The sequence below is a fragment of the Anopheles stephensi genome, chromosome 3, assembly GCF_013141755.1.
Source record: "Anopheles stephensi strain Indian chromosome 3, UCI_ANSTEP_V1.0, whole genome shotgun sequence".
Classification (NCBI taxonomy): Eukaryota; Metazoa; Arthropoda; class Insecta; order Diptera; family Culicidae; genus Anopheles; species Anopheles stephensi.
In genome coordinates, this window is record NC_050203.1 from 68,453,310 (window position 1) to 69,013,577 (window position 560,268).

General features: G+C 44.1%; 51 protein-coding genes, 3 long non-coding RNA genes and 8 other non-coding genes across 117 annotated transcripts in view; 30 read left to right on the plus strand and 32 right to left on the minus strand.

The window, feature by feature from the left end:
• Window positions 1-23,585: 23,585 nt before the first annotated feature.
• Window positions 23,586-48,360, plus strand: LOC118512974 (protein amalgam). Of its 5 annotated transcripts, none has more exons than XM_036058203.1 (10): window positions 23,586-23,766; window positions 33,482-34,465; window positions 34,734-34,852; window positions 37,520-37,705; window positions 38,010-38,208; window positions 38,703-38,834; window positions 40,445-40,564; window positions 40,650-40,820; window positions 40,932-41,135; window positions 43,859-48,360. In XM_036058203.1, the coding sequence occupies exons 2-10, from the start codon at window positions 34,396-34,398 to the stop codon at window positions 44,122-44,124; spliced, it is 1,467 nt and encodes a 488-aa protein (XP_035914096.1). In that variant the 5' UTR covers window positions 23,586-23,766; window positions 33,482-34,395; the 3' UTR covers window positions 44,125-48,360. The 5 variants fall into 5 exon arrangements, with proteins under 5 accessions (XP_035914096.1, XP_035914095.1, XP_035914097.1 ...); XM_036058202.1 differs by having other exon boundaries at window positions 33,552-34,465; XM_036058204.1 differs by having other exon boundaries at window positions 23,586-23,755; window positions 33,552-34,465.
• A 5,229-nt stretch (window positions 48,361-53,589) lies between these two features.
• Window positions 53,590-58,577, plus strand: LOC118511229 (CD109 antigen-like). Of its 2 annotated transcripts, XR_004906123.1 has the most exons (9): window positions 53,590-53,750; window positions 53,815-55,339; window positions 55,407-55,559; window positions 55,625-55,764; window positions 55,834-56,129; window positions 56,190-57,778; window positions 57,845-57,998; window positions 58,066-58,180; window positions 58,234-58,577. XR_004906123.1 is itself a non-coding variant. In XM_036054064.1 (8 exons), the coding sequence occupies exons 1-8, from the start codon at window positions 53,686-53,688 to the stop codon at window positions 58,101-58,103; spliced, it is 3,960 nt and encodes a 1,319-aa protein (XP_035909957.1). In that variant the 5' UTR covers window positions 53,590-53,685; the 3' UTR covers window positions 58,104-58,574. The 2 variants fall into 2 exon arrangements, 1 of the variants encoding a protein (XP_035909957.1); XM_036054064.1 differs by having other exon boundaries at window positions 58,066-58,574.
• Window positions 58,578-58,584: 7 nt separating this feature from the next.
• LOC118511234 (probable NADH dehydrogenase [ubiquinone] 1 alpha subcomplex subunit 12) lies at window positions 58,585-59,718 on the minus strand. Its single transcript, XM_036054071.1, has 4 exons — window positions 59,525-59,718; window positions 59,242-59,419; window positions 58,848-58,932; window positions 58,585-58,777 (listed from the first exon to the last, which is right to left on the minus strand). Exons 1-4 carry the CDS (start codon window positions 59,617-59,619, stop codon window positions 58,704-58,706), a joined length of 432 nt encoding a protein of 143 aa, XP_035909964.1. The 5' UTR covers window positions 59,620-59,718; the 3' UTR covers window positions 58,585-58,703.
• A 52-nt stretch (window positions 59,719-59,770) lies between these two features.
• LOC118511232 (serine/threonine-protein phosphatase 2A activator-like) lies at window positions 59,771-61,244 on the minus strand. The gene is made up of 3 exons (XM_036054069.1): window positions 61,087-61,244; window positions 60,510-61,018; window positions 59,771-60,446 (listed from the first exon to the last, which is right to left on the minus strand). Exons 1-3 carry the CDS (start codon window positions 61,097-61,099, stop codon window positions 59,931-59,933), a joined length of 1,038 nt encoding a protein of 345 aa, XP_035909962.1. The 5' UTR covers window positions 61,100-61,244; the 3' UTR covers window positions 59,771-59,930.
• Window positions 61,245-61,297: 53 nt separating this feature from the next.
• LOC118511230 (cryptochrome-1) lies at window positions 61,298-63,542 on the plus strand. The gene is made up of 2 exons (XM_036054065.1): window positions 61,298-61,650; window positions 61,716-63,542. Exons 1-2 carry the CDS (start codon window positions 61,412-61,414, stop codon window positions 63,136-63,138), a joined length of 1,662 nt encoding a protein of 553 aa, XP_035909958.1. The 5' UTR covers window positions 61,298-61,411; the 3' UTR covers window positions 63,139-63,542.
• Window positions 63,543-64,609: 1,067 nt separating this feature from the next.
• On the minus strand, window positions 64,610-84,743 carry LOC118511231 (synaptotagmin-5). Of its 3 annotated transcripts, none has more exons than XM_036054066.1 (6): window positions 84,167-84,743; window positions 67,356-67,589; window positions 67,038-67,219; window positions 66,557-66,912; window positions 66,352-66,472; window positions 64,610-66,185 (listed from the first exon to the last, which is right to left on the minus strand). In XM_036054066.1, the coding sequence occupies exons 2-6, from the start codon at window positions 67,559-67,561 to the stop codon at window positions 65,521-65,523; spliced, it is 1,530 nt and encodes a 509-aa protein (XP_035909959.1). In that variant the 5' UTR covers window positions 67,562-67,589; window positions 84,167-84,743; the 3' UTR covers window positions 64,610-65,520. The 3 variants fall into 3 exon arrangements, with proteins under 3 accessions (XP_035909959.1, XP_035909961.1, XP_035909960.1); XM_036054068.1 differs by lacking the exon at window positions 84,167-84,743 and adding an exon at window positions 73,228-73,881; XM_036054067.1 differs by lacking the exon at window positions 84,167-84,743 and adding an exon at window positions 73,224-73,881.
• On the plus strand, window positions 72,113-72,186 carry Trnan-guu. The gene has a single exon. It is a non-coding gene; the product is annotated as a tRNA-Asn (tRNA).
• Window positions 74,664-76,905, minus strand: LOC118511233 (trypsin-1-like). The gene is made up of 2 exons (XM_036054070.1): window positions 76,462-76,905; window positions 74,664-76,388 (listed from the first exon to the last, which is right to left on the minus strand). Exons 1-2 carry the CDS (start codon window positions 76,616-76,618, stop codon window positions 75,625-75,627), a joined length of 921 nt encoding a protein of 306 aa, XP_035909963.1. The 5' UTR covers window positions 76,619-76,905; the 3' UTR covers window positions 74,664-75,624.
• On the plus strand, window positions 78,332-88,074 carry LOC118510030 (uncharacterized protein DDB_G0271670-like; the record flags this gene model as incomplete). Its single annotated transcript, XM_036051418.1, has 3 exons — window positions 78,332-78,375; window positions 87,014-87,349; window positions 87,801-88,074. Coding segments are annotated over exons 1-3 (654 nt in total), but the record flags the coding sequence as incomplete, so codon positions are not given.
• A 1,277-nt stretch (window positions 88,075-89,351) lies between these two features.
• LOC118510105 (dual 3',5'-cyclic-AMP and -GMP phosphodiesterase 11) lies at window positions 89,352-168,919 on the plus strand. 10 transcript variants are annotated; one of them, XM_036051567.1, is made up of 18 exons: window positions 89,352-89,500; window positions 91,034-91,315; window positions 96,686-96,873; window positions 119,656-119,736; window positions 148,150-148,741; window positions 151,297-151,528; window positions 151,621-151,763; window positions 154,792-154,942; window positions 160,580-160,735; window positions 164,686-164,886; window positions 164,957-165,118; window positions 165,193-165,351; window positions 165,445-165,621; window positions 165,697-166,061; window positions 166,135-166,323; window positions 166,397-166,619; window positions 166,690-166,773; window positions 166,851-168,813. In XM_036051567.1, the coding sequence occupies exons 5-18, from the start codon at window positions 148,188-148,190 to the stop codon at window positions 167,376-167,378; spliced, it is 3,324 nt and encodes a 1,107-aa protein (XP_035907460.1). In that variant the 5' UTR covers window positions 89,352-89,500; window positions 91,034-91,315; window positions 96,686-96,873; window positions 119,656-119,736; window positions 148,150-148,187; the 3' UTR covers window positions 167,379-168,813. The 10 variants fall into 10 exon arrangements, with proteins under 10 accessions (XP_035907460.1, XP_035907453.1, XP_035907463.1 ...); XM_036051570.1 differs by lacking the exons at window positions 89,352-89,500; window positions 91,034-91,315; window positions 96,686-96,873 and adding exons at window positions 104,754-104,939; window positions 130,036-130,110 and having other exon boundaries at window positions 166,851-167,058; window positions 167,123-168,813; XM_036051561.1 differs by lacking the exons at window positions 89,352-89,500; window positions 91,034-91,315; window positions 96,686-96,873 and adding exons at window positions 104,754-104,939; window positions 130,036-130,110 and having other exon boundaries at window positions 166,851-167,058; window positions 167,128-167,915.
• LOC118510109 lies at window positions 97,538-98,080 on the minus strand. The gene is made up of 2 exons (XR_004905967.1): window positions 97,990-98,080; window positions 97,538-97,902 (listed from the first exon to the last, which is right to left on the minus strand). It is a non-coding gene; the product is annotated as an uncharacterized LOC118510109 (long non-coding RNA).
• LOC118510108 lies at window positions 113,603-114,984 on the minus strand. The gene is made up of 2 exons (XR_004905966.1): window positions 114,512-114,984; window positions 113,603-114,405 (listed from the first exon to the last, which is right to left on the minus strand). It is a non-coding gene; the product is annotated as an uncharacterized LOC118510108 (long non-coding RNA).
• LOC118510107 lies at window positions 120,350-121,261 on the minus strand. Its single transcript, XM_036051573.1, has 3 exons — window positions 121,105-121,261; window positions 120,832-121,029; window positions 120,350-120,768 (listed from the first exon to the last, which is right to left on the minus strand). Exons 1-3 carry the CDS (start codon window positions 121,187-121,189, stop codon window positions 120,419-120,421), a joined length of 633 nt encoding a protein of 210 aa, XP_035907466.1. The 5' UTR covers window positions 121,190-121,261; the 3' UTR covers window positions 120,350-120,418.
• LOC118510106 (CD63 antigen-like) lies at window positions 156,546-158,174 on the minus strand. Its single transcript, XM_036051572.1, has 4 exons — window positions 157,883-158,174; window positions 157,417-157,605; window positions 157,169-157,339; window positions 156,546-157,097 (listed from the first exon to the last, which is right to left on the minus strand). The coding sequence occupies exons 1-4, from the start codon at window positions 157,961-157,963 to the stop codon at window positions 156,681-156,683; spliced, it is 858 nt and encodes a 285-aa protein (XP_035907465.1). The 5' UTR covers window positions 157,964-158,174; the 3' UTR covers window positions 156,546-156,680.
• A 2,156-nt stretch (window positions 168,920-171,075) lies between the features above and the next one.
• LOC118511266 (probable G-protein coupled receptor CG31760) lies at window positions 171,076-233,024 on the plus strand. 6 transcript variants are annotated; one of them, XM_036054138.1, is made up of 18 exons: window positions 171,076-171,218; window positions 171,749-172,100; window positions 186,808-187,554; window positions 207,142-207,432; window positions 212,233-212,419; window positions 213,190-213,388; window positions 213,463-213,627; window positions 213,706-214,308; window positions 214,479-214,887; window positions 216,213-216,421; window positions 216,662-216,911; window positions 217,235-217,518; window positions 218,967-219,740; window positions 219,840-220,692; window positions 224,121-224,519; window positions 228,683-228,792; window positions 228,878-229,077; window positions 229,167-233,024. In XM_036054138.1, the coding sequence occupies exons 4-13, from the start codon at window positions 207,160-207,162 to the stop codon at window positions 219,028-219,030; spliced, it is 2,643 nt and encodes an 880-aa protein (XP_035910031.1). In that variant the 5' UTR covers window positions 171,076-171,218; window positions 171,749-172,100; window positions 186,808-187,554; window positions 207,142-207,159; the 3' UTR covers window positions 219,031-219,740; window positions 219,840-220,692; window positions 224,121-224,519; window positions 228,683-228,792; window positions 228,878-229,077; window positions 229,167-233,024. The 6 variants fall into 6 exon arrangements, with proteins under 6 accessions (XP_035910031.1, XP_035910029.1, XP_035910033.1 ...); XM_036054136.1 differs by having other exon boundaries at window positions 218,967-220,692; XM_036054137.1 differs by having other exon boundaries at window positions 171,084-171,218; window positions 171,720-172,100; window positions 218,967-220,692.
• LOC118511267 lies at window positions 200,313-200,977 on the minus strand. The gene is made up of 3 exons (XM_036054143.1): window positions 200,804-200,977; window positions 200,623-200,712; window positions 200,313-200,534 (listed from the first exon to the last, which is right to left on the minus strand). Exons 1-3 carry the CDS (start codon window positions 200,876-200,878, stop codon window positions 200,454-200,456), a joined length of 246 nt encoding a protein of 81 aa, XP_035910036.1. The 5' UTR covers window positions 200,879-200,977; the 3' UTR covers window positions 200,313-200,453.
• Window positions 233,025-234,183: 1,159 nt separating the features above from the next.
• LOC118514607 lies at window positions 234,184-235,142 on the plus strand. Its single transcript, XM_036061603.1, has 3 exons — window positions 234,184-234,350; window positions 234,480-234,662; window positions 234,728-235,142. Exons 1-3 carry the CDS (start codon window positions 234,302-234,304, stop codon window positions 234,943-234,945), a joined length of 450 nt encoding a protein of 149 aa, XP_035917496.1. The 5' UTR covers window positions 234,184-234,301; the 3' UTR covers window positions 234,946-235,142.
• Window positions 235,143-235,153: 11 nt separating this feature from the next.
• Window positions 235,154-236,215, minus strand: LOC118514608. Its single transcript, XM_036061604.1, has 2 exons — window positions 235,939-236,215; window positions 235,154-235,789 (listed from the first exon to the last, which is right to left on the minus strand). Exons 1-2 carry the CDS (start codon window positions 236,009-236,011, stop codon window positions 235,386-235,388), a joined length of 477 nt encoding a protein of 158 aa, XP_035917497.1. The 5' UTR covers window positions 236,012-236,215; the 3' UTR covers window positions 235,154-235,385.
• A 1,143-nt stretch (window positions 236,216-237,358) lies between these two features.
• LOC118512447 lies at window positions 237,359-260,296 on the minus strand. The gene is made up of 3 exons (XM_036056911.1): window positions 259,773-260,296; window positions 248,338-248,538; window positions 237,359-238,478 (listed from the first exon to the last, which is right to left on the minus strand). Exons 1-3 carry the CDS (start codon window positions 259,840-259,842, stop codon window positions 238,267-238,269), a joined length of 483 nt encoding a protein of 160 aa, XP_035912804.1. The 5' UTR covers window positions 259,843-260,296; the 3' UTR covers window positions 237,359-238,266.
• Window positions 260,297-264,500: 4,204 nt separating this feature from the next.
• LOC118512444 (dyslexia-associated protein KIAA0319-like protein) lies at window positions 264,501-272,857 on the minus strand. Its single transcript, XM_036056908.1, has 7 exons — window positions 272,280-272,857; window positions 270,316-272,201; window positions 269,951-270,250; window positions 269,587-269,892; window positions 269,279-269,513; window positions 269,025-269,192; window positions 264,501-265,739 (listed from the first exon to the last, which is right to left on the minus strand). The coding sequence occupies exons 1-7, from the start codon at window positions 272,485-272,487 to the stop codon at window positions 265,546-265,548; spliced, it is 3,297 nt and encodes a 1,098-aa protein (XP_035912801.1). The 5' UTR covers window positions 272,488-272,857; the 3' UTR covers window positions 264,501-265,545.
• LOC118514932 lies at window positions 265,961-266,082 on the minus strand. Its single transcript, XR_004906907.1, has one exon. It is a non-coding gene; the product is annotated as a U5 spliceosomal RNA (small nuclear RNA).
• On the minus strand, window positions 268,290-268,411 carry LOC118514930. Its single transcript, XR_004906905.1, has one exon. It is a non-coding gene; the product is annotated as a U5 spliceosomal RNA (small nuclear RNA).
• A 1,540-nt stretch (window positions 272,858-274,397) lies between the features above and the next one.
• LOC118512445 (SUMO-activating enzyme subunit 2) lies at window positions 274,398-277,949 on the minus strand. Of its 2 annotated transcripts, none has more exons than XM_036056909.1 (6): window positions 277,795-277,949; window positions 277,520-277,683; window positions 277,243-277,397; window positions 276,884-277,171; window positions 276,282-276,814; window positions 274,398-276,223 (listed from the first exon to the last, which is right to left on the minus strand). In XM_036056909.1, exons 2-6 carry the CDS (start codon window positions 277,661-277,663, stop codon window positions 275,352-275,354), a joined length of 1,992 nt encoding a protein of 663 aa, XP_035912802.1. In that variant the 5' UTR covers window positions 277,664-277,683; window positions 277,795-277,949; the 3' UTR covers window positions 274,398-275,351. The 2 variants fall into 2 exon arrangements, with proteins under 2 accessions (XP_035912802.1, XP_035912803.1); XM_036056910.1 differs by having other exon boundaries at window positions 277,802-277,899.
• Window positions 277,950-278,172: 223 nt separating this feature from the next.
• LOC118512443 (protein pigeon) lies at window positions 278,173-284,191 on the plus strand. Of its 3 annotated transcripts, XM_036056906.1 has the most exons (5): window positions 278,173-278,967; window positions 279,044-280,482; window positions 281,099-282,344; window positions 282,542-283,181; window positions 283,383-284,191. In XM_036056906.1, exons 1-5 carry the CDS (start codon window positions 278,904-278,906, stop codon window positions 283,462-283,464), a joined length of 3,471 nt encoding a protein of 1,156 aa, XP_035912799.1. In that variant the 5' UTR covers window positions 278,173-278,903; the 3' UTR covers window positions 283,465-284,191. The 3 variants fall into 3 exon arrangements, 2 of the variants coding, with proteins under 2 accessions (XP_035912799.1, XP_035912800.1); XR_004906302.1 differs by lacking the exon at window positions 283,383-284,191 and having other exon boundaries at window positions 278,177-278,967; window positions 281,099-282,465; window positions 282,542-282,675; XM_036056907.1 differs by lacking the exon at window positions 282,542-283,181 and having other exon boundaries at window positions 278,182-278,967.
• Window positions 284,192-285,534: 1,343 nt separating this feature from the next.
• Window positions 285,535-287,973, minus strand: LOC118512453. Its single transcript, XM_036056919.1, has one exon. It carries the CDS (start codon window positions 287,828-287,830, stop codon window positions 286,046-286,048), a length of 1,785 nt encoding a protein of 594 aa, XP_035912812.1. The 5' UTR covers window positions 287,831-287,973; the 3' UTR covers window positions 285,535-286,045.
• Window positions 287,974-288,300: 327 nt separating this feature from the next.
• LOC118512451 (protein SDA1 homolog) lies at window positions 288,301-290,844 on the minus strand. Its single transcript, XM_036056916.1, has 2 exons — window positions 289,721-290,844; window positions 288,301-289,636 (listed from the first exon to the last, which is right to left on the minus strand). Exons 1-2 carry the CDS (start codon window positions 290,743-290,745, stop codon window positions 288,340-288,342), a joined length of 2,322 nt encoding a protein of 773 aa, XP_035912809.1. The 5' UTR covers window positions 290,746-290,844; the 3' UTR covers window positions 288,301-288,339.
• A 188-nt stretch (window positions 290,845-291,032) lies between these two features.
• LOC118512455 (zinc finger CCCH domain-containing protein 15 homolog) lies at window positions 291,033-293,016 on the plus strand. The gene is made up of 4 exons (XM_036056921.1): window positions 291,033-291,235; window positions 291,375-291,818; window positions 291,897-292,388; window positions 292,476-293,016. The coding sequence occupies exons 1-4, from the start codon at window positions 291,167-291,169 to the stop codon at window positions 292,749-292,751; spliced, it is 1,281 nt and encodes a 426-aa protein (XP_035912814.1). The 5' UTR covers window positions 291,033-291,166; the 3' UTR covers window positions 292,752-293,016.
• Window positions 293,017-293,189: 173 nt separating this feature from the next.
• LOC118512452 (homocysteine-responsive endoplasmic reticulum-resident ubiquitin-like domain member 1 protein) lies at window positions 293,190-301,561 on the minus strand. 2 transcript variants are annotated; one of them, XM_036056917.1, is made up of 4 exons: window positions 299,902-301,561; window positions 297,160-297,656; window positions 296,187-296,843; window positions 293,190-296,115 (listed from the first exon to the last, which is right to left on the minus strand). In XM_036056917.1, exons 1-4 carry the CDS (start codon window positions 300,025-300,027, stop codon window positions 295,578-295,580), a joined length of 1,818 nt encoding a protein of 605 aa, XP_035912810.1. In that variant the 5' UTR covers window positions 300,028-301,561; the 3' UTR covers window positions 293,190-295,577. The 2 variants fall into 2 exon arrangements, with proteins under 2 accessions (XP_035912810.1, XP_035912811.1); XM_036056918.1 differs by lacking the exon at window positions 299,902-301,561 and adding an exon at window positions 297,740-297,967.
• Window positions 301,562-303,036: 1,475 nt separating this feature from the next.
• On the plus strand, window positions 303,037-308,016 carry LOC118512449 (alpha-aminoadipic semialdehyde synthase, mitochondrial). Its single transcript, XM_036056913.1, has 6 exons — window positions 303,037-303,234; window positions 303,388-303,534; window positions 305,009-305,338; window positions 305,412-307,362; window positions 307,438-307,623; window positions 307,705-308,016. Exons 1-6 carry the CDS (start codon window positions 303,172-303,174, stop codon window positions 307,818-307,820), a joined length of 2,793 nt encoding a protein of 930 aa, XP_035912806.1. The 5' UTR covers window positions 303,037-303,171; the 3' UTR covers window positions 307,821-308,016.
• On the minus strand, window positions 307,902-309,021 carry LOC118512464. Its single transcript, XR_004906304.1, has 2 exons — window positions 308,883-309,021; window positions 307,902-308,451 (listed from the first exon to the last, which is right to left on the minus strand). It is a non-coding gene; the product is annotated as an uncharacterized LOC118512464 (long non-coding RNA).
• Window positions 309,022-309,023: 2 nt separating this feature from the next.
• On the plus strand, window positions 309,024-316,327 carry LOC118512456 (ethanolaminephosphotransferase 1). 5 transcript variants are annotated; one of them, XM_036056925.1, is made up of 7 exons: window positions 309,065-309,179; window positions 309,741-310,463; window positions 313,538-313,790; window positions 313,854-314,110; window positions 314,178-314,332; window positions 314,403-314,583; window positions 314,651-316,327. In XM_036056925.1, the coding sequence occupies exons 2-7, from the start codon at window positions 310,407-310,409 to the stop codon at window positions 315,011-315,013; spliced, it is 1,266 nt and encodes a 421-aa protein (XP_035912818.1). In that variant the 5' UTR covers window positions 309,065-309,179; window positions 309,741-310,406; the 3' UTR covers window positions 315,014-316,327. The 5 variants fall into 5 exon arrangements, with proteins under 5 accessions (XP_035912816.1, XP_035912818.1, XP_035912819.1 ...); XM_036056926.1 differs by having other exon boundaries at window positions 309,091-310,463; window positions 314,651-314,899; window positions 316,007-316,327; XM_036056924.1 differs by having other exon boundaries at window positions 309,101-309,214.
• A 145-nt stretch (window positions 316,328-316,472) lies between these two features.
• LOC118512457 lies at window positions 316,473-319,674 on the plus strand. Its single transcript, XM_036056928.1, has 3 exons — window positions 316,473-317,507; window positions 318,559-318,855; window positions 318,938-319,674. The coding sequence occupies exons 1-3, from the start codon at window positions 317,358-317,360 to the stop codon at window positions 319,589-319,591; spliced, it is 1,101 nt and encodes a 366-aa protein (XP_035912821.1). The 5' UTR covers window positions 316,473-317,357; the 3' UTR covers window positions 319,592-319,674.
• A 131-nt stretch (window positions 319,675-319,805) lies between these two features.
• On the plus strand, window positions 319,806-321,722 carry LOC118512461. Its single transcript, XM_036056931.1, has 2 exons — window positions 319,806-320,780; window positions 320,853-321,722. The coding sequence occupies exons 1-2, from the start codon at window positions 320,574-320,576 to the stop codon at window positions 321,498-321,500; spliced, it is 855 nt and encodes a 284-aa protein (XP_035912824.1). The 5' UTR covers window positions 319,806-320,573; the 3' UTR covers window positions 321,501-321,722.
• Window positions 321,708-322,810, plus strand: LOC118512458. Its single transcript, XM_036056929.1, has 2 exons — window positions 321,708-322,040; window positions 322,124-322,810. The coding sequence occupies exons 1-2, from the start codon at window positions 321,825-321,827 to the stop codon at window positions 322,775-322,777; spliced, it is 870 nt and encodes a 289-aa protein (XP_035912822.1). The 5' UTR covers window positions 321,708-321,824; the 3' UTR covers window positions 322,778-322,810.
• Window positions 322,804-336,629, minus strand: LOC118510031. Its single transcript, XM_036051419.1, has 9 exons — window positions 336,359-336,629; window positions 327,423-327,631; window positions 326,932-327,356; window positions 326,744-326,866; window positions 325,151-325,279; window positions 324,712-324,919; window positions 323,614-323,835; window positions 323,140-323,549; window positions 322,804-323,072 (listed from the first exon to the last, which is right to left on the minus strand). Exons 1-9 carry the CDS (start codon window positions 336,426-336,428, stop codon window positions 322,844-322,846), a joined length of 2,025 nt encoding a protein of 674 aa, XP_035907312.1. The 5' UTR covers window positions 336,429-336,629; the 3' UTR covers window positions 322,804-322,843.
• On the minus strand, window positions 324,633-325,181 carry LOC118512463. Its single transcript, XM_036056933.1, has 2 exons — window positions 324,982-325,181; window positions 324,633-324,919 (listed from the first exon to the last, which is right to left on the minus strand). The coding sequence occupies exons 1-2, from the start codon at window positions 325,092-325,094 to the stop codon at window positions 324,691-324,693; spliced, it is 342 nt and encodes a 113-aa protein (XP_035912826.1). The 5' UTR covers window positions 325,095-325,181; the 3' UTR covers window positions 324,633-324,690.
• LOC118512459 lies at window positions 329,284-336,740 on the minus strand. The gene is made up of 3 exons (XM_036056930.1): window positions 336,623-336,740; window positions 330,164-330,381; window positions 329,284-330,106 (listed from the first exon to the last, which is right to left on the minus strand). Exons 2-3 carry the CDS (start codon window positions 330,371-330,373, stop codon window positions 329,456-329,458), a joined length of 861 nt encoding a protein of 286 aa, XP_035912823.1. The 5' UTR covers window positions 330,374-330,381; window positions 336,623-336,740; the 3' UTR covers window positions 329,284-329,455.
• Window positions 336,741-336,777: 37 nt separating this feature from the next.
• On the plus strand, window positions 336,778-340,526 carry LOC118512462 (androgen-induced gene 1 protein-like). 2 transcript variants are annotated; one of them, XR_004906303.1, is made up of 4 exons: window positions 336,778-337,341; window positions 337,446-337,666; window positions 337,766-338,480; window positions 338,643-340,526. XR_004906303.1 is itself a non-coding variant. In XM_036056932.1 (4 exons), the coding sequence occupies exons 1-4, from the start codon at window positions 337,144-337,146 to the stop codon at window positions 338,702-338,704; spliced, it is 816 nt and encodes a 271-aa protein (XP_035912825.1). In that variant the 5' UTR covers window positions 336,778-337,143; the 3' UTR covers window positions 338,705-340,526. The 2 variants fall into 2 exon arrangements, 1 of the variants encoding a protein (XP_035912825.1); XM_036056932.1 differs by having other exon boundaries at window positions 337,766-338,100.
• A 219-nt stretch (window positions 340,527-340,745) lies between these two features.
• Window positions 340,746-346,965, minus strand: LOC118512448 (protein smoothened). Its single transcript, XM_036056912.1, has 5 exons — window positions 346,898-346,965; window positions 345,546-346,816; window positions 344,785-345,470; window positions 344,423-344,636; window positions 340,746-344,309 (listed from the first exon to the last, which is right to left on the minus strand). The coding sequence occupies exons 3-5, from the start codon at window positions 345,455-345,457 to the stop codon at window positions 341,771-341,773; spliced, it is 3,426 nt and encodes a 1,141-aa protein (XP_035912805.1). The 5' UTR covers window positions 345,458-345,470; window positions 345,546-346,816; window positions 346,898-346,965; the 3' UTR covers window positions 340,746-341,770.
• A 68-nt stretch (window positions 346,966-347,033) lies between these two features.
• Window positions 347,034-350,564, plus strand: LOC118512450. Its single transcript, XM_036056915.1, has 8 exons — window positions 347,034-347,182; window positions 347,259-347,432; window positions 347,525-348,192; window positions 348,263-349,040; window positions 349,116-349,614; window positions 349,729-349,988; window positions 350,061-350,275; window positions 350,348-350,564. The coding sequence occupies exons 1-8, from the start codon at window positions 347,132-347,134 to the stop codon at window positions 350,454-350,456; spliced, it is 2,754 nt and encodes a 917-aa protein (XP_035912808.1). The 5' UTR covers window positions 347,034-347,131; the 3' UTR covers window positions 350,457-350,564.
• Window positions 350,565-350,757: 193 nt separating this feature from the next.
• LOC118512454 (tubulin beta chain-like) lies at window positions 350,758-352,453 on the plus strand. The gene is made up of 2 exons (XM_036056920.1): window positions 350,758-350,934; window positions 351,008-352,453. Exon 2 carries the CDS (start codon window positions 351,016-351,018, stop codon window positions 352,354-352,356), a length of 1,341 nt encoding a protein of 446 aa, XP_035912813.1. The 5' UTR covers window positions 350,758-350,934; window positions 351,008-351,015; the 3' UTR covers window positions 352,357-352,453.
• Window positions 352,454-355,198: 2,745 nt separating this feature from the next.
• On the minus strand, window positions 355,199-357,097 carry LOC118512470 (UDP-galactose transporter senju). Its single transcript, XM_036056956.1, has 4 exons — window positions 356,769-357,097; window positions 356,576-356,693; window positions 356,311-356,497; window positions 355,199-356,228 (listed from the first exon to the last, which is right to left on the minus strand). Exons 1-4 carry the CDS (start codon window positions 356,860-356,862, stop codon window positions 355,392-355,394), a joined length of 1,236 nt encoding a protein of 411 aa, XP_035912849.1. The 5' UTR covers window positions 356,863-357,097; the 3' UTR covers window positions 355,199-355,391.
• A 281-nt stretch (window positions 357,098-357,378) lies between these two features.
• LOC118512466 (phospholipase A-2-activating protein) lies at window positions 357,379-360,543 on the plus strand. 2 transcript variants are annotated; one of them, XR_004906305.1, is made up of 4 exons: window positions 357,379-357,747; window positions 357,812-359,383; window positions 359,456-360,279; window positions 360,350-360,543. XR_004906305.1 is itself a non-coding variant. In XM_036056942.1 (3 exons), exons 1-3 carry the CDS (start codon window positions 357,611-357,613, stop codon window positions 360,192-360,194), a joined length of 2,448 nt encoding a protein of 815 aa, XP_035912835.1. In that variant the 5' UTR covers window positions 357,401-357,610; the 3' UTR covers window positions 360,195-360,319. The 2 variants fall into 2 exon arrangements, 1 of the variants encoding a protein (XP_035912835.1); XM_036056942.1 differs by lacking the exon at window positions 360,350-360,543 and having other exon boundaries at window positions 357,401-357,747; window positions 359,456-360,319.
• On the minus strand, window positions 360,510-361,991 carry LOC118512472 (nucleoporin Nup35). The gene has a single exon (XM_036056960.1). It carries the CDS (start codon window positions 361,797-361,799, stop codon window positions 360,672-360,674), a length of 1,128 nt encoding a protein of 375 aa, XP_035912853.1. The 5' UTR covers window positions 361,800-361,991; the 3' UTR covers window positions 360,510-360,671.
• Window positions 361,992-366,788: 4,797 nt separating this feature from the next.
• LOC118512473 (26S proteasome non-ATPase regulatory subunit 14) lies at window positions 366,789-368,230 on the minus strand. Its single transcript, XM_036056961.1, has 3 exons — window positions 367,833-368,230; window positions 367,164-367,759; window positions 366,789-367,082 (listed from the first exon to the last, which is right to left on the minus strand). Exons 1-3 carry the CDS (start codon window positions 368,008-368,010, stop codon window positions 366,921-366,923), a joined length of 936 nt encoding a protein of 311 aa, XP_035912854.1. The 5' UTR covers window positions 368,011-368,230; the 3' UTR covers window positions 366,789-366,920.
• Window positions 368,231-368,279: 49 nt separating this feature from the next.
• Window positions 368,280-369,784, plus strand: LOC118512471 (zinc finger protein with KRAB and SCAN domains 7-like). 2 transcript variants are annotated; one of them, XM_036056958.1, is made up of 3 exons: window positions 368,280-368,440; window positions 368,510-369,212; window positions 369,281-369,784. In XM_036056958.1, the coding sequence occupies exons 1-3, from the start codon at window positions 368,289-368,291 to the stop codon at window positions 369,551-369,553; spliced, it is 1,128 nt and encodes a 375-aa protein (XP_035912851.1). In that variant the 5' UTR covers window positions 368,280-368,288; the 3' UTR covers window positions 369,554-369,784. The 2 variants fall into 2 exon arrangements, with proteins under 2 accessions (XP_035912851.1, XP_035912852.1); XM_036056959.1 differs by having other exon boundaries at window positions 368,300-368,440; window positions 368,513-369,212.
• Window positions 369,785-370,112: 328 nt separating this feature from the next.
• Window positions 370,113-371,256, plus strand: LOC118512475 (protein seele). Its single transcript, XM_036056963.1, has one exon. It carries the CDS (start codon window positions 370,330-370,332, stop codon window positions 370,954-370,956), a length of 627 nt encoding a protein of 208 aa, XP_035912856.1. The 5' UTR covers window positions 370,113-370,329; the 3' UTR covers window positions 370,957-371,256.
• Window positions 371,257-373,244: 1,988 nt separating this feature from the next.
• LOC118512468 lies at window positions 373,245-401,831 on the plus strand. Of its 7 annotated transcripts, none has more exons than XM_036056943.1 (6): window positions 373,245-373,927; window positions 390,767-391,651; window positions 396,380-397,375; window positions 397,444-397,683; window positions 399,417-399,506; window positions 400,344-401,831. In XM_036056943.1, the coding sequence occupies exons 2-6, from the start codon at window positions 391,049-391,051 to the stop codon at window positions 400,545-400,547; spliced, it is 2,133 nt and encodes a 710-aa protein (XP_035912836.1). In that variant the 5' UTR covers window positions 373,245-373,927; window positions 390,767-391,048; the 3' UTR covers window positions 400,548-401,831. The 7 variants fall into 7 exon arrangements, with proteins under 7 accessions (XP_035912836.1, XP_035912841.1, XP_035912837.1 ...); XM_036056944.1 differs by lacking the exon at window positions 373,245-373,927 and adding an exon at window positions 379,400-380,172; XM_036056946.1 differs by lacking the exon at window positions 373,245-373,927 and adding an exon at window positions 379,462-379,481.
• Window positions 401,832-402,493: 662 nt separating this feature from the next.
• Window positions 402,494-478,147, plus strand: LOC118512469 (polypeptide N-acetylgalactosaminyltransferase 5). 6 transcript variants are annotated; one of them, XR_004906306.1, is made up of 12 exons: window positions 402,494-402,635; window positions 434,244-434,803; window positions 459,380-459,641; window positions 462,997-463,126; window positions 466,591-466,879; window positions 467,097-467,293; window positions 467,377-467,554; window positions 467,799-467,979; window positions 473,397-473,536; window positions 473,601-473,834; window positions 473,934-475,534; window positions 475,623-478,147. XR_004906306.1 is itself a non-coding variant. In XM_036056951.1 (11 exons), exons 2-11 carry the CDS (start codon window positions 434,612-434,614, stop codon window positions 474,105-474,107), a joined length of 1,977 nt encoding a protein of 658 aa, XP_035912844.1. In that variant the 5' UTR covers window positions 402,494-402,635; window positions 434,244-434,611; the 3' UTR covers window positions 474,108-478,147. The 6 variants fall into 6 exon arrangements, 5 of the variants coding, with proteins under 5 accessions (XP_035912844.1, XP_035912848.1, XP_035912845.1 ...); XM_036056951.1 differs by having other exon boundaries at window positions 473,934-478,147; XM_036056955.1 differs by lacking the exon at window positions 467,799-467,979 and adding an exon at window positions 469,351-469,531 and having other exon boundaries at window positions 473,934-478,147.
• LOC118512474 lies at window positions 444,254-445,362 on the plus strand. Its single transcript, XM_036056962.1, has 2 exons — window positions 444,254-445,040; window positions 445,115-445,362. Exons 1-2 carry the CDS (start codon window positions 444,360-444,362, stop codon window positions 445,280-445,282), a joined length of 849 nt encoding a protein of 282 aa, XP_035912855.1. The 5' UTR covers window positions 444,254-444,359; the 3' UTR covers window positions 445,283-445,362.
• Window positions 478,148-480,829: 2,682 nt separating the features above from the next.
• On the plus strand, window positions 480,830-481,688 carry LOC118512476 (transcription initiation factor TFIID subunit 10-like). The gene is made up of 3 exons (XM_036056964.1): window positions 480,830-481,062; window positions 481,167-481,231; window positions 481,323-481,688. The coding sequence occupies exons 1-3, from the start codon at window positions 480,940-480,942 to the stop codon at window positions 481,552-481,554; spliced, it is 420 nt and encodes a 139-aa protein (XP_035912857.1). The 5' UTR covers window positions 480,830-480,939; the 3' UTR covers window positions 481,555-481,688.
• Window positions 481,689-481,754: 66 nt separating this feature from the next.
• On the minus strand, window positions 481,755-515,352 carry LOC118512465. 7 transcript variants are annotated; one of them, XM_036056937.1, is made up of 8 exons: window positions 515,113-515,352; window positions 514,219-514,443; window positions 513,580-514,109; window positions 494,462-496,716; window positions 492,303-492,588; window positions 492,088-492,228; window positions 491,761-491,983; window positions 481,755-487,018 (listed from the first exon to the last, which is right to left on the minus strand). In XM_036056937.1, the coding sequence occupies exons 4-8, from the start codon at window positions 496,600-496,602 to the stop codon at window positions 484,815-484,817; spliced, it is 4,995 nt and encodes a 1,664-aa protein (XP_035912830.1). In that variant the 5' UTR covers window positions 496,603-496,716; window positions 513,580-514,109; window positions 514,219-514,443; window positions 515,113-515,352; the 3' UTR covers window positions 481,755-484,814. The 7 variants fall into 7 exon arrangements, with proteins under 7 accessions (XP_035912830.1, XP_035912831.1, XP_035912832.1 ...); XM_036056938.1 differs by having other exon boundaries at window positions 514,197-514,443; XM_036056939.1 differs by having other exon boundaries at window positions 515,109-515,352.
• Window positions 515,353-518,559: 3,207 nt separating this feature from the next.
• Trnaq-cug lies at window positions 518,560-518,631 on the plus strand. The gene has a single exon. It is a non-coding gene; the product is annotated as a tRNA-Gln (tRNA).
• A 569-nt stretch (window positions 518,632-519,200) lies between these two features.
• Trnac-gca lies at window positions 519,201-519,272 on the plus strand. Its single transcript has one exon. It is a non-coding gene; the product is annotated as a tRNA-Cys (tRNA).
• A 1,528-nt stretch (window positions 519,273-520,800) lies between these two features.
• Window positions 520,801-542,611, plus strand: LOC118512479 (forkhead box protein D5-like). Of its 6 annotated transcripts, none has more exons than XM_036056970.1 (10): window positions 520,801-521,598; window positions 523,734-523,810; window positions 538,007-538,067; window positions 538,961-539,459; window positions 539,526-539,631; window positions 540,921-541,294; window positions 541,378-541,456; window positions 541,534-541,594; window positions 541,667-541,747; window positions 541,845-542,611. In XM_036056970.1, coding segments are annotated over exons 1-10 (1,437 nt in total). In that variant the 5' UTR covers window positions 520,801-521,597; the 3' UTR covers window positions 541,943-542,611. The 6 variants fall into 6 exon arrangements, with proteins under 6 accessions (XP_035912863.1, XP_035912864.1, XP_035912866.1 ...); XM_036056971.1 differs by having other exon boundaries at window positions 539,547-539,631; window positions 541,519-541,594; XM_036056973.1 differs by having other exon boundaries at window positions 539,547-539,631.
• Trnad-guc lies at window positions 528,355-528,426 on the minus strand. Its single transcript has one exon. It is a non-coding gene; the product is annotated as a tRNA-Asp (tRNA).
• Window positions 542,612-544,509: 1,898 nt separating the features above from the next.
• Trnal-uag lies at window positions 544,510-544,589 on the minus strand. The gene has a single exon. It is a non-coding gene; the product is annotated as a tRNA-Leu (tRNA).
• Window positions 544,590-551,648: 7,059 nt separating this feature from the next.
• On the plus strand, window positions 551,649-554,637 carry LOC118512477 (glycine--tRNA ligase). 2 transcript variants are annotated; one of them, XM_036056967.1, is made up of 5 exons: window positions 551,649-551,796; window positions 551,875-552,214; window positions 552,296-553,976; window positions 554,050-554,237; window positions 554,317-554,637. In XM_036056967.1, exons 2-5 carry the CDS (start codon window positions 552,155-552,157, stop codon window positions 554,425-554,427), a joined length of 2,040 nt encoding a protein of 679 aa, XP_035912860.1. In that variant the 5' UTR covers window positions 551,649-551,796; window positions 551,875-552,154; the 3' UTR covers window positions 554,428-554,637. The 2 variants fall into 2 exon arrangements, with proteins under 2 accessions (XP_035912860.1, XP_035912859.1); XM_036056966.1 differs by having other exon boundaries at window positions 551,660-552,214.
• A 129-nt stretch (window positions 554,638-554,766) lies between these two features.
• Window positions 554,767-554,838, minus strand: Trnae-cuc. The gene has a single exon. It is a non-coding gene; the product is annotated as a tRNA-Glu (tRNA).
• Window positions 554,839-554,998: 160 nt separating this feature from the next.
• Window positions 554,999-556,911, minus strand: LOC118512481 (short-chain specific acyl-CoA dehydrogenase, mitochondrial-like). Its single transcript, XM_036056976.1, has 2 exons — window positions 556,468-556,911; window positions 554,999-556,399 (listed from the first exon to the last, which is right to left on the minus strand). The coding sequence occupies exons 1-2, from the start codon at window positions 556,487-556,489 to the stop codon at window positions 555,207-555,209; spliced, it is 1,215 nt and encodes a 404-aa protein (XP_035912869.1). The 5' UTR covers window positions 556,490-556,911; the 3' UTR covers window positions 554,999-555,206.
• Window positions 556,912-557,547: 636 nt separating this feature from the next.
• LOC118512478 (probable ATP-dependent RNA helicase pitchoune) lies at window positions 557,548-559,887 on the plus strand. The gene is made up of 5 exons (XM_036056968.1): window positions 557,548-557,738; window positions 557,828-557,953; window positions 558,025-558,735; window positions 558,797-559,098; window positions 559,166-559,887. The coding sequence occupies exons 1-5, from the start codon at window positions 557,675-557,677 to the stop codon at window positions 559,814-559,816; spliced, it is 1,854 nt and encodes a 617-aa protein (XP_035912861.1). The 5' UTR covers window positions 557,548-557,674; the 3' UTR covers window positions 559,817-559,887.
• LOC118512483 (BLOC-1-related complex subunit 8 homolog) overlaps window positions 559,824-560,268 on the minus strand; it is a 1,093-nt gene continuing 648 nt past the window's right edge. Inside the window, exon 3 of the mRNA XM_036056978.1 lies at window positions 559,824-560,268. This exon is cut by the window's right edge and continues 99 nt beyond it. Within this exon, the coding sequence (XP_035912871.1) occupies window positions 560,022-560,268 (247 nt within the window). The 3' untranslated portion in view covers window positions 559,824-560,021.

The following is a 560,268-nucleotide window of genomic DNA, read 5'->3' on the forward strand; positions in this document are numbered from 1 at the left end:
GTTGGAAAACCGTCCCGTGCGTCTCAGAATATTTTTGCGAGACCATTAAAAGTCGCGTCCCTGCATCGTTTCCGGTCGGGAGTTTTAGAGTTCCTTTTTTCTGGTTCGGCTACGGTTCTTTTTTCTTTCTTTCCTTTCTGCACTGTGAAAGTTTAAGTAGCGGGTATTTGGCAGTTCTTACGTCAAATTTTAAATTATCGCAAGTTTTGCGACTGAAAAAGTTTTTTTTTTCTACTTGCTCCTGTCAACATGCAAATCTCTCATAATCACCTTGACTTTTTGCTTTATTTTAGGGAATTTTTTATCGTACCTTTACGTGTGAACTGCTCAAGCTAGAAAGCGTTAATCACCAAAACAACTCATTGCACAGGGAAAGAGTCTCGAAGGTCACCAGCGTCGCACGGAAAATTCCTCTTAATGGGCTTTCCACAACATTTCTGCAAATACCAAGCAGGCAATGCCTTTCTTTTTGTTCACAAATTAAATGTACGCCACGGTTCTTAACGTACACCATCTTGCTGTATAATCTTGCACCTAAAGTTCAACAACTTTCTCCTCTTTGCTTGCACGTGCCAAAAACGAGTCTTTCCCCCGAAAAAAGCCAAACCCACTCGGAAGCACCCTCAGAAGTAGTTGGAGTTTAAATTTTAAAGCGTTTATTATCTGTAAACGTTCACGTGACACCACAGTTTCGCAACGGGGTTTTGCAACGATTATGTGCAGTTATGCATTCCTTGCACCAGCTTGCACCAACATTGCCAAGCGACCGATGCATGGGCACCAGTAGATGAGCTGGCACATACAACGCAAACTCATCGGACAACCGGTGAACACGTGTAAGAATGGTATTGTTATCCGGTAAAGGGATGAAAATTAGTTACCGGAAACTTGCTCGATTCCCGGCACGGAAAACAATGAACCGTTCCGTACAAGGGTGTGTGTATGTGTGTTCCGGTTAAGAAGTTGCTCCAGGAAAGCTGCTCCTTCAAATCGGGCCCAATGGGTGCATCTTACTGTGCGCGGCATTATGGCATCGGCATCGGCAGTGGTTTACGGCTTACAATTAATAAATCATGGCTCAAACTTTATCCTGCCATGGATGGCATACATTCTTTGCAATCTGTGGTCGCTGTAGGATCTCGGGAGGCGTTGGGAGCTGTGCAAACAATAACCACCATGAAGTCATTGGTGTGAATCATAAGAGATCACAGGGTACACTTGATTTCCCTTGTCACATTGGAACAATGTGAAGGGGATGACTATTGCCAATGGGTAGCGACGCCAAGAACTGTAAGGATTAATTAATCGTAAAACATTTTACGTCTTACTGAAGTGTCGTAATGGATTGTAAATCTTCAGATAGAATTCGGTATGTTCTTGTGGAGACTTGTTGGGAATTGAGATAATTAAATAAATTCTAATTTTCTGGAAGTCTAAGTTCTAGAAAACCGCTTAATAATTGCCTCACTTTCTCAATTGGGTTTAAAGTTTGAACATTAGTCATGGTTATGGTCCAAGAAGGCCTCACTGACCAGCTAGTACTTCTTCCTGGTTTCTTCATTATAGCGTATGGACGTCCACAACAATTTTGCATAAAACCTTCTGCTGACAATTCTTTTCCTCTGCTACAATTAGTTAAAAGCTCTTCAATCAATCCTCAGTTAATATCTCATTCTAAGCGAATGCCACACAGATGACTTCGTCTTGCAAATAGAAGGCTGGCTTTGTATAGCAATTTTACTCTTTGAAAGCATAAGGTTTGCAATTGGAACGGTTGCTCTGATCCCTCTGGACAATTCAAAAGCCTAAAGACTAAAATATCACAAATTTTCTTACCAGTTCCTCGTGGATTTTTTCAACACTTCTGATCAGGTTAAAGCTCATAGCGCCCTATGAAGGTTCGCCCTACCCTACCAAGCTTTCAATGGAAGGTTCCTCAGTCGCTTTGACCATAGATGACTGCCATTTCTAGCTTACTAGACTTAACGACACCACGCAGTTGGATAGTCACAGTTAGTTTTCACTACGGGGGAATGGTCCGGATGAGATTTGATGATGGTCCCCGCCGTATGAAGACCGGAACCGTTGTCGCCTCTACCACCGAGCCGCCCCGTGTGTTAGAGCGACACGTGTGATGGCAATCGCTTTTAACACAAAACTCGGCAAACTCGCAATAACTTACCTCACCACCACTGATAATGGAATAAAAATCATTTAGTTCTTGGTTTGGGAGTTAATTTCAGCAATACAACCAACAAAAAGAAACACATCACCCACAACCACCAAAACCCCAAACAATGTTTTATGCTTTAATTACCAGCAACATATTTCCATACGGATTTCATTTAATTTCTTTCCCCAATTTCTCTTTAGAGCTGCAGTGCACATCCATTTGCATGCGATCATTTCTGAAGGGCAATAAAAGTGAAGGGATGCTCGGTGAAATGCCAAACCAAACGCATCGTGAATGCTGTCGGTAATAGTTCCACCGAAAACCAGAACCTACTGTATGAACCGACCAGACGCGAAAACACATTTGGCCAAATGATTTTTGATCATTCTTAATGGACACCAGACCGATGCAGTATCGTGTCGATGCAGACGATGGTTTTGCGGATGGATGCGACAGCATCAAACAAAGAACAATAAACTCATGACAATAGTGGGCCTAGGAGGGGTGGCGCCTTTATTAATTTCCATAACTCTTAGATGATGTGAGTAATTACCTTTTTTAGTATCCTTTCCAACTTTCCTTCATTAAAGTGTTTATGATAATATCTTAGATTACTTTATTTTTATAATTTTAAGCAATCGATTTCACAGGTTTTCCAAAAACTTTAATTCAATCATCCCAAAACCACTGCGCAAACATCGGCCCACCGGGGTAATGAATCAAACATAGGCTCACTTCACCTTTGGCTGCAAGTGACGGGCACAATTGCACAGCCCGAAATCGTCCAAAATCGAGTGAACCGCATCGCATCGGCAGATTGAATGCACAACCAGAAAAATAAAAAAACCCTCCCAGGGTGCCACAGCATAAAACTGTAATGCAGCGAGGAACAAAAAGAGCACCGAAGAAGCAGCAGCAGCAGCAGCATGGTTGACCATGCCGGACAATCAGACATCAACCTGCCGATGCTATCGGAATTGAATTGTCAAACGCGTGAACGGTTGAACGGTGTAAATGCCATTCAGCCAGCATAACAATGGACTCAATGGACACCACTGCGCGTCTACCTTACAAAAAAAGCAGAGACCAAACAAAAAAAGGGCGCGAGCTATGTCCTGGATGCCTGAGTGATTAATACAATAGGCATTTCCACTTCACACGCAGCAGTCATGGGGCTACCATGTCTGCTACCGTAGTGCATTGTAAAACTAGATGCAGGCGTTTGAAAACGAGCGAAAACTCATACGCCAGTTTATCTGACGCCCTCGGTAAGGAATGATGGTTTGATTGTTTTCACTGTTTGCGTAGGGTTGGGTCTGTTTGCGTCAAACTGCTATCGCTGACCTGATCGCGTTTTATCACGGTTACGCACCTGCACACCTGGATGCTTTAAACGTGTGGCGCTTCCGAATACAATTTGACAGCTTTATGGACGGGATTTGTCAGAGGCTGGACAGGTTGTGCGTTTGTTCGGGTGTTGTTTTGCCCTTTTTATTTGTTATTTGATATTCGACGGTGCGAAAATGAAAATTTAATCTGTTAGGTAGATTTTTTTCCTCAATTTAGAGGAGCTACTCGTTCAAATTGAATTTTATTTGATAATAAAAAATACACAAGCTGAAGCCCATCATTTGCTCTATTTCATGTTTAAAACAATAGTTGCCGGTTTTCCATGAGGGCGAGAATATTTTTTTTTAAATTTTATTCCATGCTTATTAAATTGAGATTAATGTTATTATTTTCCTCTGATCTCTTAAAACTGTCTACAACATCTTGTTCCAAATACTTTTGAGGAGATTTGCACTAGGTGCTTTAGATAGGATTCAAACGCAACATCTTTTTATTGACTTCACGACGGCATACAATATCCTCGAATACGATCAAGCTATGGAACATCTCACAGAGGCACGCATCGGCTGCGAAGCTAGTGTTGAAATCGTTCGAATCCTCTAGGGGACTTCAGTAAAAAACTCTAATGTTTGACGTTCAAAATTAGCTTAGACATCCATGAGCCAAAGCCTTCAACTTCGCAGATGATATTCACATCATTGGAAGGACATTTGCGGCGTCAAGTAAGCCGTTTACGCCAGGCCCTAATTGCTTGGATTGATGATCAACACAACGTTGACACAGTACCTGCTTGAAGGAGACTCAAGCTATGATAAAAGATCCTAAGAAGATAGAACAAAGTTCCAGTTAACAGTGAAAATTTCGAGATCTCGATTCAGCAGCTAAATCAAGCTTCTGTAATCCATAATAGTCCTCTGGCATATCTGCTGGACTTTTCCGGCCACAAGACCCTGAACGTTCCTGACGAAGGACGCCGGTGCACTCCTCACTGGGTGATACAGACCAACATTGGAGATGTATTCCACCAAGGAGAATAAACCACAAGCTAGTTGAGATGTTTTTGAAACGGATTGGAACATTGGCCATGGCTAAACAGCCTAAGGAAGTCATTCTGTGGCTCAGCTATCTGAAACTTGAGTTTCCATAGACGAATAGTACTACGCATTGGGTGCACTACTATGTTAATTGTTGGAACTAGCTTAAATGTGCTAGCCACTCTATACAGCACGACCTTACTTACTTACTTATCAGGCGCTACAACCGCTTTACGGTCTTGGCCTGCTGCAACAATCCTCGATACCGCTCACGGTTCAGCGCCGTCGTCTGCCAATCCGTTATCCCAGCCGTTCTGGCGGACGCATCAACGCCATCACTCCATCTCAATTTCTGCCTACCACGCCTCCTCTATCCGTGTGGACAGCCTAAAAGAACTTTACGGGCTGGGTCGTCCGGTGTCATTCTCATGACGTGACCAGCCCACCGGAGCCTGGCGAGTCTAATGCGCTGTACGATAGTGAGATCATCGTACAGCTCGTAGAGCTCGTCGTTGTAGCGGCTCCTTCATTGTCCTTCCACAAAAACGGGGCCAAAAATCCTTCTGAGCATCTTCCATACAGCACGACCAACTCTTCTATTTATTAACATACTCTCAATGACTATATACGGAGTAAAATCATTCAAACAGCTCAACAGTGATAGCACACCCAACAATCAACCATCCACACTCCAAAACGCCCTGTGATTGTACACAAATTAACCCGGAAGAGCTCTCACTGAATAACAGATAATGAAAAATTCATTCGACCCTCGCTAAAAACTCGCGCGATATGTCTGGATGCATCAGTGTTCCATCAATCCGTATCATTAATGCCCCATTTGACTTCCGCCGTAGGAGGCACGTTTGTTTGAGGCACGTTCGTTTGCTTCATTTTTTCCACCCGCTTTTGGAAAAACGAACCACCTCGACTGGATGTGTAGAAAACATGTTGCCTGCAATGGTGGTTACCTAACGCTTTGCCGCAACCCACCACCGAATAGACGTAATTGTGTGATTTTTATTTTATCCTACCCGTAACATTCGTCTCCGTCTATTTCCACACTACATTTTCGACACTTTTTGCAACATTCTCTTATTTGAGGATGCAACAAAAAAAAAACAACGCCACAAGACGTCATCATGAGTGTGGCAGAGCATGGCAACTTCCTCCCGTGTTTGGTGTGTCGTTTTTTCCTTCCAAATTCCAAAATCGCTTCAAAAGTACGTCGAAATTGAATTAAAACTGCGCATCACACTGCCAAATACGGAGCGCTGGAAGGATGAGGAAACAAAAGACTATTTCATGGGTGGTGGCTCACTTCCGGCGTGTTTTTTTGTTGCTCCGTTTCAAACCTTCCAACTTCCAACAAGCAGCCGGGAATGTGCGTTTTTCCTTTATTTGTCTCTCTCTCTCTCTCTCACACTCTCGCATGGTCTTTGCCTACTTCCCTCGGCCAACTTTTAAACCCTCATCCGGCCAATGGGAAAGGCGTGCACGGTTGCTCGAGAATGTTTGCTTAATTTTCCTGATCCAATTTCACATCCGTCAATTTCTCGCTTTCCTTTACCATTTTTGCTGGAGCTTCCTTCGCTCACAAACAATCCCCCGGTTTCTACGTGCCATGCAAAGTTTTTGCTGTGCTTTGTTTCAACTCCTCATGAGAGCATCCAAACGGAACTCGGGCTCACAACTAGGCAAGAAAAAAAATCTGGCCACGATTGGCACAATTGCTGCACCACAGACAACGCAGACGACGGCTAGCGAAGAATTCCTACAGGTTTTCCACGCTTCCACGGGAAAGCCCGTGCGGAGAAAGCGTTATCCCTAGCGGCATGCACAACCGTTTCCATTTCGCTTCCGTAGCGCGGAAAAGTGGAAACAAAAAAAGGCCTTACCGAGGCCAAACCTCACCGAACGCTCGCTCAGCCCGCTCGGCCACGGGAAATGAGGCCTTACCGCAGGCATTTTTAGTGCGCGGCCCTTTAATTTCCTTCTGCTAATGAGACGAGTGCGTTAATCAACCGCAAAAGGGCGCACGGGGTGCTTGTGTGGGGCGAGGGTGCACGAGGCTTCACTGATTGCTCGGGGAATGATAATATGTGTGTTTAGTGAAAATTTTAAATCTCATAAACCTTCCCGCTGCGGCACTTGATGTAGGGGGGGGGGGAGGATGGTGGTGGGTGATGGTGTGAAAAGCGTTCATTCTGCGCATTAGAGAGGTGCTTCGGTTAGTTAGATTTTAATTAAACACAGCTTAACCGACAGTCAGTGTACGGAGCTCAATTGTGCTTGATGGAGTGAGCATAATATTTGTAATCATTATGGTTGGCTTTTAGTAGGATTTTTCATGGGAAAAGTAAGCCAAAGTAAATTTTCATAAAGCTTAGTCGCATTTTGATAGTTTATTAAACAAAATAAATATGGAACTTAACCACAAAAATTCAAGTACCGCTCCAAATGCCATGAAATATGAATTTATAGTTTATACTTCATCGAAAATGGAATAGTTAGAAATAAGGCCAGGCCAGCTTTGATGAAAATAAAAATGAGAAGCCATTATCGGTTATAATAAAATTCTGGTTGGCTCGTTAAAAACTAATTTATGAATAACCGAAGCTAATATATGTCTGAGACTTTAATTAAATTACTAGACAGAGCTCACCCAAGGTAAGGTGTCTTTTCACGGTTTGCTCTAAACCTTTGTGGATTGTATTCTTCTCTGTACCCTTATTTTAAGAAATATATTCATGTTCTTCTTCTTACTTGGCACTACAGCTTTGAAAGGTCTTGGTCTGTCATTTCTGGCTTTATGTGACTTGATTTTACTCGTAGCAAAGTAGTCAAGCTCTGCGTACGGGTAGGCTGTCTGGATGGGATTTGAATCCCGAGCCTGGCGTGTGAAGACCGTAGCCGCTGTTGCCTCGGCCAACGGACCGAAAAATGTTCAAGTTGAATGAAAACAAAAAGACATTTCAATGCAATATATAGTTTATCCTTCGCATTCATCCATTGAACTCTTAGAGATGTGCATGGATTCGATTGTACCAGGTGCGTTCGCAGTGGTTGTCATCGGTGTTTATTTGTGTTCATTTGGCGTGCTCTATTTTAATAGTTGTTTATCGATAAAATTGAGGTTCTGCTCTTATAATTTCGGTTAAAAAATGAGAAAAAAAAGTTAAACGAAGATTTTGTAGTTCCTTAAACCTTTGAATTTTTTTGACATAACGATAATGCCATGGGGAAGGAATTTAAGGTATCAACTGATTTTTAAAAGTTATTCAATAGTGAGTTTAATTTAGTATATTTTTTTTATTCCTGAGTAGCCGATGAACTTAAAACTAAGTTACAAGTAGACAAAACAAAACGGAGTAAAATTCACATCGGTTTGAAGCCTTTTCTCTCTCCAAAACCGTGAAAGGGAAACCCGAGTAAACTCAGTCGAATTTGAAAATTTTCATTCTTTTAAAATGTACGACAATATTATAAAAGGAAAATACTCTTCTAAAATCTTCTTTATTGAATAAATACGAAGAGGATATACACAAGCTTAATTAAGTTTTAGAAATTGAATAATGCAGCAATAAATTTTACTATTTTACGTCAAATTTGAGATACATATCATGAGTCGTTATTCTAAGGCCTACCCCAAACTCGTTCCGAAATCAACGTTAATTAAAAATTAAAAGCTATCTATTCCCTTTGGATCTAATCCTTTGGATGCTAGACAAAGCTTAGCTTTAGCGTTAGCATCAAACGTTAGCGAAACGATCGTATTCAAACATTGCATTGCTATTTTCAAATCTTATGGTATGCGTGTTGCCTAGCTGTTAGGCGCAAGACATGCGAGTGACATTTAATACATTTTTATTATCCTGTATTACAAGTTTATTCACTGACATTTAATTTTGTTTTAGAGGCATGGCACCTTTTAAAAACCTTTTTTTATTCGTAAAGAACCGTATTACTTTAAAAACACATTAACAATTAAATAATTCTAGAATCTTGTTTAACTAGGAATGATACACACATTGCAATGAACTGTTTCTAAAGCAAAGTTGCATGTACTCAACTCTTGGAAAAAAACCCTTCCTAAAATATGACAGCCAACCAATCAAACAACAAACCCACCAGATACAGCTTAATGAAAAGCCATTCCCTCGAATGCGACCGAGCTCACAAGCGCGCCCGGAAGAATATCAAACAAAATGCTTTATGAAACATTTCGAGAAAAAAAAGAACTATTGCTCTTCCCAGACTTTCCCATTAGAATGCATCGCGCTATGCTGCTGCTTCAGTTGTGGTCGGTTTCCTCTGCCGAGTGATACGCAACACTCAGCAGCAGCAGCAGCAGTGCTATTTCTTAGCATCCGAAACTTCCGAGCTGGCTGAATGCAAATCATTTCTTGGTTTATTGTTATGCAGCCAGCGTTAGTCACGGTGCCCGATCATTTCGCCGTTGGAAGCGGTTTTGGCTCCCTCCCCTCCAGTTCCAGTTGCCGGCCGGGACGAAATATTGCACCATCAAAATTACGAGACCACCGTATGGAACAGCTGCAGCTCCACGTTCGTCCCACTCCAGTGGAATAAAACAGTAAAAAAAACCGACCCAGTAGAAGCGGCATCGAATACGAACTCAAATCCAAAGTTGAACTAGTCCCAAAAGTTGGTGGAGTAGCAAAAACGAGCACTCCGCCAGAAAACAACTCAACACCGAAGCGCTTTCCGATGCCAAGGACTATGTGACACCATTCATAGACCTTTTTTTGTTGTTGTACGAATTGGAAGAGCTTTGGGTAGCGTTTGAATGGTCGGAGTCCTTTTTTTGTGTCGCGTCCTGCCCAGGAAATGTGCACGTTTGGCTTGTAATGCATTTTCATTTTTCACGACCGATTGACACGTGGTGCATGGTGTGCATAAACAGCGCTCTTGTTTAATGCTCGATAGTGTGCATCGCGCCTTGGAGTGGTATTTCGAAAGGTATGTGTCGTGAGTACACTTTACCCTCGTGCCCGAGAATCACGTGCTCAATCCTATCATATAAAACTATGATGCGAAACAGCAATCGTAAGCAGATGCTTATGTTGGGTGGTAACGGTGGAAAGACAGAGCGTTATTTATTGCTCAATCGAGGTGGATTTGTTGTTCGGAGTTGACATCTTGTAGCTAATACTTAACAATACATCAGCAGCTCTTTTTTCGTTGAAAGTTGGAAATTGGTACATAAGTTTACTATAAAATAGGAAAATTATGGAAGCATAAATTATACCAACCCAATACATCTGGACCTCTATCTGAATAAAAAAATTAAACCACTTTGGTTGAGAGCTTATTGCTGTCTATCATAAAAAGAAATGAACGAGGTTTAACCTCTTACTAGACCTAAATGATCTTTAGTCATAGCAATGAAATGGCTGGATGAAATCTTCCGATAGAGGATCACCTAGAAAACTTTATTCATCGTTGCTTAGATCAGTTGGCATCAAGTTATCTTGAACAAAGAACTGCAGGTCAAACTCCCATTCTGAGTGATTGTCACATAGACGACTATGTCTTGGAAACAGACGCCGGGTGTCACAAATCATGGTCATTATGGTCATTTGTTCCAAGATACACCTCAACTTTTAAAAGGGTTTCCTGATCCCTAATTCAAATTTTGCAACCAGCAAGCGATCCACCGCCCATACCTTCTCCATTTGACGTCGTACAACAAGGCTTTTTCTATCTTCTTGGGCTAACGACCTATTAGGTCACGCTTGCCATGTCGTGACGCCGCTATCGCATCTACCACCGGACATGTACAACAAAGTTTGAAAGTGAACAAGGCGATAGCGGAGCCGATCTTCACTTGACAAAACCGGGGATCAAATCCTATCCACACCTTCACCCCGTATCAATCATATGAAGAACTGACTATACAGGTTCAAATAAAATCAGGACAAGGAAAGCCAAAAATGGCAGGCCATGACCACTCGCGAATGTAATTCCAAAGAAGAAGAAGAATTTGTTCGCTATTAGGTATTTTAATACCTCTTGGGTATTCGAAATAACTTTTTTAGCTTAACTTCAGTATATGCAGGATTAATTTCTTCAGTCAGAGGCGTAGGATCATAGGAATTTGCTTTCTTGTTCAATAACAGTTGGTTAAACACAAGACCCAGAATATTTAAAACCCACAACCACAGGGGCCAATGTTTTCGCACGCAAATTCCAATAATATTGTGCGCACCAACATACATATGTCCACCGATAGCACAATCATTTACGTTACTCATTGCTTCACGCACACAGAGTCTCGGCACGAACGGTTCCCAGCACTGGAGCACTTGGAAACTCATTTTAAGTGCAGATGGAACCACATCAATTAGTTTAATGGAGATTTGATAAAATCTGCACGACCACCACCGGGCAGACGTGCCCGACACCATGCATGGTTTATTCAAATTTACTTTTCCCGCCGGGGCAAAGGCGATATACACCGCCCGGTGGGTTCGCGTACCGTCAAGCGCCACGGTTGTCATCGAATGTTTAGCCAATTCAAATTACCACTCAATCATGCAATGGCGCTGGTGGCAAAACCACCCCAACACACACACACACGCGAGCGCACGTCCCATCGGGACAGAGCATTGCCCCGGGTTTGCCGTTTGCCACCTTTTGCGCTAGGGGCGAGACTTGGAGACACTAACACGGTTAATAGTTGCGGTCAACGCTTCGGACCAACGGCGACCCGGGTCCATTATGCACCGATTGAAATGTGGATTTCCTAATCATTAGCACTAATTAATTGTGTGCGTCGCAAACGTTCACGGGAAGCTTCATCATCGGCACTGGCCCAAGCAGTAGTCGGGGAGAGCATTGGAGCCGTCCAACAGCCGGTGCGTAGACTCATTGATAGCTCGGATCGGCTAAAATGGTTGCCGGCAGCTGAGACCGTATGGTGTAGAATTATTCCACAATCCATCCAGGAGCATTCCACGGTGCATTATGTTTGCTCCCAAGTTCCAATTTTGCAATAAGTGGAGGAAAAAGCTGCACGCACTTGATCCCCACCGTTTGACTCAAATTTGGAGTGGAAAAATGGAAATATGGTTTGGGACAGGAGAAATGAAAATCTAACGTTTGCAATTAATTCTGCAGCACAACCTTTCACCTGGGTGTGTATTTACAAATTATTAATTTTCAATTACGGTCCACGCAAGGACACAACAATCAATAACGATGTGGTTTGAACGATCCAGTAGCGAAGATTTATACCAGGAAGGCTCAAATTGTATAAAATAAAACATTTTATGAGTTTCGTTCAAAATTTTTTTTCGTGTAAACCTAAAATAATTTTCAGGTTGTATAAATTTTACTAATTGGCTTTTCTAAATATGTTGTATCATATATAAAATTTATATAATTTAATATAAAAATCAAAGCAACCTTAAAGTAATAAAAATATCGTACTCCTATTTATTCAATAAAGTGTCAATCTAACTTTCATTAAAATTGCGTTAAATATCCACACGACGCTTTTAAACGATAAAATGCTAACACTAATAACGAATAGGATGTCATCCTCTTAAATTACCCTTGGATGTTAAAAAAAAACTATACTTAATAAAATAACACAATCTGATGGCAAAAACTAGCAAATCTTTATGGCCCCTCGTAAAAAAGCTCCCTAAAGTGTAAAATAAACAACTTCCCTACTTTCCACTGCTTTTGGCATTTTTTTTTCGCCTAAATCGCTCAATGTTATTTAATTCAATTATCGATACTCATGCCTTTTTTATCCACCGGCGAAAGACGCACTACTCGGCGCCCCAATGCCTTAAAACAATAGAGGACGGAGGGAAAACATAAAAAAAGTGTATCGAACGCTACTTCCACCTCCTCCGGAACAGGCGAATTTTCCACCATCGAATCAACACAACAACATCCATCGCTTAATTTGGCGCTACCCTCTGTACGGGCGCGAAACTGATCTCAAGAAAATTGAAAAAAGTTTAAGGGTGTGAAATTTACGGCCTAATGATCCGTTTTTTTTTTCTCTCTCTTTCCCGCAATCCTCCCATGAGTCAGTATTTTTCCTCGATGACTTTGAATATTGGCGCCCACGGCTTCATTAGCGATCGCACTCGACCGAAACGGGCGCCGATAGAGTGTTTTTCCGAGGTAGTATACCGGACAGGAGAGTGGGATGAAAAACTACCGCGCAACTTCGTGGAAATGCTGGAGGCACTATGAATGGAGTGAAGAAGTTTATAAAGGCACACGCAGCTGGCCGGGCACATCTGCGCGATCTCACACACACATATCAATAAAAGGGCAATCGGGTTGATTGAAGCTGGAGTGTGATGCTAATGCTTATGGTGTGGATTTTTTTAAGGATAAATCTGGGCTTAATTGAAGGATTTTAAAATAGAAAACGTTTGCTTGCCTATCGAGTAGTGACGAACTCGAACAGTTTCAGTTCTCTTGTTTAAAAATGCAGTAAACTATCATTGTTTTATATTTTGTTTAGCTTCAAACTTCATACGGAATTCTTCTTGAAGTTATCTACTTCTACATGTACGAAAGTGTTCAAATTCGAACCTCCACTTCTTCACACATTTTTATTCTCAATCATGTTCTTAAATCATACTTCTTCTCAGAAAACCCGTTTGCGTTGCTTTCATTCCTTCAAGAAAGGTTGACGTGATTCCTTTTAGTGCCTGCTCACTAGTTTGTTCCGAACTCGCTATTATCCGGATTTTCGAGGACCACTCATGTGCGAAGTATGTGACTCGAATAGCAACACACTGCGTCAGACAGGGGTAAAGCATGGATTTTTGTTCCTTCCTCTTTTCGAGTTGATGTACTATGTGCAATAAAGTGTCAAAAACAGGAAAATATGAAGCTGAACGTTGGAGCTTGCAAAGATTTCGAAAAAAAGCAACATAACGCTATAAAATATAGGAGAAGATGAACACAGATGAAGGGATAATGTGAGACAGCGGAAGGGCGATTAAGCGTCGGGAAGCGAATTAAAAAACTGAGATATAGAATCGATTCGTGGAAGGATAACGCTTTGATGGACAAAAGCTGTTACTAATGCGTTATAATCTGTTTGGAGAATTCATGTTGAAACTGAGAAGTTTCCACAGCCACACAAGTATTACATTAAATCTTTCTTTCGAAAATCATAACTTGATTTGCTTCCCTGCACAATTGTTATCCTCTTCTGCTATTTCAATCATTACACCAATGTTTTATCATCAATCAGCAACTGTTGGCTAAACCGCTGTCCCACGATGTACACGCACAACTTTTCCCAAAGAAAAGCTCGTGGGAATTAATTCGAACTCAATACTTGCTCAACACTGATCACTTCGGTGCCACGTGACTTCTCGCCCATCTTCCATCAGCGTTCAAGCTTTTCCTTCAAGCGAAAAAAAAAGCGCCCGTCATTGTACTCAAATCTCCCGTCTCCAATCCAATCAGGCGGATGTTTGATTTCATTCAATTAGGAACCAGCTACGGAACAAGGGGGGGAAGAGCAAACGAAGCGGAAGCCTGCCCGAAATTTGGGCTTTGGGATTCAATTTGGGGCCGGCAGAATGGAAACGCATTGAACGGAATTTGTTTCATTTGCTCTTCAAATCGTGACGCTTTCGCAGCGGTGATCGCGTGTAAATAATCTGTGCCGGCGTCTTGCGATTTCTAATTCATTATTCCGGTTGATTGTGGTGGATTTCGCGTGTGCATTTCGGTTACATTTTTTTGTTTGCTGCCGGTTTAGTGGAAAATGGCTGGGAATTTTTCCACTGCGATACGCGAGATGAAACTCGGCTGGGAAAATGTCTTCATTTCTTCGTTCGACTGAATGCCATTGTGCAGTTTTGATTGGAATGCCTTTGAAGTGAGCGTAATTGAACGTGGATTTCAGTTCGAAGAATATTCATTTCATATCAGCTTTATCTACGCTCAACACAAGCTATCTGGCGATTTGAATAGGAAACTTTACATAAATCCAATAAATGGCACATTGAACAGTGGGAGAAAGTTTGCATAAGACCTACTTACAATCAGCACTTATTCAAAGTTTCTAGGGACGTGTTAATGTTTCTCTCAAGTTATTTTTATTTATTTTCAATTATGACGGTTTGACGCCGTATGGTCAGCACCGCATGTGCTGACGAAGTACAAAATCCAAAGACAAAAAAAATTACCAAGGCATTTCCTCCCTGATATTTCGCCTTATCCCGGGCGTGCTGGGTATTTCTCTCAAGTTCTTATCCTTCTTTTATATCTAGATAGGATATGTCCTCCAAAAGTCCTCCTAGTTTCGATTTTATGTATGTGCCCGAGATTATCTAGATTGAAGGCGACCCTAAAAGAGCTTCAATTCTAGATTTCTCAACAACTCGGATAATCTGTCAAACTTTTCGTGTTGTAAGATTGCTATGCAACTTCTTTGAAATCCTTAAATCTAATAATTTTAACGCTTTTTCCACTAAAACACTTATAGTGGAAGCAACGTAATTCTGGTTGCTGAAACTTCACCAAGAGCATCAGGGTCATACAACGACGTCGTTCTTCATACGGCATGGCCAGGGAACAAATCCTAACTGAACCGTTCCCCCGTAATTCGACGCAGTAGACTGACTATCCAACTACCTCAGAGGTCGTTAGGTCAAAGTAGAAGAACAAGAAGAAGATCATGTAGCATATTTTGGAGAAACATCGACTTTAATAACAGTCATCTGCACAAAAAGCTTGCCTGAGTCTTCTGTCAAAATCTCTGTATATTGTCTATTGGAGGATGTAATACTGCATACAAGTTCATTTCATAATGCATGTATGGAAACTGCTACTGGATACAGTCAATCCATTTTTACCAAACGTTAGATTACATTTTAAAGTCTTACAGCATCCTGTCCTTTGTGCAAAACATCGTCTTCTTCCTTGGCACTAGGCGGTCTTGATGGGATTTATTCGCAGTCCTACCGTGTGAATATCGGCGCCACTATCCCGTCGGCCTCCGGACCACCCCAACATGCTGTGCATCAAAGTAAGAACCTTCATATCTCTGTTCGATTGGGTTCTTGACTTGTTTCAATGTTGTTTTAAGTTTGTTTTCTATGAGTGCAGTGTTTTTAAGTCATCGTTCCCTAATTTTTGTTTCTGAATAACAGTAAAATTTAAGAAAAATTTAGTTTTGTATCATTGGTCTTATTTTCTTCATTCTTTTATCAAACTATTCAACATCAAATTTCAAGGACGTCCATCAATGTCTTCCTTTACCGAAATAATAAAACACATGACAAATACTCATAATGCTCACCTCATAAACACCACATCATGCGTACTGTCTCCCTATTTGCTGTCTCAGTATAATTTCTCTTCCTTCAATATGCAACTGACAGCTAACATTCACCACTAAAACAATATTTTTCATTGAGCAAAAACAAAAAGACATGCTAAGAAGAAAAAAACACGCACACACACCCTACTAACACAAATGTGTTTCTTGCACCGTTGTCGAAGGATTGTGGGCAAAAGAACACGACACGACAGTCATGGCACACATGTTGATCTTGTCGGCTGTCAACCGACCGACCGAGCCCAGAACCGGTGCGAATGTCGATGCAGAAGATTTCCCACCCATCCTTCCATCCGCCCAGCCAGCTTCCATTACACACACACTCATACACATCGCAGTAGTTTTAGATTATCTGGGCCGTATCCGTACCGGTGCCCGAATCCGGCGGATGCGTTTGATTATCGAAAGAAACGAACCGGATAATTTATCTATTTTGTATCGTCAGTTGTCAGAGCGACCATTAATCTTTTCGGGGCTGCCCATTGGAATTTCACTTTCCCGCTTACACACCAACAACAGCATCACGGTGACGTGTTACCGGTGGTGCAGCTACTCCCGCCATTCTGCATGTCACCCGACACACATATGGGACGTGCGTGTGTGTGTGTGTTTTTGGCGGGGGGGAGCCTACGTGCCATGTTCAAGCCAACGGCCAGGACAGCTGGCAGACGATACCCGATGCCGGTGGTGTAGTGGATAATTTTTCAACATTCTCCCCGCTTCAAAGAGCCTACACACGGTTGGTGGTGGTGGTGGTTGGTTGCTTGTTGCTTCTGTCGTTGTTGCGGTGAAGGTTTTGTGTGTACCGAAAAGGCACGGGTTTGTGAGGAGTCACCGAGTGCCTAAGGTGACGGGTTTATTTGTCCAACGGCTTGAGATGAAGAGAAGCCCTAACCTCGAAGTGGAAGGTTAGTTGGGTGGTGTGTGGTGTGTGGTTTTCGAGGATCTTTCGAGGACGAGTTTGACAGTCTCTTTCCGATTCGCTTTGGTCGCTTTGGACGATGATGGCGGTGGTGGTGTCGGTGTACACAATGGACCACAATTACCGCCAGCAACCGACGCATTACGCGTTCTGCCGGGATGCGATAATTCCATCCTTCCCCGGTCGATCCTTCCCGTCGTGCACAAACACGCACCCCGTCCAGGAAGACAGCTACGACCGAAACGACGACGGCCATGTTTAATCTGTCAAGCGAAATGGCAATTGAAAACAATTCACCACGGATAATGCTCTCTTGGCAGCTGGCTCGGTGTCAGCCCGGTGTTTCCCTATTGCACGAAGCCGCACGGTCCTTACCTTTTGGCTGCCAAACACCGTGACTCCTGCGGCGTCCCTCCACCCAGAAGGACGACACTGCATTTATGGACAAAAATCCATCCCAACAACCGTCGAAAACAATATGTCGAGTGATTTCGAGTGCGTCTGGATCCGGTCTTTCGACGCTCGACACCCACCGAGCGGCGAGCTATAATCCGGTAGCGGAGAACATCCGCCGTTGGATGGGGCTCTTTCCTCCCTTCCTGTGCTACGCACCGATAAAGCCATTGTTCTTCTTGCCCAAGTACCGAGCGCTGAGTGAGGTATCATACGACGATACATAATTACACAATAGTCGACCAGGCGATCTATGGAGGGATACAGCGTAAATAAGGTCACACAATGCTTCGGGAGCTCACAAAAACAATGTAAAACTGTGTCTTTGTCAAGGCCGATAGCTGCAATCTTCAAAAGAATTGGAAGAATCGCTCATGAGAATAGTTGGGCTATTTTTGAACCTTTTTCGGAGAAAATTACATTTTTAAAATGGAATAAGTTACTTATTTTGAAATATCGAGATTTTGGAGCAGTATCATAAGCGAGTCTTTATCCCTGTTATTATCATCTAATGATATCATCCTGAGCTCTGTAAGTCGATGTAAAAGTATTTTATAATATTGCCACACCTCTTAAGGATATTCTTTCCGACAAAAGTTTGAATTAGATTCCTTCCATCCCAAGGTTCGTTTCAGTTATCAAGCGACCACCGTATCAAACGAAGGGATAGCTCAGATTGCTTCCGAAATTATCTCGCACAGACCGATATAGTTTCGCCGAAGGATTCCCCTACGCTTCAATAGGAGCATGGATTTTCTTTACGAAAACTTCCCTACACGTCCACTCGTCACAGTGTAACACATTCCCCAAAACTGTGTTAGAAAATGGAAAATTTTGTTGGAAAATTCAATTATTCTAATGCAGTTTCACCAACACCATTCTCAATGGTACGGAGGGTGCGTGGCGAATGTTCGCATTTTTGGACGCGGCTGCACAACAACACCAGAGAAAATAAAATCCGAATTCCGACACTGTCCGGCAACAACGGCAAGCACCGTCCGGAACCAGCTGGCGATCTGGTCAAACGAAGCACACACACACTGATATATGGCACTCCATTTGGGGATAAAAGCGATGCACCCGGGGAAGGATTCTGCATCTTCCAGGCTGGGCATCGCTCGGTTAGCCGGCTTGGTTCTTCAGAAAATTGCTATCATTTGCGAGATCCATTAGCCACCCGGACACACAGTCACAAAAAGATTCCAGAACGAGCGCCTCAACTTGGTACGGCGTTGGTTTGCAACGTTCGCCGATTATGCTTCAGAAGAAGTGGAGACAGCTCTCAGCTCAGATGGACAACCTCAAACGACCCACAGTGGCAAGTGTGTGTGTGTGTGTTTGCTGGGAAGGTGTCGATTTCAGCAGCGGTGCAGGATGGCGCTGCAGCAGCAGTGTAATGGATTTCGTTGGTTTTGCTTTGACATCTTCGATTGTCAATCCTCATAATGCTGGGAAAGGCTCTGCGCCGAGCTTCGATAGTGCTCTCTTTGTGTTTTGTTCAATCAAGGATTTGGAGGGATACTGCTGTCCGTCTTTTGTGAAAATCCTTCCATCTAGAGACTGTCTTGGTCAATTTTAAACGCCATCCACTTGCAGTTAGACTGAACATTTTTGAAAAACAAGTATGGATGATCTATTATAAAGTATAACCTCAACAATTCTTTTATTAGTCAATTTTACCCCGAAGCTTCAAATGCTTTTCGTCATCAAAAAAAGTATGTTCTCATACCATCATCACCACCACGCCACCGATACTAGGAAGCAGGAACGTCAAACTTCGACCCGATCCGATTACACATCCACTGGTCGCAAATCTGATTACCCCCTCGCTGGATGCGGCGTTACTCGAGGGAATAGCGATGGCCAGTTTTGTGGCCATCTTTTTCGAGGTTAGTTTCAACCGCACCGAACTTTCCGGACACGGAACAGAAGTAAGCGACAGTAAGCGGCACGAGCAAAGAAGGACGCCATCCATTGATAGTTTATTACGGCTCACCATTGTTGTACGAACGGCGCCGGAACGGAAGTTCCCGAACGAAATCATCCGGACACATCCGGAAGTTGTTAACTGAGAGAGATAGAGAGAGAGCACAGAAGAATTTAATCAAAAGTTCTATTGTGTCACTTGGCTGCATGTCTAGGTGTCGATGAAGCCTAAAGCAAGAGGAAGAGTGTCTGTAGGGATGTTTGTGTTCTAGGGTTTGTGCGATTCTGGAAAAGGATCAAGGATAAACAATCTGGGAAACATCAAAATCAGATTCGAATTCATCGGACATCAATTCACTTTCACAACACGTCCGAGATGGAATGAAAGCAGGAACCAGATCTTGGTGTGTTAGTGTTTCCTGGATCAGTTATCAAGACGGCAGTGCTATGGATACTTTTGAGAAGATTACAACGGATATCAGGCACTAAACACTCTTTACATGATACTGCTGTCCTTCAATAAAAATATGATTTGGAATATCGTTCGCGCTATGCAAATGCAGATCGCTTCGTCTCATAGTCAAATCGCTGCCCAATATTCAATATCTCACGACTTCAGCTTCAGACAACCTTCCATCATCACCCCATTTGCCATTTTTTGCCCCCAAAACTTTATCTGTTTACACCCTCTGTCTGTTAGAGTTGTAATGTCTGCCAACATGCTGCCACCGGTCGGTTTCCACAAATATGTTCATGTTAGTGGAATGCTCACCACCTCGCCGCCATCCTCTAGCTCTGCTTATGCTAAGGCGGTTTACAAAAGTGAGCAGAGCTGTGCTTGTACTACATCGCTGCAATGTCACAGCGGTACCGAAAGGTCCTGGCATTTTCCAGTTTCGAACGCTTCGATTGTGGTCCGTTTGCTAACTGGCACCGGCGGAATGCAATATTAGCAAGTGTTCCGGAGGAATGTTACACAATCGCAGCGATTGCGTTATTGAATCGCTAATAAAACATCATCCCGTCCAGGCAGGACGCGTCGCAGTGTCGAAGAAATTGACCCTCAGAGGCCACAAGCACACCCCACACTCAATAACCACACTTTTGCACGGTTGAAGATGTAACCGACATCGTCGCTTCGTTGTCGCTCATCAAAGGAGTTTATTAACATTTCGGAACCGAAACTATCAAGCGCATCAGCAAAAATGAAACGGGGCCAAATTAGTGCAGGCAGATGCCGGATGGTTGGTAGGAATAGTTTGGGTCCGCACAGCATCGTACCGAAGGGTTCTCCACGAACCCACCTACCCACACCAAATGCCAACAATTTCAAAGGCTTATCCAGCATATTCCAACTGAAAACCAAACCGGTGGATGCGTTATGGAAAGCTGGTTTCGCTTGGAAGAACAATTTCTCTTCGAGCGAAATACCTTGTACCCGGTTGTACGCGCCCTCTCACGAATTCCTCACGGTAACGCGTTCGCCGGCGCGGGATGTGCGAACTCCCGAGTGCTCGTTGTTTCCATCGCAGCACTCGGCATTCTGCGGCCAGTTTTCCGAGCTGCTGCAGGGGCTATTGCACAAAATAAGCTCAAATATCTCCGTGAAATACGGCGTGTGCGATCCGACAAGCGATGGTGCAATGTGTTGAAAGTGCCATAATAAGCGTTCGATCCACCTAACATGGGGGAGCTCTCTCGGGGAAGTATGATTTTCAATTCTACGTTGGACGATGGAGGCACCATAATTAAGCACCGTTTGGTGGACATAGGGGTTTTCACGATGAATTTAATATTTCGGGTTTTTCTTTTACCAGACTCAAATTCAAACTCAAATGTCCGTATTTTGCACGGCAAAAGCATATGACACTCGCGCGAACGACTCCAGGCTCCAACCACAACAGCACTCGCGGCTCATCCCCATCGTCTGCTGGAATGCTTGGAAGACAATGGCAAGACATTGTTTGTCGCATACTTGTGCGCCTGAGACATCATCGCTCGCTAGCTGCAGGCCACAAACCACGTGGCAAAATCCTTCGAGCGTACGGTACGAATTTTGCCGAAAAGCAGCGACTTTGACGCAGCGCAGCGACTTTGCGCGAAGCCCGGTGTTGGCGGCGCAGCATACCGGCGAGCAGCGAAAATATGACAAACTAAAATATCTCGTTAAAAACTGCCGCGGGGAATGCAGCACTTTCCGTTGGTGACGGCCGGATGTGGACCACCACGCTACCCCGGGGAACGCGAAGTATGCGTTACAAATAGTTTTCCACCGTGCCGGAGATAAAAACCCGTTACGCTGCGATGGAATTGTAATATTGTTCGGTTTTTCTGGGGGTTTTTTTTTTGTTCGCTTCACATCTGTTTCCGTAAATGAAATAAACAGAAATATGCTCATGATTACATTTAACCAATAAAAACAGATTACAACGCAAAATTATGTATGAAAAGCAATGACGTGCTGAACTTCTAGTGTAGAAAGCGCCTAAACCATATGAAGTTTTTATGATCTAATGCATGGAATGGAATGTAATATAATTAAAATAGGGTAAAACAATTGAAACTACGTGTTAAAATATAGGATAGAATCATCTTATTATAAAGGACTTTTAAGGTCTGAAGGTAGTACGACAGTATAATCCTGAGACAGAATAATGACAGATTGTTTACTTACTTAGGAACTCATCAGAAGCTACAAGGGCTCCGCAGTTCTGTCCTGCCACTGAAGTCCTCGATATAGTCCGGGCTTTCTGGCGGAAGCATCAACGCCATCACTCAATTTCAGTTTGGGCCATCACGTGTACGAGTCTTTAAAAGATTCAACGTTCGGTGCCATTCTCATGACATGACCAGCTCACCGAAGCTAGGCCGAATACTATTTGCGGCATGGTGGTGAGATTTTCGCACACCTTGTAGAGCTTGTTGTTGACGCAGCTCTTTCATTTGTCATATGTGTCACCACACATACGAGGTCACAAATCCTTCATATTTTCGACTGTTTGTAGTGAACAGTTTAGTGTTGTACAGGCTGCATAACCCTCTCGATATTATAAATTGCATGAAAGTTTTTTGGACGTTGCATATGACCATACAGCAGCAAACAATCCACTTAAATCAAGACGGGAAGCAACACAAAGCTTTGCCTTGAGGAACTCAAGCATTCCGCCGTCGACCACACTACACTGGCTGAGGTAAGAAGTCGACCCATGCAGGTTAGTTGATCTAGGGGGCTAGAGGTGACATACAATCATACTAAAACACCATCATACTAAAACCATCGCCGGGCAATCGATGGTACAATTAAATAGACCAACGATGAAGGCAAGCCTGGTATGCTGCACGCGGTGACAGACCATTTTCACACAAAATATTATTCTTTATTTTTATGTCATTGTTTATTATGCTTCTGTTCTAGAACTAGATATTCTGACACTTTTCTTCTCTTTATTTCACTTCTGTTCTGCACTGCATCCCTTTTATGCCTTTGATTATTGCTAAATTTATTGTATTTTTTCTTCTTTTTTTCGTCTTATTTTACTTAGTTCACTTAGTTTTGTGACGTTATTCACAATTTGCAAGTTAATTATCCTTTAATTTGCCTTCTCTACTATTAAATCTTCTTTTTATATTATTTTCAGTTATTTCAATAGAATTCATTCTTAATTGTAAGGCTTTATAGCGATATCCCATGTTATATTTTTTCTACAAACAACGTAAATATTTCTAATTTATGTTTCGAAGACGTTTTGATGTTAAATCTTAAAAATTAAAAATTAAAAATTCTAACAATTTAAATTCAACAAAAAAAAGAAACCACTATTATATGGAGGATGCCAAAACTTTCAATGAAACATCAAAAATATTAAAATCAATTTTGAAAACCCCTTTCAATTACGTACATCACTTAATTATTGGTATATCTATAATCATCGCCAGTTAAACTTCATATCATGCTCCATTCCTGCTGCTTGCAGACGCCTTAAATCAATCTTTTGTTTAAGATCAAACTTTCACTCGATCTTCTCCGAACGTAGGAAGAAACGAGATAAGTGTATCTGTTCGTACGACGCATAAACGATTTCTTCCAGCACTTCTACTTCGCTCCATCACGCAACACGAAAGCTCCGAAAGGACTCGTTTTTTCCCGCTGTAACATTAGGGGAAAACTCGCGATTCACTGCAACGAGTTTCGCTATCGGAAAAGCTCGTCGGGAAAAAAACAGAAAGACCTTCTCCTCGGTTCGGTCGGCCCAAGCACCACTCGGCAGCTGTACAAAGCGTTCGGTTGCATGTCCTGCCGAGCGAAACACACGCCCGAAGTTGCCTTCGTGCACCGTACCGTACCGGCAGGCGGGCCGATTTCGTACCAGTTTATCCTGACGTTGCATAGCGCGCGGATGCATCGTGGACGTCGTCCTGTACTACCCTGGTTCTGGTACATCCGTTTCGATCCGCCGTGCGGCAAAATCACGTGCTCGATTCCGTAGTACCTGCCCCCTGTACGAACCGGGGGGCTTTCGAAGTGATTCCGGTTTTACGACCCAGTAAGGAAGCAGTGAGTTTCGAATACTTTCCGGTGTCACGGTGCCAGAATTTATGTGCCAGGATCAACTATCATCTCGGTCGTTCCTCGTTTTACTGTAGAATGAACAACGGTGGTGTAGCGTGAGGTGTTTGTAAGGGGGGGGGGACGAATTGAACGGGGGAGGGAAAGAACATGATAAAAAGGGTGGCTGGAATCGAAAGGTCAATCATGGGTGCCTTCTTATCGGCGAGTGCGTAACGATGGGAAGCGTTACATTGTGTGTGTCATTTTTTTCTCTTCCTTTCGCCTTTTTTTTATGTGTGAGTGCAAGTGTTTGTGTTCGTCGCTATCTCGCTCTCTCTCTCTCTCTCTCTGTCCATGTTTCCGGTGTGGCGGAAGATCGTCGACCGATAGTGGGAGGCGAGCCGGGTGATTGTTGTACTAAGCAACATGTTATTGAAAGAGGTGGCGCGTGCCGTTGCTCATCTCGTACCTATCTATGCGAACCGCCTGTGAACCGTGATTGAAGCTCCCGGCAGTGGCAGCACAAAATTAGCACAACATAGTGCTCCATATCGGGTGCCTCGTTTCATTGTGCCGTGGTGGAAATGAACGGAACAACCCGGTGTGCCCGGGACCAGAAGCGCACCGGTGCAATAATGAAAGCATGAAATCGGTACAAATAATCAGCAATGAGGTGGGCCTAGAATAGGAAAGAATCCGTCCCCCGGTACAACCGAGTGACCTCGATTGCTGTGCAAAAGTTTTGTGCACAAGAACAAGAATGCCATGTGCAACGGTGTGACTGTGTGGCATGACAGGCTGTCGTGGCGAAATGAAACGGGCAACCGGTGGAGACTGCCCAAGATATTGCATTGTAAGTGAAACCGTGTTCCTCACGCAGCAGACACTTTGCTGCTAGTTTGCTTGAAGTTTTGTCATCCAAATGCTCCACATTCTGACACTTGATTAAAGCTGAAAAGAAGGACGCGCTAGCAAATGGGGCGTGAAAACCAAGAATCCTTCCATCGTCGATGCGCTGGTGAGGTCCACAATTACCAACACCGTCAGTTGCTGCCGATTATTAATACAACATCCCAAAAATAAATGGAAACTAATGACGCCCTTTTAAATGCTACACAAAGCAACAATAATGAAACGTAGAACACAAGCATTGAATGGACGTTAAATACTGGACGTGACTTTAATCATGCTTTCTCTATTCACGCGACCTCCCATTATCCACATTATTAGCAGTATCAACCGGCGTCACCAACGTTTGATAATTAATCGTCCAGCGAGTAATAAACATTGCGGCGCTACCGACCTGGACCCCCGTAACAGTGCAGTGTGTCGCTCGGAATGCCCTTTTTATGTTGAACCGATTGTCTATTTAAGACCCATTGATGCCGTGACCTCACAGTGCGCGTCAAATAGATAGTGTAAAGCTTTCATTGAGCACGATAATCATGATCATGCCAATCATGTGATGCTTGTGCGCGGGTCAAGATGATTGAGTGCCGGCCCGATTATTCGTTGATGCTTTGAGGTTTTTGTTTGTGCTGCCTTTATCGAATGAAATGGTTCTTTTTTTTTGGTTTGGTTTAGTTTTGTTGGTTCTGATTATGGCTATTATTATCGGTGTGCAGGAAATATTAATTTATTGATTTTTCGCAGACTAATTAAAGCACTGTACGGGAATCCTCTCAGCATTGATTGGCTTTTATCGTTGGCGATTGATTTTAGTGAGCATCATTAGTGGAAGAACCAAAAAACGCAAACACACACAAACAAATGAAGCATTAAATTAGTTTTCACGCTAAGCATGTGGTTGCGTCTACTTTTCAGTATTTTAATGGCCTGCTTTTTTCACTCCAACTAATAGTTAATTAGTTGCAAAGATCCTGGTATAATAGGACGGAAAGCTGTTCAAGCACGATGATTGAGTAATACAGTATAAGTTAGAATACAAATTTAATAGTTCACTAAAATTATTATGTTTATAAATATTAAAAAGAGTCAACACTCGTTCCATTGATACTCTGATTGAGCTAAGTGCTACAGCAACTTTGTGCTCTTACTCGGCTGGAAGAGTTTTCCGAAAACTGAGGTTAATTTAGGTCCATTACGACTTCCCTTTCTTATACTACCCAAACAATTGAATTAATTATGAAGTGCTTTGAATTGAAGGCATACAATCAAGTTATTCCCCAATAAAGATTCTCTGACGATACAGGCTTTTTATTCCCTGAAAATCATCATTGAGAGAGTGAGTGAGTGCTTAGTCTTTGAATATTCTCAACATTTTATATGGATTCAACTGTGTTCATGGTCAAAGTCGTTTTTGAGGGAAGATTAGCTTTAGGTTATATCATCAGAATCATCTGTTGACCAGTTGACTACCAGCACTAGTGACTGTTGCAAGTACGTCCTAATCAAGTTTTCAATTTAGATTCTATCAGATATATTCAGAGATCTTTGACCAGTTGGTTTCCAGCACCAAAGAAGTCCATCAAGAAAGTCCATATCAAAATTTAAAAGTTCCAGATTCCATAAGATATTCTCAGAGTTATTCAATTCAGAAATTTTGTACATTTTACAGTGACGGTCCCAAACGTTCAACTAGTTCCTCAAAAAGAAAACTTGTGATCGTGAAGACAATAGCATATTGCTAAATCACTGCAAAGCTTATCGAATTGAAAATTGTTCTTAAAAAAATAAATCTTCACTACAAAGGAACTACGAACTTTCATTTCTGCAAATTATACTTCCGCAAGTTATAGTTTGTTAGTCTACACAAGAAGCTCCAATATATCGAACATAGACATACTTCTTCTTTTTTGTCCTAACGACCTCTCTTAGGTCATGCCTGCCATTTCTGGCTCACTAGGCTTAATGATACCACGTAGTTGGATAGTCAGTATGAGTGAACGGTCTGGATGGGATTTGAATCCGTTCCTGCCGTATGAAGATTGACGCCGTTGTCGCATTTCCCATCGGGCCGCCCCTAAACATCATTGAACATAATTATGGACTAGTTATGAAACGTTATTAATATTTTTGTAACCTTCTACTATATGTTTGTGGATTTTAATAACTACTTTTTTTAGTAAGCATCACAAAAATGAGCGAATACAATTAAAAGTCCGAAGGAATCTAAATTGTTCCTCACTTCCAAAGTCGGAGTCAATAAATAACCTTATGCCAATGACAGGGTTTAAGTTATTTTACTGTACTGTACATTTTTACAGATAGTAATAAACTAAGTATAAAAATCAAGAAACTAAAAGCTAATTTAAAAAAATAAACTTTTTAGTTCATGATTAGTTTCGTAAATTCTTAGATGTTAGCTCTCCTTCACAAAGTGGAGAAGGAAGTTATAAGTCTCACAAAGCAAATCTTTCCTCATGAAATTTTTCCTCCTCCTAAAGGATCTCTTCTTTGGAATTCGATTCAAATTATAAATAAACAAATGACAGGACAGCGACTGCTTCAGGCCGTCTAAATTCTTAGAACGTATACATCTTCCCAATGATATTCATCATAAAACGAGCTTTTCAAGGATAATCGTAACAATTCCCCAGAAAGCTAATAGAACAATCCCTCCTTCCGAAATAGTTATAATTCACATTTATTGCTTCCATTCTGCAATACTTTCACATTCTGTCCCATCCCGCTTCGATGCTAATCTTCTTAATGCGGATGGACCTTGCAGCTTCTTTTCACACCTTCGCCATCTATCTATGGTATATGTATGTCCCGCGCCATCAATTCGTCATAACGGTACCAATTTTCTCAGTTGAACACGTTGAATAATGTTCCTCACCATAACAACCCCCATTATCGTTCGAGAACGAATGGGACGACGAACAACAAAAAAAAACAATGTTGCCAATATCGGCTGTGGAGGAGAGAAAAAAAAAGTCATACTAGACCCCACAACACAGGTTTCAGGGCAGTGAGTGCGGTAGGGCCAACCCATAAAGCGAGCGAGGGCCGAAAAAAAATGACCAAAAAGTACTTTTACACTCGATCAGACAACAAAGCGGAGAGCGTGTGCAGACACGCGAAGCAAGGCAGGGCTTCGACGAAACCGGGGGGGAAAAGGTTGTACTTTCCGGGACAAATTTCCCGTTCCCGATGGCTTGTCAAGCGTATCGAAGATGTTTATGTTGTTGCCCTCGCCATGGCTACTTTTACCATAATCGAATCTAAATCCACCACCATTCAGCCAAGCATAATGACGATATACGGGGAAATGTAATAAACTCCGGGAAATGTCCTTCCGTCTTTTTTGTCTTGTTCTTCTGCTTGCTGTTCCTCGCCCTGGCCTTCTTCGGTCGAGCGAGTGAGTGAGTGAGTGTGGCCTGGCCGGTGATGATGATCGGTGATAAAATTTTACAACGTGCCGCCGAGAAAGCGTTCATATAATAGACTCGGTTAGTTTGAATCTATTTCATACGCGACGTGACCGGGGTGACGCTCTACATGCTTTTTTGAATTTAGAGCACGTTTAACATGTGGGTAACATTAACGATTGCGTCCCAAATATTGGGATGTTGTGAAGTGCAAAGTGCTTCGCTTTTATTGGTTCTTTCAATAAGTGGTTCAATTAAATGGCGTCGTTTTCGGGGAAATAAATTATACGATTTTTTTTTAAATATAATTATGTTGGTGCAAAGAATTTTGTGTATTTTTTTTTAATGGAAACGTAACAACAGAATCTGGTTCTTGAGTCTAGGAGAAAATAGACCAGATAGCAGTGTGTGTCGTCTTTTTTGTCATGTCTGAAGTACACGGACAAACTATTACAGAGGAATCATTTAATTTGGATCAGCTATGCCCCTTGGAGCAGCTATTTTCGTAACTATGGAGTTCTGGCCTAATGGCTGAGCAGCTATTATCGAAAAATGGAGCGAACCGGTGGCCGAGGCGATAACGACGCTGGTCTTCACAAAGCAGGACCGGTGTTCAAATCCCTTCCGAGTCCCCTACACGTACGCAGCACAGACTACTCGTAGCTGGAGAGAAAATCAAGTCACAGGGATCCAGAAATGGCAGGCTAAGACCTTTTCGAGGCTGTGAAGTGCCAATGAAGAAGAAGATAATCGAGGAACTGTAATTAAAGATTTCTTCGTAAAGAAAAACATTTGGAAAAAGAGAGGCAGATCCCAACGATCAATTATGTGCGCTTTGAATTTTACATAATCTTTCCACTGTTGATTTAACTCTGACAAGTCTGATTGGGGACAGATTTCGATCACCCAATAGTTTATTTCCAGCAAATTGAAGAGGAACCCGATTTTATATTGACTGTAAAACTTAAATCCAGAAGACAGAGATCAGTCTAAGAATTGACGAGCGTGCTGGACAAACTAGTCATACAAAACTGGCGGTCGATTTCTAAGACGAAGTCATCCATGTGATCTATCCCTTAAAATTAGTCTCTGAAAGAGTGTCTGACGATCGAGGAGAGTCTCTACTGAATTTTGACTTGAGCTTTTACTCACTAATTCTGAAGTCAAGGCGTAGAATTAGCTGATCTATCGAGAACGTGCCTGAAAAATTCGATGATTTATTTTTAATGGCAGCCCTGACCAAGTTAACTGTTAACATGTACAATGTACCAGCATCCATATTTCAAATGTGAGCTATATTCCTGACCGACAGAGAGTTAACATTAAACAACGCATTGCAGATGCAAATAGAGATGCAAAAATGCTACAATTTAATTTTATGCAATAAACCATCCGTAGCTCACAGCTTAGTCGTACACATATTTGATGTACAAACAACTAATGGCATGTGCCGAATGGCATGTTCCTCCTGTACACCGCTTTCTGAATGTTGCTGAATGTGAGCAAATTGATTTGCGTCAAAATAAACACAAATCCAGTTTCATAAGACTTGACAGAGTAGGCTGGATCATTGATCAATAAGTTAAGTCAACAGAAATCTATCGGAACTGGTATTTAAACATTTTTTTCCGGCCCGCACACGTTTTACAATATGCAACAATTCTAGTTTGCACAAGCTGATCAAACACATGATACAATACTGCACGCTTTTCTGCACACAGTAATATGCTTCCGTGGATGGACTAGATACAACTGTTTGCCTGCATCTAGGCGCATGTTTAATGAAAAAATAGATCAGATAGCATCAATCATCAGTGCACTGATTACTGATTTATATGAAATTTAAAAAAAGACACACAATAATCTCGTACATATAGAATCATTAAATATCCCATTTAAAAATATTTGGTAACAATACACCGGTTGATTATAATTGAAAATACTTATAGTCAAAATTATTCAATAAAACCCTCCCAAAACAGGATTGCATCGCCATCCAGAGGGAAAACACCAGCAAACCATGCAAAGAATTGTGAACATTAACATTCTTCCCGAAAGGAATGCCAACTGCAGCGTACGTGCGTGTGAAAGTGTAGTGGCCAAAAACTGAAAACTGTCGCTACACACTTTGACCTCATCCACCTGCGATAAAATATTTCCCAAACGATAGTGTCAAACGGAACGCGTTGCCTTCACTCGCCTCGGACAGATGCAATGCAATCGGCAATAATCCGGCTAGCGATTTAATTTATCTGCCCCAATCGCATACCTTTCCCGATCGATGGCGATGAATTATGTGGAAGGATTTTATTTAATACTGTGCGATAATCCAATCTTTTTTTTTTTTTTTTTGTTTTGCTCAGCAGTGATCCCAATTGGAAACGGATTTTATACGGTTGGTTTTCTGTCGCCAGAAGCTTGTTTTTCAAGCGATTGATCTATAATTTTATACTTTTCGGTATCGGTTACGTTTCCCAAAGGGAGCTCAACTACACCTATCAATCGCAAACTATCGCGTTGTGTGCTTAAATTTTGCGTTGTTAAAGTGACACGGATGGGCCGGGAAACTAGTGTCCCACAAAAAAAAAGGCGCAAGGAAAACATTCCAAACGCGCACATCGCTTTCATCGCAAACGCGGGCACCGTATGTGGCACGATCAAATGGTAATCAATTGAATGGTCTAATTAAAATCAAGTTGACAGCTGCGACGTTACGTTCATAATAAGGCACTCAACATTCGGTACATCCTGCCGGCTATTAAAACCGACGTACCGGGTGCTGGGCGCCGTTTTAAACCACCCCCCCACCCAGGACGAAACCGCGTCGCCCGAACCGCGGGCCGGAAATAGAATTCCGTATTCATATTCGGGGCACGGGTCACGAATATGCGAAAATCGTGTTGCTTCGTCGAAAGGAAGCTGACTTCCAGGGGGTGGGGCGAACAGCGAACCCGACCGTACGTGAGGCTGCTGTAGTTGTAATATTCAAATATTATTCGGCCACTTCGGTGGTGTCGGTGGTGGTGCTTTGTGGCGCTCTCCAAATGCTGGCTCAACGGTGACAAACAGCTTCGTTACAGCTCACAGTACGCCGGACGGTTTGTTAGCTTTTCATGGTGGTTTGTAATGAATAATCTTCCGAATCTTAGTTCAAACTACTTTGCATTTACATTTACTTTGAAAGCTTATAGCAAGGAAATTGGTTTGGTTGATCTACATAGTTAAGTAAAAGATAAAGGACTTATTTTTATTTTTTAATCAAATACATTACAAGATGAATTTTATGATTCAAGAGTAAAAAAGTTACAGCAAGGTTAATCATGAATCTGGATTTAACAGTTGGTACAATTCAGTTCTACAAAGTCCTAGTTATAAGCTGATGGTTTGATTTACTGTTGGAAAATATAATCAAAGCCACAAAATATAATTTGTGTTGAATGGTTACACAGTTTTCATTTCATCTATTAGGTCAAGCAGGACATAAAGTCTAAGAGTTATTTATAGCACGTAGACGGGTAGGCAGTCCTTGCTTCGGGGAAACGATGGGAATTAAAACCCGGTCCTGCTGGGTAAAGATCGACTCCGCTATTGCCTCGGCCACCGAAAATATTGCGGTAGATTATTGACCCAAATAGGACATTACCTCGAATTCTATTGACTCTTCTTCAAAATCAGAAAACGTTATCGAAGAAGAACCGCTGTAAGAGAAGAATCTATTGATTTTTGTTTTTTGTAACTCCTTACCAGGATTGTAAAAATGATTTTATTAGTGTCACATGTCAGCTATGCCGTCCCGAATCCTAACAAACAATTATGTGGCCGACACACAAGAGTTGATAAAAAAATAAATTCTCCTGTACATAGACCACTGTATTTGAGTTCCAAAAAGAGACTGCTTGTTCTAGCTTATTTTTCCCTAATCGAGGCCTAACTCAAGGGAACGCTACGAACGATAAAACGATTATTCCCTTACACTCCCTCTTGTAAAATCTGCATGGTCGTCTTCTCCGCAATCGTGATCGCGTTTGGTGTTGCGGAAGCAGCGATGACACTTCCGGTTGCTGTTGGATGGGGGACACGTTGTGAATCTTCTTGTTGGAAGACCACGCAGTGTACGCGGTATGAGGAGTGGCAAACCCTTTTTCAACTTGGGGTTCGTCCGGGCGGATGTTTTGAAGATCAAACTTCAGACTACTGCTAGTGCTGCGTCGGTACGTGTAATGTAACGATATGCTAACAATTGAAGGCATCATACTTATCAATACATCGAACATTAATTTGTGTTCGATTCATCTGATAAGCTAGAGCTTTCAATCCAGCACATAAACACCGATTGACGAAATGATCACGGAGGGTTAGCTCATCGAGCCTTTTGATTGATCGTTTTAAGAACGAGTTTAAAAACTTTCTCTGGTCGGAAATCAGCACTAAAATCAATTTTGATTTTAAAATATCTATATGAGAAAATATCTATACCCATCATATTACAGCCAAAAAATTTTTGAAATTGGAACTGTGTCAAGCATGCCTCATCCTGGGTAATAATATATGAACGCTCTCCTAGGTGGATGATTTTTTCTTAGTCACATTTAACTACTTTAGAAGGATTGCCCTGATGGGGTTTAAAATTTTTCATTTTATACGCCACCATAACTACTTATTCTTAAAGCTTTGAGATGATCTGCGGCATTTACGGCTTATCAGGTTCTGTTGGATTGGTCCATTAAGTTCAACTCATTAAGTGACTTTGAGCTATAGGCGTCGTATTTGCCATAACAGTCCTCCAAACATATTAAACCGTCAGAGCTTGTAAGAAGAGCACTTTTTGAGCCTTTTATCTAGTTTCTAGATGTGTTTGTGAGTTAAATCGTATTTTTGAGCTATAGGAAAAGAACCGTAATGAATTTATAGCGCCGTCGTCCATTTTTTTTCTAATTCAAACTTCAATACACTTTTAATTCACGAAATCGTTAAAATCTTCACTGAATATGATTCTCAAATTTTATTGAAAAATTCTACTGTTTTATACCCTCTTATTGTCATTTTTTTGCAATGAAATATACAGCCATGCTTCTAGAAATTGATACGTCCAGACCTAGACTACCACTTACCTAGAAATTGATACGTCCAGATACCATAGACACGTACTCCCGATTGAACACCTTTTTTGTCATGATGTAGCTACCACTCTACCAAACATCCTGCACCACGAACCCCGTTACATAGACCAGCCGGGCACGGGCAAACCATCCGTTCCGGCAAAGGCAATCACTTAAAGCGTATGTGCAGCTGCACATATTTTCAAATTAACAACCTTTCACCAGCACCAAACCGCCATATTTCAAACGCTCGCTCGGCTGCGTCCCATTTGTCGCCCCATTTTTCAGTGAAATATTACAATAACAAAGAACAGCAAAAAAAACCTCCAACAAAGAAGTGTACTTAAATGTTCCACAGCTTCACAGCTTACATCTTTAAATATTCACACCCGCCAAAGCGTCCATACCCGTCGTATGTGCAAATAATGTAGAATACAGTGTGTACTAGTGTGTGTGTGAGCATAGTGGGAAAGCAAAGAAAAGGCAGAGAAAGTGTATTTCCCGTTTTGCAATCAACATTTTAATGTCCACTCCAAAAAACCAATGCACCCGCGCGGGCGAAATGTGGGCTGAGTTGAGGGCATGCATTTGTTTCGGTGCATTACGCGGATGAATAAAACGCTGCTCGCCACAGTTCACGCATCAGCGAGCCGACCGGGTGGCCGGGTTGAGTGTTAAAGGGGTTTTGATGGGTGGATGGTGAGAACGATTTTCCTACGATGGCTGGCCGGTGGTGCAGATGCAGCTGAGGCCCGTTTGCTGAGGCGTCCCCCGCGCGCACTACCTTCACGATTCGCGAACGACAATGCAACGGCGAACGGCGATTCGTAAGGACACGCGAGTGAAGTGGTTTTCGCCCCGCACAATGGACGCGTCGCGGTGCATTTTGCAATAAGTGCAGCGAGTGGTGCGATGGTGCTGCAGCCAACCAAAGTGGTAGTGACTCATCCCTTGCTGGCTTTGTGCGCAGTGTGAGTGAAGTTTTTCGAGGGTGCGAAATAAAGCGAAGAAGGCGATACAAATACACACAAAAAAAGTACAGGGATTAAGGACCGATTTTACCGTGGCGCATTAGCGGGTGAATTGTGCTCAAGAAGGCGATACGGACGGCATTCCAGTGCAAGTCCACCGAACGAACGCAACCAGGCAAACGCTCGCCACCGGAACCGAATGCACCACGGCAAGCAGTGAGGGCCGCAGCGATGGGATACATAAATCTGCTCGAGCTAAAGCTTTTGTTAAATATATCATTAGTCGTGCTGCTGGTAAACGGTAAGTTTTGCGATTCGAAAATTTAATTTCTCGAATTAGTATGATTTATGCGCGACGGTAAATAATCATAATGGATGTACATAGAGCGCGCGGTTGCCTTTGCCGCTTTCCGTTATTGCGAGCCGTTTTTATTTCCGTTGATGCTTTCTTTCCGTCCTCAAACAAACGGTACGACGATTCACCGAAAAAAAAGAAACGAGGCGATGAAAATCGTTTCGGGATTTCACTATTGTTTATTTGTTTTTGTTTGCTCGTCGCGTCGCGGCAGGACATGGCACTCAGACGGAGGCACAGCCGGAGTTTTTGGCACCGCTGGACAATCTTACGGTGACGCAGGGCCGTGACGTATCGTTCACTTGCGTCGTTAACAATCTTGGACAATACAGGGTAGGTGGTAATGAGAATATTATTTACTTTAACTATAAAACTCTTAAACTCATAGCCTGGCATAATTTGATTGAGTTAATTACAAAAACTCCACTAAAATAAGCAATCATTAGACGGTGCCTAATAAGCTCTTAAATGTACTTAAAATGTACTTGCTTTTGATCCATCTACAGTGACTGGTATGATGGTTTTTTTTTCTTCTGTCGTACAAAAAACAAAGAGCTACACAGACACAAATGCTAATATGCTTAAGTAGAATTATAAATTGCTCTGCGTGCTAGAAGGTATCGTGTTTCGTGCAGAAGTGACCCAAGGATGACTTCCAAATATTATGTTGCTCCTCCAACTTTTTTTTCTCTGGCACCAAAAACACTGTTTGCGCCATGTTTTGCGCTGCTGGGCCAGCGGCAAGACAGCCACCCAAGCCCCATTTAATGCCAGCTTCGCAGCCTGAGTTATTGATGATCTCATTTGGGGAAATTTATTGAAAACAAAGACCAACTTTTATTGACACGCAGCACCATCGTGCGGCTGTGTTTAACAACGTTCTGGATCGAACCGCCCGAGAAATTGGAAAATCACTGCCTAATGAAAAGCGTGCATAAAAGTTTGAGGGGGCGGAAAACAAAATCAATTTTTCCGGGGTTATTTTTTGTTGTTGCCTTTTTTGATAAAGCTTTTTCCAATGCACAACTGTTCGGATGCAAAAAAGTTGAAATATTTTTACTGTGAAAATGACCAGCAGCAGGTATTTTGGTTGTGAAAAATATTTTATCATAGAAAAGATGAAATAAAATAGAACCAACCAAGGCTAAATTTAGAGCTCATCGATCATAATTTCTTGCTCCCTTGATACATGGGTTTTGTGGTTTAGAATCTAAACTACTCTTTCCCCATGTGCCAATCGATCTTGTTTTTTTATGTGTATTTGTCGTTGGACTTCTTTCTTTTTCTATGCGATTGTTCGTTACCATATTGTCTATTAGTTATTGTTCTGTCAAACTTTGTTTTTCCTTTGGCGTTTTCCAAGCTCACTGCTTCTACAGCTGTTGGATCATTGAGATAGTGCTTCTTATAATGTTTTTAAGCTAGTTTGTTATATTAAACTTACTACCACACAGAGCTTTCACGATGAGTTTGGCTACGAAAAGGTTACTTTAATAGCTGACGAATCAGTTTCCTCAATTATAAGGATAAAGAGACAATTAAGGAACTGCTAGTATGCTCCGTTACGGCAGGACGGCAGGACCGAGTCACAGAAAGCCAGAAATGGCAGGCCGAGACCTCTCGAGAAGAGTATGCTCCGTTGATGAATTTGAAATGTCTCCAACACTGTACGTTGCGACTAACAATGTAATCGGTCTAATATTGAAAAGCAGCTTATTTATATGATTTTAGAGAAGTTCTAGAAAACATTGAGGTCTATATAGATCTTTAACAAAAAAAAAACCTGTGACTGAGATCTTGCATCACTTTCATTACTCTGGCCAATATCTTCAGTAGAGAACCATCAAAGGTAAGAGAGGGTTAGCAGAGAACAAAGCTTAGGTAACTTAAAAAAAACACATAATCAGATCTACACATAAACAGTTAGGGAAACTTTTTCATTTTTATTGTTCCCAATTTAATGTCCTAAGCTTATATTTCTTATTAATTTGTATCATCTATAGCCTGAATTCAAAGGCACATAAACATCTGTTGTTCTGTGTCGGTAATAACACATAGCTAATTAAATAGCTGTAACAGATAAGGAGTGGTCCGGTGGCCGAGGCTATAACGGCACCGTTCTTCACACGGCAGTACCGGTGTTCAAAGCCCATCTAGACCGCCTCCCCGTACGCAGGGCTTTACTACCTTGCTACGGGTAAAATGCAGTCACAGAAAGCCAGAAATGGCAGGCGGAGACCTCTCGAGGTTGTAGTAGTGCCAAGGAAGAATTAAATAGCTACAGATAAGGAGTGCTCCGGTGTCAGAGGCTATAACGGCGCCGGTCTTCACACGGCAGGGCCGGAGTTCAAAGCCCATCTAGACCGCCTCCCCGTACGCAGGGTTGACTGTCTTGCTACGGGTAAAATCAAGTCACAGTAAGCTGAAAAGGACAGGCCGAGGTTGTGAAGTGCCAAGGAAGAAGACAAGGAAAATTCTGTTAAAATAACAAAATTAAATTGATTGACAAAAAATATAGTATTGAGAGAAGAAATTCGAAAAAGTTGATTGGTTGTTAGGTTAGTTTGTTCAAACCTTGAGTCATTAGAATTCACTCGTCTTACAGGAAAGATTGTTTGAAGATCATTAAGGGCTAGAGATTTATAAAAAATAAAAATTAAATTATAAATAAAAATGAGAGAGAGAGAGAGAGAGAGAAAAACATTATGTTCAAGAAAGGCATCGAACACAGTCTTCTTTAGATTTAAGGTGATAGATTGATACTCACCTACATAAATATTTAACATTTGTACTTCCTCCTGAAGAGCTCAATTCTGCCTGAATTGTTAATTGTGTCACAGTATGGCAATTTGAATGTGATGCTTGAATGATTCCAAGTCTCTTCAGCCTGCGTAACACATCTGCATACAGACCTCCCTTTTTCCAATCGATTCAAATCGGTAGAAGCTATCAGTTCTAAAACCCCGCGGTACTAACAGCCTCCCATTCCGACACACACAGGTTGCGTGGATAAAGTCCGACTCGAAAGCGATTCTCGCCATCCATACCCACATGGTTGCCCTAAACCCACGGCTCTCCGTCACCCACAACGGGCACAACACGTGGAAGCTGCACATATCGCACGTGCAGCTGAACGACTCCGGCAGCTACATGTGCCAGGTGAACACGGACCCGATGCGGCATCAGGTAAGCATAGACAGCGGTAACGAAGGACGTAACAGAACGTAAGCCGTTTCTGTTTAGCTTGTGATTTTAAAGCAAAGGACTCGTTAAATTGTGTACAAAAAGCTAAAGTGCCCCAAACAAGAAGGAGACCATCGCTCCGGTAGCTGATGATCCCTCGTTGGGTCATGCAGAGAAATGAGTCATCTTTTTTTGTTTCATTCCCATCGACCAAATGGATCAACACAGCATGTACTTACTGCCCCCAACGGCAGTCTCCGCTTGAACCATTGCATTGTAAACTAACCAAGAAAAACCATAATTACAGTCGGGCAACCTGGACGTCGTCGTGCCGCCGGACATACTGAACGAAAACGAACCCAACACGCTCGAGGGCGGGGTGGCCAACGAGGGTGGCAACGTGCAGCTGGTGTGCCAGGCGACGGGCGTACCCGAGCCGGCCGTACAGTGGCGGCGCGAGAATGGCAAGGATATTGTCGTGCGGACCGAGGGCCGAGAAAAGCAAGGTAACTCTCAGGAGAAAATAGTACACATACAAGCAAGGGCACAAAAACAGCGCACAACTTTCATCTGAATGTCGCTTCCCGCCATTTTCTCCCGTCCGTCTCTTTGCGTTCCCCTTGTTCTACCATAGTTTCTGACATGGCGTTTGATTTACTAACTACTTCCCCAGCTGACCTCCCGGAAAGCCGGTAAAGGTTAGATCCAACGCCAGTTAATTACCGAACAATGCGGAAAGATTCCTTTACATTGGCTCCGGGAGTTTTATTTTTTCCCTAGCGGAGCCCATTCTGTACTTTAAAGTTTTCCTACTAGCTGCAACGGCAAACAAAAAAAACAGACCGGGGCATAGTAAATGGCAAGAGTGGAAAAGTGTTACGTTGAACGTTTTATCTTCGGTTCTTCTTCCTGTGCCCACCGCCGTACACTTCTTTAAGTTTAAATCGATTTTAAACCTTTTTTTATTTCAACCTTTTCTCCCTTTGCTTTACCATCGCAGTCGTAAAGTTTGTCGAGGGCGAACGACTCGTCCTGAATCAGGTGCAACGGACCGACATGGGAGGATATCTCTGCATAGCATCGAACGGTGTGCCGCCCTCCGTCAGCAAACGGTTCGATGTGCAAGTAAACTGTAAGTATTTCACTTCGTTTGCCCTTCTCATTATCTTCCCGGCCAGCCCGCAGCGGGCAAATAGTTTAATTCGTTTTTGTTACCTTTTTATTTTGCACTTGTCGCACTTTGCTTTCGATTGTGGATGAAGTGAAATTTCTCGCATTGGTTTAACGGGGTCAGGATTTTTTTAAACTGGGTTAACTTTTGTTCACTTAAGGGATAAAGGTGTTGTTAGTTTGAGTTTTTTTATCGTATATTTATCACTATTTGTTAAAAATCAATTATTTATTTATTTTGTTTTATTCATAAAGAACGGCCTGGCCGTATTGCTAATTATTTATTTAAAATTATAAAAAATATTAACACAACATCATAAAAATGCTTCAAAATGATACATCTAATACAGTCCGTAACACAATTATACACACACCTATATAAGCAATAAAAAAGAACTAGAAGAGTGAGCTAACATTGATCTTGAAATAAGTTGTGGAGACTTCCCTCCACACTAACACGTCACTGGAAAGATTATTAAAAATATTTAAGGCCATGAAAGAATTTATTGATTTTTTTGACATGCGATATAAAAAATTATAGAATTCAAAATTTGGAAATATCGTGTCTTGTCCGTCATAGCTGTATGACATTGAGCCAAAAACGTTTACAGCAAACACATAATTACGGTTTTGAACGATTTTTAAAGCCATTACAATAGCGGAGAAAAAAAATTCCTGGGAGTGTTCATATAGTTATGTTATATGAAAATATTTCGCAAGTGCCAAAATCAATTGTCAAAATGAGTGTTAAATTAGTTCTTCTTTTATTCTTAAACACAGGGGTTCGCATAGTTGTGTCAAGGACTGTAGTACTTTTCGCAATACACTTACACGTATCAGCTCTTATTTAAAGTTTTCTTCATGCTCATGTTGTGATTCTGTTTTGATCTGTTTTTTTTTTTTGTTTTGTTTGCTTCATGTTGTTGATTTTAATATCAACTTAGCATTTATTATCAATTATATGAACCTTATAATTTATTTAATTCGAGTTTTTGCCATTCTGTTTTTGTTATTATTCCTTTTTATTTATTTATTTATTCATTTTCGATTATGACGTCTTGAAGCCGTATGGCCAGCACCGCATGTGCTGACGAAGTACAAAATCGAAAGACACAAAAAATTACCAAGGCATTATATTCCTTTTATTTTAAATTATTTTTTTCATTATCTTCTCAGGTTCAAATTACTTTTCTTAGTTTATAACATCTTTTATGTTAAGTTTGTTATTTATTGCTCCTTTAGCGTTTGTACCTTTCATTCTAAATGATTGGATTTTGCATTATTACATGTTTTTTACTCTCCTTCCTATTTTATTGCAAAACAAAAAAGGGTTTGCAATACGGCCAGGCCGTTCCTTATGAATAAAAAAAATAAAAAAAATAAAAATGGATTGATTCTAAACAATCTTTGAGGACAAACAAGTCCTAATAAATATGTTAATGCCATAAATATGCCATATGTTGTGTCATTAAAGACTGATAATTTAGCTTCAATATAATTCTTACGTATTTAACCCACCTCTACAAGGACAGTGAAAACAAACCTTCCCTTTCCATTACCCTCTTTTTCCAGTTGCACCGAACGTGAAAGCGGGAAATCAGCTAGTGGCAGCACCGGTGGAAAGCCATGTAATGTTACAGTGCATCGTGGAAGCTTTCCCTACCCCATTGAACGGTTGGCATAAGCACGAGGGTAAGAGCATCTTCTATCAATATCAATCAATAACAACACCTCACACCCAAACAAACTACAAACTGGCCACTTCGCTCAATCGCAGGTATGAAGCTGTACGAGGGCGAAAAGTACACGATCAGCGAGGAAAAGCTGAACGCGTACACCTGGCAGCTGAACTTGACCGTAAAAAATCTGCACAAGGGTGACTTTGGACCGTACATCTGCTCAAGCATCAACGCGCTGGGGAAATCGGACGCTAGGATACGTTTGCAAGGTAAGGCAGACGACGGCAATTCTTCGTTTCAGAATTATAATTCTTTATAACGGCTGTACTCTTGCTCACTAACCGTTCCGATGCGCGATTTTTTTGCAACTCACCTTGCAGAACTTCACCTGCCACCGAAACCCACCACAACACCAACGCCTTACGTACCGTCGACAGTGAAGCAACCGCGTCGAAAGCAACACTACTCGACGCACGGTAAGGGCCACGATGCGAGCAAGGGAGCGAACACCTTCAACCGGGACACCTACATCATCAACCACATACAGGAGAACGACTATCTGGGAAGTCTGATAGTGCACGAAGGTAGGTCCTTTGGGAGGTTAATTTTTTATTGGATGGATGCAGTTGCATTTGGGCTTATCATGATCCGGTTTGAACTAACTAACTAACTAGACTCTAATCTAAACCTATGTCCACTCTATATTTTTAAATTTGCCCCATGTTAATGCTAATCAAATAGCACGCCCGGAACAACATAGATATTCCCACGCCCTGTTAAAAATAGATTATTCAAACAAGGCAAAACAATTATTTCTCAATAAATCCTTCCCAAATCTATTCGTGTCAAACAAAAAACGATGCAACAGCACTTAATGAGTATCGCCTAGCCAATCTGCAGCGCGTACGATTAGCGCGGTCGCTAATGAACTGATTCGATGCGACAGAATGGATTTAAAATACGGAGAAAAAAACAATCCCACAACTCAAAGCACATTAGTACAGCAGCAGGGAGGAACAAAACCTGCCGTACAATAATCACCTAACCTATTTTGCTCATGTTTTTACGAAGCTTAACAACAACACCCCCGGCCGGGTTCTGATTTGTTTCTCGCTCCCGTGTTTAATCTTTTCGCGTGTTTAATCTCTGCTGTTTTTCCTTCCATCGTTTTGTTTTCCTCGCTTTGGTTTTATTTTTTTTTTTTTTGTCAGCAGGCCTTTTACTCCTTTCACGGCAATTTTTGTATCGATTGGCTGGTTGAGGGAAACAACAACAAAAAAACCCCCGACGACCCCAACCGGCCCTGGGGGATGTACTGGTTATGATGCGGAGGCTCAATTAATTTTTATTGCATCACAATGAAACACCCCATAACAATAAATTAATTGATGTGATTATCAGCTCTTGGCGCATTTTATGCTGCTTCGGTGTTTGCGTGTTGCATTGCCCGGTACTGCGTCCCGTTTTTGTGCCCACCACCCACCCAGCGTGCACTTTAATGCTGTACGGTAGATGATCTTTTTATTTTATTTTTAAACAAAGCAAAACCCCTCGATTATCAATCGCTGTCGGTGATCGACGCTGTGCACGCAAAACAGTTCGGTGCAAATCAAGTCCTTCGCCACGATCAACGCATGCATTTATTTATTTTTAATGACACGAACACGATGATAAGGTTAAGAGGTACGCGTTATCCAACCGGAAAAAAACGAGATGGGAAAAACGGGAACGTTATGTTCGTCAGTAGCTGGGCATCCCCTGGATGCTCCCGCTGCAACCATCTGGCCCCTGGAAGTGGATATCGGTTATTAATTATTTGAGTGCAGCTTTCAATCTCCCTCAACCGTAGCGCGTGGTGATAATGTTGCTTAAGCCGCCGGTCGCTGTGGCAAAAATTAAATAATACAACTACGGGGTCGTGACATTCCGATGCTTGCACCGGGAACATATTTTGTGCGAGTGGTACTTTCCAGAAATATGTGAAGCGAAAACAGCTACGGTGAATGTGCTGCATGTAGGGTAGGAAGAACAGCCTCGGGGTTTTGGTTTTAATTATAAATAATTTTTGAACCTACGCGAATTTGCTTGTCAGGTACACCGATTTTGTCTCATAACACAGGCATATTGTTTATCAAACAAGGGTTTTTGTAGCTATTTTGTTAATTCACTAAGTGATCACTCTGAACCCGGTCTCTGGATGGTAGAAGCGACAGCGGACCCGGTCTTTACACGGTAGGACCGAATTTCAAATCTCATCTGGGCTGTTCGCCCCATAGTCCATATCCTACTAATGCGATAACAAGAAGTCTAGTAAGCCAGCAATGGCAGGCATGACCTAAGAGGTCGTTATGCCAAGAAGAAGATTGGGGTCAGAAGTTTTAAATAAGGTCCTTCTAGACAATTGGTCTACTGAAAAAACTTAGTTCACCGTTGTTTTCGGTTTCATGCCAAACATGGCGTCTCGGCCATCTTCTTTTGTGCAAAAATGTCCATCATGATCATCTGAATAAAACTCCTCCAAGTTGCACAACCCATCTAACGATATGCCTCAACAGCTTCTGCTAGCATTTGAAGAGTCATACGACACTATAGGTTGGGCGGAATCTGTGCCCAATTTAGCGACTCCAAAGCCATGATCAAGAATGGATTCGGTCATCAGGAAGATTCTTAACTTAAAAAAAAACAATTGATGTTAAAAGAACCTGATCACCAAAACCTGAGAATGCGTGTTGCTTGCGATTTCAAAGATCCTAAAATACCTCTAGAAGCACCTCAGTGATCTCTAATGACTCCCGCTCACGATTCAGATCTGCCGTTTCGAGAGTGTGCAGAGGTCTGTTAGCAGGATTGTCAGCCCACGATATATGTGGTGCTAGCTCTTCTCCACTAATGATGCTGTTAATCAATTGTCTACTGAACTCGGCTGATTCCCAACTCCGGATGGATCCGGACGGATGGAGTCGAATCTAGAACAACTCCCAAATTCGGATCAGATTGCTTCGAACCTCTAGATTACTCGGAAGCATCCAGAGACACAAAGCATAGTATATTTTGAGCTGTTCCCCTTTAAACTTTCAACTTATTGTTTCATGTTGCAAAATAGTTTCGTTTTCAGGTCCTGTGTTTCCAAAATCGACATTCACTACTTCAACGCGCTAAATCGTTGTCCAAAAATTCGGATATCCTCTTAATGCTATAAATACACGACCCCAGTTCACGGCCATAAAACTATGCAATTATATGCACACCATTCCGTAAACCATTCGCATCACACCATTTTCTGCTTTTCTCGTCATCCATCACGCAGGTAATGGCGGACATGGGCTGGTCGGCATGAACGGTGCAACCATGGGCACCGGCAACGGGCTGGGCGGTCCGGGCGGTACCAACGGTGGGTTGGAGAAGCCACGCAACACACAGATGCCGGTACCGATCCCATCGCGCCAACCGAACGGTTTTCCGCGCGACAAATCCCACGCGATGGACATCTTCAGCCACAGGCGCACGGTGGCGTTCGTTAGTTGTTGTTTGCTAATGATTTATAGTCTGTTGATGCTGCTGACGTTTACATGAAGCCTGCGTTTTGTGGAAGCACCATCCAGCCGGTCAGTGCGCGGCCCAAAAATGGCCGCCCTCGCGTATGTGCGTATGTGTGTGTAAATTGCCGATAAGTATGGACGAAATTAGCCACAAGCATCGTACGCTCGAGTAGAGCCCTCCCTATGATCAATCCCATTATGGGATGCACGTGTCCCGGGCATGCGAGGCCAGGCGAATCAACCTAAAAACAATAACACGCACACACACACACACGGACTTGAAGTGACAACCGAAGGAGCGACACCGATGCGATGCAGATTTTGAAGCATTTCGATCGTTTTCTGTGCGGCGCAGTGTGATGTGGGTTGTGCGATTAGCGCTAATTAAAACAGCTGTTAAATAAAACTACTTACAATCATTTACACACAGCCAGTGACAGCAGCGTCGAGGGGAGTAGTCGCAGAGTTCATCCCATCAGGTACGTGCGTACATATTTGAGTGTGTGTGCGTGTTTGAAAAACAGAGAAGAGGCAGCTGAATGTGGAAAAAAAAACAAGTTTGTTACAATTATAAGTGCACTTTGTAATAAATGAAAACATAATTAAAAATTAATAAAAAAACAAAGAAAAAAAACAAAAGCAAAAAAGACAAAACAAAACAAGATGAAAGATGAGCCTAACTAAGATGGACAGAGTGGCGAGAGCAGTGCATTGATCGCGTAGCAAAATGTGTCGTTTAGCCGGTGGTGTCATAGAACTTTATAACGTGTCAAAGTGAATAGTTTAATCATGCATGAAAGAGCTTGTACAAAACAAAATGGCGGGAAGGAAGTAAGGAACACTTAAGCATCCAAACCGTGTTAGTTACTGTGTACATAATGTTACAAATGGAAGAGATTGATTTTCGGTATCATTCAGCTGTTTTTATTAACTTCTTTGATTTTCTTCTCTATTTTGTTGACATTATTTTTTGTTTTCTCATATTACTATGATACAGAATTCTATTTTTTACTTATTTAAAATGTATTATTAATGCTTCTTGCTAAATGTTTTCAATGTGTTTGATGAACGCTTATTAATACATTGGAGGTCCTTCAATTCCTTTTTTTCTCAAGGACACATCTTTAAATTCTGAACCCCTAAAATAACGTACCAATACTCTCCCATTGCCCATAATTTATATTCGAAAGTCAATATATTCCACCTCACCCCCGGCATATTCCTCAACACAGGAGGCCTGCTACGGGCGCTAGGCTTTACCAGCCTTCGTGTAACACGAGCATAAAAGTCGGCGTAGTCGACGGGTAACGAGAACCCAAAACCGCACAACCGTTACTACCGGGGTTCGATAATGAAGATGAGCCTTTTGACGTGTTCATATACAGACACGCACCCGCAAGGATGTTGCAACGCACCGGAATGATGATGGGCGCGCTATGTAATCCAAGGACTCTCTCATCCCACGGCGACCAACACACTGTGGCGGATGAGGTTGAGATCTTAATATTCTCGCCTGTCGCGCCATGGTTTACGATATAATTTTAATTAATGTTTATGCATCAGCTTTCGCCCATTGATCCTAGGGAGCAGGTGGAGCATGTGAGCCGATGGAATATGCGTGATTGTCGTTGGTTAAAAGTGACACACCAAGCGGTTAATAAGTGAGCTGTTGCAAGGTTTTGTATTCGTTCAGGTGCGAGCAAATGGTTGAGATAAAATTAGGATAATGCTACAAACCTTAATGCTATCCCCTTTCAAGAGTTAATAATATAGAATGTTCTCGTGAGCATTCTTCCACACACACACACGCAAAACCGTTCCTTGTAGGCTGGTGCTTTTCCATCTTCCACAAAAACCCTTCGTCATGCCAACGGACGCCGTCAGGTTGTCAAATAATTTTGGGTGAAGTTATTTTAGAACTTATTAAAACTCAATTAATTCCTTGACAGGGTTCACCTGCTCACCGGGCGAGTTCGGTGAGTTCTACGTGGCTCACAGCATCTTTGCACGCTCATTTGCCGTAAAACTCTTGCCCAAGAATCCTTTTTCCCCGTGTGCCGGGTTCGTAAAAACCCTTTCAAACCATCATCACATGTGCCGCCCATTTTCCCATTAAAAGCACATTAAGTTAAACCTGTCGGTCGGTGGAGAAACGAGACGAACCGGTGGTAGTAAATTTATTTCACGCATCATAAATATCCCCGTACCCTTTAACATGTTTTTAACTTCGATCTACTAGGAGCTCTTTTTTTTTGTTCCTGGGATGGAAAATTTAAGAACTTTTTTGTTAATTAAGTTGATAATTTCAATTAAGTTATCCAACTGCTCGTTTGAACATCTCCTAGTAATGGTACCTCAACCAATCTCTTCCAAACTATATTAAAGCTGATCGTGGACACCTTATCCCGGTTTATGTAAACCAACTGAAGAAAAAAAAACAGGAAAACAAAGCAGATAATTAGAAGTAAATTATTATTACCAATAAAACAAACCCACTTATTCAACATTCAGCTAAGCTCAGGCTAAGTGGCGAAGTGAATAAGATATACAGAAGATCATACAAAACTGTTGATGTCTTCCGCGAACAAAAAAAGAAAAGTAAAGAAAAGAATCATCTTGAAACTGAACAGCAAAAGTTTAAACAACAAACATATAAAAATAGTACATATAAAAACACACACACAGACCGCCGCCGTAAACTGATGTAGCTAAAGTTTGTTAAAAAAAAACATCCCAGTTTAATCCCCAGCGGACATAACGGAGAGGTATGTGGAGTTTGATGCTGTTTTTTTTCAGCCACATATATCTAGAGTCATTGTTCCAACAGTTTAGTTTTTGTTTTGTGAGAGTAAGAACACAATAAAAAGGAACGACTGCATACCAAGTTAAAACTAAACTTGAATAAAATTCAGTACTGGTAAAGAGCAATGCGAAGGCGAGCCAAGCACGACGAAACACTTTAAGGGAAAATCGTTGCAAAACACTACAGAAAACAAAAAACTAACTAAAAATTGTAACTTTATCATAGTTTAACTGTACATATAGATGCAACGCGCATACACTGGTTAAAGGTTAGCATGAAGGAGACGATTGCCCATGTAAAGGTGTGGCACTCTCGCTCACGGAAAAGATATGTATTACAAGACGGTGAGCCATGTTTTACACAAAAATGTTTTTTATATATGCCGCGCCAGTACGTCAATGTTGCAAACAATAGCTACCATTTGTTGGTTTTCTTTATTTATCTATTGTATTGTATTGTTTTCCTATTGTACAGTTCAATTTGGCATAGCTAGAGTAGAGGGGAAAGGTGAGCAGGACGTACACAAAATGCAACAATCATCAATACGCTTAACCAGCATAAGCAACAGAAAACATCAATTGTCGTGTACTCAAAAGCACAAACACATACACACACGCAAAACCTTGCTTTTTATTTGATTTTGTTAACAAATGTTAACCTGTAATCATCTTATCCACTTTAAACTCGCGCTAAGAGCTAACTAACCGATAAAAAAAAACACATAAAGTTTGCTATAATGAAATGAATGTATCGGGCAGTGAAAATCCAGCAAAGCGTCATGTGGTATGATTTAAATTTCCTAAAAAACTAGGAAAAAAAAGGAGCGTGGAACGAGAATCTTAAACTAACGCAGATGAGACACGATATCAAGTAAAAATCAAAGCATATGTTAAAATCTTATCTAAACAACAATTTACGATCCTTCTCACGTAAAAAAAAGGACAGTGGAAGAGCAGTGTGGAGCGGAGCGAAGAAAAAACATATGAACACACACACGCATACACAAATCTACAAAATACTACATACCAACAAATACAAATACAAACATAAGGAGGGGGGATGAAACATAGCACAAAAGCAAATCAAAACAAAACTGAAGTAAGTTCAACGGTACGGAACGATACGGGAACGAAACGCGCACACACACACACACAAACACATTCATACATAGTAAATCTATCTACCATCTCCATTGAGTAATAAAATAACAAGACAATAAATAATTTAAAGCTAGCATTAGCCAGGTACCGAGCGAACGGGGAAGGAACGGCAAAATGGCAACCAGCCATGGCTCGTTGCCGCGAAATGAGCCAACGGATGGGAAGGGTGATGGTGGCGTGACAGTGCAAAGCGCAAAACAGAGATAGTTAAATGAAAGTACTTACTAAACGATCTATATATATACAAGCATATATATATAGCCTACCGATGAAATAAAAACAAATATTCATAAGAAAATGTAAACTATATGCACCGGGGTTGTAGTCTTTTTTGTGTTGGCAAACATTCGATGGTAAGTTGTTAAAAGTTGCTTATAAATTTTAATATTTAGAGAGTAAAATCTTATTTACTTACAGGATCAAACCTATATTATTCCTAAATGAATTCTACCTATCGTTGCTACTTCAACATGCTCTAAGCTGCTTCCAGTTTTCTGGCAAGGGAGTTTGTTCGTTTGTGTCATGGCGCGTATTCCGTGCCTACCGGTTATGCAAGTCTTCTCTGCCGAAGAAATATCTATACTCCATTGTTTGGAAGTTTCACATGTAAAAATCAGTTCAGCAGTACCCAGAAACTGAGATCAAATTACATCGCCATGGTGTCACAATCTTCCATAAAGTCATGACATTGGAAGTGACAAACATCTTCTTTATCTTACTTTGGCTATACAACCTCAAGATAGCGGTTGAGGCGACAACGGTGATGGTCATCATACGGCAGGACCCGAGGTTCAAATCCCATCCGGACCTTTCCCCCGTAGTGAGGACCGACTACCCAACTACGTGGTATCATTCATAAGTAAGACAGGTAAGGTAAAGTAAGTAAGCCAGGAAATGGTTAGGCCAGAAAGAGAGATAACCTCAAGATGCTTCCTGGGGCATGCTTTTATGCGTAGCTAGATAGACAGTCCAGGTGGTGTATCTTGTGGTGTAAAGATCGGCGAAGCATTGGCTTCTTTCATAGAACCGCCCCACTTGATAGAAAATTTTAAAATACAATTTTTTTTTTGTATTTATTGTAAGCTGCTAGACTCCACGGTCGAATCGACAATAACTCCAAATTAATGATAGATTCATTGGCTAATTCAATCTCTTCTAGGATGCGTGACATGTCACGATTTCCATACCATCTGATTTTCAAGCTTAACTTTAACTAGAAATTAAGATAAAATTGTCACCCAACAGCATTAACGTCCGATCAATCTACAGCGCCAAAATTTCGCATAATGCCTAGGAATCGGAGATAAGCAATGGCATGGACATTGCAAAAATTTTGCAGTTAAAAATCAGCACCCTTAACAACATTGATGTTGAGTCACGCGCAAGGGTTTTGGCTACTTCTCTACCCTAAATACCTGTCGCGACGGACGAAGTTGAGAGTGTATAAGAACATTTGTAGTCCCATTTATACTCACATATGCCTCTGAGACATGGACTCTGTCCGAAATTTATGAAAACTCTCTAAGGCGCTTTGGAGAGGAAGATGCTCAAAAAGATTTTTGCTCCCCTCATCGTCGTGCAGCGAATTAGACTCGCCAAGCGGACGACCCAGCTCATGCAGTCCTTTTAGGCCGTTTACATATGGAAAGAGGAGTTGTGAGATTTCGATAGGCCCAAAGTGAGATGGAGTGATGGCGTTAATGCGTCCGCCAGAACGGACCGGATAATCGATTGGCAGTCTATGACGCAGAACCGTGAGCAGTATCCAGAATTGTTGCAGCAGGCCAAGACCACAAAGCAGTTTTAATAAGTAAGGGTAAGTAACGGTCTTCACACGACAAGACCGGGATTCAAATCCCATCATTACTGACTATCCAGCTATGGGTAAAAGCAAGCCACAGAGAGCCAGCAGTTGCAGTCCATGAGCTCTCGAGGTTTGTAGTCTCAAGGAAGAAGGATTTGAGTATAGCACCATTTTGAGCCTTAGTCTGGTATACTATAGCTTACGTAGTATTCCTTTTCTAGATAAGAATTAACTGTGCCAACCTAGGTAAACAGCCTATAAAGTGCTTGTGTGGCTGACACAGTGGTGAATCAACCTAGGGGCGTAAGGGACCTCGTCGTCAAATGTAATCCTGTTGCTTCCCTCTAAAATCGCAATTTGAGGGACCACAACTGCCATTTTCCTCGGGCCTCCAAATATGAGCCGTGTGAAGACCGGCGCCGCTGTCGCCTCGGCTACCAGACCGCCCCTTCATGAACCTCAATACCTCGGAATTTCTGGAAAATTGCTTTGATGGTTCGTATTTCTTGGACTGCCAGGATGTGCTAAAACGACCGTGCCGAGTTTCTTAACAATAAGTCAAATAAGCGCAAAACCTTGTATTGCCACACAAATGTCTGTATAATCAAGCCCTGTAACGATTGCTTACATGAATTCAACACAATATATCATTACTTACTTATTCACAAAAGCCGCACCGTACGAAAGTATCAACCATTACGACCGTCGCTGCTGTTGTTACCCATTATCATCTCCTGTTTTAACAAGGCTATCATGACGCTTCATTCGCACACATTTTCCCCGAATGCACTTATGGCGCTCGGTGTAATTAAAACACTCAAACCACAATTATCAGCGTATGTGTGCGTTGCTTAATCACGCTTTTAATGGAAGATTATGCCATTTCTTTCCACGGTACATAATTTGAAGCATCAGCATTGGCATACTTGTATTGACATTTGCAGGCAATATTTCACCAACTAATTTACTTTTTTTATTTAAAAAATTAATGACAAAATAAGAGCCACAATAAATACCCCATAAATACTCGTTTTTTGTCCTATATCGCTCAAATTTGCAACATTGAATAATTAATTCGACTGTCCTCCGGTCAGAGAGCTTTTTTTCCTCTCCACAGGAATCCTATCGGTTACCAAAGCAAATGAGATAAAAGTTAGTGTTTTTTTTTTCGTTATAGTTTTGATTACTTTAATTTACATTTCTCATTGTCCGAGTTTGGTGGTGTCAGCTCTTAATTTATGCAGTTAAATTGCATTTTTACTATTTTTTTATTATTGCAGATCACAATTCTCCTTAACGGGAAATCAATACTCTGGGTATTTTTTTTTCTAGGATACAACTGGACTGCCTCTTGACGATTCGAACAGTAAAAAGAATAATTAATTTATGGATAAAAACAAATGTTGCTGAATCGAGGTATCAGAAGCGAACGGATTTAAATTGCTAAATGCTGCAAGAATTTGAACGGTAATTAAAAAAGGTCAAATTGATTAAGAAATTGCGAAGGGTTGGGCAACAGCAAGGCATTGTGTGCTCAGCAATTATTTTTTACACAAATTTTGATTTTTATTTGAATTAGATTACAGTTACTAATTTATTTTGTTTTACTTCCATAACTGCCTGATAGCTGGAGATAGGCGAACAGTTTCGCAATATTTCTCGATTCCCTAAGACATATACAACTCTTCCCCGTTCAATACCTTCATATCAGTTTTCCAATCAATAATTTTCAAAACAAATCCCGAATCCGATTGTTCAATCGAAATGATGCACTGCACTTGAATTTAAAATCCCACCCGACTACGATACTACAAAACGGGGGCTCATTGGAGCCAATTCTTCCTTCAGGTGCTCCACCAAAAATCGATTCCACGCTCCGAAAGCAGACTTCTTCGGCTAACAATGGGATTCAAGGTTTCTTCCACATAATAAACATCCGCTTACAATGGCACTGGTGTGGAGCACGGGCACGTTCATTCATGCGCTCATTCGTAACGGATTCTCACAAAAGATATGTTGCCGAAAATTTCCCAACGCTCCGTACGCATTGCGTAGCACATTGTACGGTGCATCAGCGTGTAAATGCGCTCTTTGTTAGGAGGCGAGCGAGCTTTAATGGTAGATTTTGAACAAGCATCAATGTAAGGACACCTATGGTCGATCACGTCCATTTCTAGTGAATCGTTACTAAACGAATCAGTAAAGCTGAGATAATCTAAAGAAGCGTTGATATTTTAATAAATCTCTCAACAACAAAATTGAAATCTTCCCACAAAGCCACACTGAAGCAGAAACCCATCTCTCCGATTAGTACGACATAGCATCCCCCGTGCCAGTTGCTTGTTTAATTTTCACTCGATAATAGAAGCTTTAATCCTTCCCCAACTCCCGCCAAGACCGATTCCCGGTGGTTGTGGTCGTTGTGTTCAAATAATCTCGAACCACTCTGTCGGCTGCAATCATCAGCTCGCGGAGTAGGCTTGTTGTAGAACCGGTTAGCGTACTGGGCCGTCCGTAGTACACTTGCAACCCAAAATCGCGCAATAAACAACAACTGCAACTGCCGGAAACTCCAGTCGCCCAAAGTTCGCATTGTTTTTCACACGTGGGCCCAGCCTCCACGGGAGCGGGAAAACACATATAGCACACGGCCCGTGTGCTTGTGCTGCCGAAAAACGCACCACTTCACAAGCCACGGGCCACAATTTCGTTCGACAAATCGGCAGAAAGTCCAAACGGTGCACAGATGCAGTTCCACGGCACCAGCTCATAAGCCGCGATGATGTGTTTAACTTTGGCGATGGAGTTAGAAAACGCCGTCTTGTTTGGTTTTGGCGTGCAAACCTTCTGTTTGACGCGGCACGGTTTTGTGGTGGAGTAAATGGAGTTTGCGGTATTCCTCATGCGGTATTCCTATCACAAGTTTAGAAAATCTCATGCTATAGACTTAGTAATTTTGAAATTATTGGAGAAAAAATCGAAGAACAAGTAAAGGAAAAAGCTACAAAAGACCATATTTACCTAACCAATTACCAGTTTTTTCGCTGCAAACAAGGCAAGACATGTCGAATCACTGAGACTACTCCTCTTTGTACTGCAAACATCTTAAGACGAGCAAATATTTGCTGTTTGCTGTTACAATTCTCTCGGAGCATTATGCCAACTGACCAAACGTAACCGTAGCCTTGTTTGGGCTACAATTCTTCGTCCATTCTTCGCACAGGAGAAGACTCCCTTGCGATTCTTGCGTTTGACCAGCGGCAGCTTAATGGTGGCTAGTTTCCTTTTTTCCTGAACAAAACTCCACCCGGCTATTGACGAGGGTGTCCGCGTGCGTGATTTATTGTTTGAGAGGCTAATGGGAGCTGTCAATAAATAAGACATGTGCTTGTGGGTATTTTCAGCTAAAGTTTCCCTAAGATTGCTTGCCTGCTTGATGAGTCAGAGCAGATGAGTGAACCTTAAAGAGGACTCCAAGACTTGACTATTCCCTATCAAAGATTATTCACAATTCAGCATTTAGGAGGAGCATCTCTCCAATGGAGACTTCAACGAAAGCTGGGGGTTACCTAACTTTTTTTTCAAACATCAACAAACCGCATTACATCCATCGTAGTCGAGGAACACTGTGGAGGGCTTCCTTGATTCTGTATGTACATCAAATGCCTTACGGAACCGGTAATTGCTACTGGATGTAGCGATAACCTCTCCAGTGACACCGGGGAATCCCGCCTCGGCGATGATGTAGCCAGCCGACCAGCCTATCAGCTCGAACCATTCAAGACATTCAGTCTTCAGCCTTTAGCCGTAAAGGCGAGAGTGTGCAAAATGTTCTCCCGGGTGGCGATTTGTTGTGTAGTGTTGTGTACATTCGCCGTATTAGCCGATGAAGGGTACGAGATACATTTTGCCCAAATTTACAATATCAATAACAAGCGTTTGTACGGCCTTTTCCAGCGATTACATCTCCATCCTCACAACCTGGACATCTGCTGGAAGCGATAATGTGAGCATCATACTGGCAAACATGGACACCACTGCCAGCACTTTCGAGATAGAAAATATCGGGCTGGAGGAGGGTGATGTGATCGTGACCACCACCGTTAATCCCAGGCACGTTCAGCTCTACCTCATTCCACCCGAATGGAGTTACGCCGCTAGTGATCGTGAAGCGATTCAGCTAGATATCGTTACCTCCTCGAAAACTCCCGACGAAGCACGTCTGACGGGACAAATTAAACTAGCCCAGCAGCCTAAAGTGTTAATACAACTCAGTGACACCTTACATACCCCGGGAGACTTTCTAAAGTTTCGCATCATACTAACGGACGAAGTGAACAAGCCTTTCCCCAGGAGTGAGCATCCGTTCGACCTGACGATCGCGCTGCACCACGAATCACAGCACACGGTGGCATCCTGGGACAGTCGGCTCGCTCCGGGCGATATCTACAGTGGGCAGCATCTGTTTGCCGATGATCGAGATATTGGCGATTGGAACTTAACGGTGACGATCGGAGAGCAGACCACATCGAAGCGGTTTCAAGTGATGCTACATTCAGCTCCGATTCACAAAATAGCGATCAAAACTGACGAACTAATCACACGCCAAGATACGCATATTGCGATTGCCGTTGAAGCTAGCTACACGTTCGGGAAGCCTCTCCGTGGAACACTAACCCTGACCGTATCGGGAGATGATGATCAGCGGGTGGAGCGATCGTCCCCCATTGCTGGTAACAAGATCGTAATGATTCCGATGGATGAAATAATGTCCAGCCGGGACACATCTGCCGAGAGGATTATTCACATTAACGCTTCAGTGTCCTCGACGAATGGATTAACTCAGCGTGTTTACAGTCAAGCCAGATCGATTCCAGTTTACCCATCATCGTACAAGTTGGAGGTGCTGAGGATGGTTGACTTTACACCCGGACAGAATGCAACCCTGTTCATCAGAGTGACTAAAGCAAATGGGAAACCACTAAAAGAATTGAGCAACAGCAAAAGGAGCGTATCGGTTAGTGTGAAGTTCCACAACGAGGATTCAATCATTAGCCGTAACTTCGTACAATCGTTGGATAGGGATGGTACGGCGATCCTGTCACTCGCTACCGATAGCATTACGGAGCTTCTAACAGTGGAGATGCGATACGAGGATGTGTCCGCTTCCATAACGCTCGAGCCAGCCTATAGTCCCCAGATTCATGTGCTGGTTGTGAGTTCTAGCCAGTACGAACAGAAGGAAGGGTTCACGCTCACGCTCGTATCGTCCCATCCGATGGACGGAGTGCTGGCGGTGATCCGTAAGCACAATGGTGAAAACATTCCAATCTTGATTTACTGCGAGCTGCAAAACTATCACGAGCATTTCGTACCGTTGGTGCGACCCGGTGATGTGAAGCGGGTCTACGTTTTTGGGAGATTCGAAGGAACGTTAGTGCAAGCGTCGACGCCTTACCAGGAACCTGCTCCGTCTAGTCGGGTAATATTCGTTTTTATTAAATTAGGACAAACATGGTAAAGGTCTCATATCTACTGTGCTTTGTCAGGTGAATCTCTATATGAATGGTACGGATATAAGGGTATTCGCGAAAGGAGATTCATCTCGCGTCGGTATGGCAGTTTACGAGGGCTTGCTAGTTGAAGACCAGTTGGAGAGCATCTATGCGCGGTCCATGTTCAACGGATCGGTCTATCCAGAGGTACCAGAGACACTTAATGGGAATAGCTAGAACTGTTTTCTAACGAATCGTTCGCTTCTTTAAAGTCTGAAGACGTTTTCCCGCTGTCCATCAACGACTTGATAGTGATGGCGCCGCTCCAACTGCTTGAGGCAGGCAGCCAACAAGACACCATCGGAACAACGCCATTAAATCGTTTACTTCATTGGGAGGAAGGCACTACAAGGTATGTGTGGTCAACGCTTCGCAATGAGCACAATGAAGTTCTTGCTTAATAAGGACACTTTCTTCTTAGCAATCAAAAGGCATCGTTTCAATTCCAACCTCCACCACACATCAACCAGCTGACGGTAAGTGCATTCGTGTTTAGCCCTACCCGAGGACTCGGTATCGCCGAACCGATCCACTGGCAACGTCAGCAGGACCTGGAGATCTACCTGCACATCCCATACTCGGCGAAAAAGTTGGAACCAGTCACGGTCGACGTTTATATCGTAAACAATCGCCTCGAAACGGTGCAGTTTCTGCTGGTGGAGCTGTTGAACCGAGCCAACGAGTTCCAGTTCCTCAACAACTCCGGACGTACTGATGGTGAGCATGTTTCAATCAGCATTAGTAACCATTTCTAACACCTACTCCAAACCCATCTAGCTACTCACAAAATCTTGTACGGTCGACTGATGCCGAACGAGGTACAGCGTGCAGAGTTCCTGATACGTCCCAGGAAGCTAGGCTCGATTACGCTTAAAGCAAACGCTTACACCGAAGGCAACGTAATCGCTAGGGCGGAAACGATCCTTCGCACCATACCGGAGAGTGTACAACAAATGGGTAGTATCGTGCGTTTGTTCAGCGTCGACAATTCGACTGAAAGTTTGGACGAAGTTAAGATCCCGATTCCGCGCACGGTTGATTGCGGATCGGAGAAGATCACCCTGTCGCTGCATCGCGAACAGCTTCAGATTGCTTCACTGCCGGTAAGCTTACTGCTCGACAAGCTGGTCCCAGCAGATCCCTGTACGGAGAGCATGAAGGCATCCCTGACGCTGGACGTACTGGAGCTAGCTAAGCTGGAGTGGACCGAGCGGAAGACTCTCGCTGAAAGCATGGCCAACGAATCGACCACTAAGATATTGGAGTATAGCAACACGAATGGCTACTTTACCATTCCCGATCAGCATACGCCCTCGTCCAAGTGTTGGGACACGGTCATTGCAGTACAAGCGCTAATCGCCTCCAACAGACATCTCCACCGTACAGATGTCGAGGGTGCCATTGCAGCTGCTCTTGATTGGTTAAAGACACAGCAGGCAAGCGATGGCCGCTTCTGTACCGAGGAAGATGAGCAAGATGGGGTGAAAGCAGTCGAAAAGACTGCCCACGTGTTGCTGGCGTTTCTCGAAGCGAGGAAACACATCTGGCGCTTCGTTTCCGTTATCGATAAAGCAAGAAACTATTTGCTTTCTGGCACGGTGAACCTTCGTGAACCTCACCATCTTGCGCTGGTTGGACACGTGTTGCAATTTTCTTTAGCACGCCCAACTGGGAAGGAAAATCGTGCCCTGATCGACGAACAAGTATCGCACATTCTGAGTGAACTGTTGGACCGCAAAGTGCAAAGTGCTTCCGGGCTGAAGATGTGGTGGAATGGTGGAACTGCTTCGGATCTGGAAGCAACCGCATACGCGTTGCTGCTCATGACCTCCAGGAAGTACCTGTTTAACGCAGCACCGATAGTGAACTGGATCAAAGGACAACCGTACCGTCGTGCGACACCGGCCATTACGCCCAACTCTCATATCGCGCTCCGTGCACTGATAGAATATGCGAAGCACACCACGTTTCTGGAGAAGCGGTACAATGCGACGATCATTGCAGGTGGCAAGTCTGGTGTGCTAGCTCGTCAGGAACTGCGCCACGATAGCGGCAACCACGTGTTGACGCTACCGCCTGCAACCCGATCGGTAAGCTTCACGATCAGTGGCACCATTTCGGGTGCGATGGAAATTAACTACAGCTACATGGAGAGTGTAACGCTGCGAACGGCAAAGTTCGACATCGAGCTGCATCGGTACGACACCTCCAACGAGGACTATACCGATTGGCGCGTTTGCATTCGCTTCCTGCCGAAAGGGTTCTACGAGAAGACGCGTATGGTCACGTGCGAAATTTCGTTCCCAACCGGGTACATCGCACTGGACGACAGTGTGGATGAGTTGAGTCAACGCGATGATGTGGTGGTAAGTGTTGAAAAATTGAAAGATACGACGATAGATTTGCTGTACATTAACGGTTCCACCCGCTAGACTACCGTGCTGAGAAACGATGAAACACAACTGTCGATTACGTTCGAAGAGATTGGCGTACAGCAGAGATGCTTCAATGTGACCGGCTTTCGGCGGAACGTGGAAACTCGGCAGCTGCCGGGAACTATTAAGGTGTTTGATGTTACTGATGCGTGTAAGTATTCTGAGCCGTCTGAGGCGTTATAACTTTAACTTTAATTGACTATTCTCTACTATTACAGCCAATGTTGCATTCAAGCAGATGGGTACTCAAGCCTGACAAGGAACATAGGACTTATATTTGATAGTTGTAATGAAACAACAGAATAAAAACAACAAAAAATGGGGGAAAGAAATATTTTCCATATTTAAATCGTTAGTTATAACAGTAAAGTATAACAGTAAATTCGATTAGAACCGGAGCCTCAAGAGGTCTTAACTTGCCATTGCCTTGCCATTTCTTGATTTAGCTAGATACTTAGTCTTGCGAACGGGAGGACGGCCGATTACTTATTTGAAATTATAACTAACAAATTTGAATAAGTAGTGAAGTCTACTCGCAGGTTGAAGAACTCATTTTTCGTCATTTTCGCCAAATTGGAGGGATTTACATTGTTTATCGCTAAGAATTAGTCAAACTCAAACTAACGTGCGCGGAATCGGGATCTCGTTCAAATTATACAACTTGAGGGAAGCTTTGTAGAAGTGATATGTAATAAACCACCAAAAGAATAGCAGAAAACATTTTTCACAACACGATCTCTTGCTAGCATTAGTTTCGGACAGCTGTATTAACCATCGATAGTGTCTTCAGAAGCCACTTATGTACAACCTTCTACAAGCTTTTATATTGATTTAACGCACACGTTTCACACACGACTTATTTCGGTAGCGACTTTTTCGGATCCCATGCTTCAACCTTCGGGCGGGTCGTTGAGTACGGCATGTAGGCATCTGTAATAAGGAACGAAAGATATTGCTTTAGCTGCTTCCGAGTTGTTGATTAGGTCCAAATTTTCCTTACCTTTAGTACCGGACACATTTTCACTATGATCGATCATCCACGAATAGTGAGGGCGGTTTCCATCCCGATTCGGTGGCAGATCAGTCTGGAATAGGAAGGTGATATTAGTGATTTGAATGCTTGTTCAATCGAGAGGTTGGTTTGGAGGTTCGGAACATGCGGCACAGCAAGACCGGGCATAGAATCTTATCTGGTCCGTCTCTCCGGTACACAGGACGCACTATAACAGCTACGGAGATTTAGTACGGCCCGTATGTTCGGATCAACCCATGGAACCGGGTCTGCCCGTGGGTGCAATGAGTTCTGGACTCGATTCCTATACTCCGGGTCGCTCCGTGAAAAGAGTCGTATGACCTATCACTAGTTTTCACCCCACAAACCACCCAACCCTTACCTTGTAGTGCATCCAACCGAACCATTCCGCCGGAATTTGAGAACCATCGTACTCCAGGTTCCAGTGCGCTGCGTACTCTACCCAACGGTTACGGCCGTAAAACTGGGACGGATCCTCGTAGTACTTGTTACCGTACTTGTCCTCACCGACCAGACGGCCCGATTTCATCTCATCCATTCTGAAAACGATCGCAAAAGATGGTTTGTTTTGATGGTTCGTGTTGGTGTTGGCAGTGCCGCACGCTGGCTCTGTTACATAAGTTGATTTTCGGCCGTTAACTCACCTGTACAGCTTGTACAAACTGGCCCGGATGCCGCCATTGTCACGGACATAGTTGAACAGTTTGCCCAGCTTATCCAAACCTACGAAACGAGCCATTTTGTGCCGAGGAAACACAGAAAGTGGTCGGCGAAAAGATAACAAATTTTCTTTCCGATGCTCCTTCACCCGAGAACGATATTTTGATCGAGGAACTGTCAAAATGACATTTTGATTCGGAAACGTCAACACACACTTCAAGGGTGCATTCTACCGTGGCTTGATGCAAACGTTTGTTATTTTAATTTTTATTTCTTTTTCACAAATTTACGTATTGTTTCACAATCGATTAATGCCAACGCAACCAAGGGCCGTCATTTTCAATATGTTATCATTCTTCGAACAATCACAAACTAATACACAGTTGTTTATCACATTCCATCGCCAGCGGGAAACTTGGGAGGTGCCGGCACTGCCGGTGCATGTTGCCGTGGAACCATGCCCAGCCTCGGATTGGGCAGCGTGGTGCCCAGTTTAATCGTTTTAAGCGTCAGTATCGAGCCAAAGTATACGTGCTGAATGACGGGAAACTTGGACAGCACCTCCTTTTGGTACATCTTAATCAGTCCCGTACAGATCTTGGACCACTGCGGAACGGCGCTGATGCTCCACAGCTGATTCGAGTGCTCGTAAAAGTTGCCCGTCTTCACCTGCTGTATGTAGTCGATGCAACCCACGAACATAAGCTCATCTTTGTACTTGGCGATATATTTCTCCTCCACAAACTGTGAGGTGTCGATGGGACTGTTGACGGACAGCTGCGCACTACCCCAGATGAAGGGCACGAACTGAAAATCGTCCAAACTCCACACACCGTGACTGCCGGCCGGCTCCATGCGGTACGTCACCTGTAGCTTTCTCGCCAGGATGATGTACTTCATGAACAGCTGTGAAAGGTAAAGAACGTTCTGTTAGTAACTGCATTCCTCCAAGCCGTGCTGCTGTGTTACCTTCAAGCCAACAGCTACTTCATCTTTACGCTCGAAAGCACCGATCTTGAACAAGCACATCAGAAACATGATGAAAGCCAACTCGTGCCCGGTACCGTAATCGATACGCGTCGGATTGCCGAAACAGTCAACAAAGTACACACAAACCTCCTTGCTTGCGTGTTTCAGCGGATCCGGCAGTACATCGGTAATGAGCTGCATGCTTTCCGATTGCATCTTTTGATGCCAGCTCTTGAACGCAACGTTTCCGAACCGGGCCGGCTGATCAACCGGCGGAGTTTCAATTGCCAGCTGCTCCAATCGATCTAGAACCTTCATCAGTTTTTCAACCACCGGTGGCATCACCAGCTGCTGGTTGTTGCGAGTACCTTGCAACGCTTCGCACATGCTGCTAATGAATCCCAACAGATCGTAATAGCATTCGGACATTCTCCACATCTCCATATCCGCGTTCGATTTGACCAGCTTTTGAGGCACCACAAACTCTTGCTTTGGTTCGCCATCAGCACCTGCACAATACACGATACACAAACATCACTTAATTCTTCTCCCGCTGGAGCGTTTCGAACCTACTTACCACTCTCAGACATTTCGGTTTACTGGTTTTAATCGCTACTTTCGGTCTAGAAAATACTTTTCAACGCTGTGGCTGAAGTTGGATGTTTTATTTTTGTTTGTGCGCCGTCAAGGTCGTCCAGCCTGTCAAAACTTCAAAAGGTGGAGCGCGTTCGCAGAGTGGTGCTGTGAACTTTGACAACCGACAACAAAAACCTGCTCAGTGAACGTGCTCTAGATTGTTATGATCTCGCCTGACATGTGGTTTTTGTGTATTTCGTCATATTTTTAAACCGTTTTAAATTCCGCCACAAGTGAATCTTCGCGCTGCACTTCGGCATTCCGTGATGGCCAAACGCGAAACCATCGTGCACTGGTTCCGAAAAGGACTTCGCATCCATGATAATCCCGCGCTGACGGTAGCCGTGGACAAGGTGCGAGAAAATCCCGCCAAATACTGCTTGCGGCCAATATTTATGCTAGATCCGGGCATACGCAAGTGGCTGCGCGTTGGTTCCAATCGGTGGCGATTTTTGCAGCAAACGCTGGTAGATTTGGATAAAAATTTACGCTCCATTAACTCGAGGTAAGAAGCTGTACAAGCCTGAAAATTGCGTTTCATTATACTCTCTCATGAATACCGTCCGCCAGGCTTTACGTGGTACGTGGTAATCCGGTGGAAGTATTCCCAAAGCTGTTCACCGAATGGAACGTATCGTTGCTTACTTACGAGCACGACATCGAACCGTACGCAGTGAAGCGAGACAAAACTGTCGAAGACCAGGCAAAGAAGCACCGTGTGGAAATTCACGTGGAAAAATCTCACACCATATTCGACCCCGAAGCTATCGTGAAGAAAAACGCTGGCAAGCCACCACTCACCTATCAACGGTATGCAACACTGGCGTCGGCCTGCAAAATACCTCCGGTGCTACCGGCACCATCGAAACTTCCCGCTAAATGCGCTGCACCCGAATCGGATAAGGAGGAACGCAAAAATCCCGCCTGCTACGATCCTCCAACGATGAAGGAACTGGGTGTGGATGAAGGTACGATGAGCGAATGCAAATTTCCCGGCGGTGAAACGGAATCCTTGCGCCGGATGGAAGAAGTGCTCGGTCGTAAGGCATGGGTGTGCAATTTCGAAAAGCCGAACACGTCCCCAAATTCACTCGAACCATCGACCACGGTTCTGAGTCCGTACCTGAAGTTCGGTTGCCTAAGCGTGCGACTCTTCTACAGCCGGATATCGGACACTATCAAAGGACAGAAACATTCGCAGCCACCGGTATCGCTGATCGGGCAGATAATGTGGCGCGAGTTTTACTACTGCGTGGCAGCGGTAACTCCCAACTTCGACAAGATGGTCGGCAACGGTGTCTGCATGCAGATCGACTGGGACACTAACAAGGACCACCTGGAAGCGTGGACCCATGGGCGGACGGGTTATCCGTTCATCGATGCGATCATGCGCCAACTACGCCAGGAAGGATGGATACATCATCTTGCCCGTCACGCCGTCGCATGTTTCCTAACGCGTGGCGACCTGTGGATTTCGTGGGAAGAAGGGCAGCGTGTTTTCGAGGAACTGCTGCTGGATGCCGATTGGGCGCTAAACGCGGGCAACTGGATGTGGCTGTCGGCATCCGCGTTCTTTCACCAATTCTTCCGCGTCTACAGTCCGGTAGCTTTTGGCAAGAAGACTGATCCGGAGGGCAAGTTTATCCGCAAGTACGTCCCGGAACTGGCACGCTTCCCGGCCGGAATCATCTACGAACCGTGGAAGGCAAATCTCGAAACGCAAAAAAAGCTCGGTTGCATCATAGGGAAGGATTATCCGAAGCGGATCGTTGTGCACGAGGACATTTCGAAGGTGAACATTCAACGCATGTCTGCCGCTTACAAACGTAACAAAGCACAGAAAGAGACCGACCTGGACGGGGACAGTGCACCGGATGCCAGCACGCCGGGAAAAAAGCGTCCAGCGAGTTCATCATCGTCGGCAAAGAGCAGTGCCGCTCCGAAGAAACGAAAGCTGGAAGCCACCATTGAAAAGTTCTTGAAAAAGAAGTAAAACAACGCAAGCGAAGCTCACATAATTATTAATACAAACTGCCAGTAATACTCAGGATAATCTCTTAGGTGAGTGTTAAGTATTTCGTCACAAAGTAATTGTGTGTACTACCTAAACGGTTTAAGACCTTAATAAGCGAGGGCTGACGTCTAAAAATGATAATTTACTTACAAACACGTATTACGCCCAAGCAACTCCTCCAAGGACTCGAAGTCTCTCTTAGCCTCTCAGCTGCATGAGAGAGAAGAAAAACGGTTTCAACACCAACAATTGTTCAAAAGTATTAAATTACTGTTGGTATAATTATCCGGGCATTTTCCTTCATTTTCCTCCAATTTGGGAAAGTTACTTATTTTCTATTTAAGGAAAAAACACACTAAAACAAAATAAACTACGAAACCATGCTTTGTTTCTTTGGAATTTGAGAAATAATCAATTAATTTAAAAAAGCACCAGAATGTTTGAAAGAGCCATTAAATAGTTTACAATGAAGACAACCATGGAAGAAAACTATATGTTTGTCCATATTAGGAACCATGTCCATATTAGGAGGAAATATTAGGAACGAATGAGACAAGAAAATTAGCTTTAAATTTATCCAGCAAGAAGGTTAGTTATGAATGTTCCATCTTCATAAATCTCTGGAGTCTAGAAAATTTCTCTAGAAGTCTAGAAGAAATTGTTGAAATGGAGAGTTCAGTTGGACTCAGCTGGACATGGAAGAAGACTTTAAGGGTTAGGTCGTCCGATCCGTTCTGACCAGTAATTACCAGACCTTTTCCAGTCTAATGAGCTGGACTATATTGAGATCATCATACCTCGAATATGAGGCCAATAATACCTTTGAGGATTTTCCTCTCGTCCGTGGCTTACTACAATCCGTCAGTTTAAGGCGAAGTCCATGTTCTAGAGTGAGTACTGGGACTTTAAATTTTTCTTCAAAGTTCCAGCCCTGACCTTCGCGACGGATGATTTGAGAGAAGTAGACTGCTTAGGCTCTAGAATGATCACGATAGGCAGTCTACGATCTATAACTTTTGATCTAACACACGTGCAGTTAATATCCTATTCGATTAATTGGTAATTTAATAATAGCCGATGTGATCGGCGTATGTCAGAATCTGGATTGATTTGTAGGAGTTCGTCCTCGAAGATGGCACCTTCGAGTCTCGCATGACATTTTGATCTGATGTTGTAGATGTTGGTCTTTGGATCATTCTTGCGCATCTGGTAAGCTAAGCGTGTACTCCAAAAGAGACGTTGAATCATGTTGTACAGTGTTATCCAGGGAATCTTCAGGGAAAGTCTTAGTGATTTTCTGTTTCGGAATGCTCTTTGATAGCTTACCTACTATCCCTACGACCGATGGAATAAGTCCATCCCATATCAGTATCGTCATCAAGGCATCTCTACAGTATTCCCTTACCTTAGTAAAAGTTTGATAAATTCTTTCAAGTATACATCCACCGGATTAGATACACAATAGTTTTATTTGTTAATTTTTTGGTTGTTTCACATCTACTAAATACATCTCTCCCTATCTCTGTTTTTGGTTGTTGTATAAATATGTTTCATTATATTCTCTCCTTCTATATATGGTTCCTGCCATACAATTCCGACTTCCGACGCTTTAGTGTAGGTATCCCGTTTTGTTTTTGATTCGCACTTGATTGTTTGATAGTCCTCCGTTTCCGACAAAAAAAAAAAACATTGGTGGTACTTTGAAACGTTTACTCTGTACTTATTGATATATTTTATTTTGTTGCCTTTCTTTCTGCTGTCCCGGCCATATTTCATTTTACGTTCGCTTTCCCACTTTCCCACCCAGCTTCTGTCTGATATTTGTATACGGATACATGTATATTTTGTTGTAAATATTTAACGTGTGTGTGTGCGTTTGTAAAATGGAGAGGTGCATTTTGGGTTGGGGGTGCGCCATAGGAACAAACGTGATTTATGACGCCCCTGTGAATAAGTGCTTCCAGGAAGGCGTGAAACATGGTGCGGGGAATCGTGAATAAATTATATCAGTAAATGAAGTTCTCGCTCTCTCTCTCTCTATCTCTCTCTCTCTGTTGTACTTCCAACTTCAAAAACCTTTAAAGGATCGTTTAAACTGCAGACTTTTCGTTACAGGAAAACCCAACGCTGGACACCAGAAAGAAATATGAACAGAGCTTTTTGTAGACTTCGGAGACTTCGGAGATCAATTCTTGATAAAACAGTTCCATAAATTACTTTGTTGCTTGCTCAAACAAATAAACAATTTCATGATTTTATCATTAAACGTAACTGGATGACTTCCGAAAATCGGTGCAGTAAGTTTAGCTTAGCTAAAATGTGTGTGTCATGTGCTTCCCCTAGAATCCCGCTTGAGCTCGTTCACTTTTTCTTCGCCACCACGTCCGACTTTAGCTTCAGCTCGCACAACGATATCCACTGGGCAGTGGCCGCACGCGTACGGAACAGCTCGTCGAAGAACTTCCGGTTTTCCTGCCGGAACTCGGGCCCACTGCCGACCGTCGCCCGGCCCAACGTTTCATTCCTCCCCAGCAGGCTGTCATGCAGCACCTGAAACTCGATCGAGCAGTCGCGCAACATTTCACGACTTATGTCGAAGGTCAGGGCCTCGTTGTAGACGGGTGCGGTCGTATTGCGTGCCACCGTCGTTTTGCGCTTCTTGATCCGCCGACCGTCCGCATTGTACAGGCACACCTTCACGTACGGGTCAGACGAATTTCGCGTACCGTCGATGACGCGCAGATTGCGTGCCTTGATGATGACGACCGTCAGCTTTTCGGCTGCGGGCAGATATGACAGCGAAACCATTAGATCGCCCAGATCCTGCTTGTTGTCCTGCTCGGTGTACGGTAGCAGCGGGCGCCAGATGTCTATCCGTTCGGCGAGGCAAACCTGGGCGAGCGGGAACTGTACCCCACCGATGCACACGTGGCGTGAGTACGCGTCAAAGTCGAACAGAAGTATCTCGAGCGTTCGCCGACCGATCGTAGCCGACCGGACCTCAAACACAAAGTCCTCGTCAAACACTGGAAGTAGGGAAGAGGATTTTCATCTCCATCAGTGCTTTAAGAATACTGGAAGGTCTAGCGTTGTTCAAGCTTCAAACGGCGTTGTTTCTCAGAATGCGTTTAAATATCCTTTAAACTGGAAAGTATCGTCTGTCACAGTAACTCCACACCGTCCACTACCTACCCGGGTTGAGCGTTTTCTTGTGAATCCTCGTCTGCCACATGTTGTTCCGGTCGGGCAGCAGCCTTATCTTCGCATACGGATCCGCCGTCCCACTAAAGTCCTGGGGCTGCAGGTCCTGTGCCTATTGTGTGTGTGTTTAAACGAAAAAAGCCCCAGTTACTTGCTTGAAAGAGACGAGCCCCTCGACCACCACCGTACGCATTACCTCGACAAGCTTCACGTTCAAGATGCCCGCCGCAGGATCGTAGCTCAGTGTCAGATGTATCGCACCGCGGGCGTCCTCACCGCCGAGCTCGTCCCGGCTCACCGTGCTGCACGTGCTGACCGAGTCTAGCATATCGATCTTGCCCTGGTTGTCAACCTTGGCTGTCCCTGGTGTCCCCAGGCCGCCAGCAGTTGTTGCCGTAGACACCATTGATGTGGTAGGTTTGGCCGGGCTTGACGTAACGAGCACCACATGTTTGCCCGTGCTGGCGATGGCCACCGCACCGCTGGGTGCCGCTATAACTGACCTACTACTGCTGCAGGCTGAATCACCGCTGTCCTCGCCGGTAGTTTCTTCTGCAAACAACAAAAGATGGCTTAGAGCAAAGTGAACCAAGCCCCCATCTGTCCTGGGGTAGGAGCTCGAAATGTGTCCCCATATCCCTGCCGAGTTTCATAAGCAGAGGAGAAAGCGCACTCACCATCCGATGTGTCAATCAACTGCCCCCGGCTGTCACTCTTCCGGTAAAGACCCTGCGACGCCCAGAACGGTGGATGGTCGGCCCTCGTCTGCGGGCTACCATTGGCCCGATTTAGATAGCGTGACGTCCCGGCAACGGCATCCACGTTGTACGCAATTGGGCAGGTTATGTGTCCCTCGTGACTAACCCAAAAAAACGAACCAGAAGGGAAAAGCGATCGATAGCGAACAAGGGACAAACGCCTCATCACCCCGCTCATCAAACAGGTGACTCGTTTGGCACGTGTATGATTGATTGGCGGTTCCGGTGCATTCTTACCTGCTTCGCTGGGCAGCTTCACGCTCCTTGGCCGATTCGAGCAGATTCTTTTCGTACCAGTTGAGCCGGTACCGCCTCGAGCAGGTAATGTAGATCAGCAACCCTAGCAGGGATACGACCAGGAACGATACCGAACCGTAGATGGCTATCTGGGTGGGATTTACGCCACCGGACTGGCTGAACCAGCTTACGATGGGGGTCTTCATGATGCGGGCGGTCTTTCTATCTAGTTATCTACCCAGTTGGTGAAGGGAAAACGGTCCAGAAAGGATACAAAATCGAAATACATAAAAATAATTCATTCTACGGGGGTTCAGTGTGATCGCTGGGGGACAATGTCTTGGCGGGGTTCTATTTTTTAGCCTGAAAGCTTGAGCAAACACACACACACACACACTGTAGTCTCCGTTGCTCTCGTAATGAAGGTAAATAGAAATTTGATAAACTTTCTCACGCGATGAAAGTGCAATGCATTCAGTTCCAAGTTTTCTGAACCTCTGAATGCTGGTTGGAACCTCCGATAAGCGCCATTTTTTTGTTGTTGCTTCATTTCCAAAGTACAACGATGAAGAAAATTTCATTTTGCTCCCCCTTTTTATTTGCGAAGCATATTTTAATCTTCCCATTGAAGAGGAGTGCAAAGTTCACATCACCGGATATGCATGCAGGCGTGCAGTGTCGGTGCTCTTAGACTCTCCAAACTTCCCCATCCCCAATCTGGCTGGCTATGGGCTTTACAAGCAATGGCAAAAGCTGCCCGGTGAAACTTAATAAAGAACTGTCGTCAGCTAGTAAGATTAATCCTGCTTAACAGATCTGTTCAGGATTATCTACTGATGCCCCGGAGCGGATACTATCGACCATTTTAATTATTAATTCAACGCTTCTTATTTGGTGTCACGCTAGGGAGGGCGGCGCGTTACGATCCAGATTAGATTGTAGCTGACACCTGTTGGAGTGTTAACAAGAGCTGGGGCAAATGCTTTATCCAACACCTATCGTCCGCAGTACAGATACAGTGAAAAAGAAGCATAATGGCAGCACATCTGCTGCGAGCAAAAACTCATGAATTTCTTCGAACATCATCTTAAATCAGCTTTGGTTGTAGCAGTACCTCACAGACTCTGGAGCGCTTTGGAAAAAAGAAGACAACACTTTAATTAAATTCATCTCCATCTCCAAATTCATCATCGATTTTGCTCGCTCTTTTTTTCTCCCCCTAACCACATTTACACTGTGCTCTACTATTCTGTACCGTTTGCATGCCATCTTGTGGCAAGACACGTGCCCATCGTCCATCTTTCATGCTTCACCAAACTAATCCTGACGTCATCGTTCAATATTTCACCCGTAATTGAATCAAAAAGCATATTTCTGACGTGATCGGCATCGCTAATGATGCCACCACTGGATCCCATAGCTTCAGGAATGCTTTAATGTGATCCTACGCTCTGTGTCAGCCCGAACCAACGCACGCATCCTGGCAGGGCGTCCTGGCAAACCCCAAGGAATGTTCCCACCCGATCATTATCACACTCCTTCCCGTTCCGGACACTTTCCCAGGGGAAGATGGCATCGGGTTGGTTGTGGAATTTACGCTTTTTTTTCGTCTTCCGGTTTCTCTAGCTCTTTTACCCCATGTTCCTGGGACGTCCTTTCGAGGGGTTTGTATAGTTTTATTCTTCTTTCTTTTCCTGTTTCTGCATTGCGTGCACGTTGATCTTAAAACGGCACGACAACAACTGCGACAGCCATGCCATGATATGACGACAGTGGCAGGCCGTGGCTGCCCGTGAGTCGAGTCTCCCAATTAGTGAAACTCACTGTGACGGGTGTTACAAATGGACCGTGGGTACACATTCATCTCCAGCTTTGTGTTCGTCAGGCTTGTTTTATGTTGCATCAAAACAATACGTCACCTACAATGACCGCTCACATTTCATCTTAAATGGAAATTTACCTTCAAAAGCCTTATGATGAAAATTAAGTAATTTAATGCTTCATTAGTAAACGGACAATCCTCTCTATAGCCTAGCAGATGATTCAATGTGAACTCCCGCATGAGGACACTTGAACTTTTATGACTCGATGTCAGTGCTTCAAAATTTCCCTCCCAAACGTAATTACCATTTGCCACCCAGCCTACAGGACGGCATCTGGTTTTTCTTTATTTACCTTTCTCAATTACTATTAAACTCCACTTAGCCTAAAGTACACAAACAGAACATACACATACGGAACAATTCCTTCAAAAGCTTAAACTATGTTCGCGTGCAGAGAGTGGTGCAGAAAATTTACTCAGCACAAGGTTCGATTAAAACGAATGACTGGTCAACATTTTCACTGCTTGCAGGGAAGTCCGGCATCGGACGTTCGAGCGTATAATGATACGCTTGTTAACTTTTATTAGGGATCAGTTTACTTTCCGTTGCGCCATTGGCTGCTCAATAAAATTGCTACCAGAATGGTGATTACATCGAACCGTTCCGCGAATCGAAACGTTTAATTACTGAAATGGACTTTACGTTTAGGTGGTAGAAAGTATATAAATGGTCACTAAAAAGCTTCACTTTTTCATTTTTCCACATTTGCTTTCATCTTATGACCCGTATTGCTAACATTTTATGCCTCTTAATGCACAATGCACGAAAGATATTCAGGATAAACCCTAGAACGGTCCTTCCATTCTAAAAAGGTTGTTCGATCTATTTTTACCCTCGAGCCATCCGCTGGTAACCTTCAGCACATACGCAAAAAAAAAACGTTACTATCCTTCCCACATCAACTTATCTTCCAGTTTGGGGATGATTTATGGTTTGATTTATTTTGCTTTTTACTCAGAGCAGGAAATAACGATCGCAACCTGAGGTCTCGCACCGTATCTCCCAGCAGGAGAAGGATAACAAGGAAAGTAGAATGTAGAGAAATGAAAAGAAAAATGTGGAGCGAAAAAAACAACAACCCCTACAACAAAAATATTATATTATATTTCATGATGTAAATCCTTCCTTGCTTTGCTGCGATAAAATATCTTGACCACAGCCGCCTGCCGATCCCGGCAGGTGATCCCGGCTGGTGGGCCCAGCTAATGTACGGGGAAATGTTTTCCATCCCAAAGCGGTGGGATGGAATGTTCCTCCGATGCTAGAAACAGCAGCACGGTACGTGACGCAAAATGGTTTCGGTTGGGCAAGGTTACTTGAGACTTGTGACAGCATCGCAAAATGTCCACCCCATTCCAATGCAACCCTCACCAGCCGGTTCGCTTGGCGAAAAGAATCGCTTCAAGTGTTGCCATGTGTTGCGAATGGTACGTCGCCTTGCGGTAGGAAAACATCCTTCACACCACTGGTTCCGCAAACAGACGACGGCCGGGGTCGTGGTGCGAGAGATTTTGAAGCGATCGTACGCGCTAAACGAGCGGAGGAGTCTGTGCAATAGTGCAATGTGCAGACAATGTAATGTGTGTGAGTGTCTGCTGCATGGCTTTGGATAATGGTTACAATAGAAAGTAACAGCCAGCACAAAATCTCGTAAGCAAAAGGGAGAAAAATTGTTGCACCATTGCTCCACAACAGCCGGCGTTTTGTGAGACATGGGTGTTACGGGGTACGGGGAGAAGGATTTAGCCTTTAACAATTTCTTAGAAACGTCTCATTTCCTCACCCGAAGTAAGGAAAAGCTTCGGAACCGGCTCGAAGAAAATTTACATGAGATGGATGTAATCACTCAGTTCCATATGATTAAATGTTTTACTTTTATCTTATTTTTATGCTGTTATATCATGAAATCACAGCTACTGGAACAAGGGGTAAAACAATGCATAAAATGGGACATACTATTAATTTATAATAAGCATACAGAAAATAATATCATCAATGTAAGATAATTTAACACAATAAAATAAATTAAGTTGCATTCAAAACATATATAAAATTTAAAGAATAGTTTAATAGAAAATACAACTAAGAAAAAATAATTCAAAAAGCAAAAAACCTTCAACATTGGAATAAAATGAACTTTCCCTTCAAAATAAATGAGAAAATGTATTAGTAAAGTGCAAAGCTCTTTTCCAAAAGAAAATAAACTTAAAAATGACCAAAAACATAAGGTACAATCATAACCTCATAAAAAATCCTCGAATATATAATAAAAATGTTAAAAAAATCGATGAAAATCAAACATATAAAAACGATAGGTAATACCAAATTACAAAGATAGTAGACTTTGATAATTATTCAACTACATTTTTAAAGTTTAATAAAATATAAAAAAAACTCTAAACAATTAGCAGTCAAAAAGCAAAAACAACATAAACATGAACAAGCAATCATTACCATCAAAATGAAGATAATGAGTGAATGTTAACAAAAAACTAGTAAAAGAATGGGAAAACCATATAAAAAGCAATAAAAACAGTTTTTCATTTTTAAATCAAATAAAACCAAGAATAAAAATATTAAAAAAGAAATAAAATTTAGAAGAAAATTAAACAAAAGGTTGTAGTAGTAGTAAATCAATTACAAAGAATTTTTATAACGATTTCCACACTGTTCTATGCATCATCAAACTTGCTTTAAATTAAGTTTTCCTTTTTTTGTAATATCAATATTATTCGTCCTTAAGCAATACAACCGTCTCTTTTAAACGAAAAAAAAATCCATTATGAACACTAAGTCAATTAAGTTGTTGCTTTCATAGTAAAAAGTTTGGATTGACCTTTTTTTCTGTATCTGTAATGTCGCCATTTTCCAAGTGCCTTCGTGGCGCAATCGGTTAGCGCGTTCGGCTGTTAACCGAAAGGTTGGTGGTTCGAGTCCACCCGGGGGCGCGAGACACTTTTTACTCAACAACGGTAACTTTTTTCTAGCAATAAAATCATCATTCTAGAAAAAAAATCAAAGGAACGATAGGGTACATTTTATTTAGAGTGATGCTGTTCACAAATGTTCCTCAAAGTGTTTTCATAATTTGAACTTTGTCCTATTTTATGCTATAAGAGGTTTATTGTTTGTAGATTGAGCTTTCAGGGTTTCAATCACTCGATTTACATGATTAAAAACCGATAATGCTTAGCAAGCAGTTTATTGTTCGGAATAAGATTAGGACAGATTAAAATCGAATCACAATCGAATTTAAATACAGCATGAAATTGCTATTAGTGGACATGTTTGAAATTTTTTGTTCACGCTCATTTGCGCAAAATTATGTGGTGTCGATTTATTTTTTTTTTTTTATCTTCAGAAGCGTAGTGGGCGCAATTCATGCTCATAATCGCTGAAATATATATGACACCAGTTTTCACACCATAAAACCCGCACCGGATGTTCATCATATTTTGTGACGTTTATGACGTTTTATGTCTTCTTTGATGGATTGCCCATGACAAGAGGGGACCTCCTGGGTAATGTATCCCAGAATAGCAAATTAAGATTTCAGATAAATAATAACAGCCCTTTTATATGACCTACTTTAGGCCGGATTTTAGTTTCAGCGTAATGTACCACTCCACTCTACTGTTTCCAGGAACCTTGTACCAATCACATCAGTGAAATAGAAATAGTGGCCCTACCATGCTGATTGCTGGTATTATCAAATCACACGAACCATGTAACTATTTGCAATATATCCAGCTAACACCATCATTCAAAATGTTTCTGTTTAATCACAATCCAAGCACAACGACATGGCTGTAGTGTGCGTGTGTGTATTAGCAATTATCCTGGGCGCCAAACTCCTCTTTCAATGCTTCATCGAACCATGGCATCGCAACGGCAATAAATATTTAATCCATTTGCCCATCACCAACATCCCCCTGGCACGCGGTCACATGCGGTTGTAGCGTTTCACGTGGAAGCGGATGCCTACCTACCGGTCCGGAGGTGTCCGGTGTCGCCGCCGTCGATTGATGCGACCAAATGATCAATTACTTCGATGAATAGGAACGATAAGGCGAAACCCGTTAAAACGCTCGCCCGATCGTCACCGGGGCGCACCGAGCACATTGCACATTCGAGTTGGTCATGTTGGCTGGCCGGCTGTAGCTTATCCTTATCCACACGCTTACCGATATGCACTTCACTATAAATTCGCTCTCTTGACTGGCGCCTTCCGTTGTGGCAAACAATATGTTTGAAATGATGTCGCCCAATTTGTCCCGCAACCCCGTTTTAATACACTTTTACGATAGCAGCAAGGTACCGTTGGCCACTATGTTGTGCCTGCATGTATCACCGCCGGGACTTTTGCGATCCTTCTTATCGGAGTGCGGGATGGAAATCGATTTACCACTTGTAGGTCACCAGCTAATCAAGCTTCGAACTCATCAGCAATGGACGCTTGTCCAACTTTTACGATCAAACTGAAGTCACGATATCCAAAGGTCTGGCGAAGCAAGCGGACGCTCCTGATTCGCCATTAGCCTTTCCAGCTTCCGAACCTGAGAGCTTTTCCCACGGAAGTTCGAAGGAATGCCCGACGGCAGCACTACTGGCAGCAACACCGCACTGCTACTCTACTGAAACCAGAATGGCTTCGCACCTTCTAACCGACCGCCGTGAAGCGTGTTTCTTCCAAGCCGAGTTCCACTCACGACACTCGCCGAGTACTTCCAGCCGGGAGCATGCGCATCCCTTGCAGCATCCAAACTTTTGCACCAACCGAACGGAACGTGTTGCCGTTCCGGTACGGTTGTGCCTGCCGACCTGGCTTCAGTGAAACGCGACTACCCAAACAACAACAAAGCACCAACGGCGGCCCACCGTTCCAGTTCACGGGTACCGAAAAGAGAAAAGATTAAAGTTCCTGCCACCTCCAACAGGGAGGCGTACTCCCTCAATGCTCCCTGGAGGATGGGTTGGCGAAAAATTAGAGACTTCCACCTTATTCCCCACACGTGCGTACACGCGAACGGGCCGGATGGAACGTCAACGGTGTACAGCAATACAAAAGCGAGCGCCAGGCTTTCGCGGCAATGTCTTTCGATCAAAATGCGTGTGTTCAGCCGTTTCGTAATTCGCTGTTAAGCTTTTATTTCATAAATGGCACTCGATCGTAGCTTGTTTGCGAGTGTACCGGTCCCCTGTTTACTTGCGGATGGATAATGGCTTAAATCGTGTGCCGGTTCACGATGGGATGGGACCTTTTAGGATGAGGATGAAGATTTTCTCGTGACGGAAGCTTTGAGACGAGGTTGGAAATCTCTTTTCAATTAGCTTTTTTGGTGACTTGCTTGGTGGTCTTGCTGTGACGTCTATGAAACATAGACGGTTAAATCGTCTATGAAACATTACTATGAAACGGTAACGGTTGGTTTATAAAATCTAGTAAGTTCCAAGGCATATATAGCAATGGACACTCAATTTCCAAGGAAATACTGATAAAACTTTAAAGTTGAACGCATTTAAAGCTACGAAAGTTTATCCTTCCGTGGGTCCTTTATTTGAAAAGGCGCTTCTTCATTTGGAATTCTTCGCTTCCAGACATTAACGATACTTCTTTCAAAACCTCCCAAGACAACCGAGCGTGTGATTCATTCACAATCCTTTTGAATAATTCATCTTAGATTTATGATTCATGCTGATTGATGGTGATAGTCATCTTCAGCTTCAAAACGCTACCTCTTAAGCTTGTGAAGCCAACAGAGCGAAAGTTGTCCGATTGTTTTAGACAAAACCATACCAGCCAGACAGTTGCTTTGCGTGCCGATCTTCCGAGTAATTGCATGCCAATAAAACTTACGCTACCAGGTATTTCTAACAAAGCGCGTCCTACGCAACAACAATTCCAATCAATCAAATGAAACCAATCGGGCAAAGGATCCATTTAAAATGTTCATTCTTCTTAAACTCTGTGATTGACGGCTTTCCGACATCCTTACTGTCCAATCATGTCTGGATCGTTTCGGCTATCGGTCTGCTTCTTGGGACTTGGGTGCTTAAGGAATTCTTAAGAAGAGAATTTGTTTCCAAAAAAAAGAAGAATTTTCCATTGAACTGTCTTTCTCGAGGATTGGGTGAATGATACGCTTGGATAAAATTTTCCTGAAGAATACGCTCTTTTATTAGATAATCTGTCTCCGGCAGATTCGAGAAGCTACAGCCGTTTGCACCCCTTAAAAATTCATCATGTAATCCATTTTTCTGCTCCCCAGACATCCCTACGCCTTCACCTCACATTCGAACACTTGCCGCTCCATTCAATCCAGCAGCTCTCCGGGAAAATGAACTGCTCACTGTCACCTGCACAAACCGTATCCGTAGGAGTCCTTCTACCCCGTGCACCAGCAAGCACCACGGCTGTGGCTACGAATCCAGCTCACGAACCGGGTCACTCTTGCGTACACTCCAGGATAATTCCGCTGGGCGCATTCGTTGCCCCAGGACACAACGCCCACAATCTGTTGCTGGCCACTGTCACCCGTGGCCAGTTGCAGTGGGCCTCCACTGTCACCCTGGCACGAATCACGCCCACCCTCCAGATACCCGGCGCACAACATTTTGGCCGTAATCTGGAAGCGAAAGTAACCCGACTTCCGGCACTGTTGATTGGTCAGGATGGGTACGGTTAGCTGCTGCAGCTCTTCGGACAGTTCGCCACTGTCCGTCGTACCCCAACCGGTAACGATCGCTTCCTTCCCATCGATGTTTGCCCCATCGACCGGGAGACAGATCGGGACGAGTCCGTCCTCTGCCAGGATTGGCTCCTTCAACAGTAACAGTGCTACATCGTTGTTATTTCTAAGCTCCTGGTAGCGATTCATTATGATCCGTGTCACTCGCCGATGGATGGCGTCCACGTTCAGGACGGCGATGTTGGGACGTCGAAGGTACACTTCGAAATCGGCCGCATTTAGCCGGGCAACACAGTGGGCCGCTGTTAGGATGTAGCGATCGTTAATCAAACTTCCACCGCAGGTAAATCGTTCCCGGTAGTAGAGGGCTGCCATCCAGGGGAACTGGTCGATGTCGGAAGCGTTGCCACCGATCACACGCAACGTGTTTCGGTAGGTGGGATCGGAATCCTTACCGCAAACTTCACCGGGAGAGAGGATTAAAAGCACTCTTAATATCCGCATTGCAGCTACAGTACCGTAGACAATACGAACCACAAGCTGGACATCCGACACTGGTCTGAGTGTTGACCAGCCAGCAGAAGGACACTAGCGCGAGCCTCCAGTAGTGGAGCGACGTACAATGGCTAAGCGCGTGCATTTTATTGGTTTGCTTGAGGGTGCGATTTCCGTTGCGACGATTCGTATGCATCACTAGCACTGGCGGTGTGCAGTTGCGCCCGCAATAAGCGAAGAATGCGTTCACGAGACGCCAGTGGATAGTGTGGTTAGGTTCGACGATGCAGTGGGAAAAATTTGATATTGCGGAAAACTCGACATTCAAACCTCGGAGGAGCTATGAAGTTGAGTAATTGAAGTGCAAGTTGCAAAGAGTCCGACCAATCTATTAAAACAACACTTCGGAGAAGGTGTAACCGAAATAACGACTTTGAAAAGTTTAAAGAAAATAAATTTTAAAATAATTATTGAAATATGTATTTTAACAACATTTTAATAAATGATTGAACAATAAAACATGGTGAAATGTCTTGATAGTCAAATAATAAAATAAAGTTACTCAACAACAGCCACGAAACCCACGCGAACCGTTATCGATGTAAAACCAACCAGCATTCTGTCATTTCGAGTCAGTCGAGTAACCAGCTACAACACTCTCCATATTGGCAAACAATTCCCCACAGCATGACAATCTCAAGACAAACAAGATTGACCTTTACCCAATGCCACCGCACAACAACACAAGTCGCACAAGATTAAACCGTCTTCATCTCCCGAGTCCATCGCCCGCTTCTGCGTACATCATCTTCTCGGAAGAGCTCGCACTACGAAACTTTTAATCCGTGTGTACTTCCATAGTTCGTTTGGAACCAGTTTTTGCCCAGTTGGTTAATATTAAGCATGACACCGAACAGGGGGAGCCGTACAAGCTGCAAAACAAGGGAACCCCGGGAGAAAGCACCACGATTGCACTTTTGCACCCGTTTGTGGAACGAATCTCTTAGCGCCTTTCACCGGCTCGGGATCGAATGTGCAAGCGTTCTTTTACGTTTTCTGGACAGAAACACGCTTGAACAACGAACAGAAAATAGCTTCCCTGCTTGCTGAAACTTTGCAACCCATCGATGGAACAGGCGACAGGAGTGCTTCCTCTTTTCCTGCGCAAAGCGATATTGTGTGCGGACAGTTAGATCGGTGCTAACCTTTTACACGCTTCTTCGTGGTGTGTACAATACTGCTTCAGGGAGAGAAACTTTGTCGCAACGCTTGGACACATTAACTCGTGCATTCGTGATGGTGGTGTTGGCGGCAAATAGTTGGGTGGGTACTTTGTGCGGAACTTTGGTACGGTGGTAAGGTGTTTGATTATGGTGAATTTGAGTGTCGGGGAGGGTTAATGCTTCCAATGGGAATAGTTGTAGCTAGTTTCAGGTATTTTTTACAGCTTTAATGGGTTGAACATTGTTTTTTCTACACATTTAGCGATAGAACGAACTTTAAATTAAAACACCCTTGTTAGTATGGCGATAAAAAGGGGGTGGCATTGCAGGACTTCACACGGCAGAACTCCTAACAGCTACTTGGTGACTAACAAGGCTGGCCGGCTTGATCTCCAGGGATACAAACAAAAAGAGAGTCAGTAGCCTTAACGTTGATAAAATAATCAAAATATATGATAAATAAATGTAAACAAATTGTGCAATTATTAATTGTATGCTAAAGGAAGAAGATCTTGGATAACCCCGTGATTTTTTTACTTGGATAACCTACTGAGGGCTGTTTATATATGCAGCGACAAAGACAAGTCGGGCTGCAATATTGCGCAGCAATTCAAACTAGGTTAAATCGGTAGGTCTGTGGGCTAATCATGTAATGAGAAAGACACCGAACGGTTTAGTACATAAACATGATGGAGTCTGCGAATACGATCCTTCAAGAAGCCCTTGATAGGTAAGTTGATAAAGGCGATGTTGATGAAGGGGTTTATGATTATTTTAATGCATGAAATGAATTTTTGTTTGAGTTCGAGTTCAAATTTCCAAACTGAAGATGCCACACCTTCAAGCAAAACTTCACGTATCAGGAGTAAAAAGTCAGCACCGATAACAACATTGATGTTGAGTTACGCGCAAGGGTGCGTGCTGCCAATCGGTCATACTAAAGCCTGAGGAAACTTTTCCACGCAAAATACCTGTTGCGACGGAAGAATCTGGGACTTTATAACAACATTTATAGCCTTAGTACTCATTTTTGGCCCGTATTGGGCTCTTAGGATTTTCGTCCGGTATGTGTGGAAAGACAATGGAGGAGCCGCTCTACGAGCTGTATGAAGATCTCACCATTGTGCAACGAATTAGAATCGCCAGGCTCCGGTCCGCCAGATTGGTAGGGATAATGGATTAGCAGGCGACGGCGCTAAAGTCACACTACATATCCTTGTGGCCATAGCTTATTATACCAATAGTTGAAATCCTTTAGCGAAATTCGCTCTTAATCGTTTCCACAAGCACTTTCCAGCTTACCATAACCCTTAATCCTTCTTGACAATCCTTAATCCTTCTTGACGACTTTCACCGATGGGTTATCCCTAACCCGTAAATTTAACTTTAAACCCCGTTTCATTTCAAATTATAACCCCCAGGCATTATACTACTTCTCAGAACACAGCACAACACGGTGTTGCGCCTTTGCATAGCTACACCCGGGGTATCTCAATTAACAAAAGCTCGCTAACTAATTGGCAAAGTTCGGTTGGCTACCGATGCTGGCCGTGAATTTTAATGCGCGTCCTGTGACCGCAAGCCACACGCAATGCTGCAAACACAAAGCGTCGTGGACGCTTTTCGCGGATTACTAATGTCAAGCAATTCATCAAACGACCAGCATCATTAGTTGTTGCTCGGTCTCGAGGAAAACACGGTCCAGTGATAAAAATAAAGCGCGCGACCATGAAAAGCTCGCCCAAAACCCCTTTCCTGCAAGGTTTGTCTTCGACTCGCATTTCGCAGGTAATTCGTCCGCGGGGTTTTCATCTCGCCGGAAAACTTTACCCGCGCAACGGAACGATAGCACAAAATGGGAGGGGGGCCACCACGGGTGGGCTCGTGAAACCATAATGTCTTTCGACGCTACACAGATAAATCATTGGCAAACAGCTGGCTGCTGCAAACCGCGGATGGCTTGATGACTTGGAGGCATTGCTACTGGAAGCTGTGGCCTTCGGGTTGGGAAATAAATTAAATTTTACCTGTCTGGGGAAGCGTGGCATCTGGTTGCTTAATTTATTGCCCTTCTTTTTCGCTCTCCATCGCTCTCCAAGGTGTAACTGCAATCAATATCAATATCATTTTTGGCTTTTCCAGCCGTCCACGTGGACGATATCCTGCGGGCTTGCCTGCGTGCGGCCGGGAAGAAGCGAGCGTTGTAATAATAAGCAAGCTGTTTATTGCTTCTTTGTTTTCTCTGCTTCGATAAATCACGTTTAATTACCAAAGGACTTAATATCTTGATTGAAATTAATTTATTTTGTACAATAAGGATCGCCTCGCTTAAATTCGGCACATGTGAAGTAAATGAAAAGTTCAAAATTACCTAAAACATTGTCAAAAAAACTTCATCTCTTATTTTCAGATAAAATGGAATCCCAACACTAATTCCAATACAAATAAAAACAGGTACATATTTTAGCTTTTGAACAGCAACATAAACGCTTTAACAACTGTCACAAAGTTTGTCCCGCTTGCTGTCGAGCGGGCTTTTAGGGATGTGTTTCAAAACGAGCTACGGAAGAAAAACTTTTGCGTCTGCCGGGAAAGTACATAAACAAGTCGCTCGAATGAAATTGGAGCTAGTATATATATTGCTTTCCCCACCCCAGGACTCCTCCAAAATCCTTGTCGAGCTCGTATCCTCAACCGTTTTTATTTTGTGGTGTGCTCTGTGCTCTGCTTCGAACGAGGTTGAAAAAATCTGATCAACTGCTAACTCCACCCCCGGAAAGGAAATCGGAAGGCGGATGCTGCATGCGATGAATCTTAATGCCATTTCACGGAGCAAAAGTAATGCTGGAGCCACGGAGTATGTATGCGGTGGTTCACATAAAAAACCAAAAATGGCCCAACAGGGACATGCCATCCGATCCGTTTAAGGTCGATCCTGGCGAGGTGGTTCAAGCGAGGGTAAAAGGATTCCAACTGTTTGCCGCAACCGGACAAAAGAACGGGTTTCCTTTACTCGCTTCACATCTGCGGGATTTGTTTGAAGAGGAGCAAGCAAAATTGGAGGAACATCATCATTGTTCACGGGCAAACGTTTCGAAAAAGGTTAAGGGTTGTTGACGAAACGGTGCTCAAAGTATTGAAGTAAATGTTTTAATGATGAGATGAGGGAAGATATGCAAAGAAACAGTAGATGGGTCAGCCAAGATACGATAATTGTGGAAAGATGTTTTAGAAGAAAAGGTGTACAAGGCTTGGGAGGGATGACTTTTTAAAGGCCAAACACAGATTTTAGGAAGAGCGAAAAATAATTGCTCCCTGTGTCCTGTCTGGAAGCTTTAGGTATCGCATATTGTCTGGAAAAAAGCCTCATATGAAGTTTTGTTAACTTGTTACGGCCATATCAATTACGAGCATAGGCATGGTTTCTTCTTACAAGACGAATCACCACAACGTAAGGTTCATACGGAGAACCCAACATCAGCCACACTACTGCCTTGATAAGGATTTACGGTTGAAGTATCATATTCGCCTGGAAAGGGAAATTTTTCAGATGAAAAAATCCTCCATTTTGCAAAATGACTGCCAGTTTTTTTATTTATAAGGACAGTCTGGCTGTAATGCTTAAAATTAGATTACAAAACGGACACATGTCACGTTAGTTTGAAGACATTTCCTGCTCCTAACCGTGCAAGGGCACCTAATCCCCTGTGAGCTCGGCGAAATGTCTTCTAGATAAAATATATAAAATACAGATCTTCAAAAACACTTTCAGCTTAACCGTTTCGAACGTCAGCTTATCTAAGGGAGTAAGCATTATTCACAGTTTTCATGTCTAAGTTTAGCAACAACAGGAAAGCTTGAAGAACTACGTTTTAAGTTGTAGTGCTGAGCATCTTGCTTAAAGGCTCTACAAAATATATTCTAAATCTGAATCTGTAGGAGACCGAAGCGATAGCGACGCTGGTCTTCACACGGCAGAACTGGGGTTCAAATGCCATCCAGACAGATCATCTTCCCGTACACAGGGCTGACTATCCAGCTACGGGTAAAATGAAGCAACAGAAAGCCAAAAATGGCAGGCCGCGAGACCTCTCGAGGTTGTAGTGCCAAGGAAGAAGCGCAAGAATATGTAGCTTTTAGTCTTCACGTTTTTAGGCGATAGCGGCGCCCTGTCTTCACGCAGCAGGACCGGGGCTCATATCCCTTCCAGACCATTCCCCCGCTAGTGAGAGTAGACTATCCAACACTACGTTGTATCACTGAGGCATTATATTGCCGGCTTTATCCCGCAGGTCGTTAAGCCAAGAGGACGAAGTCTACACGTGCTACTGGAGTATCATCATTTACCCTAGACTCTCTCTCTGGCGGATACTTGTGGATGACATTTTGCAGATGTGTCGTCAGATGTCAGTCTCATCGCATGGCTATCATTCTTAGAAGTCGCATGCCCTGCTACATATGACGGCGGTTAAGAAACTTTCCATCCTTCTAACACTCGTTCTTTCACACACAAACACATGAACCCAACGATATCTTGCTCATCCGGATTATGAGGTAGCGATAAAACCTACCACCAAGCAATTGAGACATCCGACCGAAAGCTTATTAGACCAAATTGGCGTTTTTTTTCCTTCTCCCTACTGTGTCATACAATATCTGTACGATACACACCCCCTCACGCACATCGCGTTCGTTATCGCAAGCTTTCCGTACGAATAATCCGCCCCATCAAAAGAGTTTACCAATTTGCTTATCATCGTTACATGGTTGCTTCCCGTTTTTTGCTCCCAACTGCTGTCATACACACTCAAAATTGCGGTTTCCCATTTTTTTTCTCGGTGGTTGTGTACATGCATCAAACAACAACGAATATGTAGCTGGGGAAAAAATGGCTAGCAACCAACATTTTCTTATTCGGTTTCACTACCAAACATGTTCACAATAGCCATCAACGTCCTTATGGCGAAAGCATGCCCAGCGTAGGGCAAAAAAACCCCAGGATGCAAATGAAATGCAAATATTTTCCGCTTGTACGTGTTACGTGCTTCCCCATACTGCTGATAACGGTTTCGCCATTGTAAGGCGTTTGCCTGAACGTTAAACCAGCACATTGTAACGATGCGGGGGGAGGGCAAGCAAATGAAGTCAAAAGGTCAATATTATGTTGCTGTGTTTCTTCGAGCGTCCGAGCGCTGTACGATTGCTTGCAGCGGATTATCGATGTAAAAGGAATAATATGTATATATGTTGTGAACTGAAAACCGTACAGCCAGCAGGATTGAAGTTTATTTCCACGCGCTGGCCTGATGTCGAACGCCAAGAAAATGGCTTTAATGCATGGGCCCCGAGTAAGAAGCGGGGTGAAAATTGAGGCAACTTTTCGAAACATTTAAATTAAACACAGGGTAGAAACTTTGGTGCAGTGGCGATGTACGGTCGGTGCAGCACGCCACAGGTCTTGGAATGCTAAGACGTTGTAACGTGGAAATTTGTGCCCTCGCTTGCACTCGCTCTGCCGAGTACGTATACTTAATTTTGATTAAAGGTGTTTCCGAGCTGAACTAGGAATGTTCTAGTCGTTTCTGGGACTTTGTTTCCGTTAAAGTGAACTATTTAAAGATAAAACCTATTCCTTCTTAGGTTTCAACAGTAAAAAAGTTGAAATATTTCTGTCTAGTTTTACCTGTGGATGGTATAAGTCATCTTGAGCAGAGTGGAGGAAGTGCGTGAAAGTCCAACGGACATCAAGTTCGCCTCTACCTGAGAATTGTTCACTACATCTTGAACACTGTCCAGAAGTTGCAGGAACCAAATAACCTTACAATTACTCTTAAGTATCAATTTTAAGTAATACTTTAACACTCTAAAGAGATTCTAATGAGATGAAACTGTATGTGCCTGCCATGGGAAAATTTGGTTTACATTCACTTATCGTAAATGAAATAATGTCTGATCTATCCATAAATGAATCCATAAAACTGATGCTAAATTTTTCTTCTAATTTAAAATATGACTTAGATTACGCTTTTTCGCCTCAAGGGCATTTGCAACTTTTTTAACACAATTATGGTACCGAACGAAAAAACTACTTCAAACCTTAAATTTTCCCCATCGCTCGTACAAGGTCATTTGACATTACTTTACCGCTTACGCGCTCCGAAAAGTAACTTTTCTCATTAGACGAGCTTCAATTTCAATATCGCAAATCACAATGGATGGCCAGATATGCGAAGTGTCTCGTAGCAACAATCGCCAGCAATCTTTCATTAGGACTAACAACCTTCACACACTCTAATTGGACCCGTCCAACAACTTTTCCCCCTGGAGCAGTGGTTGGGAAAACAGCTAGCCCGGACCAACGGACGCGTGCCGATGAATATTCCCAACCCGGGCACCCATGCCCTAAAGCACACTGTCATCGTACTGGGTCTTTTTTTTCTTCTCTTTTTTTTGCTTGCCCTTCAACAAGTGGCCTGCACTCTAGCCAAGTGGTTGTGCCTGGAAGCCCGGGAAGTTCTTACCTTGACGGTGCGCGTCCGGTGATGGTAATACGGCGTGACACTAATGCTATCGTATGATTCACACATCACTCACATGCTCGACGGCGCTTGAATGATTTCAACTGGTATTAACACTCTATTCGCACCACTTGCACCGATCACTTCCAGCTGCTTTATCTGCTGGATCTGGTTCTTATTAGCTTGGATGGGAGAAAGAACACACGCGCGCGCCCTTGTCACACCGTGCGCACACTTTGTTTCACTTCACAAGGGAAGTAAAGTAGCAATGCGTTACCATTTCCGGAATTAGCCCTACCCCGGTTAGCACACCCCTCGGTGCCACAACTACCCGGACCATTTGTTATCGTTTTTCACTGCCGAAAAACAGTAAGGGCTGCCTTCAACCAATGAACTCTAGCCCGTCCGTAGCCCCTCTCAGCGTTTTCCGTTTCACAGGGTGAGCAAAAATCGATATTAGCTTGCTCCAGTAGTAGTTCGCAGTGCACACCTTTTTTTCTGCCGACTACAGGTGGCGGCAGCGACGACCTGTCGCAAATGTGGCCACCTCGGCGAGAAGATCAGCACGCTACTGATAGCGCTGTTGGTTTGTCCGAACGTGCCTATCGTATTCGTATCACTCGTTTCGGCGATAATATCCCTAACCGATACCGTGTGGCCACACTCACACTTCCAGTAGCGTGAAGCGTGAGTGTCCCTGGAATGTCACTCAGTTCTACAAAGACTAGGCGTCTCCATCTATTACGCTGAGTAACCCAGTGCCCAGTAGCTCACGGACTGAAAAGCTAGGCGCCTCCATCGTGCCGTGCTAGCGTTTATTTTTATTTTTCAAAAATAAAAAAGCTCTCCCCCTAGAACTGGGACCCTACCGACGGTGCCGACGATCGCGCTAGCGATTGCCTTGATCAATAATTTATTTCCGTGCCCTTTTACGAGTCCCAGCGGAATTTAGGGTGGTAGTACAGATGCGTACTCTCGTGCACCGGCGAGCGTGAGCACACTAGAGCAAATAATGTCGCGGTCCCGGTGTTTACACACGTCCTGGCAGGAAATGAATTAATGTTTCGGGCCCCTACCTATCACTCACCACAATGCACAGTGGCTCCACGAACGGACTGACGGCGAAGCGTTTATAGATGGTTTAGCTTGGGGGAAAGTGCTGGCCAATCGCTTATCAGTGGCGGAAGACGCTAGATGATGGATGCTGTCTTAGGTGTGTGAATGGATGGTTCGTCCCGGGAAACGGGAAGAGTAATAGCTTTTAAGATTCGTGTAAAGTTCACCGTTTTGGGTGATAAAGCTAATAGCGAATCGGTAGCATATGCAAAACTTGCCCGATGCATGGCGATGCTGACCATTGAATGTCTGGCTGAATGAAGTATCATTTGATAAGTCAAACTTTTTCGTTTTGGTTGAATAATGTTTGTTGAAGATAAGATAGCGCAGCTTGAAAAAATAAAACTGTTGCATCCAATTTTCTTGCAAAGCTCTTATAAAGGACTTAAGGTATGATAAGGATTTAAAAAAATATTTTGAGTAATGAAGAACATTTCAAATCAGAGAAAAAATTTAAAAAATTTACCTTGTTTAAACTTATTCTGGAGCTCTTAAAAGGTTTCGGATATATATTAATTTTATTTGCGACAAATGTATGTAAAAAATAATTACCTAACCAACTACATTCGATCCACGTATTTTTAAATAACTTAATTGTAATTTAAGATTACATGCATCACCACTTCATAGTTTAATTACAATTCCTACAATCATATATTTCAACGTCTGGTTACATTTTTGTCCGTTTAATTCAAACTCCTGTAACTAAAATTGCTAAAGCTTTACAACAAAAGCTTTATGCGCAAGCTTCACACATGAGCCATAAAGCTCTCTCACTCTCGTCTCTTTTCTGTGATGCAACAGGTATCTTGTACACGCAACAGTGGCATCCCTCGTTTCTCGCGGTTGTGCTACTTTCCAAGCGCTTTGAATTTATCCTCAAAGTTTTTCACTCTATCGCTTATTAAAATTGTTACATCAAATACTTTTAATTTGTTATTTTAATATGAAGACAAAATTAAATTTTGAACAACTTGTTCCTCCATATACAAATTTAAACTCAAGTAAGGTTATATTCTGCACTCCCTCTTAGCATTTTACATTGTCCGTCAGTGGGAGGGTACTTGACGAGCGTTCTTAAAAAAGATTCTAAAGCATGCACTTTCCTTTCAATGTATGTGAGCGTGCGCTCGAAAACCACTCGAACGGTGCCGTCTCGTAACATTCACTTTTAAGAACAGCCTCTTCTGATTTTCTAAGTGCCAACGATTTAACACAATCCACGCCGGTGCACGCTGCTGCCATATCCGTACAAGAGAGTGTTAGTAACGAAGTGTGATTTCGAGTGTTGCTTTTGAGATGCTAGCGTGTAGTGTTATGGCCTTTATATGCCTGCGGAACATTAGCTTTCGCATAGAACATTTAACTAAATTGCAGCGAATAAACACGTTTTGAATAAATGTCTCTAAGGTAGAAATGATTGCTTGCGCATTTTGCAGAAAGGGTGAACAAAACGATTGAGTGAATATTCTGATAGTTTAGATAAAATTAAAAGGAAACAGTACAAAATTTTGACGTAAATCATTGAACCAGCTGATGACGTCAATAAGTATGTTCCATGCGGTAATTACGACAGGATTTCTAGTTCACACGCCTAAATTTTACTCCATTTACCATGCCCAAATACGAATCCGAAAACGCCATCTGAAACTCTAGATAAAAAGAAGGAATAAAAAAATTAAAAAATACATGCATGTAATTCAGAATATTTTAACAGAAAAAGCAATAAAAAAGCATCACAGAAACAGAAACACAGAAACCTTCTTCCTCCCCACCATCACCATCATCATCATCATCATCATCATCATCATCATCATCATCATCATCATCATCATCATCATCATCATCATCATCATCATCATCATCATCATCATCATCATCATCATCATCATCATCATCATCATCATCATCATCATCATCATCATCATCATCATCATCATCATCATCATCATCATCATCATCATCATCATCATCATCATCATCATCATCATCATCATCATCATCATCATCATCATCATCATCATCATCATCATCATCATCATCATCATCATCATCATCATCATCATCATCATTTCTCATCATTTTTCTTCTGCTTCATAATAATCTTCTGCTTCATAACAATCTTCTTCAACCGAGCTCACCCAGGATAAGGTGCCCTTTCTCGGTTTGGAGAAGGAAATGTTTCCAAACCATCGTGAATTGTACTTATATTTGTAATATAGCTTTAAGCAATAGGGCCAGGCCGTTCTTTATGAATAAAAAAAAAATAATCTTCTTCTTCATCTTTTTCTTCTTCTTCATAATATTCTTCTTCTTCCTCTTATTATTATTCTTCTTCTTCCTTCACTTCTCCTTCCTCTTCTTCTTCTTCTTCTTCTTATTCTTCTTATTCTTCTTCTACATCTTGTTTTTCTTCTTCTTGTTTTTCTTCTTCTGCTTCTTCTTCTTATTCTTTTTCTTCTTCTAATTATTCTTCTTCTTCTTGTTTTTATTCTTCATATTATCCTTCTTCTTCATTTTATTCTTCCCCCTCTTCTGCTTCTTCTTCTTCCTCTTCTTCTTCTTCCTCTTCTTATTCTTCTTCTTCTTCTTCTGTTTCTTCTTCTTATTCTTCTTTTTCTTATTCTTTTTCTTATTCTTTTTCTTCTTCTTTTTCAACTGCGTCTTCTTCTTCTCATTTTTCTTCTTCCTATTCTTCTTCTTCTCATTTTTCTTCTTCCTATTCTTCTTCTTCTCATTTTTCTTCTTCCTATTCTTCTTCTTCTCATTATTATTCTTCTTCTTCTTCTTCCTCTTCTTCTTCATATTATCCTTTTTCTTTTTTATTCTTCTTCTTATTCATATTATTATTCTTCTTCTTCTTCTTCCTCTTCTTCTTCATATTATCCTTTTTCTTTTTTATTCTTCTTCTTTCTATTCTTCTTCTTATTCATATTATTATTCTTCTTCCTCTTCTTCGTCATCTTAGTCTTCTTTTTTATCTTCTTCTTCTTATCCTTATTTTTCATTTTCTTCTTAATTTTCCTCTTCTTCCTTCTTCTTCTTCCTCCTTCTTCTTTTTCTTCTTCTTCTTTTTATTCTTCTTCTTATTATTATTCTTCTTCCTTTTCTTCTTCTTCTTCCTCGTCTTCTTATTTTTCATTTTCTTCTTATTTTTCTTCTTCTTCCTTCTTCTTCCTTTTTCTTCTTCTTATTTCTTCTTCTTCTTCCTCTTCTTCTTCCTCCCCTTCTTCTTCACCATCATCATTCATTTCTTCTTTTTCTTCTTTTTCGTCTTTTTCTACTTTCTTTTTTTCTTCTTCTTTTTTTCTTCTTCTTATTCTTCTTTCTTCTTTCTTCTTTCTTCTTTCTTCTTTCTTCTTTCTTCTTTCTTCTTTCTTCTTTCTTCTTTCTTCTTTCTTCTTTCTTCTTTCTTCTTTCTTCTTTCTTCTTTCTTCTTTCTTCTTTCTTATTTCTTATTTCTTCTTTCTTCTTTCTTCTTTCTTCTTTCTTCTTTCTTCTTTCTTCTTTCTTCTTTCTTCTTTCTTCTTTCTTCTTTCTTCTTTCTTCTTTCTTCTTTCTTCTTTCTCTTCCTCTTCTTTTCTCTTTCTTCTACTTCTTATGCAACATTTTTTTCTAAGTTTTTTCTATTACCACGTCATTTCTCGAGCTGCCCGAAAGATGTACAGTCAACCTTGCGCACGAGAGAATGATCCGAATGGGATTCGATCCGAGTTCCTTCGTTCTAAAAACCAGTACCGCGATAATCAAAACACTTTCTATGGTAGTAGAATTAGAAACAATTACTGCAATTATTTATTCATTTACTTATTGAAAAAAACTCTGAATACTGAAGTGCGAATAAAAAATTACGGATAATAAGATAACAGAGTGTTATCGATAACTATAAGGACCAAACAAGACGTATCTAAAGAAGAGAAAGTGAAACATTATAAGACAATAATATATTATTATTATATATTATAAGACAATAATATCTCAAACCACTGGACCAGATTGCTCACCACTGAACCGCTCTGAACTCGGAAACCGTTCCACCGTTCGGTTCGGTGCATTCGACCGCTTCGCAGTGGCACCGGAACCGCCAGAAATCTCGCGACAGTGAGCACGAACGGACGTGATATAGACGCGCGCGTGTATCGGGAAATCGCTGGTCCCAAAGTAGCATCGGTAGCACCAAGCCGTAACGCGGACGCGAACGACCACCGCAAAACGAAAACGGTAAAAACCCACCCCCAATCAGCCCCGGGTTTTCGGTTGTTGCCAGCGATTGTGGACCCAGTGCGGTGGCGGCAGCTGCTTGTTGCATCCCCGTTGGTGTTATCTGTGTGCGTGTGTGTGTGTGTGTTTGCACGTTTCTGACCATTTGAAATCACGTCTGATAGGGAAGAGTTCAGTGGTATCGGTGGTGTGGTGTGATTGCGCGAGAAAGGAAAGGACACGCGGGAAGCGGTCCCGGGAGGGATATTGTTATTATTTTGATTGCGTTGGTGCCGATCAAAAGAAAAACGATAGAGCGAGGGAGAGAGAGAGAGATAGAGAGAGGGGGGGAGAGAGTGGGAGGAGGAGTGCGGGGTGCGCACGTGCGATCGCGTCGCGGTGCACAAATTACATTGCACAAATGCATTGCGAAGATCTTGCCGTTCGCCGACAACGCTTTTTGGATCGCCACATTTTTACCACAGCCGGGAGCGTGTGAGCGTTTGGGAATTTGGGTGGGATGCTCTTTTCTTTCTTTATTTTGTTTTGAGAGATGGTCCATTTCCTGCAAAGTAGATGTCCACCGGGTGTTGTTTCGAATCCAAACCATCCCCAATGTACCAGCGGTGAATTCGAAATGGTGCCAAAGGTGAACGCAAGCGAGCGATTGTTTCCGCGCGAAGACAAATGTAACGTTAACCGAATAGGCTTTGGGTGGAGAGTAGCCGTAAGGTGAACGGTGGCCTCCTCTTTGTGTATCTGATGATGGTCTTTCTCTCCCCCGGTTTTTTTTTTTTTTTGTTTGTACCCCTCTCTTTATCTTGGCTAAAAAATAACACAAAAAACAATCCTCTACGCCATTATGAACTATGGCATGGTTGGAGAGGCATTAAACAGCTCCGAATCAGCCAGTTTCAGCCTTCCGCGGGTCGGTTCCTGCAAAGTGTATGTGTGAGAGGCCTTTATCTTAATTTGAATCTGTCTGTGGTGCCGAGTCTCCGTACCGAAATGTGTCAAAAACGGAAGCCATCCACAGTGACACGTTTTTGACGTCGCCAACAAGTGTGCGGAGTGTGCGAGTGTCCACAGTGTCATCCCCATCCCCCCCGTTCACTAGCCCCCAAACAACCCCTATTTTGTGCGAGAAAGGTTGTTAACACAGCAGGCACCAGTTTTGTGTGCAAGGTGCGCAAGTATTGGTGTGACACCGGGTCCACCAAACAAACAGTTGTGTGTAGTTGCTGCAAGCCGAATGTAAACAGTGTCCTAGGAGTTTGAACAAAAGTTTGAAACATTCCGTTGCCTAGGTGAAACCAGTGAAGCGGTAGAACTTTGTTTTTTCGGATTTCTAGCAGTTGGTTGCGCGTTCCTCGTCACCTCTTTTTCATCTCGCGGTCGCGTATTAATCATCATCACACTCTTTGCCGTAATCATTATCGACGCCTTTTTTGCGGTGCTGTGCAGCAAGCAGGCGTGACTCAGTTAGTGATGTCCTAGGCCATTATCGACAGCGTCATCGGGCCGAAGTAACAGTTTCGCACTTCTTTTTCCCAGCGACTTTCGCGACCCAGTGCTATGTAAAGGTGAAATGACATTCTACTAGTCTTCTTAACGGTGTCGGGTAGTGTGAACCTGAACAACGATTCAGTAGAGCACCTCACCTTAACCGCAGTTTAGTGAGCTCAGTGTAGCGAGTGCTTTCCGCGCGAGTGTATTATTGCGTCCCATAAATGATAACTTACCACATCTACCGGTGCTGCCGAGTAGCGGAAGGCGTCATATAAAGAAAAACTAACCCAACCCCAGCGAGTCACCCAATTCCGGAGACGGACAAAGGTAAGTCACTGGTAATGGACTGACGGATTGTATTATGTACCGCTTGGAAAGTCACCGAACGTGACAGCGGAAATTTGGGTGCTGCCGAGCGGAACCACGCACACCGTTAGTATTGGTGTGCGCCCATGTTGTTGCAAATGTTTAACCATTTTGTACGTTTTTGGCGTAAAATGGCGATGTCGCTACTTTTTCGGGCCGGCTGCCTGGCTGACCGTGACGAGTTGAGAGCTGCTCGGTAGGAAGCAGCTGGCGTTACACCACGTCACTCGTCACGTTGAGGGGGAAGTGTAAATTTGCTGCAGCTCAAGATCCGCTGTGACACAATGGTGGCGTTAGTGCGGCTGAATGCATTTTGCGGTACTTTGCAAAGGCAAACAGCCGTTTGGAGGTTTTGTAGGATGATCTTAAACTAGGTACGCGACGAGGGTTGATCTATAAAGATCTTCACAATGTTTTCTACCGCGAGTGGACATAAAGTTAAGCTTCGTGCTAGGGAACCGTGGACCTTGCAATTGCTACTAGTGAAGCACAGCGCTGATTCCCTGCTGCCGCTTCATCAAGATTGTGAATGTGGTTTATATGACATTTGATAAGCGAGTAAGTTTATTGTTGTTGATAAAGCTCACGTGCAGCTGTGGTTGTGTGCTTGTGCCTGCGTACACAATCATCTAATCTGCGTTCGGTAGCGTCCGGGAATGATGCTTCTGACATCGCCCGCACTGCAGCACTGACGGATGACGTCTCGGTTAGAATGTCGCTTAGTAGTTTGCTTCCCACTTCATCCCGAGTTCAAGATGCGTTTTAATGACCCAGCCACAGCCTGATGAGCCACCTCCAACCCCGGAACAGTTCCCGGTGCTGCTCTCAACGCTCAAGTCAGTTTTCTAAATATAACCTTTCGAGGTCAGCACCGTTAGCAAACGGGTCAGTAGTTTCTTGCGATGGTTCGATTATGTAAATCCTATATCCATCCACTCGGAACCGTATCGCACGCGGGCACTAACCCGCCAACTGTTCGTACTGCGCAACATTTTTGACACATCCCACTACCCCCCCCCCCCCCCCCCCCCCCCCCCCTAAAACAGGTCATTGCAGTACATCTCTGCGGTGGTAACCTGGCGCGTTTGTAATGTCGAAGCTCCAAAAGCGCCGTCAAGTAATGAGCGTCGATATCATTTGTTGCGCCGGGTCGAAGCTATTGCGTCGGAGATGGAAACCACTTTTTTACGCTTTAGCTTTTGTCGGATGGCTTTTGAGGGTCGTTTGCTGCCGCACTACAGCCTTGGTGGTTGTGACTCCGCCGGCAAAAATCTCGGCATTTTGTTTACTGCTGCAAGGCCCGACATCTTACTGCTACGGCACTAATCCATCCATCGGCAATGGACCAACTTTCACCCAAAAAAAAGCAGATCTTGACCTTCGGCGTAATTAGACTGCACATGCGCGTTACGTTCGCTTCCCGTGCCCTTTTTTACAGCGATCACCTGGAACACCTGCCCATCGCCAGCGAGACCCTAATACACACGGCAATGACCTTACCGAGATCACCACTCACCACCACCCTTAATCTCGTTAAAAACCCTTATCGCACCCTCAGCAGGGAACCGTCCTGCCTTCCTACGTCAGGGTCGCCCTAAAGACACAGTTCCTGGCCCGGCTCGCCCCTCGTCGGTAGCCGAGCAACGGCGCAAAATTCCAGTTTCGACTAGGGGCGTAGCGAAACAGGTTTGCCGTCCATGCGCGCGCGTCCATTTTTGGGTGATTGTTCGAAGTTTCGAAGACAATTTTTATTTTCCCTCCCATCCCACCACTGGCCCGCTGCCGCACATCCTTGGGTGCCCGTGATTTCAAGGATAAAGGCATAAATAAAGCCATGCGCCGAGGACTCTCACCGGGCTCGGCTCCCGGTGAGTTGGCGATACGTGCCGCAGTTCTCCCATGCCGCGAAGAAACTACGCTGAGCCGACTGGCATTGAGGTTGATTTTTGTGTTAAACATATTAGTTCTTTTTTTCGTTTTTTCCTCTCCGCGCTCTTTCGTTGGCCAGTAGCGGCAAGAGAACGTGGTGACAAGTTTCAGCTGCACGTATGTCACATGTTTCGTCTGCTTGTTCTCCAACGCGCGATGATCGGTTATGAATGCTATTGTGTTTTTATGCAAATCTTGTAAACCGAGCGTGGTGTGACGATGCCCTGGAACGCTGCTGGCCAGTAAGCCGGCCACCGATTGACGCCGCTTTGCGAATCGCTTCTGTTTTCGGTATCGTCCACATCACTTCTTCCCGTTTTGCTGTGCCCAAGATAAAGGTCAGAGCAGCACCGGTAGTTGTAGGAAGCGCGATTTATGAAACGTCTCGCTTACCTGGCGGCTGGAAGGAATTTAGTGTTTAAATCGGATTATTAGGTAGGATTGCCTTTTTTGGGGATTGAGGTATTTAAGCCCCGAAGTCTTTCAATTGCTTGTCTAGCAAGGCATGGGCAAGAAAATAAAATCTCCCAAGCCATGAGGACATCGAAGACGGTATGTTGTTAGCACCTAAAGACCGTCTAGACTTGGAGACTTGAAGACGTCTAGATTATCCAAGGGAGCGATTTTAAAGCTTGTCATTGAATATTCTTCGTTAAGAGATTTTTGATTAAATCCCCTAACTTTAATAACTAAAAAGATGACTTTTTTACGATGAGGTCTCTAACTTCAATATCTAAGACTTCATTGAAGTTAAAATGTTTCAAAACTTCTTATACAACATTTCTGTGACGTACAGCGATGTCATCATCACTGGACAATAATTTTTACAGTACGTAAACACACCATCACTCCCAGATAAATAGCCCGCAACTACGTCATCAAACCCAGCAACAATACGATAACGATCGTTTTGTGGGTTAACCACTAAACAAACACATTCCACCTTCCGTTCAAACCGTGCCCGCCGAACCCTCAGGCACTTCGATTCGACTTTGACCGATTGTTCCGATACAGGCCATCTGTTTAACGTCTTAGTTGATTCCACCATTCCCAGCGACACACGCACACCTTCTCACCCACGGCATCAGCTGTGGGAGCCCCTGAGCGTGTTTCCTGTGCGGATCGTTCTTTATGTAACTTTATTAGACAGGTTTAGCGTACACTTGCTAATTGTGCCAATCACAGCCGTCCGCGAAGTGACGATTTCTGCATCGCAAGGCGTAAAATGTCAGATAAGGTAATCGAGCCGGAGGTCCAGTTACGTTCTGAGCCGGTTACAGTTCGTCCGGTCGCTCATCGAAATCTGAATGGATAAGTTAACAATTCTTAGTTCGACTTCGAATCAGGCCTGCCTTCCCATCGAAGATTTTAGAGCAATGATATTTTTGTAAAATAAACACAAAAAAAGCTATTCATGCTGATGCAGTTAATCTTACCCTTGTGTTTTGCTTCGTACGGCAAGGGATGTAATTACTGCTTCCATTAGAGCGAATGAACATGTTGTTGATGGACGCGCCGACATTTTAATTGTCAATGGAGGAGGAATAGAAAAAAAATGATACAACAGCCTGGTATTGCGTAGTAGTGTTGTTACACCGTGCTGTAATGTACTGTAAACCAACAAAACACAACATCTATTATTTAATATTATATTCTGAATATCACATCAAAGACAAACAAACCGTTATAATTCGGCATACGGGGAAAACCCACCCGTAAAGCACGGCTTTAAATAATGAAACTTTGAATTCGGTCAAAAGCGTCCCACGTGCGTACGATTATGATTCAACGTTTAGCGACCTTTTTAACGAGAGCCGGCAGTCGACCCTTGATCCTTGGCAGTCTGTTTCATAAGGTAAAACGCCCCAGGACGGTTTGGAAGCATAGGGAAACAAAGGCACCGTAAGCATTTCGATGCAAATTGGATAGAGCATGTTTTTAATCTCTTTCCTTCATTAGTCCGCTGGCTAGAAGCATCATTGACTTTGTTGCTATCGCAGATTTAACGATATTTAAATTGCTTAACGTGGATGTTCTTTAGAATGCAAACTGGAGTACGTTTAGACGGGGGAGAAAAGGGATTCTTCTTTGGCAGTACAAGCTCGAGAGGTCTCGGTCTGCCATTTCTGGCCTGTCTTACGCGTCTTACGGAGAGCTCGTCTCGATAGGTTTAGAACCCCTGTCCTGCCGTGTTATGACCGACGCCGCTCCCGTATAAGCCATCAGACCGCTCCAGGATTGATATTAATCATTAAAATGGACTATATTAACCGTTTTCGAGGATGTATCTTAATGGAAAATTTAAATAATGAATAAATAATGAGGTCCTGTTACTGGTCATCAGGGAAACGATGTCAAACACGGCAGGCCACGTTCTCTCGAGGTTTGAGTCGAATTCAGCCACAAAATGGTTCGATAGATTTCTTTATAGCACATAGAAAGATGCGATCAATCTTTTGCTCTGGCCAGACGGTTCCAATAGAATTCAAAATGCGACAGTTGATACATAAAGAACGAACACCTTTTGGATCATCCAAAAAAAAAAACAAACTTTCAATCAGCAAAGTCTCGTGAAAGCAGCATTCGGAAAGATGGAAATTGGTTTTTGTTTCTCGTAGCCAGTGGTGGGTTGAGATAGTTGGAGGCCCGAAGCGGAATGGCAGTTAAGGCCTCTCTAATAGTGGGAAAGAACAGGATTTCCCTCGTCGACGAAGCTCCATAACCGACGAGACCGTGAGCGGCTGCTCCTTCCACTCCTAGGTTGATCCCCCACTGCTCGTAGCTAATATTGAAGTGGCCTGGAGCCTCATTGCTTAAGTAGTTTTGTCTTCTTAAGAACCCTGTCTGTCTGAGTTGTCTGAGGGTACGCGCAAGGGACCTCGTCTACTAAGCGATCTGTTCTTCGAAGAAGCCTCATAATTCAAGATACCTCTCCATGTAAGGGATCGTGATGTGCAAGGAACTTAAACAGCTGTCATTTTCAGAGTCAATCCCTCCGACTTTCTAAAGTTGGGATTCGCCATCGGCCGACCATTTCTCTCTCTTTCTATTATCTTGTTCTAACGTCCTCTTAGGTCATATGCCTGCCATTTCTGGCTTTCTGTAACTTGATTGTACCCAAGTAGTCAGTCCATACTACGTGGGAACGGTCCGAATGGGATTTAAACCCCGTTCCTGCCGTATGAAGACTGGCGCTGTTGTTACCTCCACCACCGGACCACTCCTTGCATGAGGTAATTTAAACTTATATAGTCAGGTTAAGTGTATGGGCATTCCGAGTTTCGATTGTAGCTATAGCAGGGTTAACTATCGATATTACCGACCTATGTGTGAATACATATTAAGATACAGTGAGCTTCAAAACTATTGTTTAATCAACCCTTATCTTACCTTTCTTTACAGAACGCATCACAATAAAGCCAACGCACTGTCGCAACAAAACTTCACATCATAAGCGAAACCAAAGGCAGCTTCACTCCGTTTACATCGCCGGAAGCACACCCTTGGCAGTTGCCGGTTTGCGGTTCATCGGTGGCAGCTTTATCGCGCTACGAGTAGTGCGTTCGTCGGTTGATTGATTTATTTGCGAGGTAATAATGATTGTTTACTGACGCGGCCACGCAGCCCAGTCTGCACCGGGGTCACATTTCTTCCTTTTGTCCAGCTGAGCCAACTGGAACCTTCATCTTCACGAGCTCGGTGTGGGTGGGTTGGTTGGGAATTTCGAGGCGAACCATCATAGCCCATTGCTTCATTAATTTAATTGAATGGAAAGACACATCGACTCCCACCACCGACCGAACCATGTGTCTTTCGTGTGCGAAAGCAATGATAGAACAAGTGCTAATTGTTCTTCCATCGTGCTGCTCTTAAAGCACATCTCGCTATCAACGAGATTACCCTTGCCTTCGAGGTTCACCGACTGCTCGAGTCCCTTCGCTTCGATTACAGAAGTAAAAAGGCATTTAATTTACACGTGCACCATCAACGTTCATCATTGAAAACATGGTCGTGTTGGGTTGTCAGGAGCAGCTCCCGGGCCCCGGGGATCTGGGCCAGTCCCCTTTGGTGTTTTATTGTTTGTAGCCATCATCCCCAACGGACGTAATGGGCGAAACACTCTCATCCCGATGGGACCCAATCCACCCCAAAACCGTCCTGACCTAGTGGATAGTCCTTCTCAGTAAGTCATCGTAGTCCGTTCTTCCTGTCGTTGGCTAGAAACTGGTGTTGGAATTGCTCTGCCAAACGGGGAATGGTGTTAGGACTTTATTGCTACGTTTTGTTGACACCTCGGACAATTTCCAAGCCAACCATTTTGGTCCAGTTTCCTCATTTCTCATCCACAAGGCAGTGGGAATGAAATGCGCATCGCAGCACGAAACGGTTTTGATGAGTCGTAATAGTCGCGAACTAGTTGGTTTTTTTTTTCCAGTCCATGAAGACGCGGTCTATGCGCCCCACGATGGAAGATGTCTGATTGACGTCACTCGTGCGTCTTCCGTGTGCTGAGCTAGGGAGGTTTTTTGGAGAACGTATGGGGTGAAGAGTGGTGGCGGGCCAGTTAAATCGCAGTACACTGTACAGATTCGCGGCATTTCTTCCAGCTACGTCCGGAGCTGAAATGATAGGTCAATACCAATTATTTTCCGATACACATGCAGCCACTACCAGGCAGGCACCAGCTGAGCAATATTTATATTTACTTCTTGCGTCGATCGGAAGATGATTCAATTACTCGATGGGTTTTTGGATGGTTGGGGTTGTAGTGGAAGCGAATGTAATCGAGAGCCTGGCACTCACACAATGGCACCGAGCGGAACGGGAATGCCGTCTGCGACACCGAAACCGCAACATCATTTTTCCCTAGAATAAAGCCCCTAATGGTCCCCGAAGATAATAAGGACCGAATAACGATGCGTATATTGCTCATCAAATTCTCCAATTTCTTTGTGTTTGAATGCGTGATCTTTCATCCACCACCGAAATGGTGTTTTCATCGTGGAGCAGTATTTATAGACACGTGCACCATTCGCTCATTAGATGAGTTCACTGTTATCTAGCCAAGTATTGCGTTTCATAGTGAAAGTCGATCGTTATTATTCGTGGCTTTTCTCTCCATCTCTCTTCGAGGCAGCTGCTTTTTGGCACATTTTCCGCTGCTTTGTTTGTCTTTCTTTTCCGGGCATTTAAACAGCGCTCCAGCACACGGAGCATTCGTGCGGAGACATTGAGTGACCCTGGATTTCTCATAACACTAATTCCGGACACATCAAATCGGTCAATGTCGAGCAAATAATGGTTGGCACATAAAATTCATTAACTCCATCCCGTTTGCGAATGGTGTGCGGCGCCGGTGCGACCAAATATTAATCCCACATCTCTTGCCCTGGCGGCCAGTCGTTGCGGTTTCCGGACGAATCGAACGGGTGGAACGCCAGGACAAACGATTGCTTATTGCTTTCGACAATAGTCGGAAAATTCCTCCGCCTTTCTTAATGTCGTCCGTCGATGTGTCCTTGGAGAGTGAGAGACGAGCTCCGTCCAGCCACACCACGGTCACATACTTTCTTGTGCGCCGGATCAAGAAACTGAACCCCGGGTCCAGAAAGCATCTGCTGCTAGCACAATCCTTCCGACACGCTGACACCAGCCAAGCGCAACCCAAGCCGATGACGCTTTCTTTGCCGTCAAAGATGCGTTTAATGTCCCCGTGGACCCCATTTAGTCTGTGTTCCGGTGGAACCGGAGGGATAAGGTGGGACATTATTTTTAGCCCGCTGGGGACATCATCCTTCTTCATAGCCCACGCGCATACACAATCACGGCGACGTTTGATTGATACTTCGATGCGCTCGGCAAGGCAGGATAATTCCATTCGCTTTTGCCTGTGCCGATGCCTGCCAGCGTCAGGCAGGATGTGTGTGTGTGCGTGTCGGACAAAAAAGAAGAAGAAGGATTTATGTTTGTTTTTCCAAGGCGGCAACTTTGGCACATCGTTGTTATCCGTAAACGTGCAGTGGCCATGCAGAGCCAAGTGTGTGTGTGGAGATGAGAGAAAAAAGAGAGAGAGAGGGAGAGAGAGAGAGAGCAAACGAGAGTGGATTTGATGCATTTATTGAGTGGTCGATAAGTGATGGTACTTGCGGTAAGGACATTTTGTCTGACAGGACATAATTGGAGTTTGCTAAACATGGATGGATAATGTGAAGTGTGTTGAAGAGCGTTGAATGCGTTGAAACAATGCAACGTGCCTCTGGTTCGATCAGCACGACATGTTGTCTTATTATGATGACTGACAGCTTACTATACAGTGTTTTACTTAGTTAAACATAGGTTCTATGGCTATATTTGATCTCTTTTCATTTGATGGAATAATCATGCTCTCTCTCTCTCTCTCTCTCTCTTGTAACAGTTATCTGCACGAGGAGTCTGATGAATTGTTTGAAATGGCCCAGCAATTTTGAATTCTTTGAGTTTAGCTTTAACACAATAATCACTAACATTTTTTTTATTTACAAAAAATGTCTTTCGTCGAATTTATCACGTTTTCAATACATTTGAAATATTAAACAATTTTTCCATATTTCTTACGTAGCGTCGTCTTCTTTTTCTTGTTTGGCCTAACAGCCTCTTAGGTCTCATGCCTGCCATTTTGGCTTACTAGACTTAATGATATCACGTAGTTGGATAGTCAGTCTACACTAAGGGAAAACGATCCGGATGGGATTTGATCCCCGGTCCTGCCGTTGTCGGCTCTGCCTTCGGGCCGCCTCTGAGCAGAGTCTAGAGATCGGATTTCAATAGAAACTCACTCGTTTAACATAATTATATGGTTAAGTATGTGATTCGTTATAGCCCATTAACTCCTTTCAAAAGTTTGTATAATAATGTTACGTACTGTAGGACGGGCACTTTTGGTGTCATTAAAAGGCAAAATCTAAGCCGCATGGTGCTTCATAAATGATCCATTTTCTGATGTTTTTGAACCGGCATCTATTCGAATTTGAGCCATTCCCTTGAACACTAGCTACATCCAGGACATCCAGGACTGGTTAAGAAGCGTAGGAAACAAAAAATGGTAGCCCCAACCCCTCTTGAAGAGTTGAAGTCCCCCGAAGGAAAAAAAAACAGTACCAATACAATTCCCATCAAATGTGATAACATCTTCAAATAAATTCCTGATGCATTTTATTGTCATTCCTCAAAGCTTCAATGGTACACAAAAGGCCATTCGAGGCGTCCTTGGATCGATTTGAATCTTAATTCGATCCTCAATCATTTCAATTCAGAAAACCAAAATACGTTTTCAACCCTCTCCGAGCCCTCCCTTTTCCACCCCCCCATTTCTCCATTAGCAGGCCACAATCGCAGTCCGCATAAAGTTTTGCCAATTTAATTGCTCAAAAACCACAAACAAGCAAAAAAACCCAATTCAATACTACCGTGAAGCTTTAAATCAAAATTATAAAACCTCACGTCCATGTGGTACGGCGCACGACTGCTGAAGATCGCGTTGAACGCACTGTCGCCATTTTACCTTCAGTCCGCCTTGCAAAGCCGGCGGGGTGTCGGAATGTCATTGTCTGGGACCGGAGGGTTTTGGGGCGGTGGTTGAATGAACCATTTTTTAAACGCCACTCACGTCCAGCCGAGCTCTCCCTTTCAGAGGGTGCATCAAGCACACACACACACACACCCCGGGCCCGGGACCTTCGGCTGCGAGTGTTTGGCTGAATTATACATGAATGTCCGCCAGTACCTAACGTCGGCGATGCGTGTGCGGCGGAGGTCAACTTTTTGGCAAACGATATGAAAAGTCATTCTTTCTTATCACTGGTTCAGGGTTGCCTTCATCGAATGGTAGTTAGATGGTCTCCTATTTCCCTTCTTTGGCGCTCGTCGAGGACCAAGGAGGCGACAGCGGTGCAATCAATTGGAAAAAAAGGTATCTTTCAGCTTCTAGGTTTGTAGTTTTTCGGTTCAATGTCAGTGGGGTAAGGTGGTCGCCAGAAGCATGACAACCTCGCGAATGGTGTTAGAGGACGCGCAACTGTGGGCAGGATACCTGTACCGTATCTAAATTGCTTCATTTGATGTGCTTCAAATAGCATTTAAATTTTAACGGTGTGGCAACGCGTGGACCATTAGGCTATGTTGGGAGTTGTGGAACAAAGCTTTGCATACACACTCGTGAAACATAAAGAGAAGGAAATAATTACTTTCATTTAAAAAATGTTGATAGTACATTTAATGTAAGTTAAAAATGGTGCAATAAAAATTTTAATGGCGCTTTATCGCTTAAAACGGAATCAAGCGCTACCAACGCAAGGCACGTGCACAATATTTTCCAATTTTCCTTTTAAAAAAAGCAAGCGCATATAGCAGCTAAATCGAATGAAAGTTCCTCTACAACTTTTCCCCATTGACGTTGAAAAAACGGCTAAGGGCAGCTATTTTCAGCCCTACCGAGTTGCTGCTGCAAACACTTGCCCCACACTTGCACACACCCACAATGGTGGGCCACATCCGCGTCGGTATGTCTTCTTCTGCACTGATGTTTGATTTCTGCGTAAAACTATCCACCTACCACGGATTGCCTCGGCACCTTTCCGAGCGATCCGAACAATGAGCTTTTCCGGCATCCGGTGCACCGTAATAGCAACAACCTTGAGCGTTGGTTAAAATCGAAGCCCCTACTCCGAACGGGACGGAACGGTTGGAGCGGGCACAGCGCAAGGGAAGAAATAGATAACAAAACGGCGACTGTCAGGACCAACGCTGGGATCAAGGATTAGGGTTCGTGTTTCAATTTCACCACCGCCACTGAGCTCCGAGTGGCAAGCAATCCGAGACTCAGCTGCAGAGCTAATGGAAGCATTCAGCCCCCACTCACGCATACATAGAGGAAGCAGCAACAAGAAAAGAAAAAAAAAGAAGCCAACACCCTGTCCAACAGTCCAACCAAAGGTTGTAATCTAACCGGAAGCGACGTCCTCTTCTACAATACACTCACGTCTCGACGTGTTCCCCACTGGGTGTTACTTTTTTTTGTCCCTTCCGGTTGACCGCACACACCGCGTCCAGCCGTGTGTCCTGGCGTCCACTCGTAATCGTTTTGTCCTCCTCCACGGTACGTGTGCAACCTTAGCCAAATCCCTCGACGTATCCGTGTTGCATTGCTAGCGCTGTGGGGATAGGCATGCAATATAGGGTGCACCACTATCAGTATTCAAATGAATGTGATCAAATGCGCACACCCAGGCTCGGCTATCGCAAGGCAGAAGGGCGCAATCCAACGTCTCACTGGATTATAAAAGCACTTGCAGACTTTATTAAACAAATTGCATGCTTCCATCGTTTGATTTTTGTAACTTCACAGGACAATGCAGAAGCATCATTGGTTGCATTGTAGATTCCACCGAGATGCAGGGACTTTTCTAGGGCTTTAATCGTAAAGGCGCCCTCGCCTAAAACGTTTTGGAAAACGTAAAGGATGAAAGGACTTTCTGTTAATGAAAATGGCTCGAAACGATTACGAACTGAGCACCTGCGGTTTGGTACACAATATTATTGCCCACATTCCTTTCGGTCACCGTCATATTCTTTCGGGGCCGAGCAACATGGTTTCACCCACCAAACACCAAACGGGACGGAATTTAAAAAAAAAATTCGTTCGCCCTTTAATGCCAAGGACACGCCCAAGGCGACAGTATCGTTTCATTTCCTGCGCCATCCTGTCGGCCGGCAATCTTTCCTAATGTCCTTTTAATTGCTTTTGGTTTTGCTTTCGCTATCCTACGATTTTCCACCCGCTCGGCGTAGGAGTATGTATGGCAAACGGATGAGCAAATCCTTCCGCTAAATCGTGCTTTAATGTCTATCACGCTCACGTTCCATTTCGCCACTCACGGCGGTAAGTGTATCGTTTTCCGTTTAGTATACTCCGCGGCAAGAGCAGGTGGAATTCGCATTTAGCAAGTGTTAGCAAAAAGCTTTACCCGGGACACAATAGAACGTGCCGGGTGGATGGCGCAATTTGCGGACGCTTTTATAGCACTAAAAGCACCGCCATGTGTTTGGGGCGAGCGAACGTGCGCGCGCGCGCTCTCGCGTGTTGACAGGTGCTGACATCTTGGTGCAAACTTGCGAAACAGGCGCCGGTCCGTTGCATTGCGCAATAGCGATTCCAGTGGAATGTAAAGTTTCTAGGGCTCTTCTATAGGTGATGATAATAAATTATATATTGAAATATTGTTTTTAGGCTTAAGGCTCAAATAAGATCGTGGGTGGATTCACGGGCAATCATTTTGGGGACTGAGTTACGTAAAAGGGTATCTTTTTCAAACTTTTTAAGTATAATTAATTCTTTATTTACTGTTTTTAATTATTACAAATAATTATTTCAACAAGTTTTCACATTTATGCCAATTTTTTACCTAAACTTCTAAAAAGGGGGGCATCTATTCAGACTTTAGCCACTTAAGGTATCTCAGTAGCGAAAAGTGAGTGCCGTGAGTGGGAACCAGATGATTCGCTGTGAGAAAAAAAGACTGCAGATATGCATTTACGAGTCCTGGAAAAACTGTAATCAAAATGTAAAAAAGAGCTTTTAAAATATCGAGTCATTGATTGCGTGTTGAAAACCATAATCAGCTCTAGACGGCTCATCTACTATTGGTTGTAATCTTATCTAGACCGTGCCCCTTTATGGGCCGTGATAAACATACCGTTAGCGAATGTATAAAGCTGTCAAAAGACAACACACAATAGTTAGACGGAGCAATTATTGACATATTTTAGTTTAAATTTAATGAACTTTTTCAACTACTCTCTTAGAAATTTTAAAGTGCCTATCCACATAGTAATGGGACCAACTATAATGGAGATCACCTTCCTTGGTCTAGTGCCGGTATGATCCACTGGTCAGATTATTGTCCCCAGGGGAACTTCAGTTGCATGTCGTTGCTTCCATTTGTCACAAATGATTACTTTTGAACGATCATCACTAATCTCACCACACTAATCAGTGTGTTAGAGCTGGTCAAGAATGTACTTATCAATTTACGGTGTCATGGCCGGTAGAATCTAAGAATTTGCTCACTTCTACTTCTTATCACCCAAGTCAAAAGCAATATTTGTGGTCTGGTAAAACAAAGTGTCGTTGGAAAAGCTGCGCATGCGAATTTAGACACGCTTCCCAACGCTCCACGACATTTTTCCTCGTCTTATCGAGCCGCTAACCTGACCGGCCATGTTGCGAAGAAGACAGGCGGAACCCATTTGTGATCGAAATCGATTTCTTATCGTGGCCCTGCGCACCAACCCTACGCCCTGCAATGTTCGGCGGAGGAACTCCGCCACCATACGACACACGGCAGAGACCGTGTATGCGTGTGACCACGACGTCTGTGAAAACGGCGTAGATAAGCGGACATAAGCACCCTTCGAAAAAAAAAATAGGCAGACATACACACACGCGCGGTGTAAATTGTATCTAATTTGCGAACGTTGATGGGGCACTAGTGAGCCGGCCGTGTACAATTGCGCGTGTCGAATCGGGTGTGCTGTGTTGTAGGAGGGTTTCGGGTTGTTCTGTTTATCGGCGCCACGGTTTGGAATAAATGTATGTGCCTCGGAAAACCACAATTTAAAGGTGTGCAGTGTGCGGTGTGTGTTTATCTAAATGAAGCTGTTAGACAGCAGATTTTTAATCCGCGAAATATTCCACCTCCACCAGGCTTGAGGCAGATCAGACCGTACAGATTGTGTCTACCTACACATGCTTACTTGCGGTGATTTAATTGTGCCGTTCCAACATATAAAACAGGGACGTCGGAGTGAAATGTGTCGCCGGCATAAAATGTTAGGCTGGAGAAATACTTTGAAGAAATTTAGCAATTCAGTGTGCTTATGAAAAATGTTCAATAAATAACACTAAACCTTTCACACAAAACACATCAAGCTTCACAAAATTTGCTTGCTTGTTATGCTATGGAACCATGTTGCAAAAAACATGATCGCGAGCGCACGTTTGACAACCCTGATCTTGCGAGTAAAGTGTGTGCGTGCGCGATGCATTTTAAATAAATTCTTGCCTGCGTGCCTGTGTGTGGGTGCGTACGCGCTAATCGATGTGCAGCTGACCGCGGAATTCCTCTTCAGCAGGCGCCTGCGCGTATCGTTTACCGCAAAGTTAACCAAAAATAATACCAATTTGCTACTAAAACAGTTAGTGTAATTTTACGAAATAGATCACGCCATAAACGCGCAAATACACGCAGACCGTAAATTAACACACATTTTCAACGGCATTCGAATGACTACTGTGCTGGCGAAAAACAAAAACAACACAAGCGGCTACACAATCTCTTTTTGACAGCCCGCGCAAGAGTGTGTGTGCGTGAACTCGGTAGGCCGCGTTCAAGGTATATAGATTTAGGAGGTAGAATTATATAGAGCAATTTGACATTTCGCGACTTGACGTTTTTGTTCCGTGGTGAGGTGGAGAAGAAATGGTTGTGGAATGGTAGAAGGTATTGGTGGAGGTATTGTTTACAAATATTTACCCTCATAGCTTCTTGTACTTTCGGTTTGCTCGGTTGTGGATTGCGTGTTTTTGGTGGCTTTGAAGTGATATCATAAGGAAGTGTGTTTTTTGAAGGTTAATTTTTTGTTATAGTTATTTTTTATAATCATTTAATAAAAATTATAGTTTGTATTAAGTGATTTTGACTATAACTTGGATAGATGTGTAGATTCTAAATTAAGATCCACATCTACAGTTCTTTGAAATCGTTAGTTAAGTTTCATTTACGATAATTTTCTTATAAAATAGTGTTTAGTTAGGTTAGTTAGTTAGCTCTATGGTAAGATAGTTACGTTAGTATAGGTATTAGTTTGATATTTTGTTGTTTGTTTTCAAGTAGCATTAGTTAAATTTTGTTTCTTTCATTACCATAACGAATTTCATAAGAACTTTTCTAAAACTTTTAAACATGCCTGCTCCCTGTGCTGTTTCACTGTGTCGCAATAAACGATGCGATGCAAAAAAACATTCGGTGGAGATTTCCTTCCACATTTTCCCAAAATCTGAACCCCTTCGTAAATCTTGGGTTCAATTTTGTAACCGGGAGGAAAATTGGGAACCTTCAATAAATGACGTGATATGTTCAACACATTTCCTAGAAAATGATTATCTAATGCCAATTAATAATTTGGTTGGTGCTAAAGTGTCTCGAAGACTTCTTCTTCCTAATGGTGAGTTGTTTTGAATTGCATCTTAATCTTTGTGTGACTAATTCATTATATTTGTTTCAGCTATTCCAACAATTAAAACTGCATTGCATACTGCAATGAGTAATCAACAGGAGGAAGATTTGGAAAACTTTCCTCCCTTAACATCTATTCCTGTTACGGCAAGCAATGATGCATCCGTAAGCACAACGCAATCCACGAACACAAACAATTCTCAGGAAATACAGAAACTTAGAGAAGCTAATTTGCGATTAAAAGCAACCTTAAACTACGTTACTTCTGAAAATTTTAAACTAAAACAAAAAGTTTTAAATTTAGAAAAGGAACTTAACTTTTTGAAGAATTCTTGCATCCATCCGAACGATCTGATTGACAAAATGAAAAACCTTTTACAAGGCACACTATCATCAAATCAGATTGCTTTGATTACGGAAGAAAAGAAACGCGTCAGATGGACGAAGAAAGAAATTAGCAGTGCTCTTACGCTCCGATATTTTGGGAAAAGGGCATATGACTATATGGTACGGGATATGAAATACCCCCTACCATCAATTTCGACCTTACAAAAATATGCAAGGACTATTAATTTAAGCGAAGGCATTTTGGAGGATGTTTTAATATTTATCGGTAACTTTATTAGTACATTGAACAGTAGAGATGCGGAATGCATATTAAGTTTCGATGAGATGAAGGTGCAACATACAATGGAATATGATCCTTCAACTGATGAAGTTGTTGGTCCTCATAATTACCTACAAGTAGTTATGGCTAGAGGTTTGTTTAAGAATTGGAAGCAGCCGATTTATATTGGTTTTGACAAAAAAATGACCAAAGAAATCATTATTATTATTATAAAGAAACTATTTGAAAAGGGTATAAACGTTGCTGGGATCGTAAGCGACAATTGTTCGACTAATATAAGTTGTTGGAAAGAGCTAGGTGCACAAGATTATAAAAAACCGTATTTTGAGCATCCCATAACTAAGAAAAATGTATATGTATTTCCAGACGCACCACATTTACTAAAATTATTGAGAAATTGGCTCGTTGATCATGGATTTAATTATAAAGATCAAGTCATTTCTGCAAAACCATTACTTGATCTAGTAGAAGGTAGATTAGGAGCTGAAATGACTCCTTTATTCAAGCTTACTAAGGGGCACTTGATTTTGTCAAGTCAAGAACGACAAAATGTGCGTAGAGCAGCAGAGCTACTATCTCGTACTACAGCCATTTCATTGCGGCGATATTTGCCAAATGAAAAAGAATTGGCAAATATTATAGAAATGGTAGACTTGTGGTTTAGCATTTCTAGCTCATATAGCCCGAATGCAAAACTACATTATAAAAGATCATTCATGGGAAGTGAAGAGCAAATTGAAGCTTTAGATAATATGTATACTTTCATTTCGAACATGCTAGTGGTAGGAAAAAACAATATACAAGTTTTTCAGAAAAGTATTTTGATGCAGATAACATCCGTGAAAATGCTGTTTGCAGACATGAAGGAAAAGCACAACATTATTTACTTATCTACGCATAAGGTAAAACACATTAAAAATATTTACTTTTCGTTTATTAGAACTAATCATATCATGTTTATTTTATTTCAGCTTAATCAAGATCTACTGGAAAATTTTTTCTCTCAGTTGCGACAAAAAGGAGGTACGTATGATCACCCATCCCGTTTGAATTGCATGTACAGAATTCGTTTAATGATTCTTGGCAAATCGCCCAGCATTATTAATTCTATTACAAGTACATCAGACAGCAAAAATCATATTGCCTCGGATGTATACATAACATCAACAGATTGTGTTGAGTATGAACATGTAACTCATCAGGAGAAATTTATATCAGCTTCCATTTTTGAAGAAGCTGATATAGTACCTGATGTAGTAGAAGTAGTTACAGATAATGAACTTCCAATTCATAATTTGAATGAACAGGAACAAGATGGATTGGAATATATAATTGGATACATCGCACGTAAATTTAGAGATAAATATCCCCAATTACAGTTAGGAGATTATACTTGCAACAGCAGAGAAGATCATAATTATTCACAACCACAATCATTTGTTGATCATGTATCTGCTGGCGGTTTATACAAACCATCTAATGGATTCCTTGAAGCAGGCCACAAAATGGAACAAATTTTTCTTAATTTCCACAAAGATGGAAAACTTAAACAAACCACCCGGATCGTGGAAACCCTCGCTCGCCATTTACAAATTAATTTTCCTGAATATCCAAACGATATTATTAGAACCTTTGCAAAGCAAAGAATATTAGTGAGAATGAGATATTTAAATATGAAACGAATTGAAGCTCAAAGAACATACCTCAAGCGAAATAACCCATGCCAAAGAAAATACGCCAAGAAACTTAAGAAAACTATTAGTTAATTTGAGTAAGTTTGATAATTTTACGCTGGGAGCAAATGTTTTTTTTTATGTTGATGCAATTTTGTTGTTATATTTCATATTTGTTAATTAGCTTATAATCTACAAATATTTTGTGATATTTTTTTAATTATTTATAGAAACTTTTGGTCTGTGATACAATATTCGCCTCTTTTCTTTACATGCGGGAGGCGAACAATTATTGCGAGAGTTAAAGAAATGTATATGTTTGAATTATATTTAATTTACAATTGTACGTGGAAGGGTAGGTTAAGGGAATAGAGTGTGGGATGGAAGGAATGGATGATAGGAATGCAACTTAGCAATTCGGTTGCTAAGTTCTTCGTCGCTGCTGGTGCTGGTTCGGTGCGGTTGATGTGTTGTGACTATTGTCCAGGTAGGTGTGGTGTATTCCGGATTATTTAGTTTTGTACCGATTTGTATAAAATTTTTGGCTAACCTTTACTTACATATGGCAATAGGCTTTTGATTACTTTGCAGGCCGCTAGGTAATCTGGATGGCCACTGAAAATCGAGAAATCGTATATTTTTTCAAAAAAGCTAAGTAGCAATGCTCAAATCAAGCAAACACAAATGTTCGCATTCACGATGGCAAAACGTAATGTCAATAGTGTAGTGATCAAATGAATACCTAAAATTAAATTTCCATTAAGTTGAAATGTGATTTGATTAAGCTCATACATTCAATAGCTAAAGTATCTGAAAACTACGATATGAAATCGTAATTTTACTTGTTTCTTTTGAACACTCTCCACAAGTACATTTTTTTAAATATCGGGGTAAGAGGAGGGAATCATCATCATCTTTTGATTAAAGACGGATTTTCAGAACATTTTGGGTATGGGATTGTCTAACACCGTTAGTGCAATTATAAGCAAATTAATTCTGAGCAAAAAAAAATGAATTAAGAATAGTCACATTTATAATTGTTTTAAGCAATTTACAATTGTTTGCTTATTTTTCATAATAAAAATCAGGGTCACAAATGTAAGTTATAACGGATTTTTTATCTTAATTTCACTTTTATTACGTTACGTTACGAGGATTACGTTTTTCACTTTTATTTACTAAACGACTAGCTTAAGAGGCACGGTTACAGGGGTACGCACGGATGCGCAAGCGGTTACAAGGCTACGCACGGATTACAGAATGAGCAAGCGGTTACGGGGGTGCATATAAAAGGGGTGGAATGGATCGGAGGTCCAAGATGCATCCATGGTCAAGGAAGGATGAAGGGTGGAAGATGAATGAAAGTTGTAGATGGAAGAAACTTAAGAGGCCCGGGCACAGGGCTACGCACGGAAACTCCGGGGTGCATAGAAACTCCAGGATGTACATAAATACAATATGACCATCTATCTAAATACGAATGAGGTGTCACACGGTGAATTTGGGGGGGTGGGGGGGGGGGGGATTCGGAATGCCAAAAACGGTTTTTTGGATGGTGCGCCCCTTGCTGGTCGGAATGATCCGATCTTTGACCGGATCTAGATGTATCTCGATGAGATGCGCAAGATTGCCGAACATCGCGAACGCGTAGCTCCGCTCTAAACCCGGAAAAACACGGAAAAACAGTTTTCCGGCCCTGGTTGCCGGATGGTGGGTGTGATCCGGCCAAACGGTACACCAAACTATCGGTCCCGTTGGTCCGCATCGATCGATGCGTTATTTGTCCGGATCGGTTGAGAATTCGCTGTTTGGAGACGAAAAAACCGGTCCGCGAAAATCTCCCACAGTTTTCCGAATTTTCAGGAAAAACTTGGCACACGGCCGGAGGGTCAACATCGGGGACCGGACACGTGAAACCGACCCGAACGGATGATTTTCCAGCGAACTCCCCTTATACCCTGGGTTTGGTACTACTTCTCGGTGGATGGGTGTATGGGGGGTGGGAACAGGTGAGGGGGAAAATTTATTTTGCGAATTCCTCTCTGCGCCGATCGAGGTGCCTTACGATGTATTTGGGAAGCAAAATTTGGAATGTCCAAAACGGTTTTCCAGTTGTTTTACTAAATTTTAATATAGATGTCTTGAAAGACTCATTCAATCTTAGTCATTCCTAATATGTGATTTTAATCGACATTATTGAAAGATAGATTATCTTTAGGTGTTAAATGGAAATGTAATTACAGTAAGCTTGAAGATATATTGACATGCCTTATTTTATTATTATTGTCAGAAATTAGTGTTTCACATGTTCAGAATTTCAATTTTCGATGATATTAATTGATTTTTAATTGGATTGTGCTGTAATCAGCTAACAGGTGCCGAAAATTTCGGTTATATTTGGGATGATTCGTTTTCATTTCATACCAAGTTTTTTGGGCTATTTGAAACCGAGGCCCGGTGTTTTCCCCAAGACTTATTTTATTTAGGACTACTTCATTTTATATTTTGTTATAAAGCAACTTGGTCTACATGGTTTCAATAGCAAATTCCAAATGCTGATCATCACATAAAGTGACGAAAATATAATAAGATTACCTGGTATCAAACAAACTTGTGATGTCAATAATCTTTAAATCGTTCGTGTCGTATGGCACATAATTATAAATTACCTCTTTAAATGTGAGAATTCCGGAAAAATGAATTTTTTTTATTTTTTTTTAGATTAGTATTTAATAATTCTTTGGTATTTTTTGCAGTTTTTAAGCTCGTTTTTCTCAAGTTAAAATATCTCATTCCTGCAATTACACGAGGTTTTGCAAAGAATTATATAAGAATCGAAGGATGATTCAGGTGGTTAGTTCTGAATGTGTTAAGCAGGAGCCACAATTCCACTTTTTTTAAGTAAGGTTTCATCGGGATATAGATAAAATCTGTTTCATTCTCAATCCCTTTTTTAAAAATCCATTTAAGGACTCAAATAAACCTCCTACCGGTAAATGTCCGACAAGGGTTTGAGGTTGACAATATGTATGACCTGCAGTTGATCGTACGAGATCCTTACTGATGTAGGGAATTTGAAACTAAAATATTTACAATGTAACCTTAAAAGAATTTCCATCCATCTTTTTCTTGTTTTTTTTTCTGCGTGTGGCTACTGCTACTCAAGGTATTAATACAGTCGCTTGGATTGACACCTCCAGTGGAACATGGTTATACTCAAACATCTGTCTTACATCTGACTGAGAGTGTCTGATGTCTGTAGAAGAAAAAATAATAGCTGATGAACTCTGAGAGTCAAACAAACTCGTTGAATGCAGATTCAGATGATTGGTCAGAAACACCCCTTATTTTGCAATGGCTGTGAGAAAAAAATATCTCCAAGATATCATGGTTATACTGTAATTCAATAATGCGTAGTACAGCTAAAACAATGAGTAGCCAATCTTTACTGGGCTCCCCTAGTTTGTCGACATGTAATCAAAGCCATGTTTGTTTTTCCTTCATTCGCAAAGCGCTCACAGTTATGATATGTGCATAAGAATTAATTTCTTAAATATTTGCATAGCTTTTTCTGCATTACTTACATGTTCACCACTGACACGTACATTTCAATCGAGGCAATTTTTGATTTTCATTTCTTGGGAATGATTTATAATGATCTATATGTTTAAAAAGAAATACTAAACCAAATATCCACCCGTTTTGAAAATGTTTCTAATTCTTCAAGGTACTAGTGCTTGTAGATAATAGCTGAGCAGCTTTTCAGTTTTTCGTTCTTTCTTGTGGCGTAATCTATTTTTTGTACGTTTGAATAATGGTGTTATATCGGTCTTAATACAATTTATAAATAGAAAGTAAATCCATTTTAGATTTTTTTTTATTATGCAACCAACATCGACCATATAAAGCCAGTTTCGAAGTACTATGTAATATTGTACACGTCGGAACATAACATTTTTCCATGTTATCGTAGGATTCACAAAACAAGGATTTGTAGTTATGTGCTACTATTTTTCCAGTAACGACATTGATGCTTTTTATGATACAGACGACTTACAATTTGCAATAATATATCTTCCCTCACTACTGGTCAAACCCAAAGAATATTTGTTGTTTTCTGATTTTTAAAAGCCCAAGAAAGCTAACAACTTGTACAATCGAGTGATCTCACAATTTCGTTAAATGTTGAATCGTACTCCATATATTTTTTTCACTTTCATTTTATCAAACTTAAAAAACCACTCATGTTAACATGAGGAAAAGCATTAGTAATGTGATAATAAAACACAGTTTTGTTGCTTTTTATTTCGTTCTTTGAAATGAAAAATGTTTTAATAATCGATCTCTTAATTTTTTGTCATTCTATTCAAAACGGTTGATTAAATTATTTTATTACTGGTTACAGGGGAAAGCACGGGACACATAACGTATTAAAACATCGATAAACTAATTTGCTGAGCTGTTTGATGGTGTAGATATCCTGAGACCGAAAGCCGAAAGGATGGTTAATGAACATGAAGCAGATGCCGGACTCATGCCCCACCTTCAAGGTTCGTCCGCGACTCGGTTGGCACAAGGCGTAGAAGAGTATAGCGAACTCGTTAACTGTATCAGGCGGAGTCGAACTCGGAAGCCGCCACGGTTCGAAGATTGCAGCGGTTTACTGAGTTTCTTTCTTTCGGCTACGTGTCCATTTCGGATAAACTTGTTCGAAAGAGTGGGCAAGTAGTAGAAACTAGTAGTAAGATACAATGTGCAGTAACAAGAGTAATGAACACAATGTGATCAACTTTAATGAAGCCAAATTATAAATATTAACATAAGTTTACAAACAAGTTTTCCTATATACTAAAGCAGAGAGCAATAAGAGCCGGTCTCTACATATCTCAATCAACTAGTTCATTCGTAACTTCTAAGCTATGTTTAGTCCGCAAATGAAATAACGATGGTTTTGTAGAAGTAGTTTTAATCACTAGATACATTAACAATATCCTTACTTATTTTTGCTGAGCACTTTGACTCCCTGGACATCGAAGTGAAAGTTCTTTCTTTTCAATCACCTTCAAAAAATGTCTTAAGTATGTGATGATTCTGTTAATGGCAAATTTTACCGTCCTGGCTACAACGTCGACGTTGTTCGTTTATCGCTGTCCATATAACACTGAATGAAATGTGTATTCATATATATTCGTCGTTTTGAAAGAAAGCGTTTAAACGCTGAGTAAAGTTGTTCCGTTTCATTGAATCGTTAAATAAAAATAATGAACAGCAAATACAGCTTTAAAATAGACTTATTGTAAACGGTTGGCACCTGCACACGTTGGGTTGTGTTGTTCACGAATAAAAATTACAAATTTTCCCTCTTGCCTTAAATATTGAATGCCCCGTAAACAGTTTACAGTATCATTCAATATAAACGTTCTTACACCGATGATCGATGGAGTCCTTACCTGGATCCAGTGGAGGCAGCACATCATGATACTGATACTTTACGGTCCACGCACTGGTGGTGCTGGTGCTTTCAAATCATAGTGAAACTTTCCGAACAATCTGATGGCAGAGAATCGAATTAGTCGTTCGTTGAAACCACAGATGAATGAAGAATAGAGGAAGCATCCATACAATCTACTGGACAACGAATGCATAAAATACTTACCTACGCATAATTGCTAATGCTATCCAGTGAAGCATTATACGCCTGACGGGTACGAAAGATAAGGGTTTCGAGGTGGATGCGGCACAATTCTATCCTATTCCTTGTAATTTATGGTACTTAGCACGAGAATCGAACAGCTTCACTTAATCTACCAGTGTAATTTTATCGAGTGGTATGCCGTAATTCGATACGTCCGATAGGCCTTTGGTAGCTGTATGAAGAAAACAACGTCACGCAAATTTCTTTTTAGAGCTGGTAAAGGAACTGTTTATCTTCAGTGCTATGTGCAACGACGATGATAAATGTAGAAACTTGGTTTACTGAACCGAAAAACGATGCTTTATGTTTGTTTATTTTGGTAGTCCCAAACCATATGATTAAGTAAACAAACTTTGAAGTTTCTCGACCGGCCAAAATCCAAAATGTCTACCTGCCAAATCGACAAAAATTCACCTTCTAAATATATACACCTTGGCCGCGTTGGATCCACTTTGACAGTTCGCCTGTACATACCGTTGTGTGTTTGTTGATCGTTTGCTAGTGGTGGTTCTAGGCTCTCGCTGGTTGATATTGTTTTTGCTTTTCCCTTTTTTTGTGTGTGCTGTGGGGTGGCTCACGCAGTTGTGCACGCTCTTGGAAGGGATCTTTTCTTCACGAACAACGCACGATCGACGTGCGTGCGATCAATTCTCGTCAGCTAGTGCCGTTCATTAGGTGTGTTTTGGTTCGTATCGAGTGTCGCAAGTGTTAAGATAAAGCTTTTACACAACACTGCACAACACAGCTCGAAAATGACAGTCCGGAAGTGGTTGTGTTTTTAGTGACCGATCGCGATGGAAATGGAATGAACAAAAAGGTGGCATTCGATTGGAACATGCGTGCGTAATGCGCTGCGGTGAAAAGTGTGGAAACCAGCTAAGAATATACACCGTGCAGCAGGGAGAGGACCGTGCGAGATGTGTCGAGCTATAAACAAATAATCTTCCTCTATGCTTCGTAGCAAAGTAGGCTATGGGAGGAAGGTGCGCGTACGTGCGTGTCTGGTGCTGAAACCGTGTCGATCGTGTTGGGTGCTGCTGGCGCAGGAAAAGAATTTCCCCACTCGGTGCCGATCCTTCCTTGCACAATAGCAGCGAAAAAAAGAATAATAAACCAAACCCTTCCGTCAGCACGCAGTCTCCCATGCGTAAGGGGCATTGAGTATCTCTGTAGATTGCGCTTACCGTCGAACAAGACATCGATCGATTGAATTCCTCCACCTTTCTTGGCCCGGTGCTTACGCGAATGAAGAAAGTGAAAATGTCATTTTAGTGCCTAAAACAAGCCGCTTAAAGTACGCCGAAGTTGATCCGCAGTGTTTCGGGATAGTCTTGCAGAAACAATAGCTTTTTTCTTAACATACCCCTTTTCTTTGACCATTTCTTACGAACAGTGACGCAAAGTGTGACGACGTTAAGCGTTTTTGTGTATCTTTTTAATCTCATTTGTTGTGTTGCGAGTGTCTGTTTGGGTTTCCGGTTATCTAATTTCTTTCGAAAAACACCACCAGCAACAGCAGCAGCGCATGTAACATGTAAGTTTGGCGTGCCGTTTGTTTTTTGTGTGCCTTGCTTTTTAATGTTTAATTATTTATTTTAGCCGCTATTGCAATTTGCTTACCGTCCATCCTTTACCTGAAGATCAGCAACTTCCACTTGCTGCTTATGTAATTCTATTGATGCTACACTACCGCTCTTAATCGGTGAAGCTGAAAAGCAGTCGCTCTTAACGTAGGCCACAGCAATGCGAGGCTGAATTTCGTTCAATTGGGGCGAGAGCATCAATTGTTTTATCTGGACACGTTTATTGAACGCTCGCCACCGATTGAACCGTGTACCGACGACGTGGGTTTTGCAGACGCAATACCATCGGCAAACCCAATTCGGGGGCAGCACATTCGAACGATCGAATTGGCACTAATTTGGCCCCCTCCGAAAAGAACCCCAGCGGGAAGAAGAAGCGGAAGAAGACGCAAATAGCAATAGAATCTTTGAACGGGCGGTAGACCGACCCGACCCGATCGATCGACTTATATTGCCAGCCATTTCGTCGGCACATTGCCTGTTGTCGCGCCTTTCGGGTGTCGCGGTTAACGCGAGCTTCGGTTTTGTTATTCAGGTCACTCCGCCGCTATTCAATCGGTGGTCTCGCGCTTTATTGCCGATCGGTTTTTTGGACCGCGATGGGTTATTGTGCCTTTGCAAAAAGAAACATTCGCGTACGACGCGTGTGTTGCGATCCTATCGTGCCGGACTCCCGGTGCGAAGATTCCGCCTCGCTGGAAGGACGGTCCATCGTCATTTCAATTGGATCGCCATCGGCGTCATTTCGACGAGGGACGCCATTCGATGATCGACCGATCGGCCGACATAGGGCGGGCGCACACTGTTGTTGATTATCATTGTTCATGGTAGGAATTTCAAATCGCATCTTGAGATCATTTGACGGGTGTTGGCGGCCAAGACCTCCCAGGCTAGGCTTGCTGGTAATCGCTGATCGATGTTACCGCGAACGACTTAGGTGGTCGCGCAAGGCCGCTTGCGAACTAGATTTTAATATTAATCCGATCGGGGGGTTTTTTTGACTCCTGTTATATATTGTTTACGTCGTCTCAGATTAAAATTGTGCATCATTCCATCACAATGCATTTTCTCAACATTTGAATTGTTGTTTAATTTTTTTTTATTCTTAAAATTTTAACGCATTCATTTTAATATTTAATATTTAATATTTAATATTTTTTTAAACATTTTAACATTTTAATATATTTTTTTAATTTTAACGCATTCATTCAATACGTTAAAAAAACTCCAAAATAATTTAATTAAAAAAATAAATTGAGCAAATTTTATGTGAAGTGAAATATGTTTTTACTTAAGTTGCTTGGATTTTTTTTATTCAGTGACCTTAACTTTTTTGTTAAAACAAATCAATTAGTTTGAATAGCCACGATGAAGAATAGCCTGTAAGTAACCCAAAGTGTCTAAAGATCATACATTCTTATTCCATCCTCTCGCTATTCAAATCACATATATGCACATATCATTATAAAACCTAACTCTTCTTCTAAATCTTCTAAAATAGCTAAGAAATTGATAGGTTTCGCCAAAGCTCGTTCGTTTAGTGAACACCTTTTCAAAAAGCTATTAGTTATCATATATTCTTCCTCCGACACCTGGGCGGTTTTGGGTTTTCCCGGGCCGTTTCGCAGACCGGTTGCTATAATCACGGACCCATACGGGGAAAAAATACCTTGATAGAACCCCTTTTGAAATATTTGATTCGTGAAGCTTTCACAACGTTTAAATGGTCCTCTTAATATTCATATCGCGTTATGAATTATTATGTTCCTTCCATGTTGGCTGCGCGTGTCTTATATAACAGGGGAATGGTTGTACCAAAGCTTCCTTTGTCTGCCGGGAGCCAGTTTTGCGTTCCCCCCATGATCGATCGTCCTTCAAGGATGGAGGAATATTTTAAAACAATGTTATGCATACTGCTTGAAAGTTTGAGGAGAGCTTAAGGTTTTGCAGGTACTACGTCTATATTTTTATATGATAGCCATTTTTAAATTATCGCGATTTCGACAGTGGTGCGCAGAAATCGATCATAAAACTGTTGAAGGTCGTTGTTAACAATCGTAACGGCATTGCCGCCAGCGCTCAATTCGATCGGTGAAAGCGAGGCGTGCCAATCGAACAGGCGCTTAGCTGTGTTTCCTAAACCGTGGATGTCATCCCTTGACCTACTTGATTTGGTTCCATTCCTTCCACGCCGATAGTGACTTACCTGCCTTCGAAGAGCAAACAAATGTACCTTCGACGAAAGTGAGTGTGTGTGTGTGGTTGATTACTCATGGCCAGGCCTATGATACATGGATGTTGTATGTTTCACTAATGAACGAATTCCTTTTCAACGATTGTATTGCTTTTTTTTGCATGTTGATAAGTGCGAACGAGGTGGCTTCAACGATTCTTGATAGCAAAACGGAAAAACCTTGGAGTCATAGTGTCGAAGCTCTAGGGGATCAGTTTGGTTGCAACAGTTTGTGAAAATAGTTATTTGAGACCTAGACCGTTCGGAGATCGTGTAGTGTCCTATAATTCGCACAGTTGTGACACTATGCTAAAGTTCTTTCCCTAAAAACGTGTTAATCTCAAACCAGTTTTTTGTTTATGCTTCGTTCTCCAGAACATCTCGATTCGTTCGTCACTTCGCGAACTCATAAATAAAAGAAATCGCACTCGCCGCTCAATTAAATCCCGTCCGAGGTCACACCACGATCACGTGTTCACGTGTGTTGTCTGAATTTGAATACTAGCTTGCTGTGCATTAGACATCACTCGTATGTAGTTCTGGAATTGCCCGCAATCTCCACGATCTATATCCCACTGTAACAGCTTAGTCTCAACCTCCATTGAAAAGTAAGATAAAATTACCATCCGTAAACGGGTGCACCGAGAGGCCTACTCAACTCCACTGCACCAATATGGGATGAGACTGTTGTAAAGCGAAACCGAGTAATTGTCGGCGACGCCACCGGGCATACAAATCTTTCGCGCGGGAAAGAAAACCCGTTCCCCCGGATCGGTACGGAAAATCTGACTCGGAATCTCCCCCCCCAGCCGACCAAGTAGGTGGCGGGCGGCCAACTTGTCAATTAGCTACGACGGCATGGCGCTAGGCGATTAATCGACTTCCAGTGTGACGTACGGCGCCTCGTCCGATCAATCAAAGCTGGGCCGAGAATGTGAACCCACCACTATATTGTCACCGCACACCGAAGGGAACAGGTTTGCGCTCGGCTGAGCGCGTGAGATCGTGTACGCGTGAATGATGAATGATTGGACGATTGGGCTACCGGAGTCGGTCGTCGTTCATCGTGACAAATTCCGCTAGTTTCTAATTGGACGTATCATGCGGCAGTCCTACGTCCATATTAGTCGTCTATTAATCATATAAGGGGGGGAAACCTGCCAGGTTTCCCGAGCAGGGAATCGGATGCTGTTTTTTTCCTATGTCGCACACGGGATTTTAACACCTTTCCGATGTATGTTTGATGTATTTTTCATGCGTTCTTTTACTTCTTCTGTGTTTTTTTGCAGGAATTTTCTACAAGATAGTCACACTGGCCACCCCGGGTGATACGGTGCCGCCCGTCTTGTGGCGTTCGCGACGAAAAGCCGGTAAGTACGCGGCGTTATTTATAAACTATGAATCATATAATCAAATGCTTGGGTTTTCTACTATCTCTGGTAACTGTTATTATTGACATAGTCTGGTCTGGGGCGGTCCGGTGGCAGAGGCAATAACGGCGCCGGTCTTCACACGGCAGGGCCGGGGTTCAAATCTCATCTCGACCGCCTCCCTGTACGCAGGGCTGACTACTTTGCTACGGGTAAAATCAAGTCACAGAAAGCCAGAAATGGCAGGCCGAGACCTCTCGAGGTTGTGCCAAAGTAGAAGAAGAAGCCTACCATTTCTGGATTCCTCGACTACGTTGCCTATTTGACCCGGTTGTTTGATAGTCAGTCCTGTATCCAGATGAGATACAATATCCGGTTCTAACATCTGAAGAATGGCCTTAAAAAATGAAGACATAGGACTTACTTTTGAGTTTTATAAGAACAAATTTTGATGTAAATCTCCTGAAGTTCGAAGTTTTGAGAGCTATAATATTACCCCCTGAAAGTGGTACGGCGACAAGTGACTTAGTTTGCGATCGTTTGCTGAGGAGTATATTGAATATTGCCATTTTTGAAGCATAAATTGCAAGTTGTCAAGAAATAAACTGTAAAATGTTGTTCAATTCAAAAGCTTCAATTTGCAATTTTATTTTCGTACCGATAAAGCGTATCACTGTTCCATTTATGATCCCACGACCGTACCATTGGATGGTAGCGACTTATGATGTCTGTTAACTTCCAACAGCGGACAGTCGTAGAACGCGATCACATCACTTCCGTAGCGTGTAAAGGTCATGTAGTTTACCGGAATCAGTTCACTGTCCGTGAACGACAGGAACGGTTCCTTCTGCCCGTCCTTAGTGACCTGTACCATTCCATTTTTGAACACTTCCAGCACAACCACTGTCGGGTGGTTGCGCGAAACAATGTTTGGTGTTTGTGCATCGCCTAGCAAAGTGTTCTTATGCTCGTTCGAAGCCGCTCGAAACTGCCGTCTTCCTGCGCTCCACGTATTACCAAGACCGCCGATCACTGAAGTGAAGAAAGCGTAGTGAAAATCCTACCCCCCCTGCTCGCACACTATCGCACACTCACCAATCTCGATCACGTTCTTGTCGTAGGGATACAATGTTTCACCGAACCGTGTGTGTGCACCATTTGCACCAACGAACGCGAGTCGAAAGTACTGGGAGTTTTTCGTGACGCCAACGTTGCTTAGCCCAGCTATCGGAAAGTATGTATGGGACTCGTTGTAACCCACCATATTTTCGAACTGTTTGCATCCTCTCACGGCTGGTGGATGTGGACGATGGGAGAACATCTCAGTTAATGATTATTTCGAGCTTCCTTTTTGCTTGTTGCACTTACCATCGAAAGAGTTTTCGAAAAATGTATCACCTCCAAGGACACTTTGTACAAACGCAAGAAACAGTACAATCTTCCATGATTCCATGGTGAATCTGATATGCCACGTTAGGCGCTTCAAAGACCACTGATGCTACGGACATGGAAAGCTTCATTATATTGTGAAAGCTGCAGAGGGTTTACCATCTTCAGTGGGACACTAAATTTCCGCGAACTACTCGAGAAATAAGCAGCGTGCAGCAGGTGATAGTGATAAGTTGGTGTTGAGATTAGAATTGAAGCCAGGCGCTTATTTGGTATATAACGTCAAGCAGCACTTTCACGGATCGAAACAAGCAAACATTTACCGAGATCATCGCCATGGTTTCTAAGAATTGACATTGTACAGTATGTAGCAGAAGCTTTACAATTTAATATCAAGTTTAACTAGTAAATGTCACTGTCACTCACGGGCACTCACTTTTCGTTATCCAACGTTCGTTATTAGGCATGCCATACTACAAAACTATCCGCTGATCATTTCATAGTCATTTTAGAATATTTCACTTCGCACTTTTATTAGGATAATTTAAAATTGTTTATGGAATAACTTGACTACCAGTAGCTCATTTGCCATGGATATTATTGCTTTAGAAACGTAAGTGCAATGCAATCAGCTACTTGAAATCTACTTTTGGGGCACTTATAATCCTTAAATGATCATCGACGAGTCGTTACATTGCTTGATGCTGAAAGGGTCATCGGCAATTTAACTTTTACGGCAACGCGATGTAAGCCCATGTTACGCGATGTCGTGGAAGATGAGGTGAACGAGCATAAGTATGATATGACTCACGGATGCCTTCTGACCCCGACTAGACGACACAACATGCCATATATGTAGTCTTCTTCTTCTTCTTCTTTGACGCTGTAAAACGTCAAGAATCGTCTCAATCTATCATTACTGACTTCTTTGACTTTATTCAAACTGGGATGGTCAGTCTTGCTTCCGGACGGATCATATACCCGATCATAGCATCATCAATCGTAACATTCCAAAATTCCAAATAAATGTCAAAAAACAGATCAATCGGTGTCAGCACTTGGAATTAGAGTAACTGACAGTCTGCGTAAATTACCAATCCAAATTGTTAGAGACACAATTATCAAGTATCAACTTTTTGAAATTGTCATGTAATTAGTTTGGTGTAAATTTGTTTTAAAATTAAGATTAAAGACGGTTATTGATAGGTTTGTTACACAGTCTCGTACTCGGTCATTGAATCTAATACTCGCAATGTATTGTTAGTTACTAAAATAAGTACCCATTATGGGGCAGGTGAATGTGCTCTGGAGGTCGCTCAGTCGTTAAGGAGACTGATGGTTCATAAAACAAAATTATACGACCACATTTATTAGTTGGTCGTTTAGTTAGTTTTTAGAGGCGTCAGCGAGAGAGAGAGAGAGAGAGAGAGGGTGAGAGTCAGTAGACTTCATTCGACGCTTACGACAATATTTTTACAACAGCTCCTCACAACAGTTCTCATACAAAAGAGCTTGTACATCACAGTCAGTCACACCAAAACCACGCAATTACCAATTTTGCATTGTGTCATAAGGCAAAATCGCTAGTGTGAGCAATAACTGACCTTTTCCTTTTTGCGTTCGGTGTGATGCAACTTCGGCGGCTTTTTCAGTATCGCACGATAGCGCATTCACCGCCCGCTGTAACTGTAACGCCGGTGACCTGTGAATGAAGAAGTTTTCGGGCCTTGGCATTGGGAGTCCGATTTCCAAATCGGGGGGTTTGCTTCTGTGCGACGGCACAAACTCGTCAACTGCTTGCAATGCGCAGTATGCGATTTATGTTTGAGATTTGAAACCATAACACTCCACCGGGTTACCGTTACCGCCGATCGTGGTGGTCGCCTTCCACAGAGGGTCGTCGGTTTTTGCTGATTCGAAAGTTTACTGTACGGTTGATTGAACTGCACCGGGTTTGGTTGCAGAGTTTATTTAAAATGCTTTTCTTATATTCCTTAGCGATTTCTTCTAATGTATCTTTCCTTCTTTCTTCCTTTCTTTCCTACAGGTGAGTTTGGTGGAAACATACGTAATTGTAAAACGATGGCTGTGAGTAATCTGCACATGCATGAATATAAACACGCGTCACGGTTCACATCATATTATGTTTAATCAATCATCCTTTTCCTTTGAATTTTATCATAATGTGCTAAAGCATAAGGTATTTTCTATGTTTTTTCGTATAACAAACTTCTCAAATTTAAATTCTAAAATGTATAAAAAATGTGCCTCTGTACACCTTTTTGGGACAATTTTATGTTTTAAGTTATATTGTTTTAAGATCACTACTTTTTGAAGCAAAACTTTTATTTTATTTATTTATTTTTTTATTTTTTTGAATGCGAAGACTCGTCATCATTTGTCCTGCTTGCCTCGGACAAGTTCGGTTATTTGGTTAAAGATAAATTATTACTAAAAAAATAGTATTTTACTCTGATTACTATTATTGGGCTTTAATTTATGGTAAACACTACTGGTAAAAACACAGCGTATCAGTGCAACATTGAATCCAGATTAAATTCCAAATATGCTTTCGATCGATGGAGTCGCCTGGTACTACGATAAGATGTTTATCGAAATCCTCTCATAGGCATATATTTACTATTATTTAAATAATTCTTTTAGAATGAAACCTTTTTTTTAATTTTTACATAAATTAAGTGTAATTATCGCATGAATGTTATGCTATTCTACGTTCATCATTTGTAAGTTATCATGATGTTTATGATGTGTGTTCGTTAAGGCTTTTTGGTAATAAATTCTTTGCTTTTACTTTGCAACTATGGAACAATTAACGATTCAATCGAATTTAAAAAATTGTTTTCTTAAATTGGATTTAAACCAATCGAAGTAAAAAAAACATTTTCCTTCTAAGTCAACCCATCGACAACGGAGTTTATTTATGAGCTCAATGGTATCGCTTGAATTGTACAACAAACCAACAATTAATTTGATTGATTCAAAATTTATTTCATTTAGTAACCCAATTGTTCGTGTGTTTAAGCAATATTGATAGTTTTATTTACTTTTTTTCTCTCTGTCGTCTTCGCTGGCACAAGATCAAATTGAATTTCGCACGCAATGGTACCCGCTGCTCAGCTCAGTCGGATACGCTCAACGAGAGCAAATTCAAACGCCACGAACGAAACACGAGAGACGACCACGACACGATGTGTTCGGACCAGTGGATGGATGGGGGACACGTACCGAGGGGGTGGCCCGATGCCACCGGAAAGCCAGCCAGCTTTGGGGGTGTCGGATATTTCTCAAGCTCTCTTTCTTTCTCTCCTGCTCTCTCTCTCGCTCCCTTGATTGGAGGGTTGCACTATGGGCCTCACGGTTGATCGTGACACTACTTGCCAGTCAGTGTTCCGACAGAGTTCCGACAGCATTTCGCGTCGAGTTCGAACCGGCGGACGCGTTCGCTTTATTCGCGAAAGTGACATCGGATCGTGACGAGCGCTGTCTGCCGGGTGCAAAGATTTCCCCGGCTGCGATAGTTGGTGGTTCTCGCGGTGGTCCGCGTGGTTCTATTTTTGATCCGCGGTCGATGTGAATTTGTTGTGCGTTGTGTGTGGGTGTGTGTGTGTGCCTGAATCATCCGCGTGACTTTTTGAGTGTGAGCAAAAGTTTTTCTTTCATTTCCCGGGTGTGAGATTAGCTGACCAACATCACCGGCAACAAAGGAGGGGATTGTTCCCTTCCTTCTACCGGTTATGCATTGTGCGAAAGTGATAACTAATATTGTTCGATGGCAGTGGCAAAGAAGCGCAAATGGAGGAATAGTTTATTAAGTTATGCACCAAGCGGCACCAAGGGAGTGTGAGCAAGCGGCAGCAATAGTGTGGTGCCATGGGTGATGAAAGCGAAACAAGCGAAAACAGTGCATAGCAATATCGTCGCCACCGAACGGTCGCGAGCGGTATCTTTCATGCAATGCACTTCAAGTGCAGCCAAGAAGCAGTGTGTGAGCGAAGAGTGTGTGTGGTTGTTGGTTGGCTTCAAGCAGAAAAAGGATGAAAAATGAGCAGAGAAAGTAGCGGAAACCGAAATGAAAGATATACACGCGCATTAAAGGGCTCCCCTTAAGTGTCCACCACGGTCTCTCTGGGTTAGGTGCAATAAGGGTCGGGGTGCGAAATTTATCCGTTGCAGCAGGCAGGCGTACAAGAAGCCCGGTGGGAGTCTCGCGCGGTTTTGCCGGCATTTGGTTTTGTGTTTTGTTTACCTTTGACGTCTTCGAAAAGCATAACGCAGCAGCACGTTGTCGTGTCGCATTGGTTTGTGGGGAATCAGCTCTTTGGCTAGGGGTTTGCGGGCATGGCCACCCATCGGTATGCCACCCATCGATACATCCTGAGTGATCCTCCCAGGCGCTTGCAAACAAATATACCGACAGAAGAAGAAGAAACAGATCGTCGACAGTCTTATGCTTTGGTGTTTGACTGTCTTAGGGTCTTTAAATGCGGCGGAATCATCATCATCATCATCATCATCAGCGTCCTCCATCAATTTGTTCGCCGCGGCACGCTCGTAGGCGGGTGTGTAAAGTGGCTTTGTTTGGGGCATGGGGTACGGATGGCTGATGTCCTGCCGAGAGCCGGTGCTCCCGTTCGGCCATTCGCTTTGTTATCTTATTGCAGCACCGTGATGTTTATTTATAATTTTGCTCAATTTTATGCGATTGTTTTTGTTTTTTGTGTGTGTGTGTGCTTCGTTCACTCTCTCCGTATTTATGTTTGCGTGCCCACACGGTTTGCTGCGGCATCGAGATGCGCCCTAGACATGCCATTTTTTTTGTGTTACCGGTTTCAAATTTAAAATTCCTATTATTATCGTACTTCCTTTCCGTGCAGTACAGAAAAGAGCAGCTTGTAAGCGTTCGGTGTGGTATTTTCACCCCCTAAAAATAATCGGTGATGCGGTATAAAAATATTGAACGATACTTAAACACTTTATTGAACGATCAAACCGGGCCGTGTAGGGTTTTCCCGCCCATGTTTCGAGAATATTGTTGTGAAGTTTATCATGTGATGTTTTGGGCAAGAGTTTAGAACATTTAAATTTTTAGCCAACTAAAATGTCGCTAAGTGCATCACAAACTTGCATTTTTTTGTAGATTTTTTGTGCTAAAACTTCGCTAGCTTTATGTGGGCCTTGTGGAGTTATAGTAGTTAGATTTCTTTTTTCATATCTGGTGTGCAAGCATCATGAGTAAACATTGTGAAACAACCATCCCCAATCATTTATTTCGTTTGGCAATTTAATCTTGTTAGAAAAAATCAATGCTGACGACAGTGTCTAATTCTGCTTACAAGTCCTGCGGAGTCCTAGCAGCATTTCAGGTTTTAATCGTCAAAACATTTGAAAACTGGCTAAAGTGGTCTTGGATCTCATTGCTATAAAACATTAACTATTTTTGAATATAAAGTATAAACATGGTTTTTTAATTTACATGACAAGAACAGCATATTTTTACGTGCCGCGGTCAGAAACCTAGACAATCCAGGGAGAATGCATGTCTGATCGTCGTAGGAACCAAGCGTCGAAATAGGAACTAAGCTGAAAACCCCTGCACCGAGTTTTTCTCCTGTCGTACTGTTCAATCCCACCAAAAACTCTTAAATGGGGGGAGGACTATGTGAGCTCTAGAATCAATTATAGTTTCCTCACGGTTGTAGACGATCGAGTTGCGTTGATGATCACTTAAGAGAGCTGTACTCTCCGATGTGAAATGTCCGATGTGAAAACAAAACTATGTAACAAATGATATACATTCTCGTACTTTCTCTACAACTTTTGCTCGTCGAGGCAACGGACAGGGATCTCTGCAGCTTGATATTAAAGAAAAATGATCGATTCAACGGTTTTGGGTAGACTTCACTGCACATCGTTTCATGCGGAAGTGCAAGCGAAATACCACCGGCCAGCGTTGCAACTGACATGCGATCATTGAGTTTCTGCACATCGTCTCACGGAGCGGCGGTACGTTGAGTTGGGGACCAATTTTAGCTGCCTTGTTGTGTACCGTATCCATAAACGTCCGGGAGCTAATTTACCGTAGAATATGACTCTTGCCCTGCTGATGCTAGCAAATCGTTGCATTTTGTTTGGGAAGAAAGGTTGCAACGGCGAGTGCAGGAACGCACCATGAGGACCAAGCTACATATGGCTTCGATTCAATACTCGTTTTGTGTTTCAGAGTTCTCTCTTATAATTTTTATGGTACTTGAAGCTTTTGAAATCTTAAACATTCGAACTGTTAATTTAGAATGCTTTCTTTGTTGGCCATTTTGATCTTGCTCACAAGATGTTGCTATAGTTCCAGGCGATCAGTTCACATCAAGAGCTATTTAAATCCTAATTTTACCACCCAACAGCTGTTACGTTCTACGTACTGTCATGTTCTGTCCCGCGTCATGTTGTGGGCATAATTTAAACCTTAGAAAACCTTGCAGTTCAAGGTTAGATTAGTACGGCCATCTTCATCACCCTTTCGAGCCGTTGCAGCTGAACCGAAAAGTCCTTAGAATAGGCTCACCAGCGCGCGCGTCACCACGTTACGGTGCATCAGTTTTAGTCCGTTACCATGGCGGGCTGGCCCCTGCTCGCTGTGCACACCTTCTGCTAGTATCGAAGCGACACCAGCTGGTCACGAACACCGAACGCAACAAATAAGCTCTAATTAAACTAAACTCGCGTACCCGCAACACACCACTCAAGGAACGGTCAATATGGCACCAGTCGAAAGGTGGGGAGGGGGAACCCGAGCGAGCATGGGCAAGACAACCCCGGGTTGGAACGGAACGGAAACGCGTTGATATTGATTAGTATTCCGTTGTACTGAGCGCCATGTGACCGTGGACACCATTTCACCGGAGACGGCGAATGATGATACATCGCGCTCTCGTGCTGCAGAAATAGGAAGCTGGATGTGATCCAATGCTGAAAGATGTTTCGCTGTTTCATTCTGTATTGGTTTTGACCGGCCGGCCCATCGGTACACGGCCCGATTACGAGAGGTCTATCTGTGGTTGTTTGAGAGAAATACTTTTACATCCCCATTCCCAATTCATTCATTCATTGACCGTGCGCGGACTATGTCTGAGACAGCTCTGTCAATGTGCCGATCAATCTGTCACCCAATAATCTACATGGCGAACCTTACACGTGCAAAGTCAGCTGTGTGTGTGTGTGTGTGTCCATGTTGTAATAGTGGTGGTCACTTAGTACACTCTCATTAAGGTGATGCACACCCTTCAGTGCATCCATTAGACTTGAACTGTGTTTGTTTTCTACTTGCCTCCCTTCCTTAACCGCGTACAGCAGCATGGGGCGATGATTCGTTCAGGATCATGAGTCTTGACTCACTTGCGTCAATACGTATCACTCTCGTGGGGTGGGAATTATATTGTATGCCATCAATTGACATGCTCGTTTTCGTTCGTGTTCGGTATCACGCAGTATGTTGAAACATCGGTGTTGTCAGTTTGCTGCCACTTGGCGCTTGTTGTCCCTGATGGTTTTGTTATCGTTTTGAATTTATAATTGCTCCGAAGCTCGATGATGCATCATCGTACCGATAGCTTCACTCGAAAGGGATTAGAATAATAATTTGAAGATGGCTGAGGCGTCGGGAAACACTCACATCATCATTATCAGCGTATTTGAACAATCGATTGAATTGAGTCACGTGTTTAAAACCTTGGTAATGGGCTTGGCCTGGAAGCCGAGAGTATCCTCTTGACGATCGTATCCTCTTGGCAGCAGGAAGAATTTATTATTTGGATGATGTAGAATGTATATCTTAACGGGTCGTTCACTTGTGACCTATGTTCACGAAAGGTGGGAAAAATCGGTTCGGATATAGAATCCAGTCCGAACCCGGACTTCATGGGGCAGCTAAGTTCATTAAGCCGGTATGACCTGCAAAGCTGGAGCAAATGGCCGTTGCAGATATTAAAGTCTATTGCTGTGAACTTTAAACGTTAAATCTGAGACTGAAGAGCGTTTTTAAATATTTTTCTTCATTGTTTTCTAAAAGAGATTTAGTGCTTTCGTTGGTATAAACCATTGCCAAATCATACATTATCTCACTATGGCAGAGCACTCATAATCAATATACGCTACTACACGCTCAACAAAGTTTTCCAGTGGTGTAGAAAGTTTGGCTCCCTCTACCAGAATTTTAAACTCCATTTAATGTACTTCCCATTATGTAAACTCGATGGCCATTTACCTCGAACGCATTAAATGTTAATTCTAGGACACTTTTGACCCCAACTTTTGGCAACCGTTCTCGTTCGTTCGGTGATGAAGGGGCGAGCATGCTGGTTGTTTTCATGTTGGGTGTGTCGTGGGCCCTTCCTTTTGGTCTATAGTTTTAACCTTATGTTCTACTTATTAAAGTTGAAACAGATAGATTATTCTTTTAAAAAAGCTCTGTAATTATATAAAATCAAGCAATGCATGTTATGTTCTTCATTACAGTCATATAAACTAAGAATCATATGATCATCATTATCACCATTTTCTTCTCTCATCTAATTGTTCCACCCCGTAGGAAGATTATTGTTACCCAATTTTCGCTATCCGCATTTCGCACACACACACTCACTGTCCATATAACCATTATTTCCACCGTATACCTGTGTTTAAAACCCCACTTTCTGTCGATCATTCCTTCCGGGCGTGCATTCCTTTAATTGTACCTTGAAAAATGCAACCTGAAAAACAAAACAAAAAATCAATTTCCTTTTGCTGTTGTTGAGCAGCAGTTGGGTGTATATGTATATGTCGTGTATTTAAGTGTACTATGTGCTGTGCAACCGACGCTGAAGGTATTTGATCCCCGATATCTTCCCATTTCAGATATCCACAAACTTTGGAGACCGAATGACGCTGTCCGTTTGCTCGGTACCAATTGGACGCTTGCACGAAAACTAGGTAAAGCCATCCTGGTTGGTCGTTATCTCCTTCTTCCAGATCGCTCCACTACTGTACACCGTTTCGAGTGCATCCTTTTCCGCCCCTTCCAAAATGGCCGGATGATGCTGTACACATAGCTGTGTCTAGATCGTCAAATTCTTCCTTTCCTGGAGGACTAGTCGAAATGTACCGCCCCGAACTGCCGAACGAAGTTGCCAGGCAGTGTTTGCTGCCTTTAGACCTTTTTGTTTCTGTATTCCTTTCCCTTCGTATGTGGTTCTTTTGCTTTGGCAGGACCGACAAAAAAGTACAGTAACCGAGCTCCGGAGCAACAAAAACCCCTCCGGTATTTTGTTTGAATTGTTGCCCATAGAAGAGCGCTACAGCTTGAAAGCTAAAACAAACCGATATCCTGGCTGCTTTTTTGGGAGTTTGAATTTCTACCCCTTTTGTCGGGTAGCGCTCATACTCGCATAAAGTTAAATATTCGCTTGGCATTTTGGGGCCGTGCCGTACACGGTTGGTCGGCCGAGAAGGTCGGCTATTGCTAGTCAGAGCTAGGTTTCAAAGGTATCAATTCCCCGTAGTACGATTTTTGTTGCTGTAGATGTTTGCATGATTATGTGGTAATTGATTTCCCGAACTTAATGCAACTGGTAGCTGTTAAAAGCGTTCTTGAATGCTTTAATGTATATACTCGAAAGGACCTGCATCAAGTCCCATATAGACCGGTCCTCCATTTAAAGGAAAGACTCAGAATTCTTCAATTATTCGTTTTTACTGCAGTTTCATAAATAATTTTCTCAAATCACCATACATAATTTGATGATATACGTCATTTCACTAATGCACAACATTATGTGCCAATTCGAAAAATTGTGCAGCCCACCACCATTCCCGTGCAAGCATGAAAAGCAATGCGCCACGAACAAATCTGCTCTAACTGCATAACGCACGCCATCCGGGGAGGGGGAGACCAGACCACCGAAACTAACTTTGACTTTCACACGGAATCCTGCCACGGAAATGGATCCTTTGTTTCGGACGAATTTTCGACAACCGGATACACGTGCGCGTTGACACATTATTCGTGCGCTCTGTGTCAAATGGAATTTGTGCTGCTTTCTTTTACTGCTCTCCACATGCCTTTTTAGCGTGTCGAAACAGTTCGGCACCTGACAAAAGGGAAGGACAAACGTTCACATGAATATATGTTCCACTGGCGCACTTTTGACTGCGACATCACTACGTTCGTGTTTGTGTGTGTGTGTGTATGTGTGTCCCTTTTGGACGACATCCGGTCTAAGAAGGGGGTTTTGCAGATGGAGCTAGTTGAGAGCCTGCCAGACGAGCAGCGGTATGAATTCTATTTCCGTGTGTCAGATTTTCGACGACCGGCTGCTGCTGCTGCATATCGCACATGTGCCCGTAGGCAGCGATAGTTTGCATTATCGGGCACCCGGAAGTATGTTGCGGTCCGGAAGCCGATTCGCCGGAAATGGGTTGAGAAGAAGTGTGTGTGTGCATCGCCAAACTGCATTGCCAAACTGCTGTGCAACGGATGCATCCGGGGAGGTGATGAGTTTTTTAAAGAATCGTTCCTATCCTTTATTCTCGTTTTCATAAAGTTGTATTCACTTAAGTTTCAAGAAATATTGCGCGAGGAAAAAGAAAGGAGATAAAATTCAATTTTAACTTTGCTACGGGGCAAGCATCAGCAGCCCTACCCGTCGACGGGGATAGTTGCTTTAAAGTATCGTTTGTCGAAATGATAAGATGGTCCGTTGATAAATTATCGGTCCTGACAACATCCGGACTAACGCAACAATACCGTTTGATGAGGGTTTTTTGAAGTTCGGTTCGGTACAAGGAAAAACAACCCCCCAAAAAAAAAAAAACGGTGTTATTCTTGCCCACGCGCCATTGCTCTCCGTGTCCAGCAGTGAGCGGACCTTGCATAATACGCACAGAAACCGCTTTTGGAAAAACCGCGAAATTTACGTTGGGAGTCGTGAAGGGGCTATACCAGCTCTTGTTGTTTGTTTTTTCTTTCTGCCTTGGTTTCGCTAGAAAATACGTTTGATGAAAAATAATTAACCATTAATTAGCGGTTGTTGGAAGCTAGGCACCAGCGGACCCAGAGACTATGATTATCGAATGATTCATTTGCTGCTCGCTGCGGAAGCTGTGTTTGCTGCTCTGCGCCGTAAGCCGTAAGACTTCGGCCCAAAAAGTTTACCATTTGTTTTCGGCAAATTGGCACTCCGTGCTGTGGTCAATAGAAAATCGTTGGCGTACGGTACGCCATCGATAATGCCGGTCCTAGCGGTGTGGGTGAAAGTTTGGAGAGTTATTAAACATTTTAAGATACTCTACGCTAACCTCCAGAAACGGGGACTGACGCTTATCTGTTATCGTTAAGTTTTGGCAAACCGGGGCGATATTATATTGGAAGAATTGGAGCTGTATTTTGAACCTGGATAATTTCTCATTTGCTTAGTTTTTATAAATAGACTCTTCTTGAGGCCAGAACCCTACAAGAACAAACTAGAGAACTGGGAATACTTCGTGTTTTTATTAGTTCGAAATTACGACTGAATGCTGAATATTTATTCTACCCCAATAATGACTCAAATGACAGATGACAGTTTCCAATACTATAATCTCTCCGATCTCTGTCTGATAGAAGTTTTAAGCCTGTACAGCAATTCAATTACAATGCCAACAATTGCCAACCGCAGGGTTGGAAGAAAATTTAATTAGCTACAACTTTCTGGGCTCATCTGGCCGCCCTGATGCGGCCAGAGTTTCTCTACTTGTATCATAATCCCATCCCGAAGTAAACGACTCCCCCCACCCCCCTCCCTAACTGCCCTCTTCTTTCTCCGAGTGTGTTACCCATTACATCCTCCAATACATCTACTCAATAGGAATCTTGTTGGTTGTATGTCACATTTAATTTAATCATCTCCAGCTGAAGAAGATGGGTACTCGGGCCAGGAACTGGCAGGAAGCGGAAGGCAACAGTCAAAACCCCACCTTTCATGTCTACCGCAGAGACAGCCTTTTACACCGGTATACATCGTAAATGGGACCGTTTGAGAAACCATCAGTTAAACTTACTCTCTCGCACTCATTCGCCTAATTGCCTCACCGTTGATGTTGCCCACCGACGACGATGTCCTGGAACAGCAGTCTGTCAGCCTAAATTATGGCTTCTCTCAGGTGCGCACAACCAAGCGGCAAAACTCCGTCCACCGTCAACCGACCGTTCGTTTGTGTCGGTATAAATTATTGTTTTATTTATTCTACTTCTGGTTCACGGTCAGCAGTAGCAATGGGGATGGGATTGGAATGGAAACCGGAAGCTCAAGTTGGTGTATTTAACCAGCTTTACGATAGCAAAAAGGGGTTAGAACCGTTTTGCAAAGCAAAAGGAAAGTAATTGTTGTGTACTGCACAGAACCGGGTCGGTGTGGGTTGCCTGCCTGTCCTGCTAGCATCTATTCTGTCAAAAAAAAAGTGCGGAAGGTGGAAAATGGGAAAAAGTGGATCTCTTTAGACATTTATTTAGTTAGCAGCGTTTTTTTTTTCTTTCTCTCGCTCCGGCTGCGATAGCTTCATCCGGTAAACGTAGAAGACTGAGTTGAAATTAGTTTAGCTCCGAAAGTTCGCTACAAAACGTATCCGCTCGTTCGCCGTGTGTAAATGCGATTAAAAACATCTCTGTCGACCCGGGTTACAAATATCCCGAACGGGAAGGGGGAAACAATCGGGCACACACTCGGTACCGGAACGCTTCCGAGTGTGAGCGATTATAAAATGGCAGAGCTACGTCAGGTATCAAGTAACGTCAGGGAAAATCGAGAAAGATTGTATATACCCCCCCAAACCCTTGCACGCGGAACGACGCCAGTAAAGGAAGGAAGAGTCAGCTAGGGGACAAAACCTAGTGAATGGAATCGCATCCGATCGAAAGTTGAGCGAACTTTGCGCGACATATTTGCTTCTAATTTTAGCCTACGTTGCCGCCAACGTTCGAGGTCGATTAATGGCGATAGTATAGTTTTCCTACCCCGCCATTTCCCATTTTTTCGTCGCTCCCGCTTTTGTTTTTTTTTTCGTCGTGGATATCGAGTGCATCTCTCATCACGGTGTTATGGATGGTGTTGGATGATGTTCGCGTTGTTACGTCAACTCCGACGTCAGTGGACTCTCCGGTGTGGAGGATGCAATATTGTTGTACTTTTGGTGTTTTTCTTTTAATTATTTTTGTAGTAGAAATATTCAATTTGATAGGCAAAAATAAAATGCCCAGTATGATGACGTCCAGGAGGAGGGAGTGGGTTGAGTTTTAAGTGATGTCAGGTATCGTTTGAAAAAAATGGCCCATCCATCATGTCTGAATAAGTGGAAAACGTGAGCTTTTGTATTTTTTTAGCTTTGATCCCTGACCATAAATTACTTGGTAAAAGTGTAATAAATTTTTTTTTAATTGAGTAGAATTTCTCGTTTTAAAAAATCTCTTTCGCAGAGTTTTCATGATAACACGAAAAATGTTATTTGAGGTGCGTTTGGCCACTTTCAACTAGCTCGATAGGCTAAAAATAAAACAAACCATTTTAAAAATTCCATTCACCCACAGTCTAAAAGCTTTCTGTATAATTCGTTTAGCAAACGTTTTCTATCTATTTCGATAGACTTCCAGAAGATTAGGTTGCATACACTAGAACTACCTTGCTCTCCTTTGTATGAAAATCCAATTTTCATCCAATTTAGCCGTAAACTTTTTAAGAGTGCAAATAGGCCAGAATGGTAGGACGCATCTTCAGCCCTTACACTATCCCTCCAACATGTGTGTGTGTGTGTGTTTGATACCGGTGAAACCTTTGAAGAGATTTTCTTGGGCGATTTCGTCGCAAAATTGAATTTTACAACCCTTTTTTTTTTGATAAAGATAGCAGACATGGTGTTCTGCTGCTTCGAGTAGCGCATCCCTTGATGCGTTTCCTACGATACGAGAGCAGACAAAGTTCACGCAGTTTAAGCAGCGGATATAATTAAAAGCTTTCGACGCGGTTGTGGTGGTACTTCACGGTAGCTAGAGCTTCCTAGCCCACCTTCCCCACCGTACGTATTATGGTCACGATTACAACGCACAGGAGAGTCTACGAGCGGCACAAAAAGCGGGTGCTGTGATGGTGCGTTTTCCGCGTGTGCTTCTGCACTGTACATGGCACATGTTCCGCACCTATGCCGTTGCGAACGGTATTTTGCGTGGTTTATTAACTTATTTCTTGTGCTGTGCATGCATCTGACAATGTGCGGTCGCCTGAAGCAGACTGGCCCTTTAATTGCTTATCCTTCGATTATGCTTCACTGAGATATACGGGGGTGCTTTTATTAGCCGGGAAACTTGGTGCATATTTTAAATAAAAAGCTTTGGTAAAAAATACAGACTTCGGGTAGAAGCGAACAAACTTGTGGACTCGGAGACCTGCAGGGATTACCTTTGTGACTCAGTAATTATGTTTCTGTTAAGCTCATCTTGTGCTTTCTACTGTTGTCTTCTTAATATCATATGTTCAAGACATCTTCATAATATGTTCACGATTTTACATATCTTTGGTGGGATAAAGTTTTTCTGAAGCTTTTACCAACTTATTCTACGTCAGAACCAAACAAAAACCCAAGACAAATCATTGCAACAACATATGCAAATCCCATCATCCCTCGAGGACTTACGGTTAAACTTTGACATATTTGACTTTTAGTTGGGTTCTGCTCAAATTTGTGACTACACCCAGTGTTGCCAGCAATCAAAAACAAAAATTGGTAGGCCCATGCTGTTCTGCTTCTTCACAAGCTCCGACCATCCGCACCGATGACCATTTTTCACGACCAAGATACACCGCATTGGGATCATCGCCCTAAACCTTGTCCGAAGATTGATCCGTCCCCCCTCCCCCCCCCCCCCCCCCCCCCACCGAATGCCGCGCCGAAAGTTGTAAATGTGACTCACTTTTTCAGCAACATTAGCTGAAATGTCGCACACAAATGTGCCCCAATTACTCAAGTGGTCTCCATCGGTAAGCTGCCGTAATGCGGTGGACAAAATGGACCACGGGCCTGACATCGTCCGTTTCCCGTACGGGACATTCGCCAGGGCTCGTTTTCGGTTTCGACGACGAGAAAGGCAAAAAAAAACAATGGCCGCTGTACGGCGCTGCTGCCAGTGCAGAGTGACCTCAATGTACCACCGCACACAGCTGTGTGTGTCTTGGCGATTTTTCAATCCTGATTAGGGATTCTTTGCCGGTGGGGTGGGGGTTTTCTTTTGCATTACCAATATCCAACCAACAAGGTTTGATTTGCGTTGAAGATTAGGCAAGGTTTTGAACAGTTTTGTCGAGAGTAGTGTCAAAGTGATGACTCTCTGATACGATCTGTGATACGGCGTCGAGAACGTCACCTTCTCATAATGTTCTTATTAAACCACAATTGCCTTGTATTAAAAGCCTTGGCTAATGCTATTAAAATATGCACACTTCTTTTCCTTCTTAATCGGGCAAACATTTATTCGGTCTTACTTTTAATTGCAATTCATGTGAAAGTCTTTTTATTTTAACCTCCCAAAATAAAAATCCAATGCAACTCTCGCTGCAAATATTATTCTTCCGATTGCTGCGTGTGCAATTTCACAATCGTTTCCAGCATTCGCTTCCGTTGCCAGATTGGAAAAGTTTTCCAAGTTCATCCGAGATGACTGTTTGCCATAACTATAGCTTCATCCGCATGTCGCTCACTGTTCCACCGAATCCGGATGCATTTAGGGACCCGATAGGAAAGCACGAGCCACCTGAACGATGCGTTACTGTTTTAGTTGGAAATTTATTGAATTTTCATTCGATTGTTTTTTTCGGCGAAAAGCTGAAACAAAGCCCGTCCAGATATCGGACCCAAATACGGTTCAGCGGGTGGAAAATGGAAACATTTAAAGCGTGTCCAGCCAACCTCCACCCGCCTCCATTGTGCGCAAATGGTCGTAGGGACCCTGTCCCCCTGCCTCTGTGTGGGCAGTCCGCGATCGCACTGAGATTGTTCTGGAAAATTAACCTTACGCTGTAGCTGCTGTCGACGGGCGATGGTGACAAAGATGGTGGACGTCTTGCATTCCCAGAAAATCGCTGCCTCCAGTACCGGGCGCATGAGGGCAAGATGACAACGGAACCAAAACGCCGACAATAACAACGTTGTCGAAGACGGTGAAGAACGGCAGCTGTTCCGAGCGTGATGGTGACGCTGATGATGAAGAGCCTGATGATATTTATCGTGAAGCTGATGTTGTTTAGTAAAGCACATTTTTCCGTTATTCAATTTGTCTTCGTCTCAAATCAAACTTCTCGCAGCAGCATGCTATTTCGAGATGTCGAGGCGCTGTGAAGGAAACGTTGTTCTACCGGAAAGTTTCAACCGTCAATCGTGTTTTATTTTGAGAGAATCTCATCAGGATGTTCTCGGTTGTTAGAGTAAGGGGTCAATATTTAATAAAAAATTTAAGGGACTTTCCAACTATACAGAAAATTCATAAAATACCAAATTGCATTAAACGGGATTAAAAACTTCGGCACAATGATTAATTATTGAAGCGTTAAATATCAAGTAATATCTGTCAAGGTGTTTTTCGCGCTACAACTCTCCTTTCAGTAGAGATTTGGGGAGATAATCATGATGAGATTGAAAATGCTTAACTTTTCCCCTTCTGATAATTTGTCCGGTCTCCGGTCTTCGACTACTCAGCCCTCAGTCTGGGAAATTGCTAACTTGATTTACGTTGGTCAGAGTATCGAACTTGTGCGGCTGAGATTACCTCTCGAAACAAACCTTGTTGTAAGTTCTTCCGATAGAAACTTGATATTTATGAAATTCATGGTACAGAAATGAGTATAAAGGTTGTACGTTTACTTAAATTTGTTTTCTTGTATGTTTTTCTTTTGCTTCTTCGAACATTTCCCACGCCATTTGCACAGTTTTAAAGAATGTTTAACCTTCCGTCCCGAGCAGCCACGTGTGTGCATTGGTTTTTCCTGTTATGCTTTAGCCCAAACCAGCGAAGAAAAAGCCTCCTTCACAAATGGATTGTTGCCGTAGTCATTGTGATTGACGATTTTCTTCCCTCATTTAGCCAAAGCAAAAGCACACCCACAATACAGGCACCCTAGGAAAACTCCTGCTGCTGCTGCTGCAGGAACGCGCGGGTGCGAGAAGATAAACTTTTGCTCGACAACAATTTATCACTCGTCTTGTCAGTGCCGCAGCCGCACACGACCGTGTTTGCTGATGGAATTGGCTACCGCCGAAGAACGCGCACCAAGAGGCGGCTCTCCCCTGCTCTCGGAGTCCAAGATCGTGTTGTCTTCGATCCTGGCCCACACGCCCCGGCCTGTAGGAGACATCATCATTTGAAGATTAATTATCCAGCGAATGCACACACCGAGCGCAAGAAGCAGAGAGAGAGAGAGGGAGAAAGGGAGAGGAACAACATCTTGCCAGTAACGGTTTGCGGAGTGGAAATTGTTTCTAGGAAAACTTGGCGCGCACCCCGTGGTAAGGGAAAAATTAACTTTTGTCTCCTGCTACTTTTATGAGGAAAATTTCCCTTGCTTTCTTCGCCATAACGCACCGGGCCTTTGTTGGGTTTTTTTTTGTTTGTGTGCCTTCAGTTCTTTGTTGGGCGATGCCATGGCAAAGAGCGCGTCTAGCGTCTTCGTTCACTGGAAGACGTTTTTACTTTCCCTTTTAGGCTGCGGGATGATTTCTTCACCTTTCGCGAACAAGTGCTCAACCGATAACTCTATCGTTTTCCGCAAAGCCACACGGCATCGCAGACCAGATCCGTGGCTCCCGTTGGACCAATGGAGCGCGCGATCGAATGATTGATTTATTGTTGGCTATAAATAATCCCTAGCCACTCCATGGGACGTGGATGGGAAGTCCTTGGTGTGCTTTTCTTACCGCGAGGGGCTCGGCTCCTTTGCCGCTTTGGGAATTGATCCGGTTTTTAGAATGACTTTACAGTCGTTATTGGCTGTCGGTTTTATTAAAACACTTTGTAACGTGGACACATCGTTTGGGTGAAGCTGTGGGGAAGGCTGTGTCAGTAGCGTACATCAACGAGGATGTTCAATTGCTTGACGCATTAGAGACTTCCAAGTATGTTTTTTTTATAACATTTAAATCAGAGCATGATAAAATTATAATCGATCACTGACTGTTGCTCTTGTAACATTACTTTGACTGATTGATGAAAAAAACTGAATTTTTCTACCTAAATTTTAATATAAAAGTATGATTTATGATAAAAAATATAAATAAATTCTATATTTGACATAGCATGTAGGGGCGGCCCTGTGGTAGATGCGACAACGTCTTCACACGGCATGGCCGGGGTTCAAATCTCATCTGAACCGTTCCCTCACAGCGGGAATTGACTATCCAACTACGCAGTATCAATAAGTCTAGTAAGCCAGACACGACAGGCATGGCCTAAGAGGTCGTTAGGCCTAGAAAGAAGAAGAGAAGACTTAGCATTTTCAGTTAGAGTCACAACACATTAGGTGACTGAGTGCTCTCTTCGTAACATATGTTGTGGCGCTACGAGACAAAGAAGCCTTAACGACCCTGTATTATAAATGTTCAAATAATAGCACGTTATAGGTCGAAGAATCGAATCTCATAAGGATCGATCGTTACGCTCCCTATCATCTTGTAAGGGTGTGTTTGAACTTGAAGAGGTGTAGTTATTCTTCTTCTTGACTTAACGACCTCTTAAGACATGCCTGCCATTTCTAGCCAACTAGGTTCACAGGAGCGGTCCGACGGCAGATGCGATAACGGCGCCGGTCTCACACAGCAAGACCGGGGTCCAAATCCCATCCGGAGACTGCCTTGAGACCTTTCGAGGTTGTATTGCCAAGAAAGAAGAAAGATATTCCTCACAACGGAAGAACGACCCTGATGGTCTTTGAACTCCGGTCTTATCATGTGAGAACTTGCGCCGTTGTCGTGTCTTCCAAAAGGGCCGCTTTAATGCCCCAATGTCGTATTCATCAGATTTCAATCTTTATTTAGAATCCTGATAAAGATACGGATCCTCAAACAAACTACCTTATATTAACAATTAATCCCAGTGTTCACTTAGTTGTGGGGGGTATACAAGAGAAAAAAAAAGTCAGCATAAAGCCCATCGGAACCTACGTTACATGCCAGTCATCATGCCATATTCTGACAGTCTTCCATGGAACGTCTTTTGTGTTTGGATTCCGCTTATAACGCCATTCCGTCAGCTTGTTTCGCGTCTATTGAGCAGAAAAACAAAAGTTCTCGTGCGGCGATGATGGTTTACAAGCAATTTTCCTAATGCACATCTTGAGTCACACGCCAACACTGCTTTTTGTAGCATTCCCTAAAAAAAGGATTTACATCAGCCAAAGTTGCTTTCCACGCTAGCATAGACGTGGGCAAAACTTGCCTCGACAGATCACGATTACTGATATTTATTGCAAAATTATCCTACATATCTTACTGCTGCACATCATCTCTAGTGCCGACGATTAGGTTCAACTTCTGCAAAGTTATCGAGATTGATGAAATGATTGTTTTGTCTGTTGACTCCCTCCCGGGAGATGCATCATCGAATCGATGGTGAATGTGATGCGAGGAAAACTACAGCACACAGACAAACAACTTTATCATCGGATCGGTGGCAAATCGAGAAAAAGGACAGCATCATCATCATCATCACGAGCGACACTCTGATCCTAAGGTCACCCAGTCCTGAACCGAGGGAATGGAACTATCGTCTCACTTTGCTCCACATTTTTGTGTGCCACGCTGCCCGTGGTTAGAGGAACGTCTTCATTGCGCATTGTTCCCGATGGGGGGGGGGGGGGGGGCGATATAACCACCACTCCGAGATGTCGCACTGAATTCCTGCATCTGGTTTCTACAACAATAATAGCAGTGAAGCTCACAAACGTAACCGCAAGGTTTTTTTTCTTGTGTTCCGTGCTCTCCTACCAGAGGTCCCTAGCGCACATGGCATGTCCTCTTTGTTGTTTATACCCAGTTTTTTGCTTTCTCCTCGACGCTCGCTCGCTGCCCACATAACAACAACGATGGAATTCCTGGCCCGATGTTCATGGTTATTTGTTATCCATTCTCTGTTCCGACGGGTCCTCCCACTGCAGCAGGCAAACGGTGCATTGCGCGAAGTCCGCGCGCCTGGTCGTGACGAATGATTTCGTGGTCAATCGGTCACCATGGTGAGCGACATCATTCCGTTGCAATGTACAGCACACATTTTGGATGTCTTTGTGGTGTACGACCAAGAAAGCTCGTTGAGATTTCTTTTTTCCCCTTTTTGGCGTGGGGTTTTCCGATACGAAACTTTGATCGTGACCAAAATCGGGCACGTGCCCTTGCGCGGGGCAATGGCAGCACAACGTGGAAAACAAATTATAATCTATAGCTTTCTTCCTTGTTTCTGATCGCACGTGCGTACATTCGATAGGGTTAAGGCAATGTGCCGATTCATCATTGTCGCCGGTCCACGCTGAAGGAGCACGAGCAAAGGAGTTTGCATGATAAAATGTTGCTTCTAATGGTAGAAGAAACGTCTGGGTGCTTTCTCATCTTCATGTAGCTGAGAATCTTGGTCGTTGATGTGTTTTTCAGTAGACAGAGTGCAACAAATTATTGCTAATTGTGTTGTCGACGTGTATCGACCATCCTGCAAGCTGCAAACTTATTGATTTTATGTAAATTGATGATCAGATGAGATCAATTCGATGTTCCGCTTTTCCAATTATCTGTAGCAAAATGCTTGTGCTTTTTGCAAACGAGTGTCCCTTGAGTGTCTTTGAGGTTGAATGCTTTTGACTGTTAATTAAATTTAAGAGGAACAGTGATGGAAATAATTAGGAAATTAAGCTCTTTACATATTTTTACATATTTACATCAGTTTAACCCATCTTCCTGATGTTCTTCGGTAGCTACTCCGGGGTATCAGAAGCATTTTGGTCCTCTCATGAATAGGATACTAACGAGTTAAACGTTTTATACAGTTGAAAGTTACAACACATATCTTCTGTCTCTTCTGTACATTAAATGCCTCAGAATATCTCAGACTTTAATTTCTGGCTTGGTTGAATTATTACTTACCCTTAGTTAGATAGTCGGGCTCGTGTGCTGTGTGCTCTCTCTGCTCCAACACTATAAATAAATGGTTGTCTAACATCCCATTTCCGTGAAAAATTGAAACGTGTTTCCAAATAAAAAGGAGGAAGGCTCAACTATCTTTCAGCTTATTCGTCCTTTTTGCTATGTTTTCTCAGATCGTTTCCGTATATATTAGAAGGATTTGTTCCACTGTTCCGCTACATCTTAGTTCTTGGCTTTGATTGCTTGCTGCTTATCCTGCACATTTATCACATACCATGCCCACCATCGCCCATGCGTTCCCGGGAAGCTGTTTGATTCGGACCAACCGTTTTACCGACCCGTTCAACCGCTGTTCAAACAATTTAATCATCAGCAGATGAAGATCTTAGCTGTGTGTCATCAATGCTATTGGATCAAATTGATTCTCCGCATCCCGCATCACCGCGCACTGATTAAACGAAAGGCTTCACCCATGTGTCGGTTGGCGGGCGAGCTTTTCCACGAATTACATATTCCATTCGCCGTTTTTCTCCAAACCAATCCACTCATTGAGATTATTGCTTAGCCGGGCAGTAGGGGGGGCGGAAGAAAAAAAGGGAAGAAACTGAACAAGAAGAAAGAAACAGACACAGCAGCGTCAACATCAAGGCGAGACCACCCGCACAATGGATCGATGCGCGTCCACCATCATCATCGGTGGCCACCAGCTTGGGTGGAATTTCACTTTCAAAACTCATCCGCCGCCACCATCATTCGCATTGCGAACCGCAGACGAACTCGCATGCCCTTCTCGTCCTGTTACGAGGCCGGGTGGATAAAGTGGAAGGCGTCCGAGGGGTACCTTCCCCATTCGCGGAAACGGACCGCATACTAATGAAACAAAGTGCGAGATCATCGCCGCGTTGCAATAGCTGCAGATTGCTGTTAGCGCAAAAAAAAACAACAAGAAGTAAAACTGTGTAATGTTTCCAAGTCATTCGAAGGAGGATGAGGTTCGGCCATTGGGGCGCCCCCATCACAGCGTTAATGGTGTTTCGAGTCGCCGTTTTCAGGGAAGCAATCTACTATTTACTTTAGCGCAGCTAGCCCACCACCGGCGTCACATAATACTGTGTTCGATGGAATTTTTGGGGACGCACCATCATAAATGGAAAATTTAAGTATCGATCACGCAAACGCAATCAGTAGTTTGTCGATCCATTACCCAGCCCAGGCAGCAGTAGAATGTTTTGACAATTTCAACTACTTTTTAAGGGCAGGGCTTGCTAGCTTTGTACCAACCGGTGTTATTCGAATGCCAATCCTTATCGGACGGCTGTCCGCCACCAGGCGTCTCCATTAAGCTCCATTAAAGGAGGTAATGCATCGCGTGCTGGTGGACTATCAATTCGCACCGCTCGGCAAGTGCTGGCTGTCATGTCGGACGGTTGAAAAAATGCAAACGGTGGAAACAGTAACTACCGCCACAGTTCACCTTCGCTTCGCCGTTGTCCGATGGGTCCGACGGTGAAATTGAGAATGATGGTCATGTTTTACAAGTAATGATTGGGCAAGAAAAAACGGTCGTTTCTCGCATCGCTCAGAAGGGTTACATCATGTTTTCTTCTTCAAGTGGACGGAGCGTTATTTAGGGTGATATTTGAAAGTTTTACCTTAATCATAATTATTAATCTACTTGCCGATAATACGTGTGAAACACGAATGGACGACACCAGCAAAGTGCGCCTTGTGAATTAATCTATTTGTATCCAATTGCTTAGCAAATTTATGGGAGCGATAAGTAAATTTCCAGCTTTTAGTGGCCTTTTATGAGAGATGACTCTTGTGCAGTCTTGTTATTCAGTCGTAAGCAATACTATATTATAGCCTGTTTCGGCAAATAGGTAGTAAAATAAGAAGCCTTTTTTCTGCGACGTTTAATTTTCTGAAGAAAAAATTGAAAACCGTGTCCTTTCAGCGAAAAACAATAAGATTTTTCCTAAAAACTGGAAATCGGATACAGTAGGAATTGAAGCCGAAAGGCATAGAACGGCGATATTGAATATCCGAGAAATTGCTGACGCGGCACGAAAAGAAAAATTTCATTTATTCTATTGTCACTGCTGACGACATTTAGATGTTGGTGTAGATGATTCTAGCTCGCGACAACCACCACAAGCGATATATTCTCGCATAGAAATTCAAACTCTGCATATAGTGGGATCAGATCCACGAACTCCGAGTGATCAAAGCATTAGCAATGAGCCTTATCCAACTCGAATAAATTCGTTTCAAGCGAGTATTGACGGCAAAACAACCATAATGTAAAACTAGACGCTAGAGTCAGTCGTTTTTTTCACGCAAATGCTTTCTGACATTTTCATGGTTTTGTCATGGTCAGAAACTCTTTCAAGAATGTTCTTCTTGGTCTAACGATTTACTAGGTCATGCACAGTCATATAAAGTCTTACTATACTTATTGATGCCACGTAGTTAGAGAGACAGTTCTCACTTCAAGGGACAATCCGGATGAGATTTGATTCCAGGAACTCCCCTGTAAAACTCGGCACCATTCTGAAGAATAAATAGTGTGAAATTCTAACTCCTTGCATGATAGCCCAGACTTGAATTTTCCTATCACTTTATTATACTTGCAAACGTTCTTTTGAGTGGAAAGAATCGCAAACGGGGTTGATTCGACCTAGGATCAAAAGAGGAAAATTTTGTGTTGGTCCAGAATTAGTATAACACCAGAAAGATGGGAACAATTTTATTTTCTGACAGACTCTGATTCAGAGGAAAATGCTTCAAATGCTATGGGGGAAAAAAAACTTCACTTAAATTTATTTGTACATCCAATCCAATAGCACTTCTTTGAATATATTCGTACTGGTATGACTTGTGTAGTACGTTCGAACAACGTTTGTAAGTGTAGCTGACACTTGCCCTTTTTTCGCATCAAAACTTTCGCCACAACTCTGCGCAGAAGTGTTATTTTGTTTGTCTCGTCCTTGTTTTTATTTTTCCTACCGCACCACAATCGAACACACACTACGCCATACTCATGCAAAAGTTAAATAAAAGTCATTACAGCAAGAACTAATTCTCGGCCTTATCGTGCGGTCGACAGTGAAAAGCGCAAAAAAGTGTACGAAAATCCAGGTGATACGCCCTACCTCCTCCCGACCCACGAGTGCCCTTCCATCCCCCCAAACACCGTGTTCCATGACCGCGCGTCGCATGTGTGGGTAAAATGAAGTGCCACTGCTTCCGCACCGCACCGAACACTGCTAGCAAACAGCGCGAAAGTGAAGGAAGTAGTACCAGCGGTGGTGGTGGTGGTGGTTGTGGTCCGTCCGTCGGACAGAAACTGCTCCTTCCCCACGGCGCCGATCGTCGACGGGTGGGGCGCTGTCGGTCCGGTTTGGCGGTCCAGTGGCAACGGCAGCATCATCGACCGGGCACGGCGTCCGCCAGTGAGTGCGTTTATTGGAAAATAGTGCCGGAAACGGAGCCCGCTTCCTGCCAGCACCGGAACGGGGGGCCCTGATGGGCCAGAGCACTAGCATGTGTCGTTTCAATGGTTGTCGTTACAAGCGAAACAAGCAAGGTAATTTCCGCTAATCTTTACACTATCGTACAGCCACAGCCCGTTTGTTACCGCGACCACATTTTCCGTGACAGTTTCTTCCCGTCCGTGGCGGTAGCCTTCGAACAGATAAAGCGTCGTAACGGTTTGCTCGCCAAAGTTCGTACCATGGATTCTGCCAAAAAAGGGAGTTACAAGCGAATGGGCGAACCACCTGAATTGGGAGAAAAACACGTCCTTGCATGGTCATGGTACTGACTTTTGCCTTTTGAGAATGCAATGGCATGCAAGTGGCGCGCTAAGAGCCTTCCCGCTAATGCCCAGCATGACTTGGCTGGTCCAAGTCGCAAATGATAATAAATTACATTCCTTCGGTGTGGTAACTTTGCCGCCGCAAGGTGGTACAGCTCTCGTGAAAGGGAATTGCGTTCGAAACGCGAGATGGTCATATTTCCCAATATTTTCTTGGAGCTCTTCATAACGAACCACAAATAATCTCGCTACGATACTTTATCGGTAGGACTAAATTTGATCCTTCCAAAATCATTTTGGTCACGGTTGGTGTTTTTTTTTTTTCGTTGTTGCTGCTGGCATAAAATGCTGTCCTGCTTGCTGGTTAGGGAGCGTTGTAAAGATGGGCGGTGAAACATGAAATCGCCCACATTGCCGATTTAGTTTTCGGCTACTCGTAAACCACCCGAACGAGCTTACCTGAGCTGGCAGACACTGTATTTTCCCGCCCACAGTACTGGTAGCTTCACCGCGCAGCTCCATCCGCAGGTAACTCGAACTTTGAAAGTGGATATGGTGCTTTAGACGCACACGTTTGCATTCCATTGATCTTTTGCAAAATGATTTTCCCAACGGCATGGGATTCCATCGGTGAGGGTGAGTTTGCCCCTTAGCGGTGGTGATGCGTAGCACTGCCGAAAGCTCCCACCCGGGAACAGACGAAGCCGGTATGCAAATGGTCTAAACCATGAAACAAAACATTATGCTGGCAACAGTTCCGTTATTTCAGTTGTCGGGCTAGTGTTTCACCAGCGCCATGTTTTTCGCTCACAACTGACGGACAAGCGTCCTGAAACGACAAAAGGTTGAAACTTTGTTGATTCAGATGATAAGGCATTTCTTCGCTTCCCAGGCAGTGTCGAGGCTTCGAGTTGGTTGCGTTTGACAAGACATTATGTACGAGAGCGTGCAGAGCGACGAAGGTTCACGTTACAGGCAAGAACTTTCAACCGAAGTATGTTTTAAAGCTGTTCAGATTTTTTTTTTTTGTTCGCAAGGAGAACGCTGAACAATTTCGTCGGAAAAGAACGTTTAATGTTCGGAACAAGAAATTGTGCTAAGATAAGTTGTTAAAACAAGTTGAGAAAATTTATTTAAACAACGCTAGATCCTACCAATCCTTGTATATTTGTCTTTTTAGATATGCAATGCGCCCGGGTATTTAAAATTCACCTCAACTTTAAGCAAATGCAAAATATCTAAGGACATGTAATGGCTCGTTCGTGTAGAGCCACTTGTTGCTTGAGTCTCTTTGAGAATACTCAGCACCTATCATTATCTACGAAAAATAAGTGTTACTTTATTGGACTCATATCCTACTCCTAATAACCTAAGAGGTCGCCAGGCCAAGAAGAGAGAGAAAGAGAGAGACTATAGGCCTCCATTTAACTCCTTGATGTAATTCTAGCTTTGCAATATTTTAGCTCGAGTCTCTCAGAATATAAGAATGATTGAAAATCTATGACTTTGTCAGTGAATTATTCAAACATTCATTATATCTAGTGGTTCCCACACTTTTTTTTATTTATTTCTAACAAAAATGTTGTTACTCGATTTTAAATAACTTCAAAAAGACGTTTCAAGCACCTACCAAAATAGAAGACCAACTGAATGGAGGATATATTTACTTTAAATTTATTTGTCACAAAATATTTTCATTTTTTTCCAGTACAGTTTTTCCAGTCCAATTTTTTGCATATTATCTAATAAACCAACTGGCTGTAAGACTTTCTTCTCCGGTCCGAAGTTGGTGTCACGCTTTCCCACAAAACACATTCATCATACACATTACACTTGAACGCGGGCGCATCCTCGCCTCGCGCGCTTATCTTGTTTGTCCCAACAATATCCAACGGTTTGCCGGTTGCCGAAAATCGCTTAATCAAGTTAAATAATTCGTCCAGTGGTGGCGTTGCGCTAAGACTTACATTGATGGTTTCCGTTTTGCTTTTCTTCTTTCGCACCGCTTTCCACAGGACTGCACTTGCGCAGCATAGAGGAGCCCCAGAGCAGAATGCCCACCGAGCAGGGGGGCACAGTGGGGCTCGATGCTACGTTGGGCTCTCGTGCTGGTGTCCCCCTGCCGCTACAGCTACCGCCACACAGCAACCACCACCACCATCACCCGCACCACAACCTCCACCACAGCCATCATGCAAATAGCAACAGCAGCAGCAGCAGCAGTAGTAGTCATCATGCCCACAGCACCTCCAATCATCACCATCACCACCACCATCATCACCACCAGCAGCAGCAGCTGCAGCAGGCAGGCATGCAGGGCAGTGCGATGGGAAGTAGCGGAGGATCGTCGGGGTCTTCACAGCCGGGAGGAAGCGGTGGCGGTGGATACGATGCCGAGTTTGCCCGCATGGAGTCGTGGCTGGACGAGAATCCCGAGTTCGTGCAGGATTACTTCATTCGTAAGGCGACCCGTAACATGGTGGACGGATGGCTCGTCTCACACGCAACGCCGGTGACCACGGCGGCCAACAGTGTGGACTCTCCGACACATGGCACCAATCAACCGAGCTCGTCACGCGGCGGCTCTGGCGCGACAACACCCGTCAGGTAAGCATCTTAAGCCCCACCCAAACACCACATGACCTTCCCGGTCACGACCCACAAATTAGTTATCTAGCTTCGCTCTGACCTAGCGAAGGGCCGCCATCGCAACGGCATGTTTATCAAACTCGTTACGCACCTAACCCTGACCTTCGCGTACCCATCCTACGGTGCACACAGCTATCTTTACCTACGGTTGGAGCATAGTTTGGATAGAGGTGTGTGTGTAATGAAACCGGGTCCGAGTTCGCGGTCCCTAGCCGGGCCCGCTAGTAGCGATGAATATTCATCAGCAACAATCCTCGCGATAGCAGGGAGTCTACATTATATGGTGAAAGTAGGAAGCGAGCAAAAAAAAACTGAGAAACGCATAACCATGCATGTGTCTATCTCCGCATGTTGTGTACAGCTCGTGTGTGTGGTCCATAAAGGGACCACATGGTCGGTGTGTAACAGCTCTTTGATGGTAAAAAATAGGTACTAAATGGTGTGCGTTAGTCGCGAATTCGTCGAGATATCGGAGAAGTGGGAGAGTGGGAATGAGAGCTGAATTATACTGATCCTCTTCCATATAGGGACCATTTTCCTGAGGTAGCTGTGGGAAAAGCTCTAGAAATTGGCCATGATATTCTATGGCAAGCATTTGAATATAGTCATCCATGTCCAAGAAACGCTGTTACATAATTGAACTTGTAACTCAATCTTTTACCTTTAGATCTAGCCTTGGAGGAAATTTTGATAAAAATATTTCGTTTATTGATAAATATTGGCTCTCGATATAGTCCTTGAACAACTTCAAGAATTATGTTAAATCTGTTAAGGATTAAGTAGAGCATCGTCACGTCCAGAGTTCAGTTACTCTGTAGCACCTTTCTGCTGGACGCTTTTCAAGGTGAACTAGCATTTCTTCGGCATTTTTCGGCGAATACTTTAGTCCCTTCTTTGTCGAAGCATCATCGGTTTAAAATATTCCTGTCCAGAAATTCCTGGACAGATTCCACTCTACCTCGGCAAGTGTCAGGAAAGAGCCTCAGTGTCCAGTTCCTTCCTGGAGGCAATCCTTCAACTTAAACAGAATTCCGGAACAGCTCCAAATTCGGAGTTCAGAAACAATCCTTGTGGATCTTTGTTCAGTACTTCTACTTAAAGTAAAAAAAAACATTTTATTTATCGGACGAGAACGAAGTTTATGTATAGGAATTGCGTTGTTCGGTTTACCTGCCGTAAGTTAGTTAACCGTAAATCATCTACGTAATAAGGGGAATGCTGTGCTAAAAGCACATTAATTTTCCAGAAAAACCAAACCACCAGAACATGCCAATTACGGATAAAGAAAAATGCATTGCAAGGTAACCCATCGACAGTCCCGTGCCGACAAGGGGGTTGACCGCAATGACCTAAAGCATGCTAATTAATTGAAACTCGTCAATACATCAATTGCGCTAGCGTCACTAATAAACCATCTGCAGTATGCCGCGTTGGTTCCTGCGCTTTTTTCGCTTTTTTTTCTTGGTTCACCCTACCCGATGCGGTTCAATTCTTCATTTCGGGAAGGAACTCAGGGTGAGGAGGCACTCCAATTACACCATCGGATCGGTTTTATTTCCGGCTTAACGATGCCTTGTACGGGCGATGCCCATCTGCCCTGCGACCGTTCCAACGGGGTGAAATGATGTTTTTCTTGCCACCTGCGCAACCTGTGTGACCGGAACTCACCCCCCTCCTACGTGGGGGGGTCACCAACCTCGAACCTCGAGTCTGTTCTGTTTCGTGTACATGCAACATTTGATTTCGACCAACGAAACCACGAACAAACGGCCACCATCAACCGAACTCGAACCACAATCGATGCTTTCACCTTCAATAAAGGTTAATTGAAATCACTGGTTCAAGTCTTTTTTTTTCGCTCTTACTCTCTGCGTGAAACTGTAGAAGAAGCGAATCGAACTTTTTTCGCCGTTCGCTCTAGGCACTTCGAAATTTTGACATTGGCTAAGTTCCAACAGACCAATTACGCCTACGGAGCGGGAAGCATCATGCATCAGTTTTTGCTCCCATTTTCTTTCCGCTCCTACGAACCACACGAATGTAACCCTTTGTGGAGTTGGATCCGGTTCAAAAAGATGCACCAGTTCCAAAATGGAGGGGTAGAAAATGGGGGGGTGGGAAAAAAGTCCTGGAAAACTGCTAAAAACAGAATCAAAGCCTATGGTTTGTACGGTCGATAGCATTATCCTTTTTTTGGTGTAGCGCAAAAACCAATAAACTCTCCTGGGCCTTTGATGTTAATGTACCAGCATTGATGGGTTGGACGCGCGTTCCGTATTATTCCAGCAGTCTTTCAATATCTGTGAGTGACAGCGAAATTGAGCGCACAGAAATTGTATTAGCGTGTAAGCCATTACCAAAAAGCGGCGTACCTGCAGTTGATCAAATTATGGGAGAACAGCTTTTGATACACTGGCGAAAGCCAGATAAACCAATTGTTGATTCTCCCCCGTAATTGAACACAATTAGAAATTATTTATTCATTATTATCGTTCGATTTTTTCCCATTGCAGAAAAATATCCGCCCACGAGTTCGAACGGGGTGGGCTGCTAAAACCGATCGTGAACACCATCGACGGCACACCGACGTTCCTGAGCATAAGCCCACAAAATGAATCCTCAGCGGCGGGCAGTGCCCAGTGCTGCCCGAACGGTGTCGCGTACTGTGGAGCCAACCTGCGACCACTTCGCCTATCCCGCAACGAGCTCAAACAGCTCGATGAACGGGAGCTCATATTCGAGCTGGTAAGTCCTGTCGCTCGGCCAATCCCACGCACCGGGACCGGACGGGGGTGATACTGAAGCTTAAACGTACTAATCCTAATCTAACTTTTCAGGTGAAGGACATTTGCAACGATCTCGACGTCCGCTCGCTGTGTCACAAAATCCTGCAAAATGTGTCAATTCTGCTGAATGCCGATCGTGGCTCACTGTTCCTGGTGCAGGGCAAGAGTACCTGCGGTGGCGACAATACCAAAAAGTACGTATTATTATCGATGGGGCGGATGGATATCATTAGCAGCGCAAACGAAACCCCCCCCCCCCCCTCCACACTATCCAACAAGTTGGGAACCACACCGGCAAGAAAATGTCTGCTTCCGACGAAAACCGTTCTTTTGATTCGGGTTTCGGAACCGAAACATATTATTATTTGAGGGCGCGATCGATCACATTGACTTCTGCCGAAGGCATAAATTGGAAAGTCTATCCGGTTTATTTCGATGTCGATACTTCCAACATCATCATCGCGCGTCGGAACCCACCCGAGAACCGACGAACGTTGACTGACTTTGTGTGTTGCCTTGCGGCGATGCTGCCTTGCTCGTTTATGTTGTGCACGAGAATGCGATCCAGTAACACACGGGCGGCTGGCTCGTACACGTTCCCGGTATTGCTATTTTTGTCGGTGCAAAAGTGCTTTCTAATTCCTTGCGATGCATTTATCAATTAGCGGTCGGATTATGTTTCATTACATATAATCATGCAACCATCAAGGGTATTCGGTCGAAGTGACTTGTTTACTGCTACGTCGACGAACCGAGGGAAACCCAACGAATGTGGCCGGGGGGGGAAGATACGTCATTATTTTGTACACTTTCGGGCATATTCTTACAAATACTCGGCGCACCGAGCAGAAAATTTGCTGAGCCTATCAATTTGCCCACGTTACCTGCCATTGCTCCTTTTGTTGAACCAGTGAAGGAAGTTTTTTGGGGTGAAGCACGTGCGTGTGCTTCTTACTTCCGAGGAAAAACTCACACCTGTCAACAAGACACATTTTGGCGCTAGCTCGGTATGTGTCGCGTGCATTAATTAGTGTTCCAAGTGTCAAGTTCAGTGGCAGGAATGGCATAAGGACGGGCATTAAAAGTCTTAGGGACATGACACCCGGACCGTAGATATGAGCTACTGACGCGAACACGACAAATTGCTGTTACAGAACTTGCTGTGGATAATGTTGGAAAGTGTCATAAAAAACTTTCAGTTGATTTTCGAAACTCGCGATCGAATGCTTTGGGTATGCTGCTGCTAATAAACCAGCGTTGGAAAATTTGAATTTCTTGCTAAATCGGACATATTTGCAAAGCTATTTTTAGGTATCTACTATTTCTTCTTGGGTTAACTGGCTTGCCATGACATTCGAGAAGCAGTCCAATTTGATACCCGTTCAAAGCCGTTTGAATGAGTTACTGAACCTCTTCTCCTCATGATTTTACTTCAAATTTCTGATGAAAACCCTGCATTCTTCTCTGGCGACAGGCATTACCCTCGCTATCCAACCATGATTTCGAACACACTAAAAATAAATCCGTTTATACTCCTACAATATCGGGCAATTTTACCTAATCCTTCCATGATCTTCTGCTAAATTAATTTCGATCGGAATTCCGATGAAATATGGTCGGATATTTTTGGTGCTACCGGAACAACAACGTTCGCCCGAAAATGCTCACCGGCTGCTGCTGTGCACCACTTGAGACAATTTGTATTTGATTTCTAACCGTGTGCTGCGCTTTCGGCGTAATGTTTGGGCGCTATTATACTACACTCGAGCGGAATTCAATTCATTACTGCAAGCTCTGCCGAGAATAGACTACGGCGACGACGGCACCCAACATTCCTCGTGTCGGTATGAAGGTGGTAGGAAACGCGGCCGGAAGGCGTTTATCCATGACAGTTGGTAGGTTGGTTTGGTTCTTCGTAAACCGATGGCTCCAACCATGCTTTCGGGCGCACAAACAATCCATCATGCGATATGTGATGAACCTTACGTGAACCGTCAAGTACTCAGCTGCTCTCTAATGAAAATATATTCAAGACAATTTTTTCCCATTACCGCGCCATAGTACAGCAGTGCCAGCGGATTTTTTTTTTGCCCACTCGGTTCCGTTGTTTCAGCCGGAAAACAACGACGGTCCGTCGTTTGTTGGTTCCGTAGCTGCAAGCCACAACTGCCTGGCCGGCCCCCTCCAGCACCGGAGGAAGTCCTTGATATTGTGATGGATTTTTACTTTTCCTCTCGCATCGCACTCCGTCACAAAACGCATTCTCGGTGCTGTGTTTGTTTTTCCCTTTAAGTGCTTTTGTTGGTAGTAGCACATCGTCGTCCGTAGGATGGATGGGTACCGCAGGCCAAGCGTATGACATGTGGCGAATCCTACGCCCTACATCGTGTGTGACACAGCGCTGAAAACTCTGGCCGACCTGGTCGTCGAGCTGGTGGTGTTTTGTTGGCTTTGTTTCATTATAATTAATGTGATGTTTGCAGCATAAGTAATCAATTTTCATTTGGCAAGCACAGAACGACGCCACCTACCCGGAGGAGGCACACACCACAAGACAATGATGGGAGGCTACGGTCGTTAGGTGGAGTCGAGGTGGGGTTGGGGGTCCTGTGCTTTTGGGTCGAATCTCAGATGCCTGAAGATTGAAAGATAGTGATTTAATGTTGTTGTCCCATCGCTCTGCACGCTCGAAATTTGAAATTATCTGCCGAAAGGCCGCCACGAAAACGATCCCCTTTGTATGGTGGAGGGATATATTTTATTCATACGCATCGAAAGCTCCCCAAAGCCGGCCAGAGTTCAGGGGTTCAGCAGTGGGTTGGCATAATAAATTGGCACCGCATGCAAAAAGCACGGAACTTACCTGTGTCCGCATGGCAACCCGGGTGATGTAGCCGATGGCGGGATCCGTCATGGCTTTCAATTTCCGGTTTGCGGCTAATAGGCGGTGATAGGATTCCCGCCGATAATTTATTAATCCCCCCCGCCCGTTCCGCGTGATGGGAGCGTGTGTGAGTGCGTTTCGTGTTCGGAAATGCGTAGAATCGGTCATCGGTCAGATTCAGCGGGCAGCGATGCAATCCGACGAAACCTTCCTGACCCAGAGCACTTGGAGCATGATTCCGCCCGGGGTGATCCTGTAATCCGATTCCCTGATTGGGTTGCTACCAATTGCTGGCCGTGCATTTAAACCATCGCTGATTTATTTCCGTTTTCTTGCAGATGCTTAGTATCGAAACTGTTCGATGTGTGCTCTAACAGTACGCTCGAGGAGATGGAACAGCAGGACGAGGTGAAGGTGGCCTGGGGCACCGGCATCGCTGGACACGTTGCCGAAAGTGGTGAACCTGTAAATATACCGGATGCTTACCAGGTGAGTACCGTATCCAAGAGAATACGAGAAGAGAGAGAGAGAGTGGGATAGAGTTTAAGTAGCGCTGTTTATTATGTCCTTTGCTGCATAATTGATGGGTTGTTTGGACGGTTGGAAGGACGGGGTTGGGTTAGTTGGGCAGACACAACACAACTTCTGCTCCTCTATATATCTCTAAATCCAGCAAAAGCAACACCCCCCTCCACTAACACAATCTGACGAGAACCACCTGTTGGCGCGCGGGCTCCATACTCTCCGTGCGCACGGCTAGTGGCGAAGGTCTTTGTTTGCAAGTTCAAGCAATTCAACCTTTCCCCGTGCAAGGGTTTTGGGGGTTCGGCTAACAGTTTCACGGCGGGCATGGAATATTTATTAGCACTGCTGAACTCAATAAGAATTCATTTGTCCCCGAACAGCAAACCGAACCGCACTACCACCGGATGATGGTGGGCGGCAGGTACGAACGTCAGGAACAAAATAATCTACCAGAGGCTTTTATTTCGGATTTGGTTTTTAGTGTTGCACGTGATGAAAGATTTATTGGCTTATTGTCTTGCTTCGTACAATGGAAAAGGGATCACAATCGGTTTGTGATTCAACTGTTCCTTCTTTTTAGCTTAATTAGCACCGAATGTGCTAGCGCACCAGGTAGTTGCTCATGAATAGAGGATGAGTTTGGCTAACCTCTAGCTTTTCGGCATGTTCTTGACAGAGATACGTTGAATCCGTTGGTAATGTACCGAGCTCTCACGCAAAGAAATTCGTAGTATGGAGCGTGTACCGTGTCACTCACATTTGTTGGCAGTTGTACACAACTTTAGGCTTCTTCTTCTTCCTTGGCACTACAGCAACCTCGAGAGGTCTCGGCCTGCCATTGCTGGCTTTCTGTGACTTAATTTTACCCGTAGTAAAAAGTAGTCAGCCTTACGTACGGGTAGGCGGTCTGGATAGGATTTGAGCCCCGGCCCTGCTCCGTGTGAAGACCGTCACCGTTGTCGCCTCGGCCACCGGACCCCCCCATTAGCCCAACTTTAGGCTGCCCGGTAGTAAATGCGATAACGGGGCCGGTCTTCACACAGAAGGACCTGGGTTCAAATTTCATCTGGGCCGTTTCCCCATAATGAGGCCTGACTATCCAACTTACTTACTTATCAGGCGCTACAACCGCTTTGCGGACTTGGCCTGCTGCAACAATCCTCAATACCGCTCACGATTTAGCACTGTCGTCTGCCAATCCGTTATCCCGGCCGTTCTGGCGGACGCATCAACGCCATCACTCCATCTCAATTTGGGCCTACCACGCCTCCTCTATCCGTGTGGACGGCCTAAAAAGACTTTACGGGCTGGGTCGTCCGGTGTCATTCTCATGACGTGATCAGCCTACCGAAGTCTGGCGATTCTAATTCATTGCACGATGGTGAGATCATCGTACAGCTCGTAGAACTCGTCATTGTAGCGGCTCCTCCATTGTCCTTCCACACACACAGAAATGGCAGGCATGACCTTAAACTTCAATGTAACGGGGACTCTACTGTTATCTCCTAAAATTATCTGAACGTCTCAAATTCTCTGTAACTTCTACCGTATACTAATGAACTGCAAATTTACATTCGGTACTCTTTACATCACATTTATTCAACACAAAAACACTACTTGTTAGACGTAGTTTAAGCAATCAAGTTAGAAGTTAGGTTACACTTCAGTAAAACCAGCTACAATAAGTCTGGAGCGACTCAACCTAGTTGACGCTCGGGCTAGTGGGCAGATACTTGTCCGGATCAACGTTAGCCTCCGATTTCTCCATGCCCGTGTACTGCGGCTCAATGGTCTTGGTCATGATGCCAAGGCTCTGCTGCAGATGCCACCGGCGGGTAGCACGCAGCGTCTTTGCCCGACGAATTGCGCTGGCCAGCATGAACGCACAGACGGCTCCCAAAACCTGCACGAACGCGACGGCAACCGTACCGGTTGCGATCAGCACCGAACCCTGCGAGATCAGCCACGAGAGGCGCGAGTAGCAACCGTAATCCCGTGGAATGCATTCGCCATCGACCGGAGGAGCTGCACAGCAAGTTTCCGGGTACTCCATCACAACGCCGTCCGATGGCAAGAATTGTGCCCAATCGCTAAATCCATCAACACCGCAACATTCAAGCTGGTTCGGGAGGGAAAAGTTGGAACAACGATCAACATTGCTGTCTACGGTGTAAGCGACCCGAGACTTACCGTGTTCTGCAGCATATCGATCGGATTGCGGTAACCTTCCTGCTGCTTATAGTCTCGCATCGAATCGAAGATCTTCTGACGCACCATCATCTCCACCTGTCCGCGCATCACAAACGCGGTAATGGCTGCCGCCAGCTGTAACACAAACACGCTCAACAGCAACACACCATACTGCGGAGGGTAGGAAAGAAGATCGAGTTGAGCTCTCCTACCGATTGTTCACCGATGTTTCCCCCCCATCTACTTACAATGTTGATCATGGCAGTGCTTTCCTTCAGCGCACCGACACACCCGAACAGAGCAATCACCAGCAGAATGATGCCGATGGCAATGAGCAGATTCGGTGGCACGAAGAAGTGTGAGTCGATAAAGTTCTGGAAATCGTCGAACAGATTACCGATGGCCACAGCCATCGACAGCAGCATCGCGGCCACTACCTGGGGATGGGAAAGCGAGACCAAACCGGAATGTGTTTAGCAGCACACCTTCATTGGTGGTGGAACGTTTTCCTGACTCATCTTGTCTGTGCCTCCCACCTCGCTAAGTACAAAAGTCCCCGGTGAGGTGATGGCAAGATAACGACGCCCGATACGCATCGAAACACTCAGTGTCTAAGCAAGGATTGGTGGTGAAATTCCGCCGCAACACATCCGGTCAGCTGATCGAATCCGATCATATTTCAAATTGCTTGACCCCACACCTTCATGCACTTACCGCGAACGTAATGCTGATGACGAAGATCATGTACTTCACACACTTCATGTTCATATTGAGCTCGTACCGTTCCGACGCCATGTTGGGGGCTTTCTGACTCCCTGAACCGCTGCCACAGAACAAACGTGACTTTCTCACTCGGAAAAGTTTTGCTCCTGTGCTTGCCAAGGTCTTCAAAACTTGTACACCTCACACGATCGTCGTCGCCAAACAGTTACAGCAAGTGGCTAGTATTCTGGTACCGAACTGAAACGCAAATGGTGTCGCAGGTCCCAACGCTGTGACTGCTGTGGTACACTGGAAAAAAGGGCGACTGGTGTTATCTTATCAGTCGGCAAACAAAGATACCACCGGGTTTGACACCATTTGCTCGTCGCCCCGGGTTTTCTGACGCCGTAATGGTGGTGGTGGTGGTGATCACAATTACACCAGCGCGCGTATGTTCCTCCTTAATTGCTGAAGAATTGTTGTTCCTTTCGATGGTGCCCGAAGCCTCACTCACCTTATCAGCACCGTCCCTTGTTGTGGAGCATTGCCACACTGCACGGCACCACACAGGTGGATATTGTAGGGTGCAGGTTGGAAAATCGATATTACCGTCGCAGCATGGTATTGGTGACTCGGGGGGCCGAGGGGTGAGAGATTCTACCAGTATTTCAGTAGAATACTGCCCCGGAACCCGAAAAACCACAACATCTACCGGTCTCCTCCTGGTGGTGGGTTCGCATGGATGATACTCGGGTTCTTCTCCGTTCTGATCCATAGTTAGGTCATAACTTCCTTCACTAGAAGGCGCTAGTTTAGACAGAAGCATCAGTAGCACACATCAAAAAGCCCCCCCCCCTCCCCCTCACCTCCCAAAGGGTCAAATACAAACAAATAAAGCATCAAAAGTCTGTTTACTTCAAACTTTCTGTTGGTGGAAACCATGATTCATGGTTGGAATTCAAATAAATACAAACCTGCCATTGAGCCCTTTATCTTGCTCTACAGACACACACGCACACGCATTCATTAAGTGATAGAATGTGGGTGGGGGTGGTTTTGTATTTGTGTGTATGTGTGTGTTGTTCGTAGCTAGAGAGTGATAATATGAAACTCGCCCCATATAAAAGCAATTGCCTGGCCCATTCAGTGTCGCACGAAACCACTCAAACACACCATTTCATAATGCTAATGTGCGTTTCGCAATATGCCGCTAGCCGGTCGGATAAATCCCCCCTGGCAAAATTCATTTCATTTCACCCTTCCACTAACTGGACTAGTGAAAATTCTAATTTTACCCAAATCCACTCATTCTTCCCGGTTTGCAGTGCTGGGAGTAGTCTCCTATCTAAGCTCCACTCTAAACCCTGGCCAACTTTCCCATTAGACGGCTTACATCCTGTCCGTCCATTGGTTGCTGTTTTTCGTACAGCTCGACCCGTTTCGTACTGCAGCTGAAAAATCCCGCAATACACTACACCACTAAAGCTAATGGTGCACACGTTCTCGATGCACTTCCACCGGTACGAACAGTTCGGTAATCTCCCACTTCCACATAATCCAGGGAAGCTTCGGCTGCTTTAAGTCAGCGTACCACTTCTTGTCGTTGCTGTGCTGCCTCTGCTCTCCGCACCGGAGCGGTACAGATAGCAAGACACGAACCACTTGCCGAAGGATGGATGCATACTTTATTGCAAACCTTCGCTTCATTTGCTGCACACTACCACTACGATGTAACCAACTGGCCCTGGCGGTGACAAACGGTTTGTTTTGTTAAATTAATCACATAAAACATCATTAATGATTCATTACCGAACCCACACACCCGCTTGTTGAATGTGCTGTTTCCGGATACATTTTTGTTTATTAAGTTGCTTAAGCTGGATTCAAATACACCTCCTAATGCTATGCAAATATCAACCCGTTTGGTTTTGGGTCTTTTGGGGGCCTCTTTTGTTTATTTGTCGTGCGTGTGTGTGTGTGTGTGTGTGGGAACCGTTAGAAATGAGGCACCACCTGGTTCGACTTCGGCTCCAATTGGTCCTGAACGCGACGCAAAATTGCGATGGTGGTTTGTGGTTTTAATTTTCAATCCGCATTCAATCGTACATTTCATAGTTATTTTCCACCACGTCTACGGGCGTACCGGAATCACTGATTATAAATATGCTAATGAATGCATTGGGGTTTTGTCGGATGGGTTTTGTGGAAAATTTCGGACCAAATGAATGAAATAACCTATTGTTTGGATTCCGGTTGATGAGCAAATATCGGGTAAATTTAATGCGAACTGTGCGTTGCACACCATTATTTGCAACACGAAAACAATATCATTAGCGCATCTGGACTGTGTGATGATTTCCTGGAAAGGCGTCATTATCTAGCAGAGAATAAGGTTTTCCTTTTTAATCTAATTTTAGAACCTCAAATAAATATTCTCGTTCGATAGAAGAATTATGGGCACCCATTTTTGCTAGTATAAATTAATTTGCAATGGTAAAACCATATGGTTTCCGTAACCATTGTCCGTAGCTCCTACTTCCTACTACCTCCTAGCCCTGAATAAATCTGGGAATTTTTTGTCCGAATCCATAAGAATTTAAGTAATTAAAAAATATCTATGGATGCATACAAGTTTAGCTACGAAACAATATTGAATCACTGGTTTTTTGTTTGTTTTAATTTTCCTCTTCCATTTTATTCTCGCCCTAGGATGAACGCTTCAACCGGGAAATCGATGTACAAACTGGCTACCGTACAAAGGCGCTGCTCTGCATGCCAATCAAGGATGCGTCCGGGGACGTGGTTGGAGTCGCGCAAGTGATAAACAAACAGGGTGATCAGTGCTTCAGCACCGCGGACGAGAAGGTAAGCATTAGGCAGGGGGGGAGGAGGTGGTTATAGAAGGGTTCCATTCCACACTACATACACCCAGCCAGCCGAAACTTGATTAATAGTTGGACTGCGGGCAGTTGGTCGAGTCCGCATTTTCCTAAAATTCCTCCGGGCAGCTTTTAATTATGTGCGCTATCCATCAAACGTTCGCGAGTCACCGAAATCCGGTGACGCGTCTGAACTTTGATAATCAATTAAAATTAAATAACGAGCACATGTGCTAAATAAAGGGAGCACCGTCGAGAGGTGGCACTGGGAATAGTGTTGGGTAAAATTGTTTTACCGGCTCTTCAAATTCAACGGGTTTTGTTGTACTTGTTGAGTGTGTTTTCATTTCGAATAGCTGCGGGGAAAAAAAATCGTTTGACCGCACATGTTTAATTAGAAGGATAAAGGCTGCTCGTGCATGGCGGTGCACGTTTTTTTCATTTTTGGGTTTTTTTTGTCGAGTTCGTGTTTTTTTATGCACTCGTTTACTCTTACAATGATTGTGTGTCAGTTGCGCAATAAATTCAACTTTAGACTTCACTGATACGGCCACAATTTTCTGAAACTGGCCGTATTTTCACTGATAAGGCCACAAAGTCTGAATAGATGCCCCCCCCACTCACGGGCACTCATTTTTGCAACTGAGGTACGCAAAAGGGTATCTTTTTCAGACTTTTTACTATTATTATTTGTTTGTTTATTATTTTTAATTATTATAAATTATTATTACCAAAAAAATCACATTTTTGCTTGACTTTTACCTAAATTGAAGGAAACTTAGTTGCAAAAATGAGTGCCCGTGAGGAGCGGCGGGCGCATCTATTCAGACTTTAGCCCAATTTTCTGACTGGCAAACGTATCCCAACTGGTCAGAATAAATATTAATGAATTCGTCAATTATTTTTTGAATCGTTTCAACATTTGTTTACAGTTACCCAAGTATATTTAAATATTTTTGGCCCTCAGATATTTTTTAAAATAAATTTTTCGGATACTTTTGGGTTAGCTCCGATTTTTAAAATCTATTTTTCGACCATCTTTTGCAGTTAAAGTTCTATTATCTATTTAATGATGTGCGATTAAATGATTTGTAACAATTGCCCCCTGTGGCGGTTCGGTGGCCGAGGCGATAGCGGTGCCGATCTTCACACGACAGGACAAGGGTACAAATCCCATCCAGAAGACCCGCCTCCCCATACGCAGGGCTTGACTTTGAACTACTTTGCTACGGGTAAAATCAAGTCACAGAAATGGTACACCCGAGACGAGACCTTTCAAGGTTGCAGCGCCAAAGAAGAAGACCCCAACTCCTCTTGAGCAATCCAAAAATATTGGCGAATTCGTTAAAAAAATTGTGTGAAAAATTTCAAAAACCTCTGATTATCTGCCCAAGTCATTCTTCTCTGCTTTTTACAGTCTTCTGCTGCTTTTTTATACGATTCAAATAATCCTCCAGATGATTACAAGCAACGAAGTCTGACACATTGGTGCATTAAGAACATACTTGTACTTCAAGCGCAATTGAAATTGTTGGTTTAAATTCAATTTTCTGCTACCCTAATCAAATTCTAAACCGAGCGTTACTTTGTTGCGTATGAGTAAACTCGTTCTATGTTGCAACAATCAGTTAAAACTTTTTGCTTCGAAAGCCATCATCTTGCTTGCTCCGTATTATCCAGATCATAAGTAATATCGATATCCATCGCATGATCCATACTTTGTATAGTTGCTTCGTACATCGTCCAGCGTAACCAATAAAAACTGCTTTACAAAGATCGTGATGGTGGTTACTCATTCCGGCAACCCCTAAACAAATGCCGCATGCAACACAACCATCCACCGGGAAGGTACAGTACACGAACACTAAGACACGATATTACAGCAAACTTTACGGCATACCATTTGCGATCGGAACGGGTTGTCGGAGAAACGGGTGAACAAACCCCAAAAAAAAAAATCGGTCCATGCAACATTGAATCGAATATTTGGGTAGGGGTATAAATAATGTTACGATGCCCTGCTGGTTAAGCGCAACCGGCGAGCGATGCACCAGTAACGCATATTCGGGTGCTGTAAAGCAAATGTATTCCACATTTTCCCTGTTCGCTCGCTCGCTCGCGCGCGCGTTTGTTTCCGCAAAACAACTATAAATACAACGGAAAAGCTCGCCGTACCACGCTGAAGTGTGTGCAATTCGATTACGATTTTTTTCCTGTCTCCCCGAGCGAGGAATATATCATCGCCCGGATGTGGACACTTTCCGTCCGGGTTCATGATTTTTGGTGGGACAAAAATTGAAAAGCGTGTGAAAAATCATGAAATATTAAAATCATATCCCAGCGCACATGAAGTGCCGTTTCAGGCCATCGGACAGCTGCACTCCCTTGCCCCACTGCTGTCACTCGAATGCGCCCTTCCTTTTGAAGAGACGCAAATGCTGTGGATATTGGACGACGCGCGCACCGCACACGCGAAGGGCTTGGGTGTCATATAAAAGCACATGAATTGGCAAATTTTCACCAGCACCAGTGTGTGGCGCTGCACATTCAGGCGGAACCGAGCATGCGAACCGAAACCGAGATGAGATTAATGATGGGTCTCCGAAAAGAGCTCTCGCAAGGATATGCCCTCTGCTCCCGTCGAGAAAGGAGAAAGCATTGATGGGGAAAGCAGGGTAAGAGAAGGGTACGTTTGGTCACGTGGTGGGTGCAATTTATTTATCGTGTTTTGTGTGTGTCTGGTACTTCGCGAACGGAGGGAACAAAACCCGTTAACCGAATACTTGAGTGCACTCAAAGCGAATATTGTGTGCAAATTGTTTGAATTGGGTGTTAAAATCATGTTTTTTCCTTTCGGCGCACTCCAACGACCCCCTGCCCAAGGTTCACTTTATTATCCTCTTGCCCACGGTTTATGCCCGTGGATGAACAACAAATAAAGGACCACCGCTGGGGAGCAGTTTTAATTCGTTATTTACTTACTTGGCTGGTGCTATAACTGTTACGCAGTCTACAGTACTACACACGGTCTAGCGCCGGTCAATCTAATATTTCTTCCCGACACCCCATCACCCCGTCAGAAAATCTCTATTAGAACCTGCTACTTCGCCTCCTGTGTCTATGTGGAGGAACTAAAAAGACTCTTGGGACAGGGTCGTCTGGTGTCATTCTCATGACATGATCAGCGCATCAGATAATTCACCTGTGAGACAATAGTCATATTCATCTCAAACGAGCTCAAAGAAATCTTCATCATTGCAACGCCATTGTCCACACATACGGGGTCGAACATTCTTCTGGGAATGTTACTCTCGAACGTGTCTTGGAGATTTGTTTCACTTTTGGACACAGTCCATATGTCTATTTGGCCTACGTGAGTATTTAGATTGCGACACTCCGGAACATGAGAAAGTCTGCATCTTTCTGCTTTGTCATCAGCGTATCTCTTTCTCTTCTTGGCCTAACCACCTCTTAGGCCATGCCTGTCACTTCTGGCTTACTAGACTTAATGATACCACGTTGTTGGATAGTCAGCCCTCACTACAGGAGATCAGTCCGGATGGAATTTTAACCCCAGTCCTGCCGCATGAAGACCAGCACCGTTGTCGCCTGTACCTACCCCAGTAGTCTATGACTTCAGCGTGTCCTTATTCTTTGATATCTTATAGGAACAGGTCCCCAAAGTTTCTACCTCCAAGTCTCAGATAATTCTCTCTAGCACCAGGCTCGATAGAATACATCTCTTCCAGCTTCTTTAAGATTTACCGCATGGTGAAGATCTGATCAGAGTCAGACTTCCCGTTTCGGAATCCTCACTGATAGTTTACCCTTTCAAAGAACTTTCTCTTCTAACAGAATAAATGAACCTGTGTAGTAGCTGATAGAAATGATTTACCAAACTGTTAATCTTATAAATTTAACGTTCTGTATCTGCAGATATTCTCGTCCTACCTGCAGTTCTGCGGTATCGGGCTTCGGAATGCGCAGCTGTACGAAAAGTCACAGCTGGAGGTGAAACGCAACCAGGTGCTGCTCGATCTCGCGCGAATGATCTTCGAGGAGCAAAGCACCATCGAGCATATGGTCTTTCGCATTCTGACCCACATGCAGAGCTTAATACAATGCCAAAGAGTGCAGGTGAGTGAGCATACGAGGCCCGGCTTCATTCACATATTGCAGGGTAAAATATTTCCTTTTGCATCCACAGATCCTACTGGTGCACGAAGCGTCCAAGGGTAGCTTTTCGCGAGTGTTCGACTTCGAAGCCAACGATCTCAGCGGTGAGGACGGTGACGCTCGCACGAGCCCGTTCGAGTCCCGCTTTCCGATCAACGTCGGAATTACTGGCTACGTGGCAACAACTGGCGAGGTATTTCGGATCGCGACTGTATTTCTCATCCGATTGTTTTGACACATTTCTACCATTCCTCTTCCTCTCACCAGACTGTAAATATCTGCAACGCGTACGAGGACGATCGGTTCGATCCGAGTGTCGACGAAGGGCTCAACTTCCGCCACAAAACCATTCTCTGTATGGCGATCAAGAATTCATTAAGTCAAATTATAGGTGTAATACAGCTGATCAATAAGTTCGATGATCTTGTAAGATGTGGTCTTCTACGTTGTGGAAGATTTTAATGAGCCAGATTCCAGCGAACAGGAAGATCTCATTGTCGCTGCTTCTTCCATTTGCAGACTTTTACCAAAAACGATGAGAACTTTGTCGAGGCGTTCGCAATCTTCTGCGGAATGGGCATTCACAACACGCACATGTACGAGAAGGCAATCATCGCCATGGCAAAGCAGAGTGTCACACTGGAGGTGCTGAGCTATCATGCCTCTGCGACCATCGATGATGCGTACCGGTTACGGGTAGGTTCTCAAACTCGCCTCGAACGAAATTTTAAGAAGTAACGAGTGTTTGAGATTTTTTCTTCTCCCCCCCAGCAACTGAAAGTGCCATCGTCAGCGTTCTTCAAGCTGCACGACTTCAAGTTCGACGATCTAACGCTGGACGACGACCACACGCTGAAGGCGTGCATCCGAATGTTTCTCGATCTGGATCTGGTCGAGCGGTTTCACATCGAGTACGAGGTGCTGTGCCGGTGGTTGCTGAGCGTCAAGAAGAACTATCGCAACGTGACGTACCACAACTGGCGGCACGCATTTAACGTGACGCAGATGATGTTTGCCATCCTCACGTCGACGCAGTGGTGGAAAATCTTCGGGGAGATTGAGTGCCTTGCGCTGATCATAGCGTGCCTGTGCCACGATCTGGATCACCGTGGGACCAACAATTCGTTCCAGATCAAGTACGTACGAACGATCGGACCGGAGAGGATCCCCTGAAGTAATAGCTTTTTGTTTTTAATTGCTTGTCACTAGGGCATCGTCACCGCTGGCTCAGCTCTACTCGACGTCCACGATGGAACACCACCACTTCGACCAGTGTCTGATGATCATTAACAGTCCCGGCAACCAAATACTGTCCAACATGTCATCGGAAGACTACAGCCGTGTGATACGCGTACTGGAAGATGCCATCCTCTCCACCGATCTGGCCGTTTATTTCAGGTAGCTATTACACTGCTCACTGCTCCCCACAAACAACACTCTTACAAGATATTTTTTTGTCTGCCCAACCCAGGAAACGTGGAGCGTTTTTGAATTTAGTCGAACCGACCGTTGAAATGAGTTCCTGGCAGGCGGAAGAACCGCGCTCGTTGCTGCGTGCGATGAGCATGACCGTCTGCGATCTGTCCGCCATCACGAAACCGTGGGAGATAGAGAAGCGTGTCGCCGATCTGGTCAGCTCGGAGTTCTTCGAGCAGGGTGATATGGAGCGGCAAGAGTTAAACATCACACCGATTGTAAGCAGAGACACGGGTGAAGGTGTGTGTTTTGGGTGTCAAGGTTTTAATGGTCTTCTTCCTTTGTCAGGATATAATGAACCGTGAGAAGGAGGATCAATTGCCACTGATGCAGGTTGGCTTTATTGATTCCATCTGTATTCCCATATACGAGGTAAGTAAGCAGCCAATCAAGGTTCGTTTTTTCCCCGGAACTTATCCTATTATCTAATTTTTCTTTTGCTCATGCAGGCTTTTGCAACCTTATCGGACAAGCTGACCCCACTGATCGACGGTGTGCTGGAGAACAAAAAGCACTGGATCGAAATGGCCCAGAGTGCGAAAGATGCGTACGCAAACAATAATAATACGAGCGAAAACAATAACAACAACAACAGTAAGGGCCACTGCACGGAGGACCACACGGAGGAACGCAGCCCGCCGGTCGGATCGCCAGCAAGTAATGGAACCACGCGTAAGCTTTCCCTTGAACCCGATTGTACTGATAGTGGTCACCACCACAGTATAGGTAGCCACGAGCCCGCCACTAACAGTTGTAGCATACAGGAGAAGATCGTTGGCCGGTTGGGTGTCGATCTCGCTTCGTCGCCACCGTACGCCGACAAACCATCGTTTCTGGTGGTCGGCCAGAAGGGAAACGGATGGGTGAACGGGGACAAGGTACGGCTCATACGGCTGTCGTCATCGGACGGTAAAACGAGTGAACTGTTGCTGGACGATCAGCGGCCAGTGGACGAGGTGGACACACTGCTGGACTAGGCGCATGGAGACCCCAAACAAAAAGGACCAAACGGTTTGATGAATGTGACTGAACACGGTGTCGGCTTTCTGGAGCGCATCCTGTCGAGCATATCCGGCCCACCCTGTAGCCTTGCTTTCTCATTACTTTTAAAGCCCCCGTTTTCGCACAACCCCTGCCTTGACCTGTCTCAACACAACGGGGAGGCTTTTCCTTCAAACGATATGTGTCACGATGCAGTGGTTTGGTTTGGTTTCAAATTCGCATGGGAGGGGAGGTACGTTTTTGAGTGTAAATATTTTAGATAATTGTTTGTTACATTGTTGCAATGAGGGGCCCCAAAATCCCTCCACAGTACACAGTACACCCCCTGTCTCGTCCCGCGTACAGTCTCCCGATTTATTATGCCTGTGCACAAACTATTTGTAATTATTCAGATTAATTGTAAATGATTAACGACCAGCCAGCAACCAATTTCTATGCAGTAGAGATTTATTTTTTAGTAAACCGTACATTTAGAGGAAAATGATAAAAGGATAGAAGGAGAAGAGGAAGAAAAAGCAAACAAACAAGGAACCATAACTTCAGCACTAGTCAGCAGAATAATTATTTAATGTTAACACTTGCTTGAGAGCTCGGTGTAGAAGGATCTCCCCGAAAAGCAGAAAGGGAAATGCAAGAAAATGAGTCCTGATAGAGACAGAGAGAGTCCCAAAGTCGTCGATGATCTTGAGAAAACAAAAAAGGAAACAATGTTGCACCGATATTCTTACTGCTAAGGAAAAACAAAAGAAGGAAAAACACAAAATCCGGAAGGAGTATTACTTGTTCTATGGACCATTATCTTTATGTACTTGTATATGAGAACAAACACCACCATCTGTTATAGCTGTTCTGCTTATTCGAATCGTGTACCGTGTAACAACGTGCTCACGCTGCTTCTTTGAGCCTCACTCCCTTGTTGGCAACTTTTTTGGACCGCTGTGGATGATGATGTCCTGTTACATAGCATTTCAACAGCAACAGCACAGCACCAATCAACCAATTTTTGTAGCAAATGGTAGTAATTTATTGTTAAAAGAACACTCTCACACACACAAACGTCCCATAGCAATCCCGGTAGTAGTAGTAGTGGTAGTCAAAAATCAAACGAGACAGACGAGTGAATCCCTTGTCCAGGTGAACGTGATGTTGATCGTATAACGTTTCTTCGGTGTGTGTGTGTCATCAATCAATGTGTGGGACCCCTATACATATATGAGTCGATGTGTTGGTTGGTGTATATTTGTGCGTGTGTATGAAAATGTGTTTTGGTTTCCCTTCCCCCCGCCAAACAATTTGCTCGAGAAAATGCTCGTTTTAAAGATTTAAATAATTTATTCTTTTTTCTCTCACGGTTGCTACACTACCGATTAAAGTTTCCCGATACGCACATACTTACACGTAAACAGTAAAGAAAAAAAAACATTGAAACATACCATTGCGACGAGCAAGCAAGCAAGCAACCATTATCTATAGCAGAAATGGCTTATAATAAAGTGTACTATTTTTCTGAACACGATGGCTGAACATCGGGGCTCTCCAGCTTGCCGTAAAAAGTGTCACATATCCGAAAGTTTGCGTAGGTATGCGCCCTGTGGTTATACACGAGAGAAAGCATTGCTGAATCTAATATTCATAATCTCTCGGTTCTACGGTCGGTAACGTTGGCATCCTCTTGGTTTTCATTAGAAAAAAGTTAAAAAAAACTACTTCAAAGCGGTGCTTTATCAGCCACAAAGGACTTCGTCGTGCAAACGACTCAACCCGCAAAGGAGCCGTTTTGCTTCTTTGTCTCAGGGAATTCCTCCTCCAAGAGCTTTCATTTAAAAAAGTCCTCTCGTCTTAGTTTAGCGCATAACAACTCACAAATTTCGTCCAAAAGTCGTCCAACAAGACAAAAGAGATGAGATCTACGAAGGAATCGTCGTTCATATACTAAGAGCTAGAACCTCTAAGTCTTGTTCTTAGTATAGGAGTTAGATGCCTCTTCGCTTAAGACTATTTTTTTCCCCATAGACTTTTGTGTTGCTGAGAGACCTCGCCGTTAAACCTTCATATGTTAAGAGGTCGAAAAGGCTCTGTGGGCCAATACTCATCTACCAAGAAACCATGCCTCAGGGTCCTCGTCTAACAATAGACGAAAAGGCCACATCAACCAACAGATTTGCTAAGCAAAGAGGCAATATCTTCTGAGGGGCCTCGTCGTCTAAGCTGCCTACTCTAAGCGTCCTTGAAGTTGAAAGAGCTTTACCTATTAAAAGACCTTATAATCGAACAGGCCCCGAGTTCAATAGCCCAATGGACCTTGTCTTATTAAGGGACACCAAGGTCGTACATTCATATGTCAAGAGATCTCGTAGGTGATCCTCCACCTCATAGAAACCTCTTCTAACAAGAGATATAAAGGCTTCCTCTACCAAGAGCCCACGAGGATGAAGGGAATAGAAGAATCCACCAAGAAGCAGAAGTTAAAGAGGCCTCGTCGCCTAAGAAGTCTTTCAACAACCAAGAAGCCTCATCTTTTCTTCTTCTTCTTCTTCGGTGGCACTACAACCTCAAAAGGTCTCGGCCTGCCATTTCTGGCTTTCTGTGACTTGATTTTACCGGTAGCAAAGTAGTCAGCCCTACGTACGGGGAGACAGTCTGGATGGGATTTGAACCCCGGTCCTGCCGTATGAAGACCGACGCCGTTGTCGCCTCTGCCACCAGACCGCCTCGTCTTTTAAAGGAACTTTATCGTCCAAATAACCTTTTCCTTAGAGAAGTCTTGTTGAACTTCCGGCTCATACTTTTATTCCAGTATTGGGGTCCTAATTGTCAGCTTTTTAATTCTCAAATTTCAATTAAATTACTTCAAGATTCATAAAAATAGCATTATATCCTCACAAACTTATTTAAACATCGTGCAATTTCCATGAACTCGAGCAAAAATGAGAATGTGGCTTTTTTAAATAAACTCACACGTTCTAACCACTAACGCCATCTAGCGGAAAAGCTCGAAACCTTCCGAATGGAAACCGGAACCGAAAGTTTTCCAGCAACCGCTACCACCGCACAGCACAGAACGGCCTAGTGGGCCGTGCGCAGGATCGAACCCACACACGCGCGCGTTCCCATTTGCATCATCAGGTTATTAACTTGTTGATCGAGTTGAGTGTGTGAGACCCCGTATCAGGCTGTGCTGAATCGTCGGAGCACGGATCTCTCTATCGCGCTTTTCCCCACCCTGCCTCTCCGCGTCCAACACGGACAGTCACGAACCAAGACCCGAACGCGAGAATCTCTCACGAGGGGCTCTCGCCGAAACGCATCGGAGATGGACATGGGTGATGGTGATGGAACACCTACGGGACGATGGGGTCGGTGTCAAACCCACGCATTATTACGGTGTCCTCTCTGCCACTCGCGGGACACGACACGCGTTGTGCATCCTGCAAAAGCCGCCTTGTTTGGGGAATTGCGCCTCACGCAATACTTCTCCTTCGTGCACAACATTGTCTCTTGGTGGTAAGTGTTAGCTTTTGCGTGTTTTGCTCATCCCTTAAAAGCTTCATCCCGAACCTGGCTCGGTTGTCCTTGTGGCGGTGAGAGCCACGCACTCTCGCCGCTCTCGGCTGCTGTTATCTCCTACGCGCGATGATAGGAAAGGTCCTTCGGTGCACGGCAAACGCTCGCTTGGCCTTCGCTTCAGTCGAGTTTTGGTCGTTCCGGGCGTCGGAAAGACGGACCTTCGTCGGTGCTCGTCTGCGTCGTTCCGGCAACATCCGTCGTTGCTCGCCCCTGCAGTGTCAGTGTCTGGTGGAGTAGGTGTAGGTCGAGTGAGTTTTCCATTAAGTGATTTTTTCCGCTTCACGGAAGCTTGGGCTGCTCGCAAGCCCAGCTAGCTCGCCCTTAAAAACAGTTGCCAATGGCCGAAACCTAGATTTTCCTGCCCTCGGCGGACGCGCTCTGTTTAAGGCGAATCTCTAGCCTGATCTGCCCAAAGCTTTCACTGACCTCGTGATCCACTGTTTGTGCTGTTCTATCCGAGTGTGTGTGTGTGTGTTCCTAGGCTCCAATAAACCATGGCAAAGTTTTGTCCACAAGTGTAGGAAAAGTTGCTTAAAATTTTCATCGTGCTGCATCATCAATTTTCATCCGCTTTTTCGGTTCGGTAAAAGTGATAGTGCCACTGGCTCGGTTTTCGGATTGTTTCTGTCCGTCTGTCTGTTGCGTCCTGAACTGTGGGGCCACGAGTGAAACAGTTCCGCTCGTGCAGCAGGGCAACCGTGCGCGTTGTGTAATATAAATGTATATAGCTCCGATTTCGATTACTCTAGGATGTCTTGCTTCTTTCCCTATTTCTAAGGTGCTTCGTCGAACGGTGGCTGCCTTGCAGGAAGGGGGTGCTGATTGTGCCAAGTGTGCGTATGTGCGTGGGTGGGTGATATAGATAGAAGTGTGGGTGTGTGTGTGCGTACGTGCGTATGTGAATGTTCCTGCTGTACGGCCCGTAAAACCGTGGCAAGCATTTTACGTCGCCAGTGGTTCGAAAAGTTCGAGAAACAAGCAGAAGCAGGTGGTATTGGAAGCTAAGGACGGGAAGATTATCCTTCGGGACGCGTCCGCCGCGTAGCTGCTCGCGTTGGCTGATGAACATTCCGACCGATGCTTCTTCCCCGGCACATCCCGGTGACTTTGCTCCGCTTCGCAGGCTAAAGGTAAGGCATCGGTTAAGCTGGTTGTGGGACAAATTAATTTATGTCCGCGTAAGTAGCGGAAAGCTTGTCGCAAGTGAAAGGATTTTCTGCCATTGAGTTAATGCATAGTACACACGCACCATAAAGAGCTTCTGCTGGCGAAAGGCTTTCGATGGAAGAGAAAGAAAAGAAGCAATTAACAATCGCGACGCGCGTTTAGCAGGAAGCAATCAAATCGGTGTAAACATTGAATGTATTCTATGCGTTAATATTTGCGTACATGTAAGCCTCTTCATATAAATTTTAGCAATATTTTAATTAAACATTCATGATAGGTTTCACTGAAATTTTATTTAAAATTCAATGTAGTGATATAAATATCTATTTGTTGAAAATACAATTTAGTAGATCGTGCGTGTGAATTACAAATTCAAAGAAAATAGCTTAGTTAAAACTTGTTTTGACGCAAAATATTTTTTTCTGTCCAATAACAAACCCGAAAAAAATATATATTGACTACGATACATATTAAACGATCTCAAAAAAAAATCATTCATCGAATAACACTGGCTAGATGCGCTTACACTATTGGGAATAAATATAATGACATTGCTTTTTTTAATTACAAATTATTGTTTTAAATTCATAAGGAAATTTTATTCAATTTACAAGTATTACTCAATCTGTATTCAATTTACTTTAAAACTTAACAGAGAATCAAAAGTTGTATTAGTTAGTTTTCAGTACTTAGTATTGGCCCGGCCCGGTGTTGGAGGCGACAACGGCACTGATCTTCATACAACAAGACCGTGATTAAAATCCCATCCGGACCGTTCTCCCGCAGTAAGGGCTGGCTACCCAACTACGTGGAATCTTTACGTCTTGTAGGCCAGAAATGGCAGGCATGACCTAAAACGTCGTTCGGCCAAAAAAGAAGAAGATTATTTAGTATGATGACTTATCGTCCTCCTGTCGAAGATGGGGTTTAGTAATGCAATTTTTATTGAAAAAATACTATACAGGCAAGGTATTTCAGTAGATATAAATTTAGAAATAAGAGCTTCCATAACCTTTCGATTAGTTCTTTAAATACTGAATCAGCACAAATATTGTTCGCTTGATAAAACTTTAACCATGCAGGGCTCTTTCATTTGTTTTACGTTAAAGGGTTGTTTAAAAAATTAGATGATTGTATTTTCGTATTTTGGTAAAATTTGAGGCTTGACAACTTCGCAAAAAGAGCCAATCAAAAAACTATGGCAATTTAACCTTTAACGAACAAAATCTCACATGAGCATTTCGTTAGGTTTCTGGGATCTGTATATAAATTCAGCTTGAAGGCGTTTTCGGAAAAAATAGGTACAATTGGGCAAAAAGACTTGTCGAAAATATTGAAAGCAAAGGAAATTATTTGCTCTGTCTGTTGGCAAACAACATGTCTTAAATATATTTCCACCAGTGTACCTCATACACGCACGCATCCACAACGATGGTTTGAATCGGTACAGAGGGAAAAATTTCCACGATTTCCAATCTTTCCCTGCGGACAAAATACAAACCGTGATGCTGTTAAAATAATGATTTCTGGGGGAATTTTCCCAGAAAAGTTCCCCTGAAAAAAAAAACCAACCGTCAATTTCGTATTTCACCAATCGCATTGAGAGCCACGAACGAGTTAAAATTGTTTACAACGAGCGGGAAATATGCTAGGTTTTAGACAAGTAAAAAAAGGAAGCTTTCTGGCACAAATATTTAGCCTAGATCAAACTTTGCACCGAATGCAAACAAAATCACGCCGGCCCCCAAAAGCACTCGAGCTGTGTGAGCAGAGAGAGAGACCGAGTGATTAATGAACGTTTATTCTAAACGGCTTTTCGAAAAACACTTGAAGAAAAACGTTCGCTCGGTCGTTCTCGCAGACAGGAACACGTAGATACCGGCCGCTCGTGGAAGCCTCCTCGTACTTTAAGTGGGGAAAAAGGGGCTTTTCCCATGTCACTTGCCGCAAAACGTTCTCGCAAAACCGATCCCTTAGGGAAGCCATTTTTGCTACCACCCTGATCAACCTCCCCCCCCTCCTTGGTCTGGTCTTCCTCCAGGGCTCAATTGATGGCACGGACTTTTGGGATGAAAAACAGGCGAGAAAAACAAACAGCAAACACTTTTGCTCCCCGTTACACGTGTGCGTGCGTGTGTGAGGGGGTAAAGTGTGCTTGAAAAACGACCGAGAAAACAACAACAACTGGAGGATCCTCTGTGTGTGTGTGTTTGTCCTCATCCGACGACGATGTGGATGAGGGACCGATGTGATGCTCCATGTTTATGATTGATATTGCTCTACATTGGAGCTACTACATGGGTAAGGGGAAAACTGAGGCAAAAACAAATGGGAAAAGTCAAAGTATCGGGCTTTAAGTACTCCAAACGGTGATTTGCTTCCATCCGGAGGAAGAAAACTTTTAACATTAGCTCAGTGCAATTCTTTAAAAAAAAACATTTTCCCAAACTTTCCTTCCAAGTTGCAATAATAATCATCAGTTTTTTTTATCTAATTTTATTTGCAGTCTGCAAAATGGGTCATCCATTTAACATTAATCAGCTTCCATTAGTGTTCCACTTCGCCATCACTTTCGCGGAGAAAAAATATAAATCATCCACCACCATCATCGCCTCGGTATTGACCACCTACTTATCCACTGATACACGCGTGGTTCCGTACCAGCTTTTTTGTTCATTTCGTTCCATTCGTTCATTTCGGAGTGGTAATTTTATTAGCACATTCGGCACACAGAGAGGCGAATGAAGTCTCAAAGACCCAAAGCCTCTATAAATAAACGAAAAAAAAAAAATTCGGCACACAGCTTAGGCACGGCACGGGGATGTTTTGTTCATTCTGGCGGGCATCCTGACGGCTTTCAGGGGGCTTCGCGCGAGAGCAATGATGCGATGATCGGTTGCTCTTTCTCTAATCTTTCGCCTCCAACCGCAGGCTGTTTGGCTTTGTTTGGGAAGAAGCTCCTGATACTTAATTATGCTTTCCGCGAACCTGTTAAAAGCTAACAGAGCCAGCGCATCATGCAACAGGCTGTTTTCGGCAGGTAATTCATTCGTTTGTTTTGCCACTAGCGTGTGGCGTGTGGTAAGAGACTATGCAAGGTGGAAAAAACAATAATTTTCTATTCGGTTTTTGCCTAATTGGGGTAATTAAAATTTTCACTTGTTAAACGCGAAAACAGTGCCGAAACACTCATAAAGCTTCTAATACTGGCTTCGAGTAAGATTTTTAAAACAGGCCGTTTTTGAAGAATTTTAATTGGATGATCCTGTGTTCTAGCGATATCCTCTGCTTTTGAACGTCTTTCAAATAGTATTAGTTATGGGAGGTCGTCCAAGGGGCAGTCCGGTGGTCGTGACGATTACGGCGCCGGTCTTCACTCGGCAGGACCAGGGCTCAAATCCCATCCAGACCAGACCGCCTCCCCATACGCAGAGCTTACTACTTTCCTACGGGTGAAAATCAAATCACAGAAAGGCCGAGACCTCTCGAGGTTGTAGTAGTGCCAAGGAAGAAGAAGTCGTCCAAAACATTTCTCCTATCTGGGGTCAAAAGACAGCACTGATGTTGAGTCACGCGCAAGGGTGCTGGCTGCCAACCGGTCATACTAAAGCCTGAGAAAACTTCTCCACTATAAATACCTGTCGCGACAGACGAAACTGGGACTGTATAGAACATTTATAGCCCCAGTACTCACATACGCCTCCGAGACATGGACTCTGTTCAAAACTGACGGAAACCCTCATAGCTGTGTTCCCAGGTAACAAAATTGTAATGCTTTCTCGCTCTATCTAAGAAACAAGTGAACCTACCAAAGCGAGAAAGGATAATGATTTTGTTACCTGGGGTTCGAAAGGAAGATGGTCAAAAGGATTCTTGGCCCCGTATGTGTTGAAGGACAATGGAGGAGCCGCTACAATGACGAGCTCTACGAGCTGTACGAGAGAATTAGACTCGCCAGACTTCGGTGGGCTGGTCACGTCATGAGAATGACACTGGACGCCCCAGCCCGTAAAGTCCTAAAGACGGACAGAGGAGGCGTGATAGGCCTAGGCCCAAACTGAGATGGAGTGATGGCGTTGATGCGTCCGCCAGAGCGGTCGGGATAATGGATTGGCAGACGACAGCGCTAAACCGTGAGCGGTATCGAGGATTGTTGCAGTAGCCCAATACCCTGAAGCCGTTCTAGAGCCCGCTCTATGGCGAAAATAGTCCAAGAATTGCAGTAGAAGTTTTGTTCGTATCCTTGAATCCCTGGGCGTAAAAGTTACAACTCTTCAAGTCCAGTATTTAGTGAACAAGCTGCTCATAAGCTTATTCAAAGCTGCTCATGTGATAATCATTCAGAATTAGTGGCTGACGGCGGCTATAAAAAAGTTCTTCTTTGATGATGAGCCCATCGTTGTTTAGACAAACTTACGGTTGGCTCCAGAAGCGACCAATAGAATTTTACGGTTGAACCTTTATTAAAGAATCTTATCTAATTATTCTGGATATAGGACGGAGCTGCTACTCATCTCCAAGACTAAGAAAAACACTCAAAAAGTTCCAACGATTATTTTTAATACAATCAAGTCTATGGTTTTGTTCCTAATTGCCTCCCAGACCCCAGGACGGTAGCCTAAAAGCAGCAGATCTTTTTGCGGAAATTGTTCTTTGCGATCCGAATTGAGCTTATTTTTTAAAGGAAAACGTTAACCCAACAAAGAGCACAGCAAAACGAATCTATTTAAAGCGAAGTAACAGACGGTATCATTCGCTTCTATGCTTCCATGCACCGGTGGCAACAGGTCGGTCGTGTCATGCTCAAGCAGACCATCGTGGCCGATCGTGGCCGTGGCTAGCATTGTCTGTCTGTCTGGTTTTGTATTCCAGTCCAGCCCAGACCAGCAGCTAGGCAATTTCTGTGCCCGACATGTTTGTTGGACCGTTGCCAACCGTCCGACGAACGGCCGGGTTTCGAGAATAGATTGAGGAACGGAACATCTTGCACGAAGCATTTTTTGGGCAATCCCAACGACAGCAGTTGTTGCTTCGTGCAGTAATTAACAGCATTTATTAGGCGGCACGTGCGCTTGCAGTGATTTGTGCAGATTAAATCATAGTTCGTGACAGCATAAGGGCATGCAGTAACACTATTAAGGGATTTCGAGTATCATTAAACCGCGTGGCAAGATTGGGGGTAGAGAAAGGCTCATAACTTTTACAGCGCTTGATGTCGGTCATAAAATTGACGGTTCTCGATCTATGTAGATAATGGTGGTTCCTAGCTCGATGACATCTTGGCAAAGTCAAAATCAAAGCGAAAACCATTGTTGCTCGAAAAGTTTTATGACTAGAAAAGTCATAAGTCAGTCACTTTATCTGGTTATCGGCTTTCGGTACTATCCTGCAACAAAAGAGACATAATAATTTTATTTAACAAGGAGGTCGTAGATTGTTTCAATAACGTCCAAATATCCAATTCTTTTGCCTGTTTCATTTTTCAACTTCCGAAAATTAGTTGCCATCCTATATTCTACTCTTCCTCGCTCTAGATTTAGGTATAGGAGATCTGGGAATTTTGCTAGACTCATACCTTATACTTAGATCGTCATGTGGACGAATTAGAACCTAAAAGACGACATCAGAATTCACTTCAAAATCTAGAAAATTGTTTCAAGGTTTTTTTTTTATTTCAAACCAATTTATTGATGTATTATTCAATAATGATCGATCTTCGATTACTGTTCAGTGATTTAGTCTCCAAAAGTACTAAATGACACCATACCGTACGATGGTTTTCCTTGTGGGGTCAATTAAGATTAACTGTCTAGGCCAATAGGACTGAGAATCAATGCGACGAACACGAAGTACCTGCTTCCCGGAGTCTCTGACTGTGATAGAGCACGGCTCGGAAGCAGAGAATTAGTTGACGGTGACGATCTTGAGTTAGTAGAGGAGTTCTGCTTCCTTGGCACGATCGTAACTTCGGACAAGAACGTAAGCAGCGAAATCCGAAGGCGCATTGTTCCGGGGAATCGTGCCTGCTCCTGAGGTTCAAAAGACTCCTACAACGCACGAAATGTGCCATATATTGCACACAGATACGGCCGGTAGTCCTTTACGGGCACGAGTCCTGGACTATGCTGGCGGAGGACTCCAAAGCACTCGCCATTTTCGAGCGTTCGAGTGCTCGGGACTTTCTTTGGCGTGTGGAGAAGGAGGATGAATCACGAGCTAGTTGAGCTGTTCGGCGATGCAGACATCCTGACGGTTGCCAAAGCCGGATACTCTGGTTAGGGCACGTGATGAGGATGCCGGACTTATGCCCAGCGACCCGTTCGGCACGAGGCGTAGAGGAGGGCAGCGAGCTCGTTGGCTGGACCAAGCGGAGTCAGACCTGATGGAGGAGGAGGGCAGCTATGGACCGAGTCTCCTGGATACGGATTGGACACCAGGCCTTGTCTCTTAGGCGTGCTCCATAGGAACAGGCCATCCCATCCCATGACCATGCAGATTTTTTTCCTATCTTGTTTTTGGATTTCTTCTGTCCATAAATTTCATAAAATCTGGTCATTCACTGAAATTCTCAATTTAAATAAAATTGAAGATTTTATTTGCCATCCTACCATGTACGATGATCTTAAAAGAATGTGTCAGTTTGCTTCTCCGACGTTTGATTTCTACCAAAAACCAATACATTCTATCTCATTGCAAAAAGGGATAAGCCATGCAACAAGTATCACCCTCGAAATCCTTAATTTGCTTGGACACCATACATATGCCAACTGAAATTCAGCACTCTCGCCATTATCTCATTACACTCGCAGCATAAAAAAGGCCCCCATCGACAAATAAAAAACTCACTCACACCCTGTGTGTGTGTGAACCATCTTGCACGGCCTGACAGTTTCCGATACAGCCGGCATCAGATTAAAACAGAATCAAATTGAAATAAATTAAATTGGCACCCAGGATTGAATGAAGCCCGGAAGGCGGCGTCCTGTATTCTCATTAAAAAGGTGCGTTTAATTGAAATTACTCCATTAATTACTCAAAAATCCATCCTGCCGAATGTGTAGCACCGAAAGCCGAGCGCTGCGGGAAGGAAGCGTGAAGGGAATTTGTCAGCCAGTGACAATGGCTCGGATATGGGACGCGACTGTACCGTAATTCCTGGGTTCATGATGGAGCATGGTGGCTCTGCTTCGCTTCAGCAACATAATTAAACATGCAGCATGGAAGCGCCATTCGTACGCTGTGTGGCAGTGTGAAATCTGCGATTTGTCACCGCTGCTTTCCGCCCCCTTCTGCCAAACAAACGGAGCTATTTGCGAAACGACACATGAACACAGCATTTCTAATTGATATTTTCAAGATGCCGTTTGAGTAATGGTGGTTTCGGTGTGGTGAGCAGCTGCTGACTTCAAACATATTTTACGATTAATTTATAATATGATTAGATAGGGAAGCGGGCAGATAATTTGCGTTCATTTTTATTCATGCTTGCATGTCTTTATTGAAAGCTTGCTAGGTTTTTTATACTCGTTTAGGTAACGCTAGGTAACGCTTAGGTAACGAGCTCTTAGGGTCATGCCTGCCATTTCTGGCTTACTAGACTGATTGATACCGCATAGTTGGAAAGTTAGTCGTGGGGTGGAACGGCCCAGATGAGTTTTGAACCCCGGTCCTGCCGTGTGAATACCGGCCCCGTTGTCGTATCTACCACCGGGAACGTCCCTCGACAAAGATTAAATTGTTTTTTATTTATAAAATTATTGATCTAATCATAGCTCTAAATTATTATACTCTTGTCTCTTGTCTCTTATACGTTGTCTGTTGAAATGAGTAGCTTTGTTGTCACCTTTCACAAAATTATTTTTTTTAAGATAATTCAAAGCGTACATTACACATTCTGTCTTGAGAGCTTTTTGGTCGCTAAAATCCTCAAAAAATGTATTTAAGAAAAAAAATCTAACTTTATCTGACAACAGCAATATTGTAATTTCAGCACTCAAGCAATACTTATACCGACTAGAGAAATAGGTTTAGCAAACCTTTTTTTTCCACTACTGTTAACATCTACTGCAAACGCAACGCTGATCGCTTGACAGCCGGCGCATGGATGTACGCAGCCGTTAGAGTTTACGTACGCAGCCTAATAATCACGAAAACGATAACCGATGAGCCGGACGATTGTTCGTGCAAGATCTACTAAAAAAGGTGTATAATCAAGCGAAAATTACGCCTATCTGAAAGACGTTTTTTCTTTAGTTATTCGTAATTCAACTACCAAGCCAAGAAAGATTCAATATTTCCCCCTTAGCAAACCCTTCAGTGATTTTATTCTGTATTGGTGTACCTTAAATGGGCTCGTTCCGGGTATTATTGAGATGACAAAAACCACCGCTATTCCCTCAATCGACAAGCGCGCACACCCACACAGTGAACGTAACAATACCCCAACACAAAGCCACGTCACCGGGTAGGCCAGGTTGGCATAAGGCCAAGGCTAACTGTAACCGATAACCGGTGGCAGTGTGATCACTCCTGAAGGAAAACAGGGCCGGGAAAACCTTGAATGAAGAAAAAGTGAATTCTCAACTTTAGCCCGGAGAAAACTCGGAAGGAACGGGGGGTTTGGGAGGTGCGTGGTTGGGGCCATTTTGGGCCGATTTACTCACCGTGTTTTCTCGTACTGCTGGTGGTGCGAGAAATTTAACAAATTTGTCCAATGAAAGTTCCAGCTCACTCCCCAGATCCTCGAATAAAATGGCCGACATCGCCGTCCCGGAGGTAGTGGCAGCGGACGTGGGCGGTCGGCCGGGTTGACGACAACTTTCGTCGATGACAAAGGATCGCGCTTATGTAATGCCGTTGCGTTGACTTATGCTTTTCGAACGTATTTTATTTCACTCCAAACCAGCGTCCCCCACACCACGGGGCATTCCACGGTTGATTGAAACATTTTTCCACTTCACGTTTTTTCCCCCCCCCTGTAGACGGTGTCGGGTGTATAGCTTGTGTTGGGGGAGGCTTTGGGAGGAAAAAGCTATTAAAACGCTGAAGTGTAGGACAAAGACTGAATAGGAGAGAAAGAGAGCGTGCGATTGAGAACCTCCACCATTACTAGCAACGATGGCTTTCCCTCCATGGGACGTCATCCGGGCAGTGGTGCTAGCGGCCATTTTCCACCGGCTGAAGTTTCCTATTTCCTGCTGGTACGAGCTTGGCGAGCTTGTGTACGCTGTCCCTGTGTGCAGGCTATTGTCTCAATTTACTTGACGGTAACGAGAATGGAACGCGGGAAAACCCAAAGCAAGAGAGAGAAAAAAAGCCCTCGATTCCTGCCCGGAATCCAATCCGTTCGGCATGCCGATACCGATCTCGTGCGGGAACAAAAAAAGAAATCCGGATGGAAACCCAAGAAGAAATAAAAACCCCGACCTCCTTCGCCAGGATCGACGGCCCGCCGCAACACTAGCTGCAGCGAGCGGGTTTTTCTTGTCTGTTTTCGTGTACAGTTCGGTCGACCCAACGCAGGGAAAACACACTTGCTTAGTTTCACTTTAACAAGTGTCATCTCGGCGGTTCGGCGGCCACTCAATGTTTCTCCCGGCCAAGCATGCGGCCAGCGGTCGGTGGAAAGGGATAGGATTTACGGTGTCACCACCGGTGCGAGAGGACAACGAACGGTGGAGGACCCTTTTTTCCTTGTTAACTCGATGTCTGACAGTTCCTCGTGTCCTTTTTTCTTTTTTCGTTGGTCCCTTTTTGATTGGGGAATGAAATTAATCTGATGATGGTGACAGAAGAGGGTCTCTTCACCGTAGGGACACTCTGCTAGTGCATCCCGATGCTAATGCCAATCGATGCCGAAGGGTGGCCTACTTTCGGAGCTGCGAACCGAGGCCGAGTATGGTAGGAAATAAAACCATCTGCCTTGCTCCCCATTCGCCGCCCGGGCAGCCCGTTGGGGAGTTTATCCGCTAATCATCAGTTTGCAATCAGTCCTTCGAGATTAGCTGGCACATACACCACCATTACCAGGCCAGCGGTAAAGAAGAGAGCGAAGCGAACAGACTTCTGCAGCCTTTGCCAGTTGAACACCCTGGAGAATGTGTGTGTGTGTGTGTGTGTGTTTTATCGCAAATTCCACGCCTAATCAACTGATCGGCTCCCGGCATTGAGTACCCATTGGAATTCACTTAGGCGTTTCTGTGATTTCGAATGGCAATCGGGGACGATCATTTCAGGGCACGGAACGATGGTGTTCGTATGGTCTCATTAGCGCGCCGCTGACTGTTGGGCCAGACTGTATGCACATGGGCCGAAACGAAATGTGAAAATTATTATGGCCTCCATCTCCCCAGTACTGGGGTCGCTAAAGCGCGTGCGAACGGCTAATTGGGAAAGTTTGGTGGCGGTTAACGGTGCGAGGTTAATCCCTGGTGCTGGTGATGTGTGCGAAATGTGGTAAATGATTTTTGCTTCCGACATGAGGCGGGTGTTCGTTTTTTCGTTTTTTTTTTCTTGAAGAATTACATCGGTTTGGCATTACGAAACAGACGCGTTTCGTGTAAGATGTCTAAAAACAAAGTAGAAGTATTAGTAACGAAGATGTCGTTGTATCACAATTAACACTTGGACAAAAAAGGCTTGCATCAACGTTCGAGTTCCATGGCTTGGCCTAATTGTGTTCTACACGGGCAGAAAACGACCCTTCGGGATAGCGGCATAACTTAAGTATTCAAGTATACTAACATAATTTTCCCATAGAGGGAGCCACTGTACAATTGTTGACACCTAGAGTAAATAAGTAAACTTTAAGGTTTTAATATAAGGACAACCTGTGTTAAACATATTGCTGGTTCTGACTAATTACTATAACTTCAGAATGTTCAAACAGTGTTATTACTTTTTTTGCAGAGTCAACGATTGCTTGCTGATCGCCCAAAACATACACAAAGAGCTAACCTTGAGTTTAAAATATCATTTAAGTACTGTTTATCAGAACAGAAAGTCTCTACAAAATGGTCCTCAAGTCCTCCAGTCGAGATCTAAGGATTGCGCGTGTTAGCGGAACTGCGACATCGAATTTTTAAGAAGTTGAGAAAGACGAAAGCTTCTATCTTCTACGACGGTCAGGCTAAGAGTGATTTTGTTTCTAAAGTGTTTCGGTTTGGTTGGAGGATAGGGATGGAAAGTATATAAGGAGAAGGTATTATGTAAAGGATCGTTCGGATCATAAAACATCAGGTACGTAAGGGATCGCTATCTTTATGATCTTCATCCGTTGCAATCGGTCTGCTCTCCGGGTAGGACAGGATATGCCTGGCGGCATGGTGATTTCGGTCCGTCTGCTATCGCTCGAACGGATGTTTTTTTTTTTGGATCTCGTTCAGACACGTTAACTAGCACTTGCCAAAAATGATCTCTACGAAGATTTAGCGCTATCCGTAACGTTCTAAGTTCGATTCGATAATCGAAAAAAGAAAAGTAAAAAATACGGTAATGCTTCTAGCTTACTTCAATTGATAACATAACTACGAATGATAAACCTATGCTTTGACTAAGGTGCGTCCAGTATTGATGCTTCCAATAGCCACACAGGTAAATTTATTTCATGGAACTCTTTCTAGATTAATCCCAAGATTATAACGATTAAGTTGCGAGCCAAGCCAGGCCAGAAAATAATAAGCTCTCGACTGACCTTAAGATATGTGGCTGGGTTGCGTTCAAAGGTTAGAAGATGGACGTGAAGATGGAATGGACTTCATTCCTTTATGAAGGCAGACTACTCTGAACTGATCAACAAGTTGTTCTACAATAATGTTAAAACGGGCTGTTTGTGGTCCTGTAGCATTCCTTACCTTATTTCGTAGGATTCTTTTACATTGGCCTATGCTGCAATACAAGCCAAAAATCGTCCGGCAGTCCTTGTTGCACCACTGCCTCTGAGAAGCATGTTCAGGATTCTTGCGTTGTTTTAAGAATTTTTTTGAAAAAAATGGGAAATTTTGTGGATAAAATTAATAAAAATTGTAGTTGATTTCAACCATAATAAGCCATACTAATTTTCATTTTCTATCGTGGCTTTGAACATTATTTCCAACATTATATGTTGGGAAACTCTTGAAAAACTATGTCCAGCGTTAACCATGGGCCAATTTTCTGGATTCCGTTTTGAGCGCACGTAGCAAGCATGAAGGTATGCAGCTACTAACTTTGGAATTAATTTCGTTCGCCGTTAGGAAATAGTTACGCTTCTTAGTCTTGGCCGCCCAATTAACTGGAGCATCCCAAAAATTTTGAATCTTTCGTAGGGGATGGCTGGTGATTCAAAATTTAACATTACATACCTGAAGGGGTACGTGCACGTGGAGTAATTGGTTGAGATTAAAATTCAAACTTCGTGCTGAATAATATTAGTCTTTGCATCTAGCACCTCACCATATAACAGTTAAAGCAGTTTTTCCCTCTATAAGTATCATTTATGTGATTGTTAATGACTTCTGCTGAAAATGCTTCCTACCTATACTCATGCTATTTTGTACATCTACCACAAGCTCGTTTCACTGTTCATTCCACGTTATCAGAACGAAATTAAAATAAAATTCAATGACACAAATTAACACGAAAGCTGCGTCAGTGCATCGATACTTTTCGATGAATTTTTAAACTGCCACATTATCCTCCCTTACCCGATGGAGAAGCACTACAGTCTAGTTCCTTTTTAAAGGAACGAAAACAACCACACACGAGCAGCAATCAATGAAAGGCATTCCGTTTTTCTCGGAACCATCCGGGTCCGGTCCGTTCGATCCGTGAATTCAATAACATCCCACGCGCGCGCTCTCCGAATGAATGAATGCCATTAAGTGCCTGCCTCATTAAAACACTATCACCCGGCCGGGAATCTACTGGGCAAATGGAGGGGAGGGGTTGGAAAATGAAAATTTTCAATCTCTCATTTTGCCCACCGGTGTCCGTCCCGAAATGCTCCTTTCATTAACCTAATTAATCTCTGCCCTGTCACACAATTTATTATCCCCGTCTGGCGTGAGCCGAAAGAAGAGGTCCCTTGCCTATCAAAACATTATCCCGACCGGACCAAGAAAAAGCACCATTTAATTGCGATTGCTGTACCGACCGCGCTGCAAGGCCGGCTGGCACGATTGGAATTGATCGACGTGCCAGTACACCTGACAATTGGTTTGTCCTTCAGCAAAAGTGCAGCTGGACTTTACTCCATCAAGATCGAATTCTACGAATCCGTATCGGTACCGAGGGAAACCGGGACATTTTTAATACCCAACACAGCCAGCAGCAAGCACAGCAACCATTTTCCACGCCCGAAATAGAACGTGACACGGGACGTGATGAAACGGCGTAGCAAAGCGTCATAACAGACATTGGTTGTTTAAGGGGTTGGGGAATTGTTAATTCCTCTGCCACCTCTGCCCGAGCAAACACTGATGAAGGTTGTGGGTTAAAATTGTCCACTTTGTTTGCACTTTGTCCCGCTATTTGTAGCAAGATTTTTCCAGAGAAATTATTTATTAATAGGTTGCGCTTAGTAACACCTACCCATGAATTTGTTTTGTCGTTGTTTTTATTGGATTTAAAGGGGTGGAGCTTTTTGCTTTGTGTTTTTTATTTATCTGAACAGTTTTAATTATTTTTTATACTTATAATTTTGCTACAATATCTTCTCAATATGTCATGTTTTTTACATTCATTCATAACAGTAATTTCCTTGTATTTTGTTAGCTTTCAGCCACTAACTTCGACTGCATCATTGTTTTTTTTTAATTATAAGGAATGTTATTTTATTATGATTTTTATGTTTGTCTTTCACTGATCGGTAACCTTTATAATTTTTTTATGTTTTACTTCTTTACGTTTCAGAATGACGCTCCGTGATCGTATTGTTTTGTATGTTGCTTTATTGATTTATTTAATTTTTCTTTTTTATTTCAATTTACTTAAGAACTCATTATTTCTTGTTTGCATTAAAATCATATTCTGTTTCACATTCTGTTAATTTATTTCTAACAATTTATTACACTTTAACACTGTTTTACATTTGACCCAAAAATCACCTATTGTTAGCTTAATTTGTATGAATATTTACATTTTTGCGATTGGATAATTGTAGTATTATGATGTGATTTGTTCTGCGTGCAATGATAGAGAAGGTTTTTTCTTTATCTTTGTTTTATCATCATTCAGGGTAATTTTTCAATTTATGATTTTTATTTAAATTTTTTTATAGATTTTTATGGATGTTTTGAATTATTCCATGAGCTATACCATTTGAAAATATGTATTGAAGTTATTCAATTTTTATCAAATTTAAGTTTCTAATGAATAATTTCTTTATCAGTCTTATTATCTGGTTTGTTTTGATAAATTTACTAAATAGTTGATTAGTCGACAACAGGTTTTGTTTTTCATTCAAAAAAAAAATCAATTGTTCTAAAGAGTTAAGATATATTTTTTTAACAAAATAAGGGATATTTTTTGCTATATTTTTTATGATAATTTTTGTAACTTTATTTTTTTGTAACTTTTTTAAATAACTTATTTGCTAAATTAAAAACCGTACAAAAATGCTACAATATGTCATGCAGAAAATATCACTAAAATAAATTATAACGATATCCCTCTCTTTCTGTCTCTTTCCAGAGCCGTAGCAAAATCAGTGTTACTAACGAAACCCAACAAAAAACAAAATGTCCTAAAAGCCACGACCGACGCTTAAATCATAACCGAAACCCACCGAATCAGTGCTTCACCGAGCCAGTATTTGCCAACTTGCCGTAACGTCTTGCCGCGCATTTAACCTCATTCTTCAACCCGCTTTTAGCTCGTCCTAGCACCTTCTAACGACCGATGAGGCTTGTGTGTCTGGCCGTGTCCTATAAGTTTATGTAATAACCATACGCGTGTGTTTGCGTAAGGTGTGTGCGTGTGTATGTGTGCTGTATGCTTTCTTGTGGTGCAAGGATAAAGTGAAATGCATATTTACCATCCGGTTGCGTCCTGTGTAATGCGAGGTGTAATTGAGCAAACAATTAAATCGCACCACCGCCAGGAAGTGACAGTGAGCAACAGAAACTTTTGCCAACCGTGAAAGGGAAGCCTGTTTTCAGTAAGGAAGTTGGCCCGCAAAAAAAACGGGTTAGAGGTGTGCAATTAAGGAAAGCAGTTTGAGGAAGCGACGGCGGAAAGTGGATGCTTTCACGTGGATCACGCTAAGCTGTTGAAAAGCGTCGGCGAAGCGAGAAAGAAGAATAAATCATACCCTCGCCAAAACCCTCGCATAAAACACCCACCAGAGGGCCGTTCGTCGCTTTTTCCTGCTGAGCGATAAAGGAACATGCGCTCGAACGGAACGTCAGATCAGCTACTAGACATCCCGTGGACATGAGTGTAAGTAGTACGCACCGAGGGGCCGATGACGCTACACTCTAAAGAAAGCTCCATTTATATTTTGTACACCTTCATTTTACAGACGGTTAAGCTTGGAGTTTGCTACTTTCTTTGGAATTAAATTGTGCTCCAAAAAATATTCATTGTGATGCCCTGCTGCTGCCTCCTTTCTTTCCCTTCTCTTCGTAATTGCTTTTTCTCGCTCAAAATGGAGGCAAATTAATTGGGTTCACAGTGCACCCGAATAAATGATGAAAAGTTAAAGCAGTCTATCAAAAAACTTTCTTTTTCCCCGGTGTTGTGTGTGGCTCTGCCTGGTGACAGCATTGTCGTACGCAGCCACCCGATTCGCTTTGCTAACGTACGCAGCCAACTGTTTCGCTTGCTTTGATCAAATGTTCGCTCGACTCCCGCCGGTGCGACAACAACACGAAACGGTGGCTGAAAATGTTTTCAAATAAATTATACTCTACGTCTTAGCTTCGCGCTATGCTCTGCTCTTTGGTACGGGAGGTTTCCCTTGCCTCGCCGGTTCAAATAGCTTCAAATCAGCGCCGGTAACACTGACGGCAGCTTCGTGAAGTGGAAAAATGTGTCACATTTGGTGCACACCGCTGCTGCTGCCTCTACCATCCCGGCGCGTCGTGCGCGTCGTTAAAATTTAGATTCTATCTTACCACATAAAGAAGGCCGTAAAGTTACCGACTTGCAGTAGGGTGGGGACAAACCGTTTTCGATTTCTTCCCATGACGTTTAATTTTCTTTCAAGTGTACACATTTTACGATCCGCTTTGTGAATCGTTTCTTTTTTTCATAAGGAGGAGGTGATTGAGGTTTTTTATAACTGTTTTGAACGTTTTATGCAGTTGCTTTTAAAATCTCGGAAAGCATTCAAGGAATATAAACGATTTTTGTCTAACTTTTTGTAGCTTCCATCAAGGCAATGAAATTGTATGCTCTACTAAGCACCTTTGTGCCAATGGAAGTATGATTCGCTAATGATAGGTAATTAAGTTTATTTGTACTAAAACTTTGATAACAGCAGTTTGGGCAGTTATTTTAATTTTTTATTATCTTCACTATTTACCTGCTTACGTATTTATGTCCTAAAAATATTTAAAGGTTTCCTAGAAAGTTCAGAACACCCTAACTGCTCGATTTACATCTAAATCTAAGTCAGAGTTAACCAGCATCACAATTTACAAAAAATCGAAATCGATTGTTAATAACATTTAAAATTTGATTAAAAACAAAATGTTTGCTTCGTCCTCATGAATCGTTTGAGCCTAACTAACATCATGGGATCTTCAGCGATCGATCACAATTAGCTGCAACGTGATGGTTGAGAAATAGGGCTCAATTTTGGAGAGGAAAAATTGGTGCATAGATTTCTCAGTGACAGAAGAATGCAGTATCTGTAACTCACTATCTATTGAATATTCTTAAAGTTTAGCTATTAACACCAGTCCAAACCAGACCATCTCTTGGCTTCAAAGCAATAGTCCCCAAGAAGTTGGAATCTAGTTTTGCAATCCAACTAAAGTAACCAGGGCCAATTAAGTGATGTAACTGCATTGCGACTCATTCCACGTTTGGTTCGATTACTGCCGATATGAGACATTAGTGATGTATGAGGTAACTCTTTTGCTAGAGAAAAATGTAACTGGTCTTGCAAGAGTACGGCCTACTCCGTGGATTTTAGATGAGAAAGGAAGGGGAAGGTGATAAGAACCCTTGGTGGCAATAGGGATCTTATACTGGAAAGAGCACAATAGCGATCGTTGAACCTTATCGATATGGGGGGAGGGATTTTTAAGGTCCACGTTTAAGGTGGTCACGCCGGGGAAGGCTTGAGTAAGGGAAGAAAGGAAGGTCACACTAAACACACCGGAGAACGAGAAGGTCGGAATGCCGAAATATGGCTTCAACCCGATTCTTTAGTTGAATGGTTTAGAAAGGTTAAAATTAAATGTCTACAGCTTTCCTAATCGCAATTATCGAATATCTGATGTTTACGACAAATACACATATTTCCTATTGCCTACCATCAGGCGTATTAGGATAAATATTAGTCAAGTAACACATTTGGCTACACTTTGCATAACGATCAGGCGCAAACCTTTTCCTTTATCATACAAACTGAACAGCTCTCTTACTTTTAAGTGTTGAGGTCTGTTGGTATCTCCACGCTCGCTGACGATGCGATAAATTCGAAGAGTAAGAAGCACTACCTAGTGAGTACAGAGTTATTTTGTAAAGATAGAGGTACCTATCTGAGTAAAATATTCAAAACAGTTGAGATCTCGAATCTATTTTGTGCCCATTATTCACAGTGCTCATATTGAGGTCAGGGTACCCTGTGACTTCACAGTGAGGGCTGTGTTTCATAATAAGAACAAAGTAAGGGTGAACATTTTTGGAGAATGCTGTGCTACACTTAAAAAAGAGCCTTTTTTTAAGAGAGTTTATTGAGAAATGGCCTCAAGGTAGCTCTTGAGCTACCCTACAACATTAGATCATTAAAGTATTTTAAAAACGGTCTCTTCCATTAAACTTAAATTAAAATTTGAATTTGCTTATCTCATTTAAACATTTGTAATTTAAAGAATTTGCCTGTGAATTTTTGCCACAGCTCATAGAATATTTAACAGATCCAAACTCGATTTACAAACTAGATTTGCCATCTCTCATCCACTTCAAGATGATTTGCAACTTGCGCCCACAGCTTCTTTCTAGAACAAGACAAGGAATGAGCATTTTACATTTACGAGTCGCAGTTTATTGGACTTTGCATTCGGTAACAAAGAAAACACCGCAATGAATAAGCATTAAATTTGAAGCCAGCACAGCAAAGGACACACACACACAACTGACCTTTAAAACTGGTCCATTTCCCTGCGCCAGAACAGCATCTTTAATGTCAAGGATCACAAGCTCGCTGTTGCGTCCCATAAATGCTCGAGAAATGAAGCGACTGTACAAGAAAAAGCAGTGAACAACAAGACAATACACACTGTACGGAACAATTTTCCCAGCTCTACCGGACCGGCCGTCCTAATTTGTCCTCAGCAAACTGCTTTCTCGGTCTTTTTCATCGCCATGCTTTTGCGCTCCTTTTTTTTCGTCTCGCGTAACTGGGATTTCTTAACGGTTCGGTCATCTGGGGAGCATTAATTGTGTGACCGCTGTTGCGCCTAAATCGGATTTGACCCCCCTCTTCCTTGCATGCCCGGCCATTTTCCTCGCCTCGCTGGAGAATTAACATTCTGCGGTCAAATGCGTACGACCGTGGAATGCATAATTTATGCCCAAAAATTCACTTTTGCGCTGATGCGTTTTGTAAATAATGTAAAGCAGGCGGAATGTATGGGTGAGGCGATAGGGAGTGTGGTATAGCTGTGTGTGTGTGAGTAGGAAACAAAAATAAACAACCACCACACCCTTGCAAAGTGCTTTTCGGTGTAGAGCATAGAGCAAAGGACAATAGATTACTGTTCTACCTTTTTTCTCTCCCTCTCTCTCTCTCTCTCTCTCTTTCTCTCTCTCTCTCTCGCTCTATGCTACTATTCCTGCTTCAACAATAAACATAAATCAAACAGTTCTGTTTGGAAGTTTGTTCTAGCTGAGAAGCTTTGCGTGGAATAGTGTTCCAGCAATAATGTGATATAAAGCATTACCAAACGAGCTCACAAGAGCTTTTTTCCGATTTAAAAAAATGGGATCAAATATTGGTAAATTACTTTATTTGCTTCTGTTTTTGTATTTAGCTAAATATTGCACATTTTTTATCAAAATTTAAATTCTTAAAAATTGTTTGAAATTGTTAAACACGATTGTCTTTTTTCTACAGTTCTATGCCATATTCAGAGCAACACGTTTTTTTCTGGTCTCAATTTTTTACCCGGAACTACCTACCGCAACGATCCATTCCTAACTTGGCGTACCACTCAATTACATACACTCCTCACGCAGCCATCGTGCTCGTCCCACCGGAAGGACATAACGCAAAATCAAACAACAAAATGTTTCATGCTTCCGGCTCCTTTTTTTTTTTGCACGGTCCCACTTCCACCGGATCGGTTGGTGCTGCGATCACGCCCGTGGCAGCTCCTACCGAACGCGCCAATCTGACAGCGGTGTCCCATGTAAACAAAATTATCAGGATTACAATTTCCGAACAAAAACTGAACAAAACTGGAAGCTCGCAACGGTGCGGTAGAACGTGGCATTGTTAGTATCTTGTTCTGCTGAATTTTACATGGAAATTGTGTAGAGATATAAAACCGACAAAATGAGCAGCAAAAAAAGGGGGGGAGCGGAACGAAACAAACCAGTCAAAGAGATTCACTCTCCAAGGACACCTACCGGTTTGGTTACAATAAGCGAAAAAAAAACGGTTCCCGTTCACAATGGAAAACCGATTTTCGATGTTCTGCTACCGTTTTGTAGCGATTCATCAGGTGTGTGTGTGGGCATCGAATTCTGGTGCCATTTTGTTGCTGTCACAGCCGTGCGGTGGGTGGCTTGCATCCCTCTGTCAGCCTTCAGTTCAATGATTAATTTTCTGTAGAATTTTAGGATGCAGCGAGATGGAAATTTTCATGTTCTTTTTCGGAGACGGGGTAAATGATTTTCATCACACAAGGGAGACGGTTTTCCACGAAACAAAGCGTTGCGCTTGCTGTTTGTTGGAAACAGATGTCCAAAAGGATGAACGGGCAAACATTCATGACAAATGCTTCTCGCCTTTTTTTCGTCTGGTGGATGGGGTTTGTAAACCAGGAAAAACTGGACATGTCACAAGCAAACACTCCACTCCACTACCGTATGATCCATTAGTGTCATTTTAGAAAGATTAATGAATGTGGGTAGGCTCTTCACTTGATAGACCTTGGCGGTGTTGTTGGTTATCAAATTCTAGTTTTTGGTTACCCATTTCTGGAGGCTCGGACTTGGAAAAATCTCAAAGCAAATGTAACGCTTAGCTCAAGTTTTGTCCATGCAAACAAGCAACAGTCCAGGGTTGTAAAACCCCTTCGCTCTGTCATACGGCCATTACAATTTTGTGTTCTCTAAAACCTCTCCATAATTCGAAGAAGTCTGAGTCTTGAGTCCTGCATCCTTCAAAGCAGTACATGAACACTTGTAGAACCTAGTTAGAAGAGCTTCATGGGCAAAAATAAAATAAAATAGAAAATAAGTATAAACAACTTGTTAACTAACTTTGGAGGGCAAAAGGTTTGTCTTGCGGCTCCCTAATGAGAGTAACTAATCAAGATACTAAACATCGTTTGAAGACACTAAGAAATACATAATATCATTCGAGACCTGGGGCGGTCCGGTGGCGATAACGGTGCCGGTCTTCACAAGGCAGGACCGGGGTTCAAATCCCATCTAGTCTGCCTTACCGTACGTAGCACTTGACTACCGCGCTAGGGGTTAAATCAAGTCACTGAGGGCCAGAAATAGCAGGCCGAGAAGGTATTGGTGCCAAAGGAGGGAAGGATTCGAGACATACGATAAGCTTAAAATTTCGAACAGCAATGAAGCGCTTCTATCTGAACGAACCACGTCTACAAACGAGACTGAGGTTACTATCGCTTCAAGGGTTTTGGGGAGATAAATGTTCATTTCAAGTTTCAACATCCAACTCATTCTCTGTACTTAAGGTTCGTTATCTACAAGGACAGCACATAATATCATAAATCATCAAATGAAGATCTACGGTAGGGAACGGTACTCTTCACATTAGTTTTGATAAATGAAGATTTCTTTTCTAGTTTAAAGTCCCACATTTGGATTGCTGGAATTCCTCCAAACAATCATCCGACAAGTTGTTTGTAATTGACAGTCGGAATTTGATTTACAAAATGACGAGGATCGCAAATCCCAAATCCAAGGTCTTTCATCAGAAGAAACTATCATGGTGCTCCTCAGATAACGCTACTCAAAAAACGTGAGGGAATCAATGGCGATGCAAATTCTTGAGCTTCAAGCTTGAACGAGTCGATGGGAAACGACGAAAAGTTTGCAATAACAGTCTGCCGTTAAATTCGTCCAACTCTTAGCGTTTAACGTGCCGTACCGTTTAGTTCCTGATGAAGTTATGCACAAGGAAACTTCTCACTAGATTTCTCCTTAATTTTTTTAACCCTAACAGTTTGATCGACTATATACTTGATAACGATAAGCTTTTGGAATTTAATAGCAATCCTGGAACAATTTCAAAGCGACCTGATGCAGCGATCACAACTACATCACTGGGCAAACACTAAACCGCTTTCCAAGAAGTGTCATTATACCCAAAATGAATATCATTACACATGTCCTCGGACCGCAATCTTCCAGAATGCTGTAACGATACAACGGAATAACACCTTCCCAACCTTTGGCTCTCTGGGTTTTCAATTTCGAATCAATATCCCTGCTTTGATGGTATCCCGCCTTACACAGCTGAACCATGCATAACCCTTTCCGATGATAACGTTATCAACTGTAGTAGCCGAAATTGAGCAACAACAACAAAAAAAAACAAGCTACATTGATTTTACAATAAGCTCTCGGGAGCCAGACTGTGAGGGAATTTATCCCTGGGAAGATTTTTCTTCCACTCCCCCCCCCCCTCCTTCTATTCGTTTTGGGTCACAATACCTATCAAGCGCTTGGGTCTGTTTTGTGTCTAGATTTTGCATGTAGTAGCTGGCACAAGCTCGTTGGAAGGATCGAGCAGCATCGAGCCCAGGTTAACAATAATCCCAGCTTTTCAACACGATCCCTTTTTTGGTAGCGAAAGAATGTGTTAGGGGTGCGTTGGGAAAGCGCGCCGGTCGGTAGTTTTCCGTGTGAAGGCTTTCAACATAAATCACGCACCGATGTTGAATTGTACGCAAAATGGACGAGAGAGAGAGAGAGAGAGAGAGAGAGAAAGTGGTTTCTTTTCATCCTGTAGAAGAAAAATCTAGAGATAGACCCACCAAACTCAAACCAGAAATCAACCCCCCCTCCATTGTAGGCTTGTTGACTATTTGACCTACACAACCCAACGAGAGCATCGCCTTAGCTGCTACTGCCTGTTGTAGCTTCCATACTATGCTCGGCGCCAAAAAAAAAAAAGAAGAAGATGTACAAAATGCTCACCTCACCGGAAAGCGCTTCGCAATAAAAATGCACGGTTTGGCAGGCACCGGAATCACACATTGAATATTACACGTCGCATGAATATATTGAATCGGGGAATTCTTTTTTATTCCGGCTGGGCAGGGCGGAGCGTTTCCGATTTTCCATCTTGGAAAAAGTTCGAGATCGAGTTTCATCGAATGGGTGGGTATGGGATGTCTGGCTGTGTGGGTAATCTTTGATTTTGTCTGCTCCTTTTCTTGGCGACAAAAAAAAGGGAAAAACCTTGTGGGAATGAAATCGGTATCGCCGTCGAATCCTGGGTCGAAATTGAATAAAAAGATTTATGCTCAGCAACTGGCGGCACACCTTGCGCCAATGGTGTACGCGGGAGGTGCGCTTTTCCTACACACATACACACGAACAAGATAGAGCAAGCCAGGCAGCGTGTTACCCAGGCGCCAATCGAGTGTACGAATGTAAAGCTCTACCGGTAGAATGACAAGCCAGAATATTCCATCTGGAAAAGCAAATCCCGCAATTGCACATACCCATCGTTAAAATACATTCAATTCACAGACACAGCAGCAGCAGTAGCACCAACTGTTGTATAACTTCTTTTCCGGAAGCTCCCCAAATGGGAAAACCGCTAAACCACACAGCCCGGCACAAGCTTAAGCTTTCTCTGGGGTCGTTCAAGTTTAACGGCAAGGACAGTGCGTTCCGAAATTAGTTGACCTCGGCCGAAGAAAATCCAGATAGCCTGTCCTGGATGAAGCTCTTGGGGGGGTGGGGGGGGTGGATACACGTGCCATACAGCATTGGAGCGTATTATCAAGGTGGTCAAGCCACCGTTGATATGCAGACCGTTCGATGTACGGGTGTGGCGTAAATCCCTCGAGAACTCTTCGATAGATTTCTCAATTTCGCGTGAAAGACCATTAGGCGAAAAGATGCTGATCTGGGTGAATCTGTCGGTAACACGCCATATTTGATTTGTGGGGTAGTTTGACCCCGAATGACACTGCGATTGGTAGGATCATCGTTATTACTTGCCCCAGGTTTAGTGGGGACGGTCGCACACTGGGAAAAGGTTCGATATCGAGAGGTGTGTTTAATTGGCTGGTATATTTTAACAATTTGTTATACGAGTTCAATCACCTAACTAACATAACTGAAAACTTAAATTTATTCTCAAAGTTTGTCAAAGTCTCAATAATCGCAATGTTGTCTTTCATAACTTATAATTTGTGTTTGTTTTATTTACTCAAACAGTTATGTATTTATTTATTTATTTATTTATTTATTTATTTATTTATTTATTTATTTATTTATTTATTTATTTGTTCATTTATTTATTTATTTATTTAGTTATATATTTATTTATTATTATTTATTCATTTATTTATTTGTTTGTTTATTATTTTATTATAAATTAAAGTCTGCCTAAAAGGCTAAACAATAAAGGCATAAAATGTTCCCTTGCCTTCAACTAGTCCTAGTTTAGTTTGCTAAGTGAATCGCGTTCAGATCGTAAAGGGTTTCAATTATGGTCCGGTGTCCCTCAATGTAGAAAGGGTTGAGGCCCTTTCCATAGCCTGGTAGCCTGTTGTCCATAGCTATTGTTCGTCCATTATCTCTCACGATCATTATTTGTTTTTTGCAGCATTTTGCTCCCAACCTGATGGTTGCCGAAAACGTGCATTAATTCTTTTTCCGTTTATTATCTTTCCAATGGACTTCAGCTATTGCCTTCTAACCGTCATCTCATTCGATCCTTATTCTGGTAAGATCGTTTGGAATTCTTCTTCATCGAGCACTACGTCGAGTCACATTTCTTGCTCAAAAGGTATTTAAAGATCACGGCGAGGTCCTAATCAACACACCAGATAAAACTTTAGGTCTCTAGACGGTATCGTAAACCTCGTAACCCTAGCCTCTAATATCCTGATCCGCTAGGTTAGAGATTCATATTTTTTATAAAAATAATTCGAATCATACTGCCAAGGACAGGCTCTAGGGTGAAAGGTTACTCTGGAAGCTTACCGTCATTACCGGTTCGTGATACCCTCGTTGTCGAGCATCGCTGTACTCTTCTCGCGCTCGATCCTTTTGAAGTTTTGATACTGCATGTGGTAAGAATTCTTTTCATCTTCAATGCTTCTATTCCTGTTTTATGCCCCTTCACAACAGCTGCACGATAGCTCTCATCTCTTTACCTTCCTATTCGTCACACAAGCCACAGCTAAAGGGATAACGTTTTAAGAGTACTTTCAGCATTTTATGACTTCTTTAAACTGTCCGACTTGAATGTCTTTATGTCCCAAATCTATCTCCGTCTTACCTGTCTGTCGCAAGTAGATACTAGGTAATCTACTTCTTTTGAAGAGGCATGAAAAAGTTGTCAGCGTATTTATTATTGAACGCCTGAGAATATTAAGAACATTCTTCTTCCTTCGAGCACTACAATTTCGAGAAGTTTTGGCCTGCTATTTCTGGCTTCCAAGAATCAATTTTACCCATTGCTGGGTAATCAGTTCAATGTTTTTAAATTTTAAATATGTTGTTATTGACTAAAGAACTGATGGCTTAAATTTTAAATCTTATGGACCATTAAACAATTGAGTAACTCAAAAACTCAAAAAGTAGATGAACTTTAACGATGATAACCCTCGTACTAATAATCATGTCTGATTCTAATCAAAACACAAATTATCCCTAGTTTTTGACAGTGAGTTTCCTAGCGTCAACGATAAGGAAGACAATTTCGAATATCACTATCCAGAAGATAGGTAAAATGGTTGTCTCAAACATAATTTTGTCATTAGTCTTATCTCCTGCTCCATAAAAATCCATGCCAATAATATGCCAAATTTTGAAAATGTTTTTCCCAACCATCCATAGTGCCCACAGTGAGGTGTTAAATACTGTCCTCCATCTCCGGCACACTCATCCGATCCATTCGGTAAACAATCCTTCGCCGGTTAATGCCCGAGCCTTACCTCTCGAGAGCAAATCTGCTCCCAAGCACCATCAAGCTCCATAATGTTCAAGGTCACGCATCAAACGACCGGAAATGTCCCTGACGCCCCTGGAACGCTGGGATAAAGCTTCTTTATCCACTCGAGCCTGTTTCTTTGCATGATACCTTCTTCCGCATTGTTTTGTTGCGAGTAATCCAGCCACCATCCGGCTGCTAGCCCTCCGCAAGACCGTTGTCGTTTTCCGTTATTGCTGACGCGTCACGTTCTAGCGCGACACTCGCCCCAAATGTTTGATGATGTTCGATTTGATGGCACTGGTCAGTGATCCCCGGGTGAAGGTTCTATACCTTGCGCAAGCAAACAAAAAAAAGAACCAAGAATAATCGATAATAGCAAAGCAGCAGATGGCGCACCGCTCGGTAAGAAGACCCGCATCTTCCTTTCCCCATTTGAGACTTCGATTGATGATGGCGAACAGACGGGCGGCAACAAAAAAAAAACCACAAAGGACACGATCAACACAACGACCCATCCCGAATACCCGATAGCTATACTGCTACATCCTTCACCGTAGAGCTACTTCCAAGACCTCTCCGTTTTCCTGGGATGTTTTTGATACTCTCCGATGCTCACTTGGGGATGTCCTCCTTGGAACTTCCCGAAGGGGAAAAGTTTCTTTTTCCAATAACGGGTCCCACTTTAACTCGTCCCTTTTCTCGCCTGAGCCTGGCAAAAGGCCAACTGTTTGTGTTGCTCTCGCACACACGCAAGCATACAGCTCGTACAGCAAAATGACTGCTCTTGACCAGCGTTATTACTTTTCCGGGGCGGTCGGATATCTCACCGCTTCTGCTACAACCGCCTCGGACGGATTGTTCCATCAATGGCTCAATGACAAAACGTACCCAACGAAAGTGGCAATTATGCAATGTTCGTTCGTATACACACACACAGTCCCCATCGCTTGAAGCACCTCCAGAAACATCTCCAGACAGACTCTCTATGGGCTGCTTCAAAGAAACATATTCGAAGGTGCACAAAACTTGTTCAACTGCAGAGCTAAAGCCTCTCCCCTTGCAGAGGAAGCAAAAAACCACCCGCCCTTGCTTTTTCCCCGTAACATAACGGTGGGCACGGCACTTTCGCGCACACCCTCAACGCGAAGGACCTTCTTCAGCACTTATTCACAGTTGCCCAACTCGTACAATGTATACCGACAGACATTCAGCTAAAAAAAAGAATACTCACTGCTGCTGCAGTGGGAGCAAGGAATGGCAGGGGCAAAAATCTAATCCTCATGACAACAAGCACCGTGGCAAGCATTCACTGAAGCATCATCTCGGGGGAATAGATTTTCCGCGTTAATGAACTTTTCATTCCGCCAAAGACGGCGACGACGGATGACGACGAATGATGATGATGATGATGTTTGTGAATGACCTATCAAAACCGGTAGAGCACGCGCCCCGACAACGGGTGCGAGCGAGGTAAGCTTTTGCCGCTCAAGTGCAATTTATGTTTTTAATGTTGCTCGACGGTTTTGCTCAATGGTTGATTTCGGTAGCACTGGTTTCTTTCGCGTTCCTTTTTGCTGCTTTTCACCGTGTTCCAGCTCCGGAACTCATTTTTGGCGCGTTTCGTTTGTCGCGTCGTGCCTGAAACCTTTTTCCCACCCTCCCTACTTTTCGAGAGCGATTAGCCCTCAATTAGCTTTAAAGCGAGAAGATTAAGTGAATCGAGCTGGCGAAGCTGTTTTGACACGCTTTTCATCGACCGAAGTGATAAATGATAAGTTCGATGCTACGGATACGGTACGGTACGGGGCTGGTGAAATGTAGCTTAAAATTTCGGCTTTTTTTTTTGGCTGTTGTTGTTGCTTCCAGGAAGTTTTTGAATGGAACTGAGGGTTAATTGGACGGAACAGCAGGTTTAAAGTTCTGCAGGAAGAAAAATGACAGGTTCCACGACGATGGGACACTTTACCTGCAGGAATTATTATATCTCATTAACTCCTAATCCAACTTTAAGCATAACGATGTCGTTCAAAGTACAGCTGAGGACACTTACAATTTTTGATTAGTAAACCTGCCTGGAAAAATTGGCTGCTGAAGTCGATATAGCTGTTGTGTACAAGCGCGCGATTTTTATCTCACAAAAATCCTTTTCTTACATTTTTTGTATAAAATTCCTTCCAACTGATATAATAACCATTTTTCTATACTCAAAACTGACCGATCTATATAGCCTGTCACGTTCTGCATGAACAGCCATCCGCTTAAAATGTCACAAGTCATACACAGCTGTCACATATAAAGCCACGGCCTCATTCACAGAATTCCCCGATCCGTGTGAAGACAAAAAGAAGAAAACCCCAGAAACTCTTTCTAAAGACCAACATCAAAGCAAAGTCAGAAGCTTTCATGTAATGAGTTCACCCGCACCCAGTGTAAATGTTAGTTTGACATTTGAACAGCGACATTATCGCCGTACAGATGGGAGTAAGAGCTCCCTGAATGAGACAATTTAGGTCTTTCCGTTAGGTTTTGCACAGCAAAAAGGCATCCACCACGTGTGTTTGGGTTGTTGTTTGGAATGTTCCATTTAACGTACTCTTCAGCCACAATTTTTTTTGTGCTTAAAGTTCGAACAAAAAGGACATTTGCTTACATAAAAATAGATTTATTTCTCATATTTAAATAATAAAAGCTTAGCGTTAAAATCAAACCAGCCATCCGCGAGCGGCAAACTGCACACGGACGCCACCTTCTTCTTCCGGTGTGATTCGACGGCTCGACGCGCTCACAAGAAGCACTCCGTAATGAACGAGGACGAACAGCGGCCCAGCCTTCGCTTGCAGTCCTCACAGCTATTGATGGCCGTCTGCACAAAAAAAAAAACCCCGTTCAGAGCAGTGTTTACTTTCCATTGCGTTTTTGTGCAAAAAAAACCAGCACTTAACCAAGCCTACCTGTCCGTCGCATGAGACTCCCTTCCGGCTGACGTACCCGTAGCCACAGTAGCGCGCTCCAATGCTCTTACATCTCGCACACGTGGACGCCTGCAGAAAGGTACAATCGTGGAAAGGAAGCGAATAAGTGGGACCGGTGTGTGTCTGCGATTGCTGCAAGCACGGTTGCTGCTCAACTCACGTAGGTAAACACCATGGCGTCCGCGACGGCTGCCGTACAGAGCAGCACGGCCAGAACAATGCACACTTGCTTCATGTTCGGACGGGGACTGATAGCTATACGCGCAGCAAACCTACCGGCTCGAATCAAAACCTGTGTGTGCACTGACAGGAAACCGAACCGGACGCGACTCTTTTTATACGGCATTTATCTCCGAACGCACCGGTTAAATGTTGCACCCGGTTGCGAGCGCTAAAAAAGGGGATTCACATCGAGCCGGGGGGAAGCTTTTTATCTTGCGCCCGTGGAAGAGCGCGTGGTTATTGTACAGCAGACCGGGGATTTTTGCACACAGCACGGGGACATAAGAAAAGAAAGTAAGCAGATTGTGTGGAGATGGAGATTGAAGGTAGCTCTAGCGATGCAACGGAATGGGGCATCGTAGGGGTATGCTTTGTCACGCATGAATCATTGGTCCAAGCGAAACGTGATTGACCATATCTGTCCTTGAGCTATAATGGAGTTATTTTAAGAACGAAGAGGTGTTTGCTCTAGAAGCAAGACCGTATAGATGGAAATTGATGCACGGAGAATCTTGAAGTATTCCGTACTATGAATTCGTTTTTTGCCGAATTTTGTTCCAACTTACAGGCAACTATTTTCAAGAACGTATCAAGTATTCATTCATAAATGTTTCCTACTGATGTTTGACGTTTTTTATAAGCTAAACACTGATAAGGAATACGAGCAACATCAGCGGAAGTTATAACAGAAAGAGTGCTCTCCACATTTCGCTGGTGGGTGCGCAACTGTATATCCAGGTGGCCCATAGTTCATTATCATAGATCGAGCAGTTCAAAACAGATTCGAGTACTTCAAAATCGTCAGTACCGTCGTCTATATCATATAGTTCAGTTCCTTATTATTCAATTCCATTTCCTTTGTCGTTTTAAAATTTCACTGAATCAGAAAGAAGAGACACACGCTAAAAAATAACATTAATTTTGCCGAGGCGTGAGCGGCGCCGGCCTTCACACAAGAGGATCGGGAACCAAATCCCATTTGGAACGCCGCCTGGAACGCAAGACCGACTATCCAGCAACGGGTTAAAAAAAGCCACGGAAACCCTGAACAACACCAGTCTCCCGCTCCAATTTTGCCTTACTACATCCAGACATTCAAACTAATAGCAACAAGTATTCTAAATAAGCCGACAGCTGGTCCAAACTAGGTTTAAATTCTCTGCATATCCATCTGCATGCCCTAAAGCAGATACCTTATATTTGGGTTAACGAAGCCTAAAGTTAAACACAGATATCGCACCCACGTAAGATGTTGATTGATTTAAAACAAATTGGTGTAGCATACTTTGAGGCGCGTACACCTAAGTTATTATCCGTCGACAGAATGCTAACGGCACTGTAAAAAATACTAGTTTTTTATACCAAGGTCGTAGAAGCTTTCTTAATCGTCATCAAATAGCCGAATATATACTGCATTTGAAAAATGGTCAACTTGAGGAATTAAAATCCGAACTATCAAGTATAACTTTAGGCGCAAATACGCACTCTAGGTTATCGACTATCTGTATTCATGTAAAACTATGTATGTCCGATATTTTTCAATTTTTCGCTTCGCCTTTGAATTTCTAGCACCACTTTTCTTTTAGCTATTTCTACCAAATTAGTAGAAATATTTTTTTCCCTATATTCCTTTGGGTATTTAAAGAGGGGTAAAGATCACTAAAACGGCCGACACCCGGTGCGTTATGCAATGCTGCTGTTGAAGATAAACTTACCATTACGTGATCATCATAACACATAAACACAGGCACCTCCTAAGATGATCCAATCGAATCGATACCGATATCAAAAGCACACGAAAGAGCATAATGATACCACCTTCGACCCCGGGTGTTGGACTGTTTTCCAAAACAGCGATATTAATTCCTTCGCTCAAGGTGTGACGACGTAACCTACATTCCGGCGCTGAACCCAATGGGGATGGGGTGTGTGGCTTCATATTTCCAATCACATGCGAACGAACAAACGCAGCTACTCACGCGCACCACCATGCGAGATGCTGATGGGAATGAATCTGGCAAATTTGATATGAGAACTGGCGTATGAGTGTGTGTGTGTGTAGTTTTCCGTACCAAATTATACTTTCTCGGTGGGATAATGCAATAATGAAGATCCCTCCCAGGGAAAACATTCCCTTTATCATGCACACTCACCCGCTAAGTGTTTCAGGCTCAAACAGTGCAAACTGTGGCTTTGTCGAGCTTTGGCGCTTGGCACAATTATTTTCATATCAACGCTTACCAAACAGCACGGCCCATTCTTGTTCGGCTATCCGCCATCTTGCTGCGCGTGTAGACCAGACCCAAGAGCCCGTCCGTGTGCGTCAACGTACATCATCAGCGTACATTGTGTTGGGTTCCCGTCGTTCTTCTTCTTCTTCTACGAGCTCTTCCGTTCCCTCGGGCTGAGCGATGAGAGACGCCGGTTTCGAGGACAGAACCCGTCAGTCCCAACCGTCAAGTACACCATTCAAACGTTTCAGTGACACGCAATGGATCACCCTAGGGAGGGATCCCATTTGCAAACCATCCATTTTTATCCCAACTATTTCGACAGCGGATGTGGTTGAAGAACGATAAATAAACTGAGAGACCTGAAGCGAAGAACGGCGCTGGCCCGCACGGTACCATCATCATCCGGGTATTGTGTGCGCGTGTGTGTCAAACGGTGAACTGACATGAAAGAATGAGTAGCGCTATAAATTTCCTTCCTCAGGCTCACGTCCAGGTCACGCCACCGCTATCGATGGCTCGGGAAGATGTTGGTTACCACTGGCAGGTTCTACTTTATTGACCTCTTGGCGGATCGTGTGCGCCTGCGAGGTACGAGATAGACCGAACCGAACTTTCCTCACAATGCCATACTTTATCGCTGCTGGTTAGTTCCCTTGAGAGACGCAATTAATTATTGGAAAGAACCCCTTTTTTACGTTAGAAAGCATGAGAGCAGCTCTCGGTGTCGGTGTCTTATCACAATTGAGCTGATGAGATCCGTGCGGACTGTGTTTGTTCAGCTGGCGCTCTGGGTCTGCCGAAAGCTAGCGAGAGACCCTTCACTCTTCTGGAGCTATGACACAAACCCGACAGTTGTGATAATAAGCACTTATTTATTCTGATGTCAGTTTTCACCTTTCGCTGCACTACACCATATAGCAGCCCCGTTTGGGTTCGGTCAAGTACATGCCGGAACGTCGTATGCAGGCATCCACAGAGTACACGAACTGCGAGCAAAGCATTGGCAGATTAGCAGTAGCATTTCCCAAAAGCTTACCCTTTTCCCCACTTACTATTCCATGGCACTGGACGAATGAGCGGGTAACCAAGGTGCAGGATCGGGGATAGCCACGCAGCCGGCAAAGCGAACACGAACGTGTCTACTGGGAAGGAATCGAAGACGGCATTAATCTAACCGCACCACCGCCACCATCTTCCCATGAGTACTCACAAAGACCGGGATGGGATCATCGTTCGCGAGCGTTGGTCCGACCAAAAAGGCCAGCAGGGCGGCGGATATTATCAATGCACACTTCATCTTGCCACACGCCTGATCTGTACAGCAAGTTTCGTGTTACTAGCGCAGATCTGCCCACCGTTCCCACACGGGTTGCAAACCCATGCGCCCAGCGTGTACAAGTTTTCGGTGTTTATTCAGTTGATTTGATTTCTTTTCTTGTTTTCACACATGATGCTCGTGTGTCGCCGGTTTGCATTTGCTAGACACTTTGCCAGCCTACCAAGACGCATCGGTTGGAAAGGGGAACAGGTTTTTCGGTAGTAGTCTTCACATCCAACGCTCCAACAACGCTCGGACGGACGCTGAACTCCACGAGCGGAAGTGAGGATACTATTTCATTTGTAAGGTTGTTGAAACCCATGTTTGAACAACGCGGTCCACAGTGTGGGTTACTTATCAAAACGTCATTCATGCGGATGGTTTGCAGCTGAACAGTCAAATACTAGGAATTGTGATCAAGTAATATGCTGAATGTTGGTTATGCCATGGTGAGATAACTACGCAAGATCAGACACATATAAGCTAACGTTAGCTATCAAATGTTGAATATTTTCACATTTGTTTATATTTTCTGGCAACTACTGCAACATTTTTTAGTAGTTTTTTGGTTGGTTGTGATCCAGTACCTGTTATGAAAGACCTCCAATGATCTAGTTTTAAGACCAACAAAAAAATAAAGTCCTGGTGCCATCTCACAATTTTAAATTCAAATAATAACCTAAATCTCAAGACAAGTTCTTCTAGAGAACCGTGCCTATTATGGGCTCGAACAAATCTCTCAAGTCAGAGACTCCAGCTTGAAACATCCGGTAGTCCCTTTACTCTTTCGAAGCGATTGTTGACAGAGCTAATCAAAGCTAATCGAAGAATGTAGAATAAGCAAGTCGATCACACTCCCCGAAGGTGTGCTCGTCAACGACCAGCGAGTGGCTCGAGGCGTTAAGAAGTTCAGTAGGTTCGTTGGCAGGATCAAGTCTAGCTTCAACCTACCGAAGACCGGCTGCAGTCATAGATGGAAGAAATGCGTCAGATTCGATCGAGGTTACTGAATACAGATTGATGTCCTAGAATTATCGCTACAATACTATTTTCACCCAATCATATAATCAGGATCGTCCAAATATAGCTACAAAATAATTACAACTAAGAAGTTGAAGGGGTTTTTTCAATTTTTTTAAGCAGCTTATTAGGCTTGAAATTAAAGGCCCCTGTTCTACGATTTCTGGCTTCCCTTGACTTGATTTTATCCATATTGTAGAAGTCATCCCTACGTACGGAGAGGCGGTGGGATTTGAACCCCGGTCCTGCCGTTTGAAGACCGACGCCACTGTTCCCGCTCCTGCTCTAGATATTTAAACGCCTCCTGATCGCCCCACTCAGTAGTCTAGATAGTTAAAAAAAATCATATGTTCTTTTTTCCCTTTTTTAGAGCCTTTCCAGTAACTCTACACCTTTAAATTAATTAAAGAAACGTAACCCGGGAGAATAATTAAAAAGAATCTTTGCACCACACCGACATCCGAGCACTTCTACCACCACGTACCTACCACCACAATTCCAACGCTACACGAAACACGTTACATTGGCGCAACTCAAATAACAAAACCCACCGCGCTGTCGAAAGTGTCCCACGTCCAGCCATACCTGAGCGCAACCGAGGTGACAAGAATGCGAACTACGACAACAAACACTTTCCCGACCATTTTATCACGTTTAGAGCAAGCTCGCCTGGCGTGTGTTTCGCTCGACTCAGCTCGGCTCGGTTTGGTTTGGTTTTCTCGAGCAGACATTGCCTTGTCGCGTACATCCCGGCGCTAGCGACTGACGGTGGGCAATCATTGGAACCATCAATCTCAGCCGTCGCAAACCATCTTTTCACCGGCGAGCAGGCAGGCGGTAGCGGTGAGAGAAAATTTAATTTATTTTCCACACTGATTAGAACAGAGGGAACCGGGAGCGCTCCGTGCCGCCATGTTGGAGTTTGTAACGCGGCACCATCTTGTGCATCTCTTATCGCACGCCAGCATCGCACACCAATGGCGAAGCATCGGTGTGGAAATCTTATCGATACTGACTGCAGTTCACAGCGTACACTTCGTACGCGGAATGTGTAGACCTCGGTCACCTTGGAGTAGGTGTTTTTATCGTCTTATTTCCTGTGCAACCTCGGCAACCCGCCTACGAAGGCATGTTTTTTAGCCGGCTCGGAATGGATGGCTAACGAAACCGTCGGCACGAATGACCATCATCAGTGGCACTAATCGTTCTGGCATGCCCACAGTAGCCCGGCGCATTTACGGTCGTGGCTTAATGAAACGGAAGTAAAATGTTCTGCCGGCATTCCTTTGACATGTACTTACTGTTCTTCATTCGCTGGTTCGTTTTCCTGCCACCCACAGCTTTCAAGGTTGTATGAGCTTAATCAAAAAAATGGTATAAAATTTTCGAAAATTTATATCCCTAATTTGTACTTCCTTTTTTATGGAAGTGCATTCCACCGGAGGAAAAATAATCAATTTCTTGGCTGGGAATGTGGCCCGGCGTTTTGCAGCTTATTGACCTTTTATGTTTGTATTTCATCTGACGATAGCGCTTTTCTCGCCCGGCCCACGTAAAGTTTATCAGGGGAACTGCTTTCCATAAATTACGTTACACACAAAACCATTAGCGGAGCAAAATTCATTCGCAATGTTTGTGTTTTATTTCATCTTTTCTTTCTCTCTCTCTCTCTCTCTCTCTCTCTCTCTCTCTACTCCCTCGCAGGTCCCATGACGCATCGCGATGCATAAAATTGCGTTATGGCCCTGGTTAGCCATAGCCTGGAGATGGAGAATCGTCATTATATTGAATTTGTTAGCACAAAGCTGGTGCGCCGGCTCTGTCCCGTCAAGTGGTTTAAAAACAAGCGATGGAAGTAGCGTCGGGGACGCCGGCGAGGTCGGTGGCAGCGCGGGGATGGGTGCCGGTGTGCCCAACCCGGTCGAGCAGGACACCGTGGTGCCTGGCGGAGCGACGACCCTCTACACCGAACGTCACTCCCTAACACCGACGGAGGTAAGCCATCACTATCGCCATCATTACCATCATCATCATCATCATCAATCATAGACCGTAGAGCGTGCCCTTGAGTCTGGGAGAAACATTTTCCGCCCTCCACCCACACTACTACACCGCTTCCTTCACGCACAGTGTATTACGGGAGGTAACAAAATTATCCTGCAACGCATCAAGTTTCCTATCGATCATAAACTAATGCAACAGCTTTCAGTAGCTCAGTATTGCAATGTCTTTTTTGGCTTTATTGCGTGTATAGACGGTGCCTCAACCTGTAGAAAGTTATATAAAAATATTTTACTTCTAGCTAAACTATGTTCTTAATGTCCACAAATTCTACGCAACAAACGTGCTAGCTCCGATGCTTAACCAACGGCGTCTTTTAGCTCACTCCTAGACGGTTGTGAGCCAGAAACACGTTTTTCATGGTGGAAAGCATAGCGATGATTAAATTAAACGCTTCATTTAATTAACAGTTGGAAGGAAAGTGCTTCAGGGTTGGGTCGCGTCTCCTTCCTTCGCTCTTCAAAGCTTCACTGAAGTTCAGTTGAGCGTTGCTTAGAAGGAGTTGCGTTCTAAAGGTCACGGAGAAGCATCCTTTCGTCGTTGGCAGTGGAACGTGTTAACGACAATTAATGTCCCATTTTTCCAATACTATCGTTTATTTCTATTTCTATATAGATTAAAAACAAACTAGTCTAAACGACGATGTTTTAAGCATTAAAGTGGTGATGTATACCGACTCTAGTAAATCACAATGAAGATCATCAAGATACCTCTCAAAAATGGCTAAACTTTCTGCCATTAAAGTTGAACTGAATCTTAAGCCCGTCTAGCAGATTCTGTCCTAATATTTCTCTCGCCTCATTGGTCTAGAAAAGTTTGACAGAAATCAATCCGACTGATTTTTTAAAGTGACTTCAGCTTTTAATCTTGAAGCCTTTTTTTAAGTGACTTCAATTTTTAAACTACGACGTCCAAAATTCCCGCAATAAATAGATCCACCAGACAAAAAACATGTTCAGCAACTTCAAGTTAGTTTTTTTTATTCACTAAGGACAGCCTTACCTCGATTGCCAACTGCAAAAAAGTTTGAAGGGATTAAATGAACCGGATATGATACCAAGACCAGGACAAAACAAGCGTTCACACAATTAAAACAATGCGCGATTTTAGTGTAACAAGCATTGTACGTATTCTAAGACTTTCAGTTGTTGTATCCAGATCTTCGCATTAGACATCTCTTCTATACCTCAGAGACTATGGACCATGCATAATCGTCGTACTGAGACTTAGATCATTAGTTGATGGTGACGCATTCACGATACTTTGACGACAGACGATCAGCTTCCTTCATAATATACTACCGTCGAGCAACAACGTAATCAATCAATCTTGAAGATGAATTATTCAGGAAAATGGAGCATACTGAAGACTTCCAAAAATTCGTACGGTGGCAGTTTGTACTTCTCTAATAGCGCTCCGGCGGCGGATCAGTGGCCGGGGCGATAGAGGCGCCATTCTTGATATTCTTGACTTGGACCGGGGTTCAAATCCAAGTTTAAGATTATCAAGTCTCAGACAGCCAGAATTGCACAAGGCTAAGGCATTTTGAGGTTTTAGTGCGGAGGAAGAAGAAGAAGATTTCCTCCAATCTTAGCAATGTCGGATGAAAATAAAACCAACCGATATATGTTAAATTTAATTTATTCGTGATAATCTTCTTCTTCGTAACGCTGCTTGTCAAATTGATGTTTACATTTGTGTGTAGAACTCTTAAAATCCTCCATATCAAATCCCCCGAATTCCCCCAAAATGTCCAAAGCCGAGCATGTAATTAAACATCCTAATCGTGCTAACCGTGCTAACATTCAAAAACGAATTCCATTAAATATGCAGCAGCAGCAGCAGGCAAATGATAATAGATTGTGCTCATAAATAAATCTCTTCCCATTTCCGGGGAAAACTCGTCGGAAAAGCTGCACCGAAATAAAAAGCCTCTCTTCAGTTGCCGCGCGGTAAATGTGCGTAATGGCATGCGTTCCGGCCGTAATGCTGTGCGACTCTTTAATAGAAAGTCGTACGAATTTACGATGCGCATTTTACGCTCATGGACATGGCGTTAATGAAATATTTAAGGCAACGGCACAATCGTAAACGGAAAGTATTCCCTGCAATGCACACACACACACGCTGTCTGGCTTTCTGGCAAGTCAAAACCCCAAAAATGGCATACATCACTTGCCAGCCGATGCCAGTTGCTCCCAGCTCAACCCCGAACCGCGCCGAACACATCAAAGATGGTCGACCTGTTTTAATGCAGCCATCTTTAAGTACTTGCCACATGGGCGCCGGTGCCCGGCGTATTTGCACACAACCGTGGCGGCCGGGAATTGGCTGCATAAAATATTCAAACTTCAAACCAAAGCCGAACGATGTGTGTGCCGTACGGGAACCCAACACGCGGCCTACATCCTTTCGCTCGCTTGCTTGCGCGAATGTCACGAATGCTCCGAACGTGTGTTCTTTCCCTTCTTTTTTGTTTCATTTTTATACTTTTTTGCAGTCGGCACGAAAATCGTTTCCGTTTTGGGGCGCTTCAAACGGCGCTTCCTTTTCGCTTCTTATTTAACGCTCAACGCCACTTAAATACCCATGCACACAAACACACTCACACACACGTACGGAAATTAGCTTCCTATCTAACATTGGCTCTGTCTGGAGGCTTCCTTCGGCACTGGGAACCGCACGATAAGCATTTACTTTGCAGAACGAGGACATTCTCGGCGTGTCTCGTCTACCCTTGGCCGTCCCCCATCACCGGATCAAGATCGTTAACCGCATCCGCTTTAAGCGCGTAGAAGGAAATCTCGTCAGGGCCAATTTCTGCACAATCTCGTACTTTATTAGCACAGCGTGCGCCACACACACACCCCGACATCCAGGACGGTTCCCCCCCCCCCCCCTCTCCTCATCATCATCACGTCCTGAAACTATCGTATGTGGCGTGTGCTTGTATGTGAAATCGGAAACGGATGCTAATCGATTGAAGTGTCGTCGTCGGTCCCAAAAGGCCTCCTCCTATGTGTGTGTGTGTGTGCTTTCTTTCACGCCGGACAAAAGACAAAAGAAATAGATTTGAGAGCAAGGGAAGAGAAAAAAAAATCCGCAAGCCGTGCGGATGCCTCGTCCAATTCCAAGAACTCGATTAATATTTCATTCGACGCGTTGATTAGTTTCTCTGCGGAAAAGTGTGCCACAACAACAGTCTCAGTGGGGAGGACAACACCAAAGACGAGAAAATCAGCATTCCCACGGGGCATTTCAATAAACGTGCCTACAGGGTACGTGTGGGCCTGGGCCCCATCCTTCGCAGCACCCGGCAACGGAATCACCATTCAAAGGAAAATGGGCGAAGGGTGGTGTTTTTTTTTTTTTTTTGCTCGCCCATCGGTGAATAAATCAGGAGGCAGGCTTTTGATGGAGCAGAGTGAGAGCAACGAAAAAAAAAGAACCCTGGCCAAGTAGCTAAATCTCGGCCACAAGAAGGATGCACTCCGTGCTGTGTTTGTGTGCAATGTTGGGATGGCGGAAGAGGGGGTGGGAAAATGGGGATGTTTCAAGTTTTCGTGCGCAGATGATGGAATGCTGGAAAGGCAAGCTTTTTCAACAGAATTCTCCAAGCGATAGAACCCACCCAGAGTGAGTCTTAATCCTTAGTGGTTGATAAGAAACCGTCACACACGGGTAGACGTGATGCAAGAAGCGGTTACCTTCAAACTACTAATACATCATCATGAACCTCTCCGACACTGGCGGTGGTTGTCGACTGCGTTGACCGAGACTTTTCTTCAATGCCGTTCCCTGTTGGAGTTGGCCAACAAAAGACTCCCGACGGGATTGGGAATGATGAATAAACAAGCCGGTGTTTGAATTCGTTGAGCGATAGACTGACCTCTTCCCGCAGGTGAAGGCGACTTTAGAATTCTCGGGCCGTCTGCGGTCATCGGGGCTTCTGTGGCCGCCGTTGGGTTTCCTTTCCATTTTAATGCTCGGGCAAGTCACAAAAAGCAGCTAAACCCACACAGAACCATAGGGCAGCGAGAAGCTATAGAGAGAATCTCACAATCACTCACTCGCTACATCGAGGTCGTCTGGACACTCCCGTCCCTCCCGGGGTTGCCCGGGCAAAAAGGATTATTTATTTAAAAGGAAAATAATATCCCCAACCTTGCCTTGGAGCTCTAGGGAAACGTCACGAAACGGTTATGAATTTTAAACTATCACCTATGCTCCCAGCCACACCTAGGACCTGGAAGCTGTCAACTTGGATTTCGCACACTTTTTCCCCCTTTTCACACCACAGTTGTGGCAATTTTGTAGTTTGCTTTTGCCACTCAACTAACAAAAAAGAAACTTCGCCTCTCCGCACTAAAACGCTTCGCATTAATGAAGATAAAGTTTTCCGCGAGGTAAATATAATCATGACGAGACAAAAAAAAACCCCAGTCTTTGTACCGGTGTAGCGCCGTGGTCCCGGCAACAAAGAACCACCATCCCACGTCCATTTGGCGCTCACCCCAAAACAATGGGAAAATAAGATCAAATAAACCCAACCAGACGAGACTGACGATTCGGTCGGGTGCGTTCTCTAGCTTCCAACCGTTACGTACGTCATAGGCGGGTTCCTACAGCTAGGCTTGTACTGTTTACTCGCCCCCTCCCCCCCACCCAACCCCCCCCCCCCTCTCATGCTGCCTGATGCCTTCTATTTCTCTTTTGTTTTCCCACCTCCCACAGGAAGCCATCGAAGACTCTCTGCAAACAATTCACGATATCGCGACGGAAAACCTGGGCGCCCTCTGCCTGACGAAGCTTTACCGACCGCTAAAGATAACGCTCAACCCGGAACGGTACACCGGCGCCCGGCAGAAGGCCGACCTGGCCGCGGTCGTACTGCAGGACGTGGGTGTGTCCCGGCACAACGGTAAGATTAATAATTAACATCGCCATCTTCATCCGGCCCTATGGGACGCGATAGAAAACTTCCACGCGTTCGCGCAATATGTATAACGCAACGGGGTCGGGGTCGTCCCGTATTGACGTAACCGTAGCTGAGAGGATCCTTGTGCCTGCTCGAAGCTGTAGATGCTGGTTCGCGTAAACTTCGCGCGCGCGCGTGTAGCTAATGAGCCTGAAGCACACCGTACACCCTTCACTCCAATCACTAATCACACTCGAGAAATCAATCAAACATCTGAAGGGTTCAGTGATTGACTGGATGGGGCAGAATCCAGTTGGGCCACACTGTGCTGGATACTAATGTTGTTGTTTGCTGGATAATGATGAGTTCAATCAGCGTTGAAAATTGTGCTGTATTGTGTTGCTTTTCGGCGAGCACAAAGAACTTGTTGCTTGCCGCTGTCTTCAATGGGAAGGTCTTCTCTAATACGCATTACTGCCACCCTTCACTATCGCTCTTCCGCATCTGTTCCGGTAGTTTAACACGCACAATTCAAATCCCGTCCTAATCGGTGTATGATTGCACTAAGCAGGATAATTGGTGCATAAATGGTAAAGCAGCATTACCCGTGATGCTGTGATGTGATTGATAGACATCTTGGGCATTGGGGTGCTCCAGGGCGAGTGTTTGTATCGTATGAAAAGCTTCGGCGATTAAGACTGGCGATCGTGATTGGATGCTTCGGTTGATTGAGTTCCAATAAGACACCCACTACCACTCGACTCCCACCGCAGGTTTGCTTGATGCATTGGCCAAGGGTTTGCTGTCCGACGCACACGTCACCAGTGCACGCATCCTTTCGATCAACGTTACCGACGGTTTGCTCACGAATTCCGTCTGGTGGAACAAGGAACCGGGTGGTATGGGTGCACCGTTGCGGATAGAGGCCGAGGGGATTGCGATCGGTACCAAACCCGATCCCAGCTATCCATGGCAAGTAGCATCGTTTCTGGACGACGTCGAGTAATGCGTCAGTAACGAAAGTTGGCTTTTTTTCCCTCGAGTAGGTTTGAAGATGAAACGTCGTCGCCCGGTTTGCGGTCACCAAAGTTTACGCCAACACCGCCAGACATTTCGTACAAAGGCTGGTGGACCTACCCATACTATTCGTGCGGCCAGAAGAAGTGGATCCTTTCGTACAGCGTCGCAATCCCACCGATGGGTCGGCATGGGTAATTATTTCGCCGGCTGTGTTTTCTGTTTTCCTGCTCTCTTCAACTAGACTAATCTAGCGATTCTTTCCACCGTAGCATACGCGGATTTCTTAGCATCGACATCGACATCAGTGATCTGCAGGTGAACCAGTGCAACAATCCGAACCGCTTCGAAATCCTTAGCTACAACCAACACCTCCGACAATACTACCCGTTCGTGCGGAACCTCAAGCTGGGCGAGGATGAGCAGCTGCGCCAGATCGAAGCATTTCATGGGTCGCACAAGTGTCACGTACACAGCATGCGGTGTGAGTACCGTCCGGTCGTCACCAGTGTTATCAGCTCGGCGTCGCTAACGCTCGGTCCGAACGGCACAACCGGCGTACCGGCCATGATGCAAAGCTTGGTAAACGGGACGTCCGGTGGACCGGGCATGGTGCTGGCAGCGGGCAGTGCACTTCAAACCGTGGTCAACGGTTGGACGCGTGGAGCCTATCAGTGTCGATGCAAGGATGGGTTTTATTCGTTCCGCCATCCGGATGGGTTCAACGGGAGCATCATGGAGGTGGCGTACCAGGAGTACCGAGATAATATTAGCTCCTACTACAAGGAGGTGTTTGTCTGTGTGCGATGTGCGCCCGGGTGTGCTACCTGCACCGGACCGGAACCATGCCTAGCGAGCTACAATTGGGCTTTCAGGTGAGCCGGCAGAGATCTCTTAAAATAGTTACATGCTTTAAAATTTCAAATCATGTCTATAATACCTGTTCAAAGATATCGTTACTCGGATTTAAAGTACCTTTAACTTGACAGCACACACACACACAAGTCCCACCAGGTTTAATGTGGTTCCTCTCCCTTTACCGCAGAACGACACTGCTCACCTTCTCCGTCATGTGCGCCGGGTTTACCGTCGTGCTCGCACTGTACATGTATCAGCACCGGAAGGTGAAAGTGTTCAAGGTGGCCAGCCCAATCTTTCTCACCATCACGCTGCTCGGTTGTGCCTTCATGTACCTGGAGATGGCGGCCATCTTTCCCATCCTCGACACCTACTCGTGCATCGCCACCAAATGGACGCGCCACATGGGCTTCTGCGTGACGTACACCGCGCTGCTGATGAAGACCTGGCGCGTGTCGCTTACCTACCGCGTCAAGTCCGCACACAAGGTAAAGCTGACCGACAAGCAGCTGCTCCAGTGGATGGTCCCGATACTGCTGGTCATGTTTATCTACCTTGGCACCTGGACACTCTCAGCGCCACCGACGGCAGAGAAGGTAAGACCGCACGATTGAAATTTAACTCCATCCCAACCCGGGCTGATTATGTGCGTGCTGAACCTATGCTATGGCCGTGTGCTAGGCGGGTGGACATACCCAATTATTAGACGGGAGAGTGAGCAACCCAAGGGTCTAATAGAATTTTGCATCGTTCCTAATTTACGCCCCCGTCACAGGACAAGCGTGTTCCGGTAAGGTTATTATTATTCTACCTTTGCGCCGGGGTAGAACCACTGATTGCGGGTCGAATCGGTAGCGATTCGTTGGCACTGACCGTTTGCCGACCGACTGCTTCCAACAGTGAATTGCCCTACACATCGGGACGAGCGATACATTTTTAATAATAATCCGCTTAATTACTCCTCCGGGCAGCCATAAAATCATTATCACCAAACTTGTTCCGGTGCTGCCTGTTTTCGCACGGTACCGAGCCAAAACCGTGCTCGGCTCAGGGAGACGACGGGCTGTGCTCGGTGGTGAGTTTTTGTTTTTCGCTCATTAAACCGAACGAGGGCCTTTCCACAGGCTCGTTTTATTTGTTATGCACAGCTATAAACGTTGTTAGGGATTCCAACGTTGCTTGTCGGTGCTGGCAATGTGGCAACTTTTACCGGGGCTTTGATTGGATCACGTAACCGGGAAGCAAATCTAGATAAACTATTAGCGAAAATGATGACGCTGAGGCATTTATCGTCGGAGAGAAATATGATCCCATAACGTGCAGCAATACATAAATAATTCGTTGTGCAAACACACATCGGATGGGTAAGGTTTGGTTTCGTTGAAAATGGATAAAGCTCCTACATGTGGCTGGTGCCTATAATTTTTCTTATCATACCTAAACACGCACAACAAGTTTGGATGATTTGTATTACTATTTTTATTGAGCAATAAATTGAAATGAAAAACAGGGACGCTTCAAATAAGTTAATATCTTCTGGTTAATGCTAAAAAAGCAGGCAGCAATATTAAGGTAACAATTGAATAAATCGCTTTACTTTATAAACAAATCTCGATTTTTCAAAAATATTTTACCAGAATAAAAGAGGGTTGTAATTATATGGAACACTTTTTAACAAATCATGTTTGTGGTACCTCATGGACTCATGGAGACCGGGGTTCTAATCTCATTCTAACCGTTCCCCCGTTGTGAGGATCGACTAGTCAACTACGTTGTATCATTAAGTCTAGTAAGCCGCCATATCTTGGCATGACCTTAAAAGGCCATTAGACAAAGAACAGAGAGAGATAGTTATAGAAATTGACCCAATAAAAGCTAATTCACCTCATTTGACTATTTACTTTGCAATTCACTTTTGCAGATCGAGGACCAGTATGGGTTAATATTCAAGCAGTGCTCGTACAACTGGTGGGACCACAGTTTGGCCATCGGCGAGGTACTGTTTCTGGCCTGGGGAATACGCGTCTGCTACAACGTACGGAATGCCGAATCACTGTACAACGAGGCCAAGCTCATCTCGTACGCCATCTACAACATAGCGCTGGTCAACACGACCATGGTAGCATTTCAGTGAGTATCGATCACTCTACTTCCATCATCGCCCCGAGCAGCAAGGGGTTGTACGAATTTTAATGCCATTTTAACTGCCCCTTTAAGAAGCGAATTTTTAAGGACTTGGAAATGGCCTTCAGCTCTTGCCCGGGTGGGCAAACTCTTAAGTCCTCAACGTCCCCATTAGAGGACGATTTTGGCTGAAAAATTAATCCTTCGCTTCGTGCGCCGTGCGCTTCTCTCTGTGTGCTCTTCCAGCTTATTCATTTTCCCCCAGGCGGGGCCGGATATTAAATACCTGCTCGGGTTCATACGGACGCAGCTTTCCACCTCGGTCACGATAGCGCTCGTGTTCGGTCCGAAAGTTTTGCGTATACTGCGCGGCCAGGGCGACCAGTGGGATCAGCGGGCACGGAAACGCGGCATCACCGCATCCTTTTCGCTCAACGGCATCGGGCTGGTGCCGGAAGAAACTGCCGACCTATATCAGGAGAACGAAGAGCTAAAGGTGAGTCCTGGAAGGGAAATGTGATCGTTTGACCGCAGCCCGGCTGTGCCTGCGTCCACGGTGGCAGCTGATTTTTCAATTTTACCTTCATGGCATTTGCATTCGACACTTCACTTAACCGGTTTCTGCATGCATGCTGTTTTTTCGCTCTCTCTCTCTCTATCTCTCTCTCTCCCTGTCTCTTTCACTTCTACATATTTCATAAAAACCCATCGGAAAACTCGTTTCCATTCAATGGAACCATCGCTATCCGTGATTGCGCGGCCTCGCCGTGCTGTGTGTGTATGGTTTGATTTTTTATTTCATTTTTGTTTCCTCCAAAGGAAGAAATTCAGAAACTCGCTGCTCAAATTGAATTCATGAAAATTGTTCACATGGAAATGAACAATCGCCATCTGAAGCCGAAACCGGGCGGCTACTTCACCATGAAAAGCCCGCTCGGTAAATCGTTCGGTGGGGCGGGCGGCGGAACGGGCGGAGGCAGTGGCAGTGGTTCGCACCGGCACAAACACACCAAGGACGACTCGGTGAAGGAGCACAGTGGCGTCACGGAGGATGGACACAGCGGTACGAACAGTTGCTACTCGGGCACGGCTAACTCCATCGGGTGAGTTTTAGGTATCAAATCACTCTCTCGCTCTCTTTCGCTTTCTCCTATTGTGTCCGTTGGATCCAGTGTAGGTGGGGGATAAAAGATCACTCATTTGAAACCCAAAACAAAATCCAGACTAGCAACTTGAATTCGACAACACACAAACTTTATAACACTTTTTGTTTTGCTTTACTGCTGCTGCGGCTCTCGGTGGTTTGTGGTGAGAGAAATTTTATGATACGATCAAAAATTTTGTTTGTGTACGATTGCACGGTGGTGATTGTGGGAGGGAACATGATTTGGGAAAGCCAGATGGAAAATTACGCAACTAGATTGAATGAGAGCCTATAATAATTTATAGCTAAAAGTTGGAACGTTGCAAAAAGTTTAAATAATCGGGCGGAATAATCGATTGTGATGATGATTCTACATTCTTTATACTCCCGTTAAATGCACTCATTTTCCCAGTTTTAAAAATTATCTCTGATGTGAGAAACTGGACTTTTTTTTTCAAGTGTATCATGATTTTAACTATATGAAAGCTCAAAATATAATAATACTTTAAATTGAATAAAAATAAAACATTTAATGTTGCCGCCACGTAAGTAGCTCACAATACAAAGCACCAGGCGTCTCCATACGCCTTTTCCAATAGAAACACGAACTTATGTGTTGAGCCTGATAGGAGAATTCTTTGTAAGCCGTATTATTATACAATTTTTAGTTTAAATTGTTCATAATTGATATTGCATGCAGCCTGTTCAAATTAGATAAAATTCTAAAATCTTAAGTTTCTGTTCAACACGTACGCAGCCAAATGCACATTGTAAAACACCAGGCGTCTCCATATAACTTTTACTTTCGAAATATAGAATGATATGTTTCGCATATTTATTTTTGGGCATCATTGAGGCCTTCTTTGTATATAAAAGCTATTCCATGTATTATCTGTAATAAGATTACCACCAACTATTTTCTTGTGTTCTGATGCGAGTACTAAACGTACGCAGCCAATGCACGTTGTAAAACACCAGGCGTCTCCATGGATTTCTTTTAAACTAGAAAAACTTATCAAACTGTTTAACAAAACATGTTCTTCTACACATTTTTTGGAAAGTTCAATTACAGCTGTAGCAATGCGCCCAGGGCATTCCTCATGAATAAAAAAAAAATTGTTGTAATCACTGTAAGCGTAACATTCAAGCCCTTTTTTCTTGTTTAACTTCCTATACATCAAATAAAACGCATTCTTGAACAGGCGTATGATTGCAGTTGCGATGCAATTTGATGAGAAAGGTTTTCAGCTGCAGTACCTGACCGGCTGGCAAGACGCTCGCTTTGAAGTTGCGGTACACCGTTACACTCGTTACCATCTCTAACGATCTCTGCACGCTCGGAATGGTTGTTCGTTGCTTTATTTGCTTAATTTTGTTCGTCCATTTTCTTCGCCCCGTTCGTTGCAGCTTTGCATCGCAACCACCGACCACCACGGCAAACAACAGTAGCGGAATAACCGAGAAGGTATGACAAGGCAACCGAGATGGACAACACAACACGGCGGCGACGGGAGACACCGACACAAGCCCACACCATTCCTCATCCAACTCTGCCACGTACACGGCGACGGACAGTACGAACCATCCCAGCGTTAGCTACAACATCAACTACAGCGTCAACCAACCGAACCGGGCAAAGTCCAGCACCACCGTCGTCATCAGCAGTAGCAGCAGCACAAAAAAAGCCGACCCGGGTCCCGGTATCAATCGCAACAACAACAATAACAACATCATCAACAACAATGGCAGTAGTTGCAGTGGCAGCAACGTAAATATCCTTCCCAGCGCTTCCGTCAGCCAGCCAGCCGGTGGTCCCGGCGGTGATGGCGATCCTGTTCGCATGATTGCTGCTGCTGCTGCTGCCGGTGCCACTAGCAACGATCACGATAACTGCAATAATAATCAAAGCAAACCATCGACGCGGGAAATGACCTCGATCGTAGTCGGGCGGGAAGCTCCGGAGGAGCATAATCGACTGAACAACAACCACATCGTGCCACGGATCGGGGATGGTGTAGGGCCCTCGCCCGTATCATCCTCGCTACCGTCGCCGACCGTTTCGACCAGAAGCACACCCCGGACGGATGATGCCTCTATCGAGCCCGATTGCACGACGACTGTCGATACGACCGATACGAGCACACACTCGACCAGCGACACCGTCGATCAACGCTTACCCGTGTACGTATGAGAGAGAGAGAGTGCGAGCGAGAGGATCGGTGCTGCTGACACGAGATAACTGTTGTCCTTTGGTATTGTAACCCCTTGTGTCGCGGACAGGCTGAGTGATGCGAGCGGCCAAACCCTCCCGGGAAAGCAGAACATAAATCCTTCAGCGGCACGACAACGGCAGCAGCAAGAGTGCGCATTAAATATGGCCGCAGAATGAAGGACATTCTGCACAACCTTCCCTGCCCGAAAGGACCCGGCAAGCGAAGGCACCAAACGAACCAACCATCTCCAAGCACGTGATAATGAAGAGAAACAAGTGACACGATGTCGAGCGAATTACTTTACCCACCATAGTGAGCCAATGGTCGGTAAAATCGTCCGCATTTACCCACTTTTTTCTCGACCCGCCTCACTTGCAACCGTTGGCTGACGACGATATATGTGTGTGTGTGCGTGCGTGTGCGATTCTGTGAGTTTTTTGCGTGTTTGTAATTACTGCCACCGGCCGTCTGTTATGCTTGTTAGCTTGTCCTGACTGACGACCCCCGGTCACACAATTTCTCTGTACCGATGTGCTTGGTCATGTTTTACGCTTAAATTTGACCCAAGCAAACAGTAGCAGCAAGCAACAACGGAATAAAGGGCAGCAGCAACACTCGTCTATCCGTAAGGCATGTTGTTGTTGCTGTAGTAGCTACCAGCTGCCGGATGAACTGTTGGGCTGCTTCTTCACCGCGCGGTACAGTTGTTTATTTTGTTCACCGTAGTTTACGGCTGTAAATAGAGACGAGGGTGAAAAAATCCGACAAAACCCACGGCCGAGGATGATTTATGCTGCTTGGAACGAAACGAAATGGTGAAGGATATCTGGCTGATGGGACGATTTGTCTGAAGAATAGCACCCTGAAAGTGGTAGCAGTGCAAGCAGAACGACAGGCCAACCATACGGGACCTCGTGAAGGTAAGTAGTAATTGCTATAAAAGGGTCTTAATAATGTAATCATGCGATATGTAGCTTAATGAAGGTAAATTTAGTGAGATTTTAAATGAAATGGTGAAACAAGATAGCATTACATTCATTTTCACACTGGTATGGTCATATAAACTAGCAGAGAGTATCCTGAACGCAGTGATTGCATACTTTCAGGCGTTGGGACTATACAGTGTGGCGGAATATTTTAAGCAAATGAGACTGATTTTGAGTCGTTGATTTTTTAAATGTTTTTCTATATTTACACTTCAAGTTGTTAGAAAATGTGTGGCTATCTGAATACTGTCTTTAAAACTCTTTCAAAAGAACTTTTCATGTGTGCAAAAATCCTGGTGGCTGCAGTTCGCTTCGTTAACCCCATAGTTATTGCCTTAGAGGTTATTTGGATAATCGGTTATTATTTTATGCATTTGACAAATTTTCGAAGCTTTTAACTAACTTTCAACTAGTTGAATTATTTTTTTCAAAAAATATTTAGCTTTTACTTTGTTGAACGCTTTACGGATGTGTTCCTACTTTAAAGTTTTGTACTGGGATTTTTTATATGCACTTTTCCCACAAATGTCTTTAACTCTAATCGAAAGGTCCGAAAGTTATACACAAGAAAAGAAAAATAACCCCGAAGCGCGTCAAATACAATGTTGCACAACTGTGCAGGTCCCCGTAGTCAAACACGCGCCAATGGATGAACAATTTAAATAATTGCCCTCAGCACGCCTCGGCACGCTGCTTTCTAGCTCAACCGTAGCAAAAGGGGAAAGGTTGAACAAACACCCGTTACAAGGGTAGCGCGCGCACACACACACACATAAAAAAGACCTCTCTGTGTCAACGAGGGCCAACAGAGGCCAAAGTAAGTGACGAAACCTCGAAACGAACAGGAAAGCTTGACCAAGACAAAACCCGGGACAAGAGTCCGTCGAGAGATTAAAGGATTTTGCTGCACACCAGTTTGTGCTCCATATCTGTCGGCGTGTGCGTGTTTTCCGTTCCGTTCACGGTGCTGTGAGGCTGATGGGAAATTACAGACACGTTACGGTTGAATTTATTTGTCCTCGGTTCACTAACGCTCACTGGACGCACACCGTGTACCGTGTACAAGCACAGACGTAATGCAAACCCAGGGATGATGGCTACGGTGCACGGTACTCCTGTTGTGAAACCACTTGTCAGATGCACAAATAGATTAGTGCAGTCGGGCTGGAGAGCAAAGGCAGCTGTGGACGAATGTGGAGTGGGGGTGAGGGCCGTGTTCAAGGGGCCAGGTCTATTTTTGTAAGGAAATAAAAAGATCAACCCCGTGTGTTATGTTTCGAGTGCAGAGAAACAAAATGCAAGCGTTAGATAATGAAGCTTTAAATTACTGTCCTTGCGTTGATTATCTGAGCACGAGAATTTTTAATCAGATTGTTGGTTGTTAGGCCATCCTTGCGGTAGACGTTAGGGAATTCTTCACACACTTTAAAATTACATAAAAGTCTTCATTTTGTGGTCTTTTAATTTTTTTCAAAAACTTATTTTTTTAACCAAATAATTGAATTTTCTCACTCTTTAGTTAGTTATAGAGCGTTACAACCGCTTCGAGATCTTGGCAGATATTATCAAAACCACTAAGGGTCGTCTTATATCATCCGTCTCAATTTGAGCCTCCCTGCCCATGTTTGGGACGGCCCAAACAAAATTTTACGTCCGGTAAATACTGAGTCGTCCGGTATTATTCTCATGACATGGTCCACCGGCGTCTGGCGAGTCTAATTCGCAGCAAAATAGTGCAGGATCACCGAACAGTTCGTAGCAATTCTTTCATGTTTGACACTCAGTCTGTAAACTCTATAACTTGATTCAAATTTGTTTTAAATTTCGGGATTAAATTCCTTCCGTTCAATTATTATCTTTTACTAATCAAAAACTCCACTCAATATCACATAACTCTCAGCTCTAAAGATATGCCATCTAATCTAAATTGTGTTCACCCAAACCGACCAAAACAAACACAGCACTTCACAACGACTCACCGCTCGGGGAGGTTTTGTGTGTTGCCTGTGCGCCCCTGGAGATATGCAATTTAATTTACTTCCACAGTCAGTCAACGAGCGCCAACGGAACTTTTCACAAGATTCCTCACTAAAAAGTGTCAAAACTGTCTCCCACAGCTCCCGGTATAGAGAGAGAGAGAGAGTGAAAAGTTAGCTTGAAAACAATAATTGCGCCGTAAATCCAAGACTAGCAATCCCGGTGAGTTTGAGTTTGAGTTTTGTTTGCTCGAATTAAATAATTAATTTGAGACAAAATAATATAGAAATACCTAAAGGATGATGTTAGTAGTCCACAACAACCACTAGCTCAATTACGATAACAGTCAATGATTTAATCAAAACCACCCTTCAAATCATCGCCAAATCGTTGTCGGGTTTCTTTTATTTCAATCAATCAACTCGCACAAAATCGTCAACCTAAATGGCCACTGGCTGGCTGCCCGGTTGACTGACTGGTGGCTCATAAAACTGCTGATGTTTTTTGCTGCTGCTGCTGCACCATCGTTTCACGATAAACTTATATGAGCGTTCGCAATAAAACGAGTCCCGCCCGCTTTTTTCTTTCTGTGACCATCGAATGCGATCAATTCATGTGTGATTGATTTCACGAAACACACATTAGACGCGTGCTGCTGACGAAAGCAGCATTCGGTTATTTAGTGTCATTGATTTCGTTGCTTCACTGCACTACCATCCCAAAAACAAAAATAGAATATGGCTTTGAAAACTAAAATTTCATTTGTTGAGTAACAGCGCACAACTGCTAACTCCATGCCATTAGCCAGTTTCGACAGCTTAACAAACCAAAACGTTACACAGCAACCTTCCCCGGGCAGCTGCAATCAAAACGCAATTTAAATAATTACAATTTCCATGTAACCCACACCGCACGAACCCATCCACAGCCCACGATGGTTGCGCCAAGAGAGGGTTAGCCCTCTCCCACGGGACGCCCTGCTCCCTCATTCGCTCGGTCAAAAAAAGTAAGGGACAAGACCCAACTTCCGGCTGGTTCCGGGTGGTGGTGGTTCTGTTTTTGAAAATTGTTACTTCATCGCTTCAGAATTATTGTCACCCCCGGGTTGGTTGGGATGGCGTTGCCAAGTTGGTCGTTTGTTTGACGCACAAAATGCTCTTTTCTCACCGCTGAGAACCAACACACACACACACACACACCAACACCTTCTCCGATCCCTTGTCCTCACTGATTAGTTGCAAACTAGTTATGTTGCTCGTCCTCGCGCGCGTGTGTGTGTTGCCTGTTTTTTCTCCCACCCAGTTTCCAGTTAGTTTAAACATAGTAGAAACTCGTGCCTGCCATGTTTTACATGCTGCTTTTCTTCGTCCCTTTTTGTCCTGCAGAGCTGCAGCTGGGAAATGCTAACAAGTGTTACGGAATTATGGTCGAGAGGTTCGTCACCAGGGCACGCTCAACAAAGCGCTTCCACACAAACCCACACGCACCGACACACGGGAAGCAAACTACTCCCGCCGCCCTTTTTGCGCTCCTGTGCACCGAAGGCGAAGGACCGTAAATGAATCCAAAGTGAACAATCAACTGGTGGAGCGGTGGCGAACGAAACAACTAGCTACAACGTCCTTGCTTTCCTCGACTGTGACATCCTTTCGGATGCGGAAATCGGTCACGGGTGGCAGAGGGGGGAGGGTGTGGTGGTAGTTCCCGAAGCAGAACCAGCCATGGGACACAGCTGCACCAGCGATGGAGACGGCGGGAAAAACGAGCAAAACTTTCCCATCAACGTGAGTATCATCATCAATCAAACTAATTAAAATTTAAATTACCAACAAGAAGCCAGCACACGGGCCCAGCTGTCCGGCATCCGGGTGTCGGCATCACATTTCGCAACAAGCCGGACGCCATCGTGCTACAAATCTAGAATCGAACCACTGATTCAACCCCCATAGCCACCATTTGACCTTTTACAATACATACATTCACTCCGGCCGGCCTTACACTGGTGCTGTCTGTGCGCACCTCAGATTGTGTGACACCGGTCGGATCGGAGGATAAGCGCAGTGACAGCATGTCGAGTAGAAATTCATAACTCGTCTCTTGACTCCTGTGTCTGACTGCCGGATCTCTCCCGGTTATCGAAATAACCATCGAGTCAAATCCGATGATGTACCGCCGCATAACGTGATATATCGAGCTGAATTTGTTGGGAACGTTGGGTGCAACAACAAAAAAACCGCCCAGTAACATTAAGGCCACTAGAGCAGCTCACCGCACCGGAAAAGCTACTTACTGTGCAGCACGTACTTAATAACGTTGAAGCGGCAGCGGCTCTTAGCTTCCATGGGCTCAGAAAACCTTTACCATACCCTATCGATGCATCGATTTCATCAGCACAACCCTCCGTAAGGCTTCGGTCGAGGTTTTTGACCTTCACCGTGTCACTCGTTAAGCCGCGCACAGGAATGCTGTCCAATCACAGCCAGCTCTTCGATCTGGATTACTTTGCGGACAGGATTGGGGGATACGCTTGTCGTATGGTTGACATTCTGCTCTTAATAAAGCGAAAGGAGTGATTTCACTTGTGAAGTGAACCGTAGATTTTTGCCGCAGTTTTTTTTTTCTCTATTGATTTTTGAAACCACATGATGGTGGGTTTTTTTTTTTTTTTTTTTTGTTGGTTCGACACGCGCAACATGTGGTTTTGACAGTTCTTGGAATTTGAGCTCGAAAATGTCGCATACCTTGAGCCTGGGTGTATGGGAGATTTTTTTTTTGTCGTGAATAAAGGGAAGGTAAAGTAGAGGAAAATGTCGTGTTGTGGTACACACTCAATGCAAATTTATTCCAAAATTTTTAATTTCACTACGGAAACTATTTAAATAAAAATAACGAATATTAATAGGTATCGGTGGAGGCGCCTGGTGCTTTACTCCGGCGCCAATCTCTTTCACGCCTACAGTAGTTTCAAATACTATCACGAGTTTTTCCTCATGCTGAAAATTATCCAGCAATCTAGCTTCAAATAAATAAAACATAAGCCAATATTGGCTGCCTAAAGGCCAATTCCTCTTAAGGATTTATTCACTTAACTGCCGTGAAGGTCTAAGCTCTCACATAATTCTAGTATCAGAACTAAAAACGAAGTATTAAAAGAAAAGTGTAATAAGAGCTTAAACTTCAAGTTGGAAAACCTGAAAGCTCCCATGTATCGAAGAGCTCCTTATGGGTAAGTTTCTTTTTCCTACAATTCAACGTCAAGAGGTCTTGGCCTTCCAGTGTAAATTATAGCTGGATAGCTAGTTCTTGGTACGAAGACACAGATCCATACAGGAGAATCAGGGTGGTAAGTTATGGTGGGATTTAGCATTAATTCTGTTGTGTGAAACCATGTTCCACCACTTAATCCTTTATTTATTTGGATGGTGAAAATAGGATTAATTGTCTGGGCACATCCGGTACCATGGTGATGGCATACAATGACTCCCCTAGACCTGTCGAGCTCATTTTGATGGAGAGAACATCTGGTCATACAGTTCATCGTTTCTCTCTGTTGTTCATGTACAACAATACTACACAAGGAAGGTTAATATGGTGCTATGAAGCTATAGAATATATTAAACATCAACCACAACCGCATCATCATCTAAACTGTTTGCCAAGTTAATCGATTTCAGTACAGGTTAATCTTTGCGAGAAGAAATCTACCGCATTTTTAGATAGGGTCTAGAAATTTACACCAAAACAAATTGAGATTGAGAATGCTACCCCATAAAAATGCGTAATTTATGCATCATTATAGCCATGTCCACTTCATGTAGTAGACCCGTAAGATTCCATAACCATCCCTGACAGCCTCCATCGGAATTGATCCCAAAACCGCTCAAAAATCGTGGAGCCTTCCCGGAACATCACGGGTATGGACGGTTCAAAACGGCTTTAGTTTCATACACCTTTCCACCCGTGGGAGTGTATTTTCATTAAATGCCACTCATGCGTGTATCCGCAGCGCCCCAAAACTTGTTGTGCGCCTTCACTCGAGCTCTCGAATCAAAACCACTTCCATTCTGACCCCCGGGGTGATTTTTGTGGCAGCTCTTTACCTCCCCTTACGCTCCCCGGATACGCAAAATCCGGAAATCATTCCGACAGTATTTCAAGCGTGTACTTTGCTCTGTTTTTTTTTTTGTGGGTGTGTTCCCTGACGCTGACTTCATTTCGGGCCGCAGGGCCTGAACGCTGTCCAATTTGGTTCAAATTCCCTGCTAAAGCTGTAATCGGATTAAAAGGTTACTCAGTGAAGCACTCGGTTTCGATAGCGCTCCCGAGAATAACGGGTTGTTTGGGGCTGAGCCGCTCTTATAGCAACATTCAAGCTTCCAAGCAGCTCGGATTGGCATTAGGGGCGGCCTCGAGAACCAATTAGAAGGTTTTGCAGGCGATGGGCGATATCCCGTTTTTTTTTGGACCAATCCAGCTTACCAAACTCATTCAACCTAAGTTTAAACTTATTTATATGATTAGCCAAGGTGACGCTGGCGTTTAGGGATGGCCCTTATAATGCAGGGAAGGGGGGGGGGGGGGCGGTTTGATTGGTACAAGCAACCATTAAAGGAAAGTATTGTACAGCAATTCTGTTAATATTGCTTGGTAATGGAAAACATTTTAGAAGACATAGTCGAGGATATTCAAGCTAATGTTGCGGTCATCTTTTATTATTGGGAATTCATGTTTGAAAAACTTGTCTCTGAAACGCGTATTATTCTTGGAAAAATAATCCTGCTGATCACAACAAAATTCCTACTGGTAGCATTACAGAATTTTCCAACTAATTGCCATACACAGCACGCAGCCAGTGACGCACGCAGCCACATACCGGGAATTCGCACCATGTACCCACGTGTTGGTAAGCAGTTGTTGAGCTAGCATCCGTTCAAGCTTTCAGTCTAATGAGACTAACAGCAACAAGAAATCCACTGCCACGCTCAAAAAACATTCCATTTAATGTCATAATGTATTTTATGTACCGACAAATTATTACGGAGAAATGAAAAGATTTAAGACATTTCTGACTAAATTAGTGGAGAAACTGTGACTGTTTTGCTCCAGTTTGTTCGTACAACTTCTTGTTTAAGATCATCTTTTCAACTGCTGGATAAAGACAATCCGATTCGAGCTCATCGTTGTTGCAGTTGCATTTAAGAGAAGCAGAATTTAACAAGGATCAGCTAAGCTTGAACGTCTGATGGCTTTATGCAAACCGTCCATGTGATAATCACTCAAAATGAGCTAATGATGGCGCTTGTGACAAATATCTTTCCTGTGGAGGACACGCCGTTGTTCAACTAGACTATCCATAGATGTTAGCAATAAATAAACTATTTTTGTTGGGTAGATCTCTTTCGGAGGAATTATAATGATTTAGCAGCAAAGGCGGAGAGGTAGCAAGTAATGAACATTTTAAATGTGATGAAGCCTAGTCTCTCTCTTCTTGGCCTCTTAGGTCATGCCTGCCATATCTGGCTTACTAGACTTAATGATACCAAGTAGTTGGGAAGTCAACCCTGAATACGGGAAATCGGTCCGGATGGGATTTGAACCCCTATTCTGCCGTATGCAGACCTACGCCTCTACCACCCCGGTGAAGGCTAATATACATCGTATAAACTTCCCCAAGAAAAAAGCTTATATTCCTAATGCTTTAAGTGGCACAAATGAGCATAACTCAATGATATAAAAATTACAAGCTATTTTTTTTTAACTTCACTCGAGCAAGGCATGCTCTCACGAAGCAGCAGCTCGGTATAAATTCTTCTATTGCAGGAATTACTTTAAGCTAAACTCAATTTAGCTCATGCATTAGCGTGAATTGCGAGTCCCTTATTACTTATGAAAGTAACCCAACGCTGACTTCCCACTTTTCTCTCTTTCCATCTTCCTATACTTATAGATTCGTTTATGGCGACAAACTGGAATGGCATAATGCAGTAAGCACGAACAACAAAAAAAACATTACGACGACTTTCAATTCAGTTAGCGAAACCAGTATCTGCCTTCAAGGTAATCCCGGGTATACTTTTTCCTCGTCTTTTTTTTTCATTTACACTAATATATTTCAATTTCCCTCCAATCGTACTGGCGCAAGGTCGATCGAGATTTACCGCCTATCAATCGACGTTTTCTCCGCTGCCTCGTCGGCCTGCTCCATTCCATGTGGCATGGTAAAGGAAACATCAATATCGTCGTGCGTTACTGGGCGAAAAAAAAAATGGCGCATAAATCGCTGTCGATCGTTGAGCCGTAAGAGGAGCCGAGAGCAATTCATTTCCGTACACCGTGCCGAAGGTGATCCATTTTACCCGAAAGTGGGTTCAAGTTGTCTGACATTAACTCACCACCACCCTCTCTCTCTCTCTCTCTCTCTCTCTCTCTAGTCTTGTGTGTCCATCTCGGAAGCTGTTGTAATGTGGTTGTGGTAAGAAAGGTTGGTGGAGAGACCAGGGAGAGATAGGAAAACATTGGCCAAAAAAAACAAGCCCAACCGTAGGAAGAAATGTAGGTATCGGGATAGACAGCTAATAGCGCCTCTATCACATAAAGTAGAATTGCATCCTAACAGTCGCAGGACATTTGTACGGTGGCACCGGTTACACCGATCCACACACATGCAGTTGCAGTCGTGTGTGAGCCCGGGCAAGTGCGTACACGAGGAAAGCCACTGTAACCAGTCGTAGTTCGTTCCCGATTCGTTCGCTATTAATAGCGGCAGCTCGGAACGCATCTGCCGGGGAAAACGATGCAGCCCAGGCAGCGCATTCGCACACCCGCGCTAGAGCTGATGAAAACCAAACAGGAAGAGCACTACGAGCAGTAAATGAAGCGAATGAAAAAAAATATTCCCACCCAGACTCCCCCATACCACTCTCCGACTCACCAGGTCCAGGTATTGATTGCGCACGCTACTGGAAATACGTCATCGGGCACACGGGCCCTAGTTGAGATCGTGTATCAATTTTTTTTTGCCTTGCTTATCCACCATTTCCAACTACCCTTGGTTGGGAAAAGTTTTGATTTCATTTTGCAACCCCCAATTTCCCCGCCTTCCTCACACCGCCCTCTGGACATTTATGAATGTGTAGGATAGTGACCCTGCCATCGCTCGGATATCTATGCTCAACCTGTTGTGTTTGTGACTGTTGAAGAACGTGTTCATATTGCAGCATGCAACACCGTGTTTGCAGTGCTTGTCAATTATTTGTATTTTTAAAACCAATCCCAAAACAAGGCAGGAAAGCCCCACGGTTATCTGGACAAGCGAAAATGGGAGCGAATTGTAGGAGGGAAAAAAACCCAACTCAGAAGCTCATAGAGAGATGCAGCTCTAAATATAACACTCAACAATGGACTGTCTGTTTTAATAATAGTTACAGAAAAGAAGTGAAAAAAACAAACAAACAGTGTAAACTTTACATGCAAACATTATAAATAACAAAACATGATAAAGCAAACGAGATGTTCTAAATAGTGAAGCAGCAGGCAGTAATGAACCTTTAAAAAAAATAATCAAAAAACCTTGCCCCCCAAGAAAAGAAAATGTTTTTAGTGTGATTGTTAGTAGGGTAATGAAAAAACAAGAATAAATAAAACTCATAAAATGGCGTTTAGAAATGAGAGGGAGAGAGAGAGAAAAAAAGTAAAAAAAATACCAAAAAAAGACAACTACGATAGCGCACACGTTACATATACAAAACTGTTCATGTGTTTTAGGAAAAATCTACTCTAGAAAAACGCATCTAAGATGCTGGATAAGACAAACAAAGAAACTTAAAAGCGAGAAACGACGACGCTAGATGTAATCTAACACTATCGATAGACTAATATAAACTAATCGAAGCTAAGAATAATAAACTAACATAATGGGAGTGACTCAATGGAAGAAGTCCTTTAAACTAGAAAACAAAACAGATAACAAGACAAACAGAAGCAGCTAACACAGGACTACTAGACTACTAGACGTGTGTTACTAGCTAAATGGTGAATGTTTACACTAACTGTATAACAGTTTCAACAGAAAATAGCCAACAACCACAAAAAGCATCTATATACTCTACCGCATGTGTGTCGATGTGTGATTTATGTATAGAAAACAAACAGAAAAAGTAATATGAAAAATGGGAAAAATTAACCAATTAATTTCTTACATCCAACAAAAAACAGACAAACCGAACCGAGGACAACAAAGATGGTTAAAAAGAGATGGAAACAAGACTGTATAACAGAGTCGGGTAAAACATTCTTATTTTTACTACATTCTTTTGTCGTTTTCCTGCGTTACGATACTGATGGTTAGTAGGGGAACTTTGTAAAACCTTTTCATTTCTTCACCATTTATTTGCTTTTTCTTAAATAAATTGTATTTTAGCTTGATTTTATTATAAATTAAGTTCCACCTTGTTGAAACTCCCCGTCGGAAGCAACCGGAAGCGTGCCAGCCCTTACGCTTCTATCGTTCACCGGGCAGGTGTTTTGGTTTGGTGAAAACTCGTCGGTAAGGTTCTTTTAAATTTTCCATCACTTTCCCGCCTCCCAACCATCCCACCAGCCTCCCCCCTCCCCGTAGCCCCTAGGGTGGGGAGGAGAATGCGAGATAGTGCCACAAAACAAATCTCTGCAAACGCTGGAAAACTAACGCCGGGCAGGGCCACTGGTACGGTCGCCGTTTCTATCGTTTCGAATGGAAAAGGGGAAGGAAAACCGCGACCGTGACGAGATTTTCGTACCGTTTTTTTTTTCATCCGTGTGTGAGTGCGTTTGTTTGCTCGCGAGAAGCAATTATTGAGTTCCGGGTGAGATGCTTGCCGCTCGGCAAGTATGTGCCCTGGAGTACAAAGTGTTATTATTATTATCATTATTGCTCTTATCATACACACACCAACATGCCACAGTTCGCTAACTTCTTGCTCGCAAAGTCCGGGCTTCGGATGCCCTAGCATCGAGTAAGTAGGGAAGCACCGGACCGAAATTTGCTTCCCAACTCTACACGGCTTCTTTAGGTTTGGTGAACCAAGTTTGCTAAAGTTTCCAAATTCCTTCATCAACACGAAAAAAAAACCCGTCACACACACGCGCCGTGCGCACGTGGCCGAAGCGAAAAGGGAACGGCTTTATGTGCGGCCAGCCAGCTGGTCCCCAGGAAGATGGGGGCAGAGAACAGTCAGTCGGGAACGGGGAGCGAGAAAGTCAAGGAAGAAAAATTTAAAAAAGCATACCTTAAAGCATGAACGCATACAAGCGAATGGCTGGCTGTGGAGGGATTGTGCTTCCGCACGGGGTATGGCACACGCCTTTGCACCGAGCCTTGTGCAAAGGGGGTTTGTGTGCGTGTGTTTTAATGTTTAATTGAGCGAAGCCTTTTGTTTAGTTTGTCAACTTAACAACTTTTGTTTTATCACCGGTAGAGAAGCGAAGGAAGCGGCCAAATTTCAACAATTCACGAAACAAACTTAAATAGAAACAAGGGATACAGGAGGAAAACATTACCAAGAAGGTGCACAAACACACTCATAGACATGTATGTTTAATCTACTACAAAATAATGAAGACACACACACACACTCTCAAAAGACAGAATACACAATAGAACCATAATGTGTCGCCATGTGGCTAGTTTGCCACTCAAATGAAGGATTTACTGGAACTCCCCGTGTTTGAATAAGTGTATAAGTGTGAGTGTGCGTCGATAGGATGGTGCCCTATTTTTGAGGACTACTTTTGGTTCTATTTTCTAATGCAAAACAGAAAAAAACTAGCATATTATACATGAATACTTATAGCAAACATGGAAACCGAAAACTGTTATACACTCTTGCCCACACATGTGGCTCGGCGATAACAACTGACGACAACAGCAACAAAACAATCGACACATTTTTTGTCCAACTATCAGCTAACGACATGCACTAACTTTCTCACCCCTTGCGCTCTATTCCATGCTCATTCAAACGCTCCAGCACTATCAGGAACCACAACAATTCGATCGTCGAAGGGTGGCAATGTAATGGCTGCTTCGCATTACTTAACTACTTCTTTGTAGGGGAAGAGAGATTCGAAAAAGAAGAAGAAGAAGCATGCAAAACTAAACATAAAAAAACGATGTTAGCAGTTAAATAACATAATCCCCCCTCCCCTCATCTCTTACTCTCTATATTCGCCGTATAATGGAATAGTTTATGGATCACTGTTGCCCCTTCCCAAGAACAAGAACAAAAAACAACAACAACAGAACAGAAAAATAAAAACCAAATGATATAAAATCGAAAACTAACCCCGCAAGTGTGTAAAACTATATTTGTACAATAAAATTCTGGTACTTATAAAAGTGTAAAGCTGTGGTTTTTGTGCGAGTCGTTATTTTTATATGACTTTACGGTCGGTTTTATATGATAAATATGGTCGTTTGATTGTTGTGTTTTGAATTTTTAAATTTTGTTATATATTAAATATTATACGAGTTTAAAAGCCGATATAACGTCTTTTGTTTGGTGTCTTTTATTTACAGACAAAATATCACAGTTTTTTTTATAAATTTGGAGTCAGAACATCCTTCTCAATGGTGAAGAATATTCTGGACAAGATGTACATGGTTATCCAAAACTCGCCATCCATATCTCAACGGTTATTGAGAATGAGAACGCTTGTGAAAAATACCTTTAGGAATGGTGGCCAAGTCATCGTGCTCAGCAGCGGAAATGCTTCGATCAAATCTTTATCGGAGGACCTTATCCAATCATTCTGTAGTCAATGCTCATGTGAGCTTATAAACAATGAAGGAAACGGTCCAACGACAACGAATAAAATGATCACACGGGCAAGGGATCTTTAGGGAGTAGCAATCGAAAAACATGTTTGTATGCTATGGGTATAACTTATAAATTCTAGGATAACACTTCTCGATAGATGTAGAGTCGCAGAATAAGAAGAAGAAAAGGCTGTATGACCACGTGTGCAACAGGTTGCCGTGGCCTTTCTGTTGTCCGTCACTGTATGTACCCTGTGAAGTTGCTGTGCAAACAACCGCATCACAGTGGTACATCCTCATGAAGTTAATTCAACATTTTCTTTAATTTTTTAAAATAAATTGAAAAAAAAATTCACGGTAACACAATATCAAAGTTATTAAAATTTTGCACATTTGCAAGTATTTAGGCTAAGTATTTTTACTTACAATTTTCAAATAATAACTTATAAACTGTATTGCTCTTCACCAAAACGTTTGACTCTTTCTCCTGCAAAACATTGAAAAATGCTACTTTTTGTATTGATACCTCAAAACATTTCAGTTTGATACAACAATTTCATAAAAACCTCAATAAATTTGAATTTATTAACATTTAAAAACAATTCAAACGTTCCAAATGTCATTCAAATGACCACAGGCACGACCACGCAACAACGACATCATTCCTTCAGTGTGCGTTGGTTTGTTTACACCATTACGCCAAACAAATTGTTTTCCTCATTAGTTTACGTTTATTTCTGCTCTTTTTGTGCCCATAAGCTTCCTGCGAGAATGAAAACTCAACTGAAAGTTCTGTTTTTCACCTTAAGCCTTAGTTCGGGTAAGTGTTAACGGGACACACCACTTCCCATTACAAGTTCAGGGACGCCCACCAATGGGGAGTGGCACATATGATTACGCTTCCTGCAGACTGCATTCTAACCGAACCCGTTTTCGTTCCTTTCCGTAGCCCTTGCAATCCGTTGCTATCAGTGTTCCTCGCAAACGGATCCGAAAGGCATCGACAACTGTGGTGCGTACAAAGCGTTCAACAAGACGCAAAACATTGCCATCGAGTGTAACAGCGATGAGTCGCACATGCCCGGATCCTTCTGCATGAAGGTGGTACACCAAAGCCCGAGAGGTTTCATCTGTAAGTTAGTTGTGGGGGTGAATTGGTTGTTTGTTTGCCTACTAAGAACCCTTTGCTCCTTTCAGGGGATGGCCGATGGCGACAGGTCATTAGGCAGTGTGCGTCCGTCTCGGAGACGGGCGTTACCGGAGTATGCAACTGGGGTGTGTACGAAAATGGAGTCTATTGGGAAGAATGCTACTGCGTGGAGGACGAATGTAACAGTGCACCGAAAACGAGAGCCACATCGATAGCTCTGTTGGGCCTTGCAGTGTTGCTGTTTGGTGCGAAAATGCTATCGTGAGCTCTTACCGCGCAACAAACATCAAGTAATCCATCCGTTCAAAGAGCGTTAGAGCCGTGCAACAATTCCGTCCATGTGAGAAACATCTCGAAACATTCCGAACGAATGTGAATCATAGGTTTAATGCAACAGTGTCGAGCGTTCATTTTTATACAAACAGACGAATCAATAAATTTTACCACATCTAGACAGATTAAGTTCTAATGGCTTCGTTTTCATTAAAAAAAGGTTTATTACTTGTCGTAAAATAGTCCTCGGAACAGTTACAAAAAGGCACCGAATACTGACAGGAGATTCATCATAGGACGGAATGTGTAGTGTTAAGCGTTGGAAACGGCACTTCCGCTTTCCGCATTCTGTTTTCTCATACCTCTATTAGCTACATGTGTCTGTTAAAAATAATCTCCTATGGCGGGCACACTTTTACACCAAACCCCTTTCTATGCGCGACGCAATCCGTGTACCACCGCCTGTAGGACAAGCAGTACCGCTGCACCTAACACCAGCAGACCGGTTGGGCTACGCGACGACGCCGTATTGCAACCGTCCTTGCTGTTGCAGGTACAGTACTCCATGAAGATATTGTAGGTACCGCTACGCATCAGGCAGAATCGCTCGTCACCCTCGATGCCGGGTTCACCCATGAAAGCACAGCTGCGGAAGTAGCGCCACTCGCCGTGCACTTTCTGTCGAATCTTGCGGCACATGGTGGCCTGTGCCTGGGGCAGATGTTCTTTCTGCTCTACCTGTTTGCAGTCCGTGATCGAGAGTGTGCTGTTGTCGAAGGGATCGGCACATTTTGGGTCGGAATCGGAGCGACACTCCCAGCATTTGATGGCCGAACCTAGGGAAGCAATACAATCGTTTGATGAATACAAATATCACATAACCGTCTTAAAATGGCGAAATAACCATGCTTCCACAAATCGATCGCTCGATCGATCGTGGACAGAACAGGTTAACCGAGTGAAGATGATCGTAAACAATACACACCCATTTGGACGCCGAAACTCAGCAACACGACCAGACCGCATGCGACCAAACAAACGATACGAGATTCCATCATGGTGCTTATTGCTATCGATTAAACTTTATTTGATCAATTAATACGGTACCACACGAGCGTTGAATTGGAATGTTCGTTAAAATAAGTCACTTAAACATTAAAGTAAGGCACAGGCACGAAGAGGATGATTGATTCGCGTTTCGAAAACAATTTGGATGATGCGATCAGTTGACAGCGGATGCGGGGTTTATGGCAGGAGGTTGAATACTGTGATAATGTGTGCTGGATGCCATGTGTGAGTACATAAACACGACCCATCACAAGAGAGCGAAACCGGTCGGGTACAAACACAACTAAGAACAGATAAATGCAACCGGTCCGGAACGCTCTACAGGTAAACATGCGTGCCGCGCCCTTTGCATTCATCGTGTAGGGCGACGGCCTCGACTGTAAATCGTTTGAGCCACCCTGTGTACATGTAACCGTTTTTGTACTTCCGAACAAAGAAAAAGCTATTTTGTAGCATTTTATTGCGATTTGGAAAACGCTAACAAATACTTTGTGATCCCTTTTGATATTGTAATCAAATCATTCGCTCTCGTAATATGATCTTTATTGCATAGTACAGTCGAGAAAATTTAAAAACGCTTTTAAAATATTCAAATCAACCGATTCTTTCTACTGTTCTTTATAAATATGAACTGTTCGACTTCGTGATATAAATAAGTTAAGTTTACCTAGCAATGATCAATCAATGGTTTATCTATGGACACGACAAGCAAGCCCCAGGAACAAGACAATTCAAATCACTCTCCGAATAAAACATCATGACAAAATTTTCATGAAACTCCTCGAGACATGATCTCATCATATTTAGAATTTCACTTACCTTCTCAAGAACATCTAGACCTTTCTGAAGGGCTCGTCAACGCCATCACTTCATCTCAATCTGGGACTACCATGTCTCCTCTATGCCCATATGCCAAAACACTCTTCACAGGTTTAGTTTACGGGCTGAGTCATGCAACTCATGAGATGACTCATGAAATGATTATCTCAACATAACCCTCACAATAATTTTTATTTTTATAGACTGGGTTTCATTAAAAAAGGACATTTTTTCCAAAAATCTTGACTGTACTACATTTCAATAAGTTGACAAAGAGCAAGGGAAGTTAAGGAAATATTTCCATTCCAAGCTCACTTACTTCTGCTTCTTTGGCTCGAACATCCTCGAGAGGTCTTTACTTTTAATGGCAACCATTACCTTGACTTGGATGTGCCACGTGGTTGGATATTCAGTCACCCGTACCGCAGGTCAGTTCGGATCGTATGCAATACCCAGTCTTATCGTGTGAAGACCGTGATCGTCCCTCCCCAATCTAATCACACTAAAATACCCACAAGTTTTTTTGTTCGGTGTAACTTTATTTTCTATCCTTTTTTATGTACACTTTAAACGTTAGTGATATGGTGTAGCATGATCTGAAAAGAGCAAATCCTATCCTGTGATGCTGACGTTGAAAATTTTACGTGTAAAGTGATGTGGGAAGTGATTTAGTTCCACTTAAGTGCACTTTGTGTGGTGTTTTTCGAAGTTAAATCGTTGATTTAGAGATTTCCGATGGAACCATTCCTAACCAGAACTTATTTGTGACCGAAGATAATAATGCAATTTGGAGAAAAAAATGTGTAGCTACTAATGTGATCTGTGTGCCAAAATGCTTTCCAGAGGTGAACCTGTTTTTATCCCTTTTCTATTTCTCTCATATGCTCATCATGTGGTTTTTGTACATTTATATCTCCTGCTCGCTGTAAACTGTTACGCTTATACTACTCGAATTATGCTAACACGAATTGAAAATATGTTACCTTCCGATAACTGTTCGTCATCGATACACAATACTTTTCCTGCTTAGTTTAACAACTGTAACATACAAATACGATCGTTTTGAGATTTTTAAAATATGTTTTACGATGCACTTTTACGAAGATAAAATTTTGTGTGTGTTGGTTGGGTAAAAAAATACTTTAACGCTTATCGGACGCTTACAGCGTCCACCACGGTAAGGCAACCTGGCCAGAGTGAAACCGGTGCGTATGAGATTCTGGTATGACGTGGAGGCTTCTGCAGCCCCGAAATGGACGAATTCGTTCGCTCTGCCTAACTTCCGTACCGGATCGCGTTGGTAAATGTGAATGTTTTGCTTTGCCTTGGACGATACACGTTGCCTGCTGCACTAGTTCTTCAGCACCATTTCGGTGGGAACCACCACAAAAACAAGGACGTGGGGCTACCGTTGCGTCCCGGCCGTTTACCAGGCGAGCAGTTTAGCGACGAGTGCACTGATCAGAATCATCAGTGCCGCCGGTCCGTACTGTGCTGCACCGTTGCATCCATCGGTCAGGCAGGTCTCGCAGAACTCGGTCTTGATGTAGGACGGTGTTTGAGCGTTCACGCACGAGTTGGGCGGCGTGTTGATATCCTCGTAGGCGCAGGAACGCGACACCACGACACGATCGTTAACTGTAAAGATAAAAAGAAATGCAAATAGTGTATCAATATAAAACTAGCACCGAGATCACATGGCTACGGATTCTGCTCTGGTCCCATTCGTTACGCTCGAGTGAGCGTACCGAGGTAACGTAAATTCTGAATGTAAGTTTTTTGCTTTGATCTTGAAGATTGGCAGTGGGACGCTGCATCGTTTGATGATCGACGATACAGCGATGCACACTAAAATTGTGCCCCATTTGCTAGCTCACTGCGTGTGTGTGCATGTGCATACAGTAATATGCAACCGTTGCAACCGTCAATGTCACTGTGAAGGTTGTTGTTACTTACTGAGCTTCAATCGCGTCCATGCTGGTATGCATTTGATTTTTTTCCGTGCGAATGAGTTCACGGGCAATACACACAAACACACAAATGGTGCGCATGCAAATTTTGTTCCAAACGATCACGAAATGCTCTTGGAGTAGATGCAAGTAATTTATAGTTGATCGTCGTCAGCTTACTGTATTAATTATTTCTACTTATTCTACTAAGGGTCTTTAAGACCTAATCTTTCTAATAAAATAATGTTTTTTCTCTAAATTTTATTTAGTTCTGCGTTCAGCGATCATGACAGGCTAATAGTTGTTTAAGTTCATTTAAATGGGATGATTTTTTTTTTTAAATGAACTTTTTTTAAATGAACTTTTTTTTATTTTGAGAAAATACTTCATTGAATTAATTCAGCTTTAATGTTTTTAAATCTTATTTTTATTTTTTGCTTCATAAAGGACGGCCAAGCTTTAATATTATTTATTTATAAAATTTAATTTGACTTGTCTGTTGTCGAATCAATATCAAAGAGTTTTGGAAACATTTCTCGATCCACCAAGCGTATCTCAAAGCTTCGAAGTCTCAAAAACGCTCATGAAAATTTTAAATGAGGTAAAAGTTTGAGTTTGTGGTTGGAAGCCTTCAAAATCGAATTTATTTTAAATTTTTTAACGCAAAAACTGGTTTACAAATAAAAAAAAAATATTTATGAAATATTGCATCAAATTTTGCAATCTGCCAAATATTTAATTCAATGCAAAGACCCTGTATCATGCTTTTTCATGATGATCGTGAAGGCGTCCAAAAAGTGGGAAGAATTGTTCTGAACGATCACCAAATTACATTCCGATTTTTGGCTATCATGTTGGTGTTGAAAGTACAACCACTGTGCCATCTGTCAAACGAATTTACCGTTGCACGAACTTTGTTTTTCGCGTTTGACGTTTAAAAGCGACGCTATGGAAAACGCGCCTTTTTCCTGTATATTCTGAACTCTGCGACACGACTAACATCTCAGCTATCGAATGTGCTAATAAAGTTTCTTTTGTGTTGTAAACGTAAAACATATTTGGCCACCTCTTTAGTTTTCCACCCTCGCCAACAGGTTATGGGCCCAGTGCATCGTGGACAACATAAAGTTTTGCGGTTTACTGTAGCAGGAAAGTGACTTTTGGTGAATTAGCATCCTGGTGTTATCCGTAGTGTGTGTGTTTGGAAAGAATACGCGATGGCGGAAACACATGTTTCGATTGAGAAGCTGAGTGACCAGAACTACACGGTTTGGAAGTTTAAGATGCGGCTCCTTTTGTCACGTGATAAAGTACTGCACGTTGTGACGGAGGAGCAGCCGGAGGCCCCTGATGCCAAATGGCTAGCCGACGATGAGAAGGCGAGGGCCCTGATCGGCTTGGCATTGGATGACAGCCAGCTTATTCATGTCATGCAGACGAATACGGCGAAAGAGATGTGGGACGCTCTGAAAGGCTATCACGAGCGGTCATCCCTTTCGAGCAAGATTCATGTAATGCGCCAAATGTTTGCCACCAAGATGCCGGAAAGTGGAAACATGGCTGAGCACCTGAAAGAACTTACTTCGTTACGTCTCCGACTGATAGCCCTTGGTGAGGAAATGAAGGAGCTCTCCTTCGTTGCCCTGATGCTGTCCAGTCTACCGAAATCTTACGACGGTCTGATAACAGCATTGGAGAGTAGGCCGGATGCTGACCTAACAGTAGATTTTGTTAAAGGGAAGTTGCTGGACGAAGGGCGTCGGCGTGCGAATGGCGTAGATGAAGAAAAGGCTCTGTACTCTGGGAAATATGGTGCTAGCAATAAACCCAGTGGAAAGAAAAAGAAGAAGATGCAGTGCCACTACTGCAGGCAGGACGGGCATTTCCGAAGAGACTGTAAAAAGTTGGCTGCGGACAAAAAGGAGAGAGGAGTTCGTGAATCAGCGAACGTCACTGTGGAAGAAAAAACAACACAATAGTATGGGTCTGTGTTTGTTCCTTGGGAAGGCACAAACTAAAGGACTATGGTGCTTTGATTCGGGTGCGACTTCCCATATGACGAACGATACATCTATTTTACACCACATTGACAAATCGAAGCGGTCTACTATCTCCTTGGCCAATGGACGAGTCATCAAGTCGGCGGGTGTCGGAAGCAGTAGTTTGGTGTCGGTGAATGGAAATGGTGCTCGAATGAACGTTTCGCTAGACAACGTTTGCCACGTGCCTTCGCTCACAACAAACCTTCTATCGGTTAGCAAAATTGCCGATTTAGGTTTTGAAGTTGTGTTTGACAAGGCTGGCTGCCGGGTTAGAAAAGGTGAAAAGGTGGTATTAGTTGGCGAACGACAAGGCGGTCTGTATCACTTGAAGCGTTATTCGGAGCATGCAATGCTCGTCGAGCCTACTTGTGGAGTTTCCTGTCTACACCTGTGGCATCGTCGATTTGGGCACCGTGACACGGAAGCAGTAATGAAGATTGTGAAAAACAACATGGGAAGCGGTTTGAAAATTGACCGGTGTAACGCAAAGTCCGTATGCGGACCGTGCTGCGAGGGCAAGATGAGCCGTGAATCCTTCCCTAAGGTTTCATCTTCGAGGGCTTCTGCTGTTGGCGAACTGGTGCACACGGACCTGGGAGGCCCAATGGAAATACCCACAGTGCGCGGCAGTCGGTTCTACATGATCATGGTAGATGACTACAGTCGTTATACGGTTATCTATCTGATGCAGAACAAGTACGATGCTGAGGATCGAATTAGAGAATACTGTGCTCTGGTAAAAACACAGTTTGGTAACTTCCCTAAGGTCATTCGGTCAGATGGTGGTGGCGAGTATGGAAGTAATTCTTTGCGAAAATTCTTTGTAGATCACGGCATGGTACATCAACAAACGGCACCGTATTCGCCGCAGCAGAACGGAGTGGCCGAGCGCAAAAACAGGTACCTGGTTGAGATGATGCGCTGCATGCTGGCAGATTCGGGCTTAGATAAGGTGTTCTGGGGTGAAGCGATTTCGACTGCCTGCTACCTGCAAAATCGCTTGCCATCATCCTCAGTGGCATTAACACCTTTTGAGCTGTGGTACCGAAAGAAGCCCTCGTACGAACATCTTCGTGTATTTGGATCGGAGGCTTTTGTGCACGTTCCAAAAGAAAAACGCAGAAAGCTTGACAAAAGAGCTGACAAATTGGTGTTCGTTGGTTATGAGGATGGTCAGAAGGCTTACCGTTTTGTGAACCTGCTAACGAAAAGAATCACCATTAGCAGAGATGCCAAGTTTTTGGAACAGTGCGAGAAACAGAACGTGCCAAAGCCGAAGCTGACACCGTCAGGAGGAGTAGTGGAATTTCCACTTGTCTCAACTCCACCTCCTCAATCGGAGGAACCGATCGTCATCGAAGAAAGCGTGAACTTAGATGCATCGCAGTACGAAAGTGCGACCGAAGACGATCCGACGAATGAACCTTCGTTTCATGCATTCCCTTTGGATGAGGTTGTACGTAAATCGACTAGAGCGACCAAGGGAATTGCACCGATTCGTTTGATAGAGGAAGCGTATACGGCAAGAAAAGCGGAAATAGCGGTGGAACCCAAAAATCTCAATGAAGCTCTGGCCTGTGATGCTCATGCCGAATGGAGATCGGCAATGGAAAGTGAGCTGAAATCACACAATGAAAATGGGACTTGGGATGCCTTAGTGGAGCTGCCTGCAGGACGGAAAGTGGTAGGTTGCCGCTGGGTCTTCAAATTGAAGCGGAACGCAGCTGGAGAAATAACCAAACATAAGGCCCGTCTGGTAGCTCAAGGCTATACTCAGCAGTTCGGCGAGGACTATGACCAGGTCTTTGCTCCCGTTACCAGCTATACGACTCTTCGAATGTTGCTTGCCCTGGCTTCCAAATTGAAAATGACACTTCGTCATTTTGATATCAAAACTGCCTATTTGTACGGTGATCTAGACCAAGAGTTGTACATGCGACAACCACCAGGCTATGCAGAGAAGGGAAAAGAACATTTGGTGTGCCGTCTAAAGAAAAGCATCTATGGACTGAAGCAGTCTGCACGATGCTGGAACCTAAAACTGCATAGTGTCCTAGTGAAGATGAATTTCCAGCAAAGTGATGCGGATAAGTGTTTGTACACAAAAGTCATTAAAGGGAAGAAAGTTTACATCCTAGTATACGTAGACGACTTAATGGTAGGGTGTGTAGATGAAACTATTATCGACACTGTATACCAAACCTTAAGTGACCTTTTTGAAATGACTGATCTCGGAAAAGTGAGTTATTTCTTGGGACTCGAAATCAAACAGAAAAATGGTGATTATAGTGTTAGCCTCGAAAACTATATTGAAAAACTAATCCATAAGTTTGGTTTGAGTGATGCAAAAGTTGCAAAAACGCCTATGGACGAAGGGTTTTTGAAAGTACAGGACAAGAGCGCAACTTTGGATGATCAAACTCAGTATAGAAGTCTTGTTGGTGGTCTGTTGTATATATCGGTGTGTGCGCGACCCGATATTGCGGTTAGTACGGGCATACTCGGTCGAAAAGTGAGTGCGCCTACTGAAGCATACTGGGTGGCAGCCAAACGCGTCGTTCGGTACTTAAAGGCAACTAAGCATTGGCGGTTGATGTATGACGGACGTGGTGATGGCTTGATCGGATATTCAGATGCCGACTGGGCCGGCGATGCCAACACGCGGAAGTCAACAACAGGATACGTGTTCTGCTACGCAGGAGGAGCTGTGTCTTGGGCCAGCCGTAAGCAGACGAGTGTCACGTTATCCTCCATGGAATCGGAGTACGTTGCTCTGAGTGAGGCTACACAAGAATCGATCTGGCTTCGTCGGTTGTTGAACGACATGGGCGAGCACGTGAAGGGACCGATAACAATTATGGAAGACAACCAGAGTTGTATTCAATTTGTTAACTCCGATCGGACCAATCGTCGCTCGAAGCATATTGAGACGAAGGAGCATTTCGTCAAGCAGCAGTGTGCGTCAGGACTTCTGACGCTTGAATACTGTCCCACGGCAGATATGTTAGCTGACGTTCTCACTAAACCCCTGGGAACCATAAAGCAACGAAGGTTTTCAGGAATGCTGGGACTGTCGACGAATGATGGCACAATTAGTTGAGGAGGAGTGTTGAAAGTACAACCACTGTGCCATCTGTCAAACGAATTTACCGTTGCACGAACTTTGTTTTTCGCGTTTGACGTTTAAAAGCGACGCTATGGAAAACGCGCCTTTTTCCTGTATATTCTGAACTCTGCGACACGACTAACATCTCAGCTATCGAATGTGCTAATAAAGTTTCTTTTGTGTTGTAAACGTAAAACATATTTGGCCACCTCTTTAGTTTTCCACCCTCGCCAACAGTTGGCATGATAATAAGCGAATGTTTTGTGTAACGAAAGTGTCTGAAAAATCATTGGTTTATGCATCAAATGTTTGATTTGACAAGCAAACATCGTCGAGCTCACCAAAATGTCCTATCTCGACCATTGTCACGGACAAACAAAACAATAAAACATTTAAAAAATAGAAAAAAAAACTATCAAAAAATATCATGCAACTAAATAACAACTTTAATTTAAAAAAATGAAACTTTTAAACCGTTACATTTCGAGCCGATACCCTTCGTGGCTGCAATGCAATTATGATGCAGGCCTTGCGTACCTGGCACAACTTCGCTGTCGTTGCACCCACCAATGAATGCTCTTCTTTGCATTGCATAAACAATATGGTTTATGGTGCAGACGAACGGTAAAATGGCGATAGAACACTAGACACCAGCTGAGTGTGCCTGATAAGACGCATGCTTCCGGCGGTAGAATTTGCCCATGCTGGTCTAGCAGCTAGCTGTCCCGGGTGGGAAGTGACGATCGCATGCAAAACAATGTCAAACGCTCCTTTTCCCTTTTGGTTGCCTATTTCTCACGCCCAAAGACACCGTATCGTACCTCTTAGGAGTCAACATAGAAGGGAAATATTTAAACAACACGAGGAGCTATCTTTGAAGCCCCCGGAACTAACTGATCATGATGCATAGGGCGTAGTCCATCGTAAAAAAAAAAATGATCACCGTTGCCTCGTCAATCAACCGCTTTTGATATGGTCGTAAAGTAAGAAACAAAAAGGTGACAAAAACATGGCCACCAACCAACTATGAACATTTACTGTAGCCATAAACCTGGTTACGATCGTCCTACCCAGGATCCCGGTGATATTTCCGGCCGACTGCCGGTGTGACAGTGAAAAAAAAAATTCTGTTACTGTTTAAATCAAACCTATAAGTATCGTTATGCTAACGTGAAACAACTTAGCTAAGTGACTGTGGCAGACTCGACCAACGAACGGCAGCGTGTCTATGAGCTGTAGCCTCCTACGAGTAGCTATGCCGACCAGTGCTTGTTGGATGCACACTTGTAACGAATGTAACCCGGGGTTACACACATGTGTTTGCACAGGCAATCAAGGTGGCTGCGGTTCATTACGCAACTTGCCGTACACAACTCCGTATGTGAGGTACGGTAATGGTGGGAAAAAGTAACAGACAAGCGCTCCCTTTTTTCGCGAACCCGTTCGATATGCTTTGTTATTCTCTACTGCTTCCATCGACCTTGAATTGGTAACTTCATCTCGAAGATCCACCGATGTTGTGACTCAGAGCACCGACACTCGTTTGCCAAACGGACGCCACGTGCCCTGAGATTTGATCGCACCCTCGAGGCAACCGCGCGCGAAGCAAATTGATATTAATTTCTTTTCGCACTTTTGGATCAACTTTTGCGCATCGATTTGCATACTGCATACGACAGTGCATCGGTGCACCATCGGTCGGATGAAAACCCCTTTTAAACACAATTAGTCGTGATAGAGCATCGTTGCTTCGCTGGAAGACTGAACCGGCGATGTCACGTGATTGTCTTCATTTAACGCTACCGCTAGGTTAACTATTCCTACACGCAAGACAATTGATTTGTAAAATTGCAAACTCATCATGCAAAACAAAATTGGAAGTAATTTTAAAGAAACAGGGCAAACAAGCTAATACATGCTAAATTATTCCAACTGCAATGTTATACCGTTGAAATTTTAATGTAACGGAGAGGTTTTTTGTTCTGTTCTGGTCCAATTAGGTGCTTTTGTTTCTTTACTCAACGGTTGAAGTTTTCATACTTTTTGTCATTCACTAGGAAGTGGCGTGCTTACTGAGTAACGGCAAAATGACAAGCGACAACTTTAAGCGACAGAATTCTGTAAGCTTTTTTTACTAAACCCTCTATAAATTACCACCAATTAAGAATTTATTTTTTCATAAATAACGGCTATTAGAGTTTTTGAAGAATAAAATTAACGAAACCCATATCAGAGGAAAATTGCCGTAAGAGGCGTAGTATAACCATTAATTTAATAAAAATGAATAAAGGTGTTTAAGGTTTTTTGTGTCAACGACTGTACTTCTAACTTCCACGCCGAAGGTTTTCTGTTTTACGCAGATGATCTCAAGATTTTCCTTCCTGTGACCTCATCTGTTGACTTGTTGTTTTCTCCAATCTGTCCTACCTGTTACCTGTTCTGTTTGGTGTCGTAATCCCTCTGTGATACAGCTATGTGTCGTGTATCCTCTGTAGAGGATCTAGGCGTGTGGCTCGACGAGACGCTGTCCTTCAGGTTGGTGATGTTAGGCTAACAAATCATTCGGTCTGATCATTAGGCTATCGTACGAAATCCGCAATCTCCTCTGCTTGAAGTCCCTGTTGGGTTCGATCCTCCCTGGAATACGTGGCTGTAGTCTGGTCTCCCCCTGGCCAACTGCGATGGCCAGACTTGAGAGTGTTCAGCGCAAATTTACTCATAATGCTGTTCAGCGCTTCCTTACCGGTTAGCATCTAGCTCTCCCTACCTATCCTCTCCGTTGTCGCCTTCTTGGGCTAGACCTCCTTGGGGAAAGGCATATCCGTACAAACTTCATTAAAGGCCTCCTGTTAAACGAACTTGATGTCCCTTCTCTCCTGTCTGCCATCTCCCTTTATGCTCCTTCCCGTCGTCTCCACGATAGACCCATCCCGCCTCACCTGGTACGGTTCGAACGATCCTCTTCTCCGAACTCTATCGACTTTCAATATCTGGTATCATCTGTTCGACTACAATGTCCCTCTGTTTCGCTTTCGTGTCCGTCTTCGGGAAGCCTCTTTCCTTGCACCCTAATCCTGCTTGCATCCTCGACTTTTCTTTTAGTATTTAAGATCATCGTTGGACTGACGGACAATAAAGTGATAATAATAAACAAACCCGAAGATGCTAACTCAAAGACCTCACATCATACAACCGCAGCAGATGAGAGCACAATGAAGGCACATGAAACAGGCATGTGCATGTGCTCCAATAAGACGGCATCAGTGAAGTACAAATTCGCAAGTATAACATTGCCTGGGGTAAAATTTATTTAACATTAATATTGTATTCAGATACGAAAAATACAGAAAAAAAACTCTGATTATTGAGAGGTCAAAATGTATCACAGGGAGTTTACACTGTCATGTGCTCTATTGTTGCTATCATCTGCTGCGATTTGTGGTCTTGGAGCTGCTGTTTGCAGCGTCCTTATTATCATTTGTTTTAGACTATTATATGATAACCCCTGTTTCTACAACAGCATTTATTCATTTGAATTTAGAATTGATTACAGTTTAACTCTCCGGAAAGAGCACCTCACGATTTTTCATTATTTTCAACGCTCGTTAGGACTATCTGTACCGGACAAGGCTGTGCGCGAGTGAGTCAGAACCTGTTTGCAATTCTCAACAATAATTACTTGATACGCTAATTTGGTGCTAATTTCTTATTTGTTGTTCCACGTCTTCAAATCAAATTTAACGGTTGTTAGAGAACCGCACATGCCCAATACCACGCTAAATCTACTAAGCGCATGTAAAGCATCGCTCAGCTATTCTAAGCTGCCTTCAACAACCATATGAGCACCATAAAACAGCGAACCACTTGCACGGCTTCGCCGTCAATATGCCACACAATCCGAAATAAAGCAAAAATTCGGTCACCACCCTTTCGCTTTCCAACTCCAAAACGACGGCATCCGTGATCTTCGGCAGCGTGCGAGCACGCGTGTTCGTGTTTAATCGCCATTTTATCCCACCAAAAACCTGGCCGGGAAAGGAAAACCGATAAACCACCGAATGGCTCTATCTGCACGTGCCAGACCAACACCACCAAACCGGAGCTAATTAAATTAGCTTGTAAATCTTTTCGGCACTCCTCGCGTCCAACCCGTCCACCGCGGAACGGGCACGCGATAGTGGCGGGGACAGATACATATCACACAACCCCGATGCACCTATTTCCGGCATTATCCTTCGGTCCAAGCTGGGAGATAGCCTCCGGGCACGGTCGCTAATAGCGATAGTGGTTTCGTGATGCCGTTTCCTACCAAACATTAGCTAATTGATTTTGGAGCGTAGCTCAACCGAACTCCCCTATAATTGCGATAGTATTGCTAACCCATTTCAGACGCTACTTACTGTATTGCTTCATTTTCTTGCAGACCGGTCGGGTTTGCTGGTTCTGCTGCGAGAACTGGTAGTTGACCTGGGGCGGGTAGCTGCAGTCCACGTAGCTCCAGCGTCGCTGCTGCTCCGTGATGATGTCCTGTGTGAACGGATCGTCGCAGAAGGCGGCCGTTGAGGCGTCCGACGAGCATCGCCAGCATTTCAGGGCACTGGCTGTAATTGAACGGGGAAGCAAAAAAAAGGAACGGAAAGCGGCCCATTAGATTGTGCTTGATTTTTTAATCACATCCCACAGGAAGTCTGTGCCATTCTATTCATGCAGACGATAAAATAAAACCATTAACCGATGAAAAGCCTTTCCTAACAAGCTAAACGATTCGTCCTTTTGTTCGGGTTAGGTCTGGGCATTCCGTTAAATGCACAAGTCGTACGATGAGGGCATTAAGAAATAGAGGATGAGAGAGAGAGCTACAGAGACAGTCCTTAAATTTTGTCTGATTTATTTATATTATTGTACACCTCGAGACAAATCGTTCCCGCTTGCAGGCAGCTTCTGCAGGTCAGGCCAGTTGATCTGGCTACTTGCTGACACATAGTCCCGCCGCGAACGTACGAATTTAGATCGAGGTTTTTGTGACGTAATGGCCGACCGAGAGTACTTCAACCACCCCAAAAGGCAGGAACGTTGAACGAAAATAAAACCCTAGTCTAGTATTTGCTAACTTTATTCCACCCGTCATCACACATCCCTATCAATCATGTACACGATCGCCGACGGAAGGTGTGTTGGTGGTTGGAAGTTAGGATAAGGAGCGATTGAAGTAACTTAACCTGAAATTGTTTATTTACCTTCAGCAAGGTATAAACAACGCGGGCACGCATATGGTTCAATCGCAAGCGCTCCCTACTGTGGGGAACGAGTGCTAGGATTGATGGATTTTATCACCGAGGCAAGCAATTAGTCCGTCATCGTTTGGGCGTAATAATCGTTACGCTCGGGGAGTTTTGTATCTTCACACGCTGGATTGAATGTTCATTGATCTGTGTTGAGAAGATCGCGCTAAGATGATCATGAATCGTTTGTGATTTGTGTGTGTGTATGTGTTTAGAACATTTAAAGCTAAACATGTGTTCATTTAGCTAAATCATAAGTGACTACTAATTGATTGATACTGTAGCGTTATTAATAACACATACTGGTTTTACTAGGTTTTGACTTTATAACCTCACGAGATGTTGGCTGGTCATTTTTGTCAGACTTTCTCTTGACTAAGTTTAGACGCAGCTGGAAAGTCAGATCTGTGTCTTATAAAATAAATGGCAAAAAGAATTTCCTTTCGGCTTCGGCTGACAATCAATTACTTCGGCCGATCTGGCGGACGCATCAACGCCATCACTCCATCTCAGTTTGGGTTTCCTCTGTTCGTGTGGACGGTCTAAAAACACTTTACGGACCGGGTCGTCCGATGTCATTCACATGACGTAACCAACCCACCGAAGCCTATCGAGTCTAATTCCCTAGTAAATTGCATAGAGCTCGTCATTGTAGCGGCTTCTCCATTGTCCTTCGACACATACGAAGGCCTAAAATCCTTCTGAGCATCCTCTTCTCGAACGCGACAAAGAGGGTTTCGTCAGTTTTGGACAGAGTCCATTTCTCAGTCCATGTCCATATGTGACTACTGAGACTATAAATGTCAGTCGCGACTTTGGACTCCAGATTGGTGAAGTTTTGGGGCGACTTCGAAGGTGCGGTGCGAAGGTGGGCCGCTGGTGGTGCCACCACCATCAGTTTGGTTTTCGCCTCGTTAATCTCCAACCCGAGGTTCTGTGCCGCACGCTCAATCCTTTGATAAGCTTCTGCTACATAGGAGAGCCTCAAACCAATGATGTCTATGTCATCAACGTATGTCAGGATCTGGATTGACTCATCGAAGATCAAAGAGTCACGGATGGCTCTCTCTAGCGCCAGATTGAAAAGAAGACAAGGCAAGCCAAATCATCCTGGCGCAGGCCTTTGGTGGTAGCAAAGGGCCCTAAGAGTTTTCCATCCACCTTCACCTGGCATATGATGTTGGCCATTGTCATTCTTACAAACCTGGTAAGCTTGGCTGGAATTCGAAAAAAGCTCACTGCGTCGCATAGTTTAAGGAAGACCTGGCCGTATTGCTTCCATAGCCTTTGTACTACATTGAATATGAGACATGATATTCTTAATGAAGATCAAGCATGTATGCCTGGATAATTTCACTTCTTCCTAAGCACAAGCACCTCAGAAGAAGATGAGTGATAACTGAACCACTTGCCCTAATCTAAACGTTAGGCTGAAGATGGTATCAGACCGGTAGAGGTTTAAAGGAACGATATTATTGGGAATCGTAAGTACCAAGAGATAACATTAGTGAAATTCAATTCCGCTAAAGGTCCAAGTAATCTGAAGCTGAGCACGCCAAGAATATGACACCGTACAGCCCAGTAAAGTGTTTTGAGGCTATCAACAAAATTAAAGAGGCCCTCCACACCGTAAAATCCCCTCCTAAGCGATAAGTAGGAGTCTTAGTTTGATAATTTTCAGTTCAGTGGACTCCTTCAACATTTTATAGCAAATAACTAGGCAAACTCGCCTTAATTTATAAATAAATGATTTATTGAACAGCTCAGCTACTAACAGCTATTAATCATGATTGATTCGGAGAACATTCTAGTATGTACATTAGTGCACTTAATAAATCATGCATATCTACTTCCCAAAAACCAGGAAGTAGCACGTAGAAGATAAAATGTATTCCCAAATGAATTTTAACAGGTGTCAACTAGTTCGAGTTCAACGAACCAGGATGAATCTTTAATTCAGAACCACAATCACAATGCTGGACTTTTTGGGATAAATATGTTTTTCCCTGCTTCCAAGGACAATGGCGCTTATTCGTTAATGTCAGTTACTGTCACTATTGACGGGCACTTATGTATGCACCCATCGTTAACGATACTAAATCGCTCTTGACAGGTAAAACTCTTCACTTCCGGGGGTTGAGTTTCTCCGGTGAAAAAATGACAGTTTTCCGCGCTTTGCTCGGTGCTTACTGTTTTATTCATAACTAATTCACCTAATGAATACAACCATACGAACAAAGCTTTATCACCTGCCGTCGTAACGTTTCCAGGAATAACAGAACGGAACCGGTCACATGTGGTCAATCAGCGGTCGACCTAAGCGCGATATCTAGTCTGTGGAGCTTACCAAGCTGTCAAAATCCAGATGGACGTTAGAAGCGGCATTCATCAAACCCTGCGCCACGGAACGTAACTTTGACGGACAAATGATAGTCATTTCGAGTACCCCACACTCTAGCGCTCCGAGCTTCACGATCGAAGGTGCAAATGCAGTCTAAATCATACGCTGTTCCTCCCGCCCCCCTCGAAACCGGACCACCCCATCGGAGATGACTGACGAGATGGGACGGGAAAAATGTTCTCATGGCGGTTTTCAACTTGAAAACTTTAGCCGCAAAACAAGTGCGCAATTTAAAATTCAGAACACACACACACACGACGATCGAAAGGGGAGGTGGCATCACAACGTTGCGTCACCTTCGCGCACGCTACGGTTCGGCCCACGAGTGGAAAAGTTTTTCCCGCGCAGATAAATCAACTCTAAATCGTAGTCATTATATCCGGTAATGATCGCGGTACAGCACAGTACCGATGCACCGGTGTTTTAGGTCTTAAAAATTGAGATGGTAAAAAATGATTTAATACCCTCCAATAACCCTACTCACGATCAGTTTCATGGATTTCTAGACAACAATTTCGATTAGTTGTAATTTATGGCAATGTGGAGGAGGTTTAATGTTTTAAGCGCTTCCCATCTAAACTAGCAACGAGTCACACACCGATCGCACAGTGTTATCGGTGACAACACGGCATACAAACTGCCGCTGTAAGTTCTGAGTCAAGTGTTGCGCTTCCAGTTAATGTCTTCTCGCATTCCATCCCGCACGCACTTGTCGGTTTGTCGGTGAAATAATTAATAGAATCCAAGCCCCAGCGAATGCTTCCGTGTGCGGTGGTGATGATGCTCGTTGACGTTTATCGGTAGCGATCGCAGAAGCCAACCAAGCCTGCCTTGTACACCTCCCGGGGACGGAATCCACAATCAGCAACCCGCGTCACGTTGTAGCTAATTGTTTTCAACACTTGCGCGATCGTCAAACGAGTGTTGACTCACGCGCCCGTCGAGGAGGATATTCAATGGCGAACCCTGCGCGACTTAAAGACGTTCTATGCGGTAAGGTTTCCATGTCTGTTTTTATGTCCTTTTCGCCCGCCTGCCAGTTCGTACCACACCCTTTACCGGTTTTTGTGATGACGAAATTATGATATAATGGTGTGTTCCTCCTGGAAACTATATTGATGATCGAATAGAGTCACCCCTGCCCGAAACCATGGTCACCATGGTCACTTTATCGTGTGAATGTGCGTTTATTTGTACATGTGGAATGTGTTGCTGTAGCAACAAAGAATTCGAAAGCATACCAAGCCAATGGCCCCCCGAATGTGGTTCAGAGAATATTTGGAAACGGTCAAACATTCCCACCACCACCAACGATGATTTGTGTTGAGCGCGGGGGGAGAAGCATATTTGCTAAAAGCAGATGTTAGGTTAAAAATATTAGGATTTAAAAATAAAATTTTCCTCAACACAGATACACACACACACACACGCAGGCACACCATTGACACGCATGCTTTCACTTAGAGACTGTGCACTAGGCCACGCTCGAACGGATAAGGAATGATGCGTACGAGCAGCAGGCTTATGGTGGGTCAACGATGGATTTCTTCTGCCAGCGCGCGCATAGGAGAAACCTGTCGACATTCTAAACCCGGTGGTTTCTATCTCGCAGGTTTGACGTAAATTCGTCCATATCTTCGGGGCTGACAGTGTGGCCTGGTCGCTCATCACCGTTCCAGCAACCTGTATCGTACCACCCAGAAGCAATTTTTTAGCTCGCATTAAACTACCATGTACTCGTTGCGACTATTTTGAGCTCCTGATGATGGTCTGCGGGATTTGGGAGTAAACAGATTGAGGGTCTTAGTAGAAAGGGTGGCAATGGCAAACTATTTTCTTTACTTTGATAAAGTATGTGTTCAACTTCAAGAGGAACAGAGTGTTAGGCTAACACATTTGTTGATGCGTTTAAGCTATGCAAACACAATAAAGAATGCATTTTAAAGGGGGGGAAACCTATTAAGCTAAACTCTTTCGCGCTCACCGCTAATGATAAATGGCGCCATCGACATTAGGCATTCACGCTGAACTACTACCACCCATCAAACAAATCACAAAAGACATTCGTTGTAGCACCCCCAAAACATCGTAACGCTTTCACCGATGGGGACGTGATCATGTGTGGATGGTGATGTAATCTGTCCGCTTTTACACACACCCCAAACAAAAACAGCCACGCACCATTTTCTTAGCACAATAAATCCCAGGATTATCGTTTCTAGTTTCCGCGCCATCGTGACGATTGCCGGGGGTCCACGTGTTCGTACACTCATTACACGGGCTACGGGAAACAGGCATAAACAGTGGGAAGGTGCGCTGATGGCGCATCTGGGTCGCAGCATGTTTTACGAGGGCAGCATAAGGTTAGTGGAATAGTACACGACACAGCCAAAAAAAAAAAAACCCAAAATCAACTTTCCCGTGCGTTGTACCCTTTCCAGGCGATTGTTTGGTGAGTGTGAGTGAGTTCCATCGAAAGCGAAACCGGCGCACAGTTAACATTTCCGAAGAATTATCGGTATAAATTACTTTTTGTTTTCGACCGTCGTAAAATTTATCAAGATTTTAGAAGTTTTTCCAGTTTTAATTAAATTAAATAAAAATTTATAAATTCCAAAATGCCCTATGGTTTAAGTGGCCTTAATGTATAGAACGTGCGTATTGAAAAATATCATTTGCTTTCGAAATTAACATAATTTTTAGAAAGTTTTAGAAAATGAAGCTAGAGTTAGTTAACTAGAACAAAAAAAATGAGCCCTTTTTTAATTTTTCAACAATATTTTCAAACATTTATGATAGCAACCACCTTTACTTTTCTTTTCATTGTGAAATATTCATGGACCACAATGAGGAGGATTTTTTTATTTAAAATTGAAAAACTTTAAATGGGGCGCTTCGAGGCAGCTAATTTGTTCATCAGAAAGAAGTAGAAACCTTACATTTCAAGTTAGTTTAAAAACGAGCCCTTAGTGCCTTTTTAGCTATTTTAATGGCTTTATGCCAAAAGTGGGTATATCATATAAGATTCTTATAATTTGTTTAATGCTTGGTTCTTCTTATTTTTATTTAGTTTTTTTTTTAAATTGCTGCATTACATCAAAATATGTAAAGAGCTTTCAAAATCATAGGGATCTAAAGTCGAAATAAAATTCCTAAAAAGGTCTCTTGATTTTTTTAACTTTTTAACTATAGAACCAACTAACTTTCACTCTTTTTTTGAACAAAAAGTTGTAAAAAGATAGATTTGTAAACTATGTTTACCCAATGTTTACCCCAAATGCCCGTTGTGCATCGAAAAGACGTTCTTTTGTCTAGCGTCCCATTAGCCATTACACCTAGGCAAATGAGATTGAATGTGGAATAGCTCGGGAGATGGGGTACCAAATTAAGCTTCTACTACCGAGAACGCGAAAAGCGGAAAATCCCCGTTTAGCGGGACGATTAAGACAGCTTCTAAGGTGTGGCTAATCGTCGCCGCCATCACCGTTAAACGTGGCTCGGCACGCGATACCATCGCAAACTTTACTACCGAATGGCCTACATTTGGGGTCGTTTTATTCCCCCTTTCCACCTTTAATCGGATGCGAATCCAATCAGCAAGACAACTATGAACTATGAAAGTTAAATAATCAATCGTAAGCTAGAATGTGGTCCCGCACGGTTACGTTCTATCTCGCCCGGTGCTGACACCGTCGATAATTAAAACCCATAAACCGTCTCACCCTTCCAACGGCTCTGGTGCGTCCAACAGCTGTCCCCATTGATAGGCGATCAGGCCAGTCCACGTGCGGCCCGCCAGTGTCCCACATTCTTTTGTTCGAGGCGCTCCAATGCCAGCAAACAAGCGATCGGCTTCATCTTCACCAACCACCTGACACATCGCAACGATTGCTTGACGATCGGTTGATTTATACCATACCGATCGGTTGTGCTGGCCGCATTCCAAAACAACACACTGCTGCGTAATGGAATCTCAATCGTTGGAAAGGGCGGCGAATTGATTCGAGCCAAGACGTCGCCAGCCGGCGATGAGCTCATATCATGCACGCATTATTTACACTCCGCGGACAAACAATTCGTTATGGGGGGCTTCAAGTACGCTCGGGGGACTCCGGACAACGGAGTGCGTTGCAGGGGCCCACCGTGAAGCATCGCAGAAGAACTTCTTCAAGGTTGTGTACTTCGTATTGTACTCAGCAGCTAAACACACCGTGGGTGACAATTTTTACGACCGTCAGGAAACAATAGGATTACACCTTCTGTGATCGCCCATTCGATTCGGTTGGAAGTAACCGCTTGTGATCGTTTAGCAAAAAAACACTCCAATCAGCGTACCGGAAATTAAAAGAATTTTAACAACTTCAGGTACTGTCTGCACAATGTTTTGAAGTTAAGTTTTCACTTAATCTCTCTCTCTCTCTCGCGCTAAGCACCTTTTGCATTGTTGTAGAAAATTGTACACACCTACATTAGCGCCGCCTGCCGAGTGTGTCCAATCTGGCCTCTAACATTCATCATGTGCCCCAACCATTGGGGTCACGCCAGGTGACATCATCAGCGTGTTACGATCGTCACCGTGATCACAACACTCTCGGCCAAGGGCTTACCCGGTGGACGGTGTCCTTTGTGTGGAAGGTTACTGTTGGGTAACCAACCTTCAGTGCGCCTCAAAAGTAGACTCAAAAATTAGATGTAATGCGTTATCAGCAGATGCGCAACACGAGTCGGCATCGGCAAGGTCTTTGCATTTATTATTTTCGGTTTTGTACGTGTTATTGGAGCTCACTGATGGGTGAACGAACGATTTTCTAAAACAATGGTTCATTGTAAAGTTTCGTGAAAGACTTTTTGGTGGGCTATAACAATTTTACATTTAATTTGAGTTATTGTAAACGTTGCACACAATCAACCTGATTCTAAAAGACTGTCCCAGTTCCGAAGGTGGAATTGTTTGGGAGATAATCATCTCCTGTAAGGCATCTTTGGTTTAAGTCTTGAATACCCGCAGGTTACAAATTTACAAAACTGAACTTAAAATGATGGTGATTCCAGCCAACATGGTGGCGGCCTTGAAAGTACCACTGATATACAAATAGAGTGATGCACAGATAAGTGATCACACCTTTGAAATAGGCCAAAACATCACCTCTTTTGGGTCAAAAGTAAGCTGCAACAACAACATTGATATACCGATCCTAGTAAAACCTAAATAAACTTCTCGATCGAAATCACTTGATGCAACAGGTTCTCCCTTTATTATCCTAGTGTCTGAAGATGGCTGCAAGATGGGAATAGGGCCATAGCTGACAAAATCCTCTTAGCCACGGTCAAAAGGAAGATAGTAAGAAAGATTTTTGTGTGTGGTAAGACAGGAGAAGGACCCACCTCAATGACAATAGACATGAGCATGGGTATGATGATTAGGGCGGCCCGATGGTATATGCGACAGGGGCACCGGTCGTCACACGACAGGAACGGGGTTCAAATTCCATCTGGGCCGTTCTCCCATAGTAAGGACAGACTATCCAACTATGCGGTGTCATTAAGTCAAGTAAGTCAGAAATGGCATGCTTGTACTTAAGGGGTCGTTAGGCCAAAAAACGAAAGAGAAAAAAGAGAGAAAGAGAGAGAGTACGATGATCCTACTATTGCTGAGTGCACCAGATATTCCAGCTTCCGGTAGTTTAGTCATGTCATGAGAAAGACACCGGGTGATACACTCCGTAGAGTATTTTTTGAATGTCTACATAGACAAGGGACAGTCTCCTCAATTTAGACGGAGATAGAAGGCTGGAATATTGGAATGACAGACAACAGCGTAAGGCCGACATCTGCAGCGTGCTTAGACCCCGTTAGTTCCAGATAGCAAACAACTGTGTAAGTTTCAATTTCAAATTTTTGTTGAAACTTTGAATAAATAATTAATTGAAGGTGACAATTACATTCAAAACTGGATAAAACCATAAACAAATAAATAAATTAAATAACCCAATGAAGTACACTTTAACCTGCACTTACCCATTCATTAACTACTTATCTTCGATTAAATTGAACTAATAATTACATGGTCATATTTAATAACAATGCTCTATGCAGTCTTCTCTACACTTCTCTGTCCCTTGTTTACTAGCAAACGTATTGCTTCCAGACGCACCCAACAAGTTGACACTGAATCAAACAACTCTACAAACACACACACACACCCCGTCCCCATTGGCCATGTATCGCCACAGAGAGCTAGAGAGCAGAAAGGTAAAATCCCATTTGGATGCCCTTTGCGCATGGTGTCTCCAACAGAGACAATCGCAAATGTGAGCACCATTTACCCCCTTTGCCACGCGCTAGTGTTTCACTAGGCAAGTGAAATTATTCCAGTACGCCACACAACCACACCCACACCGATCAGACACGATCGCGGCCACCAACTTAATTGCATCACCTACCTAGCGGAGGCACAATTAATGCAACCGTTTGCAGCTGTATCAATCGGCTTAGTCATGCCCGTCTTGCGACGCCGACCCAGCTCTCCGGGCCAACTTATGATTTGAATATCGCTAAGCTAACTGATTGCTGTACCGCCGTCGGGTAGTGCTGGAACTGGAATTCAACCCTGCGCCAAACCCAAGTTCTGTGATACAAGTCTCTCCCCCCCTCTCTCTCTCTCGCTCCTCCAAACTGTCCAAAACGGTCAGTTGTGTTGCCGGTGATCAGGAATTCAATCATTCACAAGTCGCTTGACGTTGATCTTTTGATCTTGAATTTTAGCTAATTGAATTCATAAGCACACGCATCCAGTCAATGGTCCACGATCGGCCGGTCTGTTCCATGCGTGCAAGCATAAAGGCACGAGCAAGCATGTTGGCCCTTGCCGGAGTTTTCTTCACGCAGCTATCCTCTCCCCTAGACGATTGTTTATTTACATGTGCTGGGGAGTCACATCTTGAGAACAATCGGAGAATGTTGCTTGGAATGCGCGTGTGTGTGTGTGATAGATTAAATTTATCGTTAATTAATGTCGCACTCTCGTGACATATAATCCACTCTCGAATGGGTGCGCTTGTCGATCGGTTAGCCCACCCCTTAACGGGGGACGACCTTTGTCTTCCGGGATGCTAACACCCTCTTCATGCCAGAAAAAAAATCTTCCAAATGAGGGAAGAGCATCAAGTGATGCGTTTTTAATTGGATCTCGGCACTAAGGAGAGCAGCTGCAACCGGGGGTCTTTCAGATCATCCTCAAGTGGCCGTGAGTGGTGAAGCCACTCTCGGAAAGTAGGGAGGCCGTTGGTTTTCCTGCAATAGGCACAGGGATTTTCGTAACCACAGGCTGCCCCTGTTAGTGCGATCGTCGACAGCAGCAAAAAACCCGTTTAAGAGATCTCGGTGCTCTACAATCGACGTTAACGACTTAGTGAGCCAACCAGTCGGGCGCTATGAATCGTTCCTAATCGGCTGTCTCGAACGGCGAAAGTGTTCTCAATTGCGACACATTAGACAACACTGAAGCAACAACAAAAAAAAGGGTTTGTTTGTTCATTACGTGTCTCACAGCGCCCGATCGTGTGAAGTTAATATGTCAAATAAACACTGCTCAAGTAGCTTAATAAGAGCTGACAACTGTTGCACAGTGAAAATATTTGCCCAATCTAAACGCGCCCTGTTTGCCCCGCAAAAGGGGCCCAAAGTCGAGTGTGAGTGGAGTGTTTCAGTTGGAGTGTTAATATATACCTCCTTTTACAGACGAGTTTATTGTGATCTAATGTTTGTTTCACCTTCAAAGTTCTACTGCACCATTTCCACTGCAATAACGGTAACCGTCGTCGTCTAAGTTCGTTTCAAAGTCGCACGTTCGATCGCCATCTCCGTCTCGGAATTGATGATCATTTTTAAAACATCGCCTCACTGCACACATTTCCGGCCAGTTTCAAGCTTAATGCATTCCCTCTTTGTGTGTTTGTGTGTCAATAATTATTTATCAATAATTCACCCACAAAACCTAATGAGAGGAAACTATTTCTAATCGTTATATGGGAGACCGTGACCATTTCCTTCTTCCTTTCGATTTCATCGCCACCATCGCTCACCGATACGTTCCCTTGGTAACCACGGACGGTAAGGCGTCCGCTTTAGCATCATCATCATCAGCACTTACCTGCTTCGAAGTGAACCACCACCAGCAGGAAAGATGAAACCATCAGCACTGACACGAATTTGTTGGCCATGTTGTTGACTTTTTTTTTCGTTACTTTTAGGGTCACACACAGATGATGATGGATTTGGGATGTATACACACCACACTTTGCGAAAACGGAACCAACCGAATCACCGCAAACTGGTTTTACTGGGTGTGTTTGTGTGATTGTTTGTTGTTTTCCTGAGGACCACGAGAAATTGCACACTCCAATGCAAGGAGTAGGCAGTAGGTTTCTTTATCAAACTGCTCAAATTAAGGATACACAAGTGCCAACGAGACACACACACACGCACAACCACCTACAGGAAATTCACTTTTCGCCAAAAAGGTTGTCAAACAAACACTCACACGCACACGGGCGTAACCGTTGTATCGCAGCAACCACCGGGTCTGGTACGTTCGAACGAGCGTAGATCTGTCAGCAGACTGACGGCGATCGCGCCAAACACTTTTCTATGCAGGCGCTTGGGGCGCACGCGTACGAACTTCGCGCCCGAACCGAAGCCGAACCGCGGAAAGCTTTCGCGGAAAACAACCCCCTGTTACGCACACAAACAAACAAGCGGAATTGGTAAAGCAGGGGGGGGGGGGTTTGGAACAACAACACGAATCGAGGGGGAGGGGAGTGGAGAGGGTGGCTGGTGGGGATGGGCAGTGGGTGGCACAGCACAACTCCTAGCGTTGTTATGACGCGTGATTTTTGTTTCTTCAGACGCACACACACGCACACGCACACACCCGTCACCAAGCGAAGCCAAGCCGCAAGTGTGCAACGCGCGTGAAGCGTCCGTAGTAACGCGCGTGCCAATCGCTCTCCTAGACATCTCACTGCAAAACATTACCAATATTTATAGCGGGAATTGGGCGATTGTGGTTCGATTTGATGAAAAACGGTGTTTGCAAATTGTTGATATCGTTTTTTGGCCTGTGACTTTAGCACTCTGGAACGTATGGCTAGAAGGTCTATTGAAGTCCTAAACAAATATTAAATTAGCTATTGCTTTACATATGGTTATCGAAATTCATACAAAATTAAAACAGAAAACGGAACGTACTGCACACAACTGTGGCTCTATATGCACAAAATCACGAATATTTTAAAAAATAATTATTTCACAACTTAGGAACCGTATTTAGCTGACCCACATTAAGCTGAATATGTACAGAAACGTATTGCTGGGGTTTGATCCATGATCCATAATGGAACTTGCGTTTTTGAAATCACGTAGGAGAATTTTTCAAATGGAGAGCTGAATGGCTTAAATCTGCCTAAAGACCCTCCCCCCTCTTCCCTCTCTCCCCCTTCCCCACTTATCGCTACTGAGTTACCCAAAGGGGTATATTTTTCAGACATTTTATAATTATTATTATATATTATTTTTATATACAATTTTTCACATTTTTATCTAAATTTAAGTTATCTCAGTTGCGGAATGGGAAGTGCTCGTGAGTAGTAGGGTCTTTATTCGGTCTTTAGCCAGCTGAATATTGCAAACCCAGCTGAGGAGCTTTCCAATCATTTAATGTAATCTTGCATTCGGTGAAGGCAGATGGTTGTAATCAGATATGAATATTCCTGTCGAGTGTTTAATCCAATCATGCTAAACTGGGAAGTATGGAAATGTTAATTGATTTAAGTCAATAATTAGTTGGAAATGTTGTTTCAATTACTAATTCCTTAGTCTACACCTCATGGCAAAATTATATAGCCGCATTGAAAATATCTTCTTACTATGTGCAAATTTCCATTACATGATTGCAAATTTCTTCAACAGGCTTGTATTTGTACTAACAAGCCTTATCCTTATAGATAATAGATAAATTAAATAAATAAATAAATTTTATATTTTTTTCTAAATAAATAAATAAATTTTCAACTATATATGGTTCGAAACCCTGTAATAAAATCTCCAAAAGACGTTTTTTTTGGAGTGGAGAGCGCATTTCTTCATTTTTCCTGAACCCAAAATTCCTGCATGACGAGTCCCCATTCGATTCCGCTCATGGCGTACCTCCCCCTTGGTCGGCATGGTACGACGCACAAGTTTTGACGTCGCCGTTTTCTTTTTGTTTACGCTGTGCGTGGTTTAAATGTATGACGATGATGTAATTTATGCTGGGCGAGAGCAGAGTAGCACGAACAACGAACATGCAGCTAGCTGGCACGTGAATTGGCAGATGCGATCAGAGGCGAATGGAAATGGGAGCCCCAACCAGTGCGTTCATCAATGTATCGTACGAAACAACAACAAAGGAGCGTACAGCAGATCGAACCGAGATCGTTGCCCATCGTTTGGGACCGAGCCAGCCCCACACACCGCAGATCGCGCAGAGGGCAGAGCGCAGGGCGGACGATCGTTCGCGCGAAGGTCAAGAGAGGTATCCCCAAAAAAAACACACACACACACACGAATACATCAACATCAGAGGTACACATACGCACACAGTGGATGCCTTTTTGGCTTCAGACATGTCCCACCCTAAATCATGTGTGAGATGGACGGAAAGGTTTACGTTTTGTGTCGGTTTTGTTATGGCTTAGCTCAAGTCCGGAGTCAAGTCACAATAATGCATGTTTGTAGCAAAAAAGAGATTCCAATAGAGATTCATAAACCGATCGCATGGCACAGCACATAATTCCTTGTAGTATGAGTTACGGGCGTATGAGAAAATTAGGTCAGGAATTACAGAATGCTGAACTAGAGGAAGTACAGCAGAGTCTCGGTTTTAAGGTTTGTTGCTCAATGGTGTAAGTTTTAAAAAATTGCTTTAACCCTAACTGAAGAAGTTTCAAAAAGATAACTATTATGCTGATGGTTGTAACATCTTCAAGATTTGCATTATTCTCTCATTTCTGGAGAAAGACAGCATATTTATAGAAGATCACGTTGTCGTCCATTTCTAAGCCGAAGAAGATCGTGAAAAAGATCTTTCTGACGGTGGGCGCATCGTCGATCGAGGAACCTCTCAGCTAACCTGCACTGCCTTCATTTGTTGTTGAAATCTCTATCAGAGGATACTATCCTATTATTCTACGCCCACCATGTAATAGCTACTGAACATTAGGACCAGAAAGAGTTGAAGTAAGTTATTTAAGCAACTTAAGAACATTACAACATCGTACAGTTATTACAATTCAAAATTCTTTAATGTGAACAGCTCTACACTATTGTAATCCACAATGGCTCTTAGAACGTATTTTAACTCTATGCTTTTTGTACCCACATTTTAATCGAAAAAATATAAACTGTTGCATGATTTTAAGCTAAACAAACAAAACTTCAAGTTCAAACTTGGTTCCTCCCGAAAACCAAAACAGGAAGTTTGACCGATTCTGTAAATAATCAATGTGACGCAGCGCCACGCTAGAACCGCAATTCGATACGGTTCATTATTGTTGACCGATATCCAAGGCAGAGGGGCGGTGGGTTGTAATAAGGTTTACAACGCTCAAAAACAAACGGATTCCATTCGGTGTACTGTGTGTGAGCTACATGGCTACATAATTGCACACCCAGTTCCGTTTGGCAGTTCCTTGAAGAAACCCCAGCAAGCTACACAATTGCTAATTGATGATCATGAGCGATTTAATTTGATGCTGGCTGGACGTGCGCGTACCAGCGTTTGCTTTGGCTGTTTGCAGTGTAAGGTTACGTTTAATAAAGTTTAAAATCACTGATAATTGCACCAATTAGCATCGACATCCACATCCGTTAGATGAGGGCACATGACGTTAAATTAGTATGCAAAAGATATGATGCAGCAGCGCACATAGCGCTGGTTCATGTTTTGAAGGTTGTGAACTGCGATGCGATATGGGGTGGAATTGTTAACATTTTTCACGATTAAATGATCATTCTGTACTGTTAGCATTTAAAAATAGGCTGAATTTAAATAACCCTAGTGACGGTCTCAGCTATCTATCGTCTAATGTTAAATGTTTTTATGTACTATAATCTAGATTTTACTGTTCTATGGATTGATTTTGATGAGCTATATAACCAAGCAGACGCGATGTGGACGTGGAACTACTCTTGTAGATATGTTTGTAACATCCTTCAACACAGCCGTTGGAAATCATAATGCTCTGTCCGACATCTTGTACGCCTTTTACAACATCCTCTTCCTTCTGGCAGAAAGGTGCTTAGTCAAGATGGACATCGCTTTCGTTATATAAAGTAGAAACCGACTATATCCGAGCAGTAGACAATCACCCAAAATAGATCTCGAACGTCCCCATATATTCGAACTTTCCAATTGAATGCCTCAACATAATAACAGGTATTAGACGGATTCTTAGTTGAAAGGTTCTTTAAGTTGGATAACATTGTTTAAATAAGGGCAAACATGATAACTATTTCGACGAACCTCATTTCAAAGGACCCATTCCAATCAATCTGTTGCCAAATAGTGGATAAGGTCTAGGCTAGACGATCGTTAAGGTTTTGAATGGGAATGAAGACATGTGAACATTAATGTTACTCACGGTGCAACAGCTAAGGTGCTAGGACATTTTTCTAAAATTTGAAAAAAAATGTAATCCTTTTGAATCATCCGTAGCGGATTTTTTGGTTCCTGCCAATAGGTGGAGTTAGATTTTTTTTAATAAAAAATAAATTGTAACAAAAATAATTTATGTGATATTATCACAATTTTCTGAATGAAATTCAACCATCTACAGATACATACCTTTGTGTACTGATTATATTTTTTTCATCCTCTCTGTTACACTTCAATTCATCCGTGGTGGCTTTACACTGCACTGTCACTGATCCTCAAATCTCGCACGCCTTCTGCTAACACCGTCTGCGACACCTTTGCTCACAGCCCGCTTACAGGTTCGCGGTTCGGGCTTCACTCGTACACATTAATACTTTCTTCTTTGCCGTATGTGCGTGTATTTTGGTTTTGCGTTCCGTTCACTTACTAAAGGTACGGGGAATATGTTATGATGGGATACACATTTAAAATAGAGCGAAAACGAAAAAAAAACCTGACAACACTCATAAGCAAAACCCCTTTCGATCCGGGTGCACGGGACCCGTGTAGCGCAACGCGGTGGTAGGATTAGCTTAAAAACGACTCACCACAAGATAAATGCACAAACATTCACAGAAGGAACAAAGATTATCCATTAGTGGGCGGCTCGCCTGATCCCTTACTTGGTTCATCTTACTGGTAAGGTTGTTGTGTCCTTGATTTCTTCGATGGCTTTTGAATCACATTGGTTGTTACAGTTACCTACACACTCTGAAAGCACGTATCATTATAAGATGTTTGATAAAGGAATGTGAATACAAGCATAAGAACGCATTAGATGTAAATAAAAACTATAAGGAACAAATATTTTAACACCAAAATAAAACGGATTAAAATAGGAATGGAAAGAAAGTAAGCTTTTGGTGGAAAGGTGCTCCACAAAGAAAATGGTCGCTATACACATACACCACTAAAATCACTACAAGCGCATTAGGAACGTATTGGTAAAGAAATTTCTTCCGACTAGCTGTTTTCATTTGGAGCGGCTCCGATCACGGCGACAGGACCGACACCAAATCCCATCCAGGACTCTCCCACCGTACTACGCTGGACTGAACTGCCCGACTGCGGTTAACTAAAGCAGGGTAAAGGAAGTGACAAATATGGCAGTCCAAGAGACTTCCGGAATAGTTATCAACTCTCCTTTCTTCACACTACTGGTGGTGGTTCTTTTTGTTAAGGCTCGCCCATTTTAAGCCTTTATGCGACGTCCTAGCCGCGTAACACCGTACTTTGGATGGCCGCCAGCACCGTTACGTAGCTCACCGTTCGGCAGGCCCCCGTTACCGGATCGTCCCGGCAGAAGCCCGTTTTGTCGCGAGCGGCTCTCGAACAGCACGTCCGAATCGGTTTCGCTGTCGGAAATGGTTGTCCCGGCGCGATTGACTGCAAGTAGAGATGAAAGGGGTTTGTAGCAACGCAGTGATATGGTGAAATGCAGTCTAGCAAAGGTATGTGGGCACATTGTTACGAAATAATTAGAGTATATATGAGTAAGCCACATATATTCCGCCCAGATAGACAAGATATCTTCGCTAAGGTCAGGAACCAACCATATCGCGGAAGAGCTGTGTAACTATAAATAATTTTGTTTTAGAATTAGGGCTCAACCCCTGATGGGGTCGAGACGACAAAAATTCATTTCAGACTCATTAGAGTATCCCTCTCCACGGAAATCTTTAGTAAAAGGCGAAAGATTTATTCGACAACTGAAGAGAGATCAGAGTAAACCCACAACGCACTTTCCAAACCACCACACCAAAACACACCGTGCTACTCTAGCGATGTTTAACTACCGCTCACGCATTCACATTCCATACGCACTCTTCTTTACATCGCTTTCAGCATACGTATGAAAACCGCATTACATCAAGGGCAAGTTCATTAACGCAACTGAGAATGCTCTAGGCAAACCCAGAAATATCGCTTTCGAGGCATTAATTTCAGCCTTCTTGCGTCTTTTATATCACAAAATACCGAAAACGCCGGCTGAATTGCTTTTTCCCTTTGTGTGTTTTTGTTTCTTTTTTTCATTTCACGCGATTCTGACAATTCCACCCTTGTAGATGACAGACCACGTGCGAATCGGAAACATTTGTAAGGCTCCACAGACGCGTATTCACCGTCCAGCACCGTACAGTGTTGTGTGTACATTTATGCCAAGGCCTAATCCAATTTAATGTAATATTTTTAACATTACGAGAACAATAACTGTTTTGAGTTATTTTTAGAGTAAATCAATATTAATCGAACTATGTCAGCGTGTGCTAAAAATATGGCTTTTTAAAATCAATCACGCGAATGCTAGGTTTCAAGTACTCATCATGTGCATGTTTTACTCCGCCGAAATCATATTTGCGTTTAAGTTCTGCACAGAAAAAAAAACTGTGTGGTAAAGATGAGCCAAAAAGAGCGTTCTTGCCAATGTTTCGATTAGTTTCGTTCGTTCTGGGGAGCTGAGCGTAAATAGGGTAACTGTACCAGTTTTCGGCACGTTAGTGCAGCTGATCAGAAAAAAAACCAATGCAATTATTAAACTTAATAATTTTGATTGATGGTGGTATTATTTTGGTTGCAAGCCTATCAAAGAATGTTTCAGCACTCATAATTTATTGATGAAACCCAGTTTTGAAGAAATATTAGTAAAAATGCAAACATTGGTTTTTCTCCTATTTTGGTCAGAATGCTCCTATTTTGGGCAGGCTGTGTTCCTATTTTCGGCATCACGAATAGACGATTTGAAACACTTGAAAAGGAGTAATTAGTTAAAGAAAAATATTTTACACAATTTTCTACTCTTACTTTGCTTAAATTCTTGATAGAAAGTAGTTAAATAATTAATTTTACGCTGCCTATTTTGGATTGGTCTCTCGAAAATCGTTCTGAAATTGCACTGGATTGAGCAGTCAAAAATCAACATTTACCCTGTACCTATTTTCGGCAGTCTTTAAAGTGAAAAAATTATCATTTATTAGATTTTTAAATTCTCAATGAGCTTTGAATAAATTTTAAACTAATTCAGAAAATCTGAACTAATTGTTCAGAAAAATCGAAACCTCATTTTTTCATGCTCTAGTTTGCTAAATCACAGAACTGCCGAACTATCGGCACAAAGCCAATCTGACGAAATGTTTTGAGCTCAGCACAAATATTTCGATACTTCGGTAAATATCAATCTGAATGCGTCAGAACTTCGTATTTAAAGAATAAACAATGATGTATTCCTTTAAAAGTAGTTGAAAGATCATTTCTTTTCTAATTTTCCCCAAAATTTTGCTTTTTTTGCCGATCTGCCGAAAATAGGTAAACTGCCGAAAACTGGAGCAGTTACCCTATTACATATTACAACAAGAAGCTTGCTTTAGATGAAATCTGACGTTCTCGCCATTATCATTGTTCTGAGGTCGGTATGCGTCAATTGAAGTGTTCAGTTCAAGCCAGTAAAGACATTCAGATGTATTTACCTTAGATTTTGAAATCATAAGGAACTAAATAGAGACGTAAACATGGGTTAACATATCAAGAATATATAGATATCTACTTGATATGTGTATGTTTCATACCTTTTATCAAGGTCTGTAGTATTATAGAGGTCGATACATAACAAATGTCATGTCTAGTAATTTGGACTCCATTTTTAATCACAAACTGCAGGAGCGAAAGTGTTTCAAACTTAGGATACGCTGACGTTCTCCAGGCGTAAAATAATCAATTTAAACTGTGTTAAAAGTGTTTAAAAGACTACAAGGATCATCGGCATATTCAACACACAAGTAGCGAAAGATGCCCAGTAGCAACAACAGGATTACTAACTTTGCAAGCAAGTTCACTGTTCCCTCTTCATTCAGACAGAATTAGATAGAATGCTCTGACCACTAGATATATTATCAGAAAGTAACAATCTTATCCAACAATTGTTATACTCACATCAGGGCTCAACCCCTAATGGGGTCGAGACGACAAAAATTCATTTCAGACTCATTAGAGTATCCCTCTCCACGGAAATCTTTAGTAAAAGGCGAAAGATTTATTCGACAACTGAAGAGAGATCAGAGTAACCTGCCATCACGCTTTCCAAACGACCGGGCCCAAACACGCTATGCTACGCTAGCGATGCTTGGCCACATGACACAACCGCACCTCGCTCCCATTTGTCAATGACGGCTGCAGAGCTGCAGAAACAGTGTAATGAAGCAGCGGAACTACATTTACCTGTAAAATTAACGTGTCTTGTGATGCTTTCTCCAAGCCAGTAGACAATTCACAAACAATCCTCCGAAACGAATATTTCCCCTTTGTACAAAATTCTCGACTTTCCCGAACACCGGCAAGCAAAAATATGTTTTGTTGTTCTCGGTCTCGCAATGATAGCCATCTGTTCGCTGAACCGAAGCACAACAAATTTTCACCACATTTATAGGGTTCCGTCGGGTTTGAAGGGGTTTCACCGATGCAGGGGTTTTCAACCTCACTTTTAAATCGTCTTAAAATTGAACATCATTACGAATACGGCAGGACCGGGGTTCAAATCCCATCCGGACCGATCCCCCATAGGTGATCACTGACAATCCAACGTACGTGGTATCATTAAGTCTAGTAAGCCAGAAATAGCAGGGATGACCTTACAGATTGTTAGCCCAAAGCAGAAGAAAAAATATTACGAATACTCACATGAAGGCAGTTCCTCGTCGTGCGTTTGCAGCAGTGAATACTTTTGCGGCTTTGGTCTCGTGCGTGGTTTGGCTGTCCTTCGGCAAAGGCAGGTAATACCCCAGCAGATACCGGACAGTACAAAAAACACTATCAGCACACCAACAATCACGTACAGTATGGACCAATCTAGTGAGAAAAAAAAACAAACCCTCATTTTAAAACATTTTGAACTAAGACCCATTTTTCCCCTTTTTCGTACCGTCGCTACTTACCACAATTTGCTTCCGCAATACCCCAAAAGTAAAAAATGTCCGGCATCCAGAAGCTTTGGCAGATGCATTCGCGCGTTTCCGCATTGCAAACACCGTGCCCGGAACAATCGTTCTGACAGACGGTCGTCCGTATGCCGACCACCGACGTGCCTAGGATGGTATAGTCACGCCAAAACTTTTCCTTCAGTATACGCTCCACTTCGAGCGCTGGCATAACCTCCTGTTTGTCTTTATCCTGGCGAGAAGAAATAAAGAAAAAAAAATAATTCACGACATTCTTGCGGCGTTCTCCTCTTCACAGAAATTACCTCAAGACCGTATTTTTTCTCCACGTAAAACACAATCACCACCTGGCCGGTGCGCGGTTCCACCTTTAGCTCGCGAACGTGTAGCTTCGCCATATTGTCACCGATCAGCAGGGTTAGCTTTTGTTCGATCGAATCTAGCTCGGTTGCCGTCAGTACGGTTGCTTCGGTTGTGATCGTTACCTCGACCAAGCTCATCAGCAACGGATCCGGATGCACTATGATGCTTACGGTGTCGGATGCGGACAAGCCTTGCCCATCGTATACAGTCAATTTAAACACGTACCGGCCGGTGACAATGTTCGTTAGCTGGAAGGTACAACAATGTATTCACTACCTTGCTTGGCGACGGCTACGAGGCACTTACCATTAGAACCGGCTTGCTATCAGTGCCGCCGATGATAGTCCCCATCGCCAAGCTGCTCGGTTCCCGGGTCCAGCTGTACCGCACAATGCCCAGATCATCGCTCGACCGACTACCGTTCAGCACAAGTATGTTGGTGGGCAGTGTTACCGTCTGATCGCCACCGGCATTCGCAATCGGCGCCGTGTTCTTCTCCTGCACCACCGTAATGCGTACCCGATCGGATGCATTGTTATTCGCGTCGTCCGAAACGATCAGCTCGAACACGTAGTCACCTATCGTCATTGCGGTTGCATTCGCTATCTAAAATGAGAAGCAAAAGACGATTGCATCACATCACATTCCCGAGCAAATGAACTCAAACTTACCGAAGCATTCGCATTCTCGATCAGCGCCGTATTCGGGCCCGATATCTGTTGCCAGTAGTACGAGCTAATTTTAATATCATCGCTCGATTCGCTTCCATTAAGCGCCACCCAGGTTTGCGGTAGATAGATCGTGGTACCGTTTGCGCCCGCCTTCGCCACCGGTGGACGGTTGGTCGGTGGTTTCACAAACACGTGCACCATCGAGGTGGAGCTTTGGTTCTTCACGTCCGTCACCTTCAGCTCGAACGCGTACACACCCTCCTCCAGGTTCGATAGCTGCAGAAAAGGGGTGCGCGTGTTCTGCATATCGACCGCCTTGGACTGGTTGGTGCTGATCTTGGTCCACTCCCATGCCACAATCCCATTATCATCCTTCGACAGTGAACCGTTCAGCGTGACGTTATTGTTCGGTAGATATAGAATTACATTTTTCCCCGCATTCGCTTCCGGCGGGTAATCGATCTCCTTCAGCACCTGTATAATGGCCGTCGTGCTGTTGCTCAATCCCTGCTCATCGACCACAGTCAGGTTGAACGTATAGTTGCCCGCGATCGTAAGATCCTTCAGCTGCAGTGTGCTCACCTCGGGCAGCTCGGGCTGATAACCGAGCGGTCCTTGGGCCAGCACCCACTGCCAGCGGACAATTTTCGCATCATCACTCGACGCACTGCCGTCGAGGATCGCTTCGTGGTTCGGCAAACGTACCGGTTGGTTCGCTGGCGTTATAACCGCACGCGGTGGTTTGTTAATTTTCTGCTCCGGCAGTACGGTAATGTTCATGAACGCTTCCCCGTACGAACCATTCTGGCCGCTGACCGTTACCTTGAACTGGTACAGGCCCTCCGCCAATCCGGACAGCTTCGCGATCGATTTCGTCTGATCCGCGATCGTGCTGTTACTGTCCCCTTTCGGCTGCGATACGAGCGTCCACAGGTAGTTGTACTTGTCGCCGCTCGTTTTCTCGTCCGGTATGACGTACGCGGACAGTGTGGCCTCGTTGGTCGGGAGCCGCACATCCTTCGAAGCGACCGAAACGGTTAGCTCTTTCGTAGTGCTTGGGTGTGGTGGATCAACGTCGGTGTCACCGATTCCCATCGTTAGCTTCTGTGCGGACAACATCTGCGGGACGAGCTGCTGCTGCTGCTGCTGCTGTTGTTCCGCTATTTGTTCCTTCGTGAGGCAAACATCCTTTTCGCTTCGTTCTAAACCTTCCGGACAGGTGCAGATGCCTTGTCGGACGTTCGGTACCACGCGCACACACACCTCGTTCCGGCCGCACGAATCTTCCCGCGTCACATCGCACGGACGCATCGAGCCGCGCAGCGCTTTCGTCTCGGCATAGTACTTGCTCTCTTCCGCTTCCTCGTCGTACTGGTCGCGCATGTAGTTGTTGGCGTACTTCTCAAAGCCTGGCACCCCGGGTGCACCGTAATCGAGCGATTTGTACGGTCCCCGGTATATATCCTCCACCGACGGGAGACCGTACTTATCTTCGCCCCTCGCTCGCGGCACTCCATTCGCAAGGTTATACATTTCCGTCAGCTTGCCCAGCAAGCTTTCTTCCCCATCGTCTTCCGCTATCCGTACCGGTGGTACCACCGGTGCACCACCGAGCCGCTTTTCCTGTGCTTTCTTTAGCACCTCCCACCAGCTCGCTTCCACTAGCCCATCGTCGATCGGGTTTACCAGCACCATGCGCAGCGTGGAGGTGGTTTCTTTTTTCGCCGGAAGGCACAAATCGTTACTGATGCATTTCACATGGTAGCAGGTATGGTTAAAGATGAACGCGGTATGACAATTCGTTCCCTTCACACAGCAGTCCCGCACGCACTCTTCCAGCGTGCTAGCTTTCGCATTTTCCGTAAAGTTTCCGGCATTTTTATTACCTAAAAACAAAACAAAAGGACAGGGGTCAAAAGTACGGATACGGTGGGAAGGGACATTGCAGGCGCCACACTGCTTACCGATCGGTGCGTAACCTTCGAACACGTAATGCATCATTCGAGGACACTTTTCAATGCCGGCCAGTTCGGACGCTTCCGGCGCCAGACCGCGCCGATCGTCCGTCTTCCGTTCCTCGTCAAGGCCACAGTTAGCCGAAGGAATGTTGACAACCACCACCACCACCAAACACACGAAACAAAGCCATTCGCGTACCATCGTAGCACCCATTGCCGCCACCTGTTTTCTAGTTAAATCTGTTGCTATGCTTTACTATCTGCTGCGCTCCTCCCCTGCACCAGCCCCCGGTTACCACCTTGCACTTTCGAGTGGTACGCTCCACGGTGCATGCACTTGCCCGCTGCGTATCACGGTTGCGTTGACCCGTATTGCGCTGCAATGCAATGCACTTATTTTCAGCTCGTCCGTCGCCAATCGGTTCGGTGCATTGTAATTGCACCCGTTAATGCTACTGACGAGAACGCTTTTTCTTCCGGAAACGCGACCCAGAGGAAGTGTGTGCGTGTGTGTTTTGTATTATTGATAAAAGACGGAACCCTGTGCAAATACGCTAGACGACTGACACAACGTCAAACACGGCGAAGTGATTTGTTTTGTTATCGTTCGATAACGGGAGCACAGGGTGGTTCTGTCACATTTCGTTTGGCATCAAATTTTCTCATTTTTGTGATTTTTGGATTTGAAAAGGCAGTTGATTTTGTTGTTAGATTTTCTTGTTTTTGTTATTTATTGAATATCTTCTCTTCTCTCTTCTTTCTTGGCCTTTCCCTAAGAAGACATGGCTTGGTGTCCAATACGTTTCCAGAAAACACGGTCCATGACTGTACTCCTCCACCCCCGGCTGCATCCGATCTCCCTCAAGTCAATCCAGCCAACGAGCTCGCTGTGCTCCTCTACGGCTCATGCCGAACGGGCCGCTGGCAAGCACCTTCCTAGTAGGGGCATGAATCCGGCATCCACATCACGTGCCCTAATCAGTGTATCCTTCCGGCTTTGCCAACCGCATTGGTGTCCTCCGCCAGCATCGTCCGAACACGTGCCCGTAGAGGACTACCAGCCGTATCAATGGCGCGTCTTCTGGATCGCAGGAGTCTGTGGAGCCCGTAGTAGGCACGATTCCCGCCTTCGGATTTCGCTGCTTACGTTGTTGTCCGAAGTTACGATCATGCCAAGGTAGCAATCTCGATCCTCAGTCCAATCCTATCGGGCTCGCGTTTTAGTCGGATGTACGCACCGCCGCAGATGTCCTCTCAAAGAATTGGAGAGACTGGGTGAAAATCGTGCCCATGATGTCGAAGCCCGCGCTTTATTGATTATCTTTAATGCGATCTCTGTTGCAGATATCACTAGACGTGTACGGTACCGTTAACTATCACCCCAATATCCATCTCTGTCGGATGTATCAATGCTCTCATCTTTTTTTCGAATAATCATCCATCCGCTACCGGAACACCAATCGGTGTCTGGACAATCCAATTTGCTTCATATCAGTGAGATTGCCGTACAGAACACAGAGTTCGGAGACGTATCTGAGTTCTGGGATCGATGACCATGCAATCAATGTTTGCCAGGATGAACAGAAGACAAGAAATCAAAAATGTGGCTTGCGCAGGTTCGTGAAACTACCAACGGGGCCATAGGAGTTTTTCAGTCTATTATCATGCTAACAAACCTGGTAAACTTGGTCAGGATTCCTAGAACATCTTACAAACAAAACAAAAAAACGGTTGAATTTGAATTACGAGGATCCAAAATTGTAAAGCACAACTTTTGCAAGTGCCCAACATGGCCTGTGAGCTACACTGTATGCATCCGAATGTGCTCTAAACCATCAGTCGCCATTACTAATCCACCGGACCCAAAAACTTTCCTTCCACCCCCCAGGATCAGTTGATTCGTTCCGCTCGAAGCCGATGGTCGTCCCGCACCGTTTATCATTCAACTCTCCTGCAATGGCGAAAGAAGTCACGGACGCAAAACCGATGGTTTCGAAAAAACTTACCTACGCCGATGAGGAAACCAAACCAAATGGGAAAGGACAACTGCCGCTCATAACGACCACCGACCGGGACAGCAATGGGGGAAAAGGGGGTAGTAAAAAGTCCTACGAACAGATGATCATCGACACCATCGCCGAGAACGACCCACGCCGGAAGGGACTATCGTTTGTGTCGATCAAAAAAACGATCAAAGGCAAGTACACGATCGAGGGGGAAATAAGTGCGTACGTGAAGAAAGCGTTCGAAAAGCTCACCAGCAAGGATATCGTCGAGCGCGTGACCGGTGGCAGTGGCATGAACGGTAGCATCCGCTTCACCAAAGCCTACACCGAGGGTGTGAAGAAGCAGCAGAAGGTTGATACCATCAAACCGAAACCTAAAGCTCCGAAGGCGAAGGAAAAATCCAAAACCGAGCCAAAGCCGGTAAAGGATAAGAACAATAACGAGAAGAAAAAGGGTAGCAAAGTGACCGGTGGTAAAGGGAAACTGGCGGCCCCGAACGCAAAGCTCAGCACGAAGAAAACCGCCATTACAAAAACGAAAATTGCTCGATCCGGCGGTAAGGTACGGCTGTCGATCGTTACGCCGGGCACCGCGAGCAAGAAGACCAGCACCAAGGCAAAGCTAAACGCTTCCAAGACGAGCGCAGGGACAAAATCGGTGAACAAAAATGGCCGGCCAAAGGAGATGGTTGCTAACGCTCCGAAACCGAAACCTGTGAGGGAGCGCAACGAGCGAAAGTAGCCGATAGTCGAACGATAGAATAGTCTGGCATTTGACAATATTTTAAACTAATCATTGTGTACGTTTGTGTTATTTAATTGTGTTAAACGATGTGCTAGAAAATAAAGCAAACGAAAGTACGATTTCCAAAGGATAAAAAGAAGCATTTTGTTCGTCATGAACGCCCGATATGAGTACGTTTATTACGGAGATGTTCCTATCCATTACAAAGTTACTTCACTGTAAGGTTTTAGATTGATATCGATCATAATGTGAGATGGATTGTTGATAAGGACCTCTGTGTGTGTGTTTGTGTGTGTTTATATACTTTTAGACACCTTACCGAGCTACTTAATCCAAGATGATCAGATCATCGTCCTCATCCATGGGTGTGTGCGAGGAGGACACTTTCGCCTTTTTGTTGGCCGGTTCATCCTCTTCCGGTGCGTGCTTTCGTTTCTCCACGGTTGCCTTGCTCGATGACGCCTTCGAGGTGGATGGACGGCCTTCGACGTTCTCCTCCTCCTCCTCCACTATGCACAGATCATCGTCGCTATCGTGATTCGGGGCAGTATTCTTCCCATTCGCCGACCCGTTAACACCCTTCGATGTCGACGGTTGCGGGGCATCGTCTGCCGGTGCGGACGATGGTCCCGGTGCCGCTGCTGAGCTTTCTGCTTCCGCTTCCTTCGGTTTCAACGATTCCGCATCGGCAACGATCTCGAACGGTGCCTCCTCACGGCCCGGATCCTTGTGCAGCACCGTAATGCTCAGCTCGTAGTTTTGCAGAAAATCGTCCACTTTCAAGATGCACCCGTCCACGATTTTCATCTCCTCCAGTGTCTTCGCGTTGTTGCAGTCGGTTTCTCCCTCCTCGGAAGAAATCACGATCGAATTCGCCCCGTCCAGCATCACATCCGGACTGATCATATTTAGCGCTTTGATCAGAATGTCGTCCCGCAGCTCGCGCACTGTCAGCTTCTTGGTGTCGAGCTTCAGCACGACCTCCGGCTTTGCGGCGCAGACGTAGCATTTCGGGTTCGGTGGAATGATGGTTGTGTCCGGTACGATGAATTGATTCCGTGGGTTAACCCGCAGCCGAACGTACACCGTTTTGCACTTTTCGAACTCCTGCTGCAGCACGCGGAAGGCGCGCATTACAACAATGCCGGCCGTGATGGCGTTGGTAGTCGCGATCGCTGGTATTATGTTGCCGGCCATAGCTGTAACACAAAGCAAATCTCGTTAAAAGCTGGTATAAGAGACGCTCATCAAACTTACACTTGATCTCGAATCGACTCTTTCTTGGAATGTTAAAAATTTGCGCCCGAATATTGGCACACGCGGCCACAAAATCCATCGCTTCCTTATCGTCCTTATCCCACACGAGATGGTCCCCGTCCGGGAGTTTAGCAAGCGCCGCCTCCAACGCTTTAATACTCTCGGCAAACAGCTTTGCCGACTGTGCCATACTGAGCACGGTCTGATCCCGCGCTACACTATCCACGATGGCATCCTCCTCCTTCGCGTCTTCTTGCACGGTGTCCCACTTGGCGGGTTTGGGTGGATTGCGATTCTTCCACAGATTGGACATGGTGAGCAGATATTTGATATCATCGTAGAACAGTTTGTTAAAAATCTTTTCCGCATCGTATTGGCATTCTTTTGCCCAGGTGCGCGTATTCACGCGATCTACGTTCCCCTTCTCATTTGCGTCCTTCTCGAGTGCGGCTTGACCGACCTCGGCACCGGCTTCCGGGTCCGCCGTATCGGGCGAAACGTCTTCATCTTCAGCGCTCTCACCAAACAGCTGACTGCAAACAAACATATGAGTGAAATTATTCTTACTCCATTCTAATTCTCTGCCGGGCAGGATTTCTTACTTGAACAGATGCTTCGCCCAAACGATGCAGTGAATCGGTTCGGACGGGGTGTTGCGAATCGTACAGCCCGGGAAGGTTTTCTGGGCCGGTTGCGGGAAACACTCGTAGCACGTTGTGAGACCACGCTTGATCAGCTCCACCTGCCCGTTGTATCCGGCGGTACCCGATTCGATCAGCGGTACGTCGGCCGTCAAGCACAGCCGATTGACATGGCTACGCGCGGCCCGATTGTCCAGCGCGTTCAGGACGATGGAAAATCGTTGAAAGAAATTTACGCCATAGTTGTTGCTGAAAAGGCACACATTGATATGATTATTGGAAGCCGCTTTTAACGAAACATTCAATTATTGGATACATACGTCGTAATGCTGTCATGGTACGCTTTTATGTTGGCGTTCGGATTGAACGTGAGAGCACTCTCGCGCGCAACGTTTGCCTTCGATTTTCCGACATGCTCCTTGTGGAACAAAAATTGACGATTCAGGTTGCTCACGTCAATCGTGTCCAGATCGATCTGCACGGGAAGGCAGGGAAGAGACGCATCGCGATGTATCATCATTTTCATACGAAATGGAATGTAAGGTTATGTGTTCAGCGACGCTCAACGGAGGTTCCCTTCGCGTCCGCTGTACTTACGATCTCTATGTCCTGGAATCCTGTTAGCACAAGGTTTTTCAATATTTCACACCCTATACCACCGGCACCGACAACCAACACCTTCGATTCCTTGATTTTCTGCTGCAGGCCCGACTCGAAAACGCCATCAATTTGGGCAGCCATATTTTCTCCCGGTGTTCACTCTGTGGGGATGGATTGTGATATAAAGGCGTGTGCAACTAGCAACCCACTTTCAGGACAACTCTATCGTGTAGCGGAATAGGAATTACAACATAAAGAATCGGAAAACTTACAGTAAACTTTTGTTAGCAAACCGGGGAACATAAATTAACACAACACAAAACAGCGTTCTGCTTCTTGATTTTTGTTTTCTTGCTTTTTTTTGCTCCCCATCAACCGCTTGTTGACAGTTTGACAGCCGCAAAATGACAGCTGCTTTTGACAGCCAACAAATTCAAATTGTTTTGCACCCGATACCCAGGGTGCAGTTCGTTTGAAGCTGATTAGGAAGCTCCATCGATTGAAAAAGTTGTATAGAAGTAGTGTAGAAAATTGATAAAAACAAAAATTATCCAATGATGAAGCTTCAGGGCTGTGCTGATGAAGTAGATAAGCTAGCAGCAATCAAACATACAGACAAACCGTTAATAACGACATTTCTTTAATTCCTCTTCTTGTGTATCGTTCCCAACTTCCATGGAGGCGTTCTAAAGACCCAACGTAACCGTTCCACAATCGTTTCAGCTAAAAAGAGCACTATTTTGTCAATGCCAACCAAAAAAACACCCCATTTCAACGATTAAAATCCGTATATGTTCACCCTTTCAACCGTTGTTTACAATTTCACGCGCATGTGCGAGTGTGTGAGAAAAGCAAACACAAAAAAGCGTCGTTCGTTGCTCGGGACAACTATTGCTGATAAGCAAAAAGAGAATGATAAGGAGAGGGTGGGTGATAGTGGCGCAGGGACCGGGAAATGCCGACAACGCAAACGCAGCCTTTTGAAGGGCTAGTGTCGGGGAAGGAAACGCGTAGCAATGAGTCAGGCGACGAGGTAGCCCGTAAACTTATCAGCAGCACCGAATTCCAGCATCATTGACGGCAGAGTGCGAACAGCGAACGGAGAAAGATTATTGATTTCAGCAATGTGATGATGTACGAGAAAAGCATTAGTACAAAAAAAGAGTTGAGTGTTGAATTTTGTTAGTCCGGAAAGTGTACCCCCGTTTAGTGTATTGATGTTCGGTTCAGTGAAGTGAAGTTCATCCCGGAAAAACGTGATTTTCACACGGGTCTAATCGTTACTCGTTCTCGAAAGATTGTCCTGCAGGGCTGTGGGCGCGTGTTTGTGTTGGTGTGTGTGTCTTTTGGAATTTGCGAGGAATAGCGAAAGGAAATAATCATGCTGAAGCAGGAAAATCTGGCCGCCAATTTTTGCGGTTTACTATCCGTGAACGGCAACAAGGGTACTATGCCGGATGATGCAAAAGAACTACGTAGTCTTTTATGCTAACTATTTTCTTCCACCCTTTTATTTTGCAGATGTGGCAATAGAATGGCGTATACTAGGAAAAGAACAGGATAGCTCCCTGCTCGCGAGCTGGGTATCGTTTGATCCCAAAATTGGGCGGGACGAGCAGCGAACCAATGTGGGCATTTACATGCCGAAAAACAAAACGTTCGAGGTGCTGTACACCTTCCCGGGCAGGGAAAACGTAATTCAGGCTTCGGTCAACCTAACCCACACCCTGCTGCTCTACGTTACGAAAGAGATTAAGCAAGACGAATCCGGCCGTAACTGTGACGTTTATCGGGCCTTCTTGGTGGAGGTGCGACCGAAGGTGGAATCGGTACGACCACATCTGCTAGTCGCTGTGGAGCGTAACCGGCAGGTGATGGCCACATTCCTGTGGCGCAAGCTGTCCACCTTCGAGAAGAACTATCAGGACAAATTTCTACTGCTGGTGCACCACGAGCACGTGGTGCTGTATACAGCGTCGTTACGAAAAATCGAACCACCATCGGGGGACGGAAGCTTTGAGCATGAGCTCGCTTCTAGCGGCAGTAGTAGCAGGATCGATTACACTAACCCAAACGCCTGGGAGTTGGACCGGGATGCAATGAAGCATGAAACACTGACGAAAGCGTTCATATGGGCTCAGTGGGACCCGGCCGTTCAAGCGCTGTACTACATTCACCTCAAACCAACCGCCAGAACCATCTTCGAAAAGGAGGACGAAGCGTCCGGCGAACACGGGGACGCGTCCAGCCGTCTCCAGCCAACCCTTTCCGCGTTCCAGTTTCATGACGATCTGCCGACCGAGACGGTGCTAAACATACCGCTTAATTTGCCGAAAATTCCTTCCTCCAGCAGCGAGGACATTTACGAGGATGATACGGTGCCGCTGCGCATACACGACTCCTCGCTCAATCTGGTCATAGTGAGCGATGAGTCGGGGATGCTTTTCGTCTGCCACTACTATCTCTATCAACCGATCAAGCAGCAGGAAGAGGAAGCGCAATCGAACGGCACGGCGCAGAACATTTTCGACGTACATTTCGCGTACTCGGTCACGATCCTGCACCACGGGTGCGTCATACACTGCGTCATGCCGGGCATACCGTGGGAGAAGGCGAAACTGATGAAGCCAACGTTCACGCTGCACGGGGACCATCATGTGCTGGTGTTTCAGGCCGACCTGTTCATGCACCTGCTCGATGTGGGCCTGTCCCATGAACCGTCGTGCCATATCGTGTGCGCACCGTTTACGCGGGCACCCATCACGCAGCTGGTGCCGTGCTTTGCGACGAACAACATTTGCTACGATTCGGCCACGCTGGATCTGATCTCGATCACGATACCGAAATCGCACCTGATCGATGCGTTCCGGAACGATACGTCGATCGATAATCGGCTGGCGATCGTGCACTACTTTCTGGCCCATTCGACTGGGGGTGATATTATTGAAATCTTTTCCGAGGTAGGTATAGCTGATTGTTTCGCGCTTGGCCACGTTTACCTGAATCTGTCCCAGAGATAGCTAGTAGCTTCCCAACTATTTTTGGATTCGATTCGCGATTTCTGCTGATAGTTTTGAATTATTTTAATATATAAAAGGGTGTCTAGTTTCGGAGATTACGGACGAAGCAGGGACTGTGCAGAACATTGATAGTCCTAGTACGCTTGTGAGACATGAACCCCTGCCCAACACTGACTCATCTTCGCCGTTTTCAATAAGAATGCGCTCTGAAGGATTTTTGGCTGCAAGAGCAAAGGCCATTACTGATGTTCTTACTATTGAGGAGTGAATTAGACTCACCCAGGTGGGTTGGTTATGTCACGAGAATGATACCGGATGACCCGGACGGATGGAGTAGTCGAGCTGGCTACAATTTGACTTAGTGGAATGGCGTTTATGCCTTATTGCCACACGTTTTCCAACATATTCCCTTAAAAACAGGGTTCAAACACTATTAATACGTGTCCAAGAATATCTGGTAAACCCTAAAAACCCTGTGGGATGGATTCATACATAGTCAGGAAAACAAAACAACAGGATTAAACACTTAAAGTAAACCTTCCGAAAACTATTTCAGATATTAAGCATCATCATGGAGCGTCCGCTCCATCTGGACACGGTACCCTTGCTCAAAGAGGCTCTCGTGGCCGGTACATACGCTTCGGCGAAGAAAGGGCTCACCCACGATCAGCTCGCCCTGTTCCGCTTGCTTCCCCTAACGACCTGCAGCACAGCGAAACCGATCGAGGCCAGGGTGGGCAAGCTGAACGTCGGTCTGTCGCACGAAACGCTCTACAACACGTCGATGATGTTGCTGTCGCCCCAGCAGCGGCTTTCCCCGTTTCGCAAAGACATCTGGACCCAGCTGTGGGATCGGCTAAGCGAGAACGGGGGCAGCAGCAAGGAGCGACCCCGCTTCCACCAGGACCAGGTGCGCGAGAAGCTAATGTACTCGCTGGCCTGCTACCAGCCGGAAGCGCTCTCCCGCTGCACCACCCCAATGTCACCGGCCAACCCGATCGGTGGATCGTTCGGGGTGGACTTTACGGGGGGTGGCGGTTCGGCCAGCGCCCGGACCCGGCTGCAGAACGATCTACCGTTTACGGAAACGGAAGCATGTACGGCCAACAAGCAGGAGCTGGTGCTGAACGTGAATCTGCGCGAGCTGAGCATGCATTTGGTAAAGCACAGCGTGAAGGAGGTGACCGGCTTCCGGTGGCTAAAGAACGCTTTCCACGACACAAATCCGGCCACCTCGCATGTACACGCCGTCGCAACGCGATACGTTGCCGCCCAGCTCGAACAATCGCGAGCGCTCTGTGTGCTGGTGTGCCGTACGGCCGGGCTGGACCATGCACTCGCGATCGAGGGTACGGAAAGCCGTGGGTTTGCGCTGATCGATCAGCTCGAACGGGCACTGCAGGTACGGCTGTTTGCCATGCTGGAGCGGTACTGTTTGGCGGTGGAAACGTTGGCCTTTCCGTTGCCGCTCGGCTTTTGCTCGTTCTTTTCGTACCTCGGCTACCGGGCCCTGCCGTTCGACAGCTTCATGCAGTACGTCGAGCATCACGTGTTCGAGCTGCAGATCGACGTGGTGAAGGTAATCTTTGCCGACATCGAGGACACGCCCGACGGCATTCGACAGAAGCTGAACCTGCTGATGATACTGCCCCGATCGAGGGCGCGACGGTTGCTGAACGGCTGGAACCATCCGGTGAGTGCGATGCTGCGCGGGCGCGAGCACGCCATGAACATCCTGTCCGGCAACTCGGTGCATCCGCGCGGTTCGGCACACCACAAAAAGCGGGACTATCAACCGAAAGGTAGAGCGAACAGGAAGCGTGCATTTGCACGCCTTTGTATCTTGTTTTGAATGTGTTCTCCTCTAAGTGTGTGTTGTAGATATTTAGCATGTTTTTGTCCTGTTCAGTAGTCCACCATTCCGTAAGTTTGTGTCACTTCAACACCCTTCCCTTTATCTTCATTTTCCCATTCATTTTCCGTTCTTTTCCGCTTCCAGTTTCCGCATGCTTTAGCAACTGCTGTGAGCGAATGATTGCTTTCCTTGCCTGTGGCACGCTTGCTGCCGCTAAAGACCATTTCCCACCATCACCATTGCATGCGAATCGTGTCATTCGGAAACCATCATCCTTACATTCCTCTTCCTCGGAGGTTTGCTGCTCGCCCGCATCATCATCCGAGCTGCTCGATCACGAGGAAAATTCATCCCGTTCGCGCAATCTGCGCACTTACGCGAGCCTAAACGCGCTCCGGCTGGTAACCTCGCCCTCGTCGCTGGTCGACCTCGAGGCGGGCTTAACCGGGAGCGGTAGCGATGGCAAGGATGAACAGCCCAATGTAACGAGCGTGTTCGGCAGTACGTCACCGATTCGGTGGGCACGGGCGCACTGCCAGCGATTTCGCTGCACCTCATCTACGTCCTCGTTTCTCATGCAGCTTTGTCGCGACACGCCGGACAAAGCTGTCCGTCTGGCGAGACGCGGTGATGTAGCGGAACGAAACGCACGGCTGGAATCGTGCCGCGGCCGAGCGGCTGCAGCGTTGGTGTTCGGCGTTGGCTACCTAATTGTGGCCAGCACAGTCGTTGCGGTGGTCGTGTTTGTTATGCTAGATTTCCGCGTGGCAGCGTCCGTTGCGCGGTATGTGCAAATGCTGCGAATGCTTTTTTAAACCGCTCCTTTCGGGGCGTCCCAACATTTCAATTCATCACCGGTGCGCATGCTGCTGTTTTGGTGTTTTAAATTAATTTCATCGGTTTTGTTAAGTTTTGCACGCTTTTTTTTTTCTTCCGTTCGTTTCAATTCGTTAACTGTGTTTCTGCTCGTTTCAATTCGTTTTAGATCTCAGCCAAGGGTTAGGTGCGGCCCGGAAGCTTCAGCAACCGTTGGACAATTTTCTCGACCTGCTTACCGCCAAAGCTAACCTTAACGAACTTGACTTTAATCTGCTAATCGAAACCACGCTTACGTCCGTCGAGAACTTCCACGTGTAATGTGGGAGGAGAATGCTGGAAACATTCCAATTATTCCACCTCTCATCGGGTGGAGGATAAGGACACTCCGACTGGTTCCATTTGGCTGGTTAGCAGCAACTTAAACGTTCAAATAACACGACGGTAATATTGGCGGGGTTCCGTCACGGTTTGATTTCTGTCGCACAACGTTATCCGTAAGTTCTAAAGTGATCAATAGACTGATGTCACTCTCTATAGCCGTGTCTTCACTCGTCTCCAAGCGGTCTTTTGCTTTAAGGGGTCTTATCTGCTACGAAACAGCTACATAAGCCGGAGACAAATCATCATTTGATTTGCTTAATTAACTGACTGCAAGTAAATTAAAGACCAAAAGTCGGTCAAACTAGCAGGCAAATGATTTAGCACAATTAGCACGCCACTGTAAGCCCCGCACAGGATACTCACAATTCTAATCTCAGCCGAAAGTGGCAAAGAATTATGCGTAGCGTCATCATTAAAAGCATTCAGCAGATTGAAGAAAATGTTAACAAATACATGTTTTGTTCAGTCACTTTCAAGCTTGTTTTTTTATTGTTTCGTAGTGTCCTACTACTGGCAGGTTAATTTTGGGATGGAGAAACTAAATCAAAAATAAATCATTAATCAAACCAAAATACATCAATCGACTATCTCTAAGCACTGTCTTTCTCTTAGGTGAAGAAATTTGAAATTGAAAAGAAAATAACCACACGTCTTTGTTTCGAAAGCGTGACGAATGGCTACTAATATTACAATAGAAAGCTAGCAATAGTAGGAAGACTACCCCTCAAGCTACAGTCGATTATCATTTTTTGTTTACGAAAAATATCACCTTACATCGTTTTCGTCTACAGTTTACGTTTTCCATCTTTCAACAGTAAATATGGCCTATTTTTGTAGCGTAGCTTTTAATTTCCACACTTTTCCACAAACTTTTCGAATCCATCCCAAAAAACTATGAAAGCTTTTTGTATCTGTTCCACAGTTTTTTTTGACTTACTTCCCTATCATTATGGTGGCCTAAAACACTTTTCGGGGCTGAGTTGTATGGTACCAGTCTCAAGACAAGCCCGTCGGCGGCTGGCTGAGTCTTATTATCGGACTGGACACATCATTGGGCTTTAGTATGACCGGTAAGCTTACTTACTTACTTATCAGGCGCTACAACCGGCTTGCGGTCTTGGCCTGCTGCAACAATCCTCGATACCGCTCGCACGGTTTAGCGCCGTCGTCTGCCAATCCGTTATCCCGGCCGTTCTGGCGGACGCATCAACGCCATCACTCCATCTCAGTTTGGGCCTAGGCCTATCACGCCTCCTCTGCCCGTCTTTTGGACTTTACGGGCTGGGTCGTCCGGTGTCATTCTCATGACGTGACCAGCCCACCGGAGCCTGGCGAGTCTAATTCGCTGCATGATGGTGAGATCATCGTACAGCTCGTAGAGCTCGTCATTGTAGCGGCTCCTCCATTGTCCTTCCACACATACGGGGCCAAGAATCCTTCTGAGCATCTTCCTCTCGAACGCGACAAAGAGGGCTTCGTCAGTTTTAGACAGAGTCAATGTTTCAGAGGCGTATGTGAGTACTGGGACTATAAATGTTCTGTACAGTTCCAGCTTCGTCCGTCGCGACAGGTATTTAGAGTGGAGAAGTTTCCTCAGGTTTTAGCATGACCGGTTGGCAGCCAGCACCCTTGCGCGTAACTCAACATCAAAGTTGTTGTCGGTGCTGACTTTTGACCCCAGATAGGTGAAGTTTTGGACGTCTTCAAAGGTGCGGTCACCTATCTGTACATCACCCCTTCGTAGATCAGTGTTTGTTAGCAGGGCCGCTGGTGGTGCCACCATCAGTTTGGTTTTCGCCTCGTTAATCGCCAACCCAAAGTTCTGTGCCGCACGCTCGATCCTTTGATACGCTTCTGCTACATAGGAGAGCCTCAAAGCTATGATGTCTATGTCAGCAGCGTACGCCAGTATCTGGATTGACTTATAGAAGATGGTCCCCGAAGTTTCCACCTCCGAGCAAGCCCTTGGTGGTAGCAAAGGGCCCTGAGAATTTTGACGGTAAGCACCCCCTCCAATTTTTAATATCGAAACATATTTGAAAAACAGCCAAAAACCGTAGGGGATGGATTCAAAACTATCTCTTCTCCACACCCTGTAACATTAGCATGGTAAACAGTACTTTGTATCTCTCTAATATAAACATTATTTTTACCTCATTCTGGTCCTATTGTTTCACTGTGCTGGAAAAGCTCCGTCGTATAAGAAAATAGCATCCTGCTCCTCGTCGTTGTTCTCCCGCTCGAGCAGCAATTTATCACAATATTTCCTCTCGCTACGCCATAAATGCGTTGTGTGCGTATATAGACTGATTATCATACTTCACTTTGGTTATACGTTTACTTTGCCCCCCCTCAAGGCACTAAGCATCCTCCCGCCGTCTTCTAAAGCTAGCTAGAAGGGAAAGGTTTCCCCCCGGTTTTTGCTTTCGCTACTCACCAAGCGATCCATTAGCTTTGAAGGGATGAATTCGCTGACGGAAGCTGTGTATTGTCACAGGGAATCCACTGCTGCTGCGATGAATCCAACCCCGGCGGATCTTGCTGCTGATTCGCCCGTGGCGATCGACGTTTGATTGCATACTGGCGCAAAAACACGTGCATCGCGGCAAGCAGCACAAAAAACACGGAAAAAACTATTCCCACAATAAGCCACGGTGAAATGTGGCTCGGTTCACGATATATGCCCGCCACGTGCGCCGATTCGCTGAGCTCCGCCTCGGTAGACACTCCCACCGGGATGATACGACTGTTGTCGTTTGTGCTGCCCGAAATGATGAGCGACTGTTCGCGGGTGATTTTGGCCGGAAGGCTAAACCCTTCCGAAGCGACGCTAAGTTTCGTACCGCCCAGCTGTGGCACGTACTGCAGCAACACGTCCATCGAGCGCACGTGACACATGCGCAGCAGTTTCAGCATTCCGACACCGTGCAGCGTAAGGGCTTGCTGCCGATTGCCGGCATACTGCACGGTGATGACGGTGTAGTTGGGCATCACATAAATCCAAACGTTCGGATCGGCCAACTGCATCCACAGCTGGTTGCGCAGCTGCACCCGGGATAGCCGGCAGTCCGAATCACGATCGGTGGAGTTGTAGTACGTCGCCACGATACAGTCGTCGGTGGTGGAAAGATTGCGCATCAGGTGATGAGCGTTGCAGAGCGTAAAGTCGGTCAGATGGGTGCACTGCTGTTTGTACTCGCCGTACGACATCACCATGCCGGTGTGGGATGTCGCATTGAACGCCATAATATCGCGCTCCAGCACATACATCTTCATGACGCCCTCGGACAGCATCGGTACGCTCGTGCCCTTGAGCGTGCGGTACAGCAACCGATTGCACAGCGGTATCATGATGTTCACAACCACCTGGCACCCATCGACGTTTGCGATCACCTTCGACAGTGGGTAGAGTTTGAGCATTTCACGCAACTGCAACTCAACCGGAAAGATAAACTCTTCCGGCAGGAACTTCTGTGCCTTCTGCAGTTCCACCAGCAGCTGCGTCGGAGCGATAATGCTATCGCTCAAGCCCATCGTGGTGGTGGTTTGTAGCAGCTGCATGAAGAGATTTTTCTTCGCTATAATCTTGTTCAGCAGAATGTCCATCAGCAGCAGCTGACCCTCGCGCGTGAAATCGATTGTGTGGGGTCGCTTCGGATCGACCTGGAACGTGTTGCCGGACAGTACGGCCAACGCTTCGTTGGTGGTGTTGTAGAACAGCTTGAGCGAGGATGACTCAACCGTGAGCTGATGATTCACCGCATCGAATTTGTTGCTAATGTCGGTTCTATCCTCATCGTCCATCAGCCCGAACCAGGAACGGAAAATGCCCCGCTTCGTTCTGCCGGGCGTCCTTTTACCGTCTTCACAGAAGCTGGCCAGCAGTACGCTGAAATCGTTCAGCTCCTTCGTGAGCGCGAGAATGTTCATGATACCGTCACAGTTCCCGATGCGTTTGGATTGCATTTCGGCACAAGCCTGCAGCAGCTTTGCAACGGTACTGTTTGCCGTGGCAATTTCATCGATAAACAACGCGATATCATAATAGGCTCGCAACGTCCACGAGCTTACCTGCACTTTGATCGTTTTCAGCTCCTCAAAGTAGATCCCGTCCGTGTAGAGCGGTACGTTCGACACGGGGCTGTCTTGGTATGTTGGGGAGGCGATGCAGTGTTTCGTCACTGCTAAAAAGCACACCATCGCCATCAAACAGGTTCTGGACGTTCGAAACATGGTTTTGTTCAATCCGGGTACTGATGAAAGGCGGAATTTTTGGTTTGGGTTCCAAGCGTACAAAGAACGCAATTAGGAAACAACTAAAAATTGGAAAATATGAATGTAAACAATGTGACGCTTGAGGAAAAGTGCATGGTTGACACTTTTCCTCAAGCGTCAAGCGCCAAGGTTGGTACGTATTGATGTAAACAAACGCCAAGGTCATTAGAGCAGAGGTGTGTTTTCTTTCTACAGTTTGAATAATATTTCGCTGCGAACTCCAACGAGCATTCTATTTTTTTAAATAAATAGTGAAAATAGGTTTAATGTTACCGATGTAGAGCACTGGCCTCGTCGATCGAGAGTCCGCCCTTCGTGAGGTATTATTCTATGAAAAGTATTCCATTTTCTTGCCATCATCCTCAAGACGTCTTCGCTAGCGCAAGGAAGAGCAGCAAATCAAACTAATAAACCTATTTCTATTTGGCATTACTCATCGAGAAAAGTAATTGCCGACAATGTAAACTTTATTTCATCTTCTTTACATGCATCAGATGCTTTCTCAGCGCTACCTGCTTGTCCCGGAACGACTTCTTCACCTTGCCCCGTACCTTGTGACGAATCATCGAAAAGTTCTTATTCTTCTGCTTTTCTCGGTTCGTCTTGGAACAGTGGGGATTCATCCGATTATCCTTGAAGCCAAACTTTTCGCGACCTTCCCGACCCTTCTGTATACTTTCCACGCGCGCCTGCTTGTCCGCCTTGCGTCGCTTGTAAATCATCTCGATTGCGTCCAGCTTGACGAACTCGCTACGTTCCGTTTCCAGCTGCCGCTTGCGACTGTGGTGCGTAAGCTGCTTCTTCACGCGCTCCTGCTCGATACGGGCAAAATCGGCATCGGTAAAGATTTTCGTCAGCGCCAGCTCCTGCATTGCTTCGGCCGTATTGAGCGTTTGTTCACCAGCTTCTTGGGCCGGTTCCGGTTCAGCGGACGGCGTTTCCGGTGCTGCTGCGCTGGCCTTGGTGACTGTGGGAATTTTCTTTGCACGACGCTTCTTTCCTCTCTGTTTTTTCGGCTTCGGAGCCTCGACTGCCTTTTCTTCCTGCTCTTCCTCCTCGTCGCTGCAGTCTTCCCACTCACCCTCATCCGACTCATCGTCCTCATCGTCCTCGTCATCTTCCCCATCATCGTCCTCCTCACTCTCATCGTCATCTTGCTCAGCGTTCTTAGGCTTGGCAGATTTTATCATCGTAATACCCTTCTTGTTGCGTTGCTCGCGCAGCACAGCATCGGTTTCATCCTCGCTGCTGTCCACATCCACCCACCCGTCACCGTCCGAATCATCGTCATCATCATCTGCATCGCCAGCTCCCTCCAGATCCGGTGCGTCCTCCCGCAACAATGCCTCCGTACCGGGGATATATTCGGCAGCGACCACCTCACCGTACCGCTTGGGCTTGATCTCGACACTCGCTTCCGTCGGTCGGCCTCGATCCTTCTTTGAAAGCAGCGTCGGCATCTGCTCGCGGTACAGCATGATCAGCGCCTTCGACGCCATCATTACCGACTTTTCCTTGTAGTTCTTGTACATCGTCAGATCGCGCAGCAGATCCTCGTTCATGGCCAGCGGACAGCGGACACAAATTTCACGGACTGCGTTCAAACCGATCGCCATGACGTCGCTCGAGTTGCGCTCGGTCACGAAGTTGTTTACCAACGTTTTTATCACCGGTTCAATGATTTCCGGTGGAATCAGCTCGTGGGAAGCTTGTGCAGCGAACTGCAGTATACGGGTGACCTGACGCTGATGGGGCTGGATAAATCTGCCGAAGAAAAGGACAGAACCAAAAATGCGATTAATACAGATCCGCTTTACACCCGGTTTCAGCGTCCCACACGCTACTTACCGCGCAATGTACGGATAGAAGCTAAACAGGAACAGCTCGTGAATGCCGATCAGCCGCGAAATCACGTCCAGATGCATCAGCTTCACCTCGAACCGCTCGTTGCCGTCCTGCAACTGTTTGAACAAGTTTTCCGCCATGCCCTGCGGATTGTGGATCAGATGGATAGCCGAAAAGTTGAACGCCACCGGCCGCTTCTTCTTCTTCTGCGCCTGCGTGTACAGCTTTTTGGCTGCTTCGACCTTCTTCTTGCGCTTCTTCGTCTTCTTGTTCACCTTCGCTGCCATCATGATACCCTTGAGGTCCACCTCCCGGTCGCTGTCGTCGTCGTCGTCCTCGTCGTCCGCCTGCTGGTCCGTTCCGAGGAAAAACTTCAGCGAAGCCACCAACACCTTCGTAAGCTTCGAAAAGCAGCCCACGTTCGCGATCACGTTCACCGTTTTTGCATCGTTCCAGACCTGCTTCCGGTACAGCTCGATCATGATGTCGACCGACATCTTGGCCGCCTTCGGGTTCGTGTCCCGCAGCATTGTGTACATGAAATTTTGCAGCGTCGAGTTAAGCTTCATGTCCTTCTGCTTTGCGTTCATATTCTTGATGTCGTTGATGATGTGATTCTCGAGAAAGGTACGCAACGCCTTGTCCGGGCAGCGCAGCAGCTGGAAGAACAGTTCCAGCAGATCCAGCGGCGAAATGAGGTTCTTGTTGCGCAGCAAAATCAACGCCCGGCAGAAAGTGTTCCGCATCTCCGGATCGAGCGTGGTGGAGTGCGTTTTCAGCAGGTCCACCAGCGTTTGGGGGAACGTTTTCAGCTCCTCCAGATAGCACTGGGCCACCTGGGCCAGGAACATGATCGACTCGCACAGGCTCTTGTTCTCCTTGTCCGGCTCAAGCCGGAAGATGTCCAGCACGCTGTGGAAGTGATGGTACTGCTGCAGGAACTCATCGCGATATGATTCCGCGTCGCGCTTGATAAGATTCTGCAGCTGGGGCAAATTGTCCGGCAGCTGGTTATTGTGGCGCACCATCTTTTCGGCCCGAAATAAAACACTTTTCCCGTGCTGTGGATGTAAACAAGCACGACCACTTCACGGACCTGACCGCATGGCAAAGAAAGATGAACTGTCAGACTACCAAGGTTATTGCAGATGGTTTCGTTTGTTGACAAAAGTGTAGGAGAGAAAGAGAAAAAATACAAAACACTAGACAGAGAAAGAAAGAGAAACATCGAAATTACCATCTCAATCGTTGAAGGGTGTGGTATAGACGTACATACGTCAGCTTTTTTGAAAAACATCGCCCAATCGACTGTCAAAATCATCTTTCGGCGAGTTGGTCGCCGTGTGTGTGTTTTTGGCTGAGTTGTTGCCATTCCTTTGCACAGTTCCCAATTTCTAATTCATATTTATAAAACCAAACTAAAGTGTACGGGAACTTCCGGGCCCCAAAATGCCTCCAAAGAAAGCGCCATCCACCTCGAAGAAAACGGAAGCAAAGAAAAAGGAGAAAATCATCGAGGTATTTGAAGAACGAGAACGGAACGAAGTGACCGTCTGCCCTGCCGACGAGTCCGAGGAGCCGATGTGCCGATTGCATCGAATGTGGTTTAGCAACATGCTTATTTATGCAACGTTTTACTTGCGCCTCCAATTTCTAGGATAAAACGTTTGGCTTGAAGAACAAAAAAGGTGCGAAGCAGCAAAAGTTTATCTCGCAGGTGGAAAAGCAGGTGAAGAGCGGTGGACAACATAACCTTAACCAGACGGTGAACGCCAAGAAGGAGGAGAAGGAAAAGAAGCTGAAGGAGCAGAAGGAATTGGCGAAACTGTTCAAGCCGGTCGCTACCCAGAAGCTGGAGGTGGGTGCCGATCCGAAGTCGGTGCTGTGTGCGTTTTTCAAGCAGGGTACCTGCACGAAAGGGGACAAATGTAAATTTTCGCACGACCCGGCCGTGGAAAGAAAGTCGGAGAAGCGTTCGATACACGTCGATATGCGCGATGGGGACGCGAACGATACGATTGAAAACTGGTCCGAGGAGAAGCTGGCGGAAGTCGTTGCTAAGAAGCACGGCAAAGAGAAAACGATGCCTACTACGACGATCGTAAGTATTTTGCCGTTACTGTCCGTCCTTTTCCTCGATAGATGACCGGGTACGATCGTGGTTTTGTATGTGTTTTAGATCTGCAAATACTTCCTCGATGCGGTAGAACGCTCGCTGTACGGATGGTTCTGGGAGTGTCCGAACGGTGAAAAGTGCATCTACCGTCATGCCCTGCCACCGGGCTACGTACTGAAAAAGGACAAGAAAAAGGCCGAATCACAGAAGGAAGAGATATCGCTGGTCGATCTGATTGAGCGCGAGCGGGCCGCTCTCGGCCCGAGCCAGACGCGCGTCACACTGGAATCGTTCTTGGCGTGGAAGAAGCGTAAGATACAGGAGAAGAAGGACCGGCTGCAGAAGGAGGAAGAGCGTAAGCTGAAGGACTTCAAGGCCGGCCGGCAGAACGGGCTGTCCGGTAGGGAAATGTTCAGCTTCAATCCGGATCTGGTCGATGATGGCATGGACGATGGTGAGGTGGCGGTTGAGTCGTACGGTCGCAACGAGGACGATGACGATACGACCGAGTACAGGGAGCTGGATTTGAACATGCTTAGTCTAAACATTAAAGATGTAAGTAACCCACTTTTCCCCCCCGTCCGTCCGTCCCGGGGGGACCCGTCGGCAAACAATAACCCGTCGTCATTTCTACCTCCACAGGTCGATAATACTGGAACGGTTGCCGAGTCCGATCGGTGGGAGAAGATGGCAGCGGAAGCAGCCAGCCGAACTGCGGCCGACGATGCAGCGAATGGGGATGATGGTGCGGCCGGCACCACCGCGAACGATGCGGCACCTATCAATGAAAACCTCTTCCTCGAAGAAGACCTCGAAGGGTTGGACGATGAGATGAGCGATGATGAGGAGGACGACGACCCCGGCGAGGAGGGGGAAAGTGCTGGTGGTGCGTCTAACGAAACGAGTGAAAAATCGTGATAAAACACCTCGGGGACGATTTCACTCAGCTTTAGGAAGGGAATTGAAGGCCCTACTCGATCCTTCGCACAACCCCCCTCCCTCCCCTGACGTTCTCCTTGCTTCGTTATCGCAAAAAAAAGAAACAACACATTCACACGTATCGTGCACGAAAATGCGTGTGTGTGTGCGTGTGTGAAAAAAAGTTTTAATTAAAGCATAAAGTGTAATAAAGATAGTGTTTACATTTTGCTTCTGTAACTATTCAACCAACAGTAGGTAAAGGTTTTCTTGAGTTTTCTTGAGATTTATTGAGATGAGAAAGGGCTCGTCGTCTAGGAGAGGGGTCGCAGTCAAAGGGGTCATTGATATTCATTTTTGAAACGCAGGACTCGCGGACTGAAATTGCTCTAGAAGCTATTGCTTTCGATTAATTATTTAAAAAAGTTCCAATTTTTGTAAACTTTTGACTTTTTTTTACACTTTATTTTCAAATATTATTAATACATCAATCACAATGATTTATAACAAGAAGGTTAAACTTAGGGCTTACTGCAATGGGATAAGAAACACACACACAACACAAGCCTAAAAACAATTAGTTACACGTTTCTGTTATTCTCTACCGCTGCTAATAATGTTTTTTTCTTCCTTTTTTTGGTTAGTCCGAGCCTAAACGAACCAAAATCTGCGCCTCCGATCATTTCCCTAAAGCTGTACACTCTTCTTCAAGGTCAGAGAGTCCAACACCGTAATCATCCATCTAACTTTCCCAAAAATCTATCTCGCTATCCACTACTCTAAATTCCGATAAAGTTATCTGGTTTTTTGTAATTTTTGCTACCATTTATTCGCATCTAAAGCGCAAAATTCTGCCCTCCCAGCGGGAAGAAGAAACAAAAAGTGTAATGGCAATCTTTTACAACTATGAATGTGGGATATGCTTCCGAAAGCGTTGCAGCAAATTGTGCTTTGTGACCGAAATCTGTCCCTCAGTGTCCTGCTCACCGGACCCACTGGATTGCTCGCTAACCAGGCTTCTAGCTCGAAGGACCAATGAACGTATACAGCTCATCCAGTGTGATATTGTGTTGGAAATGCTTGCTACCGAGTCGATGATGTGATTGCTACTAGTCTTGTTCACTCTAACTGCGGACCGTTGGAAAAAGGAAAATGGTGATGAGTATGGCTGGGGGATCGGAGGATTCCGCAGCGAATGAGGCGAGAGTGGGAGAGGTTTGAGAGGCAATCAGTATGTTTGCAGGAAGCATTAATAGGTTGCACGGCAGCTCACCTTTTATGAAAATGGCTAGTTAAAAATAAGAAAACAAGAGCCAACGAAGACAATGTTGGGACGCTTTGGCTGAAACCCTCTCCAAGTATCGAAAAATTGAAAAGGATACATGAGGACACATGAATTGCAGGAAGCAAGTGCCTGATTGAAGGTGCTTCTATCCTGGCTTTGACGGGGAATGGCTTCTCAAAAGCAAAGAACTTAGGCCACTGCACGTAGAGCCAGGAAACGGTGTCGATGCAGTAAAAGAAGACAAAAATAGACGATCATGACCTGTACTGTTGCAGGAGACAAGTCCTATAAGCTTCTGCTTGTTCGGTGGCACTACAGCCTCACCCTATCTTCACCTATCTGGGCAAAAACTTCACCTATCTGGGATCAAAAGCCAGCCCACCGACAACAACATTGATGTTGAGGTACGCGCAAGGGTGCTGGCTGCCACCCGGTCATGCTACAAACTGAGGAAACTTCTCCACTCTAAATACCTGTCGCGAAGGACGAAGCTGGAACTGTACAGAACATTTTTAGTCCCAGTACTCACATACGCCTCTGAAACATTGACTCTGTCCAAAACTGACGAAACCCTCTTAGCCGCGTTCGAAAGGAAGATGCTCGGAAGGATTTTAGGCCTTCGTATGTGTGGAAGGACAATGGAGAAGCCGCTACAATGACGAGCTCTACGAGCTGTACGATGATCTCACCATCGTGCAGCGCATTAGACTCGCCAGGCTCCGGTGGGCTGGTCACGTCATGAGAATGACACCGGACGACCCAGCCCGTAAAGTCCTTTTAGGCCGTCCACACGGGCAGAGGAGGCGTGATAGGCCCAAATTGAGATGGAGTGATGGCGTTGATACGTCCGCCAGAACGGCCGGGATAACGGATTGCGAGCGGTATCGAGGATTGTTGCAGCAGGCCAAGACCGCAAAGCGGTTGTAGCGCCTTATAAACAAGTAAGTGCTACAACCACGAGAGGTCTCGGCCTGTCATTTCTGGCTTTCTGTGACTTGATTTTACCCATAGTAAAGTAGTCAGCCTTACGTGCGGGGATGCGGTCCGGATGGGATGAGAAAAACTGGAGAGAGTTGTAAGCGCAGACTGCCAGGGTTAGATCTCTCCATCAGAACAGCTTAGGAAAGCAGGCTCTTGGAGGAGAAGATCGTTCCGATGTTAGCTTTCCTTGATGGCGACTTGCAAGTATACCGAATGCCACTCAAACCTCTCCCACTGCTGCTCCCTCTACATGCATGGCCGTTACTAACACAGATTATTAAATTATTGTATATATGAGTGTACCTTTTAAAAAACCAAACAAAAAGAGTAACAAATCATATCAGGTAATGCAGAACGAGGGGCGATCCTACCTACAAGCATATGCCGGTTCTGCCCTCAACAATCCCACCCGGGTCGTATAACTCTAACTGTACAAAAGCTGTTTTCGTTGTTCTTTTTTTCGCGCGAACAAAATTTAGAAGACAAAACCCACAGCAAACCTCAAACTCTTACCGCTTTGTCGCCGTCGATTCCCTTTTTCTTTTTGGGCACGTAAAGATTTACGCTGCGGGCGTGTCAGGAATGATGGACGTGAAGAACGTTATCACCAGCGTCCCGAGGAACGAGGTCATATCGTTAAGTGTCATCCGCTGACCTTCGGCGGCAGGCTGTTCCGCGGTTGCTGCCGTCTCGCCTTCGGTTGTATTCGTCCGTTCTTCAGTCCGTTGCAGTAGCTGCTGCTGCTGCTGCTGCTGGTCATCCGCAGCAGCTTCGTTTTTCGTGGTTGGTTCGTTACCTCGTCCGCTCGAGCTGGGTCGTGGCATGGCCGTTCTGCTGCTGGTTGATGCATCGTTGGTTTCCTGGCTGCCCGATGGTCCAGCAGCATTTTCCGTCGTTTTGGAAACATTCTCCACACCCGAGGCGCCAACGTTGGGCGGTCGCTGCTGCTCGGCCGGGTTGTGGTCAGGTACGTTAGTGTTTGGCTGGACCGCTGCCACGGGCTGTGGAGCAGCGGCGGCAGCGTTAGCCTCCTGATTCGGTTGCAAACGCGGTATACGTCTGTCGATCGCCTGATACACACGATCCAGATGTTTTTTCCTGTTGGACAGCCAAAAAGCATTCCCCCAATTAAACTTGAACCACAACTTTCAACGGCGCGGTTTACTTACAGATACAACATCACACCGATGAAGAGCACCGTCAGGCAGCGCATCGGAGACGAGTACAGATAGATCACCGTGATCAGTATTCCTATCCGACACATGCTGAAGAACACGTCCAGCCAGTCGTTGTTTTCCTGCTCCTCGACGACAATGTTCGGAAACCGGCGGGCACGGGCTGGGGCAGCTGCCCCGGCACCTGCCTGTGCTGCTCCATCCTGTGCCGCTGCTCCTGCCTGTTGTTCTGCTGCTGCTGCTGTGTCCGTGCCGCTTGCCGAAGGTACCGCAGACGGTGTCGTACTTGCATCCGCCATCGATGAACTCGTTTGTGGCGAAGGAATTGGTTGACCGGAGGAGCTAGAAGATGATAGTACGCTGGCTGGTACATTGCCAGCATTTACGGCACCGGACGGAGCGGAAGGAATGTTGGTGGCTGAAGGAAACCCACTCGAGTAGGGCGCTGGGGTCATGCAGGGGTAATAGGCAAGATTCGGGAAACCGCCAGCCATTGCCGTTGGTTGTACCAGCGGTACAAACGGAACAGCTGGAAAGGGTTGCGCTCCGGAGAGGGGATTTGTGGAGGTGGCGGCCGTTTCTGCAGTTCCAGCTGCTCCTGGAAGGCCCGAGGCAGCATAAAGAGCGTTCGCATTGTTTTGTCCATTAATTCTGAAAACGGAGAGTAGAAAATATTCAAAACTAACTTTCCGTAGAGGTTTGTTGGGCGGAATAAACGGGACACAGCCAAAGATTGATGGTCTAGGATTCTCTGGATGGCAAATGTAATACACGATTAAGAGATCCACTGCCAGGTGAGATACACAGATAGGGATATAATACGGACCAGCTTCATAGGAAAGTTAAACGCGACTTCAAGCCATTTCTTGTACTATTTCGCACTAAGCAGACGATGTGGTTCGCAGACTGGTCGCCCGATGGTAAAGAACGCAATGTTCCCTGTAATTCCCGCGCGTGCAATACTTACAGATTAACGTATTGGTTAAAGTACTGCATGTACGTATGCTGCATAAAGCTTTGATAGGCGGCCGTTTGCTCTGCGAACTGCGACGGTCTCGCAGGGTTTGCCCTTGCTGCCGTCGATCTGCCCTGCGAAACCGAACGATGGCGCACACCGTCTCCGCTCGTTTCCTCCATGGTGCTCAAACCGTCACCGAGCGCGGTTCTATCGTAGGAAGGTGCACCAACCGGGGCACTACTGCTGGCAGCTTGGTTGCCGCTGCTACCGTTGCTATTACTGGTCGCGTTCGGTCCCGCAGAGGATGTGCTTGAGTTGGGCACCATTTTACTGCTGGCATTCGATTTACTACCGCTGCTGCTGCCCCCGTAATAGCTGTTCTTTGGCGTGAAAACTAGGTGCACCGTGTGAGCCTGCTGTCCATCGTACTGGCGAAGGACATCCTTCAGGACCACGCTGTCGCTGAGCAGTTGTCCGGAGTAGATCAGCTTCTGTTCATCGGTGCTCTGTTGAAAGGGAGTGGAGAGGTAGAAAGTGCCAGGTTAGTTAAAGTAGTAATGCTTTGTTTGCGTGATTTTCTTCACCCAACCTCTGTGGTCAGCAATGAATCGGTATACGTGATGCCATTGCTACAAAATATCACTCGATGGAAGTTTGCTAGCGACGATTAATTAACATTAGCACAGTACGGCAACACTCGCTCGCTCGTGCGTCACTTTCGAAGGCTGAATTCGAATTCCAACTGTTCGACCTATCGTAACAACTTCGATGCCACTACGCTCCTCGTTATCATACGACGAAACCAGCAGTACTTTGAGGCGGTCCCAACAACCATTACACTCGACGGTACACACATTTGCAAACCCTCTTATCATTATCCAACTGGCAAGGGACACGTAGTCACTCGATTCAGAAAGTGTCTGAGATTTTGTAGGCGGCCAGACGTTTTGGCTTGCGGATTATTTTGTCCAAAATTAAGTATGACGAAATCGGCGCTACGTCTTGAGGCTAGTCGGTTTGTTTAGCTTTAGCTGAAGCATAGGATATATGTTTGAAATTAACGGCATAGCTTGATGGTGATCTTCTTTACATTAGCCTATCTAGATATGATCACCCCTGACCGCTTTCAGGGCTTAAATCGGCGAAGGGATGGATTTATTCCAATAATCTCATCAAGTAAAAATGCAAAACTCATACTATGCTTTTGACTATTGTTCAACAACAGTTTCACCTTTCCTTAACCATCGAGCTTACGGCATTATACAATTTTTATTTAAATCGAACACTGTATCGAGGATCCGCATTTTACAAAACAAACCAGACATCTAACACCTTTGTCCGCATAATCTCGTCTGAACTAAACACTGGCTGGGATTGTGTACAAACATTGCACAAGCAAAAAAAAAGAGCGAGAGATTAGCACTATCTCCACAACCCTCCCCTTCCTATCGATTTAATTATCAACCGCCGCCGAGAAACAGCTTCGGGACGGCGGGAATTTCCACAGTACGTACTAGAGATTTGCAGCGGATTTTACACGTAAATGATAACGGTTTAGTGTGCCTATTTACAGACAGATATTTGCAACAGAAGTTAGATATGTTAGGATTTGTATGTGATGTTTTCATTTAAAACTCTCGGCGGAGCCAAACAATATTCCCATTACGGTTCCTATATCGAGAGTAGTGGCCAGGGATCTTAGCCACCACCAAGTTGCGATAAACGATAAAGCTTTCGATTTTCCACCTCAGTTTTGGATGCATTTGATGAACCAAATTGAAAAACAAGATACCGCTTTGTATGAAAAATCTTAAAATCCGTCGTTTTTTAAAGCATATTCCAGCAACACAAATTATTTATGCTCGCTACTGAAATTTTGATTTAATTTAATATGGTTCACAGGGATCTAACCACTTCATCCAGTGTGAACAGCAGCTGTACGGTTCAAAACAATGACGTGTCCTTCCTTCCAATCTCGCTACGTGTACTGCTGCCGTTTGTTAATATTCCACCAACACAGCAACAATACCAAATTGTCGATAGTAGCACTCATAAATCAATATCAATTTCCTTCCCGCGAGACGGAAGTTTCTCTTCTGCTGATGGCGCGACGGATGCTATTTTCGACAAAACAATGATGCAATACAGCCAAAGGTAATAACCTTACAATAGGGCAACATCAATTCAACATCAAAGGTACATCACAGGTCTGGTAGAATATTCTGGTCGTAGAATATTGCATCGTTGCGCTCGAGACAAGTGAAACAATTAACACAGGCGACAGCGGCTAGTGTGAACAACTGGTTTCACGGTCTGTCATTACACGTGGCCAAACAAACGCATTGTGTGCGGTTGTGAGTGTATGTCTGAAGATGACCTGTTTTCCCTCCTATCGAATCCCAGTCTCTACAGCGATCCACACCACTAGAACGGATCAGCTTAATTGGGCATGTAAACACCCGATCGTTAAACGCAAAAGGGCCGTTGGTGTGGTAGATTCCAACCATTTGTCACGTGTACCCCGGGGGCCCGGTTGCAATCGATACAGCTGCCGCTGTCTGATTATTCCTTATTCACGTTAACTGACTGCGCCATAACGAAAGTTGATTATTTGTCGTCCATCTGTAGTGGAGGGCCATTGCTTTACAGTTCTTTCCTCGGTCGATATAAAACCTTTCGCTAAAATGGAAACCTCCCTGCGATGGCACAGGGTAAGTGAAGAAATGGTGATAATTTATGTTTGCTACCTACCGGCTTTCCCGGGTAAACTTCCGTGAGATGGCCCTTTAACCGACGAATCGTCCAGGATGGTTCGCATTTGATGGTAAGGTCCTCGCATTGCTGGTTGGATGCTTTCACGATCAACGTTACATCCATTGTTGCTGTGGTGCGATGTTTCCCTAGCAACCACTGGCCACTCCTCAAGCGATCTTAGTAGTATGGAGAGATATCTGTATCGTACCACAAACAGATGTGATCTGGCGCTTGCTAAGATAGTTTTTTACGACGTGCAGCAATTGAAGTGGAGAATACCGCACTCCTCCGCAAGCTCCCCAGGCGGTCGTCCTCAGGTCGTTCGGGAGAGGCGTTTAAATGGGAATATTATAATTTCCGCACACACTCGTCGCACAATCGCATCCAACATCCAACAACGCACACAGGGGCAAGCGAATACACCACCACTACTTCTGTTTTGTTTTTACGACACTTCGTGCCGCGATTCACACACCGCCGTTCCGGGGGATAAGCCCTGGGACCTGAGTTTCACTGTTGTGTTTGTTTGTGCTTTTTTTACTCCTCCTCAGGCTTGTTGTTTTCAACGCGTAATGATGATAAAAAATATGGAACCGTCCCGAAATTCTATCATCAACAGTCAAATAATGGACCCCGTCTGCTGTTTGCTCCCTTCGTACAGCGAGCGTATGTGTGTATGTGAGGGGAGAAGCTGCTGATTAGCGGAAGGCCACCCTTGCCACACGGATTCTTGCACAGAACGAACGAATCACTCCTGTACGACCACTTTCCTACGTTGCTGGGATTTCAGATTGGTTTCGTATTTGCTGATCGTTTCGCTGTTTTTTGCTTCCTTATGCAAATGTAGTCGCGCGATTCTGCTTGCCAATATTGACCTCGCTTGGGTGGCAGATGAAATGAGCAGCTAGCAGCTAAATTTAGAAAACCATAACAATGTGTTGGGCTTGGAATGGAGCGTTGCTTGTTACAATATTTGCACCTACGATTTCAATCCCATAAGTTACAGCTTTCCATTAACAATCGTTACCATTTGCGAGACACAACTTTAATTACACGGTACGCACACACACACACACACACACACACGCGCGCGGGGCCACTTCCTGTAGTGTGCCACGGTCAGGCGATATGACCGATGTAAAGTTCGAGGTAACAAGTTCGCTTGCGTTTCAATACCAACTACCGAGAGAGGCTTCCTTCACAAAACAACGCACAAGATCACAGGGATGCACTGGGACAAGTTCGATTGCACCGCAATAAACAAACCAACACCGCACAATATCGCTCTTCACCAAAACTACACCAGCTCAGCAGCTTTCGATACAGTCCCGTCTCACTTTTTTTCGGGAAAAATACACCACAGCACCGATCACAAAAACAACAACAAATGAAATCCCGATTTTTCGCTCCTTTCACCGGACACTAGGACGGTAGAGGATAGCCACTGTTTCGTTTGGGGTGTGTATGTGTATAGTTTGCGTGGTTTAAAAAGACGGTCCGGTACTTTCTTCGCGTTTCGCGTTGATAACAAAATTGAGAAAGTTATTCGTTCAGCACGGCAGCGAAGAGGCCATTGCACACAGAAACCTGCTCTCTATTGCTTCGGGGCCTTTGGGCTGAATGTTTGTACAGTGTGGAAATTGTGGTGCTCGCTGATTGGTTGCAGCGGAATCGATGGGCGAAAAAAAACCATGTCCGACACTGACAGCTCCCGTTGACAGTTGTGCGCAAGGTAGGTGTAGCAGTTGCCCGCTGACAAAATTCGGTCTGACTAGGCCTGAATAATGGTTGCAATAAAATTTGATTTTTGAATGTATTACTGAACTTTTATGAAAGTATTGCTGTAACTGAAATTTTCTCTTCTGGAAATATATTTAATAATGTTGCTCGGATTGTATTTATCGTAAGTTTCATTTCTTTATTATGAAATCAGTTTTTTCAAGTTTTATTCGATTCCACTATCCACTATCTCATTACGAATTTATTAATTGGCGCTACATCCCCTAGTGGTTTTGATCTCCCATTTTTTGCTTCCTTGAATTATTATGCTAGTAGCTGTAAAATCGGCCGATCCGGAGGACGAGGTAGTAAGCGGCACCGGTCTTCACACAGCAGGACCGGAGTTCAAGTCCCATCCCAACCGTTCCCTCATAATATGGACTAACTATAAAACGCCGTGGTTTTGTGTCAAACAAAAAGAATAGCAAGTCTAAATCCTGACTTATGAGAAAACGGTCCTCATTGAATATGGGATTCGATACCCCGAGATGCCTTGTGCAAGACCACTTTCGCTATTCCACTCAAAACTATCTATAAACTATTCATCTCCTTTAATCTGTTAGCAGAACATTCCTTAGCTATACTCTCATTACAGTAGATGAAGCTTTTTAGAACGAGGACCTCTGTATACAGATCGTTTTACTTGTTGGCTGGTAAAACGATCTGTATACAGAGGTTCTCGTATACAGAGGTCCTCGGACTTGCGCATCACGAAGTCACGTAAAGCTAGAATTGGTACCTTAGCTTTAAGAGGTTATAGTTCCAAACTTTCAACTATCTATTTTTCGTTTTTACTTGGCATTATGAAGACTTGGAATTATGTGAGACATGCCTTGAGGATGCATGCTATCTGAAGAATTATGGAATATTTTTTGTTAATAACAGTTGATCACCAATATTTATAGCTGTGCTCAATATTGTGTGGCGAATAAGACTCGCCAGGACACGTTGGCTAGTCATGTCATGAGAAACCAACCCAAACCACAAGCAACAACCCAGCCATTAAAATATTGTTAGGCCGAGATGAAGTAACGGCGTATATACGTCCACCATAACAGCTGAGATATGGAAGAGCCCAATTCAATATCTGAATGAGTGTAATCTTAAGTTTATACACAATTATTTTTGTTCTCCTCAGGATACACTGTTGCGACGATCGCCGCATGGCGCTGTTGGTAACATTCAAAAACTGCCAACCTTTTCCCACAGCGCAAACGCAGTTTGAAGTGCAGTTTGATTGTTCTTATCAATGCATTCCTAAACCTACGGCACACCATGCTCGTACGCAACAGCAAGCGAGACGGACTCACAAAATGTCGTGCCCCATGCGAATCTGGACAGAGACTCTATCAATAATTCTCGATTCTACAGCACTCGATGCTATCATCTCTAGCGCTGCTGCTGCCTCCGGTATCCCCCTGATACGGTGCTTCAGCTCGGCCTGGCCAGAGTCGTCGTCAGTCCTGCTTCAACCACCGAACCGCAAAGATGTTTCGTCTTTTAAAATGTAGTGAACACTTATCAGTGCGACAGTTTACTCGCAGCAAACATGTAAGCAATCTTCAACAGGGCCTCTCGCTGATCTGTTTTTAAGTCGGCGGCCATATTATAATGGGTCAAGTTTGGAGATATTTGTTGAAATGGCGTTGTTGAAAGAGCTTGTGTTTGAAATCCCGATTCGATTCGAACGATTTTCTTTTGCAGACCGGAAAAGTGATTGCTATCCGCCGCGAAGATCAATCGGTATGGGAACGCCGTGCATCCTTCCCACCGGCGGTGGTGAAAAAACTCATCAAACAGGGCGTCAAGGTGATAGTGCAACCGTCCAACAGGCGAGCCTACCCGATGCAGGTAAGTGTCACTATCGCGCTGCTGGTGGTCCGGCCCCAGCATCACATCGCATCGCACTGTTACCAGGGATCACCGCGATCAGGCGTATCAGACGAAATGGTTTAGAAAGCAAAAACCGTGCGCGTCAACGTTTCTGCGTACCCTTATCTTAATGGGTAGAGCAATTCAACTTGCGCATCGTGATATGGGTTGAACAACTTCAACAACCAATTCAATAACCAACTAATATGGAAAGCGTGCACAAACTTTTCCATCGGCCCTCAAATGTGCGCCGGACCTTCTTATCGGCTAAGCTACAACGGCGCTGTTGGTCCACATGGTCCACGAGATAATGACGCGCGAGGAGGAGGAATTTTGTGTTCCGTCTCCGTACATTCCGGCGTCCTTGTGTGTTTCCATCTTTGCAATCCCATCACGAAAAACAGTCCCCTGTCGGCAGGGAAGACCTTTCCGATAAGATCGCATTTGTTGCAAATGTATTCCTATGTTTGTTCCACAGTCGTACGACGCTGATCCAAGCCGTTGTTAAGACGTTGATAGTAGAATAGCTTTTGCCACTCTAGGCTCGAAAGCACGTGACCACAATAATTGTACTCCTTGTCACTAGTTGCGCCTAGCACCTGAACTACTTTGTTTCCTATGTCGTCCACTTTTGTTGTTACTATCGCGCCCGGCTCTTCGATCGGTACTTGAAGGCACCATATCGCCGGCAATATCGACCTATCTTCCGAAGTCCTGCTGTTATTATTGCAATTCGATTAAGCGTGATATCGCGCAAAAGCAGATAAGGACACTGTCTACCGAGTCTACCGAGTATTGCTGAGGAGACATCGTGGACAGGGCGCACACGGTCAGATCTCTCCATTCGAGCTGATAAGCGAGTTGCTGATGGGTGGTATTGTACACACCTCCTAGTTGTGTATTTGTTATTCCTTTTCCTTTCGCTTCTTGCTGTTTTGCTACGCCACCCAAAGTCTCTGACCACGAGGTTCCGATTGTAAGGCTTCAATGAATGGCCGATTGAATGGGAACGGAACGGGAAACGGGAATCGTATCAATGGCTGTCACATGGACAATGTTTGCAGACGGTTGAGCTGCGATTAACATCAGCTGGTCGGGAGGCACATGAAGAAAAATGTTGAGGATGTTTTCAAGCGAATGTATGCGTGTCCGATGCGCAGAAAGAGTGAAGTAAACAATTTTATTTGTGTGATTTAAACACGCAGAACAATATCAAACGCACATTGGCTATTGGAGCACCTTTATCATTACCAAGGACATGTTATTATTTGGCTCCTTGATCGTTGCGAATCAAGTGGACAGTCAAGCTTATTAGGTCATTCCTGCATAGATAGAGGCCTTGATTATATTTTCTGGAAATCGTCGAAGGGACTTTTACACTGGTCACTGATCAGGTCAATCTAACTTCAATATGTACTGATATACCACACTAATTTCGATTTTCCCTCCATAGGCATATCTGAACGCAGGTGCCACCGTGCAGGAAGACATCAGCGAAGCATCCGTCATCTTTGGTGTTAAGCAAGTTCCGGTCGATGCTCTGATTCCTCAGAAAACCTACTGCTTCTTTTCGCACACGATTAAAGCCCAAGAATCGAACATGCCACTGCTGGACGCTTGTCTGGAGAAAAATATTCGACTGATCGACTACGAGAAGCTGATGGATCGCAACGGATTACGGTTGGTTGCGTTTGGAAAGTATGCCGGCGTTGCCGGCATGGTGAACATTTTACACGGACTCGGCTTGAGACTGCTGGCGCTGGGACATCATACGCCCTTTATGGTATGTTGTAATAGATCCGTGATTCTAGTGCCGCTTATTATAATCCCTCGTGATCATTATCTCTTCGTTACAGCACGTTGGACCAGCCCATAACTACCGGAACTCTTCAATGGCACGACAAGCCGTCCGGGACTGTGGGTACGAAATATCGCTCGGCATGATGCCCAAATCGATCGGTCCGCTCACGTTCATCTTCACCGGGTCCGGTAACGTTTCGCAGGGAGCGCAAGAGGTGTTCCAGGAGCTACCGGTAGAGTTCGTACCGCCGGAGATGCTTCGCAAAGTGGCCGAACACGGATCGACCAACAAGCTGTACGGTTGTGAGGTGAGCCGGTCCGATCATCTCGAGCGTCGCGAGGGTGGCAAGTTTGATCCCGTTGAGTACGATCAGTATCCGGAGCGATACATCTCCACGTTCAGCAAAAACATCGCACCGTACGCGTCCGTGATAGTGAACGGCATATACTGGGCAGTCGGGGCACCGAAATTGATCACGATCCCCGATGCGAAAAATCTTCTCCGACCAGCCAATACGCCCTGGCTGCCAACGAGCCGAGGAGCGCCGGCACTTCCCCACCGGATGCTAGCCATCTGCGATATTTCGGCCGATCCCGGTGGTTCGATCGAGTTCATGAACGAATGCACAACGATCGATACGCCCTTCTGTCTGTACGATGCCGATCGTAACAAGGACCAGAAGAGTTTCAAGGGTCCCGGTGTACTCGTCTGCTCGATCGACAATATGCCCACGCAGTTGCCCCGCGAAGCGACGGACTTCTTTGGGGAGCTGCTGTATCCCTACGCACTGGACATTCTGCAAAGCGATGCCAAAAGGCCACTCGAGGAGCACAACTTCTGCCAACCCGTGGAAGGTGCCATCATTTGCAGCAACGGCAGTCTTACGCCCGGCTACGAGTACATCAACGAGCTACGGGAGTCGAATAACCGATCACGCCACAAGACGGAAGGATCTTACGAGGGCAAGAAGCGCGTGTTGGTACTGGGAGCTGGATTCGTGTCGGCCCCACTCGTAGAGTACCTGCACCGTGAGTCCAACGTTAGCATTAAGGTAGCGTCGCAGTACAAGGAAGAGGCAGACCGGTTGGCACACCGATACCAGGGCGTAGAGTCGGTCTACGTGAACGTACAGGACGAAAGTGCCAACTTGCAAAATTTGTGCGAGGAGAGCGATGTGGTCGTGTCGCTGCTGCCATACTCCCTGCACAGTGTGATCGCGAAGCACTGCATCGCGGGCAAGACTCATCTCGTGACGGCAAGTTATGTAAACGATGAGATTAGTGCCCTGCACAGTGCCGCTCAGGAAGCGGGAGTGACGATTATGAACGAGGTCGGACTGGACCCCGGTATCGATCATCTGCTCGCACTGGAGTGCATCCAGGACGTGCAGGAGAATGGTGGTGTCGTTGAGTCGTTTGTCAGCTTCTGCGGAGGACTTCCTGCACCGGAACATTCCGATAATCCACTGCGCTACAAGTTCTCGTGGTCGCCGCGAGGTGTCCTGCTCAACACACTCTCCGCTGCCAAGTATCTGAGCAAGGGTCAGGTCGTAGAGATAACCGGTGGCGGTGAGCTTATGTCGGCACCTCGGGAACTGGAGTTCCTGCCAGGATTTGCCCTAGAAGGTTTCCCCAACCGTGATTCGACCAAGTACCAGTCGCTCTACGGATTGACCAACATCAACACCCTGCTGAGGGGAACGATCCGTTACAAGGGTTTCTCGGATACGATTAAACCGATGCAGCTGCTCGGACTGATCGATCCCAACCCACACCCATTGCTGCATCCTCACGGTCCGGAGCTGACCTGGCGACAGCTGATAGTGAACATGCTCGGGCTGGCCGATGCGGATATTTTCATTGAAAACCTCAAGCATAGGCTAGCGGAGCGTGTGGGCTCGATCGAGGGGCTGGAGGAGCTAGGATTGCTGGAAAATGCTCCCGTAGTGAAGATGGGAAGCCCGTTGGATACGCTCAGCTATTACCTATCGAAGAAACTAGCCTTTGGTAAGGGAAACCAGCTGGGCCATTTTAATATTCTCATTTTAACAACTAACTATCCTTTCTCATTCACCTCACCAGCGGAAACCGAACGCGATCTGATCGTGCTGCGTCACGATGTAGGAATTCGCTGGAGCGATGGACGACGGGAGGAACGTGGCATTAACTTTGTCGTTTACGGCCAGCCAGCCTCGCAGGGCGGTCACTCGGCGATGGCCAAAACGGTCGGATTTCCGGCTGCCATTGCAGCGAAAATGATTATCGATGGTACGTAGCTGATGGCCTGTCTCACGATACGATCACGATTTCCGTACTCACTTCCGGCTTTCACGTCCTGCTTTCTTTTAGGTGAAATCCAGCAGCGTGGAGTGGTGCTGCCATTCTCGGCCGATATCTACCGGCCCATGCTGGCCCGTCTAGAGCAGGAAGGTCTTACGGCGACCACCACTACGAAGGTTCTATGAAGGAGAATGGCGGATAAACGGACCTGTCGGTCAGATAGGGCGATCGCAGGATGGGTAAAATAAAAACACGGACGCTTTTTCGCAAATTAACCACACTGTGCTTTCCTACAATTAAGTTTAGCTGTAAGGAATGTAACCGGAACTGTAAACGCAATTGAATATCGCAAATAAAATTAACCTAAAAAAAATAAAAATTTCAAAGGCTTATGAAGCGGTATGTTGACTTGTGAGGGGCTTTATTCTAATCGTCTTGCAAACACCTTCACGTATAAAGAAAATTTAACATCCAAAAGAACCTTGTTTTCTCAATAGAATTTCGTCATCCTAAGCTACATCTACCAAGAGACCAAATAATGGAGGAGGCATCGTTGTCTAAAGGACTTGAAGATTCGTTGTGGAGGTCCCTTGTCGTAATGGAATGGTCGTCGTCTACGCAGTGGCTTATCAAGCACCTTGGAGGCTTGAGGCGGAGTGGAAGTTGGGCCCAGGTTAATTCGTCACTGCATCGAACAGATGATCCTGTAGTCGATAGTCTCCTGGCTCCAAGGATCCCTATCCACCGATGGACCATGTCGTCGAAAAATTCTTACCTCCAAACATAGGGTCATTCATTTCAAATCTGTATTCCACACTAGGTATATTAAAAAAATAAAATAATTTTTGCCATTTAACAATAGATAAAGATGAACCATTCTAATTTAAAAAACTTAAAATGCTAAAATGCAGGTTCATTATATTTTGCATAATTAATGAAACAGATAAACAAGATGCTTCATAATTATGATGAATTATAATTTACTTTCAAAAAGCTCATTATTTGTAAATCACTCCAAATTATCGTGAACTCTAGCAATCCAATTTTTAATCTAGTTTAAATAGCTCGAATGAATATGACAGTATAAATGGTTGTTTGCGTTCGCTCCCGCTGTTCAGTGTGTGCATATGCCATCGCCATATTATTGCAGGTTCATGCTAATGTGCCTACGGAAATGCACTTCACCCTCGGCAAGCTGAACTGCATGCATACATACGTATTCATCTGTTGAAAAAAAAAGTACGCACTTTAAACTTGCACGATGCTTATCAGCACATCCGTCGGTGCACACAACTACCATTGCAACCACCGGTTCATTCAGTCGGGTCGGATCCCTTATGCGGGTACCAACGAATCGGGTTTGCCGAGTTCGCAACACAGTACGAACAATCGGATTATTTATCGTAACAACGTAACGCGCTGTCGTTCCGTCGTCCGTCCGTAAGGCCGCGCCATTCGTTAGCGAACCGTTCAGTGAAGTGGATGCCCCCATATCTCGGCACAGGGCCTAACTACGCGGTGGTCGTCGTGGTGTGCTTACTTGGGTTGGTCGTCGTACGATTGGGTGGCCGTTCTGTTGGTGCGTTTATGTTTTTGTTTCTTCGACCAGTTTCAACGTCAACAGTCAACGGACCAGCGAGTTGACTTACAGCAAGCCTTCGCAAGCTAAGCTAATTACGTGCGTTCGCAGTGTGGCGATGTTAACGCTTGTGTACAAACAACTCTGTAGCTTCTTCGTTTCTTGGTGAAACCGAGTGATTGAGCAGTTGAGGGTTTCAGTGACGTGCCACCAAAAAGTGTCCCCTCAGGAGTCGCTAGTCCATGCCCGGTGCCAGATTGTGTTTACTGATTCCTAAAGCTCGAGCCCCAAAATCGCTAAAATCGCAGCGCAAGGTCCTGCACCCGGAATTCTGATAAGCTGTACACACGCAGGGGGCTGACCCGAACTCGATCATTGCTTAGACCACTTTGGCATCTATCACACGTGGACTCTTAATCGCGCTAGTAAACGTCTTCAGTTCTCTCGATTCATACATCGAATATTCTCATCCTGAGCTACTACTACTACGACGACTACTCTATATAACGCTGGATTACTATTACAGGCTTCGAGTGTGGCTGATCTGATGCGATCTAAGAACGGTGACGAAACGCTTGTGCGCGCGTTTGATTGCAGCTTATCAGCGGGGCCCAGCGTGCGAGTGCCTCTGTTGCTCCCCAACAATTGTGCCGTGACCCCGCCGGCGGATTAAAATCCACTCACGGTCGTGAGCTCTAGCGCGTGTTTGTGTTTGTGTTGCGGCCCATAATCCGGCCGGTTCCGTATGCGCTGATACGGGAGTCACTGTTAACGGTCGCATTCTCGGCTTGTTGTGGTGTTCGGTGTTCACATACCGCGGTGCTTTCAGTATGTGGATGATTACGGCTTTTGCCGGGTGTGTGCGGTGCTGTAATTAGTGTGCCATCCAGCCGAAGCGCCACGGACGACGATCGGACGTCACTCGCGCAAAGTAACGCAACGTGTCGCACGCAAAAGTTCCGCTCGAACGTTCGAACGTCCGCCATGCGTTAGGCGGTTCTTGCCAGCAGAATACAACAGCTTACTTTAAGTGAACTTTATACACCGCGATACACGTGAGAAACGGTGAATTAGTCGTTTCTCGACCTGCGTGTGTGTGTGTTTTTATCGACTTGTTTACATCGAGTGATTCTGAGTGTCTTACGGAAGAAAAATACGATCGCTGGTGTGACGATCGTACCTCATCATCAACATGATCGGCATAAAGTATCTCGACGATGCCCACCTTAAGGGGTTCGAAAAGTACAAGGTAGGTAGCGCTTCCGACGTGCGGCCGAGACGAGCTACATGTACATGCGAACAATCGCTTCCACATGCTAAAGGGTGGTGTTACGTACCTTCCCGTTTCCATCGTGTCCACCGGACTTCTCCACCGGACCGGCTTTTATTCGCGGAATAAGTGATAAGTGGCTGCATATATGAATTGGATAACTCTCCCCCACGTATCTGGGATGCTGAGGGCAAGACAGACAAACACCACACGACTAAATTCTTCTCGTATCACGCTGAAGTAGACGAACGGTTCGCCAACTAACCGTGGTGTGATCTCAGTGATGAGAATGAAAAATGGAACCGCGGTGGCAAAAACAGCAAAAACTCTCCCACTGTACGATTTTGAATGGGGAATATCCCACCGCACACAATCGTACGACATTCGATCGTTAATTTGTGTCGAGTGCAGTAAATGATTGAGATAAGTGTGATTTGGCTGTGACGCAACGTCTTCGATTCGAGAACGGTTTGGGCTATTATTTTGCTATCGAACCATTGCTGCAATGGCTGGGGCTTCGTTATCGTGTTATTTATTACCACCAGCAACGGCTCAGGCTCAGGACTTTTAGATCGCAACCCGCAGTAACGCGGTATCAGTAGGGGTGCTTTTAACCGTTTTAAATTTGTGGGGGATTTTTATGAGACGCTAAACAGATCCGCAGGCGGTCCGGTGTTCGAATCAAATTCAGGACCCGGGGTTCAAATCCCATCCAGACCCCGTACGCAAGGCTGACTATTCACCTAGAGAGGCTAAACCAAGTCACAGAAGGCCAGAAATGGCAGGCCGAGACTTAGAATTGGTTCAAAATTTCCGAAATTGCGTCAATGACTTCCGATGGCCAAGCGTTACGTTCGGCAGAAAGCGCGGTAAAACATAGATTGAGTTTTGTGTTTATACTTCACATTCAAACCCGTTTTTTTCAAATTCTTTAAAATAAACCCCACGTGTTTAGTATTTAGTGCATTAACCGCTTACATGTGGCAAGCCCTTCCCCAACGGCAGCTGTTTACCGTTTGTAACACGTTTGGAGTTACAACAATTGGTTCGATTGTTTTCCCTTTTTTTCTGCCGTGTGTGACCTTATTCTGGAAAGCCGACCTAGCACGAAGATACAGCGGTGGATCGTTTCACTTTCCATTTTCCTACACACGGCTGGGGTATGATTATGACCTTATCGCTTGTAGACGATTGCCACGAAGCGTGGGTCTTGTACGAACCGTCCAATCTGGATGAGGGGGGGGGGGGGGGAGAGGTGCCGTCTAAGTCAGTTTACTAGACGCGGTGCACTCAATTGCTGCACAATCCGGCGTATCCGCTAGATGGAGCGTGTATTATTTAATCCAGCCCAGCGTGCAGATTAGTGGTGCAATGCTTTTCGCGTAAAAATTGGACGGGAAATCCGACCTGGACGGGAAGAGGGAAAATACATAGCAACCATAGCAACAAAGCTTCGACGATTCATCCTTGATCTCGACTCGTATTGATTGTTGTTCCTTCTTGTGCGTCCTTCCGCCGTATCGGACGCTACGGAGTCACGTATAAAGACCGTTCGTTGCGACCTATGATGCCCTATTTCCGCCACCCCCAGAACTCTGTGCTAACTCCTTCCAAATTGATAATCCCCACTTGCGCAGGGAGAGAGGAAAACGGGCTTGATTATCGGGTCATTGATTGCTACCGCGGTTGGGGATCACTTTCGAGCGCTACCAATCGTACGACATGAGCGCATATTCCAATGGGTCGATCAATCGGGCGAACGGCCGACAGCAGGCGTGCGAACGGTGACGCCTGTTTACAATCTACGGCTTCTGCGGTATAGTAAAGACGAGTTCCTGTGTCCATTTGAATGTGCCGCCCCGTTTCGAAAGGATGCGTAGAAGGAGCAACAACAAAAAAAAACGAACGAAAGCGAAACAAAACAGGGCAAAAGTTATGAATAAATCAGACGCCATCGGCGCCACTATCGGTGGTCGGGGCTTGTGGTTTGACCTTCCGGGGTTCCTTCCCGAGAGAACACTGAACGGATAGAGAGTGAAAAATTTCGATCGACAAAGAATCGACTACAGAGCACTGTCGGTATTTCTGTAAATAATTCCACCGCAGGTAGTTTGCATTATTATGAAGCACTTAAAAAGTAAACCAATTTCCTGACGAGCCAAGCTGTGCATCAGCTTTTGTGTCTTGCCTTTGATATACAGACAAAATGGGACCTTAAAGCCTCTTAAGGTTTTTTTTTGGATTTTTAATCTAATCGGAACTACTTGCGCAGTTTTCTGGGAGCTATCAACAGAAAGCCAGAAATGGCAGGCCCAGATCTCTCGAGTTTGTAGTGCCAAGGAAGAAGAAGAAGAAGAATCAACTTCATCTCCGAGTGCCAAGAAATGGTGATGTATTTGTTGTCCCCTGGATGTAGTTGGGGCGACCCGGTAGCCGAGACGAAAGCTTCGTCGGTCTTCACACGGCAGGGCTGCGATTCAAATCCTAGCCAGGACACCGCCCCGTACGCTTCCTCGATAGTCCCTGTGACTGTATCTAGCTACGCGTATAATCATGCCACAGAATGCCAGAAATGGCAGGCCCAGGTTGTAGTGCTAAGGAATAAAGAAGAAGGATGAAGTCGATTCGATTTTATAACATTCAATTTCCTCTTGAGAGAACTATTGAGTCGGGCCAGGTCCTTGCCACCCAACAGTCTTGTACGATCGATAATTTCGATAATAGTGACTGATGAGAAAGGGCCTTGGTCCTTGAAACTAGATTTTGAACTAGATTAACAATTTTATCCAAAATACCAATCCGTAACCGTCATTGATATTGGAGGACCTTAGTCAACCATTCTGTAGGCAAAAAGGTGGAGCGACTGATCGCCAATACCTTGAAGACACTGAAAACATACGAACAAGAATTTTGACGACTGATATGGTCAAGTTCCCACCTAACTGCCATCTGGGAGATGGTGGCAGTATTTTTATAGAATACTCCAGAGAGATAAAAGTGAACTAATATTTACCTCCTATGCCTTCTTTCCTCTTTTCCATTCCAAACTCTAGTATAACTGCGTCGATACTAGTATTCTTAGCGTTTATGCTATGCACCCGTTCTGGAACAAGATCGTCCTGTTTTGTCCCCGATGGATCGCACCGAACCTGCTGACCTTTACCGGCTTCCTTCTGACGGTGGTGAATTTCTTCCTAATAGCCTATTACGATTACGACTTTCGAGCGGCCAGCAAAACACCCATACCCATACCAGACTGGGTATGGATCCTAGCAGCGATCAACCTGTTTGTAGCCTACACTTTAGGTAAGATTCCACCAAGCTTCTCACTATGTGCATCATAGCATCTAACACTTTCCTGCCTTCCAGACGGTATCGATGGCAAACAGGCCCGACGAACCGGAACCAGTGGGCCACTGGGAGAGCTGTTCGATCACGGTCTCGATTCGTACTCGGCAGTGCTGATACCCATCTACATGTTCACCATATTCGGTGCCGCTGATCTGCCGCCGGTGCGTATGTACTTCATTACGCTGAACGTGTTCCTTAACTTTTATCTTCCGCACGTGGAGAAGTACCTTACCGGTGTAATGTTCCTGCCGTGGGGCTACGATTTTGTTATGTGGGTAAGTTGAGCGAATTGCCGTCCGATTGCTTGAGGCCGCCCTTAACCTCCTTTCTACAATTTCCCAGGGCGTCTCGATAACATTGGCGATCACCGGAATTTTTGGTGCCGACTTCTGGCAGATTCCCGTGTTTGGCGTGAAGCCTTGCTACATATTCGAGATGACGCTTTACGTGTCGGCCGTCATCACTAGTCATCCTATTATCATATACAATGTCTACAAGTAAGTCTGCCACAGTTCGGAGTAGGGGTTTTGCACACTTTTGCCTAACGTCGCTACCTTACATTTCCAGATCGTACCGTGAGAAAACCGGTAAAATGCGATCATTTAGTGAAGCAATACGACCACTGGTACCGCTGAGCAGTCTATTTATTCTGTGCACCGCATGGGTGCTGTGCTCCCGCAATGGGATAATCGATATGGAACCGAGGCTGTACTTTATCATGTGTGGCACACTGTTCTCCAACATTTGTGTAAGTTGCTGCAAAGAAAGCTTTCCACAGCTGCAAGCGCTAAATGATCGGTTAATCTCTCTTCCAGTGCCGACTTATTGTCGCTCAAATGTCTGATACCCGGGCAGATCTTTGGAACGGGCTGCTCAATCTGCTGTGTGTGGTTGCATTTCTCACCATTCTACCCTATCCGGCACTTGGTTTGCCCGAGCTAAGCATCCAGATCGAACGCTACCTGCTGTACGCGCTGACGTTCTGTGTGACGATCGCGCACATTCACTACGGTGCGGGAGTGGTGCGAGAAATGTGCCATCATTTCCGGATTCGTTGTTTCAAAGTAAGATCGGATGCTGGTAAACGTACCGCGAATACTAATAACCTAGACGTTAACCGTAACGGTAGCTACCCTAACAAGCATCATCTTAACCAACGCCCGAACAAGTCCAAGTAGTGTGGCAATAGTCTGTAGAGCCAGTCGCGGGTCCGTTATGGGCAAACGTGCTATAATTCTAACAAGAACATGTCGACTAGAAAATTACCACTACCTTGTTTCGCTTGTCAAGCAGATCGTCCCACTGGAACAGCGCAAAGCGAAACTACTAGTCCTGGTTTAGTGTGGCTGGGTGTGTGTGTGTTTGTTTCGGAAGGAAATGTGTCGAATGTGTTGCGTCTACACGTGTCCCGCGTGTGTAAAGTGTCCAGCTGCAGGGCGGAAGCTGTGGTGTAAATGTTACTACCATGCGCTAAGTAATCTACATACCTTAGTGTACGATACGATCACCCGGTAGGCGCTCTAGATAGCATCATTATAATGGCTGCTGATTAACACTTAGATACTCGTCACATGGTGCTGTGAATTGTGTTTTGTTTAAATGCTCCCTAGAAAATTAACCGTATACTATTGCTCCATGTAATCCCGGCGGATCCTTTCCCCTTTCCCCTGTAGTAGCTTTGCGTGTATTCGTTTTTCTTTGAAGGTGAACCTGAATGAACTAATAACTTATTGCGCCTTGGTTTCTTCCCAACACTCACCATTAAATGCTCCGTTTCCACGAAACTTTCAACCACTGATCAAAATACTCTAACGTTAACGCTTACCGAGGACAGATTGCACCGCACGATAAGCCTTTACTAAGCTACTAAACTTAACACGGTGATCGCTCGCTGTGTCACACGCACTACAGCCAATCCCGGAGATCAACTAAACAGAATGTAAAACAAAACAAAAGTAAATCAGCATGCCGTACAGTCAGATGAGAAGTGTCCTCTCCACCACCCCCCACCCGGTATCCTTTCCTCGGGAAAAAGAGTGGCTCAGAAACTCACCGGCGGCCAGCAGCATGCGTGGTTATCCATCCAACAGAATCGCAGAACCAATAGGCGCTGTGCGCAGACTCAACACTAAACGAATGTATTTCTGATCGATCATCACGCGTATCCACAGATACCGACCACTCCGTTACCGCAGACAACCCCGCCAGCGGACGATATGGAGGACATCGAGCTGTGAAAGCTAGGGGTGGGGATAAAAACCGGGCGGTTAAGCGACTTCTTGCCAGGGTGGTGCCTTGCTATCGTAGCCATACTTATTGTGTAAGCTTCCGGTAAAGGAGACAGGAACCTACTTTTGTACATAGATACTTACCAACGAAAAAAAAAACACAAGACGCTGAACTAACGAGAATGGTCGATGTACATAGTGCTGTAATCAATGTAAGAAATGTGTGTCCTCTGGCAAATATAGAAAAAGTGAATGATGCTGAAAGGATATCCTGCAGTGGTTTGGCTTCGTTTGCTTTGCAATTTTCATTTACATAATCCTAGGAGCCCTCAAGATTGAAAGCTTGGCCTTTCTTGAGCTGATTAGTATTGTATTCATTTCAAGTACGCGACTTCTGGAGAAAATCTTCGAGAGAAACAGATGCAAGTGATGTTATCAGACTTGATACTAGAACAGTTCCCCTATTTGTATGTCCGATAGAAAGCTGGAAAAAAAATCTGTCAACGATTTCTGTACTGAAATACTGTATATGAGCAAGGAAAAACTCCACTCCAGCTGGAGGTTACCATCCCAAATGGTCTACAACTTCGAGCACTAAGCATCGCTGCTTAGAGGACGCTGTTAAGGCTAATTCGCTATGGCCTTATCGAACCAACGGATCGGAGATCTTTCTCAAACGTCTTGCTCTCAAGAATCCTAGGGTGCCATAGTGTTTTCGATTACAGTCCAGAGCACGTGGCGGCACGAAGCGTTTCGAGAAACACTGTGAGAACGGCGTACACTGATCGGCTAAGATCTTCACACCTCAAAACCTGAATCACCTCACCATTAGCTCCCGAGGCAAAGGCATAAAAAACGATTGAGTAATCCAATCGATCTTGTTGAAAACCTCATCACCAAAAAACCGAAACATTAATCGCTCTCTCATAGTTATTTTTTTCTTTGAAGCTATCAGTTTCCACAAAATAGCTTTCCCATTGATGCATTGCAGATGTTTAGTTGCGATTGGCATCTGAAGTTAAGTTAGGCGACGAATGTTATAACTTACGGTTGGCAGTAGCTAAGAAGGAGGTGACAGGTGTTTGGTTGAACTCGGAAGCGGTGTATCATAAAAGCTCATTCGTTAGGGCACATTTTTATCTTATCTTTATCTTTATGTCATACTCTAATATACTTGTACGATGATTATTCGAAAAGTGAAGGGCATGACTAGTGTTTCAAAAAGAAAAAGATTAAGTAATCTGAAATCCAGCTAGTTCCCATACCGGTCGAAAATCTACAAGATCTACAGCAAATGTACCGTCGGGATTGGCCTCAGCATGAGATTATATACAACTGGCTTCAGAACTACATCGAATGGTTACGGATCGATAGAAAGTTGGAAAAATTTGTTGCCCTCTCGCTCAACGACACATGGCGAGAGAACGGTACGTTCGTAATGCAGGTAAGTGCGTCCCATAGTCTCTAGTCTCTAGACTTCCCTCCACAGGACCGTTATCAGCTGCTGTTTCACACACTCGAACACACCAACGACACTCTAACTCGTGCTCTGCATCTAGTAGACTGGGACTATTCAGGGAAGATATCCGGTGCTTGAAATTATCGAAAAGCATCGTCTACAGCTCCAGTATGATTTCTGCACCGAAATACTGTATATGAGCAAGGAAAAAGCACTCCTCCTGATGTTAACCATCGAGGACGCTGTTACGGCTAATTCGCTATGGCCTTTACGAACCAACGGATCGAAGATATTTCTCAAACGTCTTGCTCTGTGGAACCCTAGCGTGGGACTGTTCTATAAGGCTGCAGGCGAAATGGTGGCATGATGTTTTCGATTACAGTCCGGGGCGCATGGGGTACTGCAGGTTCCCGTGCATCCATGTTTTCCGTGAGGCTATGGTAAGATCGTTCCCAAGGTGCTAGCCAGAAAGCTAGCCGAGCTGAACTGGACATGTTTCGAATGCTTGGGTTCCAATATATTGGAACCATGCACTGGACACGTAACGTAGCACGAAGTGCACTCTCTTAGCCTGATGTTGCTTTAAGCTTAGTCCAGTTTCCCCTAAATAGTCACCAGCGCTCGATAGAAGTTTATAGGCGTGACGCATGTGTTCCGATGAGTCTGGTAAACTGACCGCATTTTTAATGAAAACTCTACGATTCCTGGGAATTGTACAGGCAATTAGATGCTTACCCTTTCAACTGTACTAACGGGGTTTGACAGCATTGAGATGCGTTAGCCAACTTGCTCTATTTTGGCGGGTAATGAACCTTACCACTACTAGTACTTCGTTTTACTTAATAGCTTTTTATAGTTTTATAGATCGAGTACGCACTATCAAGAAACACAAGAAGCTTCTGCATTTGTACCACTGACGTTACAATTTCTACACCATTCCAGAACAAGCAGTAATAGGAATAAAGTGCAGGAAGAAAAAAAAAACATATTTGCTAAAAATATGGTCAACCAGCTTAACGCTATCTTATCACAATAGCTCGTTTCGTTTGGGGAGAATCATCTTTACACCAGTGGCTTGTTCGGATCCAATAGCTTTCCCCTCACCAGTGTATCACTAGCCGCCATGGGAGAAGCAGATCGTTTGGTAGAAATTCCCCGCGAAGATTGGGAAGAGTGGCGTGATTTGTACAGGCGCGATTGGCCCCGCCACGAGCTAGCATTCAATTTGGTGCAAAACTACATCGAATGGTCGAAGCGCGACCGTAAAATTAAGGATCTGGCACTGTACAGCCTCAACGGTAGCTGGCGGGAAAATGGCACGTTCATCGTAACGGTAAGTAACGGCTGTAACGCGTTATCTGTGCAACGATCGCCGTGCTAATGGTTGCTTTCTTGGTTTTGAATATCGTCGAAAGGATCGTATAGATTTGTACATGCACACGCTGGACGAATCGTTGGACACGTTGCGCCGGGCGCTGGAGCTAGTCGACTGGGACTACTACTATGTGGCGCTAATGTGCGCCTACGAAACGCTAGTCTTCGACACCTTTAAAAAGCTAAACGTGCGCGTATCCGTCGCACGGCCCAACACAATGTACTTCCTGTCCAAGGAGGAAGCGTTAAAGCTCAGCGTGACGGTACCGGAAGGTTTGCGGGTTGGCCCACTCCAACCGCCACATGCCAAAATGATCAATGATCTGTGGCCTCACCGGGAAACCGGTTCGGAGTTTTCCATCGAACGCTTAATCCGTTGGAATCCTTCGATGGGTTTGTTCGACGAGCAGGCCAACCTACTCGGCTGGTGTCTGTTCACGCAGGCCGGTGTTATGGGCTCGCTAGGTGTAATAGAACGGCGCAAAGGGTACGGTAAGATTGTAGTGAAAGCGTTCGCCAAACGGCTGGCCGAAATGGGCCACAATCTGTACGCTAGCATTCTGGTGGAAAACGAACCGTCGAAAGCGCTTTTCGCAAGCGTTGGATTTAAACCGATCATGGAGGTGAACTGGATCCGAAATTGTGAGCGCAAGTTCGTCGAGTGGAGCTGTGGGGATAAGTTGGAGTTTCACTGACCCTTCAGACAAAAGGATTCTAATAAATAGTTTAAATAGTGGAATTAAATTAAAAACACCTATGGGTTGGGTTCGGATCTTGACTTGACTTGTGCAATGAACTGTCCGCAAGGAACAAACCTATTTGGTTGAAGGAAGTTTAGATCTCAGAACTTCTTCTTCTTCTTCCTTGGCACTACAACCTCGAGAGGTCTCGGCCTGCCATTTCTGGCTTTCTGTGACTTAGTTTTTTTTTACCCGTAGTAAAGTAGTCAGCCTTACGTACGGGGAGGTGGTCTGGATGGGATTTGAACCCCGGCCCTGCCGTGTGAAGACTGGCGCCGCTGTCGCCTCGGCCACCGGACCCCCCCAAGAAAGATCTCAGAACACTAGCCATCAAATATGAAAGTTATTAGATAACTGGCCTATTTTATTTAAAGTTGAAGTTGAAGAATTTCTATTTAATTTTCATTGGAGAAATAGTGTTTAGAAAGCTTCATGAAATATTCAGCATCACGACCAACTTTGTCTTCTTTGACTCTACAAAGTCTTCTAAAAGAGTCGCTCTCTGCCAGTCCTACAAATGAGAAGGCGCTTCGATCTGGATTCGTGCCTCGGTGCTGTTGTGTGAAGCCCAATTTACCACCGGGTGGCCCCATTAGATTTATCAGCAGATAAACATAGAGAGCTTCCTGATAGATTATGTTTCTAGAAGCATTGAGCACGCTCGGCATTTATCTCTCCATACAGCATACAGTCAGCAAGAATCTGTTTGCTCTCAACCAAATATTTACCTTGTTCACAAGGTTATCTTATCTTTATCTCACTCTCTAATCTACTTGTACGATGATTTTCCGATGAATGTGGGACATGACAAGTGTTTCGAAAAGAATAAGGAATAAGTCTGAGATCCCATCCCCAAAAACCTGGCTTGTAGTTCAGTGACAGTTTCATTCTGCATCTAAAGATAGTTTGAGTCAGTACCGTGTGTTGCGTCCCGAAGATGAACGACGATCAGCTAGTTCCCATACCGGTCGAAAGTCTACAAGATCTACAGCAAATGTACCGTCGGGATTGGCCTCGGCATGAGATTATATACAACTGGCTTCAGAACTACATCGAATGGTTACGGATCGATAGAAAACTGAAAGATTTTTCTGCCTTTTCGCTCAACGACACATGGCGAGCGAACGGTACGTTCGTAATACAGGTAAGTACATAATGTAGACCGGATGCTCAGTTCTCAGATTCAACTACAGACATTTGACACTTTCCAACACAGGACCGTTATCAGCTGCTGTTTCACACGCTCGAACACACCAACGACACTCTAACTCGTGCCTTGCATCTAGTAGACTGGGACTATTCATGGAAGATATCCGGTTGCTACCCTCGTCATCGCTCATCCATGCTTGAAATTATCGAAAAGCATCGCCTACAGCTCCAGTACGATTTCTTCACCGAAATACTGCATATGAGCAGGGAAAAGGCACTCCAGCTCGATGTCACCATCCCGCACGAACTACAACTTCGCACATTAACCATCGAGGACGCTGTGAAGGCAAACTCGCTCTGGCCCAACGGAGCCGTTGGATCGGAGTTTCTGCTCAAACGTCTCGCTCTGTGGAACCCTAGCGTGGGACTGTTCGATAAGGCTTCGGGCGAAATGGTGGCATGGTGCTTTCGATTACAGTCCGGGGCGCATGGAGTACTCGAGGTTCCCGTGAATCACAGACGCAAAGGTTATGGTACGATCGTTACCAAAGCGCTGGCCAGAAAGCTAGCCGAACTGGACTTCAATTCGTACGCCTTCGTGCAAAACGAAAACAACCCATCGCGAGAAATGTTTCAGAAGCTCGGGTTCGAAAACATCGGTACCCTGCACTGGACTCGCAACGAGCCACGAAAGCTCGTCGAATGGGATCGGTAACAAAAACAGCTGTCTACATCAGCTGAGCTAAGCCGAACAGCCCCTTTACGACACTGTATCGCTTCTAGCCGAAAACCTCCCATTCCCTCGCTTCGCCAGTTCCCCACCGGTTCCGCCTGACGCGAAAGCATACGAAATGATGTAGTAATCTTATCAGCCCTGCACAAGACCTCATCGCTAAAATAAACGATGTGTACCAACACCTACCTCAAAACAGCCTAACACACCGACAAGCGGGCGTCGTCTCTCTATCTCGTGTGCTGCTGCACTATTTGCGCATCGCTCCGGAGGGAACGGATTTAGTAGCACGCAAACAAATCAGCTATGCAGAGCAGCGACGACACGCTTGTCCGGATTCCTGCGACCGACTGGGAACAGCTGCGTGATCTTTACCGGCAGGATTGGCCACGCCACGAGGTAGCGTTTAACAATGTGCAGAACTACGTACGCTGGATCGAACGAGATCCGCAGATCAGTGCAACGCTGCTTGTTTACAGTCTAAATGGCAGCTGGCGCCAGAATGGAACCTACGTAATTATAGTAAGTTAACGCGAGTTTAAAAAACCCGGCACAGATTACTATATTGATCCGTGGTACATGTTGCCTCTTCAACCCATCCCAAGGATCATACGGATGTGTTCATGTACACGCTGGACAGTACCGGCGAAACGTTGAAGCGGATGCTGCTGCTGCTCGACTGGCATCATAGCTATCTGATGAACATGTGCCTGTACCGTGCTATCGTGCTGGAGGTGTACCAGCTGCATCGACTCGCGGTTGCCTTCGACAGTGCCGATGTCATCTATCATCTGCCGCAGCAGGTCGCGCGCCACTTTCGCTACGAGCTCCCGGTGGGCCTAACGCTCAAACGCATCGCACCCCACTACGCACCGTTCATCTACAACCAGTGGCTAAATAAATCGGTCGGCACCGAGTACTTTATCGAGCGGCTGCTCCGCTGGAACGTTTCGATGGGTCTGTTCTGTGAAGGGGTCCGCGAACCGTTGGCCTGGTGCATCCGCACGCAGAACGGTGCGCTAGGATTGCTGGGTGTGGTCGCGCAGCGGAAGGGCTACGGTTCGTTGGTGATTAAAGCGATCGCCAGACGGTTGGCCGAGCAGGGCTACAGTACGTACGCGAGCGTACGCCGCACGAACGTTGCCTCCCGCAAACTGTTCGAGAAGCTTGGGTTCCGTATAGCCGGTGAGGCGAGCTGGCTGAAGAACATGAAGAGCACGTTCGACGATTCCGAGCTTCGAAGGGTAATAAAAGCATGAGTGTTGATTAAGTTTATTTTGCTAAAAACCGAATGTGCGTTATGTGTGTGGTTATTCAGTGCTGAGCTACGACTCTTGTCGGTGAACCTTTGTCCAATACCACAGCTCGACAGCGTTAAATCCTAGCTGTTCAAACAAACTTCTCGATGCTACATTGCTCTCCACAATGAACGCTTGCGGCAGTTGACTTCGCTCGTGCAGTTGGCCCGAAAGTTGCTTGATTAGTGCACGGCCTAAACCTTTACGGCGATGGTCAGGAATCGTTTGAAAAATGGCTAACGCTCCGGTTTGATCACTGGAAAATGGAGCGTACTGTATAGAATTGGCATTGGAACGAGGCTTTCGTGTGTCCGTACACTTACATCAAACACCACGCCACTAAGCGATCGTGACGATCGTACACTCCCAACGATGGGTTACGTTTGATCAAGCGAGTTGGTAGATTGGTAAAGATCGGATCATTGTGTACCCAGTGCGCTTCGACGACGGCACTATCCTCGGGCTTCACTGCACTGAACCGATATCCCTGTTGAAGTTCACCGTGCGGATCTTTCCCATCGTCACACGGTGCCAACTGTCTGTAACACACCATACGCTCATCGCTGCTTTTCGCGAGGGAAAGAATGGCGATCGTACGATCGACCACGTCCCGGAAGCAGCAATCATATACGAGACTGACCGATGTACCCATACGGCTCATAACCGCGCGAAGCACCTTTTCCAGGCTTTCGAACGTCGCTTCCAGGGTGAAGAAGAACAGCTCCTTACAGTCCTGCGGGGTGTGGATAGGTGGATGTGTTAGGTATTTTGTAGCCGTATTCGTCACGTATAATTACCCTCAGCACGAATGTTCCCGTAGTTCGCCAATCCCGTTCCGGGTCGGTAAACACTTCCAGCTCTCCATCAGGGGCTAGCTCGCGCCAACGGTAGCCGTTCTCCAGTGTGTAGAAGGTGTATGCATATCTTGGCCATTCTGCCCGATACAGGTCTAGCAGTTCGGGTAACTCTTCCCAAGCGATCCTTTGAAGGTTTGTCACTGATGGCATGTTTTGGCAGAGTTAACAGGGATGCTAGAACTTATCTCCACCAACGCTCGATTGCAACTAACCCCGCTAGATAATGAACCTTTTCTTTACGCAATGAGCACTACTTCAAGATGATACGGGTTGTTCAATTGTTACATGGTACATGCTGTGTGCTTGTTGATGCTGTTGGCGGGCAAGCAAGCACTTCCATAAAAGCCGACACGCATTGTTCTAATGAGCAGGGTACTTATAATCTGAAGTAAGCCATTAACATCAAGCATTAAGTATTTACATAAGCGTACTTTTTCGATTGCTTTTTGTTGTAGAAGCAGTTAAAGTGAGTTAAATACTTAAAATAGCGGATTTTTATAAATATCTTCAATTTTTCTTTAGAAGAAACCGACAGCAACGCATCGACAACTGTGGTCTGGAGCCAAGCCGAAGTAAGGATACTTTAATGCGATTCCTCAGCAAACGTGCAAAGCTAGGTAAACGAAGGTAAACCGGGCAAGGCGGCCTGTTTGCAAGTAGGTCGTTACGTCCAACGAGGAGAGTTCCACATTTGTCTAAATTGTTTTTATACAATACCGAAGCACAAACATCCTCCCGCCCTGCAATCCCGATGAGATAAGCAAAATAGCAGCAGCAGAAGCATCGGCGAGCTAATCTACCGATCAGACGCTGCAGCACGGGTTCCGGATCACAATTATGCAAACCTACGACCTGACCCTTTTGTCAATCACCGCCCGCCTCCATACCAGCAATTATGTGTTTTGCAGCGGAATTTGCTTTGTCGGTCGGGAAGCAAAAAAAAGTGCACTCAATCCATCTTACTGCAGCGCAAAACGGATTTTATTTATGGAACCGTAGCCCGTGTGTGTGTGTGTCTTATCGTCCGTAAATCTCCACCAAGAAGTCGAGCGGATTGCCGATGAAGCGAGTCTGCAGGGCCAAGTTGACGAACCGCTGATAGAGTCCACCACCCGTGATGTGTGCCTGGCCGGTACGGTTGAAGGTACGATCGTACGCCCGAATGGCGGTAATGTTGTAGATGCCGGTGTAATTTACCTGTCGGCTTACAAGCCCTCCAGGGATGCCGGGTGCCGCGGTCACCTGTCTACGGACGAAAAACGAAGCTCGTTACGCTAGGATTCGTTTCGAACGTTAGCAAACACTTACGAGTAAAGGATACGATCGCCGGGGTTGACGGTGCCCAGAATAAGATCCGAAGCGTGAATCAAACCGAACAGCGCTACGGTAAGAATAACACAAGCCGCCAACAACTTTGCCATGATGCGCTACTGCAAGCCTTCAAACGTGGGTGTACTGCTGCGAGCTGCGAAGTTACCGTGTGTACCACTGATGTGCCACGCTTTGGTATCGGAACACCTCTTTTATATCGTCTTCGAACGACTGCCTATCACCGCATCGTGTTGGCGCTCCGTCGATAAAAAGTTGACGAATACAATACCGGAAGCTGGCGGTCGATAAGATAAAGGGAAACATGTTCTTCCATTGTAGCAAAAGCGAGAAAGAAAGATGCATTGAGTCCAGGGTTTTAGGGCCAAACGGTGCAACCATCCGATTGACCAACGATATGGTGTTAAATTGGCACATGTATGTTGCAATACGCGGGCTTAACGGCTAGCAGAAGTGGCTTGAAGGGTTGAAAGTCATCGCCTTCGGAGGGAGGTAACGGGATTGCCCTTCAAACAATACACATGAGCCACAGTTTGATGCATCGCGGCGTGTTGTTTCGATGTTTCCTGCAACTTCTTGTATGCTGCTTCTGTGAAGCTATCGAAACCACAAGCTTAAATGCAATTTTAAATTCCATAAAAAATGTTTAGTGCGGGGCGTTCATTGGTCAAGGCGATAACCAAGTAAGTTCAAATCCCATCCAGACCGCCTCCCCGTACGTAGGACTGACTATCCAGCTACGTGTAGTACCAAGGTAGGAAAACGTTAGCTCTAAAAGTATTCGGAAGGATCTTCTCGTGCATTCTTTTGCTTGACACATCAACGATCAATACAATTTATCAGCTTCAACAGAATACTTCCTTTGGAACCTCTCCCAAATTACTTTATTTTCGTTTATTTACATGTTTAATCTTGTTTTCTCTTGTTTTGGTTTCATTTAGTGATTTTATGTTATCTGTAACTCACCAACATTTGTCCAGCGTTTCACTGGTAGCATTTAAAACAGTCTGGAAACTACCACCGATTCGGAGCGCAGTCTCTTGCCGCTCACACATGGCTTGTATAGTGTTATAGAAAGATCTTAGATACTCTTCCTCTTAACGGACTCGACCCGGTAAACGGATGGGTACTGTCCGGAAACGACTTTTGAAGCTAGTTTGGTTAAATAATTTATTTTTGAGCTTTAAATTGTGTCACTATGAGCCAGATTCAATAACAGTTTGATGCAAAATCCAGATCTGGGTAATTCAATGCTTACTGTGATACCCACACACGGGAATATCGTTGGATAGTGACCTTCAAAGGTATATTGTCGCCTCGTCTAAATAAACTGCGAGCTATTAGCTTGCTATTTTATTTCAAACAAGCAGTGCTATGCAGCTCTGCCCTCACTAAGCAATTCTAACCTCATAAGGTAGCTAGAACCTCACTAAAAAGCTCTGTCCTCATGAAGGAAGTTCTAGCCTCACTGTAAACCTCTACATTCCCTATGAAGTGCTGTCTTCAGGAGAAAAATTTGATCTGGCAAAGTAGCTCTACTCTAATTGCTGCCCTAACATTCTAGAGAGCAACTGTCCTCTTTAAAAAAAAAAAAAGGCTACTTAACACTACACCCGAGCCATCTAATAATTCCACCATTTATCGTCCCGGGTTAACCACAACCCAGTGAAGATTTTGTATTTTCCGGAAGCCAACACTCTCAAACAGTTTTATCGATTTTTCATTCTCATGTAAAACGTACGCTTTGGAATCGGATCCCGAACGTGCCAGCCGTCGTGCCAGCTCCTCTACCACCATTCGTCCGTATCCCCTACGGCAGCAGGCGGCCGTTGTTTGAAGATCCGAGTGGGCACCGGTTTGATCGCTGCCGAAAACCGAAACTTTTATCTCACCATTCTCTTTTAACAGACCATCTGTCGCAAAACATACCTTAAACACCACGAAACAAGCACGCCCGTTTCGTCGAACAATCCAACATTCTCGTTCAACAGTATCAATCGCTTCAGTAGCCCATACCCTGCCTCATAGCTAATATGGTTTCGCAGAGGCCACTCCACGTAGATCGTGTCCAAATCCTTTAGCTGCAGCCTGCTCAACGTGAAGCCCTTCGGTATGGTGGACGAATGCAGTGTTAGCGCTTGCTCCTTGGGCAGGAAATAGTAATTTGCGCATTTACTGCTTGACACCGTCAGACATTTGTCGCTGATGATTCTCTCAACCGCGGGATGGAACTTCTCTAAATAATCCATACTGATTTCGTTAAACGCGTCCCAGCCAATAAGCGATAAAAGTTGTACAAGCACTGTCCAACTGTTGTCGTCAGCTTTCGAGTAAAAGTATATCTCAAAGCCATCCTAAACCATAGCAATCAGGAAGATCATTTAATCGTACAGCAGAGCTATCAGGCGACGTGTACTTACTTTCAACAGAAACGAGCCATCTATCCTCCAGTTACCATTTAACGAGTAACATTTTACGTCCAGCGTTTCGTGATGCCCCTTCCAAGTCTCGTAATTCCCCAGCAGATAGTAGGCAAACTCATGCTTTGGCCAATCACACTGAAACAGCTGCCTGAGCTCGGTCCAATCAGCGGTAGGAATTTCCACCAGATGATCACAACCCGTCATTGCTACGCGAAAGCAAGAAATGAGACTGAATGTGCAAAGATAATCGTGCGAAGTATTTGCAAAAGCCTAGCCTAGGTTAGGCTGATAATGTGTCATCAGTAGTTTAATCAGCATAGAGTTAGCACACAGGGAGAAAATTGCGGGTGAGTGTGTCGATCGTATACAAGAGGAAGAGCCTGTTACAAGATCATAAGATCAATTTATAATATGTTGTAACGTCCCACAATTACTTAATAAACTAAAACAAACGAATTTTTTAGGTCAGCTAAGTAAACCTTATTCAAAGCAAAGCAATAAACAATCAATGTTCTACTTGAACAATCGTTTCGTGTCTGGTGAAATGCAACAATTTAAACCACTTTAATGGAGTATCATTATCGTGAGACGAAATAGCCGGCACACACACGCCATCCGTTTAAATTCCCAACAACCCTTCACCAGTCGAAGTCGAGGACTTATCCACCAACACGATCAGTCAGTGATCTTATGGCGATTGGAACGTTAGCTCGCTTTATAAAGCCCTAACATAAGAACAAACGCTTAGGTAAAGTTTGTGTAAAATGTGTGAAAGTACGATCATCTGTTTGCGCTGTGGCACAAGAACGCTGAACGCTAAAAGGACGCCTTTTCTGGTGCTGTACATCACAGCGCTACTGACGGAAGTTTTCGCTATGTACTACGATTATTCCTACACCGAGCAACAGCTATCGGCAGTAGAGGAAAGCATGAAACTGTTGGCTGTCGGTGAAAAATTTCAACTACCGCTCAAGGGACGGATTATATTTCTAACCTACTGGAATTTGGTGAGTGGTTTTAAGGTAGACGCTAAGTATCATTTAGTGATTAAGTATATCATAGTGAGAAACACTTTAAGAACTTGTAATGGTAGAAGAGAAGCAGAAATATTTTATACGAGCCCTATGAAACATACAACTCAAACCAAAAACTGAACGCAATATCAAGATGATTGTACCTTTAAAAATTGGCATGCAATCTCGCCGTTGTTGTGCGTGACTGGAGATCATTTGTCGTTGTAAGTATGCTCAATCTATCGTTGTGTATTTTGTGAAGGGTTGTTGCACCATCTACACACACGTCTGAGGTAACTAAAGGGGATTAATTGGATGTCATTGAAACTGTAACTACTTAAACTCTAGTCGATATACTTGGGTTTAGGCAAACATCCGTCCGTACACATCTAGCAAGGTCCGGCTGTACGGCTTATTAAATCTTAAGGAACCTTACGCATCCAGTTTTGTATCTTGTTTCAACTCAGCAAGACTACAAATGGAATGTTGCTCGTTTCTATGCCCTGCAATTCCATATTGACCTCAACGAACTGAAAATCAAACTTATTTGGACCTATTTGTGCCAGCTGAGTGGAAAACCACCAGGGTTGTCAAACTTTTTTTTAACATGGACCATGCAGAGCAAACTCATGTCACATGGTCAATCACATTGAAAAAAGAATCCAGAGCTTACTGCAATCTGTATTGAGGAATATCTAGCTCATAATCACAACCAGTCTTTACTGCGCGAAGGAAACAAATAAGACTGACCACACAAAAGATAATCGCTAAATACACAAATGTCTAGACAGTTGACTGTCATCACTGGTTTTACCATGATAAGAATAAAGTCACCATAAACCGAATATTTGCGGGTGAATATATATTTTTTCATTCAAAAAGGACGGCCTTGCCGTAATAAAAAAAATGTATATATTTTTTTTAAATCCAATGTGTTACGCTTTAGTGTCATATGTGTTTCAATCACAATCTCAACAATCCATCGTTAACGAAAAGCAGTGTCACGCGGTACAGGCCTCAATCTTCCCATTCAAAGTTCGGCACAGTCGGTATCGTTCGCAACCAGTACGCTTCACCATCATGTTTGAATCCAATCCTTTCAAACATCTTCTTCGACGGTACGTTAGCCGCATTCACTAAAGCAAAGCAATCGTGACCGAGGGCGGCTATTTGTTTAGCCGTTGCTATTGCCACGACTGTTCCGAACCCGCGTCGCAAATAATCCGCATCGACCTGTAGCGCTCCGAGTGGTCCAGCCTGCAGACGGAAGCACCACGCTACCAGCTTGCCCGAGGCACACTCGTACAATCCCACGTTCGCGTTCCGGGCGGCTAGCCTCTGCAAGAAAAACAACGAACCCTGGTGCCGGTTGGGCCAGAGTTCGTTCGCTTTGACCGCGTCTTCCGCGCTCAGCGCCTTCAATTCAAATCCTTCCGGTACGGACAGCTGTAGTGCATCACAGTCTGCCTTTGGCATGTAGTAAAGATATGTTTCACTATCATACTCTTTCTGGAGATTTTTTGCTGCGATCACATCGATGACGGGTTTCCGATGGCGGGCGAGTAACGAGCTCACTTTCAATCCTTTGCTCCAGTCGAGCAGATGAAGAGCCTTTTCCAGTACACGATTGCTCGGCTCCTTGCTGTACACAAACAGTTGATAGCGATCCTGCAAAGAACCAACGGTTGGATAATAATTTCACATTTATCGCGTGTCGTAACGTACCACAACTAAGTAAGTTCCATCTTCGCGCCACGTTCCATTCAAACAGTAAATGGTGAGATTCTTAATGGTAGGATCCTTCTCATACCAGCGGATGTAGTTGTCAATCGTTGCGTGGGCTACGTGATGTTCTGGCCAACTTTCACGATACAGATCACGCAGCGCGTTCCACTCGTTCGGGGGAATGATGCAAAGCCGGTCCGTAGTGGCCATCGTTTGTACTGCAAATGAGTTCACAGATAAGCGTGGAATGGCATCACAGACTACATTGGAGCACGTGAAGATACGGTTCCTCACTATGGGTGATATGTGTATATGCTGGATGTGATCAGTTATTTGGTTGCGTTTTTTTCTCTTTCTCCACTGGAGACCTGCCAAGTGTAGGATAGAATGTGTAGGTCAAATGTTGCAACTTGATAATCATCTGCGCCACGTACATTGAATCCAGCGCAAGCATGAATTATAATTCCTCCAAAGCCTTGAGTAGCCATAATTATCTACCAAGAACTTATCTTCATCTTTGCCGGTTTTTTTAACACTTACAATAATTGGGAACATAAACTCTAAATTTTACGTTCGTTTAAGAATTCCTTTCCAAAAGTAGTGGATGTATTCAAAATATTCATGGTTCAAAACTTTCATGGTTTTTAATGAATTCCAAAATACCAGACCAAAACTGTCGATACAAATTTCCCAAAAAAAAAATCATTCCCTTAAAAATATTGCCTGTTTTAAATTATAAAAAATAAATCGCAAAACAACACACAAAGCGTAGTTTGACATGCCTGGCGTTCATTGTTCGGCAAATTGTCTGTATGAAGCTAACGAAGCTAACATATGAAGCTTTTCATTATTTAACGCAAAATATGCAAGCCTTTTTATGCAAATTATAATTCTATGCTAGAAGAAGAAAAAATTCTTACAAAATTACACCATACAAAAGGCGTTTAAAAGAAAGGAAAACAATAGAAACACAACAAGTATCACATATCGGGTATCACACCGTCATCCACAACAGATGGCAGAAGTGAGCGAACACAAATACGCTCTGCTCTGTGACTCTCACTCTCTCTCGCTACGCGTTGCGTGTCCTTCACTTTTCACTCTTCACTCACGCACCCCGTATTCATATTTCATGTCGAAAGTGTCATCTTCGCTCACTTTCCCGTCCAAACGACGTCAAGTATGGGGCGCCTCCATCGGCTCACATCACAGCCAAACACAAAGAGAAAACACTTCGCTCTCTCTCGCTCGCTGCTACACATTTGCTCTTAAATTTCATGTGGGGCAACACCAACCCTACATGCACACTGCACTACCGTTTTGCAAGTAAAACTCCGCGTACCGTACCCGCTTGCTCAGCATAAAATTCATTCATTCGTGTACTATCGGCAGTGGTGTACGTTTCTCGGTATTAGGGCGACCCACGATACCGAGGTAGGTGCTAACGTAGGGACCGACCGACCACCTATCCACAACTGCAGGGTGATACCAAAGTGACTGGTTTGCGTGGGTTAATAAATGAAGTGAAGCCAGTAGTGTTAAAGTTTCAGGTCCAAGCTCTAACTCTTGCTTTAAGTGTTCCGGAAACACGTGTGAGAAGAATCTCCACTCCCTTCTTGTGGTCATGAACTCTTGTTAAAAAATGAAAGCATACTAATTAAAAAAAAAGCTCCTTTTAGAGCAAAGTGTCTGCAGCGTTCTCTCCAACAGCAACAGCAAGAGTGAAAAATAAAACCGCTTTACATATCTCGTCGGTCGGCTACTTTGAACCACTGCACACTCTGTAATCAAACGTCGCAGTGTGTCTTTCGCTCAGCGAATCCGTACTTCCGCGCAGACGTTTCCCCGTGGCCTTTAAAGCAAAAGAACCGCACCAGCGTGACCGCATCATCGCATCTTCACAAATTTGCGTGTGTTTGTGCGTGTGTTCTTTTCTTCCATTTCGTGAAAGTATCCCATTTCTCGCCTACCGACAAACAAAACGGCCATACCGACACCAGGTGAAGTGTGGCAAGTGGCTGAAACGGATTCGGGTGCGAGCTAATGAGCTGGTTGCCTTTCGGTGTGGGTGTCCGTTTGTAGAGCATTAAAAAAAACGTGTCAAGTGGTGTAAACCGGAAGCTACCGGGAAGATAACGAACAAAGGGAAACAGCTGTCGTTCCTGTACGTTTCACAGTGGTGTTTTTCCCAACCTTATATTCTGGAGTGTATTTCTTCCCCCCCTCTGTCTGCAGTGTAGCGTAAGTGAGTGAGTGTTTGTGTGTCTTAAGCAGCCAAAATGTCCAGCGTGCAGCTCTACAAGCTGCCAGCCTTCGTTATTACGTGGCACCTGATCGCGTTCGGGCAGTACGGGTATGCGATTTACTACGATCGCTTTTTCGTCCACATTCCGGATGATCTCGCCGTGCCGAAAATGATGCGACCGACGGAGTACGGTGGCCGATCGAAGTTCTTGACCTACTGGTGTTTGGTTAGTATGGACAATAATATTCCTAATTTAAACATTTTTATTTTCGTTCATTTAAACAGAGGGGTCGATCCTTGTGTTAGTCAATTTAAATATTTTTAAGCGTCGGTAAAGAAGGTCTAAATTTAAAGCTTTTGTTTAATCAATAACTGAAAGCACACCAGGACCGAGCTGTTCACGTGTACATTCAGATACCAAATATGAAACGGCTGTGTTCTTCTACTAGGACAAAGTATGTGATATATAATTTGCATAAAAACCACACTTCACAACTTATAAATCGTCAAAAAAGCATTGCATAAAGGAATAAATTTTACAAAAACCCATCCCAGGAAACAACTAAGCAGCGGCTAAATTTTAACTGTCCAAATTTAGAAAAGCTTCTGAAGGTCACCGCCACCGCCATTCGCCAACAGGACACACCCGCGTTGGAAGGCGTGTATTTTTTTCTTTACTCTACTCTCTCCAGCCGGTACACCGTGTTTCATCATCCGGCTCAGCCAGTCAGTGTGTGTGAAACAAATAGTCCATGGTGTTGTCAAAAATGTGCATATGTTTTGCTTCTTCCACCGGACCGCCAAACCTCGGCCGCCATCAAAATCATCAACAACACATCAACTCGCGAAATTCGTTATTGCAAGCGGATCAATAAAGCGAAAGATTTATGGACGGCTTCCGTAGAAGCAAGGCGGAATAAGGTACAAGCAGGAAACCAACAAAAAAAAATGGGCAGCACACCACCACTGACTGCATTGGGACTGCCGCGGTGGAGCCAAACCAACAAAAAAAAACGAAAAAACGACCACGATTCCTGCACGAAACAACATTAAACTTCCAGAGCATGTTTCCGTTTCGTGCATTTTTTTTTTGTGTCGTTGTTTAAAGTTTCCTTGGAGCACTTATTACACCAGTGTGCGCTGTGTTCGGCCCCTCAACCAAACCCCTCTGTGTTTAGTATACTTAAAAATGAAAACACTTTGGCCGATGATAAAATGTACGCAATTTGTTAAAAATAAAATTTAACATAAACAAATGGGCGCTCGTAAGACACGCAGCCACACGCGCGTGCTCTGGCCGTGCGGCGTGGAACATCGACAAGCATTTTGATACCGTTTGGTTCAAGCTGCTGGCAGCCGATAATGACCTAACATTATCGCCCTGTTGCTGGTGCAGGTGTGTCGAAAAATTCTACACAGACCATTTGCTGGAACGGTTGGGCGTATTATACCCGATGGAGCCGCCTGGTGACTGATGTAAAAGAAATGCTTGAAGCGATTGAAATTTATCCAGCAATTAAGCAAATATTTTCCATTATCATTAAAAAAATGTTTTGCAATTTACGCAAAAAATTCTACAACCTAATACAAAATGCAAGCATAGAAAATAAATGTTTAAATGCTCAGATTATACGTTATACTCAGGCAATGCAATTACAAGTCTGGAAAAGAGAAATGCCTATCCATAAGCCCCACGTTATAAATAATCTCCAGTTTCTTTTTGTTTGTGTATTTCTGCCAGAAAAAAATTGGTGATACATATGGTGCCATCATATTGCGTGCCAAATGTATATTTGTATGATAATATTACTCGATGCCACTCCTCGCTTGAGTCGAGAGATGCCAGAGTAGCTTCTGCAAGAATTACTACCGGTTTTTACTTTTTTTCCATATGAATGATGTAGAATAAAACATGCTTATTCATTTCCTTTTTGCTTTAACTGTACAATTTTATACGTTAAGTACGCTAACGTAGAATAGTTATAGGAAAGGTTTTCACCATCCTACTCAATATCGAATTTAATTTTCGGTTCCGTAAACCATCTTCTGGTCCGACTTCGTTACTCGACGAAATCATATCGCCAAACATTTTATCAATTCATTTTACATCTACCACAATCGACCTCCATACCAGAGTGTGTCTGAGGTCATTGGTAAAGATCACGATTCCGATGCCACTTGAGACAGCAGCAGGGGCAGACGAAGCCAATGCAGCAGCGCGACTGGGTACTATTGCTTGTTCCAAAAATCGATACCTACGTACTTGTTCCCTTTCTTGTGCACGTCCTTCTGCCAGCATGGCATAGATGGGGTGGTTAGGAGGTGTGGAACAAATCACATAATCACTTTAACGACTTTGTCCCCTCGATGACGGCACCATAGTGTTACGCAAAGCAGCCAGCCAACTTTGTCGGCTTCCAGTCTGCGACTCCAATTGTTCCAAATTCCGATTCGTTTGCCCACTCGTTCACCAACAGCTTAAATTGACTGGCAAACGATTTCCAATAAAATTGCTTGTTATCGGCCTAGCGGTTTTGGTCTATAAATCCTTAATACATAAAACCCTGAAGGCGATTAGGACAGTATGATTGCAGGAAGTTCTCTGAAAAAACTTTACTTAACTTGATATCCTATATTGCCGGTACCAGTACGAGTTCATCTTATGTCTCTCCATCCGATAGCATCTGACCTGCACCATCATCAACGGGGCTACCAGTTATCAAGGTATCTCCGATATAAGCTCGAGATAAGTAAATTGCGACGATGATGCACAGTTGTAAATTGGCGCACTTACGTCCGTAGAAGAGTCTATCCTCTTGGGTGGTGCTTGGGACAAGCAAGCACCTCACCGAAAACAAACAAAACACCCGATCTCCCCGATGGCAGCACGACGTGATGCGCCCACACTTGATGGTAACCATATGCTAGCCAGAAACACCTTGGCCTGCCGTGTGGAGCACGCCAGCGAAGATACCATTCCGCGCAACGATGCGGATACCGACTGTTTTATAGACTCCAATAAAATGTGGTGCTGGAACAGATATTGGGGAACGCAACGAGGGAACATTTTATTTCTAAAGAAACAACCACTTTTTCGAGGTTGTGCTGTTGAAGGTGTAATGCCAAAAAAAGCGATTGTCCAGAGCCAAGAATGTAGACAAGATACAAGATTTCAAAACGCCAAACACTTCTTTAAATAAACACTTATGAATTGTAAAATAGTAAACTATAGTGCCCATTACTAGGTTAGTAGAGCAACTGATAAAAGGAGCTGCTTTAAGGCACTTTGAGTCTTCCAGACATCAAGACTTTAATACAGATATCAAGAGCTCAAGATTCTTCTACTCAAAAACAACTTCAAAAAAAATTTAAAAGCTTATGCTCCAAACGGAAAACGTGATAACTTGGTTTCATACATTATTTTTTGGACGCCTTAGACTTTGAAACTTTTCAGCATTTGGTAACTACAATAAAAAATTTGGTCCGGTCGGTCGGTCCGGTGGCCGAGGCGACAACGGCGCCTGTCTTCAACACGGCAGGACCGGGGTTTAAATCCCATCCAGACCGTCTCCCCGTACACAGGGCTGTGATTACCTTGCTACAGGTGAAATCAAGCCACAGAAAGCCAGAAATGGCAGGCCGAGACCCCTCTCGAGGTTATAGTGCCACCGAAGAAGAAGAAGAAGAAGAAGAATAAAGCGAAATCTGATGCAAAACCTGGTTTAATCAAACACTTTTCAAACGCTATAGCTTGTTAGGGATTGCTCCCGAAGCAACGAGATGTTGCTATTTTCAATATCATTGTGACGAAGATGAAGATCGCACAATAACAACAAAATCTTCATAAAATTGTTTCTAAAAATACCATTCGCAAGCTAATTAAAAAACATGGCAAAAAAAATCCTCAGAAAGAAAAAAATCTACTGAGCTATCATTACAACAATACTCACCGCTCTTGTGATTGCCTGCCCGTTCACAACAAATATATTGCGGAGAGAGTTCAGCGAACTTCGAGTGCATTCGAGTGAATCAGCTGTTATGGCGCTACACTATATCGACACGATTTCCAATGAACCGCAGAAGACCGATGGTGCAGTCCAATAGGCAATCGATGCACTTTCTATAGCTCTTAGATCCTTTACTACCATCACTTAGCTTTCTGAACAATCGGTGTTATTGATGGCATTACTTTTCAAATCAATGTTAACACTAACCGGATTCCGGATTCGAAGGACGAGTAATTCTCACTTTGTTTATTTGTGCAGCAGCATTTCCGGATCGCGAATTGCGCACGTTTGCTGCTGCGATGCTTTCGCTCCAACTGGCAGCTGTCAAAATCTGGCTGAAAATGTCAACAAACGCTTGCACACAAACAGCCTACCCGTGCGACGACGGTGTGTGTGGTTTTTTTTTCGCCACATCACAAATCGTTTTTAACTGTGGTCCAAAGTTCAGAGTGGCGCGTTTGATTACTCTCTGCCTTCTTGACCATCGTCGGTGTCGGCGATAATGGAGACCCACAATCTTCTTTAATGCAGAGTCATCTACAGCGCGACACCACTCGTCAGTAAAGAACCCTGGACCCGGTGGAGGAGCGCTCTATTCTTGCACCAACTGTGTGTGGCGGCGTGTGTGTTGTGCGGACAAGAAACAAATCACAGGCGCAGAAACTACTGTTAAGCTGTGCAGCGTAACCAATTAAACGGGATACATTACTTGTGTGTGTGTTACGATAATGGCCAAATCCAAGTCCAACGATGGCTATCAGCGCGGTGTTTACGGTGCACTGCGTACGCTGATGCACTTCATCGTGGCGGTTCAATTTTCGTACGGAGTTTACTACGATTTTACGTACGTTCACTTCCCACCGGGTATGCTCCGGCCGGGTGGTGAGTTTGGTGGCAAGCTAAAATTTCTCACTGTCTGGGATGCGGTACGTCGTCTCTCTCCCTCCCTCTACCTACGGAATTACAACGACGTTTCCTGGAACAGTTGCAACAGTGTACCTTTTAATGTGCTTTTTATGTTTCTTTCTAGATTCTGCAAGCCGTTTACTTCACAATTTGTCTGCTAAATGATTTCATCGGCACGAATGAGGTAGCCCCGAAGCGGATGCCACTCATCCGCAAGGTGAAAGACTACATGCTGGCAGCGTTCGCGTTCCCGGTAGCGCTTAACGTTGGCGTTACCTTCTGGACGCTGATGGCAATCGACCGGGAGCTCGTATTCCCCAAGGTGCTGGATGCTGTGTTCCCAGGGTAAAAAGAGCGGTCCCCATGCAAGGCGAAACCCGATCAACCCAAATTACTAACACCCACTTACCGTCCGCTTGTTTTTGTTCTGTTTTTCTTTTCCAGCTGGCTTAACCACGTTATGCATACCAACATTGTCATCTTCATGGTGATAGAAATCTGCACCAGCTTCCGGCAGTACCCAACGCGCAAGGCCGGTTTAACCGGGCTGGGCATTTTCATGGCCTCGTACCTCGGGTGGCTGCACGTGGTGCGACACTATGGCGGCATCTGGGTTTACCCGGTGCTGGAAGTGCTCAACTTTCCCCAGCGTCTCGTGTTCTTCGCCGTCAGCCTTGGGTTTAGCGTCGGTCTGTACCTGCTCGGAGAGTTCTTTAACAATCTGATCTGGACGAAAGAGCTGAAACAGTTACGGGCGGCCACTGGTGCCGGCGGTGCTAGTAAGAAGACCAAATAGACGACGACCTGCGGGTGTCGTGCGATACGTTATTTGGCATTTGTTTTATGAACTCCCCCGCCCCGCCGTTTACGCTACTGCATGCTGATGCCGCGAGCAGAAAGCCCCTCATCATCATCGTCGGGGTGTAGCTCTTTTCGTTTTTAACTTAAAACAGCATCACGTGTGTTCGTTTCATTCAGTTGTGAGCGTTTTTTGTTGTTTTTTTTTTTGTTTAACGAAAAATCAGCCATTCTTATTTTAAAAACCACTCCGGATCAAAGGAAGTGTGGCTTCTCTACATCCCGGGTTTAGCGATTACTAACAGTTTCGTACACGTGCTCTTAGAACAGTAACTAGGATGCTCGTCATACAGTCTCGAAGGTGATTTGCATGCATTTTGAGTGTGCGTTCGTGTGTGTTGTGTGCGTGTGTGATATTTTCACATTTTTTAAAGTTATTAAATACAACTTTTCATTTCTTTTCTATTTCCCACGAAACAAAAATCACCAAATGCACATTCCCGCTAACCCACAACGAAAAAAGCGTCCCAACCAACGGTCGACGATGAAATGTCCACCAAGCTTCATACGATTAACATTGTGTGACGAGCGTGACAGGGCAGAGGGACAAAGTTTTGCTTTCGAGGCATCGTTGAGCGTCAATGTTAAAAAGAAAAAGAGCACTTTTACTGGAATTAGGAGAGAACCGATTAAAATGCGGCATGGTTAATTATATGGTTGGGATGCTTCCCTTGCTACCATTTAGCTGGATACCTTCTGGTGATCCTGTCTTACATTCGGGGAGCCGAGAGAAGAAAGTTTTGGCCGCAGCAGTACCAGTCGAAGATATTTTCCCATCAGCTGTGAAGATCTTGAATACAGCAAAAGGCTCATGTAAGGTTCCGGTGTACGGTAAGATCTATTCGAGAAATAGAGCGTTCGTGGCCTAGCTTTTCATTGTTCAGCAGTTTGTTTCTCTTCGATTCGCGATATAACAGAAGAGTTTTCGTCAACCATCTTCCCTGAATAATCATAATAATCATCATGAATTTTCCCATTGCGCTTCCAATATTTGGCGGGCATGGTGAAAAATTTGCAAAATTTGAATTTAAAGCAGAAGGGAAGTGGTAATTCCCTGTACCAAGGGCTAACTGGATTGTAAACTGGAGGCCGCCGGGTTTCATACGGCAGGACAGGACCCATCCAGACCGTCTCCAGGACTTGTGGCTTATCCAGCTTTTACGGGTGAAATCAAGTCATCACAGAAAGTTTGAAATTTTTGAACTGGCTGCGACCTCTCGAGGTTGTACTGGTTTGACTGATAGTCAAACTGCTGGGAGCCCTGGGTAACATTCGGTGTTCGGGTCATTTCCTCACAATCAGTCTTTCCCAGTGTTATTCAAGCGCAATTCCTAAAATCCCTTCTGCGAACTTACATTACACCACGATCAAGCCAAGTCCCACTCAACGTTGTGCTAATTTTGTTACCTTGATCATTAGAGCCGTGTGAGATGGTGTTTATAGGGATAGTACATAAGCCAAAATAAAGCATATACATGTGTAGTGCATTTTACACATCCTTAGTATAATTGTATTTAAATCGCAATTCAAACCCACATTGGCAGCAGAGTGTTCCAAGGTGTCAGGGGACTTTCGTAAGGACGTAGAGCGATTTTCATTCGCGTAAAGCAAAACTTGATCGTCCATTCTTCAGCCGTACTTTGCAGCTACTTACACTGCTCTCATCGATGTATTTTTGTTGTTTCTAGACGTTAAATGAGAAGCGGACACGCAGGAGAGGAGCACGGATTAGCTCGATTTAGCAAATTTAGATTTGACCAATTTAAATGTGAATAAATTTTGCACTCGTTTTGTATGTGTTAGTGGACACCAAAAAAAAAAGGGAATCACATCACATTTGGCTCGCCGTTAGAATCATCCCCTTACACCTGGAACTGTTCGATTTCCGGTCCTACATCATCACCATAACCACATTGGCGACCGGACTACTTCGTAGCGTGTGCACGTGTGTAATATTACGCTAGACGGACCATTATTTACACAATCGTTCTTATATAGCGCGAACCAAATTATAGGGGGCAGCCGATAGTTCAGGTTTTTTGAAAGCCCTTCCTTCTTCCGGTGCCGGTGCGCTATTTGTTCTTTGCTGGCACTCTGTAGTACCAATTTAGATGTTGCGTGTGCGTGATAGGTGTACCAGTCGTAGATAGCAAAAAAAACGGGGGGAGGTTAGAGGAATATTAAAGGAAGAAACGTTCAATTTTTAATCTCTTAAACGCGTGGAGTGCTGCAACGTGGACGAGTTTGGAAGCGCCAGTGGAAGAGCAAGGCGGGATGTCACTTTACAAGATTCATCATTCGATCTGTGCTTATTATATAAATGATAATAAAATGAGATAGTAACGAACAAGTGTTAAGTTTTTTTGATGTGTGTGTGTGTCGTAGTACTCACACGAATTTAAGACAAGGGACTCACCTCTACAAAGATGACCCATGCCTCCAATTAGATTCGCCAGGCTCTCTGGTGGGCTCTGGTGGATGTCATGCAAATGATACTGGACTACAAAGCCCGTAAAGCTTCCTTCCCCCTTCTTGAGCTTCGTAAGGTAAGTAAATGTTGCACCCATTACAATTAAACTTTTGTTCTGTTTTTATTATTACACTCTTTTCGAGCTGTTTATCGTAAAAAAGATAAACTATCTAGGCACCGACTAACGAGAACACAAACATATTTTCGTTATACACCCGGGGGGGCACGTGTGATTCGATTTTGGCATATTCCGAACGTGGGTAGAGCGAAGGTATAAGTGTTCTCCACAAAAATGGAGCCGTAAACGTTACGCGCTAATCCGCACTAGACTTTGTAGTAAAAGGCCACGTCAATCTAAAACATATTGCTGCAATCGTAAAATACGTGTCACATGCATTCCTGGGCGGATAAATATATATGCTGCCGAGATTCATCAGTGTGTATAATGTCTCTAAATCTATCTCTGTCGTTGCTCATTGTCCGTTGCTTTAAGTTGTTCCTGTGGCATTTCGTAATTTGTTCTTGCTGATGTATGTCTTGCTCAGTCTTTCTGTTTTGGCTTATGAATTCACAATATGGAGGTTGGCTTTTGTTGCATTTTTTTTTTGTTTAGTTTGTTTAAAAGTATGGAAAAGTATGGAACATTTGAATTTCTGAGATTCTACCCCATGCAGGAGGGGTGAGTATGTTAAAATCGGTATGGCTTTAAATGCATTATTAGCACAGAAGGTTCGAGGTATGCCGGTATGAAATCAACGACATCTGGTTTTAGCATAAGGCACTCAAACACTATTCTAGCTCCAGTTAATAATAAAATACAATCGTTTAATCCAGCCATGTCCAACGCATGCTAGCTCGCCGGGTATCGATGTTCAGGCAAATTTTGGATTTTTTAACACACACCATCTATGAAAGTAAGGAAAATTCGGTTGAAAATCCGTTAGCTAATGGCTCGCAATTCCTTTCCAGGCCCACATCAAAAGGTCACCCGCGGACCGTATGTTAGACACATGCCTGGTTTAAATTGATTGTTTCTCGCTTTCTAAAAGTCTACTCCACTAGTAACTATCGATCGCTCGTATCGTAACCGTGTATCATGCCTGACGAGGCTGAAAACACAATTACTTCGATGGCAGCAGAAGCATTTTGAGCTTTTCCGCATCGCTCATGCCAGCCGATTCGTTCGGATCGCGCTGCTTTCGTCCCACCATCGTTCCACCGGTTGTGCCGGTCGGTTGGATGAGTTTGGCTGGTGCCGCTTGCACTATCGGCTGCAGCGTCGGAAGCAGCTGATGGTTCTCCGTGTAGATGTCCGCGTTTTCCTCGTTCTTGAGCGCTTTCTCGTTAAACTCGTACGAGGACATGGTTTGGGTGGCAATTTCGTGCGCATTGGTCTGTATGCCGACGTCGCAGCTGCGCTTGGAATTGCGTGAGTTGGTCTTCGCGAGCGATACGCCCGAATACGAGCTGTTCACCTGCAGCGGCGACAGTTCGGAGCAGTAGGACGTGAAGGATGAATCGTTCACGAAATCGTACATCGTCTCAACGCCAAACTGTCCACCCGGTGGCGATGGTACGCGCTCCATCAGCTCCAGATCTTTCTCACGTTCGCGCTCTCTCGCTTTCTCTTTTTTTCTACGATGATGATGCTGGGACTTTCTGTTCATCGTGCCCGGCCGAGAAGCGGGGCCTCCAGTCTTACGACTACGGACGCTTTTGCTCGTCATGCTGCCCCTGTTCACACGGGCCGATCCCTCTTTGCCGTGCAGCCGCGTTCCTGCTCCGACCGCCGTATCCTTCGAGATAGTATCGCGCGACAACATTTCATCCCGGCCAGAAGTGATCTGACGCAGAGGAATATTTCTTCCGCTAAGCAGTGCCTCTGCTTCAACCTCATCGTCGTCATCGTCATCCTCACTGGTGCGATACTCCTCGATTCGACAGCCGCCTCCACCGGCTGTGGTTCCTTCGCCGGGTACGCCACCACAACCACTGACAACGCTACCATCCCCCATGCGGCGGCTGGAGCCATCAAACTGCTTCATAATAATGTCAAACTTGGAATCTTGCAGCTTAAACGAACCGACCGACACGTTATCATCCTCCGACGTGGTCAATCCTTGGCCTTGCAGAAACGGGAGCAACAGCTTCCCATTCGAGATTAAATCGTTGATTTGATGCGCGTCCATGGCACCGATCCCAGTACGACGCTGCATGTTACCGGCCCCGAACGTACCCGTCGCCGCGGTCGATGAATGCCGTCCGGCGCTTCCGCCTCCTGCCGACTTTTGAATCGCTGCCGTGACGATCTGCGACTCCACGGATGTGCTGCTCTCCTTCCGACTGTACCGTCGCCCGGTAGCGGCAAAATCATGGCGCCTCCGGCTCTGGTGGCGTGATTTGTGTGCATGCTTTCCGCCGGCCGCACCCACCACAACCGTTCCGCTGCGGCTGCTCCGGCTGGCGACCTTCGTCTTTACCTCGGCGATTTTCACCGACACCTGCGAATCGATCGAGTTGCGACGCGATTCCACCGACACGTGCCGCACGCTGAAGCTTATCTCCGAATCGACCGAGTTTTTGCGCGGATCGTGGCTCGAGCTGGTCGCCGCACCGGTCAACGCACAGCGTCGGTTCACAAACCGGGGCAGATTGTTTGCCCAGGTCGAGCTGAAATCGTGACTGCCGATGGCCGAGTTGATGTCGAACTTTAACCCGACGGGGTCGGTATGCGAGTTGTGAAACGATATCGACAGGCGGCCCTGATTTTGGAACTCTTTCCGCTTGGCGAACGCTTGCGCGATTACTTTATGCTTCTGCAGCTTCACCGGTTCGTCGATGTCCGTGCCGAAGCGCCTCCGAAAATATCGACCCCACGATTCGAGCGTCGAGTTTGTCCACACCCACGACGACATCACGATGCCGGACGCAAACAGACAGATGAGGTGCACCTGCAGTATAGCGACGCTGGGCCGCTGCTCGATCCGGCAGCTGCTCGTCACGTCCTCGTTGTAGATGGACGTGATTTGGCAGACGAGAAAGTTGCGGAACGCCGTCGCCCAAGCCGCACTGTGCCGAAACTCGTGCACGTGACAGAACACGGTGGCAACGATAAACACGAAGGTAAACGTCGTACAGATGCCCATGCGCACGATCGTCTGGTGGATCTTTTTGCTTGCCCGGGCGGAGATTATCTCCTTGCTGGAGATACGTAACCGTATCAATGTCAGCAGTCCCCGGCCGAGAAAGTAGCCGCCGACGAGCAGCACGCAAAGTACCGGTGCGAGCAGGAATCCGCCCCGGATCGGATGGTTGAGGTAGCCGACGAAGCAGATGCCCACCGTGCTGTTGCCGTCGATTTCGCTCAACGCCATGATGGTGATCGTTAGCACCAGCGGCAGCGACCAGGCGATCAGATGGAAGTAGGAACCCTTCTTATCGATACGATCCTGTATTTTGCCGATCGCTTTGAAGCTCATGTGCCACACGTAGGTAAAGATGACAAACCACACCATGGCGGCGATGAGGAAATAGTACACCAGTATAAACACCACTATGCAGGACAGGTTTTCACCGGCGCTTGGCTCGGAGGTACGGAGCGTACCGTCCTTACGGCAAACGATATCCTCCCGGCCGCCCGGTGTAAACTGTGCTAACCATCTGCCGGAAGAGAGAGAGAGAGGGAGAAAGATGCAGCGTTGAGTTACCCGTTAAGGGAAGGGAAGGAGTATTTATAACCCGATTACACCCCGGGTTGCGAGCAAACAACGTACCCCAAACAAGAGACGGCGAAGCAGAAATTGATGTAAAATATTACCATCGCCGGATACTTGTTCGCGTTCTGCCAATCGATGGCGAACGTGGCGAGCGTGAACAAATTAAATGCCAGACACACGCTAGCACCCCACGCAACTAGCTTGTGTATCTGGCGATGTTCGTGGTCGGTGTACAGTGGATCCTTGCACTGTACACCACATCCATCGATTTCTGGAATAAGGAAAATGTTAAATGCAATTAATTACACATGCAATTGATAGTACGCATAGTTTCAGGTGCTGTAGGCATTGGTTAGCCATCACATTGAAGCTTCAGTTGTGATCCGGATGATTGTGAGCGTTATACGTTATAAAATTACCTTTATAATAGTTTGCTGGTAAATCGGCCGCCACCAACGGCTTTTGGCACTGGCCGGTAGCGTTAAACTTCATTTCCTCCCGCACATCGTTGTTGCACTTCGACGGGTACAGCGTTTGGTTGCATTTGAGAAACTCCGGAAAGAAGCTGGTGTTGTACAGTATGCGGCACGGTTCGAGCGTTATCTTACACATCTCTAGCGACGGTAGGTACACCATTTCTTGGCCATTAATTTTCTCACACTTGGGCGTAAACACGGCACACAGGAAGGGTTGTATGACGGCCCAACACTTGGGCACATTGATCAGCGCTTTGTACTGGAACAGTTTGGTTTGCGTTTCCTCCTGGCTGTACGAATCGGTCAGATCGAGACTGATCGACGGGTACGGCAGGTTCGAACCGAGGCACGTACTGTACCGGATCGGTTCACATTTGGCCGGCCGCACACAGTAAATGTAGCGCATTTCCCGCCCATCGAACCAGGTTTTGTCGTCCTTGCCCTTTTTGCCGTGCATGCGATAGTTGCGCGTACCGTTGATCGATTCCAGCATTGGCCGGGATTCGGGTGGCGTTATGAGATTCGTTGTTAGATTGATTTCCTTACAGTGACCAACGGTAACGATTAGCACCGCCGTTAGGCAAGCGATCACTGTGATCATCGTCATTTCCGTCATCTTGCGGTGTGATCTGTGTAAGGGTTACAGCAAACAGATTGAGTGAGAAAAAGGAACAGAGAAACATTAGGAAAGTAACGTCTCTTACCAGCTCGTGTCGTGTAGGAACAAATATTATTGTTCAAGCGATTCAAGCGCGTTGATGACTCTGCCGGAGCCAAATTCATAGACAAACAGCACTGTCAACATCGAACTTTCTTTACCGCCCAGCGTCTACTACTCGGGCCGGATGGTTATCAAACACAGGGTTCATATGTTTTGAATACTAATTGATTGATTATAGCTTCGACGAGGATCACCATGTTATACGGGATGCCCCGTGTGCATCCAGTGTGTGTGTGTGTGTTGTGTTAAGGGCGGGGTGATATGTTCCTCCAATAGATATTGCTCGGCACCTGCATCTGTTCGATGGAGCTGTCCCCAAACACAATAAATGCAAAAACCCACGTACACAACAGTATGGAAAGCGCTTGCACAGAGGTTCGTGAACGAAATGGCGACAATTTACGGCCGCGTCGTGAATGACGAATGGAGCTAAATATGTGCTGTGGTGTATTTCGTTGCTGATGAAAGCTGTAATCTATTCCGTATTACGCGCTTGCCCACGCTGTATCACATCCAATTTCATCGCAAAACACTGGCCTTTGCCATTGAACACACGCGGAACACGGTCTCTTTTTACGATCCCGCCGCACATATTTTGATGAGCCGCGGCGTTGCTTTTGTCGCAGCTTACACACGATCAACGCGCTCCCAAGCACTGGCATTCATGTTGCAGGACCACCCATGAAGATGATCCGGCAGCATTGCAAGAAACCAAACGCGAAGCGAAGACGATGACGGGTAGAAGACATTCGCCGTTGTTGTTTGGATGTTCTTCTTCCTCCTCTTCTTGGCGTCATGTGCAGAATGACAGCAACGCGCTGCCGGGTGGTTATAATGAACCAAAAACCCGGGGCCGTGAAAGGATGTATTTTTGCTTCCAATTTTCCGTACCAGTAATTTATTTGAATACACTTTCGTACCATAACTTTTCCTTAAATTACTATAAACTTTTTGTTTTAGCGTCAACGATGATTCCGGGCATTAGCCTTCGTAAATGCCTTTAAGCTTAGAATCTACACTGTACATACTACTGCACCAGATAGTCCGGGCACGTCTGGATATGCTCTTTGATGCTTGCCTTCGGTACGACGTGCATTGCATTGAACGGGCAGGATTGCATTTCGCGCGCACAATCGTGCTGCTTCTTGCATTTCACTAGATGATACGGCATCCGGTGGCGCACAATGCGGTGGGCACTGTTGTACGGACAGGTCATCATTTCGTCGGGCATTGTTGTGTCGGGCGCAATATGTGCTGTAACAACATGTCGTACCGGAATAGTATAGAAATTAGTGGTAAAATAGTTTAAATTTGGAATCGTACGCGAATGCTCACCATGAACCGTTTATTTACCAGTGCGCTTGTTTTGTAGTATGTTTTTTTGTTCTTCTTTTGTTTTGGTTCCAAATAACTGTCATCGTCATTGTCAGTTCAGAAATGACAATGCAAACGTCACATTTTGGGCCATGATCGGAAGAATAAAAAAACGGCCATTTCGCGTAGTCAACGCTGGCTTGTGTGCAACTTTTTCCACTGAAATACACTATTCTTGGTATAAAATCAGTTCAAATGGATGATAATTTGTACAAGCTGCTTTATACTAGAGCTAACAATGGGAAGGTATTTTCCGCATTCGAGACAGTAAGTTAATTCGGGGGTATTGATCGTACAGCTTTACTATTCTCTCTCCCTCCAGCACGTATACTACTCATGGCGGGAGCTGTTTCAACAGCAGAAAGATCAAGCCACTGTCTGTGTGCTTCAGCTTTTCATCGATATGACCGGTTTTCGGTACACTCTGGAGGACGCCGACTTGTTGCTGTTGGGTGAAGATGCCCTTCGATTACTGGACGAAAAAATATTAAAAGCGGTAAGCAATAGTCCAATCCACTGCATCCATAAACAGCGCGTCACGATCGAAAACAGCCCAAGCTAACATTGCGCGTTTATTTGCTAACACAGTCATTCGAGGAACGAGACTTTCTGGAAAATGGTGTATTCGTGGCAAATTTCAATCAATTCTGGCAACACGCAATCGTACACCAGTGGAAGGATCTGCTGCACGAGAACGATTGGTTCAACAAGAGCCTCATGCTGGTTATGGTTTTTTGCAACAGCGAATGCGACGTATGTGCGATGGTTGGATGTTTTGTTGGTACGAACATTGTGCCGCAGCTGTGTGCCGCTCGGTTGAATTTATCCAACGACATGGAACGGGTGAACTGCTGGCGCGATAATCAGCGTAAAAGTTCGCTAAAGAAGAAACAGCACTATCTAGACCAGATTTGTCAAGTCCTGCTTCCGGATCTTAAGCATGGCTTGAAGTACGCAAAGCTCTCAGCCTTTGCGATGGAAAAGATTTGCGCAACCATCACGGCTTACCCGGACCTTATGATAATCGAATACGGTCAGCTGGAACTGATTGGTGCTGGGTTAGCTTGGAAGAATAGAAAGTCGGTGCAAGTCGCGCTGAAGTGCTTGAAAACCTTGATGAGCGACACATTTAGCACTAGCATCAGGGAAGCTGTTGGGTTGTACGTGCTTAAAACGGAAACTCAGCTAACGCGCATAATGGATTCGTTCAAAGTCACTGAATCGGCGATCCTGTGCCTGTTTCTGGAGGCTCTAAGGTAAGCATCCGAACTACGTCGCACACTTGCCGAGTCTCAGCTCATGATTCCACACTCCGGTTTATTTCAGCATTGTAGGTAGCATCCTGCTGTGCGAGGATACGGCAGAGAAAATCGTCCGTAAAATGTTCAGCAACGACGATACGGTGATAAATGCAGCAATCGATCTGCACGGAATCTATTACGCCTCCCTCAAACGGCCGGCCGAATTGGAGACCAATGCACTGTTAGCGATATTGGATGTGTTTGAACGATACGCCTACCCCCTAGCCGCATACGAGACAATCATTCAAAAGCTGTGGCTAAAGGGATTCTTTCGTCAGTTTGATGGACTGTTTGAAATGTTGGCGGATGCCGAGAATCGCGCAAATGCTACGTTCATCGCCAACTGTACCGCGCACACAATTAACTACTGCCATCGGTTGCTGATGGACGACATTAGTTCGAAGATTTCACCGGCATTGCGCCCGTCATCGGATACCGTAAACTGGCCCTTTATACGCAAACGGATGGAAAGCTTCGTGAGCGGTTACCCCAAATGTTTGATTGAAGCAGCTCGGTCGCCGAATCTTTACAACCTCCTCCTAAACTGTCTGCGGCCGGAAAACACCGAACTGTACCGGGTGGCGAGTGTCGATTGTGAAGCTTACTACGAGCAGGTGCTGTTTCACATTCTCTCCAAAGTTGCGTTGAACGGCACGAGCTACAGCGTACTGTTCCACACGCTTACCACGATCTACAGCTTCGACACTATTGCCCACATTTCGGAGGACATATGGAACGACCTGACGGAACAGTACTACACCGTCTTCTTTCACATACGGACCCGCTTGAGGCGCTACAATTTGGTGAGTGGGGGAGAGTTTTAATGGTAAAAAAACGAAAATTCTACCTCACACATTCGCTTTCACTCCTTACGGTAGGGTATCGATGCAAAGTTGATGGAATCGTACGCCGCTGCCATCACACGGCTGTGCGTGCTGATCGAGATAAATAACACGTCCGAGCATGTGTTCACGCTGGTGGAGTACCTGGAAAACGATCTACGGCTCTTGAAGCGGATGAACCTATCCAACGAATCGGAAGCCATCTTTTATCGACTCTACAAAAATGCACTGATTGCGGGTGTTAAGTGGCGCCTGGAGAAACGTCCGGACGTAAAATTCGGCCCGTTCGGTAAACGACTGCAGATGTTCATGGCCGAGCTGACTGTTCAGCTGGATGGTGGTGGCGATCAGGCGTGCGCCGTAGGATGGCACGTATCGAATGCGCTCTGCAATATGCTGGTACTGACGCAGCAAACGAACGCGAACGTACTGCCGGCCCTATCGAACCAGTTGACGTATTGCGTGGAGGTAGAGGTGTTGCAGCAGCTTGCCAAGTACATTGAACGTCATGTGTTCGGTGGCAAGACTGTGGCGGGTAAGTGGTGCTTGATTTGTTATACCGTTCTCGATACCGTTCACCGTCCGGCGCCATCTTCGGGTTCCATCTCCTCTGTGTCCATTATTATACATTGTATGCATATCGTTGCAGATGAGGACACCAGTTGCCTGCTGGAAAGACGGCTAATGCTAACGACATACAATGCTGTCTATCGGCAGCATCAATCACTGCCGCAGCAGACGGACACATGCCACGTGCTAAAGCATTACGAAGAAAATGACCAGTTTGCCGAAGAGCTGGAACAGCTGCTGGGGATTGTGTTTGAGAACAATCGGCACGAGTTCTACAGCATCGCTGCACAAATAGTGGTGGATTATGGTAAAAAAGCAAAGCACAGCTCCAGGGTGAAGGTTTGTATCCGTTTGCCAGGGTGGCCATTGTGTTCCGTGCCTTCTAACACAACATTTACCTTTCTATGGCAGAAATTTTTGTCAAGCCTGCATCGATTTCAGCCGAAATGTTTGCCGGAAGCGGTAGATGAAAACGAATATTCACTTGCTATCGTGCAATGCATTGTCGATCAAATATTGGAACAGGTGGATGGTATAAATGGCATTCCATCCAGCGAGGCAGGCAAATTGTTTCGCACGCTGAGTCCCTGGATCTGTCGAATGCCTTCGGAAAGTCGCAGTAAATTGTAAGTCGCCATCGCTCGGATTGACTTTTTGGTCGGTTTAGACTAATTTCGTAACTTGCTTGCTCATTTCAGAAATCGTTATATTTCCAACCATCCAAACTATTTGACCTGGAAGAAGGATGAATCGTCGGAAATTCGCATTCATTTGAAAATGTTCCTGCGGACACTTAAAACTAAGTAATCACCTGTTAAAATACATCGATTTAGGAAGAATTGGGAACTAAGTTCCTATCGGCATCTAGAATAGTTAGGAAAGCAAAATAAAGGTACGTTCAATTTTGGCACCGTATCTCCTCTCTCTGCATAGGAAGTTTAGAAAATGAGTTATAATATTGTTAGTAAGATAATAGAACAAAAAATAAATATTTTTGTGAAATAATTAAAATCTTCTTCCAGATCTGTGAGCGTTGCTAACGATGCGCACTGTGATTAGCATGTTTGAATTAAGCTTCGAACGAATTTTGTTGCACAAGCCATACATTCGTCACAGTAACCATTGTAATGTAGTTTCATAGTTTCATTTCAATCATTAGTTGCAAAGTCGTGCAGAGCTGTTCATTTTGCATAGAACCTCCAGTGACGTTGGTCGCCATATTAATAGAAGCTGTAACGTTAGTGTACTGAAGCACAGTTTGACCCATCCCAGAATATATCCGTAGGTGAGTAAGTGTTTGGCCTAACTGGCCCGGAATTAGTGTGTCGAGAAATTTAGCAACGTTAAACTGTTTGCAGTTTGCAAAATGCGTGAAATCGTTCACCTACAAGCGGGCCAATGCGGAAATCAGATCGGTGCCAAGTTTTGGGAAGTGATTTCCAACGAGCACGGTATCGATGCGACCGGAGCATTCCAGGGAGAATGTGGTGATTTGCAGCTGGAAAGAATTAACGTGTACTATAACGAAGCAGCTGGTGGGAAGTATGTACCGCGGGCAATACTGGTAGACCTCGAGCCTGGCACCATGGATTCGGTCCGTTCCGGTCCGTTCGGGCAGCTGTTCCGTCCGGACAACTTTTCCTTCGGCCAATCGGGCGCGGGCAATAATTGGGCCAAGGGACACTACACCGAAGGTGCGGAGCTGGTAGATTCGGTGCTGGATATTGTGCGCAAGGAGGCCGAAAATTGCGACTGCCTGCAGGGTTTCCAGCTGACGCATTCGCTCGGTGGTGGAACGGGATCGGGCATGGGCACGCTGCTGATTTCAAAAATTCGCGAAGAGTTCCCGGATCGCATCATGAACACGTTTTCCATCGTTCCATCGCCAAAAGTGTCCGACACCGTGGTCGAACCGTACAACGCGACGCTAAGCGTGCATCAGTTGATCGAAAACACGGATGAAACCTATTGCATCGACAACGAAGCACTCTATGACATTTGCTTCCGCACGTTGAAGCTAACCACGCCAACGTACAGCGACCTCAACCATCTGGTATCGGCGGCCATGTCGGGCGTAACGACGTGCCTTCGCTTCCCCGGTCAGCTGAATGCCGATCTTCGTAAGCTGGCGGTAAACATGGTTCCGTTTCCGCGGTTACACTTCTTCATGACCGGTTTCGCGCCGCTCACTTCCCGCGGGGCCCAACAGTACCGTGCCCTAACGGTGCCCGAGCTAACGCAGCAAATGTTCGACGCGAAAAATATGATGGCCGCGTGTGATCCGCGTCACGGCCGCTACTTAACCGTGGCAGCGATCTTTCGGGGCCGCATGTCGATGAAGGAGGTCGACGAACAGATGATGAACACGCAGACGAAGAACAGCAGCTATTTCGTGGAATGGATCCCGAACAACGTGAAGACGGCGGTGTGCGACATTCCTCCACGGGGGTTAAAGATGTCGTCCACGTTCATCGGCAACTCTACCGCAATACAGGAGATTTTCAAGCGCATTGCCGAACAATTTACGGCCATGTTTCGGCGCAAGGCATTCTTGCACTGGTACACTGGAGAGGGCATGGATGAGATGGAGTTTACCGAGGCCGAGAGCAATATGAACGATCTCGTGTCTGAGTATCAACAGTACCAAGAGGCTACGGCAGACGAGGAAGGCGAGATGGACGAGGAGGAGGAAGGCGGGGAAGACTAAAGTCTGATGTTAAATGGAATGATTAAATTGCGTGTTAAATTCTTGGTAAATGTTTGAGGTCAATAAAATTATCAACTCTTTGATTGATGCTGATAAATCGTTGTAGTACGTCGGTTTCGGACAACGGACAGGAAGAAAAGTTCGCTTCTAGGAGGTTTGGTCTAATCCAGCGTTCTTTCTCCAGTCGTGGCAGCTGAAGTAAATGTCGTTGCGGTTACTTACACGCCTGTTATGCACACCATTCACTAACCAGCAGATCTCTTATACAGCTACGAGGTCCCTGTTCAGTATGGCTAGCGCGTTATCAAGTTGCTTCAAGGCTCCGGCTCTGTAGAGAGTGTGTACTTTCCTTGAGCCCATCAGAAAATTATGTTTTGGACGGTACGGGGATAGGTTACTTGAGCGCAGGGCCAGTCACCCTACCTCAAATAACCTGTTGACTACGGTCAGTAGCTACAATTATGCGATACCCGGATTTCACGATAATAGACCCCCGCACCGTCCAAAAAATAATTTTCTGATGAGCTCACGGAACGTACGCACTCTCTACAGAGCCGGAGCCTTGAAGCTACTTGATGACGCCCCAGCCATACTGAACATGGACCTCGTAGCTCTACAAGAGATCCGCTGGTGAGGGAATGGTGTGCATAACAGGTATGGTAGTAACCGCTACGAGATTTACTTCAGCTGCCATGACCGCCACCACTTGCTCGGAACGGGTTTCGCCGTCGGTCCGCGGCTGATATGCGAAATCATCGGCTTCAAGACTAACAATGACAGGCAATGCACCCTGCGCATGCGAGGCAGATTCTTCACCATCAGCCTCAATCAACGTTCACGCCCCTACCGAAGACAAGCATGAAGAGGAGAAGGACCTGTTCTATGGCCGCCTCACAAAAATCATTGACCAGTGTCCCAGGCACGATGTTAAAATCATCCTGGGGGACTTCAATGGAAAAGTCGGTAGGGAGCCAATGTTCCGCCAATACATTGGAAGTCACAGTCTACATGAGCACAGTAACGACAATGGTAGTAGATTGGTCCAGTTTGCAGCTGCAAACAAGCTGGTTGTGGGAAGTACCAAGTTTGCGCGCCGGGACATTCATAAAGCTACGATTCCGATCACTATTTGGTTGGCTTAGTGATTCGTTGCAGAATCGCCCGTGGCCGCGCCAATGGGGGCGAAGTTAAAACAAATCCGCTTTAGGAGAGGCTCTACTACCAGAAAACGAATATGAAACTACGAGTGAACGGTGCAACGCTCTAAAAACAAAAAATAATAAGCTGTGCCAATTCCATACTCCCACCACGTCGGGCCAACACCAGATCTGACTGGTTCGACGAAGAATGTAGACAGGTGACCGAACGTAGAAACTGCGCATACCGAGTAATGCAGCAGCGGCATAGAACGCGGGCATGTGCAGAGGAACTCACGGTTCAGGAGAGAAGAGAAAAGAGTTCTTACTTACTTACTTATCAGGCGCTACAACCGCTTTGTGGTCTTGGCCTGCTGCAACAATCCTCGATACCGCTCGCACGGTTTAGCGCCGTCGTCTGCCAATCCGTTATCCCGGCCGTTCTGGCGGACGCATCAACGCCATTACTCCATCTCAATTAGGGCCTACCACGCCTCCTCTGCCGGTGTGGACGGCCTAAAAGGACTTTACAGGCTGGGTCGTCCGGTGTCATTCTCATGACGTGACCTACCGAAGTCTGGCGAGTCTAATACCTTCGTACAGCTCGTAGAGTTCGTTGTTGTAGCGCATGCCAGGTGAAGGTGGATGGAAAACTCTCAGGGTCCTTTGCTACCACCAAGGGCTTGCTCGAAGGTGGAAACTTCGGGGACCATCTTCTATAAGTCAATCCAGATACTGGCGTACGCTGCTGACATAGACATCATTGCTTGGAGGCTCTCCTATGTAGCAGAAGCTTATCAAAGGATCGAGCGTGCGGCACAGAACTTCGGGTTGGAGATTAACGAGGCGAAAACCAAACTGATCGTGGTGGCACCACCAGCGGCCCTGCTAACAAACACTGATTTACACAGGGGTGATGTACAGATAGGCGACTGCACCTTCGAACTCGTCCAAAACTTCACCTATCTGGGGTCAAAAGTCAGCACCGACAACAGCATTGATGTTGAGTTACGCGCAAGGGTGCTGGCTGCCAACCGGTCATGCTACAACCTGAGGAAACTTCTCCACTCTAAATACCTGTCGCAACGGACGAAGCTGGAAGAATAGTCCCAGTACTCACATACGCCTCTGAGACAAGGACTCTGTCCAAAACTGACGAAGCCCTCTTAGCCGCGTTCGAGAGGAAGATGCTCAGAAGGATTTTTGGCCCCGTTTGTCTGGAAGGACAAGAAAGGAGCCGCTACAATGACGAGCTCTACGAGCTGTACGATGATTTCACCATCGTGCAACGAATTAGAATCGCCAGGCTCCGGTGGGCTGATCACTTCATGAGAATGACACCGGACGACCCAGCCCTTAAAGTCCTTTTAGGCCGTCCACACGGATAGAGGAGGCGTGGTAGGCTCTGATTGAGATGGAGTGATGGCGTTGATGCGTCCGCCAGAACGGCCGGGATAACGGATTGGCAGATGACGGCGCTAAACCGTGCGAGCGGTATCGAGGATTGTTGCAGCAGGCCAAGACCGCAAAGCGTAAGTAAGTAAGTAAGTAAGTAAGTATTCAGGATTTGGCAGAAATCCGTGTTGCCAACCCAGTAGTACATTTGAAGTAACAATTTCCGTTCAGTGTATGCTTTGCATCATCATGCGCGTTGAGATGATAAATGATATCTTTTCCGTTTTACAAAAAGTAAAACCTAACCCGTGTATGATCTTACTAGGAAATAAATATTTATTCTGCATCTTAAAGATATTAAATTGCTAACCAATTTTACCATCCTTCTACTATGCCCTACGGTGTGTGTGTGTGTGTATGTTACTCAAAGTCACTTTGTATAGAATAAACGATGTAAAGTACAAGCATACATGGTGTACCTAGCCTACCGGGCGCATCCTCCTATCACACCTCTTCCATCTTAGGTGCCCCGGTACCGTCATCATCCTCCGAATCGCTAACGTTTGCCCGTGAACGCGACCCACCCGATTGCCCACCGATTGTCAGTAGCGTTTTACGGTCGTCGCTATTTCGGTGCGACAGTGCATTCAGTGCACCCTTGGTTGCCGTTGGCGTTTTGGACAAGTTCACCACAGGGTTGAGGGAATAAAGATAGATTGCGTAGGACACGACAAAGATTGCCAGCATCGTGTTCAGATAGATGGGGATGGAAAACAGCAAATAGCACAGTACGGCCGTAAACAGCAGCTCTAGCGCACTGGCAAACGTTTTCAGAATGGAGTTCATATACTTCAGGAAGAAGCTGGTAATGATGCCGATCGCTGCATTGTTTAGCATGATGACGATCACCTCGAAGCGTGCAATTTCACGCAAATTCTCGCTCGTGAAAGCACCGACCAGTTCACCCTGCAGCAGCAGTATCAGCATGTTGCACACGATCGAGTCCAGGTACATGAATACGTTCTGCACGTAGATGTTGATGTCGGACCCTTTCTTCTTCAGCAGATATTCGTTGTATACGCCCGCCAGGCAGGAGCAGAACGTTTGCACCAGAATAAGCAAGGCACTGTAGCTAAGGTCGAACCCAGAGATGTTTTTACCCCGGAATGTACCATCGGCCGGATCGGGCTTCCCCGTTTCGACCGTTGTTTCGCCAACGGCTGCCGTAGGCTGGGACGTGGTGGAAAATATGGAAAAGTTCCATTGCTTTAGCATGCAGCCGACAGTGAGCAGCAGCAGTGAGAACCATTGCTTCCGGCTCAGATACTTTTTGAAGATAATCTGCAACGGAACAAAGGCACAGAAAGTGAATTTAGGGTTAGTAAGGACCTGGTGTGGGCAACAAGCGACATTGCCTCATTACCTGGAATAGGATGCCCGTGATAACAACGCGCAGCTGAAGTAGCAAATAGTAGGTCGTTGGGTCGAACGTGGACAGATTCACAAACGCTAAGTTGTTGTACAGACAGTAGAGAAAAGCGGGCACAAAGTACAGCAGCAGCACATCGCTTCCTTCAACGACGCGCGCGATAAGCGACCGGAAGCTATTGCTGCAAAAGGATGGAGGAACGTATCAGCGTTTTAAGGGGGGTCGCTTCAACAACGCCGCCGGGCATGTGGTCGCTTACTCTCTACAGTAAAGTCCCGCCGATATCACAAGTTTCAGCGCTTCCGTCAGCAACACAACCAGCACGGTATTGTAGCTGTAGGAGTTATCGGATCGTTGTGAAGCGGTCACCAGAATGCCTACGGAAACCGGGAACAAAAGGGGGAAGTTATCAACTTTACGAGCGACGATAAAGAAGCGGGCTGAGATCTCACCTTGACTGACGAACAGTGACATGTAGGTCATAAAAATCAAACCGCTCGCCCGGCTGGGGAACAGCTCACCCCAGTTCACGCGGGCATTCGTCATGGTGTGGTGGATGTTTCTTCGGCTGTTTTTACGGTAACACTGTCAGGCTTTTAGGTTTGTAAGAAAATCGATGCAACCGTATTACGACCAACAGCATTTTTAGTAGCTCATGCCTACAAATCCGTTCCGATCGGCCTGAATACAGGCGACGATAGAAGCAGCACACACGGGCAACAACTCCCAGCACTACCAGCGAGTAGACCGCACACAGCAACAACAATAACAAACCCCACGGTTGTCATCGTTGACGAACGGTTTTGGCTGGTCGGTTGTCATAGAAATAGGGCGAAAGTGTTGGGACAATTGCGATATGTTTATGTGAAATAAATTCAAGTGCTTTATGACTGATTTACTGCAATAATTAAAAAAAGGGTTTCAAATAGCATTTCATACAATTAAATATGTTATTAATGGCCCAAACATTTAAAAGCCTCCGTTGTCGCTTCAAATTGAATTTCGCCCAAGGTGTATGCATGCATATACCTTGATTTCGCCCTAATCGTTAGCTGTCATTCGCACCCATTCGCTATCTCTCTCTTCCCAATGAAGCGACGCGGAACAGCTGCCGGCATTGGCAGTGAGTCGGTAATTTTGCGGACCGTCTCGCTCCGAAGGTGAAAAAGAAGGCTGCGTGTCGCACACACACGCACACTAAAAAGGTAAACATAATCGACGAGACTGGGAAGTTTTGAAGAGGCTATAATAATACTCCTGCAAGGTGGGCACCGATCTAACGACTTGCTGCACAATGGTTAAAATCGAAGACTTTAAGCTATCGTGCGAACTGGTGGGCCACAAGCTAGACGTTCGAGCCGTAGCCGAAGGTGCGGGCTTCATTGTGTCTGGTTCGCGTGATAAAACGGCCAAAGTTTGGCAAGCTTTCGGGTAAGTGGCGTTGATCTGCTGATCACCCCATCGCTCCCATCTCAATTCTGGTTCCGAATTGCAGCAAACATTACGAGGACAAGGAAACGCTCAAGAATCACACCAACTACGTCGGTGCCGTGCTGGTGGTTGAATCGAACGGATGGATCTGCACGGGCAGTAACGATGCAACGATTTGCATTTTTCCGTACCCCGGCAGTGGTGCGCACCCGACGGAACCGATTGGCGTGTTGAAGGGCCACACGTCCACGGTGTGTGCGTTGGCAGCGGGCCATAATGCGAGCACGCTCATCTCCGGCAGCTGGGATAAGACGGCCAAAATCTGGACCAACGCTCCCGGGTCCAGCACGAACATTACGCTGGTCGGGCATGAGGCAGCCGTGTGGGCCGTCGCCTGCCTCCCGAACGGACGGTACGCTTCCGGCTCGGCAGACAAAAACATTGTCGTGTGGAGCGAAAAGGGCGAGAAGCTGGTGGTGCTGAAGGGCCACAAGGACTGTGTGCGGGGACTGTGTCCGTTGCCAAAGGGTGGATTTTTGAGCTGCTCGAACGATGCCACCATCCGGCACTGGAGTGATACGTACGAGTGTGTGAAAGAGTTCCACGGGCACAGCAACTACATCTACAGCATTGGCCGGTCGGATGCGTGGGGCGATGAGGTGTTTGTTACGGGCGGGGAGGACAGCACGATACGCATGTGGCACCTGCGGGAAGGTGCGCTCGGCGACGCGCTCCAAATGCCGGCCCAATCCGTGTGGGCTGTGGCGGGGCTAAAAAGCGGCGACATCGTTGCCGGTACGAGTGATGCGATCGTGCGCGTGTTTAGCGCCAACCCGGAGCGTATAGCGCCGGAAGAGACGTTGGCCGCATACCGGGTGGCGGTCGAGGTGCGTCAATCGGAATCGGCCAAACAGCTGGGCGGTATGAATGTGAACGATCTGCCCGGGCCCGAATCGTTGCTGTCCGAGGGTCGCGACGGGCAGACGCGTATCGTGCGCCATCCGAATGGGAAGATCCTGTGCTACCAGTGGACCAACGGGAAGTGGGACTGTGTCGGCGACGTGATGGGTGCCAGTGACGGTGATACCGGGAAGCAGCTGTACGAGGGTCGCGAGTACGATTACGTGTTTTCCGTAAACCTGTCGGACGATGCGCCCAACCTAAAGCTGCCGTACAATCGGGGCGAAGATCCGTGGTTTGTGGCGCAGCGGTTCATCCACAAGCACAACCTGCCGCAAGCGTACCTCGACCAGGTGGCGAACTTTATCGTTAAAAATTCCGACAGTGCACCGGTGGCCAGTGCGCTGGCGAACAGTTACTACGATCCGTTTACGGGCGGCTCCCGGTACGTGCCCGGTTCATCCGGTGGCCAGTTTCAACCGTCCGCCGCCAATACCGACCCATTTACGGGCGCCTCGAGCTACACGACCCAGACGCCGAACGTGGCCGTAGCACCGAATGCGGGTGGTGGGGCTGGTGCGGCCAATGGGGCCGGTGGCAATTTGGATCCGTTCACGGGCGGATCAAGCTACACGACCGGATCGACCGAGGTGAAGAAAAGCAACACACACTTCCCGCACCGGCATTACATACTGCTGGAGAATGCCGACCTGTCGAAGGTGCTGGTAAAGTTGAAGTAAGTAGAAATTTAGCATTTTCTATCGGTTTTGTCCATTTGATAGTGATGTGTCCACCTCCCTCCCCACAGAGAGCTGAACGGCAACATCGAAGATCAAAGCCTTCGCCTGTCGGACGAAACGCTCAACGATATTGTACGGTACGCGGGCGAAGTAATGACCTGCGGGGAACAGAATTCGGCGTGCCTTACCGCACTTAAGTTCCTGTACACCACCTGGCCGACGGAGAAACTGTTCCCCATCATGGACATTACGCGGCTGATCGTGCGTGAACCACGCGCCTGCCAGGAGCTGTTCGAGGACGCCTCCTTCATGGAAACGTTCCTGCAGCACACGAACCATTTACCGGCCAACCAGCTAATGTCTGCCCGTTGCTTCACCAACATGCTAGCGCACCAGCCGGGACGCAACGTGGTGGTCGAAAACATCCGCACCATTGTGGATCGGTTCGGGTCGGTGCGTGGTGCTGGGTGCAGCGCAAACCTGCAGATTGCGCTGGCCAGCTTCTATCTGAATCTAACCATGACTCAGCTAGACAAACTGTCGTCGGTGGAATTTTGCAAGGTACTGGCCGGTACGACCGGTGAGCTGCTGTGCTGGCTCACCGACAACGAGGCAACGTACCGTGGGTATCAGGCGCTCGGCAATCTGCTTAGCATTCCCGGCCCGGGCATGGGTGCGATCGCCGAAACGCTGAAGGCGAACAGTGCCCTGACGGACAAGATACTGTTCAACATTAGCAGCGAGCTGCCAAACTTTGGCAAGCTAAACGACTGTGCTAGCTACCTGTACGAGCTGCTGCTGGTGTAATGCGGACGGAGCGTGGTAGGGCTTGCACGACCAATGCTCATCGTCGGTACACTCTTTCAATTAGCTTCGAATAACGTAACGAGTGGTAGGGAAAGGCGCCAATAAAAGATTGATTACAATGTGAGCATGTCTGTAGTTCTCATTTTCTTTTTCAGGCCTAAATGGGGAAGTTTCTTCTTCCGGGGGAACCACATGTATCAGGAAAGTTCATCACTAAAGAAGTCCCTTCAACTTGTCCTGGAACGGGACTCGCATGCCTATAATAATAATGTCTCCAGAACTGCTCCAAAGTCTAGACTCATAACAAGAAGTGAATAAAGTTGTTAATTAAATTTATTTTTATTTCGCATCCACCGCGCGTCCATTGTTCTAACATGTCGATCTCGATCACTTTACAATTTTTGTTTATTAAGGAAAATAACTAAATACATGTTTGACAATTTCCCGCGATCTGTTTTGCCGGGTCTGATGGTCGCTTTACCATCCGAAGAAAAGGTCCATCGCTTTGTTAACGATTCCGGTGCCGCGCTTCTGTACCGGCGGTGCGGAAATGACGGCCTGCGGGTCCTGCATCGCCGTGTACGACATGTTCATGAGCGATCGCACCCGCCAAAGTGGTTTGTCCTGCGGCGAGGACGGTAACGCGCCAGTATCGTTTTCGGCACCGTCGTTCTCCTTCCCCAGGATGGCCGGATCGTTACAGTACTGTACACCGATCATTAGTCCCTGGCTGATGATGCGTCCATTATAGTTGAGCGCACGGTCACACTCGAGCCGCGAGCTGTAGCGCAAATGCACCCAGTTCCCGTTCTGCGGCGACGGTGCCTGCTTGTCAACGATCGTACCGATGCCGATAAAGTGGGACAGAATTTTGGAGGCCGCATTCGCGGGAAAGCCAAACACCGTAATCCAGTTGGCTGATTTGGCGGCCTGCTGCACCTGTGTTTGCTGCTGACCTCCGATGGGAGACGTAGCGTGCGGGGAGATACTCGTGTTCCGGTTGTAGTCCGTCGCTATCGGTATCGGTGACATTACGCGCGACAGGTTAAATCCACTCTGGTTCTGGAACGATTCGTTGAACGGTTGGTTTGGGCCGGCGGCGGTCGATTGATCGGCCCCATTACCCGCCTGTGTGCGGATCGGTGTCTGCAGCAGCTGTTTCTCCTTGCGCCACGAATCGAACAGCCCTTGCGTCGGTGGTCCGGTAATGCTGGAATTGGCCTCAAATGATTCGTTGCGGAAGTGGTTCGTCAAGCTGGCGGTCACCGATTGCGGTGGGTTATGCAGATACCGCTGCGAATGTGGCACGGAATGGCCTTGCGGTGTATGCGGATGCATAAAGGAGGAGGACAGCTGCTGTTGCTGATGGGGGTGCGGTTGCTGTTGGTGCAGCATCGTTGGGGACCGCAGACCGTCCGACGGTGACCCCATCAAACCGTGCGGGTAGGCGAGCGACGATCGACCCCGGGTCGGTGATAGCGTAGTCGGACGCGGCGTGGTAGGTGGATCGCCCATCAGGAAGGACGGTAGATAACCGGTCCCGGTCGTTCCGGTTACGCCGGAGAGCGAACTGCCGCTGGGGCTACCGAGCGTCATCGGTTCCATGTTGGGGTTTTCGTGGGGGTTAATTATGAAAAACTATGGAAGCTATACGGCACTAAAGAGCAGCACAGCACAACACACCCTACAGCAGCACACCGGCCAACGATTGTTTATTCTTGTTGATGCGCGTCGTTACTTTTAATTTTAGCCGCACGCAGCCAGGAAGGATGACATTTCCGTGCTAGGATGACAGCTGTCATAGCTGTGCTGCCATCGCTGCTTTGCTTCGGATTGTTCGGATAAAAATGCAAGAAAAAGTATTTTTTATCTTCAAGTCAGATGTAAAAAGTGTTTAATTATTAATAATTGTGTTAAGAATTAATAATTGTTATTTTATTCTCAGTAACATTGTTCGTTCAAAGATGGACATGGGGCTAGATTAATATAATGGTTTTGGCAGCTTGTTTCACATGTCCTCGATAGTATTATTATTATTATTATTATTCTTTATTCAAATTGTTTGCCTCAAGGGCTTTACAAAGTCAATTTATCTTATAACTAAACATACATGACACACAAGGAGGATATAGGGAGCAGACAGAGATGGCTAGTGAGGAAAAGAAAAACAGATTTTAGGATAAAGAAGACAAAAGACGGGAGCGGAAACAATTAATGGAGATATTGTGGTCAAACAGATCACCAACCGAATTGAATGCTAGTAACGCGCGCATCCATGGATCGCTCTGGGAAAACCGCGTACGACAAAAAGGGATAAGCAGGGGAGGACGTACGCGTAAGCGATGGGAGGGGACATATAAAGGGATAGCTGCCAGAAGGGCGGGGGAGTCAATGTTGGAAAGTAGGATGTTGGCAATAAATAACTTGCGAGCATGACCATGACGATCTTCCAGCTTAACCAAACCCAGTAGCTGGCACCGCTCCGAATAAGAAGGTAAGGTTGTGCTGGGGTCGTTCAGTAAACGTCTAGCGGCTATCCGCGTGAATTTCCTCTGCACCCTCTCCAACCTGTTCATAGCGGTGACACCAGCGGGGGACCATACAACACTGGCGTACTCCAGGATGGGACGCACCCAGCAACAATACAGCGCTCTCAGGCATAACGGGTCTCGAATATCAGTGGACATACGAGCGATTAGACCCAACACCTTGCTAGCCCGCTCAAGGACCGAGTTGAGATGCGGCTCGAAGGACAATTTGTCGTCCAGCCACACCCCAAGGTCCCTGACCAAGGAAACTCGCGGAAGTGTTGAGTCGTAGAGCCGATACTGGTGTAAATGTTTGGAAGAAGAGCGACCAAACGAAATTACACAGCACTTCGAGACACAAAGAACGAGCCCGTTGGATATGCACCAGCCAGCGAAAGCATCTATGTGGGATTGGAGGGAGCGGGAGTCGCGGGACGAAGACACAGGAAGATAAAACTTGACATCGTCGGCATACAACAAACAACCGTTAGGGGGAAGCGATTGAATGCAATCGGCGATGAAGAGTGAAAACAATAAAGGACTCAAGACACTACCCTGAGGAACCCCAGATTTGCTGATGAACGGGTCCGACAGAGCCCCATCGACCCTTACCCTGTACGACCGGTCCTTCAAAAAGGAACAGAGCCAGAGAAGAAGGGCTCCACCGAAACCCATTCGCTCGAGCTTTGCCATAAGCAATTGATGCGACAAACAGTCGAACGCAGCTTTGAAATCTGTGTAAATGACGTCAACCTGCCTACCAGCGGCTGTGTGCGGAAACAGATCGATCATCAACGACATAAGGTTCGACAGGGTAGAGCGTCTCGGCACGAAACCGTGCTGGGAGGATGGGATTAACGGGGAAACAATAGGAAGGATAGAAGAGTAGATTACAGACTCGAGGACTTTGGACGCTGCACAGAGGATGGAGATGCCTCGATAATTTAAGGGGGACGTCCGGCAACCTTTCTTAAAGACTGGGATCAGCCAAGCTGATCTCCAAAGAGAGGGAAAAACTCCCGTATCAACCGACCTAGAGAATAGGCGAATCAACACAGGAGCAATCACCTCTCTAGCGTCAATGAGTGCGGAAGAAGGGATGCCGTCAGGACCAGGAGAGAAGGAGCGCTTAAGCTGACAAAGTGCAGTGAGCACCATCTGTTCGTCGATATGCACCGAGTGAGCGTTAATATAGTCCCGAGGAACACTCGAGAGCCCGGCCACAAGAGACGCGGTAGAGTGGGTCGGATCAACAAAAAGACCCTCGAAGTGATGCGCAAACAAATTAGATATTTCCAACGGGGAGGAAGCAGAGCAATCGCCCAAAGACATATTTGTTGGAATACCGGAGGATCCACGTTGTCTATTGGCGTATCTCCAGAATGACCTAGGATTTGTATAAAGATGGGATTGAATGCGCGCGTTATGGGTACGAAGGCGGATCCTGTTATAACTGCGATGAGCAGATGCTGCGTATTTGAAGACACGCAGGTGAAAAGTGGAGCGGTGCATCCGATACGCACGAAGCGCACGCTTAAGATCCGCCTTAAGTGAACGAAGGTGTCTATCTGACCACAAGGGATTTGGAGGAGGGGTACGAAAGGGACAACACTGGGAGAGGAAAGACAAAATCACAGACGTAAACTTGGCTACTGCCTCGTCAATACTAGGAGCAGCGTCCAGGGAGCTCCAGTCGTATGTCGAGATGAGACGAGTAAATTTTCTGTTGTCGAGCTTCCTGAAGTTCAGCTCACGCGTCAAAACTAAACGAGACGGACGATCAGAGGGCGACGCGAAGACGGTGATGCACGTCTCCAATGCTGGATGATAAGCGTCCTCGGGAATAATCGTCAAAGGCACTCGGTGTACTGAATCACAGATCGCGGCTGCAGCGGAATTGCCAAATATCAGGTCCCGTTGACGTCCGTTACCGTTAGTTACCCCTGAGAGTTGCTTCAAGTTGTTAAAGTTCAGACCGTCAATGAACGTCGTATCCCGCTGCCTAAAATCGGAAGGATAAAACCACAGTTTATTATGGGGATCAGCAGTCCACGAGATGCCCGGCATGTTGAAGTCGCCAAAAATCATAATTTTATCTTCGGATCGCATGCGCCCCAGGATTACACCGATGCCCTCCATCAAATCATCAATTACAGATGAGGATGAGCTGCTGTATGGCGGAATGTAGATGGCTCCAAGGTACAGGTGCGAGGTCCCCAGGTTGATGCGAACCCACACCGCCTCCAACGATGCGCATGGTGACGAGATCGACGAGACCGCATGTTGTGATGAGCATGCAATAAGCACACCACCACCACGCGAAAGGTTGCTATTCCTGTTATTGCGGTCGCATCTATAGATGATAAAGTTTTCATCGAAAAGAAGCGACGATGGGATCGAATCATCAAGCCAGGTTTCGGTCAGGACACATATGTTATAGTCAGATTCAGCAAAGGCCTGGCGGAAGTTAATGAGTTTCGTGCGGAGACCCCGCACGTTCTGATAGTATGCATAAATTTTTTTCCTGGGCGCCGAATTATGCACGAAAGAATTGGTCCAATGTTTGCTGATGGGGACTACAAGTTAGTACTCTCTTACGCTTGCTAGGGGGAGCGGGATGAGGAAGTGAAGTGAGTGGTGTAGCGTGGATCAACGTCAAGTCCGAACTGTGTCCAGGAGAGGAAGGTGTGCTGTGGAGAGGCTGAGTGCGGTCGATGTAGGGAGCCTCTCTACGACGGTGTCGAGCGGCGATGAGAGAATTACTAACTGTTAAAACAGGAGTATTGTATGGAGCCGGTGGACGTCTAACTGCTTCGTGATGAGTAGCGGTGATAAACTCTCTCACACGGATGCCAACAGGCCACGTTTCAGGGGAGAGAGCCAACTCACGACAGGAATCTGGAACACGCACTTTAAAAGATAGAGAGCGTCGAGAAGCTGGATCAACACCTCTAGCCAAGAGAGAGAAAGCGAGCACGTCCTCGGTGTTGAGACGGCGTATCACCGATGCTCTCACTTGGTCGGTCGTGATATGGTGTGCAACTCCAAGGAGGTGCAACCAAAATCTGCGAGGATTGCGCGCTTGAGTCGCTACTAGATTAGGTGACGTCACCGCATTTGTGCCCGATATTCCGACAAGGCTCGGAGCGGGGGTTTGTCCTGCGATCGCGGCATAGGAAGAAGGACGGTCGGTGCTAAGGATAGGAGGAAGCCTGATCGGAGAGGAGGTGGGCGCACCATGATCAGTACCTGGTTGGTGAGAGACATGAGTTAAGCCGGCCTTCCGAGGAGATAGCAGAGAGCGAATCTCACTAGTGAGAGGCTGCAGAATGGCATCTTTGAGCGACGCGACAATGGAATCTAGCGCCGTCTGGAAGCCCGCTTGGAAGCTACCATCCTTCGTGGGCAATCTGCGGCGGTTTTCAACGGTTACCGTGCAAGTGGAACAGCTCCAGTGGACATTTTGGTAAGGGCTGATGCATTCTAGAACGGCGTCAGGAACTGAGGCGCAGCTTCTATGACAAACCGCATCACAAAAACAGCAGCACAGCACATCATTGGCCACGGAGGCATCTGCTGCACAGGCCGAACACACAGGAGCCATTTACACACACAGCGCAACACACAAGCCCACGGAATAAACAACAACAAACAGCTGAGCGACGCTAAACAAAATCGACCAAATTAGGACACAAACAACAACCGTTAAAGCAAGGAGATGGTAAGCACGGATAGAATGATACACAAACAAACGATTGATGCAGGGAAGCACAACGGACAAATAATTTTACACACAATTTTTTACGTTTTTTAGTGGAGCCGATACCAAACCTTACTTGCTCGAGACGATTTGACAGTATAGTGGTCAGTATCCCCGCCTGTCACGCGGGAGACCGGGGTTCGATTCCCCGTCGGGGAGAGAGCTTTTTTCCTTCCCATCACCTTTTTCCTTTTGCTCTTTCAAAGCAAATCTCCGAAAGAACTGTTTTAAAGTAAGAACATTGTAAATTGGTTCTTATTTATTTTCCCAGGTCATCACAAATAAGGCTCTCATCTACGCAACGCGTTTTCCGAAATAATGTGTTCTCTTTTTAATTACACAAATATGTCAGTGAGGGCTGGAACTTAAGTTGAAATGGGTGAAGCTGCTGACCAAAACAGAGAGAGCTCCAACAGTACGCGGACAGAAAAGAAAACATTATTTAAACACAATCGTATCCAACATAGCGCCAAGACACTGTACGATGTTGTTCGACATGAGCGTATCGACCTTCTCTTCCAGATGCCGCTTGGGGTCCTGCTTGCCCACGTTCTTGATGGCCAACTGCTCGGGCGTCATCTTTTCCTCGTCCTCCAAAGCCTGTGCGTAAAGTGCGGACAGTAAAAGAAAAGCTCGTTAGAAGATTGATCCTTTGGAGAAGGTGAATTGTTGCTCACGCACCTTATTGTAGTTCTTCGCTAGTTCCAACATCTCGCTAATGGTGCTTTCGTTGATGCTGCAGTGTTCCTCATAGTTCGCCAACGTGAGACCATCCATCCACGATTTCTTGTGCAGATTCAGGAGCATCTTTTGTTCCAGCTCATTCTTCCGGTAGTTGATACTGATGGAGTAATAGTTACGATTCAACCCGTGGATCAGTGCCTGCACCGATGGCTTCTGCAAGTGGCCCAAATTGGACGTGGTTTGGCGCGGTTCCTGGCACAGCACAAGCGTGTTGTGATTGATCAGTCGGAACGCATCGATAACGACCTTTCCCTTGACCGATTGTATGGGATCTACGACCACGGCCACTGCGCGTTCGGACAGGGCTTCAAACGATTGCTGCGTGTTAATGTCGACGCCCGACAACCAGCAACCGAACCCAGGATGCGAATGGTACCATCCTACCACCATTTCCGGGCGGCCGGTTTGCTTCAACATGTCCAACATTTTCGCCTGGAACACGGGATCGACCGCTTCGACTGATACACCGGTTCCGGTCTGTGGCATAGCAAACACATCAATCACTTGCACGGTATAGTCATCGACAAATTCGCCTACGAGAAAGAAGAGCGGAAGTCTTAGCAACAAACATTCGTGTCAAGGAGGGTGGGTGATGCCACTACATACCTAACATCAGACCCATGACTTCCATGGGCACTCCGGCGCGGCCGTGCTTCAGCATCTTCAGGAGAGCTAGCGAGGAGATGTACACCTGTTCCGCTGTGTCCACAACCGGCGCATCCGATGGTGGAGGCGCTTGGCTCATTCCGGGCATGCCGCCACCGAGTCGCAACAAACGATCCATTGTAGCGTGTTCTGGAAGGTGCGGAAGTACCTGGCTGTGAGCTGATTTCTACGTCCCGTACACGAAGCACACGTTTGCAGGGAATGTTTCCGTATCTTTCCGATGGAGCTCACTTGTTTAAATAAGTGCAGATTTCTTCTCAAATTGTCCGCACATACAAAAGCCACAGCAACAATGACTCTCCGTTTTGCCGTGAGTTAGTGCTCGAAAATATGTGGCCCAAATAACAATCTTTTGACCTGACACATCAGTTCGTGCACTTTCGGCAACTGTCAAAGATGTCATCTGCTCGAAATTGGCTGGCAACGCTGCATTTGGAATGTCATTTTTGTTTTCGCTCACTTCGCGAGAATGTAAACAAACAGCAGAGCGGGTTTTTACTTTTTATTTTATTAGCGTGCGGAAAAATGTCTCTTCTAACAGATTCTTGGTAAAGGAACACATATTGGACGCGCGAAATCGGATGGTGTTGATTCAAAGTTTGCTTTATCCTCCATAGCAGTCCTTTTGAGGTGGTGCCAAATGCGTGCAAAATATGCGAAGAGACATACGAAGCGATGGGCTCAATCATATGCCCCGAAGCGGACACTAAGATGCTAGAGAAAATCTATAAAAGCACCAACGTGCGTGTGCAACCACGCAACGGTATCATCACGCCCGTGTGCGATTGCTGTCGAAGTCGGATCGATGAGTATGATGAACATTTTAAGCCTTACGTGAAAGAATATTATCTCGACACTGGTGAAAGCGATGGTGTATTGGGAGATAAGTTGAATGAAATGATTGATCCGTTGGCGGATGCTGCTGAGAATCCAGCGCATAGCAGTGATGATGAACAATCCGAGGAAAACGGACGGGAAACGGATGCTCCTTTGGATGATAATGATTCGGATGATTCTGATAAAGAGGCTCCACGGGAAGGTAGTCCTATCGCCATACCAAATGGTACCAGCTGGGGAAATTTGGCCGTTCTAAGAAAACCTTCCGAATGCACTATCTGCGGGAAGCAAGTTAAATCGATGTCGGATCATATGAAAACGCACCAACACGATAAGAAGTACAAATGCACGTTCTGTGATAAATCATTTGCACAAAGCAACAACCTCACCTACCACATCCGGCAGCACACGGGCGAAAAACCGTATCAGTGTGAAATGTGTGACAAAAAGTTCATCAACCACTCGCACCTCCTGTCCCATTTGGTAAGTTTTTGGTATCCTTATTATCTTGCCATCGTATTAAATGTCCACTTTATGCTGCTTCTTTGTAGAAATATCATAACGATGAAAAGATGTTTCAGTGTGAAATTTGCTGTAAACGGTTTAACCATGTGGGGAACTTAAACAAGCATCGCCGGGTGCACTCCGGCGAGAAACCATATCGGTGCACGTTTTGCGATAGGACGTTTAATAATATTTCGAACAAAAAAATGCACGAAAAACGGCATACCGGCGAGCGGAACTTTGTCTGTGAGATTTGCTCGAAAGGGTTCCACGACAACCATCATCTCGAGCGTCATCAAACGGTTCATCGGAAGAGTTGAGAAAGGATTGATCATAATAGAGCATTATGCAGTATTACATCAGAACTGTGGCTTGGACAGGAAATTTGTTATCTAAATTGAGGGGAAAGTTTGATAGGAACTTTATACACAAGCATAGCAGATCTCGTTGAGTATTACAATACTTTATCTAGTTTGTTAGTTGTACAAAACTAAGAACGTAATCTCAATTGAATGAAATTGTTGGCAATTTATTTGCATTGAAATACTAAATCCTTTATGTTGTTTATTTTTTATGTGGTTTTATTCTCTGTTTTAAACATTAAATCATATTAGATTAAATTTTGTCAATTTTAACGTTCATTTTGAACCAAACGGGCGTTCAATCAGTGTGTATTCGATAGCGTGGATGACGATCCTTCTCCGACAGATATGTCTCGCATTTTGTTGATGTTATTTAAAAATTATGTCTACTTCAGATAAATGATGAAGCACATTGATTTAATTGCTACCTAATTTATAAATGTTTTTTAAAAGTTCTCAAAAATCGGACCACATCCCAATACTGTTGTGCAATGTGTACCTTTTTTGCGGTTGTCAAAAAATCGACCAATCAGAGACGAGAAACGTGTTTATTTTCGTGACGGACCGATAGCGGAAGAAACGAAACCGGTTGATATAAGTTGGAACGTTCTTTCGCACGGAAGAATTCCTTCACAAATCCGGCACTATACTTAACGGGCTTCATTCTTAAAGCCACATACGCCTCATTAGGTTTGTGTTCTTGGGAGTTTTGTAATAGTGAACCACGGTAAGCGATGCATTCCGATCTGCACCGTTATCTGATCGTGGCCGCCGGGCTAACGATCGCTCTAGCACCAGCCCTGACCAGCGGCCAGATGGGCGACATTGCACGGCCGATCGAAAGCAAGGAGCTCAAGTGTCTCGTGTGCAAGGCATCGATGGCGGAAATGGAGCTGGCCGCGTCGAAGGTCGACCCGAACAAGAAGGTGGAGGTGGGCGATTACCGGCTCGATACGACGGGCGAATCGAAAAAGAAGAAAAAGATCCTGTACGCCAAATCGGAAATGTACCTGACGGAGATGATGGAGACGGTATGCGACCGGATGGACGATTACGCGAAGGCACGCTACAAGAAGAATGGCCGTGCGGTGGTGATGAAGATGATGACCGACGGTGGCATGAATCCGGACATGGCGAATGTAAACTTTGTGCAGGAGGGCGATCTGAACAAAACGCTCAAGCACCTGTGCTTGGAGATAGTGGAGAACTACGACGAGGACATTATCCGCATGTTCCAGGAGGAGGTGGTAAAGGATACGGACATTCGGTTATGCTCGCAGGTGGCCAAATACTGTAAGGATCAACCGCTCGACGATGAGTACGAGTACGAGGAAAGCGAAGAGAGCCGGGATGAGCTTTAAATAGGTGAAAAACGATCATGCACGATCGCAGAAGTACGTCCAAGAGAGCATGTGTCAAAGGTAGTTTACACGTGCGTTATCTACAAAACAAGAGAAACGGGAACACCTCTTAATGCAAGGCGTTAAGGTTCTGTTACCCCTTACGGGACCCTGTTGGTTGATCGATTGTGTCGAACAGTTTGGGTAGGGGAAGCATAGGATTATTGTTGAGTAGCATGTAGCTCAGGAAGCATTCAGTTTCAGTAAGACAGAAGTGAGTGAAAATAAAACCAATTTTGTACGTTTTGTATCAAATTTCGATCCCCGTCGTGTGTTGTACATTTGACTGGGTCGCTTAATCGGGCTTGGCTCGTTGATACCGAAACAACCGATAACTGAAGTCGATAAGAAACAGCAGCAGTAGCTGTAGTAGTCGATTTTTTAGCTACCGGTGTGCTGTACACGGTGGCATTTGGAGGATGGAATCGATTTATTATGATCTTATTACTTATGAAAAGGCATCTAATTTAATTTCAAATTTCTTATTGGGGTAAGAATTTTAGAAATGCAATACTAGTACAAACAAATTTAAAATGTCGCTGGCGAATAACCCTAGGGCATTAGGGATCATCTCTACGTAGATTTATACTATAGAGTATAATGTTATAGATCGAAACCAACAAGAGCTGACACAGGGTTTATTCGTTTTTGCACCTTTTAGAGTACTTTATAATCCGTAAACAACTAATTTTTAATCATCTTCCTTTAACTCATATCTTGCAGATTGAAGGCAGACCTATTAATGCTTCAAATTAACTTGGGTGTGTTAACAAAACTTGGGAAATGATCTGTTACAAATTTTGTAACGTCTGATTGGAAGCGATTTATTGCCGCCTTGATCAACTGACTTGGGATATGGCTCATCAAGAGTTGAATAATCATTATGATATCGATATGATAATTAATCAAAAATCGGATTGTCTTCCTTAGGCATTGACTGCATGGACATCACGTGAAGTATCACTCCCGTTCATCCCGTCTCTTGCAATAGCTATCCTAATTAATCCTCGTAACGTTGTCAATTACCAAATAATCATCCAATTGCCCGTTCACATTAATCGGCTTCAGTATAACAGCTTGGATGGATTGGAAAGTGTGCGACAATGAGCAGAATGCTTTTTTTCATTTAACTTCTCTGCAAATTGTTGGCAGCTGTGGTGGAGGTAGATGACTGTGGTACTCATCCGCTGTACCAAGCAGTGAAGCAATACAGTGATCATTTGCAACGATTTGCCATGGTGAAGGGTTTTAAAATTACAGCCCCAAGGCGTTTACCCATCTCCGTCGTGGTGAAATGTGTCCTCGGGCAGTAGGTTACGATGGTACAAGTAGTACCAGGTCGGTTGAATTGCCTGCCGATCTAGAGCTAATGTAGAGCGCTTGCTTTAAAATGCATTCTGTTCGTACTGATACAGGTCATCGTAAATTCGTCGATATATCCACGTATACAATATTGTTAGCTCGTACTCCCATTGGTACACGCACTACTGCATTTTGCGACCGTATATACACGTAGCGTAGCAGCTGTAGCAGCAGAATGGTACTGTGGGTACGTACTTGTCCGGCTTATCATTGCCGGGTGGAGCACGCAGGTGTGTTGTATTACATACGTACATATGCTGTTGGTTGCGTGTGCGTTCCATAGGTGCCAACGCACAGTAGGACAATTGGTGTAAATTTGAATAGAATAGAAAGTATTTTTTGTTGTTGTAAATGGTACAATTTAATTACTACAACTAAAAACCGTGAACACTATAACTACTAGCAACTGTAAGTATAACGGTGAAGAGATATATTTTATTTATTTTTATTTTAAGCGATCTTCTTTACCAAGATCAAGTATGATCGACTGCCTGATTTATGCTTAGAGAAAGCATATTTTTTACGCAAGTTTTGAAATGTGCATTTACGCTTAAAGAATCGAGCATTTGTAACTAATTTCCAGATTCTGTATCAGATATATTGGCTCTATTTAAATGTCAGATTCTCAGCATGGCACAACGGCAGTCTCTCGACAGCCGATTTTTTAAGCTATGGATAAAACATCAAGACTTCAAAAAGCAGGTTGATTCTCTGGCTGATCGGAGCTGGTGTATGCAGAAACTGGACAGAATTCCATGACTTTTCTTGGGTATCCTTTTAATGCTAGATTCGAATGCAATAAGATCTCCCAGGTCATATTGATACAGCTTTATGAAATTATTCCACACCCGAATTGTATATTCTGAAAAGAAATAAAAAACATAACAGATTTTTTAAATCTGATAAAATCTTATGAAAAACCTGCCTCTAGGTAGAACGAAAAAAAAATAAAAATTCTTTTTTAATAATACGCATTGCCGACATCGGTCGTTAGTCCTATAGTGCGCCATATTTAACCATCACTGGCATACAAATTTGCTATCGTCAAAACCGACAACATTGCCGTGCCATCAGTTAAACTTCCCTCCACGAGAACGACGGCGAGTCTAAACGCTGTTTGTCCTACGGAAAGCATCTGTGTAAACTGAAGCGTACGGAAAGCTTCTCTAGTAGTGGTTGATGAGATCCACCAGTGTACAGTGCGAAACTGAAAACGTGGCTAATTTTAAATACACCGGTAGAACGCAATTCGACGGTGACTTTCAGCGAGATACTTATTTGTTTTCGGTGCGAATCAAGATCAGCGAAAATGTGGGTTTGCTAATCGATACTATCGTTGGCGCCGTGGAGGTGTACAAATGGTGCGCAAGATAGCACACAGCAATTTAATGTAAATCGATTAGTGATAAGATAAGAAGCAAGGAAGCTCTCGGGACTTGGCGAGATCTGTGTGAAGTTGAACCTTGAAATACTATAATTGTAATTTGAATGTGTGTTTGGGAAGCAGTTAGATATTAGTGAGTGATTTTTATTTTATAGATCTAACATCTACCGGTTAACTAAACCTCAGGTAAGATTATGTGTAATAAAATCCATCCAAACAACAGCGAGACAAAAAAACAACTATGCATCAACACAGATTGATCATGTAACGTAACGATTATGGCACATTAGAGTTTCGGCTCAAAGTCACTCACACACACACATCACCTGTAAGGAAGAAAAACTAGCCCAAAAAAACCACATCAAACTGCTCAGGCTCACGGTTGATTGGTTTTGATTTAATTAATTTTCTCGTGACCTATAAACGTGTCGTTACAACGTCAAAGTCGTAATCGTTTAGCTGCGGCAGCCGGCTTCCATTACGAACCGTGTTCGCACAATCACGATCTCTCCACCGCCGTGATTGACTGTTGTGTCGGCAAATCTTGGGCTTTTGTTTTCATTGGAAATAGTTTTTTTTAATTTTTCCAGCTCAAAGCCTACAGTGTTTGCTTCGGTTCCTACAACTAAGCAGCATTCTTCAATAAATTTGATAGCCCTCTCCAGGTGTCTTTTGGTGTCCAGTTAGCAGGAATCTGAGTCCTCGTAGCGGGGATAGCTGCCAGAAAATCCTCTGGCTACGTTACAGAATAGTTGAATAAGAGTCCTCGAATGAGGACGAGTCTTTTATACCAGCGTCCCGAACATTCGTTACCGTTTAGACGAATGCTCAGACTCCAGCATCTAAGTCTTATGGTGTTAAAGGCCCTACTAGGCGATAACGCCTCGGTTTTCCTGATCAGATTTCGCTAAACCGATTATAAAGATGTATCTGACTATTTCCAACGTTTTTGCTCAGGGATAGGCTCGTCTACTTTCATCGGCTTATTTCTGGCTTACCAGACTTTTTGATACCTCATAGCTGGATAGTCAAGTCCATGGGAGGAAAGGCCCAGATGAGATTTGAACCCCGGTCCTGTCGTGTGAGGACCGGCACCGCTGTCGCATCTTCCGGCCCTTCCTTATAGGTCATAGGAGAGCTCAGAGACTCATAGCACGAATAAATCCTCATTTTTAGTCCCTTGACAAGATAACCTAGTATTTTTATATTTTTAAATACATCAGGCAATAATTTAATTCATTTTCTAATATTCGTACTGAAGTACTAAGAATCGTATGGACAAGTGATTCTACAAGGGAATAGTATAAGAATAATGACTAATTAATCGAATCCTGCCGGGTCATTTGCCTTCCTGTATGAAGTCATCCCATGTACCATTGTCCAAAAATGGTGCCCAAAATCGTCTTCGCGTTTTGAGAATCCGGGCCTAAAGTGTCCCGGATGTTCCCTTGTAGTACGCTAGAGTGTATGGATCCAACAGCCATAGCCATGCGGTGCGGTGGCGAAAGGTAAACGAAGAGACATTTAATCACGTACCACCCGTCATGGCCGGCGACGTTGCTCATGGTCGAAATTCTCACTTTCCGCGCACGTCGGAAGCAGTGCTGGAAATGGGTTGGGGATAATTTAAAAGCAGTTAACCTATGTACCACCGCTCTAGCGGCTGACCGCCGAAACCGCACACAACACCAGAGTGCATGTTGGCGACAACAAATTACCACGAGCTGCGAAAGGGGAAAGAAACAACACTTTCCCCCCGGTTCTGGTTGGGGTTTGGGTGGGAAAGGGGGATGGTAACACGACACGGCTGAGGGTTTTGTTTTTCGCCCATGATGGATTAGCTCGGGTATGTCAAACCGGTGGTCCTTGATGAATTAGGTTGTGCTCCGCGAAATTTCTTAATACAACTCTATGGCTTTCTGAGAGGCATTCTGAGGATTGAATTTTTTAATGGAGCCAGGAACAAAAATCTGAATCTATTCCTAGTTCCATCGGTTTAGGTGTACCTTCAAGAGTGTGATCAGGAATGCTAGAATTTAAGACGGGCGTCCCTTGCGTACGCCTTTAGATTCAAAATGCCGGGTCTCGAAATTGCTGGTGGCAGGTGTCCTAGGTCCTAGGGTTTGGACAATGCTGGTCTTCTTGGACAACAGTAGCAGATCGAGGCTTAAAAAGGCCCGTGTTGAAAGATCTAGGACAAAGCTAGTCAAATTTAGCATCAAAGTTCCTATCGTTGTACAACGAACGATCGAGAACGATCGTACGACGCATGGGTTTGGTCTCCTTAGAGCTTGGATAGGACCCACTATACGAGGGCCTTTGACAAAGACTCTTTAGAGAAGCATCGAAGAGGTCCCTTGTGACTTCTAATTGCGATCCTTCTAATTGGAGAAGCTAGGACATTTCATCTTAAATTCCGCAATTATTTTTAAAACCTATTCTGATACTTCCAAACTCAATGCTCTGCTGTTAATTTCAATGTTGTCCACATCTGTCATCATTCCGTCAAGATTCTATCAAGATCCTTTGAGATCCTATTTTTCCTTCTGTATAAATACATTCCTTCAAATGGCAGGACCTGGGGTTCAAATCCCATACGACTACGGGTACAATCAAGTTATAGAGAGCCAGAAATGGCCGTCCGAGATCTTTAGTGGTTGTAGTGCCAAGGAAAAGAATAAAAATAATTAAGATATTCCTTTTCTTTTGGATAATCTAGTTCCACAAGTTTCATACAAGACCCTACAAGCGATTACAAAGTAATCGTTCCAGTGAAATGAGTTGGACATGCCTGGATTAGGTCCGAGGGGTTGCCAAATGTTGCTTCACAATAAAAGAGAGAACTATTGCAATAGACCCGATTGTGCGTTGTAGTTTGCAAATTTACATCCGCGTACGCGTATGACCATCTCAATCATGTCACCGTGAAATATGGTGGCTGGAGTTTTGGGGCCGTCGTGCGGTTGTGCGGTTATGTGAATGCTTAAAAAAGGGAAAGTGGTTCTCATAGCCAGCGGTCGGACAGTATTGTAGTCAGATAATCAGCGCCTTGCAAAGTAATGCTATAAATTTTGCCATAATTTATCATCACACTGCACGCCGAGTGTCACGTGAGAGATTTGTAATTTTTCTGTGTAACAAAGCTGTGAGGATAATTTTTATTTTTAAAAAAAATTTTTGCTTTTTTGTTAATTCAAAAGTGCAAAACAGAACATTACGACAGCATGACGAACGTGCTATTTTAAATGCCTCACGCAGGAGACTTAGAAATTACATGAATGGGAGAACAGTTTGTGGCAAAAATGTGTGATTGTTTTAAAAACAACAGCGATTGTTTGCAACAAATGGAACCAATTCAAACCACAATTCAAACCAATGTTTAACGATCCGTTCCGTTTTGCGTTCTTCACTAAACTTTTGATGACCGATGACAGAGCGAGCACGTGTTTTGTACCCAATATCCGGCCTGTGGTGGTTGTCTTTTCTTCTACTAACTTGACATTGAAACAATTCGGGGTTTCGTTTTACCCACCGAGTACGCTCGTGAACACTTTCATCGGTCGAAACAATGTCGAACGGTTCGTATATTGCTACGCTTCGTTTTGGGGTGTGAGCTTGTGCAATGCTGAAAATGCACCCTCCATTGCATGTACAGTAACAATTTAGCGTTTTTGCTTTGGATGGATTCGATCAACACGATGATGTTGTAGTTGATCATCAACATGAATGCTTTGTTAGTGTGGTAGCTTATGGTAGAGACAAAGCGCCTTAAATTAATAGCGCATTAGCTTGGGCGATTATGGCAGACAAATTGACATTTTGTTTTTCATTTTGATTGAGATAATTATTTCATTGCTTTGTGAATTTATCCCAATGGTATGTCACTGAAGAACTGCACATTCCATAAAGACATTTAAAACTTTAGACATCCATTTTTTTAAATAAAAAGTATGATAAATCTTTTTTATCTTATGCTTTTACAGTGCTTAACAAATCTGTGTGACCGTTTGGGTTTCGAGAATAAAAATGAAAAATTATAAAATAACATATTTCATTCTTTGGGCGGTAGAGGCGACTACGGTAACGGCCTTCGGCAGAACCAGGGTTCAAATCCCATTCGGACCGTTCCCCCGTAATGAGGACTGGCTATCCATCTACGTGGTATCTTTAAGTCTAGTAAGCCAGAACTGGCAGGTATGACCAAGTAAGAGGTCGTTTGGGCCAAAAAGAAGAAGATTTTATTCTTTTTGGAGCATTTAAAATTGAATTAAAATGTGTATAAAAACGGAACCAGCTTTAAACAAAGCTTATGAAAGGTAATGAGGTCTTGTTTAACGCATGATAGGGAATAATAATTATAAAAACACATTTAAAAATTACATTTATTATAAAAATAAATTAAAAAAATGTTTAGCAAAAAAATAACACTTTTTTTCGTATAGTAAACCCTGGGGCCGAGGCGATATCGGCGCCTGTCTTCACACGGCAGGACCGGGGTTCAAATCCCATCCAGACTGCCTCTTCCCGTACGCAGGGCTGACTACTTTGCTACGGGTAAAATCAAGTCACGGAAAGCCAGAAATGGCAGGCCGAGACCTTTCGAGGTTGTAGTGCCAATGGAGAGAGAGAGAAACCCTGGGATACAGTTATTGGAGTTTTTAATGAAATATTTCATATATTTTGTTAAGTTAAGATGTAGAAATTGCCTCCTTTTTCGATAACTTTAAAAAATGGTGTTTGTGTCTTAAATGGAATTTGTTAAATAATTTTCAGTTATGTTTTAAGTATTGTTTTGACATTCTTCTCCAAAAAGAATCAATTAAACACGACCACAGACAACATGATTCGCGTCTTGAGAAAGTGTACAAAATGGATTATAGTGTCACAGCGTGACGTGTACGACCGACTAAATGGTTCATCTTGTAAAAGCCGGTTTCGGTCGCCGGGTCGTATTCTGCTCAAGGACATTTCGCAATTCGTGAAGTCATTCGTCACGTCACGTGTAAGGCTGTCGACAAGCAAAGCCCGCAAAAAGTCCCCCAAAAACGAAAGGAACTTGTCTGGTGTGCCTTCTTCGCATTTAGAGCAAAGGTAAAGGGCATTTATCAGCAATCTGAATTGCGTGTGAAAACATTTTCTTCTGTGAGCAATTACGTCCAATTGAAGGTGTTGCCATGACGATTTCTTAAAAGTGATTAGATTTGCCGTTGGATCGATTCAAACCCAGAATCAGTTACAACACACAGAACACAGCATAACCCACCGTGGTGTCGCCTCACTCGATTGCTTCCATTTTGGGGGACTTCTTCTTGCTACACCCTCTGTACTAAGGGTGGGAATCGTAACTGCAACTTGTGCGCGCCATATCTATCAGCTCTACTCTACCTTCTCCAGGTGTATAAGCGCTCGGTCGGGTGTGTGCGTTTGCGTGCCACCAGAGGAATGGAGCCACAGCATAGGTCAACAACATGTGGACTTTTCGGCAAAAACATATTTATTACACGCGAGAGGCTCCAGGAAAGCGCATGACGGGGAAGGAAATGGAGGACGGGTAGCAGTTACACGCTACCTTTTTTCGTTACAAAGACACACAAACACACACACACACGAGCGTGGGTTCTCCCATCTTGAAGCGATCCTCCCTCCTGCGTTAGGCTGGCAAGCTCACTCGCACGGTTCGTTCCAATCGCTGCGGTCAGTTGTTTTTCGGTGCTCGGTGGCTCCAGCAACTCGGGTGGAGGTACTAGCACCCATTTGGGTACCACGGGAAATCGATTCGAAAATTCAGGACAGTTCGAAGTGTGCTGGCTGGGAAGAAAGGGCTTCCACCGACCTGAGAGCAGTGGATGAGAGAACGAGAGAGATAGTGCAGAGAGCAAGAAAAGTGTGGAGCGTAGTTGGCGCTGGTTGTTGTTGCCAAGTTCACCATCGTAGTCGATGTTGTGCGTTCGTTGGCTGTTGTTGACTTGCCCGTAGCGTAGCTCTTCCACACTAGACTGGAGCTTTCCCCGTACAGCTTCGGTAGTGCGCTGTGTATGTAAAACATTTGGGTGTGTTTGTGTTAGTTTTAGTGCAAAAATTTTCCGGAGGAAGGAAGGAAAAGTTGCGTAACGCCACTCGATGTGGTAAAACAGTGCTGTGTTCTGGGGTAGTCTTCGCCATAAAAGTTCTTCCTCGATTCAGAGCTTCCAATGTGCGAATGGCACACATTTTCTTGGTGAAATAATCTCCGAACAGCAACCATGGAAACGGTTGCCATGGCACTGCCAGTGTTGCCGGAAGCTGCCGCCATTGCGCTGTGTGTTTTAACGTGGAAAACTGTCCTCTTCTGGCCGGTGCCAGCGTTGGCTGGAGGACGATTGTGATAATAGAGTCCACGTGTGTGTAAAGCCTAAAAGAAGTACGTGCAAAACTAAGTGATAATAGTAAAGGTACGTTATGCTGTTGGGTTAAGTTTATTTTGCATTTCTTGACGTGCTATCATACATGGGGCCCAAAACGGAGATGAAGAGCGCAAACAACTGACGGATGAGCTTAATTTAAAGTCTCGGAGGTACTTGTTCGCCTTCAGTAAGTTGGAGTTTATTGTTTTTGTTACGTACAACCACACGTGAGTGTTTGTTTTCCAATGTAAATGTAAATAGTAGCAGTTAAGTTGCAAGACTGCTTACGAAGATTTATGTAATGCTAGGGCGTTTTTTTGTTGTTGCTCTATTTGTACAATGTATCTGAAGGAACTGTTCTAAAAATAGGATCAGTTACGTAATATCTGAACCTATTATACACTGGTTGTCCCATTTCGCTGTTTCGTTTGCTGGATGTTTCGTCAGTGATTGCAGCTTGGAGCTTACGTTCTTTCTTTGGTTTCTTAGTAGTCACCTTATATGTTGAGTGGAACCTTCTGTTGTCTCCTCATATTCAAGACTATGCAAGAGTCGTCTGACATCTACTGGCTTCAAACTTAATATTAGATAGTACTAGACATTTCTGGACAGAAATAAACTAATTGGAGTAAAAATTGGTAGTAAAAACTAATTGGATGTACAGCAGAGGAACTTACTTACTTATCAGGCGCTACAACCGCTTTGCGGTCTTGGCCTGCTGCAACAATCCTCGATACCTCTCGCACGGTTAAGCGCCTTCGTCTGCCAATCCGTTATCCCGGCCGTTCTGGCGGACGCATCAACGCCATCACTCCATATCAATTAGGGCCTACCACGCCTCCTCTGCCCGTGTGGACGGTCTAAAAGGACTTTACGGGCTGGGTCGTCCGGTGTCATTCTCATGACGTGGAATTGAATGAGCGTGGAAGTATGGCGAGTCTAATGTGCTGCACGATGGTGAGACCATCGCTCCATTCTTTAGTAAGCTTCTGCTACATAGGAGAACCTCAAACCAATGATGTCTATGTCATTAGAATATGCCAGGATCTGAATTGATTTATAGAAGATGGTCCCCGAAGTTTCCACCTCCGAGTAGCGAATGGCTCTCTCTAGCGCTAGGTTGAAAAGGAGACAGGCAAGCCCCCGGCTCCCTGGCGCGAACCCTTGGTGGTAGCAAAGGACCCTGAGAGTTTCCCATCCACCTTCACCTGGCATGTGATGTTCAGACAGCTGAGGAAAGGTAACTCAAAAATTGCTGAAAAGGTTACACTTTAGCTTGCAAAATGTCGAGGAAGTACAATGAATTCCAGTTCTTCAGTTCATTTCTTAAATGTTTCACTTAATCCTAAACAAAGTCCCGAAAAAATTCGGATATTGGGATTTCATTCCGAAACCTCGGTAAATTTTTACAATAATGTAAAGAATTGAGTACAAAAAAAAATCACCTTCTCTCTAGGCATGCAAATGGGTTCAAATCCCCGTTTTGGCAAACTTCGATTGTCTAATTCGCTCCGTATAAAAGACACGAATTTGCAAAATTCCCTAGAGAGATAATCGAATTTCCGTACCTAGCGATTGCATACTACCAATAACGCCTAATTAGAAAGCATTACTAATCCACATTTAACGCGTGCAAATCAGTTGTGACGAATGCTCGATCGAAATCACCCCCAGGTGACTTCTTTTAAAGTTTCCCGCGACAATCTGCTTCTCGTGTCCGAAATCGTGGTCGATTTGCAGCAACAACGAAAAAATCAATTACCCGACGCAATCAACAACCAGCTTCTGGAAAAGTTCAATTTCCACCGTTAACGTTAAGTTGCCATTGAACATTCAGTGTTTGTGTGCTGGGTGTTCGTAAGTGCTTTGCGCTGCAGCGTATAAAACAGTCGAGACCTTCGGCAAAGGTGAGCTCAAGGTTGTGGCTCAAATTTTCGAGAAAAATGCGCGCAAAAACGATGGCCCCGAAAAGCGACGCGAAGCATGTGGAGGCCTCCAATGCACTGCCTTAAGAGACCACCATCATCATGGCGGCCTACTAAACAAAACATATGTGTATTGGCTAGAGAGAGAGAAGGAAGGGTAAAAAAAAACAGCGACGACCTCATTTCGAAAGTGCGCCCGCAAATCGTAGCGTGAAGAGAATTTTCCATCAAATTGCTGGAAACGTACGGGAGGCGGCGAGTGAGCTAACGCGGTGTGAAAATCGTGCCATGTTCCGGTGAAAAGCCCGCTATTTCGATGCGGGACTTTGGCGGTGTTGAAAGGCATTGTAAACACTCCACGATTCCCGCTCGTTGGAGCCCTTTGGAGCGTTGCCCTTAAAGTCGAGCGATCTTAATTACTGGTGGATTGCGTTCTATCCGGCAATAGACATTGACCGACTCCCGTATCACGCGTTCGTTCGTGTATGATTTGTTTGAGGGAAATAGCTCATTACGGTGCTAACTGACCAGGGGCGTTTGGGGCGTTTGGGGTCATCTCCCAGTAATCGGAGATGAACCTTAAAAGTTAAAGCGGAAGCGTAATGACCACGTGATGCAATGTATCGCTGGTTGCAAGGGGTGCGCCATAGGATGGGTGGTCATTAATATTTACCATCAAGTTAATTGCTGATGAAGGCTGTGTCGGAGCTACTGACTGAATAGAGTTGAGAAAATGTAACTATAGGGAACATTTCAAACTGGATTCCAAAAATCTGTCTTCTTTCGTAATAAGAAAAATTTCTATTATCCATATCTATGAATCTGTAGTAATTTAGAAATGTGTTCAAGTTTGAATATTTTGTGGATGGAAATTTAAAAATTTAAGCTTCTACAGGGCTATCCATCTAGAAGTATCCGAAGTCCAATATCTTGACAGCCGGTAGACGCTAGTTTAGTATAATTTAAACCATACGTTTGCAACCAAAAAATATGTAGGAATTGTTGAAATTACAAAAAAATATAGATTTTAGGAACTGTTACCAAAAATTCCCGTTTTAAGGGCACTAATGACTCTGATATGATCTTTCAAGCGTTGCAATTTGCCTTTCAAAAACACTGTTTGCTTGTGGTGGTTTTACTTCTTTGAAGATAATGATGCTTAGGTAACAGTGTTTGGTGAGTTATGTGAGGGTCATGTTACATGATTTTGCGACAGTTGCCATGGAGGACTGTTGGCTCTTTCCAGACATTGAACACACCTTCAAGCTCATCTAATGTTGGATTTATTGAGTAATATGTTCCGGATTGGATCAGGCTTCCATTGAATCAACAATTGAAATTCACCACAATAAGCAGAATTCTATTCTATTATTCACGAAAGCAAGTAAAGAATTATAAAAAAATGACGTGAAAATTGCAGGTTTTTGAATTATTGTGGGCTACTGAGAGTAGCCACATGGTCAAAAATTTATTCTTACATTGCATACCTCTGTTTTTGAATAAGTTCTTCTTCTTCTTTTTCGGCCTAACGAGCTCTTAGGTCATGTCTGCTATTTTTAGCTTACTAGACTAGATTAGATTGATACCGCTTAGTTGGATAGGCAAGACCTCACACTATGAGGGAACGGCTCAGATGAGATTTGAATTCGGTCCTGCTCAGTGGCGGATCAACCTAGGAGCGGTAGGAGCGACCGCTCGGGGCCTCATCAGTTAGAGGGGCCTCGCCGGCTAGGGAAATCTTGTTGTTTCTCGCTAATATAACAATAAGAGCGGCCTCAACTGCAATGCCGCTCGGGGCCTCCAAATATCTTGACCCACCACTGGTCCTGCTGTGTGAAGACCGGCGCTGCTGTCGCATCTAAAACCGGAGCAGCCTTGTGAAGTGAACTATCTTATTTATTTATTTATATTTCTAGTTGGACGGCTTGACGCCGTATTGACGAAGTGAACTATCTTATTCAGAACAATTTATGGTCAACTTTGAAATGTATTTTGTACAAATATCTCCAATGAATCGTGTGTTACCATTGCGTTACAATAAAACAGTATAAATGTAGGGAAGATACTATAACCGGCAAAGTTTCTAGCTTAATTTCATTCTTTCCTTTCTAAATCAAACCAACTTCAGACATCAGCAAACTTAGGTCGTCTTTAGTATGCGGGAAACGAAGGTTGTCCATTGTTTGACAGAAATATACAACTACCGCAACGGTCATGGCCCGAACTCAATGCGAAGCTATAATTTTTGGCAACCTCCCAACAGTCCGCAGAACAGGTGCCCGTTTCGCGAAACCACCAAATGGACACACCACTCCTCTCTTGTTTAGTTATGAATTTTCTTGTTACATAAATTTTCCCCACTGTAAGCATTTCCGCCGCAAAAAGACGAGAAACCGTTCACCGTCGCAGCAGGATCGTCCGAATCGGTACGACGTTTTTGCGCTTTCCCAACGAAACGCCACCAACTTCTGGAGCAGGGTTGATGACTGAAAAGTCATTTAATTTATGTAACACCTCAATTGTTTGTTTGCTGCAAATCACTCTAGAAGCACGGGCCGACACTGGCTGGTGTGCGGTTCAGTGGCTGGCAGGAAAATTGGTTTGTGCATTATCTTGCGATTGCACTGCAGTTGCAAATATGTGTGTAACGAGTTATTATACCTTTCGCTTGCATCGGTGTTGTTTTTTTTTTGCTGTGAAGGAGAACAAACACGGTGCAAAGAAATAATTGCATTGCAGCAAAGCCGGCGCCTATGGACTAATCTAGCCGGCACAAAATTGTTTTGCGTTTTGCTTGCGTTGAGGTTTTTTTGGTTTAGATGATCTACTTAATTGATGGAAACATCAGCTGTAGAAATCTAAATTGGTATGACTATTTTATTGGATGCCGGTTACTTATTGCAGCGTGTAGTAAGAAACCTAATTGTTTTGCCTTTCAAGTGCTTAAATGGGGGCTAAAAATAAATGAATTCTTCTTTTTCTAGAGCATCACGACTTCAAGGGGTCTTAATTTAATTTTTAGCGCTTCATTTATTTATTTATTCGTCCATAGTTGGACAATCAATCATGTGTGCATACAAAAGATGTGAGTTATTCTAGAACTCATTCACTCAGCTTTATTAGACTTATTAAGTTTAATCACAAAAATCATTTATACGTTTTTGATACACACTTGTGGTAGATGAATCGTACTAAGCATACAATCACCTTAAGAAGTAATTAAAAACAAAGATATCAGAGATGTCAAACATTCAACTCGTTAGTCATTTAAATCCGGCCAGCAGTTGAAGCCAACTTTAAGTACTTCACCCATGTCATGATGGTACTGCACCAACAAATCCTGGTCTCCACAAAAGACTACAACAAAAGCCTGGTCTCCCCTAGATCTACCTACCATATCGCCCATCTAAGCATAAGTTTCGGTTTTCCTGCACGGTGGTCGACTTTTTGCCGCGTACAAGAATTGCGCCTATCGCAAATTTCAACTTGTTAGATCCTTGTTAGATCACGATGGAAGATCCAATTTACCCACGATTTCTAGCTTAACTCAACAGCGTGTATTTGCTCAAAAGAGTTTGGAGCAATAGGAAACAGCCTCATAAACTACGAAGTTATGGCAAGTCCAATCCTCGTGAGGTCCACCTAGCGGTTATGCATCCTCAGAGAGTCTGGATTGCGATTTTAAGTGTACTGTCTTATTCTGATTGGCTTAACGACCTCCTGGGTCATGTTTGTCATTGCTGGCTTACTAGACTTACTGATGCCACGTAGAACAGACCGGATTCGATACCCGGACCTGCTGTACAGTCCATCAATGATCTAAATGAAGGAAATTATTACTAGTGGTAGTAGAAGTCAGGGTGGCCCGGTGGTAAATGCCACAGTGGCGGCGATCATCCGGGACCGGGGTTCAAGTCTCGTCCGGGCCCGTTCACCCATAGTGTGAGGAATAGTAAGCCAGAAATATGGAAGGCAAGACCTACGAGGTCGTTAGAGTAGGTGTTTCATCGATGCTCAACCACTCTCGGAAGCTCTGATCATAAACCAGAGGGCAAATTTATTCAGTGTGAAGAGAAATGCCACCTCAAAGGTGTGATTGGAATGTGAAAATGGAAATGAGCGTGGAAAGCGTCACTGTTACGTAACTGCCCGAAAAAAAATCATTTAGACCAATGGGACAAATGATTAGCGCGTGGAGTCATTAGGTCGTCATTTTACTCTTGGACAGCGCGACTACGGCGATTTGTAAGCTGTTATTTTAATGTTATTAAAATCAAAGGGTGGTGAGCAAATTTTAGTAATTAATACATATTTGTTTGTCCCTAATGTTCTACTCATCACTTCTTCACACACACACAATAATTAGACATCTGATTGTGCAATGTGTAGGAGAAATTGATGAAAAGGATAGAAAATGAGCAGCCTGAAAGAGTGATCAATCCAGCGTGGCTGGTATGCGCCGTGATCATCAGTGATCGCAAAAGATTTAATCTCGTCCGATTAGGTAATGATGATGTGTTGTGATGTGGGTATTCCATCGTTAAGCCGCCATCATCGCTTCTGCCAGCGGAAAGTAGAAGAAAAAGGAAATAAGAAAGTTGAGAAAACTTTTGCAAGCTTCAGTAGTAGATGAGATGGTGCCAAGACTAAACTTAGCCGTGTTATAATTCAATAGTAGCACTAGGGAAATCGTTTTCAATATTGAGGTAACATTTTATTTATCGAACATGTAATAAATTCATCTTCATCTAACCATTCAACTATTACATTGAACAAGAGGCGCACTACTGAAGGGTGAAAACCAGCAAAGCCATGTAGCCCCAGTTTTTCCACCCCAAAAAGGAAGGAGGCAGCGAGAAGCTTCGACCTGAACTAAATCCGTAACGAGGGTTGATTTAGTCGGGGTTTACTGGAGCAGTAGAGCGACTATGTTGATGCAATTTCAATGCTTTTTGTTTTGGCGGTGCGAGCTTTTCTTTCACGATTTCCTTTGACTCATCACAACAAAGATGGAGGAAATGGTGGCCCCTTAGGTTAAAGCATTTCCTCCGCAACACGCATTCATCCATTGGGGAAGAGCGTGAAAAGTGAACTCACATACCGAAAACACACACACTCACACAACAGCTGTATAATGTATGTGCGTAAGGTGAATGACCGGAAGTTGTTGAGGGGTTTTGATGCTGACCGAAGACGAACAGCGGTCGTGGACTGTGGCAAAAGTGTACACTGACGATCGTTATCACACGATATAGGGATGGGGATCGGTTGCAGATGGCAGCAGCAGTGCTGTTTGTTTTCTCAAGTTTCTGTCCATTTTGCGGTCGCTGGTTGTGCGTCATTTTCCCGGGCGAAAAATTTACATAATGACTGATAGTGAATTTGGACCGTGCGTGTGACAGATGGAGGGTTATTCGAAAAACTTCAAATCTCACTGGTAGATTGAATTAGTTAAATACTTATTAAAAGATTTAGTAACCGTCTGAAAAGGGAGCAAACATGTGTATGTGTGTGTGCTATCTATGATCGTGAAAAGAGCATTTGGTAAACGGTAATGATGGAAAGGTAACAGCATAACTTATGTGAGCTCATCATTATTACTTATCTTTTTGACAGTTGGGCAGACGACGGTATTGAAAAGAAAGCTGGCTACCATTTTGAGCAAATGGCACAATGGCATCAAAAAAATGGTTTCAATCTCCAAAACAAACATCTTCAGAGGGAGAGAGAACTCTCTTTCGCATCAGTTGAATTTCGTCGAGTTGTCAGTTTGCCGGAGAAGTCTTTCCGGGACGGTGGGATAATTTTGGGGTCAATTAACATTTTCTCATTTGTACGAGAAAATGATGAGCTGAGACTGGCAGAGACGCTTTATTATGCTTTCATTTGTCTTGCCAATTTATGATGTTTCTTCACGTACATTTCTTTCGCATTGCGAGAAAAAAGCGTTCTTTCGCTGTGGAAGGAAATGAAGTTGTTTTTCATATTTTTTTTGATAGGTTTCAATGTAAATGTAATTGCCAGTTTGGCAAATATTCCACGCTGAAGATCTAAAAAAAAACAGTGGTGAGCTTGTGGGAAAGGAACAAAAATGAATGTGAGAAACTGTGCTGGACTTACCTGAAATCTCTGGAAAACTTATTTTCTGATAATTAAACACAAATTTAGAACATGATGAAGTTTTTCCCTCGTAGTTGTTGTTATAAATTCAACCAAGAAAACATATTAAGGGCGATTTATCTTGCTGCGTACTGAATTAAAAAGAAAGCATAGAGCAGATCAGAATAATTAAGCCCAGTTCGTCAGCCGTTTTAATGCAATCTGGAAGGAAAATATTCAAAAAACCTTACCCACGACAAGGTGAACCCAGAACATGGTCTCTCATTACGGAAACAAAAGCTATTTAACGAGTCATGACGTCCAACGTCTGGATTAGTGAGCCTCTTAAGCTAGTAATTGGGATAATGTTATTATTGTAACTAAACTGGCAGCCGGATGAATACATCACAAAACCGTCCGAAGATAATGCTGAAGCTAATCGGGATATTGCGTGACAGGGCATTTGCGTTCAGTCGCTCCTTGAGACTTTTAGTCGCTCATGACCCGTAACACACCCACAGCACATGTTTGCAGCACATGACAACAATCAGGGGGATTGTTATTTTCGGCCATTAAACATGGCTGCCTCAATGGCTGCGAACATTCATCTTTTTCCTAATACATGTGTGTGTGTAAGGCTTCTTTCAAGGTGATATTTTGGGACAACTGTTATTGCGTGTTGTGTTGTTACCCATTTTGGTTCGGTTGCGCTTTCCATGTCCAAAGCAAAACAGAAGACCGTTGGGGTAACCTTGAAAGTTTGGTCAATCGAAATGCACTGTTACCGACGCTGGGTGCCATGGAGGTGGTTTTTATATCGGTGAGTGACGGAATGCAATCGATAAGCGGAAAAACGCAATTCATCAATGGCGTGATAGAAATCGATTGCAATCGGTGGGTTAATATATATTATATGAATAAATATTTTTTTTGTAGCCTTCGAAGGTTACACAAGCTTTGTGGAAATTCCATTGAAACGACTGATGAACGATAATCTTCTCTAGTAAATCCATCAAGTATTGGTCAAACTGCATATTTTGGATTAACATTAGTTCCAAAGTAAAACTAACGATCAAGTTGGATAAAACATATGTTGCAACATTTATTATATTTAGTTATTTATTATACAAAAGTTTTAAAAATATTTATAAACTTTATTTGCTTACTGACTTATCCGGCGCTCCAGCCGCTTCGCTGTCTAGTCCAGCTGCAACAGTCCTTGATCCTTGACTCACAGTCCAGGACCGTCGTCTGCCAATCCATTATCCCGGCCGTTCTGTATCTCAGTTTGAGCTTCCTCTATTCGTGTGAACGGCCTAAAAGGACTTTACAAGCTGGGTCATCCGATGTCTTTCTCATGACATCACCAGCCCAACGGAGCGAGTCTGGCGAGTCTTATTCGCTGCACAATGGTGGGATTACCGTATAGCTCGCAGTCCTCGTCATTATAGCGGCTCCTCCATTGTCCTTCCACAAATATGGGACCAAAAATTCTTCAGAGCATCGTCCTCTCGAACGCGGCTACGAGGGTTTCGTCAGTTTTGGACAGAGTCCATGTCTCAGAGGTGTATGGGACTAGAAATGTTCTGACTTTTGACCACAGATAGCTGAAGTTTTGTATGACTTCGAAGGTGCGGTCACCTATCTTCTTTTATGCGGCCTAATAGAAAAACTTAGCCCACGTAGACTAATATTATACTCCACACTGGTTGTAAGTCGATGACAGATCATTCAGGACAAAAAACGACTTGCTTTGGAGGTTGGAGAATCCAGGATACGCATCAAGATAGTCAGTGGACTTCATTCTAAGAGGTTTTGGGACGGCCAGAAGTCTCCATAAGTTGTGCAGGCAAGGCCCGTTCTATCGACCAACTGATCACTGCTATGTATTTTGAAGTCATTTAGGAAGATTTTACTGTTGTTGATTAAACGTGAAACTAACTTTGTCAACAAGCTTGAAATGCTCTCTACGATGATGCGCTTGCTATGAAGATAGTTGTAGCATTAAAATCTCGTATTAATGGTGTAGCAGCCTGGTGTAGAAGCTTTATCGAAGTTTGAAGTTGTCCTTTATGCAGAACACTTGAGGGAATAAAAATTAACAAAGTTCCTAGTGCCTATAAATTGGGACTACAAAAGTCCTTCTTCTTCAGATAAAATAATGAATCCAAACAAATCGCTAAAATTTCGAAGCTGTTGCTCTTGTACAATACATTTCCTCAAAATCCCGCCATTGCTTCAACTTAATTTTCTTGTCGATGAACAGGAAATGGAAATCGCAATAGTACATCATGCGGGTGGAGTCGTTATGAAGGTGTGTGATGTTGCAAAAACTACTGTTCTGCGTCACCTTCATGTTCCGTTTCTGCACCTGATTACGTTGCGCTGTGGTGGGTTCGATCGATAATAACAGAAGAGCAGGATAATTATTGCTGTAGCTCATCTCCAGCGGCCATCAGACGCTCGCCTGGTCTTGGGAAAGGTGACCCCACCGCCGGCCATGTGGCGCCTGATGATCGCTTCACAGCGGCACTTTCTAAAACATGTACTGCATTTTTTATGCTGGTCCTTTTTTTCTGTATCACTACAATGTATTGTATTGTCTTCTTTCCTTTCAGGTGCACAACACCTCCACAACAGTGACGGGGGTGGATTTCTGTCGTGTTTTTTTGCTTGTCTTCGGTTAGCTTTTTTGTTGTTGTCTTTTCTCGGTAAACGTCTTCACACCATTACGGTCATCGTCGCAAAACAGAAAAAAATATTCATTTGAAAGGGGACGGATACAGCAGCAAAACGATTGGAAAATTTACAACCGTATCGAGCGTTTGATGTTTACCGTGCGCGAATCCATCGTTCGTGCTGGTAACGCTTCGTAACGCCCACACCAGCACACGGTAGAAATGTCGTCAAAACCGGTAACGCCGGTCTCGCAGCGCCGTGCGTATCCTGGCGAAAATGAAAACACCAAGATCCCGCAACCCTTCTGGCGGTCCTATTCGCTGCGCATGCGCACCAGCCGAAGCTTCCATGACTACCAACATTATCGTAGCGAGTGCTGCGATTGCGATTGTGGTGCCTCGCAGCAGCAGCTGGGCAACCATCCAACCAGTCTAGTCATGCAAGGATCGGGAGTGAAGACGAAAAATACAACCACAGTATTGCACGGCGGCAGTAAATCGATTTCCCATGGCCACCACCATCAGCAGCAGCAGCAGCAGCAGAATCAACGTTCACCAACGATGGCAACTTCCAATCCTGCCACGGACGTTGTCGACGAGGTAGATTCATTCGCTGTTCCTTCGAGCACCGGGAAGGATGGTCCGATTCCGAACGGTGTAATACCGCACGGCAGTGCCGGTGATGGCGGTCATACACTGCAGGGTGGCAACTGCATCATCTCCTCATCCGCGTCAGGGCTGTGTAAAGCGAAGGGAACGTGCCAGCAGCTGAAACAGCAACCCAGCATCAGCTGTCAGCAGAAGCAGCACCATGAACGTGGCATGGTAAGTTGTGCTTGCTTGTGTGTGTATGTGTTTTTTTTGTGTAGGGATTACATAACGAAGGACATCGACACCCGGCGTTCGTGTGTAGGGATGACCTAGTTTGCGTGCTTATGCGTATTCCGGATAGTGAACTGTGTCAACAAACCGTGTGTCAGTGAGCTGTGCATGAGGGAAATTTAGTTAAAATGATGTCCAGTCCATCAGACTGAAGGGAAATTGCTGGTGAAGATTGGAGAAATTAAGTTGCTAGAACGGGGGTGTTTAGAAATCTGGGAAGTTGCGTGGGAGCCCATTACAAAATACGCAAATTGCATGCAACTGTCAAATGAGTGTGGTGACCCACTCGTCATACAAGTGCTCGAATCCGCATGCAACGTCCTAATTTTGTGTCACAAGCCCGCCGGCCATACAAAATTGAGGACGTTTTTACATGGGCTGAGGACATTCTGAGGACGTTCGGATTCGGGCTTATGGGGTGGTGTGCGTGAGCGTTTGCGCTCCAGGGGTATACATGTGTGTGTGATCACGCTGTTTGTATGTATTGTGATATGTGTTTTCTTTCGCCTTGCCACTATTTGCTTCACAAACAAAACAGCTCTTTTTAAAATCATTTATTAAGAGAGGCTTTGGCCCTCAGAGACCTCATCCGCCTCTTTAAACACTCCGATAGTATCCGATGCCGGCTCCGAAACACATCCGGAAGCTTCCTACGCCGGCTCCGAAAGAGTGCCAAAGGCTTTCATTGCACTACGTTTTTCCCGCAAATTTTTAACACAATTGATTAATGCGACGGTCCCTCCGATACAGGAGCGATCTCGACGTGACGCGGATGTTTTGGCTGGCAAATTTGCTTTGCCTAAACACAATTCTAATCCATAACAGCAACTGCGGCCAATGGTTTGTTTCCGTGCCGGCACCGTACCTGTCAAGTCTACACCGACGCGACAAAACATACCAACACCGCGCGTTTACACGGTCGAGCAGTGCCATACACACACATACACATCGACACAGGCTGTGGAAGAATTGACAGAGAAGCACAGACGATCATTGCCGTACTGGCAAAGAGGGATAGCAATATGGAATGTTGCACACGAACACAAAATTGGGTACAAAGCTGAGGACCTTGTGCGGAAACTGCTCGACAGGACCAGTGGGGAGTGTTGTTTGGTTCTTCATTCTGCTGGCGAAATGGCCCCGGAAGTCTTTCGAGATTTGTTGTTATGAAACTAAAGAAAACTTTTGTGTGCATAGATATTAGCGGTGAATCGCCTTTTTCCGCATGTTGAAATGAAGTCAGTGATGTTGCAGTGGCAGGTGTTATTCGACGTAAAAGAACAAAAAATCAATATACTGCTATGATGACATATGATGGTGCCAGAAGGTGGCCATACATATCCTGCTCCCTGTACACGTAAAAGAGGTCATTAATATTGTACAACCACCTGACCACGGATGTGCAGCGTAAAAAAAAAAAGTTTTTAACAAAATAGTGCAATACATTTCCTTACTTTGTACAATACAAGCTGGTTAGAAAGCTGAGATAACCAAACCATAGTTGTGTAATCACAATCATAATTGGATTTTAATAGTGGCGTCGCCCACAACTTCACGAATCTTGGGTCAAAAGTCAGACCCACAGACATCAGTATAAATTTCGGGGTACGATCGACTGCATTGGTTGCCAACAATCTGTCCGACCGTCATGCCTTCAACATCAGGAAATTTCTACCCTCCAAACACCTGTCACAACGAACGACGCCTCTCTGGACTTGGTCCAAAACTAGCAAAATGCTCAGAAGAATATGTATCTCTGAATTGACGGTGTATGTAACCGCTACAACCAATGACGAGCACTATGAGCTTTAATAAAGAGCTATATAGCTATAGAGCTGCATATTTGACTCGCAAGGCTCCAGGCTAGGCTGATCATGTTATGAGAACGGCACCGGACGACCTAGCTCGTAAAGGTTTGTTTTAGAGCATCCAAATTGACAGAAGAGGGTTACATTTTTTTAATTTTTTTCTGAGTCTTCTCTGCTCTGCTGATTGATCTCGGCTGAGGTCAATTGCAAGTCTCACCGCCATCAGGATAATTTTAATAAGAAGCCATTAGTCGCTCGATGTGGTCGCAGTGGTCGTAGACATAGATCGAGAGCTTTGTATGACAATTTTGATCTTGTCCTATTCTCTGTTTTTGGATTTTGCTCCACATTCCGTCATTCCGTTCACTTTAAACTAATAACTAGCTCGATGCGAGTGCAATACACCGATAGGAAAATTGCACTCGATCCGAAAGCAATCAATTGAAGTTTATTGTTTTTGTAAAAATGTAACCCGCGTTTTCTCTATCACCGATGATCACTCACCAGAAATATGCAAGCCACCACACCACAGGCGATTAGCAAGCACAAAACACACTCAACTCTATGCTACGGTTAGCAAAGCGAAAACGCTAAACAAATCGAATGTGTACGGTTCCGTGGACCATGGCGCCGCACAATCTTCCGCCGGTGGTGGTTGTTAATAATCGGTAATCGTAAATCACCCTCCGCTACCTTTTCGCAGCTGAATAATTCGCAATCGATGAGTAAGGTTGATGTGTGTGTGTGTGTGTATTTTGGTTTTCGAAACATGCGGTGGTTCGCGCGTGCGATTCAGTGATTATGATGGGGCCCGATTTCCCATCATCGGCCGCAGCTGATCTACATTTAACACAAAACACAACATGCGCTCTCGGGGGGGGCCTTCCACACCTGATAATGGAAGATGTGGGCAGCACCGCCGGCTACAAGGATGCACCGTCGAGATGATGGCTCTCGTCCAGGGCGTAAGAAGCCTGTTAAACACCGTCTTCAATCGCCAATCGTTCCCAGACACCCGCTAGGGGCAGCAATGGCTGATCGTTTCGATAGCGATCGCTAGTGGCGGGTGTTGTAGATTGTATAGAAAGCAATGGAAAATATAATTATGTACAAAGAAAGATGTTGGCCACAGTAATGGAGATGGTTCGGGTGGGTGGAATACCTTACCGTTTGATTGTTTAAAAATGGCGAGTGAGAGAAAAAAAAAACCCCAGATCGCTTGTAGCCATCATCAACATCACCATCCATCCACCATCACGACAGGCACGGCGAAGAAAACATACAACTTTTGCTTTTCTTTCTTCGATTGGCCACTCTCAATTTAAAAAAAAATCAAAAGAAACAAAAGAAGAGATGCGCCTGATTGCGTCGGATGCATGTGGTCTGTGCAAGGTGGCGGCGATTCGCATCGAAACGGCTCTCTAGCGCCATCAAAGCATCCACCAAAGCTGTACGGGGCCGGGGCCTTATCAGTCCCACGAATTCCACAATCCATTCATTCTCTCGCGGACATTCCGAGCGATCGGACGGAAGTAGTTAGTCGTGTGGCTCGCGCCATTTCATCACTGCTCTTTGCGGTGAAATGGTCAATTAGCAGCGTCCGAATTTTCACTCCGTGCGATGCGCCAGCATACTTGTGCTATTGTGAGGCATCTGAGCTCAAGATTTGTGTTTGTGTGTGTGAGAGGAAACAGAAAATTAGCTTTGTTGAAACACAAAATGGAATGGAAAATAGACCAAAAACGAAAGAACCACCTGTATGTACCTGTGTGTTCCGTCTGAGTGAAGAATAGTGCAAAAAAGGAGGACTTGGCGAAATCGTACGACCGTAACTAACGATGAGTAGTGTTCCAGTTCTAAAATCCAGGTTTCTGTTGTCTGAAGAATTCGACTGCCTCGAAAAAAAACCCCCCCGTCGTGGATTGTGGTAACTTTGAAGCTGCAAAAAGATATCCCAAGCAGGCGAACTGTGAACGCGCTAGTTGTGGTTTCCATTGTTACCAAGAAACCTAGCGTCCGAACGTAGCTGATGGTCAGCGATTCCTCCGCGTGACGTGTAGTAGGCGTATTCGGAAGAAGACATTGCCCGCGTTTATATGGTGGAGGTTGTTTGCGGTCGTGGACGACGTAGTTTGAACTTGCCGTGAGTGTTGTAACTGTTAGGTGATCGGAAACGCGTATCTTCGGCTGTTGTTGCTGTTTCAAGCAATTCTGCTCCAGCAACAGTAAAACACCCTTGAAGCGAATCCACGCTCTTGCCGAATGTGCTGCACGCGTTCGTTTAGGCGAGAAAAATCCTAACCTCCCCGCCGCCGTTTTGAAGTGAAACTAACGGAGTCGATGGTTTGTGGGTGCTATTCGGTGCCAACGGAGGATTTTTTGTTGCCAAAGACTGCTTTTGCGCACAGTACAAAATAAAGCAACGAACGTGAAGCTACTACGCGTTCCAGTGCAGTGTGCTTTTCGTCGAAGCCCGAATTTGTTGAAGTGAGGTAGATTAAAAGCACCGGTACTCGTTAAGCTTCTCTCCTGGTAGAAGCTTGTAACAGAAGTACAAAGATTGCTACGATCAGCAAGTATTCTAGTGCCCGATGCTGGTTTCGAAAGTCGGTCCGACATCAGTACCTGGCAGCTCTCTGAAGTTTTGAGTGAAGAAAAACGCTGGGAGCACCATCGCGGAGAAGGAGTACGGTTTCTGTTTCGTAAGGCACACAGGTTATGGGAAAAAGTGTCGAAAATGATGGTAAATTATTTGTTCTGATGAGATGACCTAGCATCTAATTTGAAAGGAACAATCAACTGCATTATTACAACTGCCCACGAAATAACTAATGATAATTTCCGTTTCGCTCTTTCTTTTTAGTCTTTGAATTTAATCAACTCTGGACACAGTAGCAGTAGTCAAAGAACGCCGAGAACTCCACAAACACCTAACGGTGGCCCTGGAGTAGGATTGCAACGGCAAGCCGGTGGGATAGGGGGAGGCCTCAGCCCTAAGACGCCACCCGTTTCGCCGGAATCACCAATCAATAGCTATCTGGACGATGATCTAGACTCGCTGCACAGCTACAGCTCGGTCGCGAGTGGCATGTCGTGTGATCATCCGTACGTGGCACGGAACGGTACCACCTTCAGTGGTCGCAAGATGAAGTACGTCGTGCATTGCTCGAGCCACGCGGGCCAAACCGGGGGCGACTATCTGACACCGACGCAGCGCGCCCAGCGTCAGATTCGGCGGCTCAAGGAACTGCTGTCGCAGGCGCGGTGCGATCTGGAGCAGCGGGACAGTGAGATCTTGCGGCTCACGAAAGAGGTGGTCGAGCTGCGACTGTTCAAAGCATCGCTCAGCTCCCCGGAGGAGCGAAGTAACTCGAGCGATGCGGTTACGGTGCGGGAAAACACCACGAACGATGTGAACACACCGAGCTCGAGCCAGGACATTTCGCCCATCGTCGATCAGATCGACGAGGGTGTCGCGAAGGCGAGCCCACGGCATCACCATCACCACATGCAGGCCGGTATCCATCAGGTGCAGTTTATCGACAAGCTGTCCACGTCCGAGATGCAAAGCTCGTTTGCCGATTCGGGTCATTTCGAGGACATTACTACGTCCTCGATTCACTCGAAGGACTCGTACGTCCACACGCAGGATCGGGCGTGCGGCAGCGATGAAGAGATGGACGCGGAAAAGAAGCGTCTCATTGCACTGTACGAAGAGCGCATCGAGGAGCTGATCAAGCAGCATCAGTCGGAAGAGCAGCAGCTCCGTACGTCGAACAACGATCGGTTCGAGGTGTTGCTCCAGAAGCTGGCCGAGTCCAACACACGCTACTGTGACTTGGTGCCGGACTATGAGCAAGTAAGTACAGGGTACAGGGTGAACGACTTTGTTAGCCACGGGTAACTGATTTGTTGTGTCCGTTGCAGGCTAAGGAGCGCATTCGGGATCTAGAGAAGCAGCTGGAAAAGCTGCAGGCTCAACTGCAGGAACAGGAAGATAAGGCGAACAAGATGTATCTGCACATGTACACCAAGGGACAGGAGGCAGAACGGCAGGAACAAGCCGACCGTGTTAGTGACATGGCTCACGCTTCGCCTAGCCGCGTATCCATCCCAGAACTGATGCAGCAGCTCCAGGTCACGCAGGATGAACTGGAAAATATAAGGGTAAGTTTTCGATACGATTTCGTCCCGCGAACGGTTTCGCGAAACAGTACGAACGGACGCACCGAAACAAAAAACATTTTCCATACCACATATACACACTGGTTTGTGTTTTTGTCAGGTTTGAGGCAGGTGACAATACCTCACCAGGTCTCTATCCACCCCCGGATCCAAGAAGATGGTCAATTCTGAATGATTTATTGTGTTTTTTTGTTTGTTTTCTGTGCAATACAAATTGCATTTTTCTTTATGTTCCAACCCCCAATTTTAAAAGAAGCTTTGCACCGATTCGATGTGTTGTGTGGTTGTGTTTTGTGTGGCAAAATGACTCGCTGTGTTACATTGTGCGGACGCTGGCCCGTTGTTGTTTGGCTTATGGTTCCAATATATATATGAATAGCCGTAGATAAAAAAGCCTCTTCTGCACAGTAAAAGTGAAAGGAGCGAATGGATGCAACAAAGCAAAAAGTGAAACTATGTCATCATTGTAGTTGGATGGTGAGAAAACTCTTTTTTTGGCGCTCATTTTAGGAGTGCAAAGAAAACTTGGGAACCTTTTGATTTTTTTTTCTAGTATTCTCGAACGAAAAGAGTAGGGATTATAATTGATTTTATTATTTCTGAACAAAGTTTAAACATTGTAGAGAAAATAAGAATTTCCCATGATCGGGGGATTTTGTGGAGTTGAAAGTCTGTTTTCCGATGTTGAAAAGGGTTAACAAGGTTGAATTTAATATTCATATTAATGTTGTTTACATCTAGTGTTACAATGTTGAACTGGCCTGAGAAACCTTGTAATGTTAAAAAAAAATAGTTAAAAATTCTAGAAAGTTTGATGCGAAGTGCATACAATTGACAAAAGCAAATGAAACTTATATTTAGTAATCTTGGTCTGCTGTAGAAGCCCCCCGCAACGCTCATAGAGCCGTATAGCTGAGTGACGTCGTCTATTAACACTTAGATTATAGCTAATTCTTTTCGTTCGAACCATCAAAATGCCTAGAGAGAAATGCAAACACACTTGAGATGCCGTTAACGAATTGTGGACAAATTTTAAAATGCCTTGTTGAAATCCTTTACTAAAAATTCAGAATTTTCTTAGAAAGTGTCAATCATCTTCCAGATACTCTGAAAATGAAATTAGGAGATCCAAGATATGAAGTCTTTTATAGTATATCTCGCAACAGTAGTGTAGAAATAACTATTGCCATATCGGAACATGAAAATTTAAATTTACAAATTATTTTGTAAGTTACCATGGTATAATTTCCATGCTTTATGCTAATTATTGCAAGCAGGGATTTCGATGGTCGTGGATTGTTTGTTACTGTACTGCTGGGCTATTCCGCCAAACATAGAATATGCGAAAACGCTGCTACATATTGCACTACATTGCTTTCAATTACTGCTGTTTGCCTTCTTGCCTTGTCTGCCTGTTTTTCTTTTCCCTTTCCCCTCCAAACATCAACTCCATTTTGTTCGTAGTCTTTTGTAATCTACTTACCCTTGTTTGCGTTGGTAAGTAATGGAACTTCACACAAATTCATACTAGAAATTTGAAATCTCAATCGCCAACTACAATCAATCTGGAATCGATTCGGCCTGTTTGTACAATTGTTTAAATTTCTTAAAATATGTAGCCCACTACAAAAAGCAAGCAAAAAAAAAACACTCACTCATTACTCACTCTTTCTCCCCATGTTCCCCAAACTGTCGTTCACACACACTCTCTCCAGGATACGAACTATCAGCAAGAAAATGGCGGTACGCAGGTTTTACTGAGCGCAAAAGAAGCAATCTCACTCTGGCTTCTCGGTGCCCGTAAGGTTTGTAGCACAAAGACAAATTAAAAACAATCAAAGCAAGAAATTTAGCATCAACCGTCTGCAATAACAAACATGCCTTAGCTGAAGTTTTAGAGCGATTGTTTGAGTTTTTACTTACCCATTAGTACCGAGCTTTTTCTTTTTTTTGGGGCAAATTGTCGTAAGGGGCTGATGCTTGATGTGCTTACCATGCGGTGATTTGTTTAGTCTTATTTTTTTATGTTATTCTGACTTATGTTTTTGAATGTACGAATGTGGTTTATATTTAAATCATACTAGCGTATTTTATAGATTTTTTTTCATTACGACAGTGTTTAACGTTCTATATGGTTTCTTCTTATTTTACATTCTTTTAATGGCCTTAATGGGGGTTTCAGCAAAGTTGGGGTGGAATTTAACGGTCCACTTTACTTTCTGCTGTGCTTTTCTACACTTTCGCTTTGTAGAAATGGCGCAACAGGTGCATGAGAATATATTAAATCACGGTTAAGTTTTGAAGGGGTTTTTGTAGCTAACCTTTTTTCTGTTGTTGAATGTTATTAAAAACAAAACAAAAAAACATGTTGCACCATGTCTAGTACTACTCTTTATTATAGCCAATTATCTAATTTTCACTTTCATTGCGCACATTTGTTTTGCTTTCACCTAAAAGCACTATTTTATCAACTTTTCACCAATTCTTTTCCGCTTATCTATCTTGCTTTGTTTAGCGTTTCCTGTTCTTTGCTTGCTTCCTTCCTTTCCTTTTTTTAATGAGCCTTATTCTTTTTGTATGTGTTATTTTGCTTTGTACGAAAATTTGAAACTTCTCAAATATATTTCCCCGTTCAATTTTAGACCATGTACAAGCGGCTGATTGACGCTCAGCAGACGAAAAACAAAGTCGATCCCGAGGTGACGCTGCAGTTCCTGAAGAGTGCGATCTATTACTTCCTGACGGACAAGGAAAACTCACAGGGTCACTTGAATGCGATTGAAAGCATTCTAGGATTCTCTGACGTGGAGCGTTCCAACATTGACAAGGCCCGAGCGTATAAGTAGATTTGGTTTAGCGCACTTTAGTCACACTTAGTCTATGCTATTGAAAAACAAAGAGAGGGGAGAACACCACAAACACACAGAGGAGACACAGAGTAGATGAAAATATGAGTAATGTTTTATCAAACACACACAAAAACACACACACATAAATATGTAGGTAAACACAAGGCTTACACACTTGTAGATAAGATTTTAATGTCCTTTAAAACTGTTCAAAGCGAAAAATGTATGAAGTTCGGCGTACTGAATGGGCTGGTGGGTCAGTAAGAATCAAAACAGGCCTATTTACGTACTTCTGCATTGTGAGATAGGAAATATTACAGGATATAATGGTGCGCAAGAACAGGATAGAAAAAAGCGGCACAGGAAGGAAGGATGTAAAGCGGTTCGATTTAAAACGGTTCCCCTCCGGATCTTTTGCTTTCTTTGGTATAATATTTATTCGTAAAGGTAGTTATCGGTCTTTGGTTGTTGGTATGATTTTATATATCAGCCAGATTATGTGCTACACAGTACTTCAAATGAATTCAATTTTAGGTAAAGACAGGTTTACTGCTCATTTTTGTTGTTCGTCGATGCTTGTAAAAATAACAAAAAAAGGAAATAACTACTTTTTGCCATCCACAACTTTGATACACACCATAGTTCCATGCCTCACCGATAAATCAAAATAGATTCGTTATCCGCGTGTAGAGCTTCGGAGAAATTTTATCGGTATGTTGGCGCTTGCAACGAGGGTAGTTACGAAAAATACGCATACGTCCAGATGAAGCAGCTTTCAAAAGTAGATAAGTAATTTAGCTATCACCAAAAATATAATAATATCCCAGTGGGTTGTGGTCCGACCGGTCCGCGCGTTAATCGACGAAACAAATCTGCAAGCTATTTACTCCCTTTGTTTGTGAATGTTATACATATTTGCAACGACAACAAAGAAAAAACACTAACATTGTTGTGAATTTGTTGTGGCAGAGTGCTTTAATGGAGCCGTTGATCCTTGCCGTGCTGTAGTGCCTCATCCAAGCGTTTATGCCTGGGGAAAGGAGTTTTGCTAGTGTGAGCTTTACAGCATCTACGGTGTATGTTGTATGGGTACGATACCATCCTAAATGTGCAGCGTTAAGCGTTAGCGAGCGAGTGAGGCTGGGATAGGTTCATGCTGCGGATGATAGAAAATTATACAAGTATTCTGAGAAAAAAAACCACTGACTTACATTCGGGATATATTCTTACATTAATAAATGGAAAATAAAACTAGAAAACGTTATTGTTGCGAAAAATACATCTATATGGAATTGTGTTGTAGGTTGAATATTGTTTGAAAGAAATTATTTTTTTTTTGTATTATATTGCGGCTGGTATTTACGTAAAAGATGGAAGATTATGTAGCCCTCATCGATATGGACTTTGATGTTTTCCTAAGCTCGTCCTCAATTGAAACCAAATTTTTAATAATCATTGAAAGAAATACGTTCAATGTTTCAAAGGTAAATTTCAACACTTTTTTCTGTTCCATAGGTGTCCTTTAGTTAAGCATTAACCAGCATCAGTCCGTGCACGGCCTCTTGGGAAGCCGCATGATGTCCTACTGAAGGCGTTACCATGCGTTACAATTTATGCTGCAACTCTTTGGACTCTTGACCCGTTTGCAGTTTGTACAGAAACTGTGTTCATCGATGTTTTCGATGCATTGCATTCAGTACATTATTCATTAAGAGGCACTCTTTGTGCTTTATAAAATAAAATAAAAAACATTTTAAAATTCACCGAAAAAATGCTTTTTTTCACTGCAGAAAAAGCTTTCACGGGCACATGGTCTCATTTGCTCCCAACTGTCATAATGGCGCACCGTGCTCTGCTGCGAAAACGGTACTTGGGTCAACCAGTTTACCAATTTGACAGTGCTGTCAAGAAATGTAACTTGGGGAGCAAAACCTGTCAAGCTACCGTGCCCGATTGTGGTAGCTGGGTTTTTTAGTTTACCAAATTTCTTCGTGTTGGCTAGGCTGCGTACGCATTCGCTGCCGGAAAATGCAGTAAATAAAGCTTACCCAGCAGCAATAGCGGTATCGTCGTGCAGCGTAAACGGTACTTGCCCGTGTCGTGGAAATAGGGAAAACTGGTGTGAAAGTCGGAAGCAAACGGGGGAAACACGGACCCCGTTCGTCGGTCGGTAAAACAGGTCACGGCGATCAGGTGCTGGTTGTCGATGCTGGTTGGTGACGTTGGTGACGACTTCAAAAAGGGGCCCCGAGAAGCTGATGACGTTGTGTGTTTATTTACTCCAACGTCCCCGAGTGCAGTGGCTGTGTGGTGTCGCCGTGCGTTGTCTATGACAACGGGAACAACAACGATCGGTGTGCAATCGATGTGCATTTTCCGTGCTCCTTACTGGCGAACCGAGAAAAGGCGATATGATTATATGGTGATTTAGAACAGGATGTATTTCTCATCCGGAGGAATCCGTGTTCGCCGCCGTGCTCTGTGCGTATTGACAGATTGTCGAATGTGTGTTCTTCTTGTTGCTGGTGAATGTTGTAGGGTGCAGGGGTGTGGTGTGCAATGGAATACCGTGTAGGTTGCCGTTCCGATGCAGTACGTAAGCAAGCCGCGTACATGCTGTTTTTCATGGCTGCATGACTTGATCTTTGGGACCGTGTTGCAGGGTCCAGCAATGCGGTTCGGAGCTCCTCCAGCAAATGAACCGCACCGATCAATCGTCTCGAAATCGTCTGTGGAAATAGTAGTAAAACAATTATCAGTACTTTTCTGATAATTAGATAACGCAGTTCCAATTACCGTGGTCTAGGCCTAGGGTTTGGAAATAATCTTTCACCAATCGTGAAATCGTTTGATCCAAGTAGGTCTAATCGCGAACTCCATTCAACCTAGCACGATTAGCGGAATGTAAAATGCCGCGATAGAAGGAAGCTGCTGTTAGCTTAAGTCATTCAATCATTCTAGTTTTCAAATTCAAAGTCTCTTTCTCCTTCATTTGCTTCACGTACCGTGCGAGATAAAAATGCTCAAGAGAAAAAAAAACCATGAATGGAAGATGAATGGAAAAAGAACTCCCGTGTCAGTGGCCGCCCGGTGTATTGTTGTAGCTTAAGATGGTTGAAAAAAAAGAAAAAAAAACGAGCCAAGACTTCCACTCACCCTCTGTGTCTGGGATGTGGGATCAAAGCAAGAGTGGAATAGTGGTTCAAGAGTAAACGTTGATTGGTGCTGATGATGATGATGATCGCGGGGTCTGACCGAGAGATGAGAAAAGCTGCTGGCGCTGGCCTGGAAAACCGAAAACGTAAAATTATCCATGAAGATGGGCACCGCTTGCCCATCTACTGCTTCGCGTTCGCCACACGCCGATAGCGGGGAAGATTTTTGAAGGCGTGTTCGTGGAGGGTTAGTTTCTATCCATCTGGATGCCGGATCTCGCTGTTATTTTCGTGCGTTTTCCGCGTACACGTGTGTGCATCTTTGCGTGTGAGTGTTTGTAAGAGAGAGAGAGAGAGAGAGAGAGAGGAAGAAAGCAAGAGATGTGGAAGGTGTGGAATATAAATGCTTCCCGCGGAAAGTGTGAAACTTGCGAACCAAGAAGCAATATTCTGGCAGTCTTCCCCAATCGTAAGAAAACAAGGTGGCCACAACTCATATACTGTTGGAGTGTGAGCCGGAAAAATCGGGTAGATATAACCAGAGCAAAGAAAGACACCAACGAGAGTTGAGGTGAGTACCATTTAGAATTTCTGTTTCATTTCACCAGCATCTTAATCTCTCGCCAGAATTGTTGTTTGAGATCGTTGGGCCACTTTTACTGAAGATCGTGCTTTGATAGCCATAGCCTCAACTTAAACACTGTCCATCTTCTGGTCTTGTCTCGCTACCAGACGTACTTCCCGATCGTCCAAAATTGCGCTAAACTGTTGATCTCAGATAGATGATTCCTCTGTTACGTCCATAGTTTGAAAGAGATAACTGCTCCAAACTCCATGGTCCACGAACGAAACGAACATGCTGTCGATCGATATTATAAAATCATACAGCAACCACTGGACTACAGTTCCCTAGCACTGATATCGATAAGCTTCTGCCCCAGCCAAAGCATGCTTTGCCATCATTATTTCTGTTCGCCTTTCAACGCATCCACTAGTGTGGTTTAGAAGCTGGTCCAAGTAATTGATGGCGGAAACAGCTGTGCCGTAGGAACGGAAAACAAAAAACAAAAAAGGATAGAAACACATTAGTCTTCTAGTGTGCACTCAAACGAAAAATAATAATAATCGACCGGTGGCCTCCGCTTGTTTAGCTGTTCGAATGGAACAAATTGATATCTAAAACAGTTACAATTTTGTACCGGTTGCTATGGACACCACTGATGGACACAACGTGCGACGACGACCACCACGACGTGTCCCTAGAGTTAATTGCTTAATTTCGGCTGAAAGACGGTTGCAATTGTGCTTTGCAAGTTGTAAAGTCAGGCAAGTATTGCCAACTTCAAGGCTTGGCTATCGCTTCTTAATTAAAATGGCTTCTTGAAAAAACAGTCCGTTGATATCGATGACTGCACTGACAAACTACACGGTTCTACAGTGCTTCAAATGCAAATCTGAACAATTTGAAATGAAACAATTAGTGGATAATTTTTATGAGCCAGTATTTTACATAGCAAAATTGATAAAAAAATTAGTAAAAATATGCCAATCCTTTTTCAGTTTTCCTTAGCTTCTATTCTAGTTTAAAGATGTTTGAATACAATCACTATTTTTGTTTTGATTTTTGTATTAAACAGTTTGATAGTAGAATTACCTCTATTATTTTTGAAAAATGAATTTAAATTTAACAGTCAACAATTTTTATAAATTTTTCTGATCATGTGATAAATAATATAAAACCCACATGCATGATAATCATGACAAGTGTTTCTGCTTCTGATCCTTGTACAACGGCAAGTCTTGTCAGGGGTTTGTTCAAGGGATATTCTGGGATGATCTGGAGGTGGAGAAAGAGTTGATGACTGCCCCATATCTTGGCCGTGAAAATTGTCTACCGAGTCGCAATTGTTTGGTTTCAACGTGTACGGACTTCTGTTTGCTTCACTGTAAAATATTGAAAGCGTGTAAACAACTCCTCATCATTTCTACGCGCATCGATCAGAATGGGGAAAAAGACTTGTTTGCAATCATAATTAAATGTTTGAGATATGGTTAGAGAAGAAAACCGTTCATTTTCTTCGAAAGCAAACCACCAACAACGAAACCCTCTTCATTTGGTTTCGTACAGTACGAGCCCGGTCCAATTGGCTTTTGGATGGACGTGCTGCAAAAGTTAGTTAATGTAGGCTTCAGAAACTTCTATGCGCTTTCCGGGGCTTTCCTGCCATACGCTGGTGCAGAAATCGTTCATACAGAGCTCCATTCCGTTTGTCCAAACTTTTGGCCCAGTTCGGACAAAAAGGAAAGCAACAAGGAAGCCGACGAGCGCCTCAAAACGCTCAACTTCAAACAATTCCGGAAGTAAGGTTACAACGGTATGTGAATGGCACAGATACGTGTGTATAGTAGGTCCGTGTCGAGCGTTTGTGGGTGTTTGTGGTCCTTGGATTGTTTTTTGTTTTCCTCTGTTCCGGTTCCAACATTACCGGTAACGTACACTTTGCTGGGTTTTGCATTCGCAATCGAGACCGGCTCAAACTTTGGTCCGAAGAAGCGACCTGTTTTGCGGGAAGCTAAAAAAGCATAAAAGCGAACACTGCCTACCCTCCTGGGTTTGCTGGTGCAGACAACATGTGTATGTGGAATTATTGCGATGGGTTTTGTTTTCTGTGTGCGTGTGTGTTTGCCGTTGTTTTAGCTGCTTCCTCGTTTGAAGGCGTGTGCATTCCAGCGTGCCGTACAAAAAATGGTTGCTTCACCAATATATCGGCTCGAAGACTGCTCCGTAGTGGCTCAGACCGTCTGGCTGACTTGGCTACAAAGGAGGAAAGTGAAAATTGACAAGGCAATCGAGGCGAGTCTTGATTGATCGTATACGTGTACACGCTCGGCCGGGCATGATTGGATGCGAACGAGGGAAATAATAATTATGTTCTCAGGTGAGAATACAATGCTGTCGACATGAATTTTGCGTACATTGAGGAAGGTACGGTGCGTCGGGGTGCTTCCGTGTAGCAATACTGGTAGGATTTATGACAGGCGATAGAGGGCAAAACAAAAGGTGGAAAACATGATGTCGAACAAATTCAGCGTAAATTAACCACTTTTAACCACTCTGAGGCATTCTGCAGCCTAATAAAAATTGCAAACAATATTACTCCGATTTCAGTGTGGCCATGTTGCCTAGTTCGAACTGGGGTTGCCAGACTGCCAAGCCAGATTTCTGTATTTTTACCAGCTTTGGTATTCAAAAAGTCGGTAGAAATCTAAAACTCATAAAAGTTTTTCATTGTTGAGCTATGTGTTATGAGTTGTTTACTTGTTGTTAAATCCTGAGGCTCAGAAAATGTCATAAGATATCTCAGTGTTTGAAATTGAAAATGTATTCAGGAATTGTTCTGATTACCAGAGGAAAGAGCTGTACGATACGATGCAACCTTTTGTGAGGAAACAAAGAGTTCGTAAGAGAACAGTGGTGCGGTCCGGTGGTAGAGGCGATATCGGTGCTGGTCTTCACACGACAGGTCCGGGGATCAAATACCGCCTAAATCGCCTTCCCGTATGTAGAACGGGTAAGGTTAACGGAGAGCCAGGAATGGTAGATTAACATCTTGTCGAACTTGTAGTGTCAAAGAAGAGGAAACAAGGAACAGTACAGAAATTATTAGTTAGATCGACTGGAATCAAACATAACTCTTCCAAAGTTAAAGAATTCTCAAGGATACCGCAAAAAATTCTGAAGTTGAATGTCTGTAATTCCTTGATATTGCTTTTTTTAATTTATTTCAATCATCAGTTTGTTTAAAACAGATTCGCTAAACCTCTTGTCAATTAATTGCTTGAAGTTGTTCTAGTCAAAAAGTTTTCTTCTGACAAAAGCGTGGAAAACTCCCGATTAAATGATTACCAAGTTGGGACATCCAGCATGAAAATCTCATCCTAACCATGATGAAGACGATCTGACCTTGTGAGCAAAGCTTTAGCTGAGGAGATATTGTTCGATACACAGAACATTATTTCCATTATTCTCTACACAGAACATAGCTAATATTTTTGAAAATCTGATAAAATTTAATGACCACGATAACGGCACCGCTCTTCACACGGCCGGACCGGAGTTCAAATCCCCGTACGCAGGACTGAATCAATCCTACGGGTAAAATCAAGTTGTAGAAAGCAAGAAATGACAGGCCCGAGAGCTCTTGAAGTTGTAGCGCCAAGGAAGAAGAAGAAGAAGTGTTAGAGTTCTGAAAAACACAACGCTCGATTAGGATTTTGTATTCCTAAGCAAGAAAACAAACTGATTAGACTGATGTTATCTATGGCCATAGTAGATAGTGAGCCAACAGTCTGTTTATGTCTTTACGATAAGTGTGAACCGTGGTGTATCGTTTGCGATAAGTCGTGTAATTTGGCATCCATCATTAAAGGCGGTTTGTGATTCTGGATGGCTTAGCACAGCGATGCCTCAAACTGATTAAGCTTCGTATCATCTGAGGATGGTACAAAAATGATTCCTTTGCTCATATCACAGAGCATTAGTAGAGCCGCATCAGCACGAATCAACATCTTAAGATAATATTCTATCCGTTACGTAAAGCTAGGTATTAAACCTATCCACCGAAGTATACCTGGAGCTAGATTAAATCCTCTCTGGTACTTACAATTTCCTTTAACAAAACGGAAAAGAATGGCGAGCGCGTATTACTTGTTGCCCCACAAAATTTGGATGTTAAAACCATCACACAAGATTTTGGAAGCAGCCCGGTACACATACGTGCCTTCGAAAGGTTCTTGATGGGAGATCAAAATGATCCTTTCGGTCGTTGTGGTTGCCTTTTCTAATCCAGTTCCACCGTTGGTGCGGAACTGGCAGCAAGCAACTAGAGAGAGCGAGAGAGACGCGTGGAAAGATGTTCAGACCGGTGAAAAACGGGTCCATTGTGAAGTGAACCGTGGTACGTGTGGTTCAAATGAATTCACTCAACCGGGTACACGGTATTTGGAAATAACTTTTCGCATCGATCCGGATGCGGCGTGATAGGATAGATCCTTTTATTTACTTTAAAATCGACTATTTGTTCTTGGGTAAGCGGCTCAGGGTGGCATGATATGGTAATGGATAGGTTGTGTACTATTTGAATAAAGTTAAAGGAACCGAGTTCGGATCTGGCACGCGTGCTCGGGGACTGGGATATTTAGAATTTAGGAAGCGTTAAGTTGAGTGTTGCTATATTGCATCTATATTTAGATTTGGTATCAGATATGTGATTTCAGTAGAACTCGGGCTTGAGATAAACCTGAGTTCCAGGTACTGGGAGAGAAAAGGTGACAGGTATTTGTAGGTTCAGGCTGGGTTTGCAGTAGAATTCTAAGAGGGTCATATCTCTCATACAGAAAATACATGAATCTTCTTCTTCTTCTTCCTTGGCACTCTACAACCTCGAGAGGTCTCGACCTGCAATTTCTGGCTTTCTGTGACTTAATGCTACCCATAGTAAAGTAGTCAGCCTTACGTACGGGGAGGCGGTCTGGATGGGATTTGAACCCCGGTCCAACCGTATGAAGATCGGCGCCGCTGTCGCCTCGGCCACCGGACCGCCCTTTATGACTCTTCTATATGTAAAAGGCATTAAGTTGGAGTCATTGCTCAGTAGTGCACACTTTGTACGGGAATGGATAGATGAGGACGTGCGATCAAACCGCTGTCTAACTTCAGCCGTCAAATCTCATACAAAGTTTGTACTAGTTGTATTAGATTGAGCAGTGACTCCACCCTTAGACCGGATAGGCTAGTCTAGAAATTGGCGTTAGAACTGCAATTCTAATAATTAAACTATGCTACATCTTCTCAATCAGTCAATGGTGGAGGCTACAATGGTGCCGTTCTTCTTACGGCAGGACCGGGGTTCAAGTCCCATCCGGACCGTCCCCTTGCAGTGAGGACTAACTATCCAACTACGTGGTATCGTAAAGTCTAGTAAGCCAGAAATGGTCGGCATGATTTTAAGAGGTTGTTAGAACAAAGAAGAAGAAGAAGAAGACATCTTCACACAATACTGTTGAGCGAAAAACTCAATAACAGCTATATGTACTTATTTCTTCTATATATTCTCATCTCTGATTATCTGCTGACTTGATACAGAGATCTTAATCTTGAACGATTTTATCCGGCCCACAAAGCACCCATAGCTGTCGATCTTTATCGTGTTTGGGCCCGGCATGGTCTGCTCCACACATAATGCTCCCCATGACTCTCCACTTAACAAGATAAAAGATCATTAGCCACATTCGAGCTGTGACGATTGCACCGTGTTGGACTTTAACAACTTTCTCCATTGCTCTCGCGTGGCAAAGCGCTTTTCCCTCGGCCCAACGCATTGTGGAACGGCCGGCCTGGTTATGCTGATGGCGCTTAACTGTGCGTTCTGCTGTTTATTTTGCCCCGAGCATGCCCCGAGTCGTGGCCATGGCCATGATGGAGTCCATGAAGTGTTTTGTAGCTTTTTTTTTCTGTCCGCATCTTCACACCATCAACCCACATCTTGCGTGTGCTAATGACACTGAACTCGCCACGCGGTCTTCCCTTTAGTCTGGTTCTGTTCGTTGCTGTAGGTTTTATTTGTTTGTTTTTCGTTTGGTGGCCCAGAAACATGAAGTGTTTCCGGTAACAGATCGTTGAGTTTAAATTTAGCAGATCAAATGTTTTGCACACAAAAGGACACTGTTGGGGGCAGTGCAGAACGGAAAACTAGCATTGTGCCACTGTAATTTCCCAGTGTGACCACAACGCCATTATTAACGCGCAGGTTTTTAGTTTCACGCCACGCAAGCGAACATACAGACGCACACAAGCCATGTGTTAGCCTCTATCCAGCCATCCAGCAGTGTCCACACAAATGTCATTTGTGTCTGTCTGGCTGTCTGACATGCTGCAGAAGAATTTTTTATATACATTTTTTAAATATTTTGAGTTACTAACTAAGGCTTCCTCCTAGCTAGACTGACTGGATATTGGATATCTTTGGTCTAACGACCACTGGGGACATGCCTGCCATTTCTGGCTTACGAGACTTAAAGATACCACGTAATTGAATAATCAGTCCTCTCACTACGGGAGAACGGTCCGGATGGGATTTGAACTCACCCCCGGGCTTCTCCAAATATTGGACAACCTAACTAATTGCTATTGGCCTTATACAATCCTTTTTATTGTACTTGCTTGTAACAAATTTTTAAAAAACTACCTTGTACCTCATTTTGATCACTTGACTTCTGATCGAAGACTTTGCACCCAACGGTGACAACCCAAGCTTTATTTCCCATCACCAAAAAAAAAAAGCATCCAATTCGCTCTCTCGCCGCACTTTCCCAGCCCGGGAGTTTTTCCCACCCTTCTATCCGTGACACACAAATGACTCACTTGTGCTTGTTTTCTGCCGGCATCAGCAAAAAAAAAGCAGCCGAAAACAAAAAGAAAACAAAACAAAAAAGTGAAAACACCTCACCCACTGGGGCAATAGGCTGGCTCCGGCCCAGTGTAGTTCATGTCCGGTTTTCTGTGCGGATGTTCGTTTGCCGATCATTTTTTGCTTCCGTTCTCGCGATGAAACGTGGTATCACGGCCAGGCACGCCACTGCTGTCCGCAAGTGCAATTGAATGCTCTCGGTGTGCGCCACGGTAAAACACTAATAATAAGGGTGGACGTGGATATCATTTTATGTGGAGAGTGGTGGGAGCAACAACAGCAGCAAAAAAAAAGCAACGCAACAAGAAAACCTCCAAACCTGCCGTTTCTCTTGGACCCGGCGGGTGGACGGGGCGACAGTTTTGACGTAGTGCCTGTGGGTTGGATTTCCGAGCCGAGGCAGGCTTCGGAGTTCCGAGAGGCACTTGGGCGAGTATGTCTTCATTTTGAGCCCCGGACCGGAGTAGAGTAATAAACATGGTCAATTAGGAGCTTCGTGCGGTTTCTGGTGCTTTAAAGCGTACGACTGTTGCTAGCTATAGTCACGCTTTTTAAGTATAGTTACTCTACTAGGAATTAGGAGGCATTTACTAGGTTGTATTAATGGTTAAAGTTATGTAAAAGTATTGGTAAAATGTGTTAAAATCCCAATGTTCTTTTATAGACACTTTAAAACAGTGATGTCCAACCAGATCTCTCTGCCAGCTTTACCTAGGATGAGATGTGGTGTAGATCTTCCACCTTGTTAATTATTTTATCAGGAACTTTGAAGCCGTTTGAAGTATCAGTTTTTTTTCGATTGGTCATCTTTTCGTTCGACTTCAAGATTAAACCAACGCGTTCACCATAATTTATTTAAGATAGTAAAGGTGTTGGGGGTAAAACAATCTCAAAACGAAAGCATTGGATACAGCCATTAGGAAGATGAGAATTTAACAAGTCCAACGAAAGACTGCTCATCGTCGAAACTTTGGCTGCCACGAACATCCACCCAGATCTTCGTCGTCTGATGCTCTTGAGGATTGAGGAACTCTTGAAGAGTTTGGTCTGCCTGCAATCTTTCAAACCATCGTTTATTTATTGATCCTTAATGCAATCTCTATATTTTCTCCCTTTAAGTTGGAAAATATTGGATTGGATCGCATGCTTTTTCCTTGGACAGAAGATTTGATGGTGACGCTTTGGACAAATTCCCAACATTATTCTTGGATGCTTTAAGCTATTGTCTACAACCTCAGCGTGTTGTTATGACGCAATGGTTATGAGCCAATATTTGTTTCAGTAGAGAAATTGTACGATATGGCAATTTTGACATGCGATTGTCCTATCAAATATCCTTCTTCAAGGAATAGAGTTATGATCAGAAATCCATGTAAAGATCTTTCCAATTTAAACAATTTGTAGAATAAACCTACTTTATACGCGCTTAAAAGATCTCGCAGGTCGTATGGGTGGCACGTCTGCTTTAGAGGTTCAGTAATGAGCCGGCGGGACATCATTCGCGGGGAAAAAAAGCTTTCCGTAAACTGTTAGTAGTTGAGAGTTGATTCCTTCCCATATCTAGCAGCCACCATAAAAACCTCTGTCGTTCTGTTCCTCTTCGTTCGCCTTTATGCCGTTCACTAATCTCCGGTACTTGTTGTTTTTCTCTTTCGGGGTTTTCTAGTAGAGACTTCTATACGCCCAGGAAGGAGATTAACTGTGGGTGGTACAAGGGAGCCAGGCAGAGAGTTAGAGAGAAACAAAGTGAACCCTAATCCACGCTGCCCGGTGTATGTTTCTTCTGCTCATACCGTACTTCGCGCTCCGGTATCGATGATCCTGTTGCGGTGAAGCACGCTGATAAACTAATTGGATTAGTTTCTGGCAGGCAATGGGCGCGCAATCGCCGTGTGGTGTGGGGGGGGAGGGGGCCACGTTTCGTTCTGATGTGCCGTGATTCTGATCCCCGGGCTCAGCCTTTACTGTTATAACCGCTACAAATGCTGGCCCGTTTTGTGTGCTTCGGTACGGTCATAAGCATCATCGAGGAGCTTTAGTGTCCTTTAGGGTTTTTGAGGATTTTTTCTCTCTCTCTACATTACCAGGAAAAGCCAGGATCCATTGCCGGATGGGGCGAGATTCGTGCGGTACTGACTGAGTGTGTGTGTGTGTGGCCCACATTTAAAAAGAGCACCCATTTTTGATTTCGTTTATTCGCTGGCATTTGGTTTCCTAATCGTTTTGCACCGAAACACAGTATATGCCAAAGTTGTACGGATTTGGTTTGCCTTTTTTTTACTATGGGCAACGGATGCCTCCATTAGTTCGTTCGTTTGGTTGTGTATTTATTTTGCAAACGCACATTTCTGGTGCTATCCTTTCCAGCCGCAGCTCAGTTGTTGAATTAACAAACAACACACGGGCTTGGGATTGAAATTTTAACTGTGCGGGATGTAGGTTGTTGTTTTGTTTCGCTCGCATTCGTCGCCACGGCTGGGTGTAAACATGGGAATTGAAAGTTGGGTTAATTTTCTCCATCATTAACATTTTTCTCACCAGCGTTGGCTGGCACGCTGTTTGAGCTGTGCCAAGTGCATTGAGAAATCGGGGAAAAGAACTTTCCATTTTTTTTCGGTTGTGGCTTTTTTTCCAGCACACACAAACCGCTTGGTGAGGGGTGGGCATCATGGCCATTTCAAAGTACGTGAGCGGAGCAAAGTTTCGGAAGCGTATCGTCGTAACAAATTAGAACAAAACGTGTCCGTGGCAGTGTACGGCGCCGAGTGAAGCACAAGTAAAGGGGGGGGGCAAAAAGGCGGAGGGAGATAGTGTAAATTTTGCACGATAAACATCAGACATTATCGGGTCACGTTGGAGGCGATGATGGCGCATTTACGCTATTCTGGTGCCGCCGAATGGAAAGCATTTGGACTGCACTGTACCAGAAAGGACTGTTCGGTTGTAAAACCGTTTTTAAGAATTAATTTTGAGCCAAGTGATTTCGATGTTATTGCTTCCACGGTTCGTTAGAACGGAACTTGGAGGTGTGTAAATCAAGTTTTTTTTATCTAGATAAGTGCTTGGTGGAGTTAAAAGTGAGTTTTATGTATTTTGTTTTATTAGGTTACTTACTTAGTAACTTATCAGGCTTTGGGGAACTTGACTTGCTGCAGAAGTCCTTGGCGTTCGACAATCCGTTATCACGGCCTTTCGGGAGGATATATGAAGTAGTAATCTAGAGGAGTATCCATTGGGGTGGTCCGGTGGCCGAGGCGACAGCGGTGCTGGTCTTCACACGGCCAGACCGTTGTTCAAATCTCATCCAAAACGCCTCCATGTACGCAGGGCTTGTCTACTTTTCTACGGGTAAAATCAAGACACAGAAAGCTTTAAATGGCAGACCGAGACCTTTAGAGGTTGTAGTGCCAAGGAAGAAGATCTAGAGGAGTCAGACAGAGTGTCTCAATGTTGAACCCCTAACACACTTTCTTTGTCCATCTCGAAGACCTAAAACAGATGTTCGGTGTTGTTTTCATGACATGACCTTAATATCCTGGGTAGAATTCATTGTCCTTCCATACTTTTTTCTTGGCCTAACGACCTCTTAGGTCATACCTGTCATTAATTTCTGGCTCACTAGACTTATTGATTCCGCTTAGTTGGAAAGTCAGTTCTCACGGTACAAAGGGGATTTGAACTCTGGTCCTGCCGTGCGAAGATCAACGCCGCTGTCGCCTCTACCACCGGGGACCGCCTAATACATATGATGCTTAATTTCTTCTAGGTATCTTCTAGGGAGTTCGTCAATTTTGGACAGAGTCCATCGCTTAGATCTGAATACTGTGACCATCAATTTGAATTCAGCTGATGTTCTACCCTCTTCAGGATTCTGGAGTAGGAAGATCTGGACAGATTATTTCCTTTTTTCAGAACCCTTTCTGAAAGTTTCCTAATAACGAATGAGACAAGTAGAACTTCTAGAATCAGGGAGAAAATCTTCTAGCCGATATTTAAATCCATGATACTGTACGCTTGGTATTCTCAGGTTTTGCATATGGAGTAGAAGTTACCAAGATTCCTATCACAAGACATCGATTGAATAGCCCATACCTCAGTTATAATCTAATGGAATTCATGTTCGGATATTGCATCTTCGTTTTTTTACGAGTTTGCCTACTAATCCGTAGTTGCATTGCTATACTCAAGTCGCTAGCTTTCTTGAGCAATGCCAGGTATCATGATAGGAGGCAGTTTAATGATATTAATGGAGGAGCAACTTTCATGTGAATGAAAATTAATTTAAATATTATTTACAGAAATTTATCGTTACATTAAAAATTTTACGGAAATTAAATACTAGATTAGAATGAAAATATTAAAAATATGTGAATTTTTACATTACTTGTTCACCAACATTTACCACCATCGAACATCGAAAGTTGAACACGCACGCAAGAAAGGAAACGAACCGTAATGAACGTAAATCATAAACCTTCTGTGGATTGAGTGTGTCATTCGGTGTACCACACACCCCTTGTACGTAGTTAGAGCAACAGCTGAACGATACCTTACCTCTCCGATACTTGAAGATCGAGAAGTCTCGTGCTGGGGTACAACTTCACCGAACATGAATGAGGTGACAAAGAAAGTTTTATGCATGATCTGTCGTTTAATGCAGCATGGTTCCTTTTTTCTTCTTCTTTTGACTTCCCTTTTTGTTCAACATACACAACTTCTCAGTCGTTGTTAGTCGCCTCACATAACAAACCAGCTGTCGCCAGATCGTCAAAATCGCAGCGACATCGGTTCTGAAAGGCAGCGTTCTTTTTTTTCTGTATTCTTCTTTCATATTAACTGGCTGTTTTATTACGGAGCGTTCGGTCGTCCTTGAAGATGCGTCACAGAAACCGGCGCAGAGCTCTTCGACCGGGTTTAGGTTCCGTTGTGTGAATCAATAAGTTTTGTTAGCAGTGTAGCAGTGGCGAGTTGCACGAAGGAATTCAACTATCTACATACCAAGTTCTCGTTGGGCTTATTGCTAAAAGTGGTTTGCATTGATTGCAGTTTTGAAGTGACGAAGAACCTTGACATTTCATTTATGTCTTAGTCATTAAAAAAAAACTGTAGGTTTAATTGAATCTCTCGTAGAATCTACTAATTGCTTTTATTTTATTGGACATAAATAGTGATCAAGTAATGAGCGAGGGATATTTGCAAAAATAATATTTAATGACTGGACAAAAATCTAGAAAAATAAAATCGTTTTTGGTTATAAAAAATACAATATTGTTTTAGATTTATGAAAATTTTAAATTAATTTAAAAACTAATGCATTTAAATTTTTAAAGCAAACAGAGTATCTGTTCGGCTAGTGTTTCTTTGCCAACACCGGCTCTAGTGGACCATTGTGCGGCGTTAGTGTCAATCGCATACCATCCGGCACCAAGGTGCGTCTGGAACAAGGTGTATGTATTTAGAAGGTGGATTTTTATCGATTTGACAGAGCGACATTTTAGTCGAGTTATGTCAGAGTTTGTTTACAAAAACATATGATATGGGGCAACAAACATGAACAATCAGCCTCGATTCTCAATCCCTTGAGCAATTTCACTAATTTATGGGTCATCTTCGCATATTAAATGTTGTTCCACAGAAGATTGACGATATTTGGTTGCATTTTTCGTCAAAAAATCGAAAGCGATACCACCACCGGCGCCTCCTCCGACGCTGCCATCACTCTTCTCAATACCCTTCCCCTCGATCACCACGGAACTGTTATGTCAGGTCGAGAAATGTCAATTTGCTCTAAACAACTCTACCTTCTACATCCATATACCTTGGTCTGGAAGGCGCGTTGTAGCTGTCATGCTGCAAAAGAGAGACCTTTCCTCTTCGACATTTTGTTTTATTTATTTTCATACGGCCGGTGTCCACTCCCATCCTACAGTCGTCGCCGCTCGGCATTGTGACAGTGGCACACGTCTATTGGGTTTGGCCGTTACCAGTCGATGTGCGGAGGGTAATCTCGTATGCAGTATCGTACCGTGGGCAATGTAGGTACGGGTGGACACAATCGGTGGGACCGGTTTGAGTAAATGAGAAAATTGTCGCCGCCATTTACCCATCCAGCACCAGCAGCAGCAGCAATGGCAGCATACCTATTTGGAACGAGTGGCTGGTGTTGTTGACGTGTGATTATTGAAGAGAACATAGTGCTTCACTTTATTGCCGGTCGTGTGTTTGTGTTGTGTGCACACACTGTGTGCTGAATCGTTGATGATCGGGATCATTAAACTACGAGCTGCATATCAACAGGCTTACCGTGCGCAAATGGGCCTTTTTTCGAATAGTTCTGAACCGTTTTTTGAAGTTTCTTTTTGTGGTTTCACTGTGCTGTAGGTATTGAAAAATATGGTATGACTTTCAAGATTTTTAATTCAATGACCTTGTGTCCTAGCCAATCCATTTAATTATAAGTGTTACAGCGTATTATCTATTGATTTGCAACTACTATGGCCAAAACCGTCGTATATGTTCAAATCGCTGAGCAAAGACCTGGGACATAGTGATCCACATCCAGCCTTCCGGTTATAATGCTCATTTCTGGAGACTGACAAACCCGTGTAACAGAATACATATTAAGGTTCACAGCGTAGTAAGACTCTTGAAATGCAAAAAATGACGTGAAAATTCGAGGCTTTAATGTCTGGTTCTCTCTTCTTGGCCTAACGCCTAACAGCCTCTTAAGGCCATGTGTACTATTTCTGGGTTACTAGACTTCACAATATCACGTAGTTGGATAACTAGTGCTCACTACGGAGAATGGTCCAAATGAGATTTGACCCCCGGTCCTGCCGTATGAAGACCCGCACCGTTGTCGCCTGTACCGCCGGCTCGCGTCTTAAATGTTTGGTTATTAGGATTTAATATTGTTATTTGATATGGATTCAGGCTCATTGATGTAAAAAAAAACGCTATGCATGTCCTAGATTAAGTCACTCAGATCACTCAGAATGAGCGGATGACGGTGCTAGCGGAAACATCATTTTTGATTTCAATATGTCGTCGATTGTAAAGACTTCTAACTGATGTCAGCGGCTATCAATAGACCTTTTTGGGCTAACATCTGTCGGAGGACCTTGTGAGATCCTTCCCCAATCCTCATCTATCAATATACGGAGCTGGAAACCTTGAACTCTTCGGAAAAATATCTGGAGGACTTGTAGCGTTTTTTAAACTTTGTACTGTAAAATTGGTACCCAGCTCTCGATAATTAAATATTATTTGTTCCATTTAGTTATTTTCAACCCACTGATCCTGACACGCAGTTCTATGACGCTAGCATTGACTGTGTCGCCAGCAACATTAAATGTTTATGAGCCCAGCAGTGTTAAGCCTGTGCTCCAGTTGCGAATACCCCCGGTCCGTTATCGCATTGAATTTGAAATCACATCAGATTACAAATCACTTCATTCAATTGATATTTTCTTCCCGGCACCACATCCTGGCACGGCGGCACGAGTTCGGTGTCGTTCCGTTTAATGAGATGGTTTATACTCGTGTTTCAATTTTATTTGAATTTTTCGCCACCACGGAGCGTTGTTGACCAGGAAAAGGGGAATACGAGCTAGCAGCAGTGCACCAAACGGGGAAAACTGAATGGGGAACGCGGGGTTGGACAGTTTTCACAAAATGAACAGCATGGTCTGCGCTATTGTTGATGATGGTTACGTCCTCCCACACACACACACACACCCACAGTGGTGATGATGGAGGAAGAAAGCTCGCCTTTGGTCGATTTATTTTCGCTCCATTTGCAAAACTGATCCCATTTCGATTGCATTTTACATTTTCTTCTCGCATTTCCTTCAACCCATTCCCGGGCCGGAGGTTTTTGTGGGCAAAAATTCATGTGCTAGGCAAGCAAAAAAAAAACAAAAGGAAAACACTTTCCCCCAAACGACAACTCCCCTTTTCGGTGGGAGTTTCCAATTGGTACACGGCCAATGAAAATTTTGAAGGAATGAATTTCATTTCATTAGTACGCTTTTTTTGTTTCTTCTGCTCAGCACGGCAAACAAAAAACAGTAAGTGACGAGAGTTTTGCTGAATCGACACAGTGTAGTGTAGTGACTTTGATGTGTGGTTTATATTGTCTAAAAGAGGAGGATATTTAATCTTTTTTATTTTAGTAAAAATTTATAAAAAGGAAAACTGTTTTGTGCAGATAAAGAACAGCAGTTCATTGTAAAGGAACGGATAGAACCATTTATAAAACAACGGTTAAAAGTTAATCGAAGAAGTACGCCAATAACTTATGGCACCGAACGCCGTAACAAAAAGCCACAATGGCGTGTGCTCAGTTTTCGGTATCGGAGTTTGGTTTCTGTTCAGTGTTTTGATTTTTATCCTTCCATTCGCTTGCCATAAAGGCCTGCTCGCCCTTTGGCGATTGTAAAGCTATTTTTATATTCTTTCACTTTTCCCGAGTGGGGTTTCCGGTCCATGCAGTTCCGGTTTCTTGCCGATCAAAGACGTCATTCGAACGGTGAAGGGGGATCCGTGTTGTCGATTTTCCGAAACCTTTTTCCCGCAACCGCCACTATACGAAACACGAGAGTGAAAACCCGGAAACCCGGAACGAAACCGGATACCGGCGCCCTAAGCTCTACCCCGGCATGACGTTGGTCTGTTGGTGGTGCTTTAGAAGCGGAAGAAAAAGCAACAGAAAAAGACAACACTTTCATTAACATTTTCTACTCGCCCAACAAGTGATAATGATCCCGGGCAAAATGAAAATATGCTGTACGGAACGGGCAGGCAAAAAGGGATATCAGAACACTACAGTCAGTATGGCAAGGGGCGTTAGCAACAGTGGATGGTTTTTAGTTAAAATAATGATATGCTGTTTATTGACGTCGGCGTATTTTTTTGAGGGTTGTCAGATGTGCGCCATTTTTTTTACAGTGCCGGTTTGACTGAGACATGACGAAGAAAATTTGAGAAAAAGGTTTGATTGTTTATCCCTCGTGCGTAATTGGTTTTTGGGTCGTTGTGTCTCGTTCGATCGAACTGATGATGAATCGTTTCGATTCATCGGTTGGTAACAAATTTTTGTCGTCGATAATGTCGACTGTGGCAAGCGTTGACAACATTCAGTATCCAGCGAAGAAGGTCCAATCATCATTTTAACTAACTTAAACCATAAGACACGTGTTTGAAGCTTTTTGAAGCTTTTCTCACACTGCATCACTATTCTCCTGATCGTTCGCTGTCTGGCCGATGACGTGTACTGTCAAACGACCCGCTCCTTTCCACGTCATAGTTGGCATTTCACCATCGCCCCAGCCATCAATCAACAATCTAACTGGGAGGGCCCGCTATCGTACCTTTCGCCGCCATGTGCGTGGCAGGCCGGCAATCGTGTGCGCCGGCTTCACATGCGTGCGTGAATTAGCGCATAGCCAGCGTGGCGCATCATGTCGACGGGTTAGGCGTCGGAAATGGCCAACCCCACCGAGCGTGCGCGCTAATGAACCAACTAAAAGCTTTCCATTACAACCACATGAACAGTGAGCCAAGGTGTAAGTGTGCCATTGAGTTGGTAGAGGTGAAGTTTTGAAGTTTACTTCATGAACATTCATTGGACCTGATGAGATCTTTCAGTAAATTCGGAAACCCTTGATAGCCAATTTTAATGATATTAAAAAAAGTTTCGTTTGAATTACGCTCATAAGTGAGTATTTTTGGGAGTCAATACATTGTCAATAAATTGTCCACTGACATAAAACTGGAGTACACCATTCGTCGCTTTTTATATTTTTCGATCGATCTCCGGAACACGTCAGATACATTGCCATTGCGCTCAGTAGGTAGTGTAAATGATTATCTGACGTGTGCCGTTCTGACGTGTCTCGCCGGATCGATGAGCACCACAATGGTTTTCGAGCTCGCGCGATGCGCTCATTCCACACGTGTTTGTTGGCCGCATGTTGGAGTGCTCGCGAGCTCAATTCCTTTGCAGCTGTAATGAATCTTTATGGTGGTATGTTTGGCATGTTCGTAGGGCAACAAACGATAATCCGATGCTATATACTGGAAAGTAGGATAAAGTGTCCACGGGGTTCTCCTGTTTGCTGAGCTGCTCTGTTTACCGGTGTTCTTTTTGTTCTGCAATCTAAACCATCACACTTTGATGCAGGATTGGTACGCAGATTCTTCGAACCCACAATCGTTCGGGTCGTTCCGGAAAGCTAATGGTATGGAATTGTGAACCGGTTGCGGACTCCCGGAGTTCATTCTCTAACGTCAGCGATAGCTCGCAGATATGCAGGGCCTGGGTGGGTCGCGCAGCTAGAGTCCATAAGCAAGAAGTACATTTTCTTTTATTGGTAGTCCCTGGTAGTCCTCCCACTATCGGCACTCCGGGGGCAAGAAACATATGGGTATGGCCGAGTTCATAATGCTCTCGTTTTGGGGCCTGCTACCTTGCTTGGTCTCGAAACCGGCTTTTTCGACGGGCAAAAACCTCCGGCGTGGCTGGCAGGGAACCGACGTGGAATTCGAACGAGCACGTATGAAACCTGTTTCGAAAGTGTGCCCCTTTGGCGAATCGAACGCACCCCCCCCCCCCCCCCCCCTCCGCCCAATGGGACTGTGCCGACACAATGTTGGCGAACTTTATTTATTTTTGCAAGCTTTCTTTCCAACTCCGAGGCTCGTGGCCCAAACGTCGCGCCGGTGGTTTCAGCGTGGAGACGAGCGCGCGTATATTGTTTATCGTTCCATTTCCAGCCCAACTCCTGAAGTTGGTGATTTTGTTCTAGCTCATAACTGTATTCAAATCCTGACAATACGCAAACAGCCAGACCTCGGCTGGCCGGTGGCTGATAAGAAGGCACGGTTTAAACGGTGTGGAAGCAATTTTATGTCGCGAACCGGTATGTGTACGTGTGCATGTGTTTATCTTTCCATGCTGGCGCACGCTACACGAGCAAAGTACACACCATTAACTTGCCCGTATCGGTTATGTTGGTGGGAAGCGTTTATGTTGTACGTACCATTTATGGTATATAAACAACTTTTGCTGTGTATTTTTTTTTTTTTACATGTTTAGAAATATTAGAAATTAGAATGATTTTTTTTATCCTAAATAATTTTATCGTAATGGAAAGTATTATTATAGCTAATTCGATAATTTTCAACAGCCTAAAGTTCTTGTTGGAAGTATCGCGTAATCTGCTGTGATACAGGCGAATGAACACGTTAGCAATGATTAGGAAAGATTTGAACGTTATCATCAATTCTTAATCTTTCACCATCCAAACGTGATCGATAGTAGTGCATTGTGCTAATGATAATCTACGACCTGCCGGCTAGCTTCTTACTCGAACCTCCATCGCCATCGACATAAAACGCAAGAAGCTAGCCGATGGACAAAGCAAACCTTTCCGAGCGTGTCTAGGTTCCTCGGCACTAGGGCTAGTGTTGAAATGAAGCTTTTACTAAACCCTTCAGTGCTCAGCGCTATTGTGCTGGTTGAAAATGGTTGGTTATTTGTTTCGTTTAACGATTTTGTTATTATACTGCTCTGCCAAACGGAATATTGATTTTTTGAACCATTTTTTAATTAAATTTTGAAGCTTTTTGGAAAAAAAATTAATTGAAATAAGCGTGCTTTTTGGAGGTTTAAATATTTTCGACATCGTTTCGACATTTTAGACTCATGGAGGACTAAAACTGTATGCTATTTAGATCAGTCGCTGAACGAGGCTATTACTTTGTATTTCTTACAAGGCTCTTGTATTATAAGTTATGCATCCAAAGTTTATCTACTTGATCAATGATCTCAGTATTTGAATCCCAGTCTCGATCACAATCGAGAAGGAACCGCTGCAATGAAAAACTCTGTGAGATGTACAATCATTTCAGCAAATGAGACCTGACAGGCTTGGTTGGGCTGGTTATGTCATGCGATTAGCTCCAAACAACCCATCCCGAAAAGACCTTTTAGACATCGTCCACAGAACTTGACGTGAACTGTTAGGCTCAAATTGGGATGGAGAGATCGCGTTAATGTGTCCTTCAGAAACGGTTATCAGATAACTTCGCTTGACCGTGAGCCTGTCTAGACCCTTGGCAGGTTGTGGCGCCTCATTAAGTACTTTCTCATAAGACCTTTGTTATTAAGATGGCTGTTGTATAGCTTTTGAAGACGATTGTTAGACCATTGTTGATGCTATAATTTGTTATAATGCTATGATTTGTTGGTTCAATGCATTTCTCTTCTGATGAATTTTCTTCAGTAGCTTCAACAATTCCTCTGTCACTTAAGGGTTATTCTTCGCAGCTGGAGCTATTTGGGGTATGTGAGACCGACCGAGGGAGGAGAACATTTCCGTGCCCGCACGTTCGATGCGCACAGCACACGACGCCACCCACCAATCGGACTAGCAGCAACTGGTTATAAATTTTCCGCTCGCTGTGTTGTCAGTCTGCGCCAAGCGATGATATGATGCCATCGGACGCCGTGAAATTACGATGCTTGCCGGGCGCTGACCTGCCCCGGAAAGTGAATCTAGTTTTCCCGGCTGTGCGGCGAACGGGCCACAGTCGTTTGTAGTGATTTAATGTGAAAGGATGGTGGTGTCCAAGTGCGTGTTTGATTCGCTTCGCCTCGACGAGCCTCGTCCCGGAACTCCTCGGGCATCATCCATTCTTTACCGAATCTATCGAAGAAGATTCGTGTTCGTTAAGGGAGTAGGTGTTAAATGTGCGTAGATGTGTTCCGATTTTACGGGTCATGTTTGCTACTTGGCAGGGGGGGAGAAATTCGCGATGGAAGCGTGCGCAATCGTAGCCAAGCGTCATAAATCGCGCGAAAATGACGCTCGTCATTGATGCGCGATACGTGCGATTTCGCTTTCCTTGGGCCGTGGGGTACTCTCACACGGTTTATAGGCAGGATTTATAGTTTTGAAGCTTGCAATCGGATACTGCTGGACGTGGATGCGGTTTGGTGCGTTGGGAATACTCCATTCTTACGATTTATGGCATACCTCGAAAGCCCCCGAGGAATTGAAGTTTAGCGATCGGAGTTGTTAAGATGAGAGGAGGATGCGTTAGTTCACCTCTTTTTTTTTTTTCTTGTGAAGAGACATTCGAACCAGTGTCAAATTGCGGTAGCAATTGCACAGTTTTGATTTATGGCTTGTTATCTAAACATCTGTTATTTAGTATTACTATAAGAACTAAGGACGATTGTTATGTATTAGCTATGAAGAGTGAACTCAGTATCCTGAGTTTTTCCTCATCATGCAGCCCTGCAGGCTGTATTGATTTAAGTAGATTTAGCTAAATCTTAACAAAGATTCTTTAGGGCGGCTTCCGTTTCAATGGACACAGTCCCGGCAATATCCTAGAAACAATACGTAAAACATGCATGCTATTAATTTTCGTGTAGACAAATAAACGTAAATTTGACCGTTGATTGTTGCCTTTGCGTCACAGGCAGGGCAGGTAACAAAATGAAAAATGTATCGATTCATCTGCGCACAGGAGAAGAGGGTTCATGGGGGCTGCGAAAGGTCGTATCCTGACTACGACAAATGTTCCAGAAAATAGATGCTTGTGCAAGTTTTGCCCTTCTTTGAAGGGTCCTACAACGGTCGCCCTGTTTGATATGCGGCAACAGTCAAAATCGGTCCCATTTTGATCGTTGTTATGTTTTGCTTCCTATAATCCCTAGTAAATATGGGTTGGACAATGGGGAAGGGAAAAACATGTGGAGCGAGAAACAATTTCATACATTACTGTTAAGGATCTAGCAAAGGAGATATTGAAAAGAAGGTTTTTCCATTGATGGAAAAATCTGTTTGGGACGCGCGGCATTATTCCTTTCTATTTTTATTTTTCCGATTGTTGTTCGTAATTTGGTTTTGTGTGTGTTTTTCACATGTGCATTTAGGTGAGCCATTTTTGGATCATACAAACTTAGGTTCGGTTGTTTTTAATAATACATACGTCAAAATGACTAATCCGATCCGAGTTTTAGAAATAAGAGCTTTTTCATATTAAAATAAGAAATCCTAAGAATAGCTAGTTGTGTCAACAAAAAAGTGTGCTAAGCTGTAGAAGGTCTAAAGAGACTTTATTCAATAGTATTTAGAGAACAAGTTCCACATTCAAATCCGCAAGCTTTAGAATCGATTTTAAAAATCTCCTAGAGCTTTAAAAATATGCTAAAGGCTAGCACAATGGCTGCTTGTCATCAACATAAAGACACTCGAGCAACGTCAGGAAGCATTACCTCCTTTATATGATCCAACGCTACAAAAATCCTTCTTATTGATATTCAGACAAGGTTTGCTCGGTCTCACATATTGGCTGAAAGAGTCACATCGTTTTGCATAATGCTACAGAAAAGAGTCTCTCTCTGTGGTATATCCCTTTCTTCCCGCTGGTAGAAGAAAATTGTAAGAAATAAATGTTGCCAGCGTGAAAGGATGCGACGTGAAGAAAGATACACTCGTCCTGGTGGTAGTTTAGATAATTTAAGGCAATGCTGTAAGGCAGTCCAATTATTCTCTGCATGCATGCGCTTTTAATTAATTTATGCCCAGCTCGGTTCGCTTAAGGAGAGCATGCCCCGTCACACGCACCATTCTGTCGCATTTTATTATAATTAAGCTTATAAGATGCGTGCTGTAATGCATTCGGCTCGTGGTAGAGTTCTTAAACGGAGTTAAGCACAAGGAGAAGCATTACTGATGCTAGTCGTGCGAAGTCGGCTATGTGCCGTGTATGGCATGGTGAAAATGTTGAATTATGTGATATATCCCAATGAGCGAGCGGCCTGATGGAAGCAAAAGGAACATGCGAAGCACAAAAGCCATTCGCAAATCTCCCAACGACGGATAACGGAACGGCAGGAAAATCAAACTGTCACAAAGAAAAATCCTGCAAGGCGACCCCTCGGTGGTAATAGAATGGCGATTTTTCAAATATGAACATTCCTTGCACGATTTCCATTCCCGTGCTTTCCTTCGGGGTTTCTGTTATGTCCACCTAAGGTACCAAAATGCGGGTCACGATGCAAAGAAGGAAAATGTTCTTGTGTGACCTGGTTTTTCTTTCTTCGTTATATTCTTTGTAAGGCCCCCTTGAATTGGATTGGAGCAGTGTAAGATGGAATGCGTAGAATATAGAGCGGGAAGCGATATTGCCCGCTGATAGTTCACATTTGAGGACCGAGCAAAATGCTGAATTGACCGATACTCCGTTTCCGAAGTATGATTTGATTCGGTTTTAAAATTAAAGAGAAAGCTTTTGTTGTTTTTTCCCCTCTTTTTTTCAAATATTTTTGGATCTGTGATTCCAGATTTCTTGACGATTTCCCAGGCATTTTTGCATTCGTTCCACATCCAAACTACACATTCCGGACAAGAGCGAACGATCTTAGAAATTGAAACGGATAATAATAATAATGGGGCGGTCCGGTGGTCGAGGCGATAACGGCACCGGTTTTCACACGGCACGGTCGGGCTGACCACTTTGCTGAAAACATGTGAGAAAAATACAAAAATGTTTGGAACATTATCAGTAAATCTAAGAGACGGATTCAGAAATATTTGAGGAACTCGTCCAAATCAAGGAAGAAGCCTTAGAATATCTGGGACATCCTATATCATTTAATTATTGGGGCATCCCGTGGGTATATGAGGTTGCTGCGTTAGTTGCTTACACGAAGAAAAGAGGTATCTTATGGAATGGTCTACAGGTATTATCAAGTCAAGGAAGTCAGCAATACCAGCCCAAGACTTCGCGAGATTGAAAATTGAAGTCAATAAAGGATTTTCTTTTAAAGAAGCGATGTTTGAAATAGACGTTCCCTAGAGCATCAACGGCAGAGTTCCAAAGACTCCTACTTGGTTCTACTTTATAGTCTTGATCTTTGACTTTTGACTTGATCTTACTCAAATTTTCCTTTAGGAAATTTGGTAAATGTTTCTACTTATTCTCTTGTACTTAAGCCATCCGGTATATCAATCTTCCTCGTTGCCTGTAGCTCCACTTGTAACTTGTAGAGAGCCAGCACTCGTTAAGTGATGTGAAAAATGCTTGATTTTTGTACGTGTATGCAGTTTTTGGCCATTGCTTTTTAATACGAGCTTTACGTATCGCTTTTCTCCATCAGGGGCGGCTCGAGCCATTTTTCCAGTAATGGAACAATCCGTTCGGGTGCCATTCATCTGTCCGATTTTTGCGCGCACTACTCTACCTAACCGAGCAAGGAACAAAATTTCTGCAGATGTACTAATCTCGTCCCGTCTCGGTTAGAAAGGGGGGATTGGGGTATGGGATACGAAATAAAACGAAAAAAAAGACGTTTAGCTGCTACCATTTCTTACATCCGTATTTTTATCAACTTCACACCAATCGCCGACCGAAGCGTAGTTTTGCTGCTAAAGCTGCCGGACAATTGCTCAAGTGCACACACTAATATATTGGGTCGAAACTGAAACGGAACAGTTGTTCCGGAACGAGATTGTTTCCAACCGGCGCGAGGCTGGACAGTTTATGTGGACTGTGTGTGTGCCATTTTTCCTACCAAACACCGATAGAAATTCGTTTTCCGGTTTTTCTTTTCATTCCAAAAAGCTGATGAAGGTACTGCACTCGAATTTTTCGGTTTCCTAACAGCCCGGTGTGTGTGTGGCCATGGCACGTCTGCCGAATGCACTCCAAGTGCAGTGTAGTGTGGGCAGTAACGTCAAGCAGCTGTAGTAATTTATTAGATTTCGAACGGAAGCAATATCGTTTCCGTGCTTCGGTTTAGGAAGCGAGCTGACAATGGTTTTGCCAGGTTGCAAGCATTATGAACTTCTGTTGGAACATCTGTTGAGATTGGTCGTCCGTAGTTCGAAGATAGGTTGTTTGTTAAACAATGTTTAGAAAACTGTCTTTTTGGGAATTCATTTTCAAAATTATACACTAGAGTTACACGTCGTCTAATTAAATTACTGCTGATGGCTCTTTCGGAGAGTCTGCCCATAGCCAACGCACTGTAAGCTGCACCAACCGGACAAGTAAACATTTCACCTCGAGCAAAGCACACTATAATGAAGCTGATAAGAGACTTTGCTAACAAACAGACTTCTGCATTGTGCTCACACAGGTTGTTGAAAGTTTGCATAGGGGGCTGGCTTTGCTTGCTTGGGTTGTGGTTTTTTTTCCCCTCGACTAACATAGCTTAATCTATTTCTCTTCATGGCGGCGTTGCTAGTGGAAGTGCGCACAAAAGCGTTGCCAAAGAAGAACGTTGGATTTTAATAATTTCTTGCCCCATGTTGAATGCAATGGCGATGAATGTAACAGTGTTTTTTTTGTTGTTGGCGGTCTTGCAGTCCAGAAGTGCTGACCATGTCGGTTGATGAAGAAACGGGTTTTAATTTACATACCACAGTAGATGAGCAGTTTTTACTGTGTTTCGCCTGTATGAGATGGCCTAAATAGAACGGGATAAGGTACATGGGAGGTTTTGGCAACAGAAAAACACGTTTGCTTTGGTTTCAAATGTCAAGCTAAAATGTAAAGCGTGATGAAAGGAAGGTTTTATGGCGACAGTCGGTAATAAAGAACGTTTAAAAGGTTGAATTCACATGACTGCTGTATGTGCTCTTATAGGAAAAATATTCTAGACGTTTAGTTTCTATCACATCATCTTCTACGGGTCTAGTAAATAAAAAAGGTTTGTAAGAACTAAGGATGAATAAAATTAAATACTATTTCTTAGATAGTAATACAATGATTGCATTAATCATTTATCCTCGTATCAATAGTACAAATATTCAAAAACAGCCTCTTTTACTCTGTACGGCGCATTGCCTATATCTAGGCGCAATCGTTTAAATGAAGTATTATGCACTGAAGAACGTTATCACTATGTAACTAGGAGTATCGTATTTAAAAGACTACTGTTAGTAGTTGTTTATTTCCACAAAAGTGATAAAATTTTAATAATCAATTTCCTATAGTACAGTAGCTTCGATAAACTTTTGACCGTGTGCAATTTTTTGCTGATGTGGAAGTAAAATATGTAAATACAAAAAAAAATCCCCACGCTACTTGTTTTCCCAGCTCGTCGGAATTCTTGTGCGTATTAATGTTTGATTGCTTTTAAATAATGTATCGCGCCATGTTGCTTCGCCAGGCCCCGTTAAATATGTACCACACATAAAGAACAACGTGACGTGTCACCACATGGTGTCCGCAGCGAATTGGGAGGCGGCTCGTTATTTGCCCTTTAAAAGCTAAAATGTATCAATTTAATTTCATCCAACGGTAAATGACAACATGCACACATTTGTTGTACACTCTTTTCAAGCCATTTTCACACATCACATGCGAAAGTTAGCACCAAAAACAAAACACAAACAAACAAAAAGCTTCTAAAGGTTGGTCCTCAAAAGCGCACGGTAATCTCGTCAAATAACACCGCAGGAATAGTCTCACGCGTGGAGATTAGACCGGTGGGGAATTAGCTCTGTTTTCAAACGCGTTTTACTACAGTTTCGGGGGGGTTGTTTCGTTAATGCCCTCGTCAACAATTATGCTATTGTCATGCATAAATAAAAAATTGAAGCTGTGGACAGCTGAATGTGTGACCACCGTAACGGGTTTTCCATGCTTTTTAATGTCTGTCGACAGCACATGTCACTGTTTTACGTATCTAAATAATGATAAATTAGAATCGCGCTTTTCTGTATTGGTATCTTTTCTATTAAATTTAGTGCTGTTAAGTATTAAATAAATTGATATTTATTTTGGAAAAATCAGTTTTATTCCAAACTGTATAGCTATTTATTCTGTGTTGTAGAGTAAAGCTTGTACGCTCCATTTCACCTCAAACAACAAGTGCATTCTGTTTAAAAATTGACCACTTTTTTTTGTTGTTCTTGACCATCCAAACATGTACACGAGGTTTGATTTTTTACAACAAAAAAGCATAAAATCCCAAAGCTGCATAGACGCGCTGGTGAAACCCGTGCACCCGTACCCGGGCACAGTAACTATGCTTGCGCTCGGGTGGTCATGTATTTGCATAAAATTACAACCGTCGTCGCGCGGCTTTTATTTAAATATCTTCAATCTCCTGAATAATCGCATATCCCAACACGGTAAAGAACAGCATTGGCAAGCGAAAAAACCAACAAAAAAAAAACACCAGAAGAAACACAGGCAACCGTTATTCCGTTTTCCACGATGGATGTTTTATGTGCTTTTGTGGCAGTTTTCCACTGGCCAAAATCGGCCCCGGGAAATAGCGCGCCGCACGGTTCTTCTTGGGTTCCGTTTGGCACGGGTGATTATTTTCGCTGCTGACCTACCTGCCCGGATAAAACTATTTTCTCTCGCTCTCTCTCTCTCTCGTTTACATTGCGAGCTTTTCCACTGGCGCGCCATAAAATGTCCCAGCGAGCAGAGCTGCACATTTGCTGTGAAATGCATTTTCTCAGATGGGCTCTCTTGTGTGTTGGATGGTTTTCATCCGATGGTTTTGGGTTTTCCTTTTTGTTTCTCGTCTCCCGTCCAAAAAATGGTTTCTACGTTTAATGGTTTAGATTACGGTGGCTTCATACCTTAGCGGACGTTCACGTGCAGTTTTCTTTTTGACGCTTTAGCTGCAGCATTTTTGGTTCTCGTTGGTAGAGAAGTATAGAGTTTCTTGCACATGGTTGCAGGAGTTTCGCTTGTTTCAGTTTAATCAAAAACATTCTGTTAAGCTAGGAGTATGATTTCATTTTCATGCTAAAGTCTGGTTGTTTTCTCTGTTTATACTTACTTTGGAAGCTCTTTTCTTGTGAAGGTGCAAGTTCCAACTGTTAAGAAATTGTACCATGCTATTGATATCGACAGTTACGATTAATCAAATTGAATATAATCAAAGTAATGGTTCCTGGAATGATGGATAGGCTGATGATGTGTGCTAGCTATGCAGGAGCATCTCTCTCTCTCTCTCTCTCTCTCTCTCTCTCTCTCTCTCTCTCTCATTAGTGCATGTTCACTTTCGCTGAGCTATCTTCGGTGAATTAAGGATGATGATACGCAAAGATGTGTAGAGTCAGCAAATGGTTAGGTTAGAATGGTACGCCCCTAATGCTACTTTCCGCAACTCATTACGATATACAATTGTTTTGTGTCTATTTACACAAGGCTGGGTTTGTGGGTTGAATTTTGTATGGCTGATTAGGTATCCTTTTCGCTTCTGAGCAGTGAGAGATCCTTTGCTTTCTGTTTGTGTAGGAAGGTTTCGAAGAAGAATGATAGCACTGTCATTTTTATGGTTAGAGTTGATAAAAGATGAGCTGAAGCTGGCTTTTTTGAATAATTTTGCATGAAATGAATCCAATTCAATTAAAATTATACGATATTCTTTGAAAGATGCTGCCCTTAACTGATCGGGCTTTATCAATCCTATATTAAATGTTAAATTTGTTTTTGAAGAATGGCATAATTTATTGCTATTTATCGATCTGGTATTTTCTTGCCTGCCATTTTTAGCTTACTAGACTTAATGATACCACGCAGTTGGATAGTCAATCCTCAATACGGGGGAACGTTCCGGATGCGATTTGAACTCCGTTCTTGCTGTATGAAGAAGACCGGCGCCGTTGTTGCCTCTACCACCGTACCTCCCATTTTTAGCTCCTTTAAATATATTGAATTGAGACAGTGGCAGATTAAATCTTGCCCCTTGGAGGCTCTAACCAGAATGAATCTTGGAGACCCCTTGCACATCGAAACTAATGACTGGGCCAGAGTCAGAGGCCAAGCAGAGACATTAAAGGAGGCCCCTCGTGTAGTTCGGGGCCCTTTAAAATAATAAGGATCCCGGGATGCTAGGGCCCCTTAAAAACTTGGGGCTTCAAAGTTTTTCGTAGTTAGCTGATACTATGATCCGTCACCGTCACCTCCAGACACAGTCCTCTGAATCAACTGTACTTAGTAGAAATTAATGTATTTAAATGTACTTTTTTTAATCATGAGCATGGCTAAGGCCTGTTCATTTAGTTGTATGAGATAATTCTACAAACTGTCTGACCAACAATATTTGTAATGCTTTGAATTGAACGTCGTTCATTACACTATTTTTTCGCATAAATGAAACATAAGAATGTACACGTTCAAATTGGAATCCGAAAATTATACCGATGGCTCATTATGGCGCTCATAAGAGTTGATGCTAGTAGAAACGAAAATATTCCACAAATTGTTATCGTTTACATGTGTTCTAACGTATTTTTATGTTTTATTTAATTGCAGATTTAACAGAAACGCTTACTTCCGATCGATGAAATGGCTGACAGCACGAAGCGAAGCGAAGAACTTCAACTTCTCTCTTCTCGATGCCCCGATAAAAAGAGGCAAACAAAATGAAAATTGATCACGCGACATGATTTTGTTTGCGCTGTGGAAGTGCGGTCATATGACAATCATTAAAACAAAAGACTTTAGAACGGCTGTAAATTAAAACCACCTTCATCATCATCATCACGACCGGTTACCACGATAATCATCATCATCATCACCGTCGGCGGCAGCAGTACCACCATCAACAGATATTAAACACGAGTAGCGTTTGACCAACACTGTGTAGGCGTTACGGAAATCCTCCGTTACTAATTATTCATCGGAAACGCATTAAAATTCATTCGGTAGCCACATGCTGCTGCTGGCCGTTGCTGCTTTCAGTGTGGCAAACGTGTATGTGCTATGGGCCTGTGCTATATGTACCGCTTTCTTCGTAGTGACTCAACAACAAAACGGTTGGTGGAACCGCACCGTACCGGGGCCTAAAACTATGCTGGCATGAATGACAGAGTATTAATTCACTTTGTATCATTCTCCATTGTTTCGATGTTGTAAATGCTCTTTTGTCTGGACGCTGTGGGTTTTGTGGCTTATTGCACTAGATTGCACATACAAACGGGAGAAAAAAAAGAGCGATTCAAAGTGGAGTAACCAACAGAGAAAGCAACACCGTGCGTTCAATCGACGATGAGCAATGATAATGTATGCTTCATGAAGGATGCATGTCCAAATTTGGCAAGCGTTTATGGACCATCTCTTTGTTCAAATTTGTATCGATCAAGTGGTTATTGTTTAAAGCTTCATTGGGCGAGACAAATGGTAGTTTTGATGTTCCAGTGTTCGTTAAGATTGATATACGTACTTTGCCTTGGTAAATCATCAACGCATTACGATAGAGAACAGGTTCAAAAATGATCAAGTTTAAAATCACCTACAGAGGGGTTATTGCGCTACTGAGAAAAGAGTTACTTGTAACGATCGTAACTATGTATAACCATAATTACCAAATGAGTTGAATAGCTGATATGGAGTAGCTCATGTAAAGTGTGCTTAAAAAACCCCCTATTTAATCGTTGCTTATGTCGCAGTTGATTAATTTTTCCCCTATATTTTCACGCCATACAAATTATCTTTCTAAATTAGCAAGAAACCTGTTTCCTTGTGGTATTCATCCACCGCAGATAGTTGCTTTAGTTTCATTGTTCCTCGGGGGTAGATAGTATATGCATTTTTTAGGCTGAACGTTGGCTATGGGGGCTATTTTCGCTTGTACATCAAAATTTCGTACCAACTTCGTTCGCAGGCTTTGCATATTTGAAAGTGCACTCACTTACCGGAAGTCAAAATAAACGCTTCCGAACCACGTGCAACGTTAGCGTGCGCAAAATGTTGGTGAAAGTGTACTTACGCTCGCTAGGTAGTGCTTTGTTTGTGTTCAGATAAATATTTAATTTACCTTGTAAACTTTACTGTACCTTCAACGCGGAAGGAGTTGTGCACGTTAACGGCCATTTTTTGTTGTTGCAGTTATCGCGTAGGTTCGGTAAAATTTGTATTAGACCAGTGTAGTAAATAGAAAAAAAAAAACGATTTAGTGAATTGCAACTTAAGTGTCTGTGTGGCTCGATAAACGGATTAGACATGATTTGAGGAGTTCTTAAAAAATAATGTATTGATTTTAATTCCTTTTTTTTCACAATCATTGGATCCAATAGCATTCTCCACTATTTTTGAGATGTGAATTTGAAAAAAAATGTAATGTGCGTAAATTGTGCAGTGTTTATAAAAGTGTATGCGTGTGTGTGTTTTAGCTTTTTTGTGTGCCTATGAATGTGTAATTAAGTTACTAAAGCAAGTGTAATAATGTTTAGCATCATTGAAAAATTGTGACATCCAGATCATAGAAGAGAAATAAAGTTTAGTGTGAAAGTGAGCACGTTGCAAAATTGCTGTGTTCGGTGGCAGTTAACAACAGCGTGCGCGAGTTAATGCCGGTGTCCGTTTAGTGCTTGTGTATGATAAATTGCAGTTCAGCATTTCACCGGTTGGTGAAGGTAGAAGGATAAGCGTTGTGCAATTTAAAATGTCCGTTGTCAGCTTAAATAGAATGTTTCGGGGGAAGCTGCGCACCAATACCTGCCGCATTGTAGTGCTGACTTCGCTCGTCTGGCTGTTGATCGATGTGATACTGATAGTAAAATATGCCGACTGTCCCAGCACGGGTGGTGGCACTAGCTGGCTTTGCAAGCGAAACGGTGGAGCGTATGACGTGGAGGTAAGTTTGACGATGTTGATGTTGATTTCCTTATCATCGAAGGCACTGTTTTCTTTTTTCTTGAAGCAGCATATAAATATCTCACCAGCTTATCGAATAATCATCTGTGCTATGCCTAACTAGTGTCAGGGGACATTTGCGTTAAACAAATATCTTTGAGCTAAAACTTGTTACAGAAAAAAAAGTAGATTGATGAGCACGGACTGGGGACATCGGTGTTTCGTACCTTGGGTTTTGGGAAATGGATGTGATGCTATCGATCACACCCGAGCACCTTTTCAAACCGGAAAGGATCATGACAGACGAAGGCATGAGACGTAGGCGGATATTGAATGTATTTTTAGGTCGCAACCTGATCAGCTCGCCGGGAACGTTCGCCGGATGCTGTGGTCCTTTCCGTATTCAAGTTGTGGTTCATTCGGTAGCCGAGAAAATTACATAAATCAATAACTAACCCCTTTTATCGCACAACCATGCAGGGTGGATAGAGCTGAGCTGTGTTTGTGTATGTAGATTTGCGCATGAACCAGGGCTGGGATGGGAACCATTTGATTAATCTAGGAAAGTTTCCAACTGGCCTGGGGATGATGTGGCGCACACACACAGGTTGTGGAAGTGGGATCGGAAGGATAAACAAATTTCAAAACTTTATGTTTTAAGGATTGATTGTTTTGTTGGGGTTTGCAGCTACTACAGAATGCTTTATTCGATTAATGTTTGCATGGCTTGATCGTTGTGGTGTGTTTCAAATTCAAAAGACATTCAGTAAAAAAATGGGAGAAGTAGAAATCGTCTATAGTAACAAGATAGAGTCATTACGAGATTGTGCCTGGAATCAATTTGAGTCTCAATGTCATCAATATCGAGTGGCAGCTTTCATAAATTTTTGGCCCTTAGACATCAATAATTGTTGGATGTTAGTCAACAATTGTCTCTTTCTGAAAATAAAATAAATTTGCAATATATTTGTACTGGTTTAGAACAGCATTCACCATACAACTGTACCGGGATTTAAATTCCATCCGGATCCGTCTAGTCTGGTAAGCCAGAAATGGCAGGCATTACCTAAGAGGTCGTTAGGCGAAGAAAGAAGAAGAAAATGTTTTTTTTTTCTGATGATGATTGGGGCGGTCCAGTGACCGAAGCGATAAAGGCACCGGCCTTCACACGGCAGTACCGGACCGGGGTTCGAATCTCATCCAGAGACCGCCTCCCCGTGCGTAGGGCTGACTGCTTTGCTAAGTCACTGAAAGCCAGAAATGGCAGGCCGAGACCTCTCGAGGTTGTAGTGCCAGGGAAGAAGAAGAGGCAACAAATGACGCTCTAACTGTGAGATAAAACTTGAATATTTCGAGTCCAATATCCGAGTCATATTGTCGATTGTAGGGAACGCCAAAAGCTATTTAAAATTTTGAATGTTAAACTTTAAATAGAATATTTCTTATTGTGATCCGTAAACATCTCTGCAGGCTCTTTTCTATTTTCTTAAAAAATACCTATTAGTCCGCCCTTCTGTTATTTTATTATTTAAATTAAATTTGCTGGACAACCGACATTTCTTCAGAAGAATGTATATTTACCTAATTATCTACACCCACCTAGGCAACGAATGATGCCAGTCGGTATATTTACTTTCAAAATGTTTTGTGCTCGAATGAAAGAAAATGGTAAAATGTGAAATGTACAAGAATCGTCTGCCAAAGTGTCCCGCACATTGTCCCGTGTTGTGAGTAACAGGAAAATCTCATTGCGGTTGCTACCATAGCACATCCGTAGGAGTGGTGTAATATTCTCTTCCTCAGCACTTACTGTGTGTGTGGCCGTGTGTAGTACCGGCGGTGCAGTTAATGTTGATTCAGATTCAGACACCGGGTATGGGTGGGTTTGGCTGCCAACGTAAGGTTATGGTTCAAAAGCAGTCCCTGACTTCATTAGCATAAATTATGAATGGGAAAGATATGCAAGCTAGAGCTTGGCTCCGGAATGCTTTTTGCCATCCATTCCGGCGAGAAAACCTTTTGATTGCAACCATTTTTATTTTCTTGCAAGGTGCTTGCAACGTTGTAGCTGAAAATTGTTTTTTCTTTTGATAATTTAATGTACTACCTTTACCGCAAAGGAAGAAAAAAAGATGGTGAAGTTACAACTTTTGTTTAATTAGTTGAATCGCTTTAGTCGTGTACTTTCTTAATGCAAAGAAGAAAGGCGTAAACAAATATTTCTAAGAAACGCTCGGAAGGCTGAACACGTGTATCGTTTGTGTTGACTGAAGAAGGCATGCCGATTGTCGTGTCATAATTAATGTAATGTCCACCTTTCATTACACAAAACGACCAGCAGAACACACACTTGTAAGGTGTTGGTAAGTTATGTGGAAAGAATTGTAAGCATTTACAAAGAAACAATTGCAACATTTTAAACTTCTTTCACACACAGCTTTGTTAGTCGGTGGTGTTAGTGAGACCCCAACAGACATACTGCGCCCCTTCAATGGCAGCTTAAAGCTCAGCATTATGTATCCAGCAGCTGGAAGGAACCTGTGAAAGCCAGCAGCAGTTCAAAAGGACACTCGAAAATGAACTGTTGCACTGTCCTGCACTGACGTGTTTGTGTGGTCGTGCTTTACGGGTTGGTCCCGCGTAATCAAGTTATTGCGACTGCACTTGACGCAAAATGCATCCTGCTACGTGCCTATCGCACCGCGGCTCTTCACAGCTCGCCCGGTGGCAAATAGAGACGCAAATGTTTTGCCTTTTAATTAGTGCGGAAATAAAGGTACATAAACGTACATTGAATGCATAATTTCCGGAGTGTGCGCACACACACACACTGTTGAGCCGTGCATTGGCCATTAACGCTCGCCTGCAGGATGCATGCACCGTTGTTGGCTTCAGCTTGACATGGCTTCTTGGCTTTCGAGTGCGTCGAAAATGGGAGGACTTTATGTGTCAAACAGTGAGGGTGGTGGTTTTGTGCGCTGTTGTTGCACCAACAGGCAGGTGGAATGATAAAAATCAACTCGAACAGTGACGGTAGCTCGACGTCAGCTTAACTTTTGCTTTTAAAATCATGGCAATAAAATGTGCGTGTGCACACATTTTCATTATAAATGGAAGGCTTCGGTGGAGGATTATGGCCACGCTCGGCTGAAGTGCTCTAATATGGCGCAGTTGCTCGGATGGGTAATGTATGGTTGTTAATTGCTAGTGTCATGATCGCGTAGAACGTTGCAAGAGAATGAATATTTCATTTTCATTTTCATCTAAATGAAGTAAAATAAAAAAAATTATTATTATAGCAAAATAACGATATTGGAAGTCCAAAAGGACTTCCGCCATTTTTTGTGTGTGGATAGTTTTGCGCTTTGAGGCTTTGTACTTATGTGGAAAGGTGATGATGTCCGTCCGATGTATATTTTACGCAGTTAGCTAGCTTTCTGTAGTAATTTGTTGCTGTTGAGGTTAATTCTTCAGAAAATCTGCATTAAACGACAATTCTCTTAAAATAGTCTAGTTGGTAAAACAGGGCCTAGAATCGTTGGCGGAAGTCTGCAATAAAACTCTTACTGAAGCCATCATTTACTTCAAAGTCCAAATATTAACGCCATTCTATTTTCTAAATGCATTGAAAGCAATGAAATGTCTATTAGTCTTCATAAGTATATTCATTCAAGCTGAACAATGTATTATCGCAACAATCGCGTGTAAATTGATGCTTTTTACTGCTAGATATTATTGTCTGTAATGAACATAACCTTTTCCGCCCATTGTTTGCATCTGGTGATAATGATAATAATATTTCAATAATATCAAAACAGTGTCCTATTATTCACAGAAGACAGCACCAGATATGCGTCCCACTGCTAGGACCTACTACCTAACCCGACAACACTTCACCATCGTATTTATCTTCCCAAATCTTGGTTAATAAGACGAAGGACAAAGTGAACGATTCGCCCTCTCCGGGGAGTCCCCCATTTACGCTACGTTCACAATTTGGACATGGAGTGACATTATACTCGTAACTTCTAAACCATCGGGATGTCCGTCCCGGTTGTAAGGGCAGGGGGGGGGGGGGGGTTATGGTTTGCGAGATAAAAAGAAGAAAACATAAATTCCAGCTCAAAGGTGCTTCAGATAAAATGGCACAGCCTTCACCCACCAGCTGGGTCGTTCCATAACTCGCTTTGCAGCAAATTGTATACCAATCTCGGGCAGCGACGAGAAGCCTAGGGAACAATCCACCAAGCCACAAGCAACAACCGCGAGTAGTAGAAGCAGCGTACCGGTGGCGGGAACGGTAGCGAGTAAATTATGATAATTTTTCCACCCACCACATAAAACCCAACACACACACACACCCTTAAACCAAGTTTGTTGTAAAACATTAAAGGAGAAGATTAAAAAAAGGAGGTAGACTGACATCTGCGATAAACAAGTGGCACGAGGTTTTGCTCGCTCGAAGAAGGGAGCGAGTCCTTTGTCATTCGGTTTGGTCAGGTGACTAGCGATCAAAATGAATCTCCGGCACCATCTTTCTTTCATCGTTTGATGGTGAAAGTGGCATAGACGTGTTGAGGGAAACAGAGGTCGTCTGTTGTATGTAGTACAGTCTTTTTACATGCTGAGACAAGGTTTCCTTACTAACAAGTAAAATTTGTACACAATGGGAAGTTGGCCCAAAGGTGAAGGTAATTTTATTTTAATGTTCTTTCAAGTCAGATGTCTGCGTAGTTAAGGAAGCGAATGAGGTCTTTGGGACTCAAAGCCTCTACAAATAAACGGAACAAAAATGTCTAGTTGTCTAGGCTCAAAATGTCTAGAAAAAATGGCGTAGTTTAACTTAGAAAATCTTGTTAAAATATTAATTGTTAGAAGGTTAGGTTACATTAGACTTCTTCTTCCTCTTTATTGGCCTAACGACCTCTTATAGGTCATGCCTGCCATTTCTGGCTTTCTAGACTTATTGATTCCGCATAGTTGGATAGGCAGTCCCCACCATGGGGGAACAGTCCAGATGAGATTTGAACCTAGGTCCTGCCATGTGGAAACCGGCGCCGTTGTCTCATCTACCACCGGGCCGTTACATAAGACTATGAGCTACGAATCAAATATTTTTTCTTGAGAATCCTGATGTAAGCTTGATATATTAGGGTTGGTCCAGTGGCATAGTGTTAGCGACAGTATCGGATGTCAAATCTCATCCGGAATCTCCTCAACCCAATGCTCCGGGTTGATTATCCGAGTATTATCTACTGTAAAATCTCAGGAAACCATAACCTTACATACTGTTGTAGAGTACGGTTGACTTCAGGACGAAGTCTACATAGAGAAGCAGTGCTGTTCTTATAAAGAGACAAATTGGACAAAATTGCAAAAAAAATCTAAATATGTGTTTATTATCTCTACAACAACCAGGATTGTATCTGTGTTACGCCCTTTTAATGAAGAATTGTATAATCTCAAAATCGTGCATCCATTACATAAGGAATACACGAAATTGTTATTGCTGGAGGCCCTAAACCTAACTGATCTCCACTCGAACCCATCATATCTTTCGTGCTCTACTCAGACAAGACAATATCGATATCGGTTCGTCAATTATTAAGCAAGTACCGTTTTTACGAGGTGGGAATGGGGAGATGTGTTTTGCTGCTGATTTAGCAATCGTTGTCCGACTTATCACGTCCAAAGGAACTTAAAAAACCGGATGGTATCAATTATTCGTTTGTCATTTGCCGGTACCGGTTGTGCTTGGTGGACGATAAGATTAAAAGTGCTTTACCGATGCCTAGGATGGTGGTGGGCATCGTTTTTGAAGTAAAAAGTGATTACTTTATGCTTTTGCTTCATGTTCAACCCATTTCGTTCCGATTCTTCTTTGCTATAAAATTCTCATGCCATTATAAACTGATCGTAAATTGGTCCGTTTGAAGAAGCGATTACTGTAAGAAGCTGAAGACGATGAAGAGAGTCTTTTTTTTGCTTTTTAGCGAAACTGATCAGCTCTGTCCACTGACGTGGCTGTCTTCATGGAAGTGATGCATGATTTAAAGCTCTAATGAGCGTCGTAATGAGTGATGACTATCTCGGCGATCGGCGGCGATAGTGATTATATTGCTTCCAACGAGTGGTATTATCGATGGAGAGGAAACCCTTTTTCATGAGGCAGTTTTAAAAGCTGAGAGAAGTTCTAAAAACTTATACAAATCACCAAAAGCTAGACAAGGTTCTCTGTTATCATTAAACTTTAAGATAGCATTGTTCATTCACGGGCCCACGGATTTTCCTGAGCACAGTTCGCATTAAACCATTTTTAATAATCACAAAATAGCGGCACCGTGCAAGCCCCATTGTAAAGCCCACTTCTTAATTAACAAGATCGTATTCTTTAATTAGTACCTAGCTGCCTAGAATTGTGGGAGTGCTAAAAACTTTTTATGTCCAATTCCCCTTTCCACGTTTTGCAAATCGTCGCGCGGGCCCGAGAGTCCAGCCCAAACCAGCCCCCTCACCACAGTGCGCCCGGTTTTTGACAAATTTACTCTGAAATATCGTTCGGGTGATTGTCAATTACCATCAACGGGTTGCAAATTGGATTTGCTTCATAAAGTTCAGCTTGTTTCTTGCAGCTGCAGCTTCCCTTTCCGTGTCGCCGCAGGGACACCGGAATGGTGTCGCGCGATCACACAAAATGAGTGAAGTTTTTCACTGCCGCCTTCTGCCGCCTACGTCTTTGTGATACGGAAAATTGGGCAAAAATTCTCGCAGCGGCGGGTGGGTGTGTGATGTGGTCGGGGCGAAACAATGTTTCGTTTAATTCACCTTCTTTTCTTTCCCATGATTGCCTTTTTTTCTTCCACTGCACCAGGCTTCAGTTCATTTCCCGCCAGATGTCACTAGCGTCTGGAGCGATGGTTAGTTGGTTGGTTGAATCCCGAGTGTGTGTGTGTGTGTGTGTGTGTGTGTGTTGGGTCCACGAGTAGACAAAAATTCAATCAAAACTTTTCCCAGCTGTTCCCCTTGCTCGTGCAAGCACAGTGAGGCGTGAAGTCGAGAAGACTGTGGTGACCATTAAGTGTGGCAGCTATATCGCTGACCAAACCAAGCGACGGGAGAGAAGGATGTCCTCCGTACAGTCACTCGAGTGCGTTAACTAGTCATGGTGAGCGAATCGTAAAGAGGAGAAGTAGAAAAAAAACCGACCAGATGCAAAAATCTTGTTTCGAGTACTTAAATTGCGATGGAAATTGAAATTCTCTGCCACCCCGATGCCCAGAGCGGTGGAAGCTTTATGCCTTCTTGACCTAAGCACGGTACTAGGCAGCTTCCAGTTGGAGCAAACGGCTGGAAAACGAGTGTGCGGTACGTAGTAGGAATAGAAATGGAAAGGAAAACAGTAGCCGTTTGGAGTATGAAGATCTGAATCTTGAAACGTACTAATTGCCTAGAAACATCGCAAGAAATGTTGATGGTAGTAGATGTCGCAAATTTGAAGAATAAAATTTCAAAGGCAGAAACGAAATTCAAGTGAATTAATTTAAAAATATTTAACGAATTGCTATCAGTAACCAATATAACCGTCTAAATTCTATATTAAATTTAATGAAGCTTTAAACGACCTTCGGAACTCCCTCATTCGGACATCATCCCGCTCCATAATATTAATTCGTTGTCCGGTTGCCCTTTGCCCAGCTATCAGCTATATTCCCTGAAAGTCAGCAATCTAATAAATATTCCGTTCAACAATCAATCCGATCCGAACCACACCACCAACAACGGAGCTTCGAATTGTGGAAAATGAAATGGTAAAAGTGTATTGTTGAGCCTCACGGCACGCGGAAAATGTTTCACTTGCTTTTCCCGTTTTCTCCGCCCATAATCCCCCCCCCCCCTCCCCTCTCCCTTAATAAAAACAGCTCGACAAGCATCATCATTGATCGTTGATTATTCCGCAGCATTAACTCGAATGACTTATGAGCCGAGCTGTAAGATGGTACCTGGCGGAACAGTGCAACAGAAGTATGGGTGGGGGACCTGTTGGGCACGCCTGGAGCATTGTTAAAAATGGTGCTTCATTTTTATTTTTTTAGTTGGGATTTCCAATTCGACAATTGCACCTAATAATCGAGGAATGGGCGATTAATTCACGTGCTGAAAATGGATTTTAAATGGCACCAAATGGACTGTGCTTCGGTGAATTTGATTTTCACGCAGTGAGTTTGTGAGTCGAGAAGCTGTGGGTGGGTAGAAATTGGATAGCATGAGCTATCGTTATTATATTGCTAGTTTTTGAAGAAGAGCATAAAATAAATCACAAAAATTGATAATAATAGATACACGAGTGCGTTCATGATGAGTGGGATAATTTAAATAATGTGGTTTTTACATGAAAATATTTTAAATTAAATAGGGATATTCCTTTACAATTTGTTACCACATAAAGAGGCTAACATTACAATAAGATCTAGATTTTCATAAAGCAAACTTTCGATTGATAAAGCTCTGCCAATTTAAAAACCAACGCTTTTTTAACCGACCGATAAAGTTCTTTGTTTTGCGGCACGTGGTAAGCTTGTTTGGTTTATGTTTTGCTGTGCCATAATATCACTGCTCACCACCCTACCGGAGATCTAGTACTAGTTTGTGGTTGCTTTGTTAAAAATGTTGAAATTATTGTTTAATTAACTCAGCAAACGCGTTCATTGCTGTGTTATCGCCGTTTTGTGCATGGTGCATGAATGATGCATTTTTGATGTTATGGACACTAATTTATTGCGTCCGTTTGGCATGTTGTTGATGCATTTTTAATTGCACTGTTGCCCAGGTGACGAACTACATGAGTTTAAGTACTTACCCGCTGTTGCCTCGTTAGAGGCAGATTATTCACTGCGTCTCGTCTAATTTTAACAATGTAGCTGAATTATTAAGGACGGATACACAATCGTTTAATACGGATACACAATCGTTTGAATGCTCTGCGTGTTCGCATAATTTTCCAACCATTTTATCGTAGCAGAAATGTTAGATTCACTTCAACAAACAGTTTAACAGTTTCCACTGTCATTCTATACACTACAGAAACACTACTGAGGTACTAGGACACAAGTTGCAAAGTTGGAAAATTTCATCCCAAAACTTTACATTGCTTTAGCTTCTACAATTCTGCCCACAGTATATCAATACGAAAGCAAATTATTAATAGAAACGAATTGCCTTTGATCGCTTACTGTAATTTTACTTCTTCTTCCCACGAAATACCATTTAAACTGACGTGTCTGTTGTACACAAACGTCTACAAGTCGTTTGCTTGAGTTGCCAGAATCAACGCACCTGTTCAAACAATCTGTTGCTACGAATACACCCGAGCTTGAGACGGTGCATGTGTAGTTTTGATGGTTGTTTGTCATCCCAAAACCCCAACACAGAATAAGAGTTCGATTTCTGTAAGGCCTTACAAAATCTACGATTGACGGCCATTTTATCGAGTGTTGCAGCTTAGTTGAACGTACACCTTCCGAGACTAAGGTGCGTCTCGCACGCGTTCCCTTCTAGCCATGTGCCATCACCGTTTTACCGTCCGGCGCTTCATTGCACTGCTAGTGCTGTACTGCTGCCTAGAGGCCGCTTGCACCGAACGAGTCGCACCGCCTACGGAGAGCGTTTTGGCTGACATTTCTCCCCTCAAGGAAGCGTTACAGGGGCACGTGGAAAAGTTCAAAAAGTTGCGTGATGATCTGAAGGCGCTGCAAAACAGCAAGGACAGTAACAATCCGCTCCATTTCTTCCGCGAAACGATGCGCATCATGGAGGGGTTAACGTCGCTGGGCAAGGATTGGAAAACTATCGAACGGCTGCAAAACAATCCTAACCGAGAGTTTGAAACGCTGCTGGAAGAGATGGATCCAGTGTGTGGGCAGCGGTCACCCCGTACGCCCTTCTTCGAGATTAAGCTGCGCTGCTCGTATACCGATTTGGGTGGCAAGCCGTACTACCGTATCGGGCCGCTGAAGCAGGAGCAGCTGAATCTTACACCATTCACAGTGACGGTGTATCGCGATTTTCTAACGCCGAACGAGGTGAAGCGTGCCAACGAAACGCGCCAGATCGACCCGAACGTTCGGCGACGGCTGCACACGATCGTGCCAAATTTGTTCAACGTGGCCGTGCGGGCAATCAGCCAGAAGGGTTACAACGGCTCTAACGTGAAGCATCGTGGCTACAGCATGATGGTCTATGTAAGGCAGGGAGTTTTTGTGATCGGGGTTTCTTTATAGATTACTAATTCAATGTATTTTTTTCCACCTTTTAGCTGGAATCGTACATCAATGCTGGCATGACGCTGTTTCAGGGAGGTACCTTCACGGTGGCACCAACCAGTGGCAGTGTCCTGGTTTCTAGAGCGCACCCCTCAATCTGTCCATCTGGCAACTCTGTTAATGTTATTACAAATTTTAATGTTCTCTCTAAAAAGAAGTAACCTCGATACGCTTGGAGGGGAATATTAGATAAAAATAAAATCATTATAATTACTCGAATGGCGAGCTTTTGGGATAATAATGTGGTGTATGAATTGAGCTGATGATGTTCCGATTTCGTAGACTGTTTTACAGTCCACATGCCTTTTGTTTGACATGTCTGGGTTTATTACATTATGCGCTCTATTACATCTAGCTCGAATTGATTACGTGGATTTAATTAAAACGAAAAAGTCACACCATAACTAAAGTTCACTATAAAATAAAATTGTCATTCTTACGTTGAGCTACTAGCTGATAATCTTACAGACCCGTCCCGTCCTTAAAGGATTATCGAGCAGTTTAGACGTTTTCGTAATTTTTTTCTTAAACATTAATATTTTTAAATGATACTTCAGAAAATGTGATTAAAGCGTCGAGCTGTGCAACAAGAAATACTAGTAAGGTTTTCCTATGCTGTATAAACCTTGTTAAAAAATCTGGTTCATACATTTTGAGCTCAATCAATCTTCCTCATTTGAAATAATTTCCCAATTTAGGTGGCTTTAATTTTAAAAATCTAAAAAGAACTTTGAAAAGCCTAATTTAGTCCATAAAACATTGAGATTTTACCCGTAAAAGTAGTAAGATGTATACACGCAAAGATATGCCAGATGACAGCGCCATCTATTTGTCAAATTCTATACTACCGATATTCAGTCGCATATTCAAAATTAATAAAAAATATACATCAAAACCCAAATTATCTTTGCAGAATGTAAACAGCAAAAAAGACTTTCCTATGTAAATTTTCTCCATGTCAGATTTAACGTTCTTCGTACATCCTTGAGCTGTCCTTTGAGCTGCTTCTATGCGCGTGGATTTTATAATCATCTTTGTCATTAATTTAAAAATGTTGCTCCTTCTAGGAAAAAAAGTAAGAAAATGCCGACCGGTAAATGGTGATTTAATAAACTTTTGTCATTGACGAATTGGCTTAAGAGGGTAGTCTAGGTACAAAATACGCTTACGCTGTCAGTGCTCAAGACACGCCCAAACTAATTTATATTTGCTCTATTGCCGCGTGGCTTTCCTTCCCAGAACAGCACTTGGCGTGATAAGAAGAGATACTGGCGAAAAAAAAAGAAAGTATGTAAAAGCTTTTGCACGGTAATTATTCATTAAAATTGGGTCTTAAACCATCCTAATGAGATGACAAAAATATGCCCATGTACGGCGCGTGTATGCATAGCGAATGCGCACCAGAATGCCGAGCCGCGTGAGCCGAGGCGACGCTTTACAATAGCGGTGACTTGTGAAAATTGAAACATAAAATATTTGATTGAAAAGAATGTTTAGCAGAAAAACGCTTTTTTCCCCCGTGCGCTCTTCCTCTGGACATTCTCGCTAATTTCTACTAACACAGCAAGACGAGTACTTGAGATGAGATGAGAAAAAGAACACATAAAATGTAGGAAAAAACCCCCGAGTGCCTCGAATGTGGATGGTGTGGTATATAGGGAAAAAGCAAATTAAAAAGCAAAACGATGTGAAATTCATTTTCCCACTCTCGGGCGTCATAGCGTCAACGGCATCTGTCCCAGGTTCCGTCTTATGCTGAGCTGAGGTAGTAGTAGTAGTAGCCTGTTCTGGAGCAGCATAACACAACTGCTGTTAATGTGAGTCAAGTTGTGTTGCGACGAATGAGATGACTGAAATGCGATGTTGGGGGGACTGCGATGGTTGTGGTGGAGGGTTGTGTAAATCGTTTATTTTCTCTCATTCCAATTTCTGACAATTTTCCCTCTTGCTGCCCACTTTAACCACTCCACTCAGAAACGTCGCTGTGATTGTCACATCGGAGTTTTGTTGGTGATTCCCCAACCCACATCACTTTAATATTCTGGTACTTTACTTAAGCTGTATTCATTTTCTGGAGCTTATGAGTTTAAGAGTATATTTTTTTCGCTTTTATTTGATCAATGAGGGCTTTTCATTTTTAAGAATATTTGTAGCTGTTTTATAAAATATAACAATATAGCTGAGATACATAAAAGTTATTTCTATTATTATGAGTGACTTTATTCATAAAATAAAGCTTCCCACCGCTATTCTTCATATCAAATATTTAATAAATTATCACGGATTGTATTGATTCCATTTCGAACTCGCTCGTACATCGCCGAGCTCCAACGATTCATCCTGATTGATGTTGTGTCTGTAGTTGACATTTATTATGAATGATACATATTAACTTAATCCGAAGGTGGAATGATCAGAAATCAATCATTAAAAATCTCAACCTATTTGGCGAGGTACGAGGTACTTCCGTCACATCATCCCCCACATGAGTTACATCCTTACATGTGCCCCTGTGAAAGCCCCCTCCTCTATGACAGGTCTGGGCATAACTTTATGATATTTTCACAGTAAAATTGAAAGCAAACATTAAAAATGTATCGACACAAGCCTTTGTGACTTTGTGCTGTGGCCCCTCAAACATCATAATAATTCCGTTCATCATTCTAAACGGTAGCAAGCGTGGCAGCAATCTCGCTTTCTCTCGCTCACCATCAGCCGTTAGTTCCGCAGGACCTCCGTGGAGGTTACACGGTGAAGCACGGTAAACATTTTATTTGCATTTCACCAACCTGCCTGCAGCGCTGTAACAATTTTATTTCAATTTCGTTCCTTCATTGATGAGTCGTACACCGGGTACCGTGCTCATACGCAGAACCATTCATCTTTTTAAATAAAATTTATCACCATAAACTTCTGGCATCAGGCTGGCAGCGGTGCGCGCAGTGCGAATATGTATATCGGGCGCGCCTTTTTATTTGCTCCGATTGCTTTACACTTGCGGGGCTGATATATTCTCCGTTTTTTTTTGCGCGCGAGTAAATGTTTTTTTTTTTTTGTTTGGTTCCAGTTTTCCATCGCTTGCCGGTGGTGGAAGATTTATTTCGTTCGATTTTCATTTCATTCGACTATAAAAGATTCTTTGCACTGCCAACGTGAGTGAAATGTGGCCATGGTGAAAAGTGAAAAGTGTTTTGTCAGGCTGTTCGGTTCTTGGGAAAGGTGTGGTGGTTCGGTGTGTGTGTGTGTGTCGCTTTCTTCCGTTTGCCACTTCCGTGTGCAATTCAAATGTGATTTTAGATCGCAAGACGGCCCATCAATTTCTTCTCGCCTGCGCGAAAGTGGAACGAAACGATGACCCGAAGCAAAAGCTCTTAGGGCATAAACGCCGCGACAATTTCATTTTATCGCTTCCCGAGCATTCGCGAAGCAGTATGTTGTTGCACGAATGTCAGTGCGCCACCATTTACAATCAACGGTTATGTAGTGTTCGGAGCTATTAGAATGGATTTGGAGTGTGGAAATGGCTGTCGAACGTAATTGAAATATTCTGCTTTCATTAAGTCTTAAATTAAGTCCTATGTTTATGGTGGGGATGCAATTGAGCGCCTTAGCAGTAGAAATGGAAGAATTTTTAGATTTGAATCCAAGTTTTTACTTTTTATTCTATTGTTCGATTTTTTCCTTAAGTTTTTTAAGTATTTATTATATTAAATTTTTTGTTATCTTTTCAGTTCTTAATTTGAGGTGAATTGTATTTTTACAAGCTCTCATTTACATCACGAATGATGTGCGCAACCATGATTATATGCTTTCCGTTGATGTTTGTTAAAGAATTTCTGCCCTGCTGTCGTTGGAATTTTGTAGGATTCCTTTTGGTATTGCTTCTAAAGGCCTCCTCCTAGCAGCATCTAGGACTATGTTTTGTTCGGGACGCATCAAATGTTTCATTATTGTCGTCCATTATTCTTGATTCGTTATTTCTGTTTTCCTTTCCATTTTTTTTTTGTGCCGCATTTTATGCCTTGGTGCGTGGTGTCATTTTTCGAAATGAGCAAACTAAGCAAATCACTAAGCTCTCCTGCCTTTCATCGTTACGATGTAAATTGGAACATTGGAGAAAGTTTGTTGACCGTAAATTACGATCCCGAAATGTGACCGTCAATCGTGCCTAGGTAGCATTTTCCAGGCAAAAAGTTTTCTCATTGATGGTTGCGGAAAACAATGTTGAAAGTAAATTAACGCACATAAAACACTCAAATAAAGGTACAGTAATACAAGGGTAATGTCATCGTGCGGGCCATTGTAGGTTTTATTTGGAATTTGTTGATAGCTTTTTTATGATATTTATTTTTCATAAGATGCACTGCTTGGGGAAGCCTGCTAAAGAATCTCTTCTGAATTCCAATACAATGCAAGGTACAAGCAATGCAGGGTTTTCCAGGAAGAATTAGCCATTTTGTGAGTGTATAACGGCTTCTTATGCTTATCCAACAAAAATAAAAAAAACGTTATTTTTAATAAAATGTAAAACAAAAGTAAATTTTGACCTTTTTCTGCAAGCTACTAACAAAACTTTTTTTTTTATTATCCATCCTTTTACAGCTGGTCATTTTTCTGTGACTAAATAAAACTAACCTCGTATAAAGTATTTTCTAAACATGAATTTATTCTTCGTAAAATGTTGAAGCGATTTTTTTGACAGCAACTGGCTATTTATGTTCAAGCCAAAAGTCATTAAAGGGCCATCCAATGGTGGAATCATTTCTGGGTGATGTTGAGGAAGAATTTATTTCTGTTGCACTTTACCAAACCTTTTGAAGCTTATTCTTTTTAGCAGGTTCTCTACAGATTGTTTTGTCAGTCCACTCTTTCGTGGCCCTAAAATAGTTTGAATTGTACCTTTCTCTTCTTCCTTGGTACTACAACCTTGAAAGGTCTTGGCCTGCCATTTCTGGCATTCTGTGACTTGATTTTACTCGTAGCGAGGCGATCCAGTAAGGATTTGAATCCCGGTCCTGTCATGTGAAGACCGGCGCAGGTATCGCCTCGGCCACCGGAAGCCCCGAATTGTACCCATCAATATCTGAAAAATTCTTCCTCAATTTTAAAATTGTTGTCAGAAATATCTCGTACTTCGCTACTTCATCTCGAAAACACTGTAAAAGTACACTTTACCGGGGTGTTTGCTGTAATAAAAATGTCCCTCTAGCTTTACACCTTCAACTGTTCGTTTTTGTTCAGCAAACCTCGCTGAAACACAATACACACCAGAGCAGAGAAACTCGACCGAATGGCACGTTTTGATTATTTTTGGATTGTGTTTATTTGCTTAATTAATTAACATGCTGTTGGGTTTCGGTGGACAGTGGCTTTTTTTGGGGCACATTTCATTCTTGCTGAGGTTTTTTTTTTATCATTCGTAAGCTTGACTAACGTAAATTAGAAGTATGAGTTTAAAATTTCGTTTTTAATATGAAACAGCATATTAGTCTCCGGAGATCACATATTATACTCGCGAAACGTATTCCGTGAGCCCTTTAATACTTTTTTGAAATGTATTTTAAGGCATCCGGACCGTAGACGTGAGCGTGAGTTGAAGTCACATTAAAACAAAATTGAAATTGCAATGCAATCAACGAATCGTCGCACTGTTTCGTTCCCGGTACTGGCAGTGATAGTAGTGCAATGGCTGCATTTGCGTCCGCTTATTAGGTTACGCCGTGGCGATATTGAAGCAGCTGGAAACTAGAGCAAAATCAAGGCCCATAACCTTGGTAACAGTTTGCTGCTGCAGCATTTGTTTTGATGAGAAATCATCTGCCTCGCGTCGCCCTATTGCTTAACAGCCCTTGAACAAAAGTGCACTGGCGTAGGGTACATATGCCGACGCGTATAATCAGTGCCAGCAATGGGAAAACAGAGCTGCTGGCACGGTTATTTCACGCAGACTGTGCCTGACTCTATTTTCTCAGCAATATAGGCGAAGCATTTCTTCTCACGGGCTTATTTGATGTGGTGTGTTGTGATTCGCACTGGCAACACGTATTAGCACTGCTTTATGCTTTATGCTGCTAGGAAATGCTTTGCTCTAGAGAGTTGGAGTCTTCCGACAGTAAATAAAGGCATGATCGTGATTCTATTCTCTCTCGTGATTGCGTGATTAGCTCTAAACGACAATAAGATGCATTCCACATCTCGAATATTGCGAGTGAGAGCATCAACTCAGCTACCTTCCCAGAAATCCCCACCACTGGCAGAGCCAAAGCAGACAAGAGAATCCTTTTATGTCCCAAAATGAGGGTACTTATCACCTAACCGCGGTACTCACCAAAGCACAGCATGAATGGCTGTTCAAATTTACAATATTGCCCTTACCTTTCACAATTTTCTTTGCTGCTTTCCCGCTTGCGATAACTCCTGAGCACACCGAGTCCAGGTGGTTGTTTTATCAGTTTCACCCCAAAACCTCAAATGGCATTGTGTGCAGTTTTGTTTTTTCCCCTTCTTTGTGGTACATTTTCCCTATTCTTCTGCCGCGGTTGGAAACTGGAAACTGTGGGTTCAAAATTCGAAGCTTAACCCACCCGACAACAACAAAAAAAGCCATCCCACAGCGGAAGGGATAATTCCCTAATGAGTGATAAAAAGCTGTACTTTATGCTTCGCTTTTACACTTTTCACTGCCAGGAGGAAAAAAAACGAAAAGAAAACTCCTGGAAAATAAGGAAAAACCAAAGGCTCATTCGATGGGTGTGAGTGAACAAAGGTGAGCAACCTGCAAAACCGGGATGAGGAGCTGCTTCCGATAGTAATGGGCGGGAAGTTTTGTGCGAATTAATGCTACCGTTGGGGATGAGCTGCTGTGTTGTGCTCCACTTCTGGTGTGTGCCTCTAACCTTTGACTATAATGGATCAGCATCATTTTCGAATGCCGGTATGTTTTAAGCTTTATTCCTGTGCCGGTAGTTTCCAGATAGTGGTACGTTTTCGTTTGGCAGCGAAGGGGGTTTGTCTGTGTCTGAGTTGCAACAGTGTGCGCCCGATTTTAGTCCCCGAGTTACCCGAGGGATTTGTGCCGACATACATGTTTAAGTTTTTGGTTCTCGAGTGGGGTTACTTCATTATGCATAGCACAGAGTTATGAGGGGTTTTGGCCATGTGTTTGAATGATAATGCAGATTAGAAAAGTTAATTTTAAATCCCGGTAAAATTAGGTTGAGTAATCATGTAGAAATTCATTTTAACAATGTATTATTGTACAGATATTAAATTAAACTATTTATTCAATTTCCGTAGCCCAATTCAGCGATTGGAGCGAAATCAAAACCGTGAAGAAATCAATCGGAAAGCGAGAGTATTGAAGAAACGAAATCAAAATGGACGATAATTGATGGGATTATAAACATTGAAAGCGCGAACAATATTTCCGACTAATTAATTGAAATATGAGAACAAATCCACCGGTCCGGATAATGGGCATCCGGTGGACGTTCGATCGCACCACCACACCAAAAAGGGTAAAGAACACCGCCGAAGGGATTAATAAGCGGACCTCATATCCTATCGCCTGTCCTTTATTTACTATCATGGACAGTGCCTAGGGGTGGACAGGAAAAAAATCGGCTCTACCACGCCAGAATCCGGATGAAAGGGTCCTGGCTGCACAATAGGATAAAAAGTCAACAATATGTCGTCGATGGTGCGTGCACTTCGTGCGATGTGGTAAATCGTGACACCGGGCTGAAGCTAAATCGCAAATATGGGCAAAAATGGCGGCAAAATGTTGGTAGCATATTGGTACTCGTACAGTGGACACAAAGATTTAACCAGGAGGCTAACACAAAAAAAGCAATACAAAAGTTGATTTGGTGGGAACGAATAGGGATTTTTTTTATGCATAAACAGCAGGATGCAAACCGGAATCAAACGAATTCAAAATGAATCAAACCGAGGCGGTACCGAGCGTAGTGTCCCGATGCATCGTTCCGAACTGTTTATCATTGTCAATATTGTGGCGCTTGATGACATAGAATTGCATGTGCGCCCTGCCGTGTCTTGGTTGAGCTATCAAATGGTGCAGGTTTATAGCACGTGGCCTATGCACTCTGTGCCACACTGTGTGTTTGATTCGCATCCACCACAAGGGATATAGAGGAAGCCTTTTGTTTGAGTTAAACGTTTCACAAAATTGAACTATTGTGTTTGTGGGGTTCGAATTGTGCAATGAAGATAGTTGAGCAGCCGGGGAGTGAATGCAAACTGTCTTCGCTTGATGCTGCGAAACCGTACGCTGGGAACGTACGAGGGAATGATCCTTGCATTTGTGGTGTCGTCCGTAAGATATTGGGATGAAGAAAAGAGCCGGCCTTTCCAGAGCACTTTGCATGCATAATATCATCACTAATGCATGATTTTGTGTTGGCTGCGTTTATTTAATTTGCTCTCGCACTCTCGCGCTCTCTCTGCTTCGGTCCACCTTTTCCGATTTGAATTTAAGGCATTGTAGGCAGAAACGTTTTAAGGTGTTAATGACGTTTTAAAGATAACCATGTGCTTACACATGACTTTCTTTAGCTATAAGTCTGCCTGGTAGATACAAAAATCTTAACTCCTTGTACAGTAATTAATTGTAACCGTAGTCCCTCGTAAGTGTGCATTAAATGATCGGTCATGTGTGTCAGTAAGGGCAGCAGATGGATTGTGTACTCGGTTCCAATTCTGAAACAATTACTGCACCATGACCAGCTGCCGCATTTAGATCGATATTCGTATATATCTCCAATACGGTACGGTACAATACGCGGTCATGAATTGCAAAACCCACCCAGCACATGGGCGATGGGTAATGCATTTTGATGCGCAATGAATAGTTGGAAGCAATACAAAGGTTTCTCGAGGAATAAACAAGCAATTTGTTCGGCACGCAATTATCTGTACAATACTTTGAATGTAATAAATGTTAATTTTTAATTAATAATTTATTGATATCGTATTGCCAGCTAAGCTAAGCTAAGCATCCCTAGAATTTGTTATAAACAAGTTTATTGTTGATACCACTGAAGCTGTATGGAGGTGTTCTAGAAAAATCTTACAAGCTCTATAACGTATCTGTTGTAATACAGATCAGTTTAGTTTAAGCTGAGCATTTCGTAAAAAAAATCTGACAAAAATATTTGATAAGTTTTTATATGCAGAATATCGTATCTGACACGATATCTATGCCATACAGCAGATAAATTAGTTTCTATTACTTATTGTCACGATAGAAAACCTAGCAGTATTAAACCAGCAATTTATATTAGAAAATATTTCCGATTCAACAGAAAAAGCCTTCAGACTAGTAGAAGTTCTCGCTGCTGTTTGTTTTGCACGACAGATTCCAGACATTACAATCGATAGTTTAACCTCAAAATTTACATGGGACGGATTTTCCCTACAGCTAGATTATATTATTTATGGAGTCTATGGTATTGACTCATCACTTGCCATTTGCTATCCTCACTTGATCCCATTTTCCAAGGCACAGAAGAACAAGGACACACACTGACTGCACTATAACCGCATCCACCTATGAGGGATGTGGATGCAAGCACTATCCGAGACGTCCGAGCTTCGATGGCAACGGAGCCCCACCCAACAAAAAGATGTCGTTTGGCGATGAATAATTGGGGTTAATTCTTAGAACTACGAGTTTGGTGTCCATTAGCATCCATCGTAGAGCGAGGGAACGTATAGCTTATGTATATATATCCTTCGTTTTAAGTCACTACATTACATGTTTTCAATGCAAATATCGTTCGGTTTCTGCTTAGCGAACGAGCCCAAAAATTACAGATCGTTTTTTTTTCTCCCACAGTTAGTTTCTAAGAGAGGACAGTTTTATTAGGGGTACATGTGCGCATGTTGTAGCATTGAAAGCGACAGGATTAGGTTCAGGAAAACAGCAGAAACAACAACGTCAAAGGTCATCTTTCATCAGTTGCATGCAAGCAACTATCCTGAGTAAACTAATTAATGAAGATTTACCAACCAATTGAGTTTGGTTGAAAATGCTTACGAAAGTGTCCCTTTTCGTCCGAACGATACGGCCGGCTGCTCATCGTCGCCATCGAATGGAGTGGCATTATCGTGCATTCATTCTCTAAGGCTTGGCATCTTAATTAAGTAATGCCAGGCGAATATATCGGTGGAGAGAAATAAACGTTATCTGTTTCACAAAATTCGACCCATAACTAGGGCACAAAGCGTGATGCAATACGCAGCCACGGCACAGTTTCTAATACCAGGCGAGACGAGCTTCTCGAGGATAAAATGAAACTTCAGTTGATGCTGCTACACATGCTAATGCTAAAGGGTGCGCCTGTGTGCATTACGTTAGGAAGCACATTTTCTTGCCTTCAAGCAACGGTCGTGTGAACCGAACAGGTCGTCAGTGTCATGGTTGGTTCGCAGATTGAATTTATTAAATCAGCACTACCACTGTGTCTTCGTACCGGAACCGACTGACAGGATACGTTGACGCCTCGTTTTCTTAGTAAGTTTAACGACTCTAGCGTGCTTTAGCCTATTTCACACGTGTGCACGCATTAATCCTTTCTCTTCGAGGCGTACGGGAGTCATCAGCTAAAAGCAGAATGATTAGAGTCTTTGAAAGGGAACTTAAGCCTCTAGCGTACAACAGGTGGCATGAAAGTTCGTTTTGCAGCGCGTTTGTCCTTGCCGTTATTTTCTGACATTTAAATTTTAATAGTTTTAGGTTGGGTAATTTATTTTTGTTATGTTCTACAGTATATAAAATAATCATTGTTGAATAGATTTAATTGTCGTAGAGTCCCTCTATGTTAAAAACAGCCACAGTTTATTTATTGTAACTGACGTCAAACGGAAGTGATTTGTATTGCTTTTTTTTGACTCGCTGACTTCAGACTGACACGAAGAGTTCGCTTGCCGGTCATATTACCGAGAAATTAAATCACTTACATTTAATTAATTGACCTGCGCAGGCTGCAAGCAACGATGCGGCGGTTGTCATTTTAGTGATTTCAGAAATTTAATTTATTTCCCCCAACCCAGCACACCTTCACGCCGATGGCTACCCAACCGTTTGACTTTAAATATTGACCCATTTCGTTCCACAAATCCACGGTTGTCTCCTGATGCAAATGCCGTTGTCGGGACAATGCAAGACCATGATTAAAGGGACAGCGAAATGCGATTAAACAAATTGCTCATTACGTCGATTGGGCATTTTTGGTGCAACGAAATGAATCCCGTGGTTTGGTGTAGAAATGGGGGGAGTGAGAGGGCTTCAGGGAGTGCAAAATGGGATGTAGATTGCAATCCGCTTCCGATAGCGTGGTGTGTGTGTGTGTATTTGTGTTTGCCTCGGTGCACCGTGTGTCGTCTATTGAACCCGGATATACACCCGGATTGAGGAACATCGGAACGGAGCACGGAAACAATTTTCGACAATCATCAACTGAACTGAGCTATGTGATGGGTGTTGTTATTTGTCAATCTGTGCGCAAATGTGTCTGCACTTGACACAATCCTTTAATTAGATTCTGATTATGATTTAGGAAAATTTGCTGCTCCTGTGGTGGTGTGCTTTGAATCCATTTCACTGTTTATACTTGATTCTATTATCGTACTAATATGGGACGCGATTAATTAAATGTACGTCGGTGGAGTTTAGTTATGATTCACATTAGATATAGATTATTGCATTGAATTTTTGTTGAAACGATATAGTGACCAGTGATATAGAGAAGTATTCGGGGAGCTATTCGAAGTGCGCAAGAATTTGTTCTCTACCAAACAAGAAGGATGTGCATCTTTCTTTCACCTAGAACCAACTCACCCAGTTGGCAACCGTCCCCCAACAATGCAATTCTCGATACAATTGAATTTCTTGTACGATAAATTGTGCATTCCTTCCTGTTGGAATGTTTGATTCCCCGATCATTGATTTATTTGTGCTACAGACACCACAAACTGTGACGAATGCAAAGTAAGTCGGCAAGCTTCCTGCACCCTTCCGCGCTACGGAATTACCATGTGCAAAAGGGTGTACAGATGCACCTGCATCTACCAATCGACACATGCAATCGTGCAAACAGAGAAAACAGAAAGCCCAGTGGCATAAAACATCCAAACATCGAACATAGTGGTAGCCTGAGGTGGAACCACAAAGAAGCCTTCAAGAAAAGTCAGGATATCGCGTGGTAAAGAAAATTAAATTTCCATGTGAATACATTGGTAGCACCGGATATACAATCCGAGCAAGTCTTGATGCAAACGTTAATCTAGGTGAGAAATACCTAGGATGCATCGGTATTCTGCGGAAGTTTGAGGCAATTGATTTTCTATCAATCGCAAAAGTAGAGTCTAACTTCGGAAGAACAGGTTCAATTGTATCGCTGAATTGGGTTGGGTTGCTATCTGCAAAAGCTTTTTAGCTTTATTCTACCGAATTGAACACTGACACACCAGGGTGATTCGGGTGGTTAGACGGTAGCGTTATCTGTCTGTCACACGGCAGGATGGGATATCGAATCCCAAATGGGTCCCGTCACATCCTATTTAGCAGGACTCAGTTACAGTCTAAAAGTATTGGCTAAGATCTCTCGAGGTTGTTGTAGTGCTAGTGCACTACACACTTCCTCCTTCAAGATGAAAATCATTTATCATTTCCATTCATTTCCACACTGCCCTGTGGTTTGTATCAAATTTATATAACAAAAAATAATCTCCACTAGTCGGGAAGATAAGTTTATTTTCAATTCATTGCATCGCTGAAAACTTGTACGACGCAACACGCTTCTAACCTCCGGGAAAAAGCATCAAGTGTGGGGTGCCCTCTTATCCGACCGTAAAGTTGATATATTATTTATTTATTCACTTACACTGGGATTTGGGGATTGGTAGGTACGGGCGCAGGAACGAGCCAGTAACCGACGATGCAAAAACGGATCGTCCTGGCAGACTGATGGAGCGGACATTTGGGTAAAGTTTCATACGTAGAAACGGTCGGATTGTGTTCCCGTGTTCGTGGCACAGATTATGCATCCCTCGATGCGTTTTATTTGTTTCACTCGAGTGGAAATTGTTGATGCACAGAAGTTTTAGGTGAGGATACGGTGTAAAGTTTTTGCAGTAAGAATCGCGCCTTTAATTCGGATCCTTTTAGCAGACCGCTGAGGGATTTATTATACCGCAAAACCAAATGAGAGGCGAGCTTAGAATGTTTTCCAGCGATGGGAGAATGAGCAAACGTTTGGGTTTATTAACTTAGATTCATATTCTTGTGGCAGTTTAATGGGTCCTTTCTTAGAGGTATTATGAGTTTATTACCGCATTTAATTCAGAACTATTTGACTGATCGTTCATTGACTCACATTCGATAATGAGCATCGCCGCTATGCAATTCATCAAACTTTGATTTCTGTTGCTTCATTGTAAAATTGAAATGTAAATTGCGATTACACGGCTACGTAAGTGCATCCTACCAATTTGTTGCCACCTGCCATAAACATGCACCATACAGTGCGAAAGATGTTTACGTTATGGGTTGCATGTAGAACTGTTTTAATGCAATAAGTACCACCAAGCTGGTTCGAACCTCGTTTACCACAGTGCTAACTGCTTAATTACTTCATTAAAATTTCCTACTAATTGCTCCCCAGTTTTCACCCCGATATGCAATCAAGCGCGTGCAGCAGGTACGTTCTGGGCACGTCGGCAAATGGTAGAATTTCGTAATGAAGATGTTGATGATAGCGAAATATGCTTCGATAGCATCGTTCGTCGTTATTTCAAACGCAGCTGGGGCGCGTTCTGGTGCGCGGATGCTATTTGGCAGAACAGAAAAAGAAACACACACATACAGAGACACTAAATTGCTTCCACCTGTGGAATGTGGGGCAGCTCAAAGTTGAGTAATAACCTCATGAAAGTTGGTATGGTGTTCCATCTTGGTGCATGCAGACATGGCAGTCGACTCCTCACATGCGGGTGATGTCTTGAATCGGAATCATTTTTCTTTCATTTAAACTCCAAGATGCAATTAAATGTACCTCGGTCGATCGTTCGTACATCAGGCTCATCTATTTAGTTAGTATAACAGTGTTATTTTTACAATATTAAAAAACTGCCGTTGGATCATTGTCATTTAATAGAATTCGTATCCCCTTAAGCTTCACTCCTAACTCCTGCAGTAATGTTCTTTAATTTGATCATTTTCTTTGCCATTTTCCCAGGTACCACATGCAGCCCGACAGGCACAGCAGCAGCGAAGAGCGGCGGCCCCCGAGGACGACGATCCCATCGTGGATGTGGAGGAGATTGACACCAACTCGAACAACTTTGGTGACCCGGGTGGCTATGGTGGCGGCGGTGGCGGCGGCGGTGCCAGTCGCGATGCCGACAGTTCAATGCCTCGCACGTACCGGCCACAGGAGCTAAAGAAGTGGCGACCGGCACCGACGGTCGTCGAAAATTACGGTCGACCCGGAGAAATGGGTAAGAAGTTTTGTCCTGGGACATGGCTATAGTTCTCCTGCACGGTTCGCTCACTCGGCGTCTCGGGATATTAGAGGGATACATCGCTACAAATGATGTGATATGTAAGCAAAAGAAAATAGAAGAGCAATGTAGTGTGACATTGGGGATTTGGTGGCCATGGTTGAGGGCCGTGAATGAGTTGAGCTTAACTTTACCGAAAACCCCAACGGAGTGTCCACCCGGGTCGGGTAAGTTTGGTCATGGTTGGATCATGGATTTTCACGGTTCCGTTGACCGGTCCTGTGGCTCGATTGTGCTGGAATTGTTTAACGAAACAATATACAATGTCTTACTTTGGTGGTGCCGTTCAGCCAACAATGTTGTGTTCGGTGAAGCACTGGGAAAACAAATAAGGGGAAAATGACTATACCTTTGAACAATTTCGGGAACTCTGGCAGGACGTTTCATCAAGCAGCTTTCGTTTACTGATGTAAAAGCATTTATTTTTCCACTGTCTCTGCGGGACTGCCCAAGCTGTGTGTCCTTTACTGTGTTCCATCATTAGCGCCACATGAATCCGGGCTAAACCTTTGAAAGCTTCGTAGAATTAACTCTCTCTCTCTCCCACTGTTTACGGTAGGCGACGCGTGTGATGCGCCGCACATATCTCGGAATTTTTCCTACATTGTGCGGACGAGATTTTCCACCAACCCCGTGCCAAACAAAAGACCGAGGGTGGGACACGTTCGGACAATATCAACCAAGTTTTTGGACCGGAGTGCGAATATTGGTGGTGTGAAAAAGTTTTCCCATTAATTTCGGCTCTTAACGTGCATCGGGGGGGGGGGGGGGGGGGCTTTTGGTGCCCTCTGTCTTGTTCCCTTCGCCCCGAGCTCCACTGCAGATCAATCGGTGGAAGCCTGTTGAAACCGTGGTCGTGTACGGTGCGGGTGTTCGCTTCATCGGCAAGCAGAAGCCTCTCTGGACCGCTGGCCAATAATGTCGGACTAATTTTTTCAACGGTCTCCATTGTGTAGCGTGGCAGTAATGGCACGCCGGGTGGGAGAATCACTTGAACCGTGAAAAATATGCTTGTCCACCATGTTCCTGGCTATGTCATGTATGAGTTTCGGGATGTTCGGTAAATTGAAAATAAAACTACCCAATTTATCGGCTTTTTTAATAGAAAGCAACAGCTTGGGCTGATAGAATGGTGACTACGGTGAATATATTTTCCTCGCCGAGCATTCCTGCTCCGAAGCACTGTATAAATGGGTTACCGAATGCAGTGTGCAGTTGGCTTATTGACCTTTAGCTACAAAGTTTATTCCCACTCGAATTTATTACTCGTTACAATATGCATTCACTTGTAACGGTAGTAATTAACATTCTTTAGCAAAAAAACTAGCTAAACATCCGACGCTAGTAGAACTACGAGCGGAGCGATTGCTTAAGAAGAACACTTTTAATTTATTGTCTTCCAAGAAGAAAGGTTTACTGCTCCGGAGCCCATTTCACAAGCTTATCTGTACGCCAGTACGAAAATAACACGGAAAACCTATATACCCTTGTTAGCAGAAACCGGAGCTGCTTCCTTTAAAGCGTCCTATGTCTGGAACTGGTGGGCTCCCCCATCTATCTAACAGCGCATTGTGCGTGAGAAGTGATAAAGTGATCATAATTTTATGAAGAAAGTTATCCTTCTCTACACATCCACTGGGTGTGAGGTCGTCCTGCATGGGGGAGAATTTGTTCAAAGATTATGTGGCTCATCGTGCTGAGCCGGAGAATTAAGCTGGTGTTCGTTTCTGTCGCGTTGGTCGGTCTGGGGGGTGGTAATGAATGTTCGTACGGGGTTCGCCTGCTGTGAATAGAAGCGAGCGAGTTAGGCTGGAATCCGGAGTGTATGTGTTAGTTTTAGAGAATTGTGGTGGTCATGCAGAGTTACCAACCATATTGTTTGCCACAAAATTAGGTTTGGATTTTTCAGGACAAAATTTTGGATACATCACCACTATAAATGTCAATTTTATGAGGGCGATTCACAATTTATCTCCAAAATTGGAGTATGAGGCCTGACGGATAGAATGATAATTTTGTAATAAAATGTGATACTCTTGCAAGAATCTCCCGGGAGGATCTCTTTTATGTCAGGCCTTATACACGACAGAATTCTCTTAGATTGTCCGGGGACTCCTCAGGAAGTTGCCAGCAGGTTAGAAAAAAAAACAATCTTATGCATTTCAACAACGCCGTTGACGAAGATTCTTATCCTTTTAATGTGTTGCTCTGCTCTCGATCCCGTGTATGCTGCCAGCGAAACAACCTGGCTAGAACCGGCATTGATTTTCCCTTTTTTCCATCCTCTCTCAAGCTTTGTACTTCCTTTCCAGCAGCAGATTGATTAAGAGCATAATTTATCGCTTACCTCCTGCGGGTATTTAAACACGCCAACCTTCACGCACGCACACATGCAGCGGACAGCGTTCGGCGCTAGGTTGTGGCTTCCTGCATACGCTGTTCCTGACATGACCCTGCTGTCATTGTGTGTGTGGAGCGGCAACGTTCTGAAGCAACACATCCACCCACCTCCGGAGCCAGATGCCATAAGCATTCTTTTTCTTACAGCTTTTGCTCCTGATCGTTCCCTGCCCCGGGTGGCAAGCTTTTGTATGGTTATTTTATGCTCTGCCTGTGAGCTAAAATCAACATCTACCACAAAACCACCTAGTCCTCCTGCGAGGAACGCCCGAGAATTCTACCACCGTCACCTCTCGCTGCTCACACTGTACTGTGGTTGGGAGGGTTATTTTTTTCTGCCCGTAGCCCATCAGAACATCAGTGCCAACAGCCGGGGAGGAATTAATCTCGTCTCGGTGTACTTGCCCACCAGCACTGTGTGTGGTGTTATTCGATCGTACCAAAATGTCATTAATCACTCCTTCACACTTTCTGGCGAGACTTGGAGGTGCTCTTTTTTGCTCTGTGCTGTCGTCCATCCGTTGCAAGCAGAGCTGAGCAACGAGAAAAAGAAAATCGCATCGAAGAACCTGAAAGGAAAAGCTCAGGATCTCTGAGCAGCGCAAAAGCAAAACCGCGCACCCGATGCGCGCCTGGCACCTCCTGTGGGGGTTCGTTCGGCAAGCAGGGAAAACGTAGCCTTAATTTAAATCAAGTTTAGCTCCAGCTTGTTTCCGTCCACCACCATCATCGGTCGACTTGCTCTCGACATAAAAAAAAACAACTTCGGCTCACTTTGTTTGATCGTCATTTTTCATTCACCTTTCTTCCGTTTCATTGAATGGTAGTGCTAGCTGCTTTTTTTTTAACATTATGTGTCCTTTTTTCGTTTTCCTATTTTTTCTTCTCCCAGGTAAACCAGTTAAAATTCCGGCTAACCAGCAGGAGCTGATGAAGGAAAAGTTCAAAGAGAATCAATTCAATCTCCTCGCCAGTGACATGATCTGGCTGAATCGATCGCTCACCGATGTACGCCATCACGAGTAAGTATGGGCAAATGTTGCTGAGGTTGTGGGATCTGGGAAATCCGGGGATGGGGGTTTTCCAGCAAAAATTAAAGCTACCTGTGTACTCCTAAGCTTTAATGTTGTCTGTACTGCTGTTTGCAGTACGGGGCGTTTACTTTAAACGGTGAGATGTTGTCGGGTTTCGGTCGTGCTCGTCTTTGTACGAGCCATTTGACTTTTCACTGTAATAGATAACCTGAGGGCGATCATTTCGTGCATCATTACATCGGTTCAATGGTTGGTATTCTTCATCAATCTTGCATGATTTTGTTTGCCACGGTTGGGAATTGCTTCGCGGAAATCAACCCGTTCGGCTTATCGCTGACGTCAGAAAGTGCAGAAAATAAATCGGGAACACTTTTGTGCAAATTTTGTTCGCTTAACATACCAATACTAGCCAATTAGTTCGCTAACAGAACCACAATAATAATTTAATTCATCTTCAACTGTCAAGGCACCTTTAGCTGGTTACTATTTCTCCCAACTTTCCATTACCTTCGATTGTGCAGTTTGCTTATTGTTTCCGTTTGTATTCGGTACAAGGTATTAAAATGGATTAAACTCGACCCGCAAATAAATCTATTCCACTCCATAATGCTGCTAATGCGATACATTTGTCATTCTAATCGTGCAGAGCAGCTACACAGGGCCGGATGGATTGTTCCGGGGCTTGTACGGGCCAGGTGCAAAATAAATAATAACATCACGAATGCAAATAATGGTGTCCCATAAATGACAGATGGAAAGTGCTAGCCAGGCAGTGGAGGCAAGCTTACCGCTTCCATAAATAGATGTTGAAATATCTAATAACCGTCAATCATTTCATCTGTTTTGTGGTGACACATATTTTTCACCGAGTTCAGGCTCCTGTTTCCATTTCGTGTTCTTTGCAGAAATTTTCTTCTTCTCTTTCTCTCTCTCTGGAACTTGAGTTCTACCAGTTTTTCATTCACATTCTGTGGAACCGTTTCCCGCATGAAAATGGGACAAAAATCCCACAAAACCCAGCTTTGGTGTACGATACTGGTTCACCTTAGTTTCAGAAAACCCTTAGGTGTTTTGGGTCAGCGATGCTTCTTTCCAATTTAGCAGGGGAAATGGAAATTGCTTGACATTCTCCTTTTTCCCTCTCTGCGTGTGTGTGTGTGTGTGTTATCATATAAAGCACTTGTTAGTAGTTTCCCCAGTTGTAAATAGACACGACGACTCGAAACTAGCTTACCAAGCACAAACTACCTTTTTTGCTAGGCCAGCCGGCCGGTGTGTGTCTGTAGCGTTTGAGCGGATTTTGCAAACCTGGTTAAAAACCTATCCATTATTCACACCGCTCAAATTGGGTAGTAGCATGTACACGGCACGTGTGAGTGCTCGGTGCACGTCGGTAAGATAGATACTTTTGGCTGAGCCGCAGGACGACAGTTTTATACGCGTGAAGACAACCGTGAGGAGCAAACGCAACGACACTCCAGCAAACGGTAGCTCTATCGTCTTTACTCGGTGACGTGAGATATATTTTGGTTGGCTAGCCTAGAGCCTGGCTGCTTCGGTGCTTGAGCGTTGCCGAAACGATTCGAACCTCGTGACATTAATACCGGCAGCCCTGTTGCAGGCACACGCCGGTCTAAAACACCACCACCTCTAACGAGATGAAGGGAAAAGTCCGTAAAGTTGACTTAACGAAGTCAATCTTTTGCTGCTGCTGCTGCTCCTCGCAGTACAAATCAGCAGTATGCGATCCTAAGGCAAGGATACGTACAAAGCTCTCCAGAGAGTATCAACAACAGGTTCCCCGAGCTTGAATTGTTATTTTATCTATCCCTTTTCCTTTGAGAGCGATAGTGAGCAGGAGAGAAGATTTTCTGCTGCTGTTGGGTTATGTTAAATATTAGCTACTGCCATGCATGGTACTGGAAAATGACAGCTTTTGTAGCAAAAAAAAACACAGCATCTACTTTACTTCCTCCGGGAAAGGATGAAGGAAATGCTTATCTCCTCCTGAAACGCTACGGAGTCGTACGGAGAATCCCAGCCGCTTGTTCCAGTGGGAAAACTATAAATGTTGCTCCGTTGCGTCATTTTGTGCAGGTACCGTAAGAAGGCTAAATAACGTGCGATTTCCATTTCCCCGGGTGTATGCGTCCGGTTGTGACGTTTCGACATGGGTCACCGTCACCTTCCTGCCAGCTAAAAACCACAGTTTGCACAACCTATCCAGCTAGCTGCAGCAGGACCCGGGTCGCCTCACGGTTGAAGAATGTTTCACCGGCCCTTTTGTCGATTTGTTTGCAAAGTGTTAACCCTATTGGGTGTAGTTTTGTTGTGAGTGCTGGGCTATGAGACGTGTAGTGGAAGATTTTTTCTGAAAGTCATCGTGGGATGTTGGTGCGTTGCTGTTTTAGCATTAATCGTCGGCCTTTTAACACGGGCACTGGCGCTCTAGAGAGGAAGGATTGGCAATTTTTAAATGTAGAACGAGAGTAGCTAGTTTGACTTTATTTATCGGTTTAAGTTACCAAACAGATGACGTGATCTGCTGGTGCTCTTAGGATAGGATTGATACTCCATAAATTTAGATTGAGGATGCAGTACAATGAAGAGCTTGTTTCAAATTTATATGGCTCTTATCCCCTAGAGCTATAGTATTTTCAGCTGATAAAGGAGAAGCAATCTGCGCATATCAGGATCGAAGTTCTAATCTCATCCAAGCCGTTCCCCCGTAGTGAGGACTAGCTATCCAGCTATGTGGAAGCTATAAATCTAGTAGACCAGAAAAAGATGCCGGCCTGCGCAGTATTGCTGCACAATCACCATAAAACTTTGAGCTTACTACTCATAAGGAACAGCTCATAAGGAAGCTTAGTCCTTACAAAGCAGCTCTGTCCTTATATAGTAGCTCTGCCCTCATAAAGTAGCTCAGCCATTACTAGGGAACTTCACTATTTATCTCTGTCTTTATTAGGTAGCTCTTCCCTCACTAGGTATCTCTGTCCTTACAAAGTGGCTCTGCCTTTACAAAGAAGGTCTGGTCTCATAAAGTACCTCTGTCCTTCGTAGGTAGTTCTACCTTTACAGAGTAGTTCTGCCTTCACAAGTCAGCTCTGTTGTCACTAGGTAGCTCTCATCAGTTAGCTCTGTCCTCACTAGGCAACTCTGCCCTCATGAAGTAACTCTGCACTCTATAGGTAGCTCTGCCATCACAAGGATCACAAGAGCTCCCACTGTGAAAGCGGAACTACTGGCAGGTCTCCACTCTCAAAAGCTCGAGTGCAGTTCGTATCGCTAATGCTGTATGAAGTTCAAAGTTATGATTAGATATACTTATTTACTAAAACCATCAAACATTACAGCTGTCATTTGGACAATAGAAATTTTAGAAAAAAAAAATGAAATTGATACAACTGAAATTTAAACAACTGTTTCAATCGTTGTCCCACCACCAGCTGTAAAAAGAAGCACTATTCGGCGAAGCTGCCAACGACGTCCATCGTGATTGTGTTTCACAATGAAGCCTGGAGCACGCTGCTCCGTACGATATGGAGTGTGATAAATCGGTCGCCCCGGCCACTGCTGAAGGAAATCATCCTCGTCGATGACGCCAGCGAGCGGGAACATTTGGGCCGCCAGCTGGAAGAGTACGTTAGCACGCTGCCCGTACCAACGTTCGTCCTGCGGACCGGCAAACGGTCCGGTCTGATCCGTGCCAGACTGCTCGGTGCCAAACACGTGAAGGTAAGCGAGAGAGAGAGAGGGAGAGTGTCGGACCGGCGACGGTGAGCTTCAATTTGTTACCGATTTCGAAAGTATGCCAACATTGCTTCAAACCTTCCCGTACCACCACCGGGAAGGTTTTTGTAAGTAATATTTTGTAAAGTAACACACACACACACCAAAAAAAGTGTACAGGGAATCAAGAGTTTAAAATTCACTTGAATCTTGGTGCACACAGGGGCAAGTGATCACATTCCTAGACGCACACTGCGAGTGTACGGAGGGTTGGCTGGAGCCACTGTTGGCGCGCATCGTGCTGGACCGTAAGACGGTCGTTTGTCCCATCATCGACGTGATATCGGACGAAACGTTCGAGTACGTGACGGCGTCCGACCAGACGTGGGGCGGATTTAACTGGAAGCTAAACTTCCGATGGTAAGTGCGCGCGGTACCGGCAAGGCCTGGCATGATGCCTCGCTGACAAATGCCATTAATGAATGATCGCACTTCTGGCACAGGTACCGGGTCCCGGCACGGGAAATGCAGCGACGCAATCACGACCGAACAGCGCCACTGCGGACGCCAACGATGGCTGGTGGACTGTTTTCGATCGATCGGGATTATTTCTACGAAATCGGGTCCTACGACGAAGGCATGGACATTTGGGGTGGTGAAAATCTGGAAATGTCTTTCCGGGTAAGTATTTCATCGCGGGGTGATGCCCACCACTGGTGCGCCGAGTGGCACCATTTTGTTTGTAGGTTATGCTGGCTTTGTAAAGCTAAGTTCCTGGAATGTCATCTTATCGCCACGAAGAGAAGCAGCAGCAGCAGCAGTCAACATCGAACAGCACTCATATACTCCCATCTCTCTAGCGTTAAACCAGCCGGGCGTGTACTTTGCAACACGATTTTAATGAAATTGATTTTACCCAATCCAGATATGGCAATGTGGTGGCATCCTCGAGATTGCACCCTGTTCGCACGTTGGCCACGTGTTCCGCGACAAATCACCGTACACGTTCCCGGGGGGCGTCGCGAATATTGTGCTGAAAAATGCGGCACGCGTCGCCGAGGTGTGGCTAGACGAGTGGAAAGAGTTTTACTATCAAATGAGTCCAGGTTTGGGAAATTTGCTTTTTTTGTTTGCTACCGTTGTGCTATTTCTTCTTTCCAAATCAACCAATCGTATCCTTCCTTCATTTGCTCTAATTTTCATCACAGTTTTCTCCCCCCCTCCCCTTTCTAACTATTCGTCCTCATGTCTTAAAAATGTAGAGAAAGCGAATCTCATACATCGCTTCGTTCCAAACTATTCAACCATACAACAATGTTCGATTTGCTCGTCCGTAGCAAAATACCTTTTAAAGGGGTTTTAAATATCTTTAATATCCCTTCAACTCGATTTTTTGAATGACTTAAAGCCAGCGCTACCTTTATCTGATTATTCAGACTACAAATGTTTGATTGAAAGCATTTATGCTATTGCCAAGAAGGTGTAACTTAGTTAATAAGGACTCACGAAAGAATTTTAAGTAATATCTCTGGATACAACGGAATCGAACGAATAACACCTGTGTGCTGCTTAAGTTGGATACATTAACTCTTCTTCTCGCCACGTGTAGCTGCGAACATTTTGTGTAGCATGTTGGTTAACATAAAAAAAACAAAAGCTAGATAGATGTTTCTTTAACAATGTCGTACAATTAACTCCACGCTGTGTGCCGATGAAGCTTTTGCAGGTTGCTGACTGATAACTGGCCTCCTGGGGAACACGACGCTGCTAGTGTTCGAGGTTTCCTCGTTAATCGTATTATTTGACTATATTGTTAACTCAATCGTAGACTAACCTATTAACCGTTTGCTATCTCGTTCTCGTTTTTTTCTTCCTTTTCCTTCCCTACTACAACATTTTGTCGTGTGTTTGCTTGTTCACCTCCCTAACATCGATCGCGGTTTGTTTTGTTGCCTATGGATTTTATAAACTGTGCAATCAAACCACAAATCAAAATGGGGTTTCGTGTCACGCTAAAATGGGACCAAACAAATGCACCTTATTCGCGATTCTGTGAAAACTGCTGAATCCGAAAACCTTTCCCATATTACTATAAAAAAAAACCGTAAAATGCTCGCGAAATGTATTATTCCCTGTGCGCTTGGGTTTATCAACCTCGTCGGCTGGCCACCAACAACGGAACCAATCAATCGCATGCGGATGGAAAATATGGTGGTTCATCATATATAATATCTAACGAAAAACAAACAAAAAAAACCAACCAACTACTACGTCGTCCCTTTTACTGTGGCTTCATGGGGGTTTCATCATTTCCCGCTCGTGTTTTTTTTGTTTTGTTTGGGTGTTAATATGGACGGTACAACACAACAACAATAATATAATACCTCCTCGGTTCCATATTGGACGATCCCGCTCATCGTACTGTACATCGGAATACGCAATATTCTTCCACCCATACACACACTGATCCCGGTTAGGTGTGGATGTGCGGTGGAACGCTCGAGATTGCGCCCTGCTCCCGCGTCGGACACGTCTTCCGGAAGTCGACGCCGTACTCGTTCCCGGGCGGTACCTCGCAGATAGTTAACAAAAACAATGCACGGCTGGCCGAAGTGTGGCTCGATGGTTGGAGCGAATTTTACTACAACATTAACCCAGGTTCTATTCCACGCTACCGATAATACTAGCTGTACTTTTCACACTCGTTTTATGTGTTTTTTTTTAATAACTGCTTCAGTTCAATTTTCGTTCGTTTCACTCGTTCGGCAATGCAGCTGGCCTGCTCATCACCACCACCACCGTGCACTACCGCACAATGCCATGCACCGCCACTGGTGCAATTCACCCTATTTTTGTTTTCTGCACGTTTGTAGCCACCTTTTGTTTTTGTGTTGGTTGTTTCGATCGGTTTGTTTTGTGTATGTGTTTGTTTGCATGATTCCGCGTTGTTGGTTGATGGATGGAATGTGTTTGCCTGATGTGTGTATAGAGGCGTGCTTAATATTTAACAATTTTTGTAATTATAACATATAACTCGCACATTATATAAGTGTTAATGGAATTTGGTCAACTTAAATATAAGTATGTGTTGTTCAGTATTTCATATTAATATTATGTCCTAAAAATTTGAGAGTTATACATAGTTCAATCAGAATGGCAACACTTGGTTTGTGGAACGAAAAAACACTGCAAAATAATTTAAAATATCAAGGAAAACCTGCAAGATGTTATGGTCTGCTCTATAAGCAAATTAGCAGAAGTAATCAAACTATCAAACGTTTCAAAAATGTTACGTGACCTAGTGCTCCTGATGATCCTTAAAATACTGTGGCATTAGGATTTGGGCAATCTTTTTCCCCTTCAAAAACCTTAGCTGCAAAATGCTATAAGCTTTGCCGTGTTTCAAAAGCTGGATAAAAAGTTTCGGCCCCGGGTTGACATTTTACATCCTAAAAGGTTAAGTTGAGCGAAGCCTATCCTAGCGCATCCATGGGCCATAAACCATTCGATGGAATTTTTCACCCGTTCCACGTTTCGTACCGCCTTTGCTCTGGAACTTTACTCTACAAAGCTAACACTATCTTTTGAATACGCGGGTGTCCATGTGATTTGTATACGGCCACGTACCTTGTGGCGCTGTGTTTTTCTGCTGTAACGAACCTCCAGCAGCACCACCGTACAACTCGTCCAGTGCATCTGGTGGCACTAATTGACTTTTGCACTTGAGGAAGCAGAAGCAGCAGTGTTGTTGAGTGTGTAAAGAGAATGCACAAGCACAATAAGCACTGGGTAGAATTTAGAAACAGCGTAGAAATAGAAAACAATGTTGAACGAGCGCTATTTGCTGTGTATATATTTAAACAACCTTTGCTGGAAGTGTGTTAACCTCAGGGAGGGGACAGGAAATCAGGCCTTTCAAGCCTTTTTTGTTTTTATTCCCAAAGGGGCGAGAGACCAAGCACACGCTTTTGTGTTGGTTTTATTTTTTCGTGGTAAGTGGCGCTGTCTTCGCATTGACGAGGAGATACAATACTCCACCAAATCACGGATCGGCAGCAAGTCGTCGGGTGGAATTTGAGAATGCCAATAGCTTAGAGGGAAAATGCCAAGTGTTCAACAAAAAGTAGGAAACCCATACACACACTAAGCTTTTTTTTCCTCCAGCCGCTGAATGTGACGTTTGTGAGAAAAATCGGCTCGGCGATGGAAATCTCGTTAAAAAATGTGTCGCGATTCGATGACAAAATGTCACCAAACGAAACAGTAAAGGACATGCATAAGGCCGGCGAAGATACACAAAAAACCCGTGGGACACACAGTGAACCAGAGCAGAACGTTAAATTTCTGGAATTCGGTATAGCAAAAAACAAAACAAAAACGAATGCACTGTGCTGTGTGCGATCGAATGTCGTTAGATACATTCGCGGGAATACATATAAAAAATGAAGCAGTTTAACTTTCTGTTTAAAGGCCTACACATGGCTAGGATCGGAAGTGAGAAAGGGCAGCTGGATGTCGGGGACGGGTTTGGTGAGATTTTTGCAAACTCCAGACAAACGTCAACAGATGTCAACGGATAGACAGACAGAAATATTATCGCTGGCTGATGAATTTTGCCATGTGCCGGTGGAAGATTAATATGTCAATCAAATCGTCTGGCGCGTGAAATCATTAAGTGCCACCGAACAACTGCCAAACTGGAAATTATTGAACCGTGTTTTAACCGAACACGCCCACACCTGCATCCGATTAGTGTCGAGATTCTGTTTCGTATCGATCTGGGCGTCTGGTTCGCTCGAGGGTTTTTTTTTTGCTGTTTCCAATGAATTTTCCAATGAAAGCGATAAGAGATTTTTTTAAAGCACCAGAGATGTGGTAATGTGGGCTTCAAGTGGCGGTAATCTAAATAATGATCCAACATATTGAACAGCGTTTGCCACCATGTCTTGAAATTGCAACACATTTTTCTTGCTCCGATGGAGACGCCTGGTGTTTCAAGGAGCGTTGAAGGAATGCAGCCAACTAGCAACAATTTTCAAGTGCCATTTTTAGACCCCGGCTAACAAATGTGTGTACAATAATTTATGCCCTGTCCTTTGACACACTCTCCAGCCAATAAATTATCATTGCAAGCACCACCAAGCCCCAGTAAATGGTATGTGTGGAACAAATGGAGACGCCTGGTCTTTTGTTTGCCTCTCCGCACTCCGTCCGACTGTGTTTGTGCCTAATGGGCGTAAATTAATTCACCTCAATCTATTTCGCTACACACTCAGCGAAGATAAAGACCAGATCCATCTGTGGAGGTGTGTGTGTGTGTGTGTGAAAATCCTTCTGAAAGCCATCTGACGTCGTTAAGGAGGCGCCCTAGCAGCAGTGTCTCGTCCCGAGTCCTTTCTTTTATCGGGTTAAGGCTCCAGGCAGGATCGAGCCGTTTTTTTTCTCGACCGATCCGTCGGTCTACTTTTCCCTTTTCGGCTTCAAAAATGGTTCGATCTATGCGCAACCACTCGATGGTCCTTAAGAGTAATTGGATTTTCAAGCCAAATTGTATTTGATTGAGAGGTAACTCGACACAAGACGACGCACCACCCGTTGCGTCCCACCCAACTTTGCAGGTGTTAGGATACAAAATGTGAATAATTTATTTGCTTTCCATTTCATCCCCTGTTTCCGTGGTTTGGAGAGGAGAGCGAGAGAGAAAAAATAAACCACCGGCGGGAACCCACAAAAGCATCCATTGATTCACGCGTTTGTTTGGGAAATGGTTTGAAGCTGTTGAATGATGCTGAATTCTGTAGAATTGTTTTTTGTCCTTTTCTTTTTTTAAAATGATGTAAATTTTATTAAATATAGGCGTTATTTATTTATTTCTTTTTAACCATTTTTTTTTTCAATATTTACTCATGCGGTTAATTTATACCGCAACAGTTTTAACTACAAACTACGAGCTCCTTTTTCAGTTTTTCTTATCCGCTCTTTTAGAATACACACACTCTTTTGTGCATCTTGGTTAAATATCTAGTTAAATATTCAATCCTGATTTACGTATAAAAGTGTATAAAAATGTACCATACACATATAAACACGACTTCACACTGTAAATTATGTCATAATGTGCGTTTTTTTTTTGTTTTTGCCTCAGAATATGTGCATATTTGTTGTATATTCATTGTTTACATCTCGTCCTTCCCTATTGTTCCTCCATTTTTCCTCTTGTTTATAAGCTTACCTTACCCCATCGTTTCATGTAGTTCCAACCGCTTTACCATCCTGTTTTCATTCGTCTTCTACACTAAAAGCTTTCATATCCTTTCTTTTATGTAACACAAAACCTATTTCACTGTAAAAAAGTTTATTGTCCATCCATAAAAACTCCCCTCTTCTGTACCATATCAGCACTTACATCTTCAACCGATAAACTTAGCGAGAAAAGGGAGTTTGATTATTCTAACATTTCCTATTCTCCTCTTTCCGTTCCGTATTTCTTCAACCTGTGGTTGTTCGGTTGCGGGAACAACAGGTGCCCGGAAAGCATCGGCCGGAGATGTCAGCGAGCGGCGTGCCCTTCGAGAGCGGCTAAAGTGTAAGAGCTTCCGTTGGTACCTGGAAAACATTTATCCGGAAAGTCAGATGCCCCTGGATTACTATTTCCTCGGCGAGGTGCGTGTGGCTTTAATTCTCCCCAATGTGTTTCAACTCGATGCTGAACCACCTTTGTTTACAGATTCGCAATGAAGAGTCACGCAACTGTCTCGACACGATGGGCCGCAAGTCGAACGAAAAGATTGGCAGCAGCTACTGTCACGGTTTGGGCGGCAATCAGGTATTTGCGTACACCAAACGGCACCAGATCATGTCGGACGACAACTGTCTCGATGCATCCAACGCGCTCGGGCCGGTTAATTTGGTCCGGTGCCACGGTATGGGCGGCAATCAGGAATGGATATACGATGAAGAGGTAATGGGATACGTTTTTCCGGGTTTCTCTCACCACCATGCCGGTGAAATCTAATCCATCTCAATATCAATACTCCACGCGTCCTCTCTTTTGCTGCAGGAAAAGACTATCAAGCACGTTAACAGTGGCAACTGTTTAACGCGTCCCTCGCACGAGGACCCTTCAACACCGTTGCTACGGCCGTGCAACTATTCGCTCGGCCAACAGTGGCTAATGCAATCGAAGTTCAAGTGGCAAGCGCACAACGACAATCGGATCGGCGAGGATAGATAAAACGCACTGTACCGTGTTCGATCCGGTACCGGGGCGGCGGTTGGTCCCATCACTGGTCAGCGGCAAACCGGTCCATCCATCGAACGCTACGGAACCGTCATCGGTAGCAGCATCGGTAGCAGCAATAGCAGTAGCAAAAAAAATCACAAACAATATCAAGCAACTATCAAGCGTCTGCACATGGGCACCAGCGGAGGAATCCGATTGCCGATCCGCTGAATCGGAAACGAAAGCAACACGTGCGCGACTGTCGGTCAATCACACGTGTGTGTGTGTGTGTAAAATATGTGAACGGAATACGACGAACTCGAACCTCGTCTTGCCATTCGTATCCGGTGTTCCTAAGATGCAACACGGGTACTAAAGAGAGAGAGAGCGAGAGAGATAGTATCACTTAGAAAAGTGGCAAAAAAAGTTCGGACGAATTTGGGGAGCAATCCCCCGCAAATGGAAGTGCGGGAATGTTTAACAAGAATTCCATATAATTGTAGTATAATTTTATCGCATCCATCCTATTCAGTTAACGGGCGGGTCTACGTGATGATGAAGCACTGGTTTTTAATGGTCCATTTGTTATTGTTTATCACGTCGTTTTTTTGTTTGCTCCTTAACTTAGGCTCGTTGAAACCGATATTTATCGCGCGCGCGTGCACTTGGTGTTATTAAGACACAGACCACTACTCATGATGCTTTTAAATCTGGATCGTATTGGAAATGATCGCCACACAGTGAAGAGCTGTGGAAGGTGTACCTTTTGAGCCATATATTGCGTGATGTTCCTGAGGAAGCACAGTCTCTTTTTCAAATCAAATTAATAGTTGACTAATGGTTAAAGGGCTTAGTTGCACCGCTTATTGGTCTTCGAAAAAGCTAAATTCCCCCTCCACACTACGAAACATATCAGTTGATATTTGAAGCACACAAAACGCTGGTCTCAAGTCTTTCTCTGTAAAAAAGATAAGATAAGAGCACGATAATTTTGATTCAAGTTTTATCTAAATTTATGTAAGGCTCATTTAAAAGAGATCCTTTTTTTTCTTCAGTGGCTCATTTAAGACTCAGTTTGAAAGCTACTTTCTGCCTATTTTTCCATGTTAACTACAAAAAAAACCATAAATTTTAACAAAAAAGAAACGGAAACCATATTGGACCATGAGCATTTAGCAAACCTACAGAGTGAATGTATATCCGGTAACATACCATTACCATTATTGGCAAGATGATGATGGCGAGCGCGAATAGAGATATTAGTGTTCCCGTGGTGCGAAAAAAAGGAAACGAACTGCAGCTACTGCAAAAAGGAATTGTTTATTGCTTCGAAAACAGTATGTTAATGGAAACGCAAACCGCTTCTTAAACGACCACGTAAGCAAAGTACTGAGACGAAAGCATCAATCTTGTACATAATGGAGTGCACGACACGACGAGTAAGTAAGGGGGCAGAAGGAATGGGAACTAGAAACCCAATCGCTATCAGCGCAACAAAAACAAAACCCTGATATCATCTATTTGTAGACCGTAGACCGAATTTTTGGAAGCAGCAAAAACTCACACACACACACAAGGGTCGGTTTGTGGTGCAAGTGCAGCGGAACTAATCCGATAAGGGTGGAACAATACGATATGGCAGTAGAACAACGTGATCGTAAGCATTAGTTAATAAGCAATCCCCAGGAAGCTAAGGATGAATGTGAAACACTAAACCCTAGAGACGACTAGAAAAACAAAATGGGGGAAATGATATATATAGGTATAATAATTTGTAAAAAGAGAGATATTAAAAAGACTTCCGGTGGAGGAAGTTATGGAAGTACTATCAAAACAAAAAAAAACGGAAATCAGCAGCACACAAAGTGGCGCACAATCGATTCTACCACACTGTTGTATTGGATACAGCACAGTGTGCCCTAGGAAAGCTGTGGAACCTGTCCCTTAAAAATGGCCGGGGGTTGATGGTAGAAGGTTAAGAAGTTGTAATATTCACATACCACAAGGCGGGAACGGTGGTAGAGGCAACCGGAATCGGGGTTCAAATCTCATCCGGACCGTTCGCCCGTAGTGAGGACTGACGACTATCCAACTACCAGAAATGGCAGGCTGATGACCTACGAGACAGGTCGTTAGGCCAAGAAGAGAGAGAGGGGGAGAGGAATAGAGATAAATAGAGAGAGAGAGAGAAAGAGAGAAGGAGCATATTCACACACACACACTTCCGGGACAAAAACAAACAATCAACACCACTACACTATATAAGGAGACGGCTCTTCGAGTTTTTAATTCTTCCATTGGATTTTATGTTATGCTAGTATTGTAAGTACGGCTGATCTTCTTAGACAAGAAGCAACACAAAAACCCAGGCGTACGTGATCGAGGGGGAAAAAAGCACAAACATTCTGAATTGAATTTAGTTTCGGCAAGCTCGCGGATCAGAGTCCTATCCTAAGGTTCCCCATACAGCTCCCCCAGGTGTGTGTTGTATCTTGCAAGGAAAAAAAAAACAATTGTACATCATTTTAATTTGTGCGGTTCACACACACGCTCGCTCACTCGCTTTTAAATATGGTTTGTGCTGGTTTAGTGGGGAGTTGTTTTATTTGCAAGCAAATCCTGTTTGCTCGCCGTCCTGGTCCGGAAGATTGGTGCCGGGAGGCCAGAGACACACACACACACCGGTCGAGCTTGGATGTTTGAAGCATCCTTCTACTGTTTTTTTTAATCTTAATATCCTACATCTAATGCTATTCAGGGTGATGGTGTGCAATTTATTATTTTTAAGGCACCTGCTTTTATGCTTTCTCGCGGCAGTTAAAAATGGGACCGTCAGCAGTGGTCTCCCTTTCTTTGTCTATTTTCTAAGAACTGATCGGATAGATAGATGTAAGTGTACAATCCATCTCGCAAATTTTATGCTCCACCATTTTTTATTTTCTTTGGCTTACTTGTATCCCAACTAATGAAGTGGCAAAGATCAAGCAAAACGCAAAAAACCCACAGCTTCATACAACTTCAGTATTACATGTTACAAAATACATACGAATGCCGGTAGGGCTGCTTTTTTATACAATACCGACCTCAAACCCGATTTCGTTCGGATGTCCGATACATTCCCTTTTAGCGATCGCGAGCACAACCTTTCGACTGCTCATACATCAGTACGCATACGGAGCTATTTAATTGCACAATTTACGCTTGCTTTTGTGCTGCCTTTATTTTCCCCCTTAAATCGATAAGAACCCACAACAACCGTCAGATTTCCGATTTCTCAGACACAAACAATTCCATCGGCCGTGTGTATTTAGGCCTTGCTTTGTGCACACGACCACACAACATACTTTAAATGAAGCAAACAGATGAGTACATAAAAAGCCGGTCCAAAACCGTTAGGATGTTAGTCGGATGGACGCTCCCGTTGTCGAGATAGATTGAACGGAGATGGAGAAAAAAAAGAGACCAACTAGTAGCATAAATGGAGAACGTGCGAGAGAAGAAATCAATCACCGCATATCATCTCAGACATGAGACACATGATGTTAGCGTACAACGTCCGATGGATTTGATTGAGGTGTAGGTAAGAGATCCGCCAAGGAGTAGGTGCAAACTGTGCCGAGAGATATGGGCGAAAACGCCAGAGTTAAACTTTTGTCAGCTATCCTTCCAATAGTTCCATCACACCGGCACGCACCTCGGTGCTGTTAGTGCACGGCCCCGGATATCGAGAACGAACTTCCATTTTCTTTTCAGTCATTTTTATTACTGTTTAGTTGAAATGAAAAGACTTTAATATCCGTGCGTCTTGATATCAAATTTAAAACACACACACGCCGCGCGATAGACGTCCTGGTGCGATACAACATTGTTTAGCTGGTTCTCATTTTTGGTAATCTTTGGCGTGTAGCAAGGGTTTGCTGTTTTTTTTAACTTTACGGATAGAACAGCAACACGGATCGAGAGAGTGTGTGTGTGTGGGTCATGGGAAGGGAACCAGAACCAGAAACAAAAGAGAAACTTTGCATTCAAAGAGATGTGATTTAACAAATGTGCTTGAAGGTGTGTCTTGCTTTGTGCATTTTACAGACTCCGAAACTCTCTCAGTGCGAATTTGATCCGTTCCAGATTCTATCTCCTTCAATGTTCCAAGAAAGCAGAAGCATATAAAGAACATCAGAAAACTGGAAAGCCCTACAAAAGTAACGTCGATCTCAGGGATGCCTCAGGTACGTAGACTAACTTTTCAGCAAATGTCAAATGAAAGTCAATGATGTCACGGAAACCTGATATGGAAGAGACCAAGACTTCGATCGAGGTTGTTGAGCCCGCGAAGCTGAAGTCCATGTTCCTAAAATTCCAAGTTAGAGTACGTGCGTCTGTTTAACAAGCAGCTCAGAACTTCAGATAGTTTCTAGAATTACTGGGCAAGTGGGAAAGTTGCCGGGGATGACATGGCGTCTACGTCGACGAGGTATTTTGGACGAAGAAGCTAGAGGTGGTGTTGGATAACGAAATCCCGAGGTCTCTTAGTAGATAATATCCCATTGACCACCGAGACACTTACTGGATCACAAGGTCCTTTGGACGTTGTGGTTTTCTGGAATGTATGACTTTATGGCCAATGAGGATAATGGCCTAGCCATGAGTGTCTTGCCTCTTGGAGGCGGCCCTTAAACTCTTATGAAGATTGATGAACCTTCTACCAGTCGGAAGGAGTGTTTTTCAAAATTCATGGGAGAATTATCCACTAAAGATCTGTCACAGTCTATCTGCGTATTAGAAGAACATGCCAACAAAAAGTCATCATGCAACGGAACACTCTTCTAACACAACGTACTCGAACGAGGCTTCTTTAGCTAGTTTTATTTGAAATATTAGGACCTTTACGTTGGAAATTAATCGACCGAGTTGACCACACTGAGGAAGCTGCGCACAGCTAATGTACGTTGGCTTTGAATTTCTTCAGCAGTGCGATCGCTTGCGCCTGTTGGCTGCCGTCACGCACTACGATCAAAGCTTGGATGTGCTTCAGCAGCTGTACTGCATCCGGTCCCTGCAGGGCCGCTCGTTCGATCAGCACATCTACCAGCGCTTCGTACCCAACCACTGGCCGATGCTTAAAGTCCACCTGACGCAGAAAGTTTAGCATTGCCACCGTCGTGTGCATGTTTCCGGTTTCATACACCTTCCCGACGATTGCAGCGTACGGATCGCTGTTGTAAGTGATGAGCGTCTCAAAGTGGTTGATGGCGGCGGTGTTGCGCCGACCGCGTATGTCGTTCGCTACCAGCTGCACAAAGTGGTCCACGTTCCGTTGCCGCTGTTCGGCCAGCTTCGCAACGCTATCGTTTAGCTGCTTCTCGATCGCAACGATCTTGCGCCGTAGCTCGTTCAGCTGCGATCGATGGGCTGAGTTGGCTTGTTTCGTTAGCTGGTCCAGTTGGGCGGTAAGTTCACGCTTTCGCTGTGCGTACCGATTCTCCATGTACCGGTACTGTGTCTCGTCGATCGTGATCGTGCTTTGCTTAAGCTGATGATAGCTACGCTGCAGGTGATTGACGGTATGGCGTAGTCTCGCTAGCTCGCGGGTACATAGCTGATCGAGCCGTGTCGTTGCAGTTGCAATACCCGTACTTGCCACCGATGGTTCTGTCTCTTCTGAGGTCTCCTCACCGGATTCGTTTTGTTCCGGTTCTTGCTCGATATCGTCCAGCAGGATAATGAGGGATTCGAGCTCCCCTGCCGGCAATGTACATCTGCGTGGTGGAGTTGGTTTTCGGTTTGCTTGTTGTGATTGCACCGGATGACTCATCAGCGCTAGCAGCAGTCCTGCCAGGATTAGAATGTGCAGCACCGTCCAGTTGGCTGTAGCCGCAACACGATCATTCCGTTTAAAACAACGCATTGTGTGGAATTAACAAAAACTCTCTAATTCACACAAAACTTCAAGAATCCAGTATTTTACACCTTAAAGAAACACACACCCTTGGTGATGTGTGGTGGTGGTGATGAACGATCACCGAAGCTGAGTTGTACTGATAATCGTGTGAAATGCATCAACGAGCTGGGTGGGGAATACCCGATCTGTTGAACGCCAGACATTGATAAGGAGATGAGTAAAGTACACCTTATTATGGGGAGAATTGTCTTGTATGAATGGAAAGAAGCAACAGATTAATTTATTTTAAACATATATTTATAAGAACTTATGTTGGTAAATGTTTGAGTCCGCGGCACGTAGGGACACTAAGTTCTAATCTCTCCTGGACCATGCTCGCCATGCGCAAGTCACACATACAGACTTATTTTATTGTATTGTAGTTTAGGACCAACAAAAATTGATGATAAACTAGAGTAGAAGTGGCCAAAATGTAAATTTAACGCAAAACAAAATCTACCGATCGGTTTTAGAAGTGTACTCTTAATTCCGTTAAAAACATTTATATATCCATGTGCATTTCCCACTATGCAAAAAGCTGGAAGGTGCTCGAATTTCAAACAGTGCTCGAAAAGGAACTGCTCGAAAAATCCTACATATTTTATTTTACTCTTTATAATGCCATGAATATACATTCGTGAGCTTAACTAAGGAAAAAAAAATACCATGATTCAGTTTATGTGTTTCAGCATTAAACAACAAAATATTTAATTTAAATTAAAAATATATTCTGCTAAAAATCGTTCTGCTTATTTGGCAACACTGCTGCCTGCGCAGCACGAACTGTCATTGGCACATTTATTTACCCACAAATAGCAAACACTGTTGCGACCGAAGCCAGCCAAGCAAGCTACGTGTTTTCACAAGTTCAACCCTTCTTTAAAGCAAAGTTTTCCACAATCCAAAATGGGTGATAATTTCGGCATTCATCGTGGCCCGGCTAAGAAGACGGCGGATATGGTGGAGGACCGTACACAGGGACAAATTCTAAGCGATTTTATGATGCAGCTAGAAGACTACACGCCGACGGTAAGATGCTGTCGGTCACGGTGAAAACAACACCTGCCAGCGTTGGGCTGTTGATGAACTGTTGATTCTCATGTACTTATTCTCTTTCGCTGTGTTGTTTTTAGATTCCGGATGCAGTCACTTCCTACTACCTCAATTCGGCCGGCTTCGAGGGTGCTGATCCGCGGATGTATGTCAATTTCCACTCTTAGCACTTGTTTACGTACTCCGATGTGCATCCGGATGTTAACATGTAAATGCTTGCGGGTTTTTGTTTCCAGAGTACGCCTCATTTCGATTGCGGCCCAAAAGTTTGTGTCGGACGTCGCGAACGATGCGCTGCAGCACTGCAAAACGCGCACAAACAGTGCACCGAGCTCCGGGCACGGATCATCCAAGAACCAGAATCAGAAATCGTCCAAGGACCGGAAGTACACGCTCACGATGGAAGATCTGCAACCGGCACTGAACGATTACGGTATCACCGTGCGCAAGGCACACTATTTCGTCTAGCATGATGTGGCGGTAGTGCTGTGTTTGACGCTCAGTCGTTGTTGCTCTTCTTTTCATACAAGAACCTGATCCGAGGGAAACCTATTTTTCTTGCAAATAAAACAGTACAGCCCAATGTCATAACAACCATGAAACCATTTTGTTTTGGTGTGATGCGATCACTACTATAGGGCGAGTGAGAAGTAAAGCAACCACTCAAATTCCGAACAGTCTGAGAGTCTTGAGTTTTATTTAAATTTTCGTGATATATTTTCCCATTTCTCTTGTTTTTGTTTTACTTTCTACAATATGAGGGGAAGGGTAGAGGGAGTGGTGGAGAAGGGAAGGGTGATTTTTAGTTTGTCCTGCACTGTTTCATTATTTGTAGTTTTATTAAATCATCTGGTTTTCTGGTTTTGTAGTCTGTCTCGAAAGAATTCTGCCCCAAGTTCTTTCGTTACCACGCTTGCTTGTGGTTGTGTGTTTTACATGAGTTTGAAATGCTACCATGGATACCGGATGTCAGCTTTGATACTTGCTTTCCCTTTGTCACTTTTCTCATGCCTACTTGAGTTTTATTTTCCTTTCACCCACTCGTGCTTCGTTTTTTGTTTCAAACCAATAGGCGTCGTTCATCAAAACCAATCGAGCGATAATGATAGTAATATTCAAACGCATTTTCCATAGTCAGTGAAGTGGTATTAGTAGTAGTGGTAATGGTAGGTTTAGTAACGGTCATATCCTTATCGGTCTCATCGAACAGTGTTTTTTTTTGCAGATTCTGAATGGGTAGGTAGCTCTCCTCTCGTAACATTCCATTGTCAATATATTTTTTCTCTTGTTCATGTTTTATAGTTATCAGGTTTCTGTTTTCCCTTGTATGTATGCGCAACAATTTGACTTCATTTGTTTTTTCTTAGTAGTAGTTTTTCGTTATTTTTTCACTTGTGTTTTGTCCATCTGTGTTTTGTTTCCTGTTTGTATGAATAATGAGCTACATAGTTTTTCTTTCTCCCGTTCTCTCTCTCTCTCTCTCTCTCTCTCTCTCTTTCTAAAATTTATCTTTTAAAACAAAACTCGTCCTACTCATGTTTTTCCTTTTCTTCCTTTTTTTGTGTTTTTTTTAAATTATATTCGTTAAGAATTGTTAAACTGCCGCCGTGGTTTGTATCGTGTGCAGTGTATTTTATTTGTAACACTGCTCCGTTACCGGGGCACACACAATCAAAGCTGACCAACAGCAGCAGGCTTTGCGTCTTTTTTGTTTGTTTCGCCTACTACACGTGTGTGTGTGAGAAGCAAAAGGAAGGTTAGCTTTTTTTCTTAGTTTGGGTTTTGTTTTCAAAGTATAAACTATCTCTTCCGATAAGGTGAATTTGAATTTTCAATTTGTTTGTTCGTGTGTGTGTGTGTGAGTTAAGGTAATTTCCGTCATATGCGCCATCTGGCTTACTGAGTGCTAAAATGAGTTCTCTAATTAATATGAAAAAGATCTAATACATATCTTCGTTTCATGTAACACACACACATACGTACATAATACGGTCATACACTCACACACGTTTGCTCACACACACACACACCTCCCCACATCTAATCCCTGCTTTGTCCTGTCTTGGCTACCCTTTCTTCAGTGTGTGTGTGTGTGCGCGCGGCTGTCTATCTGAGTGTGTGTGTGTGGTGTGTTTCCCTTCTTTCCAAACGTTCTCCCCACAACATATATACTTCAGCCGTCCAAACCCATCTTGATCTACTATAATTCGCTCTCCCTGTTTTCGTTCGTCCACCTTTACATGCACACCTGCATCATGCTTTCCCCGAGGGTGTAAGTAATAAAAGGGTGTGTCTCTGTTCTGTATTTGTTGTAATGTACTATTTTGTATTAGCCCAGATCCCATTTGAAATTCTATCACTTTCAGCACGTGTGTTCCCATCGTGCGCCCAATCCCCCAGTTTGGTTACACGCCCCATTTTCTTTTTCCTAGTTTATATTATAAACAGAGATATAGATGTATATTTATATATATATGTGTGTATGGTATATAGGTATGTATATGTATAGAATCGTAATCATAGTAATAATGATAGTATTATCCTTCACTTGCTCACAATCGCATTCGCATTGTAGTGGTAGTAGTAGTGGTGGTGGTAGCAGCTGTGTGGCTTTCTTTGTGTGACGCAGATGGCGGGAAATCGAGGGAGGGGAGGAGGAAGAGCACAACGATACATTTTCTCCGGGAAGAAAACAGAAAGGGTTTTTTTTTGTCCTTTGTCTTTGTTTGCTTAGTCGCTACCAACAAGCGCACAGAGACATCGTTTCACCAATACACATGCGCACATGCTGCACACGCACTCTCAAGCAAGCTGAAATCTCGTGAAGGATAATCAGCTTGACATGCTGATCGTGCACTGCATCAAATAGAAGGTTTGTAGCAGGCTTTCAGGGTTTCCGAGGATAAAATTCATAAGCTTATCGAGATATCCGCCCTCGGAACAGACTTCGTTCGCCGAGAGCACATAAAAGTGCAACATCCCCTTGAAACCCACGCCTGCTTCGATCCAAAACCACGTATCCACGATCCAAGTGACCGTCGATCGCATCTCGGCGATTGAAAAGTCTCGTACTGAGAGCGAATACTTTACTTCCAGCAACAAATCTGGAGGTTTAGGTTGCTTGGAAAATTACGTTGTGGCCGACCACCGGACATTTCAATGTTCAAATCAGCTTCAAAATGGCTGCCAATAGCAACGTGCCGTATGATGTGTGCTCTGTATAACTCACTTGGAAAATCTCAACAAACTTGTCAACTATATCCTCGGGAAACCCTGTAATCCTGACACGCTGTTTCTCCTACACACGAGAGCCATTTTGGGTTTGGTACCGATGTTGGGAGAATATGTATTAGTGGTTTAATTGCAAACTAACATACGCGCATCTTGTGTTGGTTTCCGTTGCACTTCTTGCTCCTGAGCTTGTTTGGGATGCTGAACGAGTTGCGTAGCACGTAGAAGTGTTTGTAAACACAAATACACATTCACTACTCCTTTTGCTCTTCTCTCTCGCGTTCGCTCTCTCCCGCTCTCTCGCTCTCGCTCTCTCTCTCTTTCTCGCTCTCGCTCTCGCTCTCTCTCTCTCTCTCGCTCTCTCTCTCTTTCTCGCTCTCGCTCTCGCTCTCTCTCTCTCTCGCTCTCTCTCTCTCGCTCTCTCTCTCTCTCGCTCTCTCTCTCTCTAACTCCCCCTCTAGCCAACAGCACAACAACACAACAATCACATTCACCTACTAATGCTTGCTTTTCGTACTGCTACAAATACTACTATTATCATTAATATTGATATTTGACTCGATAGGCGACGCTGGTGGTGATGGGGACACGGACGACGATGCAGGTGGCGATGGGGAGGTGGACTTTGACGAACCGGCGCCGCCACCACCGCCGGTGGCACATTCCTTGTTTTCTACCGCTAAAATCACATGTTTGCCACCGTGCACTTTCGCCGGCTGGTGCGGCGGTTCCGGTTCCGGCTTTCCGATCGAGCCCGATGCGCTGGAAAATGCGGACGAAATGGTGGAACCACTCGGGTTCGGTGAACCCAATCCCGGCGGTGGTGCACCCGGATCGGCCATGGACGACGGCCCGTTCTTTCGGTTCGCTGCGGCACCGGGCGCAACAACCGAATCGAAGTAAATCTCCGGCAGGCTGGTGCTTTGCTGGATTCGATTCGTGCTGGAGTTGAAGTGTAGCTGGTGAATCTTTTTCACCGGATGATGGTTAGCTGCACCTCCAATTCCTCCACCACCAGCTCCGGATCCACCCGCTGCACCTGCCACCGTTCCGCTTTGTGTCGTTGCGAGCGCAATTGTGGTCGGGGCACCGGTCGGCGGCGATCCGGAGGAAGTAGTGCCCGCCCGGCCAAGCGTTACCACCGTGTCCGCCGGCGTCGTCGATTGACGGTGATGCTGGTGGTGGTGGTGGTGCTGAGGATGGTTACGGGCTGGCTGCTTGTAGCTGTCCCGGCTAGCGTTGGTGCTGGTGCTGCAGCTGTTGTTGCGGCTGCTGCTGCTGCTGCTACTGCAGCACAGATCGTACTCATCGGGCGGAATGTTGCTACCATGCGCCAGCCCCACCATACTCTGCGCTCCCCCCGGCCCGTTACCATTCGCTGCGCCTCCTCCTCCTCCTGCTCCTCCTCCCCTTCCTCTACCAATACCAGAACTTCCGGCACCATCAATATTGTTGATGCTCTTGCTATTGTTTTCACCGGTACTGTGGCGGGCACGTGAACCTCCTGCGCCTCCACCCATCGCCCGCCTGGTGTCCACTCCTCCCCCGGTGTTGATCACCTCGTTCATAATGTCAATCTTCGAGTCGTAGATCAACTGCCGTATCTTCTGATTGCTGTCCTGTATCATGTCCTCCAGCGAGTAGTAGTAATCGTTCTCTCCCGTCAGGGAGGAGGTAGCGACCGCAGCCGCAGCCGCTGACATGGCCGGCGTCGGACGATGATGCCTACGGCTAACCGCTCGTCCTGCCATCCATCCGCTACCGCACGAAGGCGCCGAGCTTAGCATACCACCAAAATAGTTGCTATTGCTCACGCCACTGTTCAGCTTGTTAATGTGAATGATTTTGTAGTGTGATTCGCGCGGATCGTGGCTCAAGTTTTTCATCAGCAGCGTCTCATACTCGCAGGCACTCGCCGAACCGGACCCACCGCTTCCGGTACCACTGCCACCGCCGCCGTTCAGCGGCCCTGCCTTACACCCGAGCAAGATTTTCCTCTTGCGTCGATGTTTGCGATTGTTCTTAAGGCTGTAGTTGTGATGATCGTCATCGGCCGAGTCCACTCCGCCACCGTCGACCAGTCCGTCGTTGTAATGCAGCGCACCTACCCCACCGTTCACCGGTCCAACGTCCATCAGCAGCGGGCTACCGATGATTCCGCCGGCAAGGTGGTCCGGCACGGTAAGATCATCGTCATGGGCATACCCACCACTCAAGCGGTTCGGTTGCTGATGGCACAGCCGATACTTGCCGAGATGCTTGTCGTACATAAACCGGGTCGTTGGTTTCATGATCGACTTCAGCGGTATGTCCGCGCTAGCCCCGCCGATCGAACCACCCGCCCCACCGATGATGGATTTAAACGATTTCGGTGTGTCTCCGGCTGCCAGCAGCGCAGCACCGAAGTGGCGCTTCGCGGCCGCCATCCCTCCCTCCTCCTCATCGTCATCGCCATCATCCAGCGCCGGGCGCCCATTAAGGTAGTTGATGTGGATGGGCGAAATCTGCGGTTCCGGGCTGGCCTGGTCGTCATCGTTCGGCGTAAAGTACACCGACGCTTTGCTCTCGTCGACGCTCTTGGTGGAGAAGTTTTCGAGATATTTAAGCGCGTAGTCCGCACCCAACGCCTTCGCTGGGGGATTTTCGTTGCCTTCCATCTGCGACAGCTTCTCGATCTTTGCCTTCAGATACACCTCAAAGCCTGGATTGCCCGGAAAGGGAAATATAAACAGCAGAGAAAGAGAGAGAGAATAGAAAGAAACAACATCAGCGCCTGGGGTGAATTTAACACTACACCACAATCTCATCGTATGTAAGAGCTTTTTTTTTGGGATTACTTGCACCAAACACTCTTCGTCAGCAGCAGCGATCGGGCTGTATGGAGGAGTACACATATATATGATAAAATGGTTTAATTTACATGGTTTGGCACAACGTTGCTATTGGGCCAATGTCTCACGTATTGATGCTTTTTTTATGTGAGCTATCGCCAATCGTACGTTAAATCCAACTAGTAGCAAAGCTGTGTTTTAACGTTCGATTCTGCATGCAACTAGCGACAAAGCTATTTAATTTAAGTGTTACTTGTAATATTTGTGTAATTTTCTCACTAAAATATATTTGTGTGTTTGTTCATTAATTAATAAGGTATGGGATAGCGAGTCGATGCCTTGTGATTGATACAAGAAAGGGAGATAGGCTAGAGTGCAGCAATTACAGGGGTATGACGGTGTTGAATACCGCCTACAAGATCTTCTCCCTAATCTTACAAGATCTACTTGTCCCGTTCGTCGAAGAGATAGTCGGAAACTGTCAGAGAGGATTCCGAAACGATTTTCGAACCACTGACCAGATCATCACGATGCGGCAAAAGTTGGAGAAGATGGCGGAGCAGCAGCTCCACTCCTACCATCTTTTCATTGATTTTAAAGCCGCAAATGAAAGCATAGCCAGGGTAAAACTGTACGACGCAATGAACGCTCTTTTGGAACGCAACATCACATGCCAGGTGAAGGTTGATGGAAAACTCTCAGGGCCCTTTGCTGCCACCAAGGGCTTGCGCCAGGGAGAATAAGGGCTTGTCTGTCACCTTTTCAATCTGGCGCTAGAGAGAGCCATCCGCGACTCGGAAGTGGAAACTTCGGGGACCATCTTGCAGCCTCACCATTGGTTTGAGGCTCTCCTATGCAGCAGAAGCTTATCAAAGGATCGAGCGTGCGGCACAGAACCTCGGGTTGGAGATTAACGAGGCGAAAACCAAACTGATGGTGGCACCACCAGCGGCCCTGCTAACAAACACTGATCTACGCAGGGGTGATGTACAGATAGGTGACCGCACCTTTGAAGACGTCCAAAACTTCACCTATTTGGGGTCAAAAGTCAGCACCGATAACAACATTGATGTTGAGTTACGCGCACGGGTGCTGGCTGCCAACCGGTCATACTACAGCCTGAGGAAACTTCTCCACTCTAAATACCTGTCGCGACGGACGAAGCTGGGACTGTACAGAACTTTTATAGTCCCAGTACTCACATACGCCTCTGAGACATGGACTCTGTCCAAAACTGACGAAGCCCTCTTAGCCGCGTTCGAGAGGAAGATGCTCGGAAGGATTTTTGGCCCGTTTGTGTGGAAGGACAATGGAGGAGCCGCTACAATGACGAGCTCTACGAGCTGTACGATGATCTCACCATCGTGCAGCAAATTGGACTCGCCAGGCTCCGTTGGGCTGGTTACGTCATGAGAATGACACCGGACGACCCAGCCCGTAAAGTTCTTTTAGGCTGTCCACACGGATAGAGGAGGCGTGGTAGGCCCAAATTGAGATGGAATGATGGCGTTGATGCGTCCGCCCGAACGGCCGGGATAATGGATTGGCAGACGACGGCGCTAAACCGTGCGAGCGGTATCGAGGATTGTTGCAGCAGGCCAAGACCGCAAAGCGATTGTAGCGCCTGATAAGTAAGTAAGTACATGGTACGAAACTAATTTTCGAATCCAACCAACCAACCACAGCATTTTTTTACCACAATAAAGCGTCAAGCCGTAATCAAATCAAAGAAAGCCAGAAATGGTAGACCGAGACCTTTCGAGGTTGTAGTGCCAAGGAAAAAGAAGAAGAAGAAATATTTCATTAAACTAATCCCCAATTGGGGCGGCCCGGTGAAAAATGCGACAGCGGCGCCGGTCTTTACTCGGCCGGACCGGAGTTAAAATCCCATCCGGACCGTTCCCCCTTAGTGAGGACTTTACTTTCGAACTACGTGGTATCGATAAGTCTAGTAAGCCAGAAATGTCTGGCATGATCATGATGATAATAAAAGGTCGTTGAGCCAAACAAGAAGAAGAATCCACAATTTAAGGAATAGTTTGAGCACGAAATCTTACTTTAGATTTCATATAACATAAATCCTTTCCTGCATATACGGAAGGAAAGACTTTCCATCAGGATCGTTTTTTGCTTTGTGACCTACTATAGAAAAAACCTCACGTGTATTATACAAGAGTAAATATGTTCGAAATTGCGTGCTGCAATAAAAGAAAACAAACGAATAATTCGTCATTGGATGCCTAACCTTTCTCAAAGAGAAATTGTTAGCAAGATGGACTTGAACGTGAAAAGGCAGAAAGTAACCACCAATGGGATCCTGGTTGGCCACAAACCAAGTCAAAACTTCACAAACAGGAAGAATTATTACACAAATCCCAGCACAGCGAACCCATTGAACATGAACATTCATTCAACAATACATTATGCAACGGAATAAATCGTGTCCTCAAAGCGGAGGCAAAAAACACACACACATTCCCGGGTATAAGGTTGCCAGAATTTGCCCGGGACTACCATCATCCTCTGCAAGTGATAGATCAGCTGTGCGCGAACGGTTGTGTTGGCCTGCTTCAAAGTTCAAGGATTTTCCCTTGCATCCACCAGCGCAATTCGACGAAGTGAAACGGCCACAAAAAGTCCGTGACAGCAGAACACATATTGATTGCACCCCCGGTAACATACAAATATCGCCCACGACACCTTTGTAAACTGTAACCAGGTAAAGGGTTTTTGTGTCGCCTTAACCCGTTCCTATTTCCTTCACTATCCTGTGCCGACGTGAAATGGGCAAAAGTGTGCACCGTCGTTGGGAACGTTGCTTTACGTTCCCGACAGTCAGCCCTCATCACCTCGCTACTCCGTCGTGCAGGGGTCAAGGTTAATGGTTTTTGTTTTCGTAATCGAGCTATTTATTGCGCCTTTCAAGTACCCGTCCGTAAACGGGTGTGAGATGAACGGATAGCACGTGCACGAGGTAGGAGGGATTTAACCCCGGCAAAACTTTTCATATAGACGTTGGGGAACGTGTGCTTGTAATGGTCTGTCGTACCGTTTCGGTACGACCGGGATACGGCAGGACCCGCAAGAAATACTCGCTGCTTGGGGCAGCTAGTTTGAAGAAAGGACATACTTTCTGCCGGTTATCAAAACACTAATGGCCCGTCACAGCCGTATGTCGCCTTTCACTGGCGATGGTTGTAGCTACGAAGGCATCGAACACTTACTATTGGATGTAAGGAATGAATGAAGCGAAAGCGAAGCATTACAGCACAGAACCACGCAAAGCTACCCACGGACAGGACCGGGTACTGGGAGTGTTAGTATCGACTGATTAAAGATGAATGTGTTTGGTTAGGGGAATAGGCACGGATTCACGGATACATGATGCATAAAACAGTATACAGCAATTTGTTAGCTATTAGCACAGTACATAGAAGCCTTATTTTTACAGTAATTTTATATACGCTCCGCATATAAATATTTTTGATTTCAAGCAACACTGAAATATTTTACAATTCAAATCCTTCCCCATCATGCGCTTCACCATAGCACCAGACACACACACACACACAGTGACAAAAAGCACATCATCACCGGGTGTTTGTTAGCTAATTTATCCTAAAAGGGAGACAACAAAAAAAAGTTGGCCTCTGGCCACACACAGCAAACAAACTTTACGGCAGACAGAGATTTTCCACAGTGTATCCCGCAGAGCATATTGAAGGAACCGTAAAAATATAAAGATGCAGAATAATAGTAAAAAAACAATAGTTCGTCGTACGTTACCATTATGAAACGAGTACAAAACGGAGTTTTGCATCAAAAAATCCGGCGGGTAGGCGGCGATGCGGACGGTTCCGGTACGTTGTTCGTACGTCGAAATGGTATGTGCCCCCACGGTTCGTGTTGTCGGTCGCATTTGGGTGGTTGTTGTGCTGTGCTGTTGCTATCGGTCCACTGTATCTTTTCATTGCAAATTTTCTATAATTTTACTCGCGATTCAAACAAACAGATAGAGAGTGGTTCCTTTTTCCGATGACAGTCCTTTAAGTCATTTTTTAAAAGAGCAGAATCACCACCGAGGGAAAAAAATGGTTCAGTTGGCTGGTTCCTTAGAACTTGGTGATCTGCTGGTTTCTTCCCAGTTCGAAGTGTGAATCTGGGTTTTTTTCGGTTTTTTGTTTTTTGTATGCGCGCCAAAGGCAGTGAGAGCATTAAGGCAAAACATTGAGCCGGGGATGTGTACACATAGTATGTTAAAGAAAAAAAAGAAGAAAGAAACAGAAAGAAAAAAACGAAAGAAAAGCCATTTCCATTCGTGGGGACGGAAGGCGAACGGCAGCATGTTACGGAAAGGACAAAAGGTTAATAAAACAGCAACGAAAATATTACTAACAAATTCTATCTACCGCACATGGAACGTGCGCACTATCTACGGGGAAGGGTGGGCTACATCAAACAAGTAGTAAAAAAGCGTTGTTAAAATACTAACTACGGTATAAAGAAACGAAAAAAAAAGGGAAAAAGCTTCTAAACCTAGCTTCTGTTCCTCCCGTAAATGGTTTTTCCCTCGTGGACCGGGTACAGTTGATAATCAAACACACACACTTACCGTCGAAATCTTCATCCTCTTCGTTGCGACCACGGCAGTTTTCGAAGTAAAAGCTGGGCAAATTTTCCAGCACCTTGTTGAGCGTTTGCTGCTGGTACTTGTAACCTTCGCGCAGCCGGAGCGCCTGGTGTGCACTGAACTTTCGGATCTTGTTGCGCTGGAACACGTAGTTCTCGCGTACCCAGGTCAGCTGACCGGTGGAATAGTCACGTACACGGCGTACCTGGGTGGAATACACATAATGATGAGTGGCGGTCGAAATACATGATGCGATTTCTTAGCGCACGAGCTATGGGCGCAACAACAAGTCACCCGACACACACTCACCTGATCGTAGTACTGATCGCGCAGTGTAGTGATATGATGCGTTCCGATGTCACGAATTTCGCGCAAATGTTTCGCCTGCGTCGAGTAGCTGCTCTGTATCCAGTCGACCTGCTGGGCACAGTTGTCCTTGATGCGATGTACCTAGCAGCGGGAATCAAAAATCCACATGAAACACCGGTCACAATTGCACATCCCACTTTACCACCTGCACCGACCTGTTGCGTGTAGTTATCCCGCAAACGCTCCAGCTGCTGGCTCTTGTAGTGTTCGATGTTGTCGAGCATGGCATAAATCTGGCGCGCCTTCGAGGACGTTTTATCATTTTTGTAGCAGTAACTGCAACAGTTCTGGCAGATAAGATCGAGTATCCGGAAGCGGATGAAAATGCGCCGAATGCCCTGGAAGATCAGCGTCAGCGCCAGGAAGGAGGCGGCCGAGATTGCACCGGTAATGATGCTACCTATCTTGACCCGGTAGAACACGATCGGATCGATGTAGAGACTAAATATAACCCAACGCGTTCCGGATGATCCATAGATGTTTACATGGGGAAGAGAAGCAAAGGGGGGAAAAAATGGCCGCAATTTATTACCTTCGTCGAACACGCACACACGCAAATAACATGCCAAGGCTTCAAATATCAGCACACAAATTGCCAATCCTCTTAAGTTCTAGCATTTGCTCCATCACTGCATGATGATGAAGCACATCCCCTCGACATTTCTTCCCTGCTCAGACCCCAGACTTGTCCCCTAGCGCATATGCATTATTCATTTTCACCATGGCAAAAATCAAAGTTAAATCGAAAGTGCAGGCTATCGATAAAATTCTTGCCAAGCGTTCTATATATCTACGCCATTTAGCTTACCAGAAGGCAGAGTGGCCTGAGGGAAAGCAAAGAATGTGAAGACAAATTGCAAAGCCGTAATCGATTTCCATCAGCTGATTGGGTCATTGTTGCACAGTGGGTATACTATAGGACAAATATCGAGTTTATTTTTTTTTCCCTATTTGTTATGGATAGACCAAGGTGTAAGTATTTAGAAGGTGATTTTTTTTCGATTTGACAGGGCGCCATTTAAGTCGAGTTATGTCAGAATTTGTTTACAAAAACATATGGTATGGGGCTACCAACATGAACAAACAGCCTCGATTCTCAGTCCCTTGAGCAATTTCGCTAATTTATGGGTCATCTTCGCATATCAAATGTTGTCCCACAGAGGATTGAAGACATTTGGTTGCAGTAAATAATAATTGTATAATTACATATCAGTTATGTTGCAATTTTAGCGTTCTTATTTATTTATTTGTTTATTAAGTATTACGGTCCGATGCCGTATTGTCACCACCGCATGTGGTGACTGTGAATTAAATTCACGAAAAGAAACAATTAACAAAAATAACTAGGCATTTCCTCCTAGGATATGGCAAATAATATCCCGTGCATGCACGGTTATTTAAGTGTTCTCTTTGAATTAATATCCTTTAAAAAATTAATTACAAAAAATATGTTTTTTACCGGACATTTTTTTAATATTTATCAAGCGTTACCTCAAACGCTTGCGAACGCTTCAGCAATCGTTTCAAATTTGACATTTCAGTTCAACCTGGCCAACCTCCACTTCAACCTAGCCTGTGACTATAGCTCAACATGGCCATAGTCCAGAACGGGTAACAGATTGCTAGTTCTACCTGGCAATTGTTTACTTCATCCTAACCATTGCCCATCGTTAGTTCTTCTCGGAATCCGGAGAGTCATAATTGTTGATATACCTTAACGATATTTTCCCAACAGTTAAAAAAACACAGAAAATTAAAGCCATTTAGCCAGTTTAACCCATCATTAATCATTAATTATTAGTTAATAAATTAATCATTAATGGCCAATTCATCCGCCAAAAATTAGATTATTTTAATCAAATTATTCAACTCTTTAGCCTTTTCTTTTTTTTATTAATTTAAATTCTTAGTGTGAGTAACAAATAATATGCGAATGAAAAACTCTTTTTTTACCAAATTTTCTCGCGATAAGTGCCCACTGTGCATAGGTAGCTTCACATGGATCGTAACTCTCTGAAAAGTGCAGTTGGTTATGCCGCAAAGTGTGAGGCAGATATGCATTTATAAATCAGGACATCAGCTTATACGTTCCGCTAACAAGAAGTTGCAGAGTAAAGGACGAAGCTAGGATTATTGAAGAAAACTTACAAAACCGTGCAGGTGAATGTTTGCAGCGGTTGAAATGAAAACCCCGCTTTTGCTTGAAAATTATTACAAAATTTCTGACAAGTCTTGGCTAAAGTATTAATAAACACCTCTCTCTACCGCCAGCAATACTATTCGCAATGCGAAGAAAATAAACAAACACACTTACCGAATATCGGCCGTTGCATTGCCCATGATATTAATAGCATAGCACGTGTACAGCCCACTATCGCGCCGGGAAATGTTGTGGATTCGCAGGAACCCATTCTCAAGCAGCGTTATCCCTTCGTGTAGCCCATCGCCCGTCACGTTGTCCATCGTGAGCATCTGAAATTCTACCGCTTGCTGATACTTCCGGCTACCGCCACCGTTGCCCGAATCGTCATCCGAATCGAACAGCAGCGACTTTTGATCCTGCTCCTGACTGTGGCGCAAAATTTCGTTCTTGGGCGTTATCCAGATTATGTCCGGCGGTGGATTGCCGGTAAACACACACTCCAACACGGCGTCCGACTTGAGCAGATGCATCCTACTGTCGGAAGCCTGCAGCAGTTCCGGTTTGAAGCAGCTTATGTGCTGCAGCACGCGCACAATATCGCCCGGATAGCCGTTGCGACACTTTAGCTCGGACAGCCGCAGCAGGTCGTAGATTTTCTGCGTGTTGTTTTCTGCCTGCAGTTCATCGATCCAGCTCAGTATCCAGTACATGTGGCAATCACAACCGTAATCATTGTCCAGGAAGTTCGCGTACTGTAGCTCGTGCAGGGTGCGGATCTGCTCCGGGATGTACATGATGTCGTTGCTGCCGACGTCCAGGTAGCGCAACCTTCGCAGCTCCCCAATTTCCTTCGGCAGGCTTGTCAGTCTATTGTTCGAAAGGAGCAGCGTTTCCAGGTTCGGCACGTTCCGGAACACGCACGGTTCGATCTCCTTCAGTCGGGTGTTGTTGCGTATGGATAGGTAGCGCAGGTTGCGCAGAATTTCCTTGTTCACCGTGTGATTGTTGCGCGACACCCAGTTGCTGAGCGATTCCAGGTTCGTCGCGTCCAGATGCAACCGTACGAGGCTGTGCTGGCTGGCGAAGATCGAGTTCGGCAGCGAACGCATCAGGTTGTTGCTCAGATCCAGCGATCGGAGCGACCGGAGAGCCGAAAACACGGTCGACGGTAGGATGTAAATTTGATTTTGATTTACATTTAGGTAGCGCAGCTCGTCCAGCGTGTCGAACGCGTTGCGATCGATAAACACCAGCTTGTTGCCGGATAGATCGAGCGATTGCAACCGGCGCAACCCGTACAGCGCGTTCTTCGAGATCTTCTCGATGATGTTCCCATTCAGCCGCAGCACGCGCAGTTGCTTGTTGAGCAGGAAAAAGTTGTCCAGAAACGAGACGAGCATGTTGCTCGACAGGTCCAACACCTCGAGCGAACGTAGCTCCTTGAACACCTGGAACGGCACCACGTACAGCCGGTTGTGCGCGAGATGCAGCTCGGTCAGGTTGCCCAGCCCGGCGAAACTGTTCCGCGGAAGATCGTGGATCGTGTTGTTCGCGAGATTCAGCACCCGCAGCTTGCCGAGGGGCCGAAACAGGTGCAGGGGCAGCTCGCCGACCCGATTGCCGTGCAGGTCTAGCTCGACCAGGTTCGACAGATCATTGAAAATATCACTCGGAAGATTGTGTAATTGATTCGCGGATAGCTGCAGCAGCTTGAGCCGCTCCAGTCTGCTAAAATAGTCTCTCCTTATCGTGCTAAGTAAGTTTGCGCTTAGGTCTAGTATCAGTAGGTTGCTGAACTTCCGCTCGTCCCGGGCAAAGGTCAAGGCCACCTGCTGCTCGGTGACGTTACTGTCGCGCCAGCGCACTATCTCGAGATAGTTCTCGTTCTTCAGCGCCAGATGGTCAGCCGACGGGTTCTGCACCGGCACCCGGTCAAGCAGGATGCCCTTGTACGAGTCGACTGGTCGCAGATACTCGTCGTTCACTGCCCGCAAGCTCGTGTCGGAACAGCTCAGCACCTTTAGAAAGCTATTTACATATTCGGTGCCATCATTGTAGGTTGGATAATCGGATTGAGGCGGCGAGTCCGCCGTCGGTACCAGCGGCGTCAGGTCGATCCGGTGGCGACCAACGTCGGCATCGACGTCGATGTCTTCGGCGTCCGTTTCCTGGGCGGACGACGGTAACGTCGCGAAATAGCTCACCGAGACGGTACCGTACGAGGACGTTAGGGCACATTTTGTCTGATCCGTCACGCGTACAATGAGGAACAGCTGGGTTAATATCAAGACGACTTGCGTATGCAGATGCATCTTGACTGTAGTGGCAATAATTTGCAGTAGGAATCGCTGTCGTGCAGATTACTCGAAAGTCTTTGATTCCATCGATCTACCAGAAACCGCTGAGGCATCTTTTAAACTATGCGCCTGCAATAAGATGGAAGAAGGAGGGATTGAAACGTTAGTTTGCAATTTATAACAAGCCTACAAATGGTAAATGTTAATTGAAATGGTCTGTAATTTAATTTAATTTAGTCTTCCCACTAGCTTTTTAAAGTTGCATGTTACGCAACCCAAAAGCCTAACGACAATCTTCAGGCAAAAGTCCTTATTTTAACACAGTTTGTCAAATGTCTAATATCCTTTTTAAATATTGCCAACTCACGAATGATGAACTCGATTCAGAAACACAACTCACGCACAACTTATGTCCCAAAAGTCGTCTAAAGAAAACACAAAATTTCATCACATGTCGCAACGTTGGACACCACAAAATGGATGTGTTTTTCCTGACACGCAGGAAAAAAAGTTGTTTGCCAACAACAACAAATGAAACCCACAGCAAAAAAGTCCACACCCACAGAAAAAGCTTGTCGGAAAAAGACACCATACATATATTAGTATTCAAACTGGCGGGCGCACATCGCGTCCTAGCCGTTCAAAGGCAGAAAAGTATTTTTACGTTGAGGATTTTACGAGTGCTCCCCGTCGTATCGGGGTTTCGGTTGGCCAGCACGAACCATCTCACTGTGCATTAGAATGAGTCACAAATGGTAAGGATTTTCACCAACAATTTTAATAGTTTTCCAGCTCCACGGACCTTGCCTTGTACTCCTTAAATTTTTCGATCCAGCCACAGTGTGGTTTTCGGTAAAAATTTGACTGTTTTTTTTTATCAATGCCAACGTTAATGGTCACGTATTTTGCACTGTGGTAAGATATGCAAACTTAAACGATCAAATACTTTTCGTGCCAGCATTGGCGCTGTTATGCTAACGACAGGTAGCCGACCGCCATCAAACGGTAGAATAAAAATTGCCTTAAAAAAGCATTACACAGAGGAAATATATTATATTCTTCAGAATTATTAAGTTTAACGTATTGTAAAGAACCTCAAAATTTAAAAAATAGAAAAAAAAACGATTTTTGTGTGTGAATCCAATTTTGCAATAGAATCTGGTCCACACCCAAGCGTCTAGGGAGTGGATAATGGACGCCAACCAAAGAGAAACGTAGGACATAATAAAAATGTGGGACAATGAATTGGGCGTACGCATGGCACACTTAAGTAGACCTCTGCGACCTATTCCGATAATTCAACTGTGCATAGAAGGGGACCTATGAGAGAAATGTTGGCCATATACATTTACTGGAGAAGCAGATTAGGACCAAGAATCGGCAAAGATCCTCACTAAAACGCAGTCCCAAGGAACAACCGTCAAGGATGTACCGGGCCGTAAACCTGCTAAAAGGACTCTGCACTCTCTTGATAGGTTCACGGTGTATTCTGGTGGATACTGGATCAGAACACCGAGAAATACACCCATAGTTGTGTCTCTGAGTGAATTTAGACACAAGAAAAAAATCGTCAAAGGAGAGGATCGCTAAAATAACAACAGCGATACGGTTAGTAGTGTCCTGGCTGATGAAGGTGTATTTCCGGGTAAAACAGGTAACATATAGTACAGCAGACCGTAAAATAAGTACAAGAGATATTTCGAGGATAGAAAAGTCACAGGGAGAAGAGACAGGGTACAATATGTTAAGGTCATTTGCCTTACGCAAACAAAAAATCGGATGGCAAAATTAAGCGAACATCGTTAGCCGAAAACGAATTATTTACAGAGGTCTAATGATTCTCTTCTTCCTTGAAGTAGAGCAAACATGAGCATCGATGTAACGTACCTTTTGCTATCTATCAATTGTTTGTACCGTGTCCCTAACTGTCCCTATTCCGACTGTATGTGTATTCCAACACTGTTGCCGTAACATAACCCAATTCCATATGCTGTCTGATTGCATTTGTTACAGAGATTCCCGAGAACCCTCCTCTCGCATAACCAAAGTCAAATAAAATTCCACTCTTATCACGCCCGGTTAGTGTCAATTTTATGTGGCGGGCAATATAATTGGTTCATCTGTCACATCTGGCCTCCCGCCCATTGGTGGTTAATAAAATTCCATCTCCAAACGACACTTCCAGAAACCGTCACGAAGGAAACTGGCAGCTAGCTAGCGACCGCGAGCCACATCGCGTCCACTTGAAAGGCAGTCACCACCAGCGCCCGGCGACATTTAAATTGTCAACAATAACAGGGCACGAGCAGACCCGTAGCAAGCGGCTAGGCTTACGCGGAAAGAACGGTCGAGAAAGCAATGAATTTCAATTTAATACACAAACCAAGAGTATTTCGCAATATTTGATTCCCACGACAGAGAGAGAGAGAGAGAGAGAGAGAGAGAGAGAGAGATACAGAGCTGCAAAGATGTTCCGGCCTTCCGGGTGGATTTTGTGCGATTCTTTCACTGTTGTAGGAAACTCGCCGAATTCGTGTGTTTCCACTTCGTTAGCATCTTTATTTTATTCTCCTTATACCAACCGCTCACCCAACTGATGACATCGCAAAAGTGTGTTCCGTATGTGAATATGGTTCTGTGGCACACCGTATTCATCGTTCGGGTTCAACGGACCCCGACCCCTCCCGGCCGACGAATGACAAGGGGAACGCGAAAAGGAGATCGATCGATTTTTGGCATGCCTACTACTACCGGTGTGCCGCACAGGACAAAGTCAAGCGAAGGTGAAAAGATCGCACGATGCACGATGAAGCATCGGGTGTGAAGGTATCACACTTTGCGGTTCGTTTAGAACCCTATAGACACACTATGACACGTACCAGACACACATTTCTTTCCTCGCCTTATTTGTGTTATTGCGGTCGAAGTGGCTGAATATAGTGGCCCCATGTTGGGGAGAGTAAAGCGATACGACGAAAAAAAAACAGACACACACTCACCCAAATCCAATACTGTAACGCAGCACACACGACATTGGACCATTAACGATTTCGGACAACATCGGACGTGCATTAATTTGATGAGTAGAATTCAATTTATTATTTACTAGTTGATGCATAACGTCAGCTGGAGGGCGTTTCAGTGAACGCGTTTCAACCATATCCAGCATCTTTAATCGACGTTAAAAAAAACCGAGCTAATGTCGGTTCTGGTGGAGCAATAAATAAACGGGTGGCATTCGTGGTACACGGCAGACATCAGCGGAGGGTGTTAAATATAAATATTGATCATAGACGAATCACTACACCCGGTTCTGAACGTAATAATATTGCCTCGCAGTGACTTGTGATGATTTATGTTCCCTCCAAATGTTGCTTTTATGCCCGCGCAGACATTCCTTATTGATAATTCAAAAGACGTAGAACATTCGCATTCGTTTCGACTGATTACTAACAGCACAGCAAATGTAAACATTTTCTCTAGGTCAATGTAATAAACAATTCAATGAATTCGATTTATTATGGGACTAGGCAGAACTTGTTTTTATCCAGTCAGAAGCTTGAAGCTATGAAGTCGACGATAAACAAACGATTATGATAATAACATTTCAGTTGCTACTTGATACTGTTACCGTATTGCAGACATTTTATAGTAAATAACTTGCAGATATTGTAATGGTGATCCATATATGAAACGGTTATTATTCTGAATATTCTTAAATAGCTGAGGTAAAAGAGGAAAACTTTGATTTTTAATAATTTTTGGTAATTTTGGGTAATAGTTAGACACAATAAATTTTTTTTTTTAAATTAATGACCAAAAATTAAAAGTTTTTGAAGCATCAAATTTAAAAAGCGAAGCATGTGATAATGGCATTTAATGCTAATGGCATTAAATACTTCACAAACATCTTGAACAACAGCTAAAATCTTTATAAGACTTCCGTCAAAGCCTCTTCATTAATGTTCTGTACAATGGCAAATGGAGGACGTTAAAATAAACCATTTGATCCTCTTCTATGGCAATGCCTTTCCAACGCGTTCCGAGAAATGAGAAATCGATGATGTACCATTCATCATTTCCCCATTATTTACACACCATTGAACGGAAGCTTGTAACGGCTGGCTACAGCAGGCAATTGTTTTAATCTGTAGCAGTTATGGATAAATGGACCACATTGATTAAAAAATTGCTATGATTAGGGAAAAATCAGAAAAAGGGATACTTAATTTGCGAATATTTTCGAATTCAACTAGATATTGGGATAGGCAATGGGGTACTATATGCAAACAATAGGATTACGCTCACGAAGCCAACGAGAATGTTCATGGAAGCTTCCGGAGCAATACAGTGTTTCGTTCACATTTTTAAATCAATGCAATTACTATGTAAGAAGAATATTTTCTTTTTACGATCCTATAATCCATTTGTTTAGCTAATGAAATATCAGACAAAAACTATGTATTCCAAAAGAGATGCATACGAGCCTTCTATTTTTTGCATTCCAGAAAAAGTCCTTTTCCCTCACTTTATCCATCGAATAACCACAACCAGATATGGAGAATGCTGTACAAAACCAATTCTCGATATGCTATGATGACACACCGTGCTGTAAATTGTATCAAGCGGCATATTAAATTAAATCAATGTCCTTGCGAAAATATTGAATTAAAATAAATATATCCGGATGGGCTACTGCTACCACGGTTTCAATTACCCGACAGCTGATACGGAACGGAAACGAACCCGGCACGCCCGGAGCAGAACGAGCCGGTATCGAGAATAAATGAACGGAAATCATTCAATAGCCTGCAAAAAATGGGATACTTTCCGCAGGCGAACTGCACCAGGTACCAGGCGCCTCCATATAAGGTTCGTGCACACAGTTGGCAAAAGTCACGTAGCAAGCGAAGATTGATACGAGCGCGGTAGTGGAATGAATTTCACGCTAGTACCAACACCACGAACGATAAGAAACTGTTTTACGATATAAAGATGGCGATAGTAGCGAACGACACCTTCAAGTGGGTAACATCTTTTTGCTGGCATGCTGCTCTCTCAACGTAGAAATGGAGCTCATCAAGCTAGCTCGAAGGAAGATGAAGGCCGGACTGATTACGGCACTGTTAGGATTTAATTAAATCTCAACCTTGGACCGGAAATACAAAGGATTTTCTTGCAATTATGTATCCATCTTAAACACAGCTGCAAGAGTTCTTAGTTTAATGGGCCAACGCTGAAGAAGTTATTCGTTTAATTCCATAGCAATGCTTTTAATTCGTTTACATTGCTACAATTTGAAACATCTCGAAGGATTTTTCTTTTCGTATCAAGTTTGAGACACTGAGTATTTTTCATTTGGGTATAAACCCTACCAAAAATCATGACAATATTATAAGTAAAACATTTACTAGCAAGCTAATATGTTTTACTACATGTAGATATCTATCAATAGATTCAGACAGGGGATATAGATTCAATTCTAATACCAAATATAATTTACGAATAATGAATAAATTAATTTAAACTCCGCATCATTTCAAATACTTTTGATCTGTCACATTTGATACAATTTTATGCTAGACGGCAGCAATTTAATCTCCCGAAAATACGTCTTTCAACGAGTTCATGGACCTATTTGCCAATGAGATAAAACAAAACGAAGGTAGATACTTTCCCATCATCAGCTAAAGTGGAGTGGATAATCTAATCAAATTATAAGACGCGAATTTGCCGACACCATTAGCCGGGTTTCATTAGTCGAGATTATGCTGCGATATCGGGTTTCAGAAGCGAATGTTACACCCCCAACTATTGACTCAATGTTGAAGCTAAACGACGCAGAGGCAATCAGGTTTCCTCTGGGAAGGAGAATGATTGATTAGCCGGAAACGACACAAAAAAAATATACGCTTTTCGAACGCAACGTAAGTTATTGGCGGTATGGCAAAAATACGCACCGAAAGTACACAATTAAACTAAAAGCTTTCAACAAATTTAATCCGACACAATGATTATTTATAACATACGGTATATTGAACAGCAAGAACATGCTGGAAGTAAAAATATATCCTCTTTGCGTAGGCCGTCATCGCAAGTGTAAACGAAAACATGACCATGAAATACGTTGTTCCAGCTGCTCGGTAGAACGTTCCTTCGAACGGGATGGGAAAATAAGAACAGGGAATAAACTTAACCATGACCCTCAAAATACAAAAGCAGCCCGGCACCACAACACGCCTCCACCCCGTTGCAGCAGCAGAGCAACGAGTGAGTAGCTTTTTTGCAAGCCAAAAAAAAAACAACCCACTGATGTTTAGATTGATCTGGAATGTGCTTTCGTAACGGGGATGTGTTAGTGTGTGGCATACCCTCTAGAAAGCGCAAGGAAAAAGCTATATCATTCCTTTTTATCGTAAGAGACCAGGCGCCTCCATAATTCGATAGTGCGCATGATTCTGTTCCGTCCGCCCGTCCCATTCCACCTCCTTCCTTTTACACGGGCTCCGACCGCGTGGGAGTTTAAAGTCAGCAAGCGTGCACTTCGTTTCGCCGTGTTGGTGTGCACTTTATTAGTGTAGCAGCCAGCGTCCATACCACTACTGCTGGTACCATCACCGAACAACAATCGATTGCAGGCTGTTCCATGCTACCAGCGCACAGCATTTTTTCTTGTTTATCCTTGTGCAACAAAGTAATAGGGAGAAAAAAAACAGCGGAAAGAAAAGCTTGTGCAATGTACGCATGGAAGTGCAGCTCTGGGATAGGATGAAATCTTTCTGCTGGAGATAAAAACAACCAGCATGTACTTTATCTACAGCCGCCAATATGATGACCATGAATGAAAGGTGAAGGTAAATCATTTCGAAAGTGCTTTGCGTGCACTAACATCTAAAAGAATTTGTTCACACGGACGGTGTGCTTCATTTCATATTTTTTATGACTAATTAATGAATGGATAAATGGAAGAAATGAAAAAAACACATAAACACTGATTATATACAGATATATGTACTCTGAAGCATGTAAAATGCGTAGGATATGATGTTTTCAGCAAAATGTTTTCCACGTTTGTAAGGGAAAATTAAGTAATGAAATATTTTATTTCCAAAGTTTGTTCTTTGAGCTCATCATGTAGTGCAATAATATTCTAAAAACACGATATTAATGACGCAGCCAAATCATTGAAATGTTTAAAAATAAAACACAGCATACGACAGAACGAGCCACAGGCCATAGCACAGCCATGCAATTTTAAATTAAAATAAAATTCAAAAGAATATCAATATAGCGCATAACACATCACAGACGATAATTACTCTTCAAGCAATTAGATTACATCGTTTTGTGATGCTAATTTGTAAGGATGAGTATCGATAATATTTCATGGTACACAACAGCTAAATAAAATTTATAATCAACACCGTTTTCATGGATATTTTGCAATGTTACATGCAAGTCAACCTTTTACCATTACAAATAACAATTTTGAAACAAGCTTGATATTGATCAAAATACACTATAAATTCTACTACCTACATTATAAAATTCTCTCAACCTGACAAAAAATGCTGCTACTATATTTGCTACATGATCGTCGTAGCTTCAATTGGACATCAATTCGATAGGTAGGTCGATTGGACCAACTTTTTGCTTACAATTGTTCTATGATAAATACTTTATGTTCAGTAAACTAGAATAATAAAAGCTGTCCGATTAACGTTCCGTAACGCTTCGGAGTGACATTCCCGTTTCGAGTCATACGATTATGTCACGTTTCATTGGCAATAGCATGGACCCGTAAAACTGGCACCCAACACGTATGACAGCCGAAGAACAAAATAATGTTGACGTGAAAGCTTTAAATGAGGGTGACTGAAAATAGATTCTTCTGGTGCTTTAACCTAAGCAGGGAAGGACCATATACACAACATGCTACTGGTAACAGAAAACCTCTCTTTCGGGAACAGTTAAATACTATTGTTGAAAAGGGAAGCAGCAATAAAGATAATGTACTTTTATACCACATAAGTTAGATACATTTCTATTAACTTTTACACGATGAAAAACTAAGAATAAAATTGTTCAGTCAATCCTTTTCATAACAACGCAATACAGACTCAACAAAAAGATTAACAGGAAAGTTGAAACGTAAAACAAACATTGCTCTATTTTCGTGACTGTACGCGCTTGTCAAAAACAGCCTGAAATATCCAAAGGGTAGCTGAGAATTTATCAGCATGATAAAAATGACACCTTTCGAGAATGGTCCGTCCACGCGTCAGAGATTGATCCAGTGTGAGTTGTGAAATTGGATACTGGTGCCAACGTTCGCTGTTCAATTAAACCTCTACCCTTGGCAAATAAAAAACCTAAGGATAGGAAAGGCCAGCTCTCCCCAGCCCCCTGGAGCGTTTATTCATAGTCACGACTTCAAATTTTATTGTTGTGCCCTGTGCCATAAGTACTTGGGGGTGCTATGACGTGTCCGCGAAAGAGGTTTTGCGATTGGATATAAGACTGTGCTTTATAACCTTCTCGTCAATTTCAAGCAGAAATGTTTTGCAAACTTTTTTCCCGCAAATTAAGATACAATTTATCACGAGTTGTGGACGCTCACACTTTTGTCCTGTCTTGCTCTGATATTAAGCATATACTTTGCCAATGGAAGAATACCCTTGTGCCTGCCTTCACACTAGAGCACGTATCTTTTTTTACATAAAGATAACAAAATAATGTTTCCGTTCATCTTCCTTCAACGAGGTTGTCACAATTGTCGATCTAATTTCTTTCGTCCTCAACCACCAGCTTACATGAATAATACCTGACATATAAGCTAACTGTCTCATTATCATCATCATCATCTCGATTACTGCGAGTGTCCTCATTTCACGAAGGCATACGTCGCATTACGACCGATTGACTGGCGACAATTTCACCATGTTCCTTCATGCTCAGTAAAAAGAGGAAAAAGCGGTCTATCCTGCCTTAGCTCTGTTTCCCTATTTTTGCAAACTATTTGCACACCACAACCGTAACACGCAACCGATGTGGAAGGCACCAGGCAGCATCAAAAACCCCGTACTAATAATGCTTCAACACAACGCACTAGAACCAAATCGACTAGACGACATAAAGTCGCTCAACTGAGCAAACGGTTTAACGCGCGACACACGAGCGCAATTAAAACGGCACGTAACGCAATTCAAACACGCACTTTGCACCGCATAACGCATCACTTGGCAGCAGGAGAGCACAACAAAACGACACATGAATTCGCCTGCTGCTGCTGCTGCTCGGTGAAGTACGTGACGCGTCGCTTTATTATTGTTGGGCGATATACGGTGCGCGGTTGTGTACAAGCCGATCCGTGTTAGTGTGCGATATATCCATACGGGTGACAATGCTTCCCGGGGTGGGTAGAGGATGTAAAGTTCGAGTGTTAGAAAGGGCAAATAAACAAACTACCAAAATAAACAGCAACGCATCAGCTCACACGTACAAATACAGGCACGCACATACACAGACAGAAGTGCGATCTTCTCACCGGGAACATTTATTTTTATTGGTCCTCCAAAAAAATACAAGAAAAAACTCCTCCCTTACCGGCAGAAAACATGACGTTTTCATTGCATGTCATGTCGAAATCGACCAAACCCCAAAAGACCGTACGGCCGGCCGGCACACGATTCGCTCTCGCTCTTAGCATAAGACACGGCTGAGCAGCAAAACGGAAAATGAGAACAGCAACACCCGTAAATCGCACTCAATCGCTGGCAATTGAAATGAAAGCAATGCTTCCGAGAGCTCGCACGGTGAAACGAATAATTAAAGATCCATGGCTTTACATCCATCAACTTAATCTAGAATATGGGTCGAGTGCATCAAAAATATTAAGGAAAATAACACGCGGATTAATTTATGTTCATAATGTCCTTTCAACATATTTAAAACACTTCCTTCGAATGTAGGCCTCGGTCATCCTCTGCCACACGTACGATGATATAATGAACTTCAGTATCCTTAGGTTTTCCAAAAGAAATTTCTTGATGGCTAGGACTTCAATATACGGTTAACTTGCATGACATAAGCGTTCCCGATCATAATTTGCTGAGGGGCTAATAATTTTATTTATTTATTGATTATTACGGACATATGCCGAAATGTCAAGAGAGGCTACGAATCTTTGAGCTAAACATTTTAATTCTTCAATCGTCCAATATTGCTTCCGTTTTAGGACAATACTACAATTTTCAGGGAAGTTGGACTTCATCCAGAGAGGCATTTGTTACTTCAACTTCAACATTGATATTCGTCGCGATATTAATTATAACACCAGTGTCAAGTAAAACAGGGGACATTTTCAAACTGTGGGATGCTATTAGGATAATCATTAGGCAAGGATCTTCTCGGGAACATCCTCAAGTTTGTGTAGATTTTTTTTAATTTGTTTTATTTATAGAGGCTTTGAGTTTTTGAGACCTGGTGAGCGAGTTTGTGTAAAAGAGAGCATCGATACTGATAATCGTCACGGAACAGGATTCATCAACTAAACTACAAAAGTAGTTCCCAGTTTCTGGGCCTCCATTCCTAGGCTTTAGACCATTCTGAAGACTTTATAATGGTGGCCATTCTTTAGACTACCTTTGGGGTGACCCGGTGGTGGATGCGATAGCGGCGCCGGTCTTCACACGGCAGGACCGGGGTTCAAGTGTCATCTGGGTCTCGTTCCTTCATAGTGAGGACTTGACTATCCAACTTATGCGGTATCAATAAGTTTTGTAAACCAAAAATGGTAGGCAGATATGAACATATGACCTAAGAGGTCGTTAGGGCAATAAATAAAAAGACCATTCTGAGCAGGATTGTTGATCTCATCAACTGAGGTAAAATTTAATGAACTGAGGTGTTAAAGATCTCAACCTATATTTGCAATGAAATACCAATTCGAAATTTCAGAGCCCTGATGCTTACTCATGTATAAATCAAATGGGATAAACAATTATTACCACAAGTTTTCCTAATGTCCTAATTTTATAATTTTCGCACTTTGTATCCATTGCGATATGTCAGGGATGCCATTAGATATTGTACACATTGATCTCCAATAAGGCACAAGCGTAGTACGCAAACGAAGTCATTGCTTGTAGCGTATCGCATTCCCTCACACACACACACACCTAGGATTGTAGCTAGTCATAACAGCAATCTCACTCGCATTGATAATATCATCCCACAGATTGTGCCCAGCCTTGCATTTCCCGACTACAGGCGACTTCCGGTACTGTGGCGAGCAGGCCATAAAATCTACTCCCCCGCTTTGCCGCCAATTGCACTCATCAACGTGCGCAAACTTCGTGCTGTTTGTAGTTTGCTTTGTAGCTGTAGTTTAGAAAACATGAAACCCGTGCTCGTGCCGACAAAACAAAGACGGAAGGGCGTATATTGCACTCGCGCAATTTTTTTATGGACTAATTGTAGGTCATGATTAATCAAGTGAAGAAGACGCCACTACCAACAATACATTCCTCGCCATTGTGTCCCCTGGCGGCCCTGAGGGAAAGTGAAAACATTTCAGCCAGATTTATGTAGCCAGCCTGCTTTGCGTACGCTAAGAGTGCTGGGTGGGTTTGGTTTTCGATTTGTTTAGATTAATGATTAGGATAAGAGACACGCACGGGACAGAATGCGGTCGGTATGTAATCATAAACTTAAAACGGTGTTGATAATGTGTGCAGATAAGATTAACTGGTTACCACCAGCTAGGAAAAGCATGCTTCTCCCTTTGGTAAAATTAACTAATCAAGCCAATTATATGGCTGTCGACCTTCTATTATTCACAGTGTTTAAAATTATGCTTATTAGGCGAGAAGCCCACATGTTCAACGACCAACATAAAATTCCAAAACAAATTCACCCTACTCAAAGGACGGTGTGGTGGTATTGGTACAGATTATCCTTTAACCAACTTCCCGCTTCAGTAAGAACATAAAAATCAGGATCATGCTCAAGCGAACGACCTTGGAAATGCTACCCTCACTCTACCATGTGACCACAGCATCTGGCGTCCTCCATCCAACCGAACGAAAGCCACCGTTTGTATTACATAACGAGCTTTTCCTTACGCACACCAAATAACGAAGGAAAAGTATATACAGCCGAAAAAGTGAATGTTTTTGGACAGGAAATAAGGCCGTGAAAGTGTACGCTACTCCATCACCGAAGCAGTCCTTTGTTATGTGGCCGCTTCGGTAAAGCACTTCTTCGGCAGGCAGGAGAGAAAATTCTCGTACGCCAAACATCGGCATTCTCAATGGCATTTTTTCACGAGGCAAAATTTCAGGTATTCAAAATTGAAACGGAAGCATGAAGCACAGGTGTGTATGAATAATGTTCCAATTTCTGCAGAAATTGTATACTTCAGTATAAGCCTCTTAACCTTCAACCATGCGGATAAAGCAGAAGCTCAATTTATAGATAAACTTATACAAACTACAAGAACTTTAAGACCATTAAGCAATACTTTATGAAACCATTATGAAATAGAATTCACTTGCTTTTCATAGAAATACCACCCCAAGAAATAATTACGTAAATTTGTCTACGTCAGCGAAAACTCATCAATTACAGTTGCCATACCACAACTATCGATTGAACGCCACAACTCATGACGAATTAACGACTCGGTTTTTTTTTCGGCAAAATACGTAATAAGCCGCATGAATGAACGTTCCCCCTTTCCCACCTAGCACACTGTTGCTTCACGATTTTCCACCCAAAGTATCAAAAACTTGACGCAAACACACGCAGAGGCTCCACCGTAATGCAAATTAACCTTACGAAGTCGTCCACATGGGTAAGAAATTGGGTAACAATCTTCCCCGAAACCGCGTGCGCTGCTGCAGAGCAAACGCTATGGCCTTGGAGCTAATTAAATTTGGCACACAGTAACCAAAACAAAACCCCGCTGACCAACGAACTACTGTGCCAGCGAAGAACGAAGAATATTCTAAAACACCTTCGCGAACGTTTTGCATCATGCAACACCTTGGACGGACGCGGCATGGCTTTTCCGCGATCAAAAACCCCTCTCGATGTTGTAATTGCACAAGTGTGTTTCCACCCTCCACTTAGTGACAAGTGTCCGAAGTAGGCTTTACAAAAAAAAGAACCATTGATAACCTTTTTACTTGCTAACCACTCCACACCACACATCACATTATCCGGCTACGAGCAGCGCAAACAAACGGATCGACAGTTCGTATTAGCGGTGAGCCGGTGGTAACATTTCTTCAATTAGCACGCATCATCATCCTCTCCGTCTGTTGACAACCAAATTCCTCCGTTTAGCTCAATAGATCACATGGCAAGTGTTTGTCCTTTAGCCTGCTTTAATTATCATACCGCAGCGGACGGCAGGCCGTTGTGTAAGTAGTTGGTAGCTTACACAAACATGTCTCGAATTCGACTAGACTGATGTGTCTTCTGGAATAAGACAAAAACATCTGAAAGGAGATTCCAAACATATAGAGGACCTTTCCAAAGTAGCAGCAACTTACAAAAAACCCCAGTGTTTATTATCTGATTTTAGTAAAACTTAGATACAGAGGCCAGAGTATTTGTATAAAGCTGAAAAGAAAACCTTGGAATGAATTCTAACTGATACTTTGATGAAGAACGAGCCGAGTTTCCACTGACCTCAGGACCACAAGAGCGATCAATGATATTCTTTGGTCTGACATTCATCCTAATCCAATCATTCTGTAGCCAAGCCGAAGTATTAATTGAGCCTCAAGGCTCATTCTTATCCCTTAGAACATCACCTTTTTACAACTACCATTGCAAAAGTCACAACTACCTGCTGAAAAATGCTGAAGTAAAAAAAATGCTCCTGCTGAAGACCGGAGCCTCTATCAGCTCGGCCATGGGACGAACCCACCTTTGACTATTAATTGGTAAATATAATACAGAACTACGCATAGCAAATACTTAAACTAAACTGAACTTAATAAAGATTACTTAATACAACATCTGCAAAACCCTCAAACAGATGAAGTATGCAAATCAACAGGCACACACAAGATTGCTCACTCAAGTGTCTCTACATTCCTATTGACTTCCAAGCAATTGAGATCACTGAACATGAGGCTGAGATCTATCAGCAGACGGAAGCAATTTACAATTTCCATAAATTTTTAAACCTTCTATTTATTACCAACGCTGCACCATTCCACCATTTGCTAGAAGCCGCTAGAGTGTTGCGAAACCTTTTGCGAGCGCAAAAGTGTCATCGTACGTTCGCTTTAATTGCGCGCGTGTGTGTATCACTTTTCACCCCCTGTACCCTAAAAGTACAAGTACTCGGATGTCGGATTATTTACTGCGTACACAGGTCAACCAAGCGTCACCCGGTCGGCAGGTTTGGGGGGGGGGGGGGGGGGGAGGTAGCAGCAACCCGGGAAAAGCAGAGCAGTGACGTTATGCGGAAGAAATTGTAAAACGTATGCTTATGTGCGCGGCGCTAAAGCGTGGTTAGCGCGTAGCTGCTGTACTTGCATTTATTATTGCAGGTTCGAACGGAGAGAGTACAACAGGGAGATAGCAGTCCATCATGCGTGTCTTGCGGATGTTCCTTGTTATGGTTGGATCCGGGAATTTGAAACATGAAACGTATAGTGCCTCACGCTTATCAGCTATTGGCACCATCTGGCTCTCCTGCTTTCAGCTGGTTTATCAATCTCCAGCCAGTTGCTGGTGTGACATGTCGCACACGAGATAGAAGACAAGAAACCGGTAAATGTTTAAAAATTACTAAAATTTAACATCAGCAAATAATATTGATGTGGATGCTCCGTAATAGAAAATATTACAGATATTATACTTATTGTAAGGTTGTAATGCTCAGCACATTTTATTTGAGATTTCTCCTTATCCTGATTATGTTAAAACATTTCGAACATTTTTAACAACTATATTTTTCGGCTTAGTTATATTTTTCCAACTTTCACTCAAGTGAATGTAGCGTAACGAAAGCGAACGTGCCAGACCGATGTTACCCAACCGTTGCTTATCTTTCTTTCCCACCCAATCATATTTCGCTGAACGCTGAAAACGCGTTTTATAGCACGACAGTGATAGTGATGATAGGTGCTGCTGCTGCCGTCCGCGTCAGAGGAAATCAAAATCAAATTGTTCAGACCACGATATCGAGATCAATTGGAAACGCGGCATGTGATAAGGGAATGGTTATTTTTGTTCTACGCTAGACTGGAACAATTGTTTGCTGGAAGCGAAACTAATGCCATTTTACGCTCGTTACTAAGCCTATGGATTTCAATTAAGCTTTATAATAGCTGAGCGTTTTCTTCATGGTTTTCATTGCATGTTAAGACTTTGGTTTAGGCAAATATAATAGCAAAAGCAAATGGAAAAGTAAAACGAAACTAGAAGATAATTTTCTTTTTACAAAATTTACGAAAACAAGAACATGGAGGTAACTTTTCATTTCAAAATACTTATCATGAAGGACGGAGCTATGACTGTGTAGAACATTTTTGATCCCAATACGAACATATGCCTCTGAGACAAAAACTCTGCCTAGAATTGATAAACTCTCTGAAGTTTTGGCCCCGTATGTTTGGAAGAATAGTGGAGAAACCGCTACCACGATGCGCTCTATAATTTGAAGCACAGTATTCATTATCTCACTACCGTGCAGCAAATTTGCCTCGCCACATTGCCGGTGGGCTGGTTATGTCATGAGAATAGCACCGAACGATCAAACTCAAAGTCTTCTTATGACATCCACATGGAAGGAGAACCGTGGTTCAAATTGAGATAGAGGGATGGCGTTGATGGGTCCACCAGACAGGCCGGTTATTGGCTTGGCAGCAGTTCAGAGCTATATCATCTTCTGTATATCATCTGATAAGTAAGTAAGTAAGAAGATGTACGATAGTGCAGTACACAATCGAAAAGAGGTAATATTGCCGAACAATTTTCACTTTTCGCGCAAAATAATCAATTTTATCGACTACGGCAGTAGTTGTATCGATCACCACACTGGTGTGAACAGTAACCCCGTACCACCATAATATGATAGCGAGCGCCTTGTTTTACCATCCGCCATAAGCAGACCGGTCTACAAAACCGGACCAGTTTTTCCAGCCATGACCACCATCGTGAAAGGAAAATAAATCCACACGTGACACTTAAAACCTTCCCTAAACCTCAGGCTCTTCGGTGGCGCACATCAGCGGAACTTCGTCAATGTATATTGATGGACAGGCCTGCGATATGGAGGGCTTTTGCCTGGTGGTGACAAAAAGAAGGTACCCAGCGTGTGTGTGTGTGAGTGCATGCGCTATCACATTACACAGTCGCCTAGTTTGTTTGCACAAGGCACAATTCAGCTCGCCACACCATTGAGCCTCCTGCTTCTACAGCTGCTGCGTGTTACAAGCGATCGGGGTAAGGGTGATGCGGGGATTCTAAAAGTAGCTCGCGTGGCCACGTGACCTCTCCGGAATGCTTACGGAGGGCAACACCGAACTATACGGTAATGCACGCTGGCAAGAGCTTTCCTTACTGATTCTAGCGTATTCTGGCGAGTCGTTCTAAAACGGAAGAGTTGATAGATTTACGAAAATCGATTCGTAGTACATCCAGCATTCCGATACATACAGAAGGAAGTGGAAAGATAGTTTTGGACTAATGCATGACACATCCATTTCCGCAGTAAGCAACCAACCAACGCCACGGGCAGTTCGTTACGGTCATTGCGTTGCGAGTTAGTTTCCCGATTTTACAGCCATTTGCACACGGGTGCTCAGAAGCTGTTTTGTTTGGCTTTTTGGTTTCCATCGATCGTCGTGCTATTTACCGTACACAATCGACGTTGTTATGTCACCCGGTCGATCGACGAGCTGTCAAATCACATGAAGAAAGAAAAAAAACACTGCATGGAATGTTCATGCAGATCTTCTTGCCTACCTGAACAATACCGCTTCCTCCTCTCGCTTTTCTCCTTCCCCGGCACGTTGAGCTTCCCTTCTGGCAGGGAAACTGTTCACTGCATCGATGACCTGGCTGTCCCCAACGACGGAACAGACAGCGTCGACGATGATGGAGCCGGTGATGCTGGCGAACGAACGGCCATATTTGTTTTCTGGCTCGCTGTCTCGCTGTCTCTTCGTATGCTCTCTTCTGGGTTGTGTTTTCTTCTTTTCTTTTCCGTCGACTGTGTTTACGAAAAATGGTTTACTCTAGAGCTACGACCGGTTTGGTTTGCAGACAACAACAAAAAAAGTTTTACACCAACTTATCGCACACACTTATGGACACTCTTCGCTAGCATAAAATGCTCTTGATTCACAAAATATTTTTCCAAACCAACACCATCACTACCGTAATCGGCATTTGCAATTTCACAATCACTTGGATTCACTGCTGATCACCTAATTCCAGCCTTGCCCACATGATACGTAAAAACAAGGAAGAACAAGATGCGCCATCGAAAACGGCTATTGGGATAGAAAAGAACACTTGTTTTATAATTCCGAGCTTCGTGCCAGGTCGACGGAAAACGAATATTTAATCGAAATCGCAACCTTTTTGCACCCGTATTCTTACTGCGTGTATGATTTTTTCATTCCTTCCAGCACATAACCACAGTAGCCTATGCTGCCGCTACACATCGAAAATGCTTCTGGACGTATTTTCTCCGCGTAGTTTGACCCGGACACAACATTTGCTCTCTCGATTTGGCTTCAGTCCGTGAGAGAACACGATCACAAAACGCGAACTTTGCTCAATTTCTTCTCTCCAACTAACTGGCGCACACGTCAATAAAGACAGCTGTGAAACGAAAGGCATGAGAGCAAAATCTCGAAAATAAAAAAAACAACACACACCTTCAGCTCCACACTCTGGCCCCGTTGGAGATAGGCAAAAAGTATATTTCGCAATGCAGAAAGAGCCACGACCACCATATTTAGCCTTTTACACAGCACGATCCCCTGCACCGAGAAGTGGCAGTGCAATTTCTTTTATCTAAAATAACGATAAAACAGAAGCATCCCTCTAACTACTCCGCTCTCCACTTCTCTTCCTCCCTCTTCTCCTCCACCACAGATAAATGTTGTGTAATTTGGTTTCGCTTCTACGAAGGTCTCGGCGAGACGTCAGCAATATATGTCGTGATGGACGGCTACAGCTTTTTTTTTTTGTACCTCCCACTTTGTTTTGACTCCTTCACGCAACAAGGACAAGATCTGAAATGAATTTTCTTTTCAGCCCAGTTTGGTGTCGCATGGCTTCGAGGAGTTATGAAAATTTCACGTAATTGATGAGGTCACACACACAGCAGGTACATTTGACGGCGAGCACATATCAAAGAGCACATATTTGTTTTCCCCTGGTTACATGTCTAGACGGAAATGCACCTTTCTTTAGTGGTCCACAGTGCAAACGCACTTACAAAATCGCCATAGCATACAATTGAATAACAAGAAATAACGCACTTACACACACACGCAGGCACCCTCCAAACATCCAACGCGAATTCTAAACGTATGAAATTGTCATTTTCACCGATTTTCGACACCGTACTATTGTTGTGGCCCAAGCTACGATGGCCTGGGGCAGAAATATTAGCACATTTTCACTCGTTTTCCAGCAGCGCAGCGATACCGTGAATGTACTTTTCTTTCACCACCGTGAATGAGCAGCTACGACACTGAAAAATGCACACAAGCAAAGTGAGTGCGTGCGAAAGGTACTGTCATTTGGAACGGGGTTTGACAGCTGACGTATAGACGTCAAAATGCAAAATGTATGTCAAGGGGTTGGTTCATGTTTCCTTTCGGTGCAATTGCACATTGCTGAAAAATGGCTTGAAGTAAATCAAATCCCTAACAAATTTCACCAATTAATTGTACAAAAAATGGAAATAGCTTATTTTGTGAAAGCCTACACGGTTCAACAATATGAAAAGAGTAAAGAAAATGTTTACGGAAAAGTCGAGAGGACTCGAAGGATTTGCGTCCAGCACTGTACAGAAATTGCCAAATGGAAAAAAAAACTGAACAGCGGTGTGGCGTTTGGACATTTGCATGACACAATAAAATATAACATGTTGTTATTCACAAAGGGAAGTTGGAAGTTTAATTTAAACGTTAAAATCAGTTTCAGATGCATTAACGCAATTGAAACTGCTAAACTACAAGGATAACTGTACGAATCAGTGTTAAGCATTGGAATGTCGATGTCTATGTAGAAATACTTCCGACGGCGGATCACCGAAACCGAAGGGGCTTTACCATCAGCTAAGATCATGGTCATAGTAAATCGGCAGGAATCGATCATTCACAACTTTTTCTTCTTCTTCTTTCTTGTCTCCTTCTTCCTCATCTTTGAAACTACAAACAGCCAAAGAACCTTCCGTTTGAAAAGTATCTTTACTTTTGCTTTGAACAACGAATCACCCCGCTCCATTCTACTCCTTGTTAAATCCTATTAAGCTATTAAACCCTATCCTATACATTATGAATTTGACACAACCGACATAACAAAAATCATCCAAAAACGGAAAAAGCAAGTCGAAAATAAGATGCCCTCTAGCAGAACTTGACCACGAAATAACAGCAACAACCTCATCGCAGTGACGGGTTTTACGATACACGGACCTAACTGCCGCGGAAAGGCCCGAGCTCGCCAAGGGACCGAATTCAAAAAGACCCTCCACGGTCAGCAGATTTGAAGTGGCTGGGACCTCCAACTTGCTTTCCGCTTAGGGCACCCAAGAGGCTTAATCCGCTATTGCCTCATCAAATGTTGCGCTGTTGCTAACCATAAGCCTTATCAAAGTTTTGTAGGTATTCAGAAGACCCCTGTTCAAAAGCTCCTTATCTATAGCGATTTAAAATTACCTACGAAGCTAAGAATACGAGAAATAGTTGGACAAAAAAGACTATTTACATCGATGTTCAATGAAACTGACTGTCCTTACTTTAAAGCACGATTCGTGTGGCGTCTAATGTAAATGTGCCTGCATTACTTCGCCAATTTAACGAAGACACCAAAGCGCATTCATGATTTGACGAAAGTAGTTTGTCGAAGAAATGTATGTAAAGTGGGCAGGGCCTGTATTTGTTTATGCTCCGCCCCTTTTTGGGAGAGTTTCATTCAGTTTTAACATTTGAAATATCCATTCAATAAGTTTCATCCAAAATTCAATTAATTTTGTTTTGGCTCCTATTCTTCAATTTTTTAATTAAATTAAAATGTTTCGGTTTTAAACAATTCAAAAAAAGTTTTAAAAACTGTTTGTATTTTTTTATAAAGTCTTAAAACATTCAAAACATTCAAATATATATAACTGTTAGTAAACCAGTCGTAAGCATGATGTTTAAACAAACAGGGGAATAATTAGCACTATAAATTGTTCAATGAAGGACCATGCGCCATTTTTGAAATAGAACAATCATAGATAGCCAATCTCTTGGAGCAAAAGAGATAAGATTTTAAAGACGATAATTTCTGCTGATTGCCTTATGAGTAGCCTAAAATGTGAGCATTTATACTTGAGTCATCATATCACTTTAAAGTACTTAACTATTATTTAAAAAAAAACCCTTCGTAACATAACATATCCTTTCCATAGTACCACAAAAAATCCTAACTCCCCACAAAACCCATAAGCACAGCACTTACGCGAACTCGGCCTAAATCTTTGTGTTGAATTGCTTCAGTAAGCCTTTCGGCACAGGCCAAACCGCATAGTTTTTCGGGGGAATGATAAAACTGGAAGGTCTCGAAACACGCATCCGAAGCAACAAAAAAAAAACCACAGCAGAGCTTTTCTTGTGAGTTTTACCCTCAGCACAAGGATGGGTAAACTGAAAAATAATAGCAAGCCTTGAAAAGTGCTGCCAAATTTTACAAGAATCATCTTCTTCCCCCCAAAAAAAAGGAGAGGGCGCCTGCTGCACTGTTTTCAAAACATGGCCGAAAAGTTGGTGCCAGTATATTTTAAAAACTTAGCTTTTGTATGTAAAACTGGGTGATGAATTTTCCTCCTACTTTTACCTACGTGTCTTTGCAATGTTGAAATGTGGTGCTTTTCGTTGTGTCTCTGAGGGGGTAAAGTTTTCCCCTCTCGTTTTTTTTTAGCCATCACACCTTTTTTCACCCTGGATTGGGGGTCATCTAGATTTCACCCACAAAAACGTGGGGGGTGGGAAGGGGGGCAAAAAAACCCAAAAACATCGATCGTTGACTCTTGATGATAATTATATCGAATGCTACAATCGATTGTTGGTGGTTTTTTGTGCTTATTTGTGTGGTTTAAAAAAGACAATTTCGCTTAACAAACAGAACCAGTTCGTAGGAATGCAAAAGACTGGTTTAAATCGCAGGCAAATGGAAGGGGGGTTTTTCTTTTTTGTTTCTTGCTGTTTCCTTTTTTTTGCTACTAGTTTTATTGTTTATTGCAACAAATGAATGTGCAATCGAAACGGTTTTTCAATCGCTCGAGCCGATGTGCATCGGTCGGGAGGTTCTGTGTAGCTGGTAAGAATTTTTCTGCTTCGGTAGGTAAAATTTATGGAACACCACCACACATTGTGGCGTTTACTTTTCTATGCTGCACCCCAACCTGGCTCAACATTATGGGGCCAGTTGCTCTGGCCATAGTGTGTGCAATCGGGGTTTATAAAAAAATGTTTTTATTTAAAGTAAATGAAAACAACCGTCGTACCCACCCCGGTGGGACTTGATGTGGGCTAGTGTGTCATTAGATTTGTGGGTCAATTTCTTTAAAGACCTCAATCAAAAGCCTGGGACCCCTGGGCCTTTTTTCTGTCGGCGTAAGTGTGAAAATGTAGGTTTGAATCATAGGATCTTGGAATATCTTGTATCTTTTTGTGATAGCACACCAACACAAATAATTAATATGGTGGGCATCTTTCATCTGGTTCCATGGTGTAATGGTTAGCACTCAGGACTCTGAATCCTGCGATCCGAGTTCAAATCTCGGTGGAACCTGCGTGTCCAAGGAGACAATACAACTACGAAAATCCCTTATCTTAATGGAAAGAGAGGAGAGGAGGGAAAAAGAAAGGAACTTGTGTTGTATTTTTTTATCAAGAAAGGTTAGGTGTTTCTTATCTCTACAGGGTAAAGTTAAGTTACAATTCTACGAGCGAGAAAACAATAGCCAAAAATTGATCATAACATCAATTTAAAACATTTAGAGTCCTGTATTCCGCCATTTGTACTTATCATTCTTTCTTTTCACATTTTTTTTTATAAATTCACCACTATTTCTTGCGCAAGTTTCATGAATAAACGTAGCTGCGCAAACCACTTAAACCATAATACTTATATTATTACTTATACCATCCAAATATTATTAGCTTTACAGCGAAAACAATACAAAAATGGAAGGTGTTGTTAGTGCTACAAAGAATTGAACTTTATGCTATTTTTTAGTCAAATACTCAAAATTATGAAACTGTTTCTTTGATTGTAAAACGAAAAATCGTCCATCACACATGCTTTCAAACTCGCATGCGCTAACAACCAGCTGTGCTGTAACCGCACCCTTGCTTCATGGGGGTATAGCTCAGTGGTAGAGCATTCGACTGCAGATCGAGAGGTCCCCGGTTCAAACCCGGGTGCCCCCTCGCTTGAAAGCTTTCTTTTGCTGGCCGTAGTTTTATTTTGCGGGTGAGATATTTCTGCAATATGATAGTAATTTGGCACCCTTTATATTTAATTTGTATTTATTTAATTTGTGAAAATTGCGTGAAGTAATTGTATGTCATCTTATTGCAATTATTGCTGGTGAAAGTTCAACAGAAAATTGATATATTTTATTAATGAGATATAGTTTCTTACTATCTTGTCCGAGAGATAAAAATTAAATTAATCTTGTTCTCTTTTATTAAATTAGTGAGAAAAGTTTATATTGTACATAAGAAAGCTCACCACAAAATTACTCGCTAGCATTTATTCAAGGATTTAATGTTTTTATTTCCACTATCCGATATTTATAAATATATTATAAAAATGCAAAATTCACAACCACTAATTTTAATATTAAATCTGAATTATTTAAAGTGACCGTATCAACCGGTGGCGCTTCAGTACCCAAGAAGCTTCTTCTCCCTTAGTTTGTACTATCCGCTGTATAGAGCGATGGGAAAGACACCCCCGGGGTGGCCAGAAAGTATGAGGGGAAAAAGGGTTAGCAGGAGAAGCCGTCCACAAAAATGAAAAGCTGGTAACCCACTTTCAAAACCCACCCTTCCCTTTCCCTTCTCCCACACAGGCCAGCCCAATGTGGCAAGTTCTAGCTTGCCTAGGCGTTGGTTAAGCTACCACCAACTACCACACACATGGAGCGTCAGGTGGGCCAAGAAGAAAAACTACGACAGTTGTAAGAAAATCGTCCGAAGCCCCCGCGTCTTGCCCACCCTCAGTCTCGTCCCGGCATGCCGAGCTTTATGCTAGGGTTAGCATTTTCCAGAACCGGGCAAAGAAAAGCTTCCTACTTGGTGGTGCTGCTGCCACACAGGCGCAGGAATTTAAGACTTTGAACTGCAACGTGCAATGCCCACACAGGTTGATGGGCTTGTTTGCTTATTCCCTCGAAAGAAAAGGGTCAACAAAAAGCTGCTGCAAAACCAGTTGAAATCGATCACACGCTAAAAGCGGCAACCCATCCCAACGAGGACGAGTTTTCCACAGGAAAAACGTTTAGGGATGCGTTACTTTGGGTTTAAAGATTTAAGGCCAATTTCAACACCCAAAAAATATGGAAAAGGATACACACGCTCGCACTTACTCACTTTACTCTGTGTGTGTGTGTGAGTACAATACCCATAGCAGTGGAAAGTGGAAGATCCTCGTAGGCTATATCGAATAACGAAAACCACCCCCGAGCAGCGGCGCTAGGCCAAATCGCAACCCCTCACACACAACGACGACGACGTTCATTTGCCGTGTTGTTCTCGATGGTTGTGTTGCCGTTCGGCTCTTGCACACGCGATCCGAGTGCGATCATCGGGTCCGTCGTTTCTTTCGCTCTTCTACGAAAACCCGCGATCTCCGGCAGTGCGCGCGCCTCGTTCGTGCGGCACAATGAATTCCCCGTGTGTGCGTGTGTGTTGATGTGCTGGGTGGTGGTGGTTGGGTAAAAGCGAAAAAGTGAACACAGCGCTCAGTTAGTAAGCTGGCAGTTTTCGTTAAGTAAACAACTCGCTCGGGGTTCGCTCTTTGTGGCCGGATCCGATTCCCTTATGGTGCTGGATCGTTGCCTGCGGAGAAGGTGTGATCGTGTTGTCGTGCTTGGAAGAAGAAAGTTGTCTTCCTTTAAGTGAGTGATTTTATTTTTTAAAGTGAGAAAGTGTTTAATAACAATTGTTAAAGTTAAAAAAAATCGTAAAAGAAAGTCGGGAGAATACTAAAAAAGAGAATCTTGCCGACTGAGTTCGACCAACTCCTCAGCAATATCGGCAGACGGTGTAACTTTAAAACAAAAATTGGTGAATCCATCTATTGGTGTGTGTGTGCATGTGTGCCAGGTTTTCGTGTGTGGGCAACAATTAGTTGCAAATTTTTCGCTAGCCTTGCGGAAACAGGCAACAAACAAACGAAAGGTAGTTTCCTACGGGTAGTTTCCACCCCAAGCTGCTTCACTGCCTACCAACGTGTACGTTTGCAGACTAAGGAATAAAAATAACTTAAGCATAATAATAATCACCGCAAGTGCAACGCCACCCTGGTTTTTTTTGGAAGGGGGAAATCCTAGCCACTGGCTCCGTGAGCTTTTGGGAGAGCAAATTTGGTGGTTGTTGTGGTGTAATAATGTTTGCGCTAGTGTAGCAGCTCAACAAAGTGACGGATTAATAAGTGAAAAAAGTTAGGTGCGATCTTACTCTTCAAACGGTGTGAAACACGATCGCCTAAAAATTTCTACAATACTCATCGGAAGCGAAATCGACTACAGTAAGTAAAGAACTATGTGTAATAGCGCCCAGAAGATTTGAGTAACGATTATACTTAGCCAGTGGTGGGTCAAACTATTTGGAGTCCCCGAGCGGAATGACAGTTGAGGCCCCTTTAATTGTGATATTAGAAGGAAGCAACAGGATTTCCCTAACCGACGAGGCCCCGAGCGGCCGTTCCTTCTCCTCCTAGATTGATCCGCCACTGTACTAAGCTCCACCGAAAAAATTGAATGAAAACCTGATTAAGCCCATCCATTCATCGTTCTGGAAAGGCTTTTCTGCCAACAAATTCTATCCCACCGCAAAACGTGCACTTAGTGTCACATTCTGCAAAACCTACCAAACACTGCCTGATATGTGTTGCGCATCTATCATCAAAACGCTGCTCGCACCTTTGTTTGTTGAGTCCTTCTTTTGCTGAATGCACCTGATCTGCAATTGCACACGTACGACGACGCATTGTGCAGTGTTTTGAGGCAGGGAAAAAACGAGAACAAGACTTGACGCACCTTCGCGATGCACTTTATTGCCAGTATCAGCAGCTGCTGTCGGGGGGTGGGCCTAGAGCCTAGGCAGCTCGGTGCAAGCAACCGGTATCAACTGCAGCAGGATTTGCCTCTTCGGCACGTGTTGCTATCGAGCGCTAGGAGTAGTGGCGCTCGAAGCCGAAGAACCGATTAGCACTTGGAGCACTCCTTTAGCTCGCTCCCTAAATAGTGTAGAACTTAAATCTTGCTGCTACCTGATATCAGTATCAGGAATGGGACAACACAAAAACCAAAAGCCTTCCCTGCACACCCATTGAAGCCCATTTGACACAAAAACAGAACACCACCAAACCGTTTTGTTTGTTTGTTTATAATTTCTTTCCACACTTTAGGTCGGCCCCCGGAAAACGACGCCATTATACGGTTGAGCCGTACAGCAATATTATGCGCTTCACCTCCCGGAGATTATTGCGACCGATGTACACACACACACACCATCCGGCATGTTTGATTTTCTATACCGAAAACAAATATCAATTACCGTGCTGTGTGCATGTCACTAACAAAAAAACAAATGGAAGCATTTTTTCGTGAACATCATTCAGAATCGTTGCTCCAAGAGTCCAAGAGATTTGGGCTGAAAGTATCAGCAGCAACAAGCAATCAAAAAAAAAAAAAAAAAGTCCGTTGATAAGAATCCGTATCATCGCCCGAATGAGAGTGAACGAACTTTGACCAAAGCTGGTACTTTTGTTCCGAAATTGGAAGATTCGAACAAGCTTGTTGAACGTGGTTGATAATGATGTTTCGCACAAGGCGTGTGTCAGCAGCTTCACTGCTGCTTGTGCTACTAGAATCGTTATGAAGATTTTGAGGCGCAAAGTTTCGAGAACATTTTTTTGTTCTTTCGTGGAAGGCATTAGCTCTTAATCGGTTGAAAAAATCCAGTCCCGTCCTGGAAATGTTTTGGTTTAGTGGTGCGAACAGCCCATTTTCTGGCGAGTAAACTTAGACGGCTGGCCAAGCCGGAATTGTTTGCGAGTAATTGTTAAATGTTGGTGATTTGATAGAGTACCAAGGACTAGATTTAATTGCTACTGCTGAAGTTATAATGGTCATTGATTGGTATCGAATTTTCGGAGGAGTATGCAAAATAATTGCCAATTTGATTTGTTTTTTGTTTTTTCTCGAGCAGTTCGATAATGATCTATTTAGAATTTCACTTCTCTTTACATTCTTGTCTAAATGACGAATGTCTTGATTGGGCTCGAATCCCGGCCGGATGATTAGCTTTGCTCTAATGCGTTGCCCTTACTGACTGTGACGTACCATTATTAATCGCTCCAGGACATTAGCGTTGGATACAGGCGCATTTCGCAATACCTGTTGCGACTTAAAGGGGTGTACAAAGTGAATGGATCAAGTTACGACGCCCGCCCTCCCACCCAACATGATGTTGGTAAAAAGATACCTTTTTTTGGCTCGTTTTGATGGACGCGAACAGCCGAGAACGTTGTTTTATCTTATAAAAAGCAAGGAGTAAGATGTGTTCTGATAGCAAAAAAAAAATCTTAAGGATCAAAGTTTGTAGCAATGGTTTTTCAACTGAGTAATAGATTGTTTTTCCCAAACTTTTTCCTTCCAGTGTTGGCGACAACCGCCAACAGTGACATGGCGCCGCCGGACGGGCCCATGCAGTACGACTCGAAATGGTCTCCGATGGTAAGTTTTATAGATTGATTATCGATTTATAGTTAATATTTTAAATTATAGCCTATATGCTGTTACGCCATTAATTGCGATACGACCTAATTCAATTGGCCGTTTGTTGTGTACCTGTACCTGAGGTTAGGAGGACATCTAAGTCACATCACATTTTAAGAATTTTCTGTGCCTCTTCTATCTAAATTTTGTCGCTTGTTGGGAGGTTTAGAGCCAATACGATCCTCATCTGGACACACATACCATAGACTGGACACACCGGCCTCCAAATTTCAGTTATCCCCAGAAATACAGGGGATACCTTGGGAGATCGATATAAAATCTACACTTCGTCGAACAACCATACTTAACTATCATTTTGCACCGATAACACAATTATCCAAAACTGATTAAATGCTTCAGCTACCTCCATTACTTCGCTATAAATCTTCCAAGGCATCATCGTCCAGACCGAGCTAGCTGAATTTGTTTCCCATTCTCGGCCTGACCCGGAATCGGTGTTACATAAATTTTGATTGCATTGTTTGTTTATTTGACAAAATTTATGTACACTTACCAACTCACAACAAACAAACGTTTAAGATTTGCAAACATAACAAAAAAATGAAACCGGCCTGCTACCAGCCATGCTAAGAGTGGAAAGAATCTAACAATCTTACTTTGGAGCGGGCTGTTGTTGGTTGCTCTCAAGTGAGCCGCAACACTGTACTGGTAATAAAAGTGACTAAGGAGGGGTGTTGAACTATCTGGACTTTGGTCAGAATGAAGTAGAATAGCTCTTGGTAGATCTAGACTCTGATGCATTTTATCGGCAGCTTACAAGATATAGTAGATTCCTTTCGAGGAAACATTCCAAATATTTGTTCACCAGCAAAATTCAGGCCCAGGCTTGTTAAGAAGAACAAGCGGATTCTAGTTTTAACGCGAAAATTTCCACCCGTAATCCTTACCAGAGTTCATTGCCTACTTCCTCCCAAAAAAAAAAGCCTGCAAGTCACTTTGCAAACAAAACAAAACTCGAAAGGATTCAAATTCTGATTCTCCCCTAATTAAAGACACATTACCTTATCCGATCGGTTTCGCAATACTTTTCTTTCCCGGGCCAACCAACAAACCCCTTTTGCACACCCGCGGTATCTATTACATGTCCAACCCCCTTTATACCCCGAGGTCTACGGTGGAAACATCCGTTTCCCTAGCTACGCGTTTGATTCCCTTGTTCGGAACGCTCGATTTTAACCAGCCAAAAGATGAAACCGATACTCTCCCGATACAGCTCTCACCGGCACGCGACCCGTACCGTACACGACCCGGAGGGCAAGTATTGCTCTCGGTCCACGGTCGATTGGGCGGAACACGTCTCATTAACCTATTACCGACACTGATTACTGGCGCGAGCAGGGCAAAACCAGGATCGTCTTTCCCCCGACCGTTGTGTGGCTAGATCCGAGCAATTTTTCCCATCGGAAAATTCGCATCCAAAAACGCTCTGGTAGCTCAGAGTGCCCAAAAATGTCCATAGGAAAGCACATTCAGTGTTTTTCGTTCCTTGCGGGGCGATCGGGAGAATTTGACGGGGAAAGCAACGGCAACCGTTTGAAAATGTATAAAAATAACGTCATCTAAATTACATCATTAATTCCCATCAGACAACAATGGCCACCAGCCCCACCAACGCGCGCGTGTGTGAGGGTTGCACGTTGGCGTGAATTTAAGAGACGTGTCACAAGGCGACTGCAAATGGAGGAAAAAACTGCTCCCTCTCGCAACGATCGCTCTATGGTGAAAGTGAACAGAACTAGATCCAATTCTGTGGGGTTTTTTTGGGTGGCTCCCTTCCTCCGCACACCGATAATGCCTTTGCCTTTTTTTACACGCTTTGGCAGAATTATGTGATTCAATGGTATTCAACGATGTTGGGCGTGTGAGACGAACCTGCCGCAAGGAAGGTATGTCGCGCGTGTGGATTAGTTTAAAACCAACCAATGCACAGGTGGCCGCCAGGGGACATGGACCGGAAATTTATAGCAACGAAGAATTATAAGTAAAAGCAAACAAAAAAAAAAACAACCTTTTCCTCCTTTTCTAATGTGTTTCGCTAGGCCTCCTTTGGCTTGTGTGTCCCTGTTTCCCTCATATTTTTGTGCACGCGTGCGGTTCGCATTCGTTCTTCGCGGCTTCTTTTCAAAACAATGTCATTGGGTAACCTAGCGTATAAATATTGGTTTCACCACCCCGACCATCGCTCTCCTGAGGAACGGAGGGCCCCACTAAGTAGGCTAATTCGCCCCTACAATTTTTCCCACCGTTGCCATCCGTGACATCCGCCTGCTTGTGCGGAGCTCAGCTTTGATTGTTTTGCTTTTTCAATCATAATTTCATTTCTGCACAAGCAAGATAGTGTGGGGTGTGTGCTTTTGTTTGTGGTTGAAGCTATTTATTTTCGTTTTTTTTTTGTTTTGTTTAGGTTAGCCCCATAAGTCGTAACACCCGAAAAAAAAGCAAAGGGCCCAAAACATCTAGGTCAGAGGTTAACTATTAATGTCGGTGATGAATTCAGTATGCAATGTCCCTGAATAGTTCTTTAATAGAGGATAGCATGACAATTTATTATTCTTTTAATTTTTATGATAAAATTTTTATGATCATGTTTGGAAGCATTTTTACAACATAAAAGCAGCTTGTGTATGTTTAAGTAGCAAATTTAGCTGATATTATGATTTATAAACGATTTAGCATTTCATTTTTTTTGGTGCTTGAATGATCTTTCCAATTAGATAGCTTGCGGTGATTTTTCCATGCAACGATCCAATAATAAATTTGATTGCAAACTGTCAGTTTAGCAGCTTCAGAGCAGTGTCTTTGGAATATTAAACAATTCTCTGGACAATGCTTTGCTTGACGTAATGGCTTGAATTTTGAAACTCAAAATCGATTGTAATACCATTCGATCTAGAATGACTGTCTTGCCTTAAAAAAAAACATCGCATTTTATCAATCTTTCCTAGGCTTTAACGATCAGTTGATCCTCCGACTTGGCGACAGAGTGATTGGATAAGGTCGTCCGATGGGTTTTGCTCATAAAATTCAGGTATTCCCTACTGAGACTACTCGGAGAATCTTCTCGATCGACGATGCACCTTCAGGCAAGGATATTTTACAATATCCAGGACATTTCACACATTTTTTGGGGGTACTCGAACCCCTCAATCTATGTTTGACATCAAGGAAAAATAAAGCTTTAATTTCTGCTACTGCTGTGAATATCTGCTGCATTAGAAAGATCCTTAAAAAACTGTCGCATTGCCAAATGTTGTGAAATTTTAAGCATTCTTAATCAGTCCTCTGAAAGTGCCTCTTTATATCGAATTATATTGCTCAGGAATATCTTACGAAAAATTCTTTATATCATATCTGCTCCAAGTCAACTAACAGTGCTGTAATGTTATGGCAGTTCCTATTAGACTTCCTACAAAGACAATGGATCGCTAACCAGTCTATTTGGTTTAATTTAACTTTGTCTATTAATTGTGAATAATAATGTTCCATAAGCGGGAAAAGGACAAATTTCATATCCGTTTTTCCTAGAGCAGCAGTACTGACTATGTGAAATTATCATCAGTGATTTTAATTTCATCTGCAAAGTTTACCTAAAATGTGATGGCAATTTGAAATCAATTGATGCCGTTGTCCTAAATAGATGTTATTTTTGTAAAATCATCTAACAAAAACCCCTCTTTTATTTCTTCTCATGCAGCCATTTTTCTAAATCACAAATACACACACACTCTCTCTCTCTCCTTCCTGCCTGATCATTGGCTATTCAATCTTGCTCGAAATGGCCCCTTGATTAGGTACACCGTTTAACGGCAAGTTCAAACGGGTCTGCACCGTTTCGAACGTGTTAGTAAATTGTGCAATTAAGGACCCTCGCCAGCTGCCGGGCAGGGTAAATAAAATTTAGGAAATGATTTACACACCCGCCCAGAAAAAACGCACCACTTTGGCTTTTCACTGCTTTAATAAAACTCTACCGGTTTCCCCATCACGCGCTGATTCTTCCTCACTAAAGAAGCGGCCATAAATTTTCTTCGAGCTGTTGGAGGGGAAGAAAAACCACCACCACAGCGTGGAAAACAGCGTGTGCGCTTGCTCTACAGGACTGCGAAATGGCGATATCCGTCCACGTGCAGAAGAAAGGAGCGCTAGCATTAACTGGCCACCACCACCACCACTACACTGTGGGTCAGTAAATTGGGGACAAAGTTTACGACCGCGGGCATTTGCTTTTGTGTGCCCTTCCCTCGGGAACTGTGTGTGTATATGTGGTTGACAAATTATTTGCCGCACTAAAAACCGTTGTCACTCTGCGATTACTGCCTTCGGTGTCGGGGGTCATAATTTATGCTCATTTCGCCGGCAGGGTAGAAACGAGCGAAAATTTAATTCTAAACACATGTAAAACATGCACGTTTAACACCATTTCATAAAGCCTCATCATGTTGTTGGTAGGAAAAAATGGGCAAAAAAAGAAAAAGCATTTTCTCCCCGACGGGGAATCGAACCCCGGTCTCCCGCGTGACAGGCGGGGATACTGACCACTATACTATCGAGGAAGTCGAGAGAGGAGGCGTTCATAGCGGTACAGATGGTTTCGTGCTTGTTGCGTACTGAACATTTTAAGTTTGTTGGAATGCGAACTTTTAAGTAATTATTAACTTATCGAAATTCTTATTAGTTAATAATTCTTATTTTTAAAAGAAAATATACAATGAAGAAGAAATCGATGCTGTTTCTTGTACGGAATTGTAGCTCCGGTATGGGTTGATACGAAACCAGTTATTTGACGGGCTCCAACTGGTGGGAGATAAACATCAAAATTCTCCCATTATCCCAACTTCATCAACTTTCATTTTGGGGCGTGTATCTTGAGATTTCATTTTGTGTACCATTTTTACCTTTCCACCATTTTATTGAAAGGCATGGATGCATTTTCTCTTTACTTTTCAGACGTATTGCGATGCTCTACTTACAAAGGCTTTGTTGCTCGTATCCCAAGAAAATAAGTCAGATTCTTTAATTGCAATGGCTTTTTTTCTTCAATTTTAATGTCTTAATCGTTATTTTTCGTCTTATGCATCAGGGATTGCTTTTAAAAATGCGTCTAGTTTTGTTACACTTGTAAAAAACCTAATGGAATTCAAATATTCATGCTGGGCTCCTGTTACAGCTCCTGTTTGAGCTCCTGTTACAAAAAAAATGCATTAAACGTTTAAGAATTTTTTAATGTAACTTCACACAAAACTATGGTCACAACATCGAGTAGCACAACCAGTATCAAGCCTTGAACATTTCTATTAAAAGGCAATGAAATTCTCATTGCAGAACCAAAGGTTCGGTTGTTCGGCTACGTTGTGATCCGGCGTCGGCAAGGCAAGGCCGGTACAAGAGGCCGGTGTTTTGATAAATCGGTGCAGCTAAAATTAACACCCACACCCGTCCCATGCTTCCAAAAACCGGGAAGTTTGCGCCACCACTCGCAACAGCAACATCCGAAGACGAAGATGTCATCGGACACAATGTAAATGAGCCAAACGACAGCTATTAGTTCGCTGTCAGGCACCTTGGGCCACGCGTTTTCGGTCGTCGTTTGCCACACGTTTTCTCGCTCTTTCTCTCACCGTTTTGCCCTTCTCGCAAGCCATCTCAAGAGCCATTGGAAAACGATCCGTCTGCACGGGTTTTCGGAAGTGAAGCGAACTCTCTAAATGCCTTCCGGAACACGGCCCCTGATGGTGGTGTTGCATTTCCCACTCGCACTTGAGTAATTATCCCCGGCACGGGACAGGGGTAGGGCCGGTGGGAAAATTGTAGAACAAAAAAAAAGGTCACCGTTCACTGCTCCATTAGTTGTGATTCAATCAAGCTGAAAGACGCATACCGAACGGTTTTCCCTGGGTGGACGCGAACGTCGTGACAGGAGAGGCTCTCAAAGTGGTGTCCGATCGGCCGACGGGCAACATTAGACTGCCATTTATATTCGCCCAAAAGCCGGGCGCTGTTGTTGTCGCCTATTCGGCTTTCGCAAGGACCCCGCTGCACTGGGTCGTAGCATCGGTCACCGTTCTCAAGTGGCGACCCGCTTTAACACGGGGTCGTATGCGCCGCTCGGCGTAACTTTACAGCTGTTCCGAATATTTCAATTAGAATACCACTTCTTGGAGGAGGAGACACACACACGCACATAGAAGTTACACCAACGACCAAACAAAAAAAAATGGTCCGAATGTTTGCTCCCTTTCCAACCCGCCCGCCGGCATGGCATTTTTCCGAATCGCTTACACCTACACATTAAAAATAGCGATCTCTGCTGGCCCCGCGATGAGAGCTCCATCCAAGCATCATCCGCGACTTCTTCTTGGCATTTTTGTCCCCCATTTTCGGTCTGTGTGTGTTGGTTTTTTTTGTTCCTATTTTATCATCCAACAAAAGTGTGTAATTTTTCGTGGTTCACTGGACAAGCACACGATCAAGCGACACGGGCGTGACAAGCCGAACGACGCCAGAAACAAGAAGGAAAATCTGGCGCGGGAGAGAAGACGGTGGTGGTGCGTTGGTTCATCGCTGACAATCATCATCCGCGACATGATCGGGGGTGTCGTAAAATATGAAGTGATAATGTTTTCCATAACCTTGTCATACAAGGATACATTCTTGTGTAGCCTTTCCATCATGGGTTTGCCGTGGAAGAGCCGTGATCGATTAATGGAGCTAGGGGTTTGGTTGTTCACGAGCTTGGCGATGAGTGTAGAACATACGGAAATCGTGTAGTTTTAAGCTAGAGACAGTAAGAGAAGGGTGTCCTGAATTGATTTGAATATAATTTATTGGTTTTTATGTTTCCAGAGTTAGTGGAAGAGATTTTAATCGAGATCGTAGAGATACTACAGAGTTCTAACCTGAGTTTTGTTCCGATTTTTGGAATTTCACGAGTTTTGAGACTCCGATTTCTGTCATTAATTTTCTTACTGTACTTTATTTAAGGACTTTTAAGGTAAATATGTATTTACTTAAAGGTCGAATTTTCCACTCATTGAAAGAATATGTTTAAATCAGCTCTCTAGGCAAACAGCTTCAGCTTGTGATCAAAATTCTAGACCGAGACGGATGTTAATATAAGCAAACATAGCAGATGCTTCAGGCCACGAGCTTTCAAGGGACTCCAAGAGGTATCTTCCTGTAAGCTGGCACTAGAACCTTGCTGGTGCTTCGTGCACTTAGAGGGCTCCGAACTCCACAAGAGATTTCATATAATATCTCCTCTTAACCTCTAACTCTTTCCTAGTCAGCAGATTCGACGAGTTAGGGGCATTCGCCTATCACTTTGCCTAGGGTTTCCAAGGAACTTGACCCGTTATTGATATGCCATGATATGTTGATGGGAATATTCAGAGCTGTTTATCTTAATTTTCTAATGTTTATCAGTATGCTAAGTGCAATTTGAACTAAATAAAACACAACGAGCTTGACAAAGCATGTCCCAGGTTAAATAGGTTATATCAGGTTCTGAAGGACCTCTCTTAAGAAATCACGCCACAGATAATGGGTCACAAGGATTATTTGTAAAAAGTATCTTGATAAACACGATCAAAAGTCACTGCAAAAATCAAAACTGTGACACTGTTCAATTTGGAATACCATTTTTACATCGAATCCACAGCATAATGCATCCATAAAAAGAAGTTATGATGTATCAAATTTCTCACAAATGCTCTCTAAACGATCTTCCCGTGAAACATCATCCTAAACACATGATCTGTTTATTTTATCGCTCCTGTCATCACTTGCAATAATGATGTTTCCCTGTTCAATGCTCAATTTATGACGCCGTCGCGCACTAAAGTAATCCCAAATTTTTATGATCCTATCATAAAACGCGAATGGTATTTTCGTCACCGGCTTCCATCATAATAGCGCCCATAAATCAATACACTCTTGCGGACCTCCGAATGCAGCTCCCTAACCTTTTTTTCTACTGCATCCAAATTAAAATAATCCACCAGAGCAACTTTAGCATTCGTCTATTGCCTTCGCCCGGTACTAGCAAACGATGATGGAAATACGATCGTGGCGCGGGTCCTGTGTTGCTACCAGTTAATTTTCAACAAATTAAAAAGTATTAAAATACACCCATTCACACGCACGCGTTTCTGCGGGCGGGCATAAAATAAATAGATTGTCATAAAATTATCACCACCTTCGGTGGGGGGGGGGGGGGGTGGGGGGGGGAGAGCACTCTGGCGCCTGGTAGGGTCGTAATCGCTTGTGTGAAGGTGTGAACAACGTTCTTTTATTAATGTACCTGTCGTTGTTGAGAATATGAGAAATTATCTCGTGTAATTGGAATTGGACGTAAGCAAATGATGAACATTCTTTAGCAAATTATCATAGCGATCATGTCTCATCGTGGTTGTTGAGGTTCTAATGAGCTATTTTTGCCTCACAGCGCACATCAAACCAACCGAAAAAGTTATTAGCATTCTACTTCAAGAATGTATATAAAAATTGCTCTCATCTTCAACTACAACCTGTCGTTTTTCTTTAGCAGTTCGCACAATCTCGCGTACTCTACCGGCAAGCGTTCGGCACACAGAAGCCACATTTGTCATCGATTACCATTCCGCGATGACAATTGTTTGTTATTTTTACCCGTACCCATGAATCATAAAGCGTTGCGCTCCGTAAAGCCACAGCCACAAGCGAAAAACCCTGAAGACGAGAAATGCAACAGAAATTCTTAGCGTTTCCTTTGCCCATCCGCATGTTCCGAATCTGGCGCATCTGCCCGAACCAGCCCGCATGTGGACATCATCGACTGGCAGCACAGGGATTAGGGCGGAAATGTAAATCCCACCGAAGAGAAGAGACACACAAACTCTAGAGATTCCAACGCCTGTCAGCTACTGAGGTCGCTGCGAGGTTTTGTCGTTGTGGTCGCCGGGTTTACCTTGGGATGTTGGGAGACCTCTTCGAATATTGGTTGAATCGAAACCTGCCAGCACGTCCAAAGTGCGCAGCTGTGATGATCATGTTTTTGAATTACAGAATTGCATTCTATCTCAAATTTCTTGCTGCGTATCGATTATCGTTCGAGTTCAAACACCCGTCTACTGACCTTCGCGTAGAATCTAGCGAACAAAAGGGGCAGGGGAGGAAAAAGTCAATTTGTCGCCAATTTGACACGCTCTAGAAAAACGTTCCACTGCGTTCAGAGGAGTGTGTTACGAAGGCATCGACACCATTTGCCAGCCATAAGCCGGTATCCGATAACTTGGATTGGAGGATCGAGGTTGCCTGCCTGCGCGCAGCATGGAAGGGTAAGTGCAGGCGCAATGCGTCATGTGCATTCGATTACTATCAGCGAAACACATCTCTTGCTGCCGCGAACTACTGTGCACGATCGATTCGTTGCCACCGTTGCGATAAGAAATTGCGCAGAATAGACGGAATTTGTGGAAGGAGAGCAAACTGCAACTGCGCCGTGGCGTTGCAGGCAGCTTAGAAGCTGCTGATGACTGATAGAGGCATGTGTGTGTGTGTGTGTGTGTGTGTGCTGTGATGGTGTGGTACTGGGTCCAGAGGTTTTCTGCTACGACCTCGACCGAAGAATTGGAAAAAAATCTATTAGCGAGCTTTGCGAATTAAATAATGGCACAATTCTGTACGCATTTCCGCCCTAAGCCCGGAACGCTGTAAAGTGGTTAGGAAAAGTCAGATTTTTTGCATCAAAAACCTGTGAGTTCCATTTCCAAAAAGCGAGAGAGAAAAGAAAAATGCGCCCCACAGCGTGTTTGTTTGACGCACCACCCGGCAGGAAAGTGCAAACGGGGATAATTTACGAAGTCAGCCGGTTGTTTGGTAGTTGTTTACAGTATAAACATCAAATTAAAAATTTCGATTCGCCACCGAAAATGCATCCCGCTCAGCAGGCGTTGAGGGTGGAAGCAGCAGCCAGCAGGAAACGGTGTAAGCTTCGTGCACGCAAATCGTGCAATGTCAAATATGCTAAACAAAAAATATGCCCTGACCCGGGGTTTGCTCACCATGTCAATGTCGGTTGGACGAGTGCTGCAAAACTGTAACAGCATAATGAACTGGTCTGGGTCCTGCGGGTTCCGCCGCCCCCCTAGTCGACCACAGCGCTCGGAGTCATTTAGGCGCAAGATTTATGGCGTTGCTTTGCTCTCTTAAATTAGAAATTGTACAACAAAATGGTCATAAAAATTTGTGTGACTAGACTAGCTGGTACGGAAGTTAACCACCCTTGTTTATGTTTCCTTGTTTTCGCTTTTTTTCGAGCTCACATTTTGTTCTCACCGCCCATGTGAGAAGGTGTAAAAAAACATACACAAAAAACTTCGGTCAGAAGGTCACGTGGATGCTGCTCCTAATGCTAGCCACTCCGAAAGGGCAACAAGACCAATAAAGCAAATGTCAAGCAAGGAGAAGCTGGTTGAGATGTTTCGCCTCCGTTTGTTATCAATCTAAATTATTTGACTGATACAAATGTAAATATTTTCGTTCGCTGCAACCGTTTAAACGGTGTTGACCGCGCTACGTGTTAGCGGTTGTAATTTAGTGACAGTCGATGAAATGTGCTGACACTGTTGGTCAGCATTTTGCATGTGGAGGTAGAGGACTCGTCCTTTGTGATCTGTCATATTGCTGTTTTGGTTTCTAAAATATATTATAAATTAATTATATTAAATATATTGTGAGTATTAATTTAATTTTAATCTTTCAAGTAAGAGTTTTTGCTCATATCTTCTGTTTTGTGCTTCGTTCATCTTCAGCCTTGATATTCTAAAGAAATTCGTTCAAAATAACCAGCCATTGAACCAGGCACGATTGAGATAAAAAAAAACGAAGCAGACTTTTCACCAACATTCCCGCACCGAATGTAGAATCATGATCGTACGATCGTAGAAAAAAAAATGGACGGAAGTTTTTGTCCGATGAACGTCAACGCAACCAACAACGCAGGATCCGCCATTAATCACGACCTAATGGATCAAAACCATGCTCGAGCAATTTATTCGTTCGGACGGAATGCTTGCATTCGTGTCGAACTGTCTGTAACACACTGCATTTGATGGGAGTGTGAATGGCATGTGTGCGCGTTTGAAGAGATACTAAAAATTGAGACACACGAACCCTCCCCGCGATTCTGAAATTTTAGAGGGTATGGGCCAAGTTTTTTAACAACGAAATCGTGTTTCTCTGACTAATAAAGCGACTATATGATAGAGTAACGGATGAGGAAACAATGGTAGGTATTGCTAGAATATGCAAGTGTTCGTAATTTTTTTTTTAATAAATAGCTGTGCAATGTAGAATAAATTATAGAATTAAAAACTAGTTGAACCACTCATTCAACATTTATTATAACATCCAAAAACGAAACAGAGAGTTCAAACGAAACACTTCTAATTAGGCGTATAGTGCTTGTTCTCTGTACTTGACATTGGAGCATTCGTTGTAGGCAGCAGAAATGAAGGCGTCTTAATCGTTCGCCTCTAGCTCGATTCTAGCTTACACACAACTTTCCATCTCTATTTTCCTGGAATGGAAGAACTCGTGGCAAACAGCAAATGATGCTGATTCCATCCCCACCACTTTGTGGCGCGTGCGAGAAAATTCCGCAGAATTGTTGTTATCTGGCGCCCAGCGATCGTATCCGGTTGTAGTTGCGTTCTCTCCTTACATGACTTCATCGTGCTGTGGCCCGATTTCGCCTTCCAATGGCTGTGTGATCTTCGTGAGAAAATCAGGACATTATGGTCCTTCCGCGGCTCGAAGTAATCGCTCGAAGGTATGGTTTTTTTTTCAGGAAACCCATCGATCAGCTTGTCGTACCTAGATGACCTAGAAACGGGAAGAGTAAGTTTTATCTGCCCGTTGACACAGCATCGGCTGGGAATGATCGTGTGGTATAAAAATATAAGAGTGCGAAAATGGTTCAAGGAGTGCGCGCCACCGTACCGGCGCACCGGGGGTGTACGCTTTATCGGGAATGTGTCGCACATATTTTTAATTGCGGAATAATTGTTTATCTCGCAAAGAAATGCCTTGACTGTGGAAGGTGTTTTCGAGCTGCAGTTCCTTTTTTTCGCTGTGAGTTATTTCAAGAAGCTAGCAAACGCAATTAAAAATGCATTTTTGCAGCATTAAGAGCGGTTTTTTTTCCCACTTAAGACGCTTTTAAAACTCGCTATACAGCTTCAATGTAAAATTGATCGAATCAACCAATCTCAAATTTCACTGTGCATCGCAATGCGTGCAAAGGGCACCGAAAATCCTATGAAGCAAGCAAAACACTTCACCCGATGAATGAACTTCCGTGAAGGAGCGTGCCTTTTCGACCATTTTCCAGACGACGAAGCGCGTCACAACAGCACCAGTACCAGCCTGCAGTGTTGCACCGTGCTAGGCGTTTGTTATGAGTTCGACAGCCACACAACACTGAGGTGGGGGTGTCTTGGTGGCTTGCCTTCCACAGCTGGACCGAGATGATAGACGTAATACGCTTTTTTGCCGGTGCGAGATCTTCAATTCGCATTCGTTCCTTTCTTTTTCTCCTGCCAGTTCGCACTAAATCGTGTGTTGTCACGTAATCACGTTGGCTGGCTGGCCCCACGTTGAGCTCCATGCTCTTCCGGAGGAAACAGATCTGGCCGCCTTAGCATCAAGCGAGCACGAAATAAAAACAGCAAGATGGACAAACAAAAAAAGGTCGGAAATCCCAAATCCGATCGTGCACAGCTCACCGTAGTGACTTCGTCCCAAGTCATTGCCTCGTGCAGTGCATCCCGAGCCGAGTAGTGCAAAAAGTGACGGTTCAGATTATAGGGGCAGAAGCGTGGTGAGCGGGCGTAAGACCGAGGCGATCCGTACTGATTCGACCGCAGTGACCGACCGCGAGCCAACCAGCAATCCCCCGATGGCACGTAATGGCCTCGCCGATTGGGAGTGATTTATGGCGCGTAATTAAATCACTTCTCCCGTGCCCGTCGGCTCGGGATGTGTCTTGTGTTTGGGGGCAACAAAACAGTATTGATTCCTCTCTTTTCCGTCTTACATTTTCAGCTGCGCCCAAGGTAGATTTCGCCCACCGCAGCGCACTCGGTGCCATTTTGTTTTGTTTTGTTTTTTTTTCGTTGGGCACACACTGCACTTGCCGTGTTTACTATTGCACCATCGTCATGTCTAGCGCGCAAGGCGGCCATTGTTGATGGCGAGTGCATAATACGATGAGGGCGAACTGTTTGGGGATATGAACTCCCATGACATGCCAATTGCAGTGCTTTTCATTGGAAATTTTTGAATATGAGAGAAAATTGAGTGCTTTTTTGGACGCTAACTATGATGTCATGAAGTTCTTTTGAGGTTATATTTTTATGAGGTCCTAACCATCGTCTTTTGTACAGTAGAAATATTGTAGCGTTATAAACTTATTTGTCGAAGGCATTTGATTTATGCATGCCCTGCATTTTAATCCTGAGTGAGAAACTAAGCAATAGTTTGCCACAACTAGTTAAAATCCCTAAAGTTGTCCCACCTCTAGCCCTCTATTTCCTATAAAGAATTTGAGGAAAACTGAGGCACTTTCGACTGGTGGCTTTATTGTTGTAAAACTTCGATCCAAGATTCAGAGTAGTTGTCTTAACGACGAAGCATCTCCTAAGAAAAATGGTACACAAACGGTTCCATACCAGACTCGTCATCTAAGACAAAGTCGTCCATGTAACAATCACTCAGAATGAGCAGTTGACAACGCAAGTGGCAATTTTTTTTCACCTCCAAGATTTTTTTTTCACCTCTGAGCTGAGTCTCCTCTAGCAACTCGTCTGTGCAAGGACCTCTAGAAGTTTTTTTTATAAGATCTCTGTCTATCTGAGGACCTTATCCTGTTATTCTATCAAGTCCTTATTAAGCCGGAGAAGCAACTGATCGTCGAGACCTAGGAAGAGCCGTAACATGCAAAACATATTTTCGTAGATCGCGTCTTGGATGCTGAACTCGTTGAGCTCATTTGTGGTAGTTTTACATTGTTTTATAACCAAAGTTAGTCTAGTTTTTATGCATAACTATAGTAAAATTACAATTTATTCAAAATGCTGTTGTATTTTATTCCAGAATATCATCACGATGCCGACCAAGATCAAGCAGGAGGGCTTCAACGTATTAAGTCACCTAGGTACGTACTGCATATCTCTCACACAAACCGTGGTTTTGTAAGACCATTGGAACGGGTTTATGATAACACCCGTTTACGTTCCCATTCAACCACTGGCCGGTCAAGTTCGTAACTAGGTTTCTCGGACAGTTCTCCCTGACGTATCGCCGCCGACTTAACTCTATCTGTAAAGCAGCTCCCCACTAGAAAAAGGACACCAACAGCCTGTCTTACCATCGATTGGTGAGGGCCGCCATGCAAATGGGCATAGAAGAATTGCCATTGACACTAGTAACGGACTAAGTGGAGCAGCATCATCGTTCCATCCAGGCCGGCCCTATCCATTCGCGTCGCCGTTGCCACTGAACGATGCTATCAGTCTGCACTGACCCGGCATGACCTTTTTTCAATCGCTTATCAACACGTACGTTCGGCTGACGTTTTTTCCCCCCTCTGCCGGCGGATGAGCCACCGATCGAAGCCCTCGATGAGGCCTGGGGCTGGTTGCGTAAAACCTTTTGATGAAACCTTTTGCCTCAGCATGAGTGCTGCATCTTGACAGTGTACAGGCTCGGGGTGTGCAGCCGTGTACGCTCGTGCAGCCACATGTCCGTAACGCGATAGGACAACCGGTGAAGGATAGGGAAAGGGAAACCCCATGGCTAAGACGGTTGGCAGCATCTTGCGAGTGGGGTGCGCCTCATCTCTCGGTTCATCAGCACCTCGTGGCTGACAGAGCGATATTACGCTCTTGCAGAACCTTGATAACACCTTTTATGTAGAGTGTGGTGTATTTTTGGGATTATTTTAACCGTAACTGGTAGTTGATACTACTCGTCATTGTTCGCCATGTTTCTGTACTGTAATCTCCCGCACACACACACACACACACACTAATAATGCACTGATTTCAGACGTTTACCACCCGCTTGCAGTATCGTTACCAGCGTACGAGCAGGTGAAGTCTTCATCGCCCTCCTCCCTTCAGCAACTGCCGACCGTGATCGAGCGGCTGCACGAGGAAACCGGAGGCTCTCCCGATCACCAACACCAACACCACGCACAGCAACAACATCAGCAGCAGCAGCAGCAACAGCAGCAACAGCAGCAGCAACAGCAACAACACCAACTTCATCATAATATAGGTTCGCTGGCCCTATCTTCCAAGGCACCCACCCAACAAGGCAATCCGGACGATCTGCCAAGCAATAGCTTAGTATCAGACGATCTACACGGTGGCCAGATACCGACGACGCTGCCCCAACCGAACTCCACCAACAATACTAACAACAACAACAATAGTCATACGCCCAATCAGAACCAATCGACCAGCAATCAGAGCTCCACAAACGCAACCACCACCAATGGAGCCGGATCGGCGGTCAGCAACAGCAGTACTAACAATAGCAGCAGGTCAGTAGAGATGTGGAGCATCTCGACCGTTTAGTGTCTCATATTAACAGTGCACGACATCTTCAGTCTTTCCACGTACGATTGCAGCTCCACCACAAGTCCCACCGGCAGCCGGAACTCGAACGTCAAGCCACCGTACAGCTACGTGGCCTTAATAGCGATGGCGATACAGGTAAGTTTAGCGGATTAGTGCTAGCAGCAGTAGGATAATGTAAAGCTCTCAGCCTACTGTAAATGATGTACGATCAAGTAAGGGATCGTGTGCCAACAGCCGAACTGATGCACACAATTAATCTTGGCGTTAAAGGCTCTCACGCGTGGCGTCAGATTGACAAATTTTCTTCCAACACACTGTGCTGCTGCATATGATGGATAGTATGCGCTTCGATAATATGCAACGGAACAATTCTCGTCTTGCAAACAGAGATCGGCGCAGATTTGACTGCCTCTTATAAAGCCTGGCGCATATACAGAGCTGACTGGGTAGGCCCCGCTAGAACACCGGCGATCGCAATACGTCTTCAGAATCTTTCGTAAGACGTGAAACGTCAACCATCTATCCCCAGCATCCATTACCATTATTTCTCGACTCTCACTCTCGGTCTCGCTTCGGTCACACGGTTATCCGTGTTAGGCACTGTACCGGTGGTCCTTTCACATCCCAGCGTTTCTGTTCCCCGTAAGCGGGCGAATGGTCCAATCAACCTGTTTGAGTGATGGAGGTGACACAAATTATATCTTCAGCAGAAAAGCAGGAACCTCGCACGGTTCCTCGCCTTTACGGCTTCCGAGACGCGGTACACAATTTATAAATCGCAGTTTAATCCAACGCCCGCGTCTTGGCTGAGGTCCCTCGCCAAACATCTCTAGGCTGGGGTGGAGATGGATCGTCGGATCAAATTCTTTGCCGAATGTGGGAGGTTCGGGCTATGAGGGGAAAATGAGCACGATTATTAACGCATCGAAGTTTATATTTAATCATCAAATGTCGCCGCATCAGATCTTTTACCCTTGGAGCGGGGACGCGTGTGACGCGTTCTGCCGTGCCCGGAGGTTGCCTGTGTGTAGGAGGAAGGTTATGTGCGAGAGTAACCAAACACGAGAAGCTGTAGTAAATTGTGCTACTTTATGATAAAGTTTAGGGACGATCCTCGTTAGAGTTGGCTATCTAAATTATTGCAACTCGGCTTAAATAATTTAGCAGTTTAGAGTTGGAAACAAGTCTTCAAAGCATATGCCCATTCAATTGAAGAGCTTCATCCTCATCAATATCTTCATTAGGTGCCAGAAATAGTAGCCCAAGAATATTAGTTCCAAAGAATTCAATAGTGGACTCTTGAGCACACTGTTAAAAATCCGTAGAACTTATTGTAACACGTGGAAGCTGCCTACTTATCAGCCCTTTTCTTCCCCACCCGGCTCATTCTCTTCTCTCGCCCGCTTATCTGTCCTTCTGACCAGAGCTCACAGATGAAGCGCGCGACGTTGAGTGAAATCTACGGTTACATCACCTCCCGGTTTCCGTACTACGAGAAGAACAAGAAAGGCTGGCAGAACTCGATTCGTCACAATCTCAGCCTGAACGAGTGCTTCGTGAAGATTCCGCGCGAAGGTGGTGGCGAACGGAAGGGCAACTACTGGACGCTGGACCCACAGTACGAGGACATGTTCGAGAACGGCAACTACAAGCGTCGCCGGCGGATGAAGCGCCCGTACCGGACGGGCCATTACTCGAAAATGTTCGGCGATTCGTACGTGACCAATCCGGGCAACTTTGGTCATCGACCGGTCTTTGCACAGAATCCCTATCAGACGTATCCACGATACGATGCCGGGTTAGTGTAGCGTTCAGTGTGGGACATTGACGGTGCGATTCGTTACAAATGAGTTCTTTTTCTTTTGGCCCCCCCATCCACAGTGCACCCTGGATGCCGACGACACAGCTCAGCAGCTACACGTCATGTTCTAGCCGACCGAACTACTCTTACTCAACACCGGTAAGCGAAGCGATCAAACTCTTTCCGTACCCGAGATCGTATGTCAACCTTTCTTTATCTAGTATAATTTTTCACAGCTCCAGCAAACGGTACAGCCTGTCACGATCAACACGTACGGATCGCTGTCGAACAATTTGGGTAGGTTCAGTTTGGAAAACCTTGGCGAAACTTTGGGGCTAATTGTCCGTACCTTTTTTTTCCATTCGCCAGATACTTTCGCCGTTTCGGGCAGTACAACACCTCCATGCGCACGTCGGTTTGAGCCACACTATCCCTACTGGGACACGACCTGTAAGTACTCTACCTTAGCCGATGTACTCTCCCTGATCAATAGGAAGTGAAAAATATGTCTTCTCCTTTGCATTCTTTTCTCGCTCATCAATAACAGTGCCACTTCCGGTAGTGAAAGACGAACCCTCGAATCAGATGAGCGTTAGCTCGTCCCAACAGAACACCTACCAGAAGACTTACCTATCCCAACCATAACGGCTAATGGATGGCGGCGGTGACCAGGCGGCGGATGGAGTGCCGGCCGGATCCGAATCGAGCGGTGACAGCTTCATGCGAAATCTGTGGCAACTGTCATCCTACCACCGGCGGCGTTTGCTGCTGAGCGAAACGTTGGAGAGCTTCTAAAGCAACGTAATTGAAATCGATCGATCGTGATCGTGATGAGGCGCAAATCAACTAAGTAAGCAGCTAAGTAATGTATTCGATCGATGTTTGCTATGTACATTTGCCCTTACTTTAGGCTAGCCTTGTTTGTTTGTTAAAAAGGGGATTCAAAGGGACAGCAAAGTGTTTCACAGGAAGTGGTTTTGAGGCTTTTTTTATTTATTAAATAACGCAAGAAGCTAGAGAGAGCAGAGGAGGCTTATCGGTTACTCAAACGAGGATAAACCGATCACGTGACGAGGATTGTGGACAGGATTGGAGCTCAAGGAAGTATAAAATTTACCGTCCAAAATTACTAATGCTTGATCGAAATTGGAGTGTACCAGGTCTTTTCACCACGGGGGGAGGGAGTTTAAGCACGCTAGGCACATACATTCATAGTAATAGCATCGTTAGGTTCTTTCTACTGTACAGACATCAATGTGAACGTTAAATAAAGCATAATGTATAGTAAAATACTGTCAAACAAAAAAAGAAAAACCAGCGTCTTTGCTTCATTTCGTTGGAAGGAACTGTCCTTGACTTTAAGCAATTCATCTCACGCCTCCACCCTTCACGCAACGCTCGCAAAGGTGTAACGAATATTTCAATTGGCGTCGGCCGCTGTACGGGCGATTAATTTCCGTAGAAATGATTATTAATCATAAAGCTGTCGGCCTAGCTGTCGTCGGCAATTTTTGTCATACTTTCCCATCTTCTTCACATCACATCACGTCCACCGTCTTCGCAAGGATCACATATCCGTTGCGCTGCTTCCGAATGCTGCCAGCTCCCGACAGGATCGCCAAGATCACCCAACGACGCCGTCTTCGCGCAAACGGGGCTGCGCAAACGTAAGCGTAACTTTTGCAAGTAGCGATGAAATGAGAACTGGCTGCCCTGCCAGTTCCATTATTCCCGCCGTAGCCTCCTTCTTGTACATCTCATCCCAGGCAAGGGTTCGCGTTCAGGGATTCGGAGATGAAAAATTGCTATTTAAGCGCTTTTGATCGTGACTGCGAGCGATCGTGTTGGAACGCACGGCTGTGTACACTTGATGCAGCCAATTGACACCTCCACCTCACACACCACCCTGGCACGCTGGGCAAAAAAAAAACCCAATCGATCGTGTTCGCTTCCCGCAAGCGGCAGTGAGCATAATATTTATGACGATCGTCAAGCCCCGCGCGAGACGACTCGTCGCAATTGGACACCGGAGCCACAGGAAGGAGGGGGCATGCAACTGCTGCTACTGACTGCTGCATAATGCACCGAGGATGCTGTTTGGACGGATTCATGCTTAAGTCATGATTTATGCGCAAATGGGCGCTTTTTTCTTCTTCTTCTTCCACTCTCCCTGGTGGATCAAGTTTCACCTACCGGGTAGATTTTCGAATGACCCTTTCGCGATGAAGACGTCAGTAAACGTGTATGTGTGTGGTGCGTGAAATAATTTTATTTCGCTCCATCTTCACACGGAAAAACCCTCGGCCCATCGGGTTGCCGTCGGTGGAAGCAGCTAATGAATCTTTGCAGCTGAACTAATTTATCAATTAGGCAGCAAAGATATTTCACACCATCATTGCCAAGAATCATTGTTGCAAGTGTGAATGCGATTGATGCATCCCCTTTCATTACACTGTTTTTCCTCGGCAAGGGTGGGGAAATTTATTAATGGTTTTTTTTTTCTTGAGTGAAGAAAGCGATTAGTATAAATATTGATAATAGCTTTTTAAACATCGTAAAAAAGGGTAGCAACAGCTTTCTTTGGTTGTTTTTGGCCTCTACTTGGAATTTGGAAAAATTTATTTGTTCTTCTGGGAAGCCTTTTTCATTAAAATAATTGAGTAAATAAATTACACAAAATTAGCATGACAAAATTTAAACCTAAATTGGTGCACTAGTTAGAAAAGACCTTTAAAATATTCGACCTTAGAGCAAAGGCCTGATATTTTATATTCTCATACAACCTTTTATGCTATTTTAATTAAATGAATTTATTTAATTGTTTAAATATATTTTTCCATTTATTATAAAATTTTCCCAAATCCTTGCCAACTCAAATGTTTTTTTTTATTGAGAGCATAAATAAATAAAATTGAAAATAAAAAATAAAATTTTACTAAAATTTAAAAAATTACATGCAATGCCAAAGATTGAGAAAGATTTTAATTAAAGTTTTAAAAAAATTAAAGAATTCAAAGAGCTAACTCAAATTCAAAATACTGTCATAATGATGTTCTTTTAAACTTTAAAGTCTTTATAAGTCATCAAGCACGGTCCAACAAAGGGTACTTATACACTTATTAGTGTTTTATAAAAGAATTCCACAAAATAACTATACCACCGCCACCAGGAGCACTTTATCTACAAAATCCCCAATGTAAAAAAATACACTCTGACAGCGGTGGGATTCGAACCCACGCCATTTCTGACTGGTGCCTAAAACCAGCGCCTTAGACCGCTCGGCCACGCTGCCCTCCGGGACTGCGCAGAATTTGTTACCACACACATCATTGCCTGTCGGGCGACGTGCCATGATTGTAGAACGATTCTTACGCAATTGCACTGTTATCACCTGTTGATGTGCTTCGCGTAGAGAGTCAGTACTCGGTTGTCTATTTTTATATTAAAAATATGTGAAAAATATCATAAAAATATTTTAAAATAAAATGAATATGTTTTTTTGTAGGCAAACACAGGACAGAACGAAAAGACAGCATGCAGTGTACCGAGATTAATACCACTGTCCAAAGTGAAACATCTCTAATTAAGCCTCATCATACATATTGTTTTCGGGAAAAGTTTTCCTTCCTCTACCGGAAATGAGCTCAACTCGAAACCGTCGGCATGTGTTTCTCCATTAGTCACAAGCTTCTGAGGTGGATTTCGGTGCTCTTCTGTCCTTGTTGATCTAACCCATAATCACACCCATATCGCAGCAAGGTTCTTGCCTCTCCACTGCTGAGCCTTCTCTTGAACGTCTTTCGAGTGTTTTTTTTCTCTTTCAACCCCGTGCCACCGTTCGTATTAACCCTCGCATGATGGATGACAATGTGACAAATATTTAATAATATTTAAGTTGTTTGGTATTTTTGGTACCCTCTCGAAGCAGCAAAAGCAAAATAAACAAATTAGCTTTCGTTCCCCCTTTCGTTGCACCATTCGGTTCGGTGCATTTCTTCAGGTTCATTTCTGGCCCGTCGCCGTAGCGTTGTGCCGTGTGCGTTCAAGGGCAGTTGCCCGGTGTTTCAGTGTGTACCGCTGAAGATGAATTATCGGCACCACCAGAGGAGCTCACGCATCTCAGGACTCGCCGCCTTCCCAAAGCTACTAAACAACACAGCTCTCGGAGCAATTTTCCCTGGGGGAAAGTCACCCAAATGGATCTCCATCATGAGAGCGCAGAACGCCAGCGGGCGAATGATGTACGATGCACTTTGGACTGCATCGAACGACGGAACAAAAAGACACTTTTTTCCTTTTCCGCCAACGGCCGCCCGTCCAGTGACGACAGCGTTTAACGCGCCCGAACACGTGTTTTCATAAATGCATGTAATTTATTTTCGTCCACTGCGTTTCGAGGCTAATGTTGCCAAGCGTAGCACCACACCGAAACGGAACTGGGTGGGAAATATGGTCGTGTGGAATAACGGGCGTGTTTTTGGTTTGAGTAGCATTTTTTTTCAGTCCAAAAATGGGAAACGGTTTTCCCGCGCAGAATATTAAAGCCTGAAGGCCATTCGGTGCCAAGCCCTGATTACACCTGAATATTTGGAAGGGTAAAGGGCTTGTTATGGTCTTTATCGTTGAAAACTTGCCGAAGACAGTCGTCTTTTACTACTTCAGGTACAACAAAAACTGATAAAATACTTATATTTAAGAAAATCATTTTAGGCTATTTTAGGTGAGATTTTTAACACTTTTCTTTGCTATTTTCGAGTTCGTTCCGGATATTTTCGACAATTTCCCCTGTGTGTTTTGAATCTGTATAACAGTATATTGACGAGGTTTTAAATGTGTTTAGGTTCATTGTAAGGTTTGATTTAAGATATTAATCAAGTGCAATTTTTTAAGTAAAAATTTATATTTTCCTGGTTATTCTTGAGCTTTTTAAAGATTTTCGTAGCAATTTCGAATTCATAGCAAATTTTTTTGACTGTTCCTCGTATGGTTTATGAATCTGTATCGCAATATATAGACCTAAGGTTCGACTTTAACTATCTTCAAAAAAAAATATATATATAAAATATTGAGCTAAAGATTTTTTAAAATTCTTGACGATTTATTACAACTGCATTTGAATCCATCTCTTCATGTCCTTGTTTCAAAACTAGGCTGAATTATGTGTAAAACCGTTGAACGACGGATAATATTGTTCTCCGCTATTGTAATGGTTTTAAAAATCATTCAAAAATACAAGTAGGTTAAGACAACTTTTTTGAACGTAAAAATATTTTTGATGTAGTTAAGTAAACGGTTTTAGCTCCTTGCCATACTGTTTTTACGGGAAAGACAAGATTTTTTTCATATTTTTATTTTTAGTATTTATGATATCTGTATACACATCTTTATGATATGTATTCATACCAATACTTTATTAAAAAAAGGCATTTTTGATAACCTTCAAATGATGTATTTGTATAGGATATGCATCACCCACAAGCTGTGATAGAAATTGATAAGCAAAGCAAAAATATGGAAAATATCGGACATACATTGCTTTACATGGGTATAGAAGATCGAAAACTTTGTGCAAAAATAAGGCAATCTGTTTTTCAGAAAGATGAAATGTAACAGAATTTTGAAAAAATAAAACAAAATTTATCCCACGGCCCAAGTCATCTAGGAACACTACCTGACAAACAGCTGCAGAAGCGCTCAAAAATACTAAGTAAAAATATGACAAATGAAAAGAACAATAATTCAGTCATCGCAGCATCAAGAAGACTGACACACTTTGTCCACAAAAAATCACATAATACATTAATACTTTCGCCCCGCATTTTATTAGCTGCCTGCGCCTACAGCAGTCAATACCCAACTGCCAGCCAGCAACGTGATCTTGACCGATCGAGGCCGGTCGGTAAATGTCCGGGTGAAGTTGAGAAATGGGGTGGAGGGGAGGAAGAAAAACTGCGACACGAGTTGTACAATGATACGATGATAACCTTTTCACTGGAAAGCTTCAATCTGGGGAGCACATCTCTAAAGGAGGCCCCTCCGTTACCGTTCGGAACCGGATGGATGCCCGCCCGTGGACTTCGCCGATCCGGACGTCACTAATGGCGTTGGGTGGCTCCATTTGCTTAGATTCCGAGCTGCAAGGCGCGGAGTGAGACTGATAAGCTGGCGAAGTTTTGGCCGCCTGCATGAATGTAAGCATTTATCGCACCGACACTTCGGGGTTTTTACTTTGCTAGAACTGATGCTCTATTTCTGAGGCAAGTTTATGTAACAGGATGAAGTACCTTAAAGGATGCATTGCATCATGTTTTCTAAAACCTAGTACAAAACAAGAAAAAAATTTTATTCACTTGTTATACAAATACCTACTTAGACAAGAGCAAGCTAATTGTGTGTTTTCCTTGAACGCGCTCACAGCGGAGCTAATTAAAATAATTACTCGATCACTCCGCTCACTAGCGATGTGCCAATGTAAATCATATCAAATCGCAACAATCGGACTGCCGCAACGACGACACAGCAGTGTTTTGAAAAAAAGGATACCGGAAACCCAACTCAGTGCTTCGACTTACTACCATCAACAAATCAGTCATCGTGAAGGTTGCGTGCATTTAATTACCCTCGTCGAGCGAGTGAGCTTGTGGGAAGCCATAGAGGGAAGAAAGGAAAGGCAGTAAATGCTCCTTGAACCGTGTGCTGCAAATGCGTTTTCTACGCCCGCCATCTAATCTACAGATGCAATCAAGCTTACAAAACATCGCATCGAATCTCGCTTGGCGATCGTTACCAGCGTGTCCTGGATCGATCAAAACAAGTGCACTGCCGCCAATAGACCAAGACCAAGATTCGCATTGAACCAGTGCAAGCGTATCCCTTAGAAAAGTAGTGAAAATTATAAGAAAAAAAGAAAATAAATTGCTAGGAAGAAGAAAATACTTTACTGATAACAAACACTGGCAGCTAGATGAGGCAGCAGCAGCAGGCATATGATAAGACGTATGGACACGAGATGAAGATTGTTTGATTTATGGTTAACTCGATTAGATCTGATAAAGCCGTTTGACGTGCGGTCGCTGAAGGGTAAATCGACCATCCTTCTGAGGTTCATTAACTAAGAATTTCAAAATAACGAACTCTTCTAACCGAATCCTTGAACCTAGCACGCTGAAATCATTCTTGATAAATCGTATGTTTTCATCCAGTTAGAAAAGGTTTCTTAAATATCACTTAATTTATACTGGTACCGGGTCTATTTGGGTCCCCCAATGTGGGAGCCTAAACGAGTATTATGTGCTGTGTCGTTCAGTGTCATTTTCATGACATGTCCACCGGCGTCTGAGCGTGTCTAAGTTCTCTGGGTTACTATGGTTTCTCCATTATTCTTCTACATATACGGGATCAAACAAAGTCTATGGCTCAGAGGCATATGCTCTATGCAGTCCCAGCTTCGTTCGTAGCAGCAGGTATTTTAAATACAAAATTTAGACAAAATTATTAGTTGCTCAAGATAGTAAAACCAAAATCCATAACACAATCAAGGACTTGTTTTCATTCGTATGGAACGGCCTGACCGTATTGCTGCACAATCAAGGACTTATTAAAAGAAAGTAAAGGAGGTCATCTAATGTACTTCTAAATCCCGAACGCAATTCATCAGCTTCATCCTTGTTAATGAGGTTGAAAGAATCCCTAAATAAAATCTTGATATATTAGTGATCTACAGTGTGAAAATATTTTAGGCGCTTCCTTGAAGATCACACTCACAGTATCTTGCCTAGGGACACATAAGAACAGAGAACACACCTCAAGAGATCGTGGACAAAAAACATTTGTCCATCTAGTTTCATATAATCCCTACTCGTGCCTAATGATGTGTCATTAATAATATTGTCTAGTTGAACAAAGCTGGATTACTCCAAGTTTTGAGCAAGATACATTCAGAAAATTAATGCTCATAGCAAGGTTACCTAACTTACTACTGATCCGGCTAAATGTCTTCTTCGCAAACCCATCCTTAAAGTTACAAGCTCTGCCGCTCTAACGTACAGTATCGCGGGCCAGTCACAACAAATTCTGGCCGCTTTTCGTGTTCTTCCGAACTCTACGGCGTATGTGTGTGTGTGTGTGTGTGTGTGTCTAAAAGACACACATGCCAAAACACGTGCAAACCAAAATATTGGTACCTAAGCCTGTCACTGCTTTGACTAAATTATGTTTGACTAAGTGGTCTCCATCATCATCATCATCACCAACGTTCACTTGCAGCGCACATCATCGACAAGGTTCCACTCATCGCCGGGTTCGGTTCGGCAGCCTCTGAGGGGCCGGCACCGAAAAGCGTTTGTTTTGTAAATAATCTCTATTTTGTTTAGTAAACTTTTTTGGCATGTTTACTAAGTTGAATTGGATGTAGTACTTGGGGTATGTCACCAAGTCATCGCCTGGTGGATGCTTTGGTTCGACCACACCTAACTGAACTCGTGTTTAGTTTTCTTAAGATAAGGATAATCCTTTTCGAAAGTGTTATGTACTTCTTGATCCCAGATTAAATTTACCAGCTGTTGTTTGACCTACATTTACAGTAGGAAGAAAAAAAAAACAAATAAAGCAAAAATTAAAACCCCTTAATCACTTTCACCTTTTGCGCTACTATTCTTATCCACAACCTAACAACCTTTTTCGCTTGCTTACAAAACATTCTCGTAATCCGGCTTGTTTACTACACCGATTGAAAAGTTGAACAAAAATATGTAATTATTATTATTTTGTTTCTTTCACAGCTCATTTGAGCGTAGTCGGACCGGGATTTGTACGGCGCGCGATTGTGCTGTGTTACTACCTTTGTTTGTGTGTATGTGCTGTAAATGTCTACATATTTTGAAAAACATAAAATCCGCACAAGCCAAACCAATTCCAAATCCAAACTTCGACCGACACCACAGCCGCCGCGGCACTCCCCGGAGAGACGTTACTTCCCGAGGAGATTCTGCTGCTGGTGGTTGGTTGGTTGGTTGGGGACGGTTGGCTCCCTGACAAATGTTTGTAAAATATTTCAGCTTTATTTTTTGTTTACTACTATGCTGTGGCCCACCAGCATCACTTGGGCGGTAGTGTGGTTAGTGTTTGTTTAACGGCTTCTGTTTTTTTTTGTGTGTGTCGTGTTTTCTTTATTTGGAAGATTATTTGCTTTTGTCAACTCTCCCGTCTTTACCGTTGGGTAAGGTTATGGCTGGACCGATCGATCGGCACAACAGACTGCATAAGGAATGCTCTGCTCCGGAAGCACAGATCGAAGCCCGAATCGAATTGGTGGCAGAGTTTTAGCTAGTAAAAAAAGAATCTGGAAAGTTTAAGTGTTTAAATTTAAAATACAAAAATTGAATACAAAATAACGAAACTTCCCTAATAATGAAAATTTTAGAGATCTATTGGTTAATCTCAATTGTACTCTCAGTAGTACCTTTCTCTTAATTATCTGTATGTGTAGAGAAGAGATCAACACTATCACACCATTTAAATTCAGATCTCAGAGTAAGGTTGTCCGGTTTCATACTTATGACATGTCATCGAGACTATCGATATTTTATGAAGTTCCTGTATTTCATGCTGTTACACAGCTCTTTTGCTCTTTTTGGCAGCATCGATTAGAGTCTACTCAACAGAAGTGTATGAAGCTGCTTAAAGAAAGAAAGATCTACATTCTCTTTACTTCCACCATTTACAACGATCGATGGAAACTCCGATTAATAGTTTTATAGTTCACAATATTCATAGTTTGATTCATTGTATCACTTGAAAAATACTGCTAGCGACTTTACGTCCTAGCATTTAACTTAAAAGGAACAATTATAAACTGACTACATTTCTCGCCAGATGCAAAATTATAGAAACTGATCGTGAATAGTTAGCATGGAAACATCATTTACGCCTGATGATCTTCATGGTCTGATCTGAAAAAAAAAAACAAACAGTGGTGGAGTAGACGGCCACTAAGGGCATCGTAGTACTATCGAAAATCATACAAGGGGTAAGCTTGGCTCAAGCTTGGTTCGTCATCTGAAAGTCCTCAACTTTGAAAAGAGCCTAAAAGTTTTCAAATACAACCACAAGAAATAAATGCATTTTTTTCAACTAAACAAAAGATATATTGTCGTATTAAACTCGTTTATACTCTTTTAAAGTATCCTTAAGGAAAACTCTAAAACAACAGAAAAAAAAAGAATCTATCCCGTGTAATTCCAGTCGTACAACCGTCAAACAGCTAGACATTTCAAATCTGCTCGATTTACTGCACGAACACTGACAGCTGCTCGAACGGTCAGCTGGGAACTGTGGGGCGTTTTGCCGTGCTGTCACGCAAACGTCAGCAAAGGAAAAATAAAACATATTGCCGGCGTGAAAACGTGAGCTCGTTCGTTTGCTATCGTTTTGTGGAAATATTAGCTTAAAAATAGTGTTAAACTCGAATTGGTGAATACGAGCGCACCTTCAACCCGTGGGTGACCATTGTTCCAAACGGATGGTGGTGCATTCCATTCGTAAATGTCCACTCACCTTTGCCTCAACTTCCTCAGTAGATTAGTGCCTAGAGGCAGCAGATCCGGAGCAGTCCGACGACACGTTTACTCCCTTATCCCTCCCGCTGGTGATAGCACCCGATTTGCCACCTTCGGTTCATCCGTACACAAATTTGTGACAAATCCTCAGTCAAATCCCGGCGAGAGAAAGCTTCAATCTGAACCTCGGCGTCTGTACTCGGCAACAGCCAGCCAGACCGACTCATCCAGAAAGCCGTTCAATTGGGGTTCGAATAAAAAGCATCGTGACGTGAAGCTTCGCCTACAGCTGTTGGAAACCATGACTGACCCGAAGATTGAGGAACAGTTAGCGCCGTTGCGCGAAGCAGTTAAGGAGCAGGTCAGTTGTTTTTTACATGCAAATCGTATGATGCAATGTGCCGTCTTCCCTTAAAACGCTTCCTTTTATCGCATTCCGTAGGGAGACTTGGTGCGCAAGCTTAAAAGTGAAGGTGCTCCGGAAATCGACGTGAAGAAAGCGGTCAATGAACTTAAGGCACGCAAGAAGGTGCTTGAAGATCGCGAACTAAGCCTCGCACCTCAGGTGGCCAGCTTCGATCGGGCCCGCATGGAAGATTTGCTCAAGCGACGATTCTTCTATGATCAGAGTTTTGCCATCTACGGTGGCATCACCGGTCAGTACGATTTCGGCCCGATGGGCTGTGCGCTGAAGTCGAACATGATCAACACTTGGCGCCAGTTTTTCGTGCTCGAAGAACAGATGCTCGAGGTGGACTGTTCGATCCTTACGCCCGAGCCGGTTCTGAAAGCGTCCGGCCACGTGGACCGGTTTGCCGATCTTATGACAAAGGACGTGAAAAACGGAGAATGCTTCCGGTTGGATCATTTGATTAAGAATCATCTGGAAAAGCTGGCAGCGGCTAAGGATGCCACGGCGGAGCTGAAGGACGAATGTGCCGATATCGTCATCAAGCTGGACGGTATGACGAAGGACGAAATGGCAGCAATTTTGCGAAAGTTTAACATGAAATCACCCATCACTGGGAATGATCTTACGGAACCGATTGAGTTCAATCTTATGTTCGGCACGCAGATCGGACCAACCGGTTTGGTGAAAGGTTTCCTGCGTCCCGAAACTGCGCAGGGCATTTTTGTGAACTTCAAGCGTCTGCTGGAGTTCAATCAAGGCCGGTTACCGTTTGCTGCCGCACAAATCGGTAACAGCTTCCGGAATGAAATTTCACCCCGATCCGGGTTGATTCGTGTGCGCGAGTTTACGATGTGCGAAATCGAACACTTCTGCGATCCGCAGGCCAAAAACCATCCCAAGTTCGAGAATGTGGCGGACACGGTAATGACGCTTTACTCGGCATGCAATCAGATGGATGGCAAGAGTGCCCAGCAGGTCCGCATTGGTGATGCGGTTGCGAGCGGATTGGTAGCGAACGAAACGCTCGGCTACTTTATGGCGCGCATCCAGATGTTCCTGCACCGGATTGGAATCTTGCCGGACCGGCTACGGTTCCGCCAGCATATGGGCAACGAGATGGCACATTATGCGTGCGATTGCTGGGATGCGGAGTGTCTTACGAGCTACGGCTGGATCGAGTGTGTCGGATGTGCCGACCGGTCCGCGTACGATTTGACCCAGCACACGAACGCAACCGGTGTAAAGTTGGTGGCGGAGAAGAAGCTTCCCGCACCGAAAACCATCGAGGTGACGGAGGTGGTACCGAACAAGGCCGCCATCGGAAAGGCATTCAAAAAGGACGCCAAAGCTATTACGGATGCGCTGGCAAAGCTTTCCCTCGGAGAGGTTGAAAGTATTGGCAAGAGCCTAGGCGAGAAGGGAGAACATACGCTGCCGGTCAATGGAACGGACGTGAAACTGACCAACGATCTGATCGCGGTTAAAACTACCTCCAAAACGGTGCACGTGGAGGAGATTACTCCCAGCGTGATCGAGCCTTCGTTTGGCATTGGGCGCATTATGTACTCGCTGCTGGAGCACAGCTTCCGGATGCGTGAAGGGGACGAGCAGCGCAGTTACTTCTCGTTGCCACCGGTAGTGGCTCCGCTTAAATGTTCGGTGCTTCCGTTAAGCAACAATGCCGAATTTGCACCGTTCGTCAAGAAGATTTGTAAGTATTCTGGTGGCAGGCTTAGCCGAGGAGAGAGATTATTTAATGAATCGAAATGATTCCCGCCTTCCAGCTACGGCCCTCACATCCGTGGACGTGTCGCACAAGGTGGACGATTCTAGCGGTTCGATCGGTCGTCGGTATGCGCGCACGGACGAGATTGCAATTCCGTACGGTATTACGATCGACTTCGATACGCTCAAGGAACCGCACACGGTCACACTGCGAGAGCGAGATTCAATGAAGCAAGTCCGCATTGGGGTATGTATCTCTATGCTTAGCTGCCTAGTTTAAAAGAACCTCTGTAACTAATTGTCTCCCCATTTTCCTTCGTTTCCAGTTGGATGAGGTAGCGAACACGATTCGTGATCTGGCAACCGGACGCACCAGTTGGGCCGAGGTGGAACAAAAGTATCCGCGTTTTGAGCAGCAGGAAGCGTCTGCCAAGTAAAGCTTAACGCATTTATTGAGCGCGCATTTAGTAACACGAAAATGACACACTTAAAGCTTGCTAAGAGTTTTGCCTTTCTCATCCAGTGGGTGATTATGGAATATTTAATTTAAAAGATCACACTTTTTACTATAAGCCAAGGTTTCTGTTTCGTGCATGCAGTAATTACACAAATTACACTCAAAATAAAGTTTTTCTTTGGAAATATGATGCAGTTCAATTAATTTTAAATATTTATGTGTTATGCTAGATATAATAAAACTATCGAAATTAACGCTACTCTAAATGTAATGAAGATTGTAATTTGTGTAAGAACGCACAAAGCAAATAAAAAAGTGTTTCCCATACCGGGAATCGAACCCGGGCCTTCCGGGTGAGAGCCGGATATCCTAACCACTAGACAATATGGGACTGATGAGAGAGAGAGATTTCATTCGTTATTTAAACTAAGTCTACTGTTGCTAATATAGCGCCTTCATAAAACTCTAGCTTAAATTTCATCATTTTAGTAAAATTTAATGACTTTCCTCTCTGTTGTAAAAGGTACAAGCATTACTGTGAGCTGACTAAATAAGCGTTTGGAGTAAAATATCTTTTTCAGTCATTTAAATATATTTGTGCGCTCAGTTTAAATGTAAAAATATTTCAAAAATACACCATTACAGCCTTTCAGACTTTCACCGTTAACCACAAAATGGAAAAAAATCATGTTAAAAACACAATTAAATTGCGTTCGTCGATCCTTAACATTACTGCCGGACAACACGGACCTCGATCGTTCATTTCAGCTCCCTGATTACTTGGTCCGCCACGATCGATTTCTGCACATCGGTAACACCGCCATAGATTTCAGTAATGCGAGCATCCCGATAGTACCGCTCGGCCGGAAGATTCTTCACGTATCCCATACCGCCCAAAATTTGCTGACATCCGTGTGCCGCGTATGTTGCCGTTTCGCCCGCCACCCATTTCGCCATCGAGCATGCCTTCGTGGCCCGCAGTCCACGGTCTAGCTCGCCGGCAGCTTTACGCACCAGCAGCCGAGCCATTTCGATCTTCGTTGCCATTTCGGCAATTCTCGTACGAACGGCGGGTAGATCGATCAGAGTGCCTCCGAAGGCCGTACGCTGCTTGGCGTACTCTATGGCCGTTTCCAGCGCGGCTTGACTTATGCCAAGGGCCTGTGAGGCGATTCCTATCCGTGCACGGTCGAGTTGCTCCATAGCGATACGCATCCCACCACCAACGGTTCCAAGCACGTTTGCTGCCGGGACACGCACGCTTTCCAGTATTAAATCACAGGTTGAAGTGCCACGGATGCCCAGCTTTTCTTCCGGACGGCCTCGATGTAGTCCGGCCAGATTGCCCCCATCAAAGTCGACCAGAAATGCAGTAATGCCTTTATACTTTAGGGCCGGATCCACGGTGGCGAAAACAATGCCGGCCACCGCTTCAATGCCCGATGTTACCCACGCCTTCGTTCCGTTTAGTATCCAACTGCCATCGGTATCCTGCACAGCTCTGGTCGACATTGCGGCCACATCGGAACCCGCATCAGCCTCACTGAGCGCGAAAGCGCCGATTGTTTGATTTTCATATTTGTTGAAAAATCGTTCCTGCTGCTCATCCGTACCCAGCCGATGCAACAGGTTGGCGTACAGGCAGTTGTGAATGGACACTATGCTCCCGGTGCTACCGCATCCTCGCGAAAGTTCTTCAACTACGAGCGATAGCGAGAGCATATCCAGACCAGAGCCGCCATACTTGGGCGACACGGTAACCCGCATCAATCCTAACTCCGCCAGCTTGGCAATAGCTGCAGCGGGAAAGCTACCTTCGCGATCAATGGCGCTTGCAGCAGGTTTCAGTTCTCGTTCGCTAAATTGACGACATAGTTGCTGAACTTCTTGGTGGTCTTTGGACAGTTCACCTACACTGAACGATCGCATCAGCGAGGAACGTGAGTTCATGGCTACAAGAATAACAAAAAAAATCTTGCTTATCTTAACACAGCAAAGCGATAGCCAGATAAAAACTTACCAGTGGAAAGTTTGCGGAACATAATTGGACCCGAATTGCGGAGGGAGTATTAAGCGACTGAACTATGCTAGAAACAGCGGAAGTAAAATCGGTCCAGCGCTACCTTAACCGATGACGCGTTGTGCATATTTGATTAAAATGTAAATCATTTTCCTTTCAACAGCACCGCAAGTATTTCTGGCACTCGGTGGTGGCGTAGTTGGGATTGTTTACGTAAATACGTGTGTGCTGGCGATTCTGAGCTTCTAAAGCATTTCTTCATGTAGATTCTTCGGCAAATACAGTTCTCACTTATAGGAGCTGCACTTTGTACACTTTTCGAAATGGAACAGAAAATGTTTGAACGCTAAAATATTATTAACATTCGGCTGGTCGTGTTTTGAACTCAAACCAAAGCAACCAACACGCGACTGTGTCAAAAGAAAGTTAAGAACCAGCGAAGGGAACCGAGAGGAACCTGACAGAACGGTTGTTGACAAATTTGTTGCCTGTCCAACGGAAACCCCTTTTCGTTGGAAAGAAATGAACATGGGGAAGAGTTTATAACAAATTTAAGCTCGATTATGATAATATCGGCCACTGAAATGGAGGAGCATTTTACTGACCGAATCGAAGACCAAACAAACTGTACTGAACGGACTCGCTATACAGCATGGGCTAAGCCCATAAATTGCGATGCTGAGCACTGGTGCTTCGGCTTTCGGCTACACCATTCCGTCATACAATTCTTCAGTTATACAATCTTCATGATTTAGTATAACTACGAGGAAATATTAACACGTACCTGCAAAATCAGTATATAATTTTAATAACTCATGCAAATTCCACAGGCAGGTATTTCCCCTTTGTTTACGTACCATCTTCAAGCCGAGGCGTTATTAAATCAGGTGAGCTGCTAGCGAACGATTCACAGAACGTTAATTAGCACCAAAAACTAGCTTCACGCATAAAAATCCATTCACAAACCAACCTAACTCAAGAATGCACCACTTTTGCCTATTCTCGGTATTTTATTTACAAATTTAAACATGACAGCTCTCAACGAAGCACCGTTTTGACAGCTGTCATCTGAAGCTTTTTTTTACCAACACGCTCCTGTCACTCGATCTCGCACATGTGCTTCGTTTACGACGAAAGTGTGTACGAAACGGTCGCGTTTTCTCGATTATTCTATGTAAAATAGTGTTCTGATCGTAAATACTGTACCATGGTTAAGAAAAACAAGCTAAAGGCTCCAACGGTAGTTAACAAGAACGTGAAAAATGGACATGGTAAGCAGGAGGAGCACATTGACGCGGGAGCGCCTTCGCCAACCGCGACGCGTAGTTGGTTGTGCTGAATCTGTTTTACTATTTTGCAGCTTCAGTAGAAGACTTGGATGATAACTATGTGGCCGAAGAAACTGCACCCAAAGGCAAGCACGCGTTGAAGAAAAAGAAAAATGCTGTCCAACAGGAGAAGGCGGACAGCGAGGAAGTTGGTCGTGGTAAGAGCAGCACCCGGAACCGTGACACGTGTGTTTGTGTACAGATGTAATGTATTCGACTTGATTTCCAGGTGTAAAACGACCGAAAGATGAGTCGGAAAGTGAGGGCGAGGGTTCGGATAATGACGAGCAGGAAGAGCAAGAGGAGGAGGAAGCGAGCGATAATAACACCCAACCGGAGAACGGAACAGAAACAGCCGAACCGCAAATCGCCAACAGTGCGTACGAGATTCTGCTAGGCAATCAAGAGTTCAAATCGCTCGTCGGTAAAGTGTCGGACAACACGATAAAGGCCATCGGCGATATGGGCTTCACCAAGATGACGGAAATTCAGGCCAAATCTATCCCGCCGCTGCTGGAGGGTAGAGATTTGGTCGGATCGGCCAAAACTGGAAGTGGTAAAACGTTGGCCTTTCTGATTCCCGCGGTAGAGTTGATTCATAAGCTTCGGTTTAAACCCCGCAACGGGGCGGGCGTTATAATCATTTCGCCGACGCGTGAACTGGCCATGCAAATCTTCGGTGTGCTGAAGGAACTGATGGCGTACCACTGCCAGACGTACGGTCTGCTGATGGGAGGAGCGAGCCGTCACACGGAAAATGAAAAGCTGGAAAAGGGTATCAACATTATCGTGGCAACACCAGGCCGTTTGTTGGATCACCTTAAGACGACACCGAACTTCCTGTTCAAAAATCTGCAGTGCTTGATCATCGATGAGTGTGATCGCATTCTGGAGATTGGATTCGAGGAGGACCTGAAACAGATCATTAGCATTTTGCCCAGTAAGTGTAGTGGTAGTAATTCAAAAAGTTCAATTTAATAATTCAACTCCTTTGCTTGCAGAAAAACGGCAAACGGTTCTATTCTCGGCTACACAATCATCCCGCATGGATGAGCTGGGAAAGCTGGCCCTGAAGGCGGAACCGATTTACGTCGGGGTGGATGATAACAAGAAGGAGGCCACCGTTACGGGGCTGGAGCAAGGCTACATTGTGTGTCCGTCGGAGCGGCGTCTGCTCGTGCTGTTTACCTTCTTGAAGAAAAACCGCAAGAAGAAGGTGATGGTGTTCTTTTCATCCTGTCTGTCGGTAAAGTTCCATCACGAACTGTTCAACTATATCGATCTGCCGGTGATGTCGATTCATGTAAGTTTGTTTGTGTATGCAAATTAAGGCGAATATTAATACTAATCACTAACTTATCTCCATGCAGGGCAAACAAAAGCAAGCGAAACGTACCTCGGTTTTCTTCCAGTTCTGTAACGCAGAAACGGGCATTCTGCTCTGCACGGACGTCGCCGCACGTGGGCTCGATATTCCGGCCGTCGATTGGATCGTACAGTACGATCCACCGAACGATACGAAGGAATACATTCACCGTGTGGGTCGTACGGCTCGAGGGGAGGACCTTTGCGGCCATGCGCTGCTGATGCTCCGCCCGGAGGAACTTGGCTTCCTGAAGTATCTGAAGCAGGCGAAGGTGCCGCTGAACGAGTTTGAATTTTCTTGGAGCAAAATAGCGGACATTCAGCTGCAGCTGGAGAATCTGCTGGCGAAGAACTATTTTCTTAATCAGTCCGGCAAGCTAGCCTTCAAGACGTACGTGCGCGCGTACGAAGGGCACCACATGAAGGACGTGTTCAACGTCGGCAACCTGGACCTGGTGCAGGTGGCCAAAAACTTTGGCTTCACTCAACCACCGTACGTCGATTTTGGCAAGAGCTTCAAGATACACAACTCCGAACGGAGACCGGGCAGCCGTGGGTTGGGACATTTCAAAACGCTCAACAAGGAGAAGAAGGATAAGCTGAACATTAAGCACATTACCGACAGGAAGCAGTTGAAGAAGGTTAAGTACGAATGAGCGAAAGTAGCGTCAAATAAAGGATTATTTTTATTGATCGGTTCCCACCCAACAGGGGAACAAAACTATAATACTCAATTTTGTCGATTTCCCTCTTGCGAGAGAGCGAAATGCGTGGTGAACGAACGTAAACATCACAGATCGTTGAAAGCAAAAGGAACGAAACTTAAGCGTTGTGACTAGGGTAACGATACGATTTGCTTGCTTAGTGTAACGTCGTGTAGGACCGTTGCAGTTCTGCGGGACCTGCCGTCGAATTCGCACCACCACCTGGAGGATTGTTGTTTATACTGCTGTTTGAATTTCGCGCTTGCGACATCATGTGCTCCACCCGATTGGTCGTTTCTCGCACCACCCCGGATATGTCGGTTAGGTCGGGCAAATCCAGCGTAATGTGTGCCGAAAGCCGCTTGTACACGGAGCTGTTCGTGTCTTTCTTGGGTCGTCTGGAT

Bases quoted from the DNA above. Each gene is read 5' to 3' on its own strand.
- LOC118511267 (XM_036054143.1), bottom strand. From the start codon at position 200,878: ATGAAGCAAGTGTGCATTGTTCTGGCCGTGCTGCTCTGTACGGCAGCC. The intron at 200,713-200,803 runs GTGAGTTGAGCA...ACCTTTCTGCAG, and splicing joins ACGCCATGGTGTTTACCTAC to GCGTCCACGTGTGCGAGATG. The intron at 200,535-200,622 runs GTAGGCTTGGTT...TTTTTTGTGCAG, and splicing joins GAGTCTCATGCGACGGACAG to ACGGCCATCAATAGCTGTGA.
- LOC118512479 (XM_036056969.1), top strand. The intron at 539,632-540,920 runs GTAAGTTTAGCG...CCTTCTGACCAG, and splicing joins TAATAGCGATGGCGATACAG to AGCTCACAGATGAAGCGCGC. The intron at 541,295-541,377 runs GTTAGTGTAGCG...CCCCATCCACAG, and splicing joins TATCCACGATACGATGCCGG to TGCACCCTGGATGCCGACGA.
- LOC118511229 (XM_036054064.1), top strand. From the start codon at position 53,686: ATGTTCTCCCGGGTGGCGATTTGTTGTGTAGTGTTGTGTACATTCGCC. The intron at 53,751-53,814 runs GTACGAGATACA...GGCCTTTTCCAG, and splicing joins GCCGTATTAGCCGATGAAGG to CGATTACATCTCCATCCTCA. The intron at 57,779-57,844 runs GTAAGTGTTGAA...TCCACCCGCTAG, and splicing joins GTCAACGCGATGATGTGGTG to ACTACCGTGCTGAGAAACGA.
- LOC118512468 (XM_036056943.1), top strand. From the start codon at position 391,049: ATGTCGTCAAAACCGGTAACGCCGGTCTCGCAGCGCCGTGCGTATCCT. The intron at 391,652-396,379 runs GTAAGTTGTGCT...CTTTCTTTTTAG, and splicing joins AGCACCATGAACGTGGCATG to TCTTTGAATTTAATCAACTC. The intron at 397,684-399,416 runs GTAAGTTTTCGA...CACTCTCTCCAG, and splicing joins ATGAACTGGAAAATATAAGG to GATACGAACTATCAGCAAGA.
- LOC118511232 (XM_036054069.1), bottom strand. The intron at 60,447-60,509 runs GTAACACAGCAG...TACCTTTCACAG, and splicing joins AAGTAGCTGTTGGCTTGAAG to CTGTTCATGAAGTACATCAT.
- LOC118512475 (XM_036056963.1), top strand. From the start codon at position 370,330: ATGCATTCCGATCTGCACCGTTATCTGATCGTGGCCGCCGGGCTAACG.
- LOC118511230 (XM_036054065.1), top strand. From the start codon at position 61,412: ATGGCCAAACGCGAAACCATCGTGCACTGGTTCCGAAAAGGACTTCGC. The intron at 61,651-61,715 runs GTAAGAAGCTGT...ACCGTCCGCCAG, and splicing joins TTACGCTCCATTAACTCGAG to GCTTTACGTGGTACGTGGTA.
- LOC118512451 (XM_036056916.1), bottom strand. From the start codon at position 290,745: ATGGTGCGCCACAATAACCAGCTGCCGGACAATTTGCCCCAGCTGCAG. The intron at 289,637-289,720 runs GTAAGTAGCGTG...TTTCTTCGGCAG, and splicing joins TTCTATCCGTACATTGCGCG to ATTTATCCAGCCCCATCAGC.
- LOC118512473 (XM_036056961.1), bottom strand. From the start codon at position 368,010: ATGGATCGTTTGTTGCGACTCGGTGGCGGCATGCCCGGAATGAGCCAA. The intron at 367,760-367,832 runs GTATGTAGTGGC...TCTTTCTCGTAG, and splicing joins AGTCATGGGTCTGATGTTAG to GCGAATTTGTCGATGACTAT. The intron at 367,083-367,163 runs GTGCGTGAGCAA...CTTTACGCACAG, and splicing joins TAGCGAAGAACTACAATAAG to GCTTTGGAGGACGAGGAAAA.
- LOC118512457 (XM_036056928.1), top strand. From the start codon at position 317,358: ATGTACCGTCGGGATTGGCCTCAGCATGAGATTATATACAACTGGCTT. The intron at 317,508-318,558 runs GTAAGTGCGTCC...TTATCACAATAG, and splicing joins ACGGTACGTTCGTAATGCAG to CTCGTTTCGTTTGGGGAGAA. The intron at 318,856-318,937 runs GTAAGTAACGGC...TATCGTCGAAAG, and splicing joins ATGGCACGTTCATCGTAACG to GATCGTATAGATTTGTACAT.
- LOC118512469 (XM_036056951.1), top strand. From the start codon at position 434,612: ATGTCCGTTGTCAGCTTAAATAGAATGTTTCGGGGGAAGCTGCGCACC. The intron at 463,127-466,590 runs GTAAGTATGGGC...TCCCACCACCAG, and splicing joins ACCGATGTACGCCATCACGA to CTGTAAAAAGAAGCACTATT. The intron at 467,294-467,376 runs GTAAGTGCGCGC...CTTCTGGCACAG, and splicing joins TGGAAGCTAAACTTCCGATG to GTACCGGGTCCCGGCACGGG.
- LOC118512974 (XM_036058203.1), top strand. From the start codon at position 34,396: ATGGGATACATAAATCTGCTCGAGCTAAAGCTTTTGTTAAATATATCA. The intron at 38,835-40,444 runs GTAAGTATTTCA...CTCTTTTTCCAG, and splicing joins GTTCGATGTGCAAGTAAACT to TTGCACCGAACGTGAAAGCG. The intron at 40,565-40,649 runs GTAAGAGCATCT...GCTCAATCGCAG, and splicing joins CGGTTGGCATAAGCACGAGG to GTATGAAGCTGTACGAGGGC.
- LOC118512474 (XM_036056962.1), top strand. From the start codon at position 444,360: ATGTGCCATCACCGTTTTACCGTCCGGCGCTTCATTGCACTGCTAGTG. The intron at 445,041-445,114 runs GTAAGGCAGGGA...TCCACCTTTTAG, and splicing joins GCTACAGCATGATGGTCTAT to CTGGAATCGTACATCAATGC.
- LOC118512470 (XM_036056956.1), bottom strand. From the start codon at position 356,862: ATGACGAATGCCCGCGTGAACTGGGGTGAGCTGTTCCCCAGCCGGGCG. The intron at 356,694-356,768 runs GTGAGATCTCAG...CGGTTTCCGTAG, and splicing joins GTCACTGTTCGTCAGTCAAG to GCATTCTGGTGACCGCTTCA. The intron at 356,498-356,575 runs GTAAGCGACCAC...ATCCTTTTGCAG, and splicing joins GCGGGACTTTACTGTAGAGA to CAATAGCTTCCGGTCGCTTA.
- LOC118512465 (XM_036056935.1), bottom strand. From the start codon at position 496,602: ATGCATCTGCATACGCAAGTCGTCTTGATATTAACCCAGCTGTTCCTC. The intron at 492,589-494,461 runs GTAAGTGTGTTT...GGTTATATTTAG, and splicing joins AATGCAACGGCCGATATTCG to TCTCTACATCGATCCGATCG. The intron at 487,019-491,760 runs GTAAGTGTGTGT...CGGGCAATCCAG, and splicing joins AGAGGATGAAGATTTCGACG to GCTTTGAGGTGTATCTGAAG.
- LOC118512443 (XM_036056906.1), top strand. From the start codon at position 278,904: ATGCTGAAGCAGGAAAATCTGGCCGCCAATTTTTGCGGTTTACTATCC. The intron at 278,968-279,043 runs GTACTATGCCGG...TTTATTTTGCAG, and splicing joins ATCCGTGAACGGCAACAAGG to ATGTGGCAATAGAATGGCGT. The intron at 283,182-283,382 runs GTATGTGCAAAT...AATTCGTTTTAG, and splicing joins GTGGCAGCGTCCGTTGCGCG to ATCTCAGCCAAGGGTTAGGT.
- LOC118512471 (XM_036056958.1), top strand. From the start codon at position 368,289: ATGTCATCTGCTCGAAATTGGCTGGCAACGCTGCATTTGGAATGTCAT. The intron at 368,441-368,509 runs GTAAAGGAACAC...TATCCTCCATAG, and splicing joins TCTCTTCTAACAGATTCTTG to CAGTCCTTTTGAGGTGGTGC. The intron at 369,213-369,280 runs GTAAGTTTTTGG...GCTTCTTTGTAG, and splicing joins CGCACCTCCTGTCCCATTTG to AAATATCATAACGATGAAAA.
- LOC118511231 (XM_036054066.1), bottom strand. From the start codon at position 67,561: ATGAAGACCCCCATCGTAAGCTGGTTCAGCCAGTCCGGTGGCGTAAAT. The intron at 66,913-67,037 runs GTGAGTGCGCTT...TGTTGTTTGCAG, and splicing joins GTTGATTGACACATCGGATG to AAGAAACTACCGGCGAGGAC. The intron at 66,186-66,351 runs GTAGGTAGTGGA...CCCTACTTCCAG, and splicing joins CAAGAAAACGCTCAACCCGG to TGTTTGACGAGGACTTTGTG.
- LOC118512450 (XM_036056915.1), top strand. From the start codon at position 347,132: ATGGATGATAATTTGTACAAGCTGCTTTATACTAGAGCTAACAATGGG. The intron at 347,183-347,258 runs GTATTTTCCGCA...CTCTCCCTCCAG, and splicing joins CTAGAGCTAACAATGGGAAG to CACGTATACTACTCATGGCG. The intron at 349,989-350,060 runs GTTTGTATCCGT...TTTCTATGGCAG, and splicing joins AGCACAGCTCCAGGGTGAAG to AAATTTTTGTCAAGCCTGCA.
- LOC118512481 (XM_036056976.1), bottom strand. From the start codon at position 556,489: ATGTTCCGCAAACTTTCCACTG. The intron at 556,400-556,467 runs GTAAGTTTTTAT...TTATTCTTGTAG, and splicing joins GTTCCGCAAACTTTCCACTG to CCATGAACTCACGTTCCTCG.
- LOC118512463 (XM_036056933.1), bottom strand. From the start codon at position 325,094: ATGGCAAAGTTGTTGGCGGCTTGTGTTATTCTTACCGTAGCGCTGTTC. The intron at 324,920-324,981 runs GTAAGTGTTTGC...TTTCGTCCGTAG, and splicing joins GGCGATCGTATCCTTTACTC to ACAGGTGACCGCGGCACCCG.
- LOC118512472 (XM_036056960.1), bottom strand. From the start codon at position 361,799: ATGGAACCGATGACGCTCGGTAGCCCCAGCGGCAGTTCGCTCTCCGGC.
- LOC118510105 (XM_036051560.1), top strand. From the start codon at position 104,912: ATGTGCCTCGGAAAACCACAATTTAAAG. The intron at 151,529-151,620 runs GTAAGTCCTGTC...CTAACTTTTCAG, and splicing joins GGGAGCTCATATTCGAGCTG to GTGAAGGACATTTGCAACGA. The intron at 165,119-165,192 runs GTATTTCGGATC...TCCTCTCACCAG, and splicing joins ACGTGGCAACAACTGGCGAG to ACTGTAAATATCTGCAACGC.
- LOC118512453 (XM_036056919.1), bottom strand. From the start codon at position 287,830: ATGTTTCGAACGTCCAGAACCTGTTTGATGGCGATGGTGTGCTTTTTA.
- LOC118511234 (XM_036054071.1), bottom strand. From the start codon at position 59,619: ATGGCTCGTTTCGTAGGTTTGGATAAGCTGGGCAAACTGTTCAACTAT. The intron at 59,420-59,524 runs GTGAGTTAACGG...GATCGTTTTCAG, and splicing joins AGTTTGTACAAGCTGTACAG to AATGGATGAGATGAAATCGG. The intron at 58,778-58,847 runs GTAAGGAAAATT...TCCTTATTACAG, and splicing joins AAATGTGTCCGGTACTAAAG to ATGCCTACATGCCGTACTCA.
- LOC118512447 (XM_036056911.1), bottom strand. From the start codon at position 259,842: ATGGCCAACAAATTCGTGTCAGTGCTGATGGTTTCATCTTTCCTGCTG. The intron at 248,539-259,772 runs GTAAGTGCTGAT...GTTCAATTACAG, and splicing joins GGTGGTTCACTTCGAAGCAG to CCAGTGCCCTGAAATGCTGG. The intron at 238,479-248,337 runs GTAAGTAGCGTC...TTATCTTTACAG, and splicing joins CAAGAAAATGAAGCAATACA to TTAACGATCGTGTCGTGGTG.
- LOC118511266 (XM_036054136.1), top strand. From the start codon at position 207,160: ATGCATAAAATTGCGTTATGGCCCTGGTTAGCCATAGCCTGGAGATGG. The intron at 212,420-213,189 runs GTAAGATTAATA...CTCCCACCGCAG, and splicing joins GGGTGTGTCCCGGCACAACG to GTTTGCTTGATGCATTGGCC. The intron at 216,912-217,234 runs GTGAGTCCTGGA...TTTCCTCCAAAG, and splicing joins AGGAGAACGAAGAGCTAAAG to GAAGAAATTCAGAAACTCGC.
- LOC118512459 (XM_036056930.1), bottom strand. From the start codon at position 330,373: ATGGCCACTACGGACCGGCTTTGCATCATTCCCCCGAACGAGTGGAAC. The intron at 330,107-330,163 runs GTACGTTACGAC...GGTTCTTTGCAG, and splicing joins ATGGAACTTACTTAGTTGTG to GATCGCTATCAACTGTTTGT.
- LOC118512444 (XM_036056908.1), bottom strand. From the start codon at position 272,487: ATGGGTGCTACGATGGTACGCGAATGGCTTTGTTTCGTGTGTTTGGTG. The intron at 269,893-269,950 runs GTAAGTGCCTCG...TGTACCTTCCAG, and splicing joins ATAGCAAGCCGGTTCTAATG to CTAACGAACATTGTCACCGG. The intron at 269,193-269,278 runs GTAAGTAGCGAC...TTTTCTCACTAG, and splicing joins TATTGCGGAAGCAAATTGTG to ATTGGTCCATACTGTACGTG.
- LOC118514608 (XM_036061604.1), bottom strand. From the start codon at position 236,011: ATGATGGAATCTCGTATCGTTTGTTTGGTCGCATGCGGTCTGGTCGTG. The intron at 235,790-235,938 runs GTGTGTATTGTT...TTGCTTCCCTAG, and splicing joins GAGTTTCGGCGTCCAAATGG to GTTCGGCCATCAAATGCTGG.
- LOC118512454 (XM_036056920.1), top strand. From the start codon at position 351,016: ATGCGTGAAATCGTTCACCTACAAGCGGGCCAATGCGGAAATCAGATC.
- LOC118512462 (XM_036056932.1), top strand. From the start codon at position 337,144: ATGGCCAAATCCAAGTCCAACGATGGCTATCAGCGCGGTGTTTACGGT. The intron at 337,342-337,445 runs GTACGTCGTCTC...GTTTCTTTCTAG, and splicing joins TTCTCACTGTCTGGGATGCG to ATTCTGCAAGCCGTTTACTT. The intron at 337,667-337,765 runs GTAAAAAGAGCG...TTTCTTTTCCAG, and splicing joins CTGGATGCTGTGTTCCCAGG to CTGGCTTAACCACGTTATGC.
- LOC118512476 (XM_036056964.1), top strand. From the start codon at position 480,940: ATGGGTGATAATTTCGGCATTCATCGTGGCCCGGCTAAGAAGACGGCG. The intron at 481,063-481,166 runs GTAAGATGCTGT...TGTTGTTTTTAG, and splicing joins TAGAAGACTACACGCCGACG to ATTCCGGATGCAGTCACTTC. The intron at 481,232-481,322 runs GTATGTCAATTT...TTTTGTTTCCAG, and splicing joins GAGGGTGCTGATCCGCGGAT to AGTACGCCTCATTTCGATTG.
- LOC118514607 (XM_036061603.1), top strand. From the start codon at position 234,302: ATGAAAACTCAACTGAAAGTTCTGTTTTTCACCTTAAGCCTTAGTTCG. The intron at 234,351-234,479 runs GTAAGTGTTAAC...TCCTTTCCGTAG, and splicing joins CACCTTAAGCCTTAGTTCGG to CCCTTGCAATCCGTTGCTAT. The intron at 234,663-234,727 runs GTAAGTTAGTTG...TGCTCCTTTCAG, and splicing joins AAGCCCGAGAGGTTTCATCT to GGGATGGCCGATGGCGACAG.
- LOC118512456 (XM_036056923.1), top strand. From the start codon at position 310,407: ATGATCGGCATAAAGTATCTCGACGATGCCCACCTTAAGGGGTTCGAA. The intron at 313,791-313,853 runs GTAAGATTCCAC...CCTGCCTTCCAG, and splicing joins GTTTGTAGCCTACACTTTAG to ACGGTATCGATGGCAAACAG. The intron at 314,333-314,402 runs GTAAGTCTGCCA...TTACATTTCCAG, and splicing joins ATCATATACAATGTCTACAA to ATCGTACCGTGAGAAAACCG.
- LOC118510106 (XM_036051572.1), bottom strand. From the start codon at position 157,963: ATGGCGTCGGAACGGTACGAGCTCAATATGAACATGAAGTGTGTGAAG. The intron at 157,606-157,882 runs GTAAGTGCATGA...TCCCATCCCCAG, and splicing joins TCATCAGCATTACGTTCGCG to GTAGTGGCCGCGATGCTGCT. The intron at 157,098-157,168 runs GTAAGTCTCGGG...CTCCCGAACCAG, and splicing joins TCGATATGCTGCAGAACACG to CTTGAATGTTGCGGTGTTGA.
- LOC118510107 (XM_036051573.1), bottom strand. From the start codon at position 121,189: ATGGAATCATGGAAGATTGTACTGTTTCTTGCGTTTGTACAAAGTGTC. The intron at 121,030-121,104 runs GTAAGTGCAACA...CACATCCACCAG, and splicing joins TTTCGAAAACTCTTTCGATG to CCGTGAGAGGATGCAAACAG. The intron at 120,769-120,831 runs GTGAGTGTGCGA...TCTTCACTTCAG, and splicing joins CAAGAACGTGATCGAGATTG to TGATCGGCGGTCTTGGTAAT.
- LOC118512445 (XM_036056909.1), bottom strand. From the start codon at position 277,663: ATGGCTGCCCAAATTGATGGCGTTTTCGAGTCGGGCCTGCAGCAGAAA. The intron at 277,398-277,519 runs GTAAGTACAGCG...CTTCCCGTGCAG, and splicing joins GATTCCAGGACATAGAGATC to ATCGATCTGGACACGATTGA. The intron at 277,172-277,242 runs GTATGTATCCAA...GTGCCTTTTCAG, and splicing joins TACCATGACAGCATTACGAC to CAACAACTATGGCGTAAATT.
- LOC118512455 (XM_036056921.1), top strand. From the start codon at position 291,167: ATGCCTCCAAAGAAAGCGCCATCCACCTCGAAGAAAACGGAAGCAAAG. The intron at 291,236-291,374 runs GTATTTGAAGAA...TCCAATTTCTAG, and splicing joins AAAAGGAGAAAATCATCGAG to GATAAAACGTTTGGCTTGAA. The intron at 292,389-292,475 runs GTAAGTAACCCA...CTACCTCCACAG, and splicing joins TTAGTCTAAACATTAAAGAT to GTCGATAATACTGGAACGGT.
- LOC118512478 (XM_036056968.1), top strand. From the start codon at position 557,675: ATGGTTAAGAAAAACAAGCTAAAGGCTCCAACGGTAGTTAACAAGAAC. The intron at 557,739-557,827 runs GTAAGCAGGAGG...ACTATTTTGCAG, and splicing joins GAACGTGAAAAATGGACATG to CTTCAGTAGAAGACTTGGAT. The intron at 559,099-559,165 runs GTAAGTTTGTTT...ATCTCCATGCAG, and splicing joins TGCCGGTGATGTCGATTCAT to GGCAAACAAAAGCAAGCGAA.
- LOC118512448 (XM_036056912.1), bottom strand. From the start codon at position 345,457: ATGACGGAAATGACGATGATCACAGTGATCGCTTGCCTAACGGCGGTG. The intron at 344,637-344,784 runs GTAATTTTATAA...TCCTTATTCCAG, and splicing joins ACCAGCAAACTATTATAAAG to AAATCGATGGATGTGGTGTA. The intron at 344,310-344,422 runs GTACGTTGTTTG...CTCTTCCGGCAG, and splicing joins TTCGCCGTCTCTTGTTTGGG to ATGGTTAGCACAGTTTACAC.
- LOC118512477 (XM_036056966.1), top strand. From the start codon at position 551,840: ATGTCCACTCACCTTTGCCTCAACTTCCTCAGTAGATTAGTGCCTAGA. The intron at 552,215-552,295 runs GTCAGTTGTTTT...CGCATTCCGTAG, and splicing joins GCGAAGCAGTTAAGGAGCAG to GGAGACTTGGTGCGCAAGCT. The intron at 553,977-554,049 runs GTAAGTATTCTG...CCCGCCTTCCAG, and splicing joins ACCGTTCGTCAAGAAGATTT to CTACGGCCCTCACATCCGTG.
- LOC118510031 (XM_036051419.1), bottom strand. From the start codon at position 336,428: ATGCACTCGAAGTTCGCTGAACTCTCTCCGCAATATATTTGTTGTGAA. The intron at 326,867-326,931 runs GTATGTTTTGCG...GGTTTTCGGCAG, and splicing joins CTTGTTTCGTGGTGTTTAAG to CGATCAAACCGGTGCCCACT. The intron at 323,550-323,613 runs GTAATTATACGT...CACACCCCGCAG, and splicing joins CGGGAACATTCGTGCTGAGG to GACTGTAAGGAGCTGTTCTT.
- LOC118511233 (XM_036054070.1), bottom strand. From the start codon at position 76,618: ATGCATACGAATCGTCGCAACGGAAATCGCACCCTCAAGCAAACCAAT. The intron at 76,389-76,461 runs GTTCGTATTGTC...CTCCCGGTGAAG, and splicing joins TGTCGGATGTCCAGCTTGTG to TTTGCGGTAAGGATTCCGAT.
- LOC118512452 (XM_036056917.1), bottom strand. From the start codon at position 300,027: ATGGATGTAACGTTGATCGTGAAAGCATCCAACCAGCAATGCGAGGAC. The intron at 297,657-299,901 runs GTAGGTAGCAAA...CCCTTTCAACAG, and splicing joins AAGTTTACCCGGGAAAGCCG to AGCACCGATGAACAGAAGCT. The intron at 296,844-297,159 runs GTAAGTATTGCA...CTCCGTTTTCAG, and splicing joins TTTAACCAATACGTTAATCT to AATTAATGGACAAAACAATG.
- LOC118512458 (XM_036056929.1), top strand. From the start codon at position 321,825: ATGCAGAGCAGCGACGACACGCTTGTCCGGATTCCTGCGACCGACTGG. The intron at 322,041-322,123 runs GTAAGTTAACGC...ACCCATCCCAAG, and splicing joins ATGGAACCTACGTAATTATA to GATCATACGGATGTGTTCAT.
- LOC118512466 (XM_036056942.1), top strand. From the start codon at position 357,611: ATGGTTAAAATCGAAGACTTTAAGCTATCGTGCGAACTGGTGGGCCAC. The intron at 357,748-357,811 runs GTAAGTGGCGTT...TCCGAATTGCAG, and splicing joins AAAGTTTGGCAAGCTTTCGG to CAAACATTACGAGGACAAGG. The intron at 359,384-359,455 runs GTAAGTAGAAAT...CCCTCCCCACAG, and splicing joins AAGGTGCTGGTAAAGTTGAA to AGAGCTGAACGGCAACATCG.
- LOC118512461 (XM_036056931.1), top strand. From the start codon at position 320,574: ATGAACGACGATCAGCTAGTTCCCATACCGGTCGAAAGTCTACAAGAT. The intron at 320,781-320,852 runs GTAAGTACATAA...TTTCCAACACAG, and splicing joins ACGGTACGTTCGTAATACAG to GACCGTTATCAGCTGCTGTT.
- LOC118512449 (XM_036056913.1), top strand. From the start codon at position 303,172: ATGTTTCGTCTTTTAAAATGTAGTGAACACTTATCAGTGCGACAGTTT. The intron at 303,535-305,008 runs GTAAGTGTCACT...TTCCCTCCATAG, and splicing joins GGCGAGCCTACCCGATGCAG to GCATATCTGAACGCAGGTGC. The intron at 307,624-307,704 runs GTACGTAGCTGA...GCTTTCTTTTAG, and splicing joins AGCGAAAATGATTATCGATG to GTGAAATCCAGCAGCGTGGA.